This window comes from Buteo buteo, chromosome 5, assembly GCF_964188355.1.
Source record: "Buteo buteo chromosome 5, bButBut1.hap1.1, whole genome shotgun sequence".
NCBI classification, from domain to species: Eukaryota; Metazoa; Chordata; class Aves; order Accipitriformes; family Accipitridae; genus Buteo; species Buteo buteo.
In genome coordinates this window covers 44,820,006-45,396,721 of record NC_134175.1, presented here as the reverse complement: position 1 = coordinate 45,396,721, position 576,716 = coordinate 44,820,006, and the positions used below count along the sequence as shown (strand labels likewise).

General features: G+C 38.4%; 1 protein-coding gene across 1 annotated transcript; it reads left to right on the top strand.

Annotated features, from left to right (window-relative positions):
- Window positions 1–163,080: 163,080 nt before the first annotated feature.
- Window positions 163,081–458,267, top strand: DPP10 (dipeptidyl peptidase like 10). Its single transcript, XM_075029375.1, has 26 exons — window positions 163,081–163,300; window positions 220,378–220,492; window positions 227,729–227,824; window positions 304,270–304,364; window positions 315,062–315,136; window positions 378,921–378,973; window positions 379,073–379,154; window positions 401,431–401,551; window positions 406,013–406,167; window positions 410,617–410,714; window positions 420,458–420,581; window positions 422,709–422,747; window positions 424,070–424,177; window positions 428,479–428,570; window positions 430,093–430,140; window positions 430,859–430,980; window positions 434,866–434,913; window positions 436,992–437,090; window positions 437,199–437,268; window positions 446,675–446,869; window positions 448,447–448,501; window positions 452,724–452,823; window positions 453,586–453,644; window positions 453,733–453,805; window positions 455,435–455,508; window positions 457,034–458,267. Exons 1-26 carry the CDS (start codon window positions 163,229–163,231, stop codon window positions 457,169–457,171), a joined length of 2,406 nt encoding a protein of 801 aa, XP_074885476.1. The 5' UTR covers window positions 163,081–163,228; the 3' UTR covers window positions 457,172–458,267.
- Window positions 458,268–576,716: the final 118,449 nt, after the last annotated feature.

Sequence of the window (576,716 nt, the reverse complement as noted above, 5' to 3'; positions counted from 1 at the left end):
ATGGGGGAAGGAATTCCACTGTCCGGTGGGTAGATAGGTATATATTCTTATATATTTATGTATAAAGGTGAAATAAGAGGGTGTTGTACACAAATGAACATACAAAAATTTCTCCTAGCAGCATTCCCATATAACTGTATCAGTTGCAGGCAGTGTGTCTTAGCAGTCTCTTACTAGTAGGCAGTCATCAGAGCTGTTGGTTTGTGAGCATCCATTCTTTTAAATGTTCTCATGAAAACTGAGATGCAGAAAGTTAAATGGCTTCTCTTGGTTTTTTTTTGGTTTTTTTTGCTTTCCTGCCTTTTTTTAAACTTGTTTAACCTCTTACAGTTTTCTCACATCTACTAGGTGAGCAGGGATTTAATAATAGTAGACTTTATTATGCAAAAGCAAAGATTGGCTGAAAACAGGGATGAAAACTCCAAAGAATAACAGGAATACGATGTGCTAATAGCTGCGCAGGCAACTTTAAATTGCATCAACAGACTGTAATATTGTTACCGTCTGTATAACTGAATATTGACTTTGATTTTGATTGTGCGAGCTAATATTTTGTTACAATTTCTCATATGAGAAACGTAGCTGAAATTCTAACTTCTGGCATGTCAAGCATTATTCGTGTTTTAGGTGACAGTTTAGGAATCTCAGACAAGAATATTTTTCCTTTTTTTCTTTATTATTCATGATTCTGTCTGACCTGGCTGGCTCTGCACTCAAGCAGAGTAAAAGTGTTCACCTGAAACCTCAATTACAGTTTACTGTGTCTATAATGGAGGTAGCCCAGTCTTTCAGGTGAGATGAAAAAGTTGTGAGAGAGTGAGAGCAAAAAGAACTTTGTGTTCATCTTGTGTTTGCTGTAGCTGATGATGACAAGGAGATTGTGGGGTGGTCATCGAGATAATTGCTGCTGTTTTTCATTTAATTTTGAACATAAATATAAAGCTTTGTAATATGTAATTTTCTTTGCATTGTAGTATTAACAGGGAGCTATTTTCAAGAAAGGTATGCCTGTGAAGGGATGGGCGTAGTAGTTCTACAGGTGTTACAAAAACTCAAAACTAGGGGACTGCATGAGCTATAGAAGTCTAACCACTTCACCTTCAGTTACATTGTGCAAGCCCTGAAGAAACATAAGCCTAACAGAGTTGGCAATGTTTCTGTCTGAAGCATGGCATAATAAAATGTCTTGTCCAGATTTATGGCCATCTGTAATTCCAGTACTGGGAAAGGGGCACATCTGAAAGGTGGAGCAGTTGGGGTGCTGGCTATAACATGTCCACTTTCAAACTGTATGTCTCCAAATTTGTTAATTCCTCTGAGCAATTTGACTGTGGAAAGAATACCCCTTTGAAAAGAACCACAGTGCCATTATAGGGTCCAGCAGAACTCCTTTAGGCTGAATTGGGGACTTTTCCTGCGCTTTTGTGGATTCCACCTCCTACATCGCTTCAACTCCAGTACTGCAATGCCAGTAGGGTATATCCAACCTTTCCTATGATTTTTCCTCTGCAACTGAGACAGGTATTGGAATTCCATTATTCGTCGTTGACATAGGCTTTTGTTGCACGCTACTTATTATTTTTTCTGACTTCATGGAATGCATTTAATAAGTTTAAAATTGGACATTTATTGTACATAGTTTTAGCAAACTTGAAGTTTGTCTTATTTGACATTTCCCACTTTGCATGGTGAGCTGTAGTGAATAACATCTTACTCTCCAAGTGTCTTCTGCTTTTCTCTCCCACACAGAATGGACTGACAGTTCTGGATTTACACCTTCCAATTCCTAATTTTCCCACAAAACTCAAAGATGTCCAAGGTGAAAAGAAAGCAGAGAGTCCTGTAAGATGACACATGCCACTCTGGCTGCTTAATTTCTGTCTGTCCAAGTCTTTTGTTCGAGGAATATCCTTTCTTTGATGTATTTTATATAGTAGTTTCAGATAGTGATCTTTTTAAATTATTGAGGTGTCATAGCCAAATAAAGCAAAACATCATAATCCATTTCCTTTCCATCTTATTGACATGGGACTGGCATTTCTTCTCCACCGTTCTTTTTTTACTCACATGAGCATCTTGGGACACTGTCCACTGTTATTCCCCACTCTGTGAATAACCCAGAGTGAACCTACTCCACCAGGCAGTTGTGCAAACACCACCATTCTTTGTTTTGAATAGCTTTCACTATAGTGTGACTGCCTTCAATAGCAAAATCCTTCTAGAAATTATTTCAACAGAGGAAGAAATAGTATAAAGCCTGGAAAGAGAAAGCAAATCTTTCTTCACATCTATCAGGACAGCATTTATGTCACTGTGAATATAATCTTTCCAGTTCCTTTCTCTCATGTTTCAGGACTGTCTCTCTTACCACAAGTGGAAATCTGTAGATGAATTTTTAGAGGCATATATATCTATAGATGAATTTTTTAAATGATTCAGTGATATTCAGAGACTATCTAAATGTCTGTTTATGCCATCCTTTCTCTTTTCAAGACCATTTCTTGGAAACAACTATTAAAATTGGAGATGATCTACCTAAAACTCTCAGACATTACAGAAGAGTCTCATGAATGGATTAACTGAATACTCCTAATTTTAAATTAAAACATATGGGATTTTGAGATGAATTATTTCATAAAAATCTACTTATATTTACTGTCACTGTATGGATTTTTAAAAATAGTCAAACAAGACTGAAGTCATAAAACATTTCTCAAACTTAAGTTTGAAAGGCATCAGTGGTTACTGAAGACAGTCATGGAGACAAATTTCAGTTTTTAGGTGATGTAGATGAACTTACTTGCCTCCAGCTGCATCATGCATTTTGTTTAAATACAGTGAAAGTTAGTTTTGGAAGATTTACTGGTAAAGTGGAATCAGGATGTTCTTGATGTTCTTCCTTCTCTTTCTGCTGAATCAGAGAGTAATAAACAAGATATAGGACAGAACAAAGCTGATAACAATTGCTCCTGTTTAGGAGCAGTTTAGGATGGCTGCAAACAAATGCAGCTATCCAGGGACATCCTTCATTCTCTAAGTTGGAAATACTCAATCAGGAAAGATTGACTAACCCAATCTTAAGCTGCTTCATTTTACAGTACAGACAATAGGACTTTAAAGACAAATTTTTTAATTGTGAATCCTTGCATGAAGCAGCTACGTTCCAGGGTAGCAAAACCTGCATTTGTGTGATTTCTATGAATCAATCATCCTCATGCTGGTGGAAGACTGGAGGCTAATAGAGATCAAAACCAGAGAGGAAAATAACAGTGTTTTATTTCTCACTCTATTTGCTCTGCTTTGGGCTCTGTTTAGACAGTATAGGAATTGCCAATGGAAGTGATCAGTAGTTAGTTTTTGAGTTGTGACTTGTTGGCTTTTGGGAAACTGTGATGCTTCTTTATGATCCTGAAAGGCAAACAGTTGGAAATTCACACTTACCCTGAGCCTGGCAGCTGGGTGCAATGAGTGCTGTTGGCTCTGCTCCAACTTCCTGGGCATTCGCCTTTTTGATCCTGCATTGAGACTGGTGCAGTAGGACCTTTCTTCTGAGAACCAGGGGGGTGGTCCTCAAACAAGGAAATCAATCAGATAAATACTCCTAATATTTTGTCCAAAATGGCATTTCAAATTTGAGGTCTTGCTTCCCAATTCAGTCCTGCTGGGTTCAAACCTTTAGGGCCATACCTCCAATCCTATCACACATAGGAAGCATACCAAGTGATATTTATTTCACAGAGCTAATCAATAATATAGATAATTGGCATATATGTAATGATTTTGCCTTGTCATGATCCTGCCAGCAACTAAGCACCACACAGCTACTCACTCCTTCCACCCAGTGGGATGGGGGAGCGTATCGGGGAAAAAACGGTAAGGCTCCTGGGTTGAGATAAGAACAGTTTAATAGAACAGAAATGAAGAAACTAATAATAATAACAATACTAAAATGACAATAATAATAATCAAAGAATTGGAATATACAAAACAAGTGATGCACAATGCAATTGCTCACCACTCACCAAACAATGCCCAGCTAGTTCTTGAGCAGCGATCCTCTTCAGGCCAATTCTGCCCAGTTTATATACTGGGCATGACGTCCCATGGTCTGGAATACCCCTTTGGCCAGTTTGGGTCAGCTGCCCTGGCTGTGTCCCTTCCCAACTTCTTATGCCCTTCCAGCCTTCTTGCTGGCTGGGCGTGAGAAGCTGAAAAGTCCTTGCCTTAGTCTAAACACTACTTGGCAACAACTGAAAACATCAGTGTGTTATCAACATTCTTCTCATACTGAATCCAAGACATAACACTATACCAGCTACTAGAAAGAAAATTAACTCTATCCCAGCCAAAACCAGGACATCCCTGTACAATAAGGCTTTGTTGGGTGGTTAATTTGAAGAAATCATAAAGGTCCATGAATTTTAATAGTAATTTGTTCAGCTCAGACTAAAATTTTTGCTTTATATTTCATTTAATGGTTCAAATTTAATTAGAGACATGCTTTGGAGTTGACCAGGAAAAGCGTGGACAGATGTGACAAAGCTATCTTTGTACAAGCCTCTCTGATTGTGCTGTAGACTGGTCTTCTACAGAAGCAGATCTCTCCAGATTGTCTGTGGATGTGTAGAGTTTTGGTTTTTTCTGTGGCTTTTCAGTATCTGTTGTAGGCTTAGTGTTTTTGTTAATGTGAAATGCTCAAAATAAGATATAATTTTCACAACAGTAATGTAAAGAAATATTTCTGTTACCCACTGTGTGGTATCAGACTAAAGACTAGGTTTTCGCTCTCCCTTCTTACAGTGTTCAGTGAAATGATAATTATTGATGATTCTGTCAACATCCTACCAAGTAACTATTGCATTTCAAAGGCACATCCCAATGTAGGATATTAAATCACTATAGGACAACAGCGAATGTTTTTCGGTGACTATTTGAAATGCTAAGTTACACAGATTTCGTTCCTTTCTGATTTTTCTCATTGTCCTTTCACAGACATTAACACAACGCAGGCTTAGAATATAACATGACATGAGGCAACAGCAATATAAAAGAGGTCTTTGAAGCTGTTTCTTTTTATCATGCTTTACCCTTAACAGGGTTTCTCTGGTCTAATTCCTTTGCAGTTCTAAAGAGAATTACATTTCAAGTTCATAATTGCACCAGGGAATTGAAACCTTGTTTAAAAAAAAAATAAATTGTTATTTTTTCCAAGATTGATTTTATTATCAGCTAGTGTCGATGGTGATGTATCACAAGAAAATGTTTTAAGTGTTACTAAAAAATCCTGCTTGTTATAAATGTCCATGAAAAGTACAAGAAACATTTATTTAACTACTTTTGATACATACTTTTTGACCTCACTGGAATGTATTTGAGAAGTTACATGCTAGCACAAACACCACAAACTTTGTAATCCTAATATTTTTACTGAAACTGAATTATGACATGCATTGCTTATTATCTAAAATGTGATGTCTGTGTTGCTGCTTTGTTTATGTATTGTTATAGTATTTATGCACATTAATTTACATTTACTATTAGTTAGCTTTAGAAGTACAGACGGATATTCACGGTTTTTATGAGCTTTGTGCTGAATTGAGTGTGACTTTGCAATAATAAATATTTCACTACATTACCTGTTTTTTCGTAAACAATTGACCATGAAAAAGTATCTGTTTGTGCTTTTTGGAGTTTTTAGGAGAAACTACTGAAATGGGCTTGTCTTATTTGGATTTCCAGAAGAGTGTATGGGGTACGCAATTCCTCAGAATCGTTAGCTGATACAATCTCCTTCTTTTGGTTGTCCTCACAAAAAGGCTTGGTGAGGCTCTGCTGTATTCAGTCAATTTACATATATAGCTGCTTTACAGATGTTGTAGGTCTTCTTTATCTCTCCTGAAAGTATGCAAATAATGTTTTATGGCTTTTTTTTATCATAACTGGAAAAACCTTGTGTAGGTCAATCCAAATATAAATTTCTTGAGAAAATGAAAAACCTTCCTGCAGCTGAAGCCCATGATATAGGGGACTATATTTGAAGCTTTTTTCTTTTTTAAGGGGAGAGCTTTTTTGTCTCCTGAGTAACAGTTGTGGAACTGAAATTTATTTATGGTGCTAAAAAAGTGTGTGTTCATTCTTTGCTTATTTTATCATACAAATGGCATCAGAAGACTTACTTCTCTTAAGGAATACAATAGAGATTATATTACAGCCTGTAGTGTCAGTTTTGAAAAGTCAGGCTGATCTCTGGCCAAAGAAAACCATGACAAATTATTCTCCCCAATTTATAACTATGTTGTTTTCAACAAAAGAATATCCAGGTATACTGCAGGTCATTTAGCTGCCACTCTAATTTAAAAATGCATCTAAAAAATCAGCATATTATCTGTCCTGTTTAACAATAAGGTCTGTTTGTTTTGAAAGGTGATACCTCAGTATTCTTTGAGAACACATTAATTTACATCTATACTAGAAAGTTTATTTAAACAGTTGGTAAATATAAACAGGTGGTAATTCACTAATTAGAGTTTCATTTCAATGAAAAAGGAATAAATATTGGAAAACTACAGATGGTCAAACTATTCCAGATACCTTGTTACATAGTATTATAACAGAGGTACTGAAATTTTTATTTTGCTTAAATGAAAATTACTTATAGCTGCATGAACTATGAAAGGTTAAGTCTTGATGTCTTGGTGCATAAGAAGCAAACTATGTATCTTCCATAGAAATATTTCCATTCATCAGCAGAAAATCGTGCTTATTTTACTTCAGCTTCAAGGGGAGAAGTCCTATAGACATACTCTGAGTGGTAGATACTGTCAGAAATAAATGCTTTGTTTTAGGGATAATATGACAAAACCCCAAATTTTCTAGGTAACATCTTTTTCTTTGCTTTTAAAAATAATTCCATTTCCATGTGCTGTGAGTGAGGAAGGATACTTCAACGCAAATAAACATGCTGCTCCTTATTACCCTGTGGGTATCTAAATAGACACCAAGCTATACAGAAGTAGCAAACTATATTAGAACATCAAATTATTTTTAAGTATTATACTGCAAAAAAAAATTTTTAGATGTTGCAATACTGTTAACAGAATTAATTGTAGAGATGCATGACTGAATGCCATGTGAGCCTGCATTATTGTTCCAGTGCAGGGATATAGCAAATTACTTAGAAAAGTATTTTTGCCCTTAAATGGGGCTGTTGAAGCCTGTGACATTCATTATTTACCAGCTAAAAGCATACACAAACTTAAATTTTTACATGGGTTAGAGCTATATGGATCAGTATTTCTGATTTTATGTAACCCATTTGTTCCAGTATTCACTAAAGGTATTACTTCTTGAAAAAGTAATAACAAAGTGTTGCTTTTTCTCTATCTGTATGCATTTAAGTGTAGTCTCTTAGTTTACGCTAAGATTGCATATGCTGGTATGTTTTGGCCTGCAGTGCATAGGCCCCATTACATTAGTTGCTAAGTCTGTAATTACAGCTTTTATGTGATCACAATTCATATAACTGTGTTCATTTGGGGGAGGGACACTTAAATGTAGTTGCATACATCCTTACCTCCTTAAACCTACCTAGAATGATATTTTTGCCAGAATCCCTCAAATTGAATCTTTGATGGTTTCATACCAGAAGTGCTACATCTTGTTGCATCCTGTCTGTTACTGACCTACTTGTTCCTTTCTTCCTATATTATGAATATGTTATTCTAGCCCCTTTTCCTGATTTCACTGTAAATGGCTAATTTCTGATGTCTCTCCTAAGTTGCTGGTTCCCTCTTTGATAAATAAAAATTATTTGTAGATGATCTGTGCATCCAGCAACAGAGCTCCATTCAGATTATTGGAGAAATGACTGAAAACCAGCAGAGCTTTGTACTGCTGTAGCACCTTTTCTGAGCACAGGTGCAGGTATTGTGCCCAGCTTCCCTGCTTACACCAGCCACTGCTCTGAAGGAAACATCAGTTCCAGAACTGATCATGCTGACAATTCAGTGCAATAACAGAATTGCCCCTTTTGTGATTTGGATGTGAAGTTAGCCTACAGCCCTTTTAAAAATCAATTATATACAGTATATTTGAATAAAAGACTACAGTCACAGGAGAAAAATTTGAATTGCTCGTAATGTTTTCTGTAGAACTCAGTCAGGATTTTTTATTATCTTCCATGCAAATCTCTACACTTAGTGTTTGGCTTTTTTCTTTAGAAGCATTAAGCTCTTGCCTGTACCAGGAACCCAGTGTCTGCAAGCACTGAGACTCTAAAATAGAGCATCTTATTTTATTTAACAGTGGGAAAAATCCATTGAGTAAGATTATTCTGAGAAACAGTGGATGGCACTGTTGGTTTGCAGCTATGAATCTGCAAAAATGAAGCAGGACAGGGCAATGTTAACAAAAACAAAACAAAAAAACCAAAAACCAAACTCCCCAAAACCTAAAAAAATACCTCACCCCCCCAAAAAAAACCCACCCCAAACTGAAACTAAACCATAAAGCAGCATCTTAAAATGGATGGAGTCATTCTCAGACGGTGCATCAGTGCTCAGAAATTCTCAGACAGATGAAGATTCATAAATTTAAACAAAAAGAAGAGTAGTAAATTGGGTCATTGCTGTCTGTTAGCTTGACATTGTGGTGTCACGGGAGGAAAAAAGTCCAGCTGGCTCATGTTGGAGTTAATGGTGGTAAATTAATTTGGCAAAAGCACTGGAAGAGCAATGCCTTCTTCACTCAAGGCAGGATTGTTAGTATTTGTGGGTTTCGAGGCTTACTGCAGCAAGATCACACCTGTGCAGAGGAGCAAAGGGAATGTGTTCAGTCATTTGGAAACTACTTACAGATGTTGTCTAGGAAATAGGTTGCAGTTATCAAGTCTGGTTATTGGGGGTGTGTGTGAAGGAGTGATGTGGGCTTGGAGTTTATGAAGAAATAGGCAGCCTGGGTTGTAAGACCCCCGTCAAAAGCACAATGAGACCTGTGAGATTCCTCTCATTGATTGTAGTGAGCTTTGCATCAAGAGATTAGATGCATTTGAATGTTTGGTTCCTTGTTTTTGAAAGATCAAACGCATGTAGATTTTGTCTAATTTTATTTTAAAATGCATGGTATACATTTGATGAATGTGCCCTGGAGAAGTCAGGTATGGGCATGGCCAGTCTCCTCATGAATGTGCAGTAATCAGTCCAAATCATATACACAAAAAATCTAATACTGAGCAAAGAATTTGCTATGTATCGGCTCAGTGCCTTTACGCTTGGTTGTCAAACACTGAAATTTGATTTAATTCCTATCATGTAAATGTCACTGAAAGAGAGTGAATCTATTAAGGGGAAGTATCACCAAAAGATGAATATGACTGTCATTATCACTAATCCTTTATTTCTGATAATAGCAGCATCTCCAAAGAGAGAGAAAATGTATTTGCAAAAGTTTTACTCAATTTTAAAAAGATGAATTTAACGTTACAACATTTCTACAATCCATGAAATATCTAAGCCCTTGAGAATCATATAGATGCTCGGTAGCTAACATGCAGTGCTGTTAGTCTTTTATACTTTTTTAGAAAAAAGATGCCTGTTGTAGTTTGTAACAGTGATGGTAAGAGCCCATTTAAAATTATGAGAAACTATTGGTTGACTAATTCACCACAAAAATAAACCCAATGGCTGGAAAGAGAAGTACCACCCTTGTGAATAATACCAAATAATTGAATTCCACCTGGTATAAATAACCCTACAGCACTTCTTGTAGAGGATGAAAGACAGGATATGAAGTATGAAGTTATCATTCAGAAGTGCTTTTTATAATTTGTTTTTTTAAGAGGATTAGCATCAAATCAAGTTCAATATTAATGAATTTGAAATTCAACCTTTTTATAATTTTGTCAAAGAGAAAGACATAGTGGATTTAATGAGGCAAACTGTTTACTTCTTTCCTAAATGAGACATTTCAGTGAAGTATATGTATGTGTATGGCAGTTTTGCTCTTCAGTTCACTGTCCACCTTACTACTGACAATACATAGAGACCCAATAAATGCAAAGAGAAATGGCTTAACTCACTGCGAGTTCTTAATTATTTTTTTTTAAATGAAGGCACTGAATAAATCCCATAACATGACAGGCGGTGACTGTGCAGTACTCTGCTGTCAGCACATTGCATATGGATGTAAGAGTTGCTGCTCTTCATCCATTGCTCCATGTTGACGAGAGATAGGAAGCTTAAGATGTGAGGAGTAACAGGCAGGCATTGTATGTTACTTTGTTCTGCTCTTGTGAAAACTTCTGGTCATGATTGTATTTCTTCCTGTAATTGGATCTAGATAGTTCCACAGTAGTGGTGGAAAGACTGACTTAGCTAGTTATAGATAAACAGTATTTTGACCAAAGGTAGCAGTGTTAACTATCAACCCATTGATAAGAGACTCCTTCCTCCTATATGCACACACTTCTATGAAAGCTATACCTCAAAAGTGATAAAACCATTCATATAGGTTGATAAATTTGTATTTTAAAAGGAATTAGGTAGTTATCATTGGACAAAAGTTATATTTTCAAAAAAAGTACTGGTGCATCATCTCTGTTTGCATTCTCTTTTAAGGTTGCATGTGGTTTAAGAAGGGTGGGCCTTGTCCTAAATTAACACCTTTTAACACTGGAGTAGTACATAATATTGATTCCATAGCTATTTAATCTGCATCCTGTAATCATCAGGAAAGACAGTTTTTATTTACCTAAACACATTCATAGTCTAATAATACATTGCATTTAGGAGATGGTAATGAAATTATACCACTCTCAGTGTTAATTTTCCATATCTGAATTCCCTACAACATCGCTCTAGCATTTGTGCTAACTCCAAAAATATCACACACACCAGTCATCCTAGCTGCTTCTGGAGCATGTTTTTAATGTGCTGTGGGGTGACAAGGGATGCTTATGCTTCACCTGCCAAGGGGACAGTGCAACTTTTGCATACTCAGGCCATGAAATGAGCAGTTCAACCTACTTTTGATCATTTGTATGGATCCTTTTTGCTTGTATAAGACTAAAAATTACTGATCTGTTTTGACTAGTAAAACCTTATTTTTTCCAGCCTGGTTGCATGTGGAACAGACTTTGGCTACACAAACATAATTCAGGATTAGGTGCTAGGGAGCATTGTAACAGCCAAAGAAATCTTACACTGATGTTTGTTTTTCTACTTGGTTAACTGTAAGTAAATACCCACCCCAGGAAAAAAAATGTATTTGCACTTTTAGTGTTCTGTAGGAACTTTGACTAATATGTTACCTTTGGCTTTCCTTTTACTTTGTTTTTGTACTACATAAAACCAAGATGGTTTCTAACGCACAAACTAAGGTTTCTTATTTTCAGAGTGACATGCCTTAAATGAGAATCCTTTGAGATGATGAATATGGTTGCCAATTAAAAGACTATGGGAGGAAATGAAACAATTTAGTCATGGAGGAGGATAAGAAAAGTGCAGTGGTGCAATTCAAAGAAAGCAGAAAAAAAAAAGATCATGATGAAATAGCTAGCTGAAACTAGCTTCAAAATTTAAGAAGAATGCCGAGCCAATCCCTTTTTCTGCTCAAATTCCCGGAGAGGAAATTGAATGCAGCCCTCTGAAATGCTAGGGGAAATAGGCTGAGCTAATAGAAAAACCTCAACATGGATATCAGCCAGCAGTAAAGTAGAAAAATACGGGTTTGTGCCAAAAAATCAGGCTAGAGATATTGAGTAAAAATGCAACTTCAGTGTTGCACTTGTCCAGCTTATAGATCCTGATACATCTTGTTTCTAAATATGCTTTTTTACACTAATTTACAGATATGCTGTGATTGATGTTGTTTGTTATTTAATTTTTTAAAAGTGTAATATCTTCAGGAATAGATATGATGGAGGCAGAAACTCTAAAAAAAAGTCTGGTTAGACTGAGAAGTGGCATTACACAACTTATTGATTCCAGATTGTGAAATATGTATTATTATATGCTACATATGTATGATTACATAATATGATCTGTCTGGGTAGATGAAGTGTTTCCATTACATGAGTGAAATCTTACTCCAAAGAGGGAGTCTGTTCAAAAGCCTGGTTGCACCAAACCAGTACTTGGTTAATATTCTGGGTATCACTTTTAGTTAAATCCACAGAATCCTCACTTCAGAGTTGATACAGATAAATAGGGCTTTCCAGGAGGTGGCATCCACAACAGAATAAACCGGTCAATTAGAGGTTCCAGAGCTGAAACCATTGTTTGCTTTCTGCATGGCTATGCTGGTGTCTATTTCGTCTAATGATAACAGTAATTTTAGGGAAGAAGAAAAAAGTCAGCAATGATACAAGTAACAAAACTTGAAAAGGATGCAACAAGGAAATGGTAAGTGTGCCCTACTTGCAATAGGAAGACCTAAATGTTATAATAGTTTTTCAAGTATAATTCCTGTTTGCATATTAGCAGTCACTCTGCAGATATCACCAAAATTAGGTTGGGGTAAAATTGTTATAAGCAAAACCAGATCTTATGATTTATTTGTTAAAGCCATGTTTGGTTTGGGAATTCCTGAAGTCTAGGTTGTGGTTGGCTAATACATAGGGCTCCATAGAGATATGACCCTGAAGAAGACTCTAGTATATAGTCTGATCTGGTAAACAGTTAATTATAGTCTTAAACCAGATGAGGAGTTGTGCTGAAGGCTGCAGGACTAGTTATGCTATTAAATCTTTGGAACATGATGATGAGATCTCTGTGAGCCAGGAAAGGTAAATCCAGTTGCTTTCCACTGAGATCAATGCTTCTTACTATTGATGGCCTTTTCCTTTCATTATATTTTTTTCTCTTTCCTCCCATCTTTTCCAAAGTACTTTAAGAGTCCTGGGATAGTCTCTCCTTTACTGTACTAGTTTCCAGACGGGGAGATGTGGTTCAACCGTGTGATTCTGTCCAGAACTGGTCCTCTGGGCTATGCTTTCATAGCCCAGTATTCACTTTTACTTTTTCCCTGTTCAGACCTGTGTCTATTATGAGAACTGGTTGGAAATTTATAATTAGATGCTTCTTGAAATACATCAGTGTGTTAAAATAAATGTTATTTTGGAAGGGTCTAGCGTACTTCTGTCGAGAAAGGTTTTTTTGGGCCTTGGCTGGCCTTCCTGGTTAAAATGTGAGATTCACCTGTATTAGCCCACAAGCTGACAGGTCAGGATATAAAGCCTAATAAATCTCTCCTACAGGAGCTGTCCTGCTTAGTGAAACTCTATTTTTATTGAAGCAATGACCTGAATCCTGGTTATGCACATTTGCCACATTCCTAATCACTGAAGAGTCTCTTTTCTTTCTCTTCTTTCTCTCTGCTTTCCTGTGTATATAATTTACTTAATAAACTAGAGGAGAAACTGCAAAATAGACACAATGAATTGGCATTTCAGATCTGTGATCAGGACTACCACGTTGGGAGCTCTGGTGGCCTTTAAGATCCCATCTCTAAAGAGGATGTTGCTTCTTCTGGTTAATCCTCTTTTTGTTTTCAAAAATTGGGAAGTTTTATGCTTGTTACAGTGCAAGATGGAATATTTTTAATGGTTTGAAAGCTAAGGAATTCTGTTCATGTCTAGATGAGAAATGTTAGTGGTGGTTTTTAAGGACCAAATGCGTTATGTTTCAGATTGACCCCAGCTAAAGGAGAGGTGTTTGTGGTAAAATGACTTCACGTGAAGATAAAACCCATTGTATCATTAAGATAACATCAGTGTCAATGATACGAGAAAAACGGGGATGGGAAGGAATTGCATCATAAAGAAAGAAAACCTTTTAGAATTACAGAAATAAAGTCAACGTACTAGAACAATAGATTTCAAAAAGCTAACAGCAAATGGCTGAGTCATTGAACATTAAGTTCTAGAGAGCTTTAACAACACTTCTACAAAAAGTTAAGATGTATTTTGATATATACAGCTGAACATCAGGAGATGGCAGTAGTGCTTGCTGAATTGCAAAATAAGAATATTGGGGAGAAACCCCTAGAAACTAAAATAAGCCATTTTGTAAGTTTGCCAAAGCAGAGAACTGTATTCTAATTTATTAGAACTGTGTACAATCATCCTATTTTAATTGCAAGTTTTATTGACTATTTGGTATGCTTAGTGTATAATTTATTATTTTTTATTTAAAATCATTGAAAACTGCCATGTATGTTTATTGATAACATATTAATATTAGGATTTTGAAAGACTTTCTGGTACAAATGTCTAATTTTATCCATGGCCAATTTTATCATTTATGTCTCTTGAAAGGTTAAAACATCAGTCTTATTCAGGACAGCAGCTTTTAGCAGGTACTGCATAAAATAGTAATCGCTGCTTCCTAGACGCAAAACTATAGTGCTTTATATACAGTCATTTAATTTTACTGAGTATGTGTGTGACTCAGAAATATGTACTTGAACTCATTCTATAAAATAATAAAAAGGGAAGCTCTTCTTTTGTGTGCAGAGTCCACATGTGATCTTTGCATTGTAAAGTACCTTTGGTTTCCTTCAGCATGTATCCGATACTTAAAATTTATTTTGGAGGCTAATCACAGTTTAAATGCTTTGAAATGTCCCAAAGGGGAAAAAAATATTTTTATGAAGTTAAAGGAATCAAATTTCAGAGGAAGTGGAGTTATGTTTTATTAGTGAGTTATAATTCAACAATAAATGTTGAACAGTAGCATATAATGTGTTGGTAATGAATAAATGAGGCTATGCAGTTTCTTTGCATTTATGGAGGAGAAAACACTGAAATGCAGAAGCTCAAAGTATTGTGACTTTATGTGGAGAAAGTATATTCGTAATTGCTCATTACTCTAAGAATATTATCTTTATCCTTAAGACCATGAACAGCTTTGGCTTTTTAAAGAAAAACATATCCATACATTAAAAAGTTAGCAGTATTAAAATAACAGTCCCTACAAAATACACCTTGGTATTACCGAGCGGGAGAATAGGATATGGAAGGTAGCCTTTTGGTAAACCGTGTGCACCAGTCCAGTGCAGAACCACCAGCAGAGGTTGTTCAAGCTGCCACATGATCAGGTCAAACTTGTTTGTGCTTGATCCTCTGGCTGCATAGCAATCCAGACCAGGGATATGGATCCTAGAAAACCGAACATAATTTTTTTTTTTTTTCTTTTTCCAGGGTAGGACATGGAGACAAGGGTGGGACCTTCTCTTTTGGAGGCAGGCTGCACTTGGGTTGGTTTAAGTCCTCAACAAGGCTTACACAGCTATGGTAGATCTAAAAACTTGTGGGCTGAGCCCTTTGTGCTGTTGTTTCCTCCCAGGCCTCAAGCTGGTTGCTCTTCCAGTTGTGCTGATTCAGCTATTTAGAGACTATACTTGAAACTGTATCATGGCAAGCTCAAAGGTTAGAAAGGAATATCAGAAAAAAATAGCAGTCAAAACGCAGAATATCACACAACTTTTGGCAGGCTGCAGTGCATGGGCTTTCTAAACTGGAGGAAGTTGCATTCAGCCTATTATTTTAATGACTGTTGAATTTGTATAATCAGTTTTTAAATCCATCTCTATTGTTGGCTGTGGCAATCAATCCAATAATTTATTTACATGTGTGTGAAAAAGATTTTCCTTTTGTTCTAAACCTGCTGCCTGAAAAATTCATTTGGTGTCCATTAGTTCTTGTTTTATGAGAAGTAGTGACTAATCATTCTCTATTCATTCTTTCCAACTTGGCATTTTTCCTCAGTTGAGGAGTATGACTCTATTTAAACTCTCCTCATATTGAAGCCTTTATATATCTCTGATGATCCTTGTTGCTCTTCTCTTTTATCATGTCCTTCTTGAGATGGAACAATCAGAACTACACGTGCTGTTCAGGATGCAGGAACAACACGAATTTACGTAGTGGAATAATGGTATTATTTTTGTCCTTTTCTCTATTCCTTCATGAAGAATTTCTGGCATTCTGATTGTCATCTTGCTGGCTTGTGAATGATGTGCTGATGTTTCAGGGAACTATCCATGGGATACCCTTCCTGAGTAGTATGAGCCAAATACTGTATGGGTGTAGTATGGTTACTTTTTTCTCTGTTTACAGTGTTTTGTATTTGTCAACACTAAATTTCATTTGGTATTTTATCATCCAGTCTCTCAATATTATGAAATCCTCTTGCAATTCTTTGTAGTCTATTGTAGGTTTTACTACCCTGAATAATTTTGTATCATCACTGGATATTATCACCTCTCTGTTCATCCTCTTCCCAAAGCACTTACATGTGTCTCAAATAGCACAGGTTCCTCTACAAAGCTGTGAACGTGACCTCCATGTTTTGAAACATCTTTTACTCCTGCTGTTCTCTACAGCACTGTCGTTTATCCCTTTCAGCTTTTGGGGGGATAATGAAGTAGGAAAAAGGCTTTTAAAGTCACAGCTGTTGAAGTAGTTTGTTTACTCTCTCTGTTGTGTTTTAGTTTACAATGTTTTAGTCTTTTGGCTATTTGTAATTTTCTTTTGGTGAGTTTTGACACTGTCATGCACTTTCTCTTTTTGAAATGAAACTTTTTTTAGTAGGTGGGGTTTTTTCCCCTTTCTTTTCATTTCAAGGATGTTGAATTTGAATACCATGTAAGAATACAGTATCAGAGTGGTTACTTCATGAGACGTGTCTTGCACAATATTTGTGTATAAATCAAGAACTCTTGGGATTTTCTGTCTAGTTGCTTCAAAAGAATCATTATTTATGTGTTTAAAGATATTTTTTTTTCTGTGATCTCACTTAACATTTCAGACTCAGTGCATTAGTTGGTCGTATTTCACTTGCACAATCCTTTTTTTCTTTATGCAGGTAACAAAACTCCATGGGAGTTCTGCAGTACTCGTTACACTGAATTTATTATATTTGGCTGTAGGCTTTCTTTCACAATAAGGCATTTCTCTGGCACAACCAATGCCGTCATTCCTACCAAGTCAGTTTTGAAATATTAGTGTTCCAGTTGTTTTCAGAGAAAACAATTTTGAAGTATTTTTGTCATTAGATTATAACATAGTTGCTGAAAGCGTTATTAATTTTGTAGTGTGAAGATCCGACATCCTGTCAGTATTATGTCTCTTTATAACTGGACATTTGGGAAGATATATGTGGTGACTGAAAGCTGTTATATCTGTCCATTCTTGGCTTCTCTCTGTCAGGGGTTTATTGACTTATCAGGAGAACTGGAAAAAATTTTTGATCTAACTGTATAACACTGGTAATTTTTTTTTTTTCTTAGGAGAAAATATTTCTATGTCCAGTCCTGCTATTAACCACAAGACTGAAGGATTTTTTTTCCATAGCTTAATTCTTTTTTTAATACTTGTTTTTACAGCAGGTGTAGCTGGAAGTTTGGAGAATGGCAGATGGTGTGTGTTGGGCTGTGTTTGACAGCGCAGCTAAGGAAGGCAGCCAATAGATATGGCAATTGGCTGTGCACACAGAGGGGGGACAAAATCTTGGCCAAGGACACTGTACACATGTTCAACGATGGTGGTGACAGGCCATAGAGCATACGTGTCAGGGGCCTCAACTCAGTGAGCTACTGGTCTGTCCTGCCCAGGATGCAGCTCTTTAGGCGGGGGTGCAGGGAGTGCCTGGGGCCTGTCACTGAGCCTGGGCAGGGGGAGGTGGTCTTCTCCTGTGCTTACAAGGTTGGGAAATGGAAGAGTCCTGTGACAGCAAAGGCTGGAAGGTGGTGTTTTCTTGCACCAGGAGGAAGTCTGCTCCTCTGCCAGCAAATTGGCAACTAGAGAGTAGGTTCAGTGCTAAAACAGCAGGTGGGGGCCTAGGATGTCAATCCATCAAAGTGTCTATGCTGGCTTAGCCTAAGCCATGCATGACATCTCTGAGGAAGACGTGAGTTATCATTCTGGGAGACTTTCTGCTGTGTGGGACAGAGGAACCCATCTGTTGACCTGACCAGCTGTCTTGGGATGTTTGTGGCTTGCCCCAGGGCCTTGGATCTGGGATGTTGTGGAAAGACTGTGGAGACTTTTCTGGACCTTGGACTATTATCCCCTACCATTCTTCCATGTGGGCACCAACAGCACTGCCAGAGGAGACATGGAGCATATCAACCGTGACTGCATGGCTCTAGGTGTGATGGTCAACAAACAGCATAGGGGCCCATCTGGTTTTCTTCTCAATCCTGCCCATGAAGAGGAAGGGTTTGAGGAGGAGTAGATGGATTCTGCAGGTCAACAAATGGTTGCACAGCTAATGTCAACAACAGGGATTAGACTTTTATGAACATGGGACCCTCTTGGAGAATCAAGGGCTGCTAGAAAGAGGGACAGGATCCATCGGACAGAGTGGATCCACTCCACTAAGGAGTAGAATAAAATCCTTTCATGCCCCAAGTATCTATAAAACCATATCTTGCTGTGAGAAGCAGGATCAGAGCTTTCAGGAAAGGAAGAATTTCCTACCTACTTCACGGGATGGCCTGCTCAGGTTTGTGAGTGTTTTACTACTCACTAGAAGTAGACTTTGACAACAGCAAGGTATATTTTCTGCCAGGTTCCACTAATGAGGTGTTTAGTGCTATAAGGGGATCTCTCGTAATGTAAAACTTTAACCTTTGTAGATTGTTAAAGTACATGACAATGTTATCAATCTGTCAATGGGTAAGAATTTTTTTTTATGTAGAAATTGAGAGTTATATTCCTTGGAATGAACAGTTGTTAGTTCCTAACTAAAAAAAAAAAAATAATAATAAAAAAAAATTATAATTGTTACTCTGCTGACAGTAATGTCAAATATTGTCTTGCCTGTGATTTTCTTTTAGGGAACACTTGAAAAAAACATGGCAAAATGTTATACAGAAGTCTGGTTTCCTGGAATCTTTTCAGTTTTAGTCTAATTTTTAATTGTGACAAGATTTGGGTCTGCTTAAGCATCGCATTGCTCAATAATCTTCTCAGGCCAATGATAGATAATGTTAGATATTCCTGCTGAGTAGTATTATTGGACATGCTCTCCTACCAGTAAACATATTGCTCTGCTAAACTAATTATAATGATGCCTTCATGTGGAGGGCTTCTAACACAACAATTGTTAACTAATGGTTCTGCATCTAAGTTACAATCCAGTAAACTAAATATTGGAAAACTATTTTCATGAAAGTATTAGGACACTCTTAAAACCTGAATAAAAGTTAAGAGTGTGTCTGAGTAGAATACATCTTTAGCAGGCTTTTTTTTCTTCTTTTCTGATCTCATTTCACAGTTGCTTACCACTGAGATTTACTTAGAAAATTCCTCGTTCTCTGTTATCTGAGGTGAATTTTGGTACAGAAAGCTAAGTGGGTTGGTTTGGTTCTCTCCTCTGTGTCAAGACTTGCAAGCTCTCAACAGAGAAGACCATTAAATGAAGATTGCATTTTTCCTTTCTTTTCCATATTACCACATTACCATCATCCATAGATGATGTTGAAAGTCTGAAGTAAGAATTGACATAGAAGATGGGTGGAGAACCAACCCGCCCACCCCCAGCCTAACAGGAAAAGAGGGCATCAAAAAAGGAAGGTGAGGCTTAAAAAAGAAAAAGAAATATACAGAAGAATTTTTTTTTAAAGTGTACCTTTTTCGTACAACCTCTCAAGTCTGCTGCTCTTAATGCTGTGGTCCTCAGCTGCCATGTCCTACCACAGAGGTGTCTGACTGCATGCTCTCATTCTTACTGTTCACTCTGTTACCTTCTCTCTTTGAGCTATAAAGAAGGAATGGCAAATGATAGATTGATCTGTAGACTAACTGATGCTTTTGCAACATGGTAGCAGTACTATGGTATTGCTCCAGACCTTGCTTACATCAGCATTACTTCACTTAAAAAAATGAAGATAGTCATGGCAACACATTTTCTTAATAGGTGTCATGGTGAGTAGTGAGCACTTCATTTATATAGTTAGACAAATCAGGCTCTGCATGATCTCTATTAGTGCCAAGTGCCTTTGGAGTGGTCATTTGCTGTGCTGACCTGATTAGGAGACTTTCTCTTTCTCTTGGTAGAGATGAATCCATTTGTTGTACAGTCCATAACAATGCTTACATTCATACATAAAGGAGTGCTCTCTGGGCAAGAACAGAAATGTTTATTTATATGATATGCCACTATAGGCAGGTAAGAAAAATTTTATCACTGGTCATAGTTTAATAAAGATTGCTGAATGCTTTCTCACGTATCCTTTTCTGTACAGGCACTGAATTCATGTTCAGCCTTGACTGAGTGAAATCTTTAAAGATCTAACACCTTTCTCATAGCATTTTCATGAATATGAAAATGTGGAATGCATTTCAAATGATGAGTAACAGTAAAACTATTAAGAATAATAGTGTGACTACATTGTATGTGCAGGGACATTGTCAAAGTGAGTAAAATCTGTTTTAGTATATTGACTTGATTGGCAAGTAACCATGGTTTCTGCCTTCTTCCTGCTCTCCATTCACACACTTTCATTTACTGGATAAATAACCTGGACTACAGGAAAGAAATTGTTTTTACACTTTAAGGAAAGAGAATCAAAGCATAGCATTCCCAGAGACTGAATGGCTATGTGAATCATGAAAAACTTGCAAAAAATACTGTATAATTATTCTAAGGAGTTTTTGTCACAGCTGCTTGGAGTGACATTACTAATGGCAAGACTGGCAAGCATGTAGTCATCTGTCATTAAAATGATGCCAGAAAGCTAAAGCTTTAAGCTCAAACTTGAGCTTTAGGCCAACTATCAAGGGTTACATGTATGCCCCAGAGGCAGCTATTATTCAAAATTCCTTTCTATTCTCTTGTTGAACTGTGGCTAGTGAAAAGAGAAGTTTTGCTTTTTATTTCTAAATAAGACCACAACAAATATAAAGATCTGAGTAGTAAATATCCAAGTCGTATGTTAAGGGTCTACTTTACATTAAGTAACAAGGAATTTCGTAGAGCTTTGTATTACTAGGTGCTGTTTTTCATTTTTTGTCTATGAAGTATAGCTAAAGATCTGATTAATTTTAATTTTAAATGAGAATAAAAATAAAATCTACACAAAAAAATCCTACTTTTAACTAAAACTCTGAAATATACACAGTTCTCAGAATTCAACCCCACAGCTTTCAAAGTCTGTGATAAACATCCACTTGGCTTTGATAGGATTTTATCAGGCACTTACAGTTACATTTTAACTTTGCATTAAGAAATTTCATGGCAAAATACATATTGGCCAGTTATTTTTCATGTGGTGTCTACTGGTTTTCTCATTTTTTTTAACTTTGCTAGACAAAATAATTCTTGATGTCATCCAATTCCTTTGTCATAACAATTATTAATATGGAAAAAGTGCAATAGCAGCCTCAATAGCAAAGCTAGACTTTTCAATCAGTAATTAAAATTGATCTGATTAACATTCATTTTAAGTTCAGATCTTCACAACAGAAATAATTGGCTGTATTTAATATTCTTTTTTAGATATTAGCCTTTGAGATGTCAGTTGAAGTAATCTAAACATTCAGAGCTTTAAAGTTGATTCTTTCAACAAGATAAAGCAAAGATCTGGCATCTAGAAAGAAACATTTCTTTGGGGTATACTGAGCTTCCTCTGTCTCAAACCTCTTGAAAATGTTAATTAGCACCAAATAAAGAACAATGAAAAATGTCTGCAATCTTCCTTGGAGACTAAGATTTGGGACAAATAATTTTGCACATGAGTTGAATATACAAGTGTAAAGAGATTTAAATATCTGGTTTTAATAGGTTTCATCCCACTGGAAGAGACACTTTTGATTATCTATGACCTATGCCAATTATTGTGATTCTCCCTGTAGGCTAGCCATAATTTTAATAACTAATCAAACTGAGCCTGAAGGTTCTGTAAAATGCCAAATATGTACTTGCACTCTTGCTACTTACAGAGCTCATACTTGCTACCTGATGTTGTTTCAGTTTCTTAAGCTACTTATTCTCTATCCATTGAAATATTTACCTTTTAAAGTAGGATTTCTTGGATAGCAAAATAAAATTGATGACAAATAGTAACTTTTTCATTTTGGTTTCAGATCAAGCATAGTCATAAAATAGTGTTAGATTCTCAGTTTAAATGAATGTTGGCATGAAGTGTGTCAGTAGTGCAGTGGTACAAACTAAGTCAAATTCTAAAGCAGTAGCCCCATTAAAATCGGTATGCAGTTGACGGTACTGACCTCACCTTGCTTTTTAGGTCAGTAGCACTTCTTGTCTATTAGTATATACACTAAAAGGACTTTCTTCTGCAAAGTGGCCTTCAGTAAGCTCCCTAGAATCAGAACTGAAAACAGTGCTCTGCTGAGGCAAGAGTCAGGACTGCTCATCTAAAAATACATTGGCTGAGCTGAAACAGGAAATTTTGCATTTATTCATCACAGTGCTCAATTCAGGAAAAGTTATTGGGAAGCTTTAGGCAGTCTGTTTCTCTGTTCAATCTCTGTGGCCCTGTGTCTTGGTAGTATGGATTGGAGGAGATTTTAACATCATCCTGTAAGAGACAGTGTGTTGAGCTTATGCTGGTGTAGGTCTGGATAAATTTATAGAAGTGTGGTATAGTAAACAATTTCAGCTGTGTATACAGTGTTGCATATGTATCCTGGAGTCAAACCCATTTCTTGAGGTGAAACATTTTTAGAAAGTCCCCCTTGAAATGCTGTTCACAGTTGTATATAAGGTGAATGCTTGTCAAAGCTCTTCACAGGAGTTAGTAGAGTTATATATAGTGAAAACTATCATTTAAATGAAAGGAAATATTGTCCTTCTTATTCTATTAAGCTTTGTGCATATGTAAGAACACCTGAAATATATGTATTTATAAGCATGTGTAAATGTAGGGGTGAAGAAGAAAATTCTGGGTTAACAGAAATAATAGGAAAAAAGACTATTGAAGGGAAAGATGCTGAAATCAAGGAAATGAACAATGGCTAATATTCATGTCTCACATATGGCCATAAATACCAATTCTGTACCTTTCAGTTGATCTCTGAGCTCCAGACTCACCTGGTGGGTGAGCTCAATGTGAAGATGTATGACTACACATCATATTAAAGGTGGAACTAAGCTACACCTGACATTGTGTCTGTTTGACACCTTAATTGTGTCATTGTAACAATGGAACAGAAAAATCAGGATGATCAATTACTGGGTTTCAGTTGCTCAAGGCGCTCCTCATGTTTTTCTATTTCCTGTATCTCTTTTTACGTTTGTATCTCCTACATACAGGGTTCATAGCTCATCTGGGGTTGCTAGTGCTCTTTCCTCCAGTATGGCTGTACAACACAAAATGCAGAGACTTTCTGATTTTAAGTTATCTCCGATTCAAGTCCTAGTGTTTGGCCATGGTAGTGGCCATGACATTCATATTCTTTGTCCAGAAATGAAAGAGGAATTGGTTTAGGTCTCCCTGGACTGCCAGAATTTCTGCAACAGCCCCAAGGAGAGGAATTTCCAAACCTGGCAGCTTGCTTGTGTGTGCACTTGTTTTATCTCTTTCCTGTGCAGTCTGTGTGGTCTTTGGGTATGACGGAAGATGAAAGGAGCTCCATTTTTCTCTGTCATTCCTGGACAGTTGTATGTTTGGTTTGACTGGAGACTGTGGTAAGTTGAGTGCTGGAGAGCTGACGCGAAATGCCTCGTCTTTTACACCCAGTGCCTCTTGGTGTAGAATACACAATCCATAGTAATCAGTATCTTTGTAGGAATCTTTTCCCAATTATAGTTTGCCCATGTTTGCAGTTTGTCTGGGTCTTTAATCTTACCTTGACTAGGTTACAAGATTCTTTTTATCAATTAAATCACTTTTTTTCTGTTCCTCTGCTTCTGTCTCTTCTACATGCTTCTCAGCCCTTTCTGTAGATGCCACTCCTGTTTGTGTCTTCCTGTCAGCTCTCTTCTACTCCTGTCACAGGAGCCTGTTGTCTCTTTACTGTGTTGCTACAGACTGTGCTTATGGCTGTTACAGCTAATGCTTCATGGCTACCTCTTAGAGCCCTTTTGGTCTTTTCTACCTGTTCTTTTCAAGCTACAGTTTTTCATGGCCCATTCTGCATTCTATTCTATTCTATTCTGTTCTGTTGCAATACACTTGGTACCAAAAATCATGGTTATTGCACTCAGAGAATGCAAACCTTGAAAGGAGGTTTACCTCCATAAAAATAAAAATCAAGCCCATAAAGTTTTACAGATTTCAAATTTACTTTCATGCATGCTCCCATCCATAAAAAAGTAACACTTCTATCTCAAAATAATTAGAGGTGTTTAGGAGTTTAGCATTTTTAAATATTAGTATTTCAGGCAATAAAGTTATGCTAGCTACTTTCTGTTCTCTATGGTAGATTTTAACACATTCTATACTGAATTTCAAGGCTGATACAGCCTTGAAAGTTGAGGAGGGACCACTGAGACTTTTTTCCCCTCCCTGTACACAAGGCTGCTCAGCATTTCAAAATGTAATCCATGTCCTTTTCTGTCAAGTGCGTGTCCTCTGCTTGTTCAGGGGCCCATGAATAAATGGTAGTTTTTAAGACTTGCTTTTCGGGAACAGTAAGGTCTACCAGTGCTGGAGTGAATAATATATCTTAACTTTGATTTTAACTTTACAGGACTCAGGGTCGGGATCTTAGGTTTAGGTTCAGTCTTTATCTGCCAGAAAAAAACCCAACAAAGTGGCTTGAAATTTGTTCCTTTTTCTTTCATTTTCATATTGAAATAGTGTTGCTGGATTTACATGGATTCTGTGCATATCTAGATATATTTATTTATGTGAATAGCACCATTGATAAAATCCAGCACAACTCACAGTAAAACCAGTGAAAACCAGCTTAATAGTGGCATTTTCAGAACACCAACCTACAAAGTGCTCCAGTGACATTCTTAATGGATTGCTGGCTTGCTACTGATCAGCTTGACCTACAGGCAAAGGAACTCCAACCTTTCTGCCCGTCCTTGTATATGTAGTACTGTAAAATTCTGCATTAATTACTACATTCTATAGTTCAAAATATTTCCCAGGTGATGCCCTATAAAATACTGTCCTGAAATCCAGGGAGATTATATCTACTGTATGCTTTTTCTCAAGCAAATCAATTATCCTTCAAAGAAGATATCAAGTTTATCTGGCAAATCTACATTTGCTAAATCTATATTGGCTTTTATCTCATTTTCTGTTTACTTTCTTGTCTTCCATTGCACATTCCTTTAAAATGTTTTCTAAATTCTTTGTGTTAACAAAGTCAGACTAATGGATGTGCAGCTGGATGATCATCCCCTCCTCTTTTGAAAACTCAGGTACTTACTCCCTGTGCAACATTTGCCTGCTTTACCTGCAGCTGGCTTGGTCAACTCCCTTTAGGGTCAGACTGCTCCAAGGGTCAGACTGCTCCAAGGTCATAAATGAGAGTTTCTAGACTTTTTGCTGCTATGCCTCAAGCATCAGAATCCAGTCTCTGAGACGCAGTTGTGTAATGGTAAAACAAAACGTTTCAATTGCTAAGAAATGTTTTTTCATCCTTTCAAGAGAAACTTAAAAATGTTTATTCCTTAATGGAGAACAGAACATAGTGCTTTGGGTTTTCCCTCTCCCTCCCCCACCTCCCTGAAGGTGTTCCTGGTTAATAGAAAATGCACAAAGGTTCTCTGACTGAGAAGGTGTGAGTTTTCTCTTAAGTGTTTCAGGCAACAGGATGGCTGTCATATGCAAAGTTAGTCCAGAATTTGAATTACTGTGGCCCAGTGATGCTTGTGCACAAGTGCACTTTGAACAAAGAAAGTATATAGCCTGGTAGCTGAGACTCAGACTCTGACTGAATTTCATGTCTCACCCTTAATGGAAACAAACATTCCCTAATTAGAAAGCTTTGGCTATACCAGCACATGCTTTTGGGCTGCTGCTATTTGATTCACTTTTCGCTGTGTCAGCCAAGGCAGTATGTACAAAAATTACTTCACTTCGCCATTAATAATTTATAAATCTTAAATGCACACACAGATTTTACTAACAAGATTGTTGGGTTATTAAATCATTTGGCCAAAGCTTGAAGTCTTCATTGCTTCCTGAATCATGATTTCAGAATTTGGCCCATTGATTGGCATATTTAATCAACCATTGAAGAACAGGAGCAATTTAAAAAATAGTATACACTAGACGTTTAAATTGTCATCATCTTTGCTTACATTAGTGTACATTAGTTTTTATCTTAAGAGTAATTTAAAATGCTCTTTCCAATTATGATTGTGTTTCAATTAATAATCTTAATTTTGCATACATTTTGTGTAGCATTTCATATTAACTTAGTTTTGTTTGACCGTAGGGCATTCAGTGAGAAGTATGCCTAGTTAAATATTTCATGGAATATTTATAGATAAGCCATTTTTTTAAAGAACAAATAATATGCCATTAAAGTGCATTAAGCACCATATAAAAATATATTTAAACTAAGAAAAAGTTTATTTGTTTTATGGGAGATTGAATATAATATATTGTAAATATTTTGGTAAAATGGAACAAAAAGTAAGATGATATAGAGTTATGTGGAAGGATATATGTGGAAGGATATATGCAAGAAGTGATTTAACAGATTTTGCTAGACCAACTAAGGTAATTGGAAAAGACTTGCCGCCACTGAGGATCAGGCTGACATTTTGAGAACAATGCACAATGACTTTACTGCTCAGTTACTCATTATCATGATGCTCTTTGTATTTTTTTTACAGTTAGTTCTAGTTTTGACTATCAAGAATAACTTTTACATTGTTCCAACACTTTGTATATGACAAGAGACAAACTTTCTTCCTATCCTGGTTTACCTGGTTTACTTTCTTCAAAAATACAGGACAGAGTTTCTCAAAAGATCTCAACAATCCAAGTTATTTACACATAAATGTAAGAGAACTAATTTTAAAATAGCAGAGTGAATAAGGGAAGAGTGTAAAAGGAACTCTTACACAGAGAGTTAAACATCCAGCTAAGCACTTCACTTCTGAAGTGATTTGAAGTAAATATATAGCTAAAAGCAGTAGTAATATCGCTTAATCTGGAAGGAAAATAATGTTTTTAATGTTCGGAAACCAATTTGATTTGAAAGCCCAAGAAAACATAAGTTGTTTTTTCAAACTCTTAGTGATTTCTGAGTGTTATTGGTATTACTCCAAATATTTGGTCACAGGGTGAGCATTATGTTGCCTATGTCTATATAATTAGTGCTTCAAAGTCAGCATAAAGTAGAATTGTCTAATATTTATAAAATCCATTGAGTAGATTTTGAATATATTTAGGTACTTATGTATTTTAATCCTACTCATCATAAGTAAGATATTGGAGTTTTGGCTCTAAAACTAACGCAACACAACCCATAACAATGTCATGATTATCATAAATGGGGCACACTGATGGTTATAAATTGAATACTACATATCTGAAATTTTGTAAGAGTTTTGGAATGATTTGGCTACACATCATTTGTAATAATATTAATTTTTCACCAAGCCTTGTAGCAACAATGCAGTGGGATGCTGAAGTGCTATTCCTTAGTGAGAATGTATTGAGCAGGGCATTTCTGGAACAGTCACCAAAGCTGAACAAGAGCCAGTATCAGCTCCCATCACTCCATGAAGCCAATCAATAGCCTTACTGCTTATCTTCATTTTACCAGACAGTCAGAATCAAAAATGTATCAGTTCTTCATTGCTCCTGAACAGCTCAGTTTCAGTAATGTGGAATAAAATGATATGTAGAGCTGTAGCGTGGGGTTGGTTTGGTGTCATGTTATCGGTGTCATGTTATCCAGAATAGACAGTGATGAGACTCAAACATAATATCAGCCGTTTCTGTATAAGGGTCCACTCCCTTTAACAAATCTCTTCTGCTCTCTTTTGCTACATTTGTACTGCTAAACGGAAGAGGCCTGGGAACTGGTTGTGGAAACTAAGTGGCATGGCCTCATCATTCCAATACTATTTAGGGCTGTCCCTCTTTGGAGCAGATTTGTATTGGAAAGAGAGAACTGGACCTGTCAAAACTGAATTAGGGAGTAAGCTAAGAATTAAGCAGTATGGATGATCAGAGATCCAGTGTTTTAAGTTTTTCAGCAGAAACCTTTTTTATTTATCAATGCAGATATAGCTTATGGCATCACCTGAGTGTTGAGTAAATAGTAAATATATTTCATCCAGTAATCATAGTCATGTTTTCATAATCTTGTTTTGGGACTAGTTAGTACTGAGCTAGTCATGCTCTGGAGTTGTAGGCTGCTTAGTATTTATGGCAAGGACTTTGTGTCTTAATTTTGTCTGATTATGAACCTTTCTCTTTGTGTGCGTGTGTAAATATGACACAGGAGACAGGGCTGTAGAAGTAGCCCACCATGCTGCTGACACCAACATAGCTCTCCAGCCCATTTTAGAGCTCTTCTGTCAATAATGCTATCCTTTCAAGGACACCTGATCAGATACTTTAAGTTGTTCAATACACTGAATCAGACACCTGCCAGAAATCTATAAAATGTGCTGTGCAGAGCTTATGAAATCCAGTTATTTTCTCAAAAAGCTGTCTCAAGGAGAAGTGTAGGTCAATACTGGAATGACCAGGTTTAAAACTGCCCTGAATATCCCAACTTTTGCCACAGAGTGCATCATTGATTTGAGACGGTACTTTGGGAAGAAAGACAACTGTCTTCTCAGGAACCAAGAGCAAAGTAGCACTGTTTAGGTTGCTGTATGTGACATTATCAACCAGGGCTGCTTGGGACTGATGAGAGATTACCATATGGTCTCCTACTCAAGAATGTACTTGTATACCAACAGAGATAATCCTACAGTAAATAAGGATTGTGTATCTCGTGTAAGCAGTAGCCTCACATAAGAGTAGTTGTCTCCCTGTGTAATTACCCAAACACCTCAATACAGTTAGGACTGTGTTAAAGAAATGTGTGATCTAGCGTTGGAATAGTCGATACCAAGTGTCCTGGGTTTGCCTGGGATAGAGTTAACTGTCTTCCTAGTAGCTGGTACAGTGCTGTGTTTTGAGTTCAGTATGCGAAGAACGTTGATAACACTGATGTTTTCAGTTGTTGCTCAGTAGTGTTTAGACTAAAGTCAAGGATTTTCCAGCTTCTCATGCCCAGCCAGCGAGAAAGCTGGAGGGGCACAAGAAGTTGGCACAGGACACAGCCAGGGCACCCGACCCAAACTGGCCAAAGGGGTATTCCAGACCATGGGATGTCACATCTAGTATAGGAGCTGGGAAGTCGGGGTGGGGAATTGTCCCTCCGGGACTAGCTGGGTGTCGATGGGTGGGTGGTGAGCAACTGCCCTGTGCATCATTTGTACATTCCAATCCTTTTATTATTACTCTTGTCATTTTATTAGTATTATCATTATTAGTTTCTTCTTTTCTGTTCTATTAAACCGTTCTTATCTCAACCCATGGGTTTTGCTTCTTTTCCCTATTTTCTCCCCCATCCCACTGGGTGGGGGGGAGTGAGTGAGCGGCTGCGTGGTGTTTAGTTGCTGGCTGGGGTTAAACCATGACACCGAGTTAGTTCTAGACCTGACAAACAAGGTAAATTCTGGAGTTTTTGTATGTAGTGACTGTAACCATTGGGTGCAAACAGAACATTTTTCAAATGGAATTATTTTAAGAGAAAAAGGGGAGGGGAACAGAAATCAGTCAATCTTTCAGTACATATTAGTAAGGAACAGTGAAATTCTCTCATCATAAGTAATTCTTAACTAAAATATGGTAATTACTGATTTTGAAAGGCTATCTCTTGACTATTCCTTGTAAGTGAGGATGTGGGTTTTTCCATAGTGAAATAACAGAAGTTCTAATATTTGTAACCCTAATTGTAACACGAAATTGATTTGGGGGAGGGTGTGTATGTATAGATCAGGTATTTTCCAGAACAAAATAGTGTTTACAGTAATCACTGTAACATCTGCATACTTCAATTTTTGTTCTAGAATTGACCCTGCAAAACAGGCCTTGGTGTACAATTGAAGGAAAGAAGCATTTTTCCTATTTGCTAAGGCTGTCCTTGATTTGCTGCTTTATGTGAGAGGCAAAGGTCTGCGGTTTATGCAAGTTGTTTTCTTGAATGCTATTTGAAATTATTTTCTCTGAGTTATGCTCTTTCATTAAGCCTTTTTGCAGTGAAGACATAAATTGTGAATGATACTTCATTTAATTTAAAAAGATTTGTATTTCCACATAATTGTCACTATAGTGCTTGAAATATCTGACTGGTTGGTTTTGGTTTTCATTTCCTTCCAAGCTCTTAAATACACGTGTCACTTCAACGTGTTTTCAAATTTTAAGATGACTGCAAGTGCTTCTCTGGCCCTTTCAACCTCATAACTGTGAATCTTTCCATTGAAAAATACAGATTTTTATTTTCGCTACTTAAAGAAGAGGAGAGAATCTCCCAAACAAAACCAATGGTTGAATGTCTCAATGTACCATTAGTATGCACCTATGTCTATGTGAATGCTGCACAATAGGTCATAATGCAAAATCCTCAATCTAGTTTTTTAACTGAGAATCGTATAACCATGTTTACTCTTGGATGTCTGCATATTCATATCTTGGCTTAAGGTTATATATTTATTTAGCTTTGAATTATTTGGGATTGAAATAAATGCCCAAATAGTTGACTTGTGTTGTTCCCAATTCAGTAATTAATCATATTAGGGAATAAATAGTGAATTATACAGCAGTCAATGTTTCTACATTAGAAATAAAAAAGAGTAGATTTGTCCAATATATGAGCCCAAGAAGCAACTTAGTTATTCTGGCCCCAAATCGGCCAACTTCCATCACTTCATCAGCAGTGTGAACTTAGGAATCTTGTAACTCTCGGGACACTATGCTCTCCATGGGACAACTCATGTCATAGATGTCACCAGAGGATGAGTGAGATGGGTTTCTGAACTGTCTTTCTGAGGTCTGTGTCTCAGTGTGTCATGTATATAGAAGCTCTTGTGTACCTTAATCAAAAACCTGAAGTTAAGTGGGTATCTGTTTTAAGCTTAAACCATTATCCATAATCTGTTTTGTTATGTGTCTATTTAAATTAATACACGTGTTAAATAGAAATAATAAACTTATAAATATTCTAGAGCTGTTTGTTTCCAGGATAAGAATTTCAAGCAATTTCCTGCATTGTTTTCTTATTTATAAGGCCTTGATGTTGATGGGTTGCATTTGTTCACAGTGACAAGCTAACTCGGTGGAGGCTAGCAGTCTAGTTCTTGAAGCAGAATGAATGGTAAGTGTGCCTTAAATTGTTTGAAATGATAGATACCTGCCACTGTATGGTAAATTCAATTTGAAATTACATTGTGGATAGCACATGCACATTTTGATTTTGAACTTAGAAATGCACAAAGACCCAGTGCCTCCAAACGCTTCTTGTGTCACCTGTTGTAATAAAGGTAACTAGATTCTGCTCTACTAGAATGGCATAAATCTAAAATAATTGTCCTCAAGTTGGTGGAGTTGCACTACAATAACTGCATTCCAGTTTTGGTGTAAAGTTATTGTTCCCCTCTGCTTCTTAAATTAGAATGACCATTCTTTTGTAAGGTTACTCTATTCACATGGTGTCATGTAGAAAAGTAGAATCCATGAATAGGACTTCACTAGTGCAGTTGAATATAATGGTAGATGTTTCTCTTTGTAGTAATGGGCAGTGGTATAGAATTACATGTTCAATTAAAAAAAAAAATCCTCTAGTTGGGCTATTCAGGTCTAATTAATTCTTTTTTCCTTCTCCCCTGACTTATCATGTAAGTCATACCTTATTCAGAATCTTTTTTTTTTCTAAATTCCAATTAAAAAAGCTGCATTATTATATTAAATGCAGATGCAAGTTCTAACTTTGATTTGTCAGCAATCAAGGTGAGTCAAGGTCCAGCTACCTGATGGCTATCCCAGGCAATCAGATAATAAATCACTAATTCACCATGTTTCCCCCAAGACACATAATGAGAAAGAGGGTGAACTACTTAGTATTCCAGTATGTGCAGGGCAATTTAGGTTGAATGGGACAAAATCCATTTGTGCATTTTGGAACTTATTGGAATGAAGAGTCCCAAAGGAGTTGCTACGTAAGAAACTTGTTTACTTTGTTGGCAGTTAAAACTGATGCTATGTCCTTGAATTTGTGGTTTTTTTTTTTTTATTTTGGGGCTTGCTAACTGCAAACCCCTAGCCCTTTGTTGTGAATGACAGTATTTCACAGTGCTCAGTTTATTTTGTAATACCTGGTATACCTAGTGTACATGTAGGACCACAGGAAGCAAGATAGAATCTGTGAATTAGCACATGCTATTATATCAAGTCCATATAAGTAAACTTGCTGCAGAGCAAGTAAGCCTGTCATTGAAGTACAGATAAGTAATATATCTGAGTAATGTATAAGTAATAAGTATCATATCAAAATGAAAATTTATTAAAGTTGGCTTTAGTGATTAAACAGTTATGGCTTCAGTCATCTCCTGCAGTTGTGAAAGGGCTACCATGAATATTTATGAAGTAAGGCATACATTTAACTGGTGTTTCAGTGAAAACCATGAGCAGAAAAAGACAAAGGCATAGGAACTTTCAAAGATTACTATGCTTTGAAGCAAAATGTGGATTTTGGATGCACACAGAAGACATACCTGCCTTACTGGAATGCTTTATTGTAGTGGAAGTAGTTGTTAAAAATGCGCCTTTTTGCAGTAGGACTTTATCTTTCTGTATTCAATATGAAATGCAGAGAGTGAGTATGGTATCTCAGTAGTGCCACAAACAGCCCAGAATGTACACACATAGTCAAAGCCTTCAGTAGTACCTATATATGTTTCCATAATGTAAACTTGTGTTGAAACTGGTTGAAAAATGCATGTTTTCTACAGTCTACAGTTCTCACATATTTTTACTGCAGAAGATTGTATAAAGTATGCATTTTCAGAAATATTTCCTCAAAAAATTCCTTTAGTTCTCTCCAGGATTGTATAGGGACTCTGTGCAAATTCCCCCCAGTAAATTTGCTTTTCAGCCTCTCTGTTGTACTTAGGGGCATTATCCTCAAAAAACCAATCTGCATTTCATTGCACTACTACACTGTACTGCTGGATGAAAGAATAAAAAACTTTTCTTATTCCTCAGCCTCACATCATGACTGCTTTCAGCAGTAAACCATGGTTACAATATAAAAGCAAAATACATGATTGCAGAGGAAAGTTTTTATAGCATTTCAGATATACCAAATTGTCCAGATAAGAGAAGCATAATGTGCATTTGTGCCCAAATGCTTGCTAAATATACTATAATTTTGGTAAGGAAATGTCACTTGCCACCTCCTTCTGCTTAGAAAAATTCAGAAGAAGAATTAGAAAGGCAATGAGGATTACTGAACTATTAAACTTTCATAAAAAGATCAACTGTATGTGCAGTGAATATAAACAATTGATCACTGGAAATTTGGAATACCTTTGTTATGTCAGTTAAGATGATAATAACATATGAAATAAATATGAACACTTATGATAGGCTGTTTGATTTATGCTATATTCAGGTGTTGTTCATCAGTCACTTCTGGCATGTAGATGGAGGCTAGTCTCTGGGGATTTCCATGGCAGAGAAAGATGTCTGACTATAGCTCATTGTTTTGCTCATCAGGTCTCTGTCACTGCTTTCAAATTCACTTGCAGGAATCCTCTCAGGATAGCCCATTCCCATAATAGCAGTTGACTTGATAAAGATGACTGACTATCTGTAGCTTCATTCTATATTACAAGACAAGATTTAAAATTTAAAAGTTGATTCAGTAAGTGAAATAGCATTATATTACAGTGCATGTGATGTCACCTATACCTCAGTGCATATATGAGCATATGACATAAATTAAAAAATCTAAACTTGCTTCAATTTGATCCCACAAAGGTAAAAAATCTCACTAGCTTTGTGTTGTGATGTTACAGCGTTACTAATACTGAATGTCTTCTTTTGATTGTCGTCTTTTCAGTGTTATATGTGCAAGATAAGTATCATGAAGTTAACACTCTCTCTGTCATTGGTCTCATGAACTACTTAAAAATCCTAAAATAAATTATTCAGCAGATTCAAGTATTTTTGGATTTAAATATAGATTATTTATTTACTAGTTCAGTAGTCATTGGGTTTCAAGGCTGATAGATCCCCAGGGAGGCTTACTCAAAGTTGCAGCACTGAGCTCTCAGGTGTCTTTGATCCGAGTTGCCTACATTTTCAGTAAAATAGTTAATAAAAGTTAGCCTAAGAGTGAGACTTGCAAAGGTTTAGATGCTTGGTAGGGAACCAGCAAACAACTAGCTATTAACTAATCAACACAACTAATTCCATCTTCTCTTGTAATATGGATGTTTATCTTCACTGGAGATACTTAATTATTTTCTACTCAGATGCACTTTCAATTCCTTTGCATGTACAAGGAGAAGAAGAAGCTGGAGGAAGATTGCCTTAAGGAGGGCCGAGTGAAATGTCTGCAGTCATGATCAAATTTTGAATAAAATAGCCCAGTCTGCACCATCTCAAACGGTACAGAGGTGGGATTTGTTATTGTTCTCAGTACTACAGGGTACTTAAGTTATAACAGCAATGTGTCTATTCATATTGTGGGAAATGAGTGAACTTTTCACCCTTTTAATACTAGTAGAGATCTTTGAACATTCCTTTTCTGCCAGAGTAATTTGGCACAATTATAATTGCAATCAATAAAATTACTCGTTTATAATTAAAAAAGGCAGTTAAGAAAAATAGAAATAGACTGATTTACAACTTAAAATGTATTTGATGTTTTTTGGGTAAAGTAATTTTATAGTGGTGAATAAAATTCAGCATTTTAAAACCTAGTTTCATTGTGTTAGGCCTTAGTCATAAACAGGAAGCCAAGAACAGGAAATATTTAATTGGCTTATCTATATCAAGTGAACATGGAGATTTTGCTGTATAGTATAATATTTCAGAGCTGTTATTGAACTTTCATTTAGTAAGAAGAGTTCCTGTTGAATTTCTGTTTCAATACTGGATTTTTAATATCTACTTTAGTAGGTAAAATGTTCCCTTCAGTGAAATACACAGTAAATCAAGAAAGCTTGGTTCAACTGCTTGAGTGTGCTATAAGCATGGTAATCAAAGAAATAAGGAGGTAATATTTCTGGTACTAACAGTAATATTTCTTTTGAAACAGATAGGACTACAATACATGGCGGTATTTCTGCTTTTCAGAATTTCAAATACACTGCTACCTCACTAGCGGGCTTTCTCTAGTGGGATTTCTTCTGACAATGAATTTTCAGAGCTGTTGAATATTATGGGGAAGAAAGCATCTCTTGCAGTGTCATTTTTGTTTCTGAATACGGTCTTCTTGGACAAAATGTCTTCCTACCTCCCTTGCATTTGATATACTGTGTAATGTTTGATTCTGATCATAGCATCAAAGAGATGCAACCCCTATGCTTTCCTATGACTGTAAAGTCTTTGTTTTGCATTGAGACTTTATCTTCAACCTGAAAGATGTCATATATGTGTACAGTAGTGATAGGTATCATTAAAGTCATTAAAGATGAGGTACTGAGATAAGTCACTGTTACCCATGTCTGTAATAACCTACCTGGGTTACGTTTTATTTCTTTAAAACTGGAATGAAAAATCCTCAGCATTTAACATCTATAAGAATAGCTAATCAAAACCTAGTAGATTTTTTTTTTGTCTGGGAGAGCATGGCTGGTAATGGAAAAGAATACAATTCCAGCAGCTGACTAGTCCAGTACTAACTTCCAGAGAAAGCATAAGCACTGAAAGCTTAATGAAGGGAAAATAATATTTGAAGGGACTGATGACGGAATGCTGTGGGCAGCTCAGATGTCTGACTGTATTAAGCAATCATGGCTGGAATCACTGACCATCCTTTTAATAAGCTCAGATGCCAAGGCAAATAAGGGGGCTTATTATGAAAAAAATCCAAAAGGATTTAACCTGATTCTGATCTCTAACTATTAGAAGAAAATTCTTATTCCTGTAATCAACAGCAAATTTGTGTGATGAGGAACTAATGTCTAGTCTTTTGATGAAAAAAATATTATATAATGAAATATTAGTTCACTGAAGATATAGGGGTAAAATCCTATGAATCTTCTCTGGGAGACATGTTAATTTTTCTAACCTCATGCTTTAAGAGGTGGACATTTTGTGATGTAAGACTCCTCTTGAGACTGTAAGCTAAAATAAAACAGTACTTGATAACTAATGCAAATAGGAGACTAAACTAACTTTATCATGGAAATATTCTGTCTTCATCCTCGTTCATGCAGTGAAAATAAAAACCATCTTTGAATTTACCTTTTGAATACTTCAGATTCACTTCTGAAACAGAGTGTACATGATAAATTACAAAATTTTAGCCTAAAAAGTCTTACTGTCTTGCTCTTCCACTGAGAAGCTTGAAGGTTAGTTTAATTGCTTGAATTACACTAACCTCAAATATTCTGAAAGTTAGAAATAATTTTTTCTACATGCCCTGGAGATCTGAAGACAATTCTTAGGTCAGTTCCACGAAAAGAAATTAGATTTGATTACCATTAAATGTCACGCTAGCCATGGTGCACTAATATGTGAAATATTCTGCTACATAACACTCCTGAGGAGATAATGTGGTAAGACTGATTAACTCGCTTCAGTACTGCACTATGTCTGATGAAGGAACTGAACAATAAAGTGAAATAGGTGCACACAAACTGTGAACCTTAGATGCTGAAGTACAATAGATAAAGTTGCTACATGCAAAAGTTCAGATACCCAAAGCCTGAAAATACTAAATATTGCCTGTATGTTTTGTAGCTGTGCTGCATATTAATAGCTAAACATAAGTAGAACTTAGTTTCCTTTTTGCATTGATTATTAAATTAGAACAGACAATGTTCTCTGAATCAAAAGAGACTGAATACTCTGGTTTAGATTTGGGAAGATCACAGTTTATACCTGAATAGTCATCTTGCTATAGTCTTGGTCACTTTGTTCAAAACTCATGATTGATCAGTTCTCTTCCAATGTTCTTACATTTGGTAGGTATTGGATAAGTTCATGTTGTTACAAAAATGTCATGGTATTTTATTTTCTTTAGTTATTGTTCATATTGTGATCTATAAAGCAACATAAAAAAATGTGGAAAACAAAAATTATAAATAAAACCTCCTTAGCATAGAACTTTTGAGAGTCATAAACAGGAGCCTTATGGAAATTGATGTTGAATAAATTAGGAACACCAAATGAATCAAAATTAAATTTTCTCTCATTTATAAGACACTTAAGTTTTGTTTTCATTTCACCTTACTGCACGCACTTGCCTGAGATCTCGGAGTTGAGTCTAGCCTCTCAGTAGCTCTTCTATAATCCAGAGAGAGGTAAGCACTTGTTCAACTTAGATAAGAAAGACAAGAGGAGGATCTCCTTACTTATCTGTCATTCTTCCCAGAACTGAAGGGGCAACAAAGGTGACTAAGTGGACTACTGTTAGATTACACAGGACTTCCTGCACTGTCAGACCCCATTGGGTACCTGCAGTTGTTATGTTCTGCTCTGTGTATTTAACTTTTTGTTTGGTTGGTGGTTTTTGTTTTTTCCCCTGTGGAAATTGTGGCACGTGGTTGGAAAAAGAGGAACTGCATTCTTGCAGATCTCTTGATTCAGAGCTGGCATGGAAGATGCAAACCTGGGAAGCGCTCCCAATTTCCAGAGCTTACAATTGTCTCAGTTTTTTTGACTGTTGTTGTGATGTGATTCATAGAATGATTCTATACTTGTAATTTAAAATTCTTTGCTTGCTTTGGTTTTTTGAGATTGTTGGGTGTCGTGGTTTAACCCCAGCCAGCAACTAAGCACCATGCAGCGGCTCACCCCCCCCCCCCCCGCCCCCGCAGTGGGATGGGGGAGAGAATTGGAAAAAAACCCATAAAACTCGTGACTTGAGATAAGAACAGTTTAATAGAACAGCAAGGAAGAACCTAATAATGATAATAATAACATTAATAAAATGACAATAATAATAATAAAAGGATTGGAATATACAAAAAAAGTGATGCACAATGCAATTGGTCACCACTCACCAACTGATGCCCAGTTAGTTCCTGAGCAGCGATCTGCCCTCCCCCCCCCCCCACCCCCCACCCCCAGTCAAGTCCTGTCAGTTTATGTACTGGACATGACGTCCCACGGTCTGGAATACCCCTTTGGCCAGTTTGGGTCAGCTGTCCTGGCTGTGTCCCCTCCCAACTTCTTGTGCCCCTCCAGCCTTCTTGCTGGCTGGGCATGAGAAACTGAAAAATCCTTGCCTTAGTCTAAACACAGCTTAGCAACAACTGAAAACATCAGTGTGTTATCAACATTCTTCTCATACTGAATCCAAGTCATAACACTATACCAGCTACTAGAATGAAAATTAACACTATCCCAGCCAAAACCAGGACTTTGGGGTAAAACTAGAGGTGGACAAATATTTTCCATTAACAACCTTAGACTTATGTGTAATGTAATAGAAACATGCTTAATTAAAAATGATTAATTACTAAAGATGAAAGAAAAAGCACTAAATATTTGGATTGGTTCAAAGTACGTAGAAAGGAATTTAATAAACAGGCTTCTCATTCTGAATTCCTATTTAAAAAAAAAATCTTGGAAACTGTATTTCTTGTACATGCAAAATGTACAATAGCTAATTTGATGATATAAAAAAGTACATCATCTTTATGGCAGGTTCCTAAAAGCTTTTGGAGATTGTTTTAATGCTGGAAATGTATCTTTATTTGTGGTACTCCAATTTACGTGAGTTTATAATGGGTGAGATCAGCGTAGAAGACTGTTCGTGTTGAACACCTTTGTGTACTCTTAGTGCCAGAATCATATGCTGAACCATACAAATAGACATACTTTACTTATATTTTATAAGTCTGTTTTTACATAGGGTCTTAGGACATGTTAGTATAATTATGCTACTCTTATGTTTGATTTCAGTGGATTTTTGAAAAGTTTAAACACTTTGTGATGTAAAATCCCATTCCTTCACTCAAAGTACCTTAATTCATTGCCTTCTTGCTATGATAGTTTAATTGAGTGTAGGGTATAAAGCTAATTTATTTCTCTTTTGCCATCCTAATAGTTCTCACTTTCCTTATTGAAAAAGTAATTACTGCCTTTCAATACAATAACTGGGAAATTACTTCTTCTAATAACTCAGGTTATCATATCATCATCATCATCATAGTAAAAATCATCGATGCACCAAAAAGAGGGTTTTGTGACTTCAGAGCAGTTTAAAATAGCTGATATTGCTATAAAAAGTTATATTTGTATGGTCACCATTTAACCTTCTGCAGCAGACTTCAGTGTTCTGTACAGAAGGTCATAGACTGGGAAAATATTGACAAGTTTACTTTTCTGATATTTTACCTACTATTTTTATGTGTTAAGGAATGTATCCAATTCTTTTAGAATAGATTTGCTGTTTTCACAGAATTTATCCCTCCATCAAACATGTCTGAATGATACAAGTTAAAGAAAGATTTAGTGATCTAAAAGCAGATCTCTTCTGCAATTACATAGATATATGCCATAAAAGAAGGTTTAAGTGTTAAAAAAGAACAATGCAGTGTTGATAATGGCTTAAGATGATTATGTGAGGTCTATGTTAACTACTTTAAAAAATGAGAAAACTGACACTTTTAAAACATGTATCAGAAGAATTACTATGTAAGCACTTACACACTGGATATGGGAGCAATTAAAGCTGATGCAAGTTTTTGATTGCTCAGCTTTTGCACATTGAAGGCCCAATAAGTAGTATAGAAAATAAAATTGTGACTTCTAGTGTATATAGAACATACAACTGAATTTTCCTCTTCCACTTGCTTAATTAAGTAATTCAGTGTAATGCATTTTTATTAACATGTTCATCAGGCAAAATGAGCATAAATGGGATTGTTTTCCTCCCTTTGGTTCTGTTGTCAATAATTATTTTGCATGTAATAATTAAATGTCTTCCTTTAGAGGTCTGTATGTCTCTGGGTAAGCTAGAGGGAGTCATTACACAGCCAAATGGGAAAGGGCTGTGCAGGACAGGTAGAGTGTGACAGGCTCCAGGTGTCAGATCTGAGGAACTTTGTAGCAAGGTGTATTAAATGGAGAGAACTAGGTGATGATAAAATTCTATAAATAATAAAGAAAAAATTCTGTCATTTATTTTTAGGACTCATTGCCTGATCTAGTATTCAGTCTTTCCATGATTTCCACTGGGCTAGAGTCCAAAAGACTCAAGTTTTTAGGTATGCAAAGAATAATATACAAGTACATGTTCCTACACCTGGCATCCTATGAGTGCTCTTCTCTAGAAAGACAGCCATGAATTTGCAAGGGAAAACTGTGCAACACAGTATCATTTCATGTGATAATTATAGACCATTAGCACGCTTGCTTTATTAATGGTTATTACTGTCATTTGGCAGAATGAGGTCACCTGACTGATACTTAGGCACTGTTTTAACAATAGCTGTATTAATAATAACAAGAAAAGTGACGTCCCACCAGGGAGCTGGAATGAGTTTAGGGTCTCATAATTGAAATTATTCATAATCTAAAATTAACAACAAAAATCCCCAACTCTGAATCTTCTGGGTGACAAAAGTGGTCATCCTTTTTTTGTTCAGAAAGGTAACTGATTAGATTTTCTTTCACTCTAAATTAGTCTCAGTCATGAAACTTGTTCCTTTTGGGGACGGTTCCTAATACAAGTTTTGAGGGTGCTGTGCCGTTGTTGTGAGTCTGTAAATCTCCAGCTTAACATTTGTATCTTGAGCAGCTGCTATCTCAGTTGCTTTTCCAATGTGTGCACAGTCTAATAGTCCCACTGGACAGGTTGAGGAGAAAGTTTCCAAACAACATACAGTGTATGTGTTGTCTGAGTCATTGCACTTCAGGTACATGACATTGTCCTTCAGTCTGTACTGAACCTCAGTTCCTGTGACAGTATTAGCCACTATTTCAGTGGTGCTCTCTCTTAGCACAGGCAGAAAACTTAGTTCTTGGTGCTTCTTATCATCAGGGATCTCCTCATGGCTTTCCACAAGTGTTGATTTGATCTCATACCATTTACTGCCATTTATAATCTGATATCCAGTGTGAGATGCATCTGTTTTAAAACCTGGGGCTCAGTACTGAATGCACTCTGTGCCTCTCTTGTGTACATATCCATTGGCTTCCTATGCAATCCATTGCATAGAAAGACTCAGGCCAGATGCAGTGTGAACACAGGCCACATTTCCTGCTGGTCTGAGCTCTGAAATCTGTATTCTCTGTCACCCTTGATTGGCCTCAACATAAAGGATCCTCTGTGCCAGGAATGGAGAAGTCGGAAGAGAGGTCTTGTGACTTGAAGTTGCCCCATGCCAGTTTGAAATATACACCTCCTAATGCTCAGTTAATACCATGTGTCTGTTACTAATCAGAAAACCCAGTTTATTTGAGATACGGCAGCACTGGGCCGGTGGGTCCAAGCCTGTGTTATGATATCGTTACAGCCTCATGCAGTTGCTGTGTTTTGTCCCAGAAGTGGGTGGATTTCAGTGGCAAGGAACTGGTCTATTTAAAGCACATTAGAATGGGAGGTAATGTGAACCTTCGGTAGCTTTTGTAAAACATAAAGTACCTCGGATGTTGCTTTGTATCGGGGACCCTAAATTAGTCTCTGTCTTTGTATGTGGCAAGATTAATAGAACTGAACAAAAGATTATAGAGTAGTTTTGTTGTCATATGGCCACCTAAGACCTAACTTTTCTCTATATTTTGGTGCCTTACAAAATACCAAAAGAAAGTAAAATCACAGCATATCCCTTCTTTCTGACAGCATTTCATCTCTTTGGAGACATAAATTTAGTAGTATGATCTTTACTTGTAGTATGGCTTCTCAAGACTTAAGCTGAACATAATCAATGATTTGTACAGAAAGATGTACAATTATCCATTGCTATTTCATGATATAATTTTAATTATTATCATGTACGTGTAATTGCTTGTCCTCATCTTTTTGTATTTTTGCTCTTAAATCCCAGCCTCTCTGTTCTTCCTACCCTTCTCTGCAGCAGTGCACACATCAATACTAGTGGCAGAAGAATTATGATGCCACCACATGCTTCCCAGGAGCTTTGGCTTAGTTAATGCTGTAAGTGTATTTCTCTTCTATTGTGCAAGGTCATTCTCTCTTCTTTTAGTGGTAAAAGCCACCAAATGCTATGTGCTGCTTTTTGCCTAGCATATTGGCTAGGAAATATGACACATCTCAGCTCACAGATTTCCCAGTAATAAACTGTATGTTTTCAGTACTTCCTAAGTGAAGAAGATGGCAATATCTTTGAATCAAAGACACTGCAAATAGAGGTCTTTCCCTGAAGACATACATATTAAACATTTAAAATGGAATGGGAAGAGACAGTAGAGTCCTATCTGAAACATTTTGCAACGAACACAGTTTACTTCTCTAAAGAACATTGCACTGTGTGTCACAGAGGCAAGCTAAAGCTTGTGTTCTAATGACTTCAAATTGTAAAACATCACCAGGGTAGTTTATCCATGGCATAACTCTTTTGACTTCAATAGCCTTATGTATTTTGCACCAAAGCTGTAATTTACCAGAAAGAAAGGAGTGCATATTGTGACAGTTATTTTATTCCAGGATATTGCTGTCTTCAAAATGTAAAGAATAATGACAGGGATGAAAGAAAGAAGCTTTGATGCTGTTCATTACAAGTAACAGGAAAACAGTTGACTTCATGAACAATAGTTCTTACTATGAGATTCAGCCAGTAAGAACATTTATAACTTTATTAGGCACCTTTAAGAACAAGCGTAGAAAGGTGTGTGGTCTCTACACATTCATTTCAGAGGTGCTTCAGCACTGAGAAGAGTTTGTGTGTCAACACCCTACAAGCAGAGCGTCTGAGTGGGTTGAATTTTCAGATCTCTTGAGGAATGGAACAAGACTCTCTGGGGAGCTGCAGAAATAAAAAACACCTGTTGCAAACTTGCTCATTCATTTGAATGTGTGTTGGATTAAGTCTTAGTAGCTCAATAAGGATTTTTTTTCCCCATGTTAATATACTGCAAAATTCATGTTCTGCAGGACTTTGTTTCATAATTGTGAGATTTTAACCAACACTGTTACTTTTGTAAGGAGCATGTGGGAAAACACACATCAGAGAACCATGCTTGCTTCTGAGTTTATTGATGGGATCATCTGGAGATGTATAGCTGCTTTGAAGTAGAAACTCTGACTTACTTTTTTCAGACGGTTTTTACTGCTGTTTACCTGAATGTATGTGTACAATTTAATAAATCTGTTGGCTTTTAAATTTGGTGGGCTGATCTGGTTTTAGAATGAGGTTTCTGATGATGAGAGCTGTTACAGCATTGCTTTATCAGTATTCTTAATAGTGTGGAATGTAATTGCTTTAGACATACTAATCGAGATCCAGCCTCTGTTACGCTGAACAGAAAACAGGTTCTGACCAGCATTTTTAACCAGCTAAGGTAGTTTTTGAGGTTGACTTACTGTCTGAAAAAAACATGAAAGATCCATCAGGCCAGAGAGAACGTAACAGGGATCTTAAGACCATAGCCTAACATCTGCTTGAAAATGTGAAGTCCTGGGCACTACCTATGCATATTTCATTCAGGACTGCAGCAACTGCATCTACCTTTGAAGTTAGCCCTGCTTTGAGCAGGAGGTTGGACTAGATGACCTCCAGAGGTCCACTCCAATCTAGATTTTCCTGTGATTTTGTGATTTTATGTTTAAACATTTGCTAAATTAGATTATTTTCTAATTCCTTTCTTTGGTGCTCTGACCTGAGTTACTGGAGTATGCTATGCAGCTAATACTATTAACAACCAGGGATGCAAGCTGGGAGAGTAGAACAAATTACTTTGATTTGATGTTTTTATAATAAAGGTTCCCAGTCTCTCTTGCATGTTCTACATAAGCAAAAAGGTTTTAAATGTTTAAAAATTGTAAAAACCTGGGAAGTTCATTAAGTATTAAGCCTGAAAATAAAATTATATCATACTACAGTAGTATATCCTTTTAAAGGCCAAGTCACAGTTCAGTGTTTAGCAGAGTGTGTCTTTGAAGCTGCCAGCCTAAACATTTGAGCTATGGTGCAGGCTCATTTGGTTCTGAAGTACAAAAGAGGATGACAAGAAATAAGGGCAAATAAATCTCAGTCATGGGCTAAGTGGAATGTCTGGAACAAGAAATCCTGCCTCTGAGATTTGGCTGCAAAACACACAGATAACTATTTCACCTGCTGTGGCTCTATAGACAGGAAAGAAATGATAAAGCTGGCATGTTACATCATCAAACACAATATTCTTTATGGTTATATTCGTGACATCTTTTCCCCATAGGGAAGTTTTCATTATGTAGAGGCATAAACTCAAACCACTTGGAAAGTGTACGCTCTGTATGTACAAACTGACCTTTAATCACCAAAGATAATGGAATATAAAATCTACATTTGTATGAGGATTGTCACGCTGGCAGAGACGGAGTCCCTTTGTAGCTTATGTCCTTTCTGACTTAAAATTTTATAACCAGCTTTACTGCTACTGCTGTGTCAAAGATGAAAGTGCATGGTTTAATGTTAATGAAAAGCTGGACATTAGGTATTCCCCAGATAACTATTCTGAGAATTTTAACTGTATTAAAAATCGAAGTAGTTTTAAGTACATTTACTATTGAATCTCACTGTTTCCTTCAGTTCTAAATTTTAAAGAAATGATCTTATGCAAAATATTTTCCATGTTTGCCTCAGTCAAAGTGGACTTGCAATACGTGCTGCTCCTGCAAATGTCTTTCTCACAGTGTACTGCAGCCGCTACTTTTTTTTTCTCTAATTGTTTTGCAAAACATTTTTCTGTTGTGACACACAACAAGTGGGTTGAATGGCGATGGCTAGGGTGAGCCACAGTTTGGTGTAGTTGGTATTATTAATTTATTGAGTTATAAAAATAAAAACTATAAATGCTATGAAAATAACTGGAGTGATCAAAGGCTTGATACGATGCCCATTCAGGCAGCGGGAATATTCCTGCTGATTTCTGTCAGCTTTTGATCAGGCTCCTCACTACCTGTTGGGACCTTGTATTTATATCGTCTTTACAGTTGTTACTGCCATCTGCTCCACTCACTTGTCATGTCATGTTTAACATTAGATTGTAAATTCTTAGGGTGAAGGTGACCATGTCTTCCGTTGCTTCTACAATAGCAAATATGATGGTTCCTTAATCTTGACTAACAAATTTAGGTCCTACAGGGATACAAATAATAATAATTTAATTAACATAATTGTATACATCCAGGTGTGCTTGTTCACATGTCTGCTACATGTACTTTAAACTTATATCTGTATCTGTTCAGGCTTGTACAGGGCACATGCAATTGTTTGTTGAAACAGGAGGTGCTGATATGATGAAATTGTGTATATCCTTAGAAATATAACTGGTGTCATTCAACTTCATCCCTTTGCCCAGTTCTGTTGAATATAAGCAGAACTTGTTGACAGGAATTCAGTATGTAGTATCCTAAATTAAGCCATGTAACCAGTCTTAGCAAAGACTTAACAAAGGTTGCAGTTGTACATTTTCCAGTTTGGGTACAAATATTGTCATGGAAATGGATTAATGTCCTGCCATTTTCTGTCCTTGTTATAATCTTTTTTTCCCATAGAATGTCATATCAGAATTTTAAAGTCTTGTATAATCTGTGAATTATATCATTGTGCTCTACTGCTTTGACCTTTTCTACACGCTGTAATTTGATTGAGTAGCCATTCCACTGCTCTCTTTTTTAACTGCTTTATTATCCCATAGGGAATGTGTAGACTGGGCAGACATTCAGAATACACTCCACCCTCATTTTGACATCAACTGTCAGCCTTTTCATCGCTTTACAGGGCTGTTACTCAGGCTACATATTCACTAATTGGTATCTAAAAGGGAAGTAGGCTTATCAAGGAACATTATAAAGAGAGGAGCTTTGAAGGAACGACATGTACCAGAATACTGAAAAGTCAAAGTAGTGTTGCATAGGTAACATATTTCCCAAAGTAGTGTAACTATATATGTTCCCTGATGACACAGAATTAATCTGTGCTATGACAAAGGTGATATCAAAGTGGAAAAAGAAATAATTTTCACCAGTTCTCATTATGATCTGGAGATAGTACACTTGTGGCCTTAAAGCTGTAATAATAGCAAAAGGTATGATGAATGGGGAGATAGCACCAGACATTACATTTTGAAAGGATATGGAAATAATGTTACAATGTTGTCAATGCCATATCTGTGGCTGAACGACATCTAAGTATTAAAACTGTAAGAACAATGATTGGATTTCACACTGTTTTCATTTGAAGGTTCATCATGAGAGTGAATTATTTCACTTTGATGCCTTTACAGAGTGATGTCAGTATGCTGTGCAAATGCTTGCTCTCTGGCATGGGTCAAGAGTGCTTTAGGTGTATTTTGTTCTATTTTGTTCAATTTAGCTTGTTTACTGTACAAAAGAGTTTCATGAGCTCTTGTACTTACTGTACACTTTGAAACTGAAGAAAATCACAGAGTTCACTGACTCTGAAACATGGTTTGAAAAGAAGAATCAGTTATGGCTAAGGAGAAACTGTTTTTGAAAAGTAGAGATAGATTATGAACACAAGTTATTTGTAATGTACACATAAATGTTTATCAGTGGAGTTGACTCAGAATCAAAATTCTGAAATCTTACCATTACTGTGCTTTCATCACTTAAAAAGTTTGAAACAACTTTTAAGTAATAGGAAAAAGTATGTATATACTATTGAAAGTAAGCCAAGATATTTCAAAATTTGGGAATGTAGTTCTGACTCTTCATGCTACTTTGGAAGAGCAAATATTTTGAATTGCCAGCCACAAAAGTATTCATAATACAGAGAAACATCTCCCTTTTGCATCTGTTGCTGAGTGACTTCAGGAAAATCTCAACCTCTAGGCTTTTTCTTCCCTTTGTGCTTTGTATCATTCCTTTCTTACCTTGGAAGCCCTTGAGTGCAATGTTTTCTTGTGTGAAAGAGAGGGCATAAAGAGACTCTCATTTAGGTGTGCCTTTAGGCTGTACCATAATACATACAATTAATCTAGTCAAAATTTACTTAGACTTCTGTGTGAAAACAACTTTGATATGGAAGCCTTTTATTGAGAATTGGTATATCACAATATATGTGGGACACAATAGTGTTCAAATACATTGTGCATGTAGTCATACTACCTATCATGTGCATCGCATGAACTAGTTGCTTTTCTGTAGCTAACTACACAAAAGTTGACAAATTTGCTGTGTTACATAGTAATTCATGATTAAACATATTTGGCAACATCAGAGTCTATTGAAGCTTTACCATGTGATGCTGTCCTTCTTGTTCTAAGTAATATACAATTTTTTGTGAAAACACAATTGCTACTCTGAAAATTTTGCAAACTAAATACATATACAAGTAAAAATAGAAAGCAAACCTGATTAGGTTACTGAGGTTAATTTTTAGGTAATCGGTAAAAAAATATTTATAAATTGCAAGAAATATACTTTTGATTTTAAGGAGAGTTGGAAAATAAAGCTTCTGTTGCCAAATTCAGTCTGTTTTAAGGGATGATGTCCTTCTCTTCTGACCATACTCTTCTCACTCTAATGAAACTTGCAGGTACTGTATATGAGCCAGAAGCCAGTTAAATTCAGATTAATTTGGTTAAAATAATTCTCCTGTTAAATTTGAGTGACAATCCTGTGATATGAAGACCATGACAAAGCTATGCATTAGTAAATCAAAATATGAAATGTGATGGTGCAAACAAGGATTTGAGGAAAAATGAAGACAGTAAAAATGAAAGGGAAGTTCAGTACAGGAATATGAATGCAGGAGAATGCTTACAATTAAGAAACCATCCATCTTAACTCTTCCTATCAAACCCCAAAGATTTTCAGCTACTTTTCAATAAATATTTTGGTAGCGCTCCTTTTGCAGATAAGAAGCAGTAACAAGGGTTACAGAGCTGCCATTGTCCATATACATTGGCATTGTAAAATAATTGATTTTTGTCTTTTAGGCTAGCAGCCATGGCTCTAAGCTGGAGCATCTACAAACCCTCTTCCGTCTTGCTGCTTAATAATACGCAAAGGAAGCTGAAAGGCTGTGTAGGAACCAGGCCTAAGGCTGAGCTCCCTACACACTGTGTCCAAATGTGCTGCACTATATAGATGCTGTGACCCGGCTTTTTGAGAATTGATCATCCTTCAGTTACTCTTTGGTGCCTCTGCACACTTAACACAGATAATTATTCCCATGTTTACATGTTTCCGTGGGGTTAACGGTTACAGACACAGAGGGTTTGAAAAAGAGACGACCTACTTGGTGGATGCACAAGGACTTTCCTTGCAGTCACCAGGACTCTTTCTGTTGTTTTGACTGGGAATTTTGTTCAGCACTGTTCTTTGCAGAGACCAAATCAGAGGAGAGGGAAAGATTGTTTTTTTTACTTGTAACTAGAAAACAAAAAATGTGTTCCTGGGCTAAGAAGGGTGTCTTACAGTTTCATTCATTTAGGATTAATGTTAAACAAAAGAAACTTTAGGAGCTTCTTTGTCTGACTTCAGTTTATTCTTCTTTAATGTATTCCTTCTCTTTATTGCTATCCATTTTCTGTCTTTTCCTCATCTTTTGTATACTTACTAACCAATCAATGTCTCTCTAAAAACTTCCCTAGAAGATTGTCTTTTACAATAATTTGCTATAATCACCTATCTTAGTGATACACTGCAGAAGGCACAATAGCTCCAAAAACAGACAGACAATTGGTGCTTATTTTCAGACCATTTTCATTTATGTGAGTTTTCTTTTTTTGTTGTTCTTTCAAATGCCCATAACTACTTGACTCTTTCAAGGTCTTTTCGATGTGACTCTGCCTTAGGAAGATGAATCATTGTTCTGACCTTCAGTTCTCTCTCCTCATTTTGATGAGGGAACTTTCCATTTTGTAAAACAGAAAGCTGTTTTCACTTGCAAAATCATTTTATTGTGCCAGTCAAATTGCACAAGTCATAGCAGGATGAATCTCTCTGATTTACCATGAAGGCTAAGGGAACATTTAAAGAATCTTGCTTTGTGTGCATGTGTACTGGGCTTTTCTTGTTTGTTTTTGAGAGCTAACTCAAAACATTTGCAACAAAAATTCTTTTTTGTTTTGGTTTGGTTTTGTATTTTTTTCATTAACTAGTTGAGTAATTTTGGTGCAGATAGCTCTTAGCAAGCATTTGAAAGTCCTGAATATGCACAATCATTTCCCTTCAGTAAGAATCAAGTGTTCTGACAAATAGACATGTAAGATTTTCTTGATTTAAGATTAAGGGAAACTACAGTTAACATTGAAAAAAATGGTCTTTCTCTTGATGGAGCCTACTAGAAAGCACACATATTCTACACAGAGGATTCTGTAAAATTGCTAATGTTAATTGTACATGTTATTGTGTTGAACTTCTAGCAGTAAAGGGAAGAAAAGTATTTATTAGAATAAACTTCAGATAAATTTGGAGGAAAGAAATGCATTTGTCCTTATAGTTAAGTAGTATTTCAAGAACAGTTTCTTACAGACTTCTGTGCTTCCTAATATTTTTATTTCCTATTCAAAGGCCTTAGAAAAATGTATTTAAGCATCCACTGTTATTTTAAACTTTACAGAAATGAAGAAGCTGGGGTACTTTACTCTGATCCTTTTAACCTTTCTGTAATTACAGACTTACACTGTCCCATAAAAAACTATCTGAATTATCAAATTTTTATAGTGATTGCCATTGCCAGTACCACTGTGTTTTGCTTGTTACAGTGCTAACAGATTTTGTGCTGTATGGCTTATCAGAGACATATCTTTGTCAGTGCACATAGGTAAATGTACTTGACTTGATTTTTGGCCATCTTTAATTAGGGAACACCTGAATTATGCTGAATTGTTTGGGCAGACTTCAGGTATTTTTCTGTCTGGGGAAAAGATGAAACTCTAAAGAGTAAGAGCATCTAACTTGCAGGAACCAATACTCGTCTGGCCAGTGATGTGACTCCAAGCCAGAATAACAGTAATTGCAAGTCAGTTCCATTTGAGGATTTTTATAAGACTTATTCCGGTTTCGTGCAGTTTCCATGTAAAGCTGCATCAGTTGTATATTTTGTGACATGAGTGAAGCAAAGTATTGATCTGGCAATGTTTAGTTGACAAAAATCTAGATTGGTTTCAAGGTGAGTTGTAATGAGGAATTAAGTTTTTCCACAAAGAGTACTACATTAAGCGTGTGTGTTGAGACAGTATCATCTATATGTGCACACTCTATTTCCTGTGGGTTGTCTCAACCTGACAGATCAGGTGTGCAGGGTCCAAGAGGGACGTGTGTGACATGGGTTGCTGCAATACCAGAAATACAGAGACACTTTGTACACATGCCCTAATGGTGATGGCACAAAAATAGCACCAGGAGGCAAAAGATTGCCTTTGGGATGTCTTCTCAGATGGCATTCACAGTGACCACTTTTAGGATATTATCATGTGTTTTATGATATTTTGTGCTTTTCACGAAGTACTTGTTGATTGTACCCACAGACTTCAAAATGTGAATCTCAGATTTATTCAATTTAAAAGCCAAAGTGAATGAATTACAAGTTAGTGTTAGATCTGAAGAATTTTAAGTAATTTTCATGATCCTTTGAAGCCTGTTTCTTGATACTTTGAATTGTAATTATGTTAAATTGTTTTGTAAGTTTTGTTTCTTCTGAACTTCCTGTTCCTCTGCAGATTATTTCTCACTTGCCCAAGTGAGAAACTGCTTCTTTCTTCTCTTTTCTCCCCTTCTCTCCTCTTTTGAAGAGGAATGGTAAGTTCTTTAATTAGGGTATAATACTGGAGAGAGAGAGACAAACACAATTAGCAAACTGTATTCTATTAAATCATCATCACTGTTTTTTTGATTGCAGTGGGTTCAAGACATTTGCTGTTGAAAACCATCACCCTCATTTATTAGAGAGATCTCCCATAACGCCTTATTTCCCATATTATTTTCTTTCTTCACTTTCCTCATAGGGAGCTATTTGTAGTGCATTTTATTAGCTGTATGACAGGTAATAAACACAAATGCAGATACCATTCTTTCTCACACACACAGTATTCCAGTATTTCAAATTTACAGAACTGGCTTTAAACTGGCTTTTTTGTGTTCATACTTAGGTTGCCCTAATTTATAGTTCTGTTGAGACCTATGTAATAGGCACCTAGTGTGAAGAAAACTGTGGTGTTCTGAATCCTGTAGAGCATTTCACATTTTCAGAGAATTCTTCTCATACGCTTAGTTTTAAATGTTGTCCCCATATTCCTGACAGAAAGAGGACTGTTGTTATTTGAGTGCATTTTGTAACTTTTAAAGCTGGGGGCAAGACTCTGGAAGATTATAAGAAACAGAAAATGTATTAGTTATTTTGCCCATATGCTTTTTCCAGCAATGTGAAGGCACAAGGTTTCATCAAAGAACAAAATCAGAATGCTACTTAATGAAGGAGGAAATGAAGTTACAGAGAAATATAAAGTCATTAAAATACTAAATAACACTTTAAATGATTTTTTAGAGAAAACTCTGAATTTGGGCTAATGGTATATCTTGATAAGGTTTTTAGAATAATATGTTATTCATCTCTTATAGAAAACTTCAATAACAAGAAGGGTTCTGTGTCCTTTATGCTTTTCTTCTGTTGAATGCTTTACTTCTCATTGTCTATTGCATTTTCGGATTCTTTAGCTTTTTAAAAAGCAGCTGCATGAGAAACTCATTTTAGATGCCTTTCTAGTTTAAAATCATTGCTGTCTTATGCTTTAATAATTGTTGGTGGTAATTTATTTGCTGTTTGCACATAGACCCTCTGGATTTGGTAGTTTATGAATGTTTTGAAAGTTAAATGGATCAATTTTATCTTTTTTTCATTATTTTAATTAGATTATATGAACTCCCTTCCTTCTACAGACCATAATCTTTGCACACGCTGTTTTTTTTCTGTTTTCTCAGTTCGGGAGTATAAATCCAGATGCTAGCATACACCACATCATTAAAAACTGACTTAATGATCATTGCCTTTCAGACCCAGATGACAGGACATTAAGAGAAGATGGAGCGTCTTACTACTTCACGCCCTTCCTTCCCCTTCAAACACTTCAGCTGATGGCACTCTGTTAGCATAACAGAGTCACCACATCTCGGAATGAGATTGTAGCTCCCCTGTTTTATCTGCCAGTAACATCACTGTACCTGATCCCAGTCTAATATCAAAGAAAGAATCAGATCTGTTGCACTGTCTGTCCTGATTGCCGCACCAGACTGTAGTTACTTGTTTGGGAAGATGCTGGACACGCTAGGCTCTTGAACTGATGTAGGAATCCCAATACCTTTCAAGTGTAGATTAGAAGTGAACATGCACAATACTTAGTTTAATTTCTTAAACAATATAACACCTTGCAACACGGTTGTCTGTGTCTGAAGCTGACTCTGAGGAGTTGTTAGAGCCTACTGTGAAAGGAGCCACATCACTAGGTTTGAGAGAAAAACTGCTTTTCCGCACTCCCCCATTTCTTCGGGGGGGAAGGCTTTTCTTGCATGTTGAAAAGTATCAGCTGTGTAGCCACTCTCTTTCCTTTTCTAGTATGCTTGCTGTATATATGAATGCTTGCTAAATGGAAAAATAATGATGTGAATTATTAGACTGTTAAACTGGTTTGACCTGGTACAACATACTATGTTTAGTGTACTATCTCTTACGAGCTCTGAAGAAGGACATCTTTGTATTTCTGCAGTGGATTTTATTGGTTATCTCTAAAACTCTTCAATTTCTGCAGTATCCCTAGCATGGTTTTCTAAGGAGCTAAGACACATGTGGTTGCACTCTGTGTCCTATACTCCCAAAGCTTTTAAACCTGTCGGCTAATTCCGTCTGAATTTGACAGAAGTTTTGATGACACTCAGTCCCCATATGTTCTGTGAAAAAATTGGTGGTTGGTCAGAGGGTAGAGACTTGAATGAGTGCTGCAGTGGGAAAGGCAGGCAGAACTCAGTTTGTGCGGGGGCTGTAACTGTGGGCTGGCAGCCAGTGTGTCCGCAGCCCTGTCTGCGTGCTGTAGGGTGGCTGCTGCTGGCTGTGTCTTCAACTTGTAGTAGTATCTGTGGAAATGTTAATTAATTGGGAGTCTTCACAAATCAGGTGTTAACTTGAAGTTTCTAGAAGAGTGTGTTTCTTTTTGAGTGTTCAGGTCTGTATTTCAATTGTGGACCTGTTGTGAGTGTGTATAATGAAATTGTACTTTTTTCAGTGTTACCTAGGTCACTGATTTTCTTCCAAATTCAGTAGCCATTCCATTCATTCTATTTTTTCTGTGCTACTTGGAGGCATAGATGCACGGATAGTTACATGTGTCTCAACCTGTGTGAACATTGAAATGCTCATACTGTATCATTACGGGCGAGTAAGAAAGTCAGCAGTATCTTCCCTTGGAGATTGTGTGATCCTTGCAGTAAGATTAGACTTTTCCTATTAGAGTTTCTCACTGAACTAATAGTTATTCTGAGCTGAATTCCTACCTCTTGCTAAATATACCCTCCCTTGAAAAATTGTAAGGACAAAATCTATAGGAGTATGTCTTTCCTTTCTTTTGTCCAAATTATCTCAGGGAAGGGGATTTCCTCGGGATTTAGGTATAGTCAAACCAACAGTCTTGGGAGGAGCTCTTGATACCTGGGTATCTCATTAGGTGATCCTTACCTGGCACAGGAGATTTGCTTCCAATGTTTCCTTTCTTCTGAAACTGATGACCATCTTTGTCATTGATTTTGGTAGGAACAAGGTTCCAATCTTAAAAAAAAGTAATATAAGAAAAGTATATAAAGTTGTGCAAAGCTAAAGAAAGAATGTTGGAAAATGTTGGGATGTTTTTACATCCTTTTCCATGACTGCCTTAATGAAAACTACTTTTCTGACATCCAGATTTTTTTTCCAATGGACAAAAATCCCCAGTAAAAATCTGAAAATCTGTGCAAAGTGGGTGGACCCTCCCTCTGGTGTCCTGTGAGAGTGAAGTTTCTGTGCAAAAAATTTCACCCAGAGCCCTAAAAACTCCCACAAGGAGTTAGGTATAGAAGTCTCATATTTTTCTAGTAAATTGCTGTCTGTCTACTATCTGATTTTTTTATGAATCTATATTTTTCATTCTTCCTGCTGTGAAACTAAGCCCACTAAAATCTGGAGGGAAGGAGGGGAACGGTAGCAGATGGTAGATAATGTTGAAGACAATAAAGCCCCTTTCATTTCTTCTGTATTACTTAGCCATCTATCATTAGATGCGTTCTATTTGGATTTAGGAAATACAGTTTGTGCTTTGTTAAATCATTACTTGATCACAGCCCAGAGACATAACTTTTAATGTTTCATTTGGTGCAATTCCAGTTGAAAGGGAGGTAACTTGGTTTAAGTGGAAGCTGAGAGGTGAAAACCCCCAACAGTTAGAGGTAGTAATTACTAAAAACTGCTCTTTTCCTGCAAGATCATTGGAAGTTACCCCGAGTATGCAAAAAAAGGTTTCAAAATGTGGTGCTTCTAATGCATTGCAATGTTCCTGATCTTGGTACTGACCATAAATCTGTCAGGTTGCATAGATATTTATAGGACTAATATCACTGGCTGACCTGTGATGAATATTGCATCTAATAATATTTGTGAAAAAAATCAATGAATACTTTTGTTTTACACCTGATGACTCATCATTTCTGGGGTTCCAAGCAGCAATGCTGGTTGCTAATCTTACACCCATTTTCTATCACAAGAAGTGTAAAAATAGCTAAAATAAAATAATTCCCCCAGTTCTGGTTCAAATCACACATATTTGCCGAGGTAAGAAAGAGAGCCATTTGCAGTGGCAGAAACTCTGGCTTCCAGTGAAGTTTAGTTGTTGAGCTACATCTAGCCTTTTAGAAAAGGTATTCTAAAAAGAATTATGACTTATTGGGGAGCATCCTTATCTTCTTAAGGCATTGTCCTGCCATTAGGTGATCTGAGTGCAGGGTCTAACCTTGGAAAGGTTTGAGGATGATGTAACATGTTTTAGATCACAGTCTGACCTTATCTACCAAGCTTTTTACCTTCTTCAGGAATGAAGGGTCTCCTAAATAGCACTATTTGTAGAATGCTGAATGTACTTGAAGAATGCCTTTCCCAATGGGCTAATACCTACATTAACATGTGCAGCTTAATGAAAGTAGTAATATAAGTCAAATAGCAAACCATAAGAAGATATGAGCTATATGGATGAAACAGTTTCCTCCTGTGTAATTGAAATTCAGGCTCTATAAAGTCACTTATAATTTGAATTAATCATGTGCTTCCTTACTTGCAGTTTAGTTCTAGCTCAGTCTGTTAAAGCGCCTCGACTTTTTCTTCTCTGAGCAAAGACAACTGAAAACAGTTTTGAAGGTAAAACTGAAATTCTGTTGGAGTGGTACGTAACTGAGTTTCTTGTATGTTTGCTTCCAGTTCCTTTTGACAGTCCTTTTGAGTGTAAAAGATAGTTGCATGTCTGCCATGAGTTTGATGTAAGGAAAATGATCCTTTCTGTCTGGGATTATTCATTACTACCTTGTGGAGTTGCATCGAAAAAATCCTGCCTTTTTCTCCCATGGTGTACATCTAAAAAGGAAGGTGCTGTAATTCGAGGGAGTGGAGACCATTATTTGCTCAGATGCTGTGCTGATGGGGCCACAGAAATATTTCATGGATATTTACATAGCTTTGATTGTTACAGTTTATTGGAAAAAAGTATTAGGAGAGATCTCAGAGGCTTATTCTTAATGTTGCTTTTATTTAATTTGAATTCTGATGGAGGAAGTAAGTGTAAATAATTGAATTCTAATGATGCCAAACTCCTCCCTCTGTAAAACAGACACAGCACTGAGCTCACGTCTGGTAGCAGTGACGTTTAGAAGAAATGTACTTTATAGGCTGTGCTGGGACCTTCACTATTGGCTGTGTGGAAAAAAATTAGTAACTTACTTGAAACGCGTTAGCTTCTTGAATGTTGATATGCAGAGTGCTTGATATGGAGAACTACATTTTCTGTCCACACTCACAGAGCCTGTCAAACCAAGCTGGGTAATGTCATGATTCTGTAGAGGCATGGGACTGTGTCCCCTGTTGACTTACTAGGCAAGAAGAAGGGCAGTGAAATTTATTCCCAGCACTCTGCCGGAGTCTTTGTCCAAAGTCATGCTCTGGTCCTGTCAGTAGTGATGTTCTTATGTGGACACATACCTTTATGAAATCTAGACTCACCTGCTCCTCTGGTCAGAGGTTATATTTTCAAGTCTCCTTTTGGGAAAGTTTGATTCCAGTTGGGGATTAAAATTTGATAAATAGAAAATACATGGCCTGTACCCTGAGTTTTATGCATTAAAATCCCATTAGTTGTTTGTGTAATGAACATTTCAAGTTAAACATGTTCTTTCTTTCCCATTTTTAATGTACTTCAGTTTGTTAGGGATCAGTAAAGGAAAAGGAAAAGGTGCGCAATGCCATGTATATAATGTGAGTGTGTATTTACCATGATGATGTGCTGGACCTCCCTCTTGAAGTAATAGGGTATACATGAATTTGGTGCACAATTAAGCATGAATTTTTGATGTTCCTCTAAGCAGCCATTTTAATTTTAGTACTATTTTAAACTACTGCTTAAATTAGCAACATTTGGTGGGAGTGGTGTAACAATAGTTTGAAGATGATGAAGTCAGCCCTCCTGGGTATTCTCTCTAGTGGGTACTGGCTTACTGTGTGAAATTTTAAACTGCTTAATCGCTCTTACATATTCATTTTTCTGATTCTAAAGTGAGGGACCCAATACTCACCTCTGTGGAAGAGCCAGGCTTCTCCAATGAGTGTTATTCCAACGGTTATTAAAGGCTGTTGGTATGCACTGAATATTTTTGTGCCTATTTAAATAGCCAAGCATTGACTGTTTTTTCTCATTATTTTCACAAGTTGAAAATTCTCACTCAAAAAATACCATGGGTTCTCCCCTGCACAAAATATTAGCTATATGAAGAAGCAGTACAGAACAAAACTGTAAAAGCAGCATAACAGCTTTGCAATATGCACCGATACATCTCTTCTTAATGGCATCAGCGTACAGTTTGTGAAGTGTCCTGAGTTTCACTAGCTTCTTTCTTTGTGGTCTTAGTCTTTCAGTTACTGTGATAACACCTGAAGAAGTTGTTGAAGCATGTCAGAGCCTCATCTCCCATTTCTACCTTCCTCAAGTTCCTTGGCTCAAATTAAAACAGAGAATCTGGGAGAACATTAGAGGCTCAGGAAGAAATCTGTTGGCTCATTTAAGCCTATTGTTTTTCCCTGCTTTAAAAGCAATTTTATTTTTTTTTATTTTTATTAGTCCTTGGTCTTTTTTTTTCTTGAATAGTACAAATCCAGAGAAGAGAAACTCAGAAAAACAGAACCTGTTTGTCACTTTTGGGACCCGATGTTCACGTGAGTTTCAAAGCATTTAATACATTGGTTGCAAGTGTTAGTTAAGACAGAAGATTGCTTTGATTAAACAAGTTTTCAGACTGCTGCTGTTTGTAGCCCTGCTGGTGATAAATGATGGGAACAGTGTTTGATAAAAATATCAAAGAACTAATTTATTGATTTCTGCTAAATCCTGCTGAGGTAGAGAGTTGTACAGACTTGGTGGCAATAATACAATCAGGCCTTTGGTGACTTGAAGGTCAGCCCTTGAGGACTTAGTGATACTATTCCTTGAACAACAGCTGTAGTTAAAAATATTGTGTATTGTCTTGTAGTAATACAATAATTTTTATTGTTTCAGAAACTTTCCTTTGTTTATTAAGATGCATAAAAATCCAGAATATCGTCAGGAAACCCAGATCTTGAACAGTATAGGAACTGGAGCCCATTTTCCTACCTAGAGAAGAGGGAAGAATTAATTTTTCTCTTCTTGGTCCAAATAAATTTTCCTGGCACTTTCTTATAGCCCCATCAGATACATGGGATATCCCCCAAAGGGCTACCCTGTAGTTGCATAACATTGCACAACCTTTAAGTCACCTTGACAGAATAAAGGAATAGCAAAACATGCCAGAAAAGTCCCAAAGCCACTTTTATGGTATATATGCCCTTACCTGGAAGGGCTGTGCTATTGCCTGCTTGCAGCTGCTGCCGCAGGACTGAGCAATATCATCCTATTCCACTTCCTAGGAGCCTCTGCTGCTACTTTCTGCAGCATTAAGTCAAGAGAAGAATAAAAGTAAATTAGAAAGGTAAGGAATATATGGTCATTTTAATCCAAAATGTTCTATCTTTATATCCTTGTTAAACACCTTTAATCACCCAGTGCAGGTTTATGAGCAGTCACACAACTGTGGAAGAGGCAATCTAGATCAGGATTTTTAAGGCAGCTGCTTCACAAACGTTTACTTTGTTCCTCTTCTTATGTGGAACTGAAACGACTTGATTTGATGACGGTTGCCAGGTTTTCTCTGGGAAATTCTCTTTATTTCAAGTGGTTGATACTGGCATTTGTAGACGAGGATTTATATTCAATCATTGATATCTTGGTGAAATTCCAAGTGGCCATGGTGTGATAAATGTGAAATCTTGCATGTCCACAGCTGTTGCCCTGTATAAAACTAAATACATATCCCAAGAGCTTACAGTCTGCTGAGCAATTGTGGAGTGTGCAGAGATTTGCAAAAGTACAGCAATTGCACCTAAGTCAATTAAAGGTGGTTAATTTTAAATAAGTTTTACATGGTTGCATTGATTGGTTACATTTACCTAAATCACAGGAAAAAACCCCAACCCTGCCACAGTTAGCATTTTATGCTTAACTGCAATAAATAGTCATTTTACTTTTATTTAGAATGGCTGATGTTGTTCAGTGTAGAAAAATTATTTGACTACAAAGAGATCAGTCAAATGAGGACAGGACCCCAGTGTAAGAAAATAAAGTGATATTGGAGAACATCAGGACAGTATGAGTTTTATCCTGGATGCCTTTTACTTTTTCTGGCTCTCTAGGTTTAGAGTTAATCTATAAAAGGATAGCTTTTTTGCATTAATTAGGTTGCCATCTAGAGCTCTGTTGTGAAATTTGCAGAGCAATTGAAGTTAATGAGTTTTCTTGCAAATGCAGCTGTGTCCTCCTTTACACTACCATTGGTACAGTCTAGCTACAAGTACTGGAATCGGAAGCTAAGGGAATTACTTCCTTTGTAGTAAATAAGTAATAGCAGGTGCTTATATATAAAATATGTGATTTATGTGTGTATATATACATGTATATATATATTTATATATAAACTGAAATGACTATTTTATATATATATAAACCAATATACCTATATTTTAAGCATTTGCCAGTACTAATTTATATATAAATATGTATACCTGCACAGTGAATCAGAGAAAAGGACATTTTATTCATTCAGTAGATGCACTCAAGTAATAAAGCAATTTTGTAGGTCAAGAACAGTATTATGTAGATACCAGTTTTGCCTTCTGGCCTCATCACTATTGTCATCTTGTTAAAATGACAGAACTTTTGGTTTTAGCAAAAACTGTCTTATCAGAATGTTTCAGAAGATTCCACAGTTTAATTGCAACTTTTCTAGCCACTTTTAATAATAGAGTGTAAAATGAAGCATGTAAATATTTTTTTTCAGTACTGGTCTCTACATTTTCAAGGAAAAGAAATATGTCACATGAGATAGTATTACAAATACAAGCTGTTTCTGTAATAAGTGATATAAAGGACAGTTATCTTATTCTAAATATTGCAGGCATTCTAATAACCATGTGAAATCATTGTAATTCTTTTATTACCTTAGCCCATTCATTGGAAAACAAGTAATATAAAAAAAAATGAAATCGAATTTAGTGTAAAACAAAGGACAGGAAATTTGAGAGCTCACAGAAAGGGAGTTCTACTTAAACAAAGCAAGTATAATTCTAGAACATGCAATTGAAAGGGAAGAACACAGGTTTAATTATAGGATTAGCTGTCTCCGGTAACAGTTCACTTTAGAATATATCAGCATATTACAAAAATATCTTGTAGTACTTGAAAAATGGAAAGAATGGTAATTACACTGATCCCAGATTTTAAAAAGGAAAAAGGAGGTGTGTGTTAGGGAGGCTACAAAATGTAGTCCGTTTAGGAAAGTTAAATTACATGACATCTTAAATGTTATAGGTAATGTCTTTTCAAGTTAGTGTTTCCAGCCTAATGCAGATAATAGGATAATGAGGCATTTATGGAGATTATATTTTAAAAGTTACAAATGTACTACTTTCTAGCCAGCAAGATTGCACACAAAAACAGTGGGGTCATTCAGGAAATAATTAGATATGTTCATAGTGTAGAAGAGAAGAAACTGAACTTTGTTGGACTTAATGGCTTTTCCTTGTGTCCTGAAGGCTTATGTCCTTTTTAAAAATAGTTCTCCCTTCTATAGTGCAGTTCCACTGTGGTTTTAAAATGTGTTCTTCATCTCCTCTGTCACAGGGACCAAAATTTCAGACATTTCCAAATCCTTCTTAGTCCTGTAGATCCTTTTGAAAGGCAGGGTTATTTGATATGCCTAATCAGCTGCAAAGAGGCAGGGGTTTGCCAGGTAAGATTTTTGCCATCAGCTGGTACCTCAAGTAGCATAACCTGGCATGAAGTCCTTCATGTGTGGGAGCCCCACCTTGTCACACAAACTCATCTAGTCCTTCTGACTTGTTTATTTAGCTCTGCAAACACATGATGCAGTTTTAATTTCCCATCAGAAAGTTATTGCATGACTTAGAAAACTGAATTTCTTTCAAAAAACCCAAGAGGTCAGAGTTAGAAAAGTTTGTTAGTATTCTTCCTCAACAGACGATGCAGAGAATATAAAGAGTAAAGAGGAATGTTGTAACACATCGGAATGTGTAAGAGCTGGACTTTCCATTGGCTTAGTATTTGGATCTGGTCATATGTGATATGGAGATAATGGTACATGACACAGAAGGAAAAAATAGAGAAAAGATGAGGAAATTAAGAAAGGAAAGCATCAGACAAGAACAGAAAAAGCACCTATTGCAGCAAATAGAGATACATTTGAAGAGGATGCTAGTAACCGTGCCTCTTGTTGTGTGATTGTCAGTGAAGGACTTAAAGCAGAATTGGACCAGACCTGAGATTGTGACTGATCATGGCACAGGTTAGGTTTTGATGAGGGCAGGCGGAAGCAGTTATTGCACAATAACACGGAAGTCATCTTTTTAGTTTCATTAATATTGCAGTTACCTTTAAAGTAAAATAGTACCTTCAAAAATGCAACAAGGCATGTGGATAGGGGATTTTTGGTGTTTTAAAATATTTTTTAATATTTTTTTTTCTCGTGACATTATCTAGGAGTAGCTACCTATATCACTGAGGTGAAATGTATATACAAATTCTCCTAGATCATGAAGAGGGTATAAAGAATACTACCTTCTCACTTTCTGTCCATTACTGATAGGATGGGACTTTTCAACCCCACCATTTGCCATCAGTTCAAAGGGCTTATTTATTTTGAACCCTGCTTTTTCTTCTATGCATCTTGAGGATTTCACTTTCTCCAGTTCTCTTCATCTTATTTCCTCTTACAAATGTATTATCAATTTTCCACTATTTTCCCCAAATAGACCCTCAAACCCCATTTGTTGTTCTTGTTCTCCTCTGGATCTTGTTCTTGCTCATGGCACCTTGTCCACGGCTTATTCTTAGGAGACTGTTTTTAAGTTGGAAGAAAGTGGCTTAATGCTGCCTTTCAGATGATTTCTTAACTCCTCCTGACCTCAGTTAGAGTTGAGCTCTTACACATTTGTAGTGATGGAGTCCAAACTGTCCTCTTTGATCATCTTACCTGACCTTCAGTATGTCACAAACCATTACATTTCACCCTGTTTTAACTGAATATCCTCCCCCCCATACCCACTTAAGCATATCTTCTCAAAAAAACATTCAGTTTAGATTCACAAACATCCCGGACGTTTTCTTGACCACTTGCTGTGTGGCTTTTAAAAACATGTTTTCATTGACCACTTGCTGTTTGGCTTTTAAAAATGTGTTTTCATTTTCCAAGGTGAATTTATCTGAATATATCTTGCTGTCATGGTTTCTCTGTAATGCGCTGTTCCATTTGGTAAGTAAGACATAGCCCCTTACCCCATGCACCAGGGGAGGTTCAGATTGGATATTAGGAAAAATTTCTTCAGTGAAAAGGTTATCAAGCATTGGAACAGGCTGCCCAGGGAAGCAGCTGAATCACGATCCCTGGAGGTGTTTAAGAGACATGTAGATGTGGCACTTAGGGACATGGTTTAGTGGTGGACTTGGCAGTGTTAGGTTTACAGTTGGACTCGATGATCTTAAAGGTCTTTTCCAACCTAATTGATTCTATGATTCTGTTCTAAGATCTGTGAAAAATATCTACTTGACCTTTAGAGGTGGAATAGTGCAGTAATGGGTGTATGATCAGGTAATTAAAACATGAACTTTAAAAAACAAAACTGGCAAAAACCTATTTTCTTCTAGCTCATCCATGTTGACACTAGAGACAGTCTCTAATTGTTATGTAGAGGAATTATTCATTCCTTGCAGTCTACAGCAAGCTATAGGAATTAAATGCAGAATTTCTCTTCTATGTTTTCTCTTTCAAGAACAAATATTAAGACATTTAAGGAGATAGCTGCATCTTTAAAATTGTTTTCTATGGTGACTTCATTTCAAGTGTAGGTTTTTACATTCTCAACCTCTCAACTGATGATGCACTGATATTAACGTTCAGAGTATCATTAAGGACATATTGTTACAATAATATATTAAGTGTAATATATTACCAATGTAATGTTCTTCTGATCATATATCAATGAATTAATCATTACTCTGAATTATTTAATGTATCAACGAAATGCATCATTACCTTGAACCATCTGTATTTTTTGCAGTGTAATACATCATTGGTAAGGTGAAGCCCTAATGATAAACTAGCATGCAACCAGGCTTCATTATGTTAAATTATCTAAAACAAGATTCTTTAGCTTGATAAATACACCATGTAAGCCACCTCATCAGCTGGGAGACTGAGAGATAGAAAAGATTGGTGAATTACCACATGTCTGAATGTAACAGGAGAGCAAACAGCACAATTTGATGTGTTCTGGAAATAAAATATTAGCCTAACATGGCTGTGGAAATAATTGGATAAACCAGCACTTACTTCAGTCATGAAACTTGTTGCTCTGTAATTACCTCTTGAGTTTAGCATTATCATGTTGGTCTGTCAAATAAGAAATGTGGAATGGTAACTGAAAATGAATATAGTCAGTATATACAGTTGTAAAGAAAAAGTCAGTATTTCTCTATACAGACATGGTCGTTAAGAAGGGTAAAGGATCTGAAGGTACAGTCTCCTGTATTTGCAAGAAAGCAGATGACATTTTAGTCACAGAGAAAAGAGAAATTCTGTCATTTACATTAAACCAGAATATATCTACTTCCCTCACAGATAATCTCTAGTAGCTGAAAGTGGCCAAGTTCCATACACATTGAAACATTATCTGATTGACATGGAAAATAAACCATGTCTATGTGCCTGTAACTTTGCTACATTATAAAATGATACCATGAATTCTGACATTTCTCGCATCAAAAGCATAACTCCATCTGTCACCGAGTTAAGAAAATCTCAGGTGGTACTTTAAAAAGTACCAAATTGAAATAGTTGCTGACAGAAGACTATTAAGAGAGGGACAATCAAGTACTTTTAGTAATGTATTTAAAGAGAAATCATTGCTTATCTAAATATATAAAGCAGATATTTTCCCATTAAAACCTATTTTAGTAAAAATGTATTTTTTCACAGGAAAGGTGATTTTAACTTTTATGGGAAATAATGAGTTTTATTTTTCACATCGATTTTTGATGAGACAAAACGATTACAATTGGAACAAAATGCAAACAGTGACTTGTTTTTACATCAAAAATCTATTGTGAAGAATTGAAATTTTGAATAAAAAAAAGAGAAAAATTTCCCTTTTAATTATTTTGTACAATAAGGAAGCATTTTTGAATCAGCCCTAAACAAAAATAACCATGGTATTTTATTTACATAAACCTGTTGGAGTACAATAAGGTCAGGACTAGATTCAGTCATTGCTGATGAAATGTATTCTCCTCTAAAACTGGCAACACCTTCTTTTTTCCTGTTTAATTGTTTTCACATAAATATTTGTCAGACTATATGAAACAGCAGTGTGATCTTGGAGAGGTAGACAGTTTATTTCAGTGGGACTTACCTACAAGAACATGGATCTATTTGCAAAGGGAAAACTTCATTCTGAAGATTGAGCACGTGCTTCTTTGTAAACATTGTCTGATACTTCAGAATGCTTATTGACATAGGTAAAGCATGCGAATAATCATTTGGGAGATCAGTAGTCAATGTACTGCTCACCATGTGAAAAGGTGAAAAATCTGGCCTTTTAGCAAGTATCGTTTCCTGAATTTTAAGTTACAAACTTTGCAAAAAAATTCATGCAGTGGTGTTCTGTATGGAACAACCATACAGGTATTCCTTTCTCAATTCATTTTTGTTAGGAAAGAATTTTTGTTATGTAAGAATACCTCAAATAGCCTTTTGTGGTGTTTAGAGATTTGAAAATTGGTATGTATCCTTCAGAAAATGTTGGACAGCAAGGTAGCATCAAACAAAATGCATCATTTTGAGTCAGTATCTTTACTCATGTCCTGAATTTAAATTTGAATATTAATAAGGTTTGCAGAAAGTAGTTAACTAAAAAAATCAAATCTAATTTAAAAATTCATAGGCTGCATAAGTAAAAGGGTTTGTTGAATATCGTTAAAGAGTCAAACCTAATTAAAAATACCATATGACATTAAAAATGAGGGAAATGTTTTCATGATAACTATACTCCTGCAAATAAATTAGCTTTTCCATTAATACTATGTGTTTAATGTTCTCCATTAAGCTAATGAAATGCTGAGAGATAATTTGGGATACATAGTTTTGTGAATTTTTCTTTTTAGCCTAATCCTATGTGTGTTTTAAGGTCCCACACTGGTTATTTTTCAGTAGGCTGTGAGGCTTATATCCAGTAAAAAGCCCCACAGAAGTTGATCTGAATCAGCTATGTAAATATATTTGAAGTTTAGCTCTGTTAAAAAAAAAAAGTTATAGGTCTCAACAATGACTGTTGGCATTTATTTATTTCCACAATATTTCTACATATACAAGCAAACAAAATTTATCATTCAGAACTGGTAAGCAAAGTGCGTGTGTGCATGCATGTGTTTTGTGTGTACAAATATATGTGTATGTATTTTAAAAAAAGCATATTTGCCATGTCCTGATGTTTCTCTTACTCCTCAGGCTACTGCCAATGCGAACAGAGAGGTAAGAGTTGAGGGAAAGGATAACACTTGAAATCTGGTTCCATGGATACCTGTGCAATTAAACACCTTTACAAATCTCTTCATTTTCTATTTCTTCTATTACCATTTGTTTACAATAGGACCCAGAAACTTCAAGCAAAGATCGTTATTTCTGTTAGACTGGCATAGGCAGGATTTATTGTAAAGAAAACCTATGCCTTATGCCACATGTATCTCTCACCTTCATCATCTTCTAAAGAAAAAAACCAAACCCAAACCAGCTCAGTGGTTCAGATCTGAAGAGCTGAATCCAGGATATAACTTTGACCAGTCATAATAATATACCTTTTTTTCTCATGAGGAAGCAGACTGGCTTAGATGGAAAAAGCCCAGTACAGACAAAGAGGCCACTAATGTTTTAGCTATCCCACATTAAATTAGGGTTGTTAGGCAAGAGTTTAATTACAAATATGTAAGCTATTATTTGAACTACCAAGCAAATAAGCATTAGAAACATTAGACAAATTCTGTGTGATTATGAGCTATGTAAGCTGTTGGTTAGGTGGTTAACATTAAGCTGAAAAAGGCAGCCAGAGAATTGTTTTGACACTTTTGAACCCTCTTCCTGTCACTTATTGATACTTTTTTAAAGTTTCCACAAAATAAAAATAGTTAGCACCCCCAAAAAAGAACCAAGGCACTGTTTTAAAAAAACCTGCAAATCCTATAAAAAGCCCACATTTCTGGTATCACAGAACACATCTAGCTGTGAAAAATGTATTGTTTGTATGCAATAGATCAGTAGCACTACATAACTCTTTCTGAATATCAACAGTCTAAACATCTACATATCAAAAAATCAACAGGACAGAAAGTTAGAGAGCTTGGTGTCCTGTAGCATCATCCCTATTTGTTTGCTTTGGTAGTATCTGAAGAATGAAATGGCAGAAGAAGGAAATGTGGAGGGTGAGTGAAGAGCCACAAGGGCTTTGTCTCTACATGGTATGTGTGTATGTATGTCTGTATGCACACAGATACACACAGAGAAGGAGCCAGTATGCACTGTGGAGAAGAGCTTTTGTGCTTAAATTGCATCATTGGTTTTTTCTTTTCTATGCCATTTTGCCCCTTTACTTAATTTCTTTCTTTTCTCTCTGGAATCTCATCAAGAAACTAATCGACAGCGTAAAAGAGCATTGGCTTAGAGTACCTTTCATACAGCTATTTTAATCAATCTTCACTAGTGTATATGGATTCATATAAGACCTTCAATTAACTTGCACATTAACACTGGTAAAACAATTTTAGATCCTTAACTTATCAGGAATGCTGTATGCAAGGGATTTGAATAGCTGAGCAGAATTTGTCATCAGAATATTTCATCACTGTGCTCATATTCTGCTGGTCACCAAACAGAAAAGGAAAGAAATGAATGAGAATGTTGCTTTTCTGAGATTTTCCATTCTTTAAGCATAAATGGTATCTGCATATTACTGTCTCACAAGTTTAAGCAGGTTTTCTAAAGGGAGAAGTACTTGCTGTGCTGTTGACCTCATTCAGAATTGAGGGTATTCTCTAAGTGATGAAGCCCACCTCATTTGGTTTTGTAGTGGTTTGTAACATTTGGTTTCCTCTTTATGTTGCACAGTATCATATCTCTTATTAGTAGCTATCAGGAAACTTCAGTTCTAAAACAGTGCTTAACTTTACCCATTTGAACAGCGTTGCAAAAGTCAATGGAACAACTCATACAGAAAACCTCTACCTGCATTGAGTCACTTGCTCTCTTGGGAATAGAAGTTGTTGTCTAGACATGCACACAAAATGGCTAATGCATCTCATCTCACTTTTCACAACAGTTAACTGATGAGATTAGATGCACTGATTGCTATTCAGCGCTTAGACATTTATTTTAAAATTTGATACATGTCAGAAAAATCTACTAGAAAAAATGAGCTATTTTTGTGCTTTCCTACTTATTTTAATCACTGTATGAAAAATATTTATATGTCTTACGCTTGTTTCTAGGGCCTGATAAGAAACAGGAACCTGCTATAGTATAGACTGTAAAAATGCATAGTACCCACTAGTCCTCACCATGAAGGACCTGGATCATTTTACAGTCTGGTTTAGTCTTTTGATGTCAAATTCTGCTTGCAGAAACTGCAAAGTAAATCCAAATCCCATGAATTAAGAGTATTTTACTGCACTGAATATGAGCTAATGCTTCTAATTATTCAAAGATGCCTACAGTATTTTAACCTTTAGCGCATTAATTTCTCTAAATAATTTTGTGTCCAGTCTAAAATGATATAATAGTCCTTTTCCTAGTCAGAAAGATAACAATGAGTGAGTTTCAAATCTAATTATTCTGTTATCTGCTCAAAATTTCTAATGACTGGATGACATTATTATTATGGAAGTTTGCAAGGGTATGTATTGGGGTTGCTGTCATTGTAGCAAGGGAAGATAATTGTTTTTTTGGAGGTATGGCAAGGACCTTAATTTAATACTCTTTGGTTGACCCTGTTGGTTTTGAAACTAATTCAGCTCTGAGTGGGTGTGATCAGTCCCCTCAAGTGAGGTGTGTTAGACACAGATTTGGCCCCTGAGGTTGGAGCAAATCTTTTTTGCATTTAACTGATTGGAGCGATTCTGTGACACAATAGCCATACGCTCGTACAATGAAGACCAATGAACTTTAATGGAGTTTATAAATTTATGAGAAAACTACGCAGCGTCACAAAGCACCTTTTGGTGGAACTGTATGAGATTTATTTCTTGACTATACTCCTTACAGAACTCAGGAAATACAAGCTTGATAAAATCTTTGCACTGGTGTACTGCTGGTTTTCAGTCAGGTATGGTGAACTATGTATAAAACTGAATCCCTGTCATCCCTGTCACACATGTAACTCTAGGAAGCTTGAAAACTGTATGCAATTACCAGATACAAAAAGAAGGAAATTAAAGTAGTGCATTCTCAACAGAGAAATGCATAATGTGCTAGAGACTAATTAAAGATGTGAGCACACAGATCACTAGGAATTGCCCAAGAATAAAAGTTCACTTGAAAATAAGGTAATTAAGTTAATCTTCTGATAGTGGAATTTTGCAGTAAATGCATGTATCAAATATGAAAGTAAGGAACTTAAGAGGTAATTAAAAGTAATTCAGGCATTAAATTAAGCTTCTAGCTATATGAAGTGGTAGTAATTACAGAGATCAAAATTAGAACCATATTGTAATCAGAGTAACTACAGTGTTATTAATGTACCTACATCACAAACTATCTACAAAAGTAAAATACAAGGTGTTGGTTTCACAGAAAACCTTACTGTTTTAACTGGAGAGCAAGTCTGTCAAAACTCGGAGTAGACATCAGTACCCAAAATACAAACAAAGTTGTCTGTGCTGAGGACATGTACCATTTTCCAAGTGCTGAACCAAAACTCTGCCCTTGAGTTTCCAGGAAGTCTGTAAAAGATTGGCATCCTCACCTGATTTCGCTGTCTGGAGGTGTACTTGTACTGTGCATGAGCTTTGCAGACCACCTGGCAAATCAGGAGTTGCAGCTCTGTCTCAGGCAGGCAGAGCCTCTACAGTTGCTTTCTGCAATTAGGCTTGTCAACATCTCTCTCAGGAAAGCACTACTGGCTCATTAAGGCTAATTGCTGGCAGACACCTGATTCCCTTAGAGGACCAGGAGAGGAGCCAGGCTGCGGGGAGGGCTGTGATGGGTGAGGTTAGGAGCGCCTACCAGGCAGGTGGATGCACCTTTAATCATTCCTACAATTGACTTACAGCTACAGGAAACTTGACCTTTTCTTTGATTAGAATCTGAGCTGATGAAATTCCCCTTCTTCTCTGCAATCAGTTGTCACGTGAATTAGGCCATTAGATATGTGCATCTACCTATCTGCTCTAGGCATGTTGTTAATGCTGCTGTGATTAAAGTAATTTATTACAAATTATTGTGTGTGAAAAGGGATCTGATACTATAAAGTAATATTTTAAAGTAGACATTCTAAAAGGTACAGTCAGTGTCATGCTTTGTTTTCAATTGTTTTATACGGCAATCTTGATGTTTGTATCTCTGGCACAAATGGTAGATTACCCACTACAAGCCTTATGTTATAGGGCAACTTGTACATGATCTGTGAAGCAAATGGAACTAAAAAAAATCTGATTACATCTCAGTCTTAGCAGAGACTGTACCATTTTCCTGTGCTGTAGAAGCAGATTAAGCACTATAAGCCTCCTGGAAACTATGCTAAGGTACATGGAAAATAAGGAGGTGATTGGTGACAGCCAGCATGGCTTCACTAAGGGCATATTGTGCCTGACAAATTTGGTGGCCATCTACAATGGGGTTATAGCGTTGGGAAGAGCAACTGATGTTATCTACTTGGACTTGGGCAAAGCATTTGATACTGTCTCGCACGACATTGTGGTCTTTAAATCGGAGAGACATGGATTTGATGGATAGACCACCTGGTGGATAAGGAATTGGCTGAATGGTCGCACTCAAAGAGTTGCAGTCAACGGCTTGATGTCTAAGTGGAGAACAGTGATGAGTGGTGTTCATCAGGGGTCGGTATTGGGACTGGCACCATTTAAAATTCTTGTCAGTGACACAGACAGTGGGATTGAGTGCACCCTCAGCAGGTTTGCTGATGACACCAAGCTGTGTGGTGGGCCTGGAGGGAAGGGATGCCATCCAGAGGGACCTTGACAGGCTTGAGTGGTGGGCCTGTGTGAACCTCCTGAAGTTCAACAAGGCCAAGTGCAAGGTCCTGCACATGAGTCAGGGCAATCCCAAGCACAAATACAGGCTGGGTGATGCGTGGATTGAGAGCAGCCCTGCAGAGAGGGACTTCAGGGTGTTGGTTGATGAGAAACTCAATGTGACCCGGCAATGTGTGTTTGCAGCCCAGAAAGCCAACTGTATCCTGGGCTGCATCAAAAGAAGCGTGACCAGAAGGTTGAGAGAGGTGATCCTCTCCCTCTACTCTGCTCTTGTGAAGCCCCACCTGGAGTACTGCATTCAGATCTGGGAACCCCCAACATAAGAAGGACATGGACCCATTGGAGTGGGTCCAGAGGAGGGCCACGAAGATGATCAGGTGGCTGGAGCACCTCTCCTATGAAGACAGGATGAGAGAGTTGGGGTTGTTGAGCCTGGAGAAGAGAAGGCTCCGGGGAGACCTTATAGCAGCCTTCCAGTACTTAAAGGGGGCCTACAGGAAAGCTGGGGAGGGACTTTTTCAAAGGGCATGTAGTGATAAGACAAGGGGTAATGGCTTTGAACTGAGAGAGGGTAGGTTTAGATTAGATGTAAGGCAGAAGTTCTTCACTGTGAGGGTGGTGAGGCACTGGCACAGGTTGCCCAGAGAGGTTGTGGCTGCCCCATCCCTGGCAGTGTTCCAGGCCAGGTTGGATGGGGCTTTGAGCAACCTGGTCTGGTGGAAGGTGTCCCTGCCCATGGCAGGGGGGTTTGGAACTAGATGATCTTTAAGGTCCCTTCCAACCCAAACCATTCTATGATTCTGTGATTCTATGAAGTTTTATTTCTATGTATTCCTTTATTCTAGAGTTAAGTATAAGCTGTTTTGAGTTTCAGGAAAGGTTTCTTGCATGATATTCCTCTCTCTTCCTTTTTTTTCTGTGTCCTAATTTATTTCATGTATTTGCCTAGAAAATATTCAAGTTTTATTTTATTATTGAGTGTTTAGCTGCATGTATTTACATGTGAGGAAGAAGTCCAGCACTTGTCCCACCATATTCATTTCAAGGATTTTTACTGTAGAGTTGGCAAATATTTGGCCCAAGGCTGTTACCATGCAGCTAGACACACTGAAAGCACTGGGGTGGTTCAGGTGCACATGAGTCTTCATAGTGTCAGTCATACATCTGAAGGTTGATTTTTCAAGCTCCAAGTGTTTTGAATGGTTTGGAGATCTCTAAGGATATGTTCAGGCACAGCTCTGTTTTGCTCTGTGTAAGGGGTCAAAGATGCTGTGAGCCACTAATGCTTTTGTGTTTCTAGGACTACTCCACAGTTTGTTATTGACTCTAGCTGAAAAGATGCGAATTGCTTTGTGTAATTACCCAGCTGAACTACTGGAATTGCCTGAAGGATAGATTGTACATCACATTCATGGCTTTATTACTTCTTTATCTGAGTGAAAAAAGCAGTAGATTACTGTATAAGTCTGATCAAAAATAAGCACAAAACTGTATTTATGTCATGAGTTAACACATAAACAAGATTCACTGAAAAGTCTGAATTTTACTGTAAAACTTGTTTGATTACTGCACTGTGGTGTGTCAGTTAAAAAATATTGCCTTTTTTGTAATTGTGGATTAAAGTAACAGGATAATGAACGTTCAAGTAAAGAATCTGAGAAGAAAGAGATATATCTTTGATTTAAAGATGTGGTTAATTCAGTAAAGTGTGACCCTTCAATATTTTCCAAAAGGTAGCTATTTTTGTACTTGGACTGTAAGCTTTTATGAGTTGGACACCTGTCCAACAAAACTGGAAAGAAGCTATTAACTCTTCTCCTGAAGGATTTCTTTCCTAGTTCCTGTAAAATTGTTAGACATCGTAACAAAACAATCTATCGTTATTTTTTGATGATTTAGGGAGCCACTTTTTTTGTGAATGAAAATCAGAAATAATACAGGCTTATAGTTATTGTTTTGCATCCTTTGATCATAAGGACTGAATTTTTTCTGTTTCTGATCTGAAAATGTGTATATGTTACTAATATAGGAATTCTATCTGAATACTTCAATTCTACTTCTGTTTCTAATTTTGTTGGAGAGGAGAATGTAGTGGTTTAAGACTTGGAAGAAAGCATAACATCCTTTCATAGTCAAAGGCTGTATGTTTTCTCACTATTTTAATCAAAACTACAAGAAAGTGACTCCATATTGAAGAGCAGTGAGGAAAAACATCTGGGTTGCAGGATTGTTGCAAGACTGGACATTGCCAGAATTAGTGGCACTGAAGTTCTTGCAATGGTTCAGAGGCACGTAGCTCTTACAGAGCCCTGGAGCTATAGGAAATGCACATGTCCCTAAGTTCAAAATACTCTTACTCTGCATCATGGTTGGACAAAGTTGTAAACAGTGGGGGCAAGCCAGGGCTTTGAACCTGCAATACATATAGGTGTGACCTATCTGCTTTGAATTAGAGCATGATAGAAATTGCTGTTCATTACACGGCTTGCACAGAATATAAATTAATAATTTTTTCTAAAAAGCTTGACTGACCATTACAGTTTTTATTTCCAAGGGCCGCAACCTGGCTTGTAGGATTGTGGCCCAAATATTGTGAGTGCAATGAATTGCAGGCACACAAACCAGACATCAGATCTGCAGGCATAAAGGGCAACAGAATTTATATCTGCAACTGAGTGCTTTTGCAGTATTGCAGGTACTAAGTGAAAAGTAGGTTGAAGACTCTGGAAAATGTGGTACTAGCTACAGGTGTCACCATGGAACAGGAACTGAGATTTGTGGGCAGTCGTACTGTCTCTACGGTGGATTAGTGCTGTGTAAGGGTTTGGAAATGTCATTAGTGTGTTTCACTCTTATGCTTTAGTACATGTATCTGGGAAGTTGCAAGAGGTTAGGGATAATTTGCTGCTTTTGCTATTCTCATCTTTTTCTGGGAGTTTGTTCCAAAAAAACTTTAAGTATAGTTCCAATTGCCGGTATTCTAGAGTTTACTAAGCAGGCAGTTAAAGCTGTATGAAAAAAAGGTCCCTATGATCTGATTCTAGGGAGTCTAATATGCTGTACAGAAGACTTCAACAGGTTAAACAGAAGCAGGTAACATCATTTATTTACAAACGAGCATAAGCAGTGGCTTAGTCTTTCTCCTTTATTTTCTATATTGCCTTATTACAATACTAAAGAAAACTTTAGTGCATCTGTGTGCTGTAGTTTGGAGGGATGGATACAAAATTTTTGAGAAACCTAATTTTTGCACTGGAGGTAACACTACGGGACATTCCAGGCCATCTGCTTCTAAGGAACAGCTGCTCCCACTAGGAATTAGATTATTTCCTGTATGTCCATGGAAGCACTGGTGGGTACCTGGAAAAGTTGTGGAGCAAGGAGGCAAATTTTGTGACAAGGGCTTTTAGGAAGAGCACCTGAGCATGTCTGCTGTTGTACCCTGTACAGCAGACAGTTCTGTTAAAGAATATATAGATGAATGTTTGGAGTTGAGTTCTGAAGAGCAAGAAAACAAACTTCATGGGTTTTTATTTTTAGGGACTTTAAGGTCTGCAGTTTTTGTAGTTCTGGTATTTTCAATCAGCTGATACCATAAATCAGATTTAAATTTTCAAAATCAGAAACATTGCGTAAAGCTTTTCACTTCCATCTTAGATCTAGCTGATGCACAAGGAGCGAAGCTGTGGGAGCATGGGCTGCATCTAACTCGAGGTGCAGGAATGGCTTCAAAGTCAGACCCAAAGCCAGATTTGCTGATTGTCTGCTCTGGGTCCTTAACGTTGTCCTCACGGTTCCAGAGCAAACAAGCCAGTACTTCAGAGGTTGCTTCAGAGCATGTTTGTCTGCAGTGTGGGCAACCTCTCATATAACCCGTCTCAGTCTTGTGGTGATGGCATGTGTATGGTATTGGGCAGAAGATCCACAAAAGCCCCCACATCACCTGCCACGAGGAACAATGAAATTTATGAACAGTCTGATGATCTGAGTTTAGACTGCCTAGGTGGACCATGTGGATACACAGAACCAAATTTTATGACTGCTCTGGGCTAGTGGCTACTTCAGGCCAGTGCAGTTCAGTCTGGATTATCTCTCTCTTCTGCCTGACTCAGACACCTCCACCCTCGCTGGAACACGATGCAATAGGGCACCTGGGGGCACTTCTTGCCTGATAAGTGAGATTGAGTTGAATACCTTCCCTTCATACAGTAATGAATAGTAATCTCATTCCTAAATCTTACCACATGTACGTTTGATAAGTGAGCCCCACTTGATACAAATAAGGTAGCAATCACTGATCCACCCCCAATCTCTTTCATTTTAACGTTGTATGGTATGAATTAAAGTGTCTCTAGAGTAAGAGCTTTGGATGCCACGTTAGACTGCTGTAAGGTTTCTTTTCTGCTTCCCATTCCAGCCTGAACGGCTGGCTCTTGTACGGCATGACCTGATCACCAGGACAGGTCAGCCAGAATAGAACTTCAAATTGGGTTGGATGTATCTTGAATTTAATTAACTCCTGCTGTTTAGGCCACTTAGACCTCACTTTCTGAGCTGAATGGTTTATTCTTCCACTTTCATCTCTTCAGGATGAGAACCTGGGTCCAAAGACCAGTGAATTGAAAGGACTTCAGGAAACTTTGTAGCCTGTTACATTAATAATGGGGGGAGGGATGGCAGAAACTACCTTTTGAACAGCTACGCACCAGGTGAGAGCAAAGTCTCTAAAGCGGAGGGCAAGACTACTGGAGTGCGCCATTCCTTAACTTTTGTTCCTGGAGCTGGAGATGAATAAGGCCAGCTTCTGCTCTCTGCTCCACGTGCAGCCAAGACTTTCCAGTAGTGAGCAGAGGAATGGACTAAAATGAATGACAGGCTCCCAGGTTAGTTAAGGTCTTCTTGATTCATCTTTGTTTTGTTCCTTACTACAGTCACAACTCAACAAACCTGTGTAACCAGTGGTGCTTTTAAAGTCTCAAACAGTAGAAGGCCGCTCTCCTGCCCCCAAATAAAAGGCTGTGTTGGATCTTTAGAAGGGGTATTCATATGTATTTGGAGGACAATACTTGCAGTTCACTCTGTCATTGACCTGTCATTTGTAATGCTATCAGTTGTATTTGGAGGGTGTCCACGACTGCTCTTGCAAGATGTTAGGGGCCACACTGATGGAAATAGAAGAGAGGGCCATATGTAGGATATATGTAGCTATTTTCTTCCCCAACTGGGCTGTTATTAACATGTTATCTTTGCTAATAAGCAGAGTTAAACCCATAGAACTGTCTCCCCAGGTTCTAAGGAGCTACTCTGTGGTTGAGGTGATGATTCAGTGACTCTGCAGCAGCTGAGGCTTCTGATTCCTGTACAACCATGCATCTTCATGAAATGGGACAGACTAGGGGTAGCCTGTTTCCCTTCACAATCCAAGGCTACTTTGGACAGATCATTCAAAATTTTCCCCTTTCAAACCCAACTTTCAGCATCCATATTCCTAACCAAGGAAAGATTTAGGCTTGGATAGAGCTTGAATGCTATCACCTGCCCAGAGGGGTTAGTCCCATGATTGAGCTTATATTAAGCTGATAATTCATTTTAAGGGATGGTGTTCCTTCTGAGTGAATAAATAGATGTCTACATTATACTTTCACAGTTATGTGAGGTGTCTTTGTGTGATTTTTTGCCCCACAAATTTTGTGCCATATGTCTATTTCTTTCTCAGAATAAATGTTTCAATAGTCACTTAAAAGTACAAAAAAATAGTGTCTGCAGCTGAGCTCTCAAGGGCAATAATCTAATAACAAATGTGTGGGTGAAAGGGAAAAAGAGACTTGATTATGCATTTCTAAACCATTATGACAGACAACAACAGTGAGGAAATGTTTTTAACCTATGAAACTTAATTAAATTTTATCTTCCTCTATAAAATACTCTGGCTGTGATCCAGAAAGGACTTGAGCACAAATGCCTCTTTCCTCAGTCCCTGGCTTCTCAAGTGGGTTGCATGACCCTGTGTTAAGCAGTTTGGCTCCCTAAGCACATCATGAGAAAGGGCTTGGAAGCATCAGGCTGTAATTTGAACACTGCTTTCAAATGTTGTGCTGGTTTAAGCAGCCCTGTTGCTACTGTTTGTTCCTGCCTCTCTCTCTATCACCTTTAATCTGCATCAGCTCCTGACAAGGTCTATGATGTGGCTGTATGCAACGTTGTACACTTGCATCTCTGAGGTGATGGGGGCATGAACAGAAGAAGGGCAGAGAGCAAAGGGCCACTGAAACCAGCTCTGCTTCTCGAAGGCAAGCCTAAGCAGGGCTTTCTCCTTGCTTTTATATGGACCTGGAGAAAGGAGACAAAGTGCTCTTCCTCATGAAAAAGGTCTCCTAGCCATTTTTTTTTTCTATTTTACATAAAATAAATAATTTACTTTGAACCATCACTAAATAAAACATGGAAGTATCCTTGAAGCAGGACCTGGACTGCCCTTCCTAGCTATCAGGGAGACCTTTCTACCTCCGTGCTCCTGCTCCGGCACTTTTGCGCATGGTATCTTTTCCACTATGTGGAACAGCTTAAGGGGGGCATGTAAGGAAGTTGAAGCTAGAAAATAAAGTACCATGGAATTTGGGTGAAGTAGAAACTGATATTGTAGCTATGTGATTTTGGTGTTAGGTCCCCATGTTCTACCCAACTCCTGCTGTGGATGTGTAACTTCCTTTGTAACTTCCTGTTAAACGATTGTCTGGGTTTTTTTTTGGTTGTTGTTAAAAGTACAACTCTAAACTCAGTTTCTCAGAGGTATTTTTCTAGTCGATGGTGGTCTTCAGGAAGAAATTGTGAATTTTTAGAATTATTTAAAAGCCTGTGATTCAAACTTTGGTCTGAGTGTCCTTTTGGTGAAACACTGATGTGGTGATGGACTGTTTATATGATTTGAGGGCCAAATGTCCTCCTCTTTGTATTTGTTGCTTTGGAATTCTCTATTGGTAATCAGCAATTTATTAAAATCCTCTGTCTATGACTGTGTAATGTATATTTAGGTCTCACACCTTTCATGTTTTGCATTTGACTGATGGTATCATAGTAACATAGATATGGGCAATAGCAAGAAAAAGTTAATGATAATATTTTTCTAATGGAATTCCGATGCTACAGCAGGTGTGGGTAGGAAACCAAAAGGGTGGATGAAGGGTATTTCAGACTTAATGGAAGGAGATTTAGGCTCAGCATCTAAATATGATAATTTTTTGTTAAGTAGTCCTCCTGACAGCCAATGTTACATTGGAGCACTGAATAGAGGAAAAAGAAGCCCTTGGGAGTGGTTCCTTGCATAAGACAAATATAATCTTATAGAAATAAAAGACAAGAATAGATACTCTGATATAAATTAGAGCAGATGGGAACTGACTAGGCTTAACTGTGTTCTCCCAACATTATAAACCACTTAAATTATTTTTCTAGTTGTTGTATGGTCATTGAAGCTCTTTAATGACAATGTGCCTATGTAGGTGTAGTATCTTAAATGATTAGGCATAGTAAATTTTACCTTTTCTTTCAGTTCTATGATTTAGACAGTGAGTGGGAAATCTGATAAACATTCTTGTAGGATGCTCAGAGAAAAATGTTTGCCAGTTGCTATATGTTACATACCTAATACTATAGTAGAAGAACCTGAACAGTGTCCATCATTGAAGAGAAATATGCGTAGGCAGTCTACTCACAGCATACTAACCCTGCATTTTTTTGACTTTGGGGTTTGTAAGCTTTGTAAAAGTGTCTTCCTATACAAAATCCATTTTCCACAAAATATTATTTCTACATTTTTTCCTTCTGTGTGAGATACCCAGACAAGGCAGTGAAAATGTAAATAAAATAATGATGGTGTGGCAATTGTATTGTGTGATTTTTCAAGGACATGTAAAGGGTTATTTCTGTCATCTGAATTTAAATTAGTCTCACTGCAAAATCCATGCCATGTACATTGTCAGCCACAATTTTTAATAAGTTCTCTGGTTGGTGGGTAAGGACTGTTATCCTCACTTTATACCCATGCCCTAAAGAGAGAAAATGAATTTAGTCAGATAGTGAGTCAGTAGCAGAACCAGATCCAGAACACAATTTTTGTGCATTTAGGTTCCTCATTTGGATACAGCTACTGAAGCTTTTCCAAAGCTCCAAGATGCTTCTACCACTAGTGCTGTTGCAAGTGTACCACTGAGATGATCTCTGCAATACAGAGTATTGTACTTTATAGGTAATTTAACTATTGAGTGAACGGAAGTGTTGCAGTAGAGAAGGAAAAGTTTAAAGAAGTTAAATAAAAATAGGTCAGAAATCTGCTACATGGGGAACTTCCTGTAAATCTTGAGCCCCATTGAAATACTGCCATGTATGTGCAGTGCACATAGCACGTAAAGGAAGTTAGTCTTAAAATAATTTTGTGTCTGACAAAAGTAGGTTCTGAAATATGTTCCAAGGCCAGTTCAGGGAAAGGGAGAATAACATGAAAACTGTATTACAGAAATTTGACGCAAAGTCTGCTCTGCATCGGAATGAAATATCTAATGGATGTTTGTAATACAAGTGTGTAAGTGGAAACCTAAACTGCACAAGAATTTTTGACAGATCAAATATGGAGAGGCCTCACAACTTATGCCATTAGGAGAAACTTCTTCCGCAAAACCAGGATTTAAAAAAATAAGTGGAGAAACTTTTTCCGCAAAACCAGGATTTAAAAAAATAAGTGGAGAAACCTTTTCCACAAAAACAGGATTTAAAAAAACAAGTTACAAGAATTGTTGCTACAGCAATTGGATATCGCAGCATAGAAGGACTAGAAGAGCAAATGAACTCACGGATCTCTCTCCTTTGATTTGCAAGATTAAATGCATGTGAGAAAAGCATTATTTCCCATACAGGGGATGAAATAGAGGAGGCTGTGTCTGATGCTAAGCACGTTTATTTAATGCTAAATACTTGTCTGTACCAGGGACCTCAGAAGACTGTCAGAGCTGTTAGAAGAAGAAGCACGTGTGGTTTGTGCATTTTTATTCCTTTGGGAAACTTCTTCTGGAAACCACTACTTTGGTTGCATGTAGCCTAGGAGGTGTCACCAAAAAGTAAAATGTGATTTTAATGATTCCAAGGTTACTAAGGCTTCTATGTATGATCATTTAATCTGAGATAGAAAAGTGTAAGTGTTTAATTAAATTCTCCATGCAATTTTAGAAAGAGTACCCACATAGTGGGTAAGGCAAAACAAACCTGCCCAGGTCCAGAATTGGGTACAAGTGCTTAGGTATCACAAACAGTAACATTATACCGGTCTGTGAATTCAAATGGAGGCAGTGACTTGGAGAAGTGATCATTGGGCTCAACGTGAAGTGTGAAGTTTTTTCTTTTTGTCATTTCTCTTTCCTAAGCTGTTTATTGCTTATCTTGGCTGTGTTCTTCTGGAAATGATCTAAGAATTCTAGGAGCACTTTTCAGGTTAGAGAGGTGCAGATTGTAACTCTGGAACAAACTCGGAAGCAATTTGATACATTTTAAAGAATACTTTAACTTCCAGCAAGTTTTGTTTAGCATTATGTAGTCAGCTAAAGACAGAACAAGAGCATATTAGATTTAATTTAATATCTTGGTTGCTGAATTGAAAAATTCAGAAAAGGTTTTAGATGAAACAGTGTTGTCTGTTTTTTAGGGTTTGCATTTGATTCTCATCAGACAGTACCAAATTTTATTGTTGCTTACTTTAGAGACACAGTAGCTAGGCATATTTTTCAGTTCAAGCAAAAGCTTGTGTTTTGCACAAACTGATAGAACTGCATAAAAAATGCAAATAATCTGGTTTTATAGGTCTTCCATTGATACGCTGAATTTCAGTCTCTGGGAGTTAAGTTGTACTGCATAAGGCATGGCAAGAACACAGAAAATAAATGCAACAAGCAATGAAGGAACAGCTGTTGCAGAAGATGGATGTTTTGCTGTAATGATGTTGCTAAGATTATTAATTTATTTAATAGAATTCAGAAAGGATTCATCTGTTAGCTGTCACGATTTTATCACTGGGAGTTTGCGAGTTGCCATGGGCTATGGGCATGCTGTTTGCCTGTTAACAACATCCAAGGGGGGTCAACTGACAAATAGCTTTGTTTATTACCATTTGGTTTATAGTTCAGGATTGATTTGGAATGTCCCAGCTAACATTTGGTCCCTCAGTTTCCTAATATTGCTGACACCAGCTGTAACAGCAGCCTTTCTCTCCTGGAAAATCTTTCTTCCTTTGATGAGCTTGTTCCCATAATTAGTTAGGTTGCTTTTTTCCTCCCTAGATTTTATTAATGTTGGTATTGTAGGGGTACCTGCAGGCCAGTTAGAAAACATGATCTTGCTATTCTAGCTGCAGCCTGTACACATCACAAACACATATGTTGTTCTTCAAATGTCTTATGTTTAAGATGAGGCAATAGGTAGATAAAAACAGCAGATGCAAGGGGCACAAGGTAACAGTGAGATGATAGCAATTAACATAATAAGCCCTTTGCTTTTAGTCACTATCAAGCAGTTTAATAAGAATAACTTATTATCAAACATTTTGAGAAAAAATGATGAGAATTTTTCTTAAATACTGGGTGAAGTTTATGGGATGCCATGGTTTTGTTCACTGCTCCTTTGCTGTTATTTTTGGGTTCTATCTTTTTGTCAGTCCTTCAATGCCATGTAGTAAATTGAACTTTTTCCACCATAGCAACATCTGCCTTAAAGTACGCTGGTATCATTTGCAGGCAGAGAGGTGAAGGTCACAGTAATTTATCCTGATATGTGTACTGATGGCATCCATATAACCTCGGTCGCCAGCAGTTATTGATTGTAATCTGGGGCTGTAATTCAAGTGGTCTGATTGAATACGAGGGGTGATAATGCTAGGCCTCATTATTATTATGGAGGAAAAATACCAGCAAGTGGCCACGTAGTCATGATTCCCTCATCATCTGAAAAGTGTGTGAACCAACACTCTCTGATTTGATTTCTGGGAAGCTAATGGAAGAAATTGTGGAAATTTCTTGTTCTTTATTTCTCTTTTTATTTCTTGTTCTATGTTTAAAAAAAAAAAAAGGGAACCTTGAATGTCCATCCTTTATCTATAGTATCAGAAATCTGACATAGCTTTAGAAACTAATTTTACTTTAATTTCAAGTGATTTGTTTGTAAATTGTCTAAGGAGGGATGTAAATAACGTAGCAATTTGAGCCATATCATTAGGATCAACTTCTTATGGCAACTCAGGCAGATAACCCAGTTGAATTATCTCTGCGCTTGTTGAAATATGGCATGGTGATTCATAAAACTAAAGAAAAGCCACAAGTTACAGGAATTACAAATATGTAAATACTTGGCAAATAAGGAGGAGAATAGAACCTAAGTTTATCAAGTTGATGAAAGAAAAACAAAGAAAGTGGGAGTGCTGGGAAAAAACAAACCCAACAGCTTCATATTTGGAAAAGGAAACATTTTAGGCAGTGTTTCTAAATCTCATATCCATGTCCTTACAAGGTTCAAACACATCATCATCAGTCCCAAGACCAGGCTGAATAATGCAAGCTAGCTTGAGCTTGCATTATTGGGCTGCTCTGCTAATGTCCTTGTCATTGCTCACCTTGTCTTCCATCTTCCCACGTTCCCTGGCAAGCGAATAGCACAAAATTGTGACAAAGGAATTTATTACTTCTCTGACTTACATATTGCAAACAAGTGAAAGGAATTTATCAGAATTTTAAAAGTACTGTGAAGTGACAAGTACTGTGTCAGCCTGAAAAATAGCTGTACCCACAAAAATTAATCAGAACTCAAGTGACCTCTTATCAATGTGCCTTGAACAGTGGAGCAGGATCTGTCAAGTCTTTCCCTGAAACTCATCTAATGTGGCTGGCATGTCAGATGGTCATATCCCAGTGATTAAGGTGGTACTCACCAGCTTCATCTGGATAATTATTAATTGAAAGTGCAAACAGTTTGTTATTATTCGGTGCTATTCTTCTTAAAAGCCATGAGCTTCAAGTCTTTGGTCTTTCTGCACCAACAACTATGCTTAACACTGGGAGACTGGGGAAGGATGGTCTTTTGTCATCTCTTTGCTTATTTCAGCAAAGCATAAGCCCAGCTTTCTGGAGACCCCTAAGTGTGGAAAGGTAGGCTTGCAGAAAAGGGCAGCCAGTTTGTCAGTAGGGTCAAAGAACTTAATTTAGCCATTCAAAGCTATTATTACAAATACACAAAGAAGAAATAAATGCATTCAAGTAATGGTTCCATATATTAGAATATTTTTACCATTACTGGTTTGAGTAAATGGATTTTCCTTATAAATATTGCATGGATATAAATTGCATAGCTAAAATACAACCTTCTGTGGTGGGTTGATCCTGGCTGGGTGCCAGGTGCCCCCCAAAGCTGCTCTATTACTCCCCCCCTCAGCTGGACAGGGGAGAGAAAATATAATCAAAGGCTCGTGGGTTGAGATAAGGACAGGGAGAGATCACTCAGCCAATTACCATCCCTGGGAAAACAGACTTGACTTGGGGAAATTAATTTATTACCAACCAAATCAGAGTAGGAAAATGAGAAATAAAAACAAATGTTAAAAAAACACCTTCCCCCCACGCCCCTTCCTTCCTGGACTCAACTTCACTCCCAATTTTCCCTACCTCCTCCCCTCCAGCAGTGCAGGGGGATGGGGAATGGGGGTTGCGGTCAGTTCATCACACGTTGTCTCTGCCACTCCTTCCTCCTCAGGGGCAGGACTCCTCACACTCTTACCCTGCTCCAGCATGGGGTCCCTCCCATGGGAGACAGTCCTCCATGAACTTCTCTAGCGTGGGTCCCTTCCACGGGCTGCAGTCCTTCAGGCACAGACTGCTCCAGCATGGGTCCCCCGTGGGGTCACAAGTCCTGCCAGCAAACCTGCTCCAGCGTGGCCCTTCCACAGCAGCTCAGTGAGGAAAGGTGACTGGCTAGGCTGAAACTTTTTTTTTTTTTACCTCCTTCATCTCTTCTAAGGCATGTTGTATTCATTGGGTTACGAAGTAACTTAGGATGCATGGGTTTTTTTCCTTCTCGTCTTAAAATAATAAAAGTAAATTTGAAAAAAAATTAAATTAAAATGAATAAGTCCGAATGATTGGGATAGAAAAGCCACACTGATTAACAGAGTAAGAAACATGACACATATTTGGACATAAATTGTATTTTAGAGGATCTTTCATAAGATACTCCCCTTAAGTGAATAGCCCTATCTTTATATATGTATGCATAAGCACAAAAATGTGGACCCATATTTCACTATTGTATCTTTTTATGTGAAATAGCAGTATTCTGTTCAAGTGATATAGAATACCTGGCAGTTATGATAATATATATTGTATTTCTAAGGATTTTCTAATGGATATATGAAACTCAGAAGAGCTGAAACATAAAGGTTTGGGGGCCAATATGTTCTGCCTTCTGTGTCTTTTAAAAAGGGAGATTTAGAGAGCCCTTTGAACTTCTGGAATATTGTGGTATAGTTTAAAAGAATATTGGAGAGAATTTAGCTCTCATGATATTGAGAGACGTAGGATTATAACTTGCACCTGGCATGGTGGAGGTGGACAGTCAGCTCCACACATGGATTTCTGGTGGTGCTCCTCAGGCCTGACCTGTGCCATGGTTTTTATTGCAATCTGATTGTTTCTGAATAAGGCAAATGTCTCTTATTTTGTAATATATTTGGTATAATACCTTAAATATATTAAATCTTACTCTGAATTTGCCAAAACATCATGGATGTTTAGGTCCTGTGTTTCAGTTTGGGCTTGTTTCTGCTTGTGATGCTGCAAGATCTGGCTAATTTTCTGGACAGAGGATGGGGGAGAAAGCATGAGGGGATGCTTAATGAAAGATTGAGGATGGAGAGAGGAAAAATCTATGTCATCAAACCAGGGCATCATTAGTATTAGTCTATTTCTTATTTGTTTTGTCTTCAAGATCTGTACCTAGATTAACAAAATTATAATATCTTAAGAAAGTTTTTGTGAAGTATGAGGGAAGAGGACACATCTGCATAAATGTCATCTATAATGTAATACAGTAAAGCCTAATTTAAGTGTTAATCATGTTTTTGTATTTTTTGTAAAATTTTGTCTGAGACAAAATAAAGAATATTGTCTCATTAAGAAATCTGGCAGTATTACTGTGACAGTAATCACATTTTCATTCTATTTTCATAACTGAAGCTTCAAAGCAGCTTGAGAAATACTCATTACTGATGCAAGCTTGAACATGCAAGTGAATAGCTGTATCAGCACTGTCATATATAATTTCAGCAACACTATCAAGCACAAGAGAAGTTTAGCTAACTGCAAGATAAAAACAATGGACTGCTGGATAAGATTAATGCAAAAGCTTCTTTAGAAGAAAATAAGCATCTTAGAAACAACAAAACAAAGCAAATGGTAATTTTTTATTAAAGTAGTAAATGCTGCTGTTTTATTGTTTGGTATTGATAAATCCTTTCCTCAAGGAATGTGGTCTCCTGGATCTTAAAGATATATTTTTTATATATTTTTGCTCTGAGGGGAAACAATGCAAAGAAAACAACAATTCCATAATTTGATTACACCTTTTATGTTTAAAATCAAATGTGGATTCTATCTTTATTTCTGTTTTTCCTTTAGAATTTTTTGTCATTACTAGGTGAAAACTCTGAAATCCTCTAAAACCTTTGCTTACAGTAGAAGGTCCTCCATGAGAGGCTTTTTACTTTACTTCCACTTTTCCCTGTGCCTTTTCATACCTAAACTTCACCCTTCACAACATTTTTGTTTGCCTGGCTTTGTGCTCTCAGCTTAAGGAATAAGCAATAATCCTCCATGCTAATTTTGGATCTTGTCTGGGTTTATTTAAGTATTTCTTCATATATTCTTTATATACTTATGTTTGTAAGTCTTATTCATTCATTACATAAAAAAATATAAGCTGGTTGCAAAAAGTTTGCTTCAAAGTTCCGTACCCAAAATTCCTTAATGTAAAATGAAAACTGAGTGTGCAATAGGCTGATGTTGCTCCCTGTGTAATGTATAGTTGGTTGCTCGCACCCTTTTGTATTATTTCTACTTAACTATGGTAAATAGAACTTTAAAAAATGCAACTAGAGAATAATTTTCTTCCATTAAAAATGGAAATGTATGAATACTTTGTGGTTATGCAAAAGCTCAGAATATTTATAATTACTAGGACTAACACAATCTCCTTGGTTCTGGGCTGTATTCGAAAGTAATCCTGATTACTTATAAATGGAAAAGACCATTGCATGTGAGCTCTGAAAACTCAGAGGTCTGTTCTGTTTCTACTGAGTTAAGGTGTCAGCTTTGAGGAACATATATATGTTTATATACATATTGTTGGTTTTTTCTTCTTCGTAGTTTCATCTTGAGTGTAACAGAGCATGATCCTTACAAAGTTTTGTTGGTTTCGACTACACAATAAGTGTTTTTAAAGTAATTTATCTTCTTTTGATCCACTTTCATCGATTTAGGTGACCTTGTTCACCTTCCCCTCATCATCCCTGTTCGTCTGATAGGATCAGCAGTTAGGTGATGAGCAGTTGGTTAAACATGTGATACAGTCTACCTTTTCCTTGTGTTAATTAGAGAAAATAAGGCAGAAACTACAGTCCCAGCTGTAAAAATCTATTTTTATCCAATAGCAAAGGGCAGACTTCAAAGGGGTTAGAGGTTTTGCCAATTCAGGAAAAGAAATGTGATGCTCCAGGATACTACAGCTCTGTGGTGTGCTCTGTGGCAAAGGCACAGAATAACATACCGCTTCAGATCGAGAAGCATAATGCAGGGGTGACCACGGTCACCTGTGAGGGGCTGGGGAAGGATACAGCTGCCCTGGGAGGGGAGTACCTGGGCACTCTGAGATGTGCTCATAGAAGTTGGTGAGATGTGGTGATGGTGAACATCTTGATTTGGCTCAGGCAGTGGGAAAGGTCAAGGGAGAGTTTGTTTTTCCTTCTACAGTACCACTGGGTTTTTTTGGCTGGTTTTCAATTTCCTTCATTAACGTAGAAGCAGGAATTAGGCTACTGAATTTAGACATACAATTTTAAAATTATCAGGTGTTGTGGACTTGCAAAGAGAAGGAAGGAAAATGGGAGATGAGTACTATTCTTTTAATTTACATACCCAAAGGATCCAAGGGATGCACAAGAAGGGAGGTAAAATTAATCCCCACTGTGGAGTCACCCTCTACCCATTCAGGGTTGCATAGTTGTAGTTAGACAAATCTAATACTAAAACTGGTGGTGATGTAAAACTATGATTTAAATCACATTTGCCTCTGAGCCTGCCTCCTGGCTTAAGTTAAAACAGTTTTAACGCTGCTGTAACCAACATTTGACTCCATGTAGCTACAAAGGCTTGTTTAGAAATGGGTAGTACCTAAAAACAAGCAACATTTTGGCTGTGGCTCTAGTATTCTACCTTTTCCTGAATCTATGATGTGGAGGTGGGAAGTAAAGTGGGAATGGCACCACTACAGGAACTCATTTGCACAGGATGCATCCTAAAGTGTGCTACCACTTTGGCGTGTTGTTCCACCTTTTCAGGGATATTTTTCTCAAGGTGGAAATTAACCTTAAATTACAGGGTTGGAATTCTCTAAACTGCTTGAAAGGGGGAAAACCAGTAATTTTGTCCTATTTGTTTTCTGTTGGAATTACTAAATAAAGGAGGTGGAATTTGTAGTACTATATTTTTAAAACTTGAGACTAAATATACCTTCATAAAAAGTAGTTCAGAAAATTTGCAGGGGTTTTTAAACCAAATAATTTTCCTGGTATTGTTCCAAGTGAAGCTTTGCTGTCACTTCAATTGTCTGCATCAATGCAAACCAACATACAACACCGTGAACGTGAATGAGAGGAGCAATGTTTTCTAAATCATATTCATCGCTGTCAAAGATTGTAACGATTAGTGTAGCTATACCCATTTCTGTAAATCTGTTATGCAAGCTAAAGCTACAGCTCTGATTTATTAACTTTGAGGTCAACATGTTTTACTTTGGAATGCAGTAATTTTTAGGAATTTTGGCTTTAAAACACAACACCGTGGTATGTCCTGATGACAACCTTGTCTGGCAAAAAGCAATTACAACACATTCTTGCTTTTTGTTCTGTAGTTGTCACCAGAGTCTGATGTGATGTGATGTCATTAGCATCTGATTGTGCAGCCTAAAGACCTGGTGGTCTTCCAACGAACATGTACAAATTTCCTATGACACTCCATTTCTCTGCTGTTTTCCCCCTGGGACCTTAGTCTTCTGCGGGCTGTGGTTTCAAGGTTTTTGTCTCCTTAACATTTAATGATAGTTATAGCAAATGGGAAAACAAACTTGTGACATTCATAGTTGTTGCTGAAGAAATGGTTGCAGATTTACAACTGTGTATGTTTAAGGGTACCTAGTGAGGTAGTATTTAGAAGTGCTAATAAAAATTTAACTGCTTTTGTCCTTTAAATCAGTTTTTCATGGTGACTACAATTCCGCTTCTATTACAAATATTTAAAGAAGTCAAACTAAACAGGTGGAGTGGGAAGTAAATATAGTGATGTGCGGTTAAGAAAACCCAGCCTTGACATACTGGAGATTTCATAAATGGTACTCTATGCTTTCTGCTCAGCTGTTCACAGTAGCAAAATTGTCCTGTGTCCTGGGCTGAAATAGATATTAAAGGGATCTGTAAAGCAATGAAATATAAGAAACTTTTATAAGCAGTTTTCTCAAAGAGTCACCCTGAACAGATTACCCTACATAGGGACTATATTTAGAAAGGGATTGTGTAAATGAAAAGAAGGTAGGAAGGATTTTCAGTCAAAATTAATTGGGGTGGGGTGTTTTTTGCATGAAAAGCTTCACTCCTTTGAGTTAAATTATTTTATTTTAGCACCAGCTTATTTTTCAGACATTTTTTTCCAAAATTGTAGTAAGCAGCAGACTCTGTGAAGCGACGGGTTTTATGTAACATTCTCCACGTATCAGAGATTGCTGTGGTCCCACACAAACTGCCTTGTCACATTTTACATTACTTCCCAGCTCATTACTAATAGATACAGTAGGTGCTTTCCCAATGTTTAAGTTTGTTGGAAGTTACTGCATACGCTGCACAAGAAAGCTGGATCTCTGATATTCAAATGCTGTACATGATTATGACTCGGAAGTATGAAATAAATGAGAGCCTCTATTCGGTTGCAGATGTACTGCGGCTCTCAGGATGGGTTGCTATGTAGGAAAAGACTTTCCACTGGTGTAGGAGATAATGGAAAATCCTTTCATTTGGATCAGGACTTGGAAACTGCACATTGGGTGACTTCTGCTAAAAAAAAAAATTGAGACCTCATTTATTCTACAGCAGCTGTGCGGAATATTGCTGAATGTTTTTCTTTGGATGTTCAGATATTTTTGCTTCTTTTTAAGTTCTCTCTCCAACAGTTGCCAGACCCCCCTGAGCACCTCCGCAGCACTGCTTGGGTCTCCTGTGGGGTGTGAATGGCTCGCGCTGTGCTTGCACACTCGTGTGGGTGAGAAAGACAAAGCTGCACGTGCTTGTCTACGCTGCTGCAAAGGGCTTAGTGCTCTGCCCTGCCAGAAGTGGGCACAGCACGAACTGCTCTAATAAATGCCATATTTGGGGCATTAGCATGCATAGTTTCCTGAACCAATAATCAAATGTTACTTTCCTATTGTGTTAGTGTTGCCTTCCCTGGACCTGGAAATAACAACCAGCTCTGAGCTTGAAAACTTTTTTTTTTTCCTTTCTAAATTTAGTTCACTCATCTCAGTTCTCTGACAGTCTGTGTTGTGCCATTTCTGTACGCTGATTGTAGCAATGTTTCTCTATGTCTACCAGTTACTGAGCTACTTTTGTTTTGAAGCCGACCTCTAGCAAGGAACAGATCCTACTTCACTCCTCAACAGTATTTTAAACGTTTTAGAGAAGAGTGAACATTATTTTGCCTCCTGAGTCTTCTGCAAAGTCTTGCTACTGCCAGTCACTCCTAAGTTTTCTTACTCTTAATTCCTTTCCTTTCCTTACTTCTGGGCTTTCCAAAACAGTACAAGATTCATGATATTTCCCAGAATTATTTTTTAAGGAAGTGTATAAGATATGATGGCTGTCTAGGGCTGATTTGAACTTGCAGGGTTTACTGAGAAACATTTGTAGAGAAAAGATGTTCTGGCTGTTAGCTGTTTCCAAAGAAAGCCCTGTTTTTCTTGTGTTTAACCTGTGGGGTTTTTTAAGACTTTATCTGCAAAATATTTTATAGTGGTCCCTTAAAGTTTGTCTGGTCTTAAGAGAAGAAGAAAGGATTAAACGAAATTAAGTAGGATCTTAGTTAAGACATGGAAAGGTTAGAACAGCAAAATATCAAAACAAGTGAATTCTAATCTAGCTGATGGTTTTAACTGCACAGGAAGACAGATGAATGGTTGGTGTGTATGTGTGCGTGTATATATATATATGACTTTCTAGTACATTTGTCACTAGTACTGAAAATCAAACATTGCTGAAAAGGAAGCAGACTCATTTAATAAATGAAGAAAGATGAGACTAACATGGCTTGCAAATAGCTGTATGAATAAATTGCACCAAAAATACAGGAAGGAGGCATTGGTGACTCTGGGGTAATGAGAACCTTGGTAACCCTGAGAGAACTGAGAAACTGAAAAGTGTGTATTTGCATGTAAACATAACAGCAACAATGATGAGAGTGTATCAGTGGTCGGGCCCAGTAGGAAATTATCTAGCCATGCTGTTGATTTTTTTTTTTTTTAATTCTGTTTCTAAAATTGGGAGGTATTTAAGTCCCTATGCATTTGATTAAATGGACAAAAAAAAAAGTAGAACTAGCTAGAAAGGAATCTGTTACCTAGTAAGATCCTATGTTACGTATTAAAATAGTGGAATGCATGTCAGAAAATAATGTCTGGAATAACGTAGGAAAAATATACTCATGAGGAACAAACAGTTCGAGTACAGTGATTTGAGCTCCCATGTCCCATTAAGCATAACATAATGCTGGCCATACTCAACAACTGTCTTGGCTAGTATAGCTGTTACTGGCTATGCTGACATTATTTCAAGCCAGTGAAATGAATACTTGTATTGCCTTCTTGCATATTCTCAGCATCCTCCCGTCATTTAAAACTTATCTGGACACTTGTCACGTGGTGTAGTTCAGTTCCAGAAGTGATGGAGGATGGCCTATGTGACCTAAATATGCCTATTGTATCTCAAACTTTTATAATTCCATTAAAAGTGTTTTTCTCTCTGTGATTGAGCAATGTAGAGATGTCTCTAATCTGTGTTCTTCCATCTTGTTCTGAATGAAGTGTAGATGCTATCTGGGAAGTAACTACCCTCGTGGTTTTGCTCCCTCACTGTAGTTCTATTTCTGGGACCTCCAGTTAGTTTTTCCCAATATCATTTGTTCAAACATGAGATTGTCTGCTATCTCCAGAGCCCAGCTTTCACATTTACAGAGAGTTTAGCATTAAGGACTAAGCCCAGGCTCATATCATTCCGATTTTGTGCTTATCAACACAGTCCATCCCTTTGCCATGAATGTAAACTGTTGCGGATGTCTGGCATACACCGGAACAATCTTGAAATATTACCAGGTAAAGGCACTTTTATCTGCTTGCTTTATACATTTTCTGATAAACAGACAGGATTTGTCACTGTATTATTTTAACTAATTATACTGCATTTATATCAGAAAGTACAGTCATGCATTAGAGGGTGAATACTGTATTGCATTAGCAAATAATTTATGCTGTTCCTTCAGCATTGGGAATGTTACATCTCCTCAGATTTAACAGTGAACTTATTCACCTTCTGATCTTATTTGATTATTCTGAGTAATGCTTTTATCAGAACTTTACTTTAGTCAACTTTCTGGCATCCTGTTCTCTGGCTTTTCTTTTTAAATTCAGTAACCCTGCAGTTCTAGTTCCAGCAATAAATGCAGCACAAAAATTACACTTGATAAGTGTGTAGGTAGGCAGGGCAGAATTTCGGCCAAATGGTCCAGTTTTGGTTTGAAGTGTCATGCTTCTTCAGGCTTTGTCATAACAAAACTACAAAATTCTCAGTTGCTGTTGCCACGATGACCTTAACGTTCATTATCGCTGTAATAATTATTGACTTCTCTGAGGTGCAGGTTAAATGCTGTAAACAGTAGAAATAACAGCCAATATTAGCATTGACACATGTTTATAGCATCGATTTTACATCTCCTCAGCCCAGCTTGCAATATATTTGTTTGCAGAGTATTTAACCTGGCAAGGCTTAAGTATTTCTTTTTGGCCATAATGTTGAGATAAAAGGTTAGTGGGAAACTCACTGAGAAGCTTCTCTTTTTAGCTGACCTTCCTACATCATTTTCCTCCTTTCCTTTCTAATCTGCAGTCTGTTTCTTTTACTGCCTACTTCTTCCCTGCTGACTCTGAGTACAGGCACACTGGAACAGACTAATGGTCCATCAAGTCTATTATCCACCTCTGGTGGTGACCTGTACCTGGGATCTTGTGTACTTTGAGATATTTTTGTTTTGGTTTTGGCCTTGATGTTTGCCAGAGAATCATCTTGTTACACAAATGCATTAAGCAGTCTTAGCTTTTAGTTAAAAAAAAAGGTGTTTGGACCTTTCAGTTATGTAGAAATAATTTTGAATACAAATGGAAGGTGAATTGTAGCAGCTCTGCATGCATGGGTCTGCTGGTATTTTAAAGCAACAAAAATGTCTTTACACTTCAGGGAGGTTTGACTTCAAAATGTAATGGTTACATTATAAATATCACCATGACCACAGCATCCAACTTTTTCTTTTGACTTTTAATACCTAATTTTTCCGATTAAAAAATCTCACACCTACTGTAGTGACAGTGGCCAACAGACAGGAATCCCTTGACTTTTTTGTTTCACCTGCAAATAATCTGTGTGCAGAACCTTGCAAGCTCTTGCTGACAAGCCTTTCTGCTTCCCTATTGGACGTGCTTGTTGTATTGCATCTCACAAAGGGAGCTAAATGTGGAGAATTTTCTAAACTTTATTGAGATTGCTCATTTTATGACCTTCCGTCTGTTGAGGGCAGATGTCTTAGTCACCACAGGACCTTTCTAAAGAACGTGAGGTATGGGTATGAAATGCATAAATACAAGACTCTGTCCTCCACCTCTTAAAATGTAATGATTATAAGGAACAATGTCTCTTGTTTCCCTGTGAGGAATCTCATGTAGGGTTCCTAGGGTTCCTCAATATAATTTGGTTCTTGAGAAGCTCTTAAATACAGCTCTTTAACTCTGTGTGACACTGCTGTCTGCTTGAAAGCCTGTTCTCCCCAAAAGGTGTGTGCCATTAAATAAGATCTTGTTGCAAGCCACAGCATGCCAGGAAAGCAGTCCTAGAGATTGCATGATTTTACTCAAAGGTGCAGAGAATGAAGCCTGCTCCCCCCACCCCCAACAGCTGATGTGAGCAGTTGGGTGCGTTGGTGTGGACTGTGAAAGAGTAATTTCAGACTTGATTCTCTTTTCTAGAGGTATGAAAAAGGAATAGTTTCTGCTATTCTCCAAAGAAAGTAAGTTGAGTGTGCATGTTTGAGAGATAGGTATATACAAAAAGCAGAAAATAATGCTTTTTATACTTTTCTGCTATGTACTTTTGTGCCAAAGCAAGGCACAGCCTGCTTATAGCACACAAAGTCAATCACTTTGCTGCCTTTATTGCAAAGTTTCTTTCTGCTTAGGATGATGTATGCTGAGTCCTGAATGGATTGTCCCTTTTCCTGATAAAACAAATGGAGATTGTCAATAAGTGAAGCAGAGATAAGATAGATAGTAGCTTGTTAGTGATTTGGGAGTGAAGTGATATGGCACAATAGATTAATGCTTTGCCTTCATTTGTTGACATTTAATCTCTAGACTTTGGTTTGTATTCAGTACACAAAGTAACTGAAAATCTCTCCCATTTGGTACTTGTGAAGTTGATACTAGATTCACAATCAGTTTGTTTGCTCCTTAGTATTTCCTTTTTTTAATAAGTGTTTTAATCTGTGTTTCTGAAAACTGGCATAATTTCACCATTTTCTCCTCAAGGGATTCAGTAATTATGACTCCGTAGTACACCTTTTCTTATTCGACCTCTTTGCTCCTTTCTCCAACCAGTCTGGTCGGAGGCTTGTAGTTTTGCTGTATTACTCACTGCACTGCCTGCATTTTCCTCAGAGCCACTTGTCCTTCCTTGCACGACTCCTGCATCTAACGAGGCAAGGACCCTGAGGCAGAGGAGGCTGTTCCATTTCTGGACATAGAATGGATGATGGTGCCAGCCTACTGCCTTTCCGTCTGGATGGAGCAAAACTTCTAGGCATTATTTCTGTCTCAGAAAATCCTGAAGCCCTCTTAAAGAGAAATATTCTTATTATTCATTGATAACTTGGTATATCTGTTGAGTCCGAGGACTTCCTGGTTTCCAGGTGCCCACATGAAGGAATGAAGGTAAGTCCTATGAAATAGAGCCTTTCTGTGCAAATATCCCACCGCACCCTGCCCCCAGCTCTTAAAGATATAGAAGCATGCATAAGAGCAAAATTATATCTTTGTATATGAATCTCATGATGGTACAGGGTTGTACTCTTTTTCTGAAATGCTATTAATAACAGTCTGATGCTAAGCTGATCATGAATTCAAGTTGGGAGACACAGCACCTCTACTTAGAACTGCTGCTGGAAGCATACATGACATTCTCTTTGTAAAAGATGACTATTACAGGTGCATTTGAGAGAGAAGCCATCTTAAGATCACTGGTGATCAAAGTTGCATTTTACTTAAAGAATCTGTGCAGTCTGGGCAGTAATAACTGTATGAGTGCAGCCTCCTCATTCCTGTACCAACAGACTTCATTAAGCTCTAGAGAGTTGTGGTGGGTTGACCCTGACTGGACGCCAGGTGCCCACCAAAGCTGCTCTATCACTCCCCACCTCAGCTGGACAGGGGAGAGAAAATATAATCAAAGGCTTATGGGTCGGGATAAGGACAGGGAGAGATCACTCGGCCAATTATCATCACGGGCAAACCAGACTTGACTTGAGGAAAATTAAGTTAATTTATTGCCAATCAAACCAAAGTAGGGTAAAGAGAAATAAAACCCGATCTTAAAACACCTTCCCCCCACCCCTCCCTTCTTCCCAGGCTTAACATCACTCCTGATTTTCTCTAGCTCCTCCCCGCCAGCGGCACAGGGGGACAGGGAATGGGGTTGGCAGTCAGTTCGTCACACGTTGTCTCTGCTGCTCCTTCCTCCTCAGGGGCAGGACTCCTCACACTCTTCCCCTGCTCCAGCGTGGGGTCCCTCCCATGGGAGACAGTCCTCCAAGAACTTCTCTAACGTGGGTCCTTCCCACGGGCTGCAGTCCTTCAGGCACAGACTGCTCCAGCATGGGTCCCCCATGGGGTCACAAGTCCTGCCAGGACCCTGCTCCAGCGTGGGCTTCCCACGGGGTCACAGCCTCCTTCAGGCACCCACCTGCTCCGGCGTGGGGTCCTCCCCAGGCTGCAGGTGGAGATCTGCTCCCCCGTGGACCTCCCTGGGCTACAGGGGGACAGCCTGCCTCACCATGGTCTTCACCACGGGCTGCAGGGGAATCTCTGCTCCGGCGCCTGGAGCATCTCCTCCCCTCCTTCTGCACTGACCTGGGGGTCTGCAGGGCTGGTTCTCTTACATGTTCTCATTCCCCTCTCTGGCTGCAGTTGCTGTTGTGCAGGTTTTTCTCCCCCTTCTTAAATCTGTTCTCCCAGAGACACTACCACTATCGCTGATGGGCTCGGCCTTGGCCAGCGGTGGGTCTGTCTTGGAGCCGGCTGGCGTTGGCTCTGTGGGACATGGGGAAGGTTCTAGCAGCTTCTCACAGAAGCCACCCCTGTAGCCCCTCCACTACCAAAACCTTGCCACGCAGACCCAATACAAGAGTTTACATCAAATACTGAACTAGAGAGAACAATTAACTCTGCAGGTCTAGTGAAGCGTGCTAGCCCTGTTGATGGATCTGATGATGACCCTCCTCTTCTGGGAACTGCCCCCACCATCAAGAGGTTTCTTACTTGGCAGTGACTAGGTGACCTATTCCACCACGGGAGAGACTGGATAGCAGACAGCAGGGCTGAGAAGGGGCTCTGTGACAGAATGCAAAGAGAGAGAGGGAGCTGTATAGTGCTTCCTCTTCCCGTAATATCTTTCTCACACAAATGATGATGATAGTAACAACTGTTCCTATCCAGCACACAATTGTCTTTACCATTGCCAAGATTCTACAGGCACAACAGATCCCTAAGAAAATAAATGAGATGGCAAAATCAGGAAACCGATTTTCTCTGCTGGCACAGAAGAGCGTACAGAAGAACCTTGTGCAGCGTGCTGCTGCAATGTGTCTTGCTTAGAGCTAATGCTCTTATTCATTTAGAAAATATCAGTTGAGGCAAAAAGCCAGTTCATTCATATATTTGCTAGTGATGGAAACAGCCCCCAGACATTATCTTGTCTTAATACAAAATAAAGGAATGAAGATCACATGCTCTGGATCAAGAGAAAAATAACATTTTGCAAGGATGATCCCTTTTCTTTGAAAACAACTAGTACTTGACTCTTTTTATTTTAACCAAACTTTCTCAACTATGTCTGTACCTTCTATAGTAGATTATTCTGTAGCTAATATGCATTACCATATTTGATTATTAATTCATCTAGTGTCTCCTAAATCAACCTTTTGTGTGCAGAAGAATGCTAATAGATTTTGTTTCTAAATATTCTAATGTACCGTGAAAAAGTCTGCTACATGGCTGACTTCTGCCTCTTAAATATTTAAATTAATGTACTTCTGTCTGCACAACTGCTTAGCATGACCATTGTTTGGATATGTAGCTACATGGCTATTGTAAATACTGCAAAATCCCATAATCACCCAAAAGAGCCTACAAAATCTTTTGAGAAACAAGTTAAAATAAAACTTCATGAGGTTTCCACTCAGTTCTGCTTGACTTTTAAAAAAAAAACATAGGTCACATTCTTTTTTGTTTATAGAAGTATATATTCGCCATATCCTCAGTGGCCTCAGGTTTATCTTGACCTCCATGAGATCAGAATGTATTATAGTTCTCCAAGGCAGCAGTTCCTCTAGTTTCTCGGAAGGTCAGTTAGGATACTTGTTTCCATAGTTCATCCCTCAGGACTTTGTTAGGTTTTAAGCTCAGCACTGTTTCTTCCATTCCCAGAACTAATTGTAATGATGATTTCCACAGAGTATCTGAAAAATTATGCAGAGAGCAGTTTTCTCCTTCTTAAGCTGTTTGCTGCTATATGCTATATTCTCTCTCCTCCAGCCTCTTCTCGGGTGCCCACCATGCCTTAGGTGCTCACCTGCGGAGAGGTTGGGGTAGAGTGGCTCTGACATCCTCCTGCTGCCGCCTTCTTCTTCTCCTCAGGTTAATTAATATGTTTGTCGTTTTGGTACTGATAATGTTCCCTGGTACCTGCTGTTAGGAGGGAAGTGGAGGGCACCACTTGGCTGCCAAGTACTGCTCTTTTCCTCTGCACTTCCCTGATCCAGCATCAAGATTTCACCTGAGTTGATAGAATCAGTTACCTGTTTCTAGTCTCAAAACAACCCTTTTTGCCTTTGACACTACCAGTTATAGTGGCTGATACACAGTATTTTAAGTAAAGACATTAGAGGGGTTGTGTGTAGCTGCTCAAACTCCCCAATAACAAAAGCACCAACTCAACCGTAGATGTAGAGACCTTGAGTTGTTATGTGCTTTTGTGCTATTCCAAGAGTAGATATGAAACCTTAAACAATATGATTTAGCAGTATGTGTTTAACACCCTGAAGAGGATCCTTCTTTGAGGACTTCCTTTCTCTGTTAGCTACAGTACAATCTGGAAAGCAGGATAAGCAGAGATGTGGTGCTTTTCATGTATTCTGCATCATCATTTTTATTTCTATTCTAGCTTTTTTTAACAGCACTACCTGCAAAAATTCTACATTAAATTACTTTTATACAGAAGTTCTTTAATTGTTTCTTTTGGGTTTTGGTTTCTGAGTTTCATTCCCCACCCTCCCCCCCAGAATTTTTACACTCTATTCCTTAAATCTTGTTTTATTTATTTTTTCTGCAATCCTTGCCCCAGTCTGATTAGATGGACTAAAACTTGGGTTAGATGGCTGTATACAGTTTGAATCAGAGCACACAGCTATTAGAGGCTAGACACCTATAACACTATTGCATTTCCTGTAGAAGAGCCAAACTATGAAGAAAACAGCATTCTAAAATAGATTTTGCTCCAGTGCAGATTCGATAAACAAACTCTGCCAAAATATTTGTGATGCTGATTACAGGAAGGCTTGCAAAAATGAACAAAAAAGGTCACTTGCTGCTGCCTTGTGATGTTCATGACTCATTAATCAGAATGCAGAGTTTGCATTTATAATTGCTGTAATCAGACAGTGAAGTCTTGAAGGAGCAGGGACCGTTGGAGTATATAACAGATTTAATACTAAAATGGTTAAACACATGTCAATTCAGTGAAAATCAGAGATTTGTGGAGGTCATGCTTTCCTCTGGCTGGGTAGAGAGGCAGTACTCCCATACACTCCCTAGCAGTTGATTTAAAGTTGAATTACTGCTTTAGCAAAAACTGTTAGTCCTTTGACCTTTGAGGTCAGTGCTGTGATGCAGCAGAATATAGATAAGGAAGAGAGGAAAAACTTAAAGGAATATGGGTATTCTTTTAAAGTTTCGAATCATCCTTTCTGCAAAAGAAGGTAAATCCCATGCAGATGACATTTTTTTATTTAAAGACTTAGTTCACTAATTGAGGCTTTGCAAGTCCCTTAGAGGATGCCTTACTAGGTCCTTTGACATGGAGAAGTAGCTGGCTACGATGTCCTTTTGGACATGCAGAGAATAGATACAGAAATCCAAGTTTATATTAGGGTTTGGTTTGTGTTTTTTATTTCTTCTGTGGCCATGTTGGCTGTATTGGCTTCTTAGCCTATCAAGCCTCTGAGCAACCTTCAGAGGTTCATGCCAACCAGATTATTCTATGATTCCGTGACAATGTTTTTATTTCACATTAAAGTGGAGCAAGAAGTTTAGGAAAGGAAGGAGGTGGTTATGAAATGTGAATTTGTTAAGGATTCATGTTTGAGCAAAAGACTTTACAGGGAATTAACTCTGTTGACCTGTTAACGTAAGCCCTCTGTTCCCTACAGTGAATTCAGAGTGTACATTTAGTAGGCTATACCTCTCTAATGCGGTTCAGTCACTGTATGGCTGCATGGATAAAACAGCACTGATATGATTTTAGGGGATCTTTGTGAGGACCAACTTCATATGTCTGACTGCTGCCAATTTTAATTTATATAATACATTCTCTTATATATATTGGCACAAGTATAGATCTACATTTATTATTCCTCGTTATTTTGAATAAAAAATTCTGCTTGCTTTCATAGTGGGGAGAGTCCATGAGGACCTGTTCCACTTCTAGTCTATTATAAGATTATGGGTTAAGAGGCTGTTAGTGAAGATGCTATTGTGTGTTGACATTTGTACATGTTTTCCTATCTCAGTTTGGCCTGTTCCTTAATTTTACTGCTTGCTGTTCTAAATATTTTTGCACAGATCCTTTCAAAGAAATATTTAAATCCAGCTAGCGTAGATCCAAAGATGGCAACAGCCTGCTGCTGTTCCAATGTATTTGCTTCAACACTATAGGAATAAGATAAATAATGTAAAAGGTATGTTAAACTGATTTTTACATTCATGATCATCTACATACACAGTCTGAATAAAGAAATCTAGATAGTAGGAGAGGTATCAGTATGTCCTTCTTCTTTTACCTTGCCTACCACCTTACATGTCATGAGTATACGGTGAACTTTGCTAACAGTGGAGGGGAGGCTGCTAATTCCCTTGGGAGATATGCCTACAGAGCTCACTGCTTGTCCACTTCTGGGCTGCTTTTTCAACTGCAGATAATGTGTGAATGTGTGCAGCTGCTATCTTCCTCCCTTTCTGACACTGGATTGAATGAGGGCAATTTTTCTGAAGAAACCAGAGTGACTGGGAAGCTTGCGGATGTTAGGTCTGTGCATGGAGAGCGAGCTCCCGGTTGCAGGCCACCTTGGAAGCCCAGAGCCTGGTGTCCGTATTTCCCCCACTGAGCGCGTGAGTCTGCTAACAGGTCGCCTCTTGCAGCAGGCAGTATTGTATGCATTTTGTAAGATTTGTTTAAAATGGGGAAAAAAAATAATTGCCGCTGAAGCTTCTGACAGCTGCGAAGATGGTATGCAAGCTTTCCAGAAACAGTTGGCAAGCTATTGTAGCTGTTACATGCATCATTTTAACCCAATACTGTTTATACCTAGTAGATAAAATTCAGCATTTCATTATAATGAATATTTAGAGTATCTGCTCTATGTGTTTTATGAAACAATTGTTTTTTCTTTACAATACTGCAAAGGAAAGGATACTATTTTCAAGAGTAATTACTAAACTTAGTCTTTTGCGTGAAGGAATTTATAGAAATTTATAGGAATAAATTTAATAAATGAAAATGACATTTGGAACTAATTTTAAAAAATCATCTTTTGCTTTATCTTTCACTCTGATTCTGGTCTCAGATTTTATCATAGCTGCATTCTCATTTCAGAAATAATTATTCTCAACTCTACGCAGTACATAAAGGTTTGGAATCGGATCCGAGTTCTGTAAGCTAAACCAAAATGCCAGTCTGAAATCTAGGTTCTTTTCTGAGGATCAAGCAGTAATACTTCTCTTCTAGTATAAATAAATCTAGCTATTCAGTCTAAGCAGAATAGGAGCACTATGTTAAGTACTTTTTAAATGTGTTTTTTTCAGTGTTCACCAGGGATGCCCAAGCCAGTGCCCTTTGTTGGTGACTATTCTGAGCAATAACTTTCAGAGAGGAATCCCTGGCATGAGCACAGCAGGGTGCTGTGCTGCACAACCATGAACTATGAAGAGATCTATGTGGTGAAGAGCCACTGCTGTGCAGGCTGACTTAATGTCTTTTATCTTTATATAGTTATTGCAAAGATTTGTGTTTTTTTTAAATTGTAAGCATAATATTTTTACATTTCTGTGTATGTTTAAGAACTGATTCTTAGTTAAGGTAATAGAAATTATTTAGAGAAGCTAGGATGGTAAAGTTTGACGTACATAAACCACAAGAATTTCATCGACCAAGATGCATATCTGGACCACTTACATACACTAATTATGGAAGATGCAAGGCATCGACTACCTCCTCCAGCTCCATCCTTCTGCAGTTGTGAGGTTTTACCAAATCAAATTCATTTCACAAAGCTGCTTAAAGTTCTCTTTGATGTGCAAACCTCTGGAAACAGTGACTATCTTGTTATGTTCTCATTGATGCACTAATCAGCTAAAGGACAGACACATGTTTTATTATAAGAACAAACAAAGTGCATCTGCTTGAGGGATCAGAGAGAAAGATGCGAGGTTTGACAGCTGTAGACTTCTAAAACAGGCTGGACTAAAATGAAATTTTACAGAACAAGGGCTGTTACTGTCGTGATAATCAGTTTTCATCTACATAACAACATTTGCACCAAAGACATCTCTGAAACAGTGACATTTTAATAAGATAACTGCATGTTCGCATTTGCGCAGTAATATAGTAGAGCTACAAATGCTCTATCAAGATCTAAAAGTTGATTTTGTTGTATGTCAGGAGAATGTAAAGGAGATAAAAAAGAAATTAAAATGCCAAGGTTAAATAATAAAAAATAATAAGTGGAAGCACAGTGGTGAGAAAGCCATCATGGTATGATATTTACCTTACATTGACTTGGATTAAGCTCCACAAGGTTAAAATGTTAATCTTTTTCAGATGTTCTAGTAAATTTATTAAATCCATATTTCAAGAGACATGATTTTTACACTAAATATGTTCTTCAAAGTAAATAACACTTTCTTTTTTTGGAAAATTCTTACTCCTGAGGTAATTAACTCCACTTTTAATTCAAACTTTACAGTGGTTCATAGAGCCACTGGGATTTAGTGGTGCCACTGAGCTATAAAACACATCTGTAGGCCAGCATTTGGACAATAATGCTATATAGCAACTGACCTTTTGAGAAAAAGAACAATAAATTTATTCTTTTGTAGTCTCAAAAACTCTTTATAGTGTGTGAGACTTGGCATTTCTGATGGAATCTAGCAGAACAGAGGATAAACTCCTGCATTTCCATGGAGTGTACTCATTCAACTTGAGTACAATGTGGCATTTTGTTGGGGTTTTTTTTTCCCCCAAAAAGAGTGAGTTTGAATATATTGTTCTTCAGTATAAAATTTTTTAAAACATTCTATGTATTTCTGAAATACGCTGTCAATCACTTCACGCACAGCCAGAAAAAGAGAGACCTAATAAAAAGTGGCAGCTGAAAACTAATATTCCAAACTGTCACCAACTAATTAATTTTCTCATTCGTATTCTAACGACACTCCCAACTCACATGGACTACTGCCAGGGAACTCAACAATAAAATGTTCATTTAAAATTCCTAACAATAAGAAAATATTGAAAGACTGGGAATAAACAGACTAACCTTGGATGAAGCAGTCTGAAAATTCTATATTTGCAAATATACAAGAGACTTGCCACCACTTTGAAATAATGGTAAAACTATAGCAACTGAAATTGCCTTATATTTTAAGACAAATGGAGTTGCACCAGGTTAGTGTAATTTTAGACTTTCATAATTTATTGGGGTTTTTTTTTCCCCAAGTCTTTAAGAATATCAGACAAACCAATTGTTCATCATGCTCTTAAAATTTAATATTGCTGACATTAAATGATTTATATGGAGACTGATCTGCAAACTTGGTATCCACCTACAAGTCATTATTTTAATCTGCAGATATTGAATTCAGTAACAAGATTTTTTTTTATGTACTGACGTACCTAAAGGTGCAACTAATGAGATGTATCAGAAAACATCTAAGGACCTAATTCCCTAAACACTGAAGTACTTTAGAAACTCCTTGAGATATTACCTGCGTCACTAAATATCTGTGAAACTCTAGCACTACAACCCATATAATCGTAGATTGCCAGAGCCTGGCTGTGTTCTTACTTTCCTCTGTGAAATCCCATTCCTTTAATTATGCAGTGTATGAAATTTATACTCATTTATGTATATGATACCTGGAATTATGCACTGTTGTTCATCAGGAAACCTGTCTGTAGAATTTCTGCATTGGTAACTTTTGAATAGTGGTTTCTCGTGTTGTTTTGCTGTCTGGTTAAACAATGTATTTGTGAGAGCAGCATTGTGCTGGGATCTTGTGTGACACCATAAAAATGTACCAACAAACAATATATTTTCTGACATACCAAGGAAAAAAATCACCTAACTTTTTCTAAAATGATGCTTGGTTTGGAAATTGAAAAATTGCTTGAAACTATGCTAAGAATTGAAAGTAAATGAAATGGAAACACAATATATTATAATGAGACAGATGTGAGCTCATTTTCCCTAGTGCAGGTTCATGGACTGTGCATTCAGTTGGTCCGCCTGACATTTAAATTTGAGTAAATTCAGTGGTTTATAAGAAAAGCATCTGTTGTTGGAATGACAATAGCAAGATACAATACCAAGGAAAAGAAATCTAATTGTTATTAGATATTACACCAGAATGTCAATGAAGGGGCTTTCATTGTGTTGAGATTCTGGCATCAGCCTGGATATTAAATTGGCCAGCTCATTGGGGAATATAGCACATTAGTGAGTGATTCAGCTGTGACTGTGTGCATCAAAATGCGTGACTTAGAAAGTTTCTAATGCCATAAATCAAGAAAAGACTTAATACACAACACATTAATGAAGGGAATATAATATGAATTACTGTGCTTTATGTCTACTAAGTTTAACCTTTAATCACATTAGGCTCAACATTTAATTTTTTATAATAATCTTCATTTTATTGTCATGTTTGCTGTGTACTCTATAGCACAGGTAAAACCTTGAATTTTGCCATATATTCAACCTGAGCAAGCTGTAAAGCCTGCAGCTTATAGCTTCTCATTTAAGATCTCTATTTGGGCATGTTCAGCAACTGAATAGTGGGGGTTGCTGTTAATGACTTCTAATTAAATCAAAAAGCTCTGAGATCATAAACCTGCTGACTTCATTTCCTTTTTCCAGTGCACTTCAAAAAAGTAATTACTGTACTGCACATACAGGCAAATCTTGTAAAATGCCCTGAAGATGCAACTCAAAATTAAGACTTCTGGTAATGAACAAAGTCAGTAATGTTTTTCAGTAAAGAAATGAACCAAAAGTTAGTATATTCTTCACAGCACACTTGGGAATTATTTTATTTCTGTTCGATTTTTAAATAAAAATTCACAAAAGCCTGACTTTTCAGGCTTGGAGAAGGTTAAATGTAAATCTAATTTTCTTTTTTTTTTCATGATTACGTTCTAATCACTGCAGCAAATGTAGGGTCTGTAGTGTTGTTCGAGTCTTTACATTTATTATTCTTTTCTTCATTACTAAAATTAGACCAAGAGCCTTGACAGAAAATATTGAGAAAGTATACAAAATGAACAGAACTTTGGTCACAGGGGTGCCACAAGAGTGAAAGACCACAAAGATGAAGAACAACAACAACAAAAAGATAGAACATTTTATTTTACCCCAAATATTTAAAACTAGTTATCAGGTAATCTAATATCATTGCCATCATATTGTGTGTCTCCCCCTCCCCAACTTTGTTGTTTTGGTTTTTTTTAACTTTTTTGGGCCAAGAGGGCATTTTGAAGTAAAACATGTGAAAAGTTAAAATACCAAACAAATTTTCTTTTCTGAGTAAAATTTTGTCCTGATTACGCTATCTTCTGAATTTGGAAAGCAGATGCATCCATTGAAAGCCTGCATTTTGGGGCAGGGAAAGGAAGTATTTATTGAAAAAATTCCAAGCTTTGTATTTTCTTGTGGAATAATTCTTAGTACAAATTACTATGCCCTGTGTTTTCTGTCATACTTCCATTTTTTTCTCATATTGCAGTGATGGGTGCAGGGCATATGGCAGTGCCCTGTCAGCCTGGTTCAGCTTACGTACTTTTATCTCCCATGCATAGGATTCTTATTTTTAATTAATCTTAGTACATTTTTCATTATTTTATCTGCTTTTCAGTAGGATTGCTTGTGCCCTTTATTACTTTGATACAAGCAACAAGTACCTGCCCAATTTTTTTTTGGTAACCCTCTTCTTAACAGTAGACAAGTTGATACTTTCTACCCTCTGGCTCTCTTGCACCAAAGTTTTACACCCAAACTCATACAGAATGAAGAAACTTGACATTTTTCTTTTGAATTTTAAGAACGTGACAAAGTGCTTAATCCGTGAAGTCGAGGTACAATGAAGTCTGGTAGCTGAATGTCCACTCTAATTGTATATCACTTTCTTCCACTCCTCCTTGAATATCCAATAGATAAAATTACCTTAGCAGTTAAAAACTGTTGTTCTAATACATTGTTTTAATCTACATATATACTGCTTTCTGGATTTCTATAAAGCTAACACATCTTTAACATTAATTTGAATTAGAGCAACAGGTTTGCGTGTGGTAGCTTTTGAATTAAGACAATACTATTTTGGAGGCAGAGGTGAGAAATACTTTTTTAGTACATAGGAACTAAAAAGCAATGTCAAGAACCAGGACAGTTGTTGCTGGAAAGGCTAAACATTTTTTTTACTCCTATGCTTTTTTTACCATTTGTATCTTTACAAGTAGCCCAGAGCAAATGTGTTAAAAGCCATAAAACATGCAATACTGACTACTCCTTCCCAGATCCACCAGCCTCTAACATTGGTGGCTTCCTGAGGCAGGGATTGCTTTTACGTCTTTAGAAACCTGAGAGGATTTCTCTTCCCTGACCTGGCCACCTTCTCTGTGAACCACCATAAAGCATCAGCAACTACGGTATCCTGTGGCAAGGACTTCCACAGCCTAAGTACGTCTGCATGAAGGACAAAACCTCCTTTTATTTGTTTATAGCCTTCCCCTCACCTGTGTATTGGAAGAGACAGTGAACAGGGGCCATTCGACCTCTTCCTCCTGCTCATGAAGGGCTCCATGCAATATTTCTAGGCTGCATCTACCTCTGAGATACAGACACGTAAGAGAGAGATGTGTCTGGTAGACAAATACATGACAGGGCAAGATTTGCAGGATGGGCTTTGAAGAGTACTGCCAACTCATGAGAATCTGGTCAGGAGTCTTACAACAGCTAGAGACGGTCCTTTAGAAACGTTACCCAACCCCCCATCTTCAATATGTACACCTTCCTGGATGTTTTTTTGTAGGAATCAGGATAGTGAGTCTTGAAAGAAAACTAGTTCTTTGCAGATAGTCTCAAGGTCAGCATTATGGATCACTTCAAGATGATCATTTCATGCATAGGAAGTAGCACTGAGGAATGCTCAAAGGCTGTTTTTCATGGTGCAGACAGCTTTTCTAACCCCTAGACTATGCTATCTGCTCACACCAGTAAGATGTAGTATCTTTAGCTGTAAGAAATTCTGCACCGCATAGAAGAAATTCTGTTTGCTTCATTGGAATTCCAAAATATAATTATCTGGAAAGAACAGCCACTGTGTCCCAGTATTACACTTTCCATTTGCACAGATGAATATAAATGTGAATGTCTTGTACCTTGCAGTACCCTGCTAAGTTTGGCAGCCACTTGAGATTTTGTTTTGGTTTTTTTTTCTGTGTTTTTTAAAAGAACTGAATTAGTTATTCATCTAAAATGCAAGTGAGGAGGTAAAAGATGCAGCTATGCAGTTAATATTCATTTTATAATATCAGCCAGTTTGTGAGGAGATTAATAATTTGGTTGGGATTCAAAAGACACTATAACATCCAAAAGTACAAAGCATATTTAGAAAATAACAACATACAAGGATTGTACTGATGTTTATTATTTATGTTCTTGTTTCTTCAATTCTTACTCTTTAAATCAGTTGAGAACGTGTATCCTCACATGAAGGAGTCATCTGTAGACTGGTGCTGTTGCACTGCATCACAGTGTAACCTACTATGATGGAGGAATTTGGAAATATGTTTTAGAAAACTAAAACATCTTCATTTTCTTCAAATGTAACTGACAGTGTCAGTGTATATGTCAGCAATGCAGGCCATGGAGAGCAGGCAGCATACACAGGATCTCTCTGCTCTGGGATTGCATGCTGCTGGCCATCAGGGATGCTGGTCCATGGCTGGGGACTAGGGAAATGAATATAATTTATTTTAATTGCTACTTGAGTAATACAGCTAACTTCTAAGACTGCTTCTTGTCTTTTCCTCAGCAATAGTTCTGATAACCACACTTCATCTTTCATCTGAGTCTTGATTTATTGAAAATATTCAGATGGTATTGGACTTCAGTTAGGCGGTAATTACTGGAAGAATACTGATCTCATTTAAAAGACATTTAAATACAAGAATTTTATATTAGATTACTCATCGTTACCTTTTGAACTGAATAGCAAGCAAACCTGAAGACCTTTACTAGACCAGACCAGGAGGGGTTATCTGGAAATTTAAATATTCTAATTAGCAAAAATATATATTGTTGGTTTTTTTTTTAAATTGTGATGATGTTTCAGTTAATTGCTCAAACCTAGACTCTCACCTGCTTATGCTATATGGAAATGATTTTTTTTTTCCCTGGGATTTTCAAAATTTTTATTAAATTATTTTTTCTTTTTACTCTAATGTATGGGTTTGCTATTGTTTCCAAGGAGTACTTTTTAACTTTTGCTACCTTTCTTTTCTGTCTCAACCCCATCACAAGAAATCATAGAGAGCCAGGAGAGACTGCAAAAATAATGTTTACTATCTGTACAGCTTGTGGGGTTTGTATGTCTAGTGAAAATAGTTGAGTAGAAATATTTTAGTGAAGATATTTGGATCCTTTTTCTGTGTTGAAAACATTTTGCTCAGCTGGACTACATTTTTAAAAATTTGAAACACATGATGCAAACTATATATATGATTGCTACATATAAGGACTAATCTGAGATCTCCAGAAATGTATGCATACTACTCTAGTAATATCTAAGCAATAAATATTTCATTGTCAATTATTTAAAATCAATAGTAATAGTAAAGATTTATAAACATCTTTGAAAGAACATGAGAGTGCCTAGGACCAGTGTTAGAAAGTGCAGCCTTAACTTTCCAGTAGTAAAAGTCACTTACATAAATGTCACACCTTAGCAGGCATTTTGGCTGCAGCTGTCTCTAGGAACTTCCAGTTTTCAGAAGGTAATGTGACTGACAACAAATTACTGCTATTTAAATGATTAAAAGAAAAAAAAAGAGGCTGTATTCTTTATGAGGAATGCAAATGTTAAAACTGGCTTTTTGTATTTAAACATTTTCATGGAAATTCAGTAATAGTTCTGGCCTTGTAAAATGCAAACTTCTCTACACTGGACTTGCCCACACGGGTGATGGAGAGAGGAGTTTCTATGTGCTCCGGTTGCAGTGAACCCCATCTCTCACTAGTATAGGCCATCTATTTTTGTTGATAAAGAAACTTACACTTTTCTTACTGCATCCTTGGTCTTTCTGGGGACCTGCCAACCAGGGAGGCGTTTTTGTATGGAAGAATGCACAGAGACCAGCAAGGTGGTCCTTATATCTAGCTACTGTATAGCTAGTTGCTGTTTCACAGGGCTAATGCTATGTAGAAGTGAAGCAACATCTCTTTAGATGGGCATCATGAAAGCATCCTTTCAGAGCAGCAATGTGCATATAGCTAGACTTCCCAGTGCTGGCAAAATCTTGATTTTTTTAATGTATTTCAAGTGACTTCTATAATAATTTAAACCACAGGATTAGTCTGCTCAGTTGTACCATCAGCCTGCAACAAGTGGGATCAACAAATAGTAAAGAAGAATGGAATTTATACATGAATAGTCATTTATGCATTTGGCATATAACCTTTGCATATTAAGGTTTTTTACGCACTTATTCCCAAACATGCAGAATTCAGTATTTCCAAGTAAATGATGCAGTGCTTAGTCTCATTAACTATTCACTCCCTGCTTTGCTTCCATGGAAAGCAAGCTCCATTAAACACTTAATAGCATTCATGGGAAGCAGAGGTAAAAACAGGCTGATAGGAGGTGTTCTCTTCTTGATTGCACAAACTATATTAGGTTCAATGCATATAATAAAGTTGGCTAGGGTCAGATTAAAAAAAAATATATTCTATTTACTCTATCTGTTTTAAGCAATGACTTTATGGTGCTATTCAGTAAGAAATGAATATCTGTAACATATCAATTAGTGGTCTGCATCTAGCTGTAAGATAAGGGGTGTAATTACTGGAGAAGTTGGATCACCTGTCTGTAACATCATTTTCTAGTTTTACATGCAATGAGGGAGAAGCACTATTTATAGCTGTCCTTTAAGAAAATAAAACAGTTGGAAGTGAGTAGTCAGGTACAATATTGGTTGGGATGTTAAGGAAAGGGGAGAAGGTACCACATAATGTTAGCTTATATTCTTCCAACTGTTTTTTAAAGGGATTTATAAATGGGTAAAAGACTGAAACAATAAGTTTCAATTACTTTGCTAAAATGAAAATACTGGGTTTAGCAGTGATATAGTAGCAAAACTGTATTGCTTCATGCATTCAAGAGCAAGTTGGGAGAGAAGATATTTTAGGAAAGCATGCTAGGTTTGAAACAGTGGAGCATCATGGACAATATTCTGATTTTAAAAGTAATTAGGAAAGACAATAACAATTGCAAATAAAGTTTTACTGAGTATGGGTATTGTTTTGGGGAGGTTTTTTGAAAAGGTGACACCTTGGAAAAATAATTGACCAAACGAGAAATTTGCAGCTTGAAAGTGTAAAATGTGAATGTCAGTTCAATAAAGGGAAAAAAACCAAAACAAAACATAGCCATCACAACCTGTTTACTGGCATGGTTTTTCCAGACATCAGCAAGGTACTGAATCTAGTGTCTTTAGCCAAACAGTAGACTGAAGCTAAAAGAAGATCTCGTTGTCCTTTGCTGGAAACATAACTAAGTACAAGTGAAAATCACTGAATCAGAGACTTGACTTTTCTTGAAAGCTGTTAACCAACCTGCCAAAGAATGTGGCCTTTCATACTCTCTGATCCTCAGGAGTCCCATAAAATGGCACAGTATTTATAGCTAGTGAAAGGTGAGAACAAAACAGTTATTACTGTTCCTCTCTTTTCCCAATAATAGAAATAACCGGTGCCTTCTCCAGGACAAGGCAGGAAATGGTGCCAGCTATCCTTTGACAAATGCGAATGCAGCCAAATCCTGAGTATTAGACAGTACCCACCACCACCTCAATGCTTTTTAACTGGGCAGTCCCTCAGGTACAGAGTGGAGGCAGCATGTATAGTCCTAAACTGAGTTATTTCTGGTAGGGGCAGTGAAATGATTTTCTAGTTCCCTAAGATGTAAATGGCCAGAACTAGGAGCAGGGCTCTTTCAGCTGGTGAAGACAGGGAACAGATGGAGGTGCCTGCGAGGGCTCCCATGTTCTGTAGTTGCTGGGAGGCTGGGGAGCAGGTGAAAACAGCTGAATCCTTCTCACCATTGTTCATTTGGGTAAAATGGAGACCTTCACCCTGTGCCTTGGCAGCATGAAGGTGTGCAGCTGCGTGTGCTTAGCAGCAACCAGAGCTAAGGAGAGAAAGCACGTAGGGAAGAAGGTGGGAGAGCAGGACATCAGAAGGAAACCTGAGATTGTAAATTTGAACAGCAGGGAAAATAGCATAATTTCCATTTGTGATGAAGGGGAGAGAGAGCAAGGAAGCTTTTAGAAGAAGAGATTGGAAAATGTTGAAGTTTTGACATGCTGATGACAAGCTGGAGGTGGCTGATGCTGAGACTGGAGGATATCTGAGATCAGACAGAAAGAAAAGTGCCTGAGAGTTGGACTTGTGAGTGTACTATATTATGCTACTACTGTAAATAAAAACCTGTGTGTGAGTAAAGACACCAAGTGAATGAGGAGGGGTGAAGTATCAAAATTTGAGTACTGAAGAGTATTAGAACAGACTCTAGGTAAGGTGGGAGACAGCAATAAACATTAAAGGACTGTTGAGATAGAGGAGAAGAGGAATAGATAATGAGGTGAAAGCCAGACCAGGGGAAGTTTCAATAGTAAGGACTCTCCAGAAAAAGGTCAATTTTAGAGACACACAGAAGAATGAGCCCCCAAAATTGCTTCATTGCACCAGACTCTAGTTCTGGCCAGTAGATTGTGTTCGGGTGATACTGCATGTTCTATTTCTAGTGAATGAGGCATGATTGCACAGCTTGCAATAAATTATCAGTACTTGCATAATAGAAAATTCCTCAATTATCTGATTGAGGGTCTCTGGGCACCTAACACAGCTTTCAAGAAATCATAGAACAGGAGCAGACATAAGGTCTCCTCCTGTCCCTGCTCTGTGCTCTCTTCACAGAAAACTTGAACAAAGGTTGAATTTACTGCATTATCTTTGTTGTTTGTTCTAGGATCCAACTATTTATTTCACCAAATTAATGTTTAAATTCCAATCAGTTACTAATGCAGAAAGCATTTCATAGTCATAATTATACAAACATGTAGCTTAATTTGTATCTTGATATTTTGTCCACATAATGATTCATCTGGTAAGTGCTTTCTTGCTATTTTGTAAAATAAGCAAAATAAAAATAAAGTAAAAATACACAGGTCTCCCTTTAGTTTCAGCAGTATAATCAAAGGTCAATAGATAAAGACTAATACCATATCCCGGTGGCTGAGAGGTGAATAGTTGTTTTATTGCTACGCTAATTTGACTTGCCTATGCCAAGAAATATGGTATTGCTTGGTAAATGTTACCTTAGTTATAACAGTTATGGACAGCTGTATTTTCTCATAAAATATACAGAGAAAAATCTCTGGTTTTGAGACATTGATTAAATGGAAGTTTTCTGCTGAAAATCCTGTGAAGACTTTTGAAAAAGAAGTATTTTGGAAAAGAAAATGTTGCTTTTTATGATTCCTGTTGGGAGTGTGATTTCTGTGGACAATATATGGATATTTCAGGCTGCTACTGCCACTGGTCCACTGAGATACTCCATACATTGCAAAGCAACAAGTATATGTGAAACATGGGGGGAAAAGAAGAAATTTTTTTTCTTGTTTGTTTAGTATAAAATTAAACCTACTAAGTGATTCAATTTTCCCCTTTGGAGCCGTTTAATTAGACATATTTGTTGGGATCTCTGGCACAGTTTTTACATGCTTGATAGTTAAAATTGTGTTATAATTAGGTGTACATTATGAAAGCTCTTCTGCCATAGACTTTGACTGTTATTACCAGATTTCAAAATTAATTTACAGAAACTAATGCTAACCAGGCTGTTGAATAATCTTAAAATTCCAAAGAGTAAACAATTCTCATTATAACATTTCTGTTGTCATAATATTAATTAATTTTTAAGCAATATACAAGATGTTGCAACATAAAAAGATGATCTAGTGTTGTAAAGAATACAAATAGAGGCTTGAAACACGTTGCAGATAGTGTGTATTTTAAGTAACTCGACTCTTCTACAAATGGCATATTTGGGTTATGATGCTTGTCATCGAAAGAAACTCAGATTTAGCAGGTGGACACAATACAATTAAAATGAGAAAACAGATTTTTAAGTAAATGGTAGCATTTGCAGGCGATTGGGAAGTTGACACTTAATCTGCAAGCCCTGATCCTTATTGTCAGATCAGCTGAAGAGATACTGTATGAAGTGGCTGTCAAATTACATGCTTTAGCAGTCTTTGTAATTGAAATGGTTGCACATAATAACTGTATCATGTCTGGGTAGTCTGTATCTAATGCAGTGTTGGAATGAATTTTGATTTTTCCTGTGTATTTCTTGTTCTTTGCTTACATGCTAGAGCAATTGCAAAGAAGCTGAATATTACACCTCCAATAAGTGTCACAAAGTTTTGTTGTTGTTGTTACTGTTATTTGGTTGGCTTTGGTGGTTTTATTTTAGTAATTTATTATTGTTTCAAGTCTTGAAAAATTTATTCCAAAATACCAAAAGAAAGACTATTGTGGTGAATCTGGGGCAGCTGTGATGAATAGCTAAAATAAATAGTTTCTACTGGGTAGTCCTTGATCTGTACTGGGAAATAGAACATTGTAATTCAGTATAAAAAATTTAAACCCACCTAAGCAGTCCCTATAACTTCAGTGTGGACTCCAGTGCTGGGGTGTGTCAGATTTTGTGGACAGAGGAAAACCTCTGAGCTGCCACATGGAAATAGATATGAGGCAGAACAGCCGGGGAGGAGATGGGCTTCATTCATCTGTATGACAATGTAGTTTTTGTGTGTGTGTTTTAACCTGCTTATCTGTATCTCTGATTCTATCCTAATATCTCAGTTTTGTACAACATATAAGGAGCAAGTAAGACGTTAATCACAAGTGTGAGCAACGAGGTGAAATCTTTCCCAGCTTGGTAGAGCTACAGGCTGATGCAGCAGTTTATCAGGCTGCATGGTGCTCAGGTTTTCATAAATACAACTTGCATTATCAAAAGAATCAGTCTGCTCCAGAGATGCTGCAGTCTAAAGAAATGGGACTTGTGGACTGTTTTGTTCTCAGCTCTGATCCTTTTTTTTTTTTCCAATATTCTCTCTTTATTCTTATTTCTATTGTTGCACCTTGCTGTGTTACACTTTACCTGCTTTTTGTTTCTCTCCCATATCTACATTTTTTCAGTTGACATCAGTGGTTTTGAAACAAACTCTTTGTATGCTTCTGTATCGGTGCAAAATGGAAAATTGGAGCAAAGCAGAGAACATGCGCAGGGCTTTATTTTCACTTAATTTGTGTACTATAGCACTAAATAGTTGGTATGTACTTGTTGGATCCTGTAGGCTGATTTGCGTCTGTGGCTGTCAGAGCAAAGTAATGGCGCACAATTACCAAAATTTCCCTGTGAAATTGTGTCCCAGGGACTAACTGTGAAACCTCATATGTGTTACATTATTTGTTGAACTCATAATCCCAGCATTTGTTATTATCTTTTCAAAAATATAACAAAGGCAGAGATCAGCATCACTATACTGAAACTATGCTTGACACTATAACTATGCATCAGCCTTTGAAGAGTCTTTCTAGTATTACATTTCTGTCCTTAAATTATTTTTGCCATTTTCTAATAAATAAATTATTTTAGCAGGGAAAATGTCTAACCTGGTAGCGTGGATGTGCATTGCATGTTAGCATGTCTGGTTGTAGCGAATTATTTGCCATTGGCAGGGAAAAGTGAATGTTAACTTCAGAGTGACATAGAAGCAACCGTGTTTAGACACCTGCAAATCACCCTGTCATATTGGCTTATAGGTTGGGTGGACTCTCAGTTGAGGCAAATAGATGATCCAGGATGTGCTTTTTATTTTCTACACTCTGAAGTTGTAATTGTTTATCTGATCAAGTCACAATGAGAGTTCTTTATTAATGAAGACCTGCAAGATCACTGTAGTGGCATCACCTGATCAGACCAGCATAGACAGAATGGGAGATATGAATGAACTATGATAACCCCCATACATATCTGTGATATTAACATGATCTGTGCTATGTTTTTTTACAAATACCTTACATATTTTTTCTGCATCTAGAGAAGTCCTCTGAAGACAACAATGTTGTCCTGAAATTTCTTTTGAAGTAAAAAGACACTGTGAAGCTTTTTGGGGTCAACTAGCTTTAATTTTATGTGTTAATTCCTTTCATTTTCGGTTATTCTGTTCATATGTAAATATAAATGTAAATTGAATGGAAATTCAATTATTCAAAATGAGAGCTGAAATAGAACCTTTCTGCCTTCTTCAGTTAACAAGATCAAAATTATTCATTTTCTACATTTCCACTGCAAGATGTTTTTGATTTGATCAGATTGCATTCTTTTATGGAAAATTATTCCATTCATTTTTTTCTAACTGTAGTCTCTTCTATGAATACTGCAAAAATACTAAAAAACTCCAGTATATGAAATCTCTTCTGTCTCTAACACTGTTTTAATATGATGGAATATTAGGGCTGGAAAATGGTTTTGTTTTGAATGGTTGAGCAAGAATATATGAGGCATATAAAGTGACAGGTAAAGCTCTTCCAAATCAGAAATTAATACACAATTCTGTTGGAAAACCATGAAGTTAAGGCTAATTTAGATCTATTGTTATGTAATGTAGTTAGGGTTATTGTGCAATGTGTGTGGTTCTTTGGTTTGCTCATCTCATGAATACACATTTCCTCAGGTCATCCATACAGAATGAATTTAGAAGTTCAGAACAGAGGCATGTATTGTATTTCTTGAACAAAAAGAGCAGCACATAAGCTGGTAATACTAGTTGGTTGTTATCTTTGGAGTGTAGGGTATATGGCACATGTATTTATATATTTTTGTGGTTTTTATAAAGAGTTCTATGCTCAACTTTGGGGAAACTTGTATATAGCACAAACCCTGACTTGATTAATGCTGGTTAGGAACTTTTTGAATAAACTCTTTCCACTGGAAAATAAAGATTTATCGAGTAATTTCCTAGTTCCAGAGTGGAATTTGTGGTTAGAGAGAAAAAAACTCCCAGAATAACAGACAGTCCAATAGTTACTGACAGAGAACCAGTCATCCTCAGTTTACTCTACTGGCTAATCTTTCACTTTTAAAACATATGCATCATTCCAATTTGCCTGGTTTAGCTTCCAAGCACTGGTTATTACACTGGCTTCACAACTGGATTAAGCAGCCTTTTAGTACCAACAGTACTTGGTACTTTTCTTCTTGAGCAGTACATACACTCTCTAATCAAGTCTCCTTCCAGTCGTCTTTCTGATGAGCTTCAATAGCTCTGCCTTCAACTGTAAGGCATTCTTTCTCGCCTGCGGTATAATCTATAGTTCCTAATATTTTTAATGAAAAATAGTAGATACTAGATCTTTACCCAGTTTCACCAGAGTGAAAAATACCTTCTTGTTAATATACATTTAGTAACCATCGTTTTTAACCACATTATCATGGTGGTAGCTCAGTCATTAACACACTATAACCCCTTCCCCTCTCTGGGACATAGTCTCTCATTTTGTGAGGATATTCAGTGTATATGGCACAATTTTGCATTTGGCTATGTTAAGATACATCTTACTTGAATACTGCTGGCTTATCAAGCAGTCTGTATTTACTCCTATGACTGCTGTGTCCTTGATGTTTATAACCTGGTCATTCTTTGCATCATCTGTGGATTTTATCAGTGTTGACTTTACGTTTGTTTCTGAATCATTTAAGGTTATCTTGGTTAAGACCATCTACTGCTTTTTGTTACAGAACCTCTTTTCAATTCCCCCCAAATCTACTTCTGGTACATAACTTCTTTTTGAGTTTTATCAGATAGCCAGCCAGTTCTTTGTCTTTGGGATATTTCCTAGTAAGAATGTTTAGGTCAAATATGTTACAACTACACAATTTTCCAGTCTTCTGGAGCATATGTGAAGCCCCAAGATTTATTAAGCTACGAATCTTGGGTACAAGTGGCTTACAAGTCATCCCAAGTAAATGTTGTCTGCTGTGGACTTCGATTACTAGTGAAGGGAGAGGTATGCACATCATCTTTCCAAATACTGATGGGAAACAACTACTGAACTCTTCTTCCCTGTCACTGCTACTACTAAAAGTGTTACTGTCCTGCCTCATCGTAGACCTGTATTATTGCAATGTGTTTAGAAAATAAACAAAAGCAAGTCCCAGCCCTTCTCTCTCTGCATTGTCCTGCTGTTCCTCCCCCCTCCCTGCCATGCCTTCAGTTTCTCTTCTCTTATTGGTTTTCTACATTTAGAAATTTCTATTTCCTATTGATTGCTACTTCTTTTTGTCTAAAACAGCTCCTCCATCTTTCAAAAATGTGCTACTGTCGTTACATCAATCCAGTGGATTAGGAAGATTGTGGTCCTGCTCTTGTGCATTAGGACTGAACAAATAACATCAATGGCAGCTCAGCCCAGTACAAAATCTGATTCCCAGCCAGATTTTTTTTCAACCCTGCACAAGGATGAAAATGGAAAGGAAACTGGCTTTGTTCACGTCCTTACTTTTATACTCCTTCCTTCAAAGTTTGTCTGTGGGTTCATTAGAAAAAAGTATAAAAAACCCCCAAACAACAAAAAATCTGATCTAGAGTTCTTGGCATCTTCAAAGTACTACCGGTCAACAGTACTGCCCTTTTTATGTACACAAGGTTAGATCTACCTAATATTTAATTCCTAGGATACAAAGGTTTTTGTATAATGGATAAGGCAAATGTATTGCTTATGTTATTCATATCCTCTGGAAAAAAAACAAAAGAAGTTAAAACTATACTTTGTCTCTTCATACTATGTTGAAGTAATTTATGATCTAGGATTCTGGTGTGTGTGTAAATCAAGGAAAAAATAAATAACCAAAGAAATGAAAAATAAACCCAAAACCCAAACAACAGAAACCATAGTTTTAATTTAAAAGGTTTCCTGCATTTCTAATATCTTTGATTCTGTTGTTTCTTTTCCCAATGACAATGATGTGGAAGTGTTGTGGGAAAAGTATTTACAAAGACAGTTTTATCAAATGGTAGAAGTATGCTATCAGCAATATGTATGAACACATTTCTTAAACTTTGCTGCTCACAGCTGCTTCTCTCCTGCTTTACACATGGACTCCGTGGGGTCTGCTAGAAGGGATCTACTGTGAACTGGCAGCAGCACGCAGCCCTGTCTGAGGGTCTGGGGAGGTGCAGCCTATGTGGAAAGGCTATGATCGTGGCTGGAGGGATCTTGTCTTATCAGTTAGTGAGTATGAGTATCAGTGGCCTGGTAAAAGACTCAATGTTCAGAACAGGTTTGTGTCAACTGTTGTACTCTAGCAAACATACTATGTAGTAGGAAGCAAAATTTTCCAAAAGTTCAGATGAAAGGCCAAATCACCGAAGCAAACAACTCAGGCAAGCCTGGCTTTTGGTCCTGCCTTGGTATTTTCACCTGCAGACTTAGGTCTTGAACCGTCATATCTTGTCTATGTTCCCATCACACATGACACTTGGTGGCTACCTTATGAGGTGTGGGGTTATGGACACTGTACCTTCTCTCAGCATTCCTGCCTCAGCAGGCCCTGAAAACTGGTGGCCTATTTCATTGGCTTGCTCTCTTATGAGATCTCACCCAAATTTTGATCCATTGTGGTTAATAAAGAAAGGACTAGGGGTTACCTCTGCAGCCCGTTCCTCACCCATACCTTGATCACCTCTTCTAGACAATGGTGTCTTAAAAACAGGGCTTCTGCAAAAAGGGGTTTTCTCATTGGTGGAGATGATTGTAAAGGAGTGTTTTCCGTTATCTTCATTTGCTCCAACCGTTCTGGGAGGGGAAAAAAGCTGTTTCAAGATGAGTAGTGGTTCAAGACTTTGGTGGTGGTTTGGACTGAAAGGATGAGGATGAGTCAGAAGGGTTTACTTTCTGGGAGTGCTGTGGGAATTTCTTGTTCTGTTTGTCCACACTGTCCTGCTGAGCCAGACAGTGTTTACAGTGCGTGACTTTTAATATTGGCGTACCAGTCCTGCTGACACAGGGCAGCTCCCAGAGCTAAGGTGTCATATAACCAAAAAAACCAGCCAAGGCTGTAATGAAGGGGTCGTACTGTTATCATTGCACTTCTCTTTGGACCACACGTACTCTGTGCTGGCCACTTGTTGTCCACACAAAATCCATGAAGAATCAGCCATTCTCAGTGGTCGTTTGACCGGGAAGTAGGCTGCGCTTGGAAATGCTTTCACACAGTAATGTCGACAGGCTGAACTATGCTGTAGGTAGCACTAAATGCCATTTTTTTCTTTACTTCTTTGGAGAGAAAATGGTAGGAGAAGGTAATATGTGATAGATAATTATGTTTTCCGCCTCTGAGGAAACTGATTTGGTGGGGGGAGGACCCGAGCATGGGCCAACAACTAGAGGGGACAGAAAGACCCCGTGCATTTGTGCATATAAAAGGACTGTGCAGTTCCATGTCTCACACATGGAAGACCAGGATCTTTTATTCATCTCTGGTTATTTTACTCTTGCTCAAAGAAGGAGAGAGGGAGCCCTGATGCACTTGCTCCCCTCCCTGTGGGTGAGTTATTTCCTATGCTCTCCTTTCCTAAACCTCGCCACCGGTGTCAGATGTCCGCGTGACCTCCAACAGATGGCTGGGCACAAACTGCGCCTCTTGGGCTCTAGTGCACTTTCTCCAATATCTGAAATGCATTTCTTAATATGCTCTGTCATAATTTTAGGGTTGCTTTTTTCCTTTCCTTTTTAAAACCAGAAAGCAAGTGCATTTAACCATGAAAGCAGGTACAAATGTATTCCTGTTAGTGGATAATAATGAAAAGTCAGAAAGATTAATGTGCTGTTACTGTTTATTCAGTACCGCATTGCTTGTGACTAACTACAATGGATGAGACCTTCTTTCTGCCTCATTAAATAAGTTAATCATGTAAATCAGGAGAAAAAACATTTTGGATAGTGTGAGTGCAGGTTGAGCATCAGATAAGCACTTTTTACCACCATGTATTAAAGGAGATTTGACAACGTACAGGTGTCCCAGCTACAAAACATTAACATCAGTCTTCTGTTATCTCTAAAGTAAATGAAAACAAAATTAAAAGGTCAAACTGGTGCATGTTTTAATCAGGACTACATGGCCACTGACTGGAATTTCTTTCAGAGAAAGAGAGAAACTCTAAAGGGAACGGAAGTTCTTGAAGAAGACAAATTATAATGGACATTCCAATATATCCAGAAAAAAAAAAGCATTTATGGCTTTTAAATTATAAATCAAAAGTATAAATCATTTTCTATAAAGTAGAATTTGCTAAACCTTCTAGGCATTGGGTTTTTGGCTTACCAAAAAACATGCACAAATTTGTACTCTAGGTTAGAAACCAAAAGCATGAAAATGTAAATTAGGACATAATCTTGACAACCTGGGAAGGAATAGGAATAAAACTTTTTAGATGAAACTAGCAATACAGTGATAAAGAAATGTAAGTCTCAGGATTACAAGACAGAATAAGGAAAAAAACCCACTTTATCTGAACATTTGTCCAAAACACTTTTTAAGCCAAAGCTGAGCTGCTGAGACTCAAGAAACTTCAGGTTCTGATATGTGATTTTTAATTAGATTGAGTGCTTGCATTTTGTAGATTGCAGATGGAATGGAAGAAAAGATTCCAAACATTACTTTTTTCAACTCAGGAACTGCTAAAATTCTCATTTGTGTCATCACAGGATTTTTAATCCAGAGACTTCAGATAAAAAAATTCTAATGACTGGACACTTTAACTCCAACACAAGAATAAAGTGGCCATGTAGGTAATTGTCAGAAGTTGGACTGAAGGATATAGAAGTATTGCAAAAGTCTTTCTTCCTTTGTTTTCAATTAAAAAATAAAGTAAAATCCATTATCTTTTTTTAGAGATGGTAGCGATTACAGGGAAGCAAGCAAGGAAGCCTGCAAAAGGATATTGAGAAAATGCCAGCACTTTATTGGTTGGAAGGAAATGAGTATGGATCTAATGCAAAACTTACTGAAATCAATGGAAGGTACTCATTGGTTTCAGTGATATTTGAGTAAGGCTCAATGTGAGCTTGAGTTAATGTTACATAATTAGGCTCCTGGCTGCTATTTAACCCAACAAATTGTACTTAATTGTTGGGACAAAACAGAGATTTAAAACAAAGTATTAAGTTAAAAAAATAGCTTATGCCTTTGCAATAGACTTAATCTGCGTTTCAAATTAGAAACACCTATTTTTTAGGATCAAAACCTATTCTTCCGCTTCTGAATGACACTACAGCAGCTAGTGTTTTTAACCCACATTTTCATGGCTTTCAATTTCATAACTATAATAGATCTAAATGAATTGTGCAAGTGGGTAATAATGAGAAAATTATAATTGTTTTAAAGTTGCATCCTAGATTCGAGTTGGTAAATCCCTGGAGGCTTTGTTATAACTGTCGCAGTTTGGCCTATATGCAATGGGCTTGGGGGAGTTTTTATTTTGTAGCATTCAGCTGCAATGTGGGAAAAGTCAAAAGCAGCAACAGAAAGTGCCAGCTGGGGCCAAGCAAGTATCAGCTCACCTTCCATTTTGGCTGTGATCAAATAAATCCTTTTTTCTTAATCTAATTTTGCTGGGGTTTGGATTTGTCCTAGAAGAGGACCTATAATAAAAATAAATATGAGGTGAGATTGTGCAAGAACTGCTGTCATGATGACATTTCTATTCGAGGTGATAGAAAACTGGCCAGAATGCCTCAACTTATGACATTTCTACTGTTGTATGCAGAAATATTTTCAGAATAGTAACTGACATTTTGACATTCCTGAAACTAATCCTTAGCTTTATTTCATCCCTAGTGACATTCATTTTACTGATAATTGAAATAATATACGACTTTATTTTTTACAGTAAAAATAGGTATAGATTTGATTTTCTTTTTTCTATTGCTACCCTGTAGCAGTGCAAGCCGTAATACATTATATGGCTTACAATGACAAAAAATTATGTTTTCAATTTGGTAAGTCGTTTTCAATTGAAAATACAATGCATTCCTGCATAAGACATATTGCAGTGTGGCAGACTGTAAGTATTAGGGAAGACCTACTATATTTGAAACAACATAATTAACACTCTTTGTTCATGATAGGCAAATAAACAACCAAGGCAGGTCTTTCTCAGTGATGGATAACATCTTTATTAAAGAATTAATCTAGATCTCAAACCAGGATCTATCTAGTACATAAATCAGGGTCTTGTGGTTCCATTTACGGTTCCTTTTACAACCTAAGTGTTAAGTTTATTGCCGTATAGTCCAATAATTCATTGTTGAGGGATGCCAAGCCCCATTCTCCCTTCTGTCTATTCTCACTGCAAATGGAGACACATTTAGTTCACAATACCATCACCAATTGTCTGTATTCTTAGCAAGTAGCTTAAATTCTGACTGTCTAATGTTAATTACATACTTTTATTAAGAATGTTGAAGCTCTGCTGATAGAATGTATTTATACATGCTAAGTATTTAGTTTCTTCAACTCATATGCAAAGTCAAGGTTGCCCTGCCAGAGAGCTCCTATGCCAGGGACCTCTACATTTGGTCTCCTGAGATGGTCAAGTTTGGAATAACAGAGGGACTGCATAAAAGCTGTAGTGATTTATTAGCTCATGTTTGGACATGATGGGCCTAAATAATCTATTCCAGCTATTTGTTGGATGCCAGGATCTGTGAAAACTTACCTGAGCATCTGTGGCCAACATCTTTTTTTTTTTTTTTTTCCTAGTCAATAGTTCCCTGTGCATATTGCAGATGCCTGGGACCCCCAAAGGCTTTTTCCCTACCTGACTCAATTGCAAGATGAGCAGTTAGAACACAGAGCATGTATATTCAAAGCTGTACTTCACCTTTCATTGATTAATAGCAGACTAAACTAAGGGACTGTGTCAGATCATTGTATACATGCAAGTATGGTGAAGTATAATCAGTAGATAGCTTGCAAAATCCTTTGGGGCACTCATAAAAGCTCTTAGATGCCTCACTTCAAAGTTTAGAATGTTGCTCGGGGTGAGGTTTGTAGGTTGTTTGGACTTTATTGTATTTATTATATTTGGCTGTGGGCAGACTATTAGATTAATTACTTAAGAACTTAGTGATGTTTTTATGCTTTGAGGCGCAATGGATTAGTTGCTGATGTTGTTGTTTAAAGAATCATCAGAGATATGGGAGATAGCTGCTACTGAAAGGTCACATCAACTGTCGTTTCAGATTTTCAGCAACTGCACATAGATATATCTGCAGGGATTACACTCAGATTGAAAATTTCCAGGACAAGCATAACACAGTTCTAATATTTAAAAATTTTATCAGTGGTAGAATTTTAGAAAAAACTGAGATTTTAGAAAGCATTTGAGAAGCTTGTTTATAAGATTCTCAGACAGATGCTTCTGCTCATTAGGAAATTCCAATATAGAAGTTCTGTATCTCACTGGTCTATAAAGGTTGCGGGTACATCAAGGAGAAGGAGATGGATTACGTAAGCATTAACAGGAGTGGAAAATCTGCAGTCTGCATAATTACTTCAAAATACATATAATCTTCCACTTCTCATTCTGTTTGGGACCTTGAAAGAAGGAAGGTCTAAAAAAAGATAAAATCCTTTTTATGGAGAAAGTTTTTGTTATATTTAGTTTCAGGAAGGCAGTGAGCTAGTAAGTAGTGTAACTAATCTGGCAACTGTGAAGTAAATTGTAAAATAAGGTGTTTTTCAGCAAAGATAAGGGAATAAGAATTTGATTCTATATAGGCAAGCTATGTACTTTCCAAGAATATAGACATAAGATACTGTTAACATTTTTAATTTGAAAAGGCTTATGGTTCTTAAAAAACAATGGCTTTCATGATTTTATATCTTGACATTAAACAAAATGAGGCCCAGATTTCTGAAATTAATAAATGGATTCTGGGATAATCCAAGTTTGTCATGTTTTAACCCCAGCTCGCAACTACATTTTCTCATCCTACACCTTCTCCAGGAATTATAAAAATACAGTGACCCAGATCCTCTGCTGCAGCCAAGGTAGCAGCAAAGGCAACTCCTGTTGCTGTGATACTGGGTTTGATTTTGAACAGGGGATATCACAATCTTCATACAAAAGTCTCAAGTAACACCAGTGTCAGTGAGCTGATTTTGCAGCTCAGTATTACCATAGTAAAACAAATTCATAGTCATGCATGTTTCCTTATGCACTGCCATTTTTTCCCAGTTGCTACATATAAAGTAGCTTAGGGACCATCATAGAGCTTGTATATGTTCCTCCTAATTATTTTCATATTGGTTTTGTGGTTATGGGGCTGTTAATGCCATTAAGTAGCACTGGATAAAGCTGTGACAATGTAGATGTGAGGAGAAATCTTCTAATGATGAGGATGGCAAAGCACTGGAAGAGATTGCCTGAAGAGGCTCTGGAGTATTCCTCACTGGAGATCTTTAAAGACAGATTAGGCAGGAATTACGTGCATATAGTTGATCATGCTGCAACTCTGACGTGTGTCCTAGATCAGTGTTTTCTACTTTTGATCTGTGATTTTTTTTTTCCCATCAATTTTTTCATGGATTTATAACTGAAGTCATTACCCTTTAATGATTTCCTCTAATCAACTTAATCTTATTCTAATATTTATTTAACTAGATGATGATTTTAGTTATTATATTTTTTAGCCTTTGGAACTCAGAAATAATAAATCATTGCAGGATAGGTGCTGGTGGAGTTCTAAGGGGACTATCACCACTGCTAGCATTCCTAGCCCAAGAATATCCTTGCAGATTCAGTCATAAAAGCACCTTACAGAGAGGAAAAATTCTACTCTGGAAAGGAGGAATACAACTGGAAGACAATGTATAAAAGCAAAGAAAAAAAGAAAGATAACAATAACCACTAATAAGACCAAAAACTTGGGGTGTCATTAGGGCAGCAATAACTGGTGCAATAACAACATCTTTGGTAGAGATCAGCTGTGGGAGAGAACAGCTTCTTCCTTTGTCCTTAATCAGAGATTTTATAAATTTAGAGAGAAAGTAAGTGAGAGATTGCACACATGGACCTACTGAACTGGAATGCAGGAGTAGTGGCTAAATATAACACATCTCCAACTGGCAAAAGAAAGAAAACCAGAGAGCTGTGGGAAGCAGCTATGGAAATGATACACTGTGCCTCTACCATGCAAGTCTTGGTTTACAAGGTTCCTTTGATGTAAGACCTCCCTGCAGTGACATCTAGTTTCACTGAAGTTCATTATAGAGTAAATAAATGCTACTTTTATAACTCACCTCCCAACAGAATATGCAAATTTCATAATTTCCAGGAACATGCTGTGAGAGTGTGCTGAACTCTAAAGTATCAGATTTTTCTGATAGATAACCTAGAAAATCCAGCAGTTTGAAAAAATAGGATTCTTTCTTTCTGTGCATACTTTTTCTCCAAGTTATGTGTCACAGGACCTTCCTTTACTTGCAGCATGATGATGAAAAGCAGTGGGGAGGAGGTCAAAGGAAAATAACACCAGGTATAACATAACAACATCAATATTTGAATGGCTCTATTTTTCTCTATTGCTATGTCCTGCTTGATGCAAAGGAAGGAGACGTGGGTATCTGGGGTACTGCCATGTTTCCCTGTCTGCCATCAGTGAGCTGAGTGTGTTCATCAGGACTAACTGGCATGGTGGGGAGTGTGCTTTGTCATATGCACTTCCCTGAACTCATTCTGGAGTGCGTGTCTCTGTGGCAGTGGGACTGGAGAGTACATCCATCCACTATGCCTTAGAAGAGCTAAAAAAGGTGGAAGAAACCCCCGGCAAACAAAACACTAGAGGAGCTATTAGCTCATCCAGTCCTACGGAGCATCTGAACTGCAGACACAGACCTTCATTGTGCTCTGTAGTCAGGGAGCTGCCAGGTTTGAGAGGCAGCAGCACATATCCCATGCTGCTCCTCAGGCACGGTACTGTCTCCAGAATCGGTCATGGTTTTCAGAGTGGTCGCACTCTAGGGGCCATGACCTGGAGCAAGCCAGAAGAAAAAATGTAATGAATAGTGTAAATGATCTTTGGGAAGTAAGTAGGATGTTGTCCATTGTGAGCTAATTTGTTTCCTCTGGCTGTTGTCTCCTGAAACCATCAAATCTTTTCCAACTGTGCTTCAATACCACTGGGTGCACAAAAATATCTTGTTCCTTTCCTTTGGAGATTATTCCTCAAAACAAGGTCCGCTTTATCAGTCTGACTCTTTTACCTTCTCTTTCTACCCCTTTGGGTCTTTGTGTCATTTATTAAAAAAATCCTTTTTCTCCCTGATAGCACGTGGGACGGGTAACTTTCAAATTCATGTTTAGAATACCACAAGTCTTCTGAGTTCACATCTGCTGAGTGAGCATCAGGAGTTTTTCTACTTCACCTTGATTTTGCAATAGCATTGACCAAATTCAGTTGGCTTCTGTTTCACATGCCTCACCTGGATGAGATAATGCCTTACGCGCTTACTTAGTGAGTATTTGTATCGCAACACCTCTGCTTCCTGGTGATGAATTATTTCAGTGTATTGAAATATAGGTAAATTTGAAAAATAATGAACCTCCTGTTTTCTGAGAACTTGGAATTTTAATGAAAGACTGTATGGTACAAAAGTGATATGCTGTAAAACCTTGCTGTACTGAAACTAGAGAGCACTGAAGCTGGAATAAGATCACCCACATGGGTATTTTTAATAACTTCAACAGTGTGTTTCCCTGCCTGTTTGAGAAAATAAATCTCTTGCTTTCAGAGCACCTTGCTTATATTACTTGGAATAAGGTATGTCATAGCTCAAGCAACATTATCTTCAATCAAGTAAGCAATAGCCTTTTTTTCTTCTAAATTTAAAAAAATTACTAATGTAAAAGCATTCCTGATGAAAACCGGTGCAGCTAAACTGGAATCAGCAAATCACACCTGTCCAAAGTGGTGTTTAAAATGTTACATGCCCAAATTATGGTTCACCCAGATCATTATTCTGCAACAGGTTTTTTCTCAGTTAACCTCGTGTGCAGGCAATGTCCCTTTTCTATTGCAATAGGGTTTTGCAGAAGCACAGGATCCATCTGCTTGAGACTAACTGTAGCAGCAAGGCCATACCTAATGTTAGTGCAAAGTGTAAATAATACATTAGTATGCAACATAACAGGCATTAACGGTGGGACTGGACAAGCCAGGTGGAGTAAAGTCCAAAGGAGGAAGAAAACTTTAGTAGTGGTGAAGGCTAGTAAATAATAGTTTCTTTCAGATTAGCATTTTTAAAAAAGCATTACATTCTTTGGATTAAATAAAATTAGTACAATTCTTTTATAAGAAGCTGCTTTAATTGCTATTTTGTTTCCATAAGTCACTGCATAAATTATATCTTCTCTATAAATTCTCTTTGTTTTTGGCTTTGCCGCCTGGGGTTTTAATTTATCAGACTTGTCATTTCTTGAATATTATCACAGATTGAAGTGTACAGTAGACACCTGGAGGCTTTTACTTTTTTCCATCCTTGGGCTTTGTAGAAATAGGACCATCTGGCCTGTAGGTCTGGAAGCATCAACATTCACTCATTAAATGTGTCTGAAGCCCTCACTTTCAATCTGCCTCATTTAGCTACCTTAGGACTGTAGTTAGGTGGTCTGTTGTTTTCACCTGTTGTTTACAAGCAGTTTAAGTGTGTGCTCCATACTAGAGGCAAACATCTCCTACACCCACCTCCATCTTCGTGTTTTGTTACCACTTGCCTATTCCTGGAATAAGAATCTGGGGTAAAGAATGGCGATATTTCTAAAATTTCTGTTACCGCTTCAGAAATGGTTATCAGATATGAAGCCTGAAGAGGACCCTGCTGGGTTATCTAGTGGGTGCTTCTCATAACACAAATAGCAGTGAAGGGTCTACTTCCAGTAACAACTTCTCCTAAAAATCTCTGAGGAATGAGCGGTGCAAACCTTTGCCGTGTGAAACAGAGCTGAGGTGCTCCTGTGTTACCTGCCAGGCTTGGAAAGAGAGTTCAAAGGAGACAGCTCAGCTCTCTGGTTGTTTCTGGGAAGGAGCACAATTTTCACGCTGGGAGGGAAAACGTGTTCTAGTTGTGAGCTAGCTGGAGACTGTCATCTTGCAGAGTATCCCTGGGAGAAGTTAGACCCCAGAAAGGAGCCTTGTTTTGATTATTAGCGTTGACTTACCTGCCTGTCAGGAGATGGTGACAGGCTGTAAAACCCTCTTCTATTTTGCATGCGCTGAAAGAGTTGACAGCAGCTTATTGTGAACTCAGCAATGATGTAATTGCGTTGTCTTGCTAATCTAGTTCTCCTTCTTCTCTCTGTAGTTAATAAATACCTTTTAAAACTTTTTAATAAGAATGGAGAATATAAAATTCCAAACAGAATACCAAAACGATTAGCTTTGTCGTGTGAATGTATCCCCTCATGAGAATGACTTTGTGTTCACTGAGGCTAGTTACAAGAGCAATCATTATAGGCATTTGGGCCGACCTTGCTTCTACTGAAGATGGTAAAAAAAATCTCCAACACGAAAAAAAAGCCTGAAAATGTGCTGCTGTGATGTAAGCATGAATAACGATTTAGCTTAATCTGGAGACCCTCATGTTCAATGAGAAGTTTCAGTAGGAGCTTCTCTAGAACATAGATCAGAGCACACTTACCGAGGTGAGGTTTGTTTTCAAGGCAGTTAGACTGCTGAAGATGCCCAGTGCTACGTCTTGAGTCCAACCTGTATGCAAGATGTTGGGACGTGAGGAGACACGCTGAACTGCATGCAGCTGAAGTTACACATGTGTATATGTCTGTGAAGGACTGAGCTGATCCTTTCTAATTAGCATTTGCAGACTTTCACTTTTACTGCCTATGATTAAAAGTCACGCTCACCCTGCACAGATTGCTTTCCGCAGTGACTCCAGCAGTCCATTGGCTCCTTTCTGTACCACTCCACCTTATTGGTGCTTTCAAAGTTTAATTTATCATAGGTAAAGAAGATTTATAAATGTAAATTTACACAAATAAGATTTGAATGCCATGATTCACAACCACAGTAGTAACTTTAATAACTAGGAATACTTAGAGAGTCAAAATAAACATTGATGTTCTATTCCTTTCCTCATTTTGCCTGAAATATATGCAGATCTATCATTTACTCAGAATAAAAGTAGATCTGCCAAAGCTTCGGAACATACAAACCATTCCTGTCTGTTTGCATAGTTCAGGTCTGTTTTGATAGCATTTCTCGTTGATTATCCCATTTCACTGTAGGGAGATAGCTCTCAAAATTAACATTCCATGAGATTGTTCCAGCAAAAGGTAAAATGCACCGTGACTGTATATAGTAAGTATTACTGGGTTTAGTTTTTAAGTCGTTAGCAAGCGTGGGCCTAAATCATGCACCTTTTGCTGTAAAACTCAGAGGAAGTGGGGGAGAAGGTAAAGGAGGTTTTACCTTCATCTCCAGATACCCCTCAGCAATAGCATGAAGAGCCCTACGGGTCAGCTCTGTAGGGTCTACCCGGGCAGGTCCCACCTGTGTTCCTCAAGAGCATGTATTGCACCAGCCATTCTCAACATGGCGCCTGGTGCTCATCAGCCCCTGTGAAAACATCCGTGCCCTCTACAGAGAGATTTGACTCCTCCGTCCTCTAAAGAAGGCCACGAGCAAAGAGGGTGCTGTGCCCTCCAGCCTCACGCAATCAGGCTGACTGTGGTTTCGTGCCAATTTTCGCCTGAGGAGAGAAAGTAGGAAAGTGCGGTGGGGCGAGTTTATCAGTTTACCTAGAAATATTATTTGGGAGTAAATTGCACAGCCTGAGTCAACAGTCTCTTCCTGATAGTTCTGCCTTTTGCTGTTGTTGTACACCTACTTTTTTCTCTGGTGTAAGCTGTTTCCATTGCAAAGATGTGTACGACACCTCACGTCCGAGTGCTCGGCAGAGAGGGCGTTGGGGGATGTGTAGGGGAGGGTGGTGGTGAAAAGGTGTTACTCCTCCTGGTGCACCAGATGTCAAAAGCCTCTGCCCTTTACTTCCAGCTTCAGTGAAGTCTTTCTCTAAGCTGCCTCCAGCTCCATCAGCCATAACCACTGTGCCTGGGAAGTACAGAGTTTGTTCTGCTGGCCTGTGCAAGAGCTGTATCTGAAGGGTTCAAGGTGTGAGGGACTGGGGTAAACTCAGTGTTGAGTCAATTTGCATGTGAGCAGTCACATTTCCAAATACCCCAAAGCTGACAGATCACTACTAAAATAGCAAACTTGCCTTGCTGAGCCTGTGAGGTTGGAGATTTAGCTGGAAAGCCTAAAAAAAAATGAATCTTTTGAATTTTGCATGTTCTTTTTCTGCATCAGATTTGAATCTGCTGTCTCATAGTTATTCCAGGAAGACTGTACCAAAATCATTTTAATTACATCAGTGTGCAACTAGTGTGAGAACAGAAGTGGGATTCTTAAAAAGAAAGCCTTGGTTTAGCTTTAAATCAATTCAAAATTAACAGTAATACGTAGTAATACACAATCCATCTTTTATTGCAGCTTGTTACTGTAAATGTGCATGAGTTTAATGCATGCTTTTACCAGCTGCTTAGATTACCATATATAAATAAACAAGGTTAAAACAGTACAAACACTATCTGAACTTCTATACTTACTATAGGAAATATCTGAAATACAGTAAACAACTGTATTGGGCTCATTTGTCTTCCAGGCAATAACGAAGGCTGACTGCTGAAACCATTCATTATATTGCAAACTGTTTTGTGTATGCTTCATCCAGCTTCAGCTGAGAAAAATCCCAGAACTTGGTACCCTACTTCCAGTACAAAAGGGTAAGTTAGAAGTTACTGTACTAGTGCCAAGTTACACCAGCCTGAACCTGGTGAGGGTAGACAGAATAGAGCCCTCTCTGTTCACATGTGCTTTATGAATGTGAGCAAGTATCTTGCTCTGTTTTCAAACAGTGAAAGAAAAATGTCCTGTTCACTGTGAATCTGCAAAACTGTATGAAGTAAAACCTGCCAGTTTCTCTTTGCAGTATCAGATGAGATAAAACTGCAATGAACATAAGCCTGAGAAGTCAAGTAATAACATGACTGCTCATTGCTATACAGGAAAAACTAAGCCAAAATATAATGTTAATTAGCATTAATCACAGACAAATCATTCTGTCTGATACAAATGTGAGTAGCAAATAGCAAATACCAGAAGCTCTCATTAAAAGTTAAATCTTTTCACAGTGGTTTTTAACGACACTTTGCAGTATATAGGTGAAGATGATGCAGGGTTAGACACCTGCTAGTCCTCCAGACTATGAATTGGTATTCAAAAGTTGCCCTACAGCACAGATGCAATTATTATGGATTAAGTAGGCTTAGTAGCATCTAACATTTCCAATTTCAGATCAAACTTTTTCATACTGTACAAAGTTGTTGTCATGAATGTTTTAAAATGGGACACACCTTATTGTAGCGTGTATAAATGCTGATAGCACTGATTTATATCCTATGCAATGTGAAATGTGATTAACATTTTAAGCTAATATCCAAATCAAATTGTTATTTTTATAACCTATCAAATGAAAATTATGAGGCTCTTAAAAAAACTCTCAACAACAGACTCATAAAGGGGATAATGAGAGACATTAGCTGTTTATAAAAGATAATATCTCATGCAAATTTGACATTACATGTCTTACTGCATGTTATTAGATATTCATTGGCTATGCAAATATTATTCACTTTTTGTAAATGTCTGCTCTCCAGTCAACATAAGGAAACATGCGCTTCAGGGCTATGGTTTAGCATTTTTCAATGAAAATATAAAAGAGCTAGACAACACTCTTGTCTTTGATCAATGGTTAGAATAAAAGGAAAATATTAATCCTTATTTCCAATGAACTTCTTTAAGGTGGCAGTTGTTGGTTTAATGCCTGCTAAACTACATAAAATGCTTTAAATTATAATAAGAATGCATGATAGGTTTGGTTCATATTTCATAAAATTGTTGTCTATTCATATTTATCATATCAATAGCACAAATATATCAGAAACTGAAAGTACCTGTAGATTGGCATGAGGAAGACCTAACACTGACATCTTTCATTTGGTGAGATTCAACAAGGCAATGCATTTAAGGGTAGCTTTCAATAGTATTTTTCAGCTGTAGTAAATATACAGTGTCCCATTCTTTTTACATGAGAATTGACACGGCTGGATAGCATGGTCTGGAAGAGAATCAGACATGAATTTTCTTAAGACTGAATAGACCTTGCTTAAATTTAAGTCCTGATCTCAAATACAGTTGCCAGTGTACAGGGGAGGCAGGATTCCCAGAGCTTCTGGGTCATCAAAAGCAGTCTTCTGCTGTGGTGTGTGAATATATCATATAATCATTTTAATAAACTAAATAAATCCCATCTACAAACTGTTCTGGTTTTTTTGCCCCAGCTAATCCCCCTGGGAGGCTGTTCTACTACTTCTTTCTTCTGATCGAAATCATCCTCTAATGTCCTGCCTAAATATATTCAAGGCAATTTATACCCATTTGCTCCTGTGCCAGTATTATCCTTTAGCTTAAAAAAAAGTCTTTTCCCTTCCAGGTGTGTCCTTGAAGTCTTTTCTAAGAGCAATCATACTTTTTCCCAGCCCTTGTTTAGTTAGGCGAAAGAAGGCAGGCTGTTTTAACCTTTTCTCTTAGGATTGAAGACTTTCCCCTGATTATGATGCCTCTCTGCTCTCTTCAGGTTTTAATTCTTCTTTATATTTTAACACAGATAAACAGAGTTGTTCAGAGCCTTCAAGACAAGAACTAGCGCTTGTACAATTCTGGTGTGTACTTGCCGTATCTTCTTGGCAATATCTCTCTGCCCACACAAGAAATTACTTTTTTGCCTCTTCACTACTTCCTCCACAGCTGCCAAGTGCTTGATCCCTTGCCTCCTATGCAGTTTCTAACTTTAGGATGCTCAGTTTAACTGAAATTTTTGCTAGTCACTAAATGTGTGGCCTTGTACTTGGTGGTATTATATTACCTGGAGTACCCATTGCTTCCGTTTTCAGTCATACCATTCTTCTTGTGTGATATCCCAATTCACTTACGTACCAACGGCATTGTGCAATTTCTGTCATCAGCAGACTCCGTGAGGACTTTTCTACCTAAGGTAGGAAGCACCTGCTTGTGCTACTGCTGCGTTCACTGTACGGCCGTCCCCAGGGCTCTGCCGTACGCAGCTGCCCTTCAGCAACGCCACTGCGCCGTCGAAAGCCAATTTTAACAAGTGTGTTGCTTTGTGTTTGTCCCGGAGTGTGCAGAAACTCCAGATCAGAGTGCTCTCAGTCTGTTTCTCCACAAATAAAAGAACACTGCAAACACTGACACGTACTCTTGGGGTAAATTAGTGGGATGTTGTAACACAGGACAATGTGACGGGCTTTGGTGAAGTTACAGAGCACTGGAAATCTGCGTGCGAGTTTGGGCTGGGTCTTGTCCTTCTTGTGCATACATTGCCAGCCTGCTTGCAGGAGGGGGGCTGCTGCTTGAGACGTGGTTTTGTAAATCCAGGGATCCTGCAGTTCCAGCTACACTTCACCCAAGCACTATACTCTAAACAGCCCTAATCTGCACGGTAGCTATACTGAGCAAGACCCAATTAACTGAAAGAAAAGCAAATGTGTTAACTAGTACAGAACATAGGCTGTGCCCAGTCACCGGATATTTCAGACCATAGCAGTTCCCTTTCTTTAAGAAACAGCCTTGTATTATATTTTATTCATAGAGACATTCCCTACGCCATTGCCTTGCATGATTCCTGTTGCGTACAGATGTGAATATAGTGTCTTTAAATTCACCTGACTGCTGCATATGTCCTTGAATCAGCAGTCTGCAGTGCACTTAGCAGCATTATGATAGCTATTATTTTCCTGCTTCCCAGTGGGCTACCATTCATTCCAATCCTGTCAAAGCCTCCAAGTGCCAAATCCAGAAATTTAACATCCAATTAACACTCTGTTTTGTTCAGGAAGCATTTTACAATGGCAATATGCTGCTTGTGTATCATTATAAGATAGTAGTCCTTCTTTGCTAACACCTTGCTGTAATCTGTGTCACAAAGGACAGCTAAAATAGAGCTATAATGATATATCTTAATAAAGCACAACCCTGTTGGTAGTTTACCTTAAATTTCAGCATTTCATGACTTAAAGCAATCTATCTCTTGAAATGTATTATTTTTCTTACACAGTACTTATACATGAGAGAATTTTTTTCTTTGCTTTTTTTTTTTTTGTTGCTGGTAAGAAAGCTGCTATTACGATCTGCTCAAGAGTTTGTATGATTCGTATGCCTTGGCCTTTGTACCAACCACTATTTTTTGTGGCAATCTCCCTCTTCCTGTGGGAGGATTTAGGATACCTGATATATGTGTCTAAAATATAAAGGATGTTGGTGTCTTTGAACTAAAAAGAGCTTCAGAAAGTCTCAGAGAAGAACTTTAGCAGCTGTCCGAAGTTGAATTACAGCCTTTATGAGGTTCATATGTATTAGTAACAAGCATAAGAAGTTCCAAGGTAGAGGATGAATTTGGGCTTACTCAGGGTGTGAGTAACTCTGAGCAGATCAATTCAAGACAAAATCTTTTTCAACTAGATGGAGTTTCATTGTTTATTTTCCGATACCTGATTTGCATTTCCTCAGCCTGATTTGGTCACTTAAAAGCCTAAAAAGTGCCAAGTAAGTTATTTGAGGAAGATGGAGTTCTCAGCTGGGGAGAGCAAACGAGGAGAGAAATCAGGTAATTAACAGGCCTACAGAAGTGTGGGACTACCAAATTATTTTCCTGTCTAGTCTTGCATGAGAGAGTTATGCGTGGATATGCAAAACTGCTGCAGTGCTACAGGGGCTGGTGCAGACTGATGGGGGATTTATTATCTGTTCAGCACAGCTGATTGGGCTGTGGGTGTAGGAGAAAAAGGACTTCAGAAAACGATCACAACATTTCACCTGAGGTTTCACATTTGCTAGAAGCTTAAATTCAACTCTGTTAAAAACATTACCATTTTTCCACCTATTCAGTCAGAATCTGTCAGTGCCTGTGTAGGCTTTTACTGTTCTCCATCTTGCTAGGTAGTCAGCTAAGAAGATGATTGAAGTTTATTAGCTGGCACTGGCAAAATAAATATGAAGAGCATGTAGTAAAGAATGTTGTAAGTATTGTGAGCTGTACAAGAGTGGGTGGTAGGAAAATGCCCAGAAAGTCCATCAATTTTTCTTTCCCCACCGCTTCTCATCTGTCCCTGGATCCTACAAGCAGATAAATGGACCCAGAACACCCAAATGCCTTTCTGAAGTCTTTGAAAAGGAGTAGGATTTACTCTGCCTCTTACGATAGCAGTGACTCACCAGGAGTGTTCTCATTTGAAAGGTCTCTTTCCTTCTCCTTCTCTTACTCCTACACCTTGTCTAATACTTGAAGAGGGATAATCCTTCCCCATCAAAATAAAGCAACTCAAATGGCATGTTTGTATGAAGATGTTCAGCTCAGTATTCTTGTGAATTCTTGTCTTTCAAATGCCTCCTCATATTTCTGGCCAAAATTGAGTAACTGAGCATTTTTATTATTCGATGTTCTTTATATCAGATAATGGAAATTACCCGATTGGCTTACTCAAAATGCAAATTATATTGAAAAAAGGAATTTGGCATTAGGTTTGATGCACAAATAATTTTTCTGTCATTTTTCAGTACATTTGTGTGTAACTGTTAGACCTTGGGAAGTTGAGAGATATGTATGCTTCCTGGCAGGTGACAGGAGATTGGGAAAGTGGTATTAGGGGATTTCTGTAAAGGAGAAGAGCAGGAATAGCTACTATGCTTCTAAATTTGAAAAGAAACTGTCCCTCCCTCTGTCTTAGGTTTCTGCTGATCTTCTCTCTTTTCCACTGAGTTTCCTGTTGTGGATAAAAAAATATATGTATTAAACACATTAAAAGATATTAAAAATTTTCCTAAGTCTGAATGCTATAGACTAAGTAAGATAACATTGTATTGAATTGTTTTGTGTCCAAAGTACTTTGGTATCAGCTGATGGCAATTGCCCACTAGCTACATATCTAAATTTGACTTTGAGTTTTAAATGGGATACCAATTTTCAGGAGTTAAGCATATTAGCCAGTGAAAGTTTGTGCTTGAAACCCATCTCTAGTGAGAAACTGAGCAGTAATACTTACTGGTGGCCAGGAACTAAGGAAAAGAGAATTATTATAATAAAAATGCAAAACAAACCCTACAGAACAAGGAAGTGGATTGTGAATGTACTCATTCTGGGCTTAATGATTCTTCCTGATAGGATGAATGTGTTTACACACGTAAGACTCTTTGGCTGCACAACTATGCAAACACTAAAGCTATAGAGTCCCCGTGAGATACATCTTTATCTTTGTGCCGTGGTTTAACCCCAGCCAGCACCATGCAGCCGCTCGCTCACTTCCCACCCACCCACCCCCAGTGGGATGGGGGAGAGAATTGAAAAGAAGAGGTAAAACTCATGGGTTGAGATAAGAACAGTTTAATAGAACAGAAAGAAACTAATAATGATAATAATAACAATACTAAAATGACAATAATAATAATAAAAGGATTGGAATATACAAATGATGCACAATGCAATTGCTCACCACCTGCTGACCAAAGCTCAGTTAGTCCCCGAGCGGCGATCCATCCGTCCCCACTCCCCCCCAGTTTATATACTGGACATGACATCACATGGTCTGGAGTATCCCTTTGGCCAGTTTGGGTCAGCTGCCCTGGCTGTGTTCCCTGCCAACTTCTTGTGCCCCTCCAGCCTTCTTGCTGGCTGGGCATCAGAAGCTGAAAAATCCTTGACTTTACACTAAACATTACTTAGCAACAACTGAAAACATCAGTGTGTTATCAACATTCTTCTCATACCTAACTCAAAAACATAGCACTATACCAGCTACTAGGAAGATAATTAACTCTATCCCAGCTGAAACCAGGACACTTTGTTTAAAATCCTCCTCTCTGTAGTATCCTAGAATATTACGAAACTTCTGTGGGTGCCCAGCAGAGTACTATTTTACAAAACGTGCATATCTAAGAGATTTTCCAAATCCACGTGTCAGTATAAAGTAATAGGTCTGGCAAGCATTACACTAAATGAAAGATTTAGGTATATAAATATATATATCTATTTGAAAAAACTCCATTACTGCAAAGATCTGCATTGTGTTACCTGCATACTGGACCTCTGAAAACACAAGTCCAGATTATAACCAAATAATGCTCTTAATATAATGTTGCTGAGAGAAATGCATTGTAATGGAGATCTTGAATAATGAAATCATGCATGAAGTATAGATTTTTCTTTCTTTTGAGTTTTAATTCCAATAAGAAGCCTGATTGGAATTATCAGTTAACACTGTCCTAATACAACAAAGGAAGTAGTTCTTGACTGAAGGTATAACTACAGGTATGGTCTGATCATTTCATGGAAATGTATCTTCAATATTTAATTGAACTGGCTCATGCTGAACTATTTTGTGTGAATTAAAAAAGAGTGATTCCAATTATGATTGAATTTATCCAAATTATAATATTTCACTAGTCTCTGTTTTCCTGAGGGAAAATCAAGTATTCTGAACTTCTTACAGTTGGATATTGTTTTTAACAGTTAGCATAAATATACCAAGTTATTATATTGTAATTGAAAGTTATTGAATTGTAAGATTGAACAAATAAACTAGAAACTAGTCTAGAAGAAGCAAGAAAAACATACGAAGCACTAGAACAATGAACAGAAACTTCATGGTGTTTTCACTAGAAACAGGCATAATTCTAATGCATGTTTTTAACAAATATTTTTAAATTGAGAATGAAGGACAGAAAGTTCAAGGTAGGTTACTAGAAGACGGAAAATACTGCAGAGAAAGAATGAAAATGGTGAATGGTCCCTAGGGACTCTGTAAATTATTCTTATCCAGTGGGAAGGACCGAATGCTACTTTATTCTGAATAGAAGTGTTGGGATTCCTTAACTCCTGAGCGCACTTCCCATGAGAAGCAGTCCAAGAGTATGCTGATATACACAAATGAGCATTGATAGGCTGTAGCGGTGAAAGGCATACCAATGCTGGGGTTTTTAACCAATTTAGTAGGATATCAGATATGAATCTATGGACCAGATATGCTGGTACAGATTTCAGCTCTATCTGTGCAGGTGGCTGGAGCTTCTGGATTTCAGCATGGATGAACAATCTATGGCAGAATGTCTTCACAGTCGTTGGTTCTTGTGCTATCTACATCAAAACTGTGTCTTGATACAGGAGCTACAAGTGCACCTACATTTCTGTCTATACAAGGTGGATGTTTATTTAGCATCCACCTGGGTTGTGTTATAGTCATTTGGGGTTAGATTCATCTAGTACTGTGGGTTATTTAAAATAAGGAGAATAGATAGGAAGGAAAGGGTGTGGAACAATTCTGGAAAGGAGTATTAAAGCAGAGTATAATTACAGAAGTGCTGGATATGAGCACAGAATCATGATTAGAGTGTATTTACAAACACAGGAGTCATGCTTTCAAATAACATTAAGATTCTGCAGCAAACTAAATCATTACCATTGTCTCCTCTCTTTAGAGTAAAGTACCTCTGTGTGCCAAAAGGCTGAACAAGACCATCGGAAAGAATCCAACTTGCATTATTCTTCCCTTAAAGTCTCATTTTGAAAACAGGAGGAATCAAGGGCATAAGCATTACTTCAGTATTTCTTTTTACTTTCATAAGGCAAAGAGAAAAATGTATTCAGTGCAGTATTTTCCAACGCCTAACATATCGTGTTAAAACTCAAAGACAAGGAAAGGTGGTTTTAAATAGCTAAATCATTAGTTATATTAGATGTGGGCTATGTTCCCAAGTAAAGGCAAAAAGATGATATGAAGATTCAAAATCACCATAAACATGGCAGTGTGAGAAAGATCCAGAACCTTTTAGATTTTATCTGTTCATAGATTCCAGACTCCTTACTCAGATGAGTCTGATTTTTTTTTTCCTTTAGTTTTAAAAACAAGCAAATAAGCAAACAGGTGCACCATTAACCTATCCCTTTTACCAGCAATTTATTCTCCCCAAGTACTGAAAGAGAATTGTACCCAGAGGAATGAGATTCAATATTTTATCCACACCCTCATCATTTATGTACTAGAATGGATTAAATGTTAATCTCTTAATAATCCTTAATGAAGCAAGAAAGATCTTCAGAAATTAGCACTGTTTAATTGTCAGATGCCACCTCGAAGGAAATGCTATTTGTTAGTCAGGGCAGGTCCCAGTCATTGCTGGGTTTGAAAACAGATTGTTTATTTCTCCAGGACAAAGCACTGCTGCACCAGCTGGAAACTATATGGTTTAATGCCTGCAGATAAATGATACGAGTGGTATAAGGCTGTCTATCAGAGACAGGTAAATCAGCAGTTTGGAAGCTGTTGATAAGCGGTCTTCCTCATTTGGAAAGTGAGGTCAAGGGAAAAACAACACATGGGATTCATAAAAGCAGTAAAATTAGAGTACAGAAGCAGGACTGTGTGCATAAATCAAAGCCTCTGTGCTGTGGAGTCCTCAGGTACATGGTGTAAGTGAGTGAAGGAAGGGTAGTGATGAGCTTTTGCTCAAGAGTGGTAAGATCTTCAAGAGCAACAGGGATTTAGCAATTAAAAATAAATCAGCAAAGATTTTTGTGGTTTTCAGTGAACCATTTACTATTTCTGTTAAAATGCAGTAAGCTTGAGCTGTCTGAGCTCTGAAGTTACAAAAAAAAAAATATCTGGATGTAGCAGACTTGCCAAAATATATGAAATTGCCTAAAACTTTTTGATAAGTAATAGGAAAAATTCTTAGAGGTGCTCCTAGCAGAAGGAAAAAACTTGTGACTGAGATGTCCATGGTCTCCTTCATTTTCCTTATCAGCCATGGAGCCTTTTGCACACAGAATAAGGAATAATAAATCTGTCACAGAAATAGTCTTGAAGGAACACATCAAAAAGAGTCTGTTATGTTTATCTTATTTTTATCTAACCCTGAACAATTTTTTAAAGTTGTTATCTAAAAAAAGTGTCTGTCTTCAGACTAATTCACGTCGAAACTGAAGTGTTAGCTCTGTTTGCCTGACTTGAAGAAGCTGTTTTCCCAAATATGTTTTGGTAAAAACAGGTAAAAGCTTTTTGTATTTATAAATGAAAAGGAATTGGAGTCCCTTGGAGTTGCCTATGCCACTTCATTATTTAAAAAAAAATAAAGCAACAGCCAGAGGAATATTTAGTGAAGGATGTTTTTATTATTCCAGTCTTCTGTCTTCTCAGCTTGACTGTAGTAGGAATACTGAAAATATTGCTAGAACTTGGTATGAATAAGAATAATGAAAAATCTCCAAAGTGCAAATGTAAACACAATGTCCATCTTTAAAACTTACATCATTTTATGCCACCTAAATAGGCACATGAAAACCAGGCACACACAGCAGGGCCTACCTAATACTGAGCATCCCTCACTGTTGTTCTGTTCTCTTCTGTTCCAGTGATATATTATTTTCCTTTCTTGGGGTTGCATAATGCAAATAGTTAAGTCTTTAACTGAAACCCTTCTGTCATAACCACAAGTTTCAAAGACTAGACAGCAGTGGGATATATACAACTGGCTGCCTGTTCATCTCCATCTCTAGAAATACCATGGGCAACTTGGTCTCCCTTTTCTCCATTTCCTTCCAGCCACACTTCTTACATCTGAACTTTTCATACAGCTAAGTTTAATAGACAGAATGGTCTCTGTCATAAATAACATTTGCTAATCATATTTTCAAAAAGATAGTAAGTACAGTCATGTGACTTCTAGTATTTTCGTATCTGTTATTTATAAGCCTGAACTTCCTAACTAAAGCTGACTAGAAAATAATGCAGTTCTGGAAGTAAAGGAACAGAAGCTAATCAAGTAGCAGATAGGACAGTTCAAATTACTTATGTTGGAAAAGGTAGAGGTAAGGAAGGAAAAGAAAGTGAAGCGGGAAAGTTTCTTATGAGTAATACTGGTAAAAAAAAAGTCTATGGTAAGTGTTATTTGCAAAGGAAAAAAAAAGTGGGTTTTGTTTGTTCCTCAGGTTACTAAATTGAACAAAATGCTGTTTGTTATCTCAGAAACATTCCCACATTGTGGTTTAAAAAATCCATTGCAGAATGAGTTATATATTCATAAACAGAGTTCATGGGCTTGTTCTGCTGCTCAGTCAGATCAGTCAGTTTTTCACCCTTCCAAGACCTAATAACGTCAGGATCATTTTTCTTCAGTGGCAGCGTGTCTGTGAAGGCACAGCAGATATAATTTAAGCCAGAAGAGAAGTGTGTTTATTTCAGTGCAGGAGACGTAGAATGCCAGTGTTTTACCATTAGATAATGCGCCATATAAATCTTCACGTGTGCCAAAGCTGGAAAGGAGCAGTTGTCTTGCAGAACCTGAGGTGTGGGAAGGGCTTTGCACCAGGCACTACTTACTCTGATAAACCCTTACGTATGTAGATGTTCGCTGTGGACTACTTACTGTTTGTTTTCTGTAGTGGACAAGGAGAACAAGAACTTCTCTCATTTCAATAATAAATTCAGGGGCTTTACTTCTGTAGAAGATATTTATAAATAAAAAGTCTCCATGTCTTGGCTTATATTATAAAAAGTATAAATAATAAATCTTAAAGACTCTTTCCATGGAACTCAAAATTTCAGCTGCAAAGTTGACTTTTTCATTCTCATATATGATATGGTAGATGAATAGAATTTTATTCTGATTGAGCTGTAGGTTTCTTTTAAAACATTCATCAATACATGGACCTTGTCTTTGCACTAAAAATTTGTTGAGCAACGAACTCTATTTCAAACTTAAATGAGAAAATTAAGATTTAAAAAGTTATGTCTATCTGCAGATATAATTAATGATCAAAGATGCAATTAAACATTAAAGAAGTTTTAAACTTCATTGAATAGTTTCCTTAATGAGTTCCTAATAATAAGAGATATTAAATAACTTTGAGAAATAGTTTAAGTAGGCAGTTGCTTTTGGCAAATGTAATGCTTTAACACATTTTATTTTAAATCAGATAATAAAAAGTATATACTAATGGAAGATGTCCAAGACTGATCAATGGCATATTTTCAATATCTGTTAGCTATTGCTAAGCTGCTAGAATTAGAAATATATAGGTGATACTGGCATGAATACTAACACTTTGTCATTATAACAGGCATGATAAATTAATTCCCCATTTTGTTGCTTTGGAACATTTCCAGGATAAACTTTGCTCAATAAAATAGTGCTTTAACTCAATAAGTAGACTAAACATTTAGAAGATAGTGAAGTAGCAGCTACTCTCTTTGAGCTGGAGATGATTGATTGAAAAGTTTCCAAATGACAGTTTTTAATCAGAAAATGCAGTTTTGTTGGAACTGAATCATTTCAATAGGAATATGTCCATTTCAAGAACAATCTTAGAGGAGTATTTTTTTTTTCAGGTTTAATTATTTATTTCAGTTAAGGAAAAAAAATGCTAAAGATAATGGGTTTTTATTTTTATTTTTTAGCTTCTTCTCTTTTGCTTTTACGTTTACAGAATCCTGTTATATTTCTTACTTTAAAACTTCATAGTAAGATTGCATTTTGTAATTCTTTTGAAATATTTTTTGAGAGTACTCTATCACTCAATTTAGCACCTTTTCCCATTTGTTTAAAAAAAAATATTAGTGAGGATCAACACTTTTCAAGGAAGAAATGTGTGTGGTAAATTTAGTTAAAAAACAAAAAAAGGTTTTGGTGAATTTTCTGATGAATTTTGAAACCCATTACAGCAAATATGACTGAAAGACTATCAATGCAGAAGATGCAGAGAGGGTGGTAAGCTTTATCCCCATCTCTGTTACCTCATGTTATCCTGTTTCTTAAAATTTTGGATCTGAATTTTCATGTTATAATAGGTATTAAAACCTTGTTTTTGAAAATCCTCGCCCCTCTCCCTCCCCCAAGAAAAGTGTGTTAGATTGAGGGCTTGTGCTGTATCATATAAGAGAGAAAAAAAGAAGAGAGAATAGGAAAGAAACAGGTGCAAATCAGGATTTGTTTTCTGAGGGCTATCTGCATGGTTTCATGGCTGTGATGTCTGTTTTGATGTCACAACTGATTTTTGAAAAACTAGGGTTTGGCTAGTTTAAATTTGTTACCCTCACCTTTGCTCTAAATGTTTTCCTTGAAAAGTGAAATTTGTGAGATAGTTTGTTTTTATAGCATCACCTTGGATAAACCATCCTATTCTGAACTGAGAAACCTTAATCACCTGATCGAGATTATGACACTTGAAAAGGGAATAGATATTTTATAATGTTAATGGCTACTTCAAAATGACTTTGTGAATAGAGTGTTTCAGGCTTCTTTTTGAATCTTTGTTTTCACCATATGACATCAGAACTGTATCTGATGGAAATATAATGTGAAAGTAGTTTTATTTGTGATGCTGGGTTCATGGGGATGTTCTATTTAACCTCTTATTAAATGATCTCTGATGTCTCCTTTCACATTGACATGATGTAAATTACTGTGGTTTGTTTATATGCTTACCTAATCTATCTGGAGATAAATACTGAACATTATTTAATGAAACAAAACTAAAAACATTACACACACAATTAGCTGTTTCCTGCAACTTTAATAAGTACATTAAATTGTACTGAAGAATAATTGCAATGTGTTTATGACTAACCTATATAGTGATAATTTGGGGGAAAACAGTTGCTTTCCTTTTCTCTTTAATAAATGGAGCCTACATGTAATATAGCCAGTGCCATGCGTCCTGGATGGGCTTACCCAGAGTAAAAGAGAAAGCAAAGGTTTGTGGACTTGTCACTTTGTGTTCATGCACAAAAGGGCACGGTACTTAACTCAGGCTCTTTCATTGCTTGCATCGTTCACAAATCTGCAGTGTTTAAGGTGTGGGCTTTTTCTGATTGATTTTTATATTTTGGTACGATTAGCTGAGATTTCCTCTGAGGGGAATGACGTTTGCCATCTGTGATCAGCCATACATATGAACATGCCATTTCACTGAGAAGATGGTATAGCACAGATGCAACAAATATTTTTGGTTGTGTCTGAAGAAATGCAATGTGTTGTGATTTTTTTTCTCCCTTAGTCTAAAAAATGCTCAGAAATTATTCCTGGTATCGGTAGTTCTATTAATGGTGATTTTTGCCCATCACTACAAAACCTTAGAATGTATCTGTTTGTTTAGCCATATGAAACAGAGTATTTTCTTTCATAAAAGGAAAATCTACTTGCATGTCTATATGATGGATATCATATATATCCAACGTGATACGCCATATCTTCAGGGCTTAGAGCAAGAAAACTAAATGCAATTTTTTATTTCTTTTCCCATGATTTGAGCATTCAGTAACTCATTAAAGAGTCACTATCAATAAATGCAGAATTCTTTTTTTTTTGCTGTAGACAAGCTCTGTTAGCTTTTTGTGCCAACAGTGGTAGTTATAGGCTGATTTCCTGCAGTAACTTCATTGATCCAGAAGTCCACTATTGTCAGTATTTTGAAATGAAATAATAGCTCATCAGATATATTGTTTTATCTAGTGTTCTAGCTTTCAATTTCTGTTTTCTCTTTCTACCCCAGTCTGTTGAGAATTGGCATGAAAATGTGAGAATATTAACCTTGTTTCAGAACTGAAAGGAAGGTTAAAACCCACACTGTTTCGGGGCCTGATGTGTAACACCTCTTTGTCCATAATGATGTCCACAGAGAGTGCTGTTTCCATTAAAATCAAGGAAAAAGTAATGCTCACCATATACATCCCTAAAGGCATTTCTTCCTACAATAATACTAGAACCTTGTGATTGTTTGGCAGGTTTATTTAAAGGTTGTGGTACATAGTACTCACTTCATCTTATTGTCAAATGCCTATTTATTAAATATTCTCTAGGAAGTTAGAATTGCTTTCAAATGAAGTATTTTGGCGCTGTCATTTTTTTTTTTTTAGGATTTAATGGCGTTGTAATGTTCTGTTGTAATGAGTGACTCATATTGACTCATTGCTTCATTGTTTCTACACACGTTACCTCTGCTGATGCTTTGCAAATTTTCAAGGTCTTTAGAGATTAATGCATTCAATGCGGTTGTACCCAGTCTTGGAGGGAATCAGTTCCTCTGCTGCTATGATTTTAGGGACTAATTATTGGTCAAATCAGCTGGTGAAGACAAAAACCAGGAGCAGAAACCTTTATAAAACACAGGCTGTGCTACAAAGGATAAAGCAAGCATGAGCTGGGAGCAGCAGCAGCACAGGTTATGAAGTGCTGCTTCAGAGCTGTGCCCCGTTCTACTCGGTATTTAAGGCTCAGTGCTCAAGTCGTAACAACCACTTGGATCGTGCAATGAGGGAGGACCCAAATGCAACGCTGCAGGTCCGTCCCAGCACGGCTTTGAGCCTGTGCGGAGGTTCACGCACGCTTTTTGGCAGCACTGTGGAGCAGCTTTTCTTGTGCTTCAGCATCCCGTGTGCCAGCCGCAGGGGCAGACACCTGCGTTTGTCCTGGAGCCGGAGAAAAGCCTTGAGTTGCGTTGGCTGTGGGCGCTGGGTTAGGCTAACATGACTGGGGAACAGATGTGTGAGACTCACCCATTAAAGGTGAGCCTTGACATTATTAAAATAGTTAAGCGGGCAAATGCAACAATGCTGGCTTACTCCAGCTCTCCTATTTTTACGAGGATAGTGTGTCAGGGTGGATACTGCTCCTTGCTGCAAACACACCTACGCTGCAAAGTCCCAGGCTGAAGTCAGAGGTGCACAAAGTACTGGCAGGCTTTTAGGCAATGAAAACATGTATAAAATAAGTGTAAAAGAGATGAAAAAATATGGACTAGGTTATTAATGTTTGTATTGGCTTGGTGTGGCAAGGTTTTTGGGGGGGGTGGCTTCTGTGAGAACCTGCTGGAAGCTTCACCTGTGTCCGATGATAGAGCCAATACCAGCCGGCTCCAAGATGGACCCACCGCTGGCCAAGGCCGAGCCCATCAGCGATAGTGGTAGCGCCTCTGTGATAACATATTTAAGAAGGAAAAAAAGTTGCTGGGACACAGAAATGGCAGCCGGAGAGAGAATGAGAACATGTAAGAGAACCAGCCCTGCAGACCCCCAGGTCAGTGCAGAAGGAGGGGAGGAGATGCTCCAGGCGCTGGAGCAGAGATTCCCCTGCAGCCCATGAGGAAGACCATGGTGAGGCAGGCTGTCCCCCTGCAGCCCAGGGAGGTCCACGGTGGAGCAGATCTCCACCTGCAGCCTGGGGAGGACCCCACGTCAGAGCAGGTGGGTGCCCAAAGGAGGCTGTGACCCCGTGGGAAGCCTGCGCTGAAGCAGGGTCCTGGCAGGACCTGCGGATCTGTGAAGAAAGGAGCCCAGGCTGGAGCAGGTTTTCTGGCAGGACTTGTGACCCCGTGGGAGACCCACGCTGGAGCAGTCTGTGCCTGAAGGACTGCAGCCCGTGGGAGGGACCCACGCTGGAGCAGGGGAAGAGTGTGAGGAGTCCTGCCCCTGAGGACAATGAAGCAGCAGAAATAACACGTGACGAACTGACGGTAAACCCCATCCCTGTCCCCCTGTGCCGCTGGGGGGGCGTTAGTAGAGAATCCAGGAGTGAAGTTGTACCTGGGAAGAAGGGAGGGGTGGAGGGAAGGTGTTTTCAGATTTGGTTTTGTTTCTCATTACCCTACTCTGGTTGATTGGTAATAAATTGAGTTAATTTTCCCCAAGCTGAGTCTGTTTTGCCAGTGATGGTAATTGGTGAGTGATCTCTCCCTGTCCTTATCTTGACCCACAAGCCCTTTGTTATATTTTCTCTCCCCTGTCCAGCTGAGGAGGGGGAGTGATAGAACGGCTTTGGTGGACACCTGGCATCTAGCCAGGGTCAACCCACCACAATGTTAATGATAAAAAATGAAGCAGATAACAGAATTAGTTAAAAAATGGTTAAATGGGAAAGCTATTGCAATATAATCAAATTTTTGAAGTCTTATTTAGTGGTACTAACAAGTACCATGTTTTTCTTCCAAGTAGGGGTTCCTCTAGTAACATGGCAAGCACTGAAATGTTAGAGAGAGAAAAACTTGCTCTTACGCCAGTCTTCAGAACATCTTCTGCACCCACAGCTGGTTCTATAACATCTTCAGTTTTTCTAAAAATCTAGTGAAATTTTTTACTATTTGTGGAACACAGGTTCAGGTATAGGAGTAAAGGCACATGTGACTGTTTTCTGATTTCTCTTTTAAAAGTAAGCATGTCCAACATCCAAAGCTATTAGGTATTCAAAACTATGGTGGTCAATGTATATACACAAAATTCATGATCTTTTAAGACTCAACACCTTCAGAGATGTTTTTCTGAACATAAAGATTTTAAGGTTTTATCCCATAGTCCACTTTTAGTTTCACCTGGTTTAAGTGATCAGTTACTGGGTGATGGTTACTGCTATTACAAGGTGTTTTAAGTGCTCACTGAAATTCACAGAAGATTTTGTTTTTAGAAGGTGAACATTATTTCCAATATTACAGTTGCAACTTGGGAGAGGTTTTTCTTATTAAAGAATATGTAGGAAAATTAATTTAGAAATACTCCCAGGGCAGAAAAGGTGTCTCATTTACTGTATTTGTGTACTTTGGAGTGTCAACCCTGAGAGTAGGGAGAATGAACAGTGATTTTTTTAAGGGAACTCAGACAACTCTGAAGGAGGTTTGGCACGTTGCATATCCAGTAGATAAAAATCCATAGCATGCATCTGTCATGGACAACCCTTCCAAACTTACTGAGACCATATCATTATTGCTATATGGCAATACATTGGGACTACTGTCAATCAGCAGATAAAAGGTATTTTTTTACAATGATGTGGAAGGTCTTCATCTACCTGATGCTGCTTGTTTGTTGCCTTTTGGCTTGGCTATTGCTTAGAAAATAAATGTTCCTTTTTGTACACCCAATAATATGTCCTGTATTCAAGTTATTAGCTGCACTCAGGATTTGCTATTCTTCTTGCAGTAGATACTGATTTCTCCAAGTCAAGCATGCTTTCATAAAGCTTGAGTTATGTTAATCAGTTCTTTATATGGAAATATAAAATGATTGACCTTTTTTGACATGCTACTGAAAGAATGGCTTGCTTCTCTTTTGTTCTCCTTTTTCAATTTGGAAATGACATTGTCTACCAGCAAGCAATAATCTTCAAGGATAGAAAAAAGTTAGGAGTTAACAGAGCAATTTGGAAAGAATAATAACCATAGGTTGTGGGTTTGATTATCCACTGTTTTTCACTTTCTGTAATTCGCAGAATGAGTTAGCATATATATATATATATATGTTGCTTGGTTTACAGAGATGTAAATGATTGCAAAAATTACAGAAGAACAGTAAAGTAGGCTCAATATTTGGCATTTGTAATACTACAGAATGACTAGAGGTATTCATTCACTGGAATATTCACTAGAAAGATAGCTTGAAGAGTTAGCATAACTTGTTTTCTTTATTCTCTGGAAATGAGAAATAATTGAGTTTTAGCAAAAGTGGGCTACCTTCTGCTGCCACAGAGGCAAACCCAGCAGACAACTCTGGAACAGTTGCTCCTGAAATGTGCAGCCTCATTTTCTAATTTGATTATTGCTTTATTTGACAAGCTCTTAAGAAGGGTTTGCAATGTTAGCGCTCTTTCAGGAGCACTAACAGGAGGAAAAGATGGAAATTCAGAATGTTTTTTCCCCCTCTTTTTTTCTCCACTTCTTATGAAGGATGGATTGTCTCATGTTAAGAAGACAAAACAGCTTCACACCTATTCTGTCCTTAGGTATAGAAGTCAAAGATTAGGTGCAAAGGGGTGGTTGGTATGCAATAGTTTTGTAAGTGTCACTGTATGTTAAGGCTGTGAAATGGTATCAGTGTCCCCGAGATGCCAATGCTGCAAGAGGGCATGAAGCCAGTTCTGTCTCCCATGCTTAATGACTGCTGAGCTTCACTTGAAGGCTGAGCCTGAAGTCTTATTTTCTGCTTTAAATAATCTACATATTGCATGTTTGCCATGTACTTCATGTCAAATAGTTTGAGATTAAGCACTATAAGTTAACACTTCCGTCATGTACTTTGAAATACTGAATTGTTTCACCAAACCTACGGAGAGCTGGAGGCCCCTTTAACCTGAATAGTTTCAGTCAATTAACATTCATAGTCTTACAATTTCTGTTGGAACAAGGTACCCAATTCTGCATTTGGAAGCTAAGATCAGCACTGATGCAGCAAAATAGCCATTGCTGACAGGATTCGGAGATTCTCTTTGGGTGTCAGTCTCTGAACATTTGTTTACCTGTTGCTTCCAGAGTCGTCCTGGCTGAGACTGGAGCTAACCGAGTTACTCTGAAGAAATGCAGGAGTCTGGAAAAAGCTTTAACTTCAGTGAATATTGTCCAGAGTAGACACTAGGAACAAAATTATTCTAGAATGTCAAAGTATTCACAATTTTCTTTCTCTGTTAAACAGTAAATGTTATAGAACATTGTGGCTACTGGGTAAGATAGTGTAAACCATACTGAAACTGTTTCATTAACCACCTCCAAAATGTGCATTCAAGCTGTTCTTTTTTAATGAAGCAGTGGATAGTTACTTCCATTTTCTTCAGTTAGAGCTGTGATTTTTTTTTTTTTTAATTAAAGGTCAAGAAATGGCAAACAAGGACAAGTTCTCAGTGGGAAAGAAGTCACATTTTGGATGTGTTATCAAACACTTATTTTTAATCGCTAAATGTCATTAATGTATTAAGAAAGATGTCAAATTATGACCTGCCACCAGTGGTTAAGTGCCATTTTAGACTATTTAATACATGAACATACATAGAATTTCTATCACTTAAAGCTATCATGGCATCATTGTGATGGCCTACTGTACTTTTGCAAATTACTTTGTCTTCTTTGTGGCTTTGCAATTCTTCTTCTTGATGACATGTCACTGATAATGCCACTTTCAACAGTGACTGTATGAACACTAAGAATTACTAATAATTTTCTGATGATCTGTTTTTTAGATAAAGAGTTTCTTGTCCTCCTTTCTACTTCCTATCTTTTTTCCATGAAGGTCCAATGGTGACAGATTTTCTGAGAAATAGCGTTTGAATCTTTGTGTTTAAATATGCTTTTCTTTACATGGTAGACTGTGCTTCAAGATTAGGAAGATACTAAGACATCTCATTCTTTAAAGTCAAGTTGAAAGATGCAATACAGAATACCCTTGTAAAGATTTCATTCTGCAGCAAGTAATTAAGTACAGTTTAAGCATATCATAAAATATGCAATTAAAAAAAAGACTGTGCACTCTGACAGGTAATATAGTAAATTGCAATGGTGCAGTTTCTTTTGCTTGCTACCATATAAGAAAACACAGATATTGACTTTTGCTGAAGGTCTTTTGATCAGACAGCTAAATATTGACTAAACCAAAGTAACTGTCAGTGTTCAAACCCAAGGGTCAAAATAAGTATATGTTTAGTAGGAGTGAAAGAGGGAGCCGGGGAAAAAAAAAAAAAAAAGATGAAAAGCATATGGATTGTCATAGATCTTTTTTCCCCAAAAGTCATTATGAGACCAGCCATGTTTGGTAGCATTAAAGTAGCCATCTAATTATTTTTTTCTAGGTTCAAAGCCCTCAAATGTTCAGAGAACCCCCCTTTCCTTCTGCTTTAAAATTATATTTGAGTTTATTGCATAAAGCTGCTTTGAGCAGGTGTACACAACTTGTTCTTAAATTCATGTATGTGTAGTGGAGTACTACAGCCTGCAGTGACCTGTATCTTAGGTGAAGGTTATTGAACCTAAAATTTGCATGGCAATTGATTTCAGAAAATACCTCTCTAAGAACAGGACTATGCAGAAGACTATCGGTTTCATCAGTTTGCTCTGAAAAAAATATGAACATACAAAATAAAGACTAGCAGTCTTCTTTTGCATTCTTCTTCCCTTTTTCTAGGTCCCTTTCTTACAGCAGGCAATTACATTCCGGTGTAGCAATAATTTAGACCCATGTCACTGTTGTAATGACTTTGGGAAGCTATAAAGACACAGTTTGCAGAGTTTTAAAGTATGTGCTTAAAGTATATTGCTGTTGAGCAAAGCACTTAAGCATGTGCTTAATTTCAGATATGTGGTAAAGTGTCATTGGATTTATTTATACAGCAATCTAAGGATGGATGAAAAGTTAATTCAGGATCATATTCAGCTACCATGCAGAGAGGAGTGTGGGAGGGAAGGGAAGGGGATGCCAGGAATCATGAAAATTGAAGGTTTGAAGGAACTCCTCAGATTCCTCTTGTCCATTCCTGAAGTGCCTGTAAACCACCTCTGACAGTACCTGGTCAATTAAGATCCGGTCGGTAATGAGGGAAATTCCTTGTCATCAGAAACACGCTCTTGAGCCATTCCTGTGGATCCTGCACTGAAAATGCTTGTCTTTCCCCATAACAGGCTTTTGAAAAAACGGGCATCCACCATCTTTTAACACTTTTCCCTCTACTGGGAGACTTACCAAATCTAGGCAAATCAAATCTAATCATGTTTTCTCTAGATTAAACAAATCCCATTTCTTTAACTGCTCCTCAGATCTCACGCCTCCTTAACAACTTGTCTTGTTGCTCTCCATCTTGTTTCTTGTAGTGCAGTGACCAAAATCAACCACAGACCCACAAGACTGATATTAAGCAGATCAAATAATTTTTTTTGCTGGCATATATATAAGCCCTTCTATTCATTCATCTGTCCCAGGACCGACGTGTGCTTTTTGGGGAACAGCATCAGACTGCCGAGTTGTATTTAGCTCGCGGCTCACTGCAACGTGGAACATGGAACAATGTTTCTGTACTACTTTTGGACTGCAGTTCGTCCTTGTGTTGCTTTTGTGCATCTGATTTCAGCTCTGCATGGGTAGCACTTCACACACTTTTTGATTGAATTTCACATTGTTGATTTGGGATTATTTCTCAAGCCTGTTTTCCATTCTGATCCTGTTCTTGACATTGTTTGTAATCCACCTTTATGCACATTCCCACGTCTGAGTTTTGTACTTACAAATGTCCATAAGAACACTCTCTAATAACTGAAATAATGATGAATAATGATGGACTTGCACAAAAGTCCCTGAAAGCTCCTAATTGAAAATACTTCCCCTTTTGGCAATTAAATATTAAGAATTGACATTTCACATAGTTTGTCAACCGGCTGACATTTTCTTATGAGAAAATCGTATGGTATTGTTCTTGAAGTCTTACAGCACTTTCTCCTGAGCAAAACTAGATTGGCTGGATATTACCTGGTCTGGATAAATTAATGCTGACTGTTCTTTTTATCACCTAATCTTCTATAAACTTAAGTTCTGTATTTCTATTTCTTTCTGAGAACTAAAGAATAAGCTGCTTGTGTATACTTAATTCTCCTCTTCCTTGTTAAAGGCAAGCAGAGTTTTTGCCATTCTCCAATCCACCAGAATTACCCTGTCTTTTTGAAATTCTCGGAGACTTCTCTTAAATGGTTCGGCGATAGCTGAAGCTTCAAATATTTCTGAGTGAGACTGATTTGTTGATTTGAATGTTGGTTTATTTAATTATTTAATTACCTTATTTATTTATTTATTTTCATGTTCTGGCCTTCATAATTAGTGAGCACATCGTTAACTAAGTATCTGGTCTCAATTTTTTGTGTGTGACAAAAGTATTAGAAACATCAGCCTTATTCCTTTTCTCTTTCTTCTTTTGAAGTCTGCCTTTGCTTAAGACTTCTATCTTCTTTTACCTTTTTCTCATTTTTCCTAATCACCTCATCGGAATAACTTTCCAACTTTAGATTCTTAACCAGTTTTTTACGTTCCTTCTATTTCCCTGGTGGTTTCTCCTTTCTTTTGGAAAATACTGTCTCCAGCGTATTCAGAAAATTGACATATCTTTGTCAGCCTGCATTGCTTTTCCATCAGACATTTGTGTAATAAAAATCCTCCTTGCCGCCTGATCCTTCCCTAGGATGTTTCTGCCTATTACTCCCTTCAATACAAAGACATGAATCTCAGGATATTTGTGAAGACTAAGGCTTGTGCTTGATTTTCAAGGTTGAATAGGGAAAGAATGACTCCCTACAGTATAGCACCCTTATTCGTGGTCCCTTTTATCTTTACGCAGAGTCATTCAAGAAGACAGTAATTCCTTCTGACTTGTTGAACTGCAGACTTCAGAACCAGGATACGTCTTATTGATACAGAGGCAAGGCCGCCTTTTTTCTCTCCTCCTGCTGCTCTTGAACAATTTATTACCCTTCTACAGCAAAATCCCAGTTCCGCAGTGCATCCCATTAATGCTATAGTGCTGCTTACTTTGTTGACTGTGTGCTAAAACTTCAGCTTCTTGCAGCTGTTTTTCATTTTCATGGCATTTACATATCACTTCCTTAGATACTTAATTGGGGGCTCCGTTATTTCCTTTCCTATAATTCTGTTTCAATTTCGCAATCAAATAGCTGGCCTGAGAGTTTCAGACTTTCATAATATCCACTTTTTTGCTCATCCGTGTGATTTTTTTCACTGTATCAGCCTAGCTTAGGGGAGTGAAGGATAGCTCTTCTCCTTAATAGCATTTTTTTTCTCAAACTTACTGGATTCTCCAGGGTTAGAAGCATCAGCAATTCTTTATCCACCTCTCCTGCCCGATAGCCTGTCAAAATCCTCAAGAGGGTTTCTGAACGTAGCTCCCAGATGAGTAATGATGCTGAGGCCGGGTTTTAGATAGTTATTTAGAATCAAAGTACCAGTGTGGCAGTATGTGGTCCTCTGTAAGTCTCCTGAGAGGACACTATCAACACAGTTGGGAAGTCTGAGGTTTGTGTCCAATTCTCAAGGTTAAAAATAGTCCCAAAGTTTCTGTAACACTTCTTAATGTGTCCTCCTAAGTCTCCAACTATATTAACTTTCCCACTGTCTGTGTTTTTCTTACACATTTTGCTTCTAATTAGAGATTCTCGGTAATTATATTGAAAGGGAAAGAGCTCTTTTCTGCCTCAAATCACACTCTATGACTTCTGCAAGTACCCTTAAGTATCTCTGCCACCTTCTTTATTGAGCAAAAGTGCTAAAATGACTGCCAAGCTGAAAACGCTGTGAAAAATCACAGAATATTATCCAAATGAAATGTCTGGTCACCAGCATCAGAACTAGGACTGAAATGAGAGTTCAGCCGCGTGCAATCCAAATGGCAATGTTGAATTGGGGTCATATTTTTTATTTTGCAAACACTTGGTTGCATAAACTTGTGCCGATAGAAATTGAGTGGACTATTGCTGAGTGAAGTGCTGTATTCATTTAACGATTCCTTTTTAGCTTTTCTAGATACTTCTGTTTCTGGGATAAATTGCATCAATGTAACTTTTTTTTTTTTTTTTTTTTTAATGTGACACCAGTATTTTGCAACATGAATGAAGACATACAATAAACTAGTCTCAGAACTGCAAAAAGTACATATTAGAAAGTTTTCCAGGGAAACTACGTGAAAAGATGCTTGGATAAGCCCTCTCGTAGGTATAGCTTATTCAAGCCATTAATCAGTGTTTGACTTCTCAGTCATTGTGTTGACTTTACTTGCTTTTGATCCCCAAATGTGGTCTGTTTCCTATTCTGTCAGGAGGCATTGGCATGCTTCTTTCTAAGTCAGTCCTCTAGTATGAGGCTGGATATATTGCATTGCTGTGTTTTAATACATTTCTTATTAATTCTTAATATTTAATTTTATACATACTTAAGATTATACCTAGCATTCTTATTAGTGTACTTAATATACTTAAGCATTTACTTTCAGCTAATATTGTGATTGTCAATGTTCAAGAGACATCCTACTGCATTCTATTCTAGAATCAGGATTATAAAAGCAAGGTTCTTCCTAAATCCTGTGTATTTACATACCGTATACTTAACATCTTCCTCACGGTCTTGACTGGAGAATACTTCCTTCATTTACTAAAGGTTTTTGTGTGTACTTATATAGTTGTTCTGCTTTGCCTTGGGCTGTAGTTGTGTTTCCTTGATGGATGAATAGCTTTCTGCATGGATAATTTGTATATCAGTTTGTAAAACATTTTTCAGATCCTTTGGGAAAGAAAAGGTACTATACAACTCGTGGATAATATGTGTGTGTGTTATTATACAAATGTTTGATACCCTTCATTATATAATGTCTGCTATGGATGAATAGGCTCTTATCATATAGTTCTGTGACAGTTCCATTTCATATTGTAATAACATCATGGAAAAAAGCTCAGTGGTATAATTTTACACAAAATCTCTTCTCCTTCCCTTTGATGTAGGAATAAGTCTTTTGGGATGCTAAGACCTACTCTTATCCACTGACTGCTAATCAGAATTGAGAGTATTGAATAGAGAACAGGCACTGCTGTTCTCCACTTTTTCCCCGCAATGTAAGTTTTAAGGCTTCCTAGAATTATGGTGGCCAACAGAGTTACTGTTTTTAAAGCCAAACTGTCCAGTGTTAGATGATTTTTATAATTTTCAGCATAAAGTAAGTGCATAATCGTATGTCTATTTCAAAGCAAAATAAAAATCCTAATAGAAAATTGGGGTTTAATCACTGCTAGCATCATAAGGCTTGTTGGTTTAGTTGTAGAGTGAATTAGAGCTGGATGGAAAATGTTTCACAGGACAATCATCCTGCAAGAATGAAGTCTGATCAGGAGGGTCTGGGGGATTATACAGGTTTTTACAAAATTTTAGAAAAGAAGCAGAGAATAATTTGTATTGGTATTAAAACATTTTCTTTAACTTTCTGGCTTAAATTAATTTTGATTTTTGCAATGTAGTAAAATTAACATAATATTACTTCCATGTAATACAAATAATGAAACTAAATCAGATAACATAATAGGGAAAATGTATCATTTTGCTTCAGCAGCAAGAAAATACTTCAATGCTATTAAAACATTTCACTTAGGTTTTTCCCCAAATTTAATTTTATTGTAGGTTATGGCATTTTATTACAATTCTATTCTGATTTTTAACTCCCTTCATTCTCTCTCTTTTTCTTTTTCATCCTACTCTTCCTCCTCCCCACCCCCCAAATTAGCAAATGAAATTTGGGCTTCCTATTGATTTATGTAATGTATAAAGGCAACATTTTCAAAATTGCTCAATTAAATTAAGCATTCAATATGGGCAATTTTTAGTAATAAAGATGTGCCTAATCTATTGAGGCTCTTTTAAATATCCCACTTACTTCCTAGTTGCATGCCTCATGGTTAAATATCTGTGAATCTGACAAGTCTTCCAGAGTAGCAAGTAGATCTTAGATTCCTGAATGTGCCAATTTCATTTTTGTAAACTGTGGTCTAGGTCATAAAATGGGTTGGAATATTAGGCTGAATGCTTTATCAATTATTTACCATTGATAGGAGATCCTCAATGAACCATTTAATGTTACTGTACATGCATGCCGTATGAAGTTTGTCAAAAAATAGCTGTATGGCAACCACTAAGGAGAAAAAAAAAAAATCAGTCTTACCACTTGTGGTTTTAACCATGAGGTTACACTAGTAATCTTTTTGCTTTTTCTAGACACACTTCTGATTTATACCTATGTCAATAGGAGACTTCTGAGTTCCCGGGCCAGTCATCTGTTGACCAAATTTAACGTGATTTAATCTGTAAAAAGTTGACAGATTTGTCAATATATGATTACAATACATTTATATTTCTGGATTCATATATTTTACTACAAATACGCATCAAGAGAATTTTAAAGATCTGAACCTTGAAATTTGTTTGCTATGCAGGTTCATCCTCAATACAAATTGTACTATTTTCCCCCTCAATTTCAGGTGTCTTCTTAAGAATTAAAAAGTAAGCTGGAAGTTATTATATGCAAACTCTGCTATAACAGATCTTCATGGGCGAGGGGTTCCTAGAGTAACTTTCGCCAGGTTAGAGATACGGTGCAATGGCTAGGGAAGGGGAAATACATGTTTCAAAATCTAAGATCTAGTTTTGCCTCTTCCCTGCCTAATCCATACCTTTTATAACTGCTTTCTTGAGTAATAAGAGTTTTAGTGACGAGCACGAGTGGTGCTGTTTCGTATTAGTGAACTGCTTGTGAAATACGAATCAGGATCTTTTGCTGTGAGCTAGCTGCCATTAGGACTTAAAATCTACTAATACATTTGTATCAAGATTTCTGGAGTAGGGCATGCCCTCCCTTTGAACTTTGAACAAATACTATTGTCAGAATATACTTATTACTTTGTTTTTCACTTTGTAGTTAAGTTTTGCAGATTTTCTCCTTGCAACGCTGGTAAGAAGAAATATTTTATAAATATAATCAAGCTGGTCAGAATAGCAGCAACTGAAAAGCTTTCCTGTGAATGTGTGAAATTCCTCCCCGTAGCCATAAAGACATCGTATAAAAGCACGCCTGGCTTCTGGCTACTGCTCACAAAGAGGTGGGGGAGGAAGGTCCTGCAGGACCCTCTGCCAGGTCAGCGCAGGTGGTTTGGATACCTCAGGACATCTACAGGGGCACCCGGCCACTGCAGTGGCCACCCGACCCAGTCCCAGCTTCAGGCTGTGGTATCGGACGCACGTGTTTGTGTATCTGTTTCTCTTGGAAACTGTTGTGATTTATGACTCCATACGTTGTTAGGTAATCAGGAGGGGGTGCCATAGACCTGAAATCACAGCTCCTGTGTTCTTCTGTTACAAACTATTCCTTCAAACGCTCCTGAATGCTGGCCGTGCATTTTATTGGTTAACGAGAGGTATTTTTTAGAAATGCAGTCCTGTTCTGTATACTTTTGTTGAAATATTTGCACGTCTATTTTAATAAGTCCTGTAACTTTCTTGCTGGAATATATTTGCATTTATTTGTATTAACTCAGCGTTTGCATTGGTTGTTTTTCTAAAACAAGACAAGGAAAGAAAAACATGAGTACAACTTATTCACAAAGAAAATAGCCTTTCACTGAAGAAGGTATTAGAATACAATGTGTTTCTCAATGCAGAAGGTGCCTGGAATTTTCCCTCTATCAAAGAATTTCTTAAGAAGCAAAGTTCAAATATTCTGTCATTTAAAACCATAATTTAAAAAGCACTCTGTACAAAACCACATTCTGTCTGTTTTTCAGGTTTGTGTGACTCAGGGTGGTTCTCCTTGGGACAAGTATTTTTAGTTTTTGCAAGCCCACAGATCCATTTAAAACACCAGTGAAGAACAATCGTCTGAACTTTGCTTGGTTTTTGGTCACATTAGTTTGATTTTTAAATTCACCTTTATAATTTCAAGGATTTTTTTTAGCCGAGTTGCTAGAGTTTTAAAAGGAATTAGAAATCCATAATCAGAGTATATTCATAAGACCTGATTTAAAAAAGCCACCGACAAGCTCTCAAGCCATGACCTTACAAGCTTTCATAAATTCTTTGCTGTTGGGCTGCATAGAGGCTGTGGGTGATATGATGGGAGACTTTTTTCCTCAGGTTATAAGAGCCTGAGCGGTAATGCTGCTATTAAGAGAGACACAAACCCCAAGTTGTAGGCTAGAATCTTTTGATCTCAGTCAGTTGACTTCATGGCGAAAAACCAGACACTGTTTGTAGGAATGGGTCAACCAGATGTAAAAGGTGTAATGGGCTTCTTATTTTTATGAGAATCGTTATAATTAGCAATCAAGTAGTATTTACATCTTCACTGGTCTGTACAGTTATTAATTACACAGTGATGAGGGCCATATAAAATATACAGAAAACAAACCCAACTGTTCCACCCGTTCCAGTTTTGTTCTTTGAAACTCCACCGCTGGAGCAGCAGCAGACTTACCAAACATAAAACTCACTCCCAAAGGAAGGGACAAGAACTTCACCGTGCTAGTAACGACTGTGCCTCTTCGTGGTGGTCTGTACAGCCGCAGCATCTGCGTGACACAAGGCAGTTAAATCACTTGATAACCGGGACTTTATTGAAAGCGAGGTTTTATATCTTTACTTCAGCTCAGACACTGCACCTCCCAGCCCACCTCCCAAGGGCACTGGGGTGATTAACTGGGGTGATTAACACGTGGCACATGTGCAGCGTTTTGTGCCTAGGGGTGCTCTCAGTAACTGTTGTAGCCTGAAGTGGTAGCTGGCCAGGAGAGTAAACCCCCAGGGTTTCTTCAGAGAGAAAAGGGACAATTCCCCTCACTTGTGGCATCCTCCACTATATTCTTTTTGCACATACGTCCAGCCCTTTAACTCCCCTAAGGGCTTTCTGGCTTGCTTGCTGCCTGTCCAAAATTGGCACTACATATTAGTCTCCTATTTCAACAAAACATATATGTTATTAAGTCATCATGTGAAACAAGCTGTAATGATTGAATAATACTCTGACGGAGTTGGTACTCAGTTTATGTGGAAGATAAAACCATCATGTTGTCTTGACTCATGCACCCAGACCTTGTGTGTGATGAGGAAGATGGAGGAAATTACAAGGAGTGTGTAACATGGCATTTCAGTTGAAAGATAGATGAATTAATGTAATGACTCTGAAGAACTGATCAAGAACATAATTCCATTTCTTTCTGCAGCTATTTCACCCAGGCCTTAAGTGCTTTCCTTGCTGAATACTATGAGGTGTTTTGGTAAAAATGGCACAAGAAACTAACATAAATACTGTACATCTTAATTGCTTTTACCCATATGGCATCAGTTTAGTACCAGCTTCAAAGATGTGTCCTATTAATGGCTGTAAACCAACTGTTCTTTTAAACAACTAAGTTAAATGACTTTTGAACAGTAATTTACTAAAAAAGACCCACATAAAAGTTAGTGTGGGCAGTAGTGAAAACTGGTGAGTTAATTTAATATCCCCAAAGCATCAGTACTATGAACCAACGAACCAGCATTCAAAAATAATGATAAAAGGGATGATCGAGTGCTATTAATAAGAGTTTTGGTATTGATTTTAAGAAGCTTCAGATAAGACTCAGTGTGTACAGAGCCAATCCCCAAGCTCCTACCCCCAAAATACGTTTCCAATAATTCTAATTGATTTATGAATACCCAACAACCAGCATGCATGACCTTTATGAAACTTATGCTCCATATCTCAATCCATTATAGTGATGAAGCCTCACAGGGAATATATTGTGAACAAATAACGAAGCTTCAGCTAAACGGACTGCTAATGTCTTTTTCCTTCTTGATTAATAGTGCAACTCCATCACAATGGATCTCATCAAAAACAAGCTGAAAGTAATCTCTATTGAAACATGCCCATTCCAACCCTAAATCATTAGAATTCTTCAGCTCTGATGGGGGCTCAGTAATTAGTCGAGTTGCAATAGACCTGTGTCATAAACAGCATGAATCAGAACACGTCTGCTTCTAAGACTTATTATTTGTATTACTGTAGCACCTAGAGGCCACAGGCAAAATCTAAGTCTCCCCATGTTATCCATTGCTAAGAAAAAAAAATAAAATCCCGAGTCTTACAGGACGCAGCCAACACGAAGGATTGGCAGTAAAGGCTGCTCTGCGGAAGTAAAGCAAAGCTATAGGTATTGGCGTACAGAAGATGCCATCTTGGTTGCCCTTTTTGCTTTTTCTTTGTGCAGCATGATTATTATATGAAGAGAAACAGTGGCAGAAGGCAAGACGGTAAAGGGATAGGGCTGACAGCAGGAAGGGTCCAGAAGTTAGGGAAATAATGAATTATAGGCGAGAAAACAGGCATATGAAATGGAGAGGTAAGGGCAGAGATGGTGTGAAGAGAAGCGCAGGAACGGCTGATTCCTGAGCTGAGAGAAAGCAACTGTGCAGACTGACACCCGGGGTGAGCAATGCAAGTCCTCACCGCAGGCTCTTGCAGCTGGGTCTCAGGCAGGGGGCTGCGGGTGGTGCTTGGTGTCATGCTGGAAAGGAATCATAAAGTCAGCAACAAAAAGAGATTGAGTCAGTTAATTTAGACAATTCTCCTACCCTAGGCAGCACCAACACACTCGTATCGCTCCAGACAGACATTTATCTGGCTTCCAGGGCTGGAGGCCCCCAAACCTCCTAAGGCAACCCAGTCCATGGCTTTGCCCTTCCCCAACCTTTGGAAATAAGTTTTGGGGTTTTTTTTCCCTAATGTTTAACCTGAATCTTTCTTTCTGCTTTTTAAACCTACTGCTGTTTATCTGATCCACCATGTACACAAGAGATTACTTTCATTCTTTTGTAGCACGTTTTAAGCATCTGAACGTTGTTTCCATATCTGTCTCCAGTTTTCTCTCCTTTAGACTAATTGATCCCAGCGATTTTTAGTTCTTCTTCAGAGTGCATGCTTGCCAGACCTCTGATTCTCCTTGTTACATGTCTGTGGCTGTGCGTTTCCTGACCTTGGCCCCTGTATTCAATGGATGCCCTGCCACTACTGACACGGGCAGCATTTCTCCATACGTTGTGACAGCTGTAGCCCCACTTGTCTGTCACAGCGCACTATCTCTCCGGTTCAGCGTAGCAGGACACTGCCTTACGTGCAGTTTTGAGATCCTCTGTGATGTCCTGTTCCTCATTTGAAAGTGTCATCTAACCTGTTGTTCTCCATCCCTCACACAGTCCCTCACACACGTCCTTACTGAACTGCTCGCAAGTCTTTAAGTCTGTCAAGATCGCATTTAACTCCGACGGTGTCCTCCAGCATTCTTGGCATCCTCCCCAGCTTCACGCTGTTTGTGAATCTGACGAGCGTCGTGTTGCTGATGGAAACACGGGCAAACCCCAGCGGGGCGGACCACCGAGGGACGACCACGCTGCAGCCTTGCGCTGTGCCCGGGAGCCCCTGGAAATGGTGCGGTGGAGATGGTTTTGTAGATACTCGGTTTAGTTTTATTCAGATTGTGTTTCTCTCTGCCTCACGAAACTGTCCTGGAAGAGAGTGCTGGAAGCCCTTCTGAATCAAGATAGATGACATTTATTGCTCTCCTATCCACACGCCTGTTACCCTATTAAAGAAAGAAAATTGGATTTGTTTGACATGATCTGCCCTTGACAAATTAATGGTAGCTATTAGTCGTCATCTAGTTTTCGTCTAGGTGCTTGCAAAGTTCATTTGATTATTTTTTCTATAACTTTTATTGGGACTTCAAGAGAAATTGTGTCTGTTGATTGGTGGAGTCAACACAGCGATGGGTGACACAGGAAGATGGAAATACTCAATACTCTTTATTCTGTGGCTGGCTGGTCTGTAATTCCTCAGTCCCTTGTCATCTTCCTGTTCCCTTCTAACCTGTTCCCACCGTAGGCTGAAATCTTAGATCTGTATCACTGCTATTAATTACACTCACCGTCTGGTCAGAAGTGATCTTTCTTGTGGGGTTTGATGCAAAAAATATTAAAAAGATCAAACACTTCTCTCAGTATGTGCTGACAGCTTTCCTTCTACCCTGCAGTCTCTGGAGACCCAGGCTGGCTAAGAGAGCCCTGGGGCTGCTCCTGTCAGCCATACGTTCCCGTCCCAGTGCACCTTCTCCTCCACAGTGACAATCCTGCATTCTGCGAGCCTACCGAGAGCTGGGTCGTGAAACTGAGCTGAATTAACAAACGGCCCAACCCAAGCCTAAATATTTTGCTTGCTTGTGTTTGAGGTTCTTCTTCCTTACAAAGGCTCATGTTCACCGTCCCTTGAGTTACCATCTACCTTCTGCATTTTTGACTGTTCCTTCCTGCTGGTTAGAAACAAATTTCAGGTGGTCTCTTTTATTGGTCTTTATAAAAAGACCCTTGTCAGCAACTGATGATATGGCTTTAGGACACATGGCAAATGGTGTCCCTAAGGTCTTCCCTGAAGTTCTCCTTTTTCCTAGCTCCATCTAAGGGGTCTCCTAGGCTGAGTGCAGCTAAAACAGGTACTTGAGACCCCTTTTACAGCCATGGGCTTCCTAAGGCGAGGGCCTTCGTGAAAACAAGACTTGTGATGCCCCGTGCTGAGCTCCTCAGCCTAGGGGACACTCCCGTACAGCTCGGGAGACCCACCTTTGGCTGGTGGGTCACTCGCTGCCGAAACGCCAGAGCAGAGCAGGGCAGGGCAGGGCAGGGCAGGCTACCCTGCCCCTGGGGGCAAGAGGCATTACATAAAAGCAAACAGCACAACCGTGCTCCTCCCCCCGCCTTTTTTTTCCCTTTACTCCCCCCCCCCCGTGGTTTCTCTCTGCCGGCGGCGGGGCAGCAGCAGCCGGGGGACTCGGGGGAAGCCCCCGCCGGGCCGGGGCCGGTCCCTGCGGGGCGGTAGCGGTAGCGGGGGCGGGCAGAGCGGCCCCGCCGCAGCCGGCAGCGACGCCCCCGTGGCGGGGGCGCGGATGGTCTCTCCCGGGCCGGCGGGAACCGCTGTGACACCTGCTGGCGGCGGCGGGCCGAGGCGGGCCGGCCCACGGCGGGCGGAGCGGAGGGGAGCGGAGCGGAGCGGAGGGGAGCGGGGCGGGCAGAGCGTGCCCGCCGCGGGGCGCTCCGCGGCCGGCGCCCGGCGGTGATGCGCGGCCGTCCCCCGGCGCGGGGCACGGCGGCGGCGGCGGCGGGCACCGCGGGGCCGGGCGCCCCCTGAGCACCGGCGCGGCGGGGCACTGCGGTAGCGGCGCTGCCGCGGCGGCGGCGGCGGCTCCGCGCCCCCCGCCCGTCCTCCCCTTTCTCCTCCTCCTCCTCCTCCTCCGCCGCGCCACTTCCAGGGGAGGCTGGTGTCATGCGGCTGGCGCCGAGGGAGGGGTGCCCGGGGCCGCAGCGGCAGTGAGAGGCGCCGAGCCGAGCCGAGCCGAGCCCCCTGCGATGACAGCCATGAAAGAGCAGCCGGCGCACCCGGGCGGCAGGGGGAACCCGCCGCCGCCGCAGCCCGACCAGGTGGGACCCGCGGCGGGAGGCGCCGGGGGGCCGGAGGATGGAGGGGCCGGGGGAGGGGGGCGGCCGCCGTCCCGGCGAAGTTGTGCGGAGCGGGGGTAAAAGTCCGGGGGGAGCGGGCGCCCTCGGGGCGGCTCGGCCGGGGGAAGCCGGGAGCCCGGCGGAGCCGTCTCGGGGGATGCGGGGGGGGGGCGGGGAGCGGTTGTGCCGCCCGGAGGGGCCCCAGCCTCGTCCGGCGCCGCCTCGGGGGCTGGGGTGCCGGTCAGCCCCGGCCCCCGGCGGCGGCGGGTCCCGCAGGAGTTTGTGCTCCGCTTCCCCGCGAGTTGCGCCGCCGGGGGGGAGACGCAGGGGCCGGGGTGGGGGACGACGGGGCCGCCGGCCGCGGGGACCGGGGGGAGCAGCGGCGGCACCGGGGCAGCGGGCCGGGGGTGCCGGCGGCGGTGCGGGGCGGCCGGGAGCGGGGCGCGGAGGGCGCCCCGTGCCCGCGGCGGAGCTGCCCGGGGCGGCGCGGGGCCGCGCTCCGCATCGGCGCCCGCTCCGCGGCCCCGCGGGGCCGGGGAGGTTTCCCGCAGGGGTTTTGGCGGCGCCCGGGCGGCGGTCACGTCCCTCGGCCCGACGGGTGCCTCCCCGCGGGCCGGCGGGGGTGAGGCCGGCCGGGGTACCGGCGTCTGTCTCTCGGTCTCTCGGTCCCGGTTCGCTCTCGAAACGGGCGAGTCCGGGGCGGCTTCCGCGTGTGAAGGATGGGTGCCGGGGGAGCAGCGGAACACTTGGCTGTCATCATCGCAAAATCGAAGTTTTCATTACCAGACCGCCGGATCCGCTGCTCCGGGGCGATAGCGCTGACGCATCGGGAGGGATGGAGGGATGGGGCTGTGCTCCTTCCCACCGAAAGTCCCGGGGGGGGACCCGCAGGGGCGGCGGTGCGGGGCCGAGCCGGGGCCGGGGCCGGAGCCGCGCACCTGCCCTCGCCGCCCGGCGGGTGAGGCCCCCGCGGCGCTGCTCGCCCTCGCCTGCGAACACCTAAAAATGTGGTAACTTCAACGGTATTCCGAGGTTGAGGCTTGGTTTGGGTTTTTTTTTTTCGCACCGTAGCAGGACTCGCCGCTCCTCTTTGGAACTCCGGCGTGCTGAACGGGGCTTGCAGGACGTGGGGAGGCGCGTTTCACATTTTCTTTCTCCGTTTTGTGCATCTACAGAGCTTAATTTTCCTCCGGTACGCTAACATTGGGTGAAAAAAGCCAACAGTGACAGCAGCTGTGCACAGTTAGCTTTTAGAAAGCCCGTATCCGAGTACCCAGTCCTGCCTGCGCACCCAGGCTGCACGTTAAGCTTCTGGGTAGTCCTTCCAATATCAGGGGACCCGCTCATTTAAATAAATTTAAAGATGTATGCTTTTTGCTGAGAAGTGTATGCGCTATCACACATTCTTGTGTAGTACTGGTAAAATAATACGCTTGAGTTTGAGGAGCCTTCTTGAATAAATTAATTGCATAAGTTTCATTATCTGAAAAAGATGGGTAACTTCCATCAGTACTTACATTTCATGCAAATAGTAGAATTTACAGAAAAGTCAAGATCATTTTAAATAGCCTCAGAGCTCGTAAATTTCAGGGACATTCTTTGGCTTTAGAGGCATACTGCTTTTAGATACAATGAAAAGTACTTGAACTTAACCAATCTTTATTTCTTTCTGTTCATTTCAGACACGTTGAATTGCCAGAATTGCTTTATGTTGTTGGAGGTGGAAATCTTTTCAAAGCAGGCTTAATATTATATGCCCAAAATTACCAGTTTGACTGACTGTTCTTTTAGGTCGTAGTGAGGAACAGCAGTAGGTTCTCAATTTAAAACACACTAAATATTAGGAAGTTATCTTAAATATAGAAATATTATTACCCAAGTGCTCTGGGGTTCTCAGCCTCCCTTGGTGGTGCATGGGGATCCACTGGTCTATCTGCTGTGCCTGGCTGCACGAAGCGTATATTCGAAGTCCCGTATATTTGCATCAGGTTTTTTCAGACCAAGTTTGGTTTTCTTGGTTAAAGTTGCTATTGAATCAACTTTGTTTGCCTATTCTCTTAGGTGCTAGGGACGTCATGTGGGATATAACAGCGTCGCATATAAAATGTTGCCGTTAAGGGATGGCAAGTCTTTCTATGGCTTTAAATGCTAATAATAAGGATTCAGGCCTAAATCCCGCAGTGAGCTCCGTACAGAGTGAGGCCGCGGTTGGTGGATCTCCCTGAACACCAAGGCCACTCTTGCACCTTTGCAGCAGCCAAGATCCACACGATCGTAGCTCAGCCCTGGCCGGGGCTTGGCCACAGGCCGGGTCTGACTCTGGGTTTCTGCAGCAACGTGTTGTGGCTGTCATCTTAACAGAGGGATATTACGGGTTTTAAGCTTTTTGTTGGCTTTTTGTGGTCGCAGTTACAGAGCTGCGGCTGTGGTGGGTGCTGTGGTGGGCGTGGGGAGAAGAACGAACGGGCTTGTATGTTCACCCTGATTTTCTGTACCCCGTAGCACTGTCACGGGCTGACCCGTGGGGAAAACAGAGCCTTCTTAGGGCCTTCAAGAAAGCCATCTCTGTCCGGGTCCTCTCGTCTAACATTGCATTTTGCTTGGTGAGCTTGTATAAACCTGTAGTGTCACTACAAGTGACACCTGTAGTTTATTTTTAACAAGAAGGCACATCTGCGCTGAGAGGGTTTCCTGAAGTAGCAGGAGCAGCAAATGTTTTATGGCAGAGAAGTGGTTGGACCTGTGGGAAGTCCAAGAAGGAACAAGGAATTATACCAAGATTTTCTAAGTGTAAATCTCATTCCTGATTTCAAAGTCTGTTTTTACAGATGCCTCTGAGAACATACATACTGAAGTTGATGCATTTGTGGTACATTTATAGGCTTGGGACCTGAGCTGTAATTTCAAATTATAGCAGGCTAATGCTGGGACTCTCCACTTAAATAAAAGCTTGCATCGACTGACTGAAGCATCCATAGCCATCAGCTTATAAATAAATAGGATACAACTTCATATCCAACACTTGCCCTGATGGTATTTTTAAACCAAGCCTCCCCTGGGCCAAGGTGTCTAATAACAACTTCCATTAAGACTGCTATTGATGTTTTGGCGATCGGTTTGATAAATTAGCCAGATTTATTCTCAACTCTGTACTAAATTATGACTCATATTTATTGCCAAAATTACAGTTTTATGTTCAGGTGATATATCTGTAGAAAGGTAAATTACTTGTATTTCTGCTCATTTCTGGAAAGCTCTATCAAAGTGCTCAGACTTCTGTCACTTGAGCGCTTGTGCCGGGAGTGAATGTGGCTCCCTCAGTTCCTCTTAGAGTACAAAAATAGTGTTTTTCATCTCATAGCTTTTAAGAGCCGTCCTGGGGTCTTGGACAATGATGTTTAGTGATCGTTTTTAGAAGGCACAACCATTCGCTAGTCAGTGGACCCAACATATTTGAAAAATATAATGTACCTGTATGACTTGCTGGTTGATGAATGTTGCTGTCTTTGCAGATGAAAAACTAAGATAATTCCTCTAGGTATTACCTTTGTGAGGCTTCAGTCTGTTTACAAAAAAACCAAATGATCTACACCACCTGGTGCTACTTGCTGTTCTTTGTGTGTATAGAAGACAGACCTTTGAAATTTATAATCATTCTCTCCTGAGCCTCTCTCACTCTTCCAACTTAAGGTATTTTAAAAATTGATTTTAAAATAGGGTAAAAAAAAGCCCAGATTTTTTTTTTTCTTTACTGTATGTCATTTTAGAATCTACTTCATTATTCTGCTTAGAAACAGGTAAGGAAAAATGAAATCAGACTGTATTGTGTTGCACTAAATAGGGAAATTATTTGGTAAGCATTTAAATTACATGTTTAGTATACATACAAGGACAACTGACTACTGTTTGCTTCAGTGCCTTGATTTAAGGAGTTGAATTTTCTCTGTCTCAGGACCAGTTTCTGTGGTCACCAAACAAAGGGCGTATTCTAGAAGTACATCTGAACAAAAGAGAACAATCTGTGTTTTATTTTTCAGTGACTAAAGCCAAAATGGTTTATATTCTTATGTCGTCCTTCGTTGCTTTACTTCTTTTTCCCAAAGATAGACTGATCTTGCAGTGGGAAAAACGTTGATGGATAGCTGTGTCTGTCCAGAGCACTATTCATCTTAATGGGGTTTTATCAAGGTAAAAGGGCTCTCCCCTGCCCCACGCAGGTCATTTTGAGCTTGATGGGTCAGGGAGAAACTTGAACTCTTAATCGTATACGTACCACAGTTCCCGTAACTTGAAAGATTTAGTTAGGTAGTCAAGTCCATGTCCCCTGCTCTTGGTTGTGTTCAGAGTTAGCTTCAGGCTGAAATAAGAAATTCTGTTCTAGTACATAATCCAAAGTGACTTTGTATTTTTCCTTCTTGCCAACCCAGCGGAACTTTTTACTTGTTTTATTGCGGCAATGTATCAAACCCTCTGGTTTGCAAGGTTCAACATAAGGTCAGAAACATCAGGTAAAAAAGCCAATAAAAGTGGAGAAATAAGGTTATATTATTATGCCCAGAATATTTCACAAAGAGTTAACATCTAAATCTTAGCTTCAACTTTTAAATTCTGTTTCATACACTATATATATATGCCATACTATATCCTTGCTGGATCCAGAAAGAAGTATTACAGGCTTGCACTATCTGTTGAATATATGACCAGCAGCACAAGAAGCTTATGTGAAAATGTGTTAACTGGGGTGGTTTGGAATATCATTCAGGATTCAAGTTGTAGGGGAAGGCATGGGAGATGTCATCTTTTAAACACTACACATGGCCGTGATTCACTTTCTCTTTGCTGTGTGCCTGTTCGGATGTAGTTCAGTCACGTACCTGATTGCGGTGATGAGCACAAAAAGCCTGAAGCTCATCTTCCATCTTCATTGTGTTTCTAGTCTTCTGGTCTGAGCTCCATGGAGCAGGGGCAAGTAGGATCTGTTTTTTGGTGAAATGCTTTTCACGTTCATTGAGAAGCATACTTTTATATGACATCTTGTAAATAGTCTGTGTACGTATAGGATCTTGGGTAGCTTGAGGGAGCAGTCACAGGAGTTTCTTAAAGTGGCTGTATAGCACATAAGTGTGCTTCTCTGTACATTCCAGATTTAGAAGTGATGAGTTTCTCTTCAGAAACTCAGTTTCCTAACACAGAGAACTTCACAGAGAACTTTCCAGTGCTTGATCCATCACCCTCTGCCCTGGGAACCTGCCAGAAGCACAACCCTCCAGAGGTCTCTGTCAGTGGACACAGGGCAAGGCAATCATGCCTGTGCTCCCTTGCTCCTTGTACCCTCCCTCATGGTTCCCATGCCTTTTTGCAGGTTCTCCTTGTCTTGCTTTGAAAACAACGTGTGGGAACCTGTGCAGCATAGCACAGCACCTGACTTTTCAGCATTTAGAGCCCTCCGCTTTGCAGGTGGATTAAAGGGATTACTGGATGCAGTGAAACATGGCAATCTTTTTGGCTCTTCTGCGTTAAAGTGAATTGCAGGCACGCTGTAGGTTACATAGTAGCCTCAGATATTTGAACATACGTATTGTATCAGCTATTTTAAAACCTACTTTCTATATTTCCTTCCAGTATCTTCCAACTGAAGGTATTGCCTCAGGCAAGCTATTTTGATAATTAACAAGAGGGAGGAACTCTTTAAGCAAACTGAGATGTTGTTTGATGTTATTCTAGAATTTGAAAGCTATCATTTTAGCATTTTTTAATAACTTGAGGGCATTCAGAGATTACACGCATGTGTTACTGACTCGCGAATGTGAATACAGACTTTCTTCCCCTGGTGGTAATAAGGATGAACGTAACGTGTGATCCCTAGAGAAGTATCTTAGGTTTTGTTATTATTGTTGTTAGGTTTCTTTTCTTTCTCTCTCTCTTTTTTTTTTTTTTAACCTAATAGAGCTTTGAAATGTGCCTGACCTATGGAAAAACATTTAGGTAGTTCACATGTTATACTTTCTTTAACATTGCACTGGAAGACATAGGCAGACTCCTCCGCTGCTACAAATGCCTGGGTCCTGCCAGCAGGTAGGTGTAATTTGTTGACACTGCCTTTGTAACTCTTGTAAGACCTGTGTCGTATTTCAAGCCCGTGCATTAGCCACAAAATCTCGACTGTCTCAAACTCTGTCCCTTTCCACTTTAATCATACACTTCTTTTACGCTCCACTCAGCTGCATCGAATAATGTTCATGAATATATGATAGTAAAAAGAATAATGCTGATGGTGACTGATGATGATAAATTACTGTATTTATCCATTAGGAAGGACACTGGATGACCTACAGATCTGAGGCTGGAGCTAAAAGACCTTTTCTAATCGTTCTTAACACTGCTGGCAAGAGCCACATAACTTATTATGTGTTATTTATGTAGAGAATCTGTAAATAGTTTTGAACAATTCTAAACCAAGATAAAAGCCCTCTGACGTTTGGAGGATTTTGTCTAAGAAAATCAATTAAGAAGTATTAAACAATGTGATAATTTAAGGAAAATAAAGATTCTTTAAATGCTTTGGGAGGTTATTTTAGACTGCCTGGGGCAATATTTGCAATATACTTTCCTTCAGGGAGGAAAAAAAAGAGGCATTTTGTTGCCCAGAATACGAGCAGGGCAAATGTGAAGAGTTTTCTTTTTGGAAATACTCAGGGAATTCCAAATGCTAGTAGGAAAACCATTACACTTGTTTGAAATGCTGGGCGAGTGCAAGAAACTAAATCAAACACTGCTGGTGCGACTGATCATTCATCCTCCGTGTTTGTTCTTTCTGCTCCTGACGGTGCAGAGGCTGCTGACTTCCTTTCCCCCTTTCCCGTCCTAAGGCTTCAGAGGCTGGTTAAATCAAAGCATTTAATATATATTAGGGGAGTCTTTCAGAGTAAGGATTTGAGCTTAAGTACACTTAATTAGGAGTAATGATGTGCTGTGGTTTTGAGTCTTACAGAAGAACTCTTTAAATCAGATGGTCTAATGACAATTATAAATAAAAACAAAATGGCTATAAAAATTGGGTGGCTTTAGTAAGAAAAAGTGCAGTTCAAGAAGATCTTCTTGGTAGTCCCTGCTGGAAATCTCATTTTAGGAATTTCTACCTTATTTGGGAAGATTTCTGCAATATCTCGGTGCAAATAGCAACATAACAGAGATCCTACTGAAAAGTTTAGTCAAGGGCTTTCTTGTTCTAGGGCACAGATGATTGTATTGGGTAATTGGATGTCATCAAGCATAAATATAAGTTTAAATCTTCTTGAGGTAATAAGCCCACAAAGTCAGAAGACTTTGAAATGAGTGGGTAGCTGCAATGCAAGGAAATTAGTTAGAGAAGGTTCCTTTTTATTTTTAGTCCAAAGGTTCATTGTATTGTGGTGCATTGAATATGTGTTACCTTTCAGTCCCTGAGATGGCTAAAAGTATTTCTATATCCTGGCCCATTCCTAACATGCTTATTTACATGGATTTCTCCACTGAAGTCAGTGGGACTACTTATGTGAATGTCTGCAGGACTAATCATACAATTTGCACTGTAGTAATTTTCATTGTATCTTGAGAATGTCCTTTGGTATACAGCAAGATGGATTGAGCTGCAGTACTCAAGCTATATGGAAGGTCGTTATCAAAACGTTATCACTGGCATTCTCTGAGGTTTTTGGTAGTAAATGTTCAGTGTTGTGGCATGTTTTCAAATTCAAAAGGACAGAACTACATTTCTAGTACTATGTGCCAGCCTCTGAAAAGGTTCCTGAAGGCAGCTGTCAGTTTATGCAAGTTGTTTGCTCACCCAAGAAAGACAGGGTTTATACCTATATCTAGCATATACATTTTCTTGTACGCCTTGCAGGGTCTCTACATGCAATTCTGTATTGAAGAGGGGATTTGCCCCTTTTGGGGACCTGTTACTGTAGGTAGAAATGAACTTGATGTTACAGTCGTAAGTAGCAGTGTTAAGACCCTCCATTTCTGATTTCATTATGGCATAGCTAGTGACAACTGAAGGAGAGAGGGTGAAAACTCATCTGGATGGGTTCGTGAAGACTCTAGTAAAGTCTTTTTGTTGGTGTTGTCTATTTGGACTGCGTACTTAGCTATTTTCTGATTCTGTAAAGTGCTGTGTTCTGCGTGAGCAGTTCTCGGTGCTCTCTCACTTCTTTTTCCCTTCAGTTTGGTTACATCTCCATGTGGTTCTCTCCTGTACCATATTTTCCCCCACCCCAGCTTCCCATCTTTAATCTTCTGTACACAGAGTTTTCCTAATAATTTTCTTCCAGCCACCATTCTGCCTTTACCAGTGTCGTATTTCTCTTCGTAAGCTAAGCAACATCTTTGTCATCTTTGTTTCCTTACTTTTATTTCCCCATTGCTAGTCATTTGGAAAATGTTGTCTCACTTAAGTGTACTGCTAGCTTTCACTGAGAGTGTAAGAGGAGTCTCAGAACACAGTAACGTGTATATATAATGAATTGATGTGTTTTGATGCTTCCATTGTGATCCAGTGATTTCATTAGGTACTGGGAAACTATTTGCTTTGAGGGCATGGAAGAGAATAGACTCATGGTAAACCAGAGTGTCATTGTGGTAACAACCTTTCTCAGCTGCCCAAATGGTGTCTTTAGTGGAAGCAGTGGAAGACAGACAGACAGACATTTGATAGAATTTTATTCTGTTAGAGTAACTCCACACTCCTAATTTCCTATCCCATAACATTAATGACATTAATATACAGTAAGCTTGTAGTTTAAAGAATGCACTGGTCAGCAAATGAAAATGGAGTAATCCTTGTGGAACATATATTGATACGTCAGAGGAAATCTGAATTCTTCTCATTTCTGGTCTCTGCTGTATTTATATGTATATAGTAAACATAAACAGACACTAGCAGAATGTTTTGGCTTTTGCGGTAGGTGGTATCATCTTCGTACAAGAATTAGGAAAGGGAGGTTCCTCCCTTTCTTCCTCATGATATAACTAGCTGTAGCATTGAAAACCCCTGCTTATTCAAGAAAAGGAAAAACTTGAGAAAAGGCTTTTGTGCACTAATTCTGTGGGCAGCACAGCCCTGTGTATCAGTGCAGGGGATATCTTTTTACTGTATTTACATCCTGTACACCAAACCCAAGAATCTGTTATAGCAGTCTCATACCGTACAACCCATATGGTGAGATGATAGATAATTTCTGAAAGAAGCACGTGCAGGGCCATATAGCATATCAGCAAGGGAATATATTCAGTGTGAAAAAAAAAAAAAAAAGTAAGCTTCACTGAAAATGTCCTTTTCTTGAGGTCTGTTTACTTTCCTCATTCTGGTCACCTCCCTGCATTATTTTTACTTGGGGCCATGGATCCAAATCAGGCTGGATCTTTTTATTCTAAAAACCAGCCAACCAACCAACCAAAACAACAACAATAACAGCAAACAACCCCAAACCTAGAACAACTCTCCCCCTCAAAACCAGCTTTGAGAATTTTCCCCTTTATCCTTTGCTTCATTCAGGTTATACTTTATTAAGGGTGTTATTCATATCTAGGAAACTGTCAATTATATTCTTCACAAATCTTGCCTCATTTCTGAGTAGGTAAAGATTCCTTTCTAAAATGTAAGCTAGGCAAGTGCAATGCAATGCAATGCCATGCCAGCTTTTGCTTTAGTTCATCTCACTGTTGCCATCCTAAGTGGGCATAATAACACTTCTTTCCTGGGATGAAATGGTGCTTCAGTAAAGGACTTTTTCTCTTCCCTCTAAAAAGGAAGAACAGTTTCTGCCAAAGTAATGCATTGAAAGTGTAAAGTAAATAAATGTCCTTTCCTGCTACTGTTAATATCTTTTAAACTACTATAACTTACAAAGGTGTAATCCTCTTTACTCTTAATTACCTATTCCATTTCTTTTTGTCAGGCATCCTTCTCCCATCTCCCCTGCAGTGGGGTGGGGGAGATGCTGAATGTGTTTGCTCATTGCTCACCTCTAGATGAGGAAATACTTCCACTAAAATAATATTCTCTGAGTGCTTGCATGCCAGCTTGCCCTTCAGCGTTCCTTTGGTCTGCAGTAAATTTCAGTATTGCAGTGCAATAACTCTTGGGTAAGCCCACGATAGCATTTTAGTTTGGATCAAAAACGTACCAGTGAAACAAATCCTGATCGTACTTACTGAACTTTTTGGCTTGCCACCCAGAGCAGTTTCAGAGTGTGAACTGGATTCCTTTAGGATGAAATTAAGCAAGCTGACGTGCTCCAGGAGCACGCTTGGAGTGCTCCAGCTGCTGATGGGTGTTTGGTCCCCAGGATCAGACTAGAGCTGGTCCATGTAGCCCCCAGAAACACACAGGTTGTGGACGTCAGGTCCTTAACACAAATGGTTTCTCTCTCCAGTTCTGCTCCCCTCTCCTTGCTAATATACACATAGCTTTAACAAATAGAAGGTGCTGCGTAAGTGTATATACTTAACAGTAATCTGCTTTTGTTTTGTTTTTCACTTGATTGTAGGCCTGATGCAACTGCCTTGTAAGACTGTAAGACTTTATTGCAAGACTGGATTTTTTTCTTACATGTCTGGAGGTATTTGTTTGCTATTTTTCAAACGTACCAGGGTTTGTTGCCTCCCCAGTTAAGATGGAAATATACTGGCCTAAATGCAAGGGTTGCAGGTGGTGAAGAGGTCTCAGTTTTACTAAAGAGATGCCTATGAGGACCACTCAGAATCGGAGTCTGGGAGAGAGAATAGGCACAAGGAAAGAAAATGAGTCCTGCTGGAGGTTTATAAGTCATATGATCTTTTGTAACTGAGATTTTTCCATGATGCTACGTAGGTAGGTGTTTGCGAAAGAGTGCTGCTAACTTGGAAGAGGGTGGAGAATAAGAAATCAGAGATTCAAAGTCCTTGTTGTCGTCTTAGCTGGTCGCAGAATTTCTATATAACTTGGGTGGGTCCTTGATGGCTGCAATTTCAGAAGCGTCTGCAGAGTTTGAGGTGTGTTCTTATTCTGGGAATTCAACATGTCAGAGTTACCTGTGTTGGACAAAAAGACCTCCAGTGCATTCAAGACTAGTTAACATTTGGGAAAACTTGATTGCCTTTTTCAAGTGTTATCGAGCAATAAAATAGAGAAGGTATGTCATATATGGGAAGTGGTCTATAGGTAAGACAGTGGTTAGTAGTTAGTGCAAGTCTAAACTTGCTGTTATTTGTGTACTTATTTGAGAACAACACAATTATTTAGACTTAGGAGTATGCTGAAAATCCAAATGAGTTGCAGGAAGGTAGCGTTATTGGTAGGCTGGCTAAGGCTCTGGATTTCTGCCCTGAAGACAAGAACTTGAGACGCTATTAAATGTAGTGATCGCAGTGGTTGTCATTTAAGGTGCAGTTACTGCTACCAAAGTGTCGCGCTTCCGTAAGGCTGTGTTTGCTGTGTCACTGGAGCAGCTCCGTGGGTGGCTGTGATAAAGCGTGTTCTGCTTCTGCCGAGGGATTGTGGCAGAGTTTGTTAATAGCTGCCCTCAAAACCATCTCCGCGGACTGATCCTGGAAATGCCACGTGCAAGGTTTTCCGTTTGTTTCAGTACAGATTGCTTCTGCGCGTGGAGTTTCACGTGAGAAAATTTGTGAAGTCCTGCAAAAAGACTGTATTAAAAATACACTGATGGGAAGGAAAATTAGTTTAATCTGATTTTCTTGTACTGTCCATTCTCCATCTGTTATTCTAGGAAGAGACTCCTACATTGTAAATAACGAGGATACTTTTGAACTTCAGGTATGATTCAGTATATCTTTTAAAGATTGGCTATAAAGTGGTTAATAGGGCAAACTTTACGACAGCATTTTATGTGAATAATTCTGTGGTTTTGGGTAGAATTGGTACTCCTTGTTTGTCTAAACCCAGTGGATAAGGGCTGTAAGTTCCTGGTCTGTTCTGGCTGTCAGCACAATCCCGGGTGACTCAGTTGAGCAGGATGGAATCTTACGCACTCACCTATTTTTCAGTAATCTGTAGCCACCAAGGACCCAGTACTAAGTGTTGCTTTCACATCACTGTGAGTCTTTGCATCATTTCTAGGAACTTGCACTGCTAATAAGGACAAGAGAAGCAGCACACAAAATCGTTAGCAAATTGCAAAATACCTGAGAAAACCAGCTTTTTTTTTTTGTCTGTTTGTCTGCATTGCACTTGGACAGTGTGCTCAAGTACAGAATAATAAGCCATAGTCACATTTACAAGGAAACCATTTCCCTTAATGAGGGGAATGGCCTTGTCTATTTTACTGTGGATTTCCATCTAAAACGTGTGCTGGGCCCAGCTTGGAAACAAGGTGTGTAAATAGGAGGGATGGATGAGACTGAAATCCCTCACTTTGACTAGTTAAGGGAGGAAACAGATCCCCGGTAAGAAGTGCCTTCCACGTGCCAGTCTGTGTTACATTCAGGTGCCCCCCATCTTGCAGAAATTGTAACGAGAACCAATAGGTACATAAAAGAAAAAAAGGAAAGTGAAATAAGAAGTGTATTTTTTAAGTGAGGCCATTTAATCCTTGGAAGAGAAATGCTGAGGTAAGTTTTGAACTCTGCCTTTTGATGCATTTGAGCTAAAAATGGCTTCCAGAAAGATGCAAAGCAAAAATTCTGTGCCCCCAGGCAGAGGTGTCCAAGTAAAATGTAATGGGTTGCAGTCTACAGGAGGTGAAATGATGGGGGTCCCTTTTGATGCCATGGTGAATCAGTGAATTATTAGTGGTTTTACCATTGTTGATAGTCGATATAAATGAACTCCTACAAGAAAAAAATAACTTCTTTACCAATCATCTCTCTTTTTTTTCCCCTTCTGCTGCTTGACAATGATAGAAAGTTCCTCCTTCCCTTTTTATATGCTATTGTAAATCTTTGTCGTAATAGCAAAGGAATAATAGGCTATCTTATATGTGAGCTAAAGAGAACTTTTCCTGAAGAGCTGCAGTCTGAAATATTAAATCCTACTGTTAGGAAAGTTTCCATGCAGCACTTGACAAAACTTAAGTCGCATTTACTCTTGGGTCTGAAAGCTGCAGCTGTGACTATGAAAAGGATTCCAAAGTCTGCACTTCTGCTGCATGTGGTCAGTATTGATCCATGGCCTGGTGTTAACTGGGGTTCTAGAACCCCAATCTGGCTGTCAGTACTGTGCAAGCTTCTTTCTTATTTCTTTTTTTTTCTTTTTTTTCTTTTCTTTTTTCTCCTTGGCAGCTCAAGAATTTTAATTATACTGCATCTCACTTGCTATATAAATTTTGAGGAAAATACTTCTTTCTTTTCTGCTTTTTATTGCATGGACTGTTGCAGTGAAAGAGACTTAATGTGTGTCTTCCTTGTGAATATGCACAGTGGTGGTTCAGTTAAAGGAGGCCCAAAAATAGGTTACCACTTCTTTTGTGGCTTTAGCAGGTATATGTTTGGCTGTGCAAATGAGTAATGTCCACCTAGCTCTAGTGGAGCGACTCCATCTGTTTGGTGTATCAGTTATTCCGTACCTCAGGGAGGTATTTTCCTCCCAACAAGAAAAGTCTTGTTTTACATCTGGTATATTTGGGCTTGGTTTTGAGACTGGGCCAAATCTAAAATGTTGTTTTGCTGTATTGTACCTCTCTTCCTGACATTGCACATGATATGTAGACAAAGTCTCCATTTAAAAGTATTTGTAGAAGTAGTGGTTAGTCATTGAGAATGAGTTAACTGTTTCTATGAAGGCTCTCGGATTTAGCTGATAGGTTACTGGGAGGATTTTGCCCTTAAGGACTTTCGCGAGGCTGCTGGTATGGAGAAAACTGTGCTTTGAGATTAAATTATTCAACAAGTGTTTTTCAAAGTAATTAAAGCTTCTAGCAGTTAATGTTTTATGTATGCAGATTAAAAATGAAGGTTGATTAAATCACGACAAAGGGAAGTTTATTCACAAATGGCAGATGGTAATGTCTCTTCTGTGACTGGTGGAGCACTGTTGAGCCTACTTCATTACATTGAATATTGAACCATTATATTAGTGCAGTTTTTTCTAAGTGATGGCATAGTTAAAAAGTGGGCAGTAGAATTTGATGCACTACAGCCCTCGCTTTGCTAAGTAGTGCAGAATACTTCTTCTTCTGTCGAGTACCTGATTTATAGGCAATTTTTCAGCTTGTGTTTTTGAAATGGCCAGGTGAGCTATACAAAACTCAACAAGATCGAGAGGGAGGCCAAAGTAATGATTTTCTTGTTGGAAAGTAATAGACATGCCAGTATAGCATGTAATAACAGCACGTTTTACAGCATGGTGCAGAACAGTAGGAATGTGAAACACATATGTTACATAAATTATCTGTGCATACATTTCTGCTGAGTTCTGGGCTACAGTAACTCGTCTGTGCTTGCTTTTTTTTTTTTTTCCCCTCCCTTCTTTTTTCCAGTCACTTAGAGTTTCAATGCATGATCTCCTTCAGCCCTTTAAAAATTTTACTTGGCTATTATTTCCTTTGGATTGAGTACCTCATCCTTGGAAGAGATATACTTGCTGTTCAGGAATCAGTGAATGGTCATCTTTGAAATCTAACAGCAAATCAACCTCACTGTTGCAGGTGCCTGTGTACATGACATGCACACTCGTGTGCACACCGAGAGATCTATTGACTCGCTGAGGAATGGCATATTTTCATATTGGGTGAAAATTCTTCTCCAAGTTGCTACACAAAACCATTTTCTTTCATCAACCTAAGGAAACAAGGCACGTATGATCACATGAAAGTGAAGGTAGTCATTAAAACCATTACATCGAATGAAAATGTTTATCGTACAGTAGGTTTTGTGACTCTGTGGAATTCCCAGTGGTTTCCCTGGCAGGATGTATCCAGTGCTATCCAGTGGGTGCATCTTCTGATATAACAGAGGGACGAGGGTTTGTCCTTTATCCAAAGAGTGAGAGACCCTCACCTTCCTATGGGGTTGGGCAGGCTGCCCGGGACTGCTTGGTGCTGTGTTTCCTGGAGATAAGAAATGCCTTCATCTGATTGAGACCATATATCCTTAACTTGGGTCAGCCAAGTCTGTTCCCATCATCATGGCAGAAATAACCACCAGCGGAATTACCTGCATACTCTTGTGGTGTGCTTAGCAGGTATTGTTTAGAGAAGATACTTCTTATGCCAATATATCTGTAGCTATGGCTTGAGTAGCGTGCAATATTTCTAATACATCTGCAGGTTTTTTTCCCTTTCTACGATCTCATTAAGGACATAAGATTTCCGTTCAGTAAATGGAACTTTCTGTTGATTATAATTAAATTTTCCCATAATGCTTACTTACAGCACCAACAGTTCATCAAAAGAAAAAATGAAAGTTATTTTTATTTTTCAAAAGAGGTAATTTAGTTCTAGGTGGCTGATCAAGTTAAATCCAGGATCAAATGACTGGCCTTTAAATGACAACATCTGTGTGGCTTGTTCCACATACACTGCAATTAAAAATAATCTGAATTCTTAGTCTTAGCACAGAGGATGGTTGGACTCCAGGCTGTACAATATATAAAACTTTTTTTTTTTTTTTTTGCTGGGGGGAAGTAAGTTCTTACATTTTAGGAACTACAATCTCAGTTCCAAATGTTAACATTGAAAGCAAGTTGTGGTGGAGCAAACACAGAGGGGGAATGTTCTTCAGCACATTTGGGCATTTCATAGTTCCTCTGAAGTCAGATCAGAGAGGAGAGGAAAGACTGGCTGGGATGAGGAGTGGGCAGAAAGTGAGGTCTGGCCGGGAGAGGCACCACACCGACTGCGTTGTGAACTTCTGATATAGGACAGCAAGCCAAGACTGGCTTGGCTTCTCCAGCTGGAAGTTCATGTGACGTGACTGTGCTGGACTCGGAAGCCTGTGCAGAGGGGGAGCCTGGTGGCTTCGTAGAGCTCTCTGTAGCCTTGGGTGCCAGCTTGAGCTTTATCTCCCATTCATTTGGGGTTCCTCCAGCACTTATAACATTTTTTCCCTTCCCTCTCTCCTGTTATGATAGCTGTATTTTTACTGAATGCCTGCAGTGTCTAGAGAGTCATATATGTATCCGTGTGTACACATGCAGATCATGGTGGGATTCATCAGTGCTGTTGTGGAAACTTCTCAAGTTCCAATTTCCTCTCCTTATCCTTTTTGCTATTAGGGAAAAGAAAAACAACAAAGAAACACCCAGTATGTAAATTTAGAATATCCACCACACGCTGTGTGAGTGTGAGATAACTTATCTGTCCAAATATTTCTTAATTGTTCTGTGTCTGTTTTCTTGGGTGCTTTTGTAAGGGCTACTGCGATAGTAATACTGGGGTTTATACTCTTCTGATAGTGTTCCCTGGTCATGGTGAAGATCTGGAGGTGTGTTTCGAAGTACACCGACAGAGATGGTTGCCTTCATTTTCACTGTGTGGTGGGTTGACCCCAGGTGGACACCAGGTGCCCACCAAAGCTGCTCTATAACTGTCCCCCTCAGCTGGACAGGGGAGAGAAAATATAATCAAAGGCTCGTGGGCTGAGATAAGAACAGGGAGAGATCACTCAACCAATTACTGTCCTGGGCAAAACACACTTCACTTGGGGAAAATTAATTTAGTACCAATCAGATTAGAGTAGGGTAATGAGAAATAAAACCAAATCTTAAAACACCTTCCTGCCACCCCTCCCTTCTTCCCAGGCAGAGCTTCACTCCTGAATGTTCTACCTTCTCCCCGCCAGTGGTGCAGGGGGACGGGGAGTAGGGCTTGGGGTCAGTTCATCACACGTTGTCTCTGCTGCCCCTTCCTCCTCAGGGGCAGGACTCCTCACACTCTTCCCCTGCTCCAGCGTGGGGTCCCTCCCACGGGAGACAGTCGTCCATAAACTTCTCCAACGTGGGTCCCTCCCACGGGCTGCAGTCCTTCAGGCACAGACTGCTCCAGTGTGGGTCCCCCGCAGGGTCACAAGTCCTGCCAGAAAACCTGCTCCAGCCTGGGCTCCTCTCTCCATGGGGCCGCAGGTCCTGCCAGGAGCCTGCTCCAGCGTGGGCTTCCCACGGGGTCACAGCCTCCTTCGGGCATCTCCCTGCTCCAGCGTGGGGTCCTCCCTGGGCTGCAGGTGGAGATCTGCTCCCCCGTGGACCTCCCTGGGCTGCAGGGGGACAGCCTGCCTCACCGTGGTCTTCCCCACGGGCTGCAGGGGAATCTCTGCTCCGGCGCCTGGAGCATCTCCTCCCCCTCCTTCTGCACTGACCTGGGGCTCTGCAGGGCTGGTTCTCTTACATGTTCTCACTCCACTCTCCAGCTGCTGTTTCCATGTCCCAGCAACTTTATTTCCTTCTTAAATATGTTATCACAGAGGTGCTATCAATATTGCTGCTGGGCTTGGCCTTGGCCAGCGGCGGGTCTGTCTTGGAGCCGGCTGGCGTTGGCTCTGTCAGACATGGGGGAAGCTTCTGGCACCTTCTCACCAAAGCCACCCGTGTAGCCCCCCCACTACCAAAACCTTGCCACACAAACCCAATACACATTGTAAAGCCCTGCAACACTGTTTTATCTTGAGACAAGTCAGACTTGTTTCAGTTCCTCTAATAACTCATAATTCTGATTTCTAGTTGTCCCTAATTTTTGTAAATTTTATATAAAACCACACACATTGTCCTGCATGTCTTGTGTTTTCGTTTCTGTACTCATCAGCCTGTATAATGCATTATAACAGCTCGCCCCTCTGTCTGTATTTCCTCCTCAGTTTCTCTCTTTCACAGCATCCATGGAGGTGCAGTGCCACGTCCTCATGATTTCTGCAAAAAGCAAAGTCACCAGAGAGCATTGCTCACAAATATCTGTGCAAAGCTTAGAACGTGTGATGTGTAGTTTCAGGCTAGAAGTAAGAGTCCTAATTGTTCGAGAGAGACATGTGAAGAGTGTAAATCCTTAAAATTTCATGGACATTTGAGGGATTTGCAAACCTCATCAAATAAACTAGTGAGCTCTGTGAAAATCTTGAGGGACCCTTCATTGGTTTCCACCAGTCCTGTAGAAAACACAGGAATAGCTGTTTCTTAACCAGCAAAGGTTTCACATTTTTGTTCCACTGAGATGGAAACTTCCAGATGGTATTAGCAGATTTTTGTGCATGGGAAAAGAATCTGCCTTTTGAATGGTTTTGTCCTGCCTTGCAGAAAGGCTTTTTTGATCAGGTTACATCGGAGAAAGGGAAGATCATGATGGAGATAATCTTTTCATGTTATGAAGGTATTTTCAATATTAAGTCTCTTGCAAATCTACCTTGATAAACCAGTGATACCACAAAGCGCTTTCTGTTTTTGTTTGTTTGTTTGTTTGGTTTTTTTTGGTGTGTGCTCTATTTCACGTATCCCTGTCTCTGTGACTCTTTGTGCTACCAAAAAGTTCCTTACCTGTTATCATCTGAGGCTTCATGCATTTACGGATTAAGTTTTTAAGAAATACTTAGGAAAAATACATCTACTTTCTGATCATGTTACAGTCCTCTTCTGAGACTTAGAGGTGTCTGCACCTCACATTGAAGTGTTTGAAAACAACTCTGTTACCAAGATTTAACATCACTTGGGAAAAAATCACAAGTTAGTTGGCTTTTAACATACTGCCCAGAGGCAATGCATTCAGGATGCAGCCTTCTCTGATGTTGGCGAAGCATGAAATTTAAGACTCTCCAGAAGTTCACCTTGAGTATAAAACTTCTAAGTAAAAACAGGATTTGGAGGCTGCCAGGAGGTTAATCTGGGTGAGGGTGAGTTGTTTTCACCAAGAAAAGCCTGTTCCTTTATGGATCTCTGAACCAGGGCTTTTGGTACAGAGGCACACAGCTCTGAATCTGTCAAAGTTGCTGAAATACCCCATCTTTTTCAGTGAGCAATGAAAGATTTTTGTACAAGGTTGTAGGACCTTTCATTATTTCTCTTCAAAGCAGCCGCTGTTGTTTTGAGGGCTCCGTTCTTCAGCTACATGGCACCAAAGACTTTATTTCTGTGGTTTTGTACTTCAACAGTTCCAGTTTAATTCTGAGAGAGCAGATGGTTGATCAGCGTTTCTGAAAGTTTTATTTACATTGTGACAAGGCTTCAATCCTCATCCAAGATTGGATTGCTCTTCGAACATCAAGGGAAACAAAAGCATTTTTTCTGAAATCTAAATAGATAGGACAAGTATCACGTGGATGAAAGAGAACACTGTTATCCCCATTTTCCATTTTTCTGCTTAAAATGGAAGTGAATTGCTGTGGTCTGACAAACCTACTAGCAGCTTCCATTGGCTGTCTCTGAAATGGGGACACTGTCTTTCCAAATAGAGGAAGAGTACGGAGGGGAGAGTATTTAATTCTCTTGAAGTGATTAGATTTTAAAAAAATCACTACATAAACAGAATATTGGCAGACAAGCCCATCAAATTGGAAAAAGAGGCAAGAAGTTTGTATATTGGGAAAAGAAATAGCTGCAGGGTATCAGTGTGGCTTGGTTGGAACCTTTAACTAGAACTTTAGGATCATTTTCATGGTGGCCTTTCTTGCTCAAGGACTTTTGGTGAATATTAATAATTTTATGCATGTAAGCAATGAATTTAAATGAGCATCTTTAGCATACCATATAGTGATAACTTAGATCTACTGCAAACTGTGTTATAATTATTTGTTTATAGTGACTTGGAGAGTTCACTCTGTACCCACGGCTGGTATCTTGAACCCCGGGGTGAATTCCTGCCGTTTGGGCCATGCCAAGTGTTGAGCTGTTCTGGTCCTGCTTGGCTGTAGTGCCCCAAAACCCTGGGGGTCGGGTGCCCGAGCATGAACCACTGAAGCTGGAGGCTGCAAAAAGCTTCTGGAAACAGTCATTGGAAGATAAACCAGCTGTCACTTCTGAAAAGGATCGTGAGTGCATTCATCCCGTTTCACAGCTGTAACGCTGACTTTCTCGCCTCCTTTTTGGGTGCGTGCCCCTCGTCGGTCCTTTCGAAGAGTCTAAACATAATTTCTGGAAGAAACAGTATGGTTTATTCTGAGTTTTATTGTTCTGCCACTGACCAGGACTAGCCTTTTTGTGCGTGGATTTACGATACCTAGCATGTATTAAAGCTATTGTCTGCCCTTCCCCTCCTGATTATTCTTCTTTCTCTTTCAAAATACACTCACGTCCCTGGAAGATGTCCTAGTACTTGCAGTTGAGTTTGGAAGTTTGGAGGCACCAAATCATTTGTGATAGTAAACCAAGCTGTAATTGGATGTAAATGATACCTGCTTCCCAGGGCGGTATACGTTTTGGGTAGTTAACATTTGTGAAGCAGTTTGAAATGCAACAATGATAGGTGCTTTGAAAATGCAAAATGTTGTTATTATTCCCCAAAATACAGGGCTTCCCACTAGAAGTGCCCATAAACATGTAGCTGTTACTGTTGAGATTTACTTAAATCTTCATCTTGGGATATGTGCTGTGTAAATTCAGTTGGAGATTTTATTGATATTTTTCTTAGAAATTAATGAAGCTACAAGTAGCCCTGCTGCTCAGAGAATAGCCGTATTCTAATTCACCGTGCTACGGCTTTGAAGAAACCAGCCTCACAGAAGTTTCTCCATTCTTACAAGATATTGAACTGGTAAAACTGGATGTGATCTGTATGAACCCTTGACTCCAAGCGATACAGCTTAGAGCAAATAACCCTTTCCTCTAAGCAACACCCCTTCTCCTCCGCAGTATAAACCAATCTTGAGAGGAGTAACAGAACAGTGAATAAAAAGCTTTAATCCAGTCATCCAATCCCTGAACATTAAGCTAAAGCTCCAAATCCCATTTTCCTGTTCAGAAATCTTACATAATAAACCCACCCGTTATCCGGATGTAATCTGCCTCTTGCTCCCCTGCTGCTGGCCGGCGTGAAGGGCTCCTGCAGTAGCATACGGGAGTGGATCGTGATACAACCTTGTACTGTAACAGTTTGTGGTATTTTTATGTTATAATTGCAGATTTCAGACAAGGTGTTGATAGTTTAAATGCCAGAAGAGGGGCGCGGCGTGGGTGGGCCACCCATTGTGCACCACGGCACAGCCCAGTGCACAAAGGAGGTGTCTCCGGTCCCGCGAAATCGGGGTTGTACCAGCACCCAGCGGTGCTGCTGTCCTTTGGACCACCCGCGTTTTGAACTGTCGTAGTGGAAAAGGCCGGGGAAGGAGACGGACGCGTGGCAGCAGCCTGTGCAACCGGGGCAGCGCAGCAGAAGTGTCGTGTCACAGATGCTGCAGCGTTCAGCTCCTCGTAATTTTGGCATCATCGTGCAGTTGGGATGCTGCGGCGGTGTCAACACGTTACCTGTCACCAGCATATTGCTGGCACAGCGTTTTCTCACTCCGCCTGTTTCTGGGTATGAAGAGGATGTTTTGCCACCGTTTGGAGCTGAAGATCCTGCGGTGTGCTTTCACCTCTCTCTGCCATTGGCAGGCCTGAGAAGAAAGGCACAGACTGATTTTGCAAAATCATTTCTCTGGAGTGGAACGTGACCGATCAATATTCAGAAGTGCCAAATGCTGACAACATCCAGCCTGGAGTAGTTGGGCTCCTGAAAACCACTCTAAGGCAGAAACGATTAGAAACCGGTAGACAGTAACTAATGTTCACGTCACTGTGACAAAGCCTTTTCAAATAATTGCTTGAAAATACAACTTTGAAATGTTTATTTTCTGTATTTCTACTGCTATTTATCAGATGAGCATCAAGTTATTAAAATTAATCTTCATTTACAAATTACTTTGAAGCAAAACACTACCGCTCTGACTGCATTGTTATTAATCCCTTGAGTTTACCAACATGCGGACATCAGAAGGGATGTTGTTTTGCTTTGATTGCGCTCTTGTGCATAGAAAACAGCACATGCTCTGCCCATCTGCTTCATTAAACTGTAAAACTGATTCAATTTTTTAACATATTTTAATGCATAGGCATTAAATATTTTGTGGACCTTGAGTAGCCATCTGGTTTTTGTATTTTTAAAGCAGACTTAATCTCCTGTTCTAGGTTTCTGGGTTGCTTTTTATTCTTTGGGGTTTATTTTAATTTCTTTGTAATTTGAAAGTCTTCTTACCTGACTTTAAGCCTTTAGATGATGTTCTTAAATCAGCAGGGAGGATGAGACAAATTTTAGGTATTTCAACAGAACAATTCAGGTCGCCAGTCTTTTGCTGTTAATTATAGGCGGAAGCCTGTGTGACTGGTCTTAAATTAGAAGTCTGCAGCAATGGTGAAATGAGTCTGGACCTTAGCATGGCGAAATGATTTCAGATCCCAGTATAAGTGGGTTAAATCTGAAATACAAAAATTCTTCTTTTTTTTTTTCTTCTTCGTTGCTATTAAAAATGCATTCTCTGAGTCAATTTTTGTGAACATTTCCTATGCATAAAACATAGCAATGTCTGAGCTGGATTTTCTTCAGATGTTTCCCTGCATTTCTTTTTGAAATGGAGAGCCAGCAGAAGAAACTTCAGTGCAAGGAGGAATTAGGCAAGACGGTCCCTGCCAGTGAAGAAAGGGGGCTTGGTCTGCAATACCTTTGAACCACTGCTGTGAAGGTGTAAGACTGCTGACTAAAAATCATAGGATCTACTTCAGGACTCATTTATACCCAAACAGTGCTGGCATAATTCTAGGGATTTATTAGAGTTATGTCATGATTTCAGAGTTGCCTCAAGCTGCTGGTTCCCAAGAGAGAAAGTGGCATTGTGTCAGTGTGTTCTGGTGTCACAAAATGGAAACCTTCAACAAAGGTGATTGACAAAGATTAATGTTTTGTAATTGTGAACAAGAAGAAGAAGCTGAAGACCTTTGTACTGTGTATTTTTTAAAAACAACCAGCAAGCTGTTCAGAAAAGCATATGTGTGGATCTGCATAAAAATTCACTTTTCTGTGTAACGAGCGCCTTAGTGTTGAGTAAAACCACACCACTTTGCTTGGAGTTGGTTACTGGCCTTGTTCATGAGAGAGTTTTGCTATCGTGAGTGTGGGGAACATACAGTACACTGACATCTCTGAGGCTTATGCCAAGTCCTTGAACATGCTTTGAGATCCACAGTTAAATTTTGTAGTACAAATATTACATTTTTCATTACTGAGATGTTTTCCCCCTGAAATTTAAAGGAATAATTTGTTCCTTATGCAACATTGCCCAAGCTGTTAACAGTCTTGTTTTACATTTTTGCTGAGAAGAGAGTGGAAATCATCATCATAGCAACTCTGTGGCTTTAGAAGGGAAAGACAAAAGTGTTACTGTTCTCCCTGAAGCATCAGCTACAGGACAGGTGTTTTTTCCCTAAAGTGTTTTCATCAACTTGTAGTAGAAAGCTCTTCTCCGTTACATTTGTGTGCTCTCTGTTGGGGTTCAAAGCCAGGTCCACCCTTAGGTGGCTGAAGTCAGGAAAACTGGTCCGTAGAGACCATGGCAAAGCATAACTCCAACACGGAGGGAAAGAGGATTAAAATACTGTTTATCAGTGAAGATATCTGACCCCATTGCCCTGAGCTCTGACACTGCCTGAATGGCCTCACTTGTTGGCATCAGGGTGCTCTGTGCTTGACTGAAACTGTTCAGATCTTTACATGCTTCGTTGTGCTTAGCTGCCTCTGGCTTTGCATTACAGCACGGGAAATTCGCTGCAGCCCTTGAAGGAAGGAGGTGACAGAGGTGAATTATTTTTGACCTGAGATCAAATAGACAGTATTTTCAATGGAAAAGAAGAGCAAAGAGAACAGGCTGTATTGCAGCGTCCCCCCGATTTCCCCTTTCCTTCCACACCGTGTCTCCCTGTGTCTTGCCGAGCTGGAAAATAGTTTGTGCCTTGTTTCCCTGGTGCTCCGGCACAGGCAGGCTGCTGCCTGTGCGCTGCCTGCCAGCCTCGCTGCGGGCTGCCCCGCATCCACGTACAAGCACGTGATGAAAATTTGTTTGAAGAAAAATGGGTAGTGTAAAGGTGAGTAACTCTGCTACATGAGGGTGTGTGGACCGAGCAGGGACATCATGGGATAAAACCTGGCAGAGAACGTAGTTCAGATACTGCTGACAGCAGGAAGAAGTTCAGGCGTGATTTCTTCTTCTTCCCGGCAATGTGTTTTTTTATTTTGTTCATCTGTGGTGTGAGTACATCTTCAAGATGCAACCTCTCTATTTTTCCCATGAAAGAAGAACAAAAAGAAAATTTATGTCAGATAAATGCTTGATTACTTTTCAAGATTTATAGTCTTACCACCCTTTTCATAGTACAAGATTCTCTAATAAAGAGCAGTAATAATCATGCAGTCTTACTTTATAATAATGATGTTGGGACATTTTTGAAAAATGTCTCACAGAGAACTCTAGATGTCAGCTAGTCAAACCAAAAGTCATTTCACCACAGTAGTGCTTTTATCATTAGGTGAGATAAAGGAGATTCTGATGGAAGTTATTTGTAAAAGATACGTTTCTAAAACCTTTCTCAAGAGTGGAGCCTTTAGGATACTCTCAGCTGGTACAGCATCTTGTCGAGCTTCAGACCAAAGCTCTGTTCAAGTTGATCTTGTTTCACCAACCGCTCTTTCTAAGGTCCTGGTTATGTACTGCTCCCCACCTGTCTGTGGTCCGGATTAGTGTGTTAAGAAGATGAAAGGCTCCAGATACTACGTTTTGGAAATAAAACGTTCTCAAGCATCTTATGTTTTAGCTATTTTTGATTTGCCTCTGGAAAAATTTCCATCTTCTCCATGTATCAGTTTTGGTTTCCCCAGTCTCTTTCTTTTTTTTCTTCTTCTTGAAAGTAGACAGCAGCATCTCCTTCACTCACAACCAGCTCTCAGGAATTACAGGTACCATAGGGCAGGCTTGGCCAGCGTGCCTTCAGGCTATGTATAGCCGTCTTCATAAAGGCAAGAGCCCTAAAACACAGATAGTATCCCAGTGAAAAGCAGAACATTTTGGGAATGACTGACAATGCATGGCTGGGTTAGTCTTTGCTCTCACTGGTGAAGAGGACTATTTGCATGTCCAGTCCCTGGCTTCTTTCCCTCGTTTTTGCAGGCTGCTCTTTGCCGACGCAGCCCAGCTGTGTCAGGGTGAGTGCTGGTGTGATTGTCTCTTCCCATGTGTTTTAGGGAGTCGAGAGGTGTCTTGTTAAGTGGACGGGAAGCTCTGGGCTGCTGGATGTGGTTTGGATACGGTGCAGATCACGTGCCCCTCCACGCTCTGCACATCAGACCCTTGTCAGAACGCAGTCGTGGCAGCTGTGGCACCTTGTGTGTGACTCAGAACCCCAGGGCTCCTGTAAACCGCAGCATTTTCCTGCAACGTCTCAGAATTTACATGAATGTCTGAAGGCAGACAGGGATCCTGTATGTGCCCATTTATATGTGTCTATATAATTCTCTATCAAGGAGTAAATGAGAAGGAGGGTGGAAGGACATGCTATTTGAAAATGCTTTTGTGCACTGCTGGTACTAAACTGCCTGGCAGTGGCTTTGCCCGGCTCACCTGTGTGCGGAGTGTTTACGGCAGGCCCTGCTGCTCGGGAAAACCCGCTGGCTTTGTGCCGCAGCAGTCCCGGAGGGTGTGAGCGAGCTGTGGAGCGAGAGCCCGAGACCCCAGGCAAGCCCAGGTGCTCGGCCCTGGGCTGAGCTGTGGGCTGTATTTGCAGGTCGAGGATGGAGCTGGGTGTCTGAAGAGGAGCCTGTGGTCATGTGCAAGGACAGATACCCCAGAAATGCAGACCCTCCCCTGGCTGAGCACAGCCCCCGTCAAGATGCACGAGAAGCCATCCAGGAAACAGCATTTTAAGAAACTGTTAAATTAGCAGTTGGAAATAATTGCATTCTATCTTGTGTATTACTTCTGTCAGGGTCTCCTGGATTTAAGTTTTTCAGTTACTAAAAGAAGGAAAAGCCCCTGAGAGCTCTCCTGTCTGCAAAAGTGTCAGGCAGGGTGTTGCCACATCTGCAGGGTACTTGCTGCCTGGAAGGTCCCGGTACTGTAACGCAGCAATCTGTATTCACATGCTGCACTTTCATCTTAAAATCACAGAAGAAATAGGATCATTACTGTATATTAAAAGTATGTGGCTTAGTTTATTGGAAAAACTGTGTATTGATAGTAGAGAGCATTATCTTGCAGGTAGCAGAGTTGCGTGACCTAAGCCATGAAGTTCATTTCTACAGTCGATCCCGCACCCCACCAGAACATCCTTCACCTCTGAAATCCCACCTGTGCCCACGTCGGGGGTGCTGCAGAGCTGCGACCCCCCAGCAAGGAGCCCTGGGTATGTATCCTATCCATGGGGTTTTCCAAGGGAGGAAGATGTTAATTCTCCCAGGTAACAGACAACACCTTTTGGTCCTGATGTAAGGCAGGAAGTGAGGAGCAGGGCTCTGTCCCTGGGTGTCTTTTTGGAGGTGTCTGCTTCAAAGCCGTAGGGTGGATCCGTTCCTCCACTTCCTTCCCACCCCGACTCCTGGTCTGCAGAGGGGTGAGAGGTTCTTCTTGTGCTGTGCCGTGCCCTCCTCCTGTTAACGTTTCTAAAAGAGGTGTGCTCCTGCGTCGTGGCGGCAGTGGCGGGCTCTTTTCCCCAAAGGCTTGTCAAAGCATCCTTAGTTATCTCTGCAATATTCTTATCTATTTATATATAAGCAGTATTTAAAGGGAACAAATGGCCTGTGTGATCATTCTTGTGTTCATTTTTTCATGCATTTAATTCCTGATGCTGACACTTTGTTTTTCAAAGGCGGATTAGAGTTGCTGAGGATAAACACTGCCAACATTACATATGGCAATAGTGGGGACCTGTGTAAAGCTCAGCCAGGGTTTCTTATTGACAAAGCCTAATTAAAAATGGATAAAGTTAAAGATTTTTTTTGTTGTTAGTCAAATGTCCTGGCATGAACTATCTCGTGCAGCTATTCTTTTTGTGGTAACACAAGGGGATTTAAACCACGAGTTGGTAGAAGGCTTTGATGCCAGTATCTGTGGTCCCTGGGGACTCAGAAAAGCCATGGGCTGGAACATGCCATTTCCATGAGCAACACTTCTAAACCCTTCAGCACAGCTGCCTTCTCTGTATGTATTCTATTTAAAAGTCTTAAATTCATTTCCTGGAGCAGTTCCTCAATGCAGCCAGATTGAGCATCAAAGGATTGCCCAAAGCCCTGGGGTAGACCTATTTATTAAGGCTGATTAACACGCTGAATGCGCTGCATATGAATTAATGGCCGCCTATAAATATTGGACCTCCAAGAGTTTGTAGCATGTCTCTAGAGAAGCTGGTTAGGAAGCGGTACTACAGCCATTGCTTTGCATTTATTTTAGGGCTTTTTTTTTTTAGTAGAACCTGATTACCTTGGAGTTACTTTTAAATTTTATGTTTTATTCAGTGGTTAAAAGAATATCACGTTTATAATAGTAAGGGGTGTACAGGATGTGTTTGAGAATTAAAAGCAATTTTTTTGTTTGTTTGTTTGTTTTTGGAGGGGATGAGTAATGACTTACGAACAGCTTTGTGGTATAGTGTGTTTTGCTTTAGGTTTACTGACGAATGGTGTTTTCTTCAACTAGCAAGCTGGCAGGGAATTGCAAACAGTGACCTCATTTATCCTACTAGAGCTCACTCTTCTTGACGGTTTCATCAGCCAGTGGGAAGACATTTACTGTTCAACTGCTGCCAGCAAAGGCTGCGCTTATTTTTATCTCGGCAAACTCAGTGAATATTCTGAACATTGTGTCAGCTTAAACGGTGTTATACTCATCTTACAGGGTACCGAATGTTGTTGTTGAGATAGGAACAGAAGCAGGCCCATTCAGCAGACTGAAGCAGGTTAGTTCAGTGATGTATTTTATTCTAGATTCATGCAGCATGTCCTGTAAGGTTGTATATAATTTGAACGTCACTCCCTGGAAACTATGTGCAAAAATAATGGAGCATACTGGTTTAGTGAAACTGATACTTTTTCATAAAAGATGGAGGAAAATCTACACGTATGTAATATTATTGCCTTGATTTTTAGGAAAGAAGTTACTGAACCTACTGCAGATTCATCATTTTCATAACTATTTTCAACTTTTAGCATGGAACTCACAAGAATGTTTTGCAAAATTAAGGGTCAGTAGATGAAGCAATAATGAAATGAAATTGATGAAAGAAAAAACCAGTTATTCCTGCTTTCCTAGAAACAGTAGAAACTCCAGATTAGTTGTTTTCATTTTGTAAACCCACACTTCTTAGACTTCTTGAACAATACATGAATTGTGTAAAGTGCGAAGTACAATGCAGCGTAAATCAATGTTATGCTGGATAGCAGATAGTCACGTATTTCTTTTTGCATTGTTACCTGGTATTGACAATGCATACATCATCTCTACAGTGTTTGTTGTGGTAGTGAAGGACAAAAGTGTCCTTGCTGCAAGCTGGCAAATGCAGGCTTGTTGATTGCAGATTGGCAGGTTTCTTTTGTACGTCTTGGCAGTGATTTTGACGTGTATCTTATTTAATGGAACTTCTCAGGACATTTTGAAGAATTAATTGGTGCTGTGAGAGTTCTTGTCAATAATATTTACTTAATACTGTTTAGTTTAAACAAAGGAATACTTATAAATAATTATAGATAATGGTTATTATCAATAATTTCAGGAAGTTTTCAGATTTTTAGAAGTCAGAATTAATATACATAGTGCCTTTTCTGCCCCATTTTGCACTAAGTTTCAGCAGGATGTGAATGGTTCAGAGGCAGATGTGATGGTTCAGAGCTGACTGGGGTACCTGCAGCTTGTTTTGTGTTATTGGAATACTTTGGTTTGACAAACTGAAGATGCTTTTTAGACAACTCCTCCATAAGAAGAGATACTTCTTGGTCTTTTTTGTAGAAAGATGCTGGGTGTAATATTCAGCATGTATCCGTTCATATTTGAACATTTTGGATACATCACTCGTGAAAACATTTTTCTTTTCTAGTGGCTTTTAAAAGACAAAATGGCTTAATTTGTCTTTTCTTCTGTGATTCTGGAGAAGGAAGCGTGTTCACAGAACGAGAAGCCAGGCAGCCTGCCTGTGTGCTCAAATGCTTAGGGAGAGCTTTGATCTTGGGAGTGGAGGAAAGAAAAGGAATATTATTCCAGTTGTATGATGCCCAAGCTGCTTGATGAATAGGCGAGACACCTTTGGAGATGGTTCACTGGCAGGTCATATGTGAAAGAGAAAAAAGCAATAGTAAACTAAATGTAGGGGCCAAGAACTGATAGATCACCAGGTGCTGGTGAGCAGAGCGCCAGAAGAGACCTTCCCAGGGATACTTTTGCCGTAACAGCATGTGGGAGGATGACACCCCCCAAAATTGGGAACAGCCTTTGGCCAGTGTCTAAAGCATGTATCTTACTGTGTCATATAGAAGTCATTTGTTTTCTACTACCAAGTTTTGTCTTTGGAAGCTATTTAGGTAACTTCCAGGAACGTCTCTAGCTTAGCTGAGAAACAATGCAGTGGAATGTACTGCACAAAATAAATGATTTAAACTGCATAGGATAGATGAATTAGTAGGTTCGTGTCACATCTTTGGTATATTTGAGTAGATTTTTACAGCCTTTGAGGTTAAAGAAAGGCAGACTACTAATAGGTTTTTTGAGTAACTGAAATCTCATTGAGTTTACTAGCAAGACTTTTCTTAATCGTGTAATTAATTAATAGTAAATACATTTGGAAACTGCTGCTATTCAGATTACCTTTCCTGACTTCAGATGCTTCTGGAATAGATTGAACTGATATTAGCTCTACAGCATGCAACTGAGAGCAAATACATCCAACCTAAAGACAAGACTAGCTAGTTTGCTGTGGAAGTGTAATGAACTTAGACTGAATACTCATTTATTCAGTATCTGTTGTCCGTATCAGTATATCGGTGTTTAATCCTTAACAAAGCTGCTCGTAACTGGTCTTATTTCCTGATTCTAAACCAAGATACAGACACCATAAAGTTCCCATACTGTCATTATGCTGGACTTATAAACTCATTTGCTTTGCTGCCCTGAATTTAAAAAAAACCCCATACTTTCATATAATTGAAGCTATTTTGATGAGCTGCTTTGTCATCTGCCTCAGGAAATGGTAGTTGCGTCTTTGACATATGAATTATATCCTGTGTTATATTCTTATGAAAAAACCTATCATTATTTTCTAATTTTAGCTGCTGCTTGTCCATAGTCACCACAACATAATTTTTATAAACAATGTTCTAAATATCCAGTTACATATTCTGGTTTTTTTTCAAGATACTTAAATATGACTGCAAATGTAGGTAAGTGTTGGTATTTAAAATGCATGTGAATATTTTTTACAGACAAATACATATATTTAAGAATGAAATACAAGGCTTGCAATAATATATATGTGAGGAGTATGTGTCCTTTCACCATGAATATTCTGGGCACAGAGTACATTGCAAAGATACTTTACTCCCTGCTTCACCCTGAGGTCCTGTTCCCACTCACCCAAACTGCCTTCATGTTTGGTCACTCCTGGCTTCTCCTTGGAGAGGCCCAGCTCTTTCTTTTGAAGGCAAAACCCAGATGTGTTTCTAGGTTTAGTTTGGTGCAGGAGCTGCTCATTGTAGGTGCTGTGGTTGAGACTGCATCGAGTTTCCTTCCCTCCGCGTCCCTTCCCCAGGCTCCCTATATTTCTGCAATACTACTCCGGAAAGCTTGGCGCACACCATGGGGACAGGCTTTCAGGACTTGCCGTATATCTTCTCGGTGCTGTGTGCTGTTAAAACAGGCTTTTAATAAAGCAACACATGCCTTGTTTTAGTTTGGGCATTTTGAACCAGAAAAGTCCCACACAAATAAATAACTATGCCTTAAGGCAACAAAGATGCCCCGTGGGGCCCAAAGGAGACCTATATCAAGTGCTGTGCAGCACGGACGCAGCTAGCATAGCTCTGAGCAGTGTGGGCACAGCTTTTCTCTGCAAGATTTTTTATGGACTAGAGAGATCGGTAGGGTCAATAATTTAATATGCATTTTAAACACTTAGAATCATCTAGTGTATTACATAAGTGGGAGGGGAAAAAGCTGTATCTATTTTTTCCAATTTGTTGTTCATGATGATAAAAGGAGTTTTATTAACTTCACAGTTGGTGGTACTCTGTTGATGCTCTTAATTTTTACTGTGTTTTGTTTTAATCCATTTTAAAAGAAGAGGATTTTACTGGGTTTTCTTTGTGGTTTGGATTCTGCCCCCCCCCCCCCCTTTCTGGTCTTGCGTGTCTTATTAGAAAGCTGCAATTCTTCATAAAACTGGCAGGTGCAATTTTGGCTGAGTATTCAAACCTGAACAGGGCCTTCCATAACAAGCATGCCCAATACAGACACTGAAGCACGGAGGAAGGAGAGTCAAGGGCTCTTCATCTGGGGCTAGAATGAATTCTCTGTTAGTTTGAAGGCTGAGAATACCATATAAAACACATTTTCCAGTAAGTAATACATTACTAAAACATTAAGAGAAGGGAAGAGGTAAACATTCATTACAGAAATTATGCAGAAGTAATACAGCTGAAGAAAAGAGTTCAGAAGACATCCTTGTCACTTTTACCTTTGCCTATGAAGTGTCGTATGTCTACAGTGGAGTAAGGCAAAGTGTTTGGTTTCCTATACTCTGTGGTGTGGAAGCTCCGCTGGAACAGGCACAGGCTGTTTGTGCACATTTGCTGGTCTGTAAAGCAGAGAACATTAAGAATTTTTATTTGTATTTTACTTCTGTGACACTTGTTTTGCTTTGCAGGGTCCTTAGCAGATGACCAACAATTCATGAAGATCTGGAGATGTTTGTTATGATTTATAAGCACTGATAGCATGAGCAGTAGAAAATCCTGTAAGGACGTAGGAAAGGTAAAACCTGAATAGGAAATCAGAGTATATTCAAGAGTTTGAATGAATATGGCATGTTCACAGGAAAAATAACTTGATTAGGCAGTTCTTTAAGACAGGTTTAGGGATATTTGATAGACAAGAACAGCAACAATTTGCCACAAAAGTGTATTAAGATACAGGAAAAAGTAGAAAGTAAAGTAAAGGATAGGGAAAGAGCAGGGAGAGATTAGAAGAAGAAAATGTGTAAGGAGTGCAGGCAGACACTACTGTCGGAGGGCTTTCTCTGCATGATGTCTGCAGACAGTCCTTTTTGGAAAGGAGAGTTCTTTGTCGTCCAAACAATAGCCATAGAAACCTTTAGAGGTGATTACCAAGGCAACTTTGTAGGTTGCTGTGTAACAGGTAGATTATCACTTAAAATTACTGAAACGTGGTGAGTGTAAACATTGCAAGTAATAGTTCATCTTTGTGGTACGTGCATGGAAAGCATCGTTGAATGAGCATTTAACAAGAGGCTTTGGAGCTGCATTCATGCCCTAAGCAAAGTTTGAATGCAGAAGGATTCAGATGAAGCACTGAAGCTTAGCCAAACTATATTAGAAAAAACCCCTACATTTTGAAAATAGATTATTGGTATTGAGTAATGCTCGGTTCATTGTTGTGATGGACACCTAGTAATCCAGATCCAGGTTTACCACACAATAACAGTTATTTGTTCAAATAAGGATGCATCAATTCTCAGAAGGATCAAAGAAATTGTAAGGCATTTTCTATTGTCTAAATTCCAGAAGGGTGGTTCATTTATCTTGAGAGATCCACAAAATTTAAGAGAGCATTTCAGGATGCGAGGAGAAGTCGATAAAGAATTGTCTGCTTCAAAACCTTTCTTTGTTCAAGTACTGTATGAAAAGAGCTTACAGAAGTAAAGGTCTTCAGTCCTAGAAGGTTTCAGGGCTTACTCAACCAAAGCAATGGCAGCTTTGAGGGATCATCAAGGGCACAGCTTCAAATGATGAATTATATAGAGCTCTACCTTCGGATTCAATCCTCATCTTCTCTGCCTGAGGTGGTTGGTGTGCCTCACCATCAGCAAAGCCCTCCTTGAGGAGGGGAGCCTTTTGTAACGATCCCTTCGGTAGGGCCTGTTCTACCTTTTCTTTACAGTGTGCTGGTTTCAGTCTGCAAATCCTTGATATGGTTTATGAGGTGTGCTGCTGAAGGGGAACTTGTCATTGCCTTGGAAATTTATATTTATAAATCCTATACCTTAACCCAGTGAGATACATAGTGCACCACTGTGCTCTGCGTAAGAAAACAATGGGCTCGGTTTGGGTTTCATCTACGCTGGAATCATCTCCTGTGATTTTGGTACGGCTGCTCCAGAGTTGTAGTTGAAATCAGAATCTGGCCTACTGTTTAAGAAGCTGTAAAAAAATAGCCCAAACCCAGTTAATATTCCTGTGAAGATACACGCTGTAACGTACAGCTTTCTGAAGCAGGATAAACCCTAATCTTCAACTCTGTCTTTTTGTCTTCATTTTCTGTCAAGAAGTGGCTGTTAACCCTGAAATAGGGGACTGATTTATAGTATCCTGCAAAAAGAGAATTATTTCCAGGAAATTACAAGAACATTTGCAGATGCTGAAATGGGAAGAAAAAAAAGCCTTGCATATCTCATTTTTCTGCAGTCAGAAAATGAAAGAGACTGTTGTGAAAACTCATACTGTTCATAATCTTTCTCAAAAGTCGTCGTCTTCTTAATGATTGGCAATACATAAAATCTTAGGCATGTGTGTGGAATACTAATTGAGACAGTTTTTAAATTAATGTTACCTCAAACATTTTTTGAATCAGCTTCCTGTGTCTTTAATTAATCACTACTTCCCTGGCAGTTCAAATTTACATACTTTTAAGGCTGGCTCTGATCCATGTTGGCATCTGAAGTACGGAGATCAGAACTCTCCTGAGTAATAGAGTGAGGCACCAAACAAATACTGAAACTTGAAATGCCATGTGAATTGTTACCTTCTGCCTAATAATAAAACCCATGGATTTGGCAGGCTGAAGAGAGGGTATGCAGCCACTGAAAAGTATTTCATTTTAAAACGTGCTGCGCGCTCTAGCAAAGGCAGCGCTCCCTGTTTGCACTGGAAGCCATAGTCATGGGGAGCACCCAGAAAGTTTTCTTGAAACTCACCAATTCAAATTGTTTGGAAAGCAATACATGACCATTTTTCTAATATTATCTTATCTCTGTCACGAACAGTCCAAGGAAAATGTATCTTTTAGATAAGAACTAATGAAGAAAAAAATTAATAAAAATATCTGTTCAGGATAGATATGTTATGATGGACGTGTAGCGGATGAGTAGTAGTAGTATCTCTTGTTAAACTGAAGTGAAAGAAATATTTATAAAAAGAGCTGTCTTAGTGGGAGAAAGGTTTGAGAGAGCCGAATTTTATTACACTCTCTTCAGTGATGTGCACGCAAGCGTGATGCGAGGTAGATAATTTTACTGGCTTAGCTGTAGAAGAGCATTTGTAGTTATGAATTGTCTCTTCCGCTGCTGCCATCAAGAGCAGAAGATAAAAAAAGAGACTTTCCTCCGGTAGAGACTTCTGGGGAAGATGAGAGATCATTCTTCCTGGTAGACTGCTTAGTACGTACACAGGTTTAGGATTGGAATGGCCTCACTGTCTGTGTAGAGACGATGGAAATTCCCCCATCTCTGGGTGAACATCAAAGGAAAGCGAGCTGCTGGCTTGCAGGTTTTCTGCAGGACTACTTAGGAGATACAGCGTGTGTGCACCTCAACCTCTGCTAGAAAAGCACGGTTTTCTGCTTTCCCATCCAGTCGTCTGGCTCCACGTGGTGGGAGTTCAATGACTACTGGGGAGCAGAGCTCGTCTTGCGTTTCTGTAGTTGCTGCTGTTTTATTTGTTCTTGCTAGACAGTGCTTTCTGTCAGGAGGAGTGCAGAAATACTGATGTTTCCAGGAGGAAACTGGTATTTGCAAAGCCTCCAGCATCGGTGAAGAGGCACATGCTCTTGTTTTGTCCAAGACCGCACAGCCGCTGTTCATGCAGGAGCCAGGCAGCTCTGTGAGCGAGGGACGAGCCTTCAAGCTTCTCCTCCTCTGTGGCTGCAGCCTCTCTTCAGAGGCTTTCCCCAGGAACAAATTTTGATAGTAACCTAGTTGGGTCTTCTCTCAGGCTAGACACTCACCTGTTATGTATCCTTTTATATCCCACTTGTTCTTTCGGTCATATGGGTGGTTCTCCAAAACCCTTTGTTTCCATTCATACTACCATCTGTTGCTTATTAACTAACATCTCATCCCAGCGCCTCAAATCTGATCTGTCTTTTGAGAAAGGTTGCTGTGACAGTTTTTGAGTCAAAATGTGGAGCCTTAGCAGATTTGCCTTCTGGCTGATCTGCATTAGCTGAACTCCTATCTATCTAGCTTGCTCTTCAAGCAGCTTTGATTGCTCACTTAAATCTTTTCTGAGCAGTGTGTTTCATACCCCTGCTCTGAGCCGGGTACAGAGGATGCTCCATGGTCCTACGTTTAGGATGATGCTCCAGCTGTAACAGTGAAAACACCACCACTCTGTTTTCTGACTGTAGTCCTCCTTCTTCCAAAAGTCATTAAAAGCTGTTGCATGAATGCAACCTGCATATGTGTGTGCATTTGTGCTGATGGAAACTGAAGGTTCTGCTGTCTACCGCTTCCACTTGTGCCTCTGTGCCTAAGTTCAGTATAAAATGAGTCTGTGTAATTGTGATATCCTGTGTCCTCCACTCACTTTGCAAATAGTACTAGTTATCTCTTGGGAATGAAAATGTCTGTAACTTTGGCCACTACTTTTTTCTTTTATAGAGTTTTAAGAGAATTGTATTTTCAGCGTTCTCAACTGTTGAAATAATTTTTTTAAATGATCTGTTATATTTTAATTAAAAGGTCATATTTGAAGACTGAAGTCTATTTTTATGTGTAATAGATCTGCTTCTGGAGTGTCTTTGTTCATTAAAATTAGAAAATTAAAATAGAAAAAATAGACAAGGGAAGTGAGGCATATTATACTATTACTTTCATGTTTGGTTTTGAAGGTAAAACTATGTCAAAATGATAATTAGGTTTTGTCCTCAAAATGGCCTTGCTAGAGTACATACATTGAGGGAAGCAACTCTAGTACTTCTTCCTTTCTGGAGCTAGACAATTCCCAGCTGAGTAGGCTCAGAGAGCCTCCAACTACTCCACTAAAAGAAAATTATCATACCTAAATCCAGGATGCCTCTAAGCTGGAGATTCATGTGCAAGGAGTAGAAGGATCATTCTGGACACAGACTCTAGAATTGATTTTGCCTTGGAAAAATGTTTACTAAGAAAAACTGCTGTTTGTGTTAAAACTCAGGACTCAAGCCTCTTGGTAAAATGGCATCCTTGCTAAACCCATTTTGTTTAAATGGTTTTATACCCATTTTTAAGTTGTGTTCTTTGGGGGGGAACGACTTAATGATACATATTTCTATTTGATATGCAAAAAGTATTTATATATCTGTTAAATCTGTTAAATCAGATTCATTAAATAACAAAATATACTTCCTCTGGTGGAAGAAATTAGATAATTGGATAACTCGGAACTGTGGGAAGGCACTTTTCATCCTTTAGGTAGGTTGCTGTTCTTTGTATGAGCCCATTTTCAGGATGAATCAGCATTTCATCACTTGGGCACACAGCTCTTGCTGGCTGCTTTGGGGCCCTGTGGGCTTCCCAGTTAAGAGGTTGTCTCCCATTGCTGTGTCCATGCCTGCATAAGTTAAGTTTTCTGCACTGTCATTTAATTACTGATTCCCAGATACTTGGAATGGCTGATCCTCTTTAATGTCTCAGCTAAGGTTTGTAGATAAGGAATGATTCTAGATAGATTTCCTCTGATTATACACTGGGATAATAAAACCAGAAATTAGTATGTTAGCTCAAAACCAATTTTCAGCTGATACTTACGTTTGCTTTTATGCTTTCTTTTTGTTTTTGAAGGGAGAATGTCCAGGTGGCATAGGGTAGGTTTACATTCTGCTGTGTGCAAATACTGAAGTACAGGGAAATTAAAATGCAATGCTTTTCATAGTACTTTAAATTGATTAGGACTTTAGTGGAACTGTTTGTACTAAGGAGAAAGTAAGTCATCTCCATTGAAATAAAGAGACTTAATTTAGGTGCTATTAAAAGCCTGACCCTGAGAGACTGCTGAGGTCTTTAGATCAGGTCTGAGGCCCATCCATGCTTCTGCATGATCCATTCATAATGAATGAACCCTTACAAAGTATGTAGAATCGAAATACAATTACAGAGTATACACTCAAAGTTAGTAATTCACATTAAAAAAAAGAGCTGATTGTCTATAAACATGAATTGTTTTACCTCCTCCCTTATAGATTATAAAGTGAAGCACTCTGAAGTTTCTGTGAAGCTCTCATTTTTGGGGGAGAGTTTTTCTGAATCCTTAAACCTCAAATTTTAGATCTTAATTTAGAAAAAAAGCATAATTTTTCTTACTCTAACTCAGAACTGACATAATAAAATAATTCTTCCTTCCATCTACCTCTCAAAATTAAAACTCAAATTTTTAAAATCTTAGGTTACATTAGTGGATTAGAGCAGAGTCCACATCCAAACCTGATATTCAAAATTACTTTAATTTCAAAAACTAATGACTGTTATTCAGGTGTAATTTATACTATTAATTTGTACCCTATGGCATCTGCTCAAGGTTGATCCACTATCTCTTTACATTTTTTTAAGTTCCTCATTTTCATTTCTAGCATTCTGAAGTTTTGCTTGTTGCTATGGGAAGGCATAGGAGTATCATTGTCCTTCCAGGTTTGTTGTGCTGTATTTTAGTTACGCAGATGTTCATTGTGTATGCGTAAACTTTTAGTCTAATGTAGTATTTCCTTGTACATACTGCAAAGACACATCATGTGCTACCTTCATTCAAAAATACAACGTTAGCTCAAAAGAAAGAATTGACAGAAAAGGTTTTGGTCTACAACAGCAACGAATTGTGTGGATTTTATTTGATTGGCAGTGCTACTTATTTTTGACACATCCTTTTTGATGTGAGTTAATAAATATTGCAGCATTAAATCCTGGAGATTACCAGGTGTTCAGAGAGAATGTAAATTGTCTTTGCATTGTGCATGGTATGCTCAAAGCACTGCAGAAATACAGGAGCTACTGAAGGCTATGTAAGAACTTTGATTAATTAACACAGCGAGCACTGCAGATGCATCGCTGTGAACTAACTGGGGGGGTTCCCTTCCATGTGTCCTAACATTCACAGGCAGTGTAGAGGTAAAAGTCAGCCGTGCCTCTCTGCTGGAGTAGTTGAAACAATCTTGCCAGATTCACAGACAGTAAAACTTTGAAGATGGTTAAAGTGATGCCTAGATATTAAAGATTTTTGGATAAAATATGAATTAGCTTCACAATGCAACATTGCTCATAAACAGAGTTTTTACTTAAATCTTATTTAATATTGTTCTTTTCAAAGAAAGCCCAATGTGCTTATATGCATTAAAAAATGTTAGAAGTTGCTCTTATACCAAGGACATTTGATAGAGCAGAGTGATTTGGCTTTACCTTTCATGTTCTTAATGGTCACACTAGATAACAGGACTACTTATACTTCGAGATAGTAAAACTGTAATGTAGAGAAAATGAGAATTGTGGAAGGGGAAAGATAGAGTTATATGGTATCTGTAAAATGTGTAAAGGTAAAGATGAGACGGAGTGGAGAGCTTTTGAAGAAATGGAGATAATTTAAACTCTCTTCTATCAGTGTTAGGGGTAACAAAAACAAGAGTAAGTGTAGAATAATGGGCTAAATGGGGACAGGAATGAATTTTCAATCACCTGCTACAGCAACTGTTCTCTGCTTGTACTTCCAGTTTTACCAAACAGAATAAGGAAAATGATTTTCTGAATGAATTTAATGTTAACGAGAATTTTAGTAATTTAAAGAGAAGTCTTAAAACAGTAGTGGCAAAGTTCAAAAGGTTTGAGTAGATACACCTGAAGACTGAATTTGGCTAATGTATTGTAAAGCAGCAAGCCAGATGGTATGAATCCAAGACTACTGGAAGTAATTGCACCTCAGGTGGTCATTTTTAACATCTCATTTATGAACAACTGAGTAGACCAGGGTTGTGATTTTCCTCAGTCCTTCAGCCGGATGATTTCTTCTGTGGCACAATAACAAAATGAAAAAACCTTCCGAGGACTTAGGAAATGAGTCAAAAAAAGACTTCACATAGTGCCTAATGAATTTTGTTCTATTGGTTTTATTCTTCTGAAATGGACAAGCACTCAATGTTCAAATAAAAATCTTACAGTACTCTGAAATACACTACAAGGATGTTGCTGTTCTCAGTCTACTGAAAACTTCACTGATATTAAGATAGTTGTATAATTTTATTTTTCTTTCTAAGCTTACTAAGATTTTCTAATTGCATTAATTAACTATGCTAAATGCTATGCTTTCATGAAGCTTTAGGCACCTAGATTTACCAGTCTTTCAAAATATTGAATTTCTGAATTTCTGTGTTTTGTCTTCTAAGGTGGTTTTTTTCCACAGAATTTTCCATTTGTTTGGTATAACAAACCCATGATACCAGTTTGAATATGAATATAGACTTAGATGGAGAGTTGACAACTGAGATAGAAGACTTGTAAATGAGGAGAAAAATAAAAGTGGAAATGAGCAACATAGTCACATTTTAGGCAGCTTTTCAGGTTTAGATAATCATGGGGTTTCTGTAATGGAAAATTTCCGTACTCATTTTGAGTAATATATTATTTTCCTTTGACCTTGTATCATCTGTGTTACCTTGTATATTAAACTGCAGTCAGGCTCAGAACCCCTTATAACTGATAAAATACTTCAGTTTTGGCAAATTTTGTGGAGTGATTTTGGTAGAAGGCAAAATAAACTGAGGGGAAACGAGCATAGCTGGTGTTTTGGCTACTGCTGGTGCCTGTGTTTCTGTTTGAGTTAGCATAAGCAAAACATTTTTTACTGTTTTGTACAATGTGCCACCATTTACAGTACTTAATGAAGTTTTACCCGTCCTGTGATTATCAATCTAAACTAGGTCTAAAAATTACTGTTGTAATCTCAGAAGACAGTGACCCGTAAAAGATGTATGATTGAAAATCTGATATATAATTGAAAATGTGATCATTGCTTCTTTAAATACACATTTATGTGTTAGTGCTATCTGGCAATATCTAGCTGTGCCCTTAATTTAGCTGTCATTAACTGGCTGATCAGGTACAGGTATCAGGATAGATGTGGGTCATGAAGATATTCTCCTCTGAGATGAGAGTGGCCTTACTATAATTTATTGTTCTCCTAAGAACGAGTCTTTTGGAAACCCAGTCAGAGAGGAAGGAATCACTGGGGAGGTAGAGCCATGCACAGTTGCTTGCGCTGTTTGAGCTGAGTGAATTTCCACTTGCTTTTCCTTATGCTTATCAGTTCCTATCTGACAAGGATTTTCAGAAGCTGTCTTCCACACTTGAGCCGCAATTAGTTGTACCGATGATTTCTTCCATTCATGTGCCTAATTACCTGATGGAGCCTGCAAATCAACTTGGCTGCAGTCAGAGCACAAGTAATTGCACCTTCAATTTAGAGCACAAGTGGAGGACTAGTGAAGATTTGCAGCCTTAATGCATGGTCATGAAGGGAACTGCCAAGTATTGTTTGTGGACATTTCCTGATAAAGCGGCTGTAGTTAAGGCATTGATTTGATTCTTCTCCTTTGTCCTATAACAATAGCTTGACTTGTAATCTGAATTGTACGTTTTTCTTTTCTTTGTATCCTTCGCATTAACACAGTAATTATTGGGTGGCTGGCATATTACAGAACAAGAATGGGTCTCATTTTTTTAAACAGTTTATGCCTTTTTCTTCCTTGGTATGCTTAAATATTTGAAATTGCAGTCTTAAAATAAATTACTTGACAAGAGCACCAAGGGTTTCTTTCATTGCTCACTTGCAGGGTTACCTAAATATGCAACTAATAACCTCAGGGAATCCATAGAAAACAGAAAATAAAACATTCTTATTGCGGTGTCTTGCAGTGCATTGAGTACTGACACAGATATATTCAGAGAGAGGAGGTTAAGGGGAGGGGAGGTGCATTTCTTGGTAGATGCTGAGAGGTAGGTATATAGACAGCCTTTGGGTAAGCTGTAATTTTTGATTGCCTCTTTGGTAAAGGCACCCAGAAGAATTAATGTATATATTTTTAGTAGCTTCTTGTTTCAGAAGCTGACATAAACAATTACTGTTGGTGCAGTTGTGTTTTGCAAAACTTATCGTTATTCTCTTGGATGTTTCCAGATGTCTATTTTTAATTCAGTTTTTCTGTTCTTTCTTAAAGAAAAATCTAGCTTTCTGCTTGTAGTAAGAGGTAAATACTCCTCATAACTGCACAGGATAAAAATACTCAGGTAATAAAATTACCAAGTCAAAATGTCCTAGTTCAATTTTGTTGCAAAATCATGTTTGCAGTATGCTTTCAGGTTGTATTAGAATCATATGAAGTATAATTAAAATAATGTATATATACTCCTCTTCCAGGGAAAAAAATGGAACAGTTACCACCAACATCTGTTTTGCTAGGTTGGAAAAAAGACTCTTATAAAAATATTTGCCCCAGCTTACTACATTCCAACTATGTTACATAAGCAGCCGTTTTGATATATTTGAATTAAGAATAACATCACCAATGTGGATATGCAGTTGTTGTTATACTGGATTAGAAACTTCAAATACTTTTCCTATAAGATGTATTGCTTCAATTTCTTCTGCTGCATCATGTTGAAACATCATGCGATTAAAATATCATGTTGTTTTGCAAATGATTCTGTTGTAGACAGGTAGTCTTGATGAACAGATGAGATTAATGCTTTTATTTCACTTTCAAATGGGTGATAAGACATGCTTTCTGCCCTCAAAGATTTCTGTAGTAAACCATTAAAGGAAATGGGACTCCAGGTTACTGACTGATTTGATTTTAGAAGCTGAGCTTTTTTAGTGACACTAGTTTTAATGGAAAAAACTTCACTGGGTATTGTCCACATTCACACCCAAGAAAGCCTAGGTGAGAAGACTATGCACAGAAAAATGTCTTGAGGTGTTCTCTCACTAAGAGGTATGATGGGGCTATTTGTGAGGCTTGTGAGCTCCAGTACAGCTGGGGGAAAGGGGGAAGAAATTTAAAGTTCTGAACTAGCTGGTCCATCAGACCAAGTCGTTTCAGAGTCAGTTTTGTCAGAGCCACTTTTGGTTTGTTTTGCCCCTGTTTTTTTTTTTTCTTTTTTTTTTCTCCTATCTTCTGACTGTGTTGAATGGGGAAGTTAGAAAGGATGGAGTTCAGTCTTTGGGCTTTGTTTTCCCACTCAATGTGCTGCACAACAGCTACTTCAGTAGTTGGTTTGTGTTTTCAATGTCACGTACCCAGCAGAGAGACATGGGGTTTGTCTCCGTGTTTCCATAATCTTTGACTTCAGGAGTTGCTTCCTCCAAGAGCCACTGTAGGCAGAAATCATGGGGGCAGCATGTAGCCAGCTGCTTGCTTCGTCACTTGGTGTGCGTCAGCTCAGCTTCAAAGATCTTTGGGCTAGTTTTAACATAATTAAAAAATTTGATCCTGTGGGAACAGCTAGAGCTGTCTAAAGTTGTAACCTCGTCAGTTGCAATACAGCTGCTCCCAGAAAACTTAATAAATTGTTTACACAAAGGAGACAAGGATATAAAGGATTATTCAGTTATTCAACATGGAATAAGGAGCATACGGTATTGTGAGCTTTAGAAAACAGGAAGAAACCCCACAGGTGTAGAATCAACAGAAAATGTGAAGAAGGAAATTTTCCTGCAAGAGTCAGATATTAACTACACCAGCACTTTTGATACGATTCTCTTTTTGTGAATTAGCTAAAATATAATTCTTGGCAGGTATTGACAAATTTGAAAAGATACTTGTTAATCATTGCCACTTATGTCCAGAAACATTACTGTAATGTAATGTCCAGAGACATTACTCTGGAGAAAATGAAAGGCGCCATTCATTTCTTGCTCTAAGTCAAAATTCCCAGTATGGATGGATTTCTGCCAAAATTTCTAAGGTATTCAGTGATATGCTTTCACCTTTATTAGTCCAAATATTAAAGCATGTATGAGGTGCATGACAATATCATTGCTTTTCGTGGCACTACCTATTATTCTCTTGTTAAGAGTATCACAGAGCCCGTAAAAATATTCTTCATTTAGTACTACCTGGTCTCCCTTTTAATCACAGTGCTCTTCTGTTACGTTTGTTTTACAAAAATACGCTAAACCTGATTTCTCTGATTTTTGTTGCTTCTGCTTGTCACCCATACTGTAACATTTATGCAGGAATGTGTCTCAGAAATGGTTTTGTTCTGGCAGTCATAGCACTTGCGTGGGTCAGTAAGAAAGGAGTGTATTACAATACATGTAACTTTGGTTAAAAAATAACTGTACGCTTCAGAAGAAGCTGTGATTGCTACAGCAATTACTAATTCCATATTTGTTTTGCCTGTTCTAATAATCTATACCCCCCAAAATGTGGTGAAACACAAGTAGATTATTACCTTCTCTTTTTGTGCAGTGCAGACATATCCTTCTTGATTTAACAAAAAGTGTAAATTAGCCACAAGACATAACTGAACTATTGCTATTTCACACTGCTTGAAATAATAGTACCTAACCCTCAGCCAGTAAAGGCTTTGGGCTTTGGGCACCATTCCATAAGTTGCAGTAATACAGTTTATTGCTCTTCTGTATTCTTTATGCTGCCATGCTAAACAAAGAGCTATATGTAAAGTTGGAACTCCATGTAGAGTAACAAAGTGTCTGGTTCTTCTGATCATCCTCTGGTTTTCCTCTCCATCCTGCTTTATCTCTGTTAACTCTGCAAATACCAGATCTAGGCACCTTCTGTGCTTAATTCTTTATGTCCCTTACAGGGCAAGAATTTCCCAGCTGTTGCAGCAAACGGAGTTTTAACTGAGAGTCAGAAGGTCAGAAGGGATTATTTATCCTTATAAGCAAAGGTTCATTTGAGTTGTTTCTCAGAATGTCCAAGCTTTGCTAGAGCAGACCTTAGTGTATCTACTTATGTCTTTGGCTTTCAATAAAAACAGCATCTGGAAAAGCTTGCCAATAGGAGCATCTTGAGTCTTAATCGGCTCTCTGTTTGAGAGAGACTGGAGTTTCCTGCTATACTGAGGGCAGCTATGATGTAATGTCATTGAAAGGAAATAAAAGATAATGTGTGGTGTCATCGTTAAACGTAGATGCAAGAGAGCGTTGTGGTAAGAGGGCGCACGTGCCTGTGGTGGGTTGGTCTGCCCAGCAGCTGAGCACTGCACAGCCACTAGCTCATTCCCCTCACAGTGGGACCAGGGAGAGAATAGGAAGAGGAAAAGCGAGAAAACTTGTAGGTCCAGATAAGGACAGTTTGCTAAGTGGAGGAAAGGAAAAAACAGAACAAGTGATGCAAAGGCAATCAATCACTCATCACCTCCCACAAGCAGACCCACGCCCAGCCAGTCTCTGAGCAATGACCACTTGGAAAACACCCCCCGCCCCTCTTCACCCTCTATGCCCAGTTTGATTGTGGAGTATGGCAAGCTCAGGTATGCTGTGGGGTACATGGTACGGAGTATTTCTTTGGCTGGTTCATTTCAGCTGATCCAGCTGTGTCACCTCCCAACCTCTGTCCCACCCCTTCAGCCTACCTATCGTGGGGTTAAGAAAAAAAAAAAAAGGAGAAAGCTTTGATGCTGTGCAAGCATTGTTCAGCAATATCCAAAATGTTGGTTTGTTATCAACACTGGTTTAGCTAAAAATGCAAAACACAGCACCATAGGGGCTGCTGTGGAGAAAGTGACTCCAGCGCAGCCAGACCCAGTACAGTACGCTGGTCTGGAAGTCCACCTCCATGCATTAACAAACTAGCAGCAGAGGTGAACCTGGCAGGATCACAGTTCAGTACTTCAAAATCTTTGCACTGAAGCAAATAAGATCTGAATCAATACTGAGAGAAATCACATGGTTAGTTGGAAAATGTGTTGATGAAACAAATCTCAAAATCCTAAGTGATGGACTACTCTAATTTACTCCAGTTGAGCCAAAAATAATATTTTAAACGTATTAATTTTTTTTAAAATTTATTTGTTGCCTTTGATGAAGTTTGCCCTTGGCTAGGTGCTGATGGGAATGCCCATGTGGCAGAGCTGTCTTAACAAACTAGAGAAGAAGAGAGTGCTCTGTCCCACCAAGAGGCATTCCCATTTTCCATAAATCAGCCAAGAGCTACTACATTATTGCGTGGCTCACATTTCCCCATGAAACATAATGGATAAAGGGCCTTTGAAGTGTTTTATGTAGATAGGATTGGCCGTTCAGGTAAGAAGAATTTGCGGGGGCGGGGGGGGGAAGCTGGATTTTTACATTATCTTGAAGTGTACTGTTGAAATCAATGAATACTGTAAAACAGCCAAGAAATTTCTGAGAATTTTTTTTTCTCCTAGTAATGCATTTGCTTTTTAATTGAGTGGAATATATGTAAGGAGATGATTTGGTGACCCATAGTCTTTCTATAAATGCTTTTTTATAAGCTCTCATATGCGTGTGTGAAAAATGTAATGTCGTTAGTGCTGTGGGGACTTGCATTGTTTTTAAGTGAACTGTGATTTTGGTTCTGCTGAGTTATTGTATGTATTATCTCTATGTAACATGGTATATAGTATCCAATCTACAGATTTCCTGATCACCTCTCTGGTCTTTTTCCCCTAACAAAATGCAGGAGAAAACCATATCTTTATTTCTGATGAATCATAGGATTCTACTGTTATAAATAAAATTCCATTTTTTGGAAAAGCAGGTAACTTAATCATGAAGAGAACTGTGAAAAACTAAGTGATAAATTCCTGATCAGAGCCCAGTGATACTGGCCAAATAATTTTGTTTGCTACTGTTTTGTTCACAAATATTTGCATAAAAAGATTCTGGTTTACTATTCTCACGTGACCTCAGGAAACTCATCTAAATTTCTGCTACCTTAGATCCCCCTAAACACAGAGATTACAGTGTTCCCTTTCCTGGTACTGACACTCTTTGGCTTATTTACATTTTAATTTATTTGTAGGAATGTTGCCTTGAATAATATTTATCTGTATATATATATTCATTGATACATGTATGTGTGATCATATATATGTGCACACAAAAGCTTGTTAAGTCACATTTGGATTTAAATTACTTGTTTTATTTGCAAGTAACTTCTGTGTAAATCTGAAAACAAATAGAAAAATATTTATGTAAATTTGCAAAATAACCTTTACAAATTTGTTCCATATTTTGACAATTCCTGAATTAATATCACTCATCTAAAAAAAGTATTTTTGTCAAATCCATTCTCCAGGACTCTTAAACGGCATAAAGTTAAGGGTGTGTACAAATACCTGAACAATGAGAAACACCAAAAGGCGATTTTGGTTCTTCTACTCTTAACAGTGGTCTTAATTTAAAGTTATGCTCCAGTGCAGAGCTCAGTGTTATACCACTAAATACAGGGCCACTGTATTCAATTGAAATTGTAAAATTATGTGGCATAAACCTGAATTTGACTCATGTGACATTACTGCACCTTCCCTGTTCTCCTAACCTTCAGTGGAGTGTAATGTTATGTTGTCAAACAGATCTGCTCATTTATGCCAAAATCAACTATGTCAGTTTTAAAAGTTGTCTGTTATGGGACCTTGCAAATATATTGAGAAATAAAAATACATTTAAAAGCTTTTTTTTAAAAAATAAAATCGGGCAGACTATAATTTAGTTTCTGAGTAATGAAAAGGACAAATTCTAGCAAACAACTGCGTTATATCTGTAGAAAGATCTGTAGGTATGCAACATGTGTAGCCTGTATTCATCCATTTTTTAATGTCTTTTCATTTGAGATATTTTTTTTTACTTGATTGGGGGATTTTTCTTCAACATAATAGGAATGGAAGAAATATGTTACTATCTTGTGACATTTCATTAAAATTTGGATCAATAGGAATATGTGAAAATACATTTTTGGCCATAAATGACTGTGCCAGTATTCATATAGACTTCTTCCTTTACATCATAGTAACCTGAATAAAATCATGTTTGTGCCTGCTGCTTTGCCATCTTTTTCTGCCCTTGGCATTACTTGCTTTAGTAAAATACATTAAGAATTTTCTTTAATTATGGCAAATCAATTGTTGATTTCCTCTACATACTAATGATGCATGAGCTCACTGGAAATTAGTCCCTTGCTTTATTTCCATGTAATCTTGCAGGCAGTCTTCAAGATACAGAGATAGCTTTTCATATTAAGACAAAAATCTCATTAGCTTCAAGATGAGATTTGTGTGAGGAAGAGAAGATGTAGCACAGTGTGAATATTGGAGCTTTGGTCCGATGGGGACACTGGGGAACATGAGTTGGAGTCACACCAGCGCTAGCAGTGAGCCTCAGACCCCCAAAAGGGTGTGTGACTCCTCTTGACAACGATCTGGAGGTGAGATTTGCAGGGGAGGTTGGATGAGTGTTGCAAATAGACCTGTTTAATAAAGCAGCTGTTCAGTAGCTGTTCTACTTAGGAAATTGCAAAAATCCCTATAGGTGGCTATCTGTAGCTTTCATGTGCATAAGTACTTTTGAGACTCAAGATACTTACATCTTGCTAGAACATCGTTATTCTCCTTAATTCTACAGGTATTTCTGCTGGACTAGAAAAAGAGTACAGTGTTTTTACTTCTGAAACTTTGTTAGAAATAAACTGTAAAAGACTGCGGACACAGGATAAAAAGGGATAACAACTTAGAAATACTGAGTCTCAATGAAGTTGCCTCTGATGCTGCAATAACTCTATGTGGCATTACACCTCTTCATGGAAGTGTGTTACATTCAACTTGGCTCCCAAAAGCCAAAGGAATTCCCTCACCTGCTGTAGCTTGTCTCTACTTCATGACTGGTTTTTATTTCAAATATAAACCAGTTTTGTCATCCATTGTTATTTTATCCAAGTCTCCCTCTGCCCCAGCTACTCTACAGTCCTTATGGCAGTATTTTCCATGAGCTGCATTTTACATATTTTTTTTTTTAACATTGTGCACCATGATAGTTTGCTTTTTTCCCCTTGCTTTTCTAGGCTGCAAATGTGAATACTGTTGTGTTCATAAAAAAAAAGCGGACGGCCACAAATTCTGACTTGTGCATGTGCCATGCTGTTTTGATCAGTTGTGCTGACCCCATTTTCTCCCTGCTTTTGTATTTATTGCAGGTATAAGTAATGACTAAAATTTTAAACTCATCTACTGTGATTAGACCTTGAACAGGGATTTCAGTAGAATGCTTTAGAAGTTAGGCTTTTACTTGTTTGTCTAGTGTAATAGCTAGCTCATTGTGTTTGAGTAAATGTTACAAGGTACACTGCAAAATGAGTTGGAAGATGTGAAATGCATTCTTAATGCTAGCCATAGTACATTAAGTAGATTCTATAACTGTTGCTGATCTTTTTTGTGAGTAGTCAGAACTAAGGGTGTTGACAAAGCTGTTCCAAAATACCAAAAAGTACCTAAATTCAGTTTGCGAATGGGCACTTGCATGTCCAGGAACAAAATCTGTCTGCTTAGAACAAAAGTGATCAAAGGCTGAAAAAAAGCACAAAATGTTTTGCAAGGTTAAGAAAATACATAGCCAGTGTGGATGATTAACACTTCTCAGAATGACTTACATGTGCACATTTATTCTTTTAGTTTGTTTTTACTGAGACAAGGGTGGGTTTTGTTTTGTTTTATTTGTTTTGGATTGGGCTGTTTTTATTTTTTAGTTTGGCTCTGCGAAAGGAGGGGTTTCTCTTACCAGCGCAGCCCAGAGAAATAAAAATATGAAGACAGATTGTTCCCATATCCAAATCCCGCACCTGTTCTAAGAAGGGTAATTGCTAACAAGCTGCTCTCTTTTTAAAATGCCCGTTATCCACAGAGCTGACGGGGAGTCATGCATTCCTGTGAAAGTGGCATTTTACAATGACTCTGAAAAGAAGCGCCAACATTTTGATGAATAAAGATATTGACCAGGGAAAGTAATTGTATGACCATAATCATTCAGACAAGAACTGGAGCAATAGGATCTTATAATGCGGCGAGTTGTAAAGGGAGCATGAGGAATGAAAATGATAGGTACTTATGCAAATGGATTATAACTATCCTGTGCCACTTTGTGGATCTGTCTTTTAGTCTCTCTTGCTATCTAGGCCATGGGATTACTCAAAAACAGCTGGAAAGGATTGGATGCAATCATTTCATCACAAATTCTAAATGCTTGCTGTGGTAATTTTGCTGCAAATAGTACACTGCAAAATCAAGGCAGGTAGTATTTAATATCAGTTGCAGGACCAGCTATGTAAATAATTCTGGAAAGACTGCAGTCTTTATTATAAGTATCCTCAGTCTGTCTTTTAGAACACCTGAGATGCAACATGAAACTGTCTTTTTACGCTTATCACCTTTTCTTCATGTTTGGGGAATGCAAATGGTGGAGTTTAATGAAGTAGATGCTGGAGGAGTCATTAAGTGATATTGTCTTGATAACATCTAAGCTACAGGATGAGACTCATTCCTACTGCAAAGCAAATTACATTTGCTTTTCCTATTCTAAATGCACTTTGCCCCTGAAATTTTTGCCAAAATAAGGGAAGGCTGTGATTCTTCTTAGACATTCTTCTTAGTTTCTTCTTAGATTCTTCCCGGTGACAGTACAGGAACAGTTTAAAAAAAAAAAAGGACAAAAGAAAGAAGACTATTCACTTAAGGCTTCAGAAGATGCTATGCTGGCAGAAACTGCGGCAGCCTGTGGCTTCTCTAAGATCCTTCATCTGCTGTTAGTGCCTCAACACAAAATCAGGCAACTACCAGACACTGCTGCAGCTCAGTGCTGATGGGTTTTCTGTTTCAAATACCCACAGTCTACTGGTAAACACCAGTGTGCATCTGCACACTTGTACCACTGAGTATGTCAGCCTGGTAAAGTTCACTCCCAACTTCAGAAATAATGGCAGAATCTCTGCTTTCCTTTGAGCTGTACCCAGCTGTACGCAGCAGAAATAGTTAAAACTGGTGGAATTCTTTTTCTTAATTTTTATAGATAAATGCATATTTTCTATATTTGGCTCATGGCACCATTTATCAGCTAGGTCGATTGTGGCATGGGCAGGTAGTTCTATGAGAAAAAGCAGTGTAGTTAAACGCCAGCTCTCAGGGTTAGCTTGTCTCTAAAAGTTTGTTTTTCATTTCTTCTCCTAAAGGGGATGCTGCATTTTAACTAACCTGCCTCTTCTGGAGAAGCCTGGCAGAGGCACTCTTTAGTCCCCAGGCTTTAGCCAGTGTGGCCCCTTGCACCAGGCAGTCTCCTACTGCTTCTGTCATTAGTTCCACGGTAGAAATTGTATGGTGGTTTACATAAATAGTTTTCCAAGAAATCTGGAAAATGCTATTATGATAATTCAAAAACCTGACTTATTAATGCAGCATGTTACGGCAATATTTTCTGACCTTTTGTTGTCTCCTTAGTTGTACATGCTTGCTAGAAAAATTATGTCCTAAAGGCTTTTTATCCTCATTGATTAACAATAAAACTGTGCAACTCGATAAGCTTTAGGAAGCTGTGATTTTTTTTTTTTTCTGGTTATGTTGCTTACAAGAAAGATTGTAAGTTTATTCAGCTAAAAATATGGAAATATTAGAGGTTTTTTTGCCTTTTTTTTTTTTTAAGGTACTACATCTATTAATTTCAAGTGATTCTTTTTTCCAAATAGATATCCCCAATACTACTTAAAAGGAAACAGCACTGTTGAATTATAAGCACTTGCATTTCTGTGTCAAGGGATAAAAAATATTTCTACATGAAATAAATTTAATGGAAATTAGTTTCATGTTGTTATTTCTATTGTAATAGGAACTTGGGTTATATCTTCTTTCTACATTCAGGTGTAACACAGCCCTTATGGAGGTAATTTTGTAGTTTTTTTATTTTCTAGATGAAATATCCACGTCAGACTCTCTATTTTGTTCAAAAATAGAGAAGAAATCTTCAGAACTCCTGGATGAGGTTATGTGCCATAGATTGTGAAATTCAAAGCCATGTCCTGCTAGTGCTTAAAAGATTTTCATGCTTGTAGTGAATCAGTTCATCATCAGTCAGTAAATTGTGTTTGGAGAGGGAGTATATATTTAGAAATCAGCCTAGAAAAGGCGAGAGAAAAATGCTTCAGCATATTTGATTTATATTTGCTTTTTGTATTTGCTGGATATAGTTCTTTAGCATTTCCCTCTGAAATATCTTTCTTTTGCAGTGGCAAGTGGGATTTAGCATGCAGGGATGCTGAAGGGTTGAAATGATTCATGCTCTCCTTTGACAGCCTCAACCCGTCATCCCTCTCATGTCCAGTCTCTGCAGATTTTTGGTTTAGCCTTTCTTCTGGTTACTATTGCAAAATTTTGGTGTTATTGCTTAATTACACTATTTGCAACTTCTGTAATGCCATATAAAACCTGTTTTTGTAAAATCAGTCTGACAGCAAGCTACACCTTTTCTTTTAGGGGTCTTTTCAACAGAGATTAAATCAAGATAATCAGAGAGCAGAAAGTTCAGGCTCTTAGGCTAGACCCTCCCTTTGGTTGCATAGGTTGAGTTCACTGATGGTAGTGATTAAAAGCTCATGGTAAAATGTGGTCTTTAGCATTTGGCAAGAATAGGCCAAAAGCATTAGGTTCTGTAACATTGGTGTACAGTTTTCTGTGTATGCAGTATAATGGATTTTTCTCTTTGTAGCTGTGTTTTAGTAAGGTATTACTCAATCACAAATTACATTCAGAAATATGTATATTACTTAAGGATTGTTTTTGGCAACAATGGAATTAAATGGTTTGTGAAAAAGCTACTTTAAATAATGAGAAAACTTGCAGTTGTATTATGCATTGAGCAGCCATTTTCTGATTCATTAGAGTTAGATTGTAAAATCTATAATAATATTAGAGATGGTATTATATATAAAACACCATATTCAAAAGTTGATATTTTTTCAAACCACATTAATAGAACAGCCTATTTAGAAGATTAGATCCTTAAATCTCCATCTGCGTGTTCATTGTTGTTATGTGCCAGTTAGCAGTTAGTTATGGGGAAACTGTATGATAACAAAAGCTTCTCATTGTATGGCTCTTCATGATGTGTCCTCTTGAATGCCTCTATCTTCTTGTCATACTCAAAAATGACAGCTTCTGTCTTGCTGATGATACATGGTCTAAAAATCTATTTAACTGCCTTTTGCTTATGACCATTTTGAAAAGCAGTGCAAGGCTAAAAATATATTATTGTTGAAGAACAGCAGCTTACTCTATTTTAAAACTTTGTAGGGTATAGTCCAAGAGTTGCACTGGTTAACATCAAGGAAGTTGATTGGATGTCCTTGATACTGGTTGTACTATGAATTCACCTTATTATAGTAATTTTTCTAATATTTCATCAAATCTTTTTTGTTAGTGTATTGGTTTTGTGGCAAGGTTTTGGTAGCGGGGGGGGTTACAGGGGTGGCTTCTCTAAGAAGCTGCTGGAAGCTTCCCCTGTGTTTGAGAGAGAGCGAGCCCACACCAGCCGGCTCTAAGACGGACCCGCCGCCGGCCAAGGCCGAGCCAATCAGTGATAGTGGTAACGCCTCTGTGATAACATTTTTAAGAAGGAAAAAAGTTGGGATGGGGAAACAGCCGCTGGAGAGAAGAGTGAGAACATGTAAGAGAAACAAGCCTGCGGACACCAAGGTCAGTGAAGAAGGAGGGGAGGAGATGCTCCAGGCGCCGGAGCGAAGATTCCCCTGCAGCCCGTGGGGAAGACCCTGGTGAGGCAGGCTGTCCCCCTGCAGTCCAGGGAGGTCCACGGTGGAGCAGATCTCCACCTGCAGCCCGTGGAGGACCCCACGCCGGAGCAGGTGGGTTCCCGAAGGAGGCTGTGACCCCGTGGGAACCCCGCGCTGGAGCAGGTTCCTGGCAGGACCTGCGGATCTGCAGAGAGAGGAGCCCGTGGAGCAGGTTTTCTGGCAGGACTTGTGACCCCGTGGGGGACCCGCGCTGGAGCAGTGTGCTCCTGAAGGACTGCACACCGTGGAAAGGACCCACGCTGGAGCAGTTCGTGAAGAACTGCAGCCCGTGGGAATGGCCCATATTGGAGACGTTCGTGGAGGACTGTCTCCCGTGGGTGGGACCCCATGCTGGAGCGGGGGAAGAGTGTGATGAGCCCTCACCCTGAGGAGGTGAAGCGGCAGAAAATAACGTGTGATGACCGTAAACCCCATCCCTGTCCCCCTTGTGCCGCTGGGGGGGCTTGGTGGAGAAATCCGGGAGTGAAGTTGTGCCCGGGAAGAAGGGAGGGGTGGTGGGAAGGTGTTCTGAGATTTCGTTTTATTTCTCATTACCTTACTCTGGCTGATTTGTAATAAATTGAGCTAATTTTCCCTAAGCTGAGTCTGTTTTGCCCGTGACGGTAATTAGTGAATGATCTCTCCTGTCCTTATCTTGACCCGCAAGCTTTATGTTATATATTTCTCTCCCCTGTCCAGCTGAGGATGGGGGAGTGATAGAACGGCTTTGGTGGGCACCTGGCGTCTAGCCAGGGTCAACCCATCACAGTTAGTATACATTAACTTCACAAATGTCTTACTAGAATGTTGTCACTCAGTATTGAAACATCATCATGACCTTTTAATAACTTCTAATAATTTTGAACAACTCATAAATTTTATCAAAATATTAAAATCAAGTACTTCATTCTTAGTCAGAGATAAGTCCTTCTTTCTATGCTAGTCTCCAAGATTTGCAACTAGCTGGAAGCCCCCTTCTTTCTCGCTGTGGGTACCAGTAAGCTTTGTATCCTCAGTACTAGATTTACCCATTTGATATTCTCCTTGCAAAAATTTGCAGAAGTATTTAAAATGGAGCTTTATTTTTAGAAACTGAATATTCATGGCTGCAGAGAAGAACCTTCTGAATAATGAGGACTTGGTACATTTTTTTGTAGGCTGCGGTACATTCATGAAGTTGTCCAGCTTCTGTTGTTTTAAGTCAGTCCTTTGGAATAGGGTTTCACAATTCTCTAAGGGTAACTACTGTTTTCTCACCACCACTTGCTTATATGAGCTGCTAGTTCTTCTGTTACAGTTGGATTCTTTTATGTGTCATATGAATAAAGTTTATACTGTTATGTTTAGAATAACATGTTATGTTTAGATAGACTGTGCTATTAATATTAAAATAATTCTTACTTAAGGGAAAAGATGATAGTTTGGATCTGAGTTTACATGCAGGAGATAGAAGTTTTGTATTTCTGTGAAAAGGCTGGGGATCCTTGCGATGTCATTGTGGCCAAGGCTGTCCAGAAGGGATTGAATCATGCAATCCTCATATCCTAGGGATCACCAAAGGGGCTTGTGAAGCCATCATGCAGGCCTTGTAGACCAACCATCTTTAAGGCTCTTCAGGAAGTTGCTGTGGTAATCAGTATTTAATGAGGTGGGAGTGAATCAGAAGGAGCTGGAGAAAATGAGGGGAGCAGGTAGGTTTGCGAGGGGTTGGGGAACAGGGGCAATGGGATAGGGAAAGGAGGCAGATGCCAGAAGATCCTGCTTACACCATTTTTTTTCCCTCTGCCTGTGGAAGACAGGAGTCCTAAACTTTAGTAAAAAAATTATGAGCATCAAAGATGCGTTGTTGGTTATGGTAATCGGGCTTCTCCTGCATGGTGATTCCCCAGGAAAGTGGCACAGAGTTCAGTCTGAGAGGAGCTGCCCGCTAAGGCTGTGCTGCAGCTGTCCTCAATAATTTCCTTCTACGTGCTATAACTGAACATCATCCATTACCTGCCAGTCAGTCAGTATCAACACCAAAGGGGAGATTTGTGTAATAATAAGAAAGAACAATTACTCTTACAGCCACCGGGAGGGAAGGATGGAGAGCAGCCCAGGCTGGCTGGTGGCCATTGACCACTAGGCCCGAGCTGGCTTCAGCTGTGGGGAGGGGAAGGCTAACACCTGGCAGGTGAGGGAGCTGGTCCTGTGAAGACCAGCTGTGGCCTAGGGTTTAAACTGAGTCGACAGACTGGCTACTTTTCCCCTTCGGTGGGGCTAAAAATCTCTAAAATGAGCAAGGTCAGCTGGGCCCAGGCCAGGCAGGAGGATGGGGTCCAGCGGGCAGCAGCCATGTTGGGGTGGCAGGGGGCTCCTTGCTGGGAGCTGTGGCAGGCTGAGGGCTCCTGTGGGACTTCCCCTGTGGGATTGCTTAGAGAGCGTGTAGGGGAATTCCCCTTACGTTTCCTAGAGAGAAACTGTCTTTTACAGGTGGTAATGAACAGGTGAGGTGTTAAAAAAAAAAAAAAACAAACTAAAGACACTGTTAGAGATACTGTTCTGGGTGGTGTATGGTGTTGAGCTGAGAAAGCACAAGAACATTATCATTTTCTATTGTTAAAACATCTCAATTTCTCACTCGTTTATAATTCAGAAAACCCAAAATGAAATAATCTGTATGTGAAAAAATATTAATATGCCTTGGGAAGCTTATAAAACATAGCAGGAGGTGCTTTCCTGTGCCTTAGTCCTCTCCATAGAACAAGATGGCTGAGGTGGCAGTATTGCTCCCATCCCTCTGCCCTTTGGTCTGGCAGAAAGGGGAGAGATAGAAGAATATCCTTGCTATATACTTGAAAGATTAACAAACCCAGGATTGCAAATCAAATAGGAGACACTCCAAGTAATCTCTCATCTTTTGTGGCAGTCGCTCCCTATGTATTCAGTGGAGAGGTGGCCTTGCAGGGCTTTGCTGAGGCACATCATGGCAGCAGGTCCTGGGAGAGGGAGAGAGGCTTTTATGTGGTGTCTTCAAGGGCAAGTGTGGGCTAAAGCCCACATTTTTTTACCCCACCCGGTATTTAGTTGGAGCTTAGTGAAAGCTTGTGCAGACCATGAAGCACTCGTGTAACGTAACTCTGCTTTGTGAGCAGGCTGAAGTGGGATCTTCTGAGAAATCCCTCCCAGGTTTCTTTTCACAGAGAGTCTTGCCACAGCAATTTAATTCTGAGGTAGTAAAGGCATATGGGTAATTGTGGCAGGGAAACATTTATGCTTGCCAGCTATAGCTAGAAAAAATAATGTTTTCTGTGAGAGAAAGTTAGGATTGTATGAAACAATTGTCGTACTGTTTTTGTCATTCTGTTGTTAGATGTTTACGTGTTGCTTGGGTCAAACTGTACCATGAATGCAGGCAATGCATTGCTACTATTGACAAACCTCAATGGCATCTGGCTGGAGTTAATAGGAGTTAAACATGTAACCACAGAGAATGCAGGTTTAAGTGTACTAGTAGTTACAGAAGCATTCGTTTAACATTTGTTATAAGCTACTGTTTGTTTTTTATGAGTAATAGGGGAGCAGTTTACAGTTGAACTACTGTGTAGAAAAGAAGAGCTGTGCGGCTTTGGATGGAATACTTGGAGCCTCAAGCAGTTTTGTAAATGTTTTCTGTTACAAATAAGTTTAATAGTGTACATTAAAAAAGATGTGTATTTAAACCTTTATCGTCCAAACCACGTTAGGTGGAATTACAGTAAATTGCTACATTTCATTTCTGTAATTATCTTATAAACTGCTAGTTGATATTGTCCTGAAGTTTATGCTCAGCACATTTTAACACCAGTCGTATTTTGGACAGCTTGTATAAGCTCATTTGATTGTCTCTTAGGGGTATAAAATTACATATATATTTTTTTTTTAAAAAGAGAGATCTATTAAAAAAGCATAAGAATTAACACACCTTTGGATGACTGTGTGTACTATTGAGAGGGGAGGGATCATGATCACCTCCCATACTGTGATTATGAGTATGCACAGAGCAATTTTCCTATCACTAATAGTTCTAGAAATATATGATTATGAAACATGGTCTTTTCCTTTTATTTTATTTTTTTCCATTCCTGTAGGAACTTGGAAGTAACAGCCCTCCGCAGAGGAACTGGAAGGGAATTGCTATTGCGCTGCTGGTGATTCTAGTTGTTTGTTCACTCATCACTATGTCTGTCATTCTTTTAACCCCAGGTAACCTACTTCTTTATTTTATCTTACTGAAGGTGTATGATTTATAATGCAGTTATTAAAATTACATATAAATGTTAAAGTAAGCATTTTTAACTTCTGGCTACTATAAATTTGGTGCCTGTAGGGACTCAGGAGTTACCGGAGGCCTTGTGGAGCAGAAGCATTTGGCTTTGGCAGTAGGTCCTTAGGATTGTGTCAGCCTTGAGATGGCTACAAGCAATCCTCATTAGCCTCAGCAGGTGTGAGCTGACTTTAAGATTTTGTCACTTGTGTCTTGGTGTAATTTTAGGTTCACAGATGAGCTAAGAGAAGGCTGTATGTCAAGGAAAACTAATACTGAGAATGAAACTTCTCACTGAACCAGAAGCATGCATCTTTCATATGTACATGCATAAGCTTCTTCCCTTTTATTTCTCTCAAAAACAAAGAGAGGGGAAATTACTTAATGGTTCATTTGCAAGAAAAAGGAGGGGGGAAGGGCAAGTAGAAGACAAGAAAAGCAATTGATCATACAAAATAATTATGCTTAATTTTTTTTTTTCCTAATTTGATCTGAGTTATTTTTCTAAAGATTTTCTTTTTACTGCTGGGGTAACAACCATTTAATCATGTCTAGGAACCTAAGAGAAGGAAACACTGTACAACTTTTAAAGAAAAAATATATTTGAATTATTTTTGTCAGTTTTGAAGTTATAATGTAAAGTACCTGATTTGGATGGCATGCCTACATAGTAAATATTGGTCTGCAGATGTTCTGCCCTGTAAGTGGCCAGTTTGTGTAAACCAAAACATTAATGAAGTGCATTTTAGTTAAATAATAGTTCCAGACAATTTGGCCACTGGATGAAATTATCAAGGGAAGCTGGGTGGGCCTGTGCATGAGCAAGAACAGTAGTAGACTGCTGCTGCTTGAAAGGAAGATGGTGAGCCTGAATGGAAAAGGATCAAAAAGCTTTGCTTGTCAGAGGGAACAAGACAGCTGGAGAGCGAGTATGTAGGAATACTACAGACTATTCTACTTCCTCTGTTTTGTATAAACATCTACTGCATACACATGGTGCTGTCCAAGGAATGATAAAGAAATGACTGTTTGCTTATTTCCACTTAGAGCATTTTGAGAAAAATAAAAGCAAAGTTGTGCTGCTGTAGTCTCAGTGTATAGGAGTTTCTTCAGGGACTAATAAAAACAGACATTGAGGGCAAATGGTGGTGTATCCTGGTACAGTTTAAGATAGAAGACTGTTTTTCTTTTCAAGGAGAGGTAACTCTCTTTCTAAGGCTTGTAAAATCTCAAAAGTGTTATGCTGGAACTCACAATAATAAATATCAGTTCTGGCTTTATATCTATATAGAATTATTAATGATGTAAAAATGTAAATTGAAGTCTTTGAAGGCACTCGTGGAAAAAAGAATAGGCAACCTAGGGAAATGTTACTTTTTTTTTTTAAATATGTTAAAAAAGCTGAGTGAATTACAACATCTCTGAGGCTGTTTCAAAATCCAGAGAGCTTGCTTGAAAACTTGATGTAAGCTGGGACCTACATTTCAGTTCAAGTCATGCGAGTGAAAACTAGTTCTGTCAGCTCAGATGCTCTAAGATACCCCATAGAGACTGCAGAGCTTGATATAAATAAAAACCTTTTTCCCAAAATGATCTGGGTGTGTAAAACTGGGGTTTCTTGCGGGTTGGAAATGCTTACCAAAGAAAATTTTGGAGGTCCATTGTAGGACAGCTACTTCCCCTATTTTGATCCTAATCAGTGTTGTTCCCCCTTCACTTTCATGATTAGTTAATATGTTTTTGGAAGAAGATATTCTGATGCTCTGCTGCTTTGCTGGCAGGTACTAAGCACTGTAGCTGAAGTTATCTATCTGGTCTTGAAGATATGTAAGATCACTTTGGGATGTCTAGCATTTGAGGGGAGGAAAAACTTGGAGACTCTCTCACCGGTCTGGCTATTGCGAGGTGCTCAGTTCTAAGGTGCTACAAATCTGTTCTTATGAATTCTTGGGTTTGCAAATTCTTTTCACAAAATATAATAGAGCTGAATTAAGATGTTCTGTGCAGTAGTGAGAATTTTTTCCTACATTACCTTGGGAGAGTTCAGAGTGCACTGCTTTTCATTTCTAACACTACTTTGAGCATCAGAGACTTCTCGCCTTATTTAGTTCTGCCTGTACTGAAGGGTGCTTTTTAGTTTTCATATAAATTCCCCTAAACACTGTACATCATGCTGCTTCTTTTTATGGAGATGATAATAATTTCAGCTAGTGGTTGCTCAGAAGCCTGATTGTTTTTTTGAAAGTTTTGTGGAGGCAAAAGTGTAATTACTGATAAAGACAAATCCAACAGAAATGATCTCTTTTGCCTACAATTATTTATACATTGGTTTGTCCACAATATAAGAAAGTCTTAGGTCCGTGTACACTTTAACAGTTGTCATTTGACTTCCCTCAAACTTTGAGCAACAGTTTTCATGGCTTTAATAGTAGAGGGATCAATGCTTCTGTATGAGATAACATGCTTTTAAAAGAAAATCTTCTATGTAAGTTACATGCAAAAGGCTTCAAAGAGGCTTTAGCTTCTGCTTAAAGATACAAGTGGTATTAAAACTAAATGAAAATTCTTGATGTATTTTTATTGTTTTTTATTACATGAAATATAACTTGAATATACAATGCTAAGCAGGAACTGTGTTGAAATAAGAGATGTATTTTGACCTACTAATATCTTGGGTTCTGTTAAAATATGAAATATTTGTGTTGCAATTATGATTGTTGTTTTTGTAAATTGTACCAACAATATTAGTAATACTTTGCTCCCTTTTATATTGCTTTTCATCTATGCTAATACTCAGAAACTGTAAATGTATTAGTGTTCTCAACAAAGAGATAGAAAAATGAAAGACCAGACCATTTAGTAATCTAAGACATTAGAGGTAGAATCTGAATGGACTCCTAGTCCAGTAACCTCTTGCTGGAGCTCACCAGCTCTCTGCGAACCTCTGCGGACTAAGGAGTACATGGGGAAAAAAACCCTGTTGTGCCCACTGAGTACAAATTGCTACACTGCTCTGTAGCCGCGAGTAGAAGGCTTGCAGGCAAGTATCTCTGCTAGTTTTCTTCACAGTTAGATAAGTGCAATGATAAAGAAAGTGCATGAAGATACCAAAGAATGAGGTTACTCCTGTTAAAGTAAAGGACTGGATTGTGGAGAAACTTTGGAGTTTCAGAGTAGGAGCCTGTCTGTCCTTTGGAGCAATTTAATTATGAATCTAGTGATTTTTGTGTAATATTTGGAGATGATTACTGGAGAAGTATTTAAGAGAGAACAAAAGATGAAAATACCCTGGGAATAATCTTACATATATAGCTTTCTTTATATTGGGAATTAATGGCCACTGCAGAGAAAGAAATAGCTGTTTATGAGATGACATAATTTGGTTTGTATGTCAGTATAAACATAACACAGGTGTCTTTCTTGTTCTGCTTCTTTTCTATTTCATGTTTTTGAAGTTTCATCACATACCTGCACATACTGAAATATTCATAGGTAGATTTTCTGGGATCAGTGCCTCACTCCTGCCTTTAAATCAGCATGTTTTTGTGCTTTGCGTCATGATAGTATGTTCCACATTGTAGGAATTATCTGAAGACCTATCTGATCAACTGCTGTTGATCTATATTTCAAAACTGAGGAATGCTCAATTAGAAGTACTAGCAGCTGAAAGCTTTTATATGAAAAATCACCTAAGAACAGCCTAAGAGTTGTACAGATGTTGCCACCTTTGTACAGGTGTTTTGCCACAACACTTATGGCTGCTTTTCATTTTGGGAATGACAGTAGTTCTACCTTCATGTTAACTTACAGTTTCTAAAGGTGTGGCAGACTCGACTGCTTTATATGGGACTCTGTTACTGAGATATTGATGTTAGCATTAAAACCATGCATGCTGATATATGGTAATTGCTGTTGAGCAAAGTGGCATGTAACTCTAATCATAGACTCAAAGCAAACTCAGAGTTTGCTTTGCTATCTCTTGATGCAAAAAAAGAGAGCTTTGCAGAAAAAAATTTCTTTAGGGAACATTTAGGTCAGCCAAACTGACAGAAAATGCTTTTTTGAAATTGTTTTGCATAGAATCAAGCTCTCAGAAGAGGATCCATTTGGATCATGTCCAATAGATAAATATTCTGTTTAGAATATTAGGGTTGGGACTGACCCCTCCACACCATCTCTCATATTACTCTTCTACTTTTAAATAAATGGAAAGCAAACTACAAGTTATTTTTGCTGAAGTGGAGATTCATTACTAGAAGATTCAGGTTTCTGTTCAATGCTGTATAGGCTCCCTGTAACTACTGTAAATTGGCAAACCAGTTCTGATATCTGACTACTTTCTGGCAAGTTGTTTTTCCTTTTTCATGCAAACATAATACAAACTATACTAATTCCCAGTTATTGATATACCTGTTAGCTTGCATACAGTTTACTAGTGTTTTTTTTCTACTTTTCAGGCAGCATTTAACATCGAGCCTTCATCCTAATTTCTAGTGTTAAAATATTTTCTTCTATAGAAAAGTTAGTAAGGAGTTTGAGTTGATAATATACTACACTACATCATTATGAGTTTTATTTGCTAAGTTAGAAGGTAAATTTTTATGAGGTGTTTAGACTACTTTTAACCTGCAAAAATAATATTCTATAAACTCATGAAAAGTAATGAGGCTATTTATTTCTACTTTTGCAGTCTTCTAGTTTAGCAAGCACAAACAGGTTTGTCATTTTCAATAAATACATACCAGTTGTTGAGCTGTTGTTAGTTTGTTGTGTAGTTTAAAAGTAGCCATTTAATTTTTAACATTTGATTTTGTTTGTATATTTTGTAATCTGTGTTCATTTTCTATACATAATATATATAATTTCAGACTGAAATATAGAAATCCGTGGGAAATAGTGTGAGGACATTGGAAATACAATTCCTTCAAGGAATAATTCAATAAAATTCAAAATGGAAATGAAAAAGAGATAGTAGGCTATTTGGTAATGTGGTAATAAACATGAAGTGGAAAAAGGCAGTCTTGAAAATAAAACAAGTTCTTCCTGAAGTACATACTAATTTGTGCTTGTCCTCAACAAAGATTAACCCAATATAGTGTTTTGAGAGTTCACATGATGTGTTATTCATCTTGCTATATATAAACTAGGCATTTTAGAAACTTAAATTACTATTTTAGAGTCTTTTGATGTCAAATCAACATTTTTCTTATAAATTATACAATATGAGATATTGACAGAGTGGAAAGCTAGTGTCAAGGATTACAAACAGGGCTCTATTTTGGTAATGACTTAGCATTAGAAAAAAAATTACTTTTTGAATATCTAGTCAAGTTGCTTGAAGACGCTTCAAGCAAGATTTTCAGTTTAGAAATGCTAACAGCAATTTAAAAAGTTACTTTAAAATCCAATTTATATTGAGATTACTTGGCAGGCATGTGAATTAAAAGACAGAGAACAGAGCCGGTGTGCCTTTCTTCTCCAATAGCCTTTCTGTACACAGTTGATATATTGTTTTAGTGATTTTTATTAAAGGAGTTAATAAAAAAAAAACCCCACAACCTGTGAAAACTAAACTGCCTTGGGTGAGACAATTTTTGGCAACATAACAGCTTGTGTGAGCTCGATTGATACTTAGCAAACTGGCAGGATATAAGGGGTCACAATAAATAGACACAGACTCAAGAAAGGTTAGAAGGGGAATCCTTTTGGGATCACAAACAGCATCAGGACCCGGGTATGTTGAATCAAAACAGGTGGTGAAAAACAGCTTGTTTGAGGGTAGGTAGTCAGCAAGGTTATGGAGGAAGGGGTAAACGGGCATATGAAGAGCCCAATATTTGATGCTATTAAGTTAGAAGTAGTGTTTTGAAGACAGGCAGTGTATTTGTGGAGCTGAGTAGAGCATATATAACAACATGTGCTTACTCTGAAGATAAAAACTCAGTGTGTGGCAGGAGCAAGAGCTAACAATGTCCCATGATGTGTAAACAGAGGGATTAGGTATAAATCAAGAGAGATAATGTTACTCTGCTGTAAAGCTCTAGTAAGTCTGCAAGTGGAATATTGTGTCCCATGCTGGACTTGGAGACTAAAAAAAACCCCAAACAGGCTGTTTTGATCCCTGGAAGGTAGGAAGAGGGCAAAAAGCTTATTTAAGGATTAGAACATTTGTCTTATGAGAGCGGATTTGAACAACTCTGCATGCTTAGCCTTATAAGACATCAAGTGCAAGAAGAGTTGATTACGGTAAGGGCTTACCGGGGCCCTGCTGAGACCTGGGAAGGAGGCACGTGCAAAATGCAGCAGCGCCGTGGAGTGAGCAGCTGTGATGGCCTTGAATCTATTGTAAATTTATGATGTGCGTTAAAAAGGAGTTTCTTTTCAATACAGCAAGGATGTACCTTATTAATACTAACTGAAGTGACTGCAGCAGGCAGTGCTGACATATAAAGTAAAAAAAAAAAAAAAAAAAAATATTGTTGTTGATTCCAGTAAGCTTTCAGCTGGGCCTCTAATTGAGAAATTTGGCTGAATAAAGACCAATAACGAAACTATGATTGACTTTATTCACTGTGAAGGGGTTGCATTTTCATCTGAAATGTATTACAGGATACGACCTTTTCAAAGCACATTTCTTTGTTAAAAATGTGCTGGTAACATATTGGGTTGACATCAAGATAACAAGATTGCTCCTTGACTGCTGTGATTCTAAATACTATTTTTCTGTGGGTCTGTCATCAGTGGTGCTGTTTAATATCAGCAATCTGTAAGGACAAAATCTGACTAACAAAAAGATCCTCTCGTAGAGAAGGTGGATGCCTGACACACTGGAAGGAAAAGCTCCAATTGTATTGGTTCGTAATCAGACTTTTCTTACGGCGTAGGGCTGTGGGAAGGAGCTTTGCCACTACGGTCCCAGTATAATAAATAGTCAAACACAATATCCTTCAGTTGGCCTGTCCATAAGGTACCAGTGCCTTGTTTTCTGAAGCTTTACTGAAGAAAAATGAAACATTTTCTTGTAGTGAAAAAAAGTAAGAGCAAGGTACTGTTATTGATTTTGACAGGACCTTTGAACCATGTATTCTGGTTCTGTAATTCTAATGTTTTGCAAGCTATACTGAATATATTGTTTTTAATAACTATCTAAAATGATCTTGTTATGTTTATTTTAGATGAACTTGCAAATTCATCAGAAACCAGATTGTCCTTGGAAGATCTCTTCAGAAAAGAGTTCATAGTTCATAATCCAGAAGCCAAATGGATTAATGGTAAGTGTATAATCTCTCATGTAATTTGGAACTAGGTAATAATTTTTAATATTGAATGATATCACTATCTAGGCACTGAGAAAGAATCACTTAAAATTTCAGACTCTCTTGAAATTGGCTAGTGTCCCAGTTTTCCTTGTAGTTCTGAATCATGTCTGTTTCGTGAATTTTTGAAGTGGCTTTCTAATTTTAAAGCTCCATCTAGTAGAAACTCACTAAGATTTTCTGTTTATGCTACTGACTTAGTTGGAAGCAGTGAGGAATTGTTTTTAAGAACTGGATCTTGTTTATGGATTCACAAAACGATCAATTCAGAAAATTAAATTGTTCTATTAATATCTGAACTTCGGGATTTGAGAACTGGTTCTAACTCTCGTCTGGAATGGATTCTTAAATATTTCAATATACTTGTACAGCTTAGTCATTTTCTGATGTCTACAAATTGTATTTAATATTCTACTTTATTAAATGATTTATAAATGGTATGCAGATTCCCAAAGAATTGCACAGTTTTAATGTAAAAAAGAAAACAGATTCAAACTTTTTTCAACTCATTGAACTCCTTTTCTCTTGATCACATGGGTTGTTCACATTCTTTCTGTTTACAAGCAGTGTACAAGTAACACAATAGTGACCATCTGTTTTGTGCCATTGTAGTTGGATCTTTGTATTATTCCAGGTGTTATAATCAAAGGAATAACAATAGGCTTTGTGCAAAATAGAGTATTGTTAAGAGTGCTTTATGGAAGGTAGGAGTTTGGAGTTCTGGTGACTGCGTATGTAAATTCAGAATAACTTTGCACGGGGAATAATGATTTAATTACATTAATCAACTTTGGCATTCAGTAATAACTAGAACTGGTTTTCATTTGTAGGAAGCTATATGATTGAATTGAATTGTTGCTTTATGATATACTCTAAAGAATGAAATGGACATAACAAGGGTAAGTGTGTGTCAAAAAAAAGGATTAAAAGGGAGAAAAGTATGGTCGGTCTTTTTTTCCAGGACCAGCTTTGGTGTTGAGTTACTTGTTATCCTGTAGTTTAGGGGTAAGAGAGGGGTGTTATTTGTTATCCAGTAGTTTAGTGGTAAGAGAGGGGAGGCTCAATTTAGTTTCCTGCCACTCCCCTTCCCCCAGCTACTCCAATGACCATACAGTTGCTGAGATGCTCTTAGTTTCTTCTTTGGACTGGTTTCTGACTACAGTCAATGACAAAAACTCTGGTACTGGGTAAGGCCAGAACAGTGCTGTTGCCAAGAGGAACAGTTTCTTGTGTTTGGGAGAAACCTTTTTTCCAGTTAAGACTATTTGGCTAATTAAAACCTAAAGCAGTTTTTGATGAATTTGTTGTTATCTGTTAAATTCACAAAGCAACTGCCTTCGACCCCACCCTACTTGAAAAATACTTCTCCTAATTGTTAGTGGATTTGTCAACTCTTATGGATTGAGTTATGGTAAATATTGTTGATACTATAAAACATGTAGTTTATTGTAATTTTTAACTCTGTTTTACAACCTGTGATAAGATAAAAGCTTCTTTCAAGAGTTTTCCAGATGTGGTAAAAAGAAACGTAGAATTTGGTGCTAAACACTTGGTTGGATACAGGTTTCTTTTGTGGTCTTCAAAGTCCATCTTAAGAAACTCATACAATGGAAGATAATTTTACTAGTAGCATGCAAAAAAATGGAAGTTGTAAACAATCTAAAAGCTATGAGATGGTATAGTTATGAACTTTTCCATCCATTGAAAATAATACTATAAATACTATTTAATAAAGAAAGGCCCTGTGTTTTAATAGCAGTATAGCTGTACTGATATCCAGTCTTTCTGCAGTGATGGTTTTCTCAGCCAATACAGGAACTCCTAAGCTTGCAGTTAGGTGTTTTCCTGTGTGTATTTGCCAAAGAGGCAATGAAGTCCAGTAGTACCAAAAAAGGGAAAGAATGGACTTTTTCTTATTAGAGTATGTGCGTGTATGGGAATTGAGGAAATAGGGGCGATAATTAAGGATTTTACTAATTGTTTAGTATTTCTGATAAACACAGAAAAATTATGTATAGTTTTTGGTATTGTTTTTTTTTTTTAATCTGTTTTCTTTGAAAATTCCCGGTATGGTCAATGAAATCAGTATCTTAGATAATAAACAAAATGAGTAGGAGTCTTGCAAAGCAGCATTTCTGCTTCATGCTTCTGTTTTATTTTTAAGACTTAGGATAAGATTATGTTTTCCATTTTGGCATGGTAACATTGCAGTGGTGGCATTATATGCATGGAGAATGAAATATAGAACTTAATGTTCAGCATTCATTACTCTGGAGCTGGAGGTGAGCATTTGGCACTTTCTTTGGATATTGGCAGGGTAAGTGCTTCTGGACTCTGCACAGGAAGATTTTAGCAGAAAATAAGTAGCTACATACTACTAGTTTTGCTCCTCTTGGGATAGAATAATTTGTATCCATCTGAAAGTTTTATCATCTTGACCTCCTGGGAAGGGATGGGAATAGAGATTGAAAAAGTGATTCCTGCTGTAAGCAGTTTCTGCAGGGTCTAGAGCATGTTTTGTAGAAAAATGTCTGATTTAAAGGATTTCAAGTGCTAGATGAATCACTGTGTTCTTAGGTAAGGTCTAATATTTAACTGCTGCCACTTAATGAAACTTTCCATACTGATGTTTGAATTTCTCCTTATTTCTTGTTTGCTTGCAAGTTCTTCCACTACAAAAATCATCCCTATGTGGTTATTTCTAGTCTACTCTTTAAAAAGAAAAGCTCCTACGTACAGAAGTTTTTACAGTCCATTTCCTTTTCTGCTTGAAACTGAGTCCACAATTTTAAGTGCTTGCCACCAAAGTTAATAATTATGCAAATGTTTAAAGCTGCAGAGGAAATGTTCTTTATCTGAGATAATCAGCTCTTGCCAAAGAAAATAAAAGAAAAATTTTGAGCTAGTTTTAAAAGTAACAAAATATATTCACATTTAATGTAATTTGAAGATGTACCTATGCAGGTATCTTTCAGATTTCCCCCTCCTTTTCTTTTTTTCTTCTTTTTTTATTTTACTTCAAAGGCAAATTTTTTTAAACCTGACTTGGATTTTTGTCTTTTTTTGATAAGAATTTATAAAGGAAAGAAAATATGGATGATGGCTAGTATTCTTCTTGAAAATAATTGTTTACTAAGCTTTTTCAATTATAAACCTGATCACTTCAACTGTATTTAAAAGGACATGGTGGAGAGCATACACAACCATCAATTAGTTCAGTCCCTGTTATCTGAAAGCGTGTTTCGTTTCAGAAAGCCTTCCAGTTGCTTGGCATAGTTTTGAAGATGTTAAATGTGAGTACATCTTCCCTTAGCATTATTGATCTTCAAGTTTTCTAATAGGAAGTGAGAATTTAAAATGCTGCCATGAATAATAAAAGTACTTAAATCTGACAGCACATTGCTACTAATAAGGGCTTTGCATTAGATAGCAAAACGGCTTGGTTTACTTAAGTCTAAGTATAAAACTGCAATGTAGTTTAAAATATCCAGGGTAATTAAATTTAAGAAAGAACTGCCATTAAACTTGCCCTATGCTTTCCCTTGCCAAAAAACTTATTAAGAGACTTCATGTATCTCACATTGCTTCTCTCTTGGATTCTAATCATTTTCCAACATGGACCAGTCTCTGCTTCGGGTTGGGTGTAGCCTCTTGTTTCATGACCACAGTCTGTTTTAGGAACATGTCTCCTGCGTGTTAGTACAGGACATTTAATGGAAGGTCATGATATGTGATGTATTAGGGCATAGTTCTAAACTAGGTGTATCAGTGACAACAACTGTATCATTGCTCTATTAGTTGTTCATAAACCAATGTACGAATCATTGCTTATCTGCCAATATCGGCAGTATGCAGCTGGATCTTTGAACCATACTGAAGCATTTTTTTCAGGATATTTTCTTAATTTCTCTTAAGTTACTTAGAAACATGTATGCTGGCCTGTGAGAAATACTGAGGGCTGTAAAGATTTGCAGTCTAATCCCTAGATCTTTGGTGGTGTACTTGCATCTCTTATTATCAGGGACTCTGGCTGTTAATGACCATGAAGTTCAGAATCTTTGCCTTTATTCTTTCTGTGAATATGGGAGTTGCTTGCATTTTTGCTGTTTAGATAATCTTTGCCAACCTTTCCTATATGTGATAGAGTGTGTTGACTCCTTGCTTGTATTCTGTCAGATGGGTGTATATAGTCAGCCCCGTTATGATATTTTTCATATATCTGTATGAAGAGTGTCAGAGAAGGACCTGAAGTTTGAATGACGGCCTGCAGCAGGCTGTGACCTGAAATCCCGTCTTGTGCTAAAGCTCAGCAAATCACCTGAGTATGTGCGTGTGTGCTTTATGGAGCTGGGAGGGATGTAAGCATCTGCTTAGGATAAAACTTCTGTAAGGTGCTTTGCTGAAATTGTGAGGTGATAAAATAAATATTTCTCTCTTTCTGTCTTGCTTGACTCTGGAGAAGCTGTTTCTGTATTCAGTAATCCTTGCAACACTGTGTCACAGGAAGAGTGTAGTGTAAGGCGTATGGCAGGGCAGCATCTCATCTCTGCAGGCAAACACAATCCTGCTGATACAAAAGCATAGATTCTGGAGTAGTGAGGGAGAGGACTGGGGAGGTGGCAGAGACTCCCTCCTGTTAGCACCCCACACTTTATTGAAAACAGACTTATCTCACAAGCAGCAGCCCTCACTGTCTTTGGGAGGAAGAGAGAAAATAAGGAAGGCATGGGGAGTCGGAAACAACATGGGAAGGAAGACTTTGACCCTTGTTGCAAGGGAAAAGACCTGGAGGGGACGAGGTGGCAATTTGTGTTTCAAGAAGGGTTTCCTGCCACATTGAGAAGCTGCATTTTCTCCACATATCAACCTTCTCCTTGCCTTTAGCCCTCGTAAACTCCTGTGCCATGTCAGACAGGAGCTGCTGATCAACACTCTGTGCCTCGAGCAGGCGGCTGCCGGGGCGGACAGCCATCCCTGGCAAACTGCCTCACTGCCGCCTGCCAAACTGGTGGCTGCTGGAGGTGGGCGGCCACTGCCCTGTCCCATCCCTCCAGAGGAACAGCAGCTCCCTGCTAAAGCAGGGCTCTGCGTGTCCGTGGAGTGGTGGCAGATGCAGGGAGGCAGTTGGTGCTCACATCCTCTGCTGCAGATGATGCAGAAAACCCTAAAATAGTTGGGGATAGTTTTGTCCCTTGGTGTCATCCTGGCGAACACAGTCCTTTTCTTTAATCAGGGTGAGTATAAATGCACCATTTTGATGAGAGATTTCTGGAGAAAACATGTATTTGTACCTCCTTCTTTTGTCGTAAAACCCTGTTTTTGGAATGAGGTTTATCAGTTTGCCCAGCACAAAATTTTAGGTTGTGCTGGCAATCTCAGCAGGTATAACCTGTTTGGATTTAATTTCTAAAGCAAATAATTTTTTCATGCACATGTTTTCAAGGCAAAGACTCTTCAACACTTCACTCATCCCCTTTTTACAGTTTTAATGTGTTTCTTTGGAGATGATAATAAACCACTCTGTCCCAAGTCAGAAATATTTTCACTCAGCCTTGAGAACAGTATCAAGGCAATAGAAGTCTGGTTTTGTTTTAACTCAAGCTCTTGTATTTATTTGTTTTATTCTTGTCTTTATATTGTTTCCAGATTTCCTGTATTAGCTTCAGCAGAGGCATGGCTTTCATTTTCTGAGTAATATTTACAGGTTCTGATGTGGGCATCTTTATTTAGTTTCACACATCAATTTTATCAGCATTGAGGAAAAAAAAAAATGAATGGGTGATTCCTACCCTTTTGAACATCAGTGAAACCAAGGGATTGGTTTATGGAGGAAATCCCTGTCCCCACTTCACATTTTATTTTGCAAACATATATTGTGTTTAGTAGAGTCTCTCTTTTCCGTTTTTTAAAAAAATAAAATAATATTAAACCACTTTTGCTTTACAGTTGAACAGTCTTTTCACTGCAATATTTTGTAGACTCTGTATTAAAGTTAGCATGGCAAGATATTACCTGGCTGAAGAAGTATTATTGTTTCTCGTAACATGTTTGGTTTTCTTAAGGTGCAAATGAGACAGTGGCTTCCCGTAGATTTATTTGTTGTTGTCCCTAGCACCACTCTCATGCTGTACACTGCCTTTATCATGAGTGAAATTTGTAGATGGTGGCCTTTGCTTGAGCTGGTGCTTTCTTTGAGTCTCTGTTGGCTCTTGTCTATCCTGAAAAATTAAATAAAAAGTGATTCTGGGGAAATCTGTCACAAAGACGGTTGAAATTGCTTTAAAAATTGTGGATGTTAAAAATGGAAGTGGTTTGGAAAGCACAGCACACAGATTCCACAGTACCACCTGTGCCAACGTTATGCAGGAAACTGGTTTAAAACATTTGGCACTTTTTAAAGGAAGCTTTTCCTGTGCATGAGGCAAATATGAACTTTATTTATCAGAGCTGAGCATGTTGTGGTGTTTGCCAATGGATATGGGTCAAGTACAAGAAATCAGTACACCACTGAGCAATGAAAGAAGACAGATTCTGCTCCAGAAAGTTGTTGCTGAGTTGGAATCAATAAACAGATAAATATCTCTATTGGAATTACATATCTATATGTATTGGTATTACTCTTGCAATTTATGATGGATATTAAGAGTGAACTCCTATATTGTTTTTTTTCCTGTTCCTTAAATTAAATGAGAGCCTGAAGTGGCCAGGCTGGAATTCAGCCATTGTGCACAAGTGCATTTTCAGTGTAGCAGGAGCTGTGTTTGTCATTCAGATACTTAAGCTGTGGTAGGATGCATTAATGCTCTGTCAGCGACTTGGGCAGAAGTGAAGAGAGGTGTGTACAGTGGTGCGCTTCCCAGCTCTGCATATAGCTTTCATGATTTATCTGAATCTGTCTGTGCAGACCCTGAAGCTGGAAGCCAGGCCAGGGAGTTGTTTTGTTGCCTGTGGTTCAGCGTGAAGGGTTTATTGCTGAAAGGCAGCAGAGGGTGCTTGGACTTTGATTCCTCGTGCAGGGAAAAGCAGCATGTAGAAGGGCGAGTAAAAAAATCCTAGACAGTGCTGCAGTCTTTGGAAGCTTTTAGCTAAAACTCTTCTTTCATAAAACTCTAGCAGTGGTGTGAATTACACACCCAATTTTTGCCAAGTCTGAAGACTAAGCTTTGGAAAATCCCCAGAAATTTTGAAAAGATACATAGAGTGTCTCCAGGCTGGCTGAAGTTTCTCTCAGAAACTGCTACAAAGGGGAGTAAAAGTTTTGATTGATACTGTTCCACTGATTAATTAAAATAACTTGTTAAACAAAAGAATTTAAACAATTTTTTTTGTGAAATGGATTTAATGATTCAACTCTCTCATTAGGGAATTGAACGGAGGAGTTTGGGGCTGTATTTGCGCTGATGCTAAAGACATCCCTATGAGCCAGCTGTAGATGGGTAATTGGTCATTCAGGCTAAGGTTGTGGAGGTAACCACCCCTGGTACCAGGCACAACGTGCCTTGTGTTCCTTGATGCAGGAATTTTGGCTTCTCAAACAATGACCAATCTTGGTTTAGGAAGAATTTAGATTTTCTTTGTTTGGGTGTGGTGGGGTTTTTTTGTTGTTTTGTTTTTTTGTTTTTTTTTAAGTTTAGGTGCAGTAGTTCTTTGGTTTTCTCTGCATTTCTCTTGTTAGAAAATGAATTTATTAAATATTGCACATGAAGAATGCATGTAAAGCAAAAGATAAATAATGTGAGGTGCATAAAGCTACAAAAGTGTTAATGTGAACAGGAAACAGAAACTGAAACAAATTATTTTATGCAGTATTGTGAGTACAATTGCAAATAAGAAAGCATGAAATAATTTGGGTTGCAGCTGTGCATGAATGTAACACGCACCCTTAAAAACCAGGATGGGGAAAATCCTAAACTTTTTTTCTGCATGGAAGTGGAGATTTCATTTCATTTCTGTAGGGATTTATCAGAAAAAAAGATGGTCTTTTCCATCAATAGTCATTATCACAAAGCAAATATTAATTTTCTTCCATGAAGCAGAGATGCTTTTGTGCTTCAGATTCCGAGACTTGTCCTTGTGAGTGGATCTTGCCTGTTTAGATGTTGTGGCTCTGCAGCTGTGGGATGCTCACTGGGCTGGCAGCAGAGCTCTCCCCTGGGGGCAGAAGGCCAGAGGGTTACTGTTCCTCTCATCCTCTGATTCTCTGTCCTGAGGATGAGCAGTTGTATAGCCTATTGCTCAGGAAGGTGTTTTGTCCTCCTCATTAAAATTCTTTGTTTCACAGATTGTAACACAATAGAGTTTTTCCCTCAGTTATTTTTTCCTCTAGGATATATGCAGTCTGGTCTTTAAATAATGTTACTTAGTGGCAAATTTTAGCTGATCTTTCCTGCCTGACCACACTATTAGGATATGCTGCATGCACTACTTTCTGCTCTCGTATTATTGATATCTCTAAGGTGCCACATGACATGCTTGCTTAGAAGTAGATCTGGGGTAATTTCCGCTCAGATCAACTATGTTAAGCCCCATTGCTACATCGATACTGGTGCCAGTGTTAATGATCGTTAACAAGCATTAAATAGTGCTATGTATTCAGGGCCATTAACTTGTGTCACCATTGTATTTTGTAAATGACTTCTCAGTGCGCCTCTTTAGAAATCTCGCTTCGTTCACCAATATTCTTTGTACACTAATACAACATTGTATTAGTCATGACCTCTACACTGTCTGGTAGCTCTCTTCTTCACTTGAGCATTACTGTTATTGATTGCAAAAGTTTTTTCCTGGGTGTTTGTTTTCTGACTGTTTGTTTTGGTTTTGGTTTTTTTCACTAGGCACATTATACCTGAAATTTATTTTCCTGAAGAGGCTTTACTTCTTGTAACAACTTACTTCTAGTTGTATTCATTAAGATGTAGACTGATGCCATGCTTGTCGAAATCTATGGGTATGGGACAAAATCCACAGTTTGAGATATAAATTAGGAAAAATGAAATCAAGTATTCCAACTAGTGGAAGATCAAACTACCTTTTGCCACCTTTATCCTAAAATACAGCTAATCATTGCAATCCTTCTTAAAATTTATGTCCCTATTGATTTTTTAGTTATTCCACAACAAAAAGCATTATGAATTTAACAAAGAGATCAATATACTTACTTAGAAAATATTTACACAGGCAGAGTGTATCTGTTGTATAAGGTATTGTATTTCAAAAGAGTTTAGCAGAATGGTTTACGTTTTTCAAGCAATATTTATAGATAGCAACCTAATGTTGAAGGGTTAAGTACAATAATTCTGTATGTGAAACCCTATGAAAGTGGACCAGACACTTAAATCTTAGTTCTCCCTGTTTGTTGAAGCAAAAGTCTCCTGAGTGTAGTGCACTTATTAGGGTTACTATTCTGGTTACCATAGCGATGTCCATGAAAGGGGGAGACTTTTTCTCAGTAACACATTTTTGACTAAGTCCTTAATATGATGAACAAGTATAAACTGGATGTGCTACATCATTACTCTTAGGATGCTACCCTCTAGGACAAATATTTTTGCTACATGAGCAAACCTGAACAGGAGATTGAGAGTTTTGGAATGATAATAGATGGTGGGTGCTATACAACAGATTTGTGAGTTCCCTCCAGAATGTCACGCTTTTTTCTGTTATACATAAAGACTTCAGAGATGTATGTGTTCATGCATTAGTAGGTTTATATACATGTGAAGAGTATTCTTTTCATCCTGTGCTTCCTTGTTCTGTTTTCCCCACTTATCATCACTGTTCCTGAGCAGAAGGGTACCTGTTGCCCAGCTGGACCTATAGTCCTTTCCCTGTGGGTTGGATTTGTAGTGACCTGTTAGCTTTTCCTTTGGAAGCTGCTGTTCATATGTGCAGCTGGTGTTATGGTCTTTCTTACAGGCTCATTTAAGTCAGGTCTAATTTGCTCATCAGCAATTCAACTCTCTTCAAAGGAATGCTGCATGGGAGTGGGTTATACCTTCAGTCGTAGCTGCATGCAGCAGCACTGTTCGCTGATTCTGCCTTGTTCCCATTTGCCTAAAACAAATCCTTTTGATATTCTTCAGTTTTCTTACTTATTTGTCTAAATAGACAGTCCTTTAACAAATGCTCAGTTGTGTTTTGTGGCAGATTAGTAAGCTGTACAGTGTTTAAAGTAGTTATCTTTAAAAACAAAAGTTTTACATTTCTAATCCTTATGTTTTATTGTCTGTTCATTTTTTTCTTGAATTAAGAGATAGTAAAACAGTGCTTTGTGTACCATACTGTATTGCTCAAATGCTTACATAATGGATCCATAAAAATTGCATTTTTTATCTATGGACATATATATATAAGTTTATTATACTTTTAGTCTTTTTTTTCTTTTCCTCTTTAGTTGATTCCATTGTGTATTCTTTGATTTTTCTTTTCTCGTTCATATGGCAGATTTCAGAGACACTGACTCATATTTGCCATTCATTCATCCATTTCCCTGGTCTATTTTGCTTTCTGTGCCATGCATTCTTATTCTTAAATGCATGAAGTTATCCTCTACCTCTGGCATGGCAAGGCAGTTCAGACACACAGAAATGGGTACCAGGCCAAGTTTATTCTTCAAATGAAAATGTGATTGGTACTTGAACAATTTTGCTTGTTATCTCTTTCAGTGTGATGGAGAAGGACTTCTGTTTTTAGTATGTTTGGAAAAGTGGATCTATCTATCTATATATACTTAGGTCATATATTTAGGATTCTTGCAAGGGTCTATTCAGTGCATCAGTTCTGTTAAATTTTTCCATGAAGTGTTTGTGTTGAGCAGGAGGAGATGGCACAAGTGTTATATGATTTTGATCCAAACTGCATCTTGTTGCAGGCACTGGAGGGAGAACTCTACCAAGTAAAAGCATAGAACAAGTAATAACAAAAACATAATGAGAAAAAAGGAAAGCAACTGGGTACAGAGAAAGCAGAGACAGGAGGAGGAGAAGAAGTGAAGGGACAGTCCAAGGGGGAGCACAAAGGCCTGTGTTAGCACTTCATCAGTGCCACAGGACACGTGTTTCCTATTAAGGACATCTCTTTATTCTGTAACTCCAGGCAGCTTCTGGGAGGACACGTATAGGTGGTGAGAACTTCCACTTAGTCATAGAGTTTCTGATCTTTGAGAGATAAGAGCTGTCCCAGTGATGAGCAGGATACATAATGCTGGTGCTAAAGGCACTCATGTGATGTGTCACTCATGCAGCCAGCCCCAAAACTGGACCAAAGCCATACTATTGCCCTGACCCTGCTGACACAGTGCCCGAGGAGCATCTGGTGGCACGACCTGCCTGCCATTTCATCTGGCCAAAAGTTGTACTTTACAATTGTAGCTATGTCTTCATTTGGGGATGTGTGAAGTGCAGTGAGAACAAAAGTACTATAAATTTTAAATTATTACATTTTTGATAACCTGATTTAATTACATTTTTCATTTACTGTTGCAGAAATCAAATGTGGCCCCCATACTGTCTGTATACAGAGACTGTAGAGTTAAGATGAACCAGAGGCAACTTGGTATTTGCTTGTTTATTGAGTCTGACAAAGTTTTTATGCAATTTGTGTGAGGTATTTGCCAACTAGTGAGCATCATAGCAACGATGTATCATTTTGTCAAATCTGTAAACATAAATTGATTTTGACCCATTAGTAGGGCTATACAAACCCATAGCCTCTCTAGTGAGATAATTAACACATTCTTTGTTAAAATAAAATTACTAAAACACAGGACTGGGAGAAACAATTGGGTTTTTAACAGAATTTAGATAATGGCTTCCCATGCTGAGAGTGATTCAACTTTAACCCAGTTTTGGCTGAGTTTTTCCATGATATTTTTCCCCTCAGGGAAAAAGCACATCTTTAGTTTTGAGAGGGTTTTTTATCCGTAGTTGAGAACTTACTTGATGAATGAAGACCATCTTACGTGACAAGTGCTTCAAACGGAAATGTAGAGTGTGCTTTCTGTACTTGTAGCCTACTTTAGGCATATGGCTGACAAAATTTCTTCTGTATGTGAAATACTGATTTTTAAGTTCAGCCAAACCTACTTGGAAGCCTAAAGATCTGTGAATTGCAATTTGAAAGTAAAAATTGAAAGTACTTGAAACTTAAAAAATGTGGCCATGAAAACCCAGGAGTTTAGAGTCCTCCTTGTAAGTAATAGCAAAATAAACATCAAGCAGTTAAGTTAATCTATTTTATTGCAGGACAGGCACTACCTGAGAAGTAGTTGTAATAGCTTCAAAAGTAATAGTTATTGACCCCATCCTAGAGCAACCATCTCTAGGATAAGAAGGCAGCCTCTTTTCTTCTTAGGCATGGGGTTACATGGAGTTTGGCAGTCTTGTCTGCCAAAATGGGTCTGTTAATTCTGTAATGATGATTCAGATATTTATGTATTTGTTACTGGGATCTCGACTGAGAGACTTCATCTGTAAAGGTCACTAAGCAGCTGTCAGGTGATGATAACTTTTCAGGTGCTACTGGCATGAGTTAGATTCAGAGTGACAGTTATGGTTGGCTGAAGATAATTTTGTCAGAAAAGTTTTCTGACAATTTCTTTTTTTAGTTTTCACTTGCAAGTTTTATATGAAGGAATGTTTCTGTAAAAGCTTTGTGAAAAAGGTTTAAATAGTTCACTTTAGCTTTTTCACATTTTGGATAATGTGATTTCTTTTTTGTTTAAATGTTGAAATATTCTCTTTAGTATAAACATTTCATTTTGACATTTCTCTGTTATATTAATGTATTTTATACTACTTGTGGACACTATTCATGCGAAAATGCTGTATTTTGGTATTATCAGAGTGAATAGTTCATTTAAAAACAAGTATTTCAATATATTCTATCTGAAATTCTGAGGAATCTTTTCTTAAAAAAAAAGGATAAGATTTTCAATTTATTCTAATTTGGAATAAAAATGCTTGCGCTTTCCAATATTTTGTTTTCTAGTCATCTCTATGAGCAATTTAGAGAGGGAGGCTCTAAGCCATATTGTCAATTACAGCTCCAAACCACATTATAAATTACCTAAACTATGATGTCATGTTCCATTCATGGAAATCAGTTGCCGAGTTAATAGTATAACCTGCAGCATTTTCATTGGTTTCTGATGGATTCCAGATATATAGAGATATGGAAACGGGCTCTCCTGTTATGAGATGTTTCAAAGGTGGTTGCTAGTTCTTTGCTTTCTGGGTAACTGCACATGTAATGAATTTTATGTAAGTTTTGAATTCTTACCTTTTTTCCATTTTCATACCTAGCGTTGTACCTTGTCCTCCTAGAGGCAAGGACTGGCTGTTCTAGGAAGTTAGTCCTTTCTTTTTTTAGCAATTTAAAATGATCATATAAAGTGTTACATAAATGTTCCTCTCTGTTTTAATACTCTGTTCTCTTTTCCAGCTATTTCTTGAGCTCCTATTGTGGTAAATTGTTAGTTGAAAAGAATTTGGCCTCAAAACTCTATTTTTGAAGACCTTGATTAGCCCATGCATGTTACTATAATGGAAATAATAACAATAGTTCTACTCTATTATTCCAGTAGAAGTTATAAAGTTAAATTATATTTTTAACTATTTAGCTAATGTCTGACAGGAAAGACTATTGAGTATTGAAAAAGCTGAATGTCAAGGTGCACAAGTTTTTTGCTTCAGGTACTGTTGTTGGGCTCCCCCCCTCCCCAAGCACCTCCACCCCCCAACCCCCCCATTTGCTATATAGTATATGGAAGTAGAGGCAGACAATATGTCTTTCAGGACTAAATGCTTTCTGTCTCATTACCATCTTCAGAGCAATCTTTTACTAGTTTTAACCAAACTTTTTTTAGTATAGGATGTGTCTATCCTGAGTACTACAACACACAGCCATTGATTGCCTCACCACTAGATTAAAATATACCCTGAAATAACAGTATCTGTTATTCTGTTCCTTGTTATGAAAATGAACAAGTCTGTGTTCAAAAAGTTGCATTAATTTGTGTGCCTGCTTGGTGTTTTTTATGGATTAGGTAAGGCTAAACTCTGAGGAAATAAAAGTACCTTTGAAATATAGTTTGTTTTTATCTGAGAATAAGATTTTCCAGACATGAGAGCAAGAAAACAGTATTACGAATAGCCTGACTCCTGGCTGGTCTGTGGGAGTTTCTGAACACCATGTTGAAGATGGATGCTTTGTTGAAAACCATGAAATTTCCTAATTCTCAACTGTGTTGGATGAAAGTTATTTTAGTTCTTAGTGAGGGTATTTGTGGAGATTGACTTAGTATCCATCTTATTCTCTACTTCCTGTTTTTGTTTAATAAACACAGAAGGCTTCAGAGCAAAACTTCTCGAACAATTTTGTTCAATAACCTGAGCTGGGTACAGTGATTTATCTGTAGATACTCACTGAATACCTGTTCTTTTAATACCTAGTATTGAACTTCAGTACATTATCATAATGAAATATATTTTTAAATTATTATGGAGATCCAAAAAAGGATATTTCAGTTTAAATGAAGTCAGAATATATGGATATTAATTTTGAACTACAATTTCAAAAAGACTTGGGAGTTTCTGCTATTTCTAGTAAATGTAATGCCTCTGCTGAATAACAGTTTATAATGTTTTATTTGTGGAATAGAAAAAAAGAAATATTTGCATAATAACACGAAACTTTATTTTTTTTGGAGTGCTGAGCACCCACAACTCACTGTGATGCTCTTATATATACTAATTTAAATGTAAGACTTCGCAAAATGGCATTTTTTCTTTATTAGGTGTGAAAGAATTTAGGGAGTTCCTTGTTTGGGAGTTACCTAACTATGCATTAGTCGATGTTCAGACAAGTGTGAAGAGCTCAGGTTTCAGGAGAAACATTTGGTCTTCTAGCAAATAGGGAACCTGATACTGAGAAACTATTAACAGCCACTGACTTTGACAGTGCTACCAAGTGCACAGTGCTGAACATAGGGAAACTGGTTTGATAGGGCGGGCAAAGATGGTTTGTTGCATGCCTTTTCAGGAAGGTTTTTTATTATGTTTTGTTGTGTTCCTTCTTTAAACAGCGTTGAAGCTTGTGCTGGAATAAGAACTGGGCTCTAATCTTTTTGGGGATGGTTAGTCTTAATGAACAAGTAGCATCAGAAAAGAGAGATAGGCATCTATAAGATTTCTTGTGCTTTCCTTGAGAGTTGATCGTGGCCTCCCTCTTTCCCACTTCTCAAGAAGGGATAAAGCTTACTGCTTTGTCAGAGTATTTACTGAATAAATGAAAAAAGTAAATACAAGCTTGTTTTTTATTTTAGAAATGCCATCGGTTCACTGTATTAAGACATGAGTAACTGCATGTTCATAGAATGGTTTGGGTTGGAAAGGACCTTTAAAAGTCATCTAGTCCAACCCCCCTGCAATGAGCAGGGACATCTTCAGCTAGATCAGGTTGCTCAGAGCCCTGTCCAACCTGACCTTGAGTGTTTCCAAGGATGGGGCATGTACCACCTCTCTGGGCAACCTGTTCCAGTGTTTCCCCACCCTCATCGTAAAAAAATGTATTCCTTATATCTACTCCAAATCTACCTTCTTTTAGTTTAAAATCATTTCACCTTGCCCTATCGCAGCAGGCCCTACTAGAAGGTCTGTCCCCAAATAGATAATCTAGATATACCAAAACAGTTTGCTGGTGGACAAAATTGTAATGATTCCTTGGGAGAGTATTAAATAAAGGACCATAGACAGGAATCACCTGATTACATCTTTACCAGAACAGCAGTGAAAAGTTCTTTCAATAATGGGATTTTTAAAAGCATTTTACAATGACAACCTTTAATTATAAGGGTAAGTATTTTTATTGCATTTTGCGATGTATTTTTTTAATATAATAGCAAACTGATTTCCTGCATTCAGTCCTTCCAGTAAAGGAAAAATCTTTTCTAAGTGCATAATTTGAATTTAAATGAATGCAAACCTTTGTACTCAGCTTGCATAGCATGCGAGTTGTAACTTAAGAAAAATACAGCTTTGACACACTGATTACTTTTTGTAAAGATAGAAGTATATTCTGCCTTTGATGAGTGTGTCTAACTTCCATTAGTGCTAATGGGAGTTATGCATTTACGCTTTGAAGAGTCTACATTCCAATTAATTATAACACTTTAAAGAAAATGTGAGATGTTATTGAAAGTAGAGATTCTTTGGTGTTGAAATGTTTTTTCTGAATTTCTATCCTGTTCCCTCTTCTTCTGTGAATGCTTTGACGTTGACTGACATATTGTCATAAAATCTTGTAAATACTAGTATCGTGTTTAGTTGAAATTACATTGTGACATATCGATAGTTAAAGTCATCTCACATCCAGTTCTTAGATATTTAGCCTACCTCCTGTCGGTCTCTTTTTTTGCCTGTTTACCTTTAGCTGACAGCTGAATAACAGTTCCATTAAGTTATCAATTCCAAGGTTAACCTAAGATCAAGTTTTATCTGACTGAAGTTCAGATAGGCGAGTGAGCTGTGTTCCTTGTGCCTTTTCTTAATTTTCCTGTTGTGAGCAGAAAACAATAAGCATCAGAAAACAGATAAATTGTCCCTGGATCCTGTGCTTCAAATCCGATTGCAAACAGGAAACAGCACTCCAGAAAAGGCTGAATGGCTTTGAGGAAAACAAGGATGAGTTGTTGCTAATAGTCACTCATATTGAAGGTGATGCAGGTGCAATAGGTTCATCTGGAAACTAAAAGCAGTTAAGCAATTTACTCTTTAAACAGATAGGTAAGTGTAGAAGATCAGCACAAAGTGAAAGAAGATGAATCAGTTTGGCCAAAGAGACCTAATGATGTCTTTTTCCCAAAAGCAGCTTATTAATGTTAGTCTTTGTTGCTTTTCTGTAATGTATGACTCTAGAGCTGCCTAGGCATCTGACAAATCCACTGTAAGATTGAAATCTTGAAGCTGTTTGGGGGTGGAAGAATAAAACTTGCATTTAAACTCTGATTCATGGATCTCAGGCCTGAGCAAGATTGATAAAGATGTATTGATACTTTTTTGTATTTATTCTTGTTCACCCACAGCATAAAATTTGCAGCTCAACTTTGCTGCAAGCTGGAGCTGAGTCCTCAGATGTCTTTTTTGCTCTTGGCCTGAGGGACTGTGGTGGTGGCAAATGCATCACTTAAAATATCTGCCACAAAGAGGGTGAAAGTTTATGGTATTTGCAAAGCAGAAGACTAAGTAACTATTGAGTCCAGAATATAGAAATAGAGGATGTACAAAGAGATGCAGACAAGAAAGTAGAATTTCTGCTAGGGTGAGAGAAAGAGAGAAAAGACTTTTCTGGCTAAGCCATAGCAACTTCAAATCAAACCACACCAAGCCCACAAGTCTAAAATGTGCAAGAGAGTGGCAGGGCAAAAAGACAAAACCCCACATATTTCTCCTCAGGCTTTCATTTGGTGGAGAATACACAATATGGTCGGTATCAGGACTGGCACTGTTTAACATCTTTGTCGGTGACAGGGACAGTGAGATTGAGTGCACCCTCAGCAAGTTTGCCGACAACACCAAGCTGTGTGGTGTGGTTGACATGCTGGAGGGAAGGGATGCCATCCCGAGTGACCTTGACAGGATTGAGAGGTGGGCCCGTGCGAACCTTGTGAAGTTCAACAAGGCCAAGTGCAAGGTCCTGCACATGGATCGGGGCAATCCCAAGCACAAATACAGGCTGGATGATGAGTGGATTGAGAACAGCCCTGTGGAGAAGGACTTCAGGGTGTTGGTTGATGAGAAGCTTGACATGACCTGGCAATGTGCTCTTGCAACCCAGAAAGCCAGCTGTATCCTGGGCTGCATCAAAAGAAGCGTGACCAGAAGGTTGAGAGAGGTGATCCTCTCCCTCTACTCTGCTCTTGTGAGACCCCACCTGGAGTACCGCGTTCAGCTCTGGGGCCCCCAACATAAGAAAGACACGGACCTGCTCGAGCAGGTCCAGAGGAGGGCCATGAAGATGACCAGGGGACTAGAGCACCTCTCCTATGAAGACAGGATGAGAGAGTTGGGGTTGTTCAGCCTAGAGAAAAGAAGGCTCGGGAGACACTTTATAGCAGCCTTCCAGTATCTAAAGGGGGCCTACAGGAAAGCTGGGGAGGGACTTTTTCCAAGGGCATGTAGTGATAGGACAAGGGATAATGTTTTTAAACTAAAGGAGGGTAGATTTAGATTAGATGTAAGGAGGGAGTTCTTCACTGTGAGGGTGGTGAGGCACTGGCACAGGTTGCCCAGAGAGGCTGTGGATGCCCCATCCCTGGCAGTGTTCAAGGCCAGGTTGGATGGGGGTTTGAGCAACCTGGTTTAGTGGAAGGTGTTCCTGCCCATGGCGGGGGGTTGGAACTAGATGACTTTTAAGGTCCCTTCCAACCCAAACCATTCTATGATTCTATGATTTGCCTTCTAGTTGTTGTAGTTGTTTGGATGCAGCTTCCATTGAGCAGAAGAACAGATTTTATGGATCCAGATTACCCAGAGGTGGTCAGAATTGATCTTACTTGACAGCTAGAAGACAGTCACTGCCTCCACTGATGTGAAAGGAGCAGAAGGAAAGGCTATTACGCATTCCAGCAGCCTTTAATAGCAGCCTTGGTGAAACAGTGCACAGCTGAGGCTAGATGGGACAGGTACTTCATGCTTTCCTGAAGTATGTAGAGCTAGAAAGCTGCCGGTTGCGGAGGAGAGAGTGACTCTGCATAGTTTCCTACCTGCTCTTCATGACCTTTTTTAATATGGCAGCTACAGGCAGGTGAATGAGAAGTCACCAAAGACAGACTTGGGAATGAGGATTATGAAACTGCCAGACTGCAAGGTCAGTTTTTTGCTGCAAGGGCAAAATCCTCAATCTGTTGAAATGCAATGGCAAGGAACCACCAGAGTAATCGCCATGACTGACAAACCTCTGGCTCGAACAGTTATCAGGACTGAAGTTTTTCTTTGTTACGTTATACGCCTAGAGCCACAATATTTTGCGTGTCCTACCATGACTGTTATTTATTCTTACTTTATATTTAATGCTAAATTATTCTACAATATTAGAGTTTTCTAAAGAGAGTTTAGGCTGAAATTATGATGCTTCATTATTAAATTAATTCCACTTGTTTATTCTAACATTAAATGAGGACTACATTTTAGTAGTAGATGTTTTGTCTTTTCCTGACATGTTGAACTCCATTTATGGTTACTGTTTCTTTTTTGTCTCCAGTTTTTTATTATCCAGTACACATATTTTCTACATTTAGAGAGATGTCTTTTATTTTTATATTTGTATATTGAGTTGCATGAGAGAAATATTTTCTCTAACTGGCTCAAGTTAAGCTATTACTTGACTACAGCACTGATGATGAAAATTCTTGCATCCTTCACTACAGCAGTGTGAATGTGCCGATATGATAGTTTAGTTTGAAAACATGTAATTATCATAATGGCAAAAGAGCAAGTCTCTATGGGGACTTAGATTTCCTTCCATAATGCAAACAAAAGACACTCTCAAAATATAAGTTCTGTTGTTTCATCTATTATAATGGGCAATTAATCAAGATGCAGTGAGAAAACTGTGCTGATAATGTAGTAAAAGCTGGCACGTATCTTCCTAATTTGTATTGAAACAAATTGAGAGATGTAATCGCAACAGAGGAGGATGTTTAAATAAAATTAGACCTGTGATATGAAATGACAAAGGGAAGAAACTGAGAGTTAAGGATGACATTTTGTCTTATTTTAAAGCAGCTGTGAAATGGAAAAAAACCGTCTCAGTGGCATGAGTTCTGCTGAAACAGATAAGCTGTCAGCCCTAACTACAGATTTCTGGCTTGGTATTTGTTTAAGATATATCAATCAATTGCATTAATAGGATATAGTTTGGTCTGTGATTTTCTTGCTTTTATTGTGCTTCAACATAACTGGAGAATAGATTAAAATGCTTTTATTTAAAATGGGAACAAGCTGGCAAATCTTATTTTCTAACCTGCATTGAGACTGATTTATTAATATATGTATAATGTGTTCATTACTTTCATATATACCTGTCCTTGCTTACAGATAGTATGTTTGATTAAGCTTAAACCATTTTTGATTTTTGTGTCAGAAAGTAAGATTGCTACCTATGGTTATGGGTATATTAGAACTGTAACATAAACAGAAACACCTTTTTTCTTCTACAAAACCGACTATCATACCTGAGTTTGGAGATAAGCCAGTCTTTTTTCCTGTGCATGTAAACTAAAACTTTCTCTTAAATGAAGAATGGAGCGGGATGTAAATCTCTGTTTGGCTCTTCATTGAGTGCCATATGCTACTATAATCCTTAGTTTTTAAAGAGCACTTGGGTGTTACAATGCATATTTTCATAATAAAAAATTCTTCTGTGAAACAAAGTTTATGTGAATTAGTAAGTCATTACCTAGTAGTAAGCTACAGTTCCTCCCTTTTCATCAGTGCAAAAAGAGCTGCTTCCTTTGAGCAGGAGTCTCTTATTTCTGGAACCATGGAAATAATGACCTCAATGAAGATATGCATCATCTCGATAACACATTTTCCTCCATAGATACTCACATGCTTTATCAATGAGAAGCACAATCACTATCCCTGGTCTGATGTGAGGAAATTAAGGCGTAGCACTGAAGAAATGAAAATGGTAGTTGGAGGGAAGAAAATTATAAACTCTCTACTTCCAGGGTTGAGATGGCAAGAGATGATTGATTTAGGCTGTGTCTGTGTTAGTGAGTAGTGTGGGCCTGTAGGAGAGGATTTGCAAAGTAAATCAGCTGGTGCTGAGACCAGCTTCTGGCCCATATGCTAACAGAGATGTTTTATTTCAGACCAGCTGCAGTCTGGTTCTGTAAATGGAAGGATAACTGCTGCTGAAATGCATCGGGTGGCCTCCCAGAGAAGTTTAGTTTCACCATGCAGGACTCCAGTTTGTGTGCTCTGAGATTGCTCTGTGATGTGAAACAAAGCATGCTTAAAGGGAGAGAAATCAGATGATGAGACAAGCATCTGCCAGCAGTGGTTTAGATATAGCTGTTTCTAAGCAGGGCAGGGGAAGTTGCAGGAGGAGGAGATCAGGGGAAGAAGGAATTTGAGGGAGGGGAATAAGTGCCACCTTGGCATCTTTTCTAGGCTTTCTTCTCTGATTTTTAAGTTCAGAGGCTTTTCCTAGCATCACAGGGGAAGTGAGTGTTCCTAGGAAGTGACTCAGCTTTCTTCACTCCCTTTCCTGTGTTTCCATTATTGTGGGACATTCCTCCCCATGAGGAATATTGATTAGGCTATGAAATCCATCGCGAACCTTGTTACGGTGATTTATCGCTATGCTTCTTGCATATTACAGTGATGACTACCTTCTAAAACCAAATCGTGAGAGAAATATGTTCCAGGGTTGAAAAACTTTTTCACAAAACAATGGAATGACTGTACCCAAAGCTCTTGGGGAGCAATTAAGGGTAAAGTTTAATTAAAAAAAAATAATCTGCTGATGTAATTTACATAACGTGTATATTGAATCCGAAAGGATATGCCTACACTGCTGGTCTGTTTTAATTGGACTTAATTGATTACCAAGAGTAATCGACGAATGTTTGTGGTATATCTAGACTAACATTTACAGTTGTGTGCTTAACTCAGTGTAATGGCTTTTTAATTAATTTGAATTGAAAGGAGAACTTGTGCTGAATGGTCTTTTCCCATTTCATCTCATGATGGCTCAGAGGTGCCAAGGTGTTTAATCTGAAGCCATGCAGTTAATCACACAGTTACTCAGAGTGGATGACTTTCATGAAGTGGGGTGAAAAATCTGTGCTGTGTACCTTCTCTGATAAAGCCCAAATATTCTGAATTACAGTACATACCACAAAGTATATTTTTCTCTGTGCTTTTTTTTCAGGATTGGATGTAAAGAAGAGGGATACTCAGTGGCCTAATGGCAATTGATTGTTTGTTAGGTTTTGGTTTTTTGGTACTGAACATTGTGTGTACTTTTTTTAATGCATGTGCCCAACACTGCTCATGAAACTGATTTTTATTTAATAAGGTTACTTTAAGCTAACATTTAAGTAGAAAGTTATTTTTTAAGGTATATAGTAATTGGCAGACATTTTAAACCTGAATTTCTTGAAAAGTGCTGATTATTATGATGCTTTTACAAAGAAATTATGATGCTTTTACAGAGAAACTCATGTTTCTATTGAATGAAGCTCTATCAAGATTAAATACATGTTACTGGAAGGGAGCCACCTCTTACCCTAGCCTCAATACATAGTAATTTCTTTCTTGTGTGGCATTTTTAAATAAGCAGTTCCCCAAAAAGCTAAAAGGAAAAAAATTCAAGTCAGTATAAAAAAAAGAAAAAGTGGAATCTTTGAACAATAATAGCTTACAACACTATGTAGACCTGCAATTCTTTTTTGGTATCAAATTATCTTTTCAATGACCAATGACCTTTTTTTCACATACACCTATCTGTCAGTGTCTAAATGCCAGTATTTAGCACTTAATGCAAAAAAATGTGATTGTGCTCTAACCAGTGGCAAAAATATTGAGGGAATTCAAATAAAGCTGCTTGAAGGGAGTTGCTGTAACAAATGCATTTCAGTAGCTTTACTGAGCCTCCATATTTTCCTCTGCCCCAATGTGCTGCCTTACAAGTGAATGGTGAAATTTAGATCAAACAAAGAAATGTGCTGAAGCTGGAGAAATCAGTAAAAGCCACAGGAGTTTGGAGTCCTTGTGTGTTATTCAAAAAAGGGGGCTTATTCCTGAAAAGCTAGATGTTTCCATGCCCATCAGCACCCAATGAGGGAGAGCTGCTAAAACAAACCAAAGAATAAGTAGAATAACGTCAGAATGCTCACTGCCTGTGCCCTGCTCCCTGCTATACCTGCCAAGGTAAGCACTATTTCCAGGAAATGTGTTAAATCTTTAAATGATTCTGTGAAATAATTCCAAGAGGATTGCTCTGCAGAAAATGCTTCTGGCACACAGGGAGGTAACATGAGGCAAACCCCTTACTCTGTAGTTGGTAAGTGATCACAAATTTAGAGCAGTCTAATTTTAGATGACAGTGTATCCACACAGAAAAAAGTGCAAACTTGAAACCCAAGAATAAAATATTTGAAACTGGGGTTTCTTTTATTTTACAACTCCATTAAACAACTCTGTTAATAGATTTTAGTGATATGTATATTTTGCCTCACATTGGTTTCATAGCAGTGCATCTCCAGGGATTTCAAGTGTTACTTTATTGTTTTCTGTAACAATAAACTTAGACTGAAATATTCTTCATCTACAGGCTCACTCTTGCCTGCTGACGGTGTGACAGTGAGCCTAACCAAGTCAGACTGGCATTTTTTAATTACAAAGCTATGTGAAGAAGTGAAATATCCAAGAAAGAGTCCTGTATTCCACCATGCACTTGAAACACTAGGTGTGCAGGTATTACCTTTCTCCAACAGTGTAAGCATTAATAATTTAGGTTCTTTATGTAGAAACTGTGATGTCACCTTATGAATTGGATAGAAAAGCATAATTTCATGAATGCTGACTTCTTCAAGCAGGCTATCTGTATGGAAAAGACCGAAATCATAGGAGTCCCATTTCTTTTCTTCCTGGAAGCTCGTGTCACATCTAACTGCAACCTGAGTATAAATCTGCTTCCTTAGGTTTTGTTAGGTTTTCTCTATGGAGAAGTCCTTTCCAGTTCATTCAGGTGTACCCAAAATGCAGCAGGTGGAAATCCTTGTTAGTTGTGTAGAGCTGCAGGGTAAGAACTGTGTTAGTGCACACAGGTCAAACAGATAAGAGAGGTCAGCCTTTACAGCTCTTACGACTCATTGTGAGAAGCTTGAATCTGTTCCTCAAAGCATAATAAGACATGCTACATGCTTGCCTATTGAAAACTACTACGTTGACAGCCTCACTCCGTTATATTTAATGTGGTAGGGATAAGTGCAGAAAACCCTTAGGTGAGTATCCTTTTCAGATACAGGATTAGTGATGTGTTTCATGGTAGGTGATTCTCCCAGAGGTTATTTGTTTTTTAGGCTTACTTTTTGCACTGGGAATCTTTAAATATTATTTAGCTGGGGAGATAATAGTATTTTCTGACAGAAGGAAACAAGTTGATTAAATGGCTAAAGTAAAACTGTTAGCGCTGTGCTAAATTTTTAATTCAGAAATTCATGTGTGCTGCATGTGGCCTTGTGCTGTAGAGATTTTGCATTCTGTATGCTCAGATCAGCATTCTCATTTATGTGTTGGTGTTGTAGGATGCTGGTCATAGCTGGAGAAGAAATGACTGTAAATCAGATTACAAAAATTTATTTGTATTGATTATCTTACTTTTCCCCATCACACAAAGTAGGAGGAGGTGGTTGTAATCTTTGTTACCTAAAGATCTCAGATCTCAGAACAAAGAAGGAGCACCTCCTTAATAAACTGGAAAATGGGTGGACTGAATGCACATGTAGTGCTATTGACACCAGCTACATTGTTGAATCCAAACCAGTAGGCACCTGAACAATCAGGGGTTTCCAAAAAAAAGACAATCTCTTTTTCACTTTTCTTCCTGCAGGATAATTTTAGGGAAAATGTATAACACTAAGAAGCATGCAGAGTGGAAGAAAATTCAGTTATTAACTAACACACTTATTTTTACAGGACATGTAATGGGCAGCATCTTGTAGGGACACCTGCAAAAAGAGACCTTTCATAAAAGCCTTGCAGCCTAAATTTAGGTGAAGGAAAGACGTGATTGATCTCAGGAGCATTAACAAGTAAGATGCATGGTTACTTAGGCAGTGGGCATTAGGAGGGAGAATACTAGGCTGTGCAGAGAAAAATACCAGTAAATAATTCTACATTGTGAATTACATGAGCCTGAGCATAGTTAGAAATGTGAGAGGTTGTACAGCTTGATTTCTGGAGTACTACTCAGTTTTCTGATAGAAGTGCAGCTTCCCTTATTAAGAACAGGTCCTCTGTGACGTGAGGCGTAACACGTGTCTGATAGTGTTGTTTTGCAAATTTTTTAATTGGTATTTCAGCTCTCTGTGGACAGATTGTGGAAGGACTTCTGGGCAAGCATTTTGTATTTCCTCTGAAAGTGGGATGATTATCTAATAAGGCATTTTTTAAAAGCCACTCATAAGTCAGAGTCCTACAAAAAAGTGTTTCTAGCTTTTGTCAGGATACCTCAGACTTGAAAGTTGTGGTATTTAGTCCAGACTAAAACCTTCAGTGAAACCTAAACAGAGCTTAGTTCCAGTCACTCGAAGCATAATGACTGTCCTACATGAACAGTTAGTACTATAAAAGCCATTGTTAAGCAAATACATTTTATTTAATTAAAAAAAAGGCTATACATATTTGTGGTGGGTTGACCCTAGCTGGATGCCAGGTGCCCACCAAAGTCATTCTATCACTCCCCTTCCTCAGCTGGACAGGGGAGACAAAATATAACAAAGGGCTTGTGGGTCAAGATAAGGACAGGAGAGATCACTTACCAATTACCATCACGGGCAAAACAGACTCAGCTTGGGGAAAATTAACTCACTTTATTACCAATCAACCAGAGTAGGGTAATGAGAAATAAAACCAAATCTCAGAACGTCTTCCCTCCACTCCTCCCTTCTTCCTGGGCACAACTTCACTCCCAGATTCTCTACCAACACCGCACCCACCCCAGCAGCACAGGGGGATGGGGAATGGGGTTTACGGTCAGTTCATCACACGTTATTTTCTGCTGCTTCATCCTCCTCAGGGGGAGGACTCATCACACTCTTCCCCTGCTCCAGCGTGGGGAGACAGTCCTCCACAAACTTCTCCAATATGGGTCCTTCCCATGGGCTGCAGTTCTTCACAAACTGCTCCAGCGTGGGTCCTTTCCACGGTGTGCAGTCCTTCAGGCACAGACTGCTCCAGCGTGGGTCCCCCATGGGGTCACAAGTCCTGCCAGAAAACCTCCTCCGTGGGCTCCTCTCTCCACAGATCCACAGGTCCTGCCAGGAGCCTGCTCCAGCGTGGGCTTCCCACGGGGTCACAGCCTCCTTCGGGCACCCACCTGCTCCGGCATGGGGTCCTCCCCAGGCTGCAGGTGGAGATCTGCTCCCTCGTGGACCTCCCTGGGCTGCAGGGGCACAGCCTGCCTCACTGTGGTCTTCCCCACGGGCTGCAGGGGAATCTCTGCTCTGGCACCTGGAGCATCTCCTCCCCTCCTTCTGCACTGACCTGGGGGTCTGCAGGGCTGGTTTTCTTACGTAAGTGTTCTCACTCCTCTCTCCAGCTGCCGTTTCTGTCTGTCCCAACTTTTTTTCCCTTCTTAAATGTTATCACAGAGGTGTTACCACTATCGCTGATGGGCTTGGCCTTGGCCGGCGGCGGGTCCGTCTTAGAGCCGGCTGGTATTGGCTCTGTCAGACACAGGGGAAGCTTCCAGCAGCTTCTTACAGAAGCCACCCCTGTAACCCCCCCCCACTACCAAAATCTTGCCACACAAAGCCAATACAATATAAAATGGTATTATTATAAGATATGCATGTGTAATAGGTAATATAAAATATGATGTAATATATCATATATATGGTTTAATGGGGTCACTTAAAAAATCACATCACTGGTGCTCTAATACAAATGACTGACAATTATAAGAAGGGAAGGAAGTGGGCTCTGTCCTTTTGCCCCTAGATATAGACTTGCTGTATTTATTCCTAGTGGGGTGGAGGATGGTGACAGTGAAGCTTATGGGCATCCTGCCTCACTTCACAGCACAGATGTGACAGAAGGATAAGCTCTTCCAGAAGTGGGTAATGTCATGTTTGGAATTACGGCGTTTCCATATGACAAATACTTAAAAAGTGTGTGCAAAGTGCATGCCAGCTTAAAAAAAAAAAAAAAAATTACAGAGAGCATGAAGGTAGGCATGTAGTAGTCTGATCTACCAGAAATCCAAAACTAGGTAAACTGCATTGTTTCTGGAAAATACTGTTTCATTCTGATCCTGAGACTACTAGACTATTACTATTAAAATCGGTAGGACTTCTGCCATTTTACTTGAGGTTATGCTTTCACCATAAATCTCACTTTGCTCTGTCAAAGCTTTGCTCAGTCTAATTACCACTTGCCTCAAGATCTCCTATGACGGCAAGATCAAAAGGTTCATTATATGTTCTGAGAAAATCTTTATTCTATCCATATTATGTCTCCATTTTAATGTAATCAAGGAAACACTTCTTTCAGAGAAGGAAAACAATATAAATGTTGTTTGTTACCGTACTTGAGGCATTATCTATCATTTTTTTTCTTGAATTAAGTATATTGTCTGTAAATTTTTTTTAGAAGTGGAAATTTGTGTTCCTAACTGTACTCTTTTGCTTTCCATGGATTCTTTTGTGTCATAGGTATAGAAAATGAATTGAAGATGTACCTCTATGAAATGGCTATGTTTTTAACATGTTGTTTTCAACACATCCCTTTTCCTTATGCAGTTTGATTGTCACAGTCAGATCCTCTACTGCATTGAAAACACAATATATCTGGTTTTCTTCTGTTTTCTTTTCCTAAGAAATTACAGTTAATTCAGAACTCACTCTGGTAAACAAATTCTTCAAAACATTCTTCCCAGTGTCCGGTTGCTTGTGCTCATCTCTGCTGATAGCATTTTGTTCCTGGTTTTATGGGCTATTGCACTTTACTGGAAAATAGAAGGGGGAGCATTGAAATGCACTGTGAACGTTGAAATATAATCTGTTGTCTGGACAGAACTGTCAGGTGGTGGGATATAAAGTTGCTCTTCGCAGCACAAACTTGGACTCAAATTTGTGGTTCTGCCTGAAGACCAGCCCCAAGCCCAATTTCATATGCAGATGTAGGCTGGGTCAGCTACCTGACACCAATGCAAAGATTCTGGAATGGTCCCCATTTAAAATAGAAAGAGTCTGTGATTTTTCCAAAGCCACTGTGTGAATTGTGGGTAGCAGCACTTGTGAACTGAAATTGTCTCTCTCCTTACTGTTTTGTACCTACTTCTTCTGGCATACATTCCCTTCAATGACAGAATAGTTTCAAAAATCTTTCAAAGGCACTAATGCCTCTTCATTTGTCTTTACTTCATGCATTTTGTTGTCTGACCTATTGAACTGTTCCTCCAGTCACCTTGGGGGAAGAGACTGACTCTAGTGTAGTCAACGAAATGATGAACTGTTTTCATGCTAAATGCTTTTCTGATTTTCATGATGTTTCCCTGGTGAGCCTCTTGCTGCTCTTGGGGGATAAGCAAACTAACACTGCCTCTTTGACTCTGCTGCCACTGATGCATCTGGCAAAAGCACGTTTCTTACTGGTACACGTAAACTTTAGTGGCAGCATCACAGGGGCTTATCATCACCAAAGCATATGCTTTGGACTGTGTGAGAAGGAATCAAACTTATGATGGTGTTTTGCGAGTGGGTTCGGGTAACTTACTCTTTTCTGTGTATAGAGTAATAGCAGAGGAAATAGTTGAGAAATGGGGGTTGAGATAAGGGTAGTAAGTGAGGAAAGTGAGACAAGTCTTGATGTGATCATCTGTAGGCAACTACCTCCCCTGTGCATAGCATTTATATGCTCTGGCACTGAGAAGGAAAACCTTTTACAGCTTATTTTCCTTTATTCTTGAAAAATCCAAACTAAGTCCGGTCTGCCCTGTGGGAACTGCTGAGTATCTAACTCCCAGGTGAACAAAGCCAAGGGAATTCTGAAACCCTGCTAGGGCTTTCTCTATGTCAGACTAATTCAGATTGATATTGAATATTGCAGTGATGAGCAGAGACACAAAACTCATAAACAGCTGAATTAACTATTTAGAAAAAAAAATTCACAAATTATATTTCTGGGTTAAAAAATGAGATTCAAGAAATCTAGGCTTTGTTCTTGAGCTTAATGTTGATTTTATTTATTTAATTACTAAAATAATCACTATTATGAAAGACTAAGTGGTGTAATATTGGTGATGATGGACTGTCACCTTGGTTCATCCATCATTAGTCCTTGGAGTTTGACTTTTAAAAATGAAATGTTGTCAGTGGTTAAGTCTGCATAAATATGGTTTGCTAAAGGTTGTAGTACTAAAAGATCTGAATTAATAAATATAGGAAGGTCATTTCACTATGGTTGTGAAGGTCAGTCTCATCTTTTTAATTATATTATCTTTATATCTTTCTATCTGCAACTGTATCTAATTCATTATTTTATTTTGGCAATGTCAGATCTATAACTCTTCTCATATACTTTGGATAAATAATTATTATGTTGCAGAATTCAAGAAAAGATCAGGCAGTCCTGAATCTTTGAGCATCCTCTGTCCAAGATGATGCAAATAATTTCCATTCATTGTCATTAACATTAAACTTCTGAATTTCTTCCAAGGCTTCTCAGCCCTTACTCCGGCCATTTGTCAGGAGGAAATAGCAGGAGCTTTTGATTAACATTCAGATGACTCCTCTTTTGTTTTATTGATCGTTTCTACGATCATTCACCCTCATCACCTTTGCATAGGCCCAATATCTTGCCCTTCTTTGGAAACTGCAAAATCAATTTGGATCAAAGTTGCATCTAGTGCTGTGCTGTCCAGAGGTGGAACACTTGTTTGGCATGTAATATGCAGTGAACGTTTCATCCTCTGCAATTTTATATAGTTTCTTCTTTTTTTTTTCCTTAGGCTCCAATGTGACTGTGGTATCATGAAGGTTGTAGGGCATGTACTTGAATCCTCAGCTAGCCAAGGAACCTCTCTTTCTGTTGGGATTTGAAACTGACTTTTGTTTCCCGGATGAATGACAAAAGTACCACCATCTGGTATGTTCTGGAGCAGGGATTTTTCAGCGCTTTCTGCTGCAGTGGTTTCTTTTTGGATAGAATGGTTAAATGTTCATTGATCCTGAGTGCTGCACAGATGATAATAGGCAAAGTACTTGACTAGGAGTAAGGTATTCAACTCCCAGACTGGATGTCAAAAGTCTGCAATATATTCTATGCAACCTGCTGCTGCATAGCTCAAAATTATGTAATGATACGATTTCGGGAGGGATCCTAATACCAATTTTTTTATCATCTTAAGTAACAATTCAGTAAGCATGGATAAGAAGAGATCTTTGAGAGTTTTTAAATAGATTGAGAATGATACTGAAGGTGAGCCTGAAAGCCTGTTTGTTTCCACATTTCAGGTAAGTGACAACAAAATGCTGTTGAGCTGCAAGAGGAACAAGAGGAAAACAATTCATAAAAAAAATACTGAAAGAAGAAAAGTCTTTATAACTGTGGCTCTGAAAAATGCTCTTTTCTTTTTTTCTAGTTTTCCTAAATTCTGGTTAGCTAAGTGCCTGCACGCTGGAATAGAAAGTGGTTAGTAAGAAGCTTTTATGTAATTTAATAAAAAAAGACAGCAATATAGTGCTGAAGTAGAAAACACTTCCAAGGTTTCTTTTTGCTGGAATGTTTGATTACAGCACTATTGTACAGTATTATCACACTGTAATTACAGGTACATGAAATACTCTGTACGTGATAACACAGTCCTTTCATACAATATAATTTCTGTTCTAAAAAGGTTTCTGTTTTGTAAAGCTCTTAAATACCTATTCTGTTTTCAGACTGGAAGTTTCAAAGGTGAGCTGTTTGACTTACGGCCTAGTTCCCACTAAATTTAGTTGTTTGCAAGACGAATGGTGACATCTAGTCATAAGAACTTAAAATTTATTTTTAATGTTGCTGACAGACGAATGCTGAGTAGCTGCGATTGTTAGTTCCTTTCAGTTAGCTATTTCTATAAATTTGTGGGATGAGTGTTCTGTAAATTGATGACAAGTGTGTCATCACAAGGTTTCTTCACCTAGGCAAGGTTGTGCCAGATGCCTCCAAACTAGTCTTGTGGGGTTTTTTTTTGCTTTCAGTGTTGAAGTATCACTGTATGGGATGTCAGGGAGTTTTAAAAGGGAGAAGAAAAGGATTGTCTTGGAGGCTAATGTTGAAAGTGTTGAGATTAATTGCTTTAGCTTTGTGCTTTCTGCTCAAATGAAAGAAAGAGGCTCTTCCAACCCATGATCTGGGGTGCTCTGAGCTGGTTGCTGAAGGGGCTAATTTATTTGGATTTCACTTCAGATGGCATCTCGAGATATAAACCCTCATATACTAAAAATAAGTTTTTAGATAGCCTCCTAAATCCTTTGGTGTGTCTGTGGTTCATAATCACAAATTTTAAGCTTTTAGCTTTTCCAATTTGATGCTAGGAAAAGGAGACATCGCAAATCTGAGTTAGAGCGCTTTGGAGGGAGGCTTTGTGCCTGATTTGTATGGAGTATGACCATAGCAGAGAGAACCTGTGAGAGATAAGGTAAAGACAAAAATCTACTTTCTGCTGTTCAACAGACCACTTACAACAACATTAATGTACCAGAATCCCAAGACTGAGTGGAAGTTGCAACACCAAAGAATAATGTCTGATAGCCTTTGGCAGATCTCCGCAACTGCAGGGTTTCTGATGGCAAAAAAAAGCTGTGCCCCCCAGTCATCCTAGTCCTAGATTATTTTTCCTGGGTTATCTACTTACTTGCAAGAGCAGAGAGCCTGTACACTTTTTTGTATCTACTTTGGTATTTTTATTTTAATCCCTTTTAATGGTTGTGTGTAAGTCCATATAAGCAGCAGTAAAATCCATAAAAATATTAGGGGGGGGGAAATATTCTACAGATTGAAACACCTCTGAAACTTGGCTTAGGTAATACGCTCCTCAGTGTCTGCTGTACTGTTTGTGTTTGAGTCCTGAAGAATCTAACATAATAGAATGTTAACTAACCGTACATTTTGGTGTACAGAAATTTTATGACTTTAATTCATCAGAATTTTTTCTTTAAGGCTGCATGACAGTTTCTTAATTGCTGGAAGAAGAAATGACTGTAATGTGTGAGATCTATTGGGAAAAAAGTGATGGTCCTAAGGCATCAGTTCAGACTTTACATAGGAATTTTGGTGTTAAAATATTTATTTGGCTCTAAATTAAAGACTTGATTATGTTGTGTTGTAAGTCTTTAGTTGTGGCTTATAATTCAACTGACAGAAGCCTCCTTAGATCTTACTTAAGATTTAAAAGGATTTATTGTCTTTGTATTAATCTAACAATTTAACTAATATGATTATTTGATTCAAATACAATATTGAAGTCAGCTTGCTGGTTTGACCTTGATTTGATTGCTATGCTGCTTTATTCATGATTTAATTTACAGTTATTGATAGTAGTTCTTGGGGTTTTATTTTTGTTTTGTTTTTTTTCCACTTCCTCTACTGATTTTTTTAAAAATAATATTTATAATACTGGGTTATATTTCTTTCAAGTAAAGTGGAATTTCTGGTGACGTGGTTAAAACCCTGAACCAGTTTTATTTTATCAGACATATGCTTTCTAATACTCAGTAACAAAACCCTGGGACAATTCAGCAGCAATTTTAGACACAGTTCCACTGAGTAGCAAGTATGTCACAGCTTATAAATATTAAAGAATTTACATCCCCTGGTGTTCACTGAGCCTGCAGATGTCAAAAATTCTGCCATTGACTTCATTGTAATGGAAGCTTCATCCACTCATAAGTCAATCCATTTCTATTTAGGTGCTTATTTACTCATACCTATTTGGTCTTTTTTTTTTTTTTTCATTTTCTTTTTTCTTCAATAGAAAATTACTGTCATATTCATGTATTTATATATGATAATGGTTACCTGTAGCATAGAGGTATATAGAAATTTAATGCCAAAGATAAAGAAACAACTTTAACCATAGCAAAAAAAAAATATTACAAATATAAACTCATTTTTAATGTTAAAAAAAAAGTTCAATTTTCCTTTCTGAAAAAAACATAAAATTGTGGAGTGCTCTGGTTGCTTCCTTTTAGATCTATTGATTTTCATCAATTATGATTTAGAGAAATTACACTTTGTGAGCATCCTTCCCTTCTGACCTCTTTCTTTTTTTTTTTTAATTTATTTTATTTTTCTGTGTCACAGAAAGTGGAAGTGACTGAAACAACCCACATTTTGCAATTTTAAGCATATATTGCACTTTGCCTTCAGTAAAAATAGTACATTTTCATATGGTTACCAGGGTGGAAATAGTGGCTTTTTTTTTTTTTTAAATCTAGTTTTTCTGTCAGAACAAAGATATAAAGAAGTCGTCCTTCTGGTGACATTTTTAATTTTATTCATTGCAGTTTTATTCATGGGTAGCTTTAAAAAAAGTCCCAAATTTAAATTCCACACACCCCAAGTGTTTTTCTAGCCTGAATTTGTCCTCAGTATACATTATCATGGCTAAAATTAAAAAAATTCACATTTCCTTTTTTTCCCCTGATTCTGACAATCACTAGAAATTTATTTATTTAACAAATACTGGAGAATTCTGTATCAGGCTATCTTTGTCTATGTCTGATGGGATCCAGATAATTTCCTCATCCTACAAGACATCGCAGACAGTGTAGCATAGCATCATTGGCATTTTGACTAAGAAGGACTGACAGGGAAGGAATTTACCTGTATCCAAGGAATCTGAGCAAGAGAATGGCCTTGGGACTCATGAACTGCTTCAGAAATTAGGATAATGCTTGTTTTATGCTGTCCTTGCTGATAATCTAATGGCTTGTTCATGTGTACTAAGAAATAAAAATAGCTCTTCATTGATGTGTGAAACTTCTACTTTTTCCAGTGGTTTACTCAGTTACTAAAACGAGTTGCTGAAGGAACCACAAGAAGGATAAAACAAGACAATGTTATAAAGAAATCGTGTGTGCACTGGTGTCTACAAAATAATTCCTAGATGGCTTTGTTCTTCCCAAGGCTAAACCTAGGATATTGAGGAATATACTAAGCTGGAAGGTTACATCAGCCTCAGTGGGCAAGACATTTAGATTAGAGGAGGTGGTGAAATCTCTAAAAATTGAGCACTGCTACACTTAAAAGCTTTTTTTGGGTTTTCCTTTTTTAACCAGGTAGATAAGAACTAGGATGAGATGGAGAAAGAGGTGAAAATTACAGTAGAAATGTTCAGGTTCTCAAAACCTGCAGATGGGAATAACTGGGATGGCTGAAATGTTACAGGTGATGGTTGAGGGAAGCTGCAATGGGAACTGCAGATTTGAGGGAGAGGAAGAATTAACTCCCCAGCTGTTGATCACCAGCAGTCTTGAATGTGTCTGCGACTCTGGTTTAGGTGATGTATTGAACCTAAGAGGAAAATGTACATTCATTGTTCTTCCTCTTGTACGTGTTTTATATGAGTCGATATATAAGAATTTGTTTAGAAAGAGTATTTACAAGTGGTTTTACTTATCTTTTGAATCACAAGTCATACAACTGAAAGAGGCAGTAAATGCAAACAAATTTGGGTCTGTTCACCCAACATTGCTTGGGAAGTGCTTTGATGTCTGAATTCCAAATAGTCTTACTGTTTTTATTCATCTTTGGGACTCTGTTGCTGCACTGCACCTGTGTTTGTTCCATGAGGGCAGGACTTTGCTCAAGAAATGTGATTGTGATGCAGTCCTGCTCATAAAGGGGGAAAGGAATCTAATAGCCATGAGTCCTATTTCTTACATCATGCTGCTAGTTTTTCCAAGTCTTTTAGTATTCACTGTAACATTGAAAATGGATCAAGAATATTCAGGTTCAGAGGAGAAATTTTACAACCAACTCTGTTCATAAATCTGGAAGAACCTGGCAAGAGAAATAATTTGCTGAACAGTTTTCTGCATTGAGCATTCTGTAATATAAACTTTCTTCCCTCTGACCCGCAGAGGAAGGTTTAGAGGAGTGTGATCCTAGCTGAAGTGACATTATGTCAATGTGACTTCCTTTCTGTTGCTTGTGCAGTGGCACTTTGAAGTTATGCGCTGCCCTCGCCAGAATGGTCCAGAATAAATAACCAATTCACTGAAGAAAGAACATTGTACAGAGTTGAATATTTGAGTGTACGATGCTAACATCTCGTCAATGTTTCTTCTTTGAGAGATAATTTTTGGTTACTATTGCTAATGACAGTGAGTTATAAATACTGGATGCTCTATAAATATTGCCAATTCAATCCTAGGCTGGGGGAGTGGTTTTTTTGATGCATTGAGAGCTTTGTGACTGTTAGTTTGAAGGTCGCATGTCCTAACATCAGTGAGAAAACAGACTGTAAGGGCATATGGATTGAGAGAATTTCAGAAGGCTCTGATGAAATGTTTTGTTCTCAGATTCTTCAGCCCAGTAGTAATTATTTTCTGAGTGAAACAAGCGTTTATGATTCAGTAGCAGTTTATACTACTGTATTTTATTACGTGGCTTCATTGCAAGCAAGGCAGCTGAAAATTGAACTTTTGTTAAATTAAAGCAGAAACATCTGAAAGGTAATGAAGATTTTGTTCCCTTAAAGCTTGTCATTTTTTTTCCACAGCCATAACAAAGGTCTAATGAAACATACTCTTTCTTGGTATAGAAATTGTTTCTTTTATACTCTTTCACTATTATGTCTCCAGCTATAGGACACTGACTTCAACACGAGAATTAAAATTCTCAAAGAAAGCATAGTGGACCTTTTGCATGGTTAGAATGCTTTAAGATACTAGTCAGTGAAATGCTAATGAATGTTTAATGCAAAAACTTGAAAAGATGCATCTCAAGAGATAGAAGGAGGTCCTTCAGCTGCAGTTTTTGAATTAGTTCCATTGATGTCAATGGTAGTACATTGATTTATGTCAGCTAAGGTTCTTTCTTATATTCAGCACTCAATCTCTAAAACATTAACTGTTGTTTTTCCGGGAAAGTAGGGTACTAGTACTTGAAAGCCAAACCCACACTGTGAAACAACGAAGAGAGACAAGTGCTGTTGATCTGTAAGACTTTGGAATTCAGAATCACAGCATTGCAGAGATTGGAAGGCACCTCTGCAGGTGGTCTAGTCCGACCACCATTCTCAAAACAGTTTCATCTACAGTAGATTGCTCAGGGCTGTCGCCAGTCAGGTTTTGAATATCTCTGAGGATGGAGACTCTACAGCCTGTCTGGGCAACCTGTTCAAGCGTTTGACCATTGTCACAGTAAAAGGCTGTTGATCCTTATGAGTCCCTTCCAACTCGAGATACCCTATGATTCTATGATACCTTTGTAAATCTGTGTCAAGTGCTCCTAATCATCATCATCTCTTTCATAGTTCTGGAAATGGTTACCAGGATTAGTTGTTCCATCACCTTCTCAGGGATCCAAGGTGAGCTGACTGGCTCATGGTTATCTGTGTCTTCCTTCTTGCCCTTCTTGAAGAGGGAAATGACATTTGCTTTTTTCCAGTTTTCAGGAACCTTCTGCAACTGCCATGACCTTTCACAAGAATGTGAATTTTCTTTAAAATATGTTAAAAAAAAAAAAAAAGACATTTCACTTTCTACCTTTTAGAACATGTTTCCTTAAATCAGTTGTTTGTCTCCAAGGTATAGTAGCATATGCAGTATGTATCTAGGTAGCTATAGTAAGGACTATTCAAAAATCGAATAACACGGCAACTAGTTTAAAATGGGTAGGACTGCACACGATGTCTGTGATGGTTGAAGAGGAGTTTAGAAAAATAACTTATAAAGAAAAATAATTGTATTTACCTGTTGTAAAGTAGTACTTCTGTGAGTGGTTGAGTTTTATAATTGGTTTTATTATCTTTTTTTAGCAGAAAAACTATTCTTTGCAGTTGCTAACCAGTAGCTAAGTAAAATAATTGATTCAAATTTGTTTTCTAATTAAAGATGATAATCTCTTTTTACCTTATTACTTACTAAAGTCATTTAATATACTGCCTCACAATTTGGTGCTTTAAGCAATTAGGAATGTATTTTTCCTTCAATATTGTTTTCATACCTTTTTAGGGAAGAAATGGAAAAAAATAGGATCAGATGTCTGTGAATTCCCTTGGCAGAGTTTACTTCAGACAGAAAGAAACTTTCAATTTGGCAGTGGGCAATATAGTATTTTTCAGTATTAGAGCCAGTTGAAGGAGAAGTTCACCTCCAAGCAGTTTGCTATCAGAACCTTCTTGATTGCACACCCAGTCAGTTCAGCAAATAGCATTCACTGTGATTGAGTTTCTTTAGTACTTGTAGAGGTATGGGCAACCTAGGCAGACAGAGGGGACTAAAAAGTTTGTAAGAGCCATCTCTAGGGAGTAATAGCATTGAGTATCATGGATATAGCAGGGGTTTCCATCCAGGGGTGAAGGGCCACGCTTGCCGTTCTGGTTTTTGTGTTCTGGCCTGTCCACAGAGCTTGGCTTGCACAGGTAGAACCATAGCAGAGGTGTTGTCAGGAGTCGCATGTGTTCACCCTGTCTGGGAAAGAAGATGGCTCTTCTCCACTGCTCTGTCGAATTGTGCTTGTGGTTGTATTGGGGGTTAGTTCAGACGGTAGGAAGGTCACCTCGGGAAGTGTTGCTTTTGGTCTTGTTTGCTGATATAGGGAAGTACAACACCACAAATTTTTTTTTTTTTTTAAATTTTATTTTTCATGCCTAGTCTTATTTCAGAGTACAAGAGATTGAAATGAATTAAAGAAACCCTCAAAAAACAACTCCAGGATAAATAAAGAAAAAAAATATTAAAAAACATGCTTGGAGCCCATCACTAACAATAAGAAATACAAAACCCATAGAAAACAGCCATCTAGTTTATATTTCAGAACATTTTTCTTTTCCTGTAGTTTAAATGTTAGAATGCAACACTGATGAGGAGGGAGAACAGGTTTTGAACAACTGGGTGAATGGGTTCTTTATTAACATCAGTGAATTTTACATCATTTAGTAAAATGCTGTGATAAACCCACATTATTAAATATTATGCTACATAAATGCAATGAAAAACTATTCATGTGATTAGCATTTTCTTATTGCATACCGAGTGCTACTTTATTTTACTGAAAAATCTCTACTATTATAGAACAATTTTCATTTTTTAAGAATACATTCATCAGAAGAAAAACGCTATAAAGGTTAGATATGACTAAATGGCTTGAAATTTAGAAGCTCATTATGTACAGAAGAAAGGACAGTGGGAGATAAAAGACAGGAAAGGGCAAAGTGATTTGTATACATGAAGGCCTAAACAAAGTGCTTCTAGAACGCCGGTCAGAATGTGAAATACTTAAAAGTCGGCACACTTGCATTTCTCCTCCTAGCCATTTTAAATTTGTTGAAATGATTTCATGAATAAATGCTTCCTTTATTATTTCTCAATTAATTCTGTGGAGCTGTGGTTATTAAAATACTTCATATGAGATTGTTTTAATGCTTTTAGTTGCATCATCAGACTGTTAATGCTGTGTTACATCAGCAGTTAATGCCATATTGAAAGCACAGGCATTAAAGGTTTCGGGGGGCAGGGGGAGAAAAACTATAACAAAGTGCCATTTTTGAAATTGATGAATGAATGTGCCAGTCAGCTTCTGACAATTTCATATCAGGGGAGCCCTGCCTGGTTCAGCAAAAATATACAGATTTATGGGATGTGCATAGAGAGCTAACAGACTGAGTCTGCTAGAAATTCTAGACTCAAACAGAAGGTAAGAAAAATACTGGCATCAAATGCAAATGTAATTACAATTGTGGTTTTTTTTTTTTTTTTCTGAGATGAAAAATGAGGATGGATTTTCCTGTTGCATGAATTCTGCATCTGCTAAGACAATGCAGCAAATAGGGTAGTAAATATGCATACACACAGAAATTACAGTATAAGACACTGGAGCTATAGGCCACCTGAACTTTTTTATCTTCAGCTATATCTCAGTGGTTAGGTATTAGTACAGACAAAGTACCATTCCTCGTCTCTTCCTCTCCTACTTCCCATACTACCAGGGCTTGGAAAATACCACAATATTTGGGGGAGGAGTGTACACATTACAGATGTTGCTGTGCTTGCAACTGCTGACAGTGGCACCAGTGGCATCTTTGAGCTGCCTCTGCTTTGTTTCGTGCTTCTCACTGGCCATGTGCTTCTGCTCAGCCGAGGCACAGCAGTAAGCTGTGTGCCTTTTGTTACTGGAGGCAGGGGCATAATCAGCTCTGGAAGAATCCAGGAGCTCAAACAGTGTCCCATGTTTATAACTATAGAGTATATATATTTATCTTTTTCTGTCAGTAAAAGTAGACCAGGATGGAAAATCCATAACTACGCAAAACGGAATTAAACCAGAGTAGATTAAGGGGAATCATAAAATGGGGATACCACTCTATGTTTAATGAGAGTTGCTCTTCATCCTAATTCAGTTTTCTGAAAGCAATGTTGGAACAGCTATCAGGCTGAATGGTGCTTGTTGTAACCCTGGAAAATGACAGCTCCAGTACAGCGGTCCTAGCTGTGCGCTGGGGGGGCCATTCGTTATTAGGTTATTGGAGTAATCTCCTGTAGGAAGCAATTTGGAATGACTGCAATCTGTCTGCCTGTCTGTTTTAATTTTTAAATAACATTATTTTATGTAAGCTGCATTAAATCATTGCATGGATAGTAAGCTGCTTACTGAAAAAGCCTTATAAAAAATAGATGCTGTGAATTTGCAGTAGGCATGCAAGCATTTTCACATTTTTCAATCATTTAAACTCATTTGATAAAAATAATTTGCTTACCAACTGGGAGACCATAGAGAGCAGGTTTCAGTGACACTGATGACTTTTAATGCTTAAAACCAGGTTAAATTATAAAAATATTGTTCCTGGCTATTTGGGGTCCTCATGGCCCTTGTAGCTTAGTGCCATCATACAGCAGTTCCTTTGCCGTGTCCGTGCAATGAAGGAACAGCCTGAAGACCAACTTTACCATGTAATTAGCTTTATGTTTTCATGTAAACTCAACTGTCATATTACTGGATTGCCTTACAACTGTGAGTATTATGGAGGATTTAAAATGCTTTTTTCACTTTTAATAACTGAGGAAATGAGTCAGGATTTGAGTGATACATCTGGCATCAGGCAAGACCTCTACCTTAGTATAAGAGACTGAACCATGTTTTTTTAAATCCCAGACTGGTATGTTTACCTAGGCATAATGCACCCCTTGAATTGACTCACTCTCCTAAACCAGGAACAGCAAAGATGTGGTACATGACTTAATACACCCCACTCTCCCTCCCAACCCTGCTAAGGAACAAATAAACTACAAATGCCAGGTAGACTGTATTACTTTTCTGTCCCATGTCCCTATAGGAAAAAATGTCCAACCAGGATAAAATTCCTGGTTTGCATGCATAGACAGTATGGCTTTACTATTCTTCTTTCTGATCTTGTCTCAGTGACACATTACCAGCAATGATAAGGCTGTAGAGAACCAAGACTCGAGAAATATTACTTAACCCTTTATGAGGATTGCATTTATCGCAAAGCTGCTTCTGAAAAAGTGTTACGTATATATAGTACTAGTGGTGCAGAAGTTACTACAGAGAACTGTTTGTCATAGATTTCAAAGGGGTTAAAAAAAAAAAAGGGGTGTGTGTGTGTGTGAAGGTAATCAAAGATCAGTTCCCAGAACTATTAGCATTGGCTCTGACCACAGAGGTCACTGCACTATCAGTTTTCTTTCTTCATCATCTCTGAATCAGGTCTGTATTTACCTTTACAAGAAGAGTGAGTTGTGTAAACCACATCGTAAGATAAGTCTAAAATCTGGAAGCCTTTTAATTTAATGACAGCCTCTTTTTTCCATTAGGTGACAAGGTTGAAGGGCAGTCTCAAAACTCTGATAATTTACTTCCCTTTACTTTCCTTCCTGTTAACTGAAAGGCCATTATTTAGGAAACAAGTGGTTGGCCCACATAACAAAGCTTATTAATAACCTTTTTGTGCACAGGGCTGTATAAGAGTTAAAACATTTTTGCGAGGTATCAGAAATTCATTGGATACTGATTATGTGATTCCAAGGTCATAGTAAAATCTTCTGTTTATCTATAATTAGCATTTCTGTCTACCGCTAGGGACAAGAAAAAAGATACAGCAAAGCAAAACTTCTACAGCTTGATTTGTATTCAATCCTAGCAGCTCTAGCCCTGTTTGTCTTTGATGTTAGCGGAGTTACTGTTGATGAGTAATAGTGTATATTATACATTGCAAAACTCCTATGAGCAAATTTGTGGCCATTCTAATCCAGCACTTTGCAAACATCTGGACTAAAGGCTCAGGCTTGCAAACTCTTAAGCAGAACTGTAACTTTTCCTGTGAATCACCATATTGGTATTGTGAGCCAATGTAGATGAAACGTTACAGCCCTTTCGCAACACTCAAGATCATAATACAAGTGCTGTTGGAAAGGACCTTTTTGTTATGGTGGAAGTCTCCAGACACTTCCTCAATGAGGATCACTTGTTGAATATTCTTGGGAGAGGTGGGGCACTAGGATCTAAGTTAGCCTCATTCTGTGAAGGTAATAGGGACAGTCCTGGGCTTCCCGGTTACATCAATCTATGGGATATTCCTCAGGATGGTGGTATCTTTTGGGTGCCTCTATATCCAGCTTTTTGCTTGCACTTTCAAAGAAGTGAGTTACCCCATTGCCCCCAGTTACTGTGCTTTAGTTTGCATTCTGAGTTGGTTGCAAACTACATGAAATGGATTCCTTTCAGATGAAGCTTGCTTAGTTGGTGGGATCCAGGAGTACTCCATATGCACTTCAGTCCCTGAGGGAACTTCAGTCCATGGGGCCACTCTAGAGCAGGTCTGAAGTAAAAGCCCTGAGATACAGTTAATATGGATGGATGTCAGATCTGCAGCACTCTTCCTATCTACAGATCAGCTCCTGCTGGACTGCAGCACTTCCTAATATACATACAGCTTTCATCTCTTTTCTTTTCTGCAGAAGAGTAATAAGCTAGTAAGAAAGAGAGATTTCCATTTTTTTCCTTTAAAGGAGCATGTTAGGAGACTTTATGGGAATTTCAGGCTTAGCTTGAAAGCTCTTACACCAGTGGAATGACAATCTTTTATCTTGGATTTCCTGAACTGATTTTGTGTTATAGCTCAGGACGTTAGCAATGTGCAAAGGATTACACCTTAATTTTGAGTAACCATTATGTGAACAGTCCTTACAAAGAAACATTGAATTCAGTGGTATTACTTGCATGAGGAGGGATTCTTATAATCAAAATCTTGTTTGTTGATTATTTTGGTGTCCTCAGTTTGAAATTCTTGGGATGCTTAGCTAGTGACCTGATCCAAACTGCCCAGAGGGTTACTTTGAATTACTTTGAATATAGTACTGTTGAATTCAGCTGGCTTTGGATCAGGGCTGTTGTCAGGATTAACAGCCATATCTTGTTTAAAAAGCAAGCAAACAAAACAAGAAATACAGATTTCTAGAAAGGTAACCTTTTTTAATATCTTTTTAGCAGCTCCTGGATTCTAGGGATTTAACTGAAAGACTTCCCTTCCTTTTTCTTCCTTGTTCTCTTTTCTATTTGTTTTGTGATCATGAGAACATTTGATTCATTCTGTGCCTTTCCAGAAATCGTGAAGACCCTGGGCCATGTGATGATGGTTCATTTGATGTTTTCTTGCCACATGAACATGGCTTCTGCAGCTCACCGGTTCTTTTATTAACAGTCCACTTGACTCAGCTTATGTTGCTTCAAGAGATATGCCCTCACCTAACATTTAAAATTTACATTTAAAGTAAAACTTTCATATAAACCACTGTACTATATCTGATTGTAATACATATTCTGGAGAGGGGCATGCATAGCAAAGATTGTCCAGGGAATTAATTGAAACAGTTGACTGCTCTGTGTTTATCATTGTCATCTAATATTTGCAAGTAGTGTTGGATTAAAACAAATACAGCAAACAAACTCCTCTTTTCGTCACCTCAAAAAAGCTGCACAAACCCAAATTACATTTGTTATTTGATGAAAGACCATTATCAGCCAAAATAGATCAATTTTTTTTGGAAAAACAGTATTTTGATCCCTGTTTGATGAAAAATGTATTAAAGATTCTGAAAAGCAGAGTCTTTTTTTCTTCCCTGGATATGTGTTTGTCAGTGCCATATCTATGGAAGAACAGAACACAGTGAATGATACGCTGTTGCAATTGTAAAAATGCTTATTACATGATACTGGCTCTTACAAGTTTCATTGTAGTGTGTTCGTTATACCAATAAAGCTATTATAGAATAGAGTGTATGAACCAGATGCTAATACAGAATTCAATGGCAACTGTGAAATTAAAATATAATCCAGAACTCCTACATTTTTTTTCCTTTAGAAGATTCACTAGTTTGGTACTGAGGAGTCTAGACTTGATAGATTTGGAGGAACAAAATGTGCAGACAGGTGTGCACTTGCTTCATTGAAATTTAAACTAGTTACAAATTTTCAGGAATGAAGTCAGCTTTTTCCTTCAGGAGTATCTTGTGGAATTTCATACAGAAATGCAGTTGTAATTGCCTGTGGTTATGTGTGTGTTTGTTTTGTGTTGTGAAAGAACTGAAATCAAATCCTAGCACAGTCAGAAGGTTTGCTGTGATGTATATTTAATTGGGATCGTGGACGCCAATTTTCTTTTTATGCATTTGGGGGCATACTTGATGGCTAATTTGTTTCTAAGTCTACAGAAATTCCAAGCGTTGCCTTCCCAGTCCCCACATAAAATCATTGATGAGGTGGTGCACAGGGAGCTCCTTAGAGGTCAGGAAGAAATCAGTCTGCTTCCTCTGTGGGCCACTGCCTTGAGTGGCCAGTATTTCATGTTCAGGGCTATTGAAGCCTCCAGGAGCACAATTTCTTCCCAGCCTCTCTGTCAAGGATGTCTAATTCTGGGCAGCCATTCAGTCACATACTGTTATTTTTCATTTCAAAGAGCTTTTCCAACCATCCTGTCTTGCTCTGTTTCACACATTTCTGTAACCTGTACTTGAGATGGAGGATTTTGGCTATAGTTCTTAGACTTTAGCTCTGAGAGAGTAAGACACAAACTTCCATTAGCTTTAAAGGCTTGTTGTCTCTTAAGACATGTTTTTAAAAACTTAAATTCCACCTAGTTTCTGGAGGCTAATCTGTTCCGCAGTAGAAAAGGTAGATGCAAACGGGAGACTTCAGCCTATGACTACTTTTCAGTGAAATACTGTCGTTTAGAATTGTGCAAGTTATTTCACCTACCACATTAAACAGAATAGCAGTACAGAATAGCAGTAGAGTGCATTTTAAATGGATTAAGAATTGGCTGATGGACAGGTCTTAAAATGTAGTTGTCAGTGGGAAGTTACAATATCATGAGGATGGTTTGAATGAGGTTCCCCATGGGTGAGCTGTGGGTCCCATGCTCCCTGGTATGTTCATTAGTGAACTCAAAGTAAATCACTGCTGCTAAAATTTGCTGTAAATGATGCTGAGATCCTCATGTGAGTAAAAATAATCTGTACGTCTGTCTGTGTCATATATGGCAACAATATGGACCTATGTGCACTCAAGATGATTTTATATTTCTTCTAAGACAGTAAAATAAATACACTCCCCCTGCCCCCAATACCTGTATTCATAGGAAAGAAATGATTGTGGTACAGTCATACCACTGTTGTGATGCAATTGTATTTTAGAAAGCGGTGACCCTGAGAAAGGTTTAGCTGTCATGATGAGCAAGTACATGTGAGTTCCCAGTGTGATGGTCTGGCAGAAAATGGCTGGGAAAGTGGTACCATCACATAGCTCCTGCAACTGTTAAAGCAGAAGTAGAAGCAGAGAGGTAACTTTTAGCTCAGGATGTGGAACTGGCAGGATCAGTACAGCAACACTGTTTCCAGTTGAGAGGTCCCCAGGTTTGAAAGCATATTGCAGAATTTTAGATGATGAAGCGAGAACCCACACATAGATTTGAAAGACTTGAGAAAATGCCTTTGGGTAGTTACAGTCGTAGAGGAAGCTGTGTTTGTGTTGGACAGCTTTTGGTTAAAAAAAAATAAATGAACCTTTGCTTCAGTCTCTCCTCCAAGGAATCTCACAATCCCAGATGAAAGTCTGAACCACTGAGCTGCAGAACTGTGCCCCTACTAGTCCTGCTCACTTACCTAATTAATTGTCATTTATTTTATATAATTTCAGTAAATATGGAGGAATGTGCTTCCTAAAAATAATCTAAAACCTGATGCATTGGCAGCATTTTCGAGGGGAGATAGGTGATGGAATGTAAAACCTTTTAGGAGAAGTTTGATTAAAAATGTGTTTTCCATATCCTGGCTGAATATTACTCAGTTACTAGAAGAAAAGTATTTCTACCAAGCTGACTGCGAACAGCAGCTCTCAGTCCAGTTTCTGTCTGTTTTCAAATACTTGGATTGAGACCCACAGAGGACTTCAGCTGTAGGACAGCTAATTTATTGGTCTGGACTGGGGCTTGAATGCAGGTGGGCATCACGATGCTCAGCTGTGGTTGTGTAATGAATGCACAGAAGCAGGAGTTAAAGCACCTGGAGAAAGGTGACATTAAAAAGTAAAGTTCTTTGCCATTTAGGTGTCCCTGTGTTTAGGCAGTAATTGGGGGGCTTTCAGGATCACAATTTTGGCTTTAGGCCCTCAAGAATTTTATTTGGAAGACTGAAGGCTCAGTGTTTCATTCTGATGGCCCAAAAGAAGTTGAATGTACTCTCCTGATTATTCATCCATATCTGCCACCAAGTGAAGCCTTTTTTATTGCTTTATTGTGTCACATTTTGACAACTGAATGATTCTGAACACTATTCTCCCAGAGAAGTAGAAAAGAAAGTGTCTCAGAATGATTGGCACCTCTCTATCTACTAACTGCAGAGCACGTTAAAATGATAGATGACTTTTCCACAAGCTACAGAAAGTGGAATGTTCATTCAGGGAATGTGGCCAGTAGCTCAATGTGGTGAAAGGCCAGGATCTTATATGTGCTTTACAGCTAGTAAAGCTCTTCAGGAGCATAGCCTAGCCTATGTGATCTGCCATGGACTTTGTGTTCTTGGAAAAAAGACAATAAAAAAGCAAGCACATGTGCATTGTGTTGTCCTTATTATTGTTATAATTCACGTGCTGATTGTTTTTTTCAAAATTACTAAAGAAATCATATTTTAATACAGGATGTGTAAGTACCAAGGTGCATTTTGTGATTGTCAGAGTACATGCTATTCATTTTACATGTTTACGGTCCTGCGCTTACACAAGCTTGTGCAGTAAATGTATCATTCTCTGAATGACTGAAGGAGAATGAGGAGGAGAAACTGGTAACCTGACTTTATATTCAGGTTCTTCATATCTGTGAACTTTTTTAAGACAAAGAACAACTGGATTGTTTTTACTTCCTCTGAAACTTGGTGATGTGGTTTAACCTGGCAGGCAGCTAAACACCACACAGCTGTTTGCTCGCTTCCTCCCCTGCAGTGGGATGGGGGACAGAATTGGAAAAAGAAAAAAGTAAAATTCACGGGTTGATATAAAGGCAGTTTAATAGGACAGAAAAGGAAGGAATAATAATAGAATTAGAATATACAAAACAAGTGATGCACAATGCAATTGCTCCCCACCTGCAGATCGATGCCCAGTCCCTGGCCAGCTTTCCCCCTAATTTGTGTACTGGCCATGACGTCACATGGTCTGGAATACCCCTTTGGCCAGTTTGGGTCAGCTGCCCTGGCTGCGTCCCCTCCCAACTTCTCCCTCCTCTGTGGTGTTGCACACTGAAGAGACAGGCTTATATAGGCTTGCCTCTTGGAAGGAAGGAACAATTGTACAAGAAGCACCTGTAAGTATGACTAAGCTGAGACATAAACATGAGAATTCAGCACCACTGCTTATAAAATGTTCTGCTCTAAAGAGTGAAATTCACTTTTAGAGGAATTAGGCAGCCAACAAAAGCACTGCTTAAACTGTATTTAGAAGATGCTTATAAATTCTGCATAGCATTTCTGCCAGCACCTAGCACATAAGTAAACATCACCTGTATTTCAAAGGAAAGTACTGGCAATTTTTCACCAGGTTCTTTTTTTAAAGTACATCTTGTAGTTTTAATTGATTGATTAAACCCACTCAAACTGCAAGATTTATTCTGCTGTGGTTACTGTTTGTATCTTAAAAATAAAAAGCCTATAAATAAAAGGCATATCCAGAGCTAATGTAAATTTGCCTAGTGTCAATTAAGTTAATGATAGCATTATAGTGAATTATATCACTGATCTAATTCTGTAATTTATTTTTATCTTTGTGCCTTTATTTTTAAGTTGGCAGAGGGAGGGATTTTTTTAACTGTGATTGGAAAAGTTCTTAAATGCCAGTGGCACTAGTAACATCAGATCATTACCTTAGACTATCATAGACATTTAAATGTGACAAAATTTAGAGCTCTAAAAATGCCAATTACAGAAATGTTTGGAAGCAACTATGTTTACACTTACTTTTTTAAAAATCCAAAGTCAAATCAATAACTATATTGAGCTTCAACTTGAATCAGTCTTTGTTGGTTAACTGAAATTACTACAGCATTGAAACCAATTCCAAATGCTGAAAACTCTGTTTTGTTCTTCTGTTGGTTGCTGTTACAAGTCCATGTCAATGGCTTTTGTCAGAATTGAAGAGTATCACCACTAGTGATGATAAAGTAGATTTCACTGCCAGTGAGAGACTAAGTGATTAATATTTAGTAGTGAAGCATGCTCTGATACCTCATGCCTTTTCCCTTTTCAAGCTTGGAATACATCATTTGGGGAGAACTGAAATAGAATGAGGCATAAAATCGTAGGAGAGATACATATTGGGAAGAAAGAAATTTGCTGTACTTTTTTTTGAGCCTCTGGAGCTGATACAGTAAATTATTTATTATTCATGACAATTCTGCAAACAAAGCTGACAGCAGTAAAATATGTGATTAATAGACTGTTCTTTAAGAAGATTACCAAAATGAATAAATAGATAATACCTAGGTAGTATTCCCATCTGCACATAGGTATTAAATATTATTGCAAATTACTTTTTTCTTTGTCTCCACTTTGATTGCATCACAAATAATAAAACTTAGCCCTCAGCTTGAGCTTCCATCTCAAGTTTTCCTATTTCTATGTGTGCACTTGATCACTGCAATACTAATATTATTGCTTGATACTGAGCTTTGTGTAATTGATCTCAGCCCACTTATTCCTATTGATCAGAGTGAACAGGATTTCAGCTGTGTTCAGAATAATTGTATTCCCTCCCAATTCGGGATTTCATGCATGTTTGAGTGACATAATAACTGCATTATGCAAGCACACTGTAGTTCTGCAAGCATTATCATGGATGGATCATAATGGGTTTGCATCTTAGATTTGTGACATAAAGCTAGTAGAGAGAAACATAACAAGAGTAGTCATTGTGAGCAACTGCTGTGCTCTTCTGGAAACAAATAGCAAGAAACACCACGGTTCCTTACTCTTCCATATTACAGCACCAGTATAAATCACTGCAGTGATTGCGATAATCGCTGGTGTGCATGATGGCCCAAACCTACTCCCATTATAAGACCCTGAGATTTCAAGTCTCCCACCATTTTTTGAAAGATAAAAATAATTCTGCAGATAACTCAGAAAAGGTATTCTTCCCTGCCTGTTCTGGTAGCCGAACCTGCGCATGATAATTATGCTTAAGAATCCATGCATAAAACTATGTTACCTTTTTAATGTCCTAAAATTGTCTGTTTTAATAGCTATAAGCTTGTAACTGATTTTTTACAGCTCTATCACAGCTAGTATGCTGTAGGATACAACAATACTATATTATCTTCTATAGGAAGATCTTTTTCAGAATGAAAGTTAAAACCTGCTAAATAATAATCTTTGTAAAATAATTGCCTTCCCTGTAGCAAGTCAGAAAGTGGCATATAGGGAGACATTTTTTTGAGGAGGAGAGCATCAGTGCTTGCAAACTTTCTCCTTGCAAAGTATAAGAGATACGCATATATACAGGAGACACAAACGTCATTTCAAATCTTTCTGTGATCTTCCTCATTATAGTGGGACTGTACTTGGAAATTCTGAGTGTTGAGTTCTCACTATCTGTCTACTCAAAGAAATATTCCATCATTTATGGTGACTGTGTATCTAATATAAAGATACCAACTTTACTTTTCCATGTTCATGGCCATTTTCATATATTAGAGCTGAAGCTGTGTCATCATTATTCATTCTTCTTTGTTCATACTCAAAAAAAGGTGATGATCACTTCTGGTAGTGGAATTAAGTGATGTACTTTCAGACCGCACAGCCTGAAAGTCCAGGGAAAGAGCCCAGCATACTGTGCAGCTGGCATTTCTGAGAATGCATCATTTCTAGAAACAAAAGTAGCATGAATTATTTACCTAGAAATATTAAACTGGCTTGAGACCATGGCTGGAAATAGAGGAAATTCTGGGTCTTGTGAATCATTCATGAAGCTTTATTTAACACAGACTTCTTTTTGTCTTCACAGACCAGCAAATCATATTATACAACTTTTATGATGTTTCTGTGTGTTCCATTCTACTCATAAATAGGTGGGTTTTTTCAATGCCTTCTAAGGAAGCACTGATCAGTAAAGTTATAATTTTATGTTGACTCCCGAATACCTGTTTGCTTTTTTCACAAGTAAGCAGGTATTGAAAGAGGTGAAGTGGTGTGGTGAAAGAAAAGGAGGTGTGTTATATTTTCTGTTTGATCGTATACTTTGTCCTATTTTTGTGGATACTGGAAGCTGTGGCACCCCAGTAACTTAACCTGTGGATAGTATGGTCTTTAGCTACTTTGAAGATTTGCTCAGCAGCTCCCACAAGTAGGCCATTGTCGTCTCTCCTTCTTTTTCACAATTCTAGAATAAAGTTACTATTTATATATAAGGATTTTATTAAGCAGCCCATTAAACCCTATCTCATCTCCTTCAGTGACAATGAAAAGCTATTTGGGTCAACAGTCTTTCCTTTATAAGGCCATTCCAGAGGTTATCCCAAACAGGGGTGAGGATCATTGCACACTCAGGACAATCAAGTTTTAGCACTAGTGATACTCTTCTTTTCTTGTAAATAACATGTCTGGGCTACATAAATACTTTCTTAGAACATGTGGTGAAATATCTTATTTTAGTGATCCATGTCTCTAAATGAGAACAAAAAGAGTCTTTCCATTAATTTATAGACAATCCAGATTAAACTTTTAGAGCCATGTTCACACCACAAATGTTATTTATATGTAGACATTAGAACTACTGACAAGAAAAATGTTGCAGGCTAGTCCTCAATCCTTATTACAAAAAAAATGCAAACCAAACAACCCTGAAGTGCTCTAATGTTTACTTATTTGTCAGGAGATTTTATTAAAAATACTGCTTAATGTGACGTGTGTGAGTGTTTACACTGTTAACATTTGGAGATGCATCAGCTACTGCTGATTTGGTAAAGTTCAAATGTGAGCTTCTAATAATCTACTTGGGACTTTTAAAAGTTTAATAATTTCAAAGTCTGAAAGTTACATTGATGTAAGAATAAAAGGAAAAACAATGAGTTGGCTTGGAACCCCTATGCAAACACTGGGTGTTTGATATGGTATCATTGGGGGCAGTGGGGCTTTTCCTTATAAATCAGTGCTCCCTTCAGGAATCCTGTTTGTTCAGATATGTGCCAGCAGGTATCAAGACTTCGGCTTTCCTTACTAAGGAGATGCAGGTGAGGGCCCATGGGACTGAATCAAAGTCCCTTAAGGTTTCTGGAGTACTTCTGAAAGCTGTGCTTTGGCCCCATGACTTCCAGAGATAGTGTCAATGCCTGTTTTTATGTGTGTGAGCCTATGAGGCCTACAGGCTAGGATAATATCCTATCTCATGTTTATTTGACTGCCGTTATGAATCAAAGTAAGATGCTGTTTCATTTACATGAATAGTGGCCCTTTTGTCATACTCTTCTAAAGGAAATGTGGCAATACAAGGAAAAGAAAAAAAGAGGGAATCATTGCTGGATTTGAGGAAAAGAAGATAAATGCTAGAAATATCAAAACCTCTCAATTTTCAGTAGAAGTTCTTCTCTTCTTCCTGATCAAAGAAGAGTTATGACTGCTGTTTACCATGAGAAGCAGAGGTAGTGGAGATCACAATGACATCCTGAGTCTTGCTTGTGGACCTCTGGTATATATGAAACAAGCATGCTGAAAAACACTTGAATCTATTTAAACGCAGTCTAATTTCAGAACAGCTCATCCTGTGAAAGATACACAATCCAGTAGATATGATTACACAATGTTTCTTTACATTGCATTTTCTTATAAAAGCTCGGGTGGTAAGATAGATTTCTGAGGAATATTGCTCTTTTAAAATATACATTTAATAAAAAGCATGCAACAACCAATAACTGTTGGTGGATTTCAGATGATTTACCTGTTTGTAGCACAGGTCTGATAGTATTTGTAACTAATCTGACTTCTTGGTGCTGGAAATCACACATTTGTAAAGAAAATTTTAACTAATGAATAAGGTGGATTTTTCTGCTGGGTAGGTTTTCTCTACTTTGTGGCCAAGACTTTTCCACTCCATGTCAGGACCAGTCAGTCAATTTGGTTTATAGGAAGAGGGGAGTAGAAGAAGTGACCTGTAGTCTCAGCATCCCAGGGAGAGAATGGAGAAAAATCTAAACAGTAATTGATTTCTCCTGATAGCCTTAATTTTTTCTACTCCCATGAGGACCCTCCACAGTAGTGAGAAAAGAGTTGCTCTTCTTTCTTTGCTGCTTACACAGTTGTTCTTCCTTAGGCTTGTCAAGGCAAATGTCACTGAAGCAAGAGGCTTTTAATAATCCAAATTAGCAAGGGAGTATAGTCACCTATGTAACTCCCTCTAACAGAAACTTGTAAGTCTCAAGTATATATACAATACCATATGTATACATGGTGCCTATGGAAATACACTGGTTTTATCCTAAAGCTAATATTAGACTTCACCAGAGGTTTTGTTCTGGTGCATCTCCAGAGAAGCACATACATTGTATTTTTGCGTTCACTTTATGTACGGTATTGCCATCTCTATGAATTAATTGTTCATCTTGAATAAAATTGAGCAAATTAGGGTGAAAAGTATGATTGCTCCAGCACCTGTATGACTGGACCCTATCTGGAAGTCCTTTCTGCCTCTTCTTTCACAGGACTGATTGAATCAAGGCATAATAGCAGTTCTCAGTTCTTTTTCAAGACAAATGTGCGGTTAACGCAAGGTTTGGCGGTTGTGAGTGCTGAAGTGACTGTGTTTTGTCCTTTCTGATACTAATATGAAGGTTGCTCATTTTCAGCTGAAAAACTGACTGCAGTGAATGAATGTTTTGCTATAGCAGCTGAACTGATGAAAGACAGGGATGTGTGTGTGTGTGTGTGTAAAATGCTTATTGTGGATCAGCTTAAAGATCAAGACGCATAAGGATTTTCATCAAAGGGGAAACTATTTGAGGTAAATGAGGCTTTTAGTTATTTTGAACAAATGTAAAGGTCTGACTGACAAATGGTTTTAGGAACAATTTGTGAAGCAGGAGAGGAGACACAGTTCCTTTGTATCTTGTCGTGTTTGGGACAGTTGTTAGAGATGTGGTAAACATCTTTTAAATCTTTTCAGATCAATCAGTCTGAAAAGTTAGGACCAACCCACTCAAAGATTGAGGGAGGGACAGATTATCTATAAGGTCAGTTGTATCCTACTTCCTACAAATTGACTTAAAGCAATGGCAGTTGACGGTGAGGTTATTTGAACCTGAATTTCATGCTTATTGGGTGACTGTTCTACCTGTTATGTCAGAAGGCATAGTATTAAAACGTTTCCAGCTGAAGCAAACAGCTTGAACTCTTTATTTTCAAAAAGCTAATTTAAGTGATTTTTTTTTTCCTCTTTCCTGTCTGCAAAATACTTGCTCTCCTAATGATCAAACTCTAAACACAGTGCTCCCAGTTCCAGCATGCCTCTAGCTTCTGCCACTGAGATAACTTTTCTTCTCTTTTAGAATGACAAAGTTATCCTTTGGGGAAATTTATGAAGACTTCTAACTCTGTAAATTTGTGATATACCACATTCTTTTTTTTTTCTTCCACCTTGTAGTCACCGTTATACCATTTGTGTGGTTTTTTCAGACTTCGGTCTTCAACCTCTCAGTCAATATTGATAGAAGTTGAAGGTGCAGGAATCTTCAGTCATTACTTCATGTCTAGGGAGAAGTCAGGTATCTCCTCTGTCTCAGTAAAAACATCATTAAAAATAGGGCATCATTAAAATAAAGACAGGAGTTTAAAGTACATTATAATGGCACTGCTTCTGTTATACTCAGTGCTAAGATAGCTGTTTTTCAGACCTGGGGAAGAAGTGATAACAGTATATCTGCTATATATGTCATAAAATACATAACTTCACATTAAAAGAAATACTACAGGCTAGCATGTGAATGATATGCAAATTACAGTATACAATGTGAAGAGAGTAAAACTGATTCTGTGGATCACCAGAAGGTTTCAGATAATGTCCTCAGCATTTCAGAATGCCAAAGCTGAATTGCAAGCTATAAGCACTTACTTTGTCTCTCTTGGACTACCACTGTTACCTGCAGGCGTTGTTGACATGGGTACTTAGTTAAGCTGGATGTAGTATTTTGTTTCAAAGCAAGTTTAATCTCAATTCCCTGTGCCTTTTACTTAAATAATTACAGGCTGTGCTGCTACCTTACATCAATATTGGGGTAATCTGTGCTAAGAAATACTATGCACAGTTAAGAACTAGACACCAAGTGATAAAGACATGTATTAAAACCCTCCAAATGTCCTTACTTAATGGGAAGTCTGCCTGGTGATATCATACACCATATTAAGTTGATTAGTATGTAGCTTTAAAAGACAAAAGTACAATGGAGATATTACATGTAACACTATATAAAGTGCTGTGCACAGAAAATAATGAGGCTGAAGTTGTTGGAAAATTACAAAAAGCCAGTGATGAAAGTCACACAGTTGATGTGTTGTTGCTTCAGCAGGAAATGCACATTTTTATTTTCTAGCCATAGCAGCACAGAAGTCACCATATTTCCCTTCCTGTCATTTGCCACCATAATTCTATCAAAGTGACTGTTACATGATTCAAGAGAGAACATCACTCCCCCACCATTTATTTATACTCCACGTACAAATGCTGTCCTTGTGCAGACACCCACTGTAATGTGTTTATGACTGAGTCCTTGATTTTGTATGCAGACTCCAACACCTTCATCTTTGCTGAAGGTTTGCTGGGATCTGTTCCAGGATCACTCCTTACGAATGTCTAGGGGAGCCATTCAGATATCTTTTCCATCTATTGAAAAATAGCAGTATGAGGAAGGAAAGGTTTGTCAGCTCATTTTGTCTCCTTTAGATTTGAAGAGACTGTGAAATATTTGCCTGTAAGTATGTATTTGCTTTTGAAATTGAGTGTACCGACTTTTTACTTTAGTGCCTTCTATTTGCTGTCCATGAATTTCCTCTAACACTCAAACATTACTTGCATGGATCATCCATGAATAGCAATAACTCTTAATGGTGACTGAATGCAAAATTTAAGTGTTACATTTTACAGAAATATTTTGAATTTGTATGTCTGTCTGTGTTACAGGAATCACCAGTTGGTGAACTGAAACAATCTCTTATGTCTTCTGTACTGAGAGGAAAATTCTTTCTTAGTGTTAGTAGGGAAATGATTTATTTAAGGAATTCACTTGTGAACTTTACAACCAAATGTATGTAAGAATTTTACCATGGTGCTTATATAAGGAAGTAAATACAAAACTTTTATTTTTTGATCTAGATTGTAAATGTCCATTCTAGTTCTATCACAGGCAATGCTAATTATCTTCTGCAACAGAGTCCCCAAATCTTTTCCAGTCTGTATATAAATAAGAGAGTTCATCCATTCCTTCCTGTAGAAGATGCTTCCCACCAAGGCAAAGCACATTTGGAAATGCATTTTGTGCACTGAATGTCCTTCTCTGTAAGGGCATCTCCTTTTCTTCTTCTGTTTTATGGTTCTATAACATTACACAGCTACTGATTCTCGACTTTGGATATCGTATATCTGACAACTGGGCTTTTGGTTTTGTTTTTTTTTTTTTTCCTTCATTTAATTGTAATTTGTTTCCTTCCAGCTATAAGCTTTAGAGAGAAATTAAAAACTTACTCAAATTTTTCCTTTATTACTGTATCTAGCAAACCCTGATTAAAATTTTTCCTTATCAGTTCTTGTCTCATCTTTAATGAGTTCATATGATCTGCTCTAAAAAAAATTGAATCTATGAATACCTTCATAGTATTAATGAGGTACTGGAGTATAGAAACATGTCCACCTTTTATTACTCTTATATATGTTCCTGTAAGGTACTCTCTGCTTTGTGTATGTACGTCTTCTAACTTGTTACTGCCTTTTTAAAAGAATTTCGGGCTTTTTGATAGTTTATTTTATTAATATGCTGTGTAAGAGGTCAGGCTAGGTGACTTTAACGGTCCCTTTTGGCATCAGTGTCAGTGTCTCTGGTCTCTGACTGTATGAGTTGCTCTGGAATTTTCTGTTACCCATTTAGCTTCCAGCCTTCAGTTTAGCTGGAAAAAGTTTGATGTAAATAGAACCAAACCTGGTGAAAAAAGAACAAAATAATAATAAAAAAGAAGTGATCCAAGGGTTAGACTAATAGTAAATGCTTTAACTTTCTGCTTCGTGAAACCTAGGGCTATTGGTAAGAGTATCTCTTGCAGCAAAAACGTCTGCAGAAGGAAAACTGGCAAGATGTTTTCCTATGCATTCTTCTAGACTTCACAACAATTTCTCCCATGAAATGCAATGCAGAATCCCTCTTCTAGTGGCCCTTTCCTGGGAGGGAATGACTCCCTCAGCTGGCTATCTGAGCTCAAGTATTTTGCGTGTATCAGTTCAATCTTTGTTACAGCCTATTACCAATGTAAGGATGCAGAGGCATAAATAAACCTATCATAATAACTGAATTAGAAATATTGGGCATCTTATTTGCTGTCCATATGAAAACTATGACTTGTTTGAATGCTTCTGGCCACCAGAATTTTTGCTACCATCTAATGAAGATGTCAGAGAGCACTTCTATCACTGCCAATGGCACCATGAGCAATTGTAAAGTACTATGTAGAGAACTCTGTTTCTGTACCCAAGTTGTTGAGGGAAATTTTTTCTAACTCAAAAGGATGCAAAGCTAGGCAGGGTGCTTTTATAGCTGAAATTGCTCTGGGTGACAGGCAAAATACTCTGGATGTGAGTACAGTGTAAGTGATGTAGAAAGCACTGCCCTTGTCTGTGTTGGCGTTTACTCTTAGTGTTTTGCTTCTATGACTTATCAGTCAGAAGTTGCCCTGATATATTAAGCTTTTAAATATTTCAACATTTCCTCTAAGCCCACATATTATTGAAATGATTAATTTAACATTTACAAAAAAATCATTGAAGTATAATTATAAAAGAAAAACCTATTTATAGGAAAAAAGTCACTATTTTTGCACTTTTTGAAACATTGTATTATATTCAATTATATTGATTAATTTTAGATTACTTTGGCCAGCATCTCTAGTGCACAAGCAAATCCATCTTAATTCATGATCTAGATTAAGTGACTGGTGCTGTGCCAGCTGAGTGCAGGTTCAGGATCTGGTCTGAGATGAGCCCTTCCCGGACACACGTGCCTGGGCCACTGCGACTGCTGTCCTTCTCCTCCCTCCCTGCGAGCCCGTGCTCATGCCTCTGCTCGGCCAGCCATCTCAGCGGCTGCTTAGTCTTGTAACGGTTAATACTGCCCTGGCTTCTTTTGCATGAGAATCATGATTTTAGTAGGCATTACATTTTTAAATTGCTGCTTAGAAGAGAATCATTTACTTGACGTTATGTTATGTGAACTGTGTTGTTGTTTTTTTTAAATAACCTATATATGAAGTTGTGGAATTGATATTATTTTATTGGTATGTGATCTATATTCACATTATTATCTGATGTGATTGATGTTAATTGGACATATTAAATAGTTAAGTGTATGGGTACTATCTTATCAGGCAGACAGTACAACATCTTCACAACAGGGTAAGTATCCTATAAAGAGGATACAGGTTATTTATTACATCACAATTTTTTCCATTGCCTTGTGGTATTTCAGAAGAAGAGTGTTTAATGGGCCTTAAGACTGCAGAAGCATGGATGAGAGCTTTTTGCCTGTTTTTTCATAGCTAAAAATAAAATTATGTTTTATAGATACTCCTTTAATTATTGCTTATTTAGTGAAATTAATTAATATATTTTGCTTTGCATTATTTGGTGTATACCCCCAATATTTTTCCTAGAGATAGGAAGAACGGTGATTAAGTCCTGCAGTAAGAGCCAGAGCCAAGCTATGCCAAACTTTGTCAATGATGAGTTTCAAATATTTTGAAAGTTACAGTTTTCTCCCAGCTGCTTTCCTTGCTGTACGGAATAAGTAACCTGCTCTTGCCAAGAGTTAGCTACTTTCTTTTTTTTTCTTCTTTTTGTTTTGTTTTTAAGTGAGAATGGAGGCACTTCTCTCTCCTCTCCTCTCCCCAAAAACAAGCCTGCCAAGCATGTCCTCATCACTGAGTACAGACTCATAGTGATGATATTTCACTCCAGGGAGCTTGGAAGCTTTCTTCCTCTGCCCTTCTGCTGAGTAGGAAATGTGAAAAGTCTTTCTTAGAGTCATTGGTATTAGGCCAAGGGTTCTTGGCCCAAATTAGGCATCTGCTTGGAACAAGCCATCCATCCTCAAATGTAGTAGCTATTTTCTTCCTAGGAAGTAGTTACCTTCCTAGGAAACTCCATTTTGGAGTTCTTTTCTTGGAGGAAGAAAAGTGGAATACATATGTTACCAGTGCAGGGCTGTGCCTTTATAGCTGTTCCAATACTTTTTTTTTGTCTAAGCTGAAAATAAGTGTTAACAGTAACAGTAATGATGTCACTGTTTATTGGGTGTCGTATTTAGGGAAGATGCCACTGCAGAAAAAGGAATGATTGCTCTCTGAGCAGATGGAATATCTGTGAGTTTGTATGGGGCATAGGAATTTCTATGCACATCTTAATTAAATTAAGTACTAGAAATTGGGTGATCGGTCTTTAGATACATCATTGTATCACATTACCTGTGACTTCCAGTGGCCCAAGTACAAAATGTATTTTCAGAGTCAAAATGAACCATCTCTAAGTATTCGGAATATGTTTAGCCCTGAAAACTTGAATAGTGTCACTAAATGGAGCCTTGCTAATAGGTACTGCTCCTGAAAATGTGTGGGGCTGAAAAAGGATGCCGGGAAACTGGATGTGAGTTTACAACTTATGCTGCCCTTTTTTTCTCTCTACAGAGAGAAAATTTTCCAATATGTTATGAAAACTTGTTTTTGGTATTGTGCATGTCTATGCCTTTGGCACAGGTCCATTTTAAAAAGTGTAGTGTGATGGTTTTAGTATAGAATACAAAGAATTCTTGAAGTCTGACCTACAGTGGTGGAGGAGGCCTCTACGTTGTTCCTGGAGGCTGTTTTGATGGGAGACATGAGGCAATAGGGAAGTGCTGGACATTTTTATTTATAAGATTCCTTTTTTTGTAGGCAGTTAATGTTCTTATGCCGTCCCTTGCACCCTCTGTGGGTCTGTGCTGTCAGCAGTACGTGCTGTACAGCTGTGAGACGCAGCCCGTCCCTACAGGGGGTTACAGCCCTGTTAACTGGATCTGTATTTAGTGGCAGTTGTGAGTGCAAAACCCTCGCACAGCTCTGAGCAGGGCAGCAGTAGCTGAACATGTAAGCCTCTGTCGTCATTGCTGCATAGGGATTTTTAAGGAAAACCTGCTTCCATAATTTTTTAAGCTGTATTTCTCTAAGTTCTCTACTGTTTTGTAAAGCACAGATCCTGATGGATTTGCAAATATAACCATTTGCTTCTTCATATGTGTAATACATAACACAAATATGTTTCCTCTGTGCAAAGCTATAATAATCAAAGGGCAGTATTTGAGGCTGTTTCCTATAACGGATGAGGAGGAGATAGTTGAAGTGGTTGTGCTATGACCTTGAATGGCAAAGTGCTGACACAACAGTGTAGGGCCAGTCCCCACAGGTATGTTTGCAGTATGCTGGGTAAGTTTAGATATAATCTTGTATTTTTACCCTAATAGTGAATTGTTTCAGTGACGCAAACCGGATTCAGACAGCGCAAGTGGTGCGCTCCACAGAACAGAGCAGAACAGGCTCTAAGTTCTGGCATTTGCTTAGTGTGTTTCACGTTACACTGTAAAATTAAATGGATTTCTTTTATTGATAGTTCCCACAGGCATTATTATAGTGAAAGGTCTTTCTTCAGGTAAGGTGTTAATGGCATCATGGTAGGATTTGTTTGTCTCCTTTGTCAGCTCATATTATAATATCAAGAGATACTGTGGTTTCTACATTAAAGTGTTTAAAGCAAGTCTGCATGCTTTTTATAAAAGAAAACCCAACAGGAAATTACAGGCCTGGTGCCAGAATTGCAGGTCAAAATCCTGTAATCTGTGCTCTGAAAGAATTCAAGATAGAAGGCCATGATGGGCCCTTTTGGCCTTGAAATCTCTGAATCTACTGTGTATAATGAATGCAGTTTATTCTATTTACATCAATTCTGGCTGTCCAGCCTTTATGTAGTTGGAATATGTAATTTGGAAGATAAAATCCACTTCATGTACTGCAGATGAGTAGTGGAACTGCTAAGTAGCTTCCCTGCAGTGACTTCAATTTCAACCTGTAAACTAGAATAAAGTTTGTGTTTAGAACTAATAAAAGTGACTGGCATTTGGAAAAAACCAGAACATTTCTGTCTATGTTCCAATTTGGTGCATGAAGGTTTTTTTTTAATTGCATGGAAAATGAAAATAATAGAACAAAATTTGCTTGACGAATTCAGCATCAGGAAAATGTTTAATAAAGATGATAAAAATGAATAAATGTAAACAAATTTAAGATCTCTCATTTTGCAAGGTATTTAATAGTCTTCCAAAGCAAAATATTTAAGTTTGAAAACATGGATGTTCTGCCAAAGGCACAGTTACACCAAAACAAATTTCATTCCTGTTAATATTTATGCATCAGCCCTTCTTGCATGCCCTGTAATACATCCTTGGTGATGGAGTAGAGGAGAAAAAGGAAGAATGTTTCTGTTCAGGGTTTCCTCATGACACAATGATGCTTATTCTGGATCCAATTATTTTAATAATTATAGATTTTGAGCACTGGGTATATATTTTTCACCTTTTATCCTCTAGCTTATTCAATCCTTCCAGTTATTTGCCTGGGGGTTTTTTTGAATGCAAAAATAAAACTTCTTAGAATAATTTCTAAGTTTCTAAAGCAGTTATTGAGCAAGTATAGACGTACTAATGAAGTTAGCATTTCAATGAAAAAATGACACTTTTACTTAAGGAAAACCAGAAACTAATAAAATCAATAACAATGTTAATCTGAAAGGGCAGCATAATTCAAATGGAAAATAAAAGGTGAATTGCTTGAATTATCTGATCTGAAGGAGTTAAGCACTGTAGTTCCCTGGAATAATGAGTAGGATAAATTTGGAACCATAATTTAAGTATTTATTCTTTGAAACTAATGTATGACTAAAGTGTGGAGAAAAGTTCTATTATTTCACTTGCACATCGCACCTGGAGCAGATCTGTGCTCCTCCTTTTGTGGGTAACATACGGTCAAATCACCACTAGATGTTCATGCTGCTAAAGAACAGTTGTTGGCTTGCCAAGAGTGCCCTTGTGCAACCTTTTCTTGATTTTCTTCTTGTTGTAATATTGCCATTCAGCTACATTTTATTTTAAAGTAATTGCATAGATGGGCTGCACAAAATGTCCCTAGCTGTTGCCTTTGTAATTTTGAAAGAAGCAAAGTAAAGCACATGAAGATAATGTTAAGATAGAAACTTAATTGCTTGTGTCTCTTTCGCTTTAGAACTAAGACTTCATCTCTGAGCCAAATAAAATCTGTTGGCTAGTGCTCCAAAATACAATCAGAATCCTTTCCAGGACAGTATGAGGGGCTTTAGTTGATCTGTTTCTATCAGAAGGGTTGTTTGTATGACTTCAAGTTTACATCTGAGTTTTCTGTTTGCATCCTGAGGATGAGACTGTTCCCTAGGTCATTTAATCCTCCAGACCCTCTTCCTGCTCTTACGGAGCTTGCACTGAGTGTGCCATGTGGGACAGAACCTGCTGGATCAGGATAAGCACAGTCCTGGTGTTCCTGCACAGTAAGTGGCACTGCCTGTCTAATTCCCCGTGTTTCACCAGACCAGTGGAATTACATGTACAGACTAGACAATGATATCCAAAATAAATTAATGCCAAAGGAAATTCTGCCAGTGTTTTCAAACGTTGGTGCCAAGTCTGTGTTTTCATATCTGTGTTGATTAGAGACCTACACACTCACCATTTAATTTTCAAATTATCTAGCATGGGTATTTCCCAAGAACTCCACTAGTATGGTAGGTAATGAACACATATGAAAACAAGACCTCTTAAGTGCTTTAATTTCATAAGGTAAATTTAGATACACAGGATTCAATACTTCTGGGCAAAAAATTTAATGGCACATGTGACTTTTGAGTGTCTAATTTCTATTCAAAATCCAGATGACTGATCAGTAGAAATAATTTAATATAGACTGGTATTTTAGGTTCATAAAAAGATACAAATAAAAACACAAAACAGTGCCTTGATGTGGTTTATGTATTACTGGTTGCATGGTAATTCTCAAGAGGTAATCATCTTCATTTAATCAACATGTTTTTCTTGTAAATCGGAATGAGACACCTGCTATTTTGGAAAGAGCAGGTTAAATAAGTAAGTGTGAATAGAAAACTGCCTACCTTTGTTTATTTTCATAATAACTTAGAATATTTTGTTTATCCTTTGGTAGTATAAAATATAAAATCCAAGTCCTGTCAATCGTGTTTCTGTGACATTTAGCTACACCTGCTAAATTGTGGGTCCACTGCACTGTGAAGCAAAACTCTCATTAACTCCAGTACAGTCAGGATTTTAACAAAAATGTCTAAATTCTAGCAAAGCTGTTGGATTCAGTGCAATGAAATTGAAGCACATGGTAAATACCTTGCTGAAAAGGGCTGAAAGTAAATGGACTAGTGGCTTACTGAATTTTTTGTACCTACTGCCATAATGACGAATATTTATTACAACAAGAAGCATTTCTATTGCACACAGATACTTTAAGTTATTATTCAGCATCATATTTTTAAATTTAATTTCGTTTTGAGTGGCAGCAAATTGATAGCTGCGAAATATGTCTTACTGTTATCTATAAGTCAGATTTTCAGAGTAAATTTAAACTATATATCTAAGATCACAAACTTTTACCTTTTGCTACTCAATAGTTAGCAGATACTCTCAGACCTACGCACAAAGTAATAAATAATAAAGAGGATTGGTTTTCACAGATAATCAGCAATCCTTTCTACTGCATATTCCACATCTCAAATGGTGTACATTATCAACATCCAGTTGATGATGACATAACTGTTTCTGGAGGTAGAGGCTCAGACTTTGACCTGTGGAGATACCTTGTTCACTCCTAGCCAAAATAGCAGCTGTGTTGGCAAGTGTTTAAACAGAGTGGCAGTGTCTTTGTGGCACTGGAGGGCGCTTGCATCCACATATGCAGAGCGTCAAGGAAGAGACCGTGTGTACATAAAGGAACCATCTCTATTTGAGTTACTAATATTTTTTCATATTAGTAAATAAATCCAAAGCATTTTTTGTCTTTTGAGTAATTTCCTGGTTTTGATGAGGACTGAAGATTCAGTACCATTTGTGAATGGGGATGCACTCTGTGGTCTACTAGTCATGGGAAAGGCAGTAGAGAGCCATTCAGATTAGGCTGCACAGAATTAAATATTTTCCTGGTCGTTGAATATTATGGCATACTCCAAATAATCAAAATTATTTTCAGTCTTAGATTATTCTCTCCCTGTACAGACTATGGGCCAAGGTTCAAGACAGTCAATCCATTCATTACAGAGGAGAGTTTGCTTTTGTAATGGCTAATGAGGTAATTTTTTTGTGTGTGTGATGCAGTCTTACAATAGCAGTGCCAGCCGTGGTAAATTTGGTGATTGTTGTTTTCATTACGGTAGAAAGCTTATTCTGAAGAAGTGAGTAGTCATTAAAAATTAAGGAAAATGGAGCACTGAATGGGAATGTTATTTGCCTCTGTCATACTCTGAAAATTGGTATTTAATGGGATTGATATGCATATTTTCTTTTGGGACATAATACGTTGTCCTCTGATTTCATTGACTGTAGTTGGAGAGTTAGGATACATTTATAGAAGGTGGTCCCATCCTGACTGAAACATATGATAAGATCTGGGTAAAACTAATTTGATAGTATACATTTATTTATTTCACCTTTCAAGTGCCTGTGAATATTTATTTTCCACAAAACAATCTGCAAGTTTTTTCAGTAGCAAATAATCTGACCCCAGACTATCCTTGCTCTCACTTGGGCTTTAGATGTTACGTTGCATAATCACGTGCTCTGTATCCTCTATTTTGATTATAATTTCTTCAAGATGAAGTTCACTAGAGCCTGTACTGGATTTAGCACAATTCCCATGTACTACAGAAATTAGCTGGAAAGTGGTAAATAATAAGCATCAACATTGTCAGTGTAAACCCAGAAATCCCATGCCATGACCTCGTTTGCCTTTGACGTGCTCTGCTGGAAGTGCCAGATTCTCAAGAGCTACATTACACAGCTTGTGGAAGGACTGCCCTGAGGCCACTTCGGTGTAGTACTTGCAGTCTTTTCACTGCAAGCCCACAGCCTGAGCCTGATGGTAGGCATTGAGCCATCAGCTCTGGCTGAACCAGCTTGCTGAGACACCTTCATGTGGACAAAAAGGGGCAAGCAAACTGCAGCCCTACGGCTGCTCCAGAGACTGCTCTTTTACTGTGATACATACATAGCCATTGAATTTTAATTTTCTCACTTGTTGGGCTTGTCTATGAAATGCCAGTTGGACCACAGCAGTAGGAACGGTGGTGGGCTCTCAGGAGTGTTTGAAAAGCACAGGAAGCTCACATTTCTCTTGCAGGTTGAAATACCCAGGGTTTTTTGAGAATTGTAATTATGTAAGTGTAGAGAAGCATATAAATCTTCCTTCCTTGAAATCACTGTATCTTATCTAAGTGTAGCCTTGCCAATTCAGTAATCTGTGTGAAATCCAGCCTGGGCCACGCTGCCCACTCCAGAGCAGAGCTGTCCGTGCCCTGTCTGGCTTGTCGTCTTGACAGTCTCAGCAGAAAGGTCAACTCCCGAGGCCGTCAGAGAAGCGCTGCTCTATTGAGATACTTTATTATCTCTTTGGGGAAGAGGCTGGGGTAGGATGTGTGATCGAGACTGATAATTTGTTCCCTAATTTTCTCAGTAGTCCAGGGACATGTACATTATTTGGGCAACAGCTGGCTGAGTCCATTGCTAAGCTGGCTCAGTAATGGTCCTTGGTGCAATGCAAAAAAGCAACCAGAGATTATTTTTTTTTATTCCTAACCAAAAATGTTTCCATGTAGTTGGGAAAGCTGAGCAGTTTGGGGGGAAATTTAGGAAAAGGTGGAATGTTCTGGGCTGGCAAAATTACATCTACAACAATGTGTGATGTTTTACCATCACTGCGCAATGGGGAGTGAGAAAACCAAAGTGCTGGTATAACTTTCCCTACTCTTCTTCTTTAAATTTTTTAGCACCTTAAGTACAGTACGTCTTCTAATGTGAAGTCCCTATATATATATTTATTTTTTTTTTTACAGAGAGGACAGCTAGGTAAAAGTGTAGTTACCAGAAGGTACCCAGGAGTAATAATCTGGTGGACGTTACTAGAGCTGCATGGCACATGAGCGGTGATATAGCCTATTAGTAAGGCTCTCTGTCTGCTATGAATACTGCCCCTTCCCCTCCTCTTTCTCTTCGTGCTGATTTACTGTTAATTGCATTTCAAACAAATTGGAATGGACTAATAGACTCAAGTCTATTATCCTAGCTTTTAACACCATGAAATCATGTTTAGTGCTTTGCTCTAGGGGGGGAAATTAATATCCCTAACATTTCCTCCTAGTAATGACAGAAATACAGATGGAGATTTCTGCATTAAAAAAAGTGGAATGGGGAAAGTGTGAGGAGGAATGGCAGAAATAGTAAAATCTTCTGCTTTAGTCCATCAACTGATTGCTCTTTGGGTTAGAGAACTGCCTCTCGTTTATGCTAGTACACACTTAGATCTTCGCATTTTCATTTATTTTTATTCACTTGCTTTGTAGTGCTTTGTCCAGTTGTGTTCTAAAAGTGAAGGAGACTTACTACTTCTGATAGGAGAGTAATTATGGCATAACTCCTATTTTCTTTCAACTTTTTGTAATTGTTAGACAAGACAGCTTCTTCAATGATTAAGTTATCATCTTGCTGTCACATGGTGTATTGACCATTTCAGAAAGCTGTAGCTCAGCTGGAGCTGTGTCGTTCTGAGTCTTCTCTTTAAACGGAGAAAATGAGACAGACCATGCTGGGGCAGCCTCAATTTGGGAAGTCTGAGTGAGCAGATCTATGTAGAGGTTCTATGCTCACTCCCAAGCAGAGTTCCAGGGGAGTAGAAGAGAACCGCAGGAAAATTTCTCCATCCAGGAAGAGTGGAGAAGAAATAGCTCCAGCAAGCTATTTCTGCTGTCTGCCGTGGATGGCAGGACCAAAGCCCTCAAGGGGTTGCAGTTTAAGTTACCAGGGAAAAACTTGGAAATTTCTAAATTAGAACAGCATTGTGTTATCATGGTAGTACATAAAAAAGGAATGTGTCTTTCAAAACCTGGGTGTGATGGTTTAGTTTTGCTGTGAAAACTAAGCTGACAGCACACCTGGATTCCACAGCGTGTGTGGACAGAGCCCCAATGCAATCACTGGAACTTTATCCAGCTACGTTCTCTGTGATTACATGCATTTCAATCTATGTAGCTATATCTCTGTTGTCTTTATGAAGTAATTCAGCTCCTTCCCTCGTGTTTACATCTTTTCAACATGTACAGAAGTGACTTGCTTGGGCAGCAGACAGTCATGTTCTTCCAGCTGAGCTTGTCACAGGCATCACTACCTGTGGCTGATGGTCACTGTCCACCTTACTGTCTCCCACAGCTTTGCAGTGAATATTTCCTCACCTGCTTCAGTTCAAACTCAGGAAGGCTTGGTTTAACTGCACTGTATATTTCACTATTGTATTTTTTTTCTTGTAAATCAACCCCCCAGTGGATTTGTTAATATTCAAGAGCTGTCTACTTCCTCTGTCCAGTCTGAAGTGCTGGCATGGGGATATCAGCAGTTGTAATAATGACGCACGATCCTGTGCAATTGCCAGATAGGGATGAAACCTGCGTTTTTATAAATGAATAGTGACTGTTGAGAAGCGTTGAAGATTTTCATACACTGATACACTAAAGTAATCGGGACCGCTGAAAATCGGCATGAGTTGAGCATGATATCCAACAACGAGATTAGAAAGAGAGGAAGATACATTGATTATGGATGGAGATTTGAATTTTCCAGGCCTATCCAGTGTGCCTGGTCACTTTATTCTGGAATTGAAGAAAGTAGGATGCCTGCACTCACAATTTGTGCCAGTTACCCCTTTCTGCACAAATATACAAAATGCAATAAACATAATTAAAAAAAAATATCCGGGTTGTTCTTGATTAGGCTGATCAATCCATAAATATCAGCATAACAGTCGAGATCTGCTCTCTCAGGCTCTATCTTCACATTAATATAGCTCTGTGTAATAACTGAGAAATCTACCTCCTCAGCAGAACAAATTTGCTTGTGTCTGGCGGGATGCATCTCTGACTGTGCTGCTTCCATTTCTGTAGCTACTCTGCCATAAGATCTCCACCTGGTTTTTGGTTAGTTGTGTTGGGCATAGGAGGGAAAGGGAAGTAGAAAAACTGTAGAAGTCAGAAAGTACAGGAATTACCTGTGTCTACAACTTTGCAAGCTGTTTTGAACAGGGAATCTTCTATATAATGAAGGATTATCTGGAAGAGTCACAGTTTTACATTGCAGTGTGCAATGCAATTCTGCAACTAGTGCAGAATAAATGTTTCCTTGAAAGCACTACTAAGAAGAGCCTAAACTTTTAGAAAAGCAGTGGAAATCTTGCTCAGCTGACACGTGACTTATCTGGCATATTGAAATTTGGTCTGTATCTGTAATATCTTTGTAAATGACTTTTATTTAATCAGCAAACACTTAATTAGACAAAGATTTGTCTAGCACCTCCTGTTCATTAAATCAGAAAGCATTCTCTATTTTAATTAGCATGACATTTTCTATAATCAATTTAATGAAATGCCATCTGCAGGTCTAATAATACTGTGTACAGCAGAGGCTGATTGACATATGTGTTGACAGCAAGGTATCAACCTTCTTTTACGTTTGTTTTTTAAAAAAAAAAGTAAAATATAAGGAAAAGGAGGACTCTGACTTACTAATGCTGCTGTTTGTGGGGCAAAGCAGAATTTTATTTAAACAACCCCAAACTTAGTAAATATTTTCAATGGGGAAACAAGCATTTACAGTCTTCAGGTTAACACTGTCAATAATTTCAGAAGACTGCCCTGAGGCCTCCTATTTCTAGATATTGTGGAGCAGATTTTCAGCATTGCTTGGATGTCTCTCCTTTTTCCTTCGCTTTTTAGATGCTAGTTACGCTCTCAAGACTGTTCGATAGATTGCCTTAATATCTGGTGGTTTCTAACTGCCTGAGTACTGCTGCTGCTGTATCACCAGCAAATTCCTTGCACCCTGCCCTCGAACAGGAGCCCCAGGGCTCATCAGCTGGGCCACCTCCGGCTGAGCGAAAGGCACGCTCTGGTAGAGGGATGGGAGGATGTATGTGTTCCTCTTGCTATGGTACTCACTGGAGAGGGAAAAGCCCCAGATTTGGGTCCCTGTTCTGTATTATCATGAGAACAGAGAAAACAAAGTGGACAAAAGCCCATCAGATTTCTGTAACGCTCATCATTTGTAAGCGACGGGAGGTTAGGATGTGAATACTTAAAGAATGTTAGTGTCTAGTATTTCTGGACTTCTTTAGGCAACTAGGCTAGGCTAAGATTTACAGTGCCATGTACAAATTAGCCAGCAATTAGCTGTCTATGCTCTGTGTACCTTCTTTATAAATCAGTTTTTTCTTCAAACTATTCAATATCAGTATTAGTAAATTCTAAACGGTATTGAGCCAGGTCCTAGCAAGTTGGATTTGGCTTGTCTCCATTGAAATTGATGGATCCACACAAGTTTATCTCAGGAGTTACCATGAAATAAACCTTATTGTCAACAAATAATCCAAATCTTAACAAATATTCTACCAAAGTACTTTTGTTTGCCAAACAAAATTTACATTAACAGTACTGTGAATTTAGTAGGATTTTTTTTTCCCCAAAGGAGTACTATTGATTCTGTTAATCCTTGTCGCTATTAGCATCTGCAGAGATTATTCAATTTAATCTTAGTGAACATGGTGGCCATGTTGATTTACAAGCTAGGCAGCTTTTAGTTTTATAATAAGCTTGGATTGCTATGATGATTGTTAAAGGCTAGAGGAAAAACACAATGTCTATTCACAGGTTAAAATTCACAGCTTAAAAACTCTATAAATAGAATAGAATAATATTCAATAAAATAAACCCACTGGTAGCAACACAACTCTTGCATGACTAAGATGAAGCATGCACAGAATTTTGGGGGCTCAGATTGAGGAATCTCCTAACTCCTGTGGCTTTAGTGAGCCTAAACTGCCTCTTTAAGTTTTCATGAATTCTCAGAGTCCATGAAGGGCAAGGTTCCTGCTTTTATGCTTTATCAGGGAAACCTCACCCGTTCCTGAAGCTGTTGGATCTTTCCAAGTAGAACGCTGATGACTCTTAGTACTTACTTGACTGGTCATGTCTCATGTCTCTATTGTTCTGTGATCTCTTGTAATATATACCAGATTTAGAGACCTATAGAAATAGCAAAACATTTCACATCACCCTTGTTCATTACACATAGGACATGACTAGTTTTCTCTTGACTCTTACAGCTGAAATAGGCGGTTAATAAGTGTGTCAACAGTTTAAGGCACACAGGGAGTCTCTTGGAGTGACTCCGTGGGAGAAAAAATTAATTATGTGATAAGCAGCTTGGAGGTTTTTTGTGTCACGTACAGGTCTGAATATGCAGATACCCCCAACAAAAGAAGAAAACCTCCAAGTACTAAAAAGTTGGATCAATACTGAGGTGAAAGTGAATAGGGCACTGGATTAAAAATCAAGAGACTTAAGTTCCTCAGTGTGCTATTGATGGGCTGTGTGACCTGCAGCAAATCACTTCAGCTCTTTGTGTATCTCTATCTATTACCTTTTATATTGTCTATTCTAATTCTTTGGAGCAGGAAACTGATGATGTGTAATAAAGTTTCTAACACAACAGACTTGTGCATCTGTAAACAAGGAAAATGTTGATTTCTGAGGAAATAGTTGCCCTACTTAATATTAATTGTATCCTTGTGAAGTAAGGTGCAATGGCTCTCTGTAAGTAAATCTTTTTTTTCAAGTTGGTGAAAGAACAATTAATATTCATTTGGGAACACTAGTGAATGAGAATAAAGAAACAGCTCAGTGGACTAACGTTGTACAACAGTTGTTTGAAATAATTAGATGATTTATTTGGCAAAGGAATTGCAGTCTAGATACCACTTCTCATAGCATCGCTTACAAGTACAGTAATTTTGAGTGAAGATAATACTGGCTTTAAACAATAGCAAGTTTTTAAGTGTTTGGGATGTGGAAGTTTAGTCACAATTTAGGTTTGCTTCAAAGTATGTAGTAACTTGCCTTTTCAACCCAGTCTGTGTAATTTAAGTTACAGGATGAGTTGCTTAATTTCAGTGACATGTGAAATCAGAGTTTATAGTCATCAGATAAACCAACATTCACTGTCCTGCTTTCAGAAAGCTAAATCGTTAAAGGCCATATAGACCCTGGGCCAAATTCTTACACTAGCAGAATTCAGGGCTTGATTTTCAGTGATGGTGATGTAATTAAGGATGGGAGTTAGTCCATTTTTTCCCCCAAATTATACATAATTCTTCATTAGAACTTAAAAGGGCCTGAATTTTTTAGATAATGTAACCATGTATGATGCCATGTGAAGCTAGTTGGAACACTGAGTGCTGCAAATGAATTCTATAGCATTTAGGACATGGCAGAGTGTTGTCAATTCAATAAATGAGGGCAAATTCAATAAATGAGGGTAAAGAAGTTACTGCAGAATTGTTGGGGTTAAGCTGCTTGTCACATACAAAAAGTTTTCATCGATTTCTTTGCATTTTATGATACTTTGCCTGTACTTTGACATTCCCTGGAACAATATATATCTTAGGCCAGGCACAGTATAGAGCTGCATCTCCTGCCAACAACACATATCCTGATCTTGAGCAGAACCTTCACCAGTGTTGAATCTAAACCAGGAACAATAGTCTTAGTGAAATTATTTATATGAAATGCTGCTTTCATTTTAAAAACACCTGAGATTATGATGATGCCATATTTACGTAATAGTTGCATCACTGAGGGTTATATTTATGATTGATATATACATCCAAACTATGATTTAAATTGTATGGATTAATCATTTCAGCTGAACATGTGTTCCACCTTCTTTGCTAGAGATAAAGCACATGATGAAAAGATTTACTTCTAAAAACATATAATAGCCTAAGAATTTGGACTCTTAGCCTCATAATGATAAATTATTGTAGGTTCTACAGCTAATATAGTTCTGTGAGAGATTGTAATATTTATGTTGCTGACTCAGGTGAAGTTATCATGCTGTGATAATCACAGAATAATTTTGGTTTTAGAGTTTGTTTTCATGTAACATTTTATTTGATGTTGCGTTCTTTGTGGAAGCCAAATAAGTTGTAGAGAACCTGTTCAGCAGCAGGTTTGCTTTACAGAGCTGTATGTCCACTATGCAGCCTCCCTCAGAGTCATCTTTAGAAATAAGCTCAAAATCAACACGGAATAAATTCTTCCCAAAGATAGTTACCTACAGTAACAGGTGAACCTACCGTACCTTTTTCTGTCTATTATCAGAGTGACTGCTGAATCACCAAGTTTGTTACCTTATTCAGACAGACATTAAGTTTGTCTTCTAATAAACCCAATGAATTTAATTAAACTATTGTCATGGTTTAACCCCAGCCAGCAGCTAAGCACCACGCAGCCGCTCACTCACTTCCCACCGACCCAGTGGGATGGGGGAGAGAATGGGAAAAAAAAAAAAAGGTAAAACTTGTGGGTTGAGATAAGAACGGTTTAATGGAACAGAAAGGGAGAAAATAATAATGATAATAATAATAAAATGACAGTAATAATAAAAGGGTGGGAATATACGAAATAATGATGCACAATGCAATTGCTCACCACTCGCTGACCAATGCCCAGTTAGTTCCTGAGCAGTGATCGCCCCCTCCCGGGCCAACTCCCCCCAGTTTATATACTGGGCATGACGTCACATGGTATGGAATAGCCTTTGGCTGGTTTGGGTCACTGTGTCCCCTCCCACCTTCTTGTGCCCCTCCAGCCTTCTTGCTGGCTGGGCATGAGAAGCTGAAAAATCTTGACTTAGTCTAAACACTACTTAGCAACAACTAAAAACATCAGTGTGTTATCAACATTATTCTCATACTAAATCCAAAACACAACATTATACCGGCTACTAGAAAGAAAATTAACTCTATCCCAGCTAAAACCAGGACAACTAGACACTGTAGTTCTGATGAAAAACTTTAAATATGCAAGACAGAGAACAAGAAAGATATTTATGGCACTCTTTGTTCTACCCCCTGCAACTGAGCAATCAATTTGGTAAGCCGTACCAGAACCATCTCAGCAGGTGTACTAAACCACCTGCTGCAGGGTAAGGCAGGGCAGGGAAGAAAGAGCCGTAGTCCATTTTGTCCACCTGGGAAATATTTGTCTTCTGAGATTTGTGGAATTTGCATGCTGTGCCTTTGAGCATCATAGCAGGCATACACCCCAACTGATTCTCTAAATGAGGCTGCAGCACTAACCAACCCCAGTATCCCATCTGCAGCTGAGATCAATATTTGATCATTTGTAGGAAAGTGGAGTACAAGGCACAATTAGAACACAAATTATGCATCAGAAGGAAAAATAAATATCCCTTGATCCCACAGGGAGTCACCTAAAAAAACCCAAGCTTTGAGATTTTTATTAAAATTGTCTTAGCACAGAGCTACAGACATGAGTTATATTGTGCAGACAGTCCTGTATTCCCAAAGATTCATTGCAGAAGGGGATGAGAAAATCAATAGAGGGAGTTAAATCCACAGATTCCAGGCCAGAAGAGATCGCAACAAACTCAATCCAAACTCAACCCTTTATATTTTTACCCACATTCAGACTAAACTAATTCTTGACTTAAAGATCTAAAGCATATCATTAAGAAAAACTGTCCAAGGGTGCTGATTCTGTCATCTCCTTTGCAGACCTCTTCCATACATCCCAACCTCCATACCTGTCCTCAACTTTTCCCTAACTATGTATATATGACCTAAGATGTCTTTGAACTTTCTCTTTGTTAACCTGAATAATTTTAGCCATTCCAACCTTGCATTTTTATGTTTTCTGATCCAGAGTTATACTGGCAATTTCTTAGCATTCCTCTTTACTCATTTCCCATTCTCACAGCGTGCCTTCCAGGAATTGGACATTTTACAGTAGTGTCAATCTGACGAGTGGAGTGAGCACAGGCAAGTTCACCCTAGGACTTTTACTTGTGATCCCCTTATGCTGAAGAATTGCATAAAGTCTTTTTGCCATGGTATTGCATTGAGAACACCTAGTACAGTATTTATCTGTATAAGCCCATAAGCTTTTCTTTCCATCACTGCTCTTCAATTCCAGTCTCCCATCAACAATAATGATCAGTTAACCAGGTGAGACAGATCACTTGGTAGGAGTACCCTGTCTTCCTCCTTTATTTTTCTTAGTGATACTATTTTTAATCCTCCTGGTGCGTTTCCCGTTAATTCTGTATAATATAAGGTTTGGAATCATGATGCCATAAAATAAATCAAATACCTTGAAGGAAACCCAATATACAGTTTCAGCATAGTTGCCTCTATCAAACATAACCCTGTCAAACTTTGTTTAACATCTATGTTCCGTAAAATACTATCAGATATTAATTATATTGCTAGCCGGTATTTTGTAGGAAGAACCTGGATTTATTGTGCCACTATTTTATTTGGGACTGATGTCAGGAAAACTTATGTACAGACCCTTGGTTGTCTGCCTTCACCTTTTAGTAGCACAGAATAAACTTAGCAGTCATCCAATGCTCTGGAGTTTCCAGAGTTTTCAGAAATTTGAGAACTATTACAAGTAGGAAATTTCCAATGAGTTGTTTTAAAGACTGTTTTGTGTACATCATCCAGGGCTGGTGACTTGATAACACATGTTCCTTATAGAGGCTTCCTCACATTCTCCTTTGCTCAAGACAGAATGCTTTCTAATTTAGTGATGTTCTTGAATAATGTGGCTCTTCAGTGCTGCTATTTGTGACTAGCCAAGAGGTTTTTACATGATACTACTCTTTGTTTTAAATTAAATGAGAATTTCTTTGAAATAGGAACTGTACTTCTCTGAAGAGCTTTGTGAAGTGTCAGGGATCCCTGAACTTCTTTGTGGTGAAGACACTGAGATACTAAACAAAATGAATCAATCAGTTGTGTAAATGGACAATGTTAAGGAATAGGTATTATTTTCTTTTGTAGACTTTTTGACTTTAGTTAACAAAAATTTCAAAACAAATGTATGTTTATGGCTCTTATTTACATTAGAACTATCAATGAAAAAAATCATCATTATGTTGTGTGACCGTCAACTGTCACATTATCCAGCCTGACAAGCTATTGATTGGAATGAGACATCCTTATAAATTAATATGTTTACTTTTGAAGACTGTATTTATGCTCAGCGCTATTTGGTATTTTGATACAATCTTTTATCTGAGAATCTCTATGCATTTTGCAAGCGTTCATTTAATTTATGCACTTCAGGAGTTAACTCCTGAATCCAATATAGAGATGAAAGCCCAAGTTCAGTCAGAGGTATAATTACTGTCCAGTAAATTCTGCCTTTTGAAGAGGTCTGACTCTCAGTTTTCCATTCTGATCATTTAAAAAAATTTTCTTCTAACTTGAGAACAAAGGCTTTAATTTATGTCATTCACAGTATTTGCTATTCCAGATGCTGTTTCACGCCACGTATGTGACTTGCAAGAAGAGCCCTAGGACTGCGTATTTTACTTGTGGTCCTGTTAGCAATTTTAAGGGAAAGTTCTTTGTTTGGGTGAAATGTTCTTGGTAGGATTAGTTAATGAGGCGTGATGCTATAAATCCTGTTGGCCAAATGTACGTGGCCTGTAGAAAAGTAGATAACTGAGAAGGAGTTACATTCTGGTACTGTTGTTTGGATTTGGGTAGCATATTAGGCTCACCTATGGACCAAACGTGCATTGTTCAGAGCATTGCTCAAGCAGGGGTATGAACGTGGCTAGTTGTTGACAGCTGTTCAGTGTCTCTGGGTTATATGTGCCATTTCTCACGTTATGGTTCACTCATAATTGGGGACAGCTCTTTGGCCAGACAACTTTATTTTTTCTATAATACTGCTTAGCACCGTGGTGCAATATCATTGGGGATTTTCAGTGCTAGGGTACCTAAAAGAATACATGCAAAAAACCCTAAAAGAAGTTGCAAAAGTTTAATGTTCTGTAGTAGCCAGTAACCTGAAACCAAAATAATTTTCTACAAAGTGTTACTTTTTTAAATTCAAAATTAATATTGAAATCTTTTTCTTTATAAGAAGTTGCTATTAATTCCACACTTCACAATCTAATTTTCCTTCCTAAACAACAGCTCTGATAATACTCACCTAAACTCCATCAATCTCACCTCACTTCCCAGCCATGATCCTGAAATAGCTTTGTAAGCTCTTCAAATGAGGCTTCATTAATTTTACAGAACATACCAGAGGACATTCACTAGTGCTGTATATCCAGAGTTTCTGTGGAGTCAATTAAAATACAGCTACATTTTTCTGAATAAGTGAAGCATATTTTTTATGATGGCATAACCTTTTTCTCCAGTCATGTTTACTTCCCAATTCATAAAATTTGGGGATCTGTAATGAATTTCTCAGACATTACTGAGGATTACTAAAGTTCTCTTGTGTTTTCTTTAGGCTTAATTTAGAACTTTTCTTATGCTTTCTACATTTTTATAAAGAAATAGTTTCATTTGATTAAATATAAATCTCTTACATGGATTTTAAATAACATGAAAGAATCAGCACTCAAGCTATTGAATCTCTTATTAGAAATAGTGGGAAATTTGAAATGAATCTTTTTTTTTTAAATCAAAGCTTGTGTAGTTATTGTGTATTTCTTGCTAATTTTGCAGGTATTGGTACAAACAGATACAAAGCCTTATAAATCAAGTAAGTGGTAGAAGGAAAAAATTGCAACAGTTCATTCCACAGTGTTGTAAATCTTCAAATGGACATATTTAGCTTTAACCCTCCTTGCTGACATTCAGCTTGTGTGACAGTCTGGTGTTCTGTGGCGCAGCACTAATCATACAGGACGTGGACAGTCTTAAAGATATAGTACATATCATTGTCAGATGAGTTACCAGAGATACAGAATAGTACAGAAGTTTTGTTAGAATCACTTCTGAGGAGATATATGAATATGGTGTCCAACAAAAGCTTTTTTCTTTGCAAAACTTTACTTTGGTATATGGCCCTTTTCATAGTGAATGTGGCTGGACCTTAAAGTGTCAGAGTGACAGTGATACCTAGGTGAGAGCAGTTTTACATTCGAGATGTCACTTAGTTCACAGCAATTCCATTGTATATGTTTCTGCCACAGAAAATATTTCCATTTAAATGAAATAGTATTTCTGAAGTGAACATGCTATAGGGCATAAACTGGTATTTTTGAAGCTCATGAGGCAAATCAACAAAACTAGATATTATGAGTGCAATTGCTCTCTCAATCTTGTTTGCGTATTGTAATAAAGATATTCTAATGACTTTAATACTCTGTTTTCCTCTACAGATGTTGTATTAAATACTCAATGTGTTTGCTAACTGTTAATGCCTTTGTTGTTGCAGATACAGCAGTGGTATATAAAAATAGGAATGGACATGTTGTTGAACTGAATGTAGAAACAAATACAACTACATTATTGTTGGAAAATACAACTTTTGTAAGTAATACATATTATTTACTTATTTCTTAGTGGAAGTCTGCTAACATTTTTTCCTGCAATAGGAGTGAGAGATTTCTGGCTGAAGTTATTTGTTGTTTTAGTCAACCTATGTGTAAATAACCAAGATGTTGGAGGATAATGTTGTTGGCTGTAGTCCATGCTTTGTTCAGGCCATTTGAAGGATCATGCCTGGCATATGTGCTGGTGAATCTGCCTGATGTCTATTATAAGAAGAGATTTCATAAAATGGGGGAATGCTACTCAAAACGTTGAGAGCTTTTTACTATTAGATAAGGGGAAAAGTGTTCAAAAATCATATGAGGGTTTTCCTTTAAGCAATTAAATATGCAAAGAAAAATGTATTTCCTGCTCCTGTTAATCTCTGGTTTACTTGTTCCTCTGTGCTTTAATGGCAAACTAGATGATTGGGGATTATTCCTCTTGACCAGTAAATAGTATATACATGAGTGGTTTGCATATGTTTCTGACTAGCAGTAATTGCTAAGAAATGCTTTAATGCCTTAGTCTGCATTTTCTTTTGCTTTGCTTGGTGCTGTTATTCTCAGTGATACTACTTATGTCCTACCCTGTAGTTCTTGTTTATCAGGGTTTTGCAGCATAAACGCATGGTTTGTCAATCTTTCCTCATAAATACTCCATACAGACCACTGGCTGTTATTGTTAATCCCTGTATTTTTAATTTGGTAAAATCTTTTGCACCTGCAGACCCAAAAGGATGACTTATTTTCATCAGCCGTCTTTGGCAAAGGCTGATTTTATTCCTGGTCTATTCCTGGCCTTTGCTGATACAGATTGCTCCTTTCAAAGCATAAAGCCCCTGGTGACCTTTTCTTCTAACTCCTCGAACTAGAAAGAGGAGAGTAGAAGTTCAGGGAAAAGAACTTTACACTGCCTTCCTAGGTCAATGTAAGGATGAAGGAGGAGGGAGGAGAGAATCCTGTTTTAATGGCATGTGTGTGAGGCTCCCTTTCTGTAAGCTGCACCCTTCCATATGCTGGGATGTACCTGAGGGTACCTCTTAGCCCCAGAAAGGCTGGCAGACACAATTAAATGTGGTTGAAAAGGTGAACTTCTGTAAAGTACAAGCTACAAAGTATTGCAGAAGCATTTTCCCTCTTACCTGTGTACATGTGCACGAGTGCTTGCCTCGCTAAGTAGAGGATTAACTGTGTCAGGCCTATGTATTGCCTTTAGCGTATAACTTGAATGCAAGCAGCTGCTTGGGCATCCCTGGCTATAAAACTTGACTTTAATGACAGGACTTGAGTTCCCTCACAGATGAATTCATACACTTTTGGCTGCAAGTATTTGGCTCATCTCGTCAAGTGTAATGCCAGCCTGACAAGCTATTCAGGCCATTATGCTAAACCAGTCTTGCCAAGTAATGATGGATCAGTATGGACAGGCTGCTTCGCACTGTGAGCGTTGCCTCTTTTCACAGAGTTGCTCTTCTCTAGGCTTTTTATGGAACTGATTTATCCTTAAGTCACACAGACTGAGAGAGCTCTAGACACTAGATATCTACTCTTAATTAGAAAAGTGGGAAAGTGATTGAAAATGGATAATATTCAAGCAACCATTTAACAATTATGTATGGAACAGAGACAAATAAAAACATAAGTGTGTTTTTTCCTGCAAAGCTCCTCTCTGTACACAGCCAAAAGCTAAGAGTGTTAGAGGTAAATAAAGTGAATTCCAGCAATGATTATTCATATAGAAGTAGAATAAAAAGCTGAAAACAGAGCAAAAGACTCAGTAGGTTTGTTGGTGTATGTTTGGCAGAGAGCAATGGGAAATGTTGCTGTGCCGAGTTATCTGTTGACAAGGTGGCCAGCGATCCTAACAGGAGATCATAACATTACAGTGGCAGACTGTACGGCTGAAATCAAAAGCTGTCCTGTTTTAAGCTCCGCTGCCCCCAGATTCACACTGCTAAATGTATTATTCCAAAGTTAGACACCTGGATCATTAATCAAACATTTTCCTCGCTCAATGTCACATCTGCTTAATCACTGGTGCATAATTAGAATGGTGCTGGTTTAATGACTCTGCAGAGATGTCTTATATTAATAAAAAATACAGCACAGATCCAACATAGGCAGTGGCAATGCAAGTTCCCTCATTCTTCCCTATCAAAGGGTTTTAGTCATGGAAGAGTCACCTTTCGATGGGAGTTATTAGTCTGCTTTCAGTCTGCGTTCCCTCTCCTGTTTGCCTCTCTCCTCAAGCAGCCCACAGAAGTGGCAGGTTTTTCTTAGTAATGTTGATAATTGTCCATTGAAAATTGAACTGCCATGATAAGCTCATCGCGCAGAGGCAAGGGGCTAGTGATGACTCTTTGTCACTACTGATTGGGCTGTATTTGAACCAGCAGCTCAGAAGAGATTTTCTTTTTCCTCATTACTAATCCCCGAAGCAGTCTTCCACTGTGTACAGGTCACTGGCTCTTCTTTCGCATCTTAGAGACTGCCGTTTTCGTGCAATGTACATTTCTTTTATCCTTCTTCATGTTGCCTATTGTCTAAAAGTCAAATAGCCCCACTGAAGACCTGCTATGCTGACTATGCATGTGTATCAGCAGAAAAGCAGACTGCATGTTTTTAAAAACATATGTTACATGCATAAAAGATTAAAAAAACCCAACTTTAAAAATACCTTTTAAAATAGCCATGCACCTGGAAAGAAGAAAGGCTAGTGTTTCATCATTCTAAGATGCCCATTTCTCCTCCATAGGGAAGTATCTAGCCAAAGTTCCTGAATTAGTATTTTTTTCCAGTTTCATTAGGTTTTATTCAGAAGTAGAAGAAATTACTGCACTTCATTTGTCCTTTTCAAATGGAATCCTTTTCTATAATTGATCTATTAGTAAAAGAATCTGGCCTTTATATAATTAAACTATCAGCAAAGCAGTATTATGGATAACAAATACAGTGACATAAGTGAAAAGAGTAGCTTGTAAAGCACAAAGAATATCTATTAGCATCTCTGGGTATCATAATTTAAAGACATTTTCTAATACGTATTTGTCCTCTGAGTGTATTAACGTAGTGCACCCTGTTTAAGCTGTCTAATAAACAGTTAATATTCTGAGCCAGCGGCATATAAATGTTAACAGCTGGAGGCTGGGCAAGTCTTCTATTAAATGGAGCCAAAAAAAGCCCTCGACATTAATCACTGTGTGGCATCCTGATGTTTGCGATGCTGCCTCGATATGTGATTACAATATGTTCTCTGTCATCTATCTGAGGTGCCTATCACCATGATCGTTATGTGACATGCTTACCAGTTTTTCAGCATTTAGCGATACTTTATTATACATTACAGTTCAAAAATAAGTAATATTATGCCACATTTATCTAGGTAATTTCAGTCTTTAGCAAGCATTTTATTTATTCCTTTTGCCGTCAACTATTACATGAAGTCATTAGGAGCTGGTTGCCAATTCACACACAACCCAGCCACAAGATCTGTGAGAGAGAGGAGAGCGTGGAGGACCACATGGATTCTTTTGCTCAGGGGAGGTTGTCCATCTGGTCCTTTATCATGCTTCTAGCTCAGCCTCTTTAGTCTGTTTTACAATCTTTAAACCCAAACCAAAATGAAAAAAGCAAACACAGAGATGAGAGAAAACTCGTGTAGGGACTGTGTGTTCTGTTACGGTAATTTCCAAATGTATTCAATCCTCTGAAAGAAACCTTTGCCTTCATTTCTCCCTCTTAAAAAAAAGCTGCAATAATTATGAAAGTAGCAAGACTGTTATTTGTTAGCCCTCAGTTCCACTGCTTTTGTGGTGGATGTATGCAAAATTATTTGGATACCATGCATACACCCGAACAAATACTCAGTCCAGGATCCTGGGTCAGAAATTACTCTAGAGTGACTCCTTAAGCCTTTTGAGTGTAGATGATGGGATATATTTTGAATCATCAAATAAGAGGCTGTTGGTTTGTTTGCAATGCCCAACGATACACGTGTAATTGTTTTCAGTGTGGAAACTCTATAATAGGGTCTTGTAATTACAACAGCTTCTCCCCAGCTGTATGCTTCGGACTCTTCTAAAATCCAGCAGTTCCTGACTTCTCTCCCCCTTGATTTCGGTGCCTTTCCACGACTCTTTTCAAGCTCAAGGTGAAACTGCATCCTGGTGCACAGCAAAAAAATATTACCGAGTTGCAAACCGGTTTCCAGGGACTTGCTGGGAGTATACCCTAGAGTATGCTGTATTGTCGTATTACTGTGGACCGTCTTTTACGCAAGGATGGAGAGAGAAGGATTACTTCCTGCTGCCTGCTAATTAGGGGATGACATCAGAAGGGGGAGCAGAGCAGGAGTAGTCTTAGCTCATGAATCATGAGTAGGCAGTGGCAGCCCAGCTGTGAAAACCCTGTGGAGGCCTTGCAGCCAAAAGCAGAGAATGAGAGTTTTAGTCCGAGCAGAGCTTTTGGCAGGGACTGTTTTGTGGTGTTTTACAGAGCGTTGTTCATAAACAGTCCCTCTTGTTGATAGTTCTCTTATTTTTGATTTTTTTTTGTTTGTTTGTTTTTTTGTTTGTGTTCCCCACCACCACACCCCCTTCCTCTTTTGACAGGAAACTCAGTGCAGCATCTTAATGCAATTACAGTGCCTTTGTTGATTAATGTAGATTTAATTGCAAGAGAAGTTTACATGCTTATATTTTAAGAGCCTTCTGTAAGAGATTAATGAGAGGGTGAATAATGGTAAATACATTAAACAACATTGTATAACCACATAAATATTAGTAATTGTTGCAACAGTGGACATTTTAATGACCCACACATGCTGTAAATAGGTGGTTATGAACATTGTAACATTATCTCTGTTCTCCTATGCTCCTCTAAATGTTAAATAACCCCCTCAGCAAAACCTTTTCAGTAGAGGGGTTTTTATGAGTTAGGGTTTATTGTTGCAGTGCACCACTGTGCATAGAGATGGGAAGCCTGACAGATGGAAGGGTTTGCAGTCACTGTGGTTTGGTGGTGGCCGTCGGTTTTTATCCAAGTGAAGGAGGTTTCAACATACAAAGTGCAGGGGACAGTGCTCCAAACTGTCAGGTGTTAGGGTAGCTCTGTGTGGGATCCCTCTAAATAATAGCTGTGATGAGATCATTCCTTGATATAGAAAATAGTTAAGGGTTAACTATGTCAAAGAGGAGGAATGGAAGGGAGAAAATTCTGTGATTTACTGGTTAGAGGTTATTTTCTACTAAGGAGGCAGTGGTGTGAGCCTCCTGTGAGCTGCACAGGTCTGCTCATGTCTTTTTTATGCCCTACAATCACCTCCTCCTGTGTGTGAAAGTATCTTGGAACTACATGAGGAGTTTCAGGTGGGGTTGGGGCATTTGGTTTGTGTTTTTGAGAACAACCAGTTCAGGATGGCCCCCATCCATAGGATAGAGTTCGGGCTTAGATTGTGTTTTAAGGCACATTCTTTTACACAGGATAGGAAGCCTGAGTGTTAACAGTTACAACACATAGCTTTGCAGCATTTTTGGATCTAGAGTAAATGCGCAGGTGGCACAAGAAATAGTGCATTATGAAATATAACCTTGGAAAACCAAGTTTTTCAACATTTGAATTATTGTGCATTTTCCTAATTGTAACCTCTCTTCTCAGAGGTGCCCTGTTTTTACTGCTGCTAGGCTTGCCCTTTTGCTAGGCTCCACTCTCAGCTGTTCTCTCATCTAACCTCCCCATGGTCCATCTTCTCCTTTCAGTTGCAGCAGTGGTAAAGGAAGGAAAATCCCGTTGTTCCCTTGATTGCCAGTACCACCCAAGGAAACAGCTACACGCCAAATGCCTTCTCATTTTGCAGCTAGTCTAATTCTGTCCCATCTGATTCCTCTTACGCATTGCCATTTGGTCAATGCCTGTCTGATAAGTTGAGCTGAATACCTATGAATGCTAATGAACTCCCATACATCGATGTTCAGTTATACCATTAAGTTAAAATTCTGATACACATTTAGGTATGTGATAGAGAGATGTATAATTTCCTATGCAGTAGTATTGCCACAAGGCTTTAAAGTAACATTCTAGAGGTCTTGAAATATTTTATTCTGGATGAATAACAAAAATTTTTAAAGCCTAAATGTGTGTAAAGTAAGGACTAAACAACAACTGGAGGAGGATAATAATAGGAGTGTGGAAGATGTAAGTTTCTGGCGAAAGTAGAAGTACAAGAAACTGAAACAGAAGGAGGAGTAAAACTAAAGGAAAAAAACCCAACAACAATAACAAAGTAAACACAAAAGTGAAAATTTCCTCTAATCGTTTTTAACTGTGATGTATTATTTCACTTAAAACTATCCAACTGAAACTATGAAAAAAGAGTACTGTAAAGTGTTTGACAGATGTTACGGATACATTCTTACAGCTCTGGGCTAGACTATGTTACAGGTAACTTCCATCTGCCTGCTCTCTAGCATATTTTTGAAAAACTATGAATAAGGCACTGATTTAAATGTTATAGTAGTTAAAATCCACAAAAATAGTAAAATCAACATTTTACAGTAGTTGAAAGAATAGAGCAAAGATGAAGGGAGTAGCCAGTACATCAATAACTCGGAACCAGGCTTTAAGAAAACAGAATAAATAAAAGGGAGCTGTTACTTAGGGGCCTTTGCTGACGATGCACAACCTAAGCCCAGCCTAAAACTTCTCTTAAACACAGTCATAACAGGCATTTCTATTAACAGCAAAGCACACATAAAATGCAAAATGAAAAAAAAAATCATCAATGCAAAACATTGATATTGGAAATCAAACTTGATCATACATTGTTCATCGGAATTTTGTTTTCCATTTTAATCATCCATATGGAAAGGTGGAAGAAAAGCCAATTATGTGTGTGTAGCAGGGGGTTGTCCCTTACACTTATTTGTTGCAGAATTGTTTTTCCTTTTGCTTTCACTTTTACAGTCTCAAGCTGTTCTCATCTTCTTTTCTTTCCATGCAAAACTATGTTTAGCAAGACATATTTGGAATGTGGATGAGAGAAGAAAGCTGGGAAGCTGAAGGGCAAAAGACTGTTTAAGTGCACTGTGTCATTTTGCCTCCATTTGACTTTTACCCTTGCAATCTGTGGTGACAGTGAGACTAGCAGTCATTGCTTGTCCGTGGGATCGTCACATTATGCATCACTGTCAGGAGAAGAATTAAAACTCTTATCACATGCGGTACTTCAAAGAAACCTAGAAATGCAGTGTTTAATATGGTTAGGCCTAATTATACAGTCAGTGGGGGTTTTGGTAGGGTGAGGAATGCAAGATCAGATATAGGATCATTCTTTCACGTCTGAAGTGAAATTATGTCAAATTCAGCAATATAGGAAAAACGGATGACGGATTTGTGAGTTAAGAAGCGAAGACAGTGTACAGGTGTTTAAAACCAATTTTTGGCTCAGAATTATGCAACAGTGTGAAATGTAACTAATTTAGGGATTCCAGCAATTTATCTAGCTAAAGTGTTTTCTAGTTGCATACAGCTGATGGTTTCTGTAGGGATTTTAAGTCTTGAAGTGGCTAGGTAGAACTGACAAATATTAGGGACATAAGGAAATTACCTTCCCTTTTTCCTTCTCCCCTTCCTCTGTTGTGGTTTGGAAAGGGGATAGGGGTATATATGGAGTGCACAGTGCAGCACTGTGTTGAGTTACCCCCAGTCTCCTAACTAGCTGATACTGTGCAGTGATGCAAGGGAAACTAGCCCTGCTTCTGCATCCAGGGACCATGCCTAATTAGCCAGCTATATTTCTCCCTGTTTCAGAGCTTATTTGTCCAGAGCTACATTTCCTGGAGATCAAGCACAGCTAAACCATAGAGGCATAGTCATAAGGGGCAGCATTTAGGTCTGTCTTCCTGAACGAAGGCAAAATAGCTCCTGACAAAGCAAGAAGCTTGAAAAGTTGCAGATATGGAGACATGATAGTGGAACAAGCATCCTCCAGATTTTTGATAACAAGACACCCGAGGTTTTTTAATTCCCAATGTTTCCAATATGGTATTTTTCAAACACTTTCTTTAAAACTCAAAAATATATTCTCCTGAGAAGAGAACAAACCCTTGGGGTCAGAGTCTTCACAAACTTCTTTTTAATGAATAAATATTTCTAATCCCTGTAGTGAATGTCCCAATAGACATTCTCCCAAAGGCTTGATTGGCATACATCTCACCTCCTACAGCAGGGACTCAAACTTCCTTTTAAGCCTATCACCAGCTGATATTATCTCCTTAGTCATGAAGTCAGGTATCTGTTGTTTGATAAAATACCTTAGAGGTGTTTATGGGGAACAACCCCAATCTGTCTTCTGTTTCAGTGAACTCACAGATTGTGAGCTTACTTGCCAGGTAAGGCAGGAGGAATGAGTCAGGTGATTTTTTTTTTTTCCTGTTGTTAATCTAGAAGTGCTTCTTCTGTGCATACAAGTAGACAGTTTCTGAATTTAGTGCTGAAATTGTGCTTGTCTGTAAAAAAAAAAAACAAACCCAAAAGAGAATTCTAAGGAAATCTAAATCACTTTAAGTGACTGTAAGTCACTTAAATCTCTCTGAAATTATATTGGAATGAAACATATATTTTCTTAAAGGCTTGATTGTAAAGCCAACTTAAAAAAATGGGCTAATTATGTTTTTATGATAATTTAAAGAAATCAGCATTGCTATCAGCTTTGGCAATGAACACATGATTTCTGCTGGTCTAATTTTTATTTTCTTGTTTCTTAAGTTAAACATTAAAAAGTATGAAACAGCTTTATGCTCCTTTTAACAAGAATAATGCCATTATACCAACAAAAAGAAAACTATTTTGCCAAAACCATTACTTGTAATCAAGACATTATAGCTTATTGACATGGCATGTACACCATGTGTCTGAGGCATTTCTGGAGGCAAACAGAATTTTGCAGGTGAGTGCAAGGTGAATGAACAAGGTCATCTTCAGTAGGATTCAAATGATTTTAAATCCCAAATCCACAAGACTCTATACTTGGATATAGGGTATGTGAGTACCTCTTGCTGGTGTTGCCTCAGACTGCCAATAGTTTGCAGCTGAGCTACTCAGGTGTTTGCATTAAGTGTATCATTACTTTTGTGGTGGCATAATCAGTGACTGAAGATTCTTACTAAATGCCTGAAATGGTAAGTACCACGCTCCCTGAGAATAAATTTGGAAAGCTGCCTGGGTTATATATTGCTGAAGACTGAGGTAGTGGGGCAATAATTAATAAACTGCTAGAAAGCAGAGAAATTTCACATCTAAAAATGTTTACAGTGATGTGCCAAGAAAAGTGAATGTTACTCATAGATTAACATAGTCTCTGCTTAAGGATGGTTAACTCATAAAAGCTAGTTTGAGTTCAGTAGAAATCTGTTCTGAATGCTTTGTAGGCTACAAAAGGATACATTTTTTTCTTTTTTTTCTCTTCTTTCCTCAAGACTGCAGATTTATTCTCAAACTGTTGATACTGTCATGCTCTTGCCTAAAACTAATATGCAGTTTATCTTCAAAACTAGTTTTTTCTCTTTGATTTCTTTGGATAGCTTGATTCTAATTATATTACCTAGGAACCTGAGTTTAATCTGTATATCAAAACACAGCATCTTCTTAGTTTATTGGAAGATTAGCTTTTGCTTTTTTTTTTTAGGAATAATTTCTTAGCTACTCTGAATGTATTAGTTTGTGACTTCTGGTTTGTGTAGCTTAAACTCCCGTTGAATTCATTAGTTTAGCAGTGGGATTAGGCTAACCAGAGCAGGATGCTTAAGAAGTAAAATAAGGGAAAGCCTTCCTTTGAATAGTGGATAGATCTTGTTCTGCATAGGTATTCGTTTATTTTCTTTCATCTTCTACCATTGTGGTTCCATTATTTTTTCCATCCTACATTTTCTATTCTTATCTTCATTTTTCACTTCTTCTCACCTTTCCTTTCATTCTGCAAATAGATGTCTTGAGATTCATTTAAATTATTTCCTTCAGTGCCCTGTAAAGCATGTTCTCATCTTACTCATACATTAGATGCATTAAATTCTTTCTGACATCAACATTACCCCTTGATTAAATTACAGCCCTGAATTCAGTTGGGTGTCATGTAGTCTTGGATAGATGTAAAGCAATGTTAGTTTTATACTGCTACCTCATGTTTCACTTTGCTCCCCATGAAGTATTTTCTTTCTTATAAGAAAGAGTTTTTCTTTAGTGCAAGTTGTCTAGCAAAATGTTTATGTATGTGGTGTTAAAAGAAAAGCAATAGAGACATAGTGCATGCCTATTCTTTTTCTTGTATGTTATCTTTAAGCCTAACCTAGTGATGAATCTCCCTTATAATCATTCCTGAAGTACACACCAACCAAAGTGTCTTCTTTCATCCTCTCTAAGTGAATTGGTTATAGTTGTTATCCATAAGCTTAGTGCTTGCAATCTTGATAGAAATCTCATCAGCTTCTTAACTGGTATTTAGTGTTGAAGACAGATTCGTCTGTTGCCATTGTACTGATACCAGCAAATTAGACTAAGAATTATTTGATTCCTTCTTTTGTGAAAATTACATAGGTGTCCTAAACGTCTTACAAATGGGAAGTTCTTAAATTAGCTGTAAGAAAATTTCGAAAAAATGATCCTTCTTATTGCAAACTCACTTTTATTGTTACTTCATTTTAGGTAACGTTCAAAGCATCAAGATACTCTGTTTCACCAGACTTAAGATTTGTTCTTCTTGCGTATGATGTTAAACAGGTAAGCTAACCATTCATAATCAAAGAGCCTCTGAACTAAAACTCTGACACCCTTGTTGTTTTGTATAGTTCACCTGTGATTCCACATAATATAATTTGGTTCATTCACTTGATTTCTCTTGCCAAAACCTTCTGATGCAGTGATGGCGAAGTATGTATTTAAGTGTGTACAGTCATACTGCAAGGTTCTCAGTTGAGGTAAATTGCCATGGCTCCTCTGAAGTGTCATGCTGGTTTTGTGGTAGAGGTTTCATAACCCTTAAACTGTTCTGTTACTAGGTGATTATGTGAAAGCCTATCTTTTGATATTCCTTCTGTTTTAAGCAGCTCTACATGTCATTTATGGACTATACTAAAAAAAAAAATCTAGGCTGATTCATGTCATGGAATTTTTATTGTTGGCTTCAGTAGTCTGAAATCTGATAGTCTGAAAGTCTCTTGGACTATATAATGGAGTGTATTCTTTGTTTCTCATAGTATTTAGCGATTTTGTAGGCTATTATGTTGTCAAAAGAGTTTCAGTCAATAATGCCATAGAGAGTTTTCTAAAATGAATCTTTGAACACAAACAAAAATGAAAATGGTCTTATGAATTTCCTCTATACATATTGGTGTTTGCATAAAAAGTACTATTAAAGTGCGAACTGCTCTTCATTACAGAATAGTTCTGGATTGATAGACTTAGTGGTTATTCAAGCAAGTTTGGGTTGTGGGGTTTTTGTTTTGTTTTTTTTTATTTTGAAACAGTAAAATTTAGAAATACCTGTTAATACCTGTGACTTTAATATCAGAAGTCAATGTTCAGGAATGACAAAAAATTACTATTGTTTATCACATTATACTACAGTACAGTAGTTTATTTATTTTGTGTTGGGAACTGATAATACAATAGCTGTGTGTTGTGGACTGAAATTCTTAGAACAATAAAATATTCATTTCCAGGTCAGTATACAAACCTTTCCAGCCTTCTGGTAACATTGTTGTATTGATCTGTATACCCACGGCTTTAATTACATCTGCAAACTGGAAAATGTGCTGAAAGCTGATCTGAAATATTCTAAAGGTGTTGATATAAAATGATTCATTTACTTGGTACTAGATCCAAGTAGGTTTTTCTTCTACCAATTCTAGTGGCTTCTGGATCAAGCTCTTTATGATACTCATGTATGAATAAACCACGAAAAAGCTGCTGCTGTTCAGTTCTCTATTTTTGTTGTGAAGGGTTCCAGTTTGATTCCTGTCTGAAAAATACTTGCTCCTTGCTGTTTCCCTTCTTGATTGCTTCTTACTGTGTGAAAGAGTTTAATAATCCCTCATACTGACTTAATTTCCTCATGTGATCTATTGAAATTTTTGTTTTGGATGGGTTGGTTCGTTTGGGATTTTCTTAGTAATAGCATATATAGCTGCTGTAGAAAAATAAGGAAGACATGATAGTATCCATCACACTTTATTGCATCTAAATGTAGTAACATCAGGGATGAATGCCTGCCCCACAATAAAGATGGTCCATTGACATGCAAATTGCTCTCAATGCATGCTGAATATATCCCTTTGCAGTAGAACTCCCTTTCTGTATTTCATTCTTGGTTTTGTTGAAAAAAGAAGCTTTGCCTTCATTTTACAGTCCAGTTGCTGGAAGTTACTTAGAGGGATGAGGTTTGCAGCATTTAGATTTTGCATCTAGCCATTTCCTTTGCTCATGTATATTGACAACAAGTAATTAAAATGAGAAATGAACAGGATTTAGCAAGCAATTTGTGGTGGTAGTCCTGGATGGCTTTGGATGAGGCTTGTGATTCTTACTCTCAATGTGCTCCAGCTAGGCTCATGGCTTTCAAACCAGAAACATACTGTGATTGTTGTGTCCTCTAGAAGTGGCGGTGACGGTGCTGAAATTGGTTAATAACTGGATGTTATCAGTCAGATGTAAATAATAAAAATGCCATTGAAGTCTGTTAACCTCCTGAGAAGAATCTGTTGCTTTGGGTGGAAGGGAAAATAACCAAAAAGAGTCCAAGCCAATTCTTTTAGAAGTTACAAAAAAATATTATTGTGAATATGTGGTAAAAAAGCCTTTTTTCCTCCAAATTTTTTGATTCTCGGGTCATTTGTTAGGCTGGTGAGACACTTCTGTTTTCCCAAAATCTGTTGGGGAAAAGGTATGCAATGCCTTGGAAAGCCTCTTTATTTCTGCATAACTAATGCTTCCGAATAACACAAAGGGTTAAGTTAGTGTTCATTCTTCTTGGGCCTTCTCTTTTTTTTTTTTTTCCTTCTTTTTTTTTCTCAGTCAGAGCCAGACTTATTGGGTCTGGATGAGAGGAAATCTGGCTGTCTACCTTACTCCTTCCCCTGGCTGTTAACTATAAATTATTAAATTTATTGCCTATAAAATTAAATTAATATTAAACGGTATAACTTAATTAGAGATTTTCAAATTAGTTTCAGTAGAATCAGGCCAGATTCTTTCTTCGTATCTCATTTGAATGTAACTTTTTACAAAACTGAGGATTTGCTTACTGTAATTTGCTACAACACATGGTTGAGTCTTTAATAATACCCAGTTCAAGGAACTGCAAGTAACTTATTGTAAGAATTTAGTTGATCTCACCATCTGCTACAAATTTCCTCAGACCCCTGCACATTACTACCTATGTTTGCCCCTTATTTTTCCTTCTTTGTTAAGATTTAGGTGTATAATTACACTGTAACGTATTTGATGGGATTTCTGCTTTTGCAGACTGTCAAGACTTTGGGTTTTTAAAATTATAATGGTTGTTTACATACATTAATCTGTGTTCTTTGTAACATACAGTAATACAGCTGGAACAGATTTATTAATCAACAGTTTTATAAATAAGCTAGTGTGTTTCAGCTGAACAGATTGGAGAAAAATAGAGACAAATGTTTCTTCAAGACATTTTGTCATGAAATTGTAATTAGAAACAAGGTTATTTTGATGTTTGGATTAAAAATAAATGTTGAGTTAAATTAAATAGTTGAATATTTAGTTTACTGTTGTCAGCATTTTCTTTAATCTATTTTATGCTTGGAATGGCAAACTTTAATTAAATTTGCAGTTGTTTCAGCACAATTAAGAATGTCCTCTATGCATAACGGGACATAAATCTGCATGAAAATAAGCCATCTTTGAATACAAAAGTAATAATTGAATGAATCATTTAAATCATACTTAATAGAAGGAACAAAACTATTTCATGTGGCATAGCAGCTGTTTTGGTATAGCTCTAAAAAATTCATGTGGAAGAAGATTCCTTTGCTAAGGAATTCAAAGTGTTGTAAATTGATTTCTGGACATCAAATTCCCTCCATCTATATCATAGCTGATCACAGAATGGAAGCCAGTATTACTGGCATAAGCACTGTGTCTGTCTGGCTTTTTCTTTTTTAACAGAAGGCTGTGGCAATTTTAGAGGTGCTTTCTGTGTGTTCTTTGCTGCAGTACTCCATAGTTCTTCATGCTTTGGAAATGCTTTCATCAATTCTCCAAGTTTTTTGACTTTGCCAAAACTTGCATGGATCAACTGTATGTAGTTCAGACTGTCTTTCTGTCACTCATGGTAATTTGGTCGGCATCGCTGAAAAAGTCTCACTTTGCAAGGCAACAGATCAGTAAGTAGGAACTAATTTGAGAAATGAACACATACATTCTTGCTGAATGTCCTGCCATCCTGATTCTTCTGGGACAGTGTGAACGCAGCAGCAAGGAAACCATTGTATGTATTGTATGCAGAGAGGGGACAGTTTTGCAGTGCTGTATCTTTTTGATTTTCCTTTGAAGATTGTCAAGGTATGAGCAAAGAATGTGATGCTCTGAGACGCAGAGCATCTAAGCCGGTTGAGATTTCCAGAGGAAAAGTTATTTCGCTATTGCTTTCAATAAGGACTGTGTTAAAATGACATTTAAAATTTTTCTTACTCTGCTTGTGGTGTTATTCACAACTACCAAAACTTGATTTAGAGTTTTGATTAGAAAATGGAAATCAGATACTCTGTTCTTGCATTAGTGATAAAGATTGGGGCAGTAAATTTGCAATTTGCAGTGCAGTGAGCAGTGAGGTCCTAAGAAGTTCTTTTGCCATTGGGGAATTTTGGTGTCCCTCAGCAGAAGATGAGTTGTCCCTGGAGACCACATGAAATGAAAATAAGCTTTATTCTGGATATTAGTGGTTTTTTTTACTCAGACATCATAAACATGTTCTCCCTGTGCTCTTGCTGGAATATAATATGCCACAGAAGAGCAAGTGAAGAAGTAAATGAGATCAGTTCCTTTTTTTCTTTGCAAGTCCCCTTTTTTCCCTCACTTGATTTAATAATCCCTTGCTTGTGATTTTGTTTTTTTTTCCTACAAACTGTCCTTTCCTTCTCCCTACTTTCAAATCACTTTTGAATACCAACTTTAAGTATTTTTTCCTACTTTATTCTCTTTACTATTACTAATGCATCATTTGCTGCTTTCAATGCAAAATGAATTATGCGCAGGTTTTTTTAACTCTTGGTTCAGAAATGTGTTTAAAAAAGAGATTGAAGTTCAGCTCTAGTTTAGAAGCATAAGCATTTATACACTCTCTAAAAAAGGAAATGCTTTCCTGAATTAGGGCTTCAAACTGTAATGTTTTTTAGCTGGAGAATTTTAATAAAACAATGTATTTAGCTTAAAACACCGTGAAAATAGCTTCTAATGATTCTTATGGTAAGATCAGGATGAAGAATAATCCAGTCCTCTTCAGAAAGGTAGGAGGAAAAATAGTTTTAGATCTAAAAGTCACTCATTCAGTAGGAATGAAAAATATTTCAAAAGTGTTTCTGAATATTTGTAGTTTAATGTATTGAAGTAAAGATGAGAGTCCAATACAGTATCTGAAGCAAAGAAACCCCAAGAGAAAGAAGTTACTTATCTGCCGTGTGCTGATGCCTGTCATAACTTTGCTGCTGTAATACCTATTTTTAGAGGATAATGATAGGGACTACTGACCACAGTCTATAGCGAATGGAGGGTGAACAGCAACAAGTGACATGCCTATCAAACTCTTAGAGATTACCTCTGATACTGGCTTACTCGAGTGTACTGAAAGGATCTGCAGGAGTTTGTCTGCAGATTAGAAGAATCCATGAGGGGAAAAATTCAATTAAGTCTTAAATGATGATTATCTGTTCTGCATTAGATTATCTTTCTACCAAGTAGGTGGAAACTAAATGTTCAATTCTCAGTAATCTTCTTGGGCAGTGAAATTAATTATTGCTTTTTTTTCCTGCAAAAATTCAATGATAAAGAAATCACCTCGCATTATGTCTTATTTTTAACCAAGACACTGTTTGGTGTTAACATCTGCAGGTGTTTTCAACAAGATAGTTTATACAGTGCTTATGAAAATCTGACTTTGAGCATCATCTGGAGTACCAGCTAATGGTTGGAAACATATGCAACAAGGATGAAATGAAATCTGTCTTCTAACGTGTGGAAACAATATTTTCTCAAAAGATTATTCCATACAAAAGAATAACAAAAGACTTCTTAAACAAGCAGTGATCTGGACAATGACATTTTATGTAGAGCTGTCTATGAAGTAAAGATCTGATATAAAATTCATACTATCAACTTTTTTCTCCAGAAATGCGTCCTTCTTTAGATAAACCTGTTTTTCATGTGTATTTATTTAGGTTCTGAGGGTGATCTTTCATCTTTCATTTGTTCATTTTGAGATGAGTCCAGAAGCAAATCATGCATGTGCATACTCCTGAACTTAGGAGATCATAAATAAAAGTCTGATCCAGACATGACTTTCCCATTCATCTTTATCTGTTGTCAAGAACATAAAAGACCAATTTTTATCAGCTTAGGGCAGTGAGAAAAAAAAATAAGAAGGAAATTTTAAGTAAGATCCTCCCCCAATATTTGAAGTTATTTCTTGCAAATATTTTTGTGATATATTTTATTCCTGTCTTAGGTAGAACACGATTAGGTGTTTAAAAGGTCAGATATTGAGCAATTAATGGAAGAGGGCTCCTCAAATTTTCCCCTTTTAAAGGCTGTTGTTTTACTTTGAGTCAGAGTTTTAGCTGGATAGATTAGAATTAGTTAACATAATAGCTAGGCTGTAGGTGATCCTGGCATACTACTCATCTATTACATATATCTGACTTTATTTTATATAGCTCCACAGATATGAAAGACATTTTAAAGATATAAAAAGACAAGGTCTTTGCCTGAGATGATGTGCTTTGTAGTAAAACATGGCAAAATGAATTTGGTGACACTGTGCTATTGTGAATTATCCCATAGGAGTTAGTATTCATATGAATACACAGTGTCCCACTTCTATCCAGGGTTTTGTCTAAATTATGTGGCAAAACATAATGACCACCAGTCCCCATAAATAGAAGATGAGGAAGAATAGAAAGAGTGTATTTTATGTTGAGAATCTTGGGCATTGATGTTTGTTTGGTATTTGTCTGATAAACAGCCTCTTCACATTTCATCCATGTTTAATTGCAGTCCTCTTAAGTACTTCCATTCAATTCATCAGACAGCTTACTAGCTTACTACTTATTAGAAGTAGCAGAGTTATACCTGGAGTATCTGCATATCTTTTGTATTGTTTGTCTTTGTGTATGCATTATTATAGTTACATTATTGGCATATTTGTGATGGGACGATGGGGCTGCTCTCTGCCAGGGCTTTACAATGATCACCTGCAGAACAGGGGGTGAATTGTCACAATCTTTTCCTTTAAAAAAATTTGGAACTAAAAAGGTAGGGAAACAGGGGTACTATTGGGATGCTTCGACTGTTTTTTAGAATCTAATATGAAAGCTGTCATGTCACATACGTGTCCATATGCATCCATTTACTTATTTTTCAGAAGGGGTTTTTTAATTTCTTCTAGAAAGTGCTTTCTTGCATCAGCTGAAGAGTTCATATACACAGATTCAGCCTTTTGTAACAGTTAAAAAAAATAGAACGCCCTTCACTTTTCATAGGAAACGACATGAGACAAGGTATTGCTGTTTTTCAAATAACTTACTGGGTCTCTCTGTTCCATTTATACTTACAGGATTGCTGTTCAATCTCAAGTTTTATAAGTAAACAAAATGAATAATTCTAATTTAGGTAGAAGATGGCTCTTTTTTCTCATTCAGAATTGCCAGAGTTGAAAAATCAGAATTCATGTTTTCAACTTATTGTTCAAAGACAGTATTGAAAAAAGAACATTGTGCTTTGCTATTGTTCAGTAAAAATTGATTCTAGGGCATTTAGCTTTTCAAACAAAATGTTTATTGACAGAAAAAGTATTTATTTTCAATAATATTGTCATTCTTATCACGTATGAATACTGTTATTTCAGGAAGACTTAGGTAGGGTCCAGTTCAGTTACCAAGACCCAGCAGTTCAGAAACAGTCTTAACAAAACTGTGATTTTTCACGTGGTCATACTCCTACATCCCATAATAATCCAGGAGGACTGGAATCCCTGTGGGCTAATGCTATATAAATAAGCAATATTACACTATTTAAGTCAGCAGCTCCCTTTAGCAACTTACTTTATCCAGCATAAGGTCTAGCTTCTGCTGTGAAACTGCCAACCCTATCACATCCTCCCCATTTCTCTTCTGTGCATTGATAATATGCAGAAATGTCCCAGAAATGTCCATTGTAAGTGGAGGGTTTGTCCATCACAGCCTATAGACAAAAAACCACTGTGTTTAAAAGGTGTTTTTTTTAAAATTCCACTTATTTCTTGCTACTATCTGTTTTGTGTACTAATGATGTTACCAGAAATAGTGTACACCTGAAAATTAGTTTTACAATTATATTGTTATGTATTTTTTTAGAAGATGAGATACTAGTGACATTTTTATCAAATATCTGTGAGAATAAGTCTTCTTCAGCAATGCTGAATGGAAAAATAAGTTTGTTTGTGGGTTTTTTTTGTTTGTTTTGTGTTTGCTTTTTTTTAATAAAAATACCCCAAGGCCAGCCTGAATAAATAACAGGGCAAGGACTGTTAGGAGTCATAATTGGAGACTGTATTAGTAGCTGTTAGAGTCTGGAAAAGCTGAACAGAGCTTTAATTTGGATTAAGATCTGCCAGAGTTCACTACAAACAATTAGAATCAACTGATACACCCATCTGTTTTTAAAAATTGTTTCTTCCATGCTCCCAAGAAATAATGATTCCCTTCCTTGCTACCAAAAGAATATGGACTAAAAGAATATTTTACACATCTCTCAGTTTTGACAGGTTTTACCCTGAGCATGAATCATTGTTAGTTCAACTGCTATACTTATTGATTTCTCAAATACAAGAGCTGGCTCACATCTTCAAATACAGTGAATAAATGACTTCTGAGGAGCAAAATCACTTCATGGATCTGACTGACCCATATGTTAAAACATTTTACTGAAAATGCCATGTATGGTTTTTATGATATAGGCATCAGCATGTTCCATAATGACTCATATCAGATCTAACTTAAAAGACACACTCTTTCTATATGTACTGAAAATAAACAAGATTGAATTACTTAAAGAATAGCCCTCTTAACAAATGCCTACAGTCAGTTCATGTGTTCAATACACTTAGCAAATCAGTTTTAAACAATGGGGTTTTTTGCTTTTGTTTCATTTTTCATAATAGCCTCTATCTGAAATTCAATAATAATGTATCTTACTGAGAAATGTGATATGCATTATAGCTTTCTCATTAAACTTTTAAATAAGATACCATTAGTATTGATGAATGTAATCCCAAATGGTCACTTAATCTTAAAATAGTCATTGATCACGCATTCAGAATTTTAGTCTTGCAGCCAAACTAGTATATGTTGTTAGTGGTCATGAATTTTATACCAAAAGGAATTAACATCTTTCTCTGGCTGCACTGTTATGAATTAGATTTACAAACTAGGGATGACTTAGTGAGTTTCTGTTTTTTTCTAAATGCAACAACATTTGATTAAAAAAATCTTTTCAGATACATGTGATATCTGAAATAGAAAGCTTAAGCACAGTCCAGAAGGCCAAAGTTTTCATCTTTTGAAATATTTTGTCTTTGATTGTTAAAAATCATGTTTAAAATAGGAATTAAGAGGCAGAGTTATTCCACAATATTGATTGATCTGCTAGCATGTGGTTGAAGTCACATTAATAGCAGAGGTACTAGGTGGTTTTTTTAATACCTTTAGGAAAGCTAAACCAAATCTCTGTAGAGGAGCCCTGCTGTTTTTCACATTTTAAATGTATATAAGGATGCATTTAAATATATGTATATATAAATATATGTATATATTTAAATAAATATGGATTGAAATATTTATTTTAAAATAACCTAGAATTTAAATAACAATACGGACAAAGTAGAAGCATATACAAAACAAAAAAGTTAATACGTCTCTAGTTTCGTCAGTGTTGCCATATATCTTTTGACTGAATTCTGTCAGTGACGCTATTTTGGAATCAAAACCCCCAAACATTATATGCATATCGTATTCCATTTGTTAAATGCAATCAAGCTTAATTTAACTTTGCCCAGAGGGTCTGTGCACTTTCAGGACCCGTCTGGACCAAGCCCTGTGCCACCTGGTCTGGATTCAGTGTTGGTCCTGCTTTGTGCGGGAAGTTGGACTAATGAATTCCTAAGATCCTTTCAACCTGGGTGAGTCTGTAAGTCAGTATTGTCATGTCAGCAGTATTCCCCCTTTAGATAAAGATTCCCAAGATTAAAAAAAAATAAAAAAATAAAATTATTTTTTTGAACAGTTCCCAGGAAAGAAAACAAATGTCAAATGTCTACCTACATGTCCAGTCTCATAAAGTGCCAAATAGTACATAAATATTCCTTAAACCATTCTCAGTAGTTTTATTCATTCTTTTCTTTTATGTTCACTTAGATTCTTAATCTCCAAATGTTTCTATACCTTTGTGTATATGAGAAATCTCATCCTCTGCCTCTCCAGATACATGAACAGATATAATTCTCACTGCAGCAATCGGATTTGGGTGGAAGAAGTTCTGAAATGTTTGTGCTCTGCAAAGCAAGGAAAATCAGATGAAGAAAAAACCTCAGCTCAGACTGAAGGTTCACAATTACTTCTTATTATGATTAAATAGTCAAACAGGCTGGCCAGACCGGGAAAGCAATTATTCTAAAATGTGAGAGGGGAAAAAAAAGAAATCTGCTTTTTCAGTTATTCTGCATAATTCTGTCTCTATCAGCAGCGCACATTGAATAATAATTAAATTTTGCTTAAAATAGACAAGTTGGAAAAAAAAATTAGTGACTTAAACCAAAAGAAAATGCACAGCAGCGGGTAAGGCTTGCAACTGCCTTTTAATTCCAAATTACAAGTTCCTGGTCAGAAGAATCTAATGCACAAGCTAAAAGTGTAACTATAACATTCTTAATCAATACATGTTTTTTGTCTTGAAGGAGAGACTTTCTGTATTGTGCATTCACTCAAATTGCTGGGGGGGGGGGTGGGGGGTGTGTGGCTTTTTTTGTTTGCTCGTTTTCATAATGAGAAATAAACCAAGTAGGTTGAAATCTTAAAATCCTGGCACCTTTTTGGAAGAAATCAGTCACTCCAAAGACAAGTTCGAGTGTCAGTACCTGTGGTAAGGACTACCTGTAGCAATGGCAAATGGCCTGGAACATGAGCAAACGTGTTTAAAAGCTGTCCCATGGAGAATATTTGCTCTTCCCAAATGCCTATACAAAAATGATCTTGAAGCTGGAGGGTGTTGTGTGCCACAGGAGCTCCAAAGCTGCTTGTCACATTTCAGAGAACCAGTGTAAATGCATCAGAATTTAATTTTCTTCCACAATCTTTCACTGTGCAGGCCATATCACTAACTTTAAGTAGCAACCTTTATTTAGCAGGCACCAAAACTTCTTACCACTTCTGAACTTGATGAAAATGCCATTAAAGTCAGTGGAACTTTTTCCATTGACTTTAAAATGGACTTTTGGATCAGCTCTTGTCTACCTATCACACAAACGTAATAAAGTCATCTCTGTAATGTGACACCATGAGCCAGGTCGACAATGAATAAGGCACAGTGTGCTGCTAGGATTTTCAGCAGGATCTTGTAGAAGATAGGTTTATCAATGTTTTCAGAGGCTCATTGTGCCCTAAGTCAGCCTTTACGTGTGTAGGTTGTTTGCACCATTTGAACATTGGTCATCTTGCTTCCCGTGGTGTTCCCCCTCCTTAGGGACAGCCATGACAGAGACTTTTGACAGCTCGCTGTCATCATTGTTATTTTCTGTGGAATTTTGGGTGCAAGTCACTTGGTCCTGATGCAGTGTCAGCTTGTAGTGGTTCTAATTGCTGTCTTCAGTGTCATTATCTTAAAGATATTTTAAGACTACATTTTCCTCCAATGGAAAGCTTCCTGAATGTGACTGTCAGCTGCTTCTTGTAGATGTTGAGACAAGAATTGATTCAAATTCTTGTCACGGTCAACTTCATCTGTCCATGGTTTCTTTTAAGACCCTTCCTTCATTGTACTGACATGTGTATGAACATACTGTGTTTAACGTGTTTAAGACTAAGAGGCTGCATAGGGGAGTAAGAGCAAGTTTATTCTTCTGCTTCTCCTACTCCCTTATGGGGAGTTGGGATTGGATTGGTACTGCTCCTACCCACATCAGCTGTTCTCTCTTTGGGATTTTGATGAAGGAGTAATTAGAAGATGAACAGGGCCTTTGCATCCCTCCCTGGTCTTCACCGGCCATGCTGGCCAGATTCGCAGAGTACAGCAAATAAGTTACCGGTCCTCTGTGCTAAGTGCATCTGAATCTCAGTGTTTCGTGTGATAATTCCTTGTCTCTGTACTGTCCCCTGAGGATGGCTGTGTCTGTGATCTAACACATTCTGCTCAATGGCTTGAACTCCCATTCAAGTTCTGATGGAGGATTTATGACTTTATATAGTTTATTCCTGCAAAAATTCACCTTATTCTAGACTTAGCTTGGAGGAGGGTTAGTAGGAAGAGGCTATACCTGTTATTAGATCAGCTGAGAAAAGATTCTTGTTTTCATGCTGTATCATTTAGTAACATAAGTTGCTATACAAGTTGATTGTTTATTTGTTTATACTTTTAGAAAATTTGCAGCTGCAATGGACCTACTAGCTCTAGTCCTTACTGATACCATGTAATACTCATGTGTTCTAAAGATGCATCTGGCTTTCTCAGTTTCCTTTAAAACTTTGATTTTCAGTCCTCAGTAAGATACAGAAGATCAAGCTGGCAGAAGTGTGTCTCTCTTTAGCACATGATGCTAGTGCTACTTTATTCTTTGTCTCAGGTGTCTTCTTGAGTCAGCAACACTAGCAGTAATGGAAGTTTTGGTACAGAGGTATAATGAAGATCTTAAAGGACATGGTGTTAAATGTGCCTTTAGCTCATCAAAATGTCCTTGAGGTTAAGGGCAGATCATTGGTACTAATGTAACCTTTTTTTGGAGGCTTCTTTCAGATAGTGGATTGCGTAAATAGTTTAATTTGCTGTATAGGCCTTTACACTTTGTTGCGAGGTTTATATTTGTCATGTAATGATGTCTGTGAATGTTGGTCAAAGCTGAAGAGTCTCTTCTCAAAAAATGTGCTATCTGAACCTGGCATTGTACCAGGAAGTCTCAGGTTACCATAGTGGTTGAAGAACTTACTTGAAATAGCATAAATATACTGTAGTTAGACTTAAATTAGCAAATTGAAGTGCTACTTATCATTTTAGTAGGGAGTATATGGCTATTTCTTTGTTAATTTTTCTGTAACCTGATCTCATATCTTTTAAGTTAAATAAGACTTTTGTATGAATGTTAGAGAACTTCAATCACCTCAAAAATAAGACTGATCTTTCTTTTTATCATGTGCCTCAGTCTCAACCCACGTGTGATCCCATAGTGCTGTGCTTGAGGTTCTGGAGTCTCAATGACGTGAAAAAAGATGTTACTCTGATCATAGAAATACTCTGCATGGTAGCTTTCGTTCAGAGATCCCCAAGTGACGTGAAAGCATTCATGAGTCATACCTCTCAAGAGTCCTACAAAGGTGGTTTTAAATTTGAATATATTATATATTTATATACTTTTTTTAATTTTAAATGATAGAGGAAAGTTGTTCTCTACTAGCAATATAACCATATTTTATTAAAAAATTTTGAATATTAAAAAAAGCTCAGTTGGATGCTTTCATGAAAAACTTCTGAGCTATTTCATCATGTATTGTTAGGCCTAATTATTCAGTTCGTTAAAAGATTAGGAGCATTTGGAGTGGACAGTTGCTAAGACTTCAACATAGGAAGCTTAAAAACAATTAAGCTAATATATATACACATAAAATAAAAATATAGCAATTCAATTCAAAGTCTGGTTTGCAACACCTTGAGACACTTAAAAACCAGTCCTCCCCAAAAGGGCAGACTGTCAAATTGAGAAAGGAAACTTCTATATTAATAGTACTTCTCATCAGCAGAATTTCACTGTGACTCTCAGCTGTGGTATTCATTACAGCAGCCATCTGCTTTGGCAGTGCCATAATTTCTTTTTTCAGTATCTCAGATGAAATTAAAATCATCATACAGTGAACACTGCTAGGAAACTAAAAAATCTGAATATAAGCTTGGTATTAAAGTTATTGCAGATCATTGCAATTTATGTTCTATTTGTATAGTATTCTGAAAATAGAACAACAACATTAACAGTTTTGAATATTCAGGGGAAGGCTGTCTATTTCGGTGTTTTTGCTTTTATTAGTGTTCCAGTAATTTTTTGCAACCTTACAGTGAAATAGGATTGTAGAACTTATTGTAAATGTGACAAGCAAATGAATGGGGAGAAATATAGAATCAGCCAGGGTCACAGTGAGGAACAGATTGCTCTTCTCTCTCACTCTCTTCCCTATTACTGATATCCAATCTTATGTCATTCTTAACTCTTTTTTTTTTTTTTACTACATAGCTTAATAGTCTTAAGCTTCCAGGTATTTGCATTTATCCTAGTAATTTGTTGTTATGCTCTCCCAGGGACCATTCCCAAATGCTTGCTGTGTTTTCTCTGTATGCTTCCATAATCAGAATGTTTAATACCAAGCCTCCTTCTTTTTTTCGTTTTCTACTTCCCTGGCTTTTCTCTTCTTGCCTCTCTTTCCTCTAGCTTGTTTAGTGTTGATGAGACTTTAACTTTTTGTTTCTTAATCCCATTCCTTCCTAGATACAATTATGCACTCTCTTACTCCCTTCATTTTCCTTTTCTTTCTGTCTTTCCCTAAGAGAGAGAAAGTTCCCTTTTCAAACATATTTCTTGATCTCAAAAAATCCTCACTTAATCCATATTCTGTCTACTCTATTATTTTACCTCTTCTCACAATTAGTAATATCTACTTTCCTTATTACTTGTCTTATATTTGATACTTTTATAGATAAATCAGTCATAACAATCTTAGGAAATGTGAGGTAAGTATGTTCCAGCAAAAAATGGGAATTCAGAGCACACAGTCTCTCTGCAGTTTCTTATGATTTGGCTACACTGTGAGACTGGAGCATGCTTAGGAAGTGATTAAATGTAAGAGAATACCTGATTCCAGAACTTCTTTGTTCATTTTGCTGGTTGTATCTTAGGCTCAGAGGTGTTACATGACTGAGACTGGATCTGTCTTCTGATGAAGTGAGCAGATGGTCTTGTTCATGCCAAGTGCAGCTAGATAGCCTGAACTAGAAGGGTCACCCAGTTCATTCAAATTCCTATACAGTGCTTACCATTGCAATGGTTTATCAAAAAAGTCTGAGACTACGAAAAGTTCCCATGTATAGAAATAAGTTTAAATAACATGCAGAGCAAAAAATGAATACAGTAGATGATAAATGCTGGCACCTAAATTTGGTCCTCATTTCTACTTTTTTATATCTGATAAAGTACTCCAAATGGATAATTATTACCAATAGTGGCTAGCATATATATCAATCAATACATTTACCTATCTTAAATAATGGAAATGAAAGTAAATTCATGAGCTATATCTCTTTCAGAAATGTTTGAGACTTTTTTTTCCTTTTTAACCTTGAGATGATATGTATGGTAGTATATTAAATTAGCATAAAATGTTATGATCATTGAAAGTGATATATGGTCATGTGTTCTCTTACAATGCATCAAGAATAACGAGTGGTAATTGGTTCAGGACATTGATTAAAGAGCTATTGAGTAAATTGGAGATGTAGTTTACTACACAAATGGCATATCAAGTTTCATCTCTGTTGTACTTGCTACTTTATTACTCTAAACTGAAAATATTTCATGAAAGTATGGCTGGACATACATATAGCACTTTATATAGTTATTCAGTCAAACTGTGGAAAAAATCCTTTGTTCAGAGGGATTGTTTAAAAGGGTTATTCTAACATCTCCAAAAGAATTGTCTATGGATGATTTTAGTGAAACTAGATCTTTAGTTGTCATGTCTTTAATTGTGGAGGGTCATGGAGAGCACATACTAGTCACAGAAAGCCTTAATTAACAGAATTCATTAAGCTTATCTATTTGGTGTTAAGACATTACCACCAAAATGAGGCTAAAATAAAGGAAAATTGGAAATGTCACACTAATCCTTTGTAAGTTTTAAAATAGTTTGGAAATAATGACGTTGTTGTTAGCTGACAAAAATATATGGAACACACTGTACATGAATAGACTCTCAGAAATTTGTGTTTCTGACATGTTTCTCATTTACACAGTCTTTTTTTTTTCCTGTGTTATCCCAACAAGGTATAAATTCCAATATGCCAAAGGAAAAACATAATTCACTGAGAAACTTCTATTTTGGAAGTGTCCTCACATGTTAGAAAATGATATCCTCAACTTAATAATTTAAATTTTTGGAATAAAATGCTTTGCCAGCTAGCTTTCTGCATACATAAGAACAACACAGTTGTCTTGAATAACATTTCCTTTGCATTGTTTTTAAGCAGCATATTAAATGACAACACTGCATTAGAGGGGGTTTGCTCTAAAAACTATCATGGAAAAAGGAGAAATCATTCTTTATCCACACTTACTAGCAAATTACATGAACGTATCTTAAGGAAGGTGGAAAAAGATGGATTACCCTAAACTCTTTGCACACATCTGCACTAAATCGATATGGCACGGGGATCTGCAAGTCAGTTGATGTGACCCTGCGCAACAGGGTGCAGAAGTAGTAGTCAAGATCCTGAAAGAAAGGGATAGTCATGTCAATGTGTCTTTCTCCTGACAGTCTGCATTGGATATTTTACACTTTTCATGACTTCTTTAAAATTTTCTGAGCAATTTTGCTCACCTTTGCTCAAGACATGTAAAGGAAGACCCTGAAAAGATCCAGGGAGATTGATATGCTATCTCGTAAGAAGAGCTAAAAATGCTTGATTTGTTTTATAAAAGGATGGGGTAAGAAAGTGCTTTATATGCTAAAGGACAGTGCTGCCATGAGAACAAATAAATGAATGTAAACTACAGAGTAGAAGAATAAGTAAAAAGTGTTAACCTCCAGAGCAGCGGGGTCTTGGGCCCATCTTCCAATAGTAGAGCGGAGGCAACAACCTACTCGGTTTGAGGGGGAAGTTTGTTTGATCAGTCTGTGCGTGAGATTCTGGGACAGTGTTGTGTATGATAGCCATGGGATACATTTGATAGAGGAGAAGTCTTTTAAAATTTTCTTATTCAGTAGTTATGGTGCAGTTTACAAGCAGTGGTTCCAGTGATAAAAAAAGAAAACAAAACAAAAAAACCCAAACAACTTTGTAGAATTTTTAAAAATTGGAGAAGCTGATCATTAAATACTTTCAGAACCAAAGTGAACATAATTCAAATAAAAAAAAAACATAATGGAAGTAGAAAAATTCTATACTATGAAGTAGGTGGACTGGGTGATATATGAGAAGATTTCCATGTCTAATTGCATTTGATCCCTTTGATCTTCAACCTGTGATGTATTTCTCCCTGATGACTTCCTGCTTTCAACTGACTTGCATTAATTTATTTCCAGTCCTACACAAAACACTCTTGCCCACCTCTGCACCGTTCATCTATAATCTATTACCTTTCCTTTTTTCTTTTTTTTTCCTTTTTTTTTTTCCTTAAAACATTTACTGTAAAAGATTTATCACCCAGAACTGTTCACCATCAAAGTGAATTAACACGGAAATGTTTGTGAGCAAACTTTTCTGATAATGAAATAAATTTTCTGGAGCTCTCTGGTGTAGTGAATTCCTGCCCTATCCCACTGTTATTACTGACATAGAGGATAACCTCTCACTTCCAGGGAGTTGCAGACAAAAAAAATTCTCCAGTTCTTTTCAACTTGACTGTGTTAGTCAAGACAGTTAGTCTCTTAAATGAGACAAAAATAACAAATAGTACTGTGAAGTCTGTACTAAGGATTTTTTTCCTCCATCTCAGGTTTTGGCAGTGGATGAAGTAGACTATGTAAGAGTGAGTTGAATCCTGTCAATAGATTCAAAATACACGAAGATACCTAAGCAGGTTAAGTTTGAAATCAAAGCTGACTCAGAAACAAACTTCAGTGTAGACAGTGAAATGCCATATCTGTAAGAAGACACTGAAAACTGCTACTTAGATCTTATCTTGGTTAAGAAGAGACATTCATCTACAGGTAGGAGTAGAATTAGGAGGAGTCTCCTCTCATTCTAAATATTTAATCACTTATAAAGATTGCATTTGCTATAGTGTCTTCCAATCATGAATGTCAAAGCATTTTAAGAATATACAGAAGTGTATATATGTCATGGTTTTGGTGTACTGTTTTTGTTCCCTCTGAGAACTATTTCTCTGATATCCTACTTTCTCATGCTACTTTGTACCCAGTCGCTGCTTTGGCATAAAGTGAGAAAAATCAGTTGCTGGGAAAGGGTAGCCGTGAGTGCAGGATAGTGCATGTCACGGTCCTTACATTTAGTGTGGATGTGACCAAAGAAAACTTACTTGACAAGCAGTGAATGTTGTTGTGACCCCTTTGCATTACTGCTAGATTTTAACTCTCTTTGGTCAAGTTAAGGGTGACCTGTAAAATTTCTGCTTCTCTAGCAGCTACTGTTACTCTGTTGAGGCGTGTGATTAGCTGCGCTTCTGCAACATGGGCCGTGACTTCTTGTGCAAAGGTGTGCTGGGCAGAGACCCTTGACTAAGCACTGGAAGCAGTAGGGAGGTTCAATGTCATGGCCAAACTATTTCACGGTATGAAGAAGCAGGGATTAACCGCTTGGGTCAGTGTGCATCTTGCACAGGTGGGCTGTCTTGAAGGCTGTCTCCACAAGGGCTGCACTGCATTGTGCTCCTGCCTGATTCCCTGCTCCTCTCTCATACATTATTAGGTATTATTGCAGGCTCCATTAAGCGTTATTGCAAAGTGCTGTAGGTCTTTGGATTGATCAGGGTATTTTTTAATCCCCCCTCCCCTTTTCAATTCCTGCTTATTGCTTAAATATGGTATCTCTAGTTCCATATATGGCAACTAAAACTTGTAGTGGCATAGTAATTTTAACAATATAAGAGCTTCTTAATGCACTGCTGCACAGTATCTGTTTTGCCTTTTGTTCACTTGCTTTGGAGTAGCAAATATAATATTCTAGAGGACAATATTTTGTATTGATTTTACTTACAAGATCAATAAATAAAAATAACTTGGCACAAGAGGGAATTCTATTATTCTTCATGGAAATTGTTGGAAGACATAATAAAACCCTAAAATGAAGTAATATGTATAAGTAATCAAACAGTGTTTACTACCTCTTTATGAATGACAAACTTGTGATATAAAGTACTTTCTCAGTACCAAAGGTCTATTTTTATTTGTGACCCTCTTCTTATTCTCATGGGCATAGCACATAAAAATGATCTATATTGTTTAGAGAAGTGTCAGAAAGGCAGAATCTTTCAGGGAAGTCCTAAAATATGCTCTTCATTTCTCTTCTGCTTAGTCTTCTACTCATTGTACTTCCCAGCTCTTACTGATTCAGTGGATGCAGTAAAAACTATTGTACTGAGCTAACTGACAGCAGATTTTGCTAGAGCTGTTCTGTGGTATTTGGTTTGAGTGAAGCCACTATTAAATAAGTTGAAACAGCTACTATGCATAGTACTCTGGCAAAAATTAAGATCTAGAGATCTAGACTAGCATAAGTGAAGGCAGGATTAGGTAAAGAAGACTACAGCTGCAACAGCTGACTTGCTGTGAAGCTGTTGTGGGACCCTTTTGGCCAATGTGGTAGACTAGAAATCAGGAAATCACCTGCAGAATTTTTGTCCATTTTTACCCTTTTTTTTTTTTTTACCTCACCCCTTAATTATTACTCATTACATGTTTATTATAGCTGCTTACATAAAGAGGAAAACACATTTCTCAGTTCCATATTACAGATGAAGCAAAAAGATCATGTTACTTTTGAATGTTCTCCTGTCTCTGAAAGTGTGGAGGATCAATAAACGTGTAAAGGTTGGAAGAATTGAAGAATAGAATATAAAGAGTTAGGCTCTCCGTTGTGTATCTGTGGAACGTGCTCCCTAAATTTTTTCTATAAGACTAAAATTGCATGTCTCTTATTTAACTATTTTAAAGGACAAGTCAGTTAATACATTACATAAATCAGGAATTTACATTTGATTGAAGATTATATGGTATACTGAAGTTTGCAGCTTAAGATCTTTATGATTTTGCAATCAGGCTTCCTAAGAACTTTATACTGAAAGAGAAATATTATTATGTAGTGACAGCCAAAGAAGTTCATGTAGGTAGCACCAGTTTATTGTTGATCTGATTTATTTCTGTTTTCCTGAAGGTCAACATCACTCATGATGCACAGAGCTAAAATAAAACCCTTTCAAAACTGGGTTTTGAATAAGGTTTGAGAGTGGAAGACTTTACCTGCTTTTGAACAGCTCTCCCTGCTACTCCAAAGGATCAGTTCAGAGTGAATCGTGGAGTGAATAAATGAGAAACCTATAAGCATATTTTTGGGGCTTATTGTTGTTGTTTTACTACAAAGCAGGAGAAGCTACCAAGACCCTTCCTGTAGTTGACAATTTGATTTATCTTTCTTTTATGTCTAACAAGCTTATATGGTCCCTGATATTTGAAATGTGCTTATTGGTTACATCAGGAGTGCATTTTTTTCCCTTCCATTCCTTATGTAAGTTATTAGATTGATGCATACTTAAAGAAAATGTTTTATGTAGGCTCTTATTTTATTCCTGACTGAGGAATAATTTATTGTGTCCCTGCACATAATAATCTCCCCTTTGGGAATCCAGCCATTTTGACAGGAATGAAGAAAGGGGGAAAAGATATCTGAAGAGTGGACTTATTGCAGCTTCTATCACTGGATCCAGACATCCAGTTTTACAGTGGTTTACTATCTGGATTAAAAGAGCAGGGTCAGGGGTGTGGAAACAGGCAATAAGGGATGAAAACATAAACAATTAAGTGATTCAGCATTATACTTTTTGCAATATTAGGCACTGTGTTGCGTATTCTACATAGCAAACACAGTAATTAGATCCACAGAGATCTTAACCACAACTATACTGAACGTATAAAGCTGTCAGAGAGCATAGTCCTTCAAGCACACACTGCTAATGCTTACTCAGTCAGAAAATAATGCAAAACCTAAGAAGAAATACCAAGAGTCGTGAATGAAAAACCAAGACAAGAGAGTATGAAGTTCTCTTATGCTACAATCTTTCACTTAAAGTCTTGTCCTAACGGTTTAAATGTACATTTAAAGAGAACAAGAGCATTTTTTAAATGAACCTGTTAATAAAATGTAAGTTGGATATAATATAATGAGTTTTATTTTTCCTTTTCTCTAAATAAAAAAGCAAAGCACCTAAAAGGTTAAATCTATGTCTGATCTGGCATATCAACCGATGACGTTATCCTCTGAAATTTGATTTGTGATCTGCAGATTTAGGTAGTCAAGCTGAGTGTGTGGATTGAAAACATCTTGCTCTTTATTTGGAAGTTGTAACATACTAGTCCTTAAATTAGTTGTTGGTTGAAGATGGTGGTTATGAAAGAAAGCATAGGATTCCCAAATGTACATGAAACTTAAAGTTTCTAATTATTCCTGAATAGGAATAGATGGAAGCATTTGTAATAAACCCATGTTTGCAGAGTTTTTCTCACTTCTTGCAGAGCCTCCCACATATGACGTTACCCTTGCATCTTATTACAGTTGTCCTCTTTCAGTTTTGACTTAAATAATGTATTTGTTAGGTTCTTAATATCTTTTAGTTAAAAAAAAAAAGTTATTTTGAGAATTGTACTAATTTCTTATCAACCCCTTCAAGAGTGAAATTCACATAAAAAGGAGTCTTTAAAAACTCTTCTCAGTTGTACTGCATAAACCAAATGGGTCTGACTGAACCACTGAAATCAGCTAACCATGCTTACATAACTAAAGTCAGGTAATTGAAGTGAAGCACCAACATTTTTTTATTTTATTGTTCTTTAACTTAGAAATGGATGGGTAAAAACTACCTCTAGTGGATTGATATAAATTACCATCATAGTGACATTTGAAAAAAATTGTGTTGCTAGTTCAAACAGAAAGCAGTTATGAGGACAGATAAACATTTCAGTAAACTGTTAATTCTTTGGGTTAATTGTATGCCTCTAAGGAAATTAGAGAATCTTTAGAAACATCCAAATTCTGGACAGTAAATATGGTAAAGTTACATATTTTTGTATGCATTTACATTAAATTTTAATAAAGTGAAACCATGCAAATGTGTGCATAACTTGTATTCAAAAATCTGGATAGCCTTTTGAGGAAAAAAGTGCTGAAATTCTCAAGTTCTTATGCAGTCAGAAAACTGTATTTCTAATCTACTGCTTTTTTTTTAGGTTATCTACCATGCCAGAAAGACTTTTGTTTGCTTTAATTACAACTGAAATCACGCTATCTCTGCTGACTGCAGAGCTTTCAGGAACTGTCACTCTCATTTTCCAATTTCTAGATGTGCCAAGAAAGTATCTCCATTTCCCTCCTCTCTCTAAATTCAGAGCATTATCAGACTTTCATGCAGAGAGTACTTTGCTTTTGAACACGGCTGTTCTCCATGGTCGCATGTTCATCTTCAGAGTGCACTTCCACATAGCTCTGCAAGAAAATTATGTTAATTAGAAGTAAACCTCATGAAGATTCAGAGTTTAGTTCCAAGGTACATTTGACCCTTCTTTCGTCTATAGAATAGGTAGGAGCTTTCAGATGACCAAGGTTTATTTGGTTGTTTTTTAAATATTTTTCACCTTCTTTCCCGTTTTACCACTGCTTGCAAAGTCGTAAGAATTTTCAAGCATCACAAAATGCTTTTCCATTTTCAAGAGTGAGGAGGTGGTGCTTTTATTCTATGTCTTTTTTATTAATCCAAATCATATATTTAGAAATAAACCTGTAGTCCTCACGTGCTTGTCATGAAATGAGGTGTGATGCTGACAAGCAGAGGAGAATTAGTAGTGGTGAAAATTGGAAGAATTAAGCTGCACAAAAGTGGAAAGAGGGGCCATTAGAGCTGTGACAGTTTTGCAATTTTGAGACCTGCAGTTGTCAGATTTCTTTTTCCTTGACTGAAAATTTAAAAAAAAAAAAAAAAGAAAACATTGATTTCTGGCTAACGCATTCAAACTCCAAAGCATTCCAGTTTCAGGGTAGCTCCAGCCACGTAATACATCTGTAAAGGCATGCAGTCGAGCTTTTTTGGTTTTGTTGTTCTGGTAATAGCCATGAGTACATATTCAAGGGTGGAGAGGCCTTATCGAGGGGGCTAATGCGGGAAGCTGGGAGCCCTGAGCACAGTCAGCTCTCGGAGTATGAAACTGAAATGAAAATCTGTTGCAACTCTCCAGCCTTGTTGTGTTTTACTTCTAGACACTGAATGAAAATGTGGGTTGAAGGAATATTCAAAATGGGCTTTTGGTGGCTTTCATGTTTCCTTTGACTACTAAACCAAGACGTGACTCCATCATGTGTGCGTAGCACGTAAGGATGCTGTCAGTTCATGGGAGCACGGCAAACCGTTGTCTCAAGTCCTCTGCTTCTCTCCCCCCCCCAACTCCAGAGAAACATGTACTGCAGAGAAAGGCGTTAATGATAAAGAAGTAGTGCTAAAACATATTTGATAAACATCAGAACTAGAAAAAAAAGAGTATGCAATAAAATGTATTGATTTGTTTTTAAAGCAATGTAAACCAGCACAGGCTAATTACACCCTTATGTCTGTGGTACTTACACAGATATTTGTTCAACAGAATACATGTGTTGTTGCTATGGCAATCATTTTGTTTGTCAAATGTTAAGTAAACTTCAAAAAAAAAAAAAAAGCCTTGAAATGTTTTTTTCTGTTGTGACTAGTATCTCCAACCCACACACAGCTGTTCTAAAATAGCTAATAGTCTCCTAGTATACAGGATTCATATTCTGAAGTGGCAGTAGCATCACTGCTGTCAGAGGTGATCTCTGCATTGCTAGGTATCTGTACGCTTGTCTGCAAGCATGAAGCAGACAGAACCCCGTCCTCCGCCCACGCTGTTTTGCCGTGTGCGAGGCACTGCTCGCTCGCGCTGCGTGGTACCTGCCCGCCTGGTTCCAAGGGCAGAGCCCGTCTTCCCCACATGCCTAAGATCCCTTTAAGAGCCCTGTGGGATAATTCACTTTTCCTTATGGCCCCAATGAAAAGGATGTTCTAGCCTGTCATCATACACAGCTACAGAAAAAGCACAGTTTTGTGAATTTATGGTTCAGGGATGAAAGTGTAGTTTCTTTGGAGAAGCTCCTATTGTCTGGCTCCGCTGTTTACATGGTAGGGAGGGTGTTCAGGCTGATGTATTGCCTACGTTCCCCTCCAGGAGTAGAGAAACCCTGAAAAGATCCAGAAGTGCTGTTCACCCATAACCATTACTGACATCATCTCTCCTCAGAGAGCTACTGCAGTGGGAAAGGATGAAAACTAATGCTTTGCTCTTTGCCTGATATTTTCTCAGAATTTGTGAATGCTAGTGGTATGGATTTTTTCCGCTGCTGTCCAGGGCAACGGTTTGCAAGGACATACCTGACAAATGCTGTCCACAGAAAGGACCTTCGTTTTCAAAGAAAATGTTACAACTCCATTTTTATGAGTGCTCTCTTAAATTTTCATCTGTGAACAACATGCTTTTATAACCTGTGACAACACATTGAGAGAAAGACACACTTTGACTATTTATAAGAACTTCTGGTGGATGTATAATGGCAGCACAGTTAACTATTTGCCTTTTTCAAATTCATGCATTTGCATACAATTCTTTTTTTCTTCTGCATCACAGCCATTTTGAGATGTGTGAGTGTGATGGTATTTTAAGAAGGAAGAAGTAGGAAGCTGCAGCATAAATCCCTTAAAGGGATTCTGCCCTTAATGGATCATATCCAGAATCCTCCTTAATTTGATGACTACCCAGAAAACACTTCAGTACTTTCACTCCCTTTAAAATAATAGCAACTATGTCAGCTCTTATTCAGTTGCAGCATAATTTTTGACACTTTTATCTCAATGGCTGTCCCCATAATTTCACAACTTGGTTCTGATTTCTTTGAGAGGTGAAAGCTTTGTCTCACATGGAGGAAAGATCCTGCCAAGAAGTGGCTCAACTGCAGAAAGAGGAGTTCATATGTCTTACTTGGGCATAACTTGGACACCTGCCCCTCTCTGCTCCTGAAGATTGCAGTCCTTGCTCCAGATTTCCAGAACTGTGCAGAGAGCAGCTCTTGCCTGGATCTTGCATCTCTGAGAAATACCATCTTTGTCGGGGTTCCTGCAAGCCCTGGGAGTGCAGCCTGAAGCAAAAAGGGACGATGCTCATAGCCGGGAATAGCTGCTGAAGAAAATGAGGGTTAAGTGCAAAGACAGATATTGTTCTTGAACTGGAGGAAGACTAAAGAGGAGGTAGGTAGGAAGGCAGGGAGATGGAAAAAAGAAGAGAAGTAGAAAATTGTCTACGTTTGACTTATGCAACTCCCAATTTATGTTGTAACCTCACTGCATGGAGATGAATAGTGATTGAGGTGGGCACAAACCCAGAACAGGAACAGACCTGCCAGCTTTGACAAAAATGATGTATGTTTTGTATGTGGGTGATAAGGTTGTATGGGCAAGAATTCATATTAAGATATCTTGAAGTTTAGGCATATTATAAGGATTGCTTTAAGCTGTAATTTTAAGAGGAAGATCTCTTGGGATAAGAAAGGTTGCTTTGAAAGGAGACTTAATTGATGTGTTGGTTAAAAAAAAAATTAAACACTTTTATATAGTGTACATGAGAAGCAAACAAAATTGTATTGCTGAAAAAAGAGATAAATGATCACTGTTTTCCTGTATCTTCCCTTAATTGAACTGCTCCAGAAGCTGAATTTAGAAAAGCACATTTTGCGTTGTGCTCTAAAAAAGAAATGTACATAGTTTAATTGGGGAAGGAAACCTTGTAAAATTTATATATGGTGAGAATTAGCAAACTCTCAGCCTTATAATCTCCATTTATGTTAGTATTGTCTGTAAAGTCAAAGAGAAAACAGAAGAGGTGAGAGCTTTGCTTTAGCTAGGCTTAGCTAGCCTTTGGCCTATGCCTACTGAAATCTTGATCCTACTCAAGCAAAATGCCATACAATTCAGCAAGGTGATCATTTCACTTTTAAAGCTTTGAATATGAAGGCAGGTCTAATGCGTGCCTAGAATTTGTGGAGGGAAAAAAAAAAACAAACCACAAACCACCCTGAGTATCGGGCCCTCTCTGATTCATTTTACCAAGGAGATCATGCTGAATGGAATTTCAGCAGAGAGTGTTGCCTAGTTTTCATGGTCACACACGAGTACGGCCTATTTCTGTTGTCAGCCTTGACCTGACATGTTTACATTTGAGAGGGAAGCGGTTGTTGGCTGGTTGCTGCCCAGGGCAGTAGAAGAACCTTTATGGTGGCTGATTTTTAAGGGTTCTGATTCAGGCTTCAATAAGATTAACAGAAAAATTCCTTCAGCGCCAAAGCAGGCGTGGTTCAAAGATTTGATGGTGTTAGGCAGGGCATTGAAGAGTGTTTTTACCAGAATGGAATTTTTAAATGTATATGCTAATAATAGTAGTTTTCTCTATAGTGTTTTTCATTTTCAGACATTTCAGGTGTTTGGACTTTTTTCCTACTAACTGCTGTGATTTTGTTGCTGGTCAGATAGTTGTGGTTCTGAGACACTCTAAGTAGTTGTATCACACTTGCAAATCCAATGAGAAGCAAGAATAGTCAGTAGCAGATTACCTGCAGCTTCTGGGCTTTGCAGAGATGAAATTAGTACGGAGGAACTTTCCTATTCCTCATATCAGCTGAGTTGCCCAGGGGAACTGCAGACATCCCCAGCTTACAGGTCAAATCTCTGTGTCTGCTGCAGTTTGAAGGCTGTTGCCCTTCATCTTCCTTTCTCTTGTCTCCCCCTTCATTCCAAGAAATTCTGCTAGGAAGACTGTACAATATGTTGGCAGTAAAGATTGGAATTAAATGTGCTATTTCTCTGATCCATTAGTCATTCAGTCTACTTTATAAGTATCATTTTAATTTGGGAGCCTGAAGATTTTGTAAACAACACCTGAAATCCTCTTTTATAGGACAGGGAATAAGAACAAAAAAAAAAGTTTTCATAGGTTTAGTGTTACTTAATGTTAGTATCATAGTGTGTGTTTTTCTTTTACTGAATTTTACTTTTTTTAATTGGTAGCTCTGGTTTTGGTGCATGTTTAGTGAAACGCATTGTTCCTAGGTTTTAGTAAAAAAAAATATTAAAAAATCAGGAGCACATTGTAATTATAAGAACTGCCCCTTTCTCCCTTCAAAGCACTCCCTCTGCCTCTAAACTCTGAGTGAACACGGTGGTTGAACTTCAAAGAGAAATACTGTGTCCCTCCATCCAGGCCAACTGCTGCCTTTAGCCACTTTAGAAAATATTGGAGTGACTTTCAATTTTCATTACTTAAAATGCTGAACTGGAATTGCTTCTGATTAATTCGCAATTTAAATATAACTTTTTTTTCTTCTTTTTTTTTTTTTTTTCTTTTTTGAGCTAAGACTTCAGAATAATTTCTAAAGCACAGTTATATGCAAGCAAGGCAGACCCGTTGAGGAAAAAAAAGAGTCATTGGGAAAGGTGGCTTGACAGTGTACTTCTTGCTGAAACCTCAAATATTTATGATAAACATGTTTTCAGTACTAGTAAATAAATTTTACACTTTTTTTTTTTTAGTGAATTTTTTCATCCAGCCCATTTACGTCTGTCTATGCCATGATATATGTAAGGGAAATGGACTGATGACACATGACCTGCATTTAATCTGAACGTGCAACAGCAATATGACTGTGACAGCATGTATTTACTTTGAATCATAGAGCAGACAGCAGATACAACAGAATGACAGAGACCGCATATGGGGTTTTCTCTTCCCTGTTAAATTTAAACCAACAGCATTGTTGCATTCACTTGGGGGGTTGTTATTCTCCGATCTCCTTGTTCTGTTTTTGTTTCGCAGTAACATTGCAGGTTTTTGGGGTACTTAACATAACTGGCAAAATTTCAAATGTCATACAGGAGGCTTTATCAGACAAGCTATTAGCTGTGAAGTTGAAGACTTTGGATGCACTTATGTGCACAAATAAATGGAGGCTAAAACAAGAAAGATGTCCATATAAAAAGATGGGTGCGGTGTGTTTCAGCTGTTTATGTGCGAATACAGCTTGCACTTGGTAAAGATTTCAAGTTGGCAAAGCTTTTATTTCTTTCACTACTATTTCCAATTATGATCATCAGCCGCAATACAGCACTGCAGGAAAGCTTTTTACATTTATCTTCTGAACTAAGTAACTCATGGACACTTACAGCCTGTTTATATGTGGTATTCATTCTTATGCATAATATCTGCAGGTGTGGCGGGTGCATTGTAACATGAAACAGTATTCCATATTGCTCAACTCTTTCTTACAGAGTACCTTTGAAGAGGGTAGACTGAGCGTAGACCACAGGACTGGGTAAAGTTCATGCACAACACATTACGTATTTTACCACATAATTAGCGTATTAATCTTTTAAAGCTTGTAACTTGTTTCAAAGCTCTCAGTTGGAGGAAACCAGTGTATACTGGGAAATGAGCTTGAAGTAACACAAAGAGAATCGGTTCTGCATTTCAGTGAGCTAGTTGTCAGTTGTCTGTGTTTCTTTAATGGTTGTCTAGCCAGGTTTTCTTTTTTGGCATAAAAAATTGCTATTCATCTGGTATTTCTTTTTTAAATTAGTGCCTGCATAATCTGCTGTGGATAGTGGACTCTGGCTTTCAGGCTAAAATATAATGTAAATATCCTTGACTTGAGCAGAGATTATTCTTCTCAGTACCTCATCCAGTTCCACACTGTGATGATGTCCTTGAAATCTGGGATTGTTTCAGTGCTTGACTTTTAGCTTCTGAGCTCTTAAGAAATAATGTGATTAAGAGCTGACTCCCGATTCCATTGTCTTCATTGACTTGATTCAGTGGTGATGGATCAAGCTTTTCACATACAACATACAAGAGTGAAATAAAGACTTTAAAACCATTATTTCTACTCAGTTAATGGGGATCATTCTTGAGACTAAATTTTCTTGAGGGGAAGCTTGATGGACAAGAATTTGAAGAAAGCTAAATAGGAATAGCTAACAAACCTGCTAATATAGCAGGTTTCAATATGTCAGTAATACTCTAGTCTGCTATGAAAACATTTTGGAGCCAGCTTGCAGGTTATAAATTACTATGTGAGGTGAAAGTAATTTATTTTAAATGGCAATGGCACTGTTTATAATCTGTCTTCTCCCAGTGTGATAGCAAATATTGGAGAGCTGTTGGATTCCAAAATTCTAGCAAACTGACACCATCCATGGTCTTCTACTCTGCAGAAGGCCTGGCGAGAGCAGAAGCTGCAAGTGTTGCTACCTGGAGGATTTGGGAATCCACATTTCCCACGTGCTATAGGCTTGTGTAATACAACAAGGAGTTATTGTAAGGGCTGAACATAGTGGAGCTTGTGTACTAGAATAACATGAGTAGTTGTAGGGGAAAATTTTCTATTAAATGTTTTTCATCAGAGGATTGTTCGCGGGACACTTGTTGCTTTCATTTCCAGGGTACTAGAATCTTATTACAGAACAAAGAATCTTAAATGAAATCTTAATTTGAAAACCCTTGGCTTATCAACCAGTAATAAGTGCAGGTCGTCAGAGTTAAAATTTTAGAGATATTTTGCCGGAACTGGAAACTAAAAAATGATACTATATACAATTCTTTTAAGTTAACTATGCAACAGAAACAGTATGTAGTGCTCAGTATGTAAGAATTTAAAACACGGTAAGGTTTTATAATGAAAAGCTTGTGTCAGTGTGATTCATCAGGTTCCTTGAGGGATCTGTCCTGACTCCCAAAAGCAGGTGTTGACAAAATGGAATAAATAAATACAATTAATCAAGACACCTAGGTGGTAGTCTTCATTTTGATTAACAGTAGTCTTTGGCATAAATAAATTTTGATGATGATTTACTTTAAAATTATATAGTTTGTAACTGAACAAACCCAAAATATCTAAGGTGGGTAAAGTGTAAATGATTATAAATCTTACTGGACAGAACTTCACCTGTGGTTTTGTTAAATATGCATAAGCAGTTCAGATAAATTGGCCTTGGTGAAGGCTTCTAAGTATATTGAATCCTACTTTGTAACCTGGACAGGTGAAGTCCTTGCTGCAGGGCTGCTCTGAAGAAAAAGGTGGAGGTTCATCTGCCCTATGTCTTGCATCTTTCTCCCTTCTGAGAAGTCTGAACACTCAGTCTTCCCTTCTTTTAGTGAATTTTTTCCAGACTGTCAGTTCCACTGGATTTGAGGGTTTTCATGAAGGAAAAGTGTTTTGTAGATTATAAGGCTGAACATCTAAAAAAGCAGAACAAAAAGCTGTCCCTTTCTGTCCCTAAAAATGTTCAAGGAAACAAATCACACTCATCAATGGAAATGAGCAGAACAAGAGCAAGACCTATCAGCAGAGATGTGCAAAGGATCCTAATCCACAGTTTGTATGTGTAAATTATGAGATTTACCTCTCTGGTGTCTCACTTTTTTCCATGGAGAAAGAACAACTTCTCCAGGGGTGATTCAGAGTAGAACCTTAGCTTAGAATGGTAGGCTAGTAAAGTTAGACTTTGTGATATTTCCAGTTACTGATTAAATACATTTTTTAAAAGATTTTGTAATTAAAAATGCTTAAAGAGATCATTCCAGTTTTGTCAGACTTTACTAGAGAAAATTAAGAATTTTGATTATTAACTGAATAGCAGAATGCAAATGTCAGGTGTGGGTTTTTTACTTGGAAACTTCTTGGGTTTTGGGTTGGTTTTTGTTTGTTTTAATGTCATGTTAAACAGCATGATGTAAAGGACTGTAGAACATTTTCAGGTTTCATTCAGTTTGAAAATTCAATCAGATTCAAATGCTTGAAGGTCTTTGTAGAACAGGAAGTGACTGGTTTTTAAGAACTTTACCATATCTCATCCTGCATTAGATAGTTTGCAACATTGTAGCTGTAAATGCCCCTTTGTAGTAATTAAAGCTGAATATGAATCTGGTTACCTGGGCTATTCTGTAAATTCTCCAGGAGAGGCTGCTTATCTTTTTCATGCAATGACTTAGTAATTCTGTACAACTCCATCAAAACTTGAAACAGTACACCTGAGAAATATTTATAGTTCTTATTTTTTTTTGGTAATAGCTTGTAATCATATGGCAGTCTTCTTTTTTCTCTGACATTTTTTTTTATATTTCTGTGATACTGTGCTCTGATTGTCGTTTCTTTCCTTCCTTCCCTCCTTTTTTTTTTCTGATGTAGTGCTACTAAAACCAATTGCAATATTCAAGAAATGTTTCATAGTCATTTCACCTGTTTTATTTTTCCTGCTGAAATTCAAGGTCTTATCAAAGTGGTCAACGTTTCAGTTTTTTAGACTGGTTTCTTAAAATAATCATGTTTCTGGGAGTTGACCATGAGTTATTCCTCCTCCTCCTCTCCCATCTCTCATCAAAACTTTAGCATTTCTTATCCAGCGTATATGAAATAAATTAGGAGGAGTAGAAGTGTCAAGGTTACAAACATTCCTCAAGTTTTCCTCTACTTGTCTTCTCATTTTTACCAAGGGATCTAAATTAATGCGTGACACAAACTCTTTCCTTAAAGAAATTAGGAAAAAAAATAGTATGAGAGGTTAAATCAAAATTTAAAAAAGGTTAGTCTCTTTTAATTCTGGGGGATCCCGAACTGACTCCTCTTCTATATTTGGCTTTCTTTGCATTCCTAATCCTCAAGAGTTTGCAGGATTCGTATCATTCCCGTTGTCTGTGCTTGGAACGTCTGCTCTAACCTCTCACCTTCTCCCACTGTTTTCAAGATGCACTTCAGTTTTTGTATGGCATTAGCAAGCTACCATTACTAAGTGTAATGGGTTCACAAATACTGTCATCCAGACAGGATGAGAGGCCATTAGATAGTTACAGGTTATACATTCAATGGACTTGCCAATTCAGCCTCTTGTGTTCTTACCTCTTTCACACAGGGTCTCTTTTCAAGCACTGTTTTATATCGATTGTTCTCAGCTTTCTCACCAGCTGTTGCCAAATCATTTTTCCTGTTTCTTTGTGTGTAGTGTCTATTCTTTCTTTTACTTTAGCATCTTACCTGTGTTTTGGTCACCTGCCATCTTGATCAACATATTTGAATTGTACTTGTGTATTTCTTAGGAACCCGTATGTGCTGAAGGCAGATGTTACTTAGTGGTGCAGGATTGATTCAGTATAAGACAATGGAGGTGGGGTTTATTTAACCAGTCTATTTAACGTTATTTCTCTGGTACAGATTGCAGCATTGACAAGTTAGAGAACATCATGTTATCCCACAGCGGGCAGAAGGGGTTATTTTTTTTTTCATTGCTTCTTTAGTTAATGAAACTTTATCTGGCTTAGAGTGAATTAGTCTTAGAAACCTGCAGAGCTGCCTTGCCTTTGCAGTCCAGAATGTAAAAAAGACAAAATCTCCCTGATGGAATCACTGTTAAGAAAAGTTATTTGACCTAGCACCTTGACTGTATCCTGTTAAGCCAGGGAACCAATTTATTTATTTTTCCTAGGTTATGGGACATTTTAACTGACTGTTTGCAGTTTCCTGAAGGCCTGTGGTTTTTTCATGCATACATTTTATAGTTCATTGAACTAGCCCTACAAGTTCATCATCTTTGGTGCTACTGTAGTATTCTCTGAATGTTCTTGTGTATGTTAAGCAGTCAGTGTTGCTTTGACGTGGTTAGAAGTTATATCCTGTAGCAGAGACTGTGACCTGGTTGATTGATGTGAATAGTTCCTGTAACTAACAATAAATGCATCCACAAATTAATGGTAAAGTTTCATTAATTTGTAAGGTTCTATTAAGCTACACAGTACTTTACAAAGTACATATGAAGTCCCAAGAGCAAGGGCCTTTGGGTTAAAATTTTAGAGGTGTTGAGGACATATCATAAAACAAATTATGTTCTGCTACAGTACTAATTTTACCTTGGTTGTAGGCATAATTTGGTATAATAAAACCATGTACCTTGTTTTTCTTGAATGCAAGTTAGAATACACCTGGATGAATTGACTTGCAGAGATACTCAAAGTGAATTAAAGATAAAACTCTGTGTGAATTTTAATAGTAATTTTGTACAAGTTCTGTTCTCATTATTCTTTATGAGCTGTATATGCTTAGACATTTCTACCTGACTTTTTTCAGTGTTTCTATATGTTTATGTATTTTTAATGTCTTCTGGTTTAAATGTTTCAAATAATCCGTTTCATCATCACCTGTTATGGGAAAAGAATATGTGCTTGATTGAATTTGAAATAGAGTTCAGCCAAATTGAAATTATTTTAAGATTCTACAGCCTATAACCATCATGTACAAAGACAGAATTTCTAATTTCTAGGAGGTACTAACTTTGAAGCTGACGTTTCTTTTCTCTAGCAGTGATTGCAACTGCAGATTCAGCGTAAATGGCATATTACGTAAAGTGAAAGTTTAATTATAAGGGGAAACTTAATTGAATATTTTTGTTTGATTAATAATAAAGAAGCAGGAACATCACGTTTGATTTTAGACAAGCCATGTAAAGGATGTTGAAATACTACTGTCAGTGAATTAAATGTGGTACAATGGTAAGATGTGCTTTCTTTCGCTGTGTTTCTCATGACTGAGCATGGGCTGTGACCTTGCTGTTTTGATTTCTGCTGTATGTGGTATTAAGAGCGTAGTCCAAGACAGAGAAGATATAGGTCACAAGGCTTTTACTACAAACTCTCTCTGTTGGTTGTCGCTATACTATCTTCACTTTAGTGAATGTAGCACTATTGCGTAAAGGAGCAATACAATAGCTTTATTTAACTAAGTGAAAACATACTGAAATGGTGAAGAGGCTGAGTATAGTCCTTTCCTCAAACTACCTGAAGAATAAAAGACCCAGCAATTTCAAAATCAGTGGGCCCAATTCACATCTTAGGTAAAACAATGTGAATCCAAAGTAACCACAGAGAGCTCAGTAAAATCACCCCATGAGGAAGCACCAACAAGAAACAAGCTGATGAACAGAACTGTGATTTTTTTTTTTTTTTTTAAATATATCAAATTTTCAGCTTTCTTAATTTATTTAAAATTGGAGGCACTTAAAGCATATTTTTTTCCTCTTGGTCATTACGGATTACTGAAAACTGCCTGTGTTCTTTCAGCCATAGTTACATCTCCAATGCCTCCTTGCTGGGCTTTCTAACCAATAAACTATCAACTTCAGAGGAAGCTTGATCCGCTGCCAGAGATAAGTACTTTTCTCTGGGCAGACCGTTTATGGCATGTAGTTCTCAGATGATTATCGTATCAGTCAGCAAACAGTTGTTCCTGAACACACATGTTTAGTGTATGTGCAGGATTTTTTTTACAAGCAAAGATACTTTACCTAATATTTTGATGAACAGGAATTAAAATACAAAATGCTACTGAAAATTCAAATGGGTGTTAATTGACAAAATATGCCTAAGTAGTTACTTCACTGAGCAAGGAACTTAAGCCTCCTCCTTCTAACTAAACAACTGTACTGTCTAACTTTTAACTGGAAGTAATCAATGTCAAGCTTTACGTGTTATATAAGATGTGGATCTCCAAACATTGTTACAGGATATTGTTTCAATAATTAAGATAAAATACTTCTGAGTAACCAGAACCACTTTTAAGTGCTTTAGTTTTCCTTAGAGGTTTCTGTCCAAAAAATTATTTAACTTAGTACTTGGGGCTAGCATCTCACACAGTTACAGATGTAGATGTGGTGTGATGGGATTATATCTTATACCCAACACAGGCCTTTGTGATCTTTTTTTTTTTTTTTTTTTTTTTTTACTTTTGTACAAAAAAGGAATGGGTTCCAATTTCTAACACTGAAGATAAAAAAAGGCACATAAGAAAATCGGTTTTGATTTTCAGAATACTATTCAGCTTCACAGGCTGGTGATTGTAAATGGATACTAGTTTTCCTACAAAGTTTAAGTATTTCTGGAAATAACCATATTTAGTAGAGCATTAGCACTGCTTGATTTTTGGTAAATGAAACTGCCCTTATGATGATGCTTTTGAATCTGCACCTTAGGAAACTTGTATTTGCTAGCATATCTGCACTACATCTAACCCATATATCTAACCCATACCTTTTTTGCTGTAAAAATTGAAATAGAAGCCTCATAATTCATCTGAAATGTATGCCAGGACTCGTGGTGCATAAGAATAGCCTGATGGTGCTGTGTGTAGAGGAGGAGAAGCTTCTGAACTTTTCAGTAGGGGATTGAATGTATATTATGGCAAATAGATCATTTTAAATTAGTGTTCTGTACATTTAGGATAGAGTGTATTTTTACTCGTGAATAAATTGCCTCTGAACACAATTCAAAAACCCAATCGTAGGTTTAGCAATGAACATTTCAAAAAAGTAAATTAATATCTTCATGGGGAAGAAATATAGTTTATTATAGAATCACCTACTATTGCCACTGTAATTATGGCTTTGTCAGTATTTCTGTGAAAACTCTATTTTTTTTGAGGGATTTTGGAAAAAAACTCTTTCATAATAAGATGTAGCGCAGCCTGCAGCTTGGCAGGCAGCGCCTGAGCCCGAGGTCTGTCCTGCATTTAGTGCTCTGAATAGACAAATTTGACTTTTCTCCTGTGTGTGAAAGATCACACAGGGGTTGTTGGGAGATTCCCAGATATGCTGGCTTTTATTTTTAAGAAAATCTTCTTCAATCTGCAATCAGGTAGGCAAATTTTAGTGAGCCAAGAGTGTTTGTCAGGATAAAAATACACACAGATTAGAAATTATATTGATTGTAGGATTTGTAAAAAGAGAAAACTAATCAGGGAATTCTGAATAATCAACTAATCCAAATGTTATTTTGTTTCGTTTTATAATTGCTAAACCTGCTCCTGTTGCTGGGATTTGGTCTCATTGAAGGGCCTAAACTAAATGGGAAAATTGTATAGAGCTATCCTTCATCTTTAACAGAATGTTTTTGTGTGGCTGCCTAAGCAGGGAATTAATGTCTGTTCATGTCTAATTCATGTCTATTTCCTGCCAGAAAATCCCATTTGGAGCAAAGGTCTGGGGAATTCTAATACAGAATGGAAATTTTTCATCCTCACCCACACTGCTGTATCCTGGTTAATTTTCTCACAATTTCTACATCGGCCAAAAATTGCGTGGGATCATCTTTTTGATAAGATGCCAAATTAAAGATATCAGGACATTTCCTTTGTTTTCCTGTGAAACCATGCCCTGGTAGAGTACCTGAGTCTGAAACGTGTTACCCACAGGCTTGTTCAGAAGGGAGGCTGAGTAAGCTCAGAAATTTCTAGAAATTGTTTTTCACTCTCAGCAGGCCTGTGTTTCAGTGCAGAAGCAGCCTTCTTTCTGTAGAAACTGCTAAAGAAGGGAGAAGGGAAGGAAGGAGTTAGGAAGAAGGAAAAAAAGAGACAGAAAAATAAAAAAAAGGAAAAGGTGCAACAAGCATCAACTTTCCGTGGATAGTGTGGGCTCTTAGTTTTCCTCTTAGTGACTAAGAGGAAAAAAGACAAAACTGAAAGAAAGAAAAGAAGAAAGGAACCTAAGCATGAGAAACCAAGATAAGTACAAAAAATGAAATTACGAAAAGGTAGGGCATAGAAGTAAGAAGGGTATGGTGCAGAAAATTCAGAGACTAAAAAATGTAATCAATGAACTTAATTTCCAAGTCGTGTAATTTAGTAGAACTTAAAATAAGGCAATCAGACTGCAGCACCTTGGAGTTATCATCATGACGTGTATTTTATTCTAACCACAATACTAATGTGAGGGGATAAGGTGATAGAGAAGACTGCCTTCAGTGTCTCTTTTCATGGTTTCCTAAAGACTTCGAAACAGTGCTTTCAAGAAAACAGAATGACTGTAACTACGTTATTGTTTGATGAGTCTAATCCCCAATGAGGTAGGCATTTCAGGCAAGACGTACATCCCACTCAGTCCCTCCACATCTGGCTGTGGGCTGTGTGGTGCCGCGGGGATGCAGATGGGCTGCCAGTCGTGTCCAGGAGGCATCATCCACAAAGCCCATGGCAAAGCCTGGGGCAACCAGTGGATGGGGGAATGTGGAATTGCAACACGGCAGTGTCTGGAATTGTCTCTCAGGAAAAGAAAGCTTAAATAATAATGTTTGTTTATTCTTAATTTAATTTTCTTTTTATTATTACAATTGTTTTCATTAAATCCAGGAAAGGCTCTATGTTAGCATGCAGGGAGGTGAAGATACAGAGTTGCTTTGAGAGCGAACATATTCTGTCCTGTCCGAGGGTTAGGGCAGGGAGAAGTGCCTCTTCTCCTGCTCTTGTGAGCTTTGGTTCAGGGAGTGAAGGAGGAGGAATAAAAATTCTTCCACCCCTCCATCAGAGATCATTACCTGTCAGACATCCCAATAAAGCAATTCTTTCTTTCCAGAGAGCTAAATGTGAAGTTATAAAGACATTCACAAGTATAATTTTCCTCAACTGATAATGGCATTTAAGTGTTACCAAAAAGAGTGTTAATGAGTGATTAAAAATGGGCATACTTTATCTTTTAAAAGTCCTACTCACTCTTCACAATTTGCAGCGTGTGTTTAGGTATTAGTAAAGCTTACTCAGATGATGAGGAAAGGATTTTAACTCAGAGGAAAGGAAATCCTGGGAAGGATTTTTCAAAACAGAGATGTGAATGTATTTGCTTTATTTTAGTGATTGCCTAAACAAGACAGGATTTGTTGATGCTGTAACTCTGGCTATAGAAGGAAGATGGGCTGGCTGTAGATTATGACAGTGACTTGATGGTTTCCTTAAAGGGATGTTCAAAATCACACAGAAATTATGGGCATGATGTGTCAATCGTGGAGTGATGTCTGCCATTAGCACGAGGTTGGCAAGAGCTCAAAATATATGATTTTAGTGGTCACTTTTGGCCTTAAAAATAGAAAAGCATAATACTGTTCTCTGTATTCATTATCTGGCACAGAAACTAAGTTCTGAGCTCTATTTAGTCCTCTAAAATACCAGAAACTAGATACCTTTTCCAGTTCTATTTATTGCCCGAGAACTATGTTTTCTAACACCTTAGTAGTACATCTTGAGATCACAAATAATCAGTTTGTACAGCTTATCTTTACTTCTAATCCTTAAATTATACTCACTCTAACTAAAATCATTGAAAGTGGCTTTCAGGAGTACAGGTGGGCACAGCTCTGTGTAATGGCATTGCAATTTATGAAGAAAGCACTTAGGAGACAAAAAGTATACTGTGAATGGCCAATGCTACTTCCCCATCCTGTATATACGAGGAGTAGGTTTATTCTCTGGTAATGCCAGCTAAATAAGCAGAATTAGTAGTTAATTAAGATACTATTAAATATGAATAAGGCTGCCATAACCTGAACTTGTAACAGAATAAATGGAAGACAGAAAATGTTGCTTGAAAATGTAACATTAAAACTTCCAGGGCTAATACTTTGGTGTTTAATAGCTTGTGCTGCCTTTTATCACAGATCAAATAAAGACTGATACCACATCCGAATAGTAGCATTTTATACTCATTTTTATGAGGTGAAGTGTTTTTAGTAATCCTGCCCTAACTTACAATGTAATCAGAATATTTTATGAATATAGCTTTAATTTCTACATGCTTTAATCATCTCCAAATTTATTTCAAGTAACGAAGCAATGCCAGAATCCCATACCTTCTGTCATGGTAACCACAAGCCAGTATGAGAGATACATAAAGTGAGCATTTAAAAAGTGGAATACAGAATAATAAAAATGCAGCAATGCTTTTAAAAAATGTTTTAAATATAGGAAAATTGTTTTTTAATACATAATGATTTATTATGTATAGACTATTAGTAAACATTTGAACAAAAAAGGGGTGTTTGGGCAGCTCACAGAAGACACAGGACTTTTCTCAAAACAACATTAACGCAGGTTCCATTTTAATCCCAGGTGTGCCATTGAAATGAGTTGCGCAGGAGGTTATGTGTGGCTGTGGGTATGCGTAAAGGAGTATATCTGGTAAAACGTGTCAGGCAAATGCTACTGCTTTTCTCTGTTCCTGCTGCAGGGGAGAGTTAGGCCATACCTGAGACTACATTCTTAGTAAAATTGTGTAATTCTCTTCTTCCAGGAATTCATTATTGCATTTAAGATATTTCTTTTCACAACAAAGGCAAAGAAGCATCTTAGGCATGGTTCTCACAGTAATACTTTAAAACACAGAACGACATTTGCATTTTTTGCATATTCCTTTCATCTTCTGCAAAATGGGGTATATCCTATATTACTTTGGGTACCTACAGCAATTCCACATCTTTCTCTTTGATTTTCTAAGATCACAAGAATATGCAGAGACTGTTTTATATAATGGTTGGTTTAGTGAGTATGGTGTCATCAGAGGTGAAGCTTCAATTACAATTTCTCTGCAACTACTAAGATTTCACTCTTAGAAGATGGAACATTAAATACATATATATGTATTCAATTTTCCCATTTTTCTTTCTTTCTTTATATAACTTATTTATATAACTGTTTTACATCATTATTTTCAGATGTGCCCAAAATAAAATGGAAGCTTTAAAAAATAAATTAAATCATTTCAGTAAAAGTAGTCTGACTAGTTAGTAACAGATTGTGTCCAGTGAAGGACTGCAGAACATGTAATGATATGAGTGTATGCATATATATATGTATATGTAGGGAGCCCTCCTTTCTCCACACCGTCCTTTCCTTGAGAATAGGATTCATAAATACAGTTCCTTCTTTCCTCTGTAGAAAAAAGGTTGAGTTTCTTACTCGAACCCAGGTAAATCTGGAACCTCGTTTTGCTAGGCTCAGAGCCACAGGCTCGCAGGTGTGTGTGGGCTTTTAACAGGGGTTCAGCTAACCCCGAGGAACTGGTGCTGCTGGTGGTGCTTTGCAAAGTCTTTTGCTGCTGTGCCACACGCTGTCAGCTGTCCTCCTCCTCTGCTTCAGCAAGAGTTTCCTAGATTTGTTCTTAGAAATGGCAGAACTGTTTTTCTTGAAGCCTTCAACAATAAGGAAAAGCAAATCCAGTGTATTTTGCTGGAAGGCATCTGTACTGAAAAAAAGGTCAATGAAAATATTAAAGTTCAATGTCTGCCAGTCCTAAGCATGTAAAGCAATATTTCAAGAGGTACCAGCAAACTGTTGGTACAGGCAAATATTATATAAAGCAACTTCCACACCTTTGTAAAATATTTCAGTGTGTTTCAAATGAAGTTGTTCCTCCTAATGAAGAATAAGTAGTCAACATACCTGCTTTGCTTTACTTTTTTAAGTTTGAAGGGTCTTTTAATTTGAAGTCAGATGCAGATAGTTTCTTCTCTCAGCGTAAAAAAAAATAAAATCAAACATGGGCAAACCCGTAGACCTTATCCTGTACTTAGAGTATTTTCTCCACTTCTCTTTCAGCTCTTTGTACAAAACTTCACACTTTGAGTGGATTTAATTCTGGAAAGTTATCAACTTTATTGTGTAAGTTTGGGAGATGTTTCTCCAAATGTCAGGTATTATCAGAGCACAGCACATTTAGAAGAACTCAGCCTGTATAACCCCAAGGTTACATGTATTTAAATCTGACTTCATTATATTTTATGCAAGACAGAATATCTCTGTCTAAAAAGGTCTGTCATTTTTTTTCTCCCATTAGTTGCTATACTTTAAAAACAGTAGAAAAAACCTCAAAAGCATAGCCATGAGGGCCAGATCTGCACAAAGCACTGACACATTGAGGTTGTATGTGTTTACTTAACAGTGAGATACAATACTGTGTTATTATGCCAAAAAATACCTCTTTGAGAACAGACTAATTTCTTCTCTGCTAAGGACTGACAAAACAAGATTTAGTTATTTATTAATGTAAAGTATTTCCATTTAGTATTTCACGTTGCCTGGCTTGAAATTAAATTTGCACAGAAGGATGTCCCTATGAGTCCAATTTAGAATTACTTGGGTCTTTGAACTGTACCTGAAATGACTCAGGAAGTTCTCCTGAGGTTAGCTTTGAAAGCAGGGAGAACTAAACTCAAAACAGGCTGGAGGAGGCATATCTGAATCGCATCCCTGGTGCCCAGACTAATCATTGCATGAGCTGCTTCTGCCTGCGGTGTCCAGCTGAGGACCCTGCTCTGCACTGTCTTCTGCTGCAGCCGGTTGTGAACCACAGCAGGAGCCCTTGAAGTCCGTGTCCCGTTGAATGCAGGAGCAGTGGTCTCTGGGGTGGGCACGTCTCTGGTACAGCGCATCTTCAGATCTCAGTGGGCAGGGAGAGAGTGTCTGATGGAAGCACGGAGAAAACACCCCTTCCCGGACACCCCGGTGCTTGTGGGAGCCGGCAGGTATGGGACGACGGTTGCCACTTTCTTGAGCAGCGTTTGAAAGGGCAGCAGTGATTGCCAGGGCACAGCATGCGAAGGTGCAGCGAATAGTGGTCTGAGGATGTTCAATAGAGAAGAGCAAAGAGTTCAGCTGTTGGGGATATCAACTGCATTTTATGTGTGATAGCAGAGCAATTTAGCACCTGTTTCAAAACTGTGATTTTTTTTTATTTTTTTTTTTTTTTTTCTCCTCTCTGTGTGAAGAATTTTAATGTAAAAAGGACACCTCTAGGAGCAGTGAATAACTGAGTTTCTTCCAGGGATTCTTTTCCCCCCAGGGCTGCAATATTAGGTTGCAGCCTAAATATTGCCCATGATCCACTTAACAAACCTGAGTTCTATTTTACATCTGGCTCTTAAATGATACTGAAAAATGCATCCTGTTACTCACATAGGATTCCAGCTGAAATTAATAAAAAACTTGACCACATGATGCAGTTAAATATTTAACTTCCATCTGAATCTTGATGCACGGGTGCTTAGCTGAGCCACAGTACAGGCAGCGCAGTTGCTATAAGCTGCCTGAGTGGCCTATAGTTGTAGAGCAATAGCTGATTCTGTTTCTCCCCTTGTTCTTTTTGCAGTTTATTGGAGCAGTAGAAATCAGGAAAAATCCTGTTTTCGTATGTCATCACCTTTGTTTGTTTTTGCATGGGCCTTGCTGGAAGTCTGGAGAAAATGTATGACCCAAAGAAAGAAACAAATGCCTTATGCTGAACTTTGTACAGAAACAGAATAATGGGACCAAGTAGAGAAAATCAGTCAAATACCATAGCCAGGGATGCGAAAGCTGTGTATGAATTGCACTGCAGATGGTGGTCCTCTGGGAAGTGTAGAGGATGCTTAGGAAAGCATCCCACTTCCCCACCTGGCACCATGGCTGGTTGTCCCACGGTGCACATTGGAAGTATAAGAGAGGAGGAGGAACATGGGACTTGTTCCCTGCTGTTTGTGTCTGTGTAGTTATGGCATGGCCAGGACATATAGGACCTAGCACCTGGGAAGTTCCCTTGGGGTGACTAAGTGAAGATAAAGAGTCATTAGAAAGTACTTCAACAATAATGAAAGGAAAAATGAGGAATAAGTCAATCTATCTCAGAGAGAGAAGGAACTGCTAATCAACACTTTAGTTGATTGTATCTTTTGCTCCACTGTTCAAAAGCAAGGTTAGCTGTGACTTCGTGGTTAATGCATTTAATGTCAGCAACAAATGGATAAGAACTTAGCTTAAGATAGTGGTGTGGTTCAACCCCAGCCAGCAACTAAGCACCATGCAGCTGCTCACTCACTCTCCCCCCCCTGCCGCTGGTGGGATGGGGAGAAGAATCGAAAACAAGTAAAACTCATTGGTTGATAAAGAACAGTTTAATAAATTAAATAAAAAATAAAATATAACAAAGAGAGTGAAATACAACCCAAGAAAGACAAGTGATACACAATGGAATTGGTCACCACCCGCCGACCGATGGCCAGTTAGTTCCTGAGCAACGATCCCCCCCAGGCCAACTCCCCCCAGTTATATACTGGCCATGACGTCACATGGTCTGGAATACCCCTTTGGCCAGTTTGGGTCAGCTGCCCTGGCTGTGTCCCCTCCCAACTTCTTGTGCCCCTCCAGCCTTCTTGCTGGCTGGGCATTGAGAAGCTGAAAAATCCTTGAGTTTGGACTAAACACTACTTAGCAACAGCTAAAAACATCAGTGTGTTATCAACATTCTTCTCATAGTATATCCAAAACAGAACATTATTCTGGCTACTAGGAGGAAAATTCATTCTATCCCAGCTGAAACCAGGACAGATAGTGAAATAAAAGGTTAGAATTGCTCTCCTGGCCCTGATAAAAATTGCTGTAGGGAAGTAGCTAAGGTAATGTAATTGTGATTATTTGTTATCTGTGAAGACATATGGAAGATAGACAAGATCCATAATACTGAAAAGGACAAACAGTGGTCTTCCCTCAAAAGAGACCAAACAGGAGGTTCTGGGGAATTTTGGTAGAGAAACAGAGGAAGATTGATTTGGGGGGAGGAGTTAAACTGCTTGAAAGTGCCTAGAAGTTAACAAGGCAGTAGGTAACTGCCAGCATCCATCTGTAAAGTTCAAAGTGTAACAAATCAGTCTACTTTCTCTCTGTAATTGTACAAAAAGCCTGGTGAGTAGATGAAGAGTGGCCATGGTGTTGCCATCAGGGAGCTGAGGAAACATGGTCTAAATGGGGCCACCATAAGTAAAAGCAGATTGCAGTTCTGTGGTTGGAATGTATGCTGGTAAATAAATGGTTCACTGTCAAAAAAGGTGGATTTATGGTGTATAGGGCTCTGGCCAGAGACCAGTGATATTCAGCATTTCCCATAATGATTTGGATAATAGAACACGGAGTAAATTTATTTAAATTTGCAGATTATAACAAACTGGGTTACAAGCAACCTTGGAGACAAGGCTAGAATTGAAAGCTATATGAACAAATTGGAGAAGTGATTTGAGTATGTGGGTTATAATTCAATAGCTACAAGGCAAGCTCTTACACTTAGTTGGGAATAAATCTAGTAAACAAATACAAAATAGGCAGAGTATTATAGACAGTAGTATTGTAGAAAAAGATACAGGGATATGGGGCAGGTCGCAAATTGAACACGTAAAAATAACGTCCTACTGTTTAGGAAAAAAAAGGAAGTATCACGCTTGTTCAAGCATGTGGTTTTTGTAGGGCATGTGAAGTCTTGAAAATATTACTTAGGTTAAAGAAGAATTGAGTTGCCTTAGCCTCAACAGAGAAGGCTGGAGATGTAAGTCTTCAAATATCTAAAAGGTTCCTTCGAATAGTGAGATGATAAACTTTTTACTTTTATATGCTCTTATGGTAGGAGAAGTAATAGGATTAACTTGTAGCCAAGGAGGTTTAGGTTGGAATGAAGAGAAACCTTTCTAACTCTAAAGATAGTTAAGACCTGAAATAAATTTCTTGGGAAGCTTGTAGAGTTTCCACCCTTGGACACTTTTTGTAACCTGGTTAAACCAGTATCTTCTGTATGCTTTAGGGGCAGCTCATTCTGTCCTGAGGTGAGATTGTGGCTGGTTCTCAGTCAGATTTTTCATTTTTGCAACAAGCACTGATATTTTGAATACTTAATCTGATACTGCTTAGTATTACAGTCCCCTACTCACTCTGTTTCAGAGCAGAGGATAATCCAATAACAGAGAAAGTCTATTTACGCACATCTTTGAGACTTAACAAATTCCCTTTTCCTATTGATTGCAAAACCTGTTTAAGTTGCGTTAAGTATGATCAGAATGTTGATCAGCTCTTCTGCATTAGCGGACCAGGTTGTAAGATTCCAGTTTCTTTAGTACACTGAGCTCTTCTCTTGCAATAACATGTTAGAGAAATGCATATTAAGCCAAATCTGATACAGCATGGAGAAAAAACACATCATGATTGGGAAAATCGGGTGATTAGGAGGAATAAAAAAATTGCCAAAAGAAGATCATGAAGTAAACGCTCTTTGCCTTCAGATATAAATGGAAAACTGAATTTCAACTTAATATTCTGTAACGACAGTTCTAAAATTTATTGGTGTCTGTCCTACTGAAAAGTAATGTAATTTGCTATATTGATAGAACATTTGTATTTATGAATTATGATAAGTCAGTTTTAGTTGGCTTTCTTTTTTATTAGCAAATATTTAATTAAAGTGAAATGAAGTTGCACTTGAGAAGTCCACTGAAGAATGTCAATTTACAGGCAGTTTTTTAATTTTTTTTTTCCAAAGAAGGGTGTTTTTGTCAGTTTTCACACAGCAGTTTAGTACTCAATTAATTGCATGCTAATTTAATTAGACAACGAATCATCTGTCAGTGTTAGAAAGTTAATGATAACTTGTAACTTACTGCTAAATCGCTGTGGACAGAGCGCTCTACACTCAAACCACTTTATTTCTTAAAATGTATTTATGGAATATAGTGCAACACTTTGCTGTGTGATAAAAATCTTTGAGAAGATGTTAAAGAAGTAAATGTGTTATTATTAGTATGGAATGAAATGGATAGCCTTGTTAGATAGTCTTGCTGTACAAAGCATTACAATGTCTTTATCTCATCTTTGTATTTCAGAGTTACAGTCACCAGAAGGGTAATTGCTCGAGAAACTCAGTGGTCAGATTAGCTGCAGTAGCCATAATGGGAAGACTAGAGAATTTTAGTGTTACATTTTACAGCTAATGGTGGTCTAATAGAGATTCATTCAGGTAGGAGCTATGCCAGAAATGCAAATGGAAATTTAAAAGGATGTGCTTGGGAATACTGGAAAATGCAGGTTCTCCTAGATAAAAATAGTAATAGGCTCCTGAGTGTGAAACCTGTTAGATCAGCTCTACCAGAATAATACATATGTAAAGAAAGCAGTCTTCTGTAGGAAGCCCCATCAATTAATAACTGGAATGGACGATGAGAGAGTTAAAATTTCTTTTGTAAAAGCAGATCATTAGCTACCTGACTAACTTTACCTGCTTCCTAAGTACTGGTAGAGAAGTGTCTGCTAACAGAAAGAACTCAGTAGCATTGAGTTATATATATCTGAGCTGTCAGGTACCACTGACCTAATTTGAACAGGAAAAAAAGTTGAGGAAAAAGTTGACACATCTAATAAAGAATAAAGTTCTTAATAGACCCTTATAAATTCCTAACCCACTAAATGAATATGTGATTAATCATATAGCTTGCACCCATATATAAACCAGCAGTAGGCTAGAGAGACCTGTGTGTGTCCTGTATTACATCAGTAGTGCCGTGCTTGTAGGGTGTGCTGCTCTTACTGATTATCATTCTTTAATATTGAAAGAGAGAAGAAGGAATGATCAGCTTTTTAACAAGTACTAATTCTTAGGGTCACATTTAATCTCATTCCTAAAACATTCACATGTAATCCATATATGTCTGTGCTCATTTAATATTAGCTGGAATGGGAATGGTGTGTAGTAAGGTCACTCCGCAGACTCTTATGAAACATTTATCTGTTTAATGACAAGCTGAGGTCTACACATGAAATAGATGGGTGAAATGGCTCTTTATGTTCCTGAGGATAGCTGTGCTCTGTACCACTGAGGACTGTGAAATTCTGTTATTGAATTCAATCAGAGAATGTCCGGACTTTGAGACAGAGTGCTGGACCGGTTACACCACTCAGTGTTGGGCCACAGAAACAGATTTAGAATAAATCTGCACCCTGCGAGAGGGTGGATTTACTATGAACCCTATCCCTCCTCCTCACCATCTACAAAGGTTTGCTGTTTGTATTAAGGTGACACATGGTTCTTATCTTCGAAAGAAGCCTGGATCATCATATATGTTTCTGTGTATTTTTTTTAATTTCAGCTTCCATATTGAATGTATAGAACTTATAAGTAAAACATAATTAAAGGGAGTTGAGTAAGAGTCATTCAAACTGCTACACCTTTATTAGTAACAGAGATTCTGTAATGACTTTGCTAAATTGACAATAAATTTCTGTAAGGGAAGAGAAACTTTCAGGGAACTTGGTGGTCAAGATACAGACCAAACAGAAATGGCTGTTCTCCCTCTTGAGTATGTGGCCTATTGTGTATCTCTTATGACAAGTAAACCACATTTTAAAAAAACAAAAGACAAAATCAAGTATTTTAAAAGAAGACATAGATGTTCAAAATGGACATAGCTCAACAGAGTCCAGAGAGTTAGACAACAGTACAGCAATTGAGAATCTGGCCAGTGGATTATAATAAAATAGCCACTGCTTACTTAGAAATCTAAGAAGCTTAATTTGATTAAAGTCCCATTATTATTTTTAAAAAGACACAAATGTGAATTTTACTAGGTAGTTCCTCATATTAAAGGTGCTTAAACATTTTTATAACCCCCACTACTGAAATTAAAAAAAGGATTGATCTGTTTTTACTCATTATGTACATAATCACTTTAGGTTTAATCATTTAATTCTGCCCATTGAATTACAAGGAAGATGAATTAAATGTCAAATAAGTGGTTATATTATGGAATTTGCTCCACTTGAGTATGTGAGAGGAATATAAGCACTTTACATCAGGTATTTGATGTGAAATCACTTGGATTTCTTTGTTTTGATTATGATGGCTTTAGTGCATGTGGAAAGGGTAAGGGTAACAATTTCCAAGGGCTTACATGTCAGATTTACAGAGGTATTTGAGTGCCTAAAGGTGCAGATAAGCACCAAAGACGGTCTTTAAGAGTGTCATGGTTTAACCCCAACCAGTGACTAAGCACCACGCAGCCGCTCACTCACTCCCCACCCCCCAGTGGGATGGGGGAGAAAATCGGGAAAAGAAGCAAAACCCGTGGGTTGAGATAAGAATGGTTTAATAGAACAGAAAAGAAGAAACAAATAATGATAATGATAACACTAATAAAATGACAACAGCAATAACAAAAAGATTGGAATGTACAAATGATGCACAGGGCAATTGCTCACCACCCACCGACCGACACCCAGCTAGTCCCCGAGCGGTGATTCCCCACCCCCACCTCCCAGTTCCTAAACTAGATGGGACGTCCCATGGTATGGAATACACCGTTGGCCAGTTTGGGTCAGCTGCCCCGGCTGTGTCCTGTGCCAAGTTCTTGTGCCCCTCCAGCTTTCTCGCTGGCTGGGCATGAGAAGCTGGAAAATCCTTGACTTTAGTCTAAACACTACTGAGCAACAACTGAAAACATCAGTGTTATCAACGTTCTTCGCATACTGAACTCAAAACACAGCACTGTACCAGCTACTAGGAAGACAGTTAACTCTATCCCAGCTGAAACCAGGACAAAGTCTTGCATCTCATTGACTTATTGACGTCTCATTGACTTCATCTCACACCTAAATGCATCCATCTTTAGAAATTTTAGAATTCTATTCCCCACATATGTTTTATGCAGAAGCAGCATTGAAAATGATGTCAAATACGGCCATGAGAGAACCCTGGTATTGTTGTTGTCCCTGCAAGAGAGCTCCAACATAGAATAATCTGTTGAAGTTATAACTTACCCCTGTGGGTTGCTGACTACTTAGTTCATCTCCATCAACAAATAATTCTTCAGGGTTTCAATTGTACAAATAACTGAAAATCTGCAGTTGTCATTTCTTTTATATGTATCTATCTATACATATATATCTGAGTGAACTACTGTGAGCATATATGTCAATTTAATAATAATGCATATTTAAATGTACTACTTGCTTCTGGATACAAATCACACATTAATGAACTAACCAAAGTTTACAGAGATCAATAAAAAGATTTTCATCAGAGACAGAAGTTTCCTATAGCCATCTCTTTTCCCACATCACAGGTGGGAATGGTTAACAGGATCAGGCAGTGAACTATTTTTACCAGTATCTAGATTTGAAAGGCCTAAAGTGAGCATAGGCTTCCCTAACAGAGGATTTCTTTTGTCGAGAATCTTTTCCTTTCAACTTGCCTTTGTCAGGTGAGCTGTCAAAATCTGAATCTAGATTATTTGCTTCAAAATATAATCTGAAACATTTATGTTGGGTTTTACAAACATATTTGAATTCACTTCTCACAGAGTTGGCTGTTGAGCTTCTTAATCTTTGCTATAGCAAAACCCACCAGAATCTTTACTTGTTTCTTGAACTATATTCCTTTTCTAATTATTATGGGGTTGGCAGAGGGTTTATGTACAGTTTAATGTTTCTGTTTATACAAGTTTCATCCAAAAGTTACAGTTCCTATGTGAAGCTCATAGGCAGAGCTTTATAAAAAAAATAGTTTTGGTCACTAGGGCAGAGGCTCACAAAAGAAAAAAAAAGTCCCTCTGAAGATCACATTCATAATCACGTTCAACTCAGTATATACAATGATGAATACATTTGAAATTAAGCGTGCTTACCAGAAGAACACTGCAAAAAGAACATCCTCTGTAATAAATCATAGAAAGATCCGGTTTATCGAACTTTTTTTATTATTGTTATTTAGCTGAAATCACTAGCTTTCTCACAAACATTTTGGGGTCAGAATAGAAGATCAGAAAATATGCAAGTGTCCTGTCAGAAGGTTTTGAAAATTGACTTGTAGCCCATGCAGTGGTGTTACAAGAGCAACTCCAGCTGGGTCCTTAACTTGGTGTAGTGAAGCTGGATCATGGAAACATTTAATCATGTACAAGAAAATACATAGTGTTATTGATACTTGCTTAGCTGATGACTGATATGAAAGAATTTGAGCACAGTTACTGCAGCTTTTACTTGGAGATTATTAAAGAAATATTTTTAAAGTGTAATCAGTGGTGCAGCTTTGTACTTGAGATAGCAACCTGAGATTGTATCTCATAGTAAAAGGTGTCCTACGACAGCTCGAAACCAATAACTGTTCACTGTTCACATGCCTAGCAACCACCATGAAATGCAGTCAGTTTGTAAGCATGATGCACTACCTTGTAAATCTTGTTTGCACAGATTATCAGAACAGGGCTTTAATGAAATACTTGGAACTGATGTCTCTGGATGGAAATAGGCAAGCTAGTGAGTTGACAGATGGGGAAATCTATAACTATAATCAACAAAATTATGAAATGTTGAAAGACAGGGAGGAAAGGTCTACCATCACAACAAAATTAATTCTCGGGGGAGCCGTGTTAATACAAGCAATACCATCTGTACTATCAGTTATGCAGAAATGTCTGTGACCCATACTTTTGCTATGTTCTGTATCAACCAACACAGATGAATAAAATATATACAGTTCTTCTATTCTGCTGAATTCATTCTTGAAGTTGAAGTTGCCCTTCTCTGCTTTGACAAGGCAGTAGGTGAAGATGATGAATGGCATAGTTGCCAGCACCCTTTTAAACGTCTTACCAAAAGCACAGTGCAAACAGAAAGCAAACTGTACTGCATTTTATCAGATATGTTAATACAAGAGGAACTAAAGCCGTGTTACATGGAGGTAATGGAAGGAGGATATGTGGCAGTAATGAAGAAATTTTGCCAGTAGCCATTGCTATGTACACCGTTAATGGTGATCTCATGTGAGTGAATTAAAAAAAGACAAAAAAAGCTGTTTTGCCATTCCTTACCAAGAGCTAGTATCTAATGCAGTTTAACAAGGGGTCTGATATGTTCTGTGACTGTGCAATCAGAGCAGAAAATAGTTCTCTGGGAAATACTTAACATCAAGAACAAAATAAGTAAAAAGTTCTATTTTTAAAATAGAACAGAAGATGTGGTAAGAACATTCTACAAAGGAAAAGGAGGAAAATATATTTAAAAAAAACAAAACCCCAAACCCACCACCACTCTACCAGTCATTTCCCCAAAGAACAAAATAACTAGAGAAATAAGGCAGTGAAGTATCAAGCTAGCTCCTTTATCATTGGAATCTGGAACTTGCTGCTTCTTCATTGAAGCAGGGACAAGTAACTTTCATGGAAAGCCTGTGTCTTTCTAGTAATATAGTATTACTTAGCTTGAAGGAAAAGGGTCAGCCTGACCCAGGTCATTGCTTAAAATATGCTAAGGCAGAGCTTCCTTCCACTAGAAGAACCATTGCAACAACATAGTTGAATCCACCATGCAAATGGATATAAATGGAGATGGTTGGCACTGCTTTGGCTTTTAAGAAGTAATACATAATCCTGTAATTGAAAACTTTGTCCCAGAGCAAATGCCCAAAGACAGAAAAGGTCTGTGTGTTTTTCAAACATTTTAACCATCCTGTCTCACAATCTACTTATTGTAGCTCATTGTATGGCAAGGGTCTCTCCCATCTACATTATGCATGAGGAACCCATCCCATCTTTCTCAGAAGAGGCATTGGCTGCATTCCTGGCTCCTTGATCAAAGAAAAATTGGCTGACTGTCTCTTCTCTGACTAGGCCAACAGGTCAGTCAGGAAAGCAGATAAATCTGCTGGCATTTGCATCTCTCAACGGTGTTGAAAGGAGGAGTGTTGAATAAGTGAATTCCTGCAAAATGAGAGTGAGCAGTTACTTTGGTACAGATAGAATGAAAGATCTTTTAAAATACATAGACAGAGTTGAAATACCTTGAAGTAGATGGCAAAGACTAGACCTTTATGTAACTGTCCCAGAGAAATGTTTTAAGCACATCTTTGCAAAGCTGTCTTTGTTGCACATCATGCTTTAAACCAAGCTTCGGTCTCATGCTCTGAGGAACACTGATAGTGTGACAAACCTAACAGATCAAATGGTTGGGTCCGCTTTTTAGAGAAATATTAAGATGTGTCCCTTTTATTATCCAATTTTTGTGTTCCTTTAAAGTAAGGACAAGTCTTTTTTGGGTATTTGAGCATGAAAGGTTGTTAGCCTGGGGTCTTAGGCAATAAATTGATGTTTCAGTGAAGGCAGTCAACCACCTGCACAAATTTAACCTTTTTAATTCTATTTATTGTCTGCAAATATAGCACCAGATTAGATATTTCCTGGAGAGCCGAGTTTGGTGTGAGGTATTCATCACTTTGTTATAGCTTCTTTGAGATCACCATGAAGTAGTCCCTTGTACTAAATGAATAGCTCTCTTATCATGACCTTTTAATCGCTTCATCATGAAGAGGTCTTTTATTAACTACAAGAGTCTACTTCATGTTACCCCCATCAAAGGAACTTTAATATCATAAAACGGCCACAACAGAGACTAATACAGAAACATGGTACAATAAGAGAAAATTAGTGAAGGTAGGCCTAGTTGACTACAAGCAGCATCATGGCTTGCTAATGGGAAGTGCTGGAGTGGATAACTAGCTGTGAGCTCAATTGTTGGAAACTGCATATGGAGGTGATATTTTGCTCAGTTTTGAAACAAGGCAGTGGAACAGAAGGGGAACAATGTAAGCCAGCTAGCAGGACCAGCAGCACCAAAGAAATCACAGAGGTAAGGGAGATGAATAGGGCATGACCAAAAAGGAAGTTTAAAACTAAAGATGAAATTTAGCCAGAGTGATGCTTGTGGAACTTACTCCTACGGACAAGATTTTCTTTTCATGCTGTCTTAACATAGGTATAGTTTATTGAAGATACTGGAGTTCGCACTCCAGTGCCGAACTGATTTAAGAAGGGGAGAAATCTAAATTGCAGTGTTTAAATCGTTTGAAGAGTTTAAACGGGGTTTCTAGGGAATGGTTTGCAGGGATGGAGTCCTGGCCATGTTGGTTGGCTGAGTCATAAATGTCTTATTGCGGTACTAAAGCATGTAACCACATGGATTTCAAAAGTAGTTGGGAAACCTGTTCATAGCTCAACCTACAGGCAGATAAATACTCAAAGTCAAGACAGACAGTCATTTTCTCACAAAAACTCTATAAAAGACTAAATGAGGAATTGAATGCTATTGGAAAAAAAACCAAAACAGTAGCATACAAAAAATTCCCTGGACAGTCTAGCACCCAGAGATACCATTAAAGGTGTCTTGGTTATCACTGTGGGAGACTCCCAGAGAAGATGACTTCTTACATGAGAAACACCCACTGCATTCCTGGTCTTCCATGTGGCATATCCACGCTAAGCAATTAATGACAATGGTAAGCAAGGTACTGTAAGGCAGGAAGTTCCTGGATTCAAGTAGTGAACTGTCAGACTCCTGAGAAAACCGTTTGCCTTTTTCACTCATGTCTTCTATCCTCCAAAAGAAGGCGGCTCTAAATGCCAGTCTGCTCTGCATAAATCTCCTTCATCAGCCCCAAGAGCCTGTGTTTTCCAGCCGCCATGCCCACACACTGCAGATCTGCTTACTGCTTTCCCTCCCTGCTGCCTGTTCTCTTTTGATCTGATTCCTTTCATTTTCAGCCCTTTAAAGGACTGAGTTCTCTTTTGTTCTGAACTTATCCTGTCTTTTTATTATTTCTCTTTTTTCCTATTCTGATATTTTTAGCCCTATCTTTTTGTCTTCCTTCTTCCATCTTGCATTCTTGCTGGTTTACCCATTTGCTTCCCCCAGCCCAGTTTTCTTTTCCATTTTCCCTTTGCATTTCTTCACACCCACAGGCCACTTATCTCATTGCTTGTCCTTTCTCCAGCTCCACAGGGTCTTTTCATCTCCTTATGTCATTTGTGAGCAAACAGCAGAGGAGCATCCCGTATCTGCTTTCGTACTGCTGCCTGAGTGAGTCAGATTGTCTAGAGAAGAAAAAGATATATTGAGACTGTGGTCTTTACTTCAAAATTGTCCCATTGTATGCCTTGATTTTCTTTTGCATCCTCATAATTTCAGGGCATCTTGAGTTCAGTTTTGTGCTCTGAACCTGAACATTTCGTTTTATATGGAGTGTGGTTTTAGAAAATATTTTCTCAACAACTTTTTTTACCCATTTCTTTGCACATAATGTTTCACTTGAATCAGCTTATGCACATTTTTGTATCACCACATGTAGAAGTGTGTCTCTTCAAAACAAGGTGGTATTTTTTCTGCATTTGCCAATTTTCTCTTTAGCAATCTGTTTGAATAAATACAATATGTGAGAAACATATTACCTTGGAAAAACTGAGAAGAAAACCAAGTCTTGGCTCGTTTCTTTGTTCCACAGTATCCCAAAGAGCAAACTGAATTAAACCATCACAAAACACTCTAAGGAGACTTAATGTAGCTCTGCCTTCAAGAATTAGTGATTTAAAACATATTTGGGTTTCAATTAACAGTTTTCAATATGCGTGGAGATACTCAGTCCAAGTTTCCCCATAAAGGATGCCTCTCGTATGGGATTCAAGTTATACTGGAAGGACCCTGTAAAGAGATCAGAGTGTTTATGTATCAGGCAGTATTAAAGCACTTAAGTACACATTTTTCTAAGACAGATCTAGTATCCTCAGCTGCAGTGACCAGAAGCAAGCATCCTCACCAGCCTCATATTTCTTAGCAGCTAAAGTTCTGGTTGTGTTGTCAGAATTGTTATCTTCCGTTTCTCCTTGCGCTCGTCCAGATCAAAATATGCATGCACATAGTGAAGCTGCCTGCAAATCATTTCAGGAAAAGATAGGTTTCTATAAATCCTGAAATTTGTAAAGTCAAAATTTTAATCATACTGAATACAAGTGCGAGCATAAACTTGAGACTGATGTGCATATACATGTGTATCAATGTAAAAAATGCACACATTATGCTTGAGGTTTGCGACTTACCAGCTTCGCTGTCATGTAACAATGATTTCAGTGAAGTCATACCTGGTTTTTAATGCTGAAGGTGAATAAGCCAGAAAAAATTCATATAAATTTTTGTCGTATGTCATCTCATACAAGACTCAAGAAACATATCTTACGTGATAGTGTAACTAATAGAATTTCAAGTGACAGTGATATATGAGGCTTTCAGAAGTAGCAATGCAGAACATTCTTTTTTGAATAATTCACTCATCTGAAGTTATTATATATTCAAAAATGATGGAGTTGCATATCCAAATATAGGGTGGTCTATCTCAGCTCTTCATGTAGGAGAAGAAAAAGAAGTTTCTGCAGTTATTCTGAACTGTGGTTTGTATTACATTACTGTTGGTTAGATGAACTGAGTTTAATTGATTGTGAATTAATTAACATTCTGCAGTGGATTTCTTTTTCTTGAGATAATTAATCTTATTGAAAAATTATATGTGGAACAGTTGAAGCTTTAGCAGGTTTTCTAGAGGCACTTTTTTGTTTAGGCTTCCTTGACAGCCTTTTTTCTTACAGATAAATTACGTGTCTAGAAATGTCTTGCCTTTATATTTATTTTGGTTTGGCAGCATATAGTTGTTATGGCTGGCAATATTTCATACCCTAAAGTATTAATGCTAACCATAAATTATTACCAATGATATGCAGTGGTTCTTATCAATCATGACGAGTAATTGATGTTGATTGAAACAAATAAATGTGATGCTTTGCAAAGTTATAACCTTGTCATTTAACTTCAGTGCTCAAATGCATCAAGCTATTTTAGATTAACTTTTTGCAATTAGACACAGAGCTTTCAGAAATAAGATATTCCACCTATAAAGGCCAAAAATTATGCAAAACTACATAGAGATTTAGACATCCACATTGGCAAAATTTACCTTGAATTTTTGCTTCCAGAATTGGGTAGAAACAATAGGATTCAAAGATGCATTGAAATACATCATCTCATTATTATAGACTCTTTGGTTGGTTGTTTCTCAGGATTTACTCTGAAACCCGTTGAAGAACACACTGGGAATCTGTGTATCATACTATTTAAAATGAGAAGTCCCATAAACTTTGTTTCAGATGTAGATGGTCAGGCACGATGATCATAGCAGTCCTTTCTAGCTGTATGAACTATGAATTAATGTATCATTAACTGCAGTTTAAAATTAAGGTAAGCTGAAAAGATTTACTGGATTGTGGTACAAATCCACAATTCATGAAGGAGTTAAATTCCATGCCTCTCTCTATCCCAGATGTAATCCATATGAAATGAGTCATTAACTCACGTGATTAAATTCTTGCTGAATCTAGGACCAGGAAGATGACAGCCAAACACTATACCTCCCTAGAACAAAAGGTACCACTTTACTGAAGCACACTGTACTTCATTTTTGGCCTCTACCCTTAAGGGAGTTGAGCTTTGGTATAAATATACAGTCTGAGGTTTCACTGTATTTGTTGCCATGGCATGAAATCAACAGAATTCTAAAATTTAACCGATATTATTTTCATAAACACACAGAGTCAGTCCCTTATTGATATAGTGTGTATTTTATTCAAACTCTTCATTTGTAGTATAAGTGTTACATAGTGTTTTCATGTGTCTGTGGCTTGGAATTTAATGCTACAGACATCTCTCTTCACTTTTTACGCTCTCAAGCAGCCAATTACATGAAAACCAAACATGACCATGCCATATTTAGTTGATTAATCCCCTTTAGAAGCAGTTCCTATGCTGGAAAACACATGGAGTCAGACTAGACAGGCAAATGGGGAACATTTGAAGTGAACGATAATGAAGTTTTAAAGAAAGGTGGATTTCACCTAATAATGTTATTGATAGCATTAACATTATTAATTTATTTAGCACATAAATTGCAAAATGGATGGAGGATCCAGCAGCTGTACCTTGCCTTTGGCAATAGTCATGCTGCTACTAATTTCATCTTACTAACTCCATCACGGGTTTTACTAACAGGGGTGTCACATGTCTCATAATACAAAGGGAAGAAAAGAATATATCATTTTTATTGTTTTGTGAAAGTTCTGGCTCAGCACATTAGATACTGATTCCATTCACTTTGCACTGCAGTCCTAGCAAAGTCACATGTCTTAAAGCTCATAAAAAGGAAATGAAGAACAGAAGTTTGTTATGTGAATGTTGATCCATTTTTTTGGAGAGCAAGAAGTTGCTGCTTGGAATCCTGATGGCATAAAGCAGATTGACACCCTCCCACTGTAACTCATTTGCTTTCAGCAGACTCCCACAAAGGATGAAATCTGGTCACAAATAATTTGGTGTTCTCCAAATGTGTAGCAGAATAAAGAGTTTGTATATGACATTAATGACCTGCTCAAAGTCTTTTCTCATTTTCATTGCTGGAAATCTGAATTACACCAGTGTACACTGAGCAAAACTGAGTAAAATGTCACTAGCTAGAGGAGAAATAACTTAGATATAATTTGCATAATTTATATAGCTAAAATGTATAGACTTTGTATAATTTTGTATAATTTGTATAGGCTGTGATTTTGTATAGAGAGCGAATTTGAATATATAGTAACTTGGCTTACTGAAAATACATAACACTATTATTTGTTTTGGCTGGCTCATTTCATGCTAGCTGAAAATTAAGTAACAGAAGTGGGATCTCTACCATACAACGGAATGTTATAGAGCTACCCAACCTCCTTTTAGTCTTAACTTGTATGTCGTCGCACTGTGTGTAGATACTAATTGCGGTCTGAAAATGCTGTGGCTGGATCAGTGCAGTACCATGCTTGAGAAGCCGTGCCAAAGCTCTCTATCACAAGCTCGTGCACAACTAGCTCAGCATTGCACTTCGTTGCACTCCCAGCTAACTGGGGTTAAATCACGTGGAGTTAGATGGGCTGTGTGCATCTGTGGGATAGACTTACCCAAAGTCATCAACACAGTCTCATATTGTCTGCTATGTCACATGCTTTTGATGGGACCGTGTCGCGAGCGGTGTGCATTAATTCCAGTAATCCCTTCCAAAGGTCTCGGTAACCATCCTGTGTGTCTGTATTTCATTATGTTCCCCTCATATTCTCTCCCCTCTGTGTCTGGTACTTCCTTATTATTTGTAGTTCATAGCATGTTCTGCAGGTTCCATTTTTCTTCTACGACACTTTTATCCCAAAGGCAAAAAAGGAAGCATATATGTTTGCATTTCTTTTTCTAAATTGAATTTTTGAGTCTTTATTGAAGGTTTGATCCTGGAGCTGTGAATGAGATTCCATGTGTCATTGTGTGGGAGTACTTCCTTGCATGAATGATGGATGAATGATTGGTTACCTTTTATCTTGGCCCTGTAATCGCTTTACCATGGCAAAGTCTTTTGGTTGGGTTTTGAGCATAAGTAGGTTTCTCAGTAATTCTTCAAATGCTTAATTCAATTGTAGAAAAGAGGATGAAGTCAAAATCCTACTCATGTTGCTGTTCTTCAGACTGTGTCTGGCACCCACTGAGGCAGTTTGAAAACATGCCGAACCATTTCACTAATGTATTATGAAAGATTTTAAAAAGTGAGAAGGGCCATGGATGAATGAAGAAGTGAGTGTCCTTGGCAAGATGTATTCCTGTTTATTTCTCTGCTTCAGCATGTCTTTTTCCTTGATTTCTCAGTTCAGGTGCGTTTGATGATATATGCTATAACACAGGTTATTAATTAGAAAGGATCATCTTTAGTTTTACGTAGTCCTTTTTTTCAGCTGGGCTCAAGACTGTTTCTCAGTAACGTTGTTACAGATGTGAGGGCCTGAAGAGATAAATGAGACAAGATTTGTGGAAAGAAGCAATATCTTTTATTAGACCACCTGATGTAGCTGGAAAAAATAGAAGAGCTTTCAGGCACACAAAACCTTTTCCAGGTTGGGTTGTCTTAGCTTTGAACTGCCTAATAACTGACTTGTGCGTGTGAAGCAACAAAAGCAGCTTCTTGATCTTTCCCTTTTTATGAATAATACTATTTGGGAGGCATACATATATTGCAGCAGTTAAAACTTTCCACAGCCAAGGTTGATTATTCTGGTTTTAATTCTGATTAAATTAATTCATAGAATTGTAGTATAATCATTTTTCATTCAGACTAGTAGTCTTGTGATCGAAAGTGTAAATTAACCTATAAAAGATCTGATACCTCACTGATGAATCATAAAGATCTGTACGGTTTTGAACCTTATCTGAGAAACTGCCTCTTTCCAAGTCAATGTATGTGTTTTGAGATAAGTGGGATGAGCATGATGGCATATTCTGCAACTTCAGTTATTTAGTGATACTCTGCTGCATTTTTTTTAATTAATGGGAAGGGCATGGCTTTTAAATAGTCTCTTTGTTATTTGTTAGGTACAATACAAATAAATAGATACCTACTGTAGGAATATTGTGTGTGAGAGATATACCTCATTTGGCTGCTTAACATATATGTCAGTCTTTATCGTTCTTGCTCAGACTGAGGACTGTTATGCCCTGTGAGATGTCTTATTTGAACCTGAAAGGAGAATCTACAGAGTCTAGCAGCACTGAGAACCACAGAGATGAGTTCAGAGTATGGGTGACTGCATGGGTAAAAATTAAAATACAGACAGTCGGTTCACTACCTTGCAAAAAGCCGTGCTAGCGAGGAGGCATCATTATTCCTCTAAATAACTAACATGTGAAAGAATGTTGTTTATAATATAGGAAATGGATAAAGGATGTGTCAAGGTGTTTGGCATGCCCGAGCATTTTGTGATTATAGTGCTGCGAGGTTCTAATGTCATCAGCTCTCCTCCATTTCCCTGGAGCTGAGGGTCCTCATCATTCTGTAGAAATACTGCTGGTGAGGTTTTCTTGGCAGCTTTTTAGCACAAACACTATTCTGCTAAGGGATGTTTTCCAAATTACCCAAGGACAGCGAACTGAATATTTTCTGGTGTATATTACAGAATTAGTGGAATGTACTTGGCTAAGTGTATAGGGCACATTGTTTTCCTGCATCTTGCTGTGCATTGAGTTCCATGACAGTATTTCATTTTCAGAAACCTTAGAAAGACAGACATTCCATTCCTTGAAAGGTAGAAAATAAAGGACATCTAAAACCCCAAACAATATGTCATCTAAAAGTTCAGATTGTGATTGATAAGTGTGGTTTTTTTATTGTTGGCTGTTAGCTGAATAATAGATCGTTATTTCAGTAAGTTTTGACTGGAGCAGTTTGTCTTGAAATACTTTTTTCACCTTTTTCTTTTAGGTCCTTTGTAATATAGTTCTGTAATTTAATTTTTTTTCCATATACAAATGCAGCTAACTTTTTCAATGTTGAGCAGCATCACATGAAAGCCTGTCTTCAGTTTATGAATTGATGAAAGACTGAATTCAGAAGAAGTATATAATATGCAACAGTTGTTACCTACTGCATTCTGTGGGAAAAGAAAAATTAAATAAATTATACTGAAGGGAAGGTATGCTGTCTGTCTGATCTAAAAAAGCCATTTTCACGGTTCTTAACACTGTGGGGAACATTTTCCAGCTTATCATAATAGAAACAGGCAAGTTAATTGTCAGAAAGGCCTGAACCCTAGCAAGCATACATGCCACTTGTGGAGGTAAGGCTCCTCACAGTGTCCCATCTTAACATGTATAGCTATATTAATAAATTCTGCTAGGCCTTTTTCCCCTCTTCATTTCCCTCCACTGATATGACAGTGCAGAAATTACTGTACTGCATTTAATATTTTAAAAGGCTTTGCTCTCCTACATTGCTTCACTTCTTAGAGATGTTCCCTGTGTCCGTATTCATTAATTGATTCTCCTCTTTCTACCTGGAAGATGAGTCTTTTTTCAGTACAATCTTTCTCTCTTTTCCTCAGTTTCACACTACTTAAATATGTCATTTCTTTTTTTTTTTGCCAGCTGGAGTAATTTACTGTCCATGTTTAAATATTAGCCTTAGTTCAGTCTTTCGATACCACCCCAGTTAGAAGGCATGGAGTAAAAGAAATGTTTGAATACATTTCGCAGTAGGAATGATAGCACTTTGGATTTAAATGGTGAAGACAGTGACCAGCCTTCACTGTAAATACACCATGAGAGGGTGCAGTGCAGCCCAAGCTTTACCTGTGTGAGCTCTCAGTCTGTTTATTTGCAAACTCCATCATAAATTACCAGATTTTTTTGTGATTGGTGAACATCCCACAAAAGAAGAGTTGCAGGGTAGAATCCCCCAGGCCTCTTCCAAGGGGAATGCAGCTGGTGGCCGTGTGGAAGGTTTGATCTTGGTATTTTGAGGGTTGCTGATACTCCCTGTGGTTAGTGTCAGGCTTGGTACCTTCAGCTGGGCTCCTCTTGTGTGATGCCAGACATGGTACGTCAGGGACCAAGAGATGTGTGGTCCCAGCCACTGACGTCTGCTCTATGCAAAGGAAGCCAGACAGGTAAGCTTTTATACAAAAGCTTCCTTTTATATGAGAACTTCCTAGAGACTTACTGTATAAGCCAGACTTGGAAAAGAAAGATTTTCTACATCCTCTTTTTTTTGTTTAATTTCGATAATGATTGTGTTTCAGTATGTGGCTATTGCAAGCAGGATGAATTAGGACACTTCCTATTTGTAATTTATACATGACCTTCCTATTAAGAAATGAAACTAACGTGACTAATTTGACAAAAGTGTTGGCATCGTGTCTGAAAGTGACTTCATTGTAATGTTGGTCTCCTCTGGTTGTGGAGCTCTTTCAAAGGTCTTAACACTTTTAACACAAAGACATTAATACTTCTACGTAAACTTTTAGATAGAAGTTTTACCACAAGGCAAGAGGAGAGTTTCCACATGAAATATGAAGTGTTCTTGTTGTTATAACATATATTCTGTTAAAGCTGTCAAAATGACTTATTAGTTTAGCATTTCTTGTTGAAATATATTCTGTCTAATAATTTACTTTTTAAATATTTCTATCCTAAATACTTACCAGCCTTCCACACATTATGTGTGATATACTTCTCCCCTTTCCTGGAAGGGTGAGACACATTCTTCTTCGCTGTAACTGGCTGTACGAGACTGTCCACTTTAACAGCTGCCGGCAAGTGCCCCTCTGGGTAACCTCTGGCAATGTACGCCCTATGCAGAAACCACCATGATTTAACCATTTATGTCCCTTTGATCTGCTCTTACCTCTAGCAATATAAGATTTATAAAAGAAAGCAGGAGCTTTGAAGCCAATGGTTCGTCTCATTCTTTTGCCAGCAGTACTTGAATAACTATCTTGATAGGCCCTCAATAGTGTTATTACCAAGTTAATTATTCCCCAAAACCCCACTGAACTTTAAACATTACGGTATGTAAGCAAGTAGTCTCCTTCTACTATGTGTATAATTAGATATATACGTGTATATATAGTATAGAGACATAGTAGTAGATATGTTTAAGATAGCTATTTAGAGAAAATCAATCAAATTACTTAGAATATTCTTCTTGGTGTCTTTTTACCTCCTACAGCAATCATAATATTATTATAATCTGTCTCTATTTCTGTCACACTTGGCACTTCTGAGAAGAGGTTGGTACCTTGCATGACCAAACACTTTTTCATAAGCTGTAATATAAAAAAACTAACAGATTGGTGCATATTTATTAATATATGTGTGATTCTTCTCATTGAAGCAACACTTTCGAGGTTAATGATCATAGACTTGGAAAACTGAAGTGATTCTTGTCTAAAAGGGAAATTTTATGGAAGGGAAATTCAACTTGCATAAAGTACAGTTACTAATCTTACAGACCTTTGTGGGCTTCTTGCTGCATCAGCCAGCAAGGATTTAGGACATGCTAAGTTCTTCGCGTGAGTTGCCAGGGAGCTAATAATGGAAACAGAGTCAGTGGAAGGATGTTTCAGATGGTTCTGTTACTGAATTACCTCCAGACAAAATAACAACCTCCGAAACCCCTCTCATGGGCGGTAGCGGCAAATTCCGATGGCTCTGTTCTTGTGTGATCCTCCTTCGTCTCTTCTCTTTGGAGGAGGTACTGAAAGATTCTTGGTGCGGGAATAAACTAAAGAGTTCCCAACACATATATCTATATCAAGGTTTCGGCTTGACAGCTGTATCTGTTTCCATCTAACTGGAACTAGCGTGACACTGTCCAGGAATAAGTCCTTCATGTGCCAAGCAGAGATACTGTCACTCTGTAGACATGAAGCTACAGTAAGTCTAGTGGATGTCATGTTGCTTTCTGACAGTGGTTTACATTAAAAAGAAGAGTTTCTCTTACTACAGTAATAATTAGTCACAAATGTATTTTATATTCCAAGACCATGAAGTAATTTCAATTCATAATAAAACTAAGTAATACTATGGAATTATTCTATTTTCATAATGTAAGACATAGTGGTAGAGAAATGAGCTAGGTTAAAACCAGTCACCCAAGCCTGGAAGACAGCAAAATGTCTGTTATTCACTGTGTGTATACAGACTAATGTTTGACTTTAGAGAAAACCTGTAACAGTTTGCTTGGATTTTAGCCCTTTGGTGTGGTGGTACATCTCATTATACACTGCACCATGCTGTTGCCCACCATGGATCTTCTGGGTCCACATACATCAGGCCTTGATATTTTGCACTTAAATGACAATTCTGTCAATTCTAGTCGACTTCAACAAAATTTTCAACAAATAAAGACAGCAGCATAAGACTCTACGTTAGATTTGCTTTTCTCTCCCATCCAGAGCATCTTGGGGTTTCTGAGACCAGAAGTCACTGGTAACTTCCTGATGAATTAGGAAGATTTAATGACAAATGGCTCTTTGTTTTACCCAAAATACTGCATATGAAAAATCTCAGATAAAACAAACTTTCCCTGAATTTCAGAGAAAGTCAGTCAAAATCAGACTGAAACACATTTAAGGAAAGCCACACCAAACAAAGCCCCGGTAAGCACTCAGTTTTTCTCTTCTGCTCTGTGAGCCATAGCCCAGAAGGTCGTTCAGGCTGTACATAGCAGATGGTCAGAAAAATATCATATGAACCTGTGTCTGTCGGCATTTCGAGTAAAATAACTGTGATGCCTGTACAATCATTTTGACTATGCTTTGATTAAGAAACACAGGAAAAAGTGATATATTTTCCTAATGTATGTTCTTGGCTGTTTTTGTTTGGTTTTGTTTTGGTTTTTAAAATCCTTTTGTTAAACAGGAACATACATTTTTCTGATTGGGACCATTTCTGTGCAGTTGTTGTGCAGGTTAAATGTCTGGTTAAATAAAGAGATGAGTATGTGTGTCCTTCATACAGCATTCAATCTCTGGTTCAAGTCTATTGGTTATAATTAATCCAATAAAATCTTTCTTTCAGTAATAGAGACATTGGTGTTTACAGGGATTGAAAGACTGTGACTATCATAATGGTAGTCTGTGTTTAATCCAGTATTTGTTTTTTGTAATTCTTATGCTTTTTTTTTTTTTTGTCACAGGTTTTTCATTATTCTTATACAGCTTCATATGTGATTTATAACATACACACAAGGTAGGTCACATTGTTTTTTCAATATGATGTCATTGTCAGTGGTTCTATACATAAGGTGATGCCAGTGTGTTCAAGTAAAAATATTTACATTTTTTCAAGGGAAGTTTGGGAGTTAAACCCTCCAGAAGTAGAGGATTCAGTTTTACAGTATGCAGCCTGGGGTGTCCAAGGACAGCAACTGGTAAGCACAGTCATTAAAAATGCTGTGGTTTAATAACGTATTTACTCCAGAAAGACTGAAGTAAAAAAAAAAAAAAAAAAAAAAAAAAAAAGCTTTAAGGTAAGTTTTGTTGTATATTTCTGCATGATGCTAGCATGGTCCTGTTACAGCTTTTAGGGGATCTATTTATTTATTTATTTTTTATTAAAAACATGTGAACATTTTTTTCCAGTCTATTCCCAATAAGGAAATTGTACAATTGTTGAAAGAATCACATCCTTAATTGTACAGTTATTGAAAGAATGACATCTTCATCTAAATATGCACTCAAGTAATTTTCAGAATAACCATCTTTATGGCTACTACTATGAGAGAAGGAAAGTTGAAGGTGAAGAGAAGTTTTCAAGTGCAAGATCAACAAAATCTGTGGGCAAAAGCAAAAGCTTAACATCCAAAAGTGGATGTGATGGATTCAGTGAAAAGTGGTGTTTTCATTTCAGTATGAAAATTACTGCCAAGGTCAGTTGTGCTACGAATTCCTAATAATAAAACCAGAAATGCTATGTTTCATATATTGTTTTCTGCCAAAAGTTTTACCATTTTTTATGAACATAAATCATCCATGATCATCATGACCAATCTCAATATGAGAAGAAAAAAATTGTTTTACCCCAGTGATGTTAAACTGACCTGTGTTGGTAGTTGAAGGCAAGAGACTTAAAAAAGCATCAACTCTGAATAAGAAATTCAGATAATCCTTGTTACAGTGTTCTAATAAGCTCATGAATGCCTGCAGGCATGATCCCAAAGCCTCTTTGCATGTCTGACTTGTTGATGCAGAGAGGCTGGAAGTTGAATGTCTAGAGAATATACCCCATTGCTTATATCATTCATCAAGATGGTGGGAATGTAAAAAATTTGTCTGGTTAGAATGTATTGCGTTAATCAAGTGGAGGCAGGAAGGAAAAAGTAATTGGAACATGGTTGGTATGTCTTAATAATTAGCCACATCATTTTATTAATAATGATGAGCATGGTGACAGGATTCACGGTAACAAATACGTGAGTTATTTACCAGGCAGTATTATGGAACGTGGCAACCTATGTAGGTTCTAACAGAAGGGTGATGCATTTGCAAAACTGAACAGAATTAAAAAATATTTTAAATTAAATTGCAGTTCATGAGATTTGTCTGTGCTGTACCTCTGATTAGTAATCTAAAGTACAACTAAAAATACATGCAGTGATTACTCAGAAATGAATTTTTTGTTTTCCTGAGATGTATCTTAAGAACAGGAGTACACTTACCAATCATAAACTTCAGAAAAATAATATATAGATCAGAATAATGCTATCTTTATCAGTGTTGCCGAGATTGTCATTCTGGAAATAGGTATGAATACTTTCAGATATGGGCACAGGTGGACTCCTATTAAGTCTCAGAACTGCAAAAAAATAGGGGGTCATTTTAGGTACAACCTTAATCATCCAAATTTGAAAACGTTGGCATAATTCATACTTCAGTGAGGATAACATTACTCATCTTTGTTAATGTCCCTAGTAAATTTAATGTCATGCTTTAAAAATATCTGCTCTACTGTGGGCTTTATGGTGCCATATGGTCTGCAGAATTAGGAAATAACAACTTTGATTAAAACACAAAATCTTCTGTGCACTCTGAATGATACCAAGTGTCATCATATAGATGTACACCTGCAATGACAGGATACTGAAGGTCACTTCCATAAGAATTGCTGATAAGAAGGGTGTCCTCTTGAAGCTGTTTATGTGGTGAAAGCAGGTTTCTAAAGTGACAGAACACCTTGCTACATTACCCTCCCACTTCAGCAGCAAGCCAAAAATGTAGAAGGAGCATGAATGAGTGAACACTGTTGTCAATAATGGTTGTTGCTACTGTCCAAAAGAACAGCTGCCTCTAGCAGAAACAGGACAGTAGAGATCATTCCAGCAAAACAGGTTAGGCAGAGAAAAGATGTGTGACTGAGGGCACATTGCCATAATGGTTCTCAGTTACAAAATTTGTCGTTAGAACAAACGCTTTATCAGTGAGTTTTGAATAAAGATAGTACAGGAAGCAATCTGCAGTGAGACTGGGTAAAGAGGAATTCGTAAAGGGAGAGATCTAAAGCATAGTAATCTGTCAGCAGTAGCTATCAATAGCATTTATCTGGATTGAAACAAAGATGCAGTCTCATGGTTCCATGTTGCCAAACACATTATGATTGGTTTACCAAAGTCTCTTAAACAATGCTTATGTGTCTTTTCCGTATAAAAAGGAAATAGTAATAATTCATAATAAGTAAAACAAGCAGTGGAATACATACGCTGAACAAAATAATCATAGTGTATTAACCCGAGTAACCTCCAGGAGCCATTCATTACAACTGAAGAACAAGCGGAGACCAAATTAACCTTATAGATAAAAATTTCATCTAGAAAGACCCATGCCCACATACCCTGTGGCCATCACATAAACAAAGTATATGTGGATCTCTAAAATGAAGAGGAATTGCACCCTTCCAGGTGCAGTGCGGAAGAGAATAGCAATACTATAGCCATGACTCGTCAGCAAAATTAGCACAAGATGTGAAACACAAGGCACAGGTATGTCTGACTGAGCCAAAGATCCTAACTTTATGCTGTAACTATTTGGAAGGTCCTGGATTAAATCCAAATGATGGGGGATAACACATAGACTTGGATCAACAATTTTCAATAAATAGGCTATAGTGTAAAATAAGATGTTTCCAATCCTTAGTTCTGCAGAAGACCTAAGTAACAACATAGCCTGCACAGGAATCTTAATCTGAGTTCTTCGAATGAGGGAGAATTGTCAAGAGTTTCAAATAGATAATGTAAGAAGATGAAGAGAAAAAAAATAGAAATGTTTGAGCAGGAAAATTTGTATGAAGCCAGGAATTGCTTATTGCACGTAGGAGGGAATGTGACTGCAGTGAAATCAAGTATACAGTAATACTTTACATCCTTGTGAAAATCATGCATCAGTCTAAGTCGTCTACAGTTATGAATAATTTCTAGGGCTGTCTAATGGGACAGCAGGCCACGTGTGGCTAGTGAAAAACAACAGTTAGGTTTATATGAGATACCAGATGACTGGGCCCTAATACCATTGTTTTCAAATTATCATGGTGGTTGCAAGTTATTTCAGTTTCTTGCTATTTACCTAGAGTAGAGGATTTTGTAAAGATTAAGAGAAAAGCTCAGAGAAACATCTGCTGTTTGAGTCATGACATTTTGGTGGTGAAATTGAAAATGTTTGCCTTTGGGGAGAAGAAACTTTTATCTAATGAATTAATGTATTTTAAGGTCACATAGCTGTTATTTTTGGAAACTGCTTTCAAGGTCGCTCTCTTTAAATTGCTATCTTTTAACTGTGTTAGAACTGTGCCAGATCTAAAATACCATTTCTGTGTGTCTTAGCATGTTAGGGAGCTGCTTATTTATTTGCTATGTATTTCTCATATTTGCTCATGTTTGATTAAAATTTTGAAAGAAATCAGTTGATTATCTCTTTACCTCACCTTTATAGGATCGATTACAGCAGCATTAAGTTTTTCCAGGGAAAAAAACTAGCACAACAAGATACCTAATTGGTTTCATCAACATTTTTCTGCCTCCAGTTTACTTGATTACAGACCTCATTGCATGTGTCTGAGAAAGAGATATCCCGTACCTGGTAGGAAGGCTTTACTGAGGAGGAGAATGCTTTGGGGAGTTTTGAAGGGCCTCTGGGGTTGAAATACCTGTTTTTTTATCCACTGTTCTCTCTTCTTTGGTCTTGTCTTCTCCAGTAGTTTGCAGCAAAGGTTTTCATGTTTCTGTGCTGGACCTGGCTTGTATCTGACACAGGGGGACAGCCCTTTCTGTCTGGATCTATCTACGGAGATGTATTGCAGTAGAAGCCTGAATATAAAAACTGACCTCTGGGCTCCAGTGTATGCAGAGTTTTCTATTAAAGATGTAGTGTTTCTCTACAGTGCTTCTTGCATTATGGATAATTCTTCTGATTAGTTATCAGATGAATTACTTCAAGTAGTGGTGTGAAATGAAGTGTGGTTAGGAGTTGTTCAGTTTGACATAGCTTTTTCTTAAAAGTTTTACATGAAGTTTCTTCTGCCTGGGTGGTCACATGTCGTTTATTTTGCATGAAATACTTTATTTTCACTTCATTCTGTGAACATATATCCATGCAAGTCACTTTGTCTTTGTTTTTATAATAGGTACTTTGTGTTATTTATTGCATTGAGCTCATTTTTGGTTTGATATATTAAGTGTTTTTGAAGGGAGCTTGGGTTATATATTTGGATGGATCAGCATAAGTAATGATTGATTGACTTATGTATGAATGTGCATAAATAAATGCATATATTAACAAAGCAGAAATCAAGAAAATAGTAAAGCTATCTAGAATACTAAAAAGATCATTTTCTAGAAGCATGATGGCTTTCTCTGTCAAAATTTTATGCCATCAACAAAACATAGTGTTATCAAATGGTAGGACTGAAGATGAGCTTTTACTACACTTTAATGTAATTTAGGTCATCATTGTGTAGAATTACCTATTATCCTGTACACACAAAGAACAATTTGTTGATTGTAGCTGAATTGTGGATTCAGGATGCTTTCATCAATTTTTAGAAAATATTTGAGATATTAGGAAACAAGAAATTGCCCTCTTGTTCCAAAAAAATGGAACAGGGTACTCACAGATAATAGGGCTTAGCAACTAAATCCTTTACAAAAAGAATAATTAAAAAAAAAAAAAAAATCCAGTAAAAAAGTACCTCAAAACAAGCATACGAACAGAAACACAGAAACAAAACAGAACAAAACCTGCTTTGATTGTTATTAATGAATGTACCAGTTCAAGACCTCTCTACTGCTCTGCTTTGTGATCAGTCAGCTTTATCCTGGTTGTCTTGTTTGGAGGTTCATTTTACCTTCCCCCCCATCAACACCTGTTGCCCCACAAAAATGCAAGTTTCTGTCAGACTGTTGAATTGCTGTATTAACACGGCATTTCCTTGCAATTGCCTTCTCTTCAAAATTTTAGCTTTTTCCTATGGCTTTCAAAGACTGTCTTGGAAAATGGAAATACCGCAGCAGAAAAGTTCTTTGATGTTATATTATTTGTCAAGTACCCAGATAAGCACTAGACTAATTTTAGTAAATGAGAAATTAGCAGGACTATGCTAGACACATACCTTGCTCAACAGATGCTTTAACAGCCAGTAGTTACTGAAAGCTTCATTTACTATTTGCTCTATCAAGGTTCAAAGTACAACAATTATAAAAATCGGTAACTTATCTTTCTGTAAAATACTTGCCATGTGTTTTCTTTTTGCGTAATTAATGCTGTGGGTACTTGGCACCCCCTCCTGACAAAAACACTTCCATTTGCAAATTAAGAAGAAAAGATCTCTCAGGGTTCATGAGCCAAGCAGAAGCTTAATTAATGCTAATGAAGTAAGTCCTAAATAAATATATTTAATCTGGTGTTTTTATTTTCAAAGTCTTTTGCTCTTTTGACTTGCTGTATTTTTATATGAGTAACTTAAAATCACATATGGAAATGTCAAGGCTTTATTTCATCTTTCCTTTTAATCATGATGCTAATGAAGCAAATGGCAGTAAAAGTGAGGAAAATGTCTGCTTGAATTTATTCTGAAAACCAGAAATAAACAAGAACATTTTAATGTGACATTAACCTCGGGTATGATTTCTTTTTTAAAATCTATGAGGGATTCCTTACAGAACTTCTGTACTTCAAAGCATATTTGGAGATCCTTTGTCTTGCTGAAGATGTTTCTATGAGGAAAGGGAACGTGTATGGTTGAGCATTGCCCACCTAGTTGAGTCTTTAAGGGATTTGACCATAATTCTAGCAAATGCTAAAGTCATGTCTTTCTAAAGGCAGGGAGAAATTAAGGAGGCTACTAAAGCTTTTTTATTTTCTGTTCCAAATATTTTTATTACATTTCTAGATTCCAGCTGGGAAACTTACTGTGTCAGAGGCTGAAGATTTCAACCAAAAAGTGAAAATATTTACAGAAAAAAGGCACACAAAAAGACTGGTTTAATAGCAACTTTTGACCAGCAGCTAAAGTTAGATTGTATATTATTTTGCAAGACTTACTAGCGTACTTGAAAAAGCTTTCTGCTACTTTATTTTTGATACAAGAACTGCTTTTTGTCAGGGTCATGGTGAGCATGGGCAGTGTAATATTTTTCTTCACGTAAGAATGTTACCTAGAAGTCTTAGATAAAGCTGTATTCCTCCTAAGCTGCTGCTTCACATTGGACTTCTTCTTGGATTTCTCAAACTAGCATTGTAAAATGTAAATGTTTTTTGCCTTTCCATCTAAATAATTCAATTCAAACTATTCTTCAAAGAAAAAAGGAAATTATTAGTTTCTCTGAAGGTATTCTACTGAACTAATTTCCATTTTCAATTATTAATTTCTAGGTGCCCCCTCCACTTAAATATAGATGAAATTGGAGGAGAAGATAAGCGTTAAATGCATGTTCTCTAGTTTCAAAAGTGATACGCAATATGAAAGCAGTTTTTTCCATCTCAGAAAAAGGGAATGGAGAATGCAGCCAGAAAACACAGGCAGTTTTGGAAAACAGGGGAAAAGACATTTTTACATATCAAGGTTGGATATATTCAGTAAAAGTTTTGTGAGCTCTAGAGAGCAGGAACATTTATAGATGGAAGCAAGGCTAAGTTGAGCATAGAAGAAGTTGCTTCATCATTTTGCTTACTGAAATGCAGTGAATGTGTCCTGGTATCAAAGGTAACTTAAAAATATTAACTATTAAGGATTAGATATTGCTAGCCCTTTGTAAGAATAGCTACTTTGCTGTATCTGAAAGATGTGAAGAAATAATGAGAAAATTATATGTTTTATAGACACATTATTCCTCCACTACTTTTTTTCATGTGGAACAATAAAAGGCCCAGCAGCTTTATAGTGAATAAATTGAGAGGGGAGATAAAAGATGTTTCCTTTCCCCTCATTCTATTATCATGATTTTCATTCTCTTACCACTGCTCTAGCATGCAGCTAATATTTGAATCAGTATGTAAACCGTGCACACAGGTAGTGCACTTTTCTATCCAGTCTCATATCAATAACTCTTTTGTAAACAATATATTGGAAATTTGACATATCATTGTGCTAGAAAGCAAATTATTTTTTGACATAGAAATTTGTGTGTGTGTACATATGTATTTACACACAGTCCCACAAAGACACATGCAAAAAAGCATAGACACACATGTTTGATAGGAGCAATCATCAGGACTTTTCTGTGCAGCAGCCTGCAGGGAGCGGTGAAAATAGCAATACACGCCTTTCATCTACAGTATCATGTTGTTCAACATGTGTATGTGTAACAAAGCATATCTGAATATTCACACTTCCGTCTGTTAGCTAATACTAACTGCAAGTCCAATGGCTCATAAAATAGGACTGCTGTGCTTTGTGTGTGAAAATTGCATAGCTTTATGTAATGCAGAAACAAGAAAATTATACTTCAGAAGTCTAAATTCTTTAGAAATAGCCACCCATAAAAATTAAATACACAGTCAATGAGAAGAGAGGTCAAAATCTGATTGAACCTTTTGCTAAATCGGAGTTGGGAAAGATTAGGTAACAAGTTTTAGTATGGACTCTATTTTCATATAACTCCAAAATCCTGCCCAAAAACTCTGCAGGTTTAGTTATGTCCATGGATCTTATAATCACTTAGTCACTTCATATTTGATATTAAAAAAAAAAGAGATGATATACCACAGGATGGGGTGGAAAATTTGCCTGTATTCATCTTTTGGTAATGTAATGTAAATGTCAGTTCTATCTGTGAGATAAGAAAAACAGATATATTCTATTCTCTATTACCTCCTTACCACCTAGGGAAGAGGAAGGGGAAAATTCGCTATGGTAAGGCACCAAAATGTCAAAACAGAAGAGTCTGAAGAACTGACATTTCTAGTGCCTTTGTAGTTCAGGTTCTAAGACAGAGGTTGTTTTAGCCAATGGTAAACACAAATTTTATTTACCTTTTGTAAAATTTTTGCAAAAGGCTTCTGAGTCTCTGTGATGGTACCAGTGCCTACAGAGTTCAGCTAGGAACAAGCTAAAGGGATAAAACCAACTTGGCAGCAAAACCCTCTGGACTCTTGCTGTGTGGCAAAGTTCCTCTGGCTCTTCTATTGATAGGTTCTGTTTGCTGTATGTTAACATTTATTTTCTCATTTGGCACATAACGTCCATCAAAGATATAGACAGGTTTCTCTCAGTGGAAGTGACAGTGACTCCCCTCTTCAGCAGTGTTGAACCTTCTTTTCCCTTATGATATGTGTCCTTGAAAGTTAGTTCAGTTGTTCCAGTGGTCAAAATAGGACATCCTGGCCGAGTTTAGATGAATGGGCTCTTTACATCAGTCAACCAGGGTTTTACCCATTGCATGTGGATAGAGTACATGGTCCTAGTTATTAAAAAAAAAAAAAAAAAAGTAAAAGCTGTATATGCTTCATGGATGATGATGTCATGACTCCCTGTTGAACCTCTATCAGCAAGACGGCTGTGGTAAGGAGGAAAAAAAACCAAACAGATTATGACCACACAGCTTTGGGCATGTTCAACACTCTTGTAGGCTCTTTCTCTCTATTTTAGCCAAGTCCTTCTTGAAAAAGAAACATTAAATTCCATCATCACCAACCTGTAAATGTCCTTGCATATTTTTTTTCCTTACAGTGGGGTTATGACTTCCCCACCGTGTTTGTGCTGAAGGATCAGAGCAGATTAAACTCCTGCCACACTGTGTTAAAGTGACTTAGACTTTCATGTTGACTCAGCCTGAGCCAGACAGTGAAATGCAGAGGACTGCTTGCAGATGTGTAATTGTGGTGAGTGTATATTCACTGACAGCTTCAAGGCCAGGACAGCCCTGGAGAATAAGGATTAAAAAGTCTAGTGTACTGTTGATTTGCAAGACAAAAGATAGCATTGATTGGCAGGGAGGAAAGAAGGCTGAAGGACCCAGCAATCAGCCAACACTCAAAACTCTCAATTTTGTGGAGACAAACTGGTATTAGAAAGGTCTGTTTTAAGCTGGTGGAAACAGCATTAATGAGGAAAACAGAAACCTGTGCAGATCAAAGTATTTATCACTTTAGTTGGGGGCTGGGGTGTGGTGAAGAACTAATACACTGGTAGTATTCATGAGCTCATATAAACGTGTTCTATATATGAACAGGGCTTGATCAGTAGGGACTAATAGGTGTTGGTCATATAAATAGTATTGCAGAACACTGCACATTTTTACTTCACCTTTTATGGGAGGTGCCAGTGCATTTACAGAAATAGGAGAGAGAAGTTTTGTGTGGAAAGCAAGCAAACAGTTATTTTCAAGTGTTGCTTCACAGACTCTGAACTGTCTCAAACAGAAATGCTATTATGAGAGTTAGTCAGAATTTTCTCATTCCTATTTGTCTCATTCCTAATGAGATATTTTAAGACAAACGGTCTTTCTTGCATTAAATGCCTGATCTGTGTGAAGTAGTAAATGGCCATGAAGTCTGTACAGGTAGATGTCATCCACTAAAAGATAACTGGCAACTTGAACACTGTGCACAGTGGGGAGACGAAGGCATACGTATCATCCAACAAGATAGGCTGGGTCAGCAATAGTAACTGAAAGGACAAAGCTTTTTGTTAAACCCTGCTTGGGTTTCTTATGTAGAAGATGCTCAGAGGCATCCCATTCTACTTAAGCACTTGAATAATGTACAAAGTTCTCAAGGATTGTCTACCACTGTAAGAATAGTAGAAAATGCAAGTACAACTTTACAGCGCAGCATTTTCAGTTTTGTCTTTTTTGACTTTGGTGCTTGCTGTTAGAATGCTACTTTCTTACGTTTTGTCAAAACAGAGAAAATTCCTCCTCTGGCAACCAGTCCAGCCAGTTATCTTAAATATTTTCCCATCTCCCAACATTGCCTTTTTTATTCTGGAATAGCTAGGTTGAAGATTTTTCATTTTAGCTTCTGTTACAGGTTGATCAGTCTGGGCGTAATTGAATGCTTGATATCAGTGTGAGATGAGCCTTCGAAATACCAGAGATCATTTTAAAAGATTTTATGGTAAGGGCAGATTATGATTGTATTATAAGTCTGTAGGAGCAACCCAGGCATGTAAGAGTGACATTTCTGTCCACGCTCTTCCATGCTGGTTCATTAGTCAGAAGCTATCAGTAAATGCAAGGAACAAGGAGTGTGAGTTCCTGAGCATACACTGTTTATAGATAAGTCTGTTATACACATCGCTTACACAGATGAAGATCAAAGGGCTGAGCAGTCCAATCCCTCAAAGACATTTTGCACAGTGCTGCAGCCAGCGTAGTTCTTCAGGCAGCTCCACGGGGAGCAAGCAGTAGATCCAGACGATGAGCTTGGGGCAAGGGAGTCTTACTGTGATCTTCTGTGCTATCACAAAGATTTGTAAGTAGCTTTTTGTGTAGGTCATAGTTCAGATATTATATGTGATTTTGTTTATGTCATATACAGCACAATGTTTGCACTCATGAGTAGGTTATCATGGGATGAGGCAGGGTGTGAATTTAGTGAACATCATGATCCAATATCATTGGAAAGGAAACGTAATTAGTGTGTGTCTAAACAAAAGAGGGCAATGCTTCCTCACTTTTATTGGAAATCAAGGACATAAACATCATGGATTTGCTGATACTCTGTGAGTTCGTGGCCTGGTTTATTTCATGGCATTAGTAACTTATAGCTGCATTATGAGTGCATCCTCGCTATTGTTTACAGTAGATTTATAAACTATCTAAATAGCAATTAAATATAATAGCCTTGTAGATTGTTTGCAGTTGTTCAGAAACGATTGTGCTAACACATTACTGTGATGCAGTGGCATTAATCTAGACAGCAGAAAAGTGGTGCTTCAGTGTTCTGTTGTTCATGCTATGTCTGGCAGCTTGATGACTGCAAAAATAAAATTAACATATTGTAACTGACAAAAAAAAAATGGTGGTATATGACATTGGGATGTATGTGCTTTGAGGTCTCTGTGTTTCAGACTAATCAACAGCTACTTCCTCTCTGCCTTAATTACAACATAATCAAAAGGTTTGAAAGCTTCCTCTGAGAAAATTCCTGTCTAGGTCAATCACATCCTTTAGAAAATTGGACCTTTAAGAGTGACTCTATTTATTATTACTTACAATTATAATAATTTTGTTACTATGTATTATTTGTTTTGTGCCTCATTAGCAATGTGTCTGATGATTTTGAAACAGATCATATAAGGGTAGATTTTTGTCTACTGCCATGCTTTGCTGGTAGTACCTACTGTGCCCAGTATTTGCATAATTTAGTGGTCTGTGGTGTACATGGAACTATGGGGTAAGAGCTGGAGCAAGACAGAGCTAACAGCTCTAAAAATTTTATGCCAGTATAGATTGACCTGCAAAAGAAAAAAAATCTGCAGAGAGGAGATCAGAGCCATTCTGCACTACTGGAGACTTAGAAAGCAAGTGTATTGCAAACTGTATCAGACATTTTATCCTGCAATCCCTGTCCGTGGGAGTTCACAATCTAAACAGAGCACAGATATAATGTAGAGGAAATGGATATAACATAAAGATGTTTTGCAATACAATTCCATAAAACTTTCCTTGAAATTGTCATCCTGTAAGATACGTGATCTGGATAGAAAATCTGTAAGATGTGAACAAAAAAAAGCATTTTGGAAAAAGTCTGTGTAATTTTAACTGACAAAGTCACTAATGAATACTCTAACCATCCAAAATTCACACTTATAAAAGTTTTATAAGCCACTTTCCTGTATTTTATATTACCCAAAATATAGTAATTCTCTTCGGTTCAGGAGATCGCTGCAGGACCTGTAAGAAAGACATCAGCAGAATAATCAGTTGCACCAGTGAAATGCATTATAACTGTTTTGGGTAATAGTTTGCCACCTTGCATTTTACTTGCCTCTCAATGTGTGAGTGTCCCAGTTCATTACTATGGAGCTTCTTCCACAGCTTATTACCGTGGGCAAGAATGGCAGATACTGACCCTTTATCTTGCTACTTTTCCAACATATGCAAAGTACCCCCTAGAAATTTGTTTTGTCTATGTGTTTTTGTATTCAGTGGATCTCAGTTTCACATGTATGGAACAATATATCGACACCTAACTTGGAAACACCAATGTGTAGAGCATTGTCACAGGAAGATTGGTGGTGTACCCATCATCCTTAACATGCATGCAGCCCATGAGCAGTTTGAGTGACCCCTTATTCAGTAGAGTTATGTTGAAGATGGGTGTTGAGTCTCAAGCTGTAGATAGAAACAGGCCAAATGGCATTACAATGCCAGTTCATCACAGAACGCAGCCACCTCTTTCTTCTGGATGATGAGAGAAAGCATTTTCTTCCCAAAATGAGCTTGCTTTTTTTTTTTTCTGTGAGAGGGAAAATGAAAACAGCAGTTATACTGTTGTTGCATTGATACACAAACCACATAATCTTAAGTACACCTTGTTCTTTGGTGGAAGGCTGCTTCAAGTAAATTAGATTTGGCAAGGGAAAAGGGCAGAAGGGAGTACTCCTCTTCTGTAGCAGTGGGTATAATAATGGTCTGGTGATCTCAATTTAAACCTGCAAGTCCCAGGGGTATAGTAAGTGAAATCATAGATGACAAGAAAATGTTTGTTCGGTTTGGACTTGAAGAAGAGAACAGACATTACGCTGTGACTATGAATAATGTAATCAGTGGCTCTATTAGAAAAAAATGTGTCTATCAGAGCTTTGAAGGGTACTGAACAGTGGTAGAGAAGATGCCAAGCCAGGTATTTATTTGTAATGGTAATGCATTGACAAATATTGTGGCTGATTTGCAATATTTTTTAAATTGGTGAAAACTAATTGTAAGTTTCTGAAGTGGAGCTATTTGTATAATTTTTCAGATCTGTGAACCAGAAAGTGGTAACAAATATGTGAAGTACTTAAATGAAAACCAGACTTGTTATGTTGACAGCAAGTGTTGAAAAACCGCAACCAAATGGTTTCCGTGTGCATGCAGGGGTTTGATTTTAATTTCTTCCTGTAATCCAAAGTTAGTTCCAATATTATTTACAAATGAAAGTAAGTGCATAGATATCTGCATTTTCCATAATTGTGGTGAAAACAGCAGGAGTTAAAACCACTTTTCTTTTTGAAAAATCACTCAAAAGTAATTTTAAGATTAATTATTTCATTTACAATACCACTTATTTGTTTATTTAAGATTACTTCTTGTGGTGGGTTGACCCTGGCTGGACGCTGGGTGCCCACCAAAGCCATTCTATCACTCCCCCTCCTCAGCTGGACAGGGGAGAGAAAATATAACAAAGAGCTTGTGGGTCGAGATACGGACAGGAGAGATCACTCGCCAATTACCGTCACGGGCAAAACAGACTCAGCTTGGGGAAAATTAACTCACCTTATTACCAATCAACCAGAGTAGGGTAATGAGAAATAAAACCAAATCTCAGAACATCTTCCCTCCACCCCTCCCTTCTTCCCGGGCACAACTTCACTCCCAGATTCTCTACCAACACTTGTTTGTGCTGAACTTTGCATATGGAGCAGCATGTTGTTCAAGAAGCAAAGAACATTGACTCTTTGGATATACATAATATGTATGTATGCATACATATTATCATGTAGTATAAATACCACCAAGAAAGTTTTGATCAATCTATTTAGCTTCAAGCTAATTTTTCCTCATCACATTTATGTGTGAGGGCTCTGTGCCAGTATCTTCGACTCTAGGTTTTAACTGCTAGTTAACTGCTGGTTAAACTGGCTATATGAAAGCTATTTAAACTGTACTTACATGTTGCACTCCTTTAGCTGTGGTCTAGGTAACATAACGAGTTAATCTCATTCACAGGGACATGGTTTAGTGGTAGACATGGCAGTGTTAGGTTAACGGTTGGACTTCATGATCTTAAGGGTCTTTTCCAACCTAAGTGATTCTATGATTCTATTCTACGATTCCCTCACTGCTGTGTATTTTGTTCCACTGCATGCTCCAACGTGAACTCGACCAGGAGAAATACAGCTGCTGTGCACGTTGTGGGATATTCTTTCTCTTCACGGTATGAGGTTAAACTGCAAAACAGAGCTGTGCCAACTTAGTATTGTACCTGAAACTGGAGAAGTCATGGTTTGATCTTTGAAGAGCAAAGTACAAAATTGGCTGAGTGACTAAGAAAGTATTCTTTATTTGACTTGCTTCTGTCTAACATATAGCTGATCTTATTTGTATTAACAGTTGTTAGCAAGAAAACATATTTCATCTGGAAATTTTAGTTACTGATCTAACTCAGGGCAGTTGGATTTGGCCCTGGTTAATGTATGGTAAGACAGGAGACACAACAAATGGTAAGAGGCGAGCCCAGATGGAAAAACATCTTGAAGCTTTTGAAGAATTAATTATCCAACTAATTAGCTGGCAGTCTCACAAGAAGAAAGGATGGAATTTTGTCGTATGCTTAGGAAATTAAGAAATCTGATAGTTCCTATGCTGAGATGTAGCTATCAGCCATGGTGATGGTGGAGACAGCTGGTTAGCCAGACTATCTATGTGGATGCACAGAACAACACTTGTTTCTGCATCAGTAAAAATACTTACCCCTCTGCATAGAGCAAAAAGTGCAGTTACGTGGTCTGTTACATAGAACGTTGGGCTCTGAAGACACCTGTCCTAGTCCAAAGAGTGGAGAACAGTGTGTCCTTGCCAAGGTCACACAGGAATATAGCCAGAGATGAGCTGCCTGAAGATGCTTTAAGTCGACATCTGTAGCACCATCATTAGCAACTGGCAGAGTTCAGCAGTGGAAGCATTTCCTGAATGCCTGAAGGTCTCCTTCTGGGCATAATCAGAAATTCCTCTGTGTTGTCGTAGCTCATATTCCCTATGTGAAACATGAGGAAGACTGTCATGTTCTCTGGGGTATTAAGTGGGAGTGCTGAAGTTGTTCCAGGCTGGAATAGTTAGCTGCTCAGTAGCTTCAGAGTTTGGCTGGCATCTTCCGTGAACTAGGGGTTTGTCCTGATGAATCCATGTAATGACAAACCATTCCATTAGTCACACTCCACCATTTCTTTCCTTCAAGACAAGATGCTGGATTCTGGGTATTACCTTTTTATCTTTAAAATTTAATTTCAGGAGCTGTTAAAACTTACGTAAGGGTAAATCGTGGCCCACCGAGACTTGCAGTTTACATGACATATTTCTATTCTTATTGATGGCAAAACGTACTTCTGATGATGGTATCAATCAGGAAGTTGAACAAATCTGCCGTGCTCAAACTCTGGAGGATTCATTAGAAAGATTCACTCATTAAGTTAGGAAAATAAGTCCCTGGTATATTAACCATTATGGGATAGGTGTCCAAGTTTTCCCTATGATAAATATCAAGACAATTTTAAAGGCTGTGCTAACTAATTTTCTTCCATTTTATTTGTTAGTTGTTAGTGACTTCTGCTATCATTTCACATCAGGTAATGTGGAAATATTAGACTGGGATCTGCACGCTTGTGCCTTATAGGGCAGCTGTACCTTCTCATGGCTTTTAAACTGTGGCCACACTACGCTAAGAAGCGTGACACAGGCCAGCAAGTACCAGGTTGTGGTACAGAGTGGGGAGACATACCTTCGGCTTGGGTGAAGCATGACATGAGTGAGTCATGTTGCTTCTAGACCCAAGATGATTCCATGTCGTATTGGGGAACAGCAATGGCAATACATGATACCTATACGGTTAGCGTTTGTATAATCTGTTTTAAGAACTTGTCGCATGGTAAACTAACTTATCATATTCATATAAAAATAAGTTTATCCATGCGTAAGTTAGTGAAAGGACTAAGGATAGATTGTTAAGTCTCCCTCCTTAACATCAGCTTTGAGAGAAATTTGCCTCTCTCAGTTCGGTAGCTTTTCTCTGAAAGTGTAACTGATGTCTGGTTCCAGGGAAGGAGATAGGTTTTGTCAGCAAGGGCTGCAGCTCTGTTTCTCTTCCACCTGAAGAAAACTGGGCTTCTGGATATAAGTACAAGTCTGAACTTTGGTGTCTGGATGAATTTTCTAGGGCACGTGCCAATATCTGATAGTGGCTCTGTCTCAACTGCCGGGGCTAACCAGCTGCTGGCAGCCTCTGGTAGAGAAGCTGCCCCTGAGTTGGTAGAGAGCTCAAAGTCCTGCTTGGCACACACGCGCTGCTTCTGTGCGCGGTAAGCGATGGCGTGGTGACCTCCACGCAGCTCCAGGCAAACTGCTGCTGCTGCCCAACTGGGGAGTAAAAAGCTTGAACTGTTGCCGATACGCTACCCTGCAGTCAGAGGAGTGATTGAGTGTGGATATGCCCATGCAGAAGGCTTCAGTGGAGCACCTAAAGGGAAAAAGCGGAGTATTTTTCTGTAATTTAGTGGCTTTTCTCTGCCTGTAGTGTTTGAAATGATTAAAGACACACAGGGGGCCTCTCCAGCTCTTGGCACTGGGTTTGCCGTTCAGCTGTGGGATTAGATGTCTCTATGTTTTCACAGCTGTCTGCCATCTGGATCTAACTGCTCGGACTGGGTGCTCCGCTTAAGACCTCAGCCTGAAATAAAATCATGTAATTGTGAAACACGTTGCAAACAATAAATGTTTTGGAAGAAATTAATTTAGGAGAAGGTTTATGAAAAAATATTTTAGAGGCTGACGTGGAAGAAGGAGAAGGATTAGTGCTGTAGGTAGAACATTAGAGCAAGCAGAGCCTCAAATTCTTCACAGTCAATTGAAATAAATGTGATCATTATCAAGAATTAATCTCTCACTAATCCAAAACATTCTTGCAGAAGTTTTTCATTAGTTGGAAAATAGTTAATAAAATAATTAAAGAAATGCTGTGGGCTTTTCTTCACTTGGTTTAAGACTTGATGTGATTAGCTGTGCAAAATCGATAAGAAAACAAGTAGTCAAATAATTTTGAAGGCCATTGATTTTGATATTTATTCCCATTTACAGCATTATTAGCTAAGGGTCTTAGCTAAAACATAATTTTAAATACTTTAAAAATACTTGGGAAATAGGTGGTGAAGAGGTTAAAAAAAGCGCAATAATAATTTTCATATAAGATAGCATAGCCTAGTTCCACTTTGTGCCTTTTTCAATTTATTTTCTTATCGTCATGCCTGAAAGCTGTGAAAGCATTTTGGGCACAAAGCCACTGGTGTATTCATGAGAATACCTGTCTGATACACAGTTAGCAACTCCTCGTTTAGTAGTTTTGGAAGATTCAGTAGTTACAGTCAACGTTTTAGTACTCATGATGTAGTAATTAGACCCAAGTGTATATTAAGAGAAGCCCTTTTACTTTTACTTGCTCCCAAACACCTGAGTGGAGATAGACTAGCAAGGGAAATTTGTGGTTTATGTGACATTGCCCAAAACACACTATACAAAGTGATGAAGTATGTGAAGTCCCCACCCTGGAAACCTTTGGGACCATGTTTAGTTTTACTTACTGGAGTCAGGATTTTAGGCGCATGTATTTGCAATATTCTACTCCAAGAATGATTTGTTTTGATGAACAATTCTTATCCCAGTGTCATGACTTGCTATCTGCTTTGCAGTATTTGAGAGTTTAAGTCTCTGTTGTAGGAAAAGTAGTAGTCTGAGTTCTTTCCCAGCCACTTGCTCTCTCTTTCACTCAATTTTAAAGACCAAATTGTGGCTCATAAATTCAACTTCTATGTATCGCTCTACTGTAATTAAGCAGCAGCAGCAGCCGCCACCTAAAAAATAAAATTTCCATCTAGTCTTTGTGTTTTTGAAATAAAAGCTTGGAAATATATTTTAGTGCAGATTAAGTAGAACTGTAAGAAGTTTTCTAGAGATACTGTTTTCACCAGAAAGCATTGGTGGCAATATTTAAGTTGAGCAAGAAAGCTAAAAATGTATGAACCAAAGAAAAGGAACTTAGGTGTATTATGCAGGGAGGGGAGAGTTTGACCGTGATATTTAAGGACTTCCTCTGCTTCTGAGGCCTGCTGTAGGATTTTTTGCATGTTTCAGCTGAGGAATAGTTCCATTTCTGCTCTTAGTTGGTGGGCTCGTGATAAGCCACGTAAAATAAAACCAGTGTCCATTTTCCTCCTAAAGTCACTTCACATATGATAGCACCTCTTGCAGCAGGAGGAGCAGGGAGTGGTGTCGTGGCTACAGCAGGCAAACAGGAGCCGAGGACTAACCAGGCAGAAAAAGCCGACTTCACTGCTCTCTGGTAAAACCATAGCTCTTGTGCACATGCTGCTTCTAGTCACGGCTATTTCAGAGGCACATGAAACCAAGATGCTTAGCTGCTGGTTGGTGTTGTATGTGCAAATGCTAGACAGAAGCAAGCAAGATCTGTTCACAATCTTGTGAACAAAATTAATGTCAAGCGGTGATCTGTTAAAATATCAGTATTTTTAGAGTTATATATGAGATACGTTTGTACCATATAAATATTATACTGGGAAGAAGAATTGACAATGAGTATGCCTTTTAGAAATGTCCGTCTTGGCTGCATTGCTCTGGCAGTAATGATGTCAGATGGAAGATTGGGTTTTGTGGCTGCACAAAGTACTTGCACTTAATTGAATCCACAGCCTGGATTTACAGAAAGCAAAGCAAAGAGCCTCTTAGGCCACTACTATCAGCAGCCTTCACGATAATGTTGTCACTCCCATTACAACTCTGCTGCCTGCTTTGCTGTGGCAATCAACATTTCAACTCCCAAGTCCTTATTTCCAAGAGGTGTACGAGTTAACTAATTACAGATGAGCACTTTGGCATGTTCAGGAATGGAGGGGCATGCAGACCTGATGGCAGGGGTTAGGCAGCATCATGGTTAAGAAATGTGCACGAAGCCATTCCTGTCGGTACAAACAGTAGTTCGTGGGCTTCGTGTGGAAATATATCAAATATTCAAAATTACAGATGAGATTAAATGACTAACCATAACGGTGAATCTTTCTAAGATGTTTTTACAAGCTCAAGCATGGGGCTATCGATCTTTGGAAATGCTGCAGGCAGTGCAGAGCGATACTTGCCAGTGCACCGACCCTAAATCATCAATGTGCATTTTACATGCTCCTTAGTTATGTGGAGGAACAGGAACGGTTGTGTTTCATAAATGTTTTGCAAAGGAACATAAATTCATCATTCTTAATGCTAAATTGAAGTAAGCAATGAGCTCGAGGCTTGCTAGGGAGAGAGCCGCTGAATGGCTTTGAAGTTTTTCAAGAACTTTAAAATGTTCCAGTCTGTATGTTCAAGAAAGAAAACTCTTCTTTGGGGTAGATTTCAAAGTTGAAAGAACACGTGTCACGAGCAATGAAGAGAGAAGGGAAACTTCAGATGACAGAGTAGACTAAGAGGATTGTGGGCATATTCAGAGGGTGGCTGAGAACTGGTTGAGGGTGGAGACAAAGCGGCTTTATGAAATGAATGGGGGATAAAGCCGAGGCAGCCGGCAATCAGTGGCACAACAGTGAGTATTCCTTCTGAGATATTTACTTATCTGAAATGTGTCAAATGGAATTAGCAATGCCTGCTAACTAGTAATAACAGGATTAAAGACCTTTTCATGGTGCAGTCATAAAACAAGTAGTTCTTAATCCTGTATTTTGACTGGCAATGATGGCTTTAAATGAAAGTTTTTCATTGCAGAGACTAGACACTACGGGTATCTTCACCATTAAAAATACAAATGGCCTGAAAAGAAGGGAGAGAAGCAAAAATTATACTTCTGATCTTCAAAAATTAATTAGATTGAGCTCATTTAATTAAAGAAGCTTAAATAAAATGGAATCACTTGATCAAGTAGGCTTTTTTGGTAATCTCCTGAAAGCAGTTAGTTATATAAGAGATTGTCAGCTGTAAGAAATCGCACCTTACTAAACAACAGTCAATAGAGTGCTTCCCACTACTTACACTGTCTGTAATTTAGTAGGATAGGAATATTTATAGTTCACTTAAGTAGCAAGTATTTGGCTAAATTATTTTGTTTTTCTGGGTTAAACACTTAACCATGCCATGTTACTACTTGTATTTGTTTCTTTTACCTTAGAGAAAAAAGTACATTTTTACTGTGGAAATATACATTGACAAGAAGTGTTGGTCAATATTATTTCAAAAGCTGGATATGTCCAGCATTCATTCTCTAATCCTTGTTTTCTTTTGGTGTTAATGCTGGGTCATATGTCAGCTTCCCGTAAATTCTCAACCATATCAAATATTATTTGTAAAACTGTAAATGTCATTACTGGTCAGTACATTTTAGATTATTCAAACTACATCAACTATTTTTACTTCAGTTTTGAACTCACTGCTGAGTTTTGAGTTTCTGACCATAAAGAACTTTGTTCCAAGCCACCCTTGATTCCCAGTAATGGTTAAAATCATTGCATTGCTCATGGTATGAAAAAACCTCAGCTTTATTGCTTTCTGCAGCAGAAATCATGAAGGGGCTATTGTTAAATATCAAAAAACACCATTAGTTTGGGGACTCATAGGGAAATCTATTTCAGATGGTCATTTAGAAGCAAAGAGAACAGCAGTAATAGTGATAATAAAACTTTGCGCTCTGGTTAGTATTTTCCCATAAGTCGTTTATCATAGGAGAATGAGAGAATGATAAACGACTAGGCTTTTAAAATGGTCTTTGGTGGAAATATATTTACTTCATGTTAGCAGTCCATGAGACTCCATATATCAGTGTACATTGATGAAATAATGTAACAAAAATTTCTATTGTGTGTTGCTTCTCTAGTGCTGTTAGCTTCGTTTTCTTAGTGTGTGAATCAAGATGGTGCATAATATTGATATTAGTTTGATTCTATTGTTAAGCTGTGCAAGCACATATGTGGCCATTGTAATTTAACAAAAAAGTGAAGAAAAAAGCTACTACTCTGAGATGATTATAGCTGAAGTACGAGTCTAGTCACGGGCATTGACAACTCAGGAAAATGAGGAATGCAGGAGTACGGACAAAAAGGATTAGGAACATTATTACAGGAAATGCTAGTAGCTGTGGTTCTGCTTTTTATACCAGTCTGTAGCTTTTGGCTTGTTAGTATCTCAGATATTTGTTTCTTACTAACCCGGACTGGGAAGGATAGGGCCAGTGAAGAAGTTTGGGACAACAGTAATCTAAATTGTGTTGCAGTGAAGTGCTCGAAGGTCTCCGGGCTGATAGAAGAAACGCAGACATATAGCCTGTTGTGGCATACATCAGAGTACATAAGAACTGCCTTGTTATAAACCTTCCTCATCATCACTGTATTTGTCTCCTGCCCTTTTTGCCATCCCCATATTCCTCCAAAGTCCTTTATTATTTTTTTTTCCTCTTTTTTTTCTTTTTTTTTTTGGCCTTTATCTTTCTTTTATTGCACTATGTCATGGAGCCTGGAGCTCAGTCTCACAAAGTGAGCGAACTTGAACTCCTTTGCAACACAGTGAACAGTGAAAGAAAAGCAGACAAGGCTGAGAGGTGGCAGTGAAGGAGGAAAGGACTGTCTGTCTAGTCTGTTACTCACAAGGAAAAGGAGGAGGAGCCTAGACTTGAAAATAAAGGGCATTTATATAGCACACTTGAGGTAAAATGTTTGTGTGTCAGAGTCAGAAAGAGTGTCAGCAAGCAGAGAAAAGTTAACGGCAGTCTGCTATTTATTTTTGCTTTTCCAGTATGTTCTCACACCATGATATAAAGCTGTAACTTACATTTATGATGTATGGACTGTGCTGTATGTACTTGCAGAAGTGTGTCTAATTTCACAGCTAGAAAAACAGATGATTTTATTAGATAGAATGGAATTAATGGAAAATTTCTTCATCTATTCAACTGTTATAAAACTTGTCTCCTGTATGATTCTGAGGAATGTAATAGTCTTTCTTAAAGTGAATAGAAACATTTCAACTGGGGAGACAATTTCAAAGGAAGAATTTGGCTTGGCATAAGTATTAAAAGTTTGCTTAGTTTGTCAAAATTGATAATAAAAGGAAATACGAAGCCAATGTTGGTGAAAACTCATGCTGAATTATTCTGTAGACTGTTATGAGCCTGAGGAAATTATGCATTCATTGCTGAACATCCATTTATGTCTACCAAAATGTTCTTTTTTCTCTCCATCCCTCTTACCTCATCCAGATTTATATTTTTGAAAATAACATCTACTATCAGCCTGATGTAAAGAGTAGCTCATTGCGCCTGACATCTTCGGGAAAAGAAGGAATTATTTTTAATGGAATTGCAGACTGGTTGTATGAAGGTAAGCTGGACAAATATATCTGTTTATTAAAACAGATGAGAGGTTCTTGTACAGACCCAACAGCACGAATCTATTCATTTCAGAAAGTGCTATCTAAGGTTGTTTTTGCTTCTTTGCCTTCTCATTTTCTTGCAAGATTGCCTTTGTATCTATTCATACTTTGTATTGACTGCTGATTTGCATATAACAATATTTTCTGAGAAAGAGGAATTTCTTTTCAACCAGAATGTATCAAACATATTATGAACACTAGGTAGCATGTAAAAAAATGCCACAGTACTGAAATCTTGATGTGGGATTTTACTGCCAACTTCAGTGGGGCTGGCATTTCAAATAGAGCTAATCAAATAAAACTAAACACCTTGTATGTTTTGCTTATGTAGAATAGCTCCATTCATACCTTTGGAGCTATTCCGGGTTTACAATGCAAGTGAAGAGGGAAAGGACTCAATTTGTTGCTTGTGTGAACAACAGTGCCAATCTATTTACAGTTAAAACATCCTCATAGAGGAAGACACGGAAGAATCATAGCGCAGAAGCAGAATTAGCTGTGTTTTCCTTTTTACTATTGGATACATAGTGCAAGGTGATCAAAGATGATACTGCCTGGTGCCTCACTTTTTTTGTAATCAGTGTCTCTCCTTCAGCCTCAACAGTGGTTGGTGTGTTGTGTGTTAGCATGACTCACGAGAGACTCCAGCCCCTAAAGCCAGGCAGTAACATTGTGCTTGACTTTAAGAACGTGCTTGAATCCAGTTGGAGTGTTTTGAGTAGATCTAAAAGTGTCATACTGTAACCTCAACAGCGGCTGCTATTTTTGCTTAAATCAGCCTGGACTAGACTCCTGGAAAACTTGCTGTTGCTGGAAAGCAGTGCCAAAATGGAGTGGAGGACAGCTCAGCCTGTGATATCCTCTGGCTTCTGAAGCTGCCTTCTGTGTAGTACCACAGAATGTTTCTCTCTACACCCAAAATGCTTTTAACATAATAATAATAAAAAAAAAAAAAGGGGGGGGGGGCAGATTATCCAGCTTGGTACAAGAGCTTAAAATTAATACACATTTCAGTTATTCTTTCTACGGCACTCATGAATGTTATAGTTAAATAGCTCAGTGTTAAATATTCAGTTAAGTGAAGTGTGTAATTTGTTGTATGTAGAGTTTTCAAGGCAGAATGTTTTTTAGGAATGCTGTTAAGCCATACAGCAAGGAACTTCAGTGTGGTCCTTAGAAATGGTCTATCCATACCTCTTGGCATTTCAATAGTTATGAGCAGATAGCTCACATTGGGATTTTTTAAAATCTCTGCCCACGTAAACTCTGAAATTAGGATGGTAGTTTGCATCCCTTAGCCATATAAATGCCTGTGTCTGATAGTTACCACTTCCAAGGTGTCTATTAATGTTTTGAAATGTTTTAATGTGGCAGCATATTTCAAAACTTAAGGACAAAGAACATCTTTGGAATGGACTATAGTTTTAGATGTGCTTCATATTCTTCAAGTCGAACGTGACTGCATGCAAATAGAAGAATTTAAGCATATATAGCTCATTAAAGTTGATATAGTATATCAAGTTTTTGCTAAACCAAAGTGAAGTTACTAAGAGTCAGAGTCATGGATGCAGCAAGGCAATTCTGGCTCCAATTCTGCAAGCATTTTGAGGACACCCATTCAGAAGAGAGTAGCCTGTGTTTCTTTTCTCTTTGGGGTACAGCTGGGTGCAGCATGGAGCTACAGTGAATGACATGTAATGAAGGATCATCATACAACTCAACTCCACGGAACAAAATGTAATATGAGATTCTTTAAAAAACATTCCTTCCTAGTCTGCAAAGGATCGTAAGGATATCATAGGATAATTCAGGCTGGAAGGGACCCCAAAAGGTTGCCTAATGCAACGGATCAGTTCTGGTATTTGCCAGGCATTTTATTTGAGCTGTCTGGAAGGGATGGAGTATACCCAGTCTAAGAATTATACAGATAGAAGTTTAAGACATTTTAATGGAAGAAATGTGGGATTTTTTATATGATTTGGACCTCTGCATTCATGAGACCTACATTTAAGAACTAAAGAGAATAAAAAATAATCTCTTTTATTTGAAACATGCCAATATTCTTTATTTATTTTATATTTCAGCTCACCTATGTATCTCAGAAACAGTATCTGAAAGAGGCTGATGTGGATTTTTTGTAACTTCATTTCTTTTAAAGATCAACAAAGCTGTTGATAAAACAAATGACTTATACTTTAAACTGCAAATATTTCATAATGAACAGAAAAAGAAAATGGGGTAACTTGGAAAGAACAAGAGCAGCTAGCACAGTAATGGCAATGATGCTTGTCCAAGGTTGTGCTTCTCTGTGTGTGCCCATCATTCCTACAGGCACCTTTTATTAAGTAATATTTAAGGACTGAAAGGATTTAAAACTTCACAGGACTTGTTTAGCTGACAACAAAACACAGACCTCTTCATATGTGCTGTGGGTGATTTTTGCCTGTGAATGCATGGATACGTAAGTCTCATACCTGGCTGATTTTCAAAAAGGCCATGAGTCTGCTTCTCCTTTTTTGAAAAGGAGGCCAGGCGTATTCATCCAAATATCTTATACCTCCACATCAGTTACCACCCCAGTTTGTTCTTCTTATTCCCTGTCTCTACAGCTATACACATACCTCTGTCATGAGAAGGAAAAGCAAAAGGTGTCTAGTCTGGGATGTGGTGAATGGTCTGAAATGGTGTGGGAGGCGATATGCATCCCAAAGCCTTCTTCCTGATGCATGTCCTAAATCCTTCCTTAAGTGATTTTACCCATTCTTTTCCAAGTTTTTAATCCCTGGCCCAAATAGCCGTTGCATTTCCTGACTTATAGAGAACTCTTTGGGTTCCCAGGGATGCAGGCAGGCAGTGGGCTTTTCTCCACAATATACATAATTAAAGTCAGGGTAAAAGGGAATTCTGCCTACACGGTGGAGGACCACAGTCTGTGTCTGTTGGCATGAATTAATATGTTGCGTCTTTCCCATTAACCATTGTTTAACTTAGAGCAGTCCTCTACTTTCAGTAGTGTTTTTAATAGCATCAGAAGCTGAACAGGCTCAATATTGTCCAGATGAAGTTAAGAGATTTTCAGTTGAATTGAGAACTGTTCCTCCTTTCGACCTCATTTGTTTTCTTTTATCATTTGCATGAGTTTGTTATTAGCATTTTACCTTATGAAGCATTCGGGAATAGTTTTCTTTGTGTGAATAACCTTGTTTGAATGCAAACAGTAATATTTTAAAACAAACACAATTGTGATTTTTGCTATCTGATATTCAGCATTCATTCTTGGCTGTTCTGTGTAGAAGTTTTTAGTTATCCAGCCAGGGAGAGAAGCATGACCCAGAATATATGTCTTTGAATATAGGTCCCAGCTTCATTGCACCTAACCTTAGATAATTAAACCCATTAAGCCACCTCAAAACTTTCAGAATCTGTTTAGCATCTTGGAGAGTGTCCATTGATAATTTAAGTAGTTTTGTAGGTAAGCTTTTAAATTAGGTATGCAGTCAGGCCTTTGTTCCCGGTAGTATACTGTTCTCAATTAGTTTTCCAGCCAAATTCTTCAAACTTAAATACAAAATTCTCACCAAACCAAGTCAATATATCAAATCCGTAATGAAAAAAATCTAAGTCTTTTCACAAGTGGAAGACGGAAGACCTGTACAGGGTGAATTTGGAACTGGTCAGGAGCTGCTTTACTGGGGTTCCAGGAGTTTGAGTGCTGCTTCTATGGCTGCTTCTGTTCTGTTTCCTTCAAATATGAAGTACAATGACAATAAATGTAAGAAAACATTGCATGACATTTTGGAGAATTACTTCTATTTGGAAGTCAAATAAAATTTGGATAAAAAGAAAAAATTTTGTTTGGATTTTCCAAAAATTACACTGCAGAAAACTGAACTTTCTATGAATTAAAGCTGACCATTAGACTGAGACAAGAAACTCAAAATATTGCACTCCAAAAATGATTACATAATATTACTGTGTGAGGATCTACATGTTACCAGGTGCCACAGCTCAAAGAAATCAGGTATACTGAAGTTTTATATTAAAAGAAAAGAAAAAAGATTGACAATCCTAAAAAACCTGTCTATTAAAATAGTCCAAATCGTTTAAAAATTAATTAAACACATCTAATGGAATACTCTAGAACTAAACGTGTGGCAGTTACAATCATCTTTCACATTTAGATGATTTAATGACATCAGTGAAAGTATTCATTTGAGAAAAATGGTTAAAGTTTGGTCTTTCAATATGCCTTGTTATCCAAACATTCAACCCAGAATAACGTGAAATTACTGAAATTACAACAGACACATTTCAAGTAGGCAGAGAAAGAACAAATCAGTGCCAAGTGAATGAGCTGGAAACTATGTGACAGTTATTTTTATGGACCCTAAGGAAATCTGGTTTTGCAGAGGAACTTCTTCATTCTCACGTTGCCCACTGGTGGTCTCCAGATGGTGAAAGACTGGCATTCCTGACCATAAATGACTCTCTGGTACCGAACATGGTTATTCCCCGGTTTACTGGAGGTCTATATCCGAAAGGAAAGCAGTATCCATATCCTAAGGTAAGATGAGTGTGAGTGCAGCCCCCACCTCCTCTTCCTCGTTCAGTGATAGTATTCAACCATATGGAAGGTGTTTCTGGAAAGTAACAGAGACTAATTTTGTTCATTGTGCTTATTAATAACATTTTTTTTCAGTGGACTGTAACACCTTTTGCTGGAAAGAAACTATCGAGTGAGAGACCAGCAGACAAACTAATTTGTAGTGATTTCATCATTGATACATGGCTTGGTAAAATCAATCCACCACTTCTGAGAGAAGGGTAATATGTTTGAAGGACTGCACAGAAAAAAAGATACTGTCACAACTGCACTGGAGTCATACACGCTGTGTGCAGAGCACAGGGCATGTTCCACTGCAGTTATATCGATCTCAGTAAATGATGCTGTTATTAATAAATGGGACAGACTGGCCTTGAATAAGATAAGCCACAGTAAAATCTTTTCCTGGACATCAAAATGAGAAAAAAAAATAATATAAAAAATAGAGCTATCACCGCGTTTGAGAAGATTTAGAGAAGGGGTTTTAGATTTGTGTTGGAAAGTGAAAGAACAGCCCAGACAGGGATAATGTCTGAAATCGCTCCCTACTTTCTGGGGATTTCCTGATGAGGTGCCTCCCTAGCCGTCATTTTTGTGCTAAGCTCCAGCACTGGTATTATCTTCCAACTTACTAGTTTATCCATCCCTCATGTGCAATTTCAGAGTGTCTGAGTTCCCTTCTGATGGGATATTTAGGTCCGTGTGTGTGGAACTCCTTCGGCATTTCAACGGAAGTTCATTGAGGGCTTTAGAAAATATTACTGTTACCCTATTTCTGCTACTGTTTTTTGGTGGTGACCCTTTATTCTTGGTAGGCAGACAGTTAGACTGTACCAGGTACTATGAAACAATAATATGCATAATATAAATATAATGTATTTGTGCTATGAAATAATACTCTAAAAGAATGAAGTGTTTTCAGAGGTAGTTTACATACTTGCGTTGGCAAAAGGCCTTGAGTGACAGAGCAAAGAAAAAAATTAAGGTATATTTTTTACAGTCAGCTTTGTAAACAAGAAATGAGTAATTCCCTTTCATTAGCGATTCAACATAAAAGTGATACACAATACTACTTTGGTTATCTCATTAATGAAGAAACATTATCTTTATTTAATGTCTCCATTTAATGCTAATTTAGCTATCCGTTAAACATCATTAATTGGTAATGAAGCTTGTGGTATAGCAACAGAGATGAAAAAAAAGGGTTGGTCTTTATTGTAGAACGAAACCATTGGAGAAAATTATATCTATGATTAAAAAATAAAATTAAACCTATATGTGTTTGTGAATTCTGGAACATGGACATCAGTGTAGGTCATACACAGACCGTATTCTTCCAAAAAAAACATGAAAAAGGGAGTTTGTTAAATTTTGTTAAATACATTAAGAACAAATTAGGTTTTCAATGTAAAGAGTTCTTGCACTACTGAACAAATGTTTTGGGTATTATACAAAATTTATGCCACTTAAGTGTCACGAGGAGACGCTGAGTGGTAGAGGCGTTGAGGCTAGTCACCGTGGAGGGAGAGATGCGGATGCGAGAGTTTTCTACTCAGGTAGAAAAACCACCTTCAGCCGCCCGAGTCCGCTGCAGGCTGCGGGGGGCTCGGTGTTCGCCCCGCTGACCACTGCACCTCCCCAGCCCCAGCGACGTACCTTGTACCGAGCTGGAAGCCGCCGCTGTAGAGCCGCAGCTCAGACCTGTCCACGCAGCGGAGCAGGGCACACCGTTAGCAGAGAGGGTAGCTCTTTGTAGCCGAGACAGTGTTTTGGGGCGGTATGGCCCCGAACGGAGAGCAGTGCCATGCCGCTGAGCCCTCGGCCGCGGCCAGAGCGGGGCTGGCCATGGCGGAGCTGGCGGAATGGAGAGTAATTACTCATGGCAGCCCTCCCATTGAGAGTGCTTGGATATCACTATGCAGTCAATGTAAGGTTCAAAGGTTATAAGGAGGTGGCAGTTGTGTCCTAAGGACTTGATCTCTCAGGGGTTTTCTTCCACAGTTTTGCATTTGCATCAGCTGTGTTCATGCCTTTGAAAGACCACATTTCTTTTGAGGCAAATGGAAAAGTTTTTACAGGGGAAAAGAAAAATATAATTCCAGGAGTCTAGTTAAATCCATTTTCAAAACTTTTTTTTTAGCACCAGTAAAAATACACAAATACCACTTTCTTGTCCCCCATACCACTCAGAAATGAGTGGATACGGCATTCAGACTGTATTTTGAGATAAGTCAAATTTCTGAAGGTGTGATGGGTTGACCCTGGCTAGACGCCAGGTGCCCACCAGAGCCGTTCTATCACTCCCCCATCCTCAGCTGGACAGGGGAGAGAAAAATATAACAAAAAGCTTGCGGGTCGAGATAAGGACAGGAGAGATCATTCACTAATTACCGTCACGGGCAAAACAGACTCAGCTTAGGGAAAATTAGCTCAATTTATTACAAATCAGCCAGAGTAAGGTAATGAGAAATAAAACGAAATCTCAGAACACCTTCCCACCACCCCTCCCTTCTTCCTGGGCACAACTTCACTCTCGGATTTCTCCACCAAGCCCCCCCAGCGGCACAAGGGGGACAGGGATGGGGTTTACGGTCATCACACGTTATTTTCTGCCGCTTCACCTCCTCAGGGTGAGGGCTCATCACACTCTTCCCCTGCTCCAGCGTGGGGTCCCACCCACGGGGTCAGTCCTCCACGAACGTCTCCAACGTGGGCCATTCCCACGGGCTGCAGTTCTTCACAAACTGCTCCAGCGTGGGTCCTTTCCACGGTGTGCAGTCCTTCAGGAGCACACTGCTCCAGCGCGGGTCCCCCACGGGGTCACAAGTCCTGCCAGAAAACCTGCTCCACGGGCTCCTCTCTCCGCAGATCCGCAGGTCCTGCCAGGAACCTGCTCCAGCATGGGGTTCCCACGGGGTCACAGCCTCCTTCGGGAACCCACCTGCTCTGGCGTGGGGTCCTCCCCGGGCTGCAGGTGGATATCTGCTCCCCCGTGGACCTCCCTGGACTGCAGGGGGACAGCCTGCCTCACCAGGGTCTTCACCACGGGCTGCAGGGGAATCTTCGCTCCGGCGCCTGGAGCATCTCCTCCCCTCCTTCTTCACTGACCTTGGTGTCCGCAGGCTTGTTTCTCTTACATGTTCTCACTCCTCTCTCTGGCGGCTGTTTCTCACTCTCCCAACTTTTTTCCTTCTTAAAGATGTTATCACAGAGGCGTTACCACTATCACCGATTGGCTCGGCCTTGGCCGGCGGCGGGTCCGTCTTAGAGCCGGCTGGTGTGGGCTCGCTCTCTCTCGAACACAGGGGAAGCTTCCAGCAGCTTCTTACAGAAGCCACCCCTGTAACCCCCCCCGCTACCAAAACCTTGCCACATAAAACCAATACAGAAGGGAACTTGTGGGTGTATTTCAGCCAAGCTATTCTGTATTTCTAAATATACCAGTGAAGAGCCAGATATACAACTTTGTAGTTTATTATGATTAAATCTGGAGAATCAGTGATTCTGCCTTGTCTGTACAATATTTGACAGGAGTCAGCCCCATTCAGAGACACGCTTTTCATCCTCCGTATCCCAAGGAGTCTGTATAGTGTTGCACAACTCCTGTGACTTACATGAAAAAGAAGCTTGAATATAATATGTCTAGGACAGGGACACGGGACTAGTAGCATCTCCTTGCAGCTCTGCAGAGCCTTGCTTTCTATCGCCAGTCCTTTCTTTTCATCTCGGGAACATCCTTTAGTAACAAACCGTGTTACTGGGAGAAGGACGAGTCCTGCCTCTCTATAGATCCTCAGGATTTATCAGACTCTTCCCGGTGGATATGTATCAAACTGCCATTTTATTCCCCTTTAGCAGCAGGAAGCATTTTGTTTTGCTTAGAGCTGCCCTGCCAAAGCAGCTGGGTCCGGAACAGGGCCAAAAATAGAGATTTCCACCTCGGCAAACCAGGGAAGGAAGAGTAGGGGAAAATGGTAAAGAAAGAGAAGGGAGAGGAAGAAGAGGAGGAATGCTATCCCAGATACAGGTAGTGCAGATTTTTGGAAGAAGGAACAATAGTGTCTGGAAAAGACTTTGCTGGAGGCTGGATTTAACTGCTGGTTTAGGAACCTGACTGTTTTTGCAGCTGACTTTACTGAACTGGGCCAAGCCACTTCTAGCGTTGGTCACTCGCTCAGCATGGGAAGGTCTGCCGTCAGTAAAGGGCAGTGAGGGAATTACTCAATTAATACTTCATATTTTTATCTGTGTAATTCATATGGCTGTGAAATTCATTTTTAAAATTTAAGATTTTAAAATTTTAATAACTTCTCGTTATTATAAAGATACTGAATTATGTTAATGAGTGAGTCTAGCTGTCACTGATTCAGTGCCTCTAAAGCTCCTATTTTTTAATTTTTTTTTTCAAAGGCAGGTCAAACAAACCCAGCAATAAAGCTGTTTGTAGTTAATCTGTATGGACCAGCACATACACTGGAACTGATGCCACCTGACAGCTTTAAATCAAGGTATATAATTTCATTGTTTTGAAATTCGTGTCTAATTTAACCTGACTGTCTCTCAGGCTAATCGTTGCCTTTTTACATCAACACAACACTTACCTTTGACTGGAGTGCACTTGATCTGTGTCCCCATGGCAGAACATAATGATGATAAAATAAAATACAGCTGTATTGGATTGATGCTCCTCTTAAAAATCACAGGGATCTGGTATTTGCTCATGTCTGATGTCCTGAGAAGCTCCAATTTACTTGAAATATACAAAATTAAGAGTCTTATGCTATGGTTAAAGGGGCTGAACACTGCCCTGTTCCTGAGGCTGTTACTGCATTCGCTCCCAGCCTTTCCTTACTGTGTGCCAGCTTGTTGCTTTCAGTTTTTTGAAATGAGATTGCAGAATATACGAGTGTATTACAAATGCACAGAACATGTAATCAGGGTGTTCCCTCATTTAGAGAGAAATACTCTGTTCAAATCCTGTAGGTTCCAGGAAGTTTTGTTTCTCATCATGGCTGACGCAGGCAGTGAGGTGACAGAAGGTGAGATGCGATGTCACCAGATCACGTAGACCAAGGAGGGCGGTGCTGTGGTTTTCAGGAGAAACTGCTTCAGAACCACTGAGCTAATTTAACAGTCCCTTTGACTCTGGAGCTTAAGAAATGAGGTCTGGCTGCAAGAGGTGAATCTCCTGCTAAAGTTAATACCTTAAGCTGAGCTCCTAATTACCTGTCCTCTCTTTGAGAGGCCATGAAACTTTTGTTTAAGGGCAAGAAAATTTTCATCCCTTCCCATACGCATATTCCAGTTTGTTGAATTGCAGTTGTATTGATTCAGTTCCCATTGTGGCTTCAGTGCTAATGATCTTCTAACCCTAAATTATTATATAATATAAGTAATAATAACAATAAAAGAGTTACCACAGTCCAGATCTGGCTGCAGTCTAAGGGCCAGGGAAGTGAAACATCCTCTCTCCACTCACAGCATTTTCGTATGGGGAAAGACATGGAAAGGATTGGCAACCATAAAGCTACTACCTCTAGTTAAAAAAAGTACTCTGAATGTAGTTGCTGGTTTTGCAGTTCCCACAAAACCCAAAAGATTTTTTGGTAATTGTTCCCAAAATAATCAGGATGTTAACAGTGGGCACTGATTTACAACCATTGCAACCAATTTTAAGCTGATGTAGCTCTCTACACAAATTGAGGTACCCTAATTTAGTGCAGGAATAATTTAATAGTGAGTTATGCCTTGCAATTATTTATGTCAGCTGGAATGCTTACTGATTGTGTTAGTGAAATGAATGATTTTGCGCTTTTTGAAGTATTCTCTTTCAGTTGATGGACCACTACTGAAAGACACAATAAAATCTCCTGCTGCTTCCTAACCCTTCATTAATTTAAGTGATAGTATAAAATCTGAAAGAGATCCTTGCCATCAAAATTAGCATCTTAACTCTCTTAAACAGCATTAAAATTTTCCTTTAAATGTCAGAAGGCACAAAGAAGTGGAATGAGAAAGCAATGTGTAAATCCCCAAGGAAAAAAATTCTTGAAAATGTTGTTCAAATGTTATGGTTTCACTCTAGATTTTTCAGATTCATTCTTCCTCCCCAGCAGATTGAAAATAAAAGTAGAATCAAATGAATGAATACTGGTATCTTAAAATCTCTTTGCATCTTGAAGCAGAAGGCTAGCACTAGTTCAATTTGTGGAATTTCTTTTGTGAGCCTTAAGGGGCATCTTTGCCAAATTTTTGAGTCCTTGATAAAGATACTGTTGCTGTTTAATTGAAATAATATTCATGTTTAAAATACTGTTTTGCTGCTGTATCAGAAGACAGAGTAAAACTATTTAAACCTGGAAAAAACTTAGTTTCATCTTAATTTTAGCTATTAAGGTATAATGTCTATGCTATAAAATTTAGAAAAATTATATAGTTGTCAGCCAAGTACACTCTAAATCTTGCATTCTGACTCTGGGTTTGAGTAGCAGTCAGTCATCACAGTGGTCATCAATCCATATATATCCATATATCTATATATACAGGTATGAAGAATAAGCTTTGAACAGGCCTTTCTAGAGTGGAAATCTTTGGAGTTTGTAATGGTTGGGAGGTTTTTTTAATAAAAGTAGTAGCTACTTTTAGTGGTCATGTTTTTTTCCAGTATCTTTCTAATCAATTCATTATGGGGTTGTTAGTAAATAGGTAATGGGACTTAGAATTAAATGGCATGGGACACTATCATATAAAGTTCTATGGATCTTTCAAGGCAGAAGCATTTTGGAAATATGTATTGTACAAGTCATAACCAACTGCTGTTATGGGAGAGATTCGGTCCTACAGAGAGAAACCACACAAATGGGTAGGGAATGAGGTTTCTGTTATTTATAACCGTAAAAAGTAACATTCAGATTCTCCCCAAATTGTGTGCAGCACAGGACCTCTGAAGACAGAAAACTGTTTCCCTGATTTTAAGGGCATCTGGGAACTTGAAGTAAGAGTAAATTCAATGTCCCACCTTCATTTACTGCTTGCAGTGATTCTATAAAGGTGCTTGCTAGTATTTCCCAAGTTTTGTTCAGGTTATTCTGATATAAAGATAGCAATAACATTTGTAAATTTACTCCTGAAAGTTTTATTCTGTGGAAAAATTTACCATCTACTGTGCATTGCTAATGCCACAAAAGACTGACAGTCTTCCTTTAAACATATGGTTATATTCTGTGCAATTCCCGTTTCCCCCTTCATGTTTCTATTCCATGTGTACAATTACATTATGTTTTCTTCAGTGGCAAACATGATTTGCTGCTGCAGGGTTTTTTCCTCATTAGTCCTAGAAAGCCAATATACATGTAAGATGAAATATGTGTGCATTCGTACACTGCCAACTCCTGAAGTTCAGTTGGAAAGCTAATACTCGCCTCCTGCTGCATATCTTGAAGAAGCAATATGGTGTGCAAGCGGTCAGTTCAAACCACTGTAACTTAGGACACCTGAAGAATCCTTGTAACTGGTGATATTTAGATATAAGATATTAATATAATATTAAGAAATTATGGAGGCTGATTTTTCAAAACCTATGCTTGAATTTAGACCTGTCAGGCAGAAAAATTTCATTTCTTTTCCAAAGTGGAAATCGCTAAGACAGAGACAAAATGAGATAACACATAAAAGAAGTTGCAGTTGAGTTAGAGTAGAGCTGTGCTTCCATACATGAAGAAAAGATTTTTCTACTAGTACTGTGTATTAGCTCTTGAAAGTCTCTGCGTGGGGGTCATCCACTGCTTGCTTTCCCCATTCCCAGCCATAGTGAGCAAGCTGCATTGGCTCTGCACTGCTCCCAGCCACTGCCACCAGGTAGTTTTAAAATGCACTATAAGAAATTAAGTCAGTTCTTTTTCTTACTTTTTCCAATAGTATTTAAATGTCTGAAAAAATGCTAGATATCACATTCTCATTTCATATATACCTGCTTTTAAAGAGACTCAAATAAACGGTCAGACCCTTCTGACTTTGTATGACAGATTTAAATCATTTTCATTGTTTTTAATTAATCTTTTATAATGGAACTGGAAACACTTAAGAAATTGAGTTTGCGTAAATTCAAATAATGCACTTACAAGCCTCACCAATGTTTTTATTATCCATGCTTGTCCAAATAAAAAACAATAATTTGGATATTTATGTACTTCTAGTTTGAAATCACCTTTTGAATCTAGAAGGGTTAGTTTTATACTTCTGGCAGGCAGTTTATCTGAGCCTTGCTTTGGAATAGAAAGCTTATTTGATTCTAACTAGAAATGGGAAAGATGGGGCGTGTGTAATTTTCTATTAAGAAAACTGGGGTTTACTTTCAGCTTTTCTGAGCTATGCTGTGTCTAGTCGCTTCTTTCACGCTTCTGCCCCTCCCCTCTTCTGTAACTTGGCAATAACAATACTATCTCACAAGGTTAATGTAAAGGATTAATTCACTATCATACCTTATAGCAAACGGCTGTAATCTATTCAGCCAAAGCCTACAGGGTAAAAATATATTCAGACTTTATTTTATTGAAGCTTTCCCACACAATGCCAAGGTATTATTGATTATTCCCTTCCCCGTTCAGTGGGAAGAAATGCAAATTTTGCACGTGGGACAGGAGAAGCCGCTGGGTCAGCGGGGGCTGGGACGCGGCTGCCTGCCCAGCCACCCTGCCAAGGGTTTGTGGTTGGGGCTGAACAGGAGACGACAGCGCGCCCTTGTTGTGAGGAAATGGGGAGCAGAGCCTGTTAGCCTGGCTAGGATGGTGGCCACCAGCACCCGTGGGAAGGGGAGCTAGAAAAGCTCCTTCCAACCAAATACCTGTGGCTTAGTCTCGGAAGAAAACTGCAGTACATCCATCGATGTATGCATAAAGTCATGCAAAGTATACCAAAATACTAGCAAACTGTAATTACCTTAGCTACCTTGCAGGTCATGTCTCTATTTGTGGTGTTTTCCATGTGTGTTTCTGAGAATGACATTTTCTATTAGTATCTGTAAATTGTCATACGCTTTTCAATATACAACAATATAAATAATTGAAGAATATAGTAAATATTCTAGAGCATTGTGCATGGGGCAAGTTTCTGTTGTTTACCTTCTTGGATAACAACCTGCCAGCAAACTAGTAGAGCATAATAGGTTGGCTCTCTTTAGCTGAACCGTGTTGTATTTATTATCCTAATCCAAATCTATTAAAACCATCAACAAAAGTAAGGTTCCTTTTTCCATTGCCATAAATGTTGAATGTCTTCCAGCTATTCTTATAAGCAGATTTCTCTCATAATCAGCTCATTGGCTTAAAGTTAGAACAGATTTCTTCCTTATAGGGAATAGTATGAAGTCACAAAGTTTGACTCTTTTTCTTGAACAGTTTCTTATTTTTAAGTTTAATACTGTGGGTTATTTTTCCATCATGTTATTCTGTCTATTTCAAATCTAAGTATCTAATGTTCAAATTTAATTATGATTGTAAGTATGCTTCCAGTGTAATGCAGTGCAAATCCCTTTCCTTTGTTCAGCTTATTGTCTCTGTTGACTTTGCTAAGCACTTACAATCACAGCCAGCAAGATACACATACATATCTTTCCAGTCACAAGCATCCCAAAACTTACAAGTGAAACAAGACGTGCTGGACATTCTTGAGTGATGATAAATGTATTAGCAAAATGTTAAACTACCTCCATAGAACTGTGTATCAGTTGAGATAATCAAAATAAAAGAAAACATTCAGTAAGAAAGAAACATAAAAAAAATTGGGTCTTCAAGCTTGGCAAAGAATGATAAACACCTCTGATATTTAACATGTTCTTTTATCAGCAGTGAAAAATGAATCCAGATTTCATCAAGTTCCAAGTTTTTGGAAAAAAGTTAATTGCCATATGCTCAGGAAAGTCATTTGCTTTCTTAACACCTACATTTGGAAATTTTTTTCTCAATGAATATCCTCCATCCCTCTTAGACCCCAAGACCTGACCTTTCTCAGTGTGCAGCACCTCCTTGGCACACAGGAGGTGTTCCAGCTCCTGCTGTTGAGCTGACATATACATGTCAAGTTCCTGCTTCACAGGCCTAAGGGAAAGCTGTACCTTCTTTATAGTGATTACCTTATATACCTTTGGCCAATTTGAAGCCAAGCAACAGATTGAAATACCGAATGTGGAATCAGAAGTAGCTCTCTGTCCGGTCAAGGAGCTTGAAGCTCTTGTTTCTGTGCATTGCCTGGTTCAATCCAGCTTAGAATAAAATCATGTACAAGCTCCTTCAATATTGAGTGATCATGGGATGCTGTGGTAGAGAGACTGCCTTCTCAGTGTTTTCCATGTTTTCTGTCCACTTTTATACAGAGTAAACAAGAAAGCTAACTCTTGGGAATTCTGAAAGGAAAAAATCCCAGGGCAGATGAGGGGGAAGAGACTCTAAAAAGTCTGAGATGAAAACTTGATTAGACCATGAAATGGGGACTGGCTAAAAAACAAAAAGGCAAGTTGATAAGGCAGGAATTGAATGAGGTTTTCTTGACAATTGGGGATTTCAGTGGGAACCCTGAGCGCTGGTGAGATGGTGGGGATAGAGGAGATGGGTATCAACAAATGGGTTTTATGGTTCCCATGATCACCTTGCAGTGCCCCTACTGTGAGAAAAGGGATCCATAAGGAGAAACCTGGAACTGGCTACACAAAGTGTAGGAAAAAGAAAGTTAGGAGTGGGGTGAGGAGACGCAGCTTGAATAAAAGAGAGAAAAGTCCACTCTTATTAGGCCAATTGAATGCTAAAAGTAGATTCTGTCTCTGCCACACAGCCCCTGTGGGATGCAGTGAGTTTAAACTAACATTGCACAGGTGATCAGTAATTGTGTTTGTTACTCTTTGGACATGCAGTAAATTAATCCACTGTCTGATTTAAGAAATGTTCCTGAACAAGGATGAAAGTTGTGCTCTGAACATGCAAAGTGCTGTAGAGCACCTAATTAAATGGGTATCAAATTAAGGATCTAAAATGAGTGTAAATTTGTAATTAATATCTTGCTTCAGTCCTTTGTCCAGAAAGCAATCATCATCTTTCCTCTTTAAAGTGATGTTGTGAGGAAACTTAATGTATGTGCAGATGCAGAGGGTCCAGTAATCCCAATACATTTGTGTATTTGGGTCTGGAGGGAAAGAGAGAGTGCTTATTTTCATTACTAGAACAATAGATTAGTTGCAAAAAAAGCCTGATAAGTTTGGAGACACAAACTGATAGCAGCTTTCTCAGAACTAAAACAGGTTTTGCCCTGCAGGCTTCTTTGGTTTTATTCAACTGTATCAGCAAATCTAATAAAACATACAATTTTCTTCTACAAACTTTGACTTGGTTATATCTGTTGACCTGCAACAATGCCAGTACTCTGTATGTGTGTAAGTGCACTGTATATGTGAGACAATAGATTAACTGCAAAACTGTGAATTAGAAAGGAACATTACCTGGAGACAGCATTTAATTTCAGAACAGTGTGTCTTTCTACATATATATATATATGTATATACGCTATATTACACTTCTGATAAACAAGTCATAATGTAGTGAATTTTTTAAATGATCTTTTGCTTTCACTTCAATGATCAAAGAGTTTATGTCAGATAATGTTATGGTTTGATTTGGACTATTAATTACTATATCTGCTGGATTCTGACTGATTAAATCTCCTGTTCCCTTCCCTCACTGAAGACTTTTTCAAATGGAACAGCTCAGGCTCTATTTTGTAGAATTTAGTTTGGGGTAATTGGGGCTTTGTTGTCAGTGGATGCTGTCTTACCTTGGTGTCTAAGTACCAGCAGAGGGAAGCAGTCCTTATATACATGTTTTCAACATATCATTTTGTCTATCTTCAAGCTTCTGTATGCACAGTTGCAGTGGTTTTGGATGGTCTTATGAAGGCACAAGTGCAGAGGGAGAAGCTTTCAACTCTTGTTTCTTGAGTTCTGCTGTGGGGAACCAGTTATCTGCGATTTGGTGTTGCAATCTTTGGCTTGTTTGTTGGATCATTGCTTTGTTGGCTGTGTCACCTGGGCTTGTGTTAGATCTTGTGTTACCTTTGGCATACATTTTTGCTCCTCAGTAAGTTAAAAAGCTTTTTAAACTGAAAACCATGTTATCATAGAATCATTTCAGTTGGAAAAGACCTTTAAGATTATCAAGTCCAACTGTCAACTTAACACTACCAAGTCCACCACTAAACCATGTCCCTAAGTGCCACATCTGCACATCTTTTAAACACCTCCAGGGATGGTGACTCAACCACTTCCCTGGGCAGCCTGTTCCAATGCTTGATAACCCTTTCAATGAAGAAATTTTTCCTAATATCCAATCTAAACCTCCCTTGCCTCAACTTGAGGCCACTTCCTCTTGTCCTATCACTAGTTACTCGATAGAAGAGACCAGTACCCACTTCACTACAAACTCCTTTCAGGTAGCTGTAGAGAGCGATGAGGTCTCCCCTCAGCCTCCTCTTCTCCAGACTAAACAGCCCCAGTTCCCTCAGCCGCTCCTCATAAGACTTGTGCTCCAGGCCCCTCACCAGCTTGGTTGCCCTTCTCTGGACACGCTCCAGCACCTCCATGTCTTTCCTGTAGTGAGGGGCCCAAAACTGAACACAGCACTCGAGGTGCGGCCTCACCAGTGCCCAGTACAGGGGGACGATCACTTCCCTGCTCCTGCTGGCCACACTATTTCTGATACAGGCCAGGATGCCGTTGGCCTTGTTGGCCACCTGGGCACACTGCCAGCTCCTGTTCAGCCAGCTGCCAACCAGCACCCCCAGGTCTTTTTCTGCCGGGCAGCTTTCCAGCCACTCTTCCCCAAGCCTGTAGCGCTGCATGGGGTTGTTGTGACCCAAGTGCAGGACCCGGCACTTGGCCTTGTTGAACCTCATACAACTGGCCTCAGCCCATAGATCCAGCCTGTCCAGACCCCTCTGTAGAGCCTCCCTACCCTCAAGCAGATCAACAGAATATACCTGAAGTCACTGTTTCTAGTCATCATTCTGGTGTCCACACGTGAAAATATGTGTCTTACTAAAAGTCAAACATAAAAGCCAAAAGAAAGTTGTGCATATTGGGTTGTTCAGCTGTGTTCTTCAAATATAGCACCAGACTGAGGCTGGGTGAAGCTGCAGTGAATTGCTGTCTCCTGCATCTCCTGTGTGCAGCATCAGAGTTGTACACAACTTTGCTGTTGGCGCTGCTTAGCATCTTTGGTCTAGTAAGAAGTCTTTTGAATGTGTAATTAAATATGTGTTGTCAAAGAGTAATGAGAAGTCCATCAGTATTAGATTAAAAGCTTAATTGTATGCAAGCTAAGCCCCTTGTTTTAAAGGGGAGATGAGTTTCCAGACAAGTTTGCTCCACTGTTGCCATAACACAGCTGGAATGCGAAAGCTGCCAGCTGCCACCAGAAGAGAAGAGAAGCAGATAGCCTGGCTGGGACGACAAGCTGCAACAGGTCTTCCTCTGTAACATCCTCAGTCTGACAGCCTAGCAGGATTTTGGGAGGAGGGAGGCAGATACTCCATACCATGAGTCTGTGCCTAGGAAGCCTCTCTTGCTCAGCCAGGGTCAGTGACGGACAGACAATTTGACCAACATTATGAGCTACTTGTTTAAAACAGAAGCTGGCATGCGCTGATACTGAGTGTGACTTCCCTTTTATGCAGAAGTCCCATTATAAAATACTTGTTATTTTATAACAAGTGACATTTTAAAGTGGTCTCTCCTGCATTGTAACATTACAGACTTACAGACGTGGGGTTTTTTTGTTTGGCAGTAGGGCTGGATTCTTTTGCCAAAATGTGTGTCTTCTGAAGGTATTTGGTAGAGGAAGATACTGGCTTCTGTTGGAATTTAGCGTTTGTTTTTAAGCTGGCTGGCAAGGACATGGTTCACGTGTATTCGCAAACATGTTTCACAAGTATATGTTTCGCAGTTGGTAAAGTTTATGTATTACAAATGGCTGAGAAGGAGGTGCTAATGGAGTATGGATTTCCCAGGGGAACAGCACACTAGGACTGAGCCTTCCCACTTGTAGGAACACAGATGCTGGGCATTTGGGGTTATTTTTTCCATCCCTCAGTACTGATGCTGTCATGCAGTACAAATCCAGCATTTGATGAACTATATATATTTTTTTAAAAAAAAATCTAATCTGAAATAGGAATGATCTGAACATCATTGTGTTTTCAAATGTTTACTTAGGGAATATTACATCACCATGGTGAAATGGGTAAGCAACACCAAGGCTGTGGTGAGATGGTTAAACAGACCTCAGAATATCTCCATCCTTACGGTTTGTGAAACCACAACTGGGGCTTGCAGCAGGGTAAGTTGCATTTTTTCCTAAGCTCTCTTTTCAAGGTTTCTTCCTGCATTTTGTTTTCATATTCAGGAAAAGATTTTTGTAAATCAGTTTGCAGATGCAGTAGTTACAAGCTGAAGATAATTAGTCAACAGGGAGGAAATGGATGTGAGAAAATTCCAAATCTGGTGAAATTATTTCATGCAATTAGCAACTTTGAGTGACATTTTCAGAATTACTAAGCTTTGTTCATTCATTAACTTCAGTGGAAACTGCAGTTGCTGAACATCGTGTACTTTGGATATAGCTAGCGCAGTGACAAGCTTGTCTTCCATCAGATATTTTCAGCTGTCTGGTTTTTCCTCTCTCCCCCTACAGAGTTTCATTTCAGATCTTTCTGTCTCTCACAGCTTACATATGTTTAAGGAAAAGGTGTAACATTCTGGTAATTCCTGCAAATTCAATAGCAGAATTAAATAACTTTACAAAAAAATGAAATTGAAAGGCAAGAGGGATATTTCATTTTGAGTGTAAGCCAGGCTGAAATACATTTTTCTTTTTGAATCCAGCCACATCCCATCCCTTGACCCAGACTTTGACTTCTGACACTCCTGCATTACATCTCTTCGTTTTCACAGTCAATCTTGCATCTTGAATGCAGTTGGCCACTCTCCCAATTCTGAGTCACACTCTCTTCCTAGAACTGGCTAAAAGTATAAATATTTTCTATACATGCTAATATCAGTACCAACAGATGCTCCAAAGTAGAGGGTATAATTTGGCAGTGTAAATGGTTATGAGTGATTAATGTGGGTCTAAGTTTGGCCTCTGAGTCAAAAGGCTCCCATCAGTGTCTACAACTGAAGTCAGTCATGTTAAAGTGTTAGGGATTATTTCCAAGCTCGTCTGCTTCTTTTGCTACATAGTGCAGGTTGCTCTTCCTGGCTCAGAAACTGCGAATAAGTCCCCGAACTATGGATTAAGATTGTGAACATGGAGATTTGTTGATTGGGTTGCTTTTCACCTGGTTCCTGCAAACCTTGTGCCCTTTTATTAAGAAAGTCCGTCATGAACCACTGTGAGCGGTTGCTTCTGAAGGGAAACCCTTATGTGCTCCAAGGTCAGTTGGACTTGTCTGAAGCAGATATCCAGGGAGCTGTAATCCAGAACATGATATAACAGAGAGAGACTGAGAAGTCCCACTCAGAAGATTTAAAGTGCAGCAAAGGGCCTTTTTAGATGGAAGGATAGCAATGCAGTGTCACCATCGTGAGCGCAGCTCAGACCGGGCTCATGCTTGTAACCCTGGATGGTTCCTGTGCTGCATCTGCTGGGATAGGTGATGCTTTTGAATTCAGTAATGGATGAAGAAAAGCCTTATTGTGAGGATTTAACTTAGTATCACACCATTTGATTTCAACTGTAAACTTTTTTTTTTTTTTTTTTAGCATTTTGCACATGTTCTCAATTCCAAAAAGTGCTGTATAAAACCAGCTGCTGTAGTAGCTACAGATTTCTCATTTTTCAGGCCATATATGTACAGATGCTTCTATAGCTAATAAATTTTCATGACTTCAGCATGACTGTGACAATTTACAACAGTTGATGTATATTCTATATTTTTTCCCAACAATATGTGCATGGTATTTGGAGGGTTTTTTTAGATGGCATGATGTGAAATATGAGTGTGACCAATAAACCACAATCATTTGCATTTATTTTTTCTCTTTACTAATGCCACACTACAACCCATTAAAGCAAGGGATTGTGATTTGAAAAGGTCTCACAATTTGAGCTTGATGCTGGCTGTTTGCCCAGTGTTGATGAAGGACCTAAAATATCCAGTTGTCAGATGATGCCTAGAGGTAAAAAACAAATAGAACTGCCTGTGTAAAGCTTCTTGATAGCTAATCAGAAAGAACTGAAAAGGGCATTCTTAGGTCCCCTGTGGTGTTCTACCAAAAACTCTGAATAAAGCAGCTGACTTTGTAATTAAATTATCGTTTGTTTCAATGTAAGTGGCAATGAAGAGATGTGAAGATTGTAACACAGTAGAAAAAAAACCCATGAAATAGCTAGAGACCTTTTGCTGAATGTGGGAAATATTTTTGATCTATTGCTATTCCATAACGGCAATTTTTTCTTTTTTAGAAATACGAAATGCAGTCAGACCTGTGGCTTCCTAAACAGGTATAGTATAAATGCTGTTTCTGGGTATATAATGTGTAATTGCTTAGTTGTCATTTTTATTTAATTATATGGTTTTTATAAGCTATTAAAATCCATTCCTTTTAAAATTGAATACTTTTTAGGATCCTAAACTAATTTAACAGCTGAGGATTATAGCAGTGTCTGTGTAAACATGCAAATGGCACCTTGTTTCTGTGGTAGTGGGAATCCTGTCACTTAGCATCATGCAGAGGACATTTTGCGATCTGGCTGACTGGGCCAGTGGTGGAAAGAGATACGTACTTCCAGCGAGCAATTCAACCCTTCGAAATGAGACGTGTGTCTGGGGTTTGGTGGCAATATTCCCTTCAGTTTTTGATCTTTCTGCATTCAGTTAAGTAAGCACTTACATGACCAGCTGATTAACTCCCTAACTCTTGGATGGTTAAAGATGCATCAGATGAATCCCATTCCAAGCATGTCCTATATACTGTGCTGATTTTTTTCTGATTAAAAAATAACCTCACCAAATTAAACCCAAAGGAGTTCAAAGATCTGAGGTCATACAGGCTATAATTGGAATGCATAAGAATAATATTTCTAAATTCATACCCAGAACAATATGTTGAACTAATATGTCAGCAGATGATTCCATTTTCATAGCTTCAGAAGAGCTGTCCAATAAATGGATGAAACACATTCTATTTAAAATACATTTCAGGCTTCATTTTGCAATGTGCAAATGAGAAATCATTTTAAAAAAAACTATGCTTTTATAGCAAGCTGTTTAATATTTCTGTGTAAAGTTAGACATGAAGAGATGGTATCACATCAGGCTACAATTCATGGTAAGAACATGATTCAAAATATCACTTCAATGTACTTATTTTTTCCGTACAACTTTATCAAAATCAGTGCGTGTTAAGCATGTACTTGGTAATGTTTCATTGAGTCCAGGCCACGGAAACATTTGTTCTCCTCATCACTAGTAGGACTTATCTCTGTCATTAATTGTATGTCTGTGAAGGAACATATCCCAGAAAGTCCTGCTGCATTAGGGATGAGACTACCAGACCTTTCATTGGGAGGGAGAGTTTTGCAAGGGCTGTAACCCGTGCTTTAGGACAAGGTTGCACAATGGTAACTACTGGTGTGAACTACATTTAGCTTTAGCCACCACATTTTTGTTAATCTTAGCAGAATATATTTAAAATCTAAGCTTTTTTCTCCAATTGTCTTATGAGCACAGCAACTACCAAAACCATGGAGACAAAAAACCTAATCTGTTTTGTTAAGAAGTTTAATGGAAAGGGTGACAAACTAACACAATCGTACATTTATAGAACGAAGAACCAGTTTTCTCCAAGGATGGCAGTAAGTTCTTCATGACTGTCCCAGTGAAGCAGGGAGGCCGGGGCGAATTTCACCACATAGCCATGTTTATTGTTCAGGTAAGGTTTTGGTTCAGGCTATTCTTAATATCCTGGTGGTCGTCTAGGACTTTTACTGAAGACACATGACCCAAGCAGAGGCTTTCGCTTCAAAAGAACCTGAACACTTGTGTTGTGGTCATTTGTCCTGTCCAGGTTGTCATTCGGTGTGGAGGGACATATTTATAACTTCTTCCAGAATAAGTGGAATTCTCTCTCTTTTCTTAGACCTCTCCTGTGGTGGCATGTAAAGTCTGTAAATGAAAAGTACACCCAAAATACTCTCTTTGGAAGATTTCATGTTTTCTTTGTACCTCTATAGACAAGCAGAGATGTTTTCTTGTTAAACACGTCTATCAATAATAATGTTTTATAGCCACAGAAATTCAAGAGACCTGCAGGAACACTGATTTTACCCCCTTTATATACACTATATATGCATAAGTATAATTTTAAATGTCAATTCAGAATATTCAGAATCTGGTCTTACAAGAGTAAAGGGAGGCAATACCCAAAACTTAAAATTTTGTGAAAATTAGGACTCTTTTATTACCCTTTGCAACATTTTCCAGTGGCTTCCATTTCCCAGGGTCATTACTTTTTCCAAAGAAGAATCTGAAAGAAGATAAATTTGCACTGTGACTTTGAAGGTCACCAGTATGAAGTTGTGATGAACTAATAAAGTAAATTATGCCCTGGAACGGAACACTCCAAGGCATCTATTTAAATCAGCAAAGCGTTAATCCAGGTACTTTACCAGAGCCATATGACATAGGAGGGATTATCAAGGTACCCAAAACATCAAAATAGCAGACTTGGCACCAGGCAACTCTATTATCTCCCTTTATGACAGTGTTCTGGTATGAACTTTATTAAGTCTGAAATATGTTCACAGGGTACTGCAGACAGAACAAGAGCAAAAGAACTTTGATGAAAATTTAACCTGGAGAAGCAAGAACAAGATACTCATTCCCTAGAGTAAATATATCAAGAAAGAATCAGAGAAGAAAAAAGGGATCAAAGTCATGTCAAATTCTGTCTTCTAAAGAAAACACTAACTTAGATGACAATCTGGTAAAGGTGTATTAATAGAGTAACCACACAAAAATTCACACCGGAGCAAAACCGTTTAGTCAATCAAATCTTATTTTGGTTTCTTTCCCAATATGAATAAGTATCTTTAAAATACGTGAAATGATAATGATGTAGATCTGGAAATTAACTTGCAACATTCCCAAGGATGTTACAATCAAATTTGGCTTAAACCTGTAGGCTCTGATATTTCTCACTGCTAAAGAACCCAGGAAACTTGATCCTAATTCAAGAAAATATTTAAGCAAAAGATAAAGACCGCTCCTATTCCATAAGATGATTAAATATATACCTACTTTTAAATACATTTTTTAATCCTACCAGAATAATGTTTAAAGTCAAGCTTTTGATTAAGAGTTTGGTATTCTATCCCTTTTAGGCAGAATTAGAGCCCTCGGTACTGCACAGCTCCAAAAATCAAAAATACTTCTATTTTGACCACCATCACCATGACTAAACAAGTCTGAATGGTATCATCAATGACAAATTTGGCTTTAAGTATATAGCTGCTCCTGAGAGGAAGAGGAAATGTGATATCCTATGTATCAACCATTATTCATCAATAAGCAACATTCTGTGTGGTAATGGGGCTGATACAGAGCAATAAAGGACAGGAAATGTGTTTATATGATGTGTTTTACACACTGCATTAATCTGATTGTCCATTATTTCTAAAGCAAACATGGAGGCATAAAAATTATATTAACCGTTGCACATAAAGTCTTTTGTCACATCAGATGTTTGTCACACCTTGTGAGAGCCACAGCGGCATAATAGGTGCCCCGCAGAATTTAAAGCAGCAGGTCACCGGTACCCAGATGATCGCATTTTTTTCATGATGGAGCTCGGTAAATGTTGGAATTTGGCATTCAGATTCTCATTACTTCTCTATACTACTCCATATAGATATAGATGCAGGAAAGTTAAAACAGAGAACCAACGTGAACATGCAGTGAGAAAGCAGCAAATTTTAATGGCTCGATTTAGATTAATTTAATCATTGAGGCTTATTTGTCAATCTTACAACAAGTGCTGACAAATGATGGTTGGTCTTGGGCTGCATTTCCTTGACTGTACTTTAGAAAAGCATGTGTCAATGATATCATCAAAGCAGGTTAGCAGAAGCATCTATTTAAATCTTCTTGCAAGGGGAGGTTACTGTTTAAAAGGTTACTGTCTATCATATATTATTTACTGTCTGAATGGCTAGATGTGTTTTTTATTGTTTTCAAATGCTTTTAGTAACTTATGAAATATTTAAAAGACACTAATCTCAAAATGGGATTGAATCATGTGTTACGTATCTAAAGATTTCTTACTTAGGGTTTTGCAACTCTAGAAAATCTCTTTTGTCCAACCACAAAATAAGAATTATAAAGTAACTTTAATGGATCAAGGCAAGAACTTCCTGCAAGCTTCATAAATTATGTATTATTGCTGTAACCTTGAAGAATAACCATGTTTATTAACGCTTGGCTGGGCTTTTTATTGCTGTTTCTTGTTAGATTCTATGATCTCAGTATTTAAATCTCTCTTTCAATAGTTGCAGCTTCTCTTTTTCTAGAGGAGAAATAGTCACTTATAATAAATCCTTAATTCGTATTTTAATAATTCCTGGAGACAGCACTGAATATCAGAACCTGCCTGAACAAGGGAACCCTCATCATAAACATATATACAGCACCTCACACAATGTCCTGATTTCAGCTGGTACTTGCAACACTTGTCGTAGAGTTACTACATCATTCTTTCCTTGTGAATCTGTTAGAAAACAGATCAGTTCTAAGGGATTTGTTTCTGCCTTGCCATTTCAAGACATGTCTCCTAGGTGTCCTTGAGCATTTTCAGCTTTCTAGTTACTGCTGCTGTTGCTGTAGAGCTCAGAGTTTACAAGGTATGGTTCAAAAATACAGGGATTAAAAAAAAACTTCTTTGCCTTTATGATTTTTTGTAGACCACAACCACTGAGGCCACTATGATTAGGTATGGGCTGGTGCTCTGGATTCACAGGGCACAAGGCCAGAAAGCGCCATTAAATCCTCCCTCTGACCTCCTTTGTAACTCCAGCTGCTCAGTTTCACCCACTAAAGCTGAAATATAAGCTGAAGTGTCACTTCTTTTCTTTACAACATTTGTCCTGAATTTGAAAACTAGGGGTTTTTATGTCCAGGCCAGCGATCATAGCCCTAGTACAGAAAAAACACTCTTCAAGTATGTTCATGGTTGAAGTTTTAATCTTCAGAAGCCTAAGCAAGAATTTTACCTTTTGCACTAGGAAGCAGTCTCAGATGAGCTTCTCACTCTTCAGGTTTCAATTTCTTTAACCTGTGTCTGATGAGGAGTCTGCTGCAGCTTCCAGCCACAGAGTTTGGGTTTGCGTGAAGGTAGATACGCAGTGCATCCTGATGTTTCCTAATCCAGTCCCTGGTGCATTGGCTGACAAAACCGCCATCACTTTCTTTGAGAGAGATTTTGAATTTCCCCTTGCAGCAGTTATTTTTCTAGGCTCGCACTAGGATTGAAACAATTTATGAGAGAGAGCAAGGGGTGCTCCCCAACTTGTAAGCATTGGGTTCAGTTGCCAAAATTTGGAGCTACTCTGAGTCTGTCCTTATAGACGCTGGACAAAGAAAGACTTCTCCAGAGTGCCTGATGGAGCAGGGGCTTTACATAGGTTTAGGTCCTATGGACTTCTGTGTCTCAGTTTGCGCAGTGCATTCCTCGTAGAGGTTTGCCTCCTGGCGGTGTTGATGTCCCAGCTTGGCACAGCATCTTTGCAGTAATCTTGGCTCAGCACAAGTGTGTGAGAAACGTGAAAAATTGGTGAGCACACTCTGGTGCGGAGTTTTGGTTACAGGGGTCTGAGTCAGGTTGTCCTGCCATGCCACTGTAAAGGAAAAGAAACACTAAGAGAAACAAAATACGTGTAACGACAAGATCCTTATCTTGAAGTATATGACTTCTATTGTTTGTTGGCATGTGGGCAACTGAAAGAGAAATTGTGATGAAAACTGAGACGATTTTAATGACTTTGAAAAGTTTATATATGGGAGGGAAAGGATACTTGAAGTTGAGGCCTGTCAAAATGTGAGGTTTGTGATTTAAAGATGTTACGTTGCATATTAAAGTTTAAAAAGCTGTAATCAGTAGCGACATGTGCAGACAATCCTGCTAGGCAAAGAAAAATGTAACAAGTAAGGTGAAAGTTAATGTTTTCCATCTCTCTCCAGGCTAAAAGTGAACAAATCAGTGTGAGACACCTGACATCGGGAAACTGGGAAGTTATCAAAATCCTGGCATATGATGAAAATACTCAAAAGATGTAAGCACTATTCTCTTTGTTTATGAAAATATCTGAGTTATTAATGTGGAATCCATTTAACTGGAAATAGCATATCTAAAACTAAGCAACAATATTTCTTTCGTTTTTGAGCATTACCATAAATTTTACACTCCTGAGTACATAAAGTGCAGTTGTAAGACGATTTATCTGCCAGTGTACTACTGCGTGCGCTTTTATGCAGAGGGAAAAGGAGTGTACCGTGACATCAGTTGACTCACTCCGGTTTTTTAAGTAAATCAGCACACAATGCAGCAGTAATAACATTTTGGTGCCTTTTTTCCTGGATTCCAGAGAAGTAGTCATAGTAAATTTTTAGTACTTGATAAAACCCCAAATCTTCAGTTTTCATGCTTACTTCATTACTGCATGAGGTCTCTGGACTTCGGGGATCTGATTCAACCTCATAAATTCAAATTATATAGAGAGATTATCCAAACCCCTGATTCTTGCCCAGCTCACTCAGAGAGAAATCTTTCCAAAGCCCATCTTAGTGCTGTAGTGGGAAGGAAATGCAGCACATACTTGGTGATTGTTGGGAGTACAGAACTGACACAAAACATCTGAAAGCTCCACATAATTTCAGTGGACCTTGGTTAATCTTCACATGTGTCTGCACATGGCAAAAAATAAACAGATCTGTCTAATCCTGATTTTCTTTAAATCATATTTGAGCAAGGACCTTTTTAAGTCTGCAACAGTGCCTGTCATCTCCACTGGTATTGGAGAAACACCCTTTCTGACCAGTCCTTCCACAGGTTTTGAAAATATATCCATAGAGAATTTCTTGCTACTTCTCTAAGGTTCAGAAGAAAAAATGAGGTCTGGATGCACGCAGCCTGCAGAGAGGTATCGGAGTGCATGTGGGTTGTCTCAGTCCTTACCCTCTTTCTGCCAATTCAAGCAGAAACTTTGTGGGGATCTCATCTGGGAAACACTAAGGACTTGCCTGGATATTCTTGCAGCAGCTCTACTAAGCCTTTTTCCACCCATGCAACCTTGTCTGTAAACCATTGCCTAGTGCTAGATTATGTCTCTAGATAGAAGAAAAAGTTGTTCTACAGCTCAAAAAGGCTTTCAGGTATCATAAGGCATATTGTAATTTATGATGTAATTTCATTGTGACCTTTTTCTACTCCTTGGATTTATATTGCAAACTCTTGGAGTGAAGAAGAAACTTTCTCTTCTGTATTTGTAATATGCAGAAAGGGGTCCTGGTTGCTACTGGAGCTCCTGGGCATTACAGGAATTAAACAGAAACCATGAAATGCTGTGTTTGTCACTGGTTTAGTATGAAATCATATAGCATCTGAAATAACTGCTCTGTATACTGGGTCTAAGTTTAATCTTGGAGCTTAGGTTTATATATAAGTATTTGATCTTTATGTATATTTGGGAACTTTTAATTTTAAAAAATTTTATGACATCTCACACTTCTCTAAACACCACCCAAATCAGACAGTTTACCAAACTGAGTTTAACTTTGTTCATCTTTTGGGCACAGTTATTTCTTAAGCACTGAAGAATCCCCAAGAGGAAGACAGCTACATAGGTAAGAAGTACATGGGGCTGTGTTAACAGCTTCTTCATCCCAAGCCATAAGTGCTATGATGACGTTCTGTGAGCTTAATTGCTGCTTTGGGGCTTGAGTAATCATTTATATAGTGTAAAATTTAGTACGCTTGAGCTGTAACAAGGAAAGAATCACAGTTTTTCAAAACTAAAAATGCTGATGATACTTTACATTTTTTTAAAAATGGAAAAGATTTTAACACAAATTATTTTTACCACTTCTGTCTTCATTAGCCCTTTACAAGCATCTAAACCACTAAACCTAAATGCAAGGATGGAATATGACTGTATTTTAAAAAGTAGTTAAAATCTTCTAAATAAAGATAATACTTGTGGGGTTTAATCATCCCATTTGAAGTGTATGGGCAAAGCACCCCCTCTTTACACAAACCTCAGTGCTGAAATCTGAAGTTAATGAGGCTTTTCGTGGTGTCCTACTAACACTGTTACTGCACAGCACTGCTATTGGAACCCCAGTCCTGCTTCAGGCAGGTTTTGGATCCTGTCTGCATTGCCCAGTTTGCAGAACAGTAGTGCACTGAGTCATCTGAAAACAGTTTGCATCAGGCGCAAAATAAGACAGTGGTATTTTGGCAAGTTTAGGGACTGAAACAAATTTTATCACTCTGTTGGGCTGTTTCTTGGTTTATTTTATTTTATTCCTATGGAAAATTTTTCTGATCATATTTTTTCTCCAGTGTATCAACAGTGGGATCATTGAATCGTCAGTGTCTCTCATGTAACTTCCTGAAAGACGAGTGCACATACTTCAGTGCAAAGTTTAGCCCCAATAATAGGCATTTTTTACTGCACTGTAAAGGTAAGTCACATGCACAGCATGTAATAGTACTGTGTTTGCTTCTGAATTAATGTATTCCTTTGGGAAATGCATTAGGCTGGAGTCTAACATTTAGCTCAGTAGTAGATTACTCAAAGTTCTGTACAGAGCTTATTGCAAGACTGTAAGTAAAGATGTTCTGTGTAAAAGCTAAATAACAAATGATATCAGAAAGCTGCTCCAATCCTAACCCTTCAGTCCTAGTAAATGACATTGACTTTTGAATTTACCCTAAATAAAAATCCTTCACCAAAAAATGTGGAATTTATAGCGATAGTACTGTGGTTCATAACAGCTTCATTATATTATGTATTGGCATTGATCTTGTGCAACTCTAGCTAGTTAAAAAATGAGGGCCTGCCTTCAGTAACACTGTGTCTCTATGTGGGTATACATGCATGCATGCAGTATATTTATACACACTCACCCACAAATGTATGTGTGTATCTACCAAAAAACAGGTATGGTTTAATCCACATAGACAGATCCTCTTTATCAATACAATCGCAACAAGTAACTTTTAGCTTTTTATTGTTAGCTGCGTTCCAGTAGCACTGAATGGCACCAGTTGGGTTCAGAGTTTCTGTATAAACAGAAAACTAGAATCATCCCACACTGAGAAATTTATAACCTACACCCAGGAAGTAAACACTGATAAATAGGTAAGATTATAAGAACAGGTTCTGAAAAGCATGAGACAATCAATAATAAACTGTATAGCTAGACCTGAAACTTGCAGTATTTTGCAGACAACATCCTCCCAGTATTTTTGCTCAACTAGCATCAGATGAAAAAGAGTAGAACACAATTCATCTGAAATACACGTGAATAGCCTATTCTATTTGCATACATTTTTTCTGCTTCTTTTGCAACTGTACATTTTTTTTGCACGAAAATAAAATATCTGCCGTCTTGAGAATTGAATTTATTCAAACAAACAAACTATGAATATATATTGGCTAAAATAAGGTTGGTTTGTTGGTTTTTTTTTTGTGGAAGTGCACCTATAATACATAGCTGATGAGAAAAAAAAAATACCAACTGTATGGTTTATACATGGTTAAAGCTGCAGCAGAAGTTATGGAGCTAATCCTGAGACTCTTATCTGAGTAAAGACTGCACTAGTAATGAGCTCCTCATGGTTTAAGCAGAGTTTTCCCTTGTGCTTGACATAGTCCCTACAGGGAAAGTCTCAGATTCCTGCAAGAGGGAGGGTTGGTAAATTGGGAAGAGTTTTTTGCCTTGAATCAGCAATGTGCTAGGGCCCAAAACCATAGCTGCTTGTTATTGTTTTAGCAAAGTATATTCAGCCTGTAATTTTGAGCGTGTTCCTTTGATACAAAAATGTAGATGTCAGTAGGAGGTTGCACAGGAAATTGCTTGCAAGCTCATGACTTTCAGTGACTTTGGAGATGGCAGTTCTCTGTTTGAGCTGGTAAGACTGTAGATCATCCTCCCAGGATTAAACCTACACTCCACTGAGTTGCAACTAGTAGACTGCCCTAAGCTGCAGGTGTTGGGCAGGGATGATAAACCACTGTCATTAAGTTTTTCCTACCTCTAACATTAATGTGTAGTTGTCAGCTTGGGGTTATTCGGAGGTCTTCTCTTGTGTTTCATCAGAGCTTGACAATTACAGCAGCAGTGTGGCCCCCATGTACTGCCACGGCTCTGCAAAATGCCTGTGGTGGGTTGGATATTTGACAGTATCAAAGTTGATGGCAACATCACCATAGAGCAGGTATTAAAACTCTTCTGCGGGGAACTGCTTGTAAGAGTACGGCATGAACTGCTTTGAGGAGACAGATGACACCACATCTATGTGCATACACACTCGTTTTCCCACAACAAAAAGCCTGACTGAATTGTTACAAAAGCAATTTGCCCACAAAAATCCTTGGGGGACTCTGGACTGGTTTGATTTACACAAGTTTCAATTCTTCCACCTCTTGTTTACCCATGAGCACCTTTATTAGGATAGTTTTTCCTTCTTAGTTACCCTCAGCCAGGAGATCTGTCTCGGTGTACCGTACCAGCTGTATCCATCTCCAGAGACTCTCCTGAGTGAGGCATTATTTCTAGCCTGGTAGATGGAGGACCAGCCCTACAGCCTCTCTCTCAGTTTTGGCAAGCAGGTCCTTTACACTTACTTTCCTCACTGCTTGTGGATTTTTCCTTTAGCGCTTCATAAACACTAACAGATGTTAATCTCTTCATTCAAATAAGATACTTCACAAAGGGACTAATTGTTTTTCCCATTTTATACAGCAGGAAATAAGTTGTGTATTGAGTGTAGTTATAGGAGGTCAGTGGGAAATCCAAGTGCTGTGCTTAGTTCTGATGAGCTGTAACACAATGCCTGTAACACAAGCCTGCCTTTCTCTTTTCTGATCGGCTTTTTAATCTACTGTAATCTCCCTTTTTCAAAATCTGTCATTGTCCTTCCATCTTCTAGTACGACAAATAGAGCTGGCCTGGAAAATGCCAGTGCTTTCCCCTCCAAAAATGGTCTTACTTAAATCGGAATTCAAAGCAATATGACAAATTCAGAAGAAGAAAAAAGCTAGAAAAACCAAACCAAAACAAAAAGAGACAGTTGAAGAAATATCCTCTTGAAGAGCTAAGGCAGAAAGCTTTGATTTGTCAGCAATTTACCTGTAAGATTTTTGTCAATATTATCCCTTCAGGCAGAGAACGAAATTGATCAAAATCTTCAGTGGAGGCTGTCAGAGGCTGTGAATGGCATCATGCTTTTTATTTCAGGTATTTAAGTTTCCCTAGGCTCATGCCATAATTAATTGAGAGAGACAACCTCTCAGGATGACTCAAAACACATAAATTAAGCTCTGCATCTGAACTGCTCTCAAAGGGAATCTTTTTTTCTCCAAAAAAGAGGTGTCTTAACTCCTAATTTCAGAGGCTCCATGCCTTCATCTGCCATGGGGTCCTCAGGGGCTTCGGCTTTTCTGCATCATCCTTCCTAGCCCAACTGCGACTACCTGCGTGTAATTTAAAGTCTTGTCTCACCAAGATAAAACTAAGTTTCCCATGCACAAATTCCATGTTAGGGGTGGGAACACAATATTTTCTTTTGCAGGTTTACACTGGGGGGGTCCTCAGAGCAGGTACAGCAATCAGCTGTCCTTCGGAGCATGCTGAATGTTTGGTCACCCCAGTTTTACCTGCCATCTTCTGCATTGGTACAGTTCATGTTGACATGGAGAGTTATTCCTGGTGCTTTTAGTTTCTTAGGGGTGCAGTAAAAATATAGTATCTGACATTACCATGAAATAAGATTAGATTACATTACACCTAGATTTAACCATGATGCTGTTGGTCTTGCAGAGTTGGCATGCCAAAGGAGCTTCTTATCTATTCTTAATTATCTAACAGATAATTAAGTGAAACGTGATAATTTTTCAAATCCTCTGTAGTTATTTCCATAGAAAATATAAGTGAATACTATCATTAATTCACTTCCCAGTCAACCTAAAGTTACTGTTTCTGAATGTCAAACTGCTATACATCAGACAGTGCCATTAAGTGCCTCTGTAATTTTTTTATTCTTCACTTACAGCTAAAACATCGAAATTATAAAAAAATGCACCTTCTGGGTGCAGGGGTCTAGACTGCTTGCTGAACAGGCAGAAGACAGTCTCCATTTCACGCTTTGTTGGTACCTAGTCTAACTCGTGTCTTTCCCAAGTGACACCAGTGGAGTTACTGCTGTGTTTGAAGGGAGGGATGTGTATGGAGCTTCCAGGATCTGGTCTTACGTGATGACTGGTGCTCTCATTCTTTGTTACTGAAATCCTGATTACTAACTACCCTACACTTCCTCTGTTTTTTATTCTCTCCTCAAAACAGGGCCAGGCGTTCCAGTTGTTAGCGTGCACAGTACAAGTAATACTGCAAGTGAGTATTCCTTATGGAATAGGTATATTTTATTATCGTCCTTGATTGGTTTGGGAGTGTGGGGGAGGGGAAAGGCAGTTACAAGTAAATGAGAACTAAAAGATGGCTCATTCATATAATGTTCTATTAATTACCTTTTAGCAACATCCACATCTGCAAATGACAAGGAAAGAAGTTAATCAAATGACTAAAACTTTCCCAGGCTTTTCGGATATGTTTTATGCTAAGTGCATATAATTCATCTTCTATTTACACTTGAGTTAATTAGATGGCAGGTTGGTCTTATCCATTTCACTTTCTATGTAAATTATGCTGCCATTACGATACACCTTCTGTATTTTTAGACATGTTTTTAAAGTTACAATCCAATTATCTTGGAGTAAGGTAGAGTCCATGGACGATTGATCATAAAATCTGACCTACATACAATGAACTTAGTCGTTCTCTTATATTTCTCAAACCAGAGCCACTCCGCTGACATTTTCAATGGTGACAAACCCAAGAATAAAGGCTTTTTAGGAGGGTATTCAATTTTCAAGTTTTACTCACTGTTTTCTGTATATTGACACCAAATCTGTTGCTGTTTCCTGGCTGCTTGAGGTGCTTTGTAATGGAAAAGTGTCCTTCAGCAGCAGAATTTTCCTCACTTGGGTATTTCTCTGGTGCAGCAGAGGTAACAACTCTGCTACCTCCAACTCCACTGTGCCTCCATGTAGCATGAAGGTGTGGATTAGAGGAAAGGGGACATCTTTCCATTCAAAACCACTAAACCAATCCTTACATATCCTCATTTCGTGCATTAGCTTATCCCCAGAATTTTTCCCAGAATTCAACAGTCCTGAACTGTATTTGTCTGCATCCCATTTGTCATGGGCCAGCCACTATTCAGCCGTAACAGCGGACCTAATCTTGCATGTTGAAGTAGCATACTGATCAATAGTATCACACTATGAAGTGTTATGTAATGTCTGCATTTCGGCCTTTTTTTTTTTTTAAATGTCACTGTTAGTATTTGCAAAGCTCAGTGCCATAGCATACCAAGGGGAGGGAGTTTTATCCAACTCAATAACGGATAGCTACTCCTCAAAGTAAATTCATTGACTTCTGTAGAGCTACTCAATCCTGTGAAGGTAGACTTTTGCTCTTTATTACTTGCATCTAAAATACTGTTGATAGTGAATTATTGTAAAAGAGATTTATGTACAGCATCATAGAGGAAAACAAAGCAAGTCAGGATAGAGGGATGTTGTTTGTTGTAACAACAAGAAACCAAATAATAAGAGAGATAATTTAGCATTAATGTTTCAGTGCGAGATTAGATTATCCTCTTCAATTCATAAAAGAATGATTAAGGATTACTTCAATTATTCCATCCTCAGACTATAATTATACCATTTTGGTTGACTGCCCAGAACAAACATTCTCCTTAGATATCCGTTTTGGCCCTAAGTGGAGGGTTTCTTGTTTGATATAAAAATCTACATTTTGGAAACAAGATCGGTAATTTGAGTAAAAGAGAAAAGAAAACAAAAAAGAAAGAACTAATTAATCATTCTTTCATGTGTAAAAGGATTGCTTCAAATCTGTCTGCAGCTTTAAACCAAACTGAAGTCTTGCTCTTGGTTGAAGTGCAGAAAACAGAGAAGGACATCCAGTGATCAAGTAGAGCTGTGCTGGCTAAATATTGACTTGGAATCTGTAGCTTGAAAAGGATCCCTGCTTGAGGCTTAGGATATTGCCCAGCAGACTAGCCTTCCCCTGCTTCAGCTGCTGTGTTAGTATTTGTCAGGGGTACTAGTATTCATGTTGTTCATCAGCAATTTCATTGTTAGTGCTTAACGAAAACAAAGCCTACTGAAGCCAGAAAATGAAATAGATGTATATGTTTTGAATTAAGCTGATTGCTCCGTTCCTGAATTGCAAAGCAGTTGCATTATAAAAAAGTATTTACAGAAGGAATTCATTTACAAGATTTATCATTGCCCATTTGTCTCTTTATCTTTTTTGAATCTTGATTTATCTCTGATGTGATGATTCTCCATACCTTTCAGCTTGCTTTTTCTTCCTATTTTCTATAGAGTTTTATATTTTGGAAAATAATGCTGTGTTGAAAGAAGCTGTTTTTAAGAAAAAGAATTCCAGGACTGAAATTAAAATGCTTCACATTGAGGATTACGGTAAATTTGGCAAAATGTTATTTTACCAAACCAAAAGCTTTCTTACAATGTTACTATTTTTCACCTGTGTAACTACCAGCCTTTAATGTTTTGCTCTTTTCTTAAAAGAACTCCCTTTACAGTTGTCATTGCCAAAAGATTTCACGGATCGAAACCAGTATGCCCTTCTGTTAATAATGTAAGTATCTGTGTAGAATCAGTTAAAATAATAAAAAAGCACTTCATAGAAAACTTCTAACTCTGTAATTAGAAAATGGTTTTTTACCTTGTGTAGAAGAAGTACCTCATGGATTTGAGTTGATAAATCAAAAGGCTTGTTCTTGGGAAGATTTTGTTATAGGTGCTGTCTGGTAGAGGTGCCTGGGGTTTTTTGAGCTTGTCAAACCTAGCTCTGCTTCGTTGTGCTTTTATGTACGTGAGGCACTGGCCCTTCTGATGGTGAGCTGTGAGTAGTTCTGCAGTCTTTCCTAGACCCATACTGATCCCTACCCACAGAGGATCTCATTCAGAGCATATGCTTCTTTTTATCCCTGATAGAAATGGGTAGAGCTTCTAAGAGGGGCTCAGTTAAGATGCATAAAGCAAAACTGCTTTTAGGAACACTGGAAAGAAGACAAAATTATTTTTGAGCATCAGTGGCTGAAGGCATTATAGGCATCATCCAAAGTCTGTTGATGTTTGTAGAAAACCTCTGTGGGAGGAAGGAGGTACTCCCTGGCAACCTGCGCTGTTCTTTTAAAAAGAAATAGTGTGTATATTTCTTTCAGAGACAGTCAGCCTTGACGTTGCCTGTCTACAGAATGTATAGCCGAGGAAGAGAGCAGAGTCGTGAGGCGTACCTGCAGCCTCCCTAGGGGATGGCCAGCTCAGGGCACCATTCGTTGCTCTCCAGCTGAGCTCAGCATGGGTCTGCCATGGGTTTAGAGGACTTTACAGAGCTGCTTCTGAACTGATGTGAATGTCACTAACACAGGCGTAGGAGTGCACTGCTAAAGTCATGAAAATACCATGTTAGCTGAGCTGAATCACCTGGAGTAAACCTCCCCTTAGTGACAGCAGAGATCGCTATTGTTGTATGTGGGGTCAAATTTACAAGCTTGAGCTGCTGAATGATCCCAAATTCCTCTACTCAGATCAGATCTTAGATAATAGGACAGAGAGGCATAAAACTGCTTATTTCTAAGTCCAGTTTGTGTTTAAAACTCAGGTTTTTCACTTGTATTTATCTGCAGTTGTGGAGGCTCTCTGCTTTAAGTGGCTCATGAACATGTTTTTCTTTTCTCGTGGAGAAACAGGACACGTGGATTATTTTATCTGCAGTATTTGCTAGCATAATCTTGAAGCATGGTTATATTTTAAGCAGCTCTTTTAAGTGTACCAAAGGCAAACTGACTCTGTGAATTGACACGAGCAGCATTACAGGGAGTTGCAAACACTTGCGCTTACTCTTATTTCCAAGAGTAAGGAAACACCGAGGTGTTAGCGGTGTAATGCTTTCCCTTTTAAGTATCCTAGTAAATACATAATGTGCCATATACAGTTATGGTAGAACATGAGGTTATATACTCATGTAGAACCTGGAGAAGACAGGAGGGAAGGATCAGAAACCTGGAGAAGGCCAAGGCCAAAAATGACAGGAAAAGGAAAAAAAAAGAGCTAAGGAAAAAAAAAGCTAAGGAAATACTATTATGAAATGTTTTTAGATATCAAGAGTTGAAATAGCTGAGAACAGTATTGAGGCAAGGTCTGAATTTAAACTTACCAAAGTTGTCAGTACCCAGTGAGTGAATAATGTGGCCAAGTTGTAACATATGGATGTTTTATAATTGTTTTATTTTTTTATGATGTGCATGTGGAATAAAAAGGAAATTCATCCAGTTATGAATACAGATTGTGGTATCTACATTTGTAATATGGAGACTTAGCTTCTTTTTAGTCAAATCCCGACTTTTGCAATACTGAATTCTCAATGTTAGCTTTAACAGGAATTATTTTTAGAAATCCCTATGCACTAATGAAAGTATGAAACTGAAAATTTGAAATCTGTCCTGGCTCATGTAATATTGCATGTTTTGTGTCCCTCTCTTCCCTAGAAGAGAAAGAAGTTATATTTCTTCAGCAGCTTTTCACAGACTTTAAACTAAGGTTGCCAGCAATCCTTTTTTTGACTTAAAGATGTCCCTGAACGAGATATAAAACTGAAAACTGTCACTGAAGTTATGGGAGGTTCCCTTGTGGGGTGATTATTTGAGCCTAATAAATTCTGCCTAGCTCTTGAGAAAGAACGGTTAGAAATCTGTGTGCGTGCAGAGGGTAATTTGTTGACCCACACAACTCCAAATTGGCATCTTAAGGTTTATTTCATTATCACAAGTACTACTTTAAAAAAAAAAAAAGTATTCAGGTCCAAGAAGAACATGTAGCTTTTACAGGAAACACTGCTTAGTTGTATATATGGTATCATTTCCCAGATATTTGACTTTCCTGAGTCTCAGAGTGGTACTGTTGGGACTGATTGAGAAACACTCTGTTCCTACTGCTAGAAGTGTTAGACAAGAATTGTATTAGTGGCTGATAAAGCGCTGCCTTTCATGTTGTTCAGCTGTACCTCTTGCTTTCTTACATTCTCAGCCATGATAAAATTATCATTTTGTTCCAGCTATTCAAAGTTTGAAAAAGAATACTTACCAATGTCCTTGGTAAGAACGTTGGTTTAATTGTATATCCATTTTTTGGAAAGGAGATTCTATATAACATCTTGGTCCAGGCAACATACCCTTAGATGTATGTATATAAATAGAAGATATGTATCTGGAAAAGCAGAGTATTAGCAGATATGAAGTGGCTTTTGCCTTCCAATGTGACAAGGACTTAAGAGAGGGAGGGAAGAAGGAGGGAAGGTGAGGGAAAGAGAATGTGAGTTTAAACCTGAAATTCACCTAATATGCTTCCGCAGTGCAAATTAAATGCCTGGTTAAGTGCATATATGCTTCTAAGTGTATATAGACTTTGTCCCCTAAGCTGGAGCATAAATATGTCGTATAAAATCTAACAGGCTCTGACTGGCTGTTTGGCTGCAGTTGTTGCTTCAGAGTCACTCCAAGCCTCTGGTGAAGATTCATCTTCCCTGTGTCTTACATTTTGCCAGGATCTGGTTTGCCTGTGTGGTCTCATCTCTGTCTGCAGAATTTTTGTGCTGGTGACTGGTTTTGCTGGCTCCGAATAAAGTGGGTTTTTTGATGGCTGAGGTTCATAATTTTACTGTACATTTTCATCAGCAGCGAATACTTCTGTGTGGTGTTAATGTGCTCTGTGGATCAATAGGGTTACAATTACAATAACAGAATTTGAAAACAGATAAAGGGAGACAGTTTGGTATTATTTGATAACTTTTTTCAAATCACTAAAAGCTAGTAGCCATTTCAAAGGTGCATGAGTATAAGAAGGCTCCTGTATTCATGCAAGGATGCCTACAGATAAATTTGAGCTTTCAGCATATGGCACCCAAGTGTCTGAGTGTTAAGGCTGAATCCTGGAAGGGAGCCTGTACCAGTGGATTCTGGTCCTGGTGTGAAACCTGGGCGTGATCTCAGTACGGCTCCATGTAGACACAAGCTCAACTTAAGGACCAGGCCCTGAATGTCCTGTAACCTTCATCATAAGGATTTTGTGAAGATTCATCCATTAGCAGTTGCAAAGCATGCTACAATGCTCAAATAGAAGATCGTTGTATTGCTATGTTAAAGTTATTGCTATGTTAAAGTTATTGCTATGTTAAGGTCCATCTGTATGGCTGGGCTATCTAACAGATAGGTCTCATGTAGAAACCAGTTATGTTGGCTAGCAGTATTTTTCTTTCCAGAATTGTGATGCATAGGCCATAAAATGCTAAACAGATGATAACACTTTCCTTTCTTCCATTTGTTCTCCTAAACCACTGATACATTTCACACTCAGTTTCCTTCTGATATAATACATACAGTGTAGCTATAGATTAGAGACGTGTACAGTAATTGCCTGAAAGAGTGATTATCATCTCTTTTTGATATAATTAAGATCAAAGTTTAAATTTCAGATCCTTGATTTTCTCATTATGGTTCACCTTCCTCATTAAAAAAGTTGGGAGATACAATCCTTGGTAACACACAGGAAATGATTAAGTAAAGACTCTGGCATTTAATCTGGGTAATAAAATGAGAGGTGATAATCATTCTTTATTTTTTCTTGAACATAATTAACCTCATTCCTTCAAAATCTGTAGATAATGTATCTTAAATGTCAGCATTTATTATTTAACGCCATTTAAATTTGTCCAATATGTAAGTGGATATTGTAAAACTGAATCAGTGGAGAGATGGTTCTGATTTTTGAGGGGAAAAAAAAAAAAAGGGTATTCTCCAAAGTAACAGTGAACTGTCTGCAAGAGGTTTCTGTTTGTTTGTTTGTTTGTTTTCTTATATTTTGATAATAAACAGGAATCTCTTCACCTGTTATTGAAATGATGAAAGTTTTATGCCTTGCACAGGCAATCAACCCTGTTTATGCCTCCAGTTAATACACTCTTGGGACTGACAGCAAGATAAGACAGTAGGGTTGGAAGTGAAGATTTTTTTACAGCTTCAGGAATAACTCACTAAAAGACTAGAAGAAATGTAGAGAGGTGTAATGCAAGTATTGGGAAATATTTGAGATCTGAGGTACGGTAACACTTTGCCTGTTAATAGCTGTCTTGCATACCTTTCATTTGTTGTGAAGGGTATTACTCGTTTTAACTGACAGCTGTTGCAAGTGAAGGAATGATGCTTGGCTACTTGGTGAAGTGTAAAAATATGTGGTGGATTCCACTACTTTGATTGCAATACACTTGCAAGGGGGACATCCCTGAAGGCCTTTTTGTTTGGCCAGTTCTTCCTGTGTAGAACAGCTGCAAAGTTTACTTTTTGGGGGATCCCTGAGACGTGTGAATGATTCACTAATTGCTTTGCAAGCCATCCATTTCATGCCTTTATTCATCCTGCCTCTGCCGAGTGTGGCAGTATTTCACTGCTCTGTTGTGTTTCTGTTACATCAAAGTATTGGATGGAGAGTCTTTTCTTTTTTACTCTTAGATTTTCTTCCACATTCTTTGAACTTTGTAATATTTCTCAAGGCCTAGGGGGGGAATTCATTTAGCTTAGGCTAAAAGAGGGATAGACTGGAGGCTCACTCCAGCTCTTTCATTTGCAGTAGCGGTCCTGGTGCTATGGGCAGTGATGGATCTCATCACTCCCTTTCTCTTCGGTCTTGTCCCCGCAAAAGGCTTGCGGAATTGTTGAGCTAAGATCCATCCTCTTTCAGCCTCCCCTACTCCCACTTCCCTCACAGCAGTACATATCTTACTATGTGAATAAAATGCTCATTTAATCTTCCTTAGAAAAACACAAGAGGAGATTCAAAACTTCACCTCCTTTTCTTATGACACAGAACAGTGTTACATCTCTTGTTCTCAAAACTGCATTTTTAAAGTCTTCAGCCTCAAGGGTTTCAGAAAGATATTTAAAGAATAACCATTTTATTTTTCGCACTATGCTGTCCACTTCAGTCCTGTCTGTCACATGATTATACCCTAGTAATGGAATCACTTCTGGTGATGTGTTTTAATTTGTCCATATCTGCAGGGAGGAGTTGTAAACACACTGTCTGGTTTTAGTTGCAGTTTGCTATATTTAAACAGGGTGTATGAAAAAAGAGAAAATATTTGGTATTTTTTGTCCTCAATGTTTAAGGCTATTCGGGTTCCCTGATTTTTGAGCAGTAATGATGGGTGAGCTTGAAAGCTGATGGTTGTAAAAGAGATGCTCATGAAATCTGAAAATGAAGTGGAATTTTCTATTACACCAGTTTTGCAAAATGATCTTCTTTCCCCACTCAGTTTCACCACAAGCAAAAGATTACTTTTATGCTTGGAGTTGTAGTCTTTCTCACATATTTGCTATCAAGTTACCTTTTCCATATGCTGCATCAATTCCACTGTTTTGCAGAAATAGAAAGAGATGTACTTGAAATTAAGCAGTGATGATAGCAGTTATTTGCCATGAATCTTTTAAAATTCTCTCCCTTCCCTGCTTGGTCAGCCCTATAACTTCTAAAATTCCTATTTAACCTCTTGCCACGTAGTTTTTAAATGGTGCAAAACCTGGAACAAATTTTGCCGCAGTCGTGATAGCAGAGTGGCAGAGGAGTACTGCTCAGAGTACACCAGCAACAGCCTCTCGGGTAACACTGTTTTATTCCCTGTAGACTGCAACTCAAGTCAGGAACAGAGACTAGTTTAAGCTTTTGGTTATAGAATCTGAAAGAACAGATTCTTATCTTTTCAGCAATATATGAACTTACGATGAACTGCCTCTTTTTCCAGACAGTCTAAGATGTATGTGACTGCCTTGCAAGAAGCATACAAATTACCCACTAAGGTCAATGATATTGGTATATTATTGATGGCTTCTGTCTATTTAAATGATACCTCAATGGTGAACTTCAGTGGTATGCCCAAGTCATCAGCAGTTGACCTGCCATGGTGGACTCATAATCTGAGTGTAGTCGCTGTCGAAAACACACACTAGGCAGCTCTGAACCTTGAAAGTCAGGAGCAAAAATAAAAAAGGGAAAGTGCAAGTGCTGTCACTTACAAGGAAAAAAAACGAACTGGGAAGAATTAGGCATAGTCTTCATTTGAATCATTCTGCTCTTGTTTGACTCTGGAGATGATGCTCCTTAAGGAACCCTTGAGGGATGTTGAAGAGCCTGTAGCTTCGCGTAGCCCTTGTGGTGCTGGCTTCAATTTTGCTGTAGTGCTTTGGCTAGTCCACGGTTCCCTTATGGTCATCCATAGTCAGGTGGGAAAAAGAGTTCTGCCCTTGTATTACACCCAAGCGTAAATGGCACGGACTTTCTTCCAGGCTTACTAGTGGGGTCAAGGAATAATAGTTCTAGGAAGAGAGTACCACTGAACAGTAGTTAATTATAATTGGGCTGTAAGTAGTGATGAGCATAAAACAAAACCTGACCTTTGAGATAGCTGTAATACCAGGACAAACTTCACAAATCAGTGTATCTATTACTGCACTGTAGTAACAAACTCGCTTCGTTACAGAGCCCTCAGGGTGATGTTCAAACTTGCATAAAGGATTAATACCTTGCAGAAGCCCCATTTAAAAGGTTAAAAGTGGGGCCTAAATGGTGCATAGAATAAATGCTGTCTCTCTGTGGAGGACAGAAGCACACCTCAGATAATCAGTATCATTTTATAGTAGCAGCTGAAGAGTAAAGAGACCTTTTGATGGTGATGGGAATTTTGACATGTACCTCAATGGAAATGGCTTTAAATGCCTGTCACAGACTACTTATATGGACATTCTTGAAATAAATTAGCCACAGGAAAATTGCTTCCAAAAGCAATACATTGAACAACCCATCATGCAAGAGTGGAAGATGTATCGTGTTTAAAGTCTGAGCCCAGCTATGCCCTCCACAGAAGGAGCTTGGGAAAACATCACTGTCCATTCTCACTCACTGAGAATCTTGCTGAGGTTCTGTCTGTTTTTCCTTTCTTAATAGAAGAAATTATCTGAGGCCATCATCTTTCATTTAAAACCCTTTCTGGTTTTAAGCACTTTCTGGTATAGAGAAAGGCTTACAAATGTAATGGTTCTTCCCTTATGCCCAAGTGTCTAAATATATAACATATACACATATATATATGTACACACACACACGTATATATAACCTAGATATATAACATGTATAAAAAGAATGTGAACACTGTATTTGTTTTGTTCTTATATTAGGTGGGAGGGAAGCAGGCTGACTCATGATATTTTCTCTTGTGTGGGGTACATTAAACTGTTGGGAAGACACCTAGCCAAACAAGGATATTTCTGACATATTATGTTATTGTGGAAAGCTGGAAGAATTAAAAAAAAAAAAATTATAACTGGTCTGAGGCTGCTAATATTGGAAGTAGTGGTAAAAGCTCTGTGACAACATGTGTGCCAATGTAGAGTGCTTCTGAAAACCTTGCTCTGTACAATAAGTAGAAATTGAAAGAATCGTTCTGCTCCTGCTCCTATTGTAAATAATAATGATAATATACTTCTGAATCATGTGTTTTCTGCAGAGCTCACGTGACAATCAGTATTTCCAAATTCATTGGCCTGCGTTGTTAGCAGTTAGCGTAATCACAACTGAATAGGTTAAACAAACAAAAAAATGCCCTTCCTTTCTTTTTATAAAGCCAAGTATAAACTTGATGCACAAGATAATGGTGAATCGAGCATAACGTGGCTAAGTCTATAACCAAGTAATCCTGATTTCAGTGCATGATATAGCTACTACATAGGTAGGTCTGACTGAATTTGAGAACATATGTATTCATCGTATGCTTGCTAATTAATAGAGTGATTGACTTGAAGATGGTCTATGTTATCCAGAGCCAAAACCAGATACTGAATCAGCACATTATTGTACATATAAGACAGTGGTTATTGTAGGAGATTTTTATCTCTCTTTCCATCCCCCCCGGTTTATATAGGTCTCTTTGGCAAAATAATAATTTCTGTCTTCATCTTTCTTTCACCTTAGACAGGATATTCCCACAGACGCTGTCCAATCTAATTTCCATACAGCCAGCACAGACACTTTTACATTTTCATTTGCATTCAACTGGCAGATGCAGCCTGTATAGAAGTATTTTGCATTTTGTACAACTTCATGGTAGCCTGCTTTCTTATTCTGTGTTTATCTTGGGGGAAAAATAATGACAAGCTTCCCTCTTAAAACTGACATTTTATTTTCTTTGGAAGGAAAATAGTATATTTGGCTTCAATGGAAAATGCTTATTGTTCCTTTAGAAACTGCATTCTCCCATTCAATTCCACCTTTTCTGCTGTAAACCACCTTTTTTTTTTTTTTCTTAGTCATAAAATAAACTTACAACTCCTGCCTGCATCCATTTCTTGCTATGAATTTGGTTGGAGAAAATATAATTTTCTCCAGTGTGTACTTTAGTCTTCTTTGTACCCTATTTCAAAAAATCCATTCAATGATACAATAATGCAATTATTTTTGTTTTCTAAGATTACATCCTTCTTAATAGTATTATATATCCTACAAAATCATAACCAGGGTACTGCATGAATTTTCCTTTTTGTCTGTTTAGTGTGACTTAACGAGTTCTACATGAGCCTTCTCAGAACTGAGCTAGCCGTTACTGATTATGGGTTTGGGGTTTGGGGTTTTTTTCACTTTATTAACCTATAAGCAGCACTATGTGCTTGATTTTCCTGTTTCTTTCTATAAAATATATTCAGGTATCAACAACACGGCAACATAGTGGTTATAAAGTTAAAGATATTATTTTGCTTACTACTACTGGAGGGATGCCAGCACTAGCTAATGTGATGGTATTGATGGAAGTGACAATAATTCAACAGGATTGCATAACCGACTGAACTCTGCCATCTAGGTTAAATAAAATATCAGAGAATGGCAAAGTGCATCACATTGTCAATAGTCTTCGTTTGTGTCTGGTGTGTTGGTATTTGCAGTGATGAAGCTCCAGGCAGCCAGTTGGTTACAGATAAGTTTCACATTGACTGGGACTCAGTGCTTGTCAACTCTGATAATGTCATCGTAGCTCGATTTGATGGCAGAGGGAGTGGATTTCAAGGCCTTAAGATTCTACAGGAGGTCCACCGATGCTTAGGATCAGTGGAAGTGAAGGACCAAATAGCAGCCATAGAGTACGTATGTGCAAACTTTTCTTCTTTTTTTACCCTGCTTCCACCTTGATGAATGAGCATTTTTAACTGAAACTGCCCAGAATGTTTTCTTTGCACAGTGAATACTGTTAATGTTCATTTTTAATGCAGTTGCGAATTTTGAAACAACAATCTTTTCATTACAAACAGCAAATAAAAGATCAAGAGGTGTTTGCTTTTTGTGTTGGTGCTTCTCTTTGATAAAGCTGTCCTTCCATGTGCAATCTAAATATGCCATCTGAGCTAATTTGTATTTGTCTATATTCCTTAGGAAAATTTCTCGCAGTGCACACGTTAATGTTTAACTGCATTTGTGTTAGAATATTTTAGGCCTATACGATAGGATACTGCTCTCATTTCCATCACAGAGTTCTGGAGTAATTGTACAAAGCAAATGGAGGTATAATGGTGTAGATGAGAGCAAAATTTGGGCAAATGCCTGTTATTTCTCATTTCCATTATCGTTCTTAGACTAATATAAATCCACCAGCTGCAGAAAAGAGTAATTTCCATCTGTGGAGTAATCACACATGGCTTTGACAACACTCTTTACTCAAGGTGCACATGTCAAAATGGCTAATATCAAGGTCTGGATGGACTTTTTCTAGGGTTTCGCAAGGAAAGCCAGATTTTAAGCCAGATTTTTTTTTTTTTTTTCTTTTGAAAGGAGTTGATGCTTCAACCATTGCATGAGTAGGCAACGGTCTCTGACATGACATACCTGAGCAATAGGGTTCCTAGCGTTCATGTTGGTCAGGAATGGGCTGCACTGAGCAGAGCAATTCAAGGTGACCCTTGCAAAAGGGCCATCAGAAGCAGGCCATAAGCTGTGCTGTGAGAACTGAGCTCTCTGCTCAAATACTAAGGTGTTTTAGACTAAATTACATCTGGCCTCTTTTTGGATGCACTGCGTGGGAAAAAGGGAGGGTACCCTTGGCTGAGAGGAGGTACGGCGGCTGGTTTTGTCTCCAAAGCAGTTGGATTTTGCCCTCAGGTTATTCTGTCTTTTCTGTATAAAATTCACCATTGCCGATTAATGGCCTTGATGAGAGAATTAATTATTTGGATAATTACCTAGATTCAAGAAGTTGCATTCGTCTTACCTTCCTTTAGCTATCGAAAAACTAGGCACCTGGTCAAAGCCAGTCATTTAAGCTCTAGTCGGTGGAAAATCGTGGCATTTCTGGAGGATGATTCTCCCCAGACTGAGTTTTCCAACATGGGTGGGAAGGAACGGCTGTTTGAGGGTCTCTCTCTTCTGTCCTTTAACTGAAGAGCAGATGTAAATGGGCAATTTAGACAAGATGCTCAAATTCAGATATCTAAAGTTGGGTGAGATGAGCCCAACACCAACTGTTTGCCATCTAGAGTAGGAATTAGAAAGCAAATCACATTTCCCAATGCAATAATACTTTTATTGGTGTAATTTGTTCTTCCACCTGATCTGCATGTATGACAATTCCTTACTGTACAAATAATTTTCTTTACATACTGGATTCAACAGGTAAAATTCACCATTTTACTTTACCAAAGTAAAAAAACATTTTTTTTTCTTTCAGATCACTATTGAAACAACCCTTCATTGATCCTAAGAGACTGAGTATATTTGGAAAGGTAATGTGCAAAAATAGCAGGATGTATCATCATGATTCTTTAAGAAAGTACTATCAGTTCATAAATAAACATATTTATCTATTTTCCTAAGACAATTTCAGTTATTAAAAGAGGAAAAAAAACTTCCATAATTTACTCTATGTTCAGTATATTAATTTTTTCTCGGAATGCATATTTGCAATCAATCAGTTCAGTTTTATTGTACTGCAGTATTTGTGTTTCAGAACCTTCAGGAGAAAGTATTTGTTAAAAAAATCTGCTTTCTTTAGACATTTTTAATATAGGCTTAGGTTTTGTGAAAGCTAGTTTCTTACACTTTTATATTTGGGTTGTAGTTAAACTGACAACGTCCCTCTAATACAACTTTTATATCTGAATGTTTCACTGACCCTTGAAGTTAGCTGAGTAACAACCCCATGGTACTGTCGTCAACTTCCTTTTTGTGCCATCTGGAAATCTCACCTTTGCTATTTCGTCAGCTGGCTTCACTGTGTCGCGTGTCGTTGCCCCTAGCATGAGACAGAACAAGGCAAAGGCTTAACCTTTAGTAACAAAATAGCATTTTACTGATGTCTAGCTAAAAAAAAGCAATTGGAAACACCACAAAATTGCTGTTGTTTATATGAACTAGCATGTGCAACCTTTTTTTTTTTTTAAGTGTTTTCTTAAAAATGAAGGAGTTTTATGCCTTTGACCTGAAAGCAACATCAAACCATGATAGAGTACGTAGACAAAGCCCCCAGTCATCAGTTATAAGAGCAGCATGTGTGCCAGTATGAAACTCCTGAGTTCCCATCCCCACTCTGCTACTGACTTGTGTCATGGCCTTGGGCAAGGCATTTAACCTGCATGTCTCTGTCTGAATGCGAGATGAGGATATTGATATTTGCCTCCTGCGTGGTAGCATTCTGAGGACTAGTTAATGTTTGTGACTATTATTAGTGTTCCATGTGAACATGACCTTCCTCAAAGATTTGAGCTCCTGCCACACTCCTTGAGCTAAGGAAACGGTCATTGCAAGAATTCCAGTAGCATCAAAACCAGTATTTGGTTTGTAGGGCAGCAGCCAAAGATTTTTTGGCTGAGGATGTATAAGCAGGGCTGATTCCATCCACCAGATGATCATGGCACACATTTCTATTCAGGTTTTAGTGCCTGTTACTGATTTATCTGAAAGTACACATGCATAGAAGCATCCACATTTCTCCATATCCTCTTCCCACAAATGACTGAAAATGTTATTTCTGAAATGAAACCACTAAGGACCCCGAATTGCTCACTTGTTTCTTGACTTTAGAAATTCTTTTCATTGCTACTTGAAAATTTCCAGTTGTTTTCTGTAGGAGATTCAGCAGTATCTTGTTTCCTAACAGTGATGTGATGAGACAGTTACCATAGAGCATACATGTAAACATGGTTTTACATACCTGCCAAAGCCCGCCACCAAATTTTTTTTCTTTCACCAAGTATTATTGATGATGATATTCCTGCATTTGTATTCTGAAAGAAAGATTGAGGAATGAAAAGTGGAAGTGTGAGAAAGCAAAGAGCAAAATCTGTGAAATTCGATAAGCTTCAATGTTGCTTTGAATTCAAGGAAATTTACCCTTTTCAAGTTAACCTCTCAGAGTTGTTTTCTAATGTTAAAAATTCATAAAATTTAAAAGTCACTTTTAGTATTAGGGGAAAATAATCTGTTTAACAACTTCCTAGGGTTAATTGTATTTTCCTCCACTCTGCTTATTTTAGAGTCAATTAAAAATCTTCTTTAAAACTCATTTCCTTTTTACTATGTACAGCGTGATAGGAAAACTCTTTTTTTTTCTTTCTATGCATTAAATTGGGCTTACTGATGGAAACAGAAGGGACACTTTGCTTGAAAATAAGATGACTGGAATTGCTTAATGCTGATCTCATAAAGCTGGACTCACGCACGCTGTCAGGGAGCTCTTTAAGATGTTTCGGAACTACACAGAAATAAAATTCTTGTCTCAATCAGTAATGTAAACTAGGCAGAAGAGTAACAAGATTGTCTAGAAGGGCACAGTGTGGAAAATACCTACTTCTGACTGCCAGGCAATCTGCCAGTGCCACCTTGCTTATCTCTGTGAGGGGTACAAGCCCAAGTGATTCACGATCCAAAGGCCTTTCTGAACCGTTAGACAGCAAATTGCGTTTCCGTGCAGTTTGCATTTTTATTCATGGAAGTAGAAAGAGAGCTTGAAAATAAGTTGCAACTTCACAGCCAACCAGCTTCTTGAAAATACAGCAATTAGGTTGTAACCACAGAAATCCAGCTGATGAGTGAGGCGCCATGCATTCCTTGCATCAGGAAGTATGAACTATTTTCTGCGTTGTCATTGTAAAGTGCTTCTAAAAATGTGATCTCACTGTGTAATGTTTTTGTCCTGGAAAGCCTGGCTGGAAGCAAGGGCACAAGCACAAAGGAAAGAAATTCCCAGGAGAACTAAGCCAAGCTCTTAATGAATACATGGCATAAATAATAAATAACCTGGCAATAGCTATCCTAGGATTAAAATTGTGCTGTGGAGCTACTGGGAAAGACACAAACAGAATATTAAACAAAAGCAGAAGTAGAGAACCCAGAGGCAGAGGAAAGTTGCTATTCTCTTAAACTCTTTGAATTATACAAGTTACCGGTGCCCACTCAGAAATTCTTTCTTAGGTGAAATCTACTCCTGCACGTGGACAATTCTGGGCGGCTCTTGGCCTCCTGGGCTGCAATTTCTGTGGGAAAGGGATAAGTCAGTTCCTCACACTCCCTGGAAAATCCAGCTCTTATTCTGTATTTCCTTTAGTGTGTCTGTTCACATTTACTATAGGTTGATTCCAAAGAACACTCTCCTTTGCTTATTTTTCTTAACTAAGGTTAAAGGATTTTCAAATATTCCTGTTCTTCCACAGAAATCATCTCTTCATTAAATATTTAGACATGAAGAACAGGAGCAGGCAGGATTCAGAAAAGTCCATGAGAAAACTCTGTGAGCATTTGACACACAGTATTCTTTTTTGGCTTGGCTGGTGTTTTACATTTTTCTTTTCCCTGCCATGGGATAAATTCTTCTTCCTGAAGTGTGTTGTGCCAAACACAAAGCAACAGCAACAAAAAAATAACTGCTAAAATCAATTTTCCAGCACTGATGAAGGGAAAACAAAGATGGCAAATAGAGAAATTTGAAGAGCCTATAATATACGAGAAAATCCTTGATCCCAGACTCCACAGTTCAGAATTTCATTTTCTGTGGGTCTAGAGTGATTATAGGTGTACAGACATGGATTGCCAGTGTCATTCCAAGGAAGTCTGTGGTCTCAAATTAAATCTTTCATGTTTTCATGCAAAGCAAAGCTTTCATGACTCTCTTTTGTGTCACAACTCTTCCCAGGGAGCTGTATTGTAGACTTTGCAGGGGAGATGATGAAGAAATGTGCCATAAGGACAGATAAATGTGGTGAGGCAAGGAGAGAGCTCCCCACCTTCTGCCCCATCTCTCCCAGCTTCTTCATGCTGTCCTCCCTGCTTTGTAACAAAGCAGCCTGATGGATGCTCTGGTAGCCAGAAAGTGCATCCAGAGATTAACATAATATTGAGCAATGTGGCTGTGTACAGCTCTTACTTCTGCAGAACAGTGCAGGATCTGTACCTCTCGGGGGGATATTTGACAACGCTGTAGCAGAAGCCACTTTAATAGCATAGGATTCAGTCTGTGAAGGTTCAGGTGTCGGGGGGAGGACATACTGCAACCAATTCACAGGTTTCCCCCATTCTAGTACTCTGTGTCGTGTCAGCAAAATGCTCAGTGTATCTTAGTAATTAGCAAATTTTTACATCAAATATATTAAAAACTGAGTACAAATCTTCCTGTCTAGACTGTGTTCTCAAAAGCCTTACTGTTGTTTTTTGTTTTGGTTTTGGTTTTTCTGTAATTTTCAAATCTTTTACTAACTATAGCTTAGTCTGCCATGATGGAGTTTCAGAACTTAAACTGAAATAGACTCATTATTAATTGCATAGTTTAAAGATCATGACCAGGTCAAATGAGATCTTTACTTACTCTTAACTGTAGGTTTACATTTCCTTTAAAAGCAACTTGCAGGTATAAATACATACCGTAAAATGATACCACTGGATTAGCACCATGACCTCTATTGTTGCTAAAAAGAAATGCATCAACAAAAATCTCAATATAATTTCCGTTGTTAGGGATACGGTGGCTACATTACATCAATGATCCTGAAATCCAGTGAACGGCTCTTCAAGTGTGGAGCTGTGGTGGCACCAATTACAGATATGAAGTTGTATGGTGAGTATTCCCTGCCCTACACCTGTGAGATAGTCTATTCAAAATATCTTTTATTCATGGAGCTACTATTCATTTTAACTATGGGCAGATAATGTAACCACATCAACAAGATTTCACCTCACTGTCTCCTTCTCTCCTTTAAACGAAAGGGCAGCTAACACTGCGAGGGTTTGCCAAAACACACAACAGATGCAATATTATTAACACCACTGATTTTTGCAAAGGAGTTGTGTTTCCCATTTTCCACTGAAATTCAGTCAGGTACCCCATTTCCTAAGAATCCTTTAGGTATATCAGCCTGAATCAAGACTTATAATACAAGTGAATCTTCTAAGGTTAGTGGTGAATTCTTTATGGTATTGTGTCGTCATTCAGTCACAGGATATTTGGTTCTGTATGTGAAGTTTTGGGCACAGGCTATGGACCATGGGCTGTGATACACAGGAAATCAGGTTATTTTAATGGTCTGTTAGTCTTTTCTTTGGTTTTTGGTTTTTTGGTTTGCTTTGGTTTGCGGTTTGGGTTTTTTGTGGGTTGTTTTTTGTTGTTGTTGTTTGGGGTTTGCGTTTGGTTGGGGTTTTTTTAAACATTTAAAAGTGGTTTTAAATGGTACATTTAAATGGTACATACTGGTTTTAAATTAACATCTCTTTGATGATTTCGTGGCTTAAACAGCTTCTCCTGACTCTAGGTCAAAACTGATGAATTTTAAAATAGAATTAATTTTGATGAATTCACAAGTTTTTGTTTTTACTTTCACAGCATCAGCTTTTTCAGAAAGATACCTTGGTATTCCATCGAAAGAGGAAAATACCTATCAGGTAAGTTAGCATAAACAAGAAACTTAAAATGACTGGTTTACTCTTAAAATGCAATTCGGTTCCAACTTTGTGTGTGTTTGTTTGCTAGGCATCCAGCGTATTACACAATCTTCATGGTTTAAAAGAAGCAAATTTGCTAATAGTTCATGGGACAGCTGATGGTAAGTATTTACAGATGCAATTACATTTGGAATCAGAGGTTCCAACAGGCACGTATTCAAAGACTGATTAGGCATACACCTAACGAGTACATTTTTAGGTTCATTATCCCTTCGATAGGTTTTCTTATTTTATTTCAATTGTCACGTCTAACTGTAAGCTGATCATGCTTTTCTTTGCTGAGTATTTGTACCTTTTAGGTGCTGTTAGTTCTAATTTGTTTAAGTCTTGTGGACCACTGAATTGCTAGTGAAAGGTATTATATGAATTATTAATAGCACAACATACATTTTTAATGGTATTTTAAATTAATAGAGTTTCTGCAATTGAAGAAAGAATTATCAGTACAGTTGGTGAAGTACAGCACCAAATGGGAAGTTAAACTTTTCAGCTAATTAAGTACAAGGTGGTGCCAAAGCATCTGAAGCTGAAGCTGTAGGGAACCTTTTAATAGTACCAATACTTTTAGCAGTACTTTAAGACAGAGAATGAGTAAAACAGAGAAAGTTCTAGCACTTCAAATGGAATCATAAGATGTGTCAATCAAGAGATAATTTGTAATTACAGATTTAAATTTAACTGCAGTATATTTTTCCGAACTTTCTTAACTGATGCAGGCCTAAAAAAATGAGGTTTGATGCAGGCACAAGTTACAGTGCTGCAACAAGCTCCTCTGAACAGCTTCACACGCATACTTCTTTCCCTGGCATTTCCCTGGTGAATGGGGGCTCATACAAGGCTTCTTGGTCCAGAGGTGTAAATACCTCGCGCTGACAGCGGCTGAGGTGAGAGTGCCCACACGCGCGCTTGGGCACCCACCAGCCTGTCATCGTGGCCTAACTTGTCAAACCCACATTACGGATCCGAAGTGCAGAGGGCTGCAAACGCTGCCCGGTGTTTCTTCCCGGGGCAGGAGGGAGAGGGACGGAGAAGATACGCTGGGCAGGCATGAGGGTCTCAGACTTTGCTGGCTGTAAAAGGCAGAAGCAATTTCTACCCCTCTGAACACGGTGCTAGAGGGAATTGGAACTCTGATGGATGGTCTGAGCACTGCGGTGGGTTCAAGACTAGGACTCTGATTGCTTGCTGCCCTTGCTTAATATCACATCTAGTGACACCGCCCAGACCACTTGCAGCCTGAGCTCTGCAGCGTTAGGTCATGGTAATAAAGTTGCCTGTTTTTACCACAGAAAGATTAAGTTACTGATATGTTGCAGAAAGTCCATTACCTGAAGAAGTGTGGGTGTAATAACCCTGTGCAAGCAGTAGAAAATCCAATGTGCTTTCCTCTAACACAATTATAAATTGTCATGATGTTCAAACAGACCGGTTTTACGCACCTCTAAACTATCACAGTGGGGGTAAATCACGGGTGGAGAGAGGGGTCCTGACGGAGTGCCTGGAAAGCCTGCCTTCCCTTGGGGCTTCCAGCTCCTTCGCCAGAACCTCCGCTGTTACACCCCGCGTGGCTCTTACCGGTGGGGCTGTGCACTTCTGACGAGAAAGATGGTCAATGTCAGATCTGGTAATTACAGACGTTGGAAATGTTTTCAGTCAAAGCTGTCTGACAGATAAGGATTTCGTAGTAGCATGGCTTTTTCTAATAATACCCAAATGTTGTTGTCTTGCAGCTAAAGTCCACTTCCAACATTCAGCAGAACTAATTAAACATCTAATAAAAGCTGGAGTTAATTACACTATGCAGGTATGTACGGCTGTGACATTTCCTATAAACCTAGTTCAACATTTAACCTCATATTGGTATTTCTTCCCTGAGAAGGACCCTCCCTACCACAACGCACCAGTATTACCTCAATTTGCAGTCAGAACTCAGTTTAATCCCATTTTCTTCACTGTCACTATGGATGTCAAGAACCATATCTTCTTGTCGTTCTTCTGGGCTCTTTCTCCTCTCCCTCATCTTTCTGTTCTCCACCTGTTTATCCTGCAACGCTATACAAAGTGCTTTAGAGTCTATATGCACTCTTCGTAATATGGAGATATCACTACTTTAGTCCCTTTTTACCTAAAAAAGTATTGGGTCAGGTGAAACTAATTTCTCCTTATTTTTAACGTTTAAATTTATTAAAAGGCAGCTAAAAGGCGAGAGTGCTGTTCCCCCTCTCCATAGGTGTTCGGAGGATGAGGGTGCCATAAGGGACAGGCTGGGGACAGCAGGACAGGGCGTGCTGCTCTCATAGACACTTGCACAGGACCCACCGCGGAGCACGTGGATGTTGCTGGCCGAGGGTTCCGACTGCATTAAACCTTCTTAAATATCTTAGACGATGGGGCTTGGGGTCACTCCTCCAAATATCTCTGATGTTAAACGTTGCAAACCTCAACCTTGCTGAACCGCAGGTGAACCTGTAGTTTCCGCTGAAGCGTGTGCGCTCACATCGGGGAGGAGGCGGTAGCGAGGGGGTTAGCGTTACTTCTGAAGGGAAAAGGACTTTTTGTGTGAAATCTGAGTGGGGTAGGATCCCTTCCAGCTGTCCCCGTGATTTCAGCTGAGGCGATGGGAAGGCCGGTGGAGAGAGGAAGAAGCAGGAATGACAGAGGTCTCTCAGAAGAGCCCCGCTGAACCGTTCTCGTGCAACCTTGTGATAACCTGAGTTTGAGGAAGCAGCTGAAGCTTTTTGCCTCAGGCCACCGCAAGTCTCTTGTCCTAAACCCTGTGGCCTGGATTTCTTCATTCAGCCTGCAGATTTTTGTTCAGCCTCGCTTGGGAGAAATTTCCAGTGGAATTTGAGTTAAGAAATAAAAATGCCCACATCCACCCTAGGAGGGAGAGATGATGGGCTTTAGATAAGATAGGAAGATAGTTAAAAATGTGAATAAAAAGGTTTTTTGCTGAACACTTTAGAAGCTGGGATATTGAGAGGTCCCTAAAAGCATGAGGTAATTAATCCTCGTTGACATTAATGGGATTTGGATGCCTAGACACTATTGAAAATGCCAGCTAAGTAAACTGTTGTAAGCTCAATGACTGGGAATATAAATTTTTTCCTTTCTGCAGATCCCACTGCAGTGGTGGTTTGATGTAAGTTCAAATTCCAAGAGAATGAGTTTTACTTGGAGTTTTATTAGCTTTCCTTGATACCATAAAACTAATGTTATCATCCTGTTGTCATCTAAACATTTTGAAGATCGGAGAAAGAAAATTAGAGCCCTAAATATTTGAAAAGCCTTTAAAAAACTATTTACTTTTGTCCTTTCTCCTCTGCTAGATCTACCCGGATGAAGGTCATAACATTGCTTCTGAGAAAAGCAAATATCACCTTTACAGCACAATCCTTGGGTTTTTTAGTGCTTGTTTAAAGGAGGAGACACCAATTTTACCACAGGAACCTGAAGAGGATGAATAAGGAAGCCTATTTGTGTAGTACTGAAGGGGACTTACTTTGCGGCTCAATAAAACCTTAAATAAAAGTGACTGTGAGATTGCAGATTCTGCAGAAGCTCAAGGGCAGCTAAAGGATATCACAGTGGAACAGCACATTTACAGACAATGAGCTAATAAACTGGAATTCAACTACAAAGTCCAAACATATTACCAAGGGACAAAACCTTTACCTTTGTGGAAGGTCAACAGTTGGTTACAGTTTCCTGGAAGAACTTAGTTTTGCATAAGTGTAGGGTTAGTGCATGTTTGTTATGTTAAGCCTCACTGTTGGTTCTGTAAGTGGTTGCTCGTTTTTTAATTTAAATGCACATCTTTATTCATCTTTGCATAATGCACAACCTATCATAAGTATTATGGCCACTAATATTTTAAAAGGTGAGCTGCAATCTAACACTTTACTGTAACGTTACAATAAGTGCAATTCTTTCGCTGTCTATTACACATAAGAAACCACAGAGATAATAAAGGGCACGATATTTTCTCTAGTTTCTGCTCAAAGGGGATATATTGTCTAGTGCATCATAAAACATTGATACTGAAAAAGATTCCCCCCCCCCCCCCCAATTTCAGCATTTACTATTGTTACTGTACCTACTAGTAACCAATAAGGGACTTTTTGGTAGTGTACTCTTGGTCTTTATGTATATACCCAGGACTCCCTAAGCAGAAAATCTTTCTCAGCTTGAAGAATTTTTTTCAAGATGTAATTAACAGCTGTATTTAAAACAATATCTGCAATTGAAATCTTTCCCCAGTCCAAAATGTATCTATTGTTTCCTTAAAATATGTTTGACTTGTGTTTTGGTATTGTTTATAGTAGTTAATAGTTTGCTGGTTACACTCTAATTTTAGAATATGCTACTTTGTCACATGTAAATTAGATACATAAATATTAAATTATAGTTTCAGATAAAGAAAATTTATTAACAATGTATAATGCCACTGAGTAATACTTTACTCCTCAAATGAAGACATATTTTGTATAGCGCATCTTCCTTTTCTTCCATCTGGTCTCAGCTGTAATTCTAGTATTCATCAAGGTGGCCACGTAGCTGGAACACACCATTAGTTTTTATTCCAGGGCTGCTCATTAAGTCTCTTGCAACAGGATTTAGCTTCAACAGCACAACAAAGAAATGAAATGTTTTTCATTCAAGGCAAAGGAAGCTCCTGACAAGTTAAATTTTATTATTTATTCAGAGGGTGAGCCCCTCATACATCCATTTATTTGCCAAGGTGAATTACAGCAATAGAAATTGAAACTATGAAATAAACAAGGCAGCCAGTTTGGGTTTGCAGAATATTAACTCTGATCACTGAAATCAAGTACAATGTTGACTTAATTTGAGGTATCTTCCTGAAGGTATGTGAAAACTCTTGACAGATGCTGTGATGCTTACATGAGAATGGCTGTATTTTTTTTCTTTCTGGATATATTCCAAATACTTTCCTACCCAATTAAGGTTTAATTTCTTCCAAGATTAAAAAGAAAGTAATTTTTTGAAGGTAACTATACTATTTAAGATGCAAAGTTCTGCATATTTTATGGAGAATGGGAATTGTTTTTAATGTAATCAAAAATCACCTAAAGCTTTTTAGTCATTACTTTTTTCTGGAGTATTTTCTTTCACAGTTAGCATTTTTTTATGATGCAAATAATTAATTTGTCTGAAAGGGGCAGTTTTATGGAACACTGGAAAGTCTCTGTCTTTTAATGTTTAGTATTTATCTTGTTTTATTAGCAATGTTTAACTATTTTTCAATTATTTTAATACAATTTTAATGTGCAATGATATCTTGTTTGGGTCCCGGTGTCGCCACAAAGTATGGCTTTGCTTTGTGGTATTTAGAGTCCATATGGAGTACATAGGTATAGTATTAGGTACGGTATATATGTATGGAGGCTACTATGTGCACTACAGTAAGACCATACAAAACAACAAAAAAAGTAAGAGAATTCAAACAAGGTTTTGCAAATCCTGTTTTCTATAGAGGAACAACATTTTGAAGTCTTCTATTGGCTAGGACTTCTAGATTGTGATTTTATAAATTACACCCATTACTTAATAAAAGCTCACCTGACAATACTGATGCTTTTCCTAACCAAACATGGTAAATGAGGTCCTAATCCAGTTGAATTCAATGGGACATTTTTCCCGATTTGAGCCAAATGCAGACGAAGAAACCACAGGCTGGGCACACGCGTTGAGCGTACTGCATGGACTCGGCGTGCCGAGGCTACGTGAAAAGGCGAATTCTTCTCAGCAGGCGCTGGCTGTTTCTCTGCGAGACAGCTACTATGTGCTCGTATTTACTACGTTTCACATGTATAGCCTTTAGTTACCTGCAAAAGAAAACAAACAAGGCTTGTGTCTCAGCAACAGCATTATGCATGTGCTCAGGGAAAAACGTTATCCCAGATCAGACTGGGAACCCACACCCAGACTCCTCCTTTCCCTGTTCAACTCACTGTTTCAGGCCCCCATTCCCTACTCTTCTATCCCAGCATCTCGCCTCCAATTTTGATCAACTTACCTGAATATGAAGGTGGCATGAAGACATGGCTTCTGTAAGAGTGCTTTTGCCAGGACTGGTGTGTTTAAAAAGTGTGTTACCTGAAATGTGGGTTATCTGTGTGGAAATGTGGTATGCTTTTAATGTTTTTCATATTTCTCACACTGTCCTACATATACAGGTGTTTTTACATAAATGAGTATATGAGGGTGAGCATCAGACCCAGATTAATTGGTCTTTCTGAAATTTTTATGTATGAGTTAAATTCAGATACTGCGAAAGTATTTGCAGATGCAGCCTCTGATTCTAGTTAGACTAAAGAATTTGGTGTACAGGGTATCTCTGCTCTTGCTAACTTGTTCAAATATTTCTTCCCCTTACAGCACAACTGAATATTGTTATCTATCAGGTCCTAGATACATAACTAATGGCAATCACTCCTTAATTGGTCTATGTGATCTACAGTATTGATCAAGAGTTAGTACGCCTTGCACAGAAATGGCATGAAAAACATAGGGGGTTTGTAACTTATCCATTGTGAAGCACTGTGATGACATTTTAGGTCTGAAAAATGACTGTTTGATTCAGCTGTCCTTAAAATATGACACTTACTAGACTAGACCCATTAATTTCTGGAAAACTAGGGAATCAGCACATCCATTTACTGCTTGCTAGAGCTTATCTCTACCTTCTTGATTTCCTCTCTCCTTTTTCTGCTATTAGGACTTGCAAAATCTATGAAACCTGTAGGTCATATTGAAATTTCAATTATATTACAAAATCAGGAGTAACTGCATGTCAATTGGAATATTTTTTCCAGATTGTTGAGTACAAAGAAAGGCTGATTATTTTTAAATTCTTTTTTTTAATCTTTTTGCAGTGAGGACAGAATTATTTATGACCTGGTTTGATCAACGTCTGCTATGATTTGCTATAACCAAGTGCTCATTGTTCCTATGGTTTTGGCATATGTAGATCTACCCGTGTCTGAAAATGAAGGTGATTGCCTCTGTTCTCTCAGTACTGGCACTTAGTTTGAGTATGGAGTCAGTTAGGTTCATTTAGTTGAGAAATTGTGCCTTTTAAGGCAGAAGAGCTGTATTTGATCTGAAGCCAAAGATTCTCCATGGAAACTTGGGAGCGTTGAGTGTTGGCTCCTTTAATGAAATGCAGAGGATACAAGGTGTAACCTAGTATCCCTCCTTGCAGGTTTATTAGATGTTACTGAAGAAACTGAAGCAAAAGGAAGACTGGCCCAAAGAAACTGAATACCAGTTTCTTTTGCACAGCCTAAAAACACATAGGCAAGGTGCAGTGGTCGTAGCGTTTTATATTTACTTCAAGTTAACTCCTGCTGTCGAGTCAGTTGCCTCTGGGGAAGGAAGAAGCTCACTGGTATTGATTACTGGTGCATCTTCTGCAAAACATCTTTCAGTACCGTTCAGATCCCTTCTCTTTTTCCTTTGAACAATTTCAAGAGTTCTTCAGAGAATGGGGAGCTCGTGGGATGTGGCTAAGGAGAGTCACAACTTCCAAGGTGCCTGGAGCTTTGAAAAGAAAAGAAAGGATTTAGTTAAACTTCTATCTGTTGCATTTCATACATGAAAGTCGAGAAGGAGCCTGGCTTCAAGGAGGGAGGTGGATGACAAGTGTTGGTGATTCAGTCACCAGGGAGGTAACACAACATGCTTCCTACAAACCTAGTACCAAAATGTGCAGCGGTAAGTAAAAGAAATGCCTGTTTTCCAATGCCTGAAAATTACAGTGCTGGTAGATGAAGTTGATCGGGTATTTGGATAGAATTAAGGAAATTAAACCACCTGAGTGTATGCAGTCCAAAGTTTCCATTAAACTTGGGACCAGACTTCTTGCCTGTATAATTAGTTTAGAAATCCAATATCCTGCCTTTACATAAGTCTAACTCAACAACAACAAAATTGATTTAATAATGGCTATACCCCATGAGGACACAAATGATATGTACAATTCTTTTTAATTAAAATATCCCATGAAGTGCTAACAGCCCACTTTTAGATTTCATGACCAAAGGAGAAAAAAAAAAAAAGCTTCTGATTGATAAAACCAGCAGCGGGAATATAATTGGTAGGAAGGTACTCAGGAGATACTTCCCTAAGGAAAGTGATTAGAAAAATGTTTTCTGCTAAAATGTATTTTGTGTCATAAGTGAGCTCAGAGCACAGCTGTCGGGGGTGCTTCTAAGAGAATTTAGATGTCGACGTGCAGGTGATGTCCAGAGGGCTCAGGCAGGGAGCAGGTACCCGTACTCGCAGGCGGTCCCATCCTCCGCCCAGCGCAGAACCTTTGCAGCTCTTACGCCGAGTTTAGTCTGTCAAAGTCCCTGCTGGATCCAGCAGGGATCCAGAACGCTGGAACGGGAGCGCAATCGATAAGCAAAAACTGGGAACTGTTACATCAGGAATAAGAAAAGTATTTTATAAAATGACCAAGCAGTGTGGTTGTCTTGCTGTTCTCATTAGTCAGAGGTGAGGGTGGGGAGCTTGGGCCGGGCACTCGGTGATCCACTCAAACGCACTCCAGCTGAGCGGCCAGCTGGCAGAAATCACAGCTCCGGCAGTGTCTGGTAAATGCTCTAACATCACTGTGAAAAAGAGGAAAGAGAATATATGCATGGACAGAATGTTTCATCTCTGGTAATATAGCAGAAGAGTTGCTTTATAAAATAAGCAGATCCTTCTAAAATCTTTGAACAGAGCAGAACAAGCCTGAAGAAGTGCACCAGTTTGTCCTAGCAGTGGCACCCGTCAGCCTTTTCCCGGCATATACATTTGACAAATAAACTAATGTCTAGGATCCATTCTTCAGAAGGTTTTCAGCATCATTAGGAGAGAGGTAAGAAAGAAGAGTATTGTGAGGAGACAAGCAAAGAGATGTTTTATTGCAGTATGTTGCTCTATTCAGAGCTTTCGCTCTAAAATAAAGTGGTTTAGCATGTACCACAAAACCCGGTAACCTTAGAGACAAATGTAGCCAACGCTTGATTCAATAAACTTTAAACTAATGCAGGAGAGCCAGAACTTTCAGTTATTTTCACAACAAAAGAATGATTAATTACATGGTTTCTTACGGATTTTTAGTCCTGTGTTTAATTTATATCCTACATTTCAGATAGTCATTATAAGATAGGAATTGTTAAATATAATTCCACATTTGAAATGAGCAGTTACGGTGAAATCTTTTGTTTTGCAAAACAGTGCAAATTGTTACATTTAAAGCTATTTACATTGTCAAGTTAACTGTTCTTCCTTTTGGGTTGTACTAGACAGTACATATGTTGGACTGATGGGTTGACATATTTTTTTAATTGGAATGGAATTTGTACTGAACTTGGACAGAGGGACTTATCTGTTTTTGTAAGAATTGCTTGTGGAAATACAGTGAATCTGAATACCAGTGAAATATTTGAAGGAGGTTGTGTAGAACATCATATGAAAAATACACCTTACCCTAGGAAGCTGAGGACCACAAATGAAGGAACAAGTACGATCATTTGGCAGTGTAATTGGAATTAAGCAAGACAAAAGAAAAGGAAATGTGGAAAATTGATGTAGGCAGAACTTTCAGGCTTAAAAGGAGCACAGTGAGTGTATAAAATTTTGTAGCTTTGCTTTGTCCTGCATTTTTGGGTTCAAAAACTTGTTTCTGAGATGGGGCTGGAAGCAAGGTTGTGGTCAGATTTTTCCAACAAGGATCTGAGTGACTATCGGTACATTTTCTTTACTAAAAAAAAAAATCAAAGCCCAGAGTGTAAACTAAGAGCTTAGCAATAACAAATTGGAAGAGCAGGAGATTCAGCTAATTGCAATGAGTGGCACAGTGCTTCATGAAGAAGCCTCACCACAGTAGGAAAACAGAGCAAGGTGCTGTTTACCCTGAGTGAAGAAATTGAAATGTGGTTCATAAACAGCATTAGGACAAGACTCTTCTCTGTCTTAATATGATGTAATGAGAATAGGATGAGAAGGTTTAATTCCATTGGTATGCTAATGAGTATTCATTAATGATAGCAGAGACTAAACTTGTGGGTCTGAGTGCCAAAAGCATCTGGTGCAATGTAGATGCACAACATGACATCTGACAAGACTACATCAGGGTTTTCTCTTAATGGTTGACTTGCTTTCCCGTGCCGCTAGAGAAGAGGGAGTTGAAGAACACCCATGGGGAGGGGGAGCAGCAGCCCAAAGGCCTCCTTGGGAAAGCAGGGAGAGGAAGGGAGCTGTGTGGTTGAAAGGAGAGCCTCCTCCTCTGCTTGCCCTCCTTGGGGAACAGGGAATCTTTCAAGGGAAGGGCTTGGGGTGATATTTGAGGTTGGAGGAAGCTGGTTCTCGGGTCTCCTCTTGTGCCACGGCGGGGCTGTTCTGGAGAGGGTGGGTGATGAAATCCTGCTCTTCGGGGGAGAAAGGAGAGAGTGGAGGTTCCTGAAGTGGGCCTGGGGATGTGCTTGTGACCCTGAAGTGTTTGGGAAGTAGGTGGTGGTGCTTGATTTTGAGAGTTCTTCCCTTCGCTCACCGTGTACTCAGCAGGGCAAGAAACCTTGGTGGAAGCCACACAGGACCAGCGCTTCTCTGCCCTGCGTTGTGAGCCAGCTGGAGGCAGAGTGCTGCGAGGGAGCTACTGCTTGTCTAACCATGGATGGGTTACGATTTTTTTCCTCATTCTTAATACTCTTTTATGTTTTCAATAATTACGTTTTTCTCTGAGTCTTAAGACGCATCACAACTTTACACGTGTCAGACTAGTTCTACATTTTAACTGGATCAGTGTGTGTGTGAAAGCAAGTAGTAGCAATTTAAAATGCAATAGGTGGGGTTGTGAAACTCTACAAGTGCAGAAATCTGTGTAAAGTAGAACAGGATGTCTGCTACCCAGTATAGGAACAAATAGGGCTGATTGGAAGGAGGAAGCTTAGAAATTGCCAGGAAAGAAAATTTCGACTCTTCCTTTTATTCCAAACAGGGCAAAACTGAAGGAGGGAATGAAATAAAGGCAGGAAACTTGCAAGTCTGATTTAAATAAGATTTTAAACACCAAGAAATGAAGTTAAAATGAAAATGCTCCTGAAAAAAAAGGGGATTATGGGTTGTTTCTACCCCCCACCCCCCCAACACTTGTTTTAAAACAGGAAGAGACCAGCAATCTGCTGTCAAGCTGGTCTATGACAAATCCAACCTGCTATTCTTTGGCAAAGTATCAAAGTGCTTTGGTGAGGCAGGAAGCAGAGTCCTTAAATGCAAGCTGTCATGGTTGGACTAAGCAATAGTGAATTCTCAGTGAGGGACCTTCATGTAGAGTATCTGAAAAGTTCAAAACCTCAAAAACCCTACTCGGAGGGTAGTAAAAGAGAGCTACAGCTGAACTGAGCCATCCCTGAACAGAAGGCTTCCCCTTCCTCTCTTTTAAAAAAAAGCTTTGATTGGGATATTTGACAACTAAATCTCTGTTCAAACATAAGGACTTAAATTGTGACTCGGGATTGCTCATGGAAGATATTTCTGGGTTGTTACTATTCTACAGTTAACTCTTAATACTATTATGCCCGCTAGAAGTGGGTAATGGGCAGAGGCAGCAGATATTTTGGCTCTTGCTATCTAGCAGGGATGCATTGCAGCCTTGGGTGCCCCCCCCCTGCGTGTTACTGGTGGTACCCACAATTGATGACACATGCAGTGCTGGAGACCACGCTTAAGATTTTTTTACTTAGTTCTTAGATTTTTCCCTCTGTGTAACCATTATACAGAAGCATTCTGGGTCTGGTGGTGAGAGGGGGGTATGGCAGGGAAGGTCCATGCTGTGGTCTTCTGTTGAGGTGAGCAGATCACTTAAATGCTGGCTGAAGCCCCTCCTTTCTCTTCTAGAAAAGCTGCTACTAGGCTCAGAAGGATATGCTGCAGTAGGCAGTTCAATAATTTATATAAGCAGTTTTTGAAATATGGTGATGGCAAGGCAGAGAAATGTGTGGTGCATCTTTTATACGTGATTCTTAAGACAGCAGAGCCATCTGAGCTAAACGTGTGTTTTGGAAAAACAGCTTCCATGTTTAAATGGCATACGATGCTTTGACTAGAAACATTGATGTGGCTAAGTCCCATAAATATAGTGCATTTTAGAAATGTTTCACATTTATAAATGATAACTTTTCTGTTAGGGATTCTTTTCCTGTCATATTCAAAGTCTGTGTACATACCATTAGAGCTAGACTCTCCGTCTTCCCAAAGAAACCCTACTGCTGCTCTGCTCAAAATCTCGTTTAAGCGCAAGGAGGAAACACCTCACGTACAAAGACGAGAACTTTTTGTTGGTGTACCAGTAATACACACTTCCTCCTGATCACGACGCTTACTAAGCGTTTGGGACTGTGGCATCCTCACCTGGGTACAACCAGAGCTAGAGCAAAACTTGTCTGCAGGGACGACATCCGGGGGGAAGAGGGGATGTCGGTGATTCAGATGGGGGGCTGAGGTGATTTTGATTTGGGGCTGGAGCTGGATTCGCTGCTGCTGCCAGGTGCAGGGAGCTGAGGGGGTGTCAGGCTCTCTCCTCTCCTGCCTCTGCCCCTTCGCTTCCTTGGGGTCCTGCAGCACCCCTCCGGTGTCCCGGGTGCTGCAAATTAAGAGCCTCTACCCATTCCGCACCCGCTCCAAACACACCTTTCTGCTCTCCTGAGACACTTGCGCGCAATGCCTGCCTCCTGCGCGGCGTCGGTGGGTCTGCTCCGAGGGCAGACCCTCTGCGGGGACGCTCAAAGGCGCAGCAAAACCCTCGGCTCTGTAACGCCCAGGGCTTACGCCATGTGCGTGCCGGCCGGGAGCTGGTGAGATGCCTTTGGTGGACACGGGTTGAATCTCTGTTGCGCTCTCTACTTCTGTAGACACGGGTACTTGAGCTATGCCTGTGGATTAGTTACTATAAGCAATGCCTTCTTGCCCATGTAACGCTTATCTTCCCTGCCACAGCTCATTGCATTTTTTTCCTTAATTCAATGTGTAAACCTTCTGGGGTGCTTTGCACACAAACACCAGGTGTTGCTGCATCTCGCTTTGAATTGGGCCGAGCGTGCTGCTGAGGTGCATATTAATAATTAATGTAAATCTGCAGTAGCCCTATGGGGTAATGATATCTAGTGTGTTTGTGCAGAGGGTGGCGAATACTCTGCACATGTTCTAGTTATCCACTGTTGGACATGATACAAATCCCGTAGCTCTTACTCATTTATTTATTTTTAGTGCCTACAGAGAATGCAAATTGTAAATTTATTTTGGAGGACTGTAGTATTTCAAAGCCCCCATGAGATGGGCAGTTGACCTTGTCACGAATGAGTGGTTCGGACCACTTAAAGAATCACCGTCAAGGGTATTGGCAAAAGTGATTTAATAGGAATTTATAAAAGCACAACTTCACAAAGTTCGATGGCAAGGTTCACTCTATTACTTAATACATGGATGAAGTGTACAAGGAAAAATCAAGTTGGAATCGGACTAGAATGATTTATACAGAGACTGAAGATGCAAAAGTGTAAGGGAGAAACATACAACGGAAAATTGAGTTTGAATTGATTTTTCATGATTTGCACAGAAATTGGAGATGTAAAAAGTTAGGGGAGACCCTCCCATTGAGTCATGAGGTTCAGAGAAGACCCCCTTGCTTTATAAACTCCTGATGGAGCTTAGGTGTGGCTGGATCCACTCCTAGTCCCAGACTTGGTCAACGGTTTATGTCCAAAGGAATTATGTGTATAGCAGCAGTCTGAGGTTCATTCACAGTTTGAGGTGAATACGAGATTTAGCAGAGTTTGATCATTTTAACATTTACGAAGAGATGCAATAAAATTTACTACAGTCACAATGGTGACTTAGTTATAGATTTGAGAGGCAATATTTATACTATACTTGCTATTGGATACCCGGGTCAATTCACACCCATGTGCACACAGACACTAAGATATATATGTAAACAAAGATATACCTGTTAAAAATTCCCCTCGAGTTCAGTGAAATATTCACATCAAATGTCTCGGCATTTTCTCAATGGGCAGAGGGTTGAGCCTCCGATTTTCACAAACTGGAGAGTTCGTGAGCTCTGAGAGGTGTCCCACTCAGAGGGAGATGCTGGTCGCAGCCCGCTGTGGTCCAGGAGAGCTCAAAGGGCCTCACCGAGGACCCCTGTTCATACATTCAAGAGATGATTGTCTTTGGTCACCACCAAATTACTGGAATTCCAGTAACACTGGTACCACTTCACTCAAGCTACAATCCAGGAGAGGGATGTTCCAAGTCGCACAGGGATGACTAATTATTCCTGCTCTCATTCCCCACCTCCACCAGGTGACAGGAATTCTTGGTAGGGTCAGTGCTGCTCCCCACCGTCGCCATTCAAGAGTTCCTGGTGCGCTCAAGAGATGCTGAACCACCCAGCTCATTAACAAAGGCTAAGGCATCAGGGGAATTCCTGAGATGGTAAAACAGCCGGGGACGGGGCCGTGGAACACACCACCACAGCCCTGCAAGCAGGGTTGTGGCGTATGCCCTGCATGAGGTATTGCCAGCCAAAGTGGTACGAAGTAGAGAGTCCTCAGACCCTGCTGGTAAGGACCTGTCTTTGTCAGCTGCTTGATACTGGAGAGGATGATCCACTCGCTCCTCATGTGCTTTGCTTCTGCTGAGGTGATGGGTTAGGGTATCTGCCATATCTAGCCTCTTCGGTCCGTGAAAGATGGAAGATAAAAAGCAAACCCAAGCTCTTCTGGTAACTGAATTTAGGATTATGGTTTTGATAAAAAAAAAAATAATGCGGTCAACCTGAGCTTGTTAAAAGTTAATTCAGTGATAAGTATCCACTTTTTTGGCAAAACAGTATCTTTTATAGTTCAATCCATCTGCAAAGCTATCGTTGACTGTCAATTAGCATTTTTCAGCATATCAGTCTTGGTTCCTCTGTAACTGTCATAGTGTGAGCACAGCACCCTGGGAAGGTAAGAGAGCATCTCTCAGAAATACTGATACGCAAACTGCATTATAAAATCAGGCTAGCGATAAATTTGAAAGCTTTAAGAGCACTTTTCTAGAGTCCTAGCTGAAGCTTGCAATTTCTACAGGTAAAAGTTGCTGTTGGCATAGGAGCCTTCAGGTCTTCATCAGCTCCTGTTTTGGGTTTTGCTCTGTGACAAACTTTGGGGTGGGGGGAAATACATGAGTATACATTAGCTGAAAACCAAGGAACACTGTAACACTTATGATGTGTCACACTGTGGAGTGTTACCCCTCCAATACTGGTTCCAGCTTCCATTAGTTTAAATTTTGCTTGAACCAACTCTTGAATCCGAGCAAGCTATATCATTAACCTGCACTTCATCCAGCTACGGCAATAGGAGTCTGGAGCTACAAACATTTTGTTTGTAGAGGAAGAAAAACAACTTGTTGCCTGCTGCAATCTCTTACTATATTTACATATATATGTATAAAAACATCTTGGTACTAATTCAAGATATCTGCTTATTCTGAATGTTAGTTTGAGAGGGGATGTCTGGAAGGAGTGGAAAGAGGTTTTCAGTTCTTTTTCCCTTCTTTAGATCACTGGTACAGGCTGCTTATTATGGATGCTGTACTGCATTTGTGTTTTGTTCCAATTAACCTGCCACCTTCTCTAAATGAAGCTTGTACAAACGTTGCTGTGCATGACCACCAAATGTCACTGCAGCTCAGCACACTCAACAGTTGGCTGTTTTATGTTTTCTTTATTATAGCTTTAAATTGAGTATTTATACATTGATTATTAGAGCAAGTTCATCAATTTAATGCTGTAATAAACTTGGTACTGAGCATAGTTTAAGACATGTCAAAGTATAGAAAATGCATATGGCTGGACATTTCTGAATTGCAGGAATGTGAACCGGACAGAGAACAAAACCTGAAAGCTATTTCTGACATTTAATGACCATATTAACATCCCTAATAGTAAATGACAAGGTAATTAAGGTGGAAAAAATATCCCAACAAAAGTGGTTTAAGCAATTACAATAATGTCATGAAAGAAAAAGAACACATCCAACTTGAGGAGGGGGATCTCAGATTGTCCAAGTAAATTGATTATTCAGATTATCAATGTCTCATTTAAGTATCTCTAACTGTATAATGTAATATATGAACTGGCACATACGACTGTTTTAAGAGATGCAGAGAATTACAAACTCCACTGGGTGATGCAGCAATGTATCTACAGGTGATGCAGGTACCACAGATAGAGAATAGATTAACATGGTTGAGAAAAAAAAGGGAATGAGGTTTTATACAGTTGCTACTCTGTGGGAAATCTGTGCTGGACCCAGATTCCTGGAGAATCTAAACCCAAACCTAAGGAGTTTATGTATAGAGAGGAAGGTTTTGTTTGATGTAATAGTATATTTATAAGAACTATCAGTTTGCAGTACAAAAGGTTGGATGATCTTGTAGCAAAGTTGATTGATAAGAAGCCAGAGATATGGAGATCTAGTTCTGCTACTGTGTTGTGATGTCTTTAGATAAAAATACGGAGAAGCTCTCGTGTCACGGTATCTGCTGTATCTGCATGTGCCTTCTCCGTGTCTTGATTTTTCCAGTTAATTCTGGCCATAATATATCCCTGTGATGTAGATGTACTGGACATAACATGCTCAGGTACCAGGGGCAGGATGGTAAGACAGAGGTGGTGAAACTGGAAAGATACATTTCCTTTTGAAGTAATATATCTCCTCTTGTGAAAGAGGGCAAAAATCTGGGAAGTGAGGCTTCTGGAGGGTGACTCTGACAACATCAGCACTTTTCCTTCCTTCAGAGCACAAGACACATTTGTGTTCAGTTCTGCACGCTGCTAATCACTGTTTGCAAAGGAAGGAGAAGTGGTAAGACCTGCCCTGTACTTGGTTCCAAGGAACCAAGCCCCAAAATCACAGTTGTAGAAGGGGTTTCTTTTAGGCTTCCAGCCATATTTCTGCCTGAAAAGGAGAAACTCTATGGATGCATTGAGTAGAGCTGAAATGCTGGTGCTAAAAATGGGTTTGAGGACCAAAGGTAAGTGATGCAACTGATTTGGGGTGGGCTACGATGCCTTGACTATCGGAAAGAAGGATTCCAAATCCTGTGTTCATACCTGGATGAAAAAGCCAAGTGGCCAGACCTAATACACAAATAAGGCAGCTATGCCAGCTGTTTTCAGCTTCTATCACCCAGCTTTCAAATGACAAGCTGTTGAAAAGCTGCAAGAAAAGCAGCGTGTCAGCTGAAGTCAAAGGCAGTGTTCAGTGCTGTAAGGATGTGAAACTGCAGCGTGGGTGCCCAAACCATCTTGATTTCTTGATTTAAAGCTGGGGCCTGAGCCAGGGGACCTGAAGGCAGCAAAAGCCTCAGCTAAGTAGGTGGGGAACAAGTCTGCGAGCCAAAGAGCCTTCTCTTAAAATTTTGTGTTATCTACCCCCTCCAAAAAGGGACTTGGTTCCTACAGCCCTTAAAACTTGCAGCTCAGAGGTTTATTTCTGTAGTAACTTTGACACCACAGGGCTCACTCAGAGCTGACATCCTGCCCTTGGCCCCCTTAAATTCACTGATTGCACTTAGGCCGGTCCTGTTGTAGTCTTCTCTGTACCAAGACGAAAATGCTACCTCACCCCGTGGGAAACAGACCCAAGATCCCAGTTTCCTGCACTCTTCACAAACACCCTGTTTATCCAACCCCCCCCCTCCTCGTTCCTCTGCTCCTTGAATTCCTCTGCAAAAACGTGCGTAATACTCCTGTCTTGTCTTTTCCTTTTTTGTCACATGCGATTTTGTTTTGCAGCTCTGGAACAAGATTATCTCTTGCTAAATAGCTGAAAAAATACTTAGGAGTTGTTTATGCCACTCACCTCCCTGACAGTCCCCCTTCTCAGTTTTCTTTCTGTATTTTAATTATCCTGTTATTTGACATCCGTGTTTTTCCTTAACATGCTTCCTACTCCTTTTCAGACAGATGGAAACTGAACTTTTATCTTTATGGGTGAAAGCATTTTCACAAAGTTTTTCAAAAGAACATGGCTAAAACAAACTTCTAACTCTCTCCAGGTGAACGCAATAACACTTTATTACACATCTCAAATTTCTACAACATGAAGCTAAAATTCTGCTGGAGAACATAAACAGTAAAAACCCTACTTTTATGATGAAGTACAGTGCCCAGAGAAAAATACCTGGAGAATTGGCCTGTTCTGTTCCTCCTCCCTCCCTGCACACATACAGTCCTTTTGTCCTTCAAAACCATTAAAGAGGGCTCTGACATGAGCTCCTGAGCCTGTTACAATGCAAGAAATATATAGCACAGAGGCTTTTGATGGATAATTCGGGGAATAGATAATCTGACAACTTAATTTGTTTCTATAGCAATTAGTTAAAAAAATGCACAAAACATTAAGGCTAAATTTTTCTAAAACACATTCAAGCAAAAGATTATCCTGCCTAACTGATTGTCTTGACATCTTTGCAGTTGGATTGCTGCACATTAATAATAGCTAGGTTTCCTTTCCAAGTCTCTCATTCAGCATGACACTTAAATTTAGAGCAGCTAATGGGAGGAGTATGGAAATTCTCCTCTCGCTCCCTCTCTGTTAACCCTACTTAGTGCCGCGCTTGTGCTTTCCGCCGCGACGGTCAACCTTGCTGCGCCCCACCATCAGCTCTGCAGCCGGGAGCTCTGTGGTGGTTTTAGCAGGCATAAATCCTGCTATGCTTGAGGCAGGTGGCTTTTTAAGAAGTCTTGTAACGGTGTCAGTGATTCTCAAAGGGTTGCATTCAAAGCCCCGTGAAGTCAGCAGGTACCTTTCAGTTGCCTTCAGTGGGTTTGGATCAGACCTGTCCTGCTCTCTCGTCCTAATGTCTCTACCCTAGTCTGGTGCAGATCGTGCAGTGACAACACAGAAGGAACCATGTTGGTCTTTCTTACTACAAAATACTGAGCAAATACTATGGAGTTCTTTTATTTCCTTTGAGAGGAGAAAATCACCTATTATATTTGCTAAGGGACTTTTCTCAGCATCTGAATGTGCTAGAGGAGACTAGAGATTCAGGATTTGTGAGCTGCACTCAAATGAAGCAAGTGCAAACGCTGATGGGGATTTTGGGCATTGATGGACACAGTATTGTTCTCTCACTGCAGATACTTTATGTAAGACAATAAATTCTTATATGGTTTATTCTGTTCTGGAACTGGGGAGATCTCTTTTGCTGCATGCTATGCACACGCTTTTTCTGCCAGAATGAAAATATAAAGCATGGGAATCCAAGTCTTGCTAACCCATTTGTAAATAACCTCTCTAAAGAAGAATGAGAAGGGTTACTAGGCTTCAAGCCAATTTTGTCTGACTTGTGTTAACAGTCTCCCTAATCCATTTCTGGCCATAGTGAAGCACAGCTCTTCCAACCTGAAAGACCAAGCTACTGTATCCCGTGAAACTGCAAAGATAGCTTAGCTCGGAAGAACAGTTTACATCATAAATTTCCAAAGCTATCACAGATTTACTTTTGATATTTTACATTATAACACAATAAGAAGAGCACTTAACTACTAGGACTTCTGTTTCCCCATATATGAAGCAGAGGAATAGGCACAAAGTGCTATGAAAAAGCACAAAAAAGGAGTGATTTATTTACCTTATACTCAACTCTAATGCATTGTCATATTACCTATTTATGCTGTACGAACAGAGTTTTTTGTGGGGGCAAGGGCGAAGGGATTAAGCAAAATAAACTGTCTGCATTATATGTATGGTTAAATTGTTATTTGTATTGATTCTTAGAGCATTTATGTTCAGCAGAAGTGCAGTGCATTTCCACTGTTGATTGCACTCTGTTTTGTCAGAAAGTGGGAATAAAAACCAGGAGAAACTTACTACTGCCTTGCTACTCCCAGCTGAGCATCTCCTCCTGGATGCCTGGTGAGACTAGAGTATGGGATGGAAGATAAACACACTGACGTGGGTTTCTCCTGATTGACAGCCGTCCTTACTGATGACAAGGTTGAGTGCTGTGTGCAATAGTAAATGTTTAGCAAGAGAAGAGAAGGCAGAATAAGCACCTATCGTGGTAATTAAGTGGCCCAGAGAAAGCTTCCCAGACAAAATACCCTTTTCCTTCAGTGGCTGTGGTGTCTCATCCTGTGCCTGTTGTGGTTGTTGCCTCTTTCATTCCTCTTTGTTTTAACATAGTTTTGAAATTTTACCATAGACTCACTGGAAAAGAAAAATAACTGCTTAACTTCCCTCCCTCCTGCTGTTGCCCACATTTCCCCCCTCCTGTTTACTAGTGAGGAGTCAGGTCCTTTAAATTTCCTTTTGCCGTCCTGATGGGATAGGTAGGATATGGCTAACTCACAGTGCTAGCTTCTGTGTAACTGCTTTGATTTTCCACCTCCAACCCCCCCAACCCCTTTGGGTTTTTTGGTGAGAGACGGTACTTGCCAGCCGTCACGGGTGGGAGGTGACCAGGAAGAATAATCAGGAGTGCAAATGCCTAAATGCTGTGGATAAACTGCTCCTGCACTTTTCTCATTACCTATGGACAGAAATGACTTCTAGTTCGTATCTCTGATGCTGAATCACGTAGGCTGTTGAAATGACTCCATTTTGCAGGCTACCTGTGGCAGCACCACTGCCATGTAAATGGAGAACTTGGCTCCGTCTGCTATGTGTAATCAGTGACTGGTTTTAAACAGTCTCGATGGAACTGAACTATCCTCCTCCTTGGCAGTGTCAGGGCTGCTGGCACCTACCTGGTGCGGAAAGGCATGAGAGACCCAGAGGTGAAGCATCCCTGAGCAGGATGTCTCCTTCTGTGTAACGTACTTGAAGTGTGCATCAGTGTGTTCCTGATCCGGCAGTGAAATTACCAGAGAGTTAATCTGTTTGGTCTTGGTTATGTGGAGTACCTTTCATGTTCTGTGCAGGTGGAGGCCTTAGTTGGTGTTTCTGAGGACGCTTCTTCAGAATTAGTAGGAAAAACTTCTCTGGATTCATTGGGATAAACTGGTGTTTCATCTCCAAACTCAAGAAAACCCCTTTCCTTGTTATTTATATGGATAATTCTACCCGTACAAGAGATTGAAACCCTGCCTCTTCAAGAGATTGAAGGTTTCTGACACCAGTAATCAGTGGTATAAACATGAAGTATGGTTTTCAAGACCTGTTCATCCTTAAACTTCTCTCAGTGACATCCCTGCTGTCTGTTTAGGAAGCATCTCTTGATGAACACATTTTTTTCTCCTGCTGTTGACATCTCTGTTTCCTGCCAAAAATTTATTTTCAGGAAACACACTTGTATAATATTTTGAGCTCTTTATCCTGATGAAAACTAATGAGATATGCTGATGCTCCCTCATTTTTATTTGATGGCCATTCAAAACTTGTAGGCTCCTGCTGTATTCATTTATAGTCCCCCCCGGCAATCACTACCATGAGCCAAATTCCCTGGGAATTATGGCCACTTTGTACTGTGCTTCTACCACAATCTTGTCCTAAAGCCTGCTTAACTTTGGTGGATCAGCTGCGCTGATTTGCCAGAGCCACAGGGGCTTAGGGTAAGCCACCTCTCTTCTCATGATACTGGTCCATCCAGGAAAGCAAAATAGCCAGAATACCGGTGGGGTCACATTGATTTTCAGCTGTACTGGGGACCCTACGGGGCTCTGTGTCCTGCTGCCTTGGAGAGATGTCCTCAGAGAGTCGGTGGAGGGAGGGCAGTGACAGGGTTTATTCTGCCTGTGATGGCTTTGAGTAGAGATCCTTGAAGACACTCTAGTTTGTCTGTTGATCTAGAATTGGCCTACTGTTTTAATGGCTTAGGCTTGTACTCACGGGACCACAGGTACTCACAGGTGAGTGAGGTCTTGTGTACAACAGGGATGTGTAAATACAGCTTGGTAAAAGGTGTAGTAAGAAGAATATAAAATGATGAGTCAGTAGTTATTTTAATAATGAAAGTGGCAGAGGCCCTTGGGGGCAAATTCACCTACTCTTGTTTGAATGACCCATTTATCAGCTTTTGATATCTCATTCGTTCTGCATCTGCTGTGCACAGTTCAATTTTATACGCAGGTTCTTCTGTCTCACTGATGAGGCCTTGATAGAAAGGGGGATAACAGACTCACTTCTATGAAAATTAGTAATAGCCCTATGGATTTCCTTTAGATTCCCTCTTTTCAAAGTCTCATTCAGTGTTTTGCATGGATGTGAATTAGCACTATAGCCAGCGAAAGGAGGAAGTCAGAAGCAAAGTCCAGCTGCTTCTACATATTCCGTCCTCCTCTGACACAGTCCCTTCTCAACTGGTTTATGGGGTGCAATTGCTCAACTTCTACCTGCAGGTCTGTTTACAGTATGAGTCTTGGGAAGATGGCCTGTTATTACTGGGTAAGGAAAAAGTCTAACCATGCGTTATGCACAGTTATGCTGATTGATGAAGTGACACAAATCTTGTTACTTGCAGTCAATAGCAATAGTCAATGTGATGGCTCTGAGTTGGATTCTCTGCTTTCTACCATCTGCTGTAGGTATTTCAGGATGCAAAATCCTGAAAGCAGAAACTGCTTCACCCAAAATGTCTACAATGCATTAGTGGTGCTGTGTTATACTCTGCAGGAATCTAGATTAGCTTTCAGTTGGAATACATAGGAAATCCTCCAAAAAAAGCAGAATTCTTTCCAATACCTCGTGAGAATCACTGCTTTAGGGTGGATTTGTGAATTTAGGCTGCTAAACACTAATGCCTATGTGTAACATACTGATCCTGTTACTAGTTTGCCTAGTGTAATTTTTCCATTTAGTTCCTCGATTGTTACTCGATTTGCAAATGTAAAGCCCCATTGGGGAAAGCAGTGGGAATAATGGAGAGAAGAGCTCACTTTGAACATGCACACCCATGGTTTATACGTGCAAAATGATTATCCTTTGTAAATTAGGTCCTGGATCTCTTGAATACGACTTTAATCTTAGGATATATAGATCTGCAGTTCATTCCAGCATCCAGAAGCAACACAGTTGATTGTACCCTGAGGTTTTGCTTTGCTGAGGAAGTTTCAAGAGCACAGCAGCATGTGTGACACTTCAACAAGCAATGTAGACTCTCAAAGTTTAATGTAGGAGGAACTATTAATTTGGCCTTCTTTTTATTCCCGTTCCTTGTCTTACATCCATTTACCAAATAAGCAGACTTTAATCCAAATAACTTGGGGTTATTTAAAATATAAGACTGTCTAGAGAATATGCTTCTGGAAGGAAATCAGCCTTGATTTGCAAGAATCAGGAGATAATTTTTGTTCCACTTTTCCCTAAGCAAAGAGGATGAATACCTTACAGGATTTGGTGAAGAGGTGACATTTTTAGAGATGTCAATGCTTCTTTCTTGGACCAAGTAGTCAGGGAAGCCCAAGGAAGAAAATCAGCTGGTGATTTAGTTGTGAGTAGTTCATCGAACCTTGCAAATGATGTAACCATAGAAGAGGCTATCGATATCAGTAAACATACTACTTTTCTATTCAACATCCTCAGAGATAAAAATATACACACTAAACCCCCAATATAGTAACTTTTACCTTTTGTAGGGGGAACAACATAAAATGAGGAAAACCAATTAAAGGAGCACCTTGCAGGGGTATGGAGGTTGTTTAAAGATGCTATATTAGATGCCTGGAGTAAATGTAAATACCTTGTTTAAAAAAAAAAAAAAGTTTAGAAGGGGGAAAAAAAGCTGTCCAGGTAAAACAGCAGTGTGAAAAATGTTATTAGGAGCAATAAAGATGCCTTTTAAAACATGAATAATATGTAAGAATGGGAAAAGTAGAAAAAACCCTGAGTTCTGGTAGCTGAAATGTATAACCACAGTAGATGGGTCAGAAAAGATTTTGAGGCATGGCTTCCTGAAAAGCTTATGATAGAAACCTTCACAAAACCTGATGGGGCAGGGAGCCTGCAGTTCGCCTGCGAGGCTGGGCTGGAGGTGGAGGAAAGGCTGTAAGGGACCATGGCGGACAAGTGCAATGAATCTCTGCACAAGAGTTCACGGCAGAGGTGGGACCCACGCTGGGCTGAGTCCGAGGAACCGTCCCACGCTGAGACCTCAGTAAAAATGTTTTTAAAGCAAATCAATAAATGTTACAGTTACAAATTGCCAGGCCCAGATGCTTTTGCCCTAAAGCTCTCTGAGGATCTTTAGTGTAAAACTGATGAACTATTACTGGCAGTGTGTAATGTTTAAATATATCTTAGTAGAGTGGCAAACAATGCCAATCTCTAAAAGCCTGTAGGAGCAGTGGCTGCATTGCAGGAAGCCTGATTTCTGTATCCGACACAGAAATAGGAGCTACGGAAAGAAAGGGATGGAAAGACACGTGGATAGGGATGAAACAGTGGGGAATGGGTGCCATGAATTTTTGAGAAATCCCTACTGCAGTAAGAGCCAAAATATGTGCACAGGACTGTTTGGTTAGCGCCACGTGCATGGGTTTTTACCAAGGCCCTTCACCAATTTTTCTTACTGACTTGAAGTTTTATGTCATAGAAGAGTAATAAAACTAGTTAAAAGATGAGAAACAAAGGTGAGGATGAATTATCAGGTTTTAGTTATCCCAGGAAAAACTCTGTTGGGTTCTGTTCTACTCAAGGTATTCAAAAATTATCAGAAAAAGAGACAAATATGAAGCCAAGAAAACAACTAGGCTGATGATACAAAATTGCTTTGTTCTGACAAATCCAAAGCTGACTGCCAACACGTCCAGAAGGATACTGCAATCCTGGATGACTGGGCAATAAAATTGCAGATGAAATTCAGTGACAATAATGCAAATTAATGCATAGAGGGGGAAAATTATTCTATTTCTGTGCATGGTAGGTTCTAACTGCGCTATTACTATGCAAGGGAGAGATCTTGAAGCCATTCTGGATTGTTCTCTGGATACTGTGTGAAGTTCAACGGCAAGAAGGGCAAGTAAAGCACTGGAGATTATAGAGGAGGCATAAAGGATAAGAAGGACAACATTATTATGCAGTTGTAGAAATCAGGTTTTCCGAAAGCCATCCTGAAATCTTGAATACCATGTGTATTGTTATCCTCCCTCAAAAAAGATGTGATAGAACTAGAAATACTGGTAGTCAGAAATTTTGAATATTTATTTTATAAATATGATGCAGGGTGCAAGTAAATATGTATGTTCTGAACATCTAAATCTTGAGACCTTACTCAATAAAGATTTGCTAGAAATGTTTCCCAGAAAGTACATTCGTCAGAATTGGCCAACATTGTGAGTAAATAATAGTCAACTGCTATGACTGTTACTAAACCAAGTGGAAATTTGGAGAAATTTGGTCTAATGAGGTTGATCATTGTTCCAGATAGAGTTCATACATTTTTAGCCAAAATGCATTTATCAGTTTGTGCATTTTTATCCAAAATTTTATACCAAACAGGCATGAAAGATCTGCTGTCTGAGAGGTGATACACAATAGATAAATGGAGAGAACTGGCATATCTGGCATTACCTGAAAAGTTAACAATATGTTAAGGATTAAAGAGAAGACTTGATTTGAGAAATGTTCTAACCTAAAGACTGTGGCATTTTTGCATTACTTTCTAATGGTCTAGCGCTGTTTTTCTTGCTGTTTATTTCCACAAATACTGTCTTTCAACCCCTGCTAGGTCAGGCACATGCCAAGTGGTACAATGCTGCTCCCTGGAGTGTCACTGTTAGAGGGTCTAGTCCCTTGTGTAACATCACAGTAAACGTCAAACTACTTCACCGATATCCAAGGATGTTCCCCGTGCTTTATATTCTCCTGTAATTTCCATACCTTTCAGCACTGTACTGTGCAAAAGTCTTACTTTTATATCAAAATAAAACAGAAATACAAAACAAGCAGCAGAGTATTCATTTTGCTATATAATGGCAGATAAGCTAACTAAAATGAATTAAACTTAACTTTAATTAAAGTTTATATAAGCCAAGAAAAATCTAGGTTATGAAACATTTAATACTATGATTTGTTTGATTTCATTTTATTGATTTGCATGCTTTGATTTATAAGGAATCCCCAGTTCTGGCATGGAATCATATGATAAATTGCAGCTAGATGACGCAAATTAGAAGTTAATACAACATTAAATAATTGGAAATGTTTTCCATTCCATAAAAATAGAATGGAGAAATGCTAAAGCATGCTCTAAACTGCCTCTTTCATCATGCTGTTACATAGTGTTAATACATTATTAAAGTGGTAATTTTTCAAGTACTTTACTGACTAGCACCTATCTGTTATGGACCAAAAAATGAATTGAGGAAAACGAGATATAGAAGCAAAGACTTTTCAAATGAACAATAAAAGGTTAGTTTGTACTGCAAGTAAAAGTAAAATAGACATGGTCTGTGGCATTTGGACAAAATATATACACCTACAAATGTGAAGTGTCATTCATTTGCTAGGACTCTTGAACTGAAGCCCTGTTGACACAGAAGTAGGAAAGAATTGCTATTCAGCATCCTCTAAGGGAGGACCAGGCTGTGTAAAACCCCCGACAGAAATGTCTCAGACCAGGTGACCTTATAGCTAGGTAGCTCGAGGACAACGCTTGTAACCTCAGCAGCTCAGCAAATCCTCATGACAAAGTGATTATTGCCATTCCGCAGTTTAGGATCAGAGTATCTTAAATGTATTTAAGGACGTATTTACTTCTTGAAGTAAAAAGGTACCTGAAGGTTTCTAGATACCACAGGTATTTCCATCATTTCAGTTCAGTCGCTGCTTCTCTAGTGTGCAGGAATTTGATTGTTTCTTTTTCTAGTGGTGTCTATTGTCTCTTTTTCTAGTGGTATCTCTCTGATACACGACTTGCTGAATCATGGCGAGATGGGGTTGACTTGGAAGTGCAACATGGGTCAGAATTCAGTTTCTCATTAAGAAAACAGTTGGTTAGGTGACTGGGCATTTCTGTCCAGTTGAAAATGTATATAAATTTAAAAGACTTGTGGTAAAAAGCACTATATGACATAATTTATTTCTTACTGCTGCCAAAATGAAGGAGAGGTGCCCCATTTACCCTTTACCTCGATCCTAAGAATGAAAATTGAAAAATTACTGAAGTTGAAAGAAAAAAAAGGAGGCAACTTAACAGTTTTATTTTTACATACGCTTGAAAACAACTAGCTGTTGAAAGATTTTGCTCTTGAAACCAGATTTCTTTTTCTTCATACCCTATGTTCCTTCAGAGATAAAGAGTAACAGCAGTTTTTTGGCTTGGATCATTTCTTGAAGACTAAAGGGATCCAGAAAAAGTTATTTAAAAGACTTTTTCAAAAGGGCTCAGCTTTGGACTGGGTAAAGGCAGTTCTACAAAAGAAACATTCCTAAAAACACTCTAAATGAAATAATGATGAAAGAAGGTGCTCAGGAATATATATCATTATTCACAGGTGCTTTAGACACAAGCAAAATCGTGGGTAGTGTAGAGCAGGAATGGCTTGTGGCAGCAGAAGACCGTGGGGCTAATTCTGCTCCTGGCAAAGTGCACTTAGCCTTCTCTGGGAGCGCTTTGGCCAACTCTGCAGTGGGTTTGCAGCTCCCGCTGTGAGATAAACAGTATATACGATGCTGTCTGAAGCAGCAGCAGGCTTAAACTAACATGTCTCAGCTGTCAAATCGGTTTGTTGGGGCATTTTAAGACGTAGGAAATGCGCTTATTGTTGCGGTGTACATAGCTTGTTGTCCTTTGCCTGAGCTCCACAAGAAAGAACCAGCCTCTTTTCTGCTGAAAACACCCCCATGGTTGCTTAATTAAAGTAGATGACAAGGTAAAACCTTAGAGAAAATGCATCTTTGATGTGTGTTCTCCTTCTGATTTGTACTCAAGGACAAGGTAGGACTGAAACCTGCATTGGAGTACGGAAACAGTCCTTTAGGTGAGTGGGTAACTTAAACCGCCTACACAAAAGGGAAAAGATGCTGTGAAATTACTACCTTTAGATACATATTTATACATGTCAAGAAAGAGAGAAATGCATTTCGTGAGAGGTACTTTAAGGAAAATGGAGTTTGGTATTTTGTAGCTTGTAAGGCAGAAACATGCCGGGTAGTGTTAATACTACTAGATATCTGACAGTAAATCAAGGATTTCATTAATGGATCAAAAGTGAAAAATACACCCTAGATCAAGACATTAAAAAAAAAATTCATTAATTCAGTCTTATTTTGTGACAATGGGAGAATAGTTCTAGTCTCTTCATGCCTGTGCCATGAGAAAATTCTACAGCTTCTTGCAGAAATTCAAGGCACGATTACAAAACTCTTGACTTTCGTCCTCTTCTCAGCTTCTCAGGGAAAGGCCTGGCTAGAAAAGCAGTGAAAATCACCATGTTTTGTTGTTGGTTTCCTATCTAATGACAGTTTGGTAGCTGAGATTAGGCTGTCTGAAGATATGACCCCAGCTCAAGAGCTGTATGAATCACTGAAAACAGCTTCCTTTTTTTTTTTTTTTTTTTTCCCTATCCCCAGGATAGAAGTCTTTGATTATGTAAAATTTTAGAATGATTCTTATAGTGCAGGGTTGCAATCGGTAGTGAAATGTTTCTGCTTCAAAAATCCCCTCCCTCCTTAAAAGGCAGCTAAGGAAGTTCTGCGAGCCTGCTTGCTGTGTGCTCAACTGAGGAACATTCAGCTAAATTAAACATTGCATTTTGTAAGTGTAACTCAAGGATGCAGACAAGGGATAAATCTGAAATTGCCTAACAAAGCTAGAAAGTGAGAGCACTAGAGGCAATTGAGCCTCGAAAAGATGACGTGGATACAATAAATTGTTCAAACTTCTGGTTTTCTGTATAGAGCCATCCTCGGAGATCTGTATCTCAACCTGCATCTAGCACAAATAACAAAACCAAACCCCAGTAAATAAGATTTTAATTTTTTAAAGGTTTTAGATACCCTTAGGAATCTTTGTAAGAATAAGGTTTGTGTGTGGAAAACCAAATTCTGTCCTCAGCAGTATGTCTCTGGCACCTACTGCATCCAGTTCTTGCACATTTTTTTCATATGCACCCTTAGGGAGACTTCTAGTGCAGAAACTGCAAACACTTGTGAATTAGGAAGATTTCCTTTATTCTCCTGCTCATTTAAAATATTCTCTCAAGCAGTTAATAATGTTTATTTGTTTTTGTTTTGATTATTAAAGTTTATAACATTTGAATACTTTAGAGAATGGGTAAAGCTGTTTTCTCAGTGCAGTGAAGAATGGAAACATAATAGCATAAATTAAATGAGATGTGGAAAGTTTATCTTTTGTTTTGTGAATCTGTTCATTTGCAATGGCTGAATTAGTTCATTTTGCATGTTGATAGAATGTCTTATTCAATCTTGGAAACCACGTACAGTACATTTTTTTTCTTTATTAAAGATGTCTTGTGCAGTACACACCAGTAGTTTGAGTGGAAGATGGTATTGTCAACGGGAAAGGTCCAGGGACAAATTCTTATAGCTTATATATTTGTATACATCTGGCTGGGGAATTACTCTGGATTTTTACTGTAATTCATAAAGTCAAACTGCAGTGAATCTGTTTGCTGATTTTGTGCGAGCTCATGAATACCTTGCTGAATGTTTCTTACATATGTAAGTACTGCAGGTTGTTATCTGGCCCATCATGCCTGGCTATTCTGATTTTATTTTGCATCAAATTGAACTCTTATGACTATATTCCTACTCAGGATCCTCTACAAATATACCTCTTCACATTTTCCTTAAGTTTGATCGAGTCAGTTGTTACTAAGGTATACAATATTTCTAGTTCTGGATGTTTGAAGGGTCTCTGAGAATTGTGATGTAAGAAACATTCTTAGAAAGAAAAAAAACAAAATTACTTCATTAAGTAAGTGACATGTTTGACCTCGTTGTGTTATTATCCTAGGGTTTTTTATATCTCTATATATCTATCTATCTGTCTATATCTCCTGTATATAAATATAGTATATCTGTCTATTTATCTTCTAGTTATTTGATCTAGTTGGTGTTGCTATCTGTGTTCAATATGGACAATTGTAGTTGAGGATGTAGCAAACAAAGTATTTTATAGTTTTCCTGATGTCCCTTGCCTTTTTTTTTTTTTTTTTTTTTTGGCTGTTTTTCATCCTTTGAAGCTGGGAACTGTGTCATCCCTTCTGACCTGCTGACACAGAATTTATTGACAGCCTACCTAAAGGAGAGGGTGGTGGATTACAAGAACAGGGGGAGGAGTAAGTTTGATGGATGACTTGGATCTCAAAAGTCTGTGATCGGTCCAGCAATCCTCTTTGGCCATTATTTGCACTATTCAGAAATTGCGTTAGTCCTTTCCTTTTCCCATAACTAATAAATCAGATGCACTGGGACAAATGTGCATCCAGGTAGCGTGCTGCACAGCCTGCTGGAAGGTGGGACTATGGCTGGAAGGCTATGTCATGGAAAGAAAAAGGTATCCTTCTCCGGTTTTGGTCTCCAGCCTCATGCTTCCCATTATGTGCTTTCATAGTTGTGATAAGCATTTACACAGGCATTGAAGACAAATCATATGTGCCACAACTCTTTCTAGAAGATGGTTCTGATGGAGGTTTGTGCCAGTTCTAACAGGAATATTCATGAAATCTTTTTTTTTTTTTTTTTAAATGGAATTTAATTCTAATTTGCCAGCTTAAATATCTAAAGCAACCACTCAATAATTTAAGGCAGCATGAGGGAACAAACCCTCTGATTTCTGTTTTTCTGAGGGATCTCTCCTCACCAGGATGTATGCCCTCTTGCTCCTTGTTCACCTTTCTTTCCCACTGACTCTTGAATCACTTTTTGTCTGTCAGCCTATCTTTATGGCAACACCTGGAAGTTGTTCATAGGGATGTTCACCGGGAAGGAGCCGGGGAGTGCAGAGGAACATCTCTGGGTGCCCAGGGGACTTCTGAACTGGCTGATGAGGCTCAGGGGCTGACACCGAGGCCTGGGGCGCAGAATCCCTGCTTTGGTTCAGCATTAGGTTTTACTGGGTAGTTTTCTTTCAGCTTTTCGTAGACCCGCAAGTGCTGAAAAGCTTATTTTATCAGTATGCAGGTAAATCAGCTGTTTTATTTGCTGCACTGAGGTTTGCCTAATAAGAAATGTCAAGAATTGGCCCATTTTAATGCAGCTGGCAGATTTGCAATCCATCAATACAATTTGGATGTGGTGTAGCTTGCTTTGCATAAACACCAGCACATCCTCCTTCTTTTTTTCTTTTTTTTTTAGGAAAAAAAAAATAGGTCACACATTTCCAAAAACTTCTTAATCTTTAATTTATCCTAACAGATCTTACAGAGTTATGTTGTTTAAAGCCTGATATGCAGTGGGATATTTATTTTTAAAATATTCCTAAATCATATTAGCTCACAGAGCAGAGCAAAGAGAAGATTCTCACACAAGCAAGAAAAAAATTCATAAAATCTCTCCTTTCTTCTTGGTGCTTGCTGTAAGTTTTATAGCTATGCATATTTTGTAACATCATCTATAATTTAGCTGTTGGTGACTGCTAGCTGTTGGGGACTGTGTGAGTGAATAAGACACAGGAATAAATGAGCCAGAGGAATATAAGGTCCCTGTTTCTTAGGAAGATCCAAGTGTAGATCACAGTCTTTTAACTGCTTTTCTTTTCTCTCTCTGAGTGGTTAAAGGACATTGTCATGGGTTAACCCCAGCCGGCAACTAATCCCCACGCAGCCGCTCGCTCACTCCCCCCGGGTGGGATGGAGAAGAGAATCGCAAGAGTAGAAGTGAGAAAACTCTTCAGTTGAGATAAAGACAGTTTAACAGGGAAAGCAAAAGCCGTGCACGCAAGCAAAGCAAGCCAAGGAATTCATTCAGCACTTCCCATGGGCAGGCAGGTGTTCAGCCATCTCCAGGACAGCAGGGCTCCGTCATGCCTGACGGTGACTTGGGAAGACAAATGCCATCACTCTGAACGTCCCCCCTTCCTTCTTCTTCCCCCAGTTTTATGTGCTGAGTGTGAGGTCGTGTGGTCTGGAACACCCCTTGGGTCAGTTGGGATCAGCTCTCCCGGCTGTGTCCCCTCCCAACTTCTTGTGCCCCCCCAGCCTCCTCGCTGGTGGGGTGGGGGGAGAAGCAGAAAAGCCCTTGGCTCTGGGTAAGCACTGCTCAGCAATAGCTAAAACATCCCTGAATTATCACCACTGTTTCCAGCACAAATCCAAAACACAGCCCCATGTTAGCTACTGTGAAGAAAATTAAGTCTACCCCAGCCAAAACCAGCACAGACATAAATGAAAATCCAGATATAGCGCTCAGCTGTGAACACTGAAATAAGTTCTCAATCACTGACTGGAGGAACCTGCAAACATACCAGGTGAAAAGATTTGGCCAAGCATAGAAGTGGGAGGTCTTGTTGTTTGTAAGAGGCACACTGGTAACCCGTGGGGCACCTCGGGCTATAGCAGAGATGCTGCAAACACCTCAGGGTAGGTAAATCCAGGCTTAGGACAAAGGTGGTGAAGAGTTGCAAGGATGCTAATATTGTGTATGTATGTGAACACAAGGAGCTGGAGGGACAGGGCTGCCCAACTCTTCTGGGCTTGCTGCCAGCGTGCACCTACCCTTCCTCTGCCCACCACAGCTGAGAGGATCCCCTCGGTGAAGGACGCCTGTAGCGGCCTGAAAGCAAGCCACCAGTGCTCGCTGACCGGTATGACTGACGTTGTGCACGTAACTGAGGTGCGGTGTGGCCTTTCTGGTGTGTGCGAGGATACGAGGAGGTGTTTGAGGTGGAAGGAATTGTCCTGGTCAGGACGGAGGTGACACTTAGGGCTCTGCGCTGCTCACGCTTGGTGTGGGGTGCAAGATCCCTTTGGAGACGCCTTGTACTTTTGCCTTCCTGAGCTGTGTGGTGAGCTTACAGGGCTCATTATTGGTGTTTGTACAGAACATCGGGTTCTTTCCTGAAAACTAAATATAGTGTTTGTGCATACGTTATAGAAATAAAACTTCCTGCCTTACCTTTACTGAAATTTATTTATGCTAAAAATGTGGACACATCCGTTGCTGGGCATGGTTCAAATCTCTAGAAGCATAAGACAAATTAAAATATTACTTTGGCAGAAGGCATCCAGCAAAACCAGGCTGGAAGGGGAAGGGTAGAGGCAGGGGCAGGGAGTGTGCAAGTTAGAGCTCCTTCTTTGACTGAAAAACTCAGGTTCTCACCCCAGAAATCCCCTGTGCGTCTCCCTGACCCTCCTGACAAGTAACGGAGGATGCTCTATGCAGACCTATTATTTCCTCCAACACAAGCAACACGGAGTGAATGCGATTCTTTCCCCATTCTTTTCATCAGAGGGAGAATTCCCCATCCGAGCACCCTGCCTCTGCACCTGAGCCTGTTCTTGCACTCAGTGACCCAAACGCTCGTGGCTTGTGACCCCCCTGCTCTTGGGGGTCCGAGCTCGAGGATTGCACTCCTGAAATAGCCTAGTTCATCCGAGAGCTGTCGTACTGCCAGGGAAGTGCCAGGGGCTTTATTGTGATCTTCAACACTGCTTACAATAAATGATGACAAAAATAAGTGCCATTACTTGTACCCAGGTGCTTCTGTAATAAGATTCCAATGTATTCCCTGTGGATCTAGTGTAGCACTCTCTCTGTGACCAAGGCCACTTGCACTTCTCTCCCTGAAATGTCCCTCAACACCCTGTTTGCCTGAGTGCAATCAGCCACCCTGGGTCTGTACAGCTCGTTTGCTCTCCTGTTACAAAAGCAATGCTTGATGCTGGGGCCACATGACACCCCGTTATCTTCTTCCCTTGGGGTAACGATAAGCCCCTCAACCACATCAACTGAGGTAGCAGGAAACATAAAAAAATGTTTCTTTCAATTTTTTCCCTTTCTCAGCCCCCCTCCCTTGTCTGCGGTACTCATCCTCACCTCTGGGGAAAAGGACTAATTCAAAGGTGGTTGTGTGCAAAGGGCAGGCTGGAAGATGTGTGTGACAGTCTCTGGTCATGAGAATGCCAGCCACACTGGAGGAAAATAAGAGAAACCCAGGCTCCAGAGTCAAAGAGATGTTTCACAATACTTCTTAAGGCTGCATGGTAGAAATGTGATAGGAAAGGCAAGCATGTGCTGGACAGATGCAGCCTTTCTCCCCAGCCTGCGTGCAGTCATTGCTGAATCTGGGGAGTGCTTAGAGAATTCAAAGCACCATCCATCACATGAGAGCGAGAGTGCAGGGCTCTGTGCCGAGCAAAGTGCTCCGGGTGGTAGCTGAGAATAGGCTGAGGTTTCTGTCAGGTGAGATGAATATACAGGAATTCAGACTTTACTGGTATACAGCTCGTCCCTCCTCTTTTCATAATTCCACATGTGCTTTCTGTGTTCAGGCTAAAATTTTCTTTCTCTTAAATACAATAACAAAGCAATTGTTATTTCCATTCCTACAAAGGCAGATAATTTATGCAATGGTGAAAATATGTCTAAGTTAACAAGCTGACTTCTTCTGCTGTCTGCATTACACTCTGCTTGGGAGTGGAGGGCTGTGAGCGCTACCATTGCTCAGTTTGCTGTGAACCCTTCTCAAATCGCAAGACATGTCAGGAGTTGAACTTTGGCAATTATTTTTCCTTTGGCCTCTTATTTTTGGTGGTTCAAATTGAATCACCTTCTGCCACTGTGTCATTTATGACAATGGCACAGGATCCCAGAAAATCACTTTCTGCTATAAAACTGACCCAAGAAATTTATTAGAAAAAGAGAAAGAGTATTAGCCCCACAACTACTTTCCCTCTTTTCCTTTTTCTGAACAACAACAAAAAATTCATGGCATTTTTTCTCTGTCTCACTTCAGTTGGCTTTCTTGTACAGGTTTAAAGAAACAGCCATACTCAGAATCTAGCTTAATTAAGCTAATTGCAGAAACCACACCATTAATCATATATGGTCTTTCTGATGAGCCAGTCAAGGATTATACTTCCAAAGATACCATTCCATTTTTTTTGGCCTTCCCACCTAACGTCTTTTTTAAAAACGGACATTTTAGAGGTCAGTAGTTGAAGCCTTTCTTAACCAGCCTCCCTAAATCCCCAGTGCCTTAGATAGCCTTCAAGCCCTAAGACATGTTTGAAAATGGAGATGTCAAACACTAACTTAGCCTTTGAAATACAACTGCTGACAGTAAGCCAACAGTTAACATCGATATAAGTTTTGAAAGTTGTTATTCAGTTTTAATTATTTTACTAATGGGCAAAATAATTTAACTGGAAAATGTGGAGGGGGTATTTTTCATCCCAAGGGTGGCTGGACATGGGAACAGGATGCCAAAGAGCTGGTGGAGTTTCCATCCCTGGAGATGCTTAAGGCTTGTGATGGGTTGACCCTGGCTGAATGCCAGGTGCCCACCAGAGCCGTTCTATCACTCCCCCATCCTCAGCTGGACAGGGGAGAGAAAAATATAACAAAAACTTGCGGGTTGAGATAAGGACAGGAGAGATCATTCACTAATTACCGTCACGGGCAAAACAGACTCAGCTTAGGGAAAATTAGCTCAATTTATTACAAATCAGCCAGAGTAAGGTAATGAGAAATAAAACGAAATCTCAGAACACCTTCCCACCACCCCTCCCTTCTTCTTCCCGGGCACAACTTCACTCTCGGATTTCTCCACCAAACCCCCCCAGCGGCACAAGGGGGACAGGGATGGGGTTTACGGTCATCACACGTTATTTTCTGCCGCTTCACCTCCTCAGGGTGAGGGCTGATCACACTCTTCCCCCGCTCCGGCGTGGGGTCCTCCACGGGCTGCAGGTGGAGATCTGCTCCACCGTGGACCTCCCTGGGCTGCAGGGGGACAGCCTGCCTCACCAGGGTCTTCCCCACGGGCTGCAGGGGAATCTTCGCTCCGGCGCCTGGAGCATCTCCTCCCCCTCCTTCTTCACTGACCTTGGTGTCCGCAGGCTTGTTTCTCTTACATGTTCTCACTCCTCTCTCTGGCGGCTGTTTCTCACTCTCCCAACTTTTTTCCTTCTTAAAAATGTTATCACAGAGGCGTTACCACTATCACCGATTGGCTCGGCCTTGGCCGGCGGCGGGTCCGTCTTAGAGCCGGCTGGTGTGGGCTCGCTCTCTCTCGAACACAGGGGAAGCTTCCAGCAGCTTCTTACAGAAGCCACCCCTGTAACCCCCCCCGCTACCAAAACCTTGCCACATAAAACCAATACAAGGCTTGACTGGAGAAGGCCCTGAGCAAGCTGCTCTGCTTGTCCTGCTTCAGGCAGGAGAACTTCTAGGTGTCATTTCCAGTCAAAGTTATTCTGTGTTTCTGTCATATCTAAGAGGCGTAAGGTGAACAAGCTGTTAAAATTTTTTGTCTCCTTCATCCCCTTAGACAAGTCTGTGTATTGCTAGAGCCAACAGATGACAAAACCAAAGCAAGACAAATCCTGTGGCAGTTCCACTGTGATTTAATGAGCTACTTTCAGCCCACTGATGATAACACAGTATTTCTTGTTTCCAGTTTCACTGAGGAGGAACAAAGAAAAATATTATCATATCTGTGACTTGGAGAACACTGTTTTAGCAACCAAAGGGCAGCAGAAGAGGTTGTTTATAGTCATCTTGAAAAGCAGTTCTCCAAGGGTAGGCAAAAAGCTGCCATCGGGAAATGATTTAACTGCTGTAGCTGGGCCATGCATATAGTTGGTTTAGTGATCAAAATAGGTGTACGTATGTGCCAACCACACATCCTTCCTACAGTAGCAAAGGGAAAATGTGCCACACAGCCAGTCAATACGGATGAAGCAATAAAGCATGTGGCCGCTGCACCTTTGGGGATACTGGAAGAATCAGTGCAGCCCAAATAGCAGTGTTATGATGACATGGTCGTTAGTATTTCCCTATCATATGGGATTTTAGAAGTGGGTTATATCTTTTATAGTGTTGTACTGTCAAATCTAAAACCTCCGTCACTCTCCAGTATGTTAAAGACCACATTGTGGCTTCTGCGGTTTGCAAGGATGATTAGTTGAGGGCTGATAAACACTGATAGGTACTGTAGGAAATGTATAGATACTAAAATCTCTTGAGATGGCGTAACTTAGCCTTCTGATAAGTCCACAAACTGAAAACTTTTGCATACCAGAACCAGCTGACTGCATTATGTATCACGCGATGACTGGTAAGAATCCCCTTTTCTCACTCATTACTCGGTGGAAAACTTTTCTGTGGGATGAATGGCTGAGATGATACTGCAAAGAGAGAGTCGGGGAGCTTTGCCACGCGTCCTGGGGAGTTGCTGGTGTGATTGGCTCTTGTGTCTCCCAGGCTCTGCTAGTGGCCTTGCTACATGGCTCCATTGGCATTGGTGGTGACTTGGGTCACTTCTGCCACCTGGAGCTTAGATTTCCTGGTGTGAAATGGGATGGATAATATCCTCTGCCCATCTGTAAAGCATGCTGATGTCTGGAAGACAAACAAAAAAAGAGTAGTCAAATAAAGAAAATGTATGTGATCAATACAAGGTCATCAGTTGCTCTGCAGGCAAAAAAAAGCAATCCATGTTCTTTTGCAGAAATACAGAAATTAGTTCAAACTGCACAGGTTTTGGATTGAGGTTTCTTCAGTGAGTGCTGTGTTTGACTGACGGGTGTAATTTAAAAGAAGAAAGGATGCTGTAAATATTTTTAAAGCTAACATAACTCCATCTCTGAGTATCCAGGTCTTTCTGCCTCACAAACAATGTATAAAGATGTATGTCCTTAGGAGACAGTAAGTAAAGTAGTAGTGAAGCTTTTATCTCTCCAAACCATAAAATATGATGACAAAACCAAGGGTTAGTCACATAATATCTTATAAATGGAAAATGGAGGACCACTTAAAATGATGCTGTGAAATGTATACATCCTGTATGCTAAACCTACGACATTAAATTTACCACTTTTTTGATTGCTAAATTAATCAATCAGATGTAATCATTTTAATTATCAGGAATACCTGAAATGTTTTAGTGGTTTTGTTGATTGGTGTGACGAATCATATTTTTCAAAGGTTGGCTAGTTAACGTTAAAAATGTTCTCACCTAGCGTCTCTGGTTGAACTACTTGTTTTGTGCTTTACGATGGTGAGGTCAATCTGCCCCAGACAGTTTTATCACCCTAGAGTTTCTAAAGTAGGCAATAGATGCTCACGTGATGAAAAACAGACCTTGCCAGGGAAAAGATATTATAATTTACCATGTGAACAACCAAGTTCATTCACTCTCACAGGGAACCTGCTTATAATTGATTCTTGTAGAAAATCCTCCCAACACTTTTGGACTATTATACAACTTGTTTGAAAGGGTCAGTCCAAGGGACGGGATCACACAAATGTAAGCTTGCCTTTCATAAACAGAACTGACAGCTGTTGGGCAATATTAGGCTAGTTTGTTATGAACCCCTAAAAGCCCGCTGTGGCTAAGCCGTTACTCACCAGCAGATGGTCTGTGTATGGTATAGTGCCCCCTGATAAAAGATTAAGGAAGACCAATAGATGTCACCAATTGAAATTTAATGAGGCATGAAAAGAACTAGGTACAGATTTGAAAGATGCTTGCCTGACTTTTTCCATTTTCAAAATGAGCTTGCATTTTTAATGGCTGTAGATTAACACCAGTTATGAATCCCAAGTGCCTAATGCACATATAGACTGGGTTCAAAAAACATTAAGGGACACCTAGGAAGAGTTATAGATTTTACACAGAGTATAGTAATCATCTTGCAGACAAAAAGTTAATTATTTAAGAAAAAACAGAAATGTTCTCATTCCCAAGGTTAAGGAAAATAAATCAGAAGCGGTTGCTTGCCCCAATTGCTTGTTTTGGGATAAGAAATTTGAGATAGTTTTAATGATAAAACATGGAAGGACTCAGGACTTGCATCAACAGTCATGAAATTCAATGATGACTGCTGGCTTATGCCATATCTTACAAATGGAAAATGGAGGACCAGTCCATGTTTCTCCATTGGAAACAGAGATGTTGTGATGAAACAGTACTCTTCAAGGTGCACTGAACAAAATACTTTCATTTCAGAGGAGGAAGAGGTAGACACGGGAGAGGAACCATCCATTGGAAGATGTGAGTACAGCTGTTTGAGGAGTTTCCCACAGCTGAGAGGGAGCTGTGACTCCAGCGTCTCAGTCTTGGTCTGTCACTTACGAAGCTGTGATAGCTGCAAAACATTTCTTACATCCTCTCACAACAAATGAGTGGTGCCCCATAGACTAGTAAAGGAAATGAACTGAGGCTTTGGAAGACCTATTTGCTTGCAGCTACTTGTATCTTCTTCTTCTCACCCCTTCCTAAATTAGAGATTGACTCTGAAAATTTTCCTGCTTGGGGGCAGTCACAAATACATGTGTCTTTCAGACCAAATCCTACAAAATGCTGAGTAACAGAGCTAGTGGAGGCTAGAAAATGCTCATGCTTTGATGCCAACTGAAGCAGACAGGAGTTAACACATGGCTGTTCACGAAGAGCTCAATTTGAATGTGCTGATATCCAACAAAATGAGATGGAAGGATGCTCATTAGAACTGACGGCGTTAACAGGAAACCCAATCAAGCCAAATGAAGACAGAGGTGATAACTGAAAGGAAAATGGCCAAAAAGCAGCTTTAGAAACCTTGGGAAGTGTGACTCAAAGAATATTTTTTCAAATTCAGAGGAGAGATTCTTTAGAAGCCCAAAAAGAAGATTTGTTTGGAACAAACAAGTTTAAAGAAAAATAAACTGCTGTGAAAATTATAGACATATAAGAAAGCTGGTGAGAGAGATAATAGAGTAATACGATATGATTTGATCACATTTGACCAGAAAATGCTTGAGAATCCACCTTGTTGGCTTTATTAAATTGTTAAAAGTAAAATATTTCAGGAAATGCTATCATTTGTAATGAAACGATATATTCCATCTATAATTGGAAGTAAAATGAAGTCCTTCTTTGGGCAAATTTTGAAGAACGTGAATATCAATTGATAGGCCTGATCCTATCCACACCTGTGGAGGACTGAGTCTCCTGTTTCTAAGCAGTAAAAGTTGCATTCCTTGGCAAGTTTGTTACACAGAAGTTTCAAAACATTACAGCATTGAAAAGTTGTGTTGTATGAAGTCTTGGCGCAGCTACAAAATTTTCCTTGAAGTGCCATAAAAACGGGGTGTTGTTACACAAAGTCTGATGCTTTCTCAAACTTCAATTACAGCTGCTAGTCGGGCTGGGAGTGCTGCGAGGAGCAGTCAAGCTGGGATGAAAGATGACTGAAGCAGGACTCTGCTCCTAAAGGGATTTCTTCTGCTTGCCTCAAAGCCATAATGATCCGGAATTTTTTTTTCCCGTGGGAGCTTTGGCGTGTCTGTGCTGTGGGAGAGAGGGGATTTCCTCGGCAAGTCTCTCAGCCCTGGGCCATCTGGGAAACCATGAGGGCACATCACGAGTGATCTCCAGGTTGTGCACCCTGCTTTTTGTTGCATGGAGTGGCTGGGAGAAGGTGTGGGGCCAGGTCCCACAGCATCCCAGGCAGGTCAGTGCGTTGCCACCACCTGCAAACATCATTTCTGTGAGCTGAAGAGACAAAAGCTGTGCTTCTACCAGGCTGTGAGTTTTTAGTGACAATATGTTCAATGTTTACTCAAGCCCATTCATCTTCCCATCAAATGAGACACCTTTTCCCACTCTCGGGGAAATGTTGTATTTTATTAAATGTTGTGTTCAGAGGTTGTCTGTGATCTAGTTTAAAGCACCACAGAGTCTTCTGTGAGGCATTGCTGCAGTTTCTGTGGGGCTAATAGTGACACCAGACATGTAAGCTGGGAAAGTGAAAATGTGATTTTCGGTTGGAAATAACTTGTATACTGCTGGGATCAATGATTGGGAGGAAAAAAACCTTACACTTGTTGCCACATGCTCCAGATATATAGCCAATATGATGATAAAGCAGTCAAATATGCAATTTTTTTTTTTTAAATATGAAGGGAAAAGTTCAAATTCTAATTCACTGTGCAAAAATCAGAGATGCTTTTATCTAGGAGATAAGCTGTTTCAGTCTATACAAACACAAAGTGAGAAGAAACTTGCTAGCCATTGAAGGTGAGGCTCTGGGACAGCCAATATGAGCAAGGAGAACTTGAACTAGTTTAAAACCAGACTTTGATCAGTGTATGAAAGGGGATTACAGGGTGTGCATTTATGTGCCAACTAAAGACCAGGTTTTGGGCCCAAGGACAACTTTCTAATCCAGTTCCTAGGCTGACCCTCAGCTGGGCAGGGAAGAGATTTGGAGAGAACTGCAGATTTGTCAGAATTCAAAGGTGGCATCAGAGACCAGAGCTTGAAAGTCCATTTTATGATAGCAGTGTTTCATGAAGCGTTGGAAGCAAAGCACTGTGAATTACACAGCATTAACAGCTGTACTTTCTTACACAGGTGAAATAATTTAGCAGCTTTTCTTCATCTTTACTAAATATGTTGGAAAACTTGAATCCAATAATGTGCTGCTGTTTGCACATTTGTTAAAGTTAACAGGAAAGCTGGAAGGCGCTGCCACTCCAGCTGGTCTTTATCCTGCTGGGTAGGGAAATTGTTCGTTAACTGGGATCTTCATACTGAACAGCTTATTAATTTTTGCCTTGCGATTGCTATTGCTATTCACCTTGCAGAAATCTTTCAGTGCACTCATCGCCCATCGACATGGCCTGTCCTGGCATCAACCAGGCGAGCCATCAACCAGTTTTCAGGTTAACACTTGGTCTGTACATAGGAGCGGTTCTTGCTCAGACACCTTCGTGCTGCAGAAAGCCTGCAACTCCTGCTCGCCCTGTGGCTATCGCAGGCTGAGACCTGCCGGGGGCTGCGGCTGGTGAGGGATCCTGACCCCCGTTCACCAGCCCTTCAGGGTCTGCCTGCTGCTCCCAGGTCATTTTTTTCACCCAGGAACCAGGTTCAGGCTCTAACCCAAACAAATCTGGAGGATTTTTAATGAGAGCTCTGTGTTACGTGGCCAATGTATACACATACTATGTATATGTGTATAATATATATGCATTTGAAATATGGCAAGTGTTCAACTGACCCCTCAGCACAGTGTGCCTGTCTGTGGCTGAGTGTAAAGAGTTCAAGCTAGAATTTCACTTCATGTAGATTTAACCAGTTTCTTATACATTGTTTCATATATGTTCCTACTGGTTATCATCTTGTATCATTCTTTTTGGCCAGGAAGTTCCTTTTTCCATATGGGTCCAGTTATTAGCAGCACCATGTGTTCGGTCCATGCTATGCATCATAGAATCCTAGAATGGTTTGGGTTGGAAGGGACCTTAAAGATCATCTAGTCCAACCCCCCCTGCCGTGGGCAGGGACACCTTCCACTAGACCAGGTTGCTCAAAGCCCCATCCAACCTGGCCTGGAACACTGCCAGGGATGGGGCAGCCACAGCCTCTCTGGGCAACCTGTGCCAGTGCCTCACCACCCTCACAGTGAAGAACTTCTGCCTTACATCTAATCTAAACCTACCCTCTCTCAGTTCAAAGCCATTACCCCTTGTCCTATCACTACATGCCCTTTGAAAAAGTCCCTCCCCAGCTTTCCTGTAGGCCCCCTTTAAGTATTGGAAGGCTGCTATAAGGTCTCCCTGGAGCCTTCTCTTCTCCAGCCTGAACAACCCCCAACTCTCTCAGCCTATTACGCTGCATTTGCATGCTTCCTAATCTGTGCATGCTCCTCCATACAATACCACCTCTGCATCTATAGACCTTCATTAACATTATGGTGGACTATAATATCTTGTTCTTTAGTGTTTAAACTGCTTTTCTGTCTCTCCGTTTTCCTCATTACTGCAGTTACACAGCAATAATAGTTGGGTTTGGCATTTTTCATAACAATACTTCAGCACAAAGTGAATCTCAAGCAGCCTTAGATAGGCGATAAACTTAATTTTAATTTTTTGTGTGTAATAAAAGAATACGTATGAAACGGTAATTCTCAGCAACAGGATACTGAACTATACAGCTTTCTGGTCTTGCCCAGGAGGACCATTCTTATGTATCATTGACATGAAAAGGGATGCAGATGCCCAATCCTGAACTTACATTCATGAAAATCCCATTTAGCTCTCTAGCCTGATCAAGATGGCATGAATTGTTTGAACTGTTCTTGCACATAATCTTATGTCACTCAAGAAAGACTCTAAAACCTGTGTTTGTAGCTGGTGGAATATGTTGGATGAAAACCTTTTAGTATACTTTTTAGAGTTTTTTTTTTGTCAGCTGCAGTTTACACTTCACTCATCAGTGTCATAACTGAGGAAATGTTAATTCAGATTGTATTGCCAGTGCTTGATAGTGTCCTCATTCTTTCTCATGGTCCCTTCCCTAAAGACCTGTCATCATATTTTTTATGTAAGGCATTGAATGAATAATAATAATAATAAAAAAATCCTAGGACAGGTACAGTTAAAAAATTAGGAAGCACTAGCATTTTACATAGGCAAAAATAAGTTATTGAGGCTGATGTATAATCGTATTGGAAAAGACTCATTTTCTGCCAATTTAATGTAGTAATAGCAGATAGTAATGCAGCTTAGAGAGAGTTCTCGAGTACAGCAGGAGGTTGTTTATTCTTTTGTGGCAGGCTGTGTCATGCCCAAGCCCAGGTATATTGCATAAATGTTGTTAGCATCAAACATATCTCAGAGAAACAGCTAGATGATGAATCATCCAGTTGGAGAGGTCCCAAGCCACTGTTTATCTTTATTTACCTGCATTTTTTAAGAGACATTTGGTGCTTTTGCCTCGGCAGAGAAAACTTTCTTATATGTAAACTGTCTTTCTCCTTCTCCTTCTTCTTCTTTTCTTAATACCTTAACAGGAAAAAGACTTGGCAGAGATTGGAAAGGGCTTGGCAGGCATGGGGAAATAGACATCTCCAAGACAGACATTCTGTTCTACGGGCAGAGTTAGACAAATTGAACCCTGCTCCCACCCCCAAAAAAAGTAAATGTAATTCTTTTAAAGCATGGGGGATAATAATTTAGAATCTGTCTTTCTAGTTTGTGTTATTTCCTTGTTCAGATCCTGAGAGACTTTTGGAGAGTAACTGAATTTGATAACTAAAGAAAGTCATACATATCTAAATTTATTAGCATTGTTGCCTGGACAGTTTGATATAGGCATTGGGAAACACCCTCTGTGACAAGGGATGTGATAAGTTGCCTAATGTCATGGAGCACCAAATTAAGACAGTTGTAATCCCAAATAGGTCGTCATGGGTTTATGAATGGCAACAGGAGGAGGTAGGTGTTCAGTAAGAGGAAGATGCAGTTACGTTTCCTTCCCCTGTGAATCAGGAAGAGCCTCGTGTTCCCCAGGGGGCTGCTTGTGAAGTGAGGTGCCATTCATTATGAATTAAAGTACTGCCACGACTTCTACATCAGCCTGGCTTCCAGGATTCAAAATTACATCCCAGCATAGAAGTGTTCAAAAGCTGGATTATGAAATTAACTGTTTCTGAGGCAAAAGCCTTCATTGGACTGATATGGAGAAAAGCTTCTGGAATGTTAGTCAAGAGAGGAAATGATAATTTAAGCTCTTCTCATAGTGTTTAATCCTAAATTTAAACAGACTGATTCATCTGAACGATGAAAGACTTAAGACATAGCTAAGAGTATGATACTGTGGCCTACATTTAAGAAAGATGCAAGAAGGAAGGAAATCTGGTTTTTCAAGGGTTGTCTCTCTTTTTGTGGGAACAAAAGTGATTTTTTAAGAAAATAATCAGCTGCTCTTTCCTTACCATTATACCTATCTTAGACCATGATCTTGGGGTATCTTTTATGTTATTCCCTGCCACCTCCTTTTTGCAAACAACTGAAGATATGGGAAGTGGAGACATTTTAACTTGTTCAGGCATGCAAAGATGGAAGCAGAATTAAACCAGGAAAAATGTCAATTGTTTGTCTGAGGACAAAATACCATCAAAGCAGAACTTTTGGCTCCCTTTCTCCTTATGGTCTTTCTGGAATTAAAATATCTCACAGTACAGCTCATGGGCTAAGTCCTTCTTTCGCTACTACCACCGTGAATGCAGAGCACCTGTCCTGGTTTCAGCCGGGATGGAGTTAACTGTCTTCCTAGTAGCTGGTACAGTGCTATGTTTTGAGTTCAGTATGTGAAGAATGTTGATAACACTGATGTTTGCAGTTGTTGCTCAGTAGTGTTTAGACTATGGTCGGGGATTTTTCAGCTTCTCATGCCCAGCCAGGGCACCTGACCCAAACTGGCCAACGGTGTATTCCATACCATGTGACGTCCCATCTAGTTTAGGAACTGGGAAGGGGGGGGAGGCAGTGATCTGGCCGCTCGGGGACTGGCTGGGTGTCGGTCGGCGGGTGGTGAGCAATTGCCCTGTGCATCATTTGTACATTTCAATCCTTTTATTACTTACTGTTGTCATTTTATTAGTGTTATCATTATCATTATTAGTTTCTTCTTTTCTGTTCTATTAAACCTTTCTTATCTCAACCCAGGAGTTTTACTTCTTTTCCTGATTTTCTCCCCCATCCCACTGGATGGGGGGGGAGTGAGTGAGCGGCTGCGTGGTGCTTAGTTGCTGGCTGGGGTTAAACCACGACAGCACCTCTTTGTAGATCAATTCGGTTATTCTGAGAGCAGAATATATCCCTTTAGGAACAATTTTAATAAAACTGAAATAACATTTTTTTCCTTTTTTAGCCGACAGCAGTTCATTCCCTTAAGGTACAACTGAAGTCAAGAAAGCCTCTTGTTCCTAGCCCTCAAACTCCAGAAGATTATCATTAAAATGCAGCACATCATCTTCTAAATCTGTAATTGAAAGAACTTTTGATGCACTAAAAATGGAGCTCAGGCGGATGAAGAAATCTGAGGGGAATTGACAGTACAATCCCTTCACAATGCAAAAAGGCCGGTCTGTCTCCTGCCTGTTGCTTAAACCCAGAGTAAAGACAGTTGGTATTAGGTGAGTGCACTAACGATGACTGATTTAAATTGGGTCCTGAGCTGTGTACAAGATGATTGGCAATGTGCAGGTAGTCATGAGTCAAGCAATTCTGGGCAAAACCATCCTGGTGAAATCAAGTCCAACAACTAAGCAACAACTGCTCATGTCACTTTTGGAGTCAGATGTTCAATGACAGAGTTAAGTCCTTCATTCACTGTGGTGTGCAGAGACTTATCTCCGTCTTTAAATATGTGTTTTGATGCACTGAATGAAAACAAGTACTTCACAGACTGTGTTAATGACAGTGCTAAGTCTATTCTGCCTCAGAAATTATCTAGAAAAGAGGCTGCACTTGTCCCAGCACACTTTTTAGTTTTACAAGATGATATGCTTTCCTCTGCTCTTTTACCATTTGATGAGCTAATCAATATTCATTGATTAAGATGACTGATTTTATGTGCAGAAAATTTAATACATATAAGGATTTAAAGTTTGTTTTCTGCTCTTGCTAAACGACAAATGACTTTCTATCATTTCATTTAGGTCTATGTTCCCAACAGATTTACTTGCTGATGGAGTGACTGTTGCAGCATGCATTTTTTAGGTCTTATCGCTTAGAGTTGAACACAGAAACCAGCTTTAAGTAGCTGTACACTTTGGATAGTGCATGAGAGGAACTAAACTCTTCAGTGTGGGATCCAGAGCCATCAGGTTGAACTAGCCATAATGAAACATGCAGTATGAGAGAAGGTCCTTGTCTTTCTCTTGGCTTTATGTGTCTTATGAATGATGAAACTCAGGCTCCCATGTCCTGGATGAGTGTTCAAAACATTGACCTTCTCCCAAAGTAGTGGCTTTTCTGAATGCTGTGATCAGAGCTGTGTTTTGTGTCAGGGTCATTCATGCTAGGCATGCAGAGGGCAGGTCTGACAGATCAGCTCCTTAGGGAAAATAGGAAGAGAAATTCCAGATTTTTGGATCTTGGACTTCTCAACCATGAGCTGAATTGTACCAATTTTAAAAAAAAAGAGAGAGAGAGAGAGAAAAGGAGTAGCATTTTCAGGTTTTGTGGCTTGATTTCCAGAACTGTAGGGAGATAAAAGTAATACTTGTTTATGTCTGTGCAATGCCATGCCATATAAGAGTGTGTGTCCAAGCTGTTCTCCTGTTCCTGCAGAGCCCTGCTGGCTTTACATGGGGGAAGATGAGTACTCACATTTTTAAAGGCAGCTGGGAGACTGCAGTGAATCACAGCATCTGACAGCTGGCCTGGTCATAGCCTTTCTGTCTAAAGTGGTTCAATTTTTAGTATAAACTGCACGCACTTCTGCATACAGCACACATTTTTTAAACGCTGATGAAAAATGGAGAGGTGGCACAGAAGAGCCACAAAGACATTATTTGCGATGTCTGGCAGCCAGAGACAAAAAGAAACCAATCTGTTGTACTGACTACACTACTACATGGTAGTGAAAGGCAGAAAAAACCCTACGTTTATAGGATAAACATAAATTAGACATTAGGCAAAGATGTAAACCCTGAATTTGACATAAGAGTTTTTTGGGGGCGGCGTTTGCAGAGATGGAGGGAAAGAAGAAAGCAAATAATTTTATATGTGTGGAGGGAATTAACCACCAGAACAAGCTATTATAGGCAATGGTGAGTAGCAGAGCCCTCCATCTCCTCAGATGACAACTGGATAACTCCCTGGAAGGTGTACGTTAACCAAAAACGGGTTATACTTTGACCAAAAGCAAGTTATTGTGCTCAATCCACAGCTAACCAACGTAATGGTTAGTCTCACACAGAAGGTCATCTCTGGTGATTTTATTGCCCTATCAGGCCTTAAGTTCCATAGATATATTTATCTGTGAGAAGTTGTGCCCCCCATTACTCCTTTGGCTGAAGCAGCCCCTTACTTCTGCCAGCACAGTCTTCTTGTGGTAGAGCTTCTGCCCCAAAGGCCCCGTGCTAGGATTTCTTCCAGTGAAAGCAAACACAAAACAAAGCTCAATCTATCTGAGGCTGTGCAAATAAAAAAAAAAACAAAACCAACCCCAAAACTAGCCATGTATTAAAGACTTAGCACTATGTATCAGTAATAGGCATCAGAGTATCTGAGTACAGATCTTGAAATGAAGGAGGGGGTACTACTTCTAAATAACCCTGAGGAGCGTAGCCCTCATTCTGCCTGGTAAGCAAGTAAGTAAACCACTGTAGCTGAGACCAGGCTGCACTCTGGTCTAAAGAGAGGGGAGAGAGAAGCAGAAGGGAATGCAGAAATTTCCAGCTTCCACCCTCACTTTCCTCTTAATTTTTGGATGTACAAGGCACCCTCCATAGCTGCTTAAGAGCTTCAGGGTTTGGGCTTTTTACCATGCCCATGAGGCAATCAGTACTTTTTCCTCTGCCTGATATAGCTCTATTGCAACACTAAATATGGAAAAACTGGTGCCAGCCAGCCTAATACCATCAAACCTTAATCACAAAGAAAACCTAGAGAGAGTCACCTTTTATTGTACTGCAGCAAAGAAACCTCTGAGCCCGATTTATGGTCAAGGAGGTCAAAAGAAATATTCCTATTGTGTCTTGGGGCTAGGAGACAATTCGGTCTTCCCGTAAGGTCAGGTTCTTTCCCATGTCAGCAGGCATAACACAAATGAAGTTGGTATCAAAGATGTTGCACAAGCCTTAAGCAGAATAAATATTTTTCTTGTATGTAAGAGAGAAAATCAAATCTGTCACCTGGTATTTCTATAGAAAGTACTTTATACATTAGAATCTGTCAGCCTTTATCATGTCTCTTTGAGTTGGTTTGTGCAAACCCTTAAGCTAAATATTGACTTTTTACATAAAGTGTATGGTGATGTACGTAGAGGATAGGTCAACAGGCCAAGAAGGAATGCAGTCTGGGCGGCAAATCAATGGTGAGCTTCAGTTCTTCAGGGCATAAGATGAATCCAGGCATTTTGCTTGTGTAATTATTTGCCTTGCAGTTTAGAGATGTACGGAAATTCACTATTTCTCCAAATGCAGCCATCCCATTTGAGTGCTGTTGATTCACCTCCTTTAATGCCCATTACCCCAGACTGCTGAAATCAATGCATTTTAATTTCAGGGAAAGAAAGATTAAGCCTTTAGATGAAAAGTATTCCCCCACCTTTTTTTTTTTTCCTCCTCAGCAATACATATACTTTTAAGCAGCTAATACATTTCTTCTCACATTCTTGGATCCTTTTCATATTCCCATCCAGTCTCTGCTTGGAAAATAATGTGATCTTAACTTGCCTTGAAACAATCTTTATTCAGCTATAGGTATGTGTGCATACATACATGTGAGTATATATTATATCTATTTATATTTGTATGAAAAATTCTGAATCCTCTAAAGTAATATCTCATACTAAAAACCCTCTCTGGGTATTTGCCTAATGTGCTATAACAATAGAAATGGATAAGGATAATGCATTTATAGACAGTATTGCTAAAGGCCAATTACAGACCTTTATCTTGAGAATAGCAACCTGAAAAATTTTTCTTTGTTGATATGTCCTTGATTGTGACAGAACTGCACAAAATGTGCATTGTGGGAGTCAGAGCTCATCAGTTGAGTCTAGCCCAGATTCTTTAATTCCTCATTACAGCTTTCTCTTTTATCAACCCCCAAATCTGTGCCACTTCTTGCTTTCAGGTTGTGAGCAATTCGAGCGTTGTCCCTTTCCATTTTTGATGCTCAGATGGAAAATCGTCCTTTGACATCATACATTTTAGTTCATCCTACTTAAAAAATCTAAGGTAATTGCAAAAATCAACTCAATTTGTTTTCCCGGTGCACTAATGGGAGAATAATAAACACTCCAAACACTACTTTTTCCCCAGGGATCTGTGGGAAAGGAGGAGCTGAAGGAGTAAGAGCAAGACTTGATCCTTATGGAGGGTTTCAGTCCTGCAGCAGCTACGGTGCACAGCAATCTCTCCCGCGCAGAGGCTGGGAGTGCGGCGCCCAGCCAGAGGTAGGCTTCGGAGAGGAATAATTCCTCCTCTCCCAGGGACAGCAGGAAAGACAGAGATACCTGATTGCTAAACAAGGTGGCTAAACGTCCCCGTAGTTGCTACAGCTATCCGCACCCTTTCAAACAAATGACGAGATTTTGGCTTTACGGTCGTACGCACGACAAGTGGCTGAGCGAGCACCCGACGGACGAGGATCTGCACCTCGCCACCCGTCTCCCGTAGCCCAACCTCCCGTGGAAGAAACGTCCCAGGCCGTGGTGGTGCTGCTGATTTAGCAATTCATGGAGCTTTTCCTGACTCCTGGGCTGCTGAAACCCACCTGAGCCGGGGGGTGACCTGGGGGTGGGTACTGGGGGTGGGTGAGCGGGTGCCTGGGGTTTTTCTAGCTGGGCGGGTTGGGAGGAGCACACGGACCTTCGTGCATCCTGGAGTCGGTGCCAGTCCTGGATGTGCCGGGGAAGGTGAAGGCACGGCCACCGGAGCGTGTGGCTCTGGTCGCCGGCCCCATAGCTGCAGAAGGAGGTCTGAGCCACTGTCACTAGACTGGAGGCTGAGCTGCCCAGTGGTGGGGCTGGGAAGTCAGCCTGAAGCCAGGAGGTGAGTTAGAGGCAGGTATTTCATCACCTTCCAGCCCACAAAGACCCTCAATATTCAGGCTTTATGAACCTATTACTGCTTTCCACTCAGAAGTGGGGGAAAGTAATTTTGACAGATATGCACAGCCCAGGGAAGTAATTGAGCGCCAGCCTCCTTTTAATCAATGTGCTTAAGTAGCTTTCTTACTCAAAATCATAATAGCCATCTACATATGCAAACTAAGCACTACTTCCATTTTCATGGAGTAGTTATAAGTTCAGGGATTGTTATTACAGCCTTTTTTCATAATCATGTTTATTTTATTTTGAATCAGTTGTTGCCTTGTATCCCACTAATTTTGAATCACCCAACTGTAAATACATGGGAATAATACTGCAATTGCAAAGTAAATTCACTGTGATTATCCTTCTTGATAATGAATTAAACTAAAGAATTTCTTAACATGGCTTCATATTTTATAAGTATAATTTTTAGGAGTGGGACTCATTATCTATATTTTATTTAAGCTGTGATAATTTTCAGTCAGTAGTTAACCTTCCAATTACCTGATTTAGTTAAAATTATAACCATCAAAAATCATATGTGGTATAATTAGAGACATTCTAGAGTTATTGCAAAGAGAGGGTAATAAATTATTCTCCATGTCCACTTAGAACAGTGTAAGAAATAACGGGATTAATCTTCATCAAGTGAGATTTAGGTTAGGCTTTAAAAGAACTTTGTAACACTGAGCATAGTTAGCAGTAAAAAAAAAACACCCTCTGGACTCTCCATCACTGGAGATGCCAGTTTAGACAAACATCTGTCCTTAGTAGTTTAGATGTAGCACAACCTCTCTTAAGGGGTGGCACCTTACACCTCTAGAAATCCCTTTCACCCCACATTTAGTGCTTTTCAATTTTTGCTTTGAATTTTCAGTGTAGTTTTCATCTTTTGTACGGTTGTTTTTTAAAGATGTTTTAGGAAGGTTCATTGTGCTTTTCCTTTATTAAGCATTTTCTCAAAACATGTATTTATGACTAGCAACAGCTTCTTGAGAACAGGGCAGCTGATGTTTTGGTTTCATTTATATGGAAATTTTGAGATTGTAAATTTTCAGTGGTGTTCCTGCTTAGTGAAAAATGTTTCCTAGAAATGTTATTTTAATGAGGAGTTTCAGTTGATCTTTTAGTCTCTTTACCGCAGTGATGTGCAAAGAATATGGAGACATTTTTGCCCTTAATACAGTTTATGTTCTGTTTACTCAGGAACTTCCTAATGACACCAAGAGCTTCAGAGTGAGAGCACTTAAAGAATAAGGCAGTGACCGAAATATGTACACATTATTATTAAAGACACTCGTATGTTCAGAACATCACTTCCCAGGTTGCTTGTTGCTTATTTTCCCCAGGCAGTATTTTTCACAAGTAATAGATTGTCCTATCATTTCTTTTCTGTTCCCTTAAATGGGTATTACAGTGTTTAGGATGTAATTATAGAACAGGAGCAACAGGGAAAAAAAGGAAGACGAATTTCCACTTAGGTAAATTGTAGTTCTTTGGTGGTTTTCTGAAAGCTTTTCAGGTTTTGCATTATGTAGGTAATTCAGAAAAAAACAGGACTTGATAAGCTTTCTTTTGTGCAGCGCTAACAATGCAGCTATTTGCTGCAGTTACCAACATGTGCCAAAATTGGTTGCAATAAATAGTTGCCTTCTCATAAGACAAAATGTAAGAAAAGGATTGTATTAGTATGCAAAGTGCTTTCCACTTATTCATTATACACTTTCTGAGATTTGTGCCCCTAGAGATTCTTTTGTGTTTAGGCCAGAAGAAACTCAGATACTTAAAAGATATGCAAATTCTTTATGAAGTGGACTCAAAACAATAAGTGACTTCTGAAATACCTTGTAGTATATTAGAAGCCTGTAAGTATGGGATTATACTGCATCTATTACAGGAAGTGATGTAGATGTCAAAAAAGCTTGTGTTCTTTAAAAAAAAACTAAACAAATCAGGATTTCAAAATATCTTCCCTATAAATAAGCTATTTATGATTAAGTCTAGAATCTCCCAGGGCTTGTAGTGTATCAGCACATTAATTAAGACATCTATAAACACACAGAAACATTCAAAGGCTGATAGTCATGGGTTTCCATATTGCTGGCAAACTACAAGAAAAGGGTGATGAAAAGTAATACTATGAGCTTTTGTAATTATGGTTAGAGCCTAACAATATTTTAAAATAATGATAATTTTAATCCAAGGTTAAAAAAAAAAATCCTATAGAACTACATATTTTCTTAGCTAACATTTACCATAGGATACATTTTCAGTGTAATTAGGACTGTTTCTAATTTCAAGATGGCCTCTCATTTGTTATTAGAGTGGGAAGGCTGAGAAGTGAATTTTACTCCTTGATGTGGCTGATGGAGAAATACAATGGTTAAAAAAATCCCACCTAAATTAGGCTGAACAAGTCTTGTCTTCTTCAAGGCCCAACAGGGTCTGAGGCACTAATGTTCAGTGATACTGAGCAACATCTTGTTATACAAATTTTGGATTCAGTGCAAAGCAGCACATCCAGCTCTGGCCTACTGCATAATTTGCCCTGTATTTGTTTGCCTTTTCACTGGGTTTTGCTGTGTTTCAGTGCTCCAAATCCTATTTAACCTAATTGCGCTCAAATTCTTTTTGATCCTGAGAAAGCCTCAGCTACAAAGATACCAAAATAATGTTATTAGGGCTGTGTTCGTAAGGAAATGGGTGTAATTGCATTACTTGAGTCATATGAAACATGACTGCTCAAAGTAATAGACTGCATTAGAGGAAACAGATCTCCCATGATCAATCTCCCCATATATTTTATTATGCTTTTTTTCCATCGTGAGTACACAGGCAGGAAGAATCAAAGCACGAGAGGCCAGGAAAACAGTGCCATTTGTTTGATTTTTCCATACAAATAGCGGAGATCTTCTCCCTCGGTGCTGCGGAGGTGGGAGCACCCACGGCCGCCTGGGTGGCGGTGGCGGGTACGTTAAGAAAGCTGAGAGTGATATCCCTGCCACAACCCCGCTGCTTTCAGATCAAACAATGCTCCTCTATGGCCGTAGGAACCCTGCCCCTCTTGCTTGATCATTTCACATTTGGGAACGGGGCTCAGAAGAAGAGCACAGCTACATCCCAGTGCGTCCCAGTGCTTAGCTTCCCACAGAGATGTCATCATCTTGCCCGTTTCTTGCAGGCTTTTAGCAATGCTTCCCTCTATGTCACTTTCCAAAAGACAAATGTATCTTTTTGGGTTTTTTCGCCCTCTTTGAGTTATCTGATTTTGTCCTTTTCTCCTTTCACGTCTGTCTTGCTCGGCTCACAGCAGCACAGCTCTGTCTGCGGGTTCTTCCTTGTTGACGCCCTGCAAGAGCTATTTTTTTCCCTAAACGAAGCTTCACTGAATCTGGCAAATTGCTGCAGAGTGTTTCTGTTTATGAACTGACATTTGCTGCTCAGAAAATACTTCACTGTAAAATCTCCACTCGGCTATAGATACGATAGTCCTTTTGATTTTGTTTTAAATCTCTGATCCCTTTTCCAGGCCTTTGTCTGAGCAGGCTAGGGGAGAGAAAGAAAAATGACAAAGTTATCTTTGTTATTTATTTTTTTGCTAGCAGAGAAAAATCTAACAAAGGCAAAAGAAACCCCGTTGAGACCATTTTCACAGCCATGTATCATTGTAGGGTAATACATCCCTAGCTGGTGTAAATAAAGGAGGAAATTGTGAACTGATCTGTATGGCATGGTTCCAATTTACAACAGAGCAACTTCTGCAACATTAATGAAAATTATTCCTAGGAATGTTTACCTGTTATGAAAATTCATCCCATGCAAGGTTAGTCTTTTATAAGACTAAGCCATGCTAAACAAGCAGCCAGAAGGCTTATCACAGTTGTATGGGATGGGCTTTCAAAGTTAGCGTTTACTGTCTTCCTTCAAATGCTGTGCAGTGTGAAAGAGCAAAACTTTACCATCAGCTGCAGGAAACTATATTCCTTGAGATGAGCTGAGTAACTTTAAAATCATGAGGATAATCTCAATTGACATGCAAATTATGCAGCCTAAACAAGGAAAAAGCTACTCCTTCATTTACTCTTGGAAAATGCAATTTGGTCTGCTGTAACTGGCACTTTCCAAGACATAAATTTCTCAAAATGATTAATATCTCTGGCAGAAAATTATATCAGTAATATATGTAAAGCACAAAGGAGGCTTGGAGTAATATAATTCTGTTCAATTTTTTTTTTTTTCATAAAAGAGAAGGGTAGATTATGCCATCTAGTTAAGCCTTTATATATTCTAATGTGAAGCAGTATATTCAAATTCTACACGCTGCTTAAGAAGGAATATAAATTTGTATCTGCAGGTTTGTAAACCCTCAAGGTAGTGATTTAAATGAAAAAGTGACATTTTGGAATGGGGTGAAATTTTAAAATCCTGGCAAAAGGAAGATTCTGAGTTCTTAAAGTTGCGTTTTGCCCTGAAAAACTTACCAATATTGCCAAAAGCCTAGACAAAAGACATTGACGGTTCCCTTAATTTTATTTTTTTCAAAGGACAGACTTTGTTAGTCCTAAACTTTTAATACTAGTGTAAAGGCTTAGAGGAAATTGCTGAAATGATATTTTATTAAATAACATGACTAGTTCAAAACAAACTCCCCTGAAATGGTGCATAGATCTATCTCAGCGCTTAGTCAGAGTGGAGCTTCTCCTGAACCCAGACAGATGACCTGGACCTTAGGATTTTTTTATATGTTTTTAAATGAGCAAAAGGATTATTGCATCAGACATGTGAGGTTGAAGGCCAGGTGCCTGAGGGATACTCTCTGTTTTACCTGAGTTAATTAGCTATAGTACATATTTGTCAAAGAGCAGGTATATACCCTTTGCCAATAAGTTAACACCATTAACAAATTATGAGATAATAGGGTTATATCACTTTCTTCCACATTATTGTTCTTTCTTAATAATTAATTATAGAAATGCAAATTCAAAAGAGGGTGCACACTGCATAATCATGTCTCCCATACATCAGAAACATAAAACGAAGCAATCCCATGTGCTCTGAAGAGACATTTATGTCTTGATTCATGTGCTGGCTGAAGGGAAACTTTCCCATTGGCCATGAAGCAGGTAACCAGGAATTTTGGCTGGCACCGAAGGAGACTGTCCCTTTGCTCAGTTTTGTTTATTGGCTGGATTTTTTTTGTGCTATACATAAAATGAAAAAAAAATAAAATCAAAATTTGTGTTGCTGTGAGGCACTCACTGCTCCACTGAGACCTGCCTGCAGGAATGTGATGGGAGGTGGCTTACCCATGTCCTGCTCCGGGAGGAGGATTTGCAGTTTTGGGTTACCTCTGGCCTCCCCTGGGTTGAAATAACCAACCACATGCTCTCCCTCCTCCGGAACACAACTGGAAGGGACGATCACAATCCGCAGCGAGTGTTACATGGGTTAGGTTTGTCTTGTCTGCCACTTTGTGCCCAGAATAACTGACTCGACTGGCAAAACTACTGAGAAAAGATTGTTTAAGTTAAGGGGCAGAAAACTGATGCAGATGAATCTTCATGTGTGTCATTCCAAAACCCGCTCCTTTACACAGAAGGATAGCAGCTATCAACACACACAAACACACACACAAAGAATTTTTCAGTTGCCTGAGCTTACACTGAGTACTTTTTTCCCTAAACTGAGATGCCTGGCACTTAGCAGGTATCCTCCAGCGGGAAGGCCCCCAGTCCCTGTCCCTCTTTGTCCTCCCATCCCGGCGGAGCGGGGTTTCCCCGCGGATCCGTGTTGCAGCAAGAGGTGAGCAGCCAGCGCCCATGGCCCACGCACTGGTCCAGCCAGCTCTTCTTGGGAACAGAGCTCCCAGCTGCTCCTGACATCCCTGCCAACAGGCGTATTTCCGAAATTTTTTAGCTGGGGAAACCTTTTGTAGCTTGTTTAGTCATGGGCCTGTCTTGCCTGGGAGTGATGGAGAGTTGTGGGGAAGGACTGGAGACTCATCAGCATTTACCCCAAATTTGGGCAGGCTCATAAGGAACTGAAGCTTTATCCAATTTCATTCCTGTGGAATTCTGTTAGTGTTTGCTACTAGATGCATTTTCTGAACGCCGTTTCCATGCAGATTTTGCAAGGGCAGTGCCTGCCCTGCAAGAGGAGGGAAAGCATCAGACCAGTTGTCCCCAGAGCTGCTGCTGGTCTGGTGTCCCCCCAGCAGAACAGACCCCAGGACCAGCTCTTCACTTTCCAAGGAGTGACTGCTATTTATTTGCTCCCCTTCAGCAAGGTTACTCCAGGTAAAAACTGCCGAGATTCTGTCTTGCCACACAGTGGAAGACCCAAATATTTGCAGCCACATGCCAAAGGGGGATTGAAATGAGAAACCTGCGCTTCAAAGCATGTAAATGCCCAAACGTGAAAACCTGGCTGTTTTCTGAAGGGTCATTCTCAGATGGTACAGCAGGCAGCATTGCTCCAGGGCCACCAGAAAGGCTGGTGTACTGTGTTTTTAAACTCACTGAAAAATAGAAAAGAAAAGAAAAAAATTAATCTTCTCATCATCTTTTGCTGAGCACGTCTCCTCATTTCACTAAATCCAGTGCAGATGTGCAAATTAATATTGGATCAAAACCTTAACAACTGTTTAATTTTTAAGATTTCTCTATTCTTTCCTTGAATGTTTTTTCCCATTAAGTATTCTAGATGAAGCAGCTGTTACCAGGTACTGTAGTAATTATTTGGGTTATGATGTATTTGATGTGGATTTTGGAGACAATTATGTGTTTAAGCACTGAAGTGCAGAGAGGAACGTTTTGCTGTTTGATAGTAGCGGAAGAAACGGGCTCTCACCTGGTTTTCTGCAGCACAAAGTCACAGCCTGGCCCCAGTACCAAGGCGAATGGCCACACTGCTGAGGTGTTTCTGGAGGGCTGGAGACGGGAATTTGTTCACCCTGGGCTACAGCAGAGAGGCAGAGATCCTCTGCGGCTCCTCCGCCCCAACGCTGGAGCGCATCGGCTGTGCTCTGGGTACCACAAACTCATGAGGACGCGTGGGTTCTGTCTCAGTTACTCCTCGGAAAGGGCGATGCCTGTGATTTCATTACTCTCTATACCTTTAGCATCCACCTGCTGTTACATCCTTCCTCTTTAAAAGCCAGCCTTTCCAGGTAAGAGCTGTATTCATTATGGACAGCACTTGGCGCAACAGGATTTAGCCTGACTCACCACTGGCAGCTACCACAATGTCATGGTGATAAAGATATTGCTGTTCTGTAAGACGTAACAGCCAGTGAGTTTTTTTAAAACTGCAACTGGTCCATACATCCCAGCAGAGTGGTATAGGAGTCTTTCCCCTCCTTCCCCCTTCACAGTCCCTCTACAGCTAGCAGGGTGATGCTGCTGCAGGGGCAGAATTTGGCATGGGCCAAGCGAGGATCATGTTTGTGAAGGTATTTGTGATTCTTGATATGCAGAGATTCTCAATGTAGATAAGCAGATATTATGGTAAATGCTTTCAAAGAGGACTCTTGGAAACTGCCAGGTTAATCCTAAAATGCATGGGATTAAATAAACAAGTGTTTTGTAACATCTTTATACATGACCAGAGAGGTGCCACGTTTTTAGGGGCAGTCTCATTTCTTTCAGGGCTGATGAGATTTCTACCTGTTCAAAACTGAAATAAAACTAAAATAGGAAGATCTCTAAAAAAATGGCATCCTCATTACCTTGCATGCCCAGTTTTTGCTACATGCACAAAATTGGAGTATAAATCCTTCCCCAGAGTGATTCTGATTTATATTGGTGGGCAAGCGAGGAGAATCAGGCCTGAGACTGGGTTGCTGAGCTGCATTGCTTTCGCTCCTTTCATCCAGAGAGTGCTTCAAAGTGCTTATAATAAAAAGCCAGCTCCCTTTTCACAGATCAGTGCTCTGATTTACTACATCAAGAATCCTGGAGAAACCTGGGATGACAAATGTAATGGTTGTGGTCCTTCTCTGCCATAGGCCTGGTTGATCTCCTCTTTCTTCTTATTTCCCCTCAAGGGGCTTTGGGAACTATTCTACATTTTCTAACAAAATTGCTTTTGTAAATGTTAACATTATAGCGTCTTTAAACGATGCTTAATTACTAAAAACTAAGTCCAGGGCAGCTGCCAAGCAGGTGTACATCCACCTGACTGCTTAATGTCCATTTATTCCACTCTAACAAGTTAAGGAATGGAGAGAGGACAGAAATCACCATCTCTTCATTTCTGCCTGTCTTATTGCAACACAGTGATTTCTGCTCGCAGCTCTCTGCACAAGAAGTTCCATTTTTAGACAAGCAGAGCCTAATGAGCTGAGTGTGAGACTGGAAAGCTGGTCGTTAAAGCTTATAAGTAATTGGCTAGTTTTTGCTGCTGGTGTAATTTGTCCCAGCTCTATCTAATTTATATCATCTTCAGCGCACCAAATGAAGTATAGAGCTGTAATTCCCCTGAAACTTTAGCACAAAAATCTGTACGAACCATGGAAATTCTGGACAAACAGATTTACCATTGGGAAAAAGGCATGGAGTTAAGAAACTGAGATATTGCAATAGAGTATTGTGGTTGCACCTTCAACCACAGGCAACCAGCTTACTAATAGAAATAACCTTTGTCAGCATGGAGAAAGGGTATGTTCATATTCCCACCTGGCTCATGTGACCAGTCATTAGTCAGTGTATGGCTTCTTCATCTGCAAATTTTACTCCCTGTGCGTTAGGCTGTTCTGAAGAGCAGAATCTCCTGCAACCTCTCAGACTGAATTGCAAAGTATGGCAGTACAGTTGTGTTGACTGGAATGACCTCTGCTTTGAAAGGGAAAGAGGTAATTGGGTTTCCAAATTCAAAGCTGCATCTGGCATCAATCAGTTGTCAAATTTCATTAACACTCACACTCTGGGTTCCAGGAAGATTGACTGTACATGCCTTTATGGTTGGGAAAGCACTGAAACCCTGACAAGCCTTGATAACCAAAGTTGCTCAAGAGAATGTCTTTAGTAAATGCTGGTTTACTTTTCTGTAGGGCCCACATTTCTTCAAGTAAAGGCTATTACCCCAAGCTATAAATATGTATATATATAAAATAAATATGTGTACGTATATGTGGAGAGATATATATCACTCTCTAGATATATTTTTTATATATATACACACAGACATAGACATTCATATATATATACACATTAAAAAAATTGCCTAGATATTCAAAGTCCCCCCTTGAAAGGGAAGCCTCTTATAACTTGCCAGAGGAATGGACCCACCACACTGATTCCATCATGGAGCAACAATGTCCAGGTGCTTCTGCTTTACTGTCATTCTAATGAGGAAATTCTTCCACCTTTAACTCTTTAACCTGTGTAAGAGATCTAATTGGAGCATATGCATAAATTACTGTGATCTGGTAGCATTTCTTTCTTGCTATATTGTTTCGTTACCAGCACCTGCTTAAAAAAAATTCTGGAGATGTTTTACACCGGGGTGAGCAAAGGGCTTGAGTAGATTTGTCCTTAATGAAAAGAGCAGTAATGGTGACTCTAAGGTGGCATTTGCCACTGTGTCTTTCTAAGCTGTGCTGAACACTGCCAGGCATCTATTACAATGATGAAGTGGATTGCCTGGTCTTCTTTTAGGTACCAGACTTAAGGATGACCTCTGCTAGTAATGGTAACATAGCAAGGTCTTTTATCAATAGGAAAGTCTTTATCAGGTTCCTTATTACTAACTGTTCCAATATCATTCCTATTTCTGTAATAGATGCAAGGCTTTTTATGTAGTGTATACAGTGAAATGTATTTTCTAGACACACACCTTGTTTCCCCTGAAATTGTGGAATGAGATACCTTGGGCCAGAAATAAAAATAATTCAGGATTTAGGAACAAGAACACTAATGCCAGCTTCAGAATCTGGATTAATAACCATTTTTCTAACAGTGTAAGTAAGTAATCTGTTGTCATGAACCTGAAGATGTCTTTATTTTCTGAAGCAGATAATCAGAACAAAAATTTAGTAAAGGGTATATATTATCAAAGAAAACAAACGCCAGGGTGTTTTCAGTTTCCTACTGCCTCAGTGCTGCTATCCAAATACGGATAGCTCTGTTCTTGGAAGAGTGCTGGGCGCCAGCAAGAGATGTTCACCACTGATGCTGGACGTCTATGGTCCTCAAAGAACTGGGCGTGGAAATCAGGTGAGCAGAAAACATGTCTTTTAATTTTCTAAACCAAGAATTACCCAAGTAAGCAACCTTAGTCCCTGTTCACTATCCTTGCATAATTTTGGGGGAATCTAAAAATTGTAGTATACATTTGTGGACTTAGTAGCCTACAAAAATTCACACTAGAAGGAAATGCAATGATTCCCAGCTTTGTCTGATGTGATAAATAAGATCACTAGATCTTTGGTAAAGATCTGACTTCCTCTATTTTTTATTAATATCTTATCTTCATATTCTTATCTCAAGAATTAATTTCATTCACTGTTATACCAACCACAGCAGTTGCTTGTTCATGCTCCTTCAACTCCCTATAGCTCCCACAAGAAGCTAAAGTCAACCAGCCTGTCACAGATCTACTTAACTTAAGTAGCTGGTTGGAACAGCAGATCTATAATTTTTATGTGCTCCATTTATGTCACCAAAATTCTTAGAAACTCAGTTGTATACATTGTATACATGTCAGCATCCCGGAAGTCATTTTAGATTATAGTTATTTATGCTTATTTATGGCAATGACTGCCTTTTTTTCCCCTCCTGTCATCCGTTCTTCCCCCAGAATTGTGATTCCATTTTTGAGGTCCTGGTTGCTGCTTATAGAAATATTTTGAAGATTCGTGTAACCTAGAGTACATTTGAAACAATCAATCCAGTTAAAAACATGGCAAGTAGCATTTTTCTACTAACTGCTGTACTGCATTACCTTTCTCCTTTAGCCTTTTAAATCCCAAGATCTTCTTACAAGAAAAAAAGTCATAACTTGAAATAAAGTAGGTTCATGATTAAGATATTCATTATAAATTCCATACACATTGGTTGTTTGCAATGATTTTATTTTTTTTTTTGCTTGTTCCTCAGGCAGTAACAGTAAATTAATGTGTTTGTGACACTTCTGCAATTCTAACTTTGAATGAGACTCATACCATATATTGCATTATAAATACTGACTTACATTAAGTCCCATGTGTGCCTCTCATGTAGAAATGAAATAGACAGTATAGTCATGATTCAACTTAATTTGCAATATTTATTACCCTCGGTGGATATGAATGTATCCGTTACATTCACAATAAATGACCTCTGGGTTTCAGAGATATGTATTATGTTAGGAAAAATTTGCAAGGAGTAAATAATACCTTTCCTTTCTCTCTATGAAGCTTCTATTTCTACAGTGCAGCTATTGTGTCCTGTATCTAAATTTAATTTAAGCTAAGCTGAAGGAAATCTTGCTCATGCTACAGTATGGAACAAAGGTATTTGTGTAAATAAGGTGAAAAAAAATGCAACCATGTGACTTGCTCTGTGACACTCAGAGAAAAAATGCCTATAAGGACCAGCTGTAGAGTAAATATGACATAATCTTGGGTAGTGTAAAAGCTGACTTGTCCTTAGGATAAGAAAGAAGCAAAGGAGTTTATTATCACTCACAGCTGGGTGGTTAGTCTATACCATTGGCTGGTTCTCAGAACAGAGCGCTCTGCGTAGGCATGGCCATAAGATCAGACTATCAGGTCCTTTATCATCATGGATTGGAAACCATGGGAAAAGCAGGAGCAGCAGTAGAGTGACAGTTACACACCTGAAATATTCAGCAACTCTCCTAGTGTTTTCCTGTTATTGAAAGCTGTGTGCTGGTAGTGGTCAGAGCTAAAACATCCTACCCTGAAGGTTTAGACCCAAAATGTCAGATGACTAGATTATGTGTAAAACTTTGTATTCAACGTTCATAATCCACAGCCTGCCAGTGATCATTCTGAGAAACTTGTAGGTCCAGTCTGAACTTCCCTAATCTAAATGGCTCCATCTGTGGTCCTGCCCCAAAGGCCACTGATGCCAGCACAAGGGTTTTGCAATGGTTTCGCTGGGCAGCGGAGAAGCTCTGCCCGTCCCCCCAGCAGGCATGCTAGGCTTGCCGCGCTCCTCCGCAGCACTTTGGGTGCAGCCCTGCCTCTTCACTGAGGAGACCCAACTCAGTTGTGTTCGTGAATTCCAGCAGGATTTACAACCTTTACATCTCTTACAACTGATGAAGGACTAGTACTAAGCTTCCCAATTAATGTCAAGAGAAAGATTATTTTCATTTTACAGCTAAAAATAAAGTGATAAAGTGACTCACCCGAGGTCCCATGGGAAGACTGGCAGAGTGAGGAAGCAGACCCAAGTCTTTGATGGGGCATCTCTAGTGCCCCCATTACTAGAATAAGATTTCCTCTCAGACTGAGTATTAGCCTGAGTAAAATAAAATTTTACTTACATTACCTGCATTTTGCTGATGAGAAAACTAAGGTGAAGAGCACAGGAGTTATTACAAGTTCACTGGTGCACTAGTTGCAGATCTGGCACTCACATTGAAAACTGCCGATTCCCTGCCGGTGCACCAAACGCCAGTGAAAAGCTTGTCTCCAGTCCGGAGCCGCAGCTTATCCAAAATTGCTTTGGGAAGGCTTACAATTCATCATTACAGGAGTATTTCAATGGCAAAGCAAATTTTCTTGAGACACCACCTTCCAGAATTGCTTTAAAACTCTTTATGCAGTGAATTGGCCTGCTTGAGAGTGGGATGTAATGAACTAAGTGCTGAATACGTGTCATCCTTGCATAAATACTCTAGACCAAGACTAATATCTCCTTAAAGCACTGTGAATTTGTCCAACAGTATCATAGAATTTTGAATAGGACTCTGAGTTAGCAGTTTTTGGTTTTATCAGCTGCTTCTTTTCTTTTATTAATAAATCTCAGATAGAAGTGTTTGTATTCTACAAGGCAGTTGAGCTCTCTTATGCTGTTGATCTGTACAGCCAGAGCTGATGTGAGTGGAAGGACCCTCCTCCTCTCCCCCCTAATTCACCTCCTATGCGATTAGTGCAGGAATTGCTTTAATCTTCTAAATGTCTTCTTTACACCACTTCTGAACACTCCAGTGCTGGTTCTGTAACTACGTCTCATAGCAAATTATTGCATTCCTAACTAACCTGGATACACCATTGGAAACCTTTAATCATGTGCACCGTAGTTGCAATGCACCTACCCTTAATTTCTTGTCATTACTGTGTACTAAAGTACAATCAGGGTAGTTTAAATAGCCTTTATCCTTTTTTGAAATGCCTGCCCACATGCATATTTTCTCTGAACTATCCATGCTAATTTTCCCCCCATTTCTCCAGAGCAAGTTTAATTTTTATACTTTTCCTCACCCTTTAAAACGCCTTCCTTTTAAAACCTCTCCTTCCTTGATTGTCTTCTGTGCACTTCACTCTGGTTTTACAGTGGATTATACAATGTATCTGGCTAACAAAATTTTCTAGTATTATTCAGAAAGCTCACGCTTTTGTCTAGCCTGTCAAACAAAATGTAATGACGTCCCCAGGTGCTTGCTGCTGAAGACTTGGAAAAGCTCCCTTCTTGCTGGATGCTCTGCATCTGTGCAGACTTCATCTTCCCCTTGGATCCCTTGCTGCTGTTGTTGGCTCATAGGAAAAGTATTGGATCCTCCTATGAAATACCGTGGTCTTTCTAGGTAAGAATACATTGTGCAAGAAAGGCACAAGAATTCATCCCCATCTCTGATTATTTTCTTAACCTCAAGCTCAAATGCTTTTTCGTTAGTTTGTTATGATATGTAGCAAATTTTGTTCCTTGTTCTGGAGATATTTACAGCATCACATAGTTTAGGTATTTAAAATGCAGAAATCTATGTAATCTGGTGTTGAAAAAGGAATTTTCCTTAAACCAGGATGTTTTGGCCTACAAAAGTTAAAAATTGCAAAATGCAGTTGGATTTTACTGTCTTTAAGGAGTTTAAACTGAATTTATTCATAACATTTTTTTCTTGCGTCCAGTAAAGACAACTGTCTAGGATGTCAAAAAAGACTTGGTGATGCAAGCTGAATCAATTATTTATTTATTTTGCCCTGCAGAGCCTGCCAGAGCACTTGCTGAATGATCAGCCTTTTACGCAAGGTTATACATCTGGATAATGATCAGCTCAGTTTGCAGTCAGTAATTTCCAGCTAAACTACTGCTTCCTCGTAATTTATAAGTCAATGGTGATGTCATTAAAGGTGTGTCTTTCAAATGCTATGGACTGAATGTGAAACAAATCCCACATTTCAGAATACTCCTGCTCGTCACAAGCTCACAGTCTTACCAGCGGCTGATATAGCAATTGCAATCGCTGTTGGCGAAAAACTACAGCGTTGGGCATGGGCAGAAGGGGTTGGTACAGTCAGCATTGAGTTCTCCCAAAGATCCTTTTCCCATTGAAAGAGGATGCCTGGCAGATTTTGGAAGAGAGGTTCTGCCCATGTGGTATGTTAGTCTTGGTTTATATCAACAAGGAGAAGGTTAAGGTGTAAGGATGTATTAGCTATATAAGTGATATGTAAACATACTGTATAATCAACACCACTGTTGCCTTTCCAAATGTTGGACATTACTCTTAGTCCCTTATTTACTGTATTATATACTGTATTATTTTTGTTGTAAAAAAATCCAGAGTATGATATGATCACAGCAAGGAAATATTGGTGTATGTGAAAAAATCTGTGATTATTCATCAATGAATTAAAACATTTTTTGGCTGCCATAATTAATTTCCATTTTGAAGTGTAGAATTTTTATATGAAACATGACCCTGGGAAATACACGAATGAATAATGAAGAATGGTTTATGGTCAATATTATTTTGGTATTTAGGTACTCTTTTTTATCTTCCATCTAAGTGTTTTTCAAAAAAAATGTGAAATGTTATTAGATGTATTTTAAAAACAGTAATGTTTCAAAAAATTGGCTGTATAACAAAGGTGATCTGTGTCATAAACTGATAAGGAAATCACAAATCCTAATTCATTTCTTATTTGTGTTTTCATAGTGATTTCACACAATAAACATATACCTGGAGCCCATTTTATTGTATTTTACAGGCACTATACAAACAGGGAAAAGGCATCTTTGTTCTGATCCTAAATGAGCAAACTTCAAGAATGTAGAGAGTAATAATGAAAGAGCTTTATGGTAGAGCATAAAGTAATTTAGACTAACATTTTAGTAGATGTGACAACAGATCCATTTACTTACAGGTTGATGTTTTTTTTTTTCTTTTTCTGTCTTGATCAGTGCTAGAAATGAAGCCAAAAGAGTTTTCAGTGAAATGTGTTGAAGCTGTAAACATGAACAAGTTTTGTTCGGTATGGCATTTTTTTAAAGTTTTTAGACTTGGTGCCTGTTTTACTTGAGCACTATCCCCAGATGTAGCTGTTCTGGCTCTAGCAAGATAATAACCCTGTACAAAGAATGTAAATTTTGGGATCCAAAGACAGTAAAGGAGAGAAAAGTAATCTTTGGTTTTGTCTGCAGGGAGCTAAAATCCAAAATTGCTTCCAGTCCAGGCTACCTACAGTTTTAGATAATAAAAGGGGACAATATAAAATACAAACTCCACTAAATTAAAATTATCTTTTGCTTTCAGTGACACGGATGCCTCTTGTGGCAGTGGAAAGATTCAGCACTGACTTTGCATCTTGCTCACTCTTTAGGAAAGGCCTGGCCCAAAAGCATTTTTTCAGAAATGCAACAGCCCCAGATATGCCCCATTTACTTACACAAACACATTGAGAGTGACCCTGCAAGCAATGGCACCGACCTAAAGAAGACTCTACAAGAAAGCACAGCTTCTCCTTGAGGTCTTTCCCAGAGAACTTGCAGTCTCACATCCATCATCATGTAAAACATTTCATAAAGCTGCTCTAGTAGAACTCTCAAGTGTCTAGGTGCAGAAGACGTGTTAACACTGAGCTGGACACAAATGTTTTGTTTTCTATTTGTTTAATCCTCTGTTGTGTGTGACTTGCTACACAGGGAGGCTCTTCTCTGTTGGGAAAGGAACTTCTGCAGAGGTAACTAAACCAGGAACACACATAAGTAAAAACTTCTTATGCTATTGATGTGACTTTTGATGGAAGATATTGCAAAATACACAACTATGGCTGCTGCCTGTGGCCTAAAATTGCAGCACATGGGATGTTGTATTCAAGATATGTTAGAGATGAAACAGTCTGAGTCAGAAATGCATGGCACCATATACTATTAAAGGAATAATTTAGCCCGTTTTGTCATATTCTGCAATTACAGTAAGCGATATGCATTTACATTATCTAGAAAATTATGGAAAAGAAGTGTTTAACATGGGGAAAGGTCCAGAGACACCTCTTATGCATAGTTGATTCCTTAAAATTACTGATATATACCTTGCTTTCCAAGTCAGGATACCATCCACAGATGTCAGTGATGCCAGTAAGAGCTGTTATGCCTTAGAAAAAATAAACTGTCAATTCATTGAGTTCTGACTAAACAAGATAATGACTCAGAGGAGAGAAACTGAAAAGGCCAAAAGAGTCCCATGATAAAACTCTGGCTTTAAATCCCACTTAAATTAATCAGAATTTTGCTGTCCATTTTAATCCGGCAATGAAAGACTTACAGTCCAAGGGTATGAAAGGGCAAATATCAGTTATGGGGACAGACATCAGAAGGTACAGTTCCCTTTGAATATTTTGTGCTTACTAATACAGGGCAAAGATTTTGGTAAACAGGGTTACTAATTAAATGATCTACAAAGGAGGCTGGTTTGAGAACTGACAGAGAATTTGAATTTGAGATTTTAAGATTATTTTAAACTAAACATTAATAAGCTGGAAGTCAAGAGAGTATGGGAAAAGAAAGTTTCTGTTTTAAATACAGAATAGGAAAAAAGTGTCATTCTTGGAAGAAATATGTTAGGATACACTTCATAACTCCTGATGTTTTTCAGCAGAAAAGAAAATCCCCATCTCAGAGAAATTCATGTTGCAGAAGGTAATTTTATTCAATTCATAAATCCTTATACCAAAGATTTTTGCTTTCCCAATTATCCAGATATTCGTTTCACAGGAGATAATGAAGTATGTGGTAAATGTTTCAACTGATCTTATTTTAACATTTCACCATCCATGTGACAAAATGCCATACATAAAATCTTGTATCAAGTTTTTTATTGGTGTAAAAAAATGATACCTCAAAACATTATGCATGCTCATGGATGAGAGTCTAAAATCAAAACCTATAAAATGTGTTATCAGAGGTTGTGTTTTTCATAAATGGCTGCTGTGCTCTCCTCCCATAAAGTCACTGCCAAAGTAAAGCGAGATAAGAAAACTCATTTGTCTTTGGCTTATTCTCTTTATAAATTATATAAAACCAAGTCATATATTTATTGCCTTATGAAAATGTTTTTTAACATTTGATACTTACAAAGAACTACAAAACATCCTTTCTGTCTAAGACTCACAGGCTTACTGAAATGAATCTATAGGATTGTCTGCTTGTTAGACCGGACTCTTTGCTTTTAATTCAAAATATGGATATTGTAATTATCTGAGGACACTGTAACGCTGTGTAGTACATTATTGTCTAGTTCCTGCTCTGAAGCAGTTATGCAGCATAAGTTAAAAAGCAGCAGAGCAAAGCCCTATAATTCTAAATAGCGCAGTCATACTACACGGTTACATTCAGACATAAAAAGCATTGCTTTATCAAAAAAAATCAATGTATAAAATAAAAAAGAAAATGAGTGAGAAGTTTCTGTTAAATCAGCTTGAGAATAGTTAAATAAAACTAGCTTCTCTGACTCTGAATTGCCAATAGAAAGCTTTGCAGAATGTAGACAAAAATCCTGCAAGCTCTGGCTCACCTGACTGCGTTTTGGAGCACACTCAGTGCTATATTTTCTATTTCTGTACTATCACATAAAAATAGAAATTTTGTTTAAACTCTCGCAAGTCCGAACTGTTTCTTTCTGATGAAATTTTATTTTGTGGGAAATGCCCTACCGAGAAGCAACTTCCCCAGCGTTTGTAACTCATGAAGTTTGTGTGTTATCCCTCTAGAGAAATAACCAACTCCTGCTTCACTGTGGCCAAGAGTAAAAACTCATTGGGCTTATTGTGGAGCTCAACAGAGCTTGTTGTAGAGAGGGTTGGGTTCAGAGCAAGGAATCCTACTATGTTTATATAGTAAGTATAGATACAGACATCATGTTACACTAGTGTGCTTTGCTGAAGGGACTTGTTCCTGGCAGCTCTTCACTTTCTTACTGTTCTCCTTTTCAGCTTTTCTGACCTGGTTTTCACTCTTTTATGGTCCCATTCTCTTTCCTGGAGCAGACTATGGCTGCAGAAAGATTGAGCACTGGATGGGAACTGCATTAACAACGGTGACAGAGTTATTGCACGGCTGTCTCTGCACATGTCTTTTTTTGATCTTTACTAACAAACAAACTCACTTAAACTGAGTTTATGTTTGCATTTCTAGTGGCCTGAAGCAGCTGCATAGTGAAAAGGCCAGCCTTGTCCTCCGATATCATCTAAGCGATACTTGAAATGTGCACATGCATAAGATGAAGGATTCCTTTTGCTAGTTTATAAATCCACCCAAAAGCCATCTCAGGACTTACACAGCTTTAAAGCAGTAGCAAAGATGTCGTAAACTATGGCCACCTGGAGAAACCTGAGAAAGTTGCTTTGGTCTCTAGGGGTAAACAGAAAGTAGCATCATCACTCTCACCACTGCATTTTTGTTATGAATTAGCTCTTTTTTCCCTAATTTTCTGAAGATGGCATTTTTTAATTGTTCAAATTCATTCCTAGGTTGCAAAGTTGCTGCTTTGCAAAGAAGCTAGGAAGTTCCACAACTTTCTTGTCAGCTGTAGCTCTTGACCACAGAAAATGTTGTGCCATCCCAAGATACACTTTTACTTTTGCTGAGGTCTGCCCAGAGTCAAACCTTTAAAGAGTTCTCTGAGATATTAGTGAAAGCTATGAACTAAGAGTCAGAGATTTATAAAGAACAGTAAATGGAACAGATCACTCCTTGATCCTTGACTCTTGCTGAGATTTGCCTGTACATCTCCTTCCCCTTCTTGTAGATGTATCTTTGCAAGATTTTAATGTGGTAAGTCAAGAAACAGGTGTGAAAGCAATGTATGCAGAAGGATTGGACATGCAGAACAGGGTTTAGGTTAAAAAGGTTTGAATAGTTTTTGCAGTTTTGGAGAAATGCTTGATTTGGAAATCATAGTTAAAAAAAGTCTGCAGATACAGCATTACATAATGGTAATTAAATCCTTAAAAATCCTTAAAAAAAAAAAAAAAAAAAAAAAAAAAAAGGGACCTGATAGCTACCATGTAACTTTTCCAGCTATTGAACCAGAATTATTTTATGTTGTCATTTGGGAGAATCTATACAGACATAGTCAGTGGATGTGAGCCTTTTCATGACCCTCTATATTTCATTCTGTTTTAAGCAACCAGAAAAACAGTCAGAAATATCTTTACAGTCCAGCTAGTCTGCACCTAAAGAATTGTTAGAAATCAAATTTTACCAGCCATGGAACAATCAAAACAAAGAACATATAAACTGATTTCTGTGGGTAAAACATTGTACCCTTCTTGATGTTGAAAAACTCTGGGGCTTTGATTTCATGCTGTCTTGTTTCCACTAAAATTTTTGGAAGCTGAAAAGAGGAGAGCTTCTTCAGTTTGCAAAATGTGTCAACTGCAGGTACTTCTTATGGAGTCTGAGAAATGAGAATTTGAGGCAATGACTTAACGATGGTAACATTTCATTTGTAATCAAACCCAAACCCATTGAACATTTCTCATTGAACTGGTCAATTTATGACTTCTTTTTTTTTTTTCTAGCAGAAGGCTTTACACAGGTTCTGAGGACTGTATTTTCCATCACAAACTGTTACGGAAATTCCCAATTAAAAATTTTCTTATTTTTACTTGCTGCTTTTGCAGTCCTCGTTTTTTTTTTTCCATCATCATTGCATGAGGTTCCAGTAATATGATGGTGCCTTGAAAATGAAATGCACAGGACGTGGATTTTGAAGATGTTGCCCTGAGGTAGGTAAGTTGTGAAGGTAAGATGTCTTTGTGCCCTACAGAGAAGTCTTAAGGGCAGAAGAGTCAGAGACCACTTGATGTGGTCAGCTATTATGGTACCAAGTATTCCTCTCAAAGCCTTGAGGCGTGGACTTACGCTGAAAAAATGAATAACCTCAGTTAACTTTATTTATATGTTGTGTACATGTGGGTAAAAGGGAGCTTATGTATTTGACCTGTCTTCTCCAGTCAACTCAAAAACATTGAGATAAATAAAAAGGTCTCCAGATATACTATTACATAAAAACTGATTTTAGAGGCCAGATTCCTGAATTTTGAAAGCCTGGTTTTGGTAGTATTTCACCCTTCTCCACTGAGTTTCCTGATGTCTAACAGCACCCACAGTGTACCAGTTCTTGGGCATCACAGAAATTAAAGTTTACGTCAGCCTTCTGGCCTGGGCCCCTAATTAGAGAGCTGAAATGGTGCTTCCCATGATTTGTCCTGCTCAGCCAAACTGCTGGGCCTTTGTCTGTTTTTTAAGAAACTTAATTTCTTTCATTAAACCTTTTAACTGTAAAATGAACTGGATTCATAAAGCACTCATTACCTGTGATTCTGGGTTGAATGCCTTGTGTTACAGCATTCTTTATATGGTATTGAAACAGCCTTGGGCAAGATTGTAAGGCAGCACTCCTAGTGAGCCCCTCATAAAGATGAGATGTTCATCTCATCTGGCAATTGCTGAGAACAAAAAATGATAGATAAATTATTTTAATGGTAGCTGGAAATGCTACTCACTAACAATAGAAGCATAAACCCTCTCTCTCGCCTCCCTTCTGTGCTTCCTCCATAACATCCTCAGCAATAACCTTGGGGTGGAGCAGACTGTGCAGTGCAGTTGTGATGATGCTGGCAGAAGCAATTGTTGCATTTGCTGTTCCTTTCAGGAACAAGTGCGCTTTGTTTATTTGAGCTGCATATTGGGACTATTTGTAGAATGTCTTAAAACTTTCTAGAGAGACCTTCCCCACCTAAACCAACCATAATGGAGCAACTGTTAAATTTAATTTCTGCTGAAAGAGTGAGTTACCTTTTACTTTACTACAGTAGTAAAATGGATGCTAAACATATGTTGAAAGATCACAGCTGGATATGAAGGAAGTTTTTTTTAATCACTTGAGTCTCAAAAATTGAAAGTATTCTGCATTTGTGGATAAAGGCATTGGTTTTTTTTTTCTTTCTACAGGGTTGTTAGGTGTCACATTTCTATAAAATTCAGCACTGTAGCTTTATGTTATTGTTATACAAGTATATAGCTATAAAATAAATACAGACCGAGAATTTTAATGCAGGCTTAGGTACCAGATGCCACAGAAAGAACATAAACCTCAGTGAGAATGAAATCAAAAGTTAACCCAGCTGCCACTAGACACCTTCTGCTCTCCCGCAGCTGATGTGTGTCAAAGACTGCACACCGAAAGCTTTCACTGTACCAAGAGCAGATCGCCACCAGGGCTTTCCAAAACTGTGCCACCCAATGGCTCTGCTTGCCCGGACTTTCTCTGCAGAGATCCTGCTCCCATGGTAATTGTAGAGGGTGTGTTTTAAGACCCCTTCCATTAAGAAGCAAGGCTAGTATTACAGCTTATAACTGGAGTTTGGTGCAACTGAACTCCTTGCTGTCAGATAAGAAGAGAGTGACTAAGGTGATCGCCTATATGAAATGCCCCAAACATAATGGATGGCTGTGTGAGCCACAAAGATATTTCACACCAAGCAGTGAAGGTGAAAATTAATTTGGACTTGATTGATCTGAATAGTTAGTCAAGACAGAGCAGTGAAGAGGAGATAAGAAGCAAAAAGATTTAAGACTTAATCAGCCCACTGAAGGCACCAGGCTTTGTACCTCTAAAAATGCAATAGTTAGTAATTCACTTTCAGATCTGTACTGAATTAATTATTAAGTTAATCTCTAGCCTTTTTTTTTGGCTGGCAACAATGAAAAATCAGCAACAAATACAAGATTTGAGTGTAGGAAAAGGTAAAATTTAGAAGAGGACCTTGATATTTAACAGTCAAGGCATTTTTGACTGATGAGGGGAGAGTATTGGCAGATGCTTTCAGGAGAAAAAAAAATAATTAAGCTGAAAGTATGATGGATTTGGTGAGGCATACTGCAATAAAAATAGTATACAACAAAATTACTTATGAAAATAAACTTTCATCAAGGTTTTCATTTTCAGCTTTGGAGAAGTTCCTATGAGATGTAGAAAACACAAGGGGGAAAAAACCCCACCTTTTCAGGAAGATTTGAGGTGACAGAGGAGAAGAAAGAATGTGTCCTTCAAGAATGTTGGTCCTTAGCTGAAGACAGCAAACAGGAAGGTATTTTCTTAAAATACCCTTTGTAAAAGCAGTGGTTGGATTCAGAAATATGTTAATTTGTGTGGGAAGAAGGAGGAGAAGTTAGTAAGTTTTTAGCTTCCTCCACAAAGACTTAGTATTCAAAGGTCATTTGACTATATATCTTACAGTAATTAATGTGAAATGAGAGCAATTAGTGATCCTTCATTAATGTGTCTGTTACATTAGATTAGTCAGTTTCTATTTTTGTCAGATGTTATTTAGTGTGCCTTAAGAAAGGCTTTTTTTATTTTCAGGCTTCAATCTTCATAAAAATTCCAGCTGGGAAAGGTGTGGAAATAGGAATTACAGTTGATCAAGTTTTCTGAGTCTTTTAAAGTGAAGGGTTCCTTACTGACTTTGCTGAATCAGATGTCTACTGAATTATTTTGATTTTAGCTAGTTTCTAAGGTTCAAAGGCAATCAGGTAGCCGCATATCAACAAATTGATGAGTGTTCAACTTCCACTTGTGCCTTTCAGATTTTTACTTCCATTGCTAAATATCTGCTGGGAAAAGAAGTTCAAAGTCCCCACTCTAAGCTATTCTTACCTCAGGATATTTTAAAAATGTTAATCTAGGACACTTTGTGAATCATTGTTATACAGAGTCTGTGCTTGCTCGCGGTGAGAAAGGAGAGTGCAAGCGAGTATTCACCGATCTGCTTGTGAACTTCAAGCCATTCGCAATTCTCTGCTCACTGTTTTCCAGCTGCTTCCTGTGTCCTACCTGCTACACTGGGTGTTGTGAAGCTTAGCTACTGTTTGAGAAGATTTATTATAATGTTTGTAAAGGACTTTGAAATGCTCAGATGAAAAATGAAATACAAGTGCAAATTATAATTATCACTATTCCAAGCTGTTTAGTATAAACACCCAGTTAAAACAAATTACTAATCAACTGACTATATTCATGTTCTTACTGAATCTTGAAATTCAGTTACTCTTTCCATTACTGGCAGCTAACTTGGAGTAGGATCTCTAATGTGAAATTTGACCCTTTCATCTCAGGTGAAGTGTAAGGTATTTTTCAAAAATCAGGAAAGATATACTTGCATATGCATTAGTGGTAACGATTTACCAAACCAGACACTAATTTTCTCCATAAACATCTTGTTCTTTTGCATAGTCCAGATTTTGAAATTCTGCTGTTAGCTGCTTCTATTCCTGAGTGCAAAGCAGATGCAGACTCTGGTTTTCATTGCATACAAAAAAATCCCAACCCTATAGGAAACTCCTATTTCATTCAAATATTGCTGACAATAAAGACACAGCCCACGTGAGGATTAGTGAATTTCCCACTGTTTTTAATCCTGATGAATTGTAACAAAAACACATACATGAAAACTTTATCTCAAATAACTCTGTCATAGATGGCATTGCTGTGACGTGTCAAGAGTGTAATCATTGAAGCTGTATGTCAAATGAACATTGATGTGTTTAAGCTTCACTATTCCATAAAATACTAGGTCACTTTGTTTTACTCAAGTCAATTAAGCTTAAGTACATACTTAGTTGTTTTGTTAACTCAGAGACCAAATAGACTCAGTTCTTATGGCAAACTGAGCAGTTGCACCCCGTAGTCCCAGCAACAGAAGAAGTTGTGTGTTTATGAACAAAGGATCAATGATTAGGAGAGAAATACCCCTTTTATAGACCCAAGAGTACTGTCAGCTGTTAAAATAGAGAAATTAAAAAACAGTGAAGCCTTAAAGATTTGGAAATGCCAAGCTGAAGAAAAATTTCTGCTGTACTTCACTGTTGACAGGGATACTGCTCCAACCGAAGATGTACGCACCAAACAAATCCTCCAAGAAATGTTCTAAAGAAGTTCTTACTCATTCTGCAGTCAGGCTCAGTCCAAAGAGGTGTTGACTGTTGGCAGGTAACCAGAGGAAAGGGAACAGTAGTATTTTACAACATGAGAAACAGGAGGGCTCAAGGCTGAAAATACAAGCCCGCAAGAATTGCCCTTTGATGAAAATACTGCTTCTATAGCCCAGAAAATCTGTGAATAAAAACAAGTCTGAGGTTGGAGTTTTATTTGAAGTCAACAGTTGATTACCTTCTTCTAAACTATTGGCTTACGCACTTTATCAGTCTAAATGTCAGAAGGCATTATGAAACCCTCAGAAAGATGACTTTTTAATTTCCCAGAGGGCTCAGATACTTTCATTGAAAAGGAAATTTAATATTGAAATCATGCAAATTCTTTAAGGCCTGTTATATAAGGTTTTAGGATACATTTTCTTTGTTTCTCCTTCCATCTGTTTCTATAAACTTTAACATATAAAATAATGTACCAAAATGCCAAATTTAAAGGGAGAAGATGTCAAGTCTACTATTACAGCTGCCAGACTTCAGAATTCATCTGAACTGTTTGTTCTGTGATAACCTACAATGCTACCACTTCAAAGATGTTATTCTTTTTATTCCTGAACACTACCAGTTCTGACTTTTTATATCTGTTCAAATTTTTTTAAACTTGTGTATTTATCTTCTACATGCCATATGAATAGGAAGTATGTATTTGATTTTGTTTGTTTGTTTGTTTTTATTGATGTAATGGTATTTGCTTACTTATTTTTGGATTATTTTTAGTAACACTATTTTTAATAGCATAAATTGCAGTATGGAAGTGTTTCTTGCTGGGAAGATACATTTCAACAACATTCTAGACAGTATATATTGCAGTAACAGACTTTAATGATGTGAAGATGAGTTGTTTTATTGGAAAAAAAAATTGATTTTAGGTCTCTTTTTTGCCCCATTGCCTGGGCAACACAACCAGAACCACAAGATGTTTAGAGACATTTTGTTGATGCTGAGGAAAAAAAAGAATAACATCTGAAGTAATTCTGTCCAAAATAGTAATACAGTCTATTTTACACCACTCTTCATTGGGTCAGCTAAACAACAGTAAATAATACCTTCTTAATTTCCTTAATGGTTATATGATTATCAGTAATTCTTATATAAAGAGGCAAAATAGTGAAGAGAATAAGTCATCTTTTTGAATTCAGGGTACATCAACAGGCAAGAAATGATAGCAATTCTGCTTTTATCACCTAATAATGGAAGATAATCACCTGTGCTAGAAAAGCCCGTTCTGTTTGGGCTCCCCAGGAACTGATGCTTAGCCTTGAATCATCCCTAAAAATGACGTAACTCCTGTGTAACTGATACATCTTTTATATTTTGTAAAGCTTGTTTCACTTGAAGTTGTTAAAATGTTTGCTTGGTAACAATTATTCATTCGGTTTATTTGAATGAAGCTCATAGAAATCCAGCCATGACATTTCCAAAGCACTACCCATCTAATCATGGCCCAAACAGCCGCCTTTCAGCTGTAAATTGCTTGGCAACGTCATGGTGTGTATATAAACAGATGTCCTGTAAATTGTGTTAACCTGCAATTATAGAAATAACAATGCAAAAATGAAACCCATGAGCGTTCCAGTTGCTGATGAGGTCTACCTCTGTACAGTGTAGAGCAGGTACTTATGTCTACAAGGATAGTCAATTAATATTTAATATTAATTATGCCAATAATTAAAAACATGTGTAATGCAAGTCATTATTATATTCAGTTACTGAAATAAGTTCTGAAATATTTCACTCTTATTCCTGAAACATTTTATTATAGATAATATCTATTGTTTCATTTGCTTTCTAAATCTAGAGAATATCTATTGTTTGACTCGCCTTCTAAATCTAATCATACACAATCAAACAGAAAACTCCTAAAACACACACACAAAAAGAAAAACCATGATGCAAATTTTGTTGCAATAACAAAACCGTCTCTAAAGAAAAAAGCCACTACAGGTTTGTGCCAGAAGACAACTGAATAATTTGTATTTCATAGGCAAAATGCATTTCTTTGTTTCATTCACTCTTGAATAATTAAATAATTCTCGGCATTTTCCAGATACTAGTTTGCTTTGCACTTTCCTGGGATGTTCACATGTGGTGACAACCTTATGAAAAACTACATGGCCTTTAATATTGGGACAAACCTTGTGGTCTGATAAGCAAGTGGATTGTAGCATGTCTATCTCACAGTACTTTCTTGAGACACACAGGACTAATATAGAATTCTTAAATCCCTAAATCCAGACAACCCTGTGATATAATCCCCTTTATAAACAGCTCAAGCAGTCTCTGAAAAGTAGAACTTGTTTACTTTTACTCCAATGGGAAGACTGTGACATACTCTTGCTGCTTTGATCTTTAGGTGTTTTTTTTTTTACTAATTTCCAGATTAAATATAGTAAGAAAAATAGTATTAATTTGTTCATTTACCAGCATGGGTTTTTTTTAGGTTAGTAGTTGTTTTTTGGGTATTTTTTTTCTTAAATTTTATGTTAGTTTTTCTGTAGACAATAATCACATCCTCTTTCAGTCTGAATTTTCGTAAGCTAAACAAGTGGAAGGAGGTGCTTTTGTCTTGCGTTTTCAGATGAGTTCTTAATCCCTCGGATCATTCTAATAACTCTTTCTGTACAATTTCCTGTGAAAACTCGCCTTTACTGTCAGCCCGTGTTGCAGAGGACAGTCACTTCCCCCTCTGATAGGTGACACTTTCATGGCTGATGGAGTTGAGGTTCACAGTCATCCTATAACCCACTAGTACTGCAGACCTTCCTCGAGCTAGTGTTGCCAGATCTTTATCACTTTTGTCATTTCCAAGTGATAAAGTCCATTTTACAGCAGAAATGCGTTCTGTTGAGCACCATGCTCTTGAGCTTGCACTTTAATCTCCAAATCTATGATCTCATTCCTCGGGGCTGTGCAGTCAGTATAGTACAGTGATTATTATCAGTGTTGACGATGCCTCCCACCTTTGTATCATCAGCAAATCTCAGACTCTTATTTTTGTGCTGATGAAGTAAATGGAGGTTAGGGAAAGGCATAGTATGACCAGGAACCAGTCATGCAACCAGTACTTGGCAAATTCACTTTCAACCTTTCCTCTCATCTGATACTTTTGCTTTACTACCTTATCTTTTGCTGTTCTTTCAACTATCTCCCATAGTCTCCAACCAAAAAGCCGTCACGTAGAATCACATCAAATGCTCCATGAAATTCAGATGTGGATGAGTTACTCTATTTCCTTCAGAGAGTTAACATACTGAAAAAAAAGATTCTGGTTCATCTAGCTGTATCTTTCTGTCCAGTCCTGTTGCTTTTTCTTGTATTATTTGCCATTTATCTTCATGTTTTTAATTATTCTTTCAGAGTAATGGATCAAAGTCAGACTAATAGACAAAGGTCAGAAGTGATTTCCTGAACAGCTTTCCTTGCTCATCTCTCTTTATAAATGCAGGTACTTTATTCGCTGGTTTTGACTCCCACAGTGCCACTCTCATTGTCTCACATCTGCTATAGAAACGTAACAGCAGACCTGTGGTCCCCTCCTTCCTGCAGAAGAGCAGGAATGGGAACATTATCCTCGGTCTGCAGATGTTGCACTGCTCCAGCGTTCCTCTATGTTTGCCATTCACCTGGTTTGCCACTTGTGTGAGTAAAGTCTCAAAGTAGCGAGGATTTCAGCACAAACCTTCGGCGGTTCTGTACAAACCTGAAGGAAAAATCCACTTATTTCAATAGTATTACTCAGGTGTCTACAGGTTAATGAGGCTTAAGTGCTTTTCTGGACAGGGACCTAAGGGAGTCACAGGTTATCTTTATCGATGCCAGGCTCTCAGCCCCCAACATGCCTCGTAAGTGCTGCTGCGACCACGAACACCCCATGAGCTCAGGTATTTCTTTTGCCTCCAGGTCTTCAGCTTCCTTGTGCAGCCAATGGACACAGCGACGGCCCCAGCCCCTGCACTCACACCAGAACAGGCAGGGTCAGGTCTTCAGCAGTTGTAAATTCTGCATAGATTAGATCTTAGGAGAGCGCTTTTGTACCGCATTGTGCGAATTCATGACTGACAGCCACACTGGCAAGGTAGAAGGGAATCAACAAGTGGTGAAGACCAGAGCTTCTGTGGGTTGGCTTAAGAAGGAATTTAAACATATGCACAAGTGCCTGTATTTAAGGTATACTAAGTACACTAGCTTGAATACTTCATTACAAACCTGGTTAATAGGACATGAAACTTAATTTTTACATGTTAAAATAAGAAAAACATTTTCACAGAACTATCCATTCATCTGAATAGTTACCATTTCCTTTATGCATTCGTTGGAAGATGTTTCACCATTTCCTTTGTGATTTATTTCTGTGAATCTTGTCTGATTAAACACTGTAAGATTTATTTCTTCAATATTATATTCCTCATAGAATTTTAATTGTAGAACAGTGGGAAAAGAGCTGGAGCAGAATAAAAACATATTGATTTAATTCAATTTTTAGACCCATTTCAAGTTATTTTACCGTTGGGGATAAGTGTGTTTGGGGATGGTGAGGGGAATACAAGCTATAAATTCTACTTGATTGATCAGTAATGAAAATAAAATATCTCATTTAAAATTTACAATTAAGCAATGAAATGTTGAATGGCCATATTAGTTTGACAATAGGTGCCATGGGGCATATATAAAAGGGAGTACTGACAGAGCAGCAAAAAAATAATTTTAGTCAAAGAACATTCTCCATTATCTCTAGAAAATATGGCTTTTTTAGCATACTTTTGGATTTATCTTCTTGCAAATGGAGCTTTGAAATCAATACATATTACCAACAGAGGTCTTTTCTAACAGCACAGTTGTAACAGGCTGAAGAAATCAGAGGATTTTCGTGCCAGGATTTGTCCATCTTGAGGTATTTACAGTAGAAAATTTTGATACAGAAGTATTTCTTAATAGTTTAACTTGAAAGTGTGATGAAACCCTTTCATATTGGGTAAGGTGCTACTCCAATGGGTGGTGTATCACACAGGGTAAGTCATTAAAGTGAGACATTTTGGAATGATGTGAAGAGATCTGGAGATCTCATGGCTTGTTGCCTTCCTTCCACCTGCCCACTTCAGCACATTTATTTTTGGCTGGGTGAAGTTCACTATAAATAATTCTTGGTAATTTTATTACTGAAGCATGTGCAGTCCTTAGGCATGGCCTAGGTCCCTGGGCTTCTTGGTGCTGTACAGAGCAGATTAAAAAGATGGAGCACAACAAAAAAATAGCGCTCTATTATTGATGAGCTTGCCAACTCTACTACCACAGCAGGCCACGGTCTTTTTCTTTGGCTTCTCAGCAAAGGAGAGTTTCAAAGAGAAACCTGATGGACGTTTGCTCCTGCTGGGATAAGCTGTGATGCTGAAGACATCAGGGACATGCTCCACAGCAGTTGCAGTGACCCTCTCATCGCAGGCTGCCGCCAGGGAAAGTGTCCTCCCCCAGGCAGGTATGATGAGTAAAAGGAAGACAACTTGCAAAGTCTTTGAAAGTGGGAGTTATATTTGAAGTATCAAGACTGGGGAGCTGTCAGGGTCACACCTGGCGAGAGGTGACGTACCAAAACCAACATGGTAACTCTCCAGGAGGCTAATGGAGAAGAGAAGAAGAAAGTCTATTTGAAGAGGCCAAAGCCAAGTGCCATTTCAAGCAAGACACAAAATTGCAAGTCTAGACAAGAATACTCATCTCTATTGAGGGCCAAGCAGTATAAATGGCAGAACAACTGAAATCTCAGTCTCATGAAAGAAAAAAATGTTCCTTCTGTTGGAAAGGGAATGTTTTAGTGTGTGTATCCAGCTAGTGCTTTAAGCTGGTACAAGTGAGATGAACTTTCCCGGAGCTGATGTGTCTGAGCCAGGCTAATGCATTCACTCTCTTGTTTTGATCTGAAATAATGATGTCCTGCACCTAGCAAAATATATGACACAATATATCACACAGTTATATTTTTTAGCAGGAGAGAATAGTTGTGTTTCACATTTTTTCTTCTACTTTTCACTTGGAAAGATTCCTCTCTGGGTCTGGTTTCTTTTATATTTCAACTCTTTCATCTGTTAAATGGCAAGGAAAATACTTATTTATGTTAAGAGGCAATGGGTGGGTCTGCTAAATAGTTTGAAAATAAGCAGTACCATGGATTTGATTTTCAGGCACGCCAAATAGCTCTGATTCCAAATGGCATTAATAGAACCAGTAGACATTCAACACTAAACATGGAGGTCTTTAAGTGTTTTTTCCTGGGTTAATACCTGTGGAAGAAAGCAGATAATTTTAATTTTATAATTTCAAGTGTTTTCCCACATCTTTTAGCCATATTACAGTTTTCAGACTCCTCATCCGAGTTACAGACATGTGGATCAAGATGTAGCCTGCATCCCAAGAAGTAACCCTTGCTCCTGCACTTTAATCTGGGGCTGTGGGAGTTTTACCAGTGACTTCACAGGTATTGTTTCCATTCATAATTAATAAGCAAACATTTCATACAGTGTTGTCAGTGGATAATATTATTATATTGTACATCATGTGTTTAAATCAAAATAGACAAAGACTAATCCTTACTAGTGTCTTAGGAGATTTTGCAGACATCAAGCAGGCTGGAAGATATATGAACATTATTTCTAAGGAAAAGATGAAAGTGTTTCTCAGTATATCGATCTGTACCTGAACATGAATGATTAATATACTTTTGGTCCAGCTTCAGCTGGACTTCTTTAGATAACAGCCAAGAAGCAGCCTATGATTTCATATCTCTTATCTATCAATAGATTGATAGACAGATATATATATATTTACCTTTATCATATGTCAGGTCTTGCATTATAAAGCAAGCCTTGGCAAAAACGAAGGTATAGAGATGCCAGATTTCTAATGTATGTGTTTTAGTATTTAATAATTTTTATTTTCAGTGTGAATCTCTTTCCATCCTTTCTCATTTCTGACAGAATCACTTGATAGATACTATCATTTCCCAAGTTTTCCTCTGTATTGAAAAACTGTCAATGCTACCTGAGATGTATTATGGAAAGAATGCCAACTCCCCATTACTCTGCTTAAAATAGGCCCTTATTAATGGGTTGATTTTTTTAAATCTTTTCCTTCTAATGTAAGTCAAAACAAAAACTTGAAGTTGACTTGGAAGTTGAAATGAGGAAAAAAATGGGGACAAAGGATGATTAATTCTTGCAAAGACACAAGGACTTGTCACAGTGTCTTAACTGAGCATTGGAGACTTCATGTTTCTGGGGAGAAGGAATAGTAAGATCAGTACATCTCTGTCCTGGTTTTGGCTGGGATAGAGTTAATTTTCTTTCTAGGAGCTGGTATAGTGCTATGTTTTGGATTAAGTATGAGAAGAATGTAGATAACACACTGATGTTTTCAGTTGTTGCTAAGCAGTGTTTAGACTAAGTCAAGGCTTTTTCAGCTTCTCATGCCCAGCCAGCAAGAAGGCTGGAGGGGCACAAGAAGTTGGGAGGGGACACAGCCAGGACAGCTGACCCAAACTGGCCAAAGGCGTATTCCAGACCATATGATGTCATGTCCAGTATGTAAACTGGGGGGAATGGGGCTGGGAGGGATCTCTGCTTGGGAACTAACTGGGCATCAGTCAATGAGTGCTGAGCAATTGCATTGTACATCACTTGTTTCATATATGCCAATCCTTTTATTATTATTATTGTTATTTTAGTATTGTTATTATTATCATTATTAGTGTCTTCCCTTCTGTTCTATTAAACTGTTCTTATCTCAGCCCACAAGTTTTACTTTTTTTTCCCCCCAGTTCTCTCCCCATCCCACTGGGTAGGGGGAAGTGAGCGAGCAGCTGCGTGGTGCTTAGATGCTGGCTGGGATTAAACCACGACACTCTCAAACAGCGTCACTTAAAAATGATGTGCTAAGTAAGTAATGATGTAAGTTGCTACATTAATAATCTTTTCTGGCAATTTGCATGGGAATTTTGTATTTATTTCTTCATAGTGTATCATCTTCCAAAGTATCCTTTTCCCTATGCTATCATTTCTGACAAGTTAACCTCACTATGACAACAGAATAATTCTGCTTTCATTGCCATGCACAATAGATTGCTTTTAATGCCTAGATTATGTTGCCAGTCTAATACCTAGGAAAATAAGAACTGTTTTGAGAAGCTTTCAAAATAAGTTTGAAGTCCTATAACCAACTCAAACTGCAAAGAGTGTGTTTGTGGTTTTTTTAAGGAATGACACTTAGCAACTGACTACTCTTATAGCTGCCCAGAAGTCTTGCACATAATTCTACATCCCGCTTCATGTTGGTGCTGGGAAAACATTAAGTCAAAATTATGGTAAATATGTAATCTGTGTAATTAGATATGTCAGTTTGAAACATTACTTGACTGTCATATCCTGGATGAAGCTGCTGCTTTTTTGGAGTACTTACTTACATTTCTATTGCAATAATCCACTGCGAACCAATAACAAAAGGCAAGTAAATATGGAAATTATATTGCTTGAGGAAAATCTGCCATATTCAGTACAGTGATAACCAGCTCAGACAAGAGGAATTCAAGTGAAGAAAAAGCTAATTCTGTTTTAAAAAAGGAGATAGAAAAAGATGACAACTGTCTTGGTTTAGTGACATACATCACATATGCACAAAAATCCTATGGTGCAAAGGGATGGAGGACCCAAAGGCTCCCCTGTTACTAGGATTTGCAGTACCTTTAGGATGCTGCGGAGTAAATTCAACCTACTTGTTACATCAGTAAAGTTATGGTAAGTTACCAGGGAGATCTGGGCCTGCTACAAACCTGTGGCTGGGCTATTTTTCTGCAGCAAGCTCTCCCTGTCTGCACTCCAAGCTGGCCAGTCCCAAACTAGCTGCATTTCAGAAATCATTAGCCCTGACTGCTTAAATGAATCTATCTCTGCTCCAGTGGTGGCTCAGAGGGGCCCTTCCATGCACACAGATCATGGGAATTTGGGTCTGTGTTTTGTTTTTTCCCAGGTCCCACCAGTGCGAACGCATCCTGCTGCTGCACTGGTCCTCTTCACCTCAGCCCCTGCTTCAACAAGTGACATCGCTTTGATTTTCTTCCTCTGCTTCAGGCCTCGTGACAGAAGAAATTGTATTGCCTGGATGTAAGACGGTCCAGGACAATTGCACGGCTCATACTGTGAAGATGAAAGCACTCTTTGCTCTTTCTGGTGCATCCTTGCTTTGATCTGCAAGGTGCTGAAAACTGAGCCCCTACCCAGCAAAATGCTTCAAGGCTGCTGGCTTGCTGGGGGTCTTTGGGACAGAGAGACAAAAAGTTAAGCTTATTCACAGTAATATCATTCATGTTCACCATACCTACAATCTCAAATTGAATTTATCACTTCTTTTTTTTCATGGTTGCGTGTCATGCATCAGAATAAACCTAATGTGAAGTGAGGCAGCTGACAGCTTGATGGCAGTATAGCAAATAAGGCTGCAGATGCATCCAGTTTAAAATGCTGGGTTTTTTTAATCAGTCAGAGGTATTTGAGTTGTTTAATTCTCAAGAAAATGAAATTAAAATTATTCCCCAGTATCACTGATCAGTTTAATAACAAGACAAGGCATGAATTACCCGTATTTTCTTCCAGGGCTTTCTGTCAGATGAAACGGTTAAACTTGGGCTCTGCATAGCTATCTGTCTGTCTGTCTATCTATCTATCAGTCCTTTGGCCTGTTTCATAAAGCAACAAGGTAGACATTTCTTGAACATTTCTTGGACAAATGCGCACAATAATTCATGAGTTCCAGTTTTTCAAGAAAGAGATTGCTCCTGGAGACAATTACAGAAAGAGAAACCGACAGACATTTCACAGAAGTGACTGTCTCTTGTCTTCCTTGAGATCCTTCAGCTGGAAACATGAATCCACTGGGATTATATAATTTCATAGCTCAGAAATTAATGTGCCACATTTCATTAGGGCCTATGGCTGCTTCACTGCAGAATACTTCTCTCTCCTTCATTACATCTGTGACTTGCAGTTGGAAATCCAGAATGGATTAATCTGGGACCCCACAACAGCACAATACCATCTGACAAACCTCTTAATAAATGTTATGAAGAAGTGACATACAGCCTGCTCCTAAATAGCCTTTCACCAGACACCAACAAAACTATCTGCATCTGCCTGATAATAGGAAACCATAATGATTTCCTTGTCATGTAGCTTGTGGATACGGAGTGAAATCTTTTCCTTCACCGAGCTGAACATGACTGCGTGTATGTTGATGAATGACTGTTATACTACTAGCCAAAGCTGTTGACTTGTCTGGCCCCCGAATACCACTAACTGTAAACACTGCAAGTTTCCAATGGATTCCAATAATTGCGTGGAAAAAGCCATCATTCTTGCTAGCTATAAATACACTAATAACCCTCCTTAGTGATCCCAGGAGCGAGCTATACTTTTCTTTGCTGAGCTGAATACACATTGCCATTCTAGTCTCATGTAAATGAACACAGCATATGGATGGGACAAAAACCTTCCGAGTGGGAAGAGGAGTATGTGATGAAAGAAATAGAAGAAACTCTAGAAGTTCACCTCCACTGTAATATATCAGTAATTAGCTCACAAGAACACTGCAGAGTGCTGGCAGCTTTTTGTAAAGATTTTGTGTAGGCTTTGCTCATCAACTATAAAGAAATGGTATTCAGAAAGGTTTGCTATTATTTTTAAATAAATTACTAAAGATTCTTCACAGTCATTTATTGAGGTTTTCATAATGTTCTCTATCACAAAATATGCACATTAAGGATCCTGTAAGTGCTTTTGTTCACTATTTCATTTAGGAAGGGATTTCCCGAGGTTGCGCCAAATGACTTCACTGCAGCCACACTGAAATAATTATTCAAATATCTTCACTGGAAATCAGCGAAACCTTTCTTTTGGCATTTTATTGTTGATTCTATTTTGATGCATCAAAATGATGTATGTCATGGTGGTATTTCAGCATGACATTTTAAGCATGATCCTCTGCCTTCATGTACGCAGTTCTTCCCTGAGAGCTGAAACTGCAGATGAGAAAGTTATTAAAAAAGCTAAGTAAAAATGTCTTATTTGGAGGAGTGATTCCATTTTTTTAACCTGTAAGGGTCCATATTTCATGGTCTGTCTTCGGAAGCGTTAAACAATATTTGCTTAGATTATGCAGCTGGTGGCATTTACGCTATGCTGCCTTTGAAGCAAGGGACTCCACTCCTCAGACTGGATTTACCTGTGTCCTTTTCTGCAGGCTGGGTGCATGCTGTGGTGCTGCAGGACCAGGCCGATTCCAGCCAGAAGGCAGAGGAAGAGGAGGGCTTAAGGCTACATCTCTCAGGACCAGCTTGCAGGGAGCTGGTGTAAGCCAAAGCATAGGTAGTGAGTATGACTAAAATGACCTTACCCCACTGAAGGCTGAATGTGCAAGCTGAGGACATCACTGCAAATTTGCAGGCAATGTTTGGATGTAGCTTACTGCGATATTTATAAAGATGATCAGATAGTCCTGTAGGTATTAGGACTATATATTGCAATGTTTTCAAAATACTTAGTTTCCTTAATACAAAAATAAAAGAGTGAGATCTACAAAATGTTTGAAATGTGCTATGAAGGCATTTATTGCAGCACCGTGATACTGCTCACAAGTGAAATCACAAATTCAAATTAGAAAGAGCAGAATATAATTATGAAGGTGGCATTTGTATCTACAGGCCTGCACTCTGCATGCCATCCTTATAAATCTTAAAAGTCACATGCCTGCTGCTAAAGCTATTAAACAGTTTGAATACTTACAGGGACAGAAACCCAAACACTGCTTTCTTCTTCATGGAGGTGTTTTATATTTGTTCTTTGCTGTTTCCCTTTAGTGCAGTAAGCCATCTATACTGAAAGTACCGTCCACCCACTGTGTATGGGAACCACAGCTGAGAGGTGTATCTTGAAAGATGCCATTCAGCTAAGCCAACCATGTGTTAATCAAGTTTTTTATAAAACATCTAAAAATCTCTTTGGATATTTTCATGCGATTTCAGCCTAATGAGTTTTTGAGCTCAGATGAAGGCCATTCCTGCTGTGTGCAATGGGAATGCTTGGTGGTGGAGGCACGTGAGGATGATGCTCCAAAACGCTCATCTGAAGGCTTAAAATAAACTAAGACAAATGCCAGGTACCTGTCCGTGTCCCAAGAGAGCACATTGGCACACACACAGAGGCTCTCCCATCAGTATCACAGGGCTGAATGCTTGTGAGTTTGAACTTATTACATGTCAGGTAGTTTTGGAAAGTTTTCTTTAGGCACCAAGCTCTGCATCACTCGTGTCAGCATTTCTGACAGACATGGGGCTTCTACCGTTCTTGTGAAGCTTTAATAATGTTTGCAATATACTTCAGACCCCTCAGAACAGAACAAAAGCTATTGTTTTTAAATAATTCCCTATCATACAGTTCAACCCTTTGAAAAATCACCTGGAAGGTCTCCATCTGGCAATAACCCACTAATTCAAGACTTACATGTATTATCCACTTCCATTTAAAATCAAAACTCTCTCTTTTGCTGTAATGTGGGTAATTATATTATCTGGATAGTCCATTGTATGGAAACAGCTTTTCCTACAGAAATATCTCTTCCTAGGTGTTAACTTCCCCAGGACTACTATGAATCCTTCTTTTTTTTCCCTTTCCTTCTTCTTTTCTTGTGTTACTAAACTGTCGATTGAATTCAGGAGCTGAAAAATGCAATTAATTCATCCTTACCCCATGCACCCAGCACATTTCTGTCACATGCAAAGGAATCTTTTCCAATCAATGTCTTCTCTGTTTTCTGAGCAATAATCCTTGTTACCTTGCTGTCAGGCTTGAGTACCTAGTCTGAAAGGGATCAGAGAGTGTAATGATATTTTAGTATTCTGGGGCGAGTGGAGAAAGCACTTTTGACTTTCCTGCCTATGCATTTAAGTGATTGCCCCTCCACTCCCCAGCCCAGTAAGGAAGAACTGAACCCAGGGTCCCAGCACCCTCCTACTTGCTAGAGAAGGCTGAAGAGGGCATTTGTGCCTTTTCTTTTTTCCCTCCATTGTTTTCTCTGAAGTACTTCCTCCTCTGTGAAGAAGTTATTTTTACTTGACATACCCTTTATAAATATTCCCTAAGGACTCTCCGCTAAAATTGTCTGGTAGTTTAGACAGCTTTTTCCTGTTGTGATATTTAACCTTCTTACTTGCCTAACTTGGTGGCAAAGCTGTTATTTTCAGCTTATCAGACAAGCTTTTGTTTTTGTCTCCTTTTGCCCTTTTTCCCCCCTTTTTTTTTTCTATAGAGCGATGTTGCAGCCTTTGTAATTAATTACAGGCATAAATCCTTTCCAGTTCAGCCAAATTCCATTATAAACCCTATGTTTAGCTCCTAATAACTTTATTTACAAAAATTGATCTGCCTTGAAAATTTCCCAGGTTTATTTTTTTAAGACAAAGGGCATTTTAAAGAGCACTCTGAGAAAAAAAAAAAAAGTTGAAATAGTTCTCTATTTTTAATAAGTATCTGAATTTAACTTGTGCAGCTGCAATTCTACTGCTTTTCAAAAAGTTGTAATTTTGCACAGAAAGTGAATAATGAAATTTAAAGTGAGAAATTATGGAACAAGACTAGGCATTTTCTGTGAAATGAAGGAGAGGAAGGCCATTTATAGTTTGAATTGCTCTAAAGGTACCTGGTTTGTGATGCTAACTTACTAAATTTGTTGTCTCTCTTCAAACCCCTCACCCTGAGACTTCATACCTGTAAGTGGTTGCTGGACCACAGCACTTTGAACTTTGGACTTAATGGCGGACTGGACTCCCTGCACTGAAAATTGTTACATGCAGCTGGCATGGAAGAACCGCCTTTTAAGGAAAGAAAGATTTATTTATTTTTTTTTTTCCCTAATCCAGAATAGTCTGTGGAATATGCCTGAACTGGTGTTTGTAGACTTAGTGATTTGCTTTATGTTTGATCTAAATAGCCAGGTATAAAATAAATGTGTGCCAGTTTGCAGACCATAAGACAAGTAAGCAGTGCTGAAGGTGCTGAGTGGACATTGTTTTTTTCAAGAGGAGTGAATGTAATGGTTTATCTGCATGCATGGATTCAAAAGTTTGATGATCTATGAGAATCTTGGCCCAGAAATTTAAAAACTATGCCACTTTAGAAATATAAATAACGGAGTGTAAACTTCCACGATATACTTACTTTTAGCCCAGGTGTTTCACAGTGCAGGTGGCAAGGTCACCTTTTAAAGTACAGATACAACTCTTGTACCAACTCCCCTCTCTTTCCCCAAAACATGGCCCTTTCCATTTAGTGCATAATTTGCTGAAATGTGGGCAAGTGAAGCATGGAGATTTGCCCAAGAAGCAGGCAGTCCTGAGTATGGATCTACACTATTCATACTTATTCAAACAAGTAGAAAAAAAAAGGGCACATGAGTGCAATGATGCTGAGTGCAGCAGGAGCATGAAAAGATATTTCTGTTCAGAACGAAGTTTCCTACTGTGAGTGTGTGTGTGTGTTTTTGCAAAATCTGATTGGTTCTTGTAAAAACAAGGGGGAGAAAATCCCCATTTTCTGTAGCGTTGTCAAGACTTCTAAAAAATACATTGCAAATCTATGGAAAATAAGTAATTTCATTGTGTTCTATTTCTTGAGATAATGCAATGTTATAGCTGTAGAAATGCAAGTTTCATTTTGATATACGCTTTCTTAAAAATGTGCCCAACCACCTAAGTAGCAATATTTGCATTAAATGATGCATACTTAAGACTGTAATATTTCAGAGGATATCAGATGTTGTAGCAGAAGGTAAAATACAGTGAAATAACATTGGTTCTTTTAACAAATCAATTTAAACAGAATTTCTAGAAACATAAAACTGCCAACATTATTTTTATGTAATATATTTATCTTAGCAACCAGTATATAGATATATATGACATGGAACAATAAAGCTTCTGGGGGAAAAATGTATCCTATTAGCTAAAAGTAAAATGGTACTACTATCCTTATTACTGCTCCTATTGTCAGTCATTACTATCTAAAAATTGGAGATGGATGGTGAAAAAAAAATCCAGACAACAATCCCTGAGGACTAAGACTAGAAAACTCCCATTAAAAAAAAAAAAAAACAAACAGAAAAAAGGAAAAAGAAATCTTCTTTGGGTAGCCACTATATTTTTTTTATGGAAAAGTTGTTTTGACAGAAAATCTTCACCATTTGAACAAGAGAACTAATATGAATGTCCATAGTCTGGCCATATCTGTTAAATTGATTGGACTGTCAAAGTACTGGGTTGGATTTCAAATTATATAAAATAGAAAAAGAGGACAATTTTCACAGTTTTATCTTTTCTCTTTCATATCTAGACTTCATTCCCTCTTCCATCTGCAATGGGTGGATACCAAGTGTTTATTCTCATGGAAAGGAGTGTCCTGATTTTCAGGCACTTCCCAAAGATTTTCTTCAACAGGACATGTCAGATGCTGACAGATCTGGTCCTGTAGATACATACCTGAACGTAGGTACTTAACCTGACTCTCGAACTTCATTTAATCTGCTAGCAGATCAAATTCTTCCTCCACATGGTGCTATGCCAAGTGACTTGGGCAGAGAGCTGTGCGGCGGCTGCAGCAAATCTTACTCCAGGATGGAGGCAGCTGCAGAGGCTGGCCACGCATGGGTGCTTGAGATACAACCCAAGCAATTCCACATCTTTCAGCTCTCTCACATATGCAGCCATATGGAGATTTTGGTCTGTGGTTTATCGTTATCCGTGATTTAATAGATTAGCAGTAGGCAAGTTAGCTATTATTTCTAAGCAGAGAATATTCAGGGCTTCTTTGAGAGGAACATTTACATCTTAAACCCCAAGCTATTTAAAAGTGTTAAAAAACTTCATTGTCTTCCCCCCCACCCCCAGTTCTTCACATTATGCTATGAAAGACTAACAGGCAAAATTAATAATATATAAAAATGACCTGGTGTCAAATCCCACAGTCTTTCACTGGTGATTGACCCTGCAGTAGGAGCAATCTGTGATGGATGATGTGTAGCGTGAGTCATGCAGAAACTGTCAGCAAAGGACTGACTTAAATTTTACTTGCCAATTTTCAAAATTACTTATAAAAAGCAGGGAAAGGATAGTAGATACAGTGCAACGTATTTTGTGTATGCATATATAGATACAAATGTAATACATGGTAATTGAAGAGTTTGCAATTTGCATTGCAACTTTTCTGCATAGATTGTTCTGCACATGACTTGTGGGTTTTTTTTTTTTCTCCTGACAGCCAGACTACTAAATGAAGACTGTCTTGGAGTTACTGAAGCCAAGTGAAACTAGGATACCTGAAACAGCACAGCAGTGTCCATGAAATGCGTGCAGGCCTCTCAGAATTGTGGTGGTAAATGGACAGCTCTAATGGCTATTGTCAAAGTTTGCTAATCCTTACTTATGCTGAGTGGTATTTTTTCTGTGAATAGTCACACTGGATTTAAACAGGAACTTCTTGTGGTCGTGCATTTCTTTCCCCCTCTCTGGGCTGATTTATGAACTTGGGAAGTCTCACTAGGCCTTAGCTAAGTGTAATGAGTTGGGCGGTTAAGCGTCCCTTGACCGTACCAGGAACTCACACGGCTACGACAGGGAGTCATGGCACCGTCTCAAGGACTCCTGCTGTCCAGCGAAAACAAAAAAAAATGAAAGTAGAGAGAACTATTTCTCTCATAACAACCTTGAGACATCCCAGCCCTCCCCTGACAATCTTGGAGCATCCCGTGTCTGAATCATAAGTCATTTTCTGACAGCCACGGAGCCTTCCTTATCTGAATCATAACTCATGTGAAGCAGTACCAGTGTAGCTGGAATCTCGGTAATTTGCTGGTGACTAAAGCCAATCATCTCTTGAACCTATAAGCAGCGGTGCTAAGTTGAGACCCTTTCGACCAGCACCTCCCTCTGAGTGGGACACCTCTCCGAGCTCATGAACTCTTCAGTTGGCAAAGGTCGGCGGTCTGTTGCCGAAAGCTGACAAGATGGGCTGATACTCTCTGCTCCTTGAGGCTCGACCCTTTGCCCGTTGAGAAAGATGCCGAAGCATTTGAGGTGAATATTTTCACTGACCTCGAGGGGAATTTTTAACAGGAATACCTCTTTTACTTGCTTACGTATATCTCTTAGTGCCTTTATGCATGGTTGTGTATACTAACCTGAATATTCTATAGCAAGTATATTACAAGTTATTGCTTTTCAAATCTGTACTTAAATTACTGTCGTGAACTTTATTTAACTGTGAATGAATCTCAGGCTGTTATTATAGTCATAATCCCTTTAGACATAAATTGTTGACCAAGTCTGGGACTAGGCATCGATCCAGCCACACCTAGACTCCACCAGGAGTTTATAAAACAAGGGGATCTTCTCTGAACCTCCTGACTCAATGGGAGGGTCTCCCTTACCCTTTTGACATTCCTGATCCCTGTACGAATCATGAGAAATCACTTCTAACTTGATTTTTCTGTGTATATTTCTCTTTTACCTTATTGCGTCTTCGGTCTCTGTATACCTAATTCTAGTCTGATTCTAACTTAATTCCTGTGTGCATTTCATCCATGTACTAAGTAATAGAGCAAACCTTGCCATCAAATTCTGTGAAGTCGTGCTTTTATATAAATTCCTATTAAATAATTTTTCTTTTACTAATACCATTGGAAGTGATTCTTTAAGTGGTCCAAACCACTCCTTTTCATGACACTTCTGCAGAATAATATGACAGAAGAAGTGATGAGAAATTTAATAGAGAATTGAGAATGCCACATAGCAAAGCACAAGACAGTAGATGTGGAGCTATCTGTACGGTGCCCACAACATGTAAAGGTATACCGAGAGACCATTTAAAGCAGTAACTAAAAACTACACCACATACAACTCAAAACAGGGTAAGAAAATCTGTCTTTGTGAGGATTTTACAGTCTGAGTGCATAAAGACCAAAATAATGGTAAGCTGCTTCAGCTGCTGGGGAATATGACAGATATTAGGGAGCCTGTATGAAGGACGAGTCCTGGGAGTCCTCTCAGCAAGAGAGGGAATTACTGTTAGCACTTAGATCTGCAATATTTTCCTTGTCTTTTTGCCTTGAGAACAAAAGAGTCAGACAGACTCTTGTGGAAGAATCTTTAACGGGAAAAGAAAACAAACTGATTTTCAAACCCCAGCTTTAATTCATGGTGGTAGAAGTAAAAACAAAGACATCAACCTTACCCTATACTTCTGACTTTTAAACTAAGCAGGTTTGAGCTGCCACTGCTAGGAAGGGATAAATAAAGCAACCCATGAGATTAGCCTCAGGGCCATTTTTGTGACCTTACCTGATCTTTACCTGAAAAGCAGCAAATCCTCCACTCCTCTTTTCCGTAGCAGAATAGACGGAAATATCAGCTCCAGTTGTACTATCTAGTAAGATTTTTATCTCCATTTCTATTAATATGATAATGTTTCAACATCTTTTCAATATTAAAGCCTTATTGTTAAGGAAAACTATTTAACCAGTTTTAGTAATTGACAAGTATGTTATTTGAATTTGCCATGGCAACAGGAAACTTTCCTAAGCTATTTTGTGCCTACATTTGTGTGTACCTATGAAGCCAACAGAGCAATACCGAATCCTTCCCAAGATCAAATATCCTTCCCTTTTTTTTTTTAACTACTGAGATACAACTAAGTAGAACACCTTCAGCAAGTGAAAAGAATGAAAACAAGGGATGATAAATATGGGAAAAGTAGACTGATGAGAAACAGAAAATTTGCTGTTAGCTTTGGATTGCATTTCACTTTTATTAACATATTTCAAGATGGTAAATTGTTGAGCCAGACCAGAAAATTTGTTGTACAGTGCTTCTGTATAACAAAAAAAATACCTTATTCAACAACTCTCCAGTTTCTCTATGTGTGTAGTCTGGTCAGAGCTTCTGGGAAACTATCAAGAGGACAATGAAGTGAAAGAAAAGACTCTTAGTAGCTATCGAGATTCAGAGCAGAGTAAGAGCTTTTATTAACTCATAGGGATAAAAAACATACATGCATATAGCTCCTTATAATTGCAAGAGTAGTAATATCAGAGCAAGAAGAAAATATTTGTGGTTCCTGAGGTTTGTAACTTTGCAAAAATTAATACTGCCCTGGAAAGATATCTTTGGTGACTAGAGCAGTTGCTTTTGGCTATCTGAAGGGCTGTGCTGTGCTTGATGCTAAGTAAAACTTAAATAACATCCAGAAGGCAAAATCAATTTGCTTGCTTCCTTTTGCCATGGCTCTCCCTTTCTTTTACAGAGTCAAATGCCATTGACTTGGAGAGGAACTAGAGGAATCCTTTTAGTTTTTGTTTCTTTGTGAACCCGAAGGTTACTTAGCACAATGCACTGATCCCCAGTATTGCAGAAGGGTGGGAAACTGAGTTAAACAAAGCCTATCGACCTGAAATTACTTTGCATAAAAAAACCCAACTGATTTTAGGATTTTTGCCTGATTTTACAGTGACTGTGAAGTTTTGTAGTTCAACTCTCAGTCCTTTTAAATGCTCTCCTCCCCCACACTCTGTGGATCTGTGCAGACCCCAGAAACTGACTGCGGCTTGGTCTATCCCACAGTCACTGAGGTGTTAGGACCATTTTACTAAATGTAGAAGGAAATTGGTGAGAGCAATATACCCCGACTGCTGACAAATGAATAAAACAACCAGCGTGACGTGGAAAAACAGCATTTGTCCTCTGTGAATTTTTTAAATTTTTTTTTTTTTTTAACAGGCCTGGCTTGCAGGAGCAGTGGGCATGAGCTATTCAGATGAGGATGTGAGTTCTAAGAAGACGGGGTATCTTCAACTTTCATTAGTTTCCTGACTGCACTGAGGATCTTTCCTTATGCATAGAAAAGGCAACGTCATTTATCCTTGACTGAGAATCACTGATACATTTTAACAATGGAATTAGCTATTCACTGCATTACAATGACTTGCTTTCTGTAATTTGCCATTAATATGCTTCTACCTGAACAGTACAAAATGTGAATTAAATTGCCACAGGGAAAAATGATGAACCTATTCTTTGATTCCATCTAAAAGTGGACAGTTATAGTTTCTTTGCTCATAATAATATTCATCCCTCTCTTCCCAACAATTTCACTTTAACTTGTCTAAGTTTTCTTTTTAATTAATGAAAAAGGGCAGTATGCAATGTGACCTTCTTTTTACCACTTTTTAATTAATAATTTATAAATATTTAAGTATATATATTTATATAATTGTATTATATATAGTTATACAATAATTTTATAATTATAATAAAATATAATTTCATAATTATAATTTAAAATTAGTAATAAAAATTACCACGGGTTCATAATCAAGTCTTCAGCCCCCAGCCCCACAATGAAAGGGGTAAAACCACATTAAGCATTCGGTTGAAGCTCACAAAAAACCAAACCAATAGGGAGATCATGCTGCAAAGCCATTTTTAACATATTGCCTAGTCCAAAGCATATCTCTGGCATATGTCTAATACCATACCTCTATAGACTGTAGTGCTTCCAAGAACATACACCCTTTGCTACAGTCTAACAAAGCATAGATAAACTTTGCTGCTTCTCGTAGCTGGTCTCTGTCCTCGTGAAAGACAACTGTTTAAGCCATTTAAATGGGAAAAACGTTCTTACATCTGTGACTCCACCAGCTGTCTGCCTCTTCTCTGAAACGAAGGAAAGAGAATATTTCACAGTAAACTGTAAAACACAAATGTTCAAAATACATAAATATATTCTTTGAATAAGGCAACCTATATTGATGATGTTTTATGCATAATGTTTTTTCCTCTCTCTCTCAAAATGTTATTTGCTAGACATTTGTAAAGATCTGAGGCATTAGACTCCTTTTTATGTGATATTTTTATGTGCATTGCTAAGTGGTCTGGCTGGAAAACAAGATTATGTGATCTGTATTGCATTTTTGGTACCATCCTTACAGTCGTAAATTCAGCTTATTTGTGATAACAGCAAAGGTTTTGGTAACGCATTTCGAGATATAAAATAGCTAACTTTTCCCCATCACCTGGCACCAACCTATTCCCATCTCAAATCTAATAGCGCTCTAGTTTTCATTGATAAGCATTGATATAGGAAGGAGCGGAGCAGGAACACAGTCCAAAGGAGCGCTGCGACACACCTGTGTTTTTTTTCCTGCTATTAGTGGAGGGATGGTTAAAGTGGTGGTGGAGTTTCCTATTGCTGGAATAAGTCACCTCCCTAATGCAAACGCCTGCAGTCTCTCCCCCAGGCAGCCGTGCGGTGCTTGGCTTCTCAGGCCATGGCAGGATGGGCAGCAGAACCTACATCTGTTGCCCTAGACAGCTGCTCACTTTATCACCGGCTACAACTGGCTCTAGGTGTATGTATTTAATTTTAAGTAGAATTTTGAGACATCCCCCGTATGTCTTTAATAACACATAAAAGATGCATAGTTTTCATAGTTACATATGCTAATGCTGAAAAGACCTAATAAATGATTGTCCCTGTTGCAAACACAGGGCAGATTGGGTTACAGGTATGTCCTAACACATTCTGGCTTTCTCAAGACCTTCATGGACATTAGTGCTCTCTCTATAAAGCAATTTTTCTTGCTCCAACTTCTGCTTAACAGGACACATACCTTCTCCATCCTTTTCTCCTAACTTTCTGTCCTGCAGTGAGGCAAATATTTTTCTGGTGACGGACAACATCACATTGGAATAAATCCACCTATATTTTTTTGTTATTATTTCTTGCTTTTTATCTGCTCCTTTTTGGAATGCAGCACACAGAGTGGGCATGGTAAATAAGTCACTTTTATCAGTGAACATTCCCCCATATTAAATCTCCCATTCATTCTGGAATCTACAGGCAGCTTAAAATATGCCTCATGTCAGTGCCGTCACAGCCTGGAGACACATTGCAAAGCTGGGAAGAGATTGACTTTCTGATAGCTATCTGTGATAATAGCATAGAAGGAGTGTCAGTCATACTCCCCACATCTGCTCCAGCTAGGGAAGAAACACAGCCTAATCATTTTTACGGCTAGTCTGAGTATATTGGGCAGAACCCCAGCTGATAAGCAAATGTGATGATATCGCTCTCTCTCAATATATATTCATAATATATTATTCTAAATATCCTGTTGTCTAAAACCTTTGCAACATATACAGGTAATTTTCCCCTCCCGAGTATCTCAGGATCATCACTGGACTCTCACATAACTACTGAAAAATTATCCTCTTCAGGTCACATAGCGACTCTTCCTTTGCCCCATGGAGTATTCAATGTCTGCAGTTTCACAGGTCCTGCACTTTTGCATGGGGAACTGTCAAGTCTTTGAACCTCAGCAGCGGAGAACCCATTAAGAAGAGCATTTGGACTCTCATCCCCATTCTGCATCTGTTAATATTTACTCAGACAAGCATGGAGAGGCCTTACTTTCCATTTCAGCTGAATCAAACCACAACACTATGCAGTGTTTCATCTCCCTTGTGGCCCTGTTTATCCATTGGCATGTTTTCTTATCTAGAACTAAATGCCCTTCAAAACATACCTCCCTTGTCTGCCTTTCTACCCAGATATGTGTGTGTTAGTAGTCATTTTACCAAGGGCAGGAGAGAAAGGAAGCAGACCTCTCAGTTTTCCTTTTTGGGCTGTGCACCATTCTCCACATTTACTTACTTTAGTTGTGTCCCTCAGTATCACAGCAAACTCCTGACCATGTATACCCATTTCTCCAGAGCTCACTGACACATACCTTGCCCCATAGAGTACACAGTGACATGAGCCACTCTCTTTTGGTCACTTGCTGCAAATCTCTTTTAAACCGTTCTGTAGCAGCAGATTGCATAAACTATGCAATTATTTTTCCCTGCATCTATTAATCGAAGAAAAAAACATCTGCTGCCAAATGCTTAACCACAGTAAATCAACAGGATTCCACTGATTTAAATGGAAGTTTGATCACATCTTACATCTGAAGGCTGATTATCTTGGTAGTGGCCCATCACACAAAACCGTAGCAATTTCCTTACGCAAGAATTTGTCAACTTCAGTTTCACTGCTAATGGAATATGGCAAGCTTTTTCTTCTAGGAAGTCCTCACATGCATCTGGATTTGAAATGTATTCCGCTGGCTTTCAGTGTTCAGATTTATTAGAAACAGTTTGATGTGTCCCTAAATGATTCTGAGCCACAATGTAATAGCAGTTTCATATTCAAAATACTGGCTTTTATGACATATCTTTTACCAAGGCTGTCACTAGCAGATCTCTAACCATTTTGTAATTTCATTCAGGTTTAAATTTGCCTTTGTCATTAGCTACAAGCTGCATAAATTCCTAGGATCCTTTAAAGACCATAAGTACAGGCTCTGTGAATCCATTCTTTAATTGGAACATCTCTTGAGCATGTGCCTTGTAAAAAAATTCCTTGATGTGTTGCTATTTTTACATAATCCATTTTTGTCTAATATTTCTAATTTCCTGATTAGTTTTCCTTTAGCTTTATGAAATACCTCTAATTTTTAGTGCAGTATTTCTTATTGATGTCATATCTCAGACAAATAAAGTTTTGATACAAACCAGAGCACAGAGCATCTTCAAAAACTGGCCATTTTATTTGGTGTGCCAGGTAGGAGGCAGTATGTGAGGATGCTCTCACAGTACGTTTGTTTGGCAGTGACTAAGGTTAACCTCAGACAGCTGTTTGGTACAATATAGACAATTTTGCCCAATACAGAGAGGAACCTTTCCTTCCCCCTCAGCAGAATCTCTCAGGGAGAAATGTAATGAATTCATTCAACAGCTCAAAGGGAGACTCAGCTTATTAGAAATTTTTAATACTCTCTCTTCTTGTCAGTAATAATATCTGATATTATTACTTTTCACACACAACAAAATTATATGTCATTTAATGACACAAATGACCAGAATGGCTAAAATTGACTTGACCAACTTCCATAATGACTATCACGCTCCTGAACTGTTGAGACAGAGGAAGACATACACTAATTCTAAGATGCTCTTTGCATTCCTTAACCTCTTCTGTCGAACAAAGCAGCTGCGCATCTGCCTTCAGTGGATGCTGGCTGCAGGGAGCTCCTGTACGGGCAAAGGCCAGAGAATTCTTCTCCTATTTGTCATATTGACTAACTCAATGAATCAGAAATGAAGAACCTGATCAATTTTTGAACCTTCTAAAAGCTTTCCATGGGAAATGATCATAGAAGATTCATACCTACCATCAGGGCGTTATCTTTTCATGCTACTTGTCATGCTTCAACCAGATGCAGCTGGTCAAAAGACTTTAGATATATCTTTAAGGAAATCTGTTAGTACTTGGCTAGCCGAAAATGTTATGGTCTTTGAAAAGATTACTTTTCCTGGTGATATTCAATAAGATGGCTAACAGGGGTCTTCCTAAGCAATTAAGTAGTAATAGATATTTTTTTAAATAATGTTGTCTTCTGTAACATGTCGAAAGAAATACAACTGAGATGAAAATGGTACTGTAATCAGTGGATATGTGAGAGACTGAAATGTTTTCTTGAGCTGTTTGTCTCAAAGATTGAGATACTGGACTGTCATCTCAAGCCATTGGTCTCAGGGATTGTTTGCTGTGACGAGCCCCTTATCCCAGAGATGGCTTGGTTAAGCAGAGCACTCCTCTGTCCAAAAGGATGATTATCAGGCCACTGAGGCATCCAAGGGAGGAGACAGGCTGGAGCCAGAGAAGAATTTGGAGACTACCATTCTCATGGAAACTGTAGTCTTTGAGATAAGGTACCGGTTTCTGGTGTTGATCATGCGAAGGTCGTGTGATAGACGAAACCTGCAGCGCGTGAACAGTGCATGAACAGTACATGTGTGCATTCATCAGACTATGCCCTATAAAAAAACATGGAGACAAGCCGTGGTGTGCACCCATCACTGAAGAATTGAAGACTGAGGACCAACGGGACGCCACTGGATCCATGGTGGTGACTATCCTTGCAACTCTATCCAACTGCTTGCTTGATTTCTGCCTTTTCTTCCATTCTATCCTATTGCTACTATTTTCTACTTTTGATAATAAAAGCTTTTTTGGGGTATACAGCATTTGACCTCATTTATGTCTTAATCTCGCTCATATCATATAGAAACCTTCCCCAACATTGCATCGGGACAGGATATATTCACTATTACCTCTGAACAAACCATGTTAGTATTACTAAGCAGTAACTCTTTGTTCCAATATTTGAAATGACTTAGCTGAAGTGCTGGGAGAAATGATTTATCAGGCTTACCCCACACCTTCTGAATAGGAGCTTCCATTAAGTCTTAGCAACCCAAGACCTGTGAGAGTGCTTCATTTTATTTCAGCTTTTTAAGGGAAAGTGAACAAGAGAAAGGAAAAGAGAAGAGAAGAAAGTGTATGGAATTTCTTTTAAAGAGGTTTCTATAAGTTTACCATCTCTTTTGTTTCCTTATTCCTACTGCAGTGTTTTTAAAGTTTTCGGTATTAAAAATTAGAGGAAAAAATATACCAGTGCAGCTGGGGAGAATATGCGTTATTAAGATTCTGAACTAGCAACAAACAAACACATCACAGTAACACTTTCATCTGCTTGTTTGATGAACATCTGTGGCTTCTTGGCAGTGGAGGTAGATTCAGTATGGAAGGCATCCAAGTTCAAAGGTGGCCTTTTGTTTTCCCTTCTTATTCTTCACCTATTCTTCCCTTCTGGTTCTTTCCTTCTCATTCACAATTTTTTCACGGACTCTTCTCTTCCTGTGATTACAGTGGTGGCTTCAAGAGGCAATTATGAAAACTAAGCAACTGTTTTGGAGGGAGGTAAAGCACTTGCAGAGATAAAAAGCTGGATAAAAGGGAGAATACAAGAAGTGGGAATGCAAGAAGTGCATCATGGCAAAAGACTGACGATGGAGTATCACAGACGCTAGACAGGGGTCCAATGTCGTTCACAGCTATTTGGAAAAATAAGTATGTAAAAGCAAGAGACCACTGAGAAATTCCCAGGGGACATCATGAAGATACTTCTTTTCACTGAGTGTAGGTACAAGGACTTTTTGTTGAGAAGTACTATTTAGTGCATGAATGCAGGAATTAATTTAATAATTTATTCTGTTTGCTAGCTTTTTTCAGTAAAAAACAGTCCAAGAAAAGACAGAATTATTGTGCATAAAGGGTCATAGCATAATTAAGTTTGGAGGGGAACTCAGGAGGGGAACTCTTGTGCAACCTCCTTGTCCAAGTAGGGTCAGCTATGAGATAAAACCAGGTTGTTTAGGGCTTTGTCCAGGCGGGACTTGTCTTCGTTGGAGTCAAGGTAAGATACTCACTGATTTCAACAAGACTGAGATTTCAGCTGAGGTCAGTAATTCTGTAATTTAAAGAGCCTACTAGGCAAGATAGACTTTGAAAAACACCTGCTTCCAAAATGAAACTGTAAATATGACTGTAATATAAAAGTTATGGTTTAGTTTCTCTTTAATATGAATTATTTGGAAAAATTACTGTAATTTTATCTCATTAGACATAATTGATCTCTGTCACATAGGAATACATGGTAATCTACCTTAAAATTTGTCAGCTGTAACTAAATACAAGATCTGAAATTTCTTTGTAGCATTTTCCAATGTTTTTCAGAATATAACCTTAGATTGAAATATAATCAAATAGTTCACATGTCCAAATATAAAATGAAAAATAGGCTGTGTTTGTGTAAGACTGACTGACTGAAATAGATATGGAAATTGAAGTAAACTGTGGCTCATAAATGATGAGGTGAGAAGAGGTAGACGTGATTGCACAGTAGTTGGTATTGAGTTGAAAAAAAGGCAGTTAGGCACACATCGTTTAATCAAACCTTCCTCTCCTGCTTTGAGAAGTTACATGGCACAATCAGCTCAGACACACAGACTGAGATAAATAATGCAAGTGGGTACTCTAATACATTTTAAACAGCTGTCTGGGGGAAATATGTTTATTTCTTCAGATACTTTCAAACAAAGATCCAAGTTGCAAAATCTCCTCTTTTTCCTTCGTTTTATAATTGTGAGTTTCCTCATGTCCTACAGCATAAGAATTATTTCTTTGGGAAGGACTTCATAGTGGCCTCACCGCTAACATCTAACAAAGTCTCACAGACTTAAAAAACTATGGACAGACCTTTCCAGTGGTGTCCAACCTCCCTGGCCTGCCTTGCCACTGGCCAGGCATAGGCACTGCTGGAAGCAAAAGCCTTTACTCCATTGCCAGAAACACTCTATTCTATATAAAAGGAAATACTCTGGGATCTCAGATACAATAGTGATGAAAAAAGGTCACCACTGTAAGTTTTTGGGTTACATCCTAGGAGATGTCCAGTGACCATGGCAGCTCTGCTTTCTCTCACCGTGAGCCTAACATAGAAAGGACCATCTCTGAGGCTGAGCCTGTTAAAATTCAACCAAGGTAGGGCTGACAGGAGTTTTGACTAGAACATGTAAGACCTGTAACTTCTCAAGAATGTTCATGGGCGTTGGTCAGTAAGGAATAAAATAGACATTTGTCACGTCCCAAGAAAGATTTCACTGGTCCTGGGTGCAGCGTTGGTCCAGTCAGCCGAGGGGTCTGGTTCTGGTGGGTTTGCATTTGTGTCCTTTTCTCATCCTTGCCCCTCCTTTGGGCAGGCACTCGAACTCATTCAGCTAATTAGGTGTCATGGGCGATTTGTGCTTTCCGGACTTTTCGGTGGGCTTGGGGGTTGTTTGGGGAGTAACTTCCCCTTCCCTGCAGGTGTGATCTTTGGCCAGACATGGTGACCTGTCCTACCCAGCGTATCAGAACAGCACGTAAGAACATCCTCCAGCATGTCCTCCCCATCCTGTTGCTGATCTGTGCTGATCGGCTTCTTTTCACCTGGGGTTCCTTGCTATGCAGGGTTCCTTGTTATGCAGAGCAGAACTTGCCCCACCACAATGCTTGAGACATTAACTCTTTCAATCTCTCACAGCATGATACAGTTTTAGCAAACATCTATTTCTCCACTCAACAAACTACAGCATTTTCTGAGCTTTTGCTCTGGCACATCCTCAAAATTCCTTGAAGCTTTTTGGGAACCCAGAAAGAGACGTTTGGTTTTTGTTTTGGTTTGGTGGTTTTTTTTCCCCACAGATCAGAGGGTGTCTGTTTACCCTGCTTTGACAAGAATTTCCAGTTTCACATCACTGTCCTTATGAGAATAAAGGATGGTCTTTGCTAAGCCCATGGAAACACGTGGTCTCCGCAGTGTTGTAAATGAAAATCCTGATTTAAACAAGCAAGTGCTCTACAAGGTACTGTTACAATTACAGAGTTAGCAGCGCCTTTGACTCCTGTAAAAGCATCTATTTCAGGGCAGAACCCATATTCTTCTCTGAACAACCAATCATTAGCTACAGGACTTTTTTTTTTCTAGAAGTTTTCTTTGGTGTTACAGGTGGCTTTGGTACTTGTGAGGAGTGTTGATGATTATGGAAAATGCAGTGATTAATAACACCTTCTCTCAAGCCAAGTTGTCAATTACACGTCCATAGTAACACAGCTACCTGAAAAAAGAAGGAAAGAAAAGGAAAGCTCATGTGCATGCTAAGGTCACTCATTTTGCCCAGAGCTTAGACAGGCCAGCTGATCTGAGGTGGCTTTTGGAGCTGGGTTGCCCTCAGCCTCCTGCCCTTGGTGATCCTCACTCAAATCAGGATTGAATATCTTCTCTGTTCAACGTCGCCCAGTTCAAGGGCTACTCCACAATCCCAGGCTAAGTATTTTGAGGTCAGTTCAGTTACAGGCAAAGCTTCACAAGTTTCTGTACTAACAGTAAGAACAAATATTTTATAACATTATTGACTTGCTGCATATCTGCTGAAAGCCTCTGTAAGATTGAACCTCTTGAGTCCATACATTAGGCAGTATTACTAAATACTTATAAAATCAATAAACATAATTAATACCTTCAAACACTCTTCAAAATTTTGGCTGGAATTTGACCTTGCTGAATTTTCTTCACAAGTCAATACACAATTAAGATTGTATGAGGCTGATAGAGGTAACAGGTAAGTTGTAAATATACCCAGATTGCATTTTACAATTGCCTGATGAAATCAATCTGCTTAGGACAATTTACATTGGCTAAAGAATTGTCCTTGGTTGGTAGATTCTTTGAAAAGGTTTTTAATGTTCTTCTACCACAATAAATAAATAAATAGATAGATAAATAAATAAATAAAAATTGACAGTGCAGATGAGGTTACTGGCAACTGAGGCTGTTCATGAAAGTATTGTTGTAAGCAAAGACAGTGAACTTAGAATAATAAGTATCCACAACAAGTTTTGCTTTGATGTGGTAATGCAATGAAAGGAAATATGCATGATTAGATTTTCAAAGATTAGAAGGTGAAGAAAGATTTAAATTGAATACTAATTTAGTTTGGAAAGCCTTGAGGAAGCTATGCCCTTCATGTAAAAATTCTTTTTTTTGAATTAGCAAGGTGTTTCATCTGCCAGATGAGCATAATTGAAGTAAAGAGTTTATACAGACAGAATAGGAGCAAGCCTTGTCTTTATCCTTCGCACACCCCTTAGCTGTGGTGCCATGCTGTTATACAGCATAAGCAGTCACAGCTGGGGGCCAAGAGAGGAGGTCAGTGCTTGGGACGAGACACGGAAGGATTTTAATCTGTCAAGCAGCTAAGGGGAAAGAAACTACCTGGAACTCAGCCTGCTTGTGAAGGTGGTCGGTGAAATTCACAGCCTGTATCCTCTGAGCACAGAGAAGGGAAAAGGCTGCAGAAATGGAAAAGTCCAATTAGAGACTCATGCAGACATGACACTCAAATGCACCTTTTTGTCAGCAAACCCTCTTGGAAAAGAGTTGTCTCTAGAATTTATTGAAGCCATCGTGTTTCTCATCCAATATTAGAAATCCTGTTGATGCTTATTTATGGATCTGTGGCTTCAACAGCACGCAAAATAGTAATACTTATAAAAATAATTATATCAAATAATGACATAGCAGAATTTTGCATTATCATGTTTGCTGTTACTTGTCAAATTTCAGATATCTTTAGGCTATTTTGGCCCAATGATTTGATGTCTTTACTGTGGACTACCTTCATAGTCAACCCTGTACAGACTGTTGTCCTGGTTTTGGCTGGGATACAGTTAATTTTCTTCCTAGTAGCTGGTACAGTGTTATGTTTTGAGTTCAGTATGAGAAGAATGTAGATAACACATTGATGTTTTCAGTTGTTGCTAAGCAGTGTTTAGAAGAAGGCAAGGATTTTTCAGCTTCTCACGCCCAGCCAACAAGAAGGCTGGAGGCGCACAAGAAAGTGGAAGGGGACACAGCCAGGGCAGCTGACCCAAACTGGCCAAAGGGGTATTCCAGACCATGTGGCATCATGCCCAGTATATAAACTGGGAGGAGTGGGGCTGGGAGGGATCGCTGCTCAGGAACTAACTGGGCATCGGTCAGCAAGTGGTGAGTAATTGCACTGTGCATCACTTGTTTTGTATATTTCAATCCTTTTATTATTATTGCTATTTTGTTATCATCATTATTATTATTTTCTTCCTTTCTGTTCTATTAAACTGTTCTTATGCCAAACCATTAGTCTTACCTTTTTCCTTCTGATTCTCTCCCCTGTCCCTCTGGGTAGGGGGGAAGCGAGCGAGCGGCTGCGTGGTGCTTAGTCGCTGGCTGGGGTTAAACCATGACAACCATGTAACCTCCGGTTATGTGAGATGAAAAACCGACGGTTCAGTTAAGCTGTGAATGAGCAGACAAACTGAATTTAGAATGAAGCAGCCATAGTATCACTTAATAAGTTTCAATCTACGATTACTTGCACATCAAACTACACTTGTTTTTATTCCCTTTCATTTTAACTGTGATGCACGAGGTGAAGATCAGTTTCCAGGAACTGGCTGTTGAAAAGAAATGGGCAGCCAAGGGAGCCAGTGGGCAGAAACTACTTTTCCCCGCTGACATGATCGAATTCATTTATCAATGACTGGGTTCAAATGTTGTGGCTAAACCGCACATTTTTGATGTTTTTTTGCATAGTTTTCAGTAACGATAGTGATAATAATGAAATAACTTTTTGTGACCTACTCAAGGAACCTTAGACAGATCTGACCTTTGTCAAGTAACAAGCAAGAAAACTCAGCCCCTCCGAGGTGTCAAAAGGTAGAGACCTAACACCTAAATCATCTGAAAACAATTTAAAAGATTTCTCCTATTCGGTTGAAGAAAGATTTCTTAGAACTGTATTGAGATTATTGATAAAGAACTCCTTGATAATCAGGAAAAAAACCCAAAATAACATTAGTTTATTGCAATTTGGCTAATAATGATCAGTAAATAATAAAACTAAAATAGTTTAATCTTCACACATAATCAGACAAAGCATGACACAGAAAGTAAATGTTTAGCTTGTATTTCCCCTACAACACAAAATAGTATATTTCTTCTAAGGTATTGGAATTTACCTGGAAAACCAGTGGCTCTCTTGTTTCTCAGGAGCATTCCTCCCACCAGGTACACATCAAAATTAGCCATGGAAAGATGAAATAGCAGGAGACATGAAGCACTTTCCATACAAATAAAAAATGTCAAACTTTTAATTTACACCTTTGTCTAAGAGTTAAATGGGTTTATGGGACAATTAACGATCTGTTTTATTTTGCAGTTCTCTTTTGTAATGTGAATGCAATGCCACTGAAGTGGCTAGGTGGAGGTGAATGAGAAATATATCCAACATTAGAAACACTTCATGTTATTCTCCCTAAATAATCCACGGTAAGAAGTGCGCTCTTAAAATGGGTTCTCTGAATTAATAATCCAGAGCTATCTTCTCTCTATTAGCTGTTTATGGAATGAGGTTCCTAATTTAAAAGCAGTGAATAAGCCAGTTGAGGTCTTCTGTTGCAGCAAGCAAACATCAATGAATCTATATTGGTTTATCTGAGACCTCACCCTATAATTTGGACCATCTCAGTATTTTAACCTTTGTTTCACAGAAAATGAAATTTCTACCGTCACTGCGTGAAATTCACCTTTAGTACAAACACATCAAACAAAAGGTGGCAGACAAAACATGAAAATCACCTTCTTAATATAAAGAAGTAAATGTTTTCATGCCTATCAATGGCTATGATTTTTCTTTCCAATCATTCATGTCTTCACTGGACAATATTTTTTGGCTACCGTAGATGTTTAAAAGATGTGAAAATGATTCTGCTTATTGATTTCCCTTCATACTTAGCAGATAAATCAATAGGATGTGAAGATGAGGCTCCATTAAAATGATTTCTGGTGACATCACTTTTGCCTGAAAGTTTCCACAATAATGACCCTTGAGTTTCCCTACGAGAGGTCATTCAGACAAAGGAACGCAGTAAAATCATATGCCTCTTGTGGGTTTAAGCCATAATTTCTTCTTTTAGGATACTTTTATGTCTTAGTTAATATTTCTGCTATAATGTAGGTACAACCTGTTCAGATAAAAACAGAAAGTAGAAGAAAGGAAAAGGCAAACAAGGTACATTATTTCATTATGCATATTAAATAATCCCAACTGACCTTACCTTTCAAACATACAACTGCTATAGTCTAACAGAAGAAAGCCCATAATACAAATGTCTGTCAGAAGGGCTATATATACACAGTGGTATAGAGATGCCAAAGATGTACCATCCTTTGTGAAATGATTGTGGAAGCTGCAATGATTACTGTAGAAGAGTACCTAATGGCAAAAATTCTGCAAGCTTTGTTCCCTGAAAGATTATTAACCCGAAAGCTTTCTGAAAAGTGTCTGGTCACCAGATTGCACACAATCCACAAGCTGAGGTTTTTGTGGTTAACACCATTTCAGTATTGTCCTGATTGCCATAAGTACCTCCTCAGGGATGAATATCCCTTACTGCAAGGCACTGTAGAAAGAGCAAAAGGAGGGTCCACACACAAAACTTTCTACAACCTGTGTGTGACACAAGAGGTGACAGGGAGGTACTGGAAGGGTGTAGAAGAATGCTACTCAGTCAAATAAAAAATCATATCATGACCTAAGTACTGACCTAAATACTACTGAAATTATGTTACAAGCTTTATGTTCAAAGAGAATTTGAAAAGTGACATGAAAAGGTTATGGTGTGAGTTGGCTTTGCTTTGTCTACTGACTTTCTTAGTCACCAATGGACAGTACTGCTGTTCCTTGCAAGAAAGGGGTTGGCATTGAAGAACTATGCTTAATCAAGTTTAGTTTGACCTCAGGTAACTACACGTCCTTAAGCCACAAGACAAGCTGGTAGAAATTTTATTTTTTAACAAAGGAGAGACAGATGGAATTGGGATGTAGATCAGGTAATCATATAGTCAAAGGTAGTTTGGTTGTGGGATTAAAAAGAGAATCCTGTGGAGGAAGGATGAGTGAATAAATAGTTTGGAGGAGAACTAGGAGAAAATTGAATCATCAGGGAAGGACAATATTTCAAGAAAAAAAGAATGGTGGCAGTATTGAAGGCAGCTGTCAGGCTGCAGAGATGAAGACAGAGTACAGGTTCTGGGACTTGGCTAAGAATAGGCCATTAAAAATTTTGGCATGAGTGCTTTGCATTGATCGAGTGCAAAGGATGCAAGGCAGAGCTAACAGGTCTGAGCATGGAATTGAGAGAATTGAAACCAGCATGGTAAATAAGAATAAAGATAAACAAGAACAGGAATGTAAAATGGTCTCTATAGAAGCAAATGGGCTAAAGTGTGAGATTGATTGTTTTTAATAGGAAATACCAGAGCAGGATTGTATAACGAAGATGGGAAAAATAAAAATCACAGTATATGAGAAACTTAGGATAAAAGTAACATGACAGTGAATGAAAGAATGGTCAGCAGATGTGATGAGATGAAATAAAGTGCAGAGGCTGGATGGCATTTTTCAGTCAATGTCAAGAGGGAAGAATGGAGAAATGAAAAATAAGCAAGAGAGGAATAAATTTGTGTTACATGTTTGATAATTTTATCTTCAAAGAAATTATTAAGAATGTGTGAAGACACAGCAGGAAGGATGCAGAAGAATGGCAGAGATTTAAGTATATCTTGTGATGAAAACAAGATAAAAATCAGCTATGAGAGGGATGGGAGCAATCAAGAATTCATTGAAGCTGGTAGACTACAGATAACGGAAAGCCCAAGTGACAGGGTCTGATAGACTATAGAAAGTGCATTGGGATTGTAGAGGGGAAATTAAGAAACCAAATGGTCTGGGACAGTAGGACATGGTGGAGATAGATTGATTAAATTCTTTCTGCGAGAAGAGAAAACCAGCATGAAAATCTAGAGTCAGTGGAGACACCATCCATTAGAAGGATTGGGGGAAATTGCCCCCACTTCCTTCCAGGATGACCATGACCACAGTGCCTGTATAAACCAGAGGGAGTTTTGGGCTTCAGTGGCTTTGGCAAGCTCAAAGACCTCAGCAGGTCCCCAGTGATCAACCTCAGATGTCCGAACGCCTTTTTTGTGCTGACCATCTCCTCACATGTGAATTTTACCCAGACAGAGACAATACAACTACTCTGGCTACGCTGATCTTTTTTCCTCCTCCTAATGGGAGAAATCATCAGCTGACATTTGTACAGCACTGAGAAAAGGTAGGAACAAACATAAACAACCTCAAAGCTTCTGGGTCATCTTATGACTAGAACTTCATTTGGCCTCTGGGTTGTTACAAGACACAAAAGTGCAGTTTCCATCAAATATGAGGGACTATTTTAAATGGCACCTTGTTCTATTTTTCCAGCTATGCAATTCACACTAAGTATACAAGAAAATTATCATTAAAATCATTGCATGTAGATTTGTGATAAACAGAAATAGAAATATTAAAAATATTAAATGCAGAGCTACACACAACAAAAAACTTTGTAGGGTATTTGGTTTTGCTTCTGTTCCATAGTATGTGCCTTACAGAGAAAGTTTTTTAAGAGGCAACTTCATGAGAAAGTGTTATCCCAAGAAACTAGGACCATCTCCTTCAGGGAGAAAGATATTACAAAACCAATCAGTAGAAATCTTTTTAATATAACACTCAGTCTACATGGCTTTCCCCGGAAGAAGGGCAATATTGCTTTGAAAGATGGGGATCACCAGCTCCTAGTTGACACTTTGAAGTGCTGCCAGTGCCCTCCTATGGTAGAGTACTACTTCTGGATTATGCAGAACCTCCTGAACTAGTCAAAAGGTTTTCTCGCTTGTTCTCTTTTATTCCTCTCCCCCCTCTCTGAAGCAGCTGGTATTGGCTAATCTAGCCTGGTAGATCCCATGCCCTTTATCTCATGAGAGATCTGGTCTTGCTCTGGGATCACACATTATGTGAAAAGCTCATCTGAACATGTGACGTTATCTCATACTCTTTGGTTGTCCTGCTGCACCAGGGTTGAAATGGTGGCTCAGAGGTTATTCATTATTTTCATCCCTTCTGGATAATATGTAAACATAGGCACTAGATGAAGCGGACATCCACTGAAGAGATCTATATTTATTGAGAGGATCTATATTATTAATCGAAGCAGAAAGGTACATCTTGCAATAGAAGCCTCTGTCCTATAGACCAGGCAAAGAACCCTTCCTCTGTGTGCCAAACTCCAAGACGACCATTAGGTTTCCAAATTCTCCTCCAATATTTTGCTGATGCTAGCCTTCCTGTGAGATCACTGCTCACTGGGTTGCATTTCTTCCTACCCAGACCCCTGTGATACCAGCTCTTCCTCTGCCTATGCAACTGCTACGAAGTGCACTCTACCACATCTCAGCTGCTCTGGAGTAGTTAGAAACTTGCACACTTTTCCTTAGTCTGGAGGTTTTCCACAGTCTGGGGAAAAAAGGCAACCCTAGAACAGCAAAACAATGAATGAGCTCTTTAAATCCTCTCCTTACAAGCTAAACTCTACAGTAGAGGTGTGTGAAGGTGTTGTTTTCCCCCTCCTAAATTCCCAAGCTGCACAGTAACCAGCGACCTTCACCAGCATTTTCCTATTGACGTGATGTTTTTAGGGACCACAATGTTGAGCATAGCCTGCAGATCCTTTTGGGATCATGCCTTCAGTTGTTAGAGAGGTGCCTGCCCAGTTCTGGGTCCTCAAATAATGCTATGCAATCAAGTAGAGTTGAGTTAACAAAGATTTGTGATGGGATGAGGCCGTTAATCTAGCATTTTGGCTTCCTCTGCTGTCACTCGGGCTGCAAATGGTGTTGCCATCTGCTTTCCTCTGTGTTCTCATCCAGGCTACGAGATGTGCCCTTGAGAGATTAAAAAAAAAAAAAAGGAAAGAATAAAAAGGACCAGCTTGATTTCAGGCTGCAGCCTGAAGTTTGTGCCAGTCATTGGCAGAACGCTTTGTTTATAGGCAGCCATGGGGTGTTAAGACAAACGGCTGTTCTGCTATGGAATATATTTCCAAGAAAAATGTTGGGATTTAGCCACAAGACTTTCTGAAGGTTTTGAATGGTCTCCTTGCCTTCTTAGAAACACATTTCCTCCACTGACAGAAATATATTTGCACTCTTTCCATTTGATTGAGGGAGCTCTGAGACTATTTTTGGCACTTTTTTTAGTGTTGAAACTTCCATTACAAGAGGTATGATTGTGTAGTACTACATTTTTTTTCCTCCTTAACAATGTTATAGGTTTTTATGACCTGTTTAATCACGCATTTATGTAATATAGAAACAGAAGAGTCTTGGGAAGAACTTTTCTCTAAACCAAGTTCTCCATCTTCTTTGTCTAAACTGTCATATGTGAAATGCATCAAGATTAAGGGGGAAAACAACAACAACAACAAAAACTCACCAAACTTTTTCAACAAAGTTGAAATGAAGCATCTGAACCAAATAACCTGTTGTAAACTAAGATAACTTTCTGGCTCAACTAATCAGACTAATCAAACTCCTAAGATCAGACTAATCTGAGGAGTCTGTGGTGAGTTGATGATTTCAAAAGCAAACACTAGCTGAGGGAGTAGATGTAAAACACAGATGAGACAAAAAAGGAGGGAAAGAGAAAATAAAATCTGTGAGGACATATACAAATTTCTTCTCTAGAGGCTTTCATTATTATTTAATGTCACTGCATTTCATTTCTGATATGTTATTATGATCTGTTTTTAAACATAAGATACTGCTTTCCTTTTCCTTTTTCTTTTGTTGTGGGAAAGGCAGGGAATAAAGTGGTATTTATTCTAACATGTAATTACAACATGAGCTTTATATAAAGTTTGGAAGGAGATTCTTTTTTTTCTCACTCTGTTTTTGAGATTTTACTGCCCTCTGCTCTGCATAGAGGTAAAAAGGCAATTGTCTTTGTGCATGTGCAGAGATTGACCTTTGTCAGTTGAGCCCTACTGAGTAACCGAGGTGATCACTGGGTAGTGATTTACCAGAACCCTTTTCCCCAATGCTTTGAACCAGGACCTTGAATATCAGTCTCTTGAACCTAATGAACAGATACAATGAACAGATATTTACCAAATCTTAACCAGCTCTCATTTTACAAGATGTTAATTTTAAAAAGTAATTCAAAGTTAATTTACATTAGGCTTTGGCTATACAAGATGGGAGCTCTCACATTATTTAACTCCATATCTCTTGCTTTTCCCTCTCTTATATTAATTTTATTTTACCAATATCTTAAGAGTGGTAATTTCTGCACAGCACTTTGCCTGGAAGGAAGATCTCAGGAGAAAAAAAAAAGGGGGGGGGGTGGCTAGTTCTTTTTGACCATTTTCATTTTTTAAAGGAAATATTATAAACCAAATTTTCATCTGCTGCAAATTTGTCTAGATTCTGGAGGTATGATTGTTGCACATTCCCTAATTAACACAAATGGCTCAGCACTACCATGAAATAACATAGGGAGGAAGGAGCTTTAAGTTAATAGATTGCTATAGTATGTGCTCTAATCCTCAACTTCTGAGATAATTGAGCAATGGCCAATGCAAAATCCAACTGAGGAGGAAAAAAATTCTTCTTCTGTGTGTGCACATTGAGGTACCACTGATAGAAACACAGTTTTAAGTGTACAACTGTTCTAAACTGACCCATCAAACTAAATTACTGCTGATTATTGAATTCCAGGCAGCCACAAAAGCACATCATGAATTTGTTTTCCATATATTGATATGGATATGATGCTCACAAACACTTTCTTAAATTTTTAAATATTTTCATAATCTTGGGCTTAAAGTTCTTCTAAGAGGAAGGAGTTGGGCATAAATCTTTGCAGCCTTCAGGTAGGTTACGTAATGACATTTTAAGGCATAAAGCAAATGCACATCACTTTACACAAAAGACCTGAAATAGAGAAGAAGGAAGAAGGTATGGCTGAACTGCTGGGGAAGGTAGATCATTCAAGTTGAGTAGTAGCCTTCAGAAAATCTAATGTTCTCTTCAAATGAGAAAAATAGATAGAATACAGGTGCTGGCAAGCTGAATGTAAGAGGCAGTAAAACAGACCAAAAAAAGTTTGTGCTTGAAAAGTACTTACCGATAGTTTTTATACACTTAATACATTATTCCTCAAACATATTAGGAGTAAAAAACCTTCCAGAAGGTCTCTAGAGTCAATAGAAAATAAAGGCATAGAAGGAGCACTCAGAGAAAAAAGGCCAACCAGAAAATTAAATTAATTTTCTGTCTTCATACTCATTGTGGAAGAGCTTGGGGAGGTTCCCACACTGGGACTCTTCATTACCGGGTATTCACTGAAGATCTGAATCAAACTGAAGTGTCAATAAATCTTACAGAGCAAGCAACAAAACAGGAACAAATTGCATCAATCAGCATTTACCTAAGAATTCAAAAGGAGTTCAAGGACCAGAAAGGTGAACAACTGTCAGAGATATATAAAGTATCACTTAAACCCACTTTCATACCTGTGAACAAGAAAGCAGCAGATACAGTAAAGATGACAAATTTTCAAGAAATATACTATGAATAATCCAGGGAATTACAAGCCATTAAATGTAACATAAAACCAGCAAATCTGATTTTTTGAAAGGGAAGTCCTTAATGTATATGACAAATTTTGCTGAAAATACAGTTATAAGGTTGTGAGAACAAAAGATTGTGGCTGCAAAGATTGGCCTAAGGATACTATAAAACTGTATCTGGGCAATAAAAGGGACAAATATAACTCAATCTAGGTAAATGTTATGTAATGCACATGGGTGAAAAAAAGGTTATTTTGCATATAAAATGAGGGGATCTGCATGGAACAATATAGCTGAGGAGTGAGATGTGTAGTTCGGTTACTTTCCATAGCTCAGAGAGAGTGAAAAAAGCAAATAGCATGCTAGAAGTTATTAGAGAAAGAATAGAGAACAAATAGAAAACATTTTTGCTCCTGCGTAAATCCATACTACGCAGTTGTCACCCTACTCTACAAAAAAGGCTCAGAGAAGGGCAACAAAGATGAAAAGGAATATTGAATACTTTCCTTACTTTGAATGAGTAGACAAGGACTTATCCTACTGGAGAAAAGACAGCTGAAGGAGAACTTGATAGAAGTCTGGAAAGTCATGCCTGGCGAGGGCAAAAAGAGATTGATTATCCAGCGTCTCCTCCAGTACAATAACTAGGAGGCATCAAATGCAATTAGCTATGAGCAGATTAAAAAAAAACAACACAGAAAAGCATCTTCCCTTATATCTCATATGTTCGAGCTGCAGAGCTCCTTGCTGCAGCACATTGTGGATGCTAAAAGTTATAGGCACCAAAGGGAAACAAGTTCATGGGGAAGAAATACTTCAAGGTGTGTTAAATAGATACTATTACCTCTGGCTCAGGAGGTACCCGAAACATAAGTTTTTGGAGGCTACCTTGGGGAAATAGCCCATTCTCAAAGAAAATCTTTCCTAAGCTATTGACTTCTTGTCATGTTATAAAAAAAATATGCATTTTGACAGATCTTTGGTCTGACATAACGTCACTTTTGTCTTTATCCTACAATTTTCATCCTTACTTTCAAACATTAAAGACAATAACAAATCAACGTTTCTATTTCTTTCAGAGCCAGTTAATGTAAATTTTGACTGCCCCCTTTACAAGGAAAGTTTTTCAAATACCCTTATTGTTAAAGCTGGAGGGAGTGAGAGAAGAGTGTAAGCAATATAACAAGAAGTAAGTTTGAAAATATATTATTTTAATTTCACAAAAATAGCAAGGCAAACAATTATGTCATTGTTTAAAATAAAATGTTAATTAAAATAATATTTTAAAAGAAAGATATAGAGAACAGGATGATCCAAGAAGCAACATAAATAGGACTGAATAAAAAGAAAAATCTGTAATGCTGACAGATACATGAAAAAGAAACATTTTGGAAATCTATCTCAAACCATTAATTTCTGCAATATATTTCTCTACTCGGAACACATCATCTGTGCAAGCACGCATACAGAGTAGTGAGCAGCATGTTATTAGTAAGCCGAAATCCCGAGGCTCAGATCTGCACATTCCTACATCCCTGAAAAGCGCTGGTTTCCTCTTGCTCACAGCAGCTGCTGCAGAGCAGTGGGCTCAGGTTGAGGTGAATACAGCAGGGTCTGACTGGTAAGTGAAGCTGATGGGTGGAAATTGCAGTCACTGGAGTCAGCACAAATTCTGTGACAGCTGTTGGTAAGAGATGGTAAGGACCACAATGTCAAATTCAATCTCATACTAGCTCCAGAAAGACAAAAGGATTTCAAAGCAAATTTGAGTTTGAGGTTTGGGGTTTTTTTTGGAATGTCCATCCCTTTTCATTTACACAACTGAATAACTAAAAAATCCACTTTACCTTGTATTGTACCAAATTATCATAATGCGTACTCCTGTAAACTCATGTTGTCTACTTGCCCAAAAGCAATTGATCTCTGCCTACTTTATGAAAACTTGTTGTATACAGGAAGGCTGTTATCCTTCCTCCAGCTTTCTTTTTCTAAGCTTACTATTACAAGTCCTTCAGCCTTTCCTCATAGCTTATATTTTCTAAATAACTTATTTCTGGTTTTGTCATAGATAATTTTCTCCAGTTCATCAATCACTTTTCAAAGACTGAAACTTGTATTCTACCTGATGCGATTCCAATGCTTACAGAGCAGTTTAAGCTGCTGGTCTTTACCCAAGACCTTCTTACTCTTGCAGTGCAGAGGAAAAAAAAAGCCCCACAAAAAGCCCCCCCTCCAAAAAGCCTTCCAAGCCATATTTGTTGACTTGTCTTTTATAACCCGAGGATTATTTTCTGCAAGCTTTCTCGAGGCAGCCCAACAGCTTGTTCTACAGTTTACAGGTTTCCATTTTGCTTTCTGAAGTGTAGGATGTGGGTTGAATTAGAGCTGATTGATTTCACCTCCCTATCTACTGAAAACATTGAGTTTTAATCTCATTCTCCAAAATGATTGTTCCCTTTCCCTGTTTGATGTCCTGTGTAGCCAGATCCAAAATACTATGGTGATTTCATCAAATCTGTATTTTCTTATTTTGCTAATCAGACACTGAAAAGTGTTAAAATTCTTTCTGGAATCAATATATGTATATATTACATTTAATGTCTCCTTATTATCCAGTAGGCAAGTTACATTGTCAAAGAAAAAAATTAGCTAGTTTTGTCATAATTGTATTTGACAGATCTAGTTTTATTGACTTTATTAACTTCTTTTTCCCTGCTCAAAAATTGATTGTTTCATAAATTTTTTTTTCAGTATCTTTTCTAGAATCAAAATGAAGTTGGCCTGTACATATTTTTCCAAGTCTTTTTAGTCTATCTAGACATAATCTTTTGCCATTTTCCAGTTCCTGTTCTCCAAGAGCTCTCAAATCTGTGGAAGAATTGCTTTGGCTCATTTCTTAAGTACTTAAGGGTAAATTTTTCCAGGCCCTGGTGCTGTGAAAGTGTTTCTCTGGTAAAATAAAAGAATATGTTTTTCCTGTGTTCTGGCCTTTGCTCTTATCTCTCATTATCTAACTACTTGTCACAATTAAATTTCTTCATGTATTTATTTGATCTCCTCCCTGTTCTATGAAAACATCTCACCTTATATTTCTCTTGCTTTTAATGCACTTGCAGAACACTTTCTCATTGTCATTTGTACCATTTCTAAATAATTTATCTGCTTCCATTTTACCATATTTTTAATTTTCTTTTTTTTTTTTCTTTTTTTTTTTATGGAGTTCTAATGGAAATGTATTAATGTTGTTATAAAACTAGCTGTTCTTCTTTGTCTGTTAAGACTATCATCCAAGGGAATATCCCTAGCTGGTTTTTGATCTTTATGAAGCTTGTTTTTTTTTTAAAAAAAAAGTTTTCTGTCTTTACTTTTTCATCCCAAGTCCTTCTCTAGTTGACCACTTTCACATAAATGACGTTTCAGTAAGAACAGAAAATCCTATACCCCACAACTTGAATTTAATCAATTCTTTCTCATCAGTTAGAATCCAATTCAAAACTAACCCATTCTAATAAGTTTTGCAAAGCTTCTGAACAGAAAAACTGTCCTCAAGTATTTCAGGAACACCCAACGTATTCCAGAGTCTGCTGCTTCTTTCACAATAGCTAAATAATTAAAGTTAACCTCTATTATTATCAGATTCTCTCCTTTGACTGACTTTCTTAAGGGGCTGCAAAACTTTCATCAATCCATTGTTGTCCAGTAAAAGGTGTTTCCTTTCACTGGCATCATTCAGGAGAAAGCATTAAGATTCCTAGATACCTTAGGAACATTATCCATACACATCATTCAGGAAATCTGATCATTTAGCATGAGTGATGGTAGGGATTGTTTCCAATTTGCCTTAAGCAATGAAAACCGTAAAGCCAGGACTCTCTCTTTCTACACAGCAAAACCTACAAAGTTACACAGAACATGTATGGTGCACAATACACGCAAAGAATGAAAGCCCTTCTCCAATTTTAATGAACAAAGCACTGTAAAGAGTCAAGGGTCCAAAGGCACCGATGTGCTGTTAGGCTCTGGAACAACTTCAATAACATAAGAGTTAAGTAAATTATTTAATGGCTTCCTTTGCTATAAAGGAAACATAATCGCAGCTCCACTGGGTAACACATTGAACAGTCACGATCAAAAGCTTTCTTTCTGCTTTGTCTGCTGTGCCATCTGCTTATTCCTTCCAGAACTTCACTCTGGCAAGTGACCCACTCGTTGCAATACAGCTTGGCAGATAAGTGACTTTATAGTGTACTTTATGTGTGTCTCTGCATGCTTACATTTATAAATATTCATAAAGTTACTTTTTAATGAAATTAAATATAAAATACCACAGCACTTATCTGTGTTTGCTGTAGTGAATCTGTAGTGAAATGGACTTCTTGCATTTACTGTTAGGAGAAAACAAAAAAAAATATAAATAACATTTTTAACCTGGAGATACATACCAGGTGCTGGTAGATTTTCTAAGACTACAGGGCTATGCTTGGGAAATTTTGGTTTCTAGTATAATGAACAGACTAAAATTTACAGGTCAGGAAAATTACAGGTGAGGGAGCTACATATGCCACTAAGCTATAAAATAGAGAAATTGTAAGCTAGAGATAAGTTCAATACACAATAAACTTGCCTTGGAAAGCAAGTGCATATTTGGAGGGTGGGATACTGAACATAAAGGTCTGATGACCTTTGTCAGTGGGCACCTGGACAGACAATGACATCCTAGTTTCTAAATTATTCTAAATTCTTGACTACCATTTTTTAAAATCAACCTTGTCAGACAATAATAAATGGAAAAGCAATACAATTAGTTAATAAACTGTATTTTCTAAACAAGCTTCTTAAGATAACAGCCTCTCAAATCACTGGGAACTTGTTCACAATTTTTTCTTTATCAAGTATGAAGGAAGGTTTTAATAAATATATCAACCTGCTATTGACATTTCTCTAAAATCCTTTGCTAGCCACCCTGAATATTGTGGGTCAGCATCCTTACAAGCATGCAGCACAAGGAGGGCTTCAGGTTTCTTTGATTATGATGTGTCAAAATAGGTAAGTTCTTTGAATTCTGCAAAGCAATGTTTGCAATGTGTACTTGAATTTTGAGCAGCTGTTTGGTTTGACCATGATTGTGCCCCTTTTTATTCTCTATTCATTAACATTCTTACAGGTGTTTGTGGTTTGGGGGTTTTGTTTACAAGAATATTTGAATAGCTGTGTAGCATAAACCTTTATAAGCAAAAAATAGTGTTTTGTCTTATGTTATTTTTCACTTGGTTTTTTTTGTTAATTTCTGTTAGCCTTTGTTCATCTATTTAAGTTTCAATCATGCCATTTCAAAAGCAGAACTTACTCCATGATATAGGTGCCAGATTCATATGAATAATACCTTCTGGACATTCAAAGTGAACAAAATTTAGGCAGAATTTTTATTAGAAATTGTTAGCTTCAAGTGTCTAACAAATGTTTGCAAAATATTGCATTGGATCACAATGAGGTGAGTTAGTCCGTGTACAGTAAGTACATCCACACGCCAGCTGCTTTCCTTCTGAAAGCCATAAATACTGCTGGACGTTTCATATGTGGAATTCCTTTCCTGTAACTGGGTTTCTGGGTACCTCTCCAAGCAAAGTGGGCTCTCGCAGGGCACTTTCTGTCCCTGGCTATGATGAAACTGTAAGAAGGAAGAGCTGGATTACTCTCATTCATTTAGGAAAATCATATATTCCTCTGGATGACGATGAAGATACTTATTACTATAATCCCTCTGAGTAATAATAGGATACACAGACACAAATAATTTATATCCACAGTGGAGTGATAACTTAAGCAATATAAGCCAAAATACGAACACTGGAAAACCTGACTGGGGAACAGAAATCCTTACGATTCATCATTTACATGACTACAATTCATGTAAGGTAATTCATTGGCTATAATGAAGGAAAATAAATAGTATATTGTTTCTTCATTAACAGCTTCTCTTACAGAATTTCAGAATATAAGTGAATACTATCTGTTTGAATAAAAATTTCTTAAAGAGAGGAGAATTGCTGTGGATTAAATGTCAGAATTGCTTAGTTTTTCCTCTGATATTCCTTCTAATGTGTCTAAATTTTTTCATAGGAAAAAGTTGCATCAGATATTCATAATCATACACAGGAATTTATTTAAGAGCTCAGGAAATTGGCACCTACCATTTTAGGCAGTTGTAAGCAGCTAACATGTTCCTGCAATTAATTAAAAAACTATTTGGCTTTGACAGAATGCAATATTTTTCCTCATTTGAGCATAATCTTCAGTGTTCAAATTATCTGATGGGAAGTTAGTAAAATATAAGTGAGAAGTGCCAAGAAGTGCATGGACTCTCTTATATGGGGTCTTAATTTGAGAACAATGATATAATTTTATTAATTCTGTATTTGATGGTATAGTAGGTGTTCAAGTTCTGACATGTAAACCAAACGTAATGTTCCAGGTCTTTTAGGCTGACTCACCAGAACGTGGGTCTCTGTGATCTATCCTTAGCATTAGCAGCTGCATAGCTACAGAGAAAAATTACCATTTTCACATTTTTTTAAAATGATACATTGGTGCTTCGATATGATAAATTGGTGTGAAACTGTTGACTGCTCATCAACGAAAAATGTAACAGGATTAATAGCTACATTTTTATACCATTCTGATAAGAGTCATGTTTCATCTGGTTTAAGGAATGTGGTTTTTATGGAGTCCGTTATCTACCACTCGCCCACTTCTAGAATGCAGCTATGTTGCAGGGAACTTCTAGGCGCACTTTTTCAATAGCCATACCAAGAAGTATGAAGTTGCTTGGACTGCTTTCTACTGGAAACCTTTAAGACCCACCATGTGCAAAGTACTCTGAATCACAGAAGAAAAACAAACCAAACAAAAATCTCGTCATGACATGCCCTAAGCTAGAAGATGGGAAGAGCTGAGTGGCTCACCATCTCTGACCAGATTGTGAGATGACCATAAAAACATACCTAGGTACTTGTTTAAGGTGACAAGCAGCTGGTATTTTCCCAGAGTACTCCTTCAGGGACCTTTGATATTTCCTCAGCTGAAAGTCATTCGGATGTATTCGGCAATAAATGTTTTGTTCCAACATGAACCTGTCCAGTCTCCTCCTGAAGTCATGTAAACGTTCAGGCTCCATGACATCCTACATCTTGGAGATTCAGGGTGTCACACTGTTAGGCACCTGGAAATGCTTACAGATAGGGTCTTAATATAATACACTGCAGTACCATGTGGAGAAACTTAAGCTTGCTCTGAATAAGAAAGGTAAGATGTCCAAAACAGCACAGGCAAATTACCATGACCTTCCACTAAGCACAATATATTAGCTATATTTGGAGTTAATCTAGGTATCATTAGGTGGTTGGGTCACATGAGATACTCTTATTTCTGCTTTCTTTAGGTTAATAAGAGAAAACAATATATGGATTAATCCATTTAGGCAATGTTTAAAATCTTTAGGTAAGAAAGAGACCACAGTGAATTCCCTCCTGGTAGACATGGCAAAACACTATGGAAGTTCATGGAACTCCATCAGTTTACAACAAAAGAGAAGGTGGCTGTTGCTCCTATGGACTTTCTACAAGCAACACACAGCTTCTGCCACATGGACCTTGAAAATCCTTGCTCCTCAGATGCTTAAAAAACAATGGCAATCAAAAATGCTTTTAAAGCCATGCTATGTAGGAAAACGTGACAATCATAGTTGCCTCTGTGCTTACATATGTAGACATGCATATACTCACATTTTGGGATGGCAAACAAAACACTCTCACAAAGACAGTTTCCACCATTTGTTATCTAAAATGTTTGTTGTTGGGCGAAAGATCTGTGAACATTTTCATGATTCCTTCAAAGCCAATAAATACCCAGGATGATTTCAATGTGAAAGCTGTGTTCTTTAGAGCTGCCAGCTCTTGAATCCTCAACATATTGAAAACACATTGAGGCAGAAAGTAGCCCTCAGAACTGTGAAATGTGCTTTCTGACTGCAACACTGGTCATCCCTCTTTTTTTTTTTTTTTGTACAAGTAATATACCATTACAGAGGTGCTGCTAAATATAGAGAAGTTATTTGAACAAGCTATTTATATAACCTTAGAGATAACCAGTCCTACTAATCTAGACTGGTTCTTAATGGGCATTGCATTAAGATTAAATATGCCACCAATTGTAATTAAGTCATTCAAGAAATGGTTGTCAGTTACCAGCAACCCACTTCCAGATTCTCAGTTTTTACCTATGCTATAGGTTGGGTGATGTGATGGATATATTCTCCATTCAAGATGCAAATATATTTTTCTGGCTATTTTTTACCATTTTCTTTTGCCTATGAAGTTTTTATTGCAGCTTTCTGGAGCTTTGCTGAAGTTTGGAATATTACAAAATCATCAGGAAACAAACTGGTGAGTAAGAAAGTGAAAAATAACTAGAGTTTGTCAGATGGCACCCAGTCACCTGATACTACTAATATTATATTTATGATGTTTCTGCTTTAGAAGTGAGAGGGAATTAGTCATAAAACCTTTAAGAACTTTCTCAGACAGTTCTGTACAAGATTGATTTTGATGGTGCAATAGAGAAAGCACTGACATACATTGCTAAGAAAATGTGCTCCATTTCAAAGGTGAAGTCATCTGCACTTGTTGAGAAGTCATAAACCTATCTCCTCCTTT

Bases quoted from the DNA above. Each gene is read 5' to 3' on its own strand.
- DPP10 (XM_075029375.1), top strand. From the start codon at position 163,229: ATGACAGCCATGAAAGAGCAGCCGGCGCACCCGGGCGGCAGGGGGAAC. The intron at 379,155-401,430 runs GTAAGCACAGTC...TACCTCATCCAG, and splicing joins GTGTCCAAGGACAGCAACTG to ATTTATATTTTTGAAAATAA. The intron at 455,509-457,033 runs GTATGTACGGCT...CTCCTCTGCTAG, and splicing joins GAGTTAATTACACTATGCAG to ATCTACCCGGATGAAGGTCA.